The 574,570-nt window shown below is 34.5% G+C and overlaps 1 protein-coding gene and 1 long non-coding RNA gene across 4 annotated transcripts; one reads left to right on the forward strand and one right to left on the reverse strand.

Annotated features, from left to right (window-relative positions):
* The first annotated feature begins 11,753 nt into the window (after positions 1-11,753).
* On the forward strand, positions 11,754-439,127 carry Grm5 (glutamate metabotropic receptor 5). 3 transcript variants are annotated; one of them, XM_076843895.2, is made up of 9 exons: positions 11,754-12,414; positions 168,004-168,253; positions 321,119-321,354; positions 351,887-352,133; positions 358,516-358,684; positions 364,218-364,344; positions 390,904-391,843; positions 423,871-423,966; positions 438,221-439,127. In XM_076843895.2, exons 1-9 carry the CDS (start codon positions 11,754-11,756, stop codon positions 439,125-439,127), a joined length of 3,633 nt encoding a protein of 1,210 aa, XP_076700010.1. The 3 variants fall into 3 exon arrangements, with proteins under 3 accessions (XP_076700010.1, XP_076700012.1, XP_076700011.1); XM_076843897.2 differs by lacking the exon at positions 423,871-423,966 and having other exon boundaries at positions 438,221-438,416; positions 438,516-439,127; XM_076843896.2 differs by lacking the exon at positions 423,871-423,966.
* LOC143391252 (uncharacterized) lies at positions 415,729-438,865 on the reverse strand. Its single transcript, XR_013090276.1, has 4 exons — positions 438,780-438,865; positions 436,303-436,409; positions 424,814-424,903; positions 415,729-416,010 (listed from the first exon to the last, which is right to left on the reverse strand). It is a non-coding gene; the product is annotated as an uncharacterized LOC143391252 (long non-coding RNA).
* Positions 439,128-574,570: the final 135,443 nt, after the last annotated feature.

Raw genomic sequence — 574,570 nt, forward strand, 5'->3', positions numbered from 1 at the left:
TATAATTAAATGCAAATATAAATAAATATATTATGCATAATAAATCTGGATATTTATTATAAATTTTATACAGATAAGTAAATAGTTAGATATCATTTGTTTGGAACTTGAACTCATGCTGTTTTCATAATACCAGACAATTATAATCTGTGATATAGCTAAACATTACAAAATTCTTTCACTGTGGTTTTCAGTGAGGGTGGTATAAATGCAGGGGCAGACTGCAAACTTTCACACCAGAATGCCTGAATGTGAATCTCAACTTTGTGGCTATCTGTGTGACCTTGGCAAGGTGCTTTAGTGGCTATAACTCAGTTTCTTTATTTTTAAATGAGAAACAGATTATAATTATATTAGTACCATTGATGAATTAATTACACAAATTAAGTAAAGTGCCTGACCTGAAGTGGACAGCATATAAATACTGATTATGACTATTAAACCTATACAGTCCTATGGATACAATGTTTCCTGGGTAACTATATTACCAAATTTAATCCTCACAGCAACCCTAGGAATTGCATTTTGATTTCATTGTGTGAATTTCACAACAAAAAGTGAGGATAAGAGAGATGAAATAGCTTGTCCAATGTCCCACAGCTTGTAACATAACAGGGCAGTTATTTAAATCCAGGATCATCTGATTCCCAAACTCAAACTCGTAAGTGTAATATTGACCTGCAACTTGGACATGTATCTCATTTTTAAAAAAAATTCTATCAATTTCTAGTCAGCAGCACCTTCTTCTTCCATAAGGGGAATGTGTGAACATTTATTTTTCTCATAAATCTAAGGATATTTAAAAATAAGCATGCAGATATTTGGAGACAACCAAAAATCAAAATGGTATATAGCTGATCTCTTAGTATGTATTTTATGTATATGTGATTCAGTTGGTCTTGTAAGATATCAGAATTAAGAAGAATTCTCTGATAATTAATTGTCACAATAACTCTGATTTTAAACTTTTGAGCAAAAGTGTTCTGAGGAAAGAAAAGCTTATAATCCCAGTGGGTACTATAGTAATAATATTCATTTAAATTTATTTTGCAGGAATAATGAAAATATTTTAAAGATATAAATTTGCTTTAAAAATACTCCAATGTTGCCTTAAATGTACCATAATGTAGTAGAATTCCTTAAAGACACAGAAGTAAATAACATAATATTAATACTCATTTAAACCAAAAATGAAATTCAATAATAAACAAATGTGCAAATTAGTATATAAGGTTATTTTGTTATTATCTTGTGAAAAGTTAACAAAGCTTTGCATTTCATATTAAAAGCAGCCTTTAAAATTGGGAAGTACATAATAGGATACTCTCACCACACTCATTTATTTAACTTATGGATACTTAGAACTATGTTTATTTAATGGAAGGCAATATCATCCTGTACTGTTAGCTTAGTTTGTGTTTCTCAAACTGCAACTACAACAAGATAATATAGAAATAACAAAATAAAGAAGGCAAGCCTATTCCAACTTATCTTCTTTAGTATTATTTTGAAGATTCAGGTAAAATCTATATGGAACAAATGTATCCCAATGATTTTTTCTTTTTTCTTCTGTGTATTTATTTTTTATTTTTATTTGTTCTTTTTAGTTATACATAACATTAGAGTATATTTTGACACATTATACAAACAGAGTACATCTTATTCTAATTAGGATACAATTTGCTTTTAGTTGAACTCCTTGATGATTATGTGGACCTTTCTAGAATAATTTTCATGTGGAATCACTGACTTTCATCTGAGAGTGATTTTGAAACTGCACAGTATATTTGGAAATATCTCAGGGCATATTTTATATATTACAAATAAGAGGTGATGCTACTAGTCCATTGGTCCAGTAGACAGAGACCAGGGATGTGGCTAAACATCCTACAAGGGACAGAACAACAGCCCTTCACACACACACACACACACACACACACACACACACACACAAAAGCTATTTATCTAGTCCTAAATATCATTAGTGCTGTGGTTGAGAAACCTGGATTCAGTGATACCAGAAAATAGAGTTATCTGTATTAACTTGATTTGTTCGCATGGTTTGACTTTAATTGTTGGCATTACATAAAAATTTAATGGAAAGCAAAATCTCCAGAATATTGTGCAATCAATACATAAAGTTCAAATAACCAATCCATTTGGTCCTCTGGAAGGCATTATCTCTAACTGTGTAAAGTTTGGGCCTGAGAGTCAGAGACAGTTGGGGTAATATCCACATTCTTTCATTTACTGTAGGTGTGAGACTTTTGATAAGATTTTCACCTCTGAACCCTAATTTCTAGAGTTACTAATATAGGTAGAAATCATGGCTGCTTTACAAGGTTGCAAGGCTTATGTTAAATAGCACAAAGCCAGCACTTTATAAATATTAACTATAATAATTAAATAGATATCAGGTCATAGAAATGTAAAACCACCTGGCAATTGGTAATCTAATAGGAGCAATAATGTTTTGCAGTCTTTAGAGGTATGCCATAAATAATAAGAGCAGCTGAAACTGCAAAATGGATAGAACTCTAAAATCCCTGCTTGATAATTAAATTGAGACTAGTTAAAAATATTGGATGGTATTATTTTTATTGCTTTTCTACAGAAGGCTGTTTCGGGTCTTCATGGACTACTAAACCTCTTATTTAAATGATTTACGGTGATTTAGTGACCTTTATTCTACTGCTAGCACTTTTTAACTAATGCATAAAATTACAGATTTCATCTTTGTACAATACCATGTGATCTATTCTTTGTTTACAAGATCACAGATGTGTGCTTGACATAGTGATGACAATGAAGCTTTCCTTACACTATAAGGGCTGCAGTATCCTTGCATCTCAGAGTGCCTCTTATCGGTGGTATGCACTTGTTTTCTGAAAAATATATCATAGGCATCCAGGGCATGTGCAGTGTTGACACCTCTGATTGTTTGGGATGAGGCTATTCCTCAGGCAGAAGGAATCATGTTCCTGTTGATGTCCTGAGCTGTGTGATTTGCTTGTGTGAGGATTAAGTTATATAAGAGGCATCTGTGCTAGAAAGATGGCTAGTGTTTCAGAAGATTGTTGAAAATAAAAGCTATGATTCTGATACAATGTAGTTTGCACTGTAAGTAAAAGTCTACCCACCAATATCCCTTTTTCATATTCATTTAGGATATACTTTCATACGCATGGTTACCTGAGGAAAAATACTTTTATTTCATATTAAATACATGCCTATTTATTTCTCTGTTGAGATAGTTATTAATGATAATATACTATGGAACCATTTATAATATTGAATGAAGAATACTTGTGCTTCTAAAAATACTCCTTGAACTAACATACCCTAAAGTTGAATTTTCCATACAGATATTAATTCCAAGTGAATTAAAAGTCTCCATATTATTAGACTGTAAGTCCAATATAAAATTGAAGGCTTTCTTTGAGTAATTATATGAATTATTGCTTCCCATTATCTATAGCACAAACCTACATTTTTTTCTACCAACCTATCACCTTGCCAATAAGAGCTATAACCTAAAGAAACTACTTATTCTTTTTCAAACTTATTTTATTTCCTGATGTATAAAAAATTTCTCACAGTGTCTTTTTTTCCCAAAGGGGTTAGGGAGGGACTGAGAGTGAGATCAACAATGAAAAAAGGGTCTGTATCTGAACATTAAGTATTATTTTCATTTTCTTTTCTTTTCCCTGAGTCCTTTTAAAAGAATAAGTGAAGCTTGTGGTGAAAGGAGAAATGATAACACACATAAATTTGTATAGAAGCAAGGAAAAGCAAGTTCTCATGGAAAGAACATTTGGTAGTGCCTAGAAATGGTGGGGTTAAAGAGAAAGGTCTTTGAATGTTGTGGACACTATCTTTTAAAATCAAATGGACAAATTATACAATGGAAAAGCATTTGTACCCCCCCCCCAAATAAATGTGTGGTTATTTGGGCTATGAAAACACTTTCCAAAGTAAGTACAACATTGTTTATGATAGTAAGAAAATCTGCAAACAACCTTAATATCTAACAATAATGGTTATTTAAGTGCATTTTGGTACACTCATGTAATTGAATAGTATGCAACTTTAAAAAAGTAATGTGAACCTTGATTCTGCTTCTTACTTGTTTGAGAATCTTGGCTAAACTAATGTCTCTCTCTGAGCCTTAGACCCATCATCTGTAAAATGTGCATAAAATATTTACTATGTAGTTTTTATGAAAACTAGATAACATTTTGTGTGAAGCAAAGTGCCTATCACATGGCAATATCTCTCTCTGTGTATATATGTATGTATGTGTGTGTGTGTGTGTGTGTGTGTGTGTGTGTGTATAGATAGATAGATCAAACCTAGGACCTAGTATCTACTGGGGAAGTGCTCTATCACTGAGATACATACACTTCAGACCTATCTGTATAGTTTAATTATTGTTATCATTAACTCTATTGTCAAATGAACTTATAGGAAAGATCTTTATATTACATAGGGAATAATCAAAATTGATTGTTAGAGAACCTTTATATTAGTATTCCATTTAAATAAAAAATATATAAAATATTGTAAGCTGAGAATATTATATAAGACAGGATATCAAGTTGTACAACATGATTACAAATGGATTTTGAGAATTTTTTAGATTCTAATATCAGTTCTGCTACAAATAATTTAATCTCTATGGTCTCAATTGAATCAACTCCAGGGCCTTTATAGTTCAATGATGTTACTTTCCTAATATCTTAGAAAGCTGTGGGGAATATGCAGTTATTCTCTATGATTTTGTCAGTCCCTACTTCTCTTTTAGCGGTCTCCTGTCATCTGAACCCATTGGATAGAGGAAGTTACATTACATAAACTTTTCATCTTTCTAGGTAGGGAAGGGGTACTATACTGGAATCTCAGGCAGATAGTTCAAGAGAAAGCCAATTGGAGGTAATTAATTTACTATTTTGTACATTCAGCAAGATTTATTGAACATTTAATTTTGTGAGAGGATCATAGCAAGTGCTGCGTATGGCACACATTTAACATTTGACAGTCTTAAAATCAGTTGTAGGAGAAAATAAATGTATAAGTAACCATAATATTAACTTAGTAATAACTACTGTATGAAAGTATGGGTCAAGAATGCTGTATGAGCACAGAGAATGTAGCAAATTCTTCAAGGAAAGAAATCAGAGAAGATCTCAGAATAGAACTATTTTAAAATATTATCTCATTCAATTCTCATTAAAACTCTTTGAGGTTGTTATCAATCTTATTCCAATTACTAACGAAGTCATAAGGTTCAGAGATGTGGAATACCCAATGTCACAAAGCCAACCATGGCAGTGCCAGGATTCAAACTTCAAACTCAGATCAGCTAGACTCTAACCCTTCACTCTCAACAACTCTGACATTGATAAAAGGGCTTATCAAGGGTCAGGACAAGCAAGAACAAAGCCATTGGAATAATGCAGTATATACTTTGTATAGAAGACTAATTTAACTTCACTAGTAGACTCCTAAACAGGAGCAGATGGAGGGTAGGTAGTATCACCAGAAAGATTGGGGCAGACATTTGGAAGGCAGATCCTTAAGTCTCAAACTTAAAAAAAAAAATTAAAATTTGGAAAACACAGATTAAGTGAAAGGAAACAATAAAAATAAATTTTAGTATACAGACTTAAGTCTATGTATGCCAATATACTCATTCATGATATTTCTTGTGAACATTGAACTATTCTTCTTTTACTTCTGTTTAATATAATGAGAACAATTCTTCTTTTATTGCCCACTCCACTCATACACACTTCACAAGACAAAGTTTCTGTTTCAAAAGTTAATCAGTCTCCTTTGATAGTTTCTCCTTATCTCTGGCAATTTAGAAGTTGAAATTCTTTGGAATGCAGTCTATGAGACTAGTTTCTTTTCTCTTTTCACTTCCCAGGTGATTTCATCAACTTTTATAATTTAAAAAAATCTATCTATATACTTATGTCTCCTGCATTTTTCATCTCCAATTTCAACTTCTCCAGAATTTCACCACTTATTCCATATTTCTTCTTGAATTTCCACTCAGTATTTAAAGCTTAATTTATAAAAACTGAATGTCTTTGTCTCCATCCAAATCTTTTCCACAGTGCTGTTCACTTCAGAATGACACAATTCTTCATTTCCTGCCTCCATGGCTGAAAATGTTAGCATTTTTATTGACACTTTTCTTGCTCTCACATTACAAGTCAGATCTGACAGCAAACCTTTGTACTTTGCCTTCCAGATACAGTCAGAATCCTATTAGTGACCCCTTCACTTGTACCACCATCTCCCCAATCCAACCATTGTCATCTCTCTCACCTGACAATGTCATGGATTCCTAATTGCTCCCTCCATGTCTGCTTTTGTGTTCTTGTTCTTGTTAAAATGTTAGGCAGAGTGTAACACTCCTCTGTTGAAAACCCTTCACAAAAACCATTCTCATGCAATGTTAAATGCCAACGTCTTTTAAAGTCAAAGCAGTCTCAGCATCATCACTCTATGTCACAGACTGCACGACTGCCTCTCCCCACAATTACAGTCACTGCCAGCACACGAGCCTCTTTGCTGTTCTTTTAGCACACTAGGCATAAATCTTACAGACTTTGTCTTTGCTTTTACTATTACCTGGAACGTTCTTTCCTAGATATTTGCATGATTCACTTCTTTTTTCCCTTTAGGTCTTTATTCAAATGTTACTTTTTCAGTTTATAGTTTGGCCACACTATTTAAGGTTTTCTATATCTCTACCACTTTCTATCTTGTTTCACAGTCTAACTTTTCCCTCTCTCATGATTAATATTCTTTAGTATAGTTTATTTGCTTACTTTGTTATTCTCCAGTCACACCCCTTAGATTTTTGTGTACTCCTTGAGAGTATGAACTTACGTCTACTTTGTCCATAAGTGAATCCGAAGTCAAAAATAAAAAATAGTCACTCAGTAAGCATTTATTGAACAAATGAGTGATGTTGATAGATCTCATGTATCCTCTACTGGTCTATTTTAAATTTATCCTATATTAATTTTTAATACTTTGATAGCACACAGAATGATTTGCTAATAGCCTTATAATAATCTGAGTTGTAGCATATTTCTGTCATATTTTTATATTATAATTTATTCTAAAATATCCCTTTCTAGGTGTCTGGATTTCATAATGTGGTAGTGGATGAGAGGACAATATAAATAAGCTTTTTGTAAATACCTATGCAAATTTCTATCTTCTGTCTTCTTTTTTTGGCATACTCTTTACTCTCTAGATTCCAAGGCAACACCTGTAATTTCTATATGGAAGTTCAAATTGGTTGGCCCTGCTCTTCATTTTTATTTATATATTTATTTATTTTTGGTACTATAGATTGGGGATAGAACCCAGGGAAGCTTTACCACTGAGGTACAATCTTAGCTCTTTTTATTTTTTATTTTGAGAGAGAGCCTTACTAAGTTGCCCAGGGTTACCTTGAACTTGCGATTGTTCCACCTCAGCTTCCTGAGTCTCTGGGATTACAAGTGTGTCTCACAATGCTGGACTGATTTGCATTAGTTTTTGTTAATATCTGTATTATAGGAAGGGGTGGTGAGAAAACAAAAGATAGTGAAAATAGTATCTTTTGTTCAACAGGCGTAGACAATTCTAGCTTTATTTCTTGCTAAGTAATTGGCAAGTTTTTAACTTATTAAAACCTATTGCACCATTTACAAAATAGACATAATAAAATGATACCTACGTTTTGGGGGATATTTGACATCTGTATTACACAAATGGACAGAGGGACATAGCTGTTGTGTCCAGTTGTCCTGATGTACAGTGCATATAGAGTATATCTGGCAAGTAATCCAGATGCATTTCTTGTGCAATATAGAAGCCTCCCTGTGTGTCTATGAATGTGAAGTGCTTAGAACATTGTCTCCTGGTTTCCCAGCTATGATATGCTTTTTCACACCTTACTTTTTGGGTTGCCATTTTCCTGAGTTGGTTTTTCCAAAACTATCCCCCCACCCCCATCCTTTTTCTCCAAATGATTGTATGCATTCCTAAGATTTTACATATTGGTTGTCTTTGATTTACATCTCAAACCAAACACTCTCTTCTGAGTCTCCCCCTTAATAATATTTTCCTATTTGATTTCTGTACCTGTATAGCTCAAAATTATGGCAAGTTTAACATGTTAAAAAGAAACAGTTAATTTTCTTCTTTCTTACAAGTTCATATGCCACTCTATCACATCTCTTTTAATGGACTGAAATTCACTAGTTTCTTGGACTAGAAGCCTAGGAGTGACCCTAGTTCCTCTCTAAACCTTATTACCCATATCTAATTCATCAGCAAGTACAGTGAATTTTACTTGGAAAAATATATTTAACTCTGTCCAGTTTCCTCAGTTTGTACTGTCATCAATCATAGTCAATTCACTATCATTCCTTACTAGATTATTTTTTTTTAATTCTTTTTTTTTTAAAGAGAGAGTGAGAGATGGAGGGAGAGAGAGAGAGAGGGAGAGAATTTTTTAATATTTATTCTTTAGTTCTCGGCGGACACAACATCTTTGTTTGTATGTGGTGCTGAGGATCGAACCTGGGCCGCACGCATGCCAGGCGAGCGCGCTACGGCTTGAGCCACATCCCCAGCCCCTTACTAGATTATTATAAATGTCTCCTAATCAGATTTCTTCAATTCATTATCCAGAATAACAGAAAACCAGAATAACTCTAAAATTGAATTGTGTTTATCATTTGCTTACATATCTTCAATAGCTTTTTGTTGCAACTAACATTAAAATTCTTTATAAGAGCCTAAAAGATCCTATGCAGTCTAGTTCTTTCTTGTCTTTCTAACTTCATTTCATACCACAATTCCTCCAATTCTTTGTGTTTTAACTACATTTTTCATAGGGATAGCTCCTTTTTCTCATCAGTTTTCAGTTGAATTTATCCCTTGGAATACCTTCCTAAGGCCTATAATTACAGGGAGCATGCATAGCTTGTTCACTTTTGATATTCAATTCCCAGGAGGGATTCACGACATAAGCATGCCATGAATACTTGTTAAAAGAGTTAATAAATAAATGGCTGGAGCATGAAAGACAATGACTATCACTATCCAGGCAATGATCATTACTATCTATATCAGGTAGATCTTTGCTGAACGAGTTAAATAATTTAGCATATATAAGCAAGGCAGTCTTTCAGTGACTCTCTCTCTCTCTCTCTCTCTCTCTCTCTCTATATATATATATATATATACATATATATATATATTTATATATATATTTATTTATATAAATATAAATATAAAGACATACATGTATATACACACACACAAACATATAGTCACTGAAAGACATACATACACACACACACACACACACACACACATATAGTATACACATGTACACACATACAGTTTCTCAATGTGTAGGGTTTTCCTAAAACAACTGTACCTAATAAAATGCTTGGGATTCCTATTTCAGCTTCATAAATTTAATGGGTTGCTTCTGGTCCCATATCATTGTGATATTCTTGCATAAGAAGTGCGTGCTATTTTGTTATTTTGTCCACTAATTCTTAATATAATGAGAGACTGTGCTTTCATTCTCTTTATTTTATTTTTTTGCATTCAATATAGTTCACATGACCATAAGAATATTCAGATAACTTCCCAGTGAGAACATTAACATCATTCTTTGTTCCTTTTCCTCTTGTCTAAAATGCCAACTTTTATACCAAAAATTAATTTTTCTATATATTGCCAAGCACCTCATTATTCGGGAACATCTAGTTATTAATGAGATTTTTTTTATTTTAGTATTTGGCACTATACTCAGGGAGTGCTTCTCTGTTGCCATAGGATACAGTTGAAGGAAACAGTGAAAATGAGGGTAGGAGTAATTAGAAACATGATTCAAGTTACATTCATCTTGTGTCTGGCTGAAATTTCTTAGGATTTGATGAATTTTGAAACCATTAGTATTCTTGTAGAGGCATGAAGATTAAAAAAAAATTCCTGAAAAATCATTATTACCTGTTTTAAGAGATACTGTTTAGGGAGTTAGTCATTTTAAAACAACTTAAGATCCTTGACTAACATAGATGATAATATACCGAACTAAGTCTCTTACCCAAACCCTTTAACTAAATAAAATCATTAATCTGTCAGTTCTCTTTTACAAATTATGCTAGACTTTGCTGTAGGAAGCATGAGACAAAAATCTCCTTCCTCTCAAGAATTTAAACTGAAATAGATGGCTGTGTTCATAGATATACTGTCTCCCTTTGAAGGATAGTTACAAATGTGCACACTTCCAACCTTTTGAGCCTTAGCAATGTGGAAATTTTTTTCTGGATCAGAGCTGGAGGACTGATTACTGTGAATTTTTATTACAAGACTCTGTAATTACTTTGAAGATTCTCTAGAGGACCAGTTGGGTTGCCAGATAATTTTCTGTCCTTAACACCTAGCCACAGAATGCCCTTGGAAATTTAATAGCAAAAAGATCATGTTTTGAATATATATAGTCCTATTCAATTTACAAAGTATTTGCATAGTTGATATCTCATGTGAATCCCCATAAGGGCAGTCTAGCACATATTATCCCCATTTTTCAGATAAGGAAATTCTGGTACTGAGAAGTTGAACAATTTTCTTATAATTTTTAAATAGCAGAACTGGGATTTGAACCTATATATGCTTTTCTCCAAAAATTGGTGTTCATGCAACCTTTATTTGCTGCCTATTTGGAGGGCATTTTGATTTGTAATATACCAATCTTCTTTTTCTCCCCCACAGTTCATATAACTTGAATTATCTGCCTCTCCTTACTCATCTTTGTTATATCTTACATGTGAATTAGACAAATAGCTCATTTTTTCCTGGAAAGATCAGTCCATTATTTTCCATTGAATTTAGATAAGAAATAATCAGGTTTTTATTTTAATTGGTTTATTTCATTTATTTATCAATTTCCGTGGTTCTGGGAATGGAACTCAGGGCCTTCACATGGTAGGGAAGTGCTCTACCAGTGAGCTATATCCCCAGCTCTTTAAATATAACTTTTAATACTATAATTACAATAATATAGAATAATGAATTTATGCTCAGTGCTGAAATTTTTTAAAGAAATATGAAGCCTAATGAGCATTAAAATAAAAAAAAATTAACCATAATTCCATCATCCAGAGATCAACAATGTTTAATACTTTGGGATGCATTCTTCCTAGAATTTTCTGTTCAAAACAGTTTTTCTACTAGGATGCTCTCCCTTTCTCACCTCTGCATGAGAGTAAAGTTTTGCCTGCCACATGTCATATTTTTGTACAAGATGAACAAAGAAAAATTTTAATCTAAGCAAGGCAGAACCAAGAAGCTATGTCATCTATTTCATGAAATTGCAAAGGAAACAGACAAGTCAGAAATAGTTTGTAATTATTTTGTTGTTGTTATCCATATCACCAAATTCCCTCTCTCCACTAGCATCATTAGAACTTCCCAAAACTAGTTGTGCTTATGTTGTTAAAAACCCATGTTCTTTTCTTTCAGGTTTTGAAGACCATGATCACATGGATGCACCTAACTAAATGCTACCTGGGGACATGGTGGTTCTTTAGAGAACACATCTAAATTGCTAACTAATTCCTTGGTGTACCACTCAACATAGGACATCATTTGATTTTCACTATCAGAAATCTCCAAATTTTCTCCACCATGCTATCTTTATTAGCTTGAACTCCTTCCCTAAAATGGTCCTTCTGTTGATCCTGTCAGTCCTGCTTTTGAAAGAAGATGTCCGTGGGAGCGCACAGTCCAGTGAGAGGAGGGTGGTGGCTCACATGCCAGGTGACATCATTATTGGAGCTCTTTTTTCTGTCCACCACCAGCCTACTGTGGACAAAGTTCATGAGAGGAAGTGTGGGGCAGTCCGTGAGCAGTATGGCATCCAGAGAGTGGAGGCCATGCTACATACCTTGGAAAGAATCAATTCAGACCCCACACTCTTGCCCAACATCACTCTTGGCTGTGAAATAAGGGATTCCTGCTGGCATTCAGCTGTGGCCCTAGAGCAGAGCATTGAGTTTATAAGAGATTCCCTCATTTCTTCAGAAGAGGAGGAGGGCTTGGTACGCTGTGTGGATGGCTCTTCCTCTTCTTTCCGCTCCAAGAAGCCTATAGTAGGGGTCATTGGGCCTGGCTCTAGTTCTGTGGCCATTCAAGTCCAGAACTTGCTCCAGCTTTTCAACATACCTCAGATTGCTTACTCAGCAACAAGCATGGATCTGAGTGATAAGACTTTGTTCAAGTACTTCATGAGGGTTGTGCCTTCTGATGCCCAGCAGGCACGAGCCATGGTGGACATAGTGAAGAGATACAACTGGACATATGTGTCAGCGGTACACACAGAAGGTAAGTTCTTTTACATGCATGAAATATGTCTTCTGATGCATTCATCAACTTCCCTATTAAAATTTCAGGTTTTGGAAGGCTAACTATTCCTTATTATTTTGGACATTGTGAGTTGCTTCAATTATACTAGTATGATTCAAAGGGACTGAATGGAAGATATCTAGAGAAACATACATATTAGTTAATGTAATTAAGTAAATTACATGGTTATGTGGCCATAAATTATTTGAATTTGCATTATATCATTTCTACTTTTGCTATAAATAATATTTGCTATAAAATGTAAAAATATTTGATATTATTAGATGTTTTTAAGTTTTCTAGATTTTCATTGAACATCTCACATATTTAATATAAAGTTGCTCCAACTGCCAATTTTATCTCATATAGAGAGGTAGATATGAATCCATATAGGAATGAATGCAGCCAGTTCCAGTCCAAGCATATTATAGAAATTACCAACCAGTTTAGTCTTACATCTGTTTTTTTCAATAGAATTCATGGTCAAACTAAAATGAAGATAAGAATGAATTAACTTCATCCTTGTATAGAACATACTTGGAAAGTATGATTCTTAACAATTCAACACAAGTTTGCTTTGAAAATTATTACTTCTTTATATTGAAAGAAGTGTGAATTAGGAAAATATCTAATAATATTTAAAATATATTATTACATTATTAATGTATTATTACATTTATAATAACAAGTAGCTTGTTGTTGCTTATAGTAATTTAAAAATGCTTTGGAATACTATTAGTCCTTCAGTAAGGCTGTTTTGGATAGGTTTGCTTTAACTTATTGGGTTAAGTGACTGAAATGGTGAGATTCACTTGTTATTTCACACACTTTCCTGGACAAAAAGAGACAAATATTAAGCAATATAATATCTTGAAGAGTGTACAGCACATTTTTATAAATAGTTAAATGATTGTGAAGATTAGTTAAGATTTTAAAAATTCCTGTGATCACATATTATTGTGGCCCAAACAATCCCATCCTATAAAATTTGATGTTACATTATTGACAAATTAGTGAAATGACCTCAGTCAGTTTAACTTTAGAGGTTAGAGAAAATGATCAATCAGATATAGCAGATTTTCATTATCAAGTGGCATATTATCATGAATTAATTTAATTCATGATATACAACTGCATAAATATACAATGGAATTCTATACAGATTGAAACTTTACCTCTGGAAATTTTCATATAAATAGAGAATTAATTTGAGGTTGATATAGAGAGATTTTAAGCAATGAGTAAATATTTGGACTAGGACAATTTGGATTATTTCTCCTTTGCTGGGAAAATTTTCTCATTTTATTCTGATCATTTTACTTTAGAAAATCAAACCCAGACTGTAGGAAAGTACACTACCTCTTAGTCACTCCTTGGCCCCTCCTTTTTTTCCCTAATACTAAGATTTTTCTTATAAACTATTTTTTATTTGATTTTCACAACCATCTGGTGATATAGAAAGTCCAGAAATTTTATAACCATTTTATTTATTTTTATTGCTTTACTTAGTTATACATGACATTAGAATATATTTTAACATATTCATACAAGCATAGAGTATATTTTACAAATATAAACATTCTAGGAGTTTAAAAATTTATCCAATATATAACTAATAGTAATATTGGAGATAGGGACAGAGGTCATAGCTACAGACTTCTCAATCAGTGTACTATCATAATTTAATAGAATTCTATAGAGTCATACTCTAAGGATACATTTGTGTAACACAAATTTGTTAAACACAAATATATGCAAGTCATGCTGATAGTTTTGTGAAGGACAGCTCCATGTTTTATATATCACAGTCTCCAATGGGCTTGCAATCTGGCCAAGGGTATGAAACACGCATGAATACTTATATGAGCATAATTCAAGGTGACAATTGCAAATAAGTCTCTAAAGTAAATTGACAGGGAAAAATTACCTTCTGTTTGTGGTGATGGGGGTCATGGTTATCTTAGAGGAATTTGATAGTTAAATCTTAACTGGAAGAATACTGACAATTGTTGAAAATTAAGAAGGATTGCATTTCAGCCAAGGACATGAGGAAATATGAGAAGGTGAGAACTTCCTTCTAGCTTTAGAAGAGAAAGTTTGGTCACAATATGGGAGAAGCCAATCTGAGATTGTGCTCCAAGTGAGACTCAGAGCTCCCAGTGAAACTCAGAATCAGGGTCATTGACTTTTACTTATTTAAACTTGTATCTTGATCTTAATGTGCAACAATAGTAATTGAATTGTAATTGAATAGTAATAAATTATGATGCATTAACACATTATTATGTAGCAATTAAAATGAATGGGGAGCTCTATAGAAAATTAAATAATACTAGTGATTTCCAAGATTATTTTGTGAAAACAACTAGATGTGGTTCTGTGCATATGGTATTTCTACTTGCTTAAAAAAGTTTTTACACAAAGCATTCAATGGCATATTCATAGAATTACTCACAGAAATGAGCAAAACAACTATTTGTCTTTCTGAGAGGAAATATAAGTAGTTAGAGAATATGATAGAATGGGAGGTATTTACTTTTCATCTGTAACTTTTACATACATGTGTTCAAAGTTGTGTGTTACATGCATAATTTTTACCAACCATCTTTTGATGTGGTGTGTTTCTTGCATAAATTTCCTATTGCATTGCCAAAATTCAAGAAAATTTCTATTGTGACACCATACCAGCAGGATTCAGGAGAGAATAAAATTTAGAACTGAACATTCAAAAATAAGAAGAAACACTCTGGATTCTGGCTTTTTGTGATTATGTTAAGACATATTTGTTTTGTTTTGATTCTAAGCAAATGTGTGATAATGGAGTTATATGGTTTTAGGACTTGTAGTTTATCAATATGAATGGCATGGTAGAAATTTTCACAAGGCAAAATTCACCTCCAGGATCTGAAAAGTCCTTGAGTCAAATGAGATACAGCCCTGTTGGATTCTGTGGAAGCTCTCCAAGGATATGCCTGGTTTTCTGTTGCTTGGCCCTTCAAAAATCCTCCGTGTGATCTTACATAAACTGAAAATGCCAGTTCTTACTTTAGCTTCTCTCCCTGGCTTGCTTAGGTTAATTCTCCGTAGTCACAGAACAATCAGTCCTGTACCTTGTACTTTATTTTTATGTTCTTATAATTATGCTCTTTTGCTTTTCCTTTTTGAAAAGTATAAAAATTTCCAAACACTTTCACATGAGCCATCATGTTGTATGAAAAGATACGGTCCTATTTTCAAAAACATCTACCCCAAATTGCCCATTTATTTTGTACTTCAACCTGACAGTACTATGTCACTCAATCACGACAGCTACCACAGATATTTCTTCAAGAAAGTGTATGCTAGCCCAGAAATCCAGAGGAGAACACTGGAGACCTGAGTTTCAGCTTTAATATTAATCCACTAAACTTGGACTTCCGTGATTTATGAATTTTATAGTCTGAGGGAATGACTATTTATTGTGGCTTATTGTATGAAACAGAAATTATGCTTAGAACTTCCAGGCAAAGAGATTCATAGTACAAAACAAAACAAAGAAAACAGGGTTTTTCAGGGCAGAATAAACTAGCACTTTGACCCTGTAGACAAAGGGAAGATGTAGTGACTCAGGAGAAATATTTCACCTTTTTAAGGGACTCAGTCTAGTCAGCACCCTCTCTGCTCTAAGACAATTTAAAGGGACACTTCCCTCAGTACTTTTCCAAACCTAGACCCATATATCCATTATAGTACAGGATCAATAATGTTTGTCTGTTCAGGGTTGGGGCAGATCTACTTAATTGGTGGCTTCAGTTAACTGGTCCCTAAATCCACATTATTCGCTTTGTAATTGGACAGTTCTTTTCCACTTTTATGCACATTGGTCTGGTTACTCATTGCTTTAGTAAATATAATTTGGTTGAAGTGGGGACTTTCTGGCTAGTTGGTCTTGAAACTTGATCATCACCAGGTGAGGCAGGAGTATACCCAAGTTCTCCAGATGAGATTATTGTGAACCTGTTGACATTAACCACATGAGATCTCACAATAGATCAACACAATTACATTGCAGACCCACAGCCTATTGCAATCACATAAAAAACCCAGCTGAAACCATAAACATTTCCCAGTTGACTGCAGACCCATTTGTGAGCAATGATAAATGCTTTCAGGATGGAGGTCAAAAGAACCATACTCATCCCAGTGACTGTAGATTCCAGCTCCTCTCCACACAAGTGGGTACCATTGTTATGCCTAAACTTTTAAATCAAAACAAAATAAGTTTATTTAAATTAAATGTATTTAAATTAAATTTATCTAAATTAAAGAGAACAAATGTACAGGCAAGAAATGCTTCATTGTATAAATAATGCTTCAACCCCATATTCATGGGGATCAGTGCACATTTCTATACATGAACAAAGCATATACTGATCAAATACATGCATACATAGTCTTGTGATTGGATATTTAGTTGTTCCTTGAAACCTAAATATTATAATCACTTTTGTGTATTCTATTATTCTTTCTTTTTTTTTGTATTTCATTATTCTATTAGTCTGCTGGATCTATCTTAATTTCATTGAGAAAAGTAATTACTGGGCTAGGTTTACTATTCAAAACCAAACCTACATTACTTTCTGCATGATTCACAGGATTTTCACACTTTATAATTTTTGCTGACTTTAGTTAGAATTCTAGTGTATATTCCCCAGGGTCTACTGGAGTATCTGGCATATTATAGGTGCTCAAGATGGTTTGCTAAATGGATTAATTTCTATTACAATAATATATAACCCATTGTTTATGACTATATAGTATGTGGATAAATAGCAAGCACTTGTAATTTTTCACAGTTTTGATTTTTTTATGAAATGAGGTGCCAAAATGCCTCCCTTGATTAATTGTAAAATGCAGTTCACACTTCACTCCCTTTTTTGTTTTCACTGGTTCTTTAAATTCTTATTTTTGTCTAATGAAACAAGAATACCGCTATTTTTTTTTCCCTAGGGAAAAATGTGTCAATGATACTCTGGTGGAGGGAATATACTAGTAAGTTGTACTGGTAACATAACATCATGAAGAATATTGTCTTTAGGTCAACCTATAGATTGCAATATTCTACTTGTTTCTGATTATAATATGGTTTTCCATCAAGTATTTACTTATATATATGATCACAACCAAGCTTTGGCTGAAAGTGCTTTATAGTCCATATGCTAAAGTTCAATTTTTAAAATGTGTTTTTATTAGCACAAATTAATTGTGCATGTTAATGGGGGCTCAGGACATTACTTCTTTACATATGTAAAGCATATACTGATCAATTATAGATACATCCCATCACCCACATCACCCACATCACCCACACCCCATCACCCACACCTTCTTAATCTTTAATAATCACATTATACTTTTAGATTAATTTTTTATAAGTTTCTATGTATGAGAAAAACACATAATATTTGTCTTTATGTGTCTGGCTTGTTTTACCTTACATAATGACCTCTAGTTCCATTCATTTTGCTTCAAATGACAGGATTTCATTCTTCTTTATGACTGAATAATATTCCACCATCTCTATATACTGCCTTTTCTTCATCTATTCTTCTGTCCATTGCTAACAAGATTGATTCCATATCTTGGCTCTGGGAACATAAGCACAGTAAATATAGGCAGGCAGCTTTAAGTGGGGACACACTTTTCCCATCTCAACTTCTCTGCTAATTTTGACTCTATAAAGACCATAGTTATGTTTGGGAAGATAAAAAAAAAAAAAAAGTACATTGCAATAGAGTTTCATTTTGTTTCTCCAGGGGCTGAGAAGTTGAGATAAATTTTAAAATAATGATGGTAACAATTCACATATACAAGCTATGGTTTGTTTTGTAGAACGTTGACACTGGAAAGATGATAGGCAAGCATTTTTTCTACCTTCATTATTTTTCAGTTGAAAAATCAGAGAAAGAAAGGTCAGATAATGTGGCCTTTTTCTGTCACATAATTAGTTAAGAGTTTTGGAACTCAGGATCCCAATCTACACTTCACTTTGTTTCCATATCATGGTTAAATTGTTATTCAAATTTTCTCAGGGGAAAAAAAATCTTTGAATTTGTGACCATAACTAATAGTAGCCTGGCTTTCCTACTTTCAGGACTCATTTGAATTATATAATTTCTGACTTGGATTCTAACTCACATATGAGATGACATCCTTGCTTCCTCTTTCACAGGTACCATTTATGTCCATTCATTGTTGAAAATACTAGAAAATTTCCCCGAAATATATGAGGGCCCAGAGGACTAATTTAGAAAGAAGTTTGTTTTGGGAGGATGTCACTGCACTGTTCCTCCAAGAAACAGAAACAAATTTCTTGGATGATATGCAACCTTAGATATTTCTACAGTTTCAATTAATCAGATGCTTCTTTGAACAAAAAGACCACCTCTGAGTTTCCATGTCTGTCAGTTACTCTCTATGTACCCACTGTTGGATGTGAGCTGTACATATGTATGTTTTTCCTTGGTCTCCATTATTCCAAGATCTCATAGAGGTAATATTATTGTCTGAGCTTTAGGGTTTGTATATTCGGAAAGTTCAGTCATTTTGTTACTAAAGAGAAACCTTGTGACTCACTTAGTTATAGTAACCTTATTAACTTATCTTATTAACTTAAGGTTTATAATGTTCAAGTATGAGCCACAGAGGTTGATTCTGAATAAGGAAAGCTGGGGAAACATAGAGTATGATGTGAGGTATAATGTTCAAAAGTTCTTTTTGAAAGACAAAACACAGACAAAAATTATAGTACATATGATGTAAAATACACAAGGAAAGCACATAAGACAAAGCAAAGATAGGGATTCTCAAAAATATAGAGAGTTTATCTCGTGGAACATTTTCCTGTACCTTTATTCTTTTATTTCCTTCCCCCCTTCCTTCCTTCCTTCCTTCCTTCCTTCCTTCCTTCCTTCCTTCCTTCCTCCTTCCCTTCCTCCCTCCCTCCCTTTCTTCCTCCTTATTCTGTTTCTCTTTCTCTCTCTCTCTACTAGGGATTGAACCCAGGGGCGCTTAGCCACTGAGCTACATCCCCAGCCATTTTTATTTTTATTTTTATTTTATTTTGAGACAGGGTCTTGCTAAGTTGTTTGGGTCTCACTAAGTTGCTGAGGCTGAATTTGAACTTGCAGTTCACCTACCTCAGCCTCCTGAGCTGCTGGGATTATAGACTTACATCATCACACTCTCTCTGTCGTTCTTATTTACAATTTCTCATCTACTTTCATCAACAGAAAATTTAAAAAAAAATTAGGCTGTTTACATAAGTCTGGTCAATAATTATAATCTTTTTTACTATTCCATTGATTTGAGGGTAGATACATGAAACATGAAGAATATTACTAAAGCCTACATAATTAATACTTTGAAATGGAAAAAGATAAAATTATAAGGACTAGTTGTTCTAAAAGAAAGATAGCTGGGTGAGACTAGATATTTTTACTCTATGATTCTGAGAAAGTCACTTCAGCCCTATCCCACATTTGTCATATGAAGTGGGAGGTGGAAAGGCCATTCTCATGGGTCACTTCCAAGACTAACCTTCTGTGATTTGCTTTGCTCAAGTGTTTACAGACTACAAATGGGCTACATTAAATGCTGGGCATCACACTTAATATAAGTGAAACCAAGCATGACATATTCAAATGAGTGTGGCAGGAATGTTTATGAGACTTGAAACCAGGTATTCAGAGAACAAATTTAGCAGAGAGAAGACAGGACATGGTAGAGCCCTGATTTAAACTTTAAGTATTGGTATATTTAGGTCTTTGTAAAGTTCGGGTAGAGAGGACCTAAATTTATTCTCAATGGCCAGGAACTTTACAAAGATCTAGTTTATTGAAATACCACAGTAACAAATTTTAGTTCAGTGATTAGAACCATTAACAGGAACAGAGCCATTAACATTAACAGAACTATTCTTTGGAAGGAATTGTCTCTACATTTGGAAGGATGTAGTCAATCAATTGTCCATAACTCCGATGCAAAAGCCTAGAATGGGCAATCATTGGCAGGCTATGGAAAAATGAATTTAAACCTCAGTTGGAGAATGGGGTTGGATTATTTTTCCTTTCATATAGCCATCAATATCATTTGATATTCTATTGTTCTGTTAGCTAAAATGTGATTAAATATTAAATATTTTTCATAAATTTGTTAGTTCACTCTTTTATTCAATAATTTGCCTTAAAAAGTGGCCATTTTACAGATTAGAAAATAAATATGGAAAGAGAAAATGATTTTCCCATAATATTGCAGCTAGGTAGTGGCAGAGTAAGGATTCAGATGCTAGGTCCACCCTTTTAAAACAAATCTAAATCTTCTTACTTTGTATTGGAAAAGTTGTAGCTTTAAGGAAAAGTAAAGTGCACATCTCAAGATTTGTTTTCCTTTCTTAGGAAACAAGAGATACTATTTGTTTTCCCACAGATAAAATCTTTTAAGCATGTCACATATGTCTTTCTATCCAGCTTCCATGGCAGCACCTTTTCTTGTTCCCAGAGAATGAATTAATTACAGTAAAAAGAAATTAAGGAGGAGGCAATGTGGCAACCAGTTGACCTCACAGAAGAACTTTCTGAGAGTCCGATGATGAGTACAGACTGTTGCTGGTCTGTTCACATCTCCCCTACAGGCTCCACACTGTCCTTCAGATGGGAGTTATTAGAGGGAGCAATATGGTACACATTTTTCACGAGTAGGAGGACATATTGTTAAATGACGCAGCCTTATGTATGAAAAACTATTCTGTGGAATTCATTGGTGCGAGGAGTTATGAAATCTCATTTTGGCACATTCAGTTTAACTAAAATTGCTGAATGAAGAAGATTTTTTTTCTTTTCTCAACATCTTTTGAAGATGTGAATCTCAGGCCAAAAAAAAAAAAAAGAAAGGCAAAATAAAGTGAGATAAGAAGATGAGATAGCAATGTTAGAAGTAGGAGCAATTCCATCAAATGGGTAAACTGCAGTGGAGTCCTGACCTTAAATTCACAAAGCTTATTGCATAGCCGTCTCTGGAAACTGAGTACCTTACACTTTCAACTATTACTATAAACACAGAAAGGATTGAGTGCAGATCCTGATTAATCTTGCTAGTACAGAGACTTTGGTCAGGTCATTTAATTTAATTTTTTTTTTTTTTGCTATAAAATTGACATAATACCATCCCATACAATTGCTACGAAACTGAATATAAAGCACTTAACATCAAGCTTGGCACATAGCAGGTATTCAATAAAACCTTCTTAGGTTTGCTTGCCAAGAACTTGCCTTGCCTTCTATTGGCCATGGAGAAAAGTGCCCATAAATGATATTTCAATTTGGTTTTGCCTATATAAAATTGACTACCAGGTGAAGTAGAGAATTGGTAAGGAAAGAGATACTCTGTACTCTTCCAGTTGCAGATGTATTCTGAGAGCCATTTAAGGATAGCAAATTGACAAAGTCTGGAAAATCCCACAGCCATGCTGTTAGCATAGTTATTCTTGCTGTGTGTACATAGGGGATGTGGTATAGAACTAGAGGTGATTCAAGATAGAAAGTTAATTCTATATATTAAGTACTTCTGAAATATTTCTAATTTTCAACAAGCATTAACAACTTTGTAGTGGAAAAAAATAAGCTCAAGCAACAGAAATATAACTTCTTTATAAATTTCAAATTAGAAATGCTTATGGACATTTAGTAGTTTGTAACTAGAAGATTTGTTAACAGGAGATATGGTATAACACATAGAAGCATGCCACAGCCCTGAGTATAAAACTAAAATGAAATAATATGAATCTTAGGAAACAAAATAAATACATTATATTAAATAGCTACATTTGTGTAAATACCAGTTTGATGCTCTCTTGCAAATTGTTGTAGCTGCAATAATAATAACTATTTAAAAGTGTTTACTGTGTTCTCAGAAATTATAAAAGCTTTTTGTAATCTATGAAGAGATATCAAGATATAGATTTTGGAGCCCTTATTAATATAATATTAATGTCATTTTATAACCCAAATCATAGATACAGTGAAAAGTAGGTATTTCTTCATTCCTTTCCTCAAAGGCTCTAAAAGTATAACTATTTCTATTTTTGTCAATTTCCCCACAGACATTCTTCAGTCTTATTTGGTTATATATCCTTGTTTCATATATCTTTATTTTACAGTATTTGGGTTAGGATTTTAAGTTTTTCTTTCCCTACTAGGACTAGAAAAATATTTTTTTAAAGAAAACCATATTATATTGCAATATTATGAATTCTTGTCCTTTAGAGAAGGTAGAAAAACAAAAGTCAAGTGAGACATATTGAAGTGTAATGTAAGTTTAATTTCAATTTCTTGGAACTGGAAAAATCAAAACCAAAAATAAGCTGGTGATTAATATTTATATCAAAGTAATTTAAGAAAAGGCAAAGCCTATATCAAGACACTAGAAAAGTAGACACATTATTTAGCTATCTTATTTGTAATCAAATTTAATTGTTTCAATTCTAAAATTATTACATTCATCCCTGCCATGTAAGCATAATTGGTTCTAAGTTTTTTTCTCAGAGGAAATAAATGCTGAAAAATGCCAACTGAAAACATTAAGTTGTCTATAAATTAATTATACAACTTTGTATTTACAAATAATTGACAAAATCAGATCTTCTTATACCTAATGAAATTTTTTAAGAAGCGTTTGAGAATTTGATGGTACTTTCAATTTACCAAGTTTTTGAAGTTGTGGTAACAATTGAAAGATGTTGATTTTATCAAAATATAATTTTGATACAATGCAATGTATTTAATTGCAGATACATATAATATATGAAAACATATTAAATAGAGTTCAACATTCATGTAATACTAACACAAGTCTTTTGGTATGTTCAGTAATTTACAGGTACTTACTGGCTATGTACCATATGATTGAATCTGTGGTAGACATTATGACAAATGTGAGATGGAGTCATTGACTAGCACCTGACTTACCTCAGAGGTTCACCAAGCGAGGGTTTCATATTAATGCCAAATTCACCCTCATAGGAAGAACATAGGTACACATAAATGAAGACCAACAAAGGTACTGTGTAGCAAGGAATGACTATATTCAAGAACTAGATGCAAGAAAAGATATTATTGCTAAGTATAATTTGGAAAATTATGCGTTTTAAAGGTGTTTTTAAAAATTTATCAGAAAAGCATCTCTACTTATGGAACTTATATAAATAATACAAATGTAATATGTGACCTTGGAAATGAGATATAACACAATTAATAAGAATAAAATGGGATTGGCATCCCTAGTCAAAAATTAAGAATATCAATGTGTCATATTTCATTTGATGCAATGTCATTGCATACTGCTTAGTGATTTAATTCTGAGATTAAAGAAAACATATGGAACACCCTGCATTGCCTTGTCTTTCTCTTTTGTTTATGCCACTGAGCATCCCTGATCTAGTAGAAAGTTGAGATAAGAAGTTTGAGTTAGATGTCATTATGTGCATTCTTTTATAAAATCATTCATCCTCACCAACAAATATTTTTGAACAACCTTAAATAATAAACCATAGAATATATAATCACAACTAATTAAGATACTCTGGATTGTTTGACAGTATTCAGACAAATTATTTTTATGGAGTTTTAGAACTCTGACTATGTAAAGTTTTAGAACTCTGACTATGTAGAACTCTATCTATGTAAAGCTAAGAAAACCTGAATGCTTTTTATTCTATCTAACCATACTAAATTTTTCTTGGCACAAATTTAACATCCTTTGAGTGATATTATAATCACAAACACTTCCTGGTCTCTTGTCTCTATCTTGAAATCCTAATCTTCTCCCTCTTTTTTGTAGCTATAAATTCTAAATGTTTTCAGCTCCTTTATGTAATCCTAGAATTGATGGTTTTATTAAATTTGTTTTACTTATTTGAATCACACATTTTTTTTGAAGGAGAGTGCATTATTTTGTGATTTTTAGAGAATAGTAATTAGGGTATGTTTGACAGGTAGTTTCCTACAGAGTCTCAAAGATCATTCCTTGTCTGTTTTTTCGTCACTCTGTCTGTAGATGGAAAATTACTCTGTATGGTTAGAATACTTGAAAAGGCTATGCCATTAGTAGAAACAAGAATACCATATAGATAGAAAAAAGAAAAACATGTTTTAAAATTTTCATCTATGAAATAATAAAGTGGTCATGAATGGAGTTTTCTAGATTCACCATGATCCCTAATCAGAGACAACTGGAATAATTTTAATCATTCCAGAGAAAGAGCAGAAGAAATTCATGCTGAAGTGCTTGAACTTGAATATGGGAACTTCCTTTCTCAACTATTTATAAAATCAACGTATTTGGTTTTGAGGTCAATAATAAATGAATTCATCTTGAGTTTACTCTTGGGACTATATTTTATTTCCTACTTTGGGACGATCTTTACAAATACCCTCATTTGCAAGGTGACAGATGGCTATACCTACACTTTCTATACTAATTTTTATGATCATCTATTGAATAATCAGTTAATGCACTTTGTAAACCTAAAGCTGCCTGATATATTAATTGATTAAATATAAATGAATATTCACTATGTTCCAAGGTCTATATACTTTAAACTTTTATTTTGAAATACTTAGTACATTTCTGTGAAAATTAGTGGCTAATCAAAACGTCCACTAATGATGTCTCCTTCACATTAAAAATAATGAGATGTTGATTGGCAGTCATGGTTAGGGGAATGCCTTGAACTTTTTTTTCCACACTATATCCATGTTCTATCTGTAATTAGCAAATATTTAGAGTATCAGATCTAGAAGTGCCCTGAGAATTCTAATAGTTAGATCACTGAATAGTAATCAAGAAGAGCTGATACACAAAATTCAGATTGACCTGGGTTCAAATCCCACGTCCATCATTAAATTTGTTGTAGAGATGAGGCAAGTTCTTCAAGTCTCATTACTACATTTCAGAAAAGTCTTGATTAACAATATGTTTGGCTCATAGGGAAATTGTGATCATGAATTTAATATAAAATCTATCAGATAATATACATTCAAAAATGTTACTGCTATTATTTCTAAATATAAAAAGAAATTTTAGATATTATTTTATATTTAGAAAAAATAATTTTAAAAATCATTACTTAGTATTACCATTATTTATTGTCATTTAGATATGAGGTAACCTTCAAAAACTAATGTATAAGACAATTACAGAAAGTTTAGAGGTGAAATGATTGGATTATTAACGCCTTAACTCAATCAGTGCATCAATCTACTTGAATGGACTAACTAGATGGGAACTGTAGGTAGATAAGTAGGGTATTACTGGAGGAGGTGGGTCACTGGGGGCATGACTTGGAGGTTTATATTTTGTCCCTAGTGAGCACAACTCTCTTTGTTTCCTGACTGACATGTCTTATACTGCCTTCCTTTGCCTCATCCTCCACCATGATGTTCTGCCTTACCTCAAGCACAGAGCAGTGAAGTTGGCCATCTATGGACTGAGACCTCTGAAACTGTGAACTCCCAAATAAACTTCCTCCACTAAAATTGTTCCTGTCAGGTTTTCTAGGCAGAACAATGAAAAAGCTGACTAAAACTCTATTCCAACAGAAATAATACTTTCAATGTTTTTTTTGTCTTTCTTATGAACAATTTTATGAAGTACCTATAACACATATTTTTGGAATTCATCTTTGCTTGCATTTTTTCTTTTTACTCACCAAGTTTTTAAAAAAATATATTTTCTTATGTTATTCATATTCTTTGTGAACATAATTACCCATGACCTTATAATATCCTTTTTTTTTTCACATTAGTGAATATTGTTATAAGTAATGGGAGTGAATTGTTTTTATGGTAGGGGATTTAGAATTTCTTTGATGTCCTTTACAGCATTTGCCATACTTTGGAGTAGATAAGTGTCAAATAAATAGTTACTAAATTAAATTTATTTCAAGTTGAATTAAATTATGGCCATATGTCCTAATAAGAGCATAAAAATGCTGAATAATGTGGAAATGTTTTCTTTTCATACACAGAGGTCTGTCTTATTTTATAGCCTATACCATGCTGACTAATTCATGAGAGCATGATCTGCATGGCAACTCCAGACTTTACAATTTCTTCCTTGATGCACAAGTCTGAAATCTGAGGCTTTGTCATAAACTAATGTTATCTAATAAACCAAATTGGATGCCTTTATTTCTGTAGCCTGTTTATATCTATAGCATAGTTAGTAATTTCTCCCATGCTTCAAAATAGTCAAGTGAGCAATTGAGTATAGTGTTGAATGGTCAAGGATAACTAGGCCTGTCTAGTGAGTAAGCTGTCAGAATGACAGGGGCAGTGGCAGATGAGAAGTGGGAGTCAGCTTGGCCCTGCATCCACAGAAGATGAGAGGAAGCCCTATTCCTTCTGTCCTATGTACTCACTTGGTCATTCTTCACTTTAACACCTCTACCTTGTCATATGGCTTACTTGTAGCGTATGGTTTCAACAGTATGTAATATGCATTGAGAAAAATTACATGGTAATGAAATTAATTTTGGCTGTGGTTTCTTTTTTTATTAAATTTTCCTCAATACACAGAGAAAGTGTGATTAGTCTACTATATTTCTCTTCTTTCCAAAAGGAGCTAGGATGTGAGAAATAATAACAGATTACACTCACTGAATGAATATTACCTGTTAGTATTTTCATGCATGTGATATTATTTTCTCTTTGTATTGACTTGTAACATAGATACTGTCATTTTTATAAGAGTACGGGTAAATAGGAATTCTATATGGCCATAGTATATTTTCAACAAAATCTCATTAGAGATATTTCTGTCTCCAAAGATTCCATTGCACCATGTTATAGTCAATATTTCAAATTGGTAGTTTCACGTATGATTTTTTACCATTTTTCTAAATTCTTCAAAGCAATTTTTTTCTCTACTTATTTAGTATTTTTTAAGGGATATTTTTTTTTTTTTATCAAATGTTCAACATTGTGGGCTTCCCTTTGCAGCTGAGCAGTAAAGGCATCTAAAACAATATCATGGATACCTTTTCAAGATAGTATGATGCCTCTTTGGACTACTTCCAGGTCATTGTTTGGATCTGATTATTGCATGTCTTTCTCATAATTCTATTGGCTCTGCATTCCTTCTGTCTGTGTTAATCTGTCTCATAATTTCACTCTTTGAAGTGTTTGCATATGGCCTATTGTTTTCCTTTCCATTTTGTTTCATTGTCTAGCTTCACACATAAGTCCATCTTAAGTACTGAGCTCACAATTCATCCTCAGCCACCAGGGCAAACCCAGTCAAGCATTACCAGATAAACAGAAATGGTGATTAGGGACACAGGTAGAGGGTTTCTCTTCAGAGCAGCAAAATAATTTTCATAACATTTTTTCCCACATCCACATACCATCCTTGTGTCACAATATATGTGAAGGAAAATAAGGTCTCTGAAACTTTAATAAGACATTCTAGGTTCTATTTATATTTCTCTTAGTTTCAGTTTCTCTTGTCAACATCTTACAGAGTTTTGGTCAAAAAAAAAAAAAAAAAAAAAGACATCAGGAGAGAGATAGAAATTAACCTTTCCTGGTGGAAAACTTGCCTATTAGTGGTATAGATCTCTTTTGATTACTTGTCATTTTAGACATTCCTCTGTAGAATAGCTGATTTTGTTATTTTGTAAGTCTTCAATGAGGCAAGACTGAGCAAGGTGTAGAACATAATTTACAGACAAGATGTTAGGGCCCAATATTAGGTTATAAACCTTGCTCCATCCATTTAAAGCTTATTGTTCAAGGTTTTATTTGTTGTTTGCAGTTATACAATCAGTAATTGAAAATATGTCATTAAAATTGAACAAAGTTGAAAAGATGCTTTTTCAATATTGTTGGCCATAACATATTGAAACAGAATACAAGCATTTTCTGTTATTTTGATCTTGAGATCACTATAATAAAAGATGATGAGTCAATATCTTTGTTGATACTTTATGTTTTATTAGGCCTAAGTCAAATTAACAAAAATGAATTATATTATTTGAAACAATTAAATTACATGTTAATTAAATACTAAAATAGTCTGCATCTTTAATTGTTGTACTATCATACTGATTTATGATATGAAGATCCTGACAAAATAATCTGAAATTAAAGACAGGCTGCATATATCTTAATGTCACTAGGGCACAGTAGAGGGCCCATTCAGCATTCTTCTTCTTATTCTGGCATGAAGGGTCAAGTTGTCTGAGTCTTGTATAATTTTTAATGTTTAAAAAAATTAAGAAACACACCCTGAGGTGCAATAGCATCAAAGAATTGATGCTACATATGGCTGGAGAAGGAAAGCCCCTGATATATTTGGACCAGTTACAAATGAGTCCATGTTACCTTGAAACTAGGGAAATTCTTATGACTCTAGTGACTGCCCACTCCCAATTTAATAACATGCCATATTGCTTTAATGTTATCATAGTAGTATGAACCTGGGAAATAGGAGGGAGTGAGCAGAAGAATAGACAAGGCCATCTTGTGTAAAGTCAGAAGTCGAGAGAAGCAAAGAGAAAAGAAAGGATAACATTTCCTAAATTTGTATATGGACCATTCTCTATAATTTTTATTACCTGATTTTTTCTAATGTATAGTTTATATATACAGAAAACACACACACACACACACACACACACACACACACACACACCTTACATGTATTTTGTTCATGCCCTTAATAGAGCAAAGGGGTGCAGTGACAAAATAACTGTTCCCATGAAATGTTATACATCTTTGTTTGTGGAAGCTTCCTTGAGATTCAAGGAAGCAGAAAGATAGGATTAAGGAAGCAGTTACCCAATTTATTGCCAGTCCAGTGAACGGACAGCAGGAACCTTGGGCAAGGGCTGCCTTTAAAGAGGACTGTGCAGTTGGAATGACCTTCTTGTTAGTGACATTTTAATTTTCCCTCCTTTTCCCACATTTTGTTTCTGTTTACAAGGTTGAGGGAGGCAGAAGATTCAAGAAGAAATTTAGGGATGATTTTCTTTTTTACTAGGTTTCCCAAAAATGCCCTAAATCTCATTTATTTTAGTGCCTTTGCAGCATAGACATTTAAAACTGTTCTTCCCTCATAAGTTTTGAAATACAGAGTATCATAGTTTTCAATAAAATTTCATTTATTGTAGACTTGAGGTGGTACAGTGATAAAGATTTATTATAGACTATGAGTCTGTACTGTGATAACTATGACATGGAATCTAGATGATGAGCCGAGGTGATTCTAGCCAAACAGATTATATATCCCCTTTCCTGGAGACTATCACAAGGAATAGTAAAGGGAGTTGGCTTGGTAGGCAGAATATCCTGTATTTGAATAACCATTCTACCACTATCAGAAAGTACTTATCCTCACCAAGACTTAGTTTATTTTTCTGAGAAATGGAATTTCTTGTGATAGCATCAATACTAGAAAAATAAAATAATGATTGTGAGGTCCCTTAGAAGAGTGCTTGGCACATAGTAGGCTGTGCATAAATGTATGTTGGACATACTACTTTTTATTTGGTACTGGAGATCGAACCTAGGGGCACATACTCACTGAGCCATATCCTCAGCCCTTTTTGTATTTTATTAAGAGATAGAGTCTCACTTATGGCCTTGCTAAGTTGCTGAGACTGGCTTTGAACTCGCATTCTTTCTTTCTCAGCCTCCCAAATCATTAGGATTACTATTTTAACACAGAACCACATATAGCAACACTATTTTAGCACACAATAATATAAAACGAGTGAACTAACAGGGGAATGGATCAACAATCTTTCAAAAACTGGACAGGGTGGGGCCTGGAGCTGGATTGATGCACCTTGCAGCTCTCTGTCTAGACCATGCAAAGCAAATTATATTGAGGTCTTGATGGTGCCTGCCTAATAGTGTAACTGAGGATTATCCGTGGCCATGCTCTCTCTTGACTTTATTTTCCTAGCTGATGGTGTTATAGAGTTCGCTATCAACCTCCACCAATCTTTCATATAATTGTTTTCACTAAATTCTGAGATTCTATACTCTCTGTATAGACTTCCATTATTTTTCCACTTTCAAGAAATATGACTTAGCTAAAGATTTTTTCCTACCAATAAGCCTGTTCTGCAATTTCCATAGTAGTTAAAAAGGAAGAAATATATTATTAATGTTAGATCTTTGCTTAAAATGTCTTTTGGTACTATAAATACATGACTGGAAATCTAAGCACCTGGGTTTAAATTTCATATCTGCCACTTACCATATGGTATGATCTGGGACTTTCTATATTCTGCTATAAAATAGAGCCAGAAATGACAATCTCACATTTATGAATTAAATAAAGTCATGTATATTCACCCTTGAAAATTCAGATATTAATAATTTTTAATGCGATTTTCCCCCTCCTTTCCCTTTCATGAACAATGCATGGCTGCCATTATCCTTGACTCTGCCAGACTTTGCACTGATGAAATTGTAAGTCACATCCTAAGGTTGCTGCAGCTGTGGCCCATAAAACAGAGCTCTCTGTGTGGGGAAAGTTTTACTGAGGGTCCTCCATGGCCATGTCACTTCTTTTAAATAGTTCATCTCCTTTCATTAAATTCTATGAATGTTTATACAAAAGTCTTGATTCATTTCTCTTTTATAGCAGAAGAATTTTTTAGGGTCCATATTGGAAACAATTCTTTCTCTCGGAAGTTGGCAAGAATTTGAGATGAAAGAGAGTGATTTTTATGGAGGCATTTTGCTTTATACTAAATTTAAACAGTATGGAATGGTTAAAGAGAGTAAATATACAATGAAGAGACCTAATACACATATTCACCAAATGGTGAAGTTTACTATGAAAAGTGACAGGCAATTTTAATAGCATTACCCTTGTTATGATATGATGGGAATAGTAATTTTGTTTTGCTCTTCTTCCCCAAAATACATAGCCTAGCAAAATCATGAGAAAACCATCATGAAAATTCTAAGGAAGGGCATTCTATAGAATACTTCAGTAGATCTAAAAACTCAAGGTAATAAAAAACACAATAATAATCTTGAGAATCAGTCACAGCCTTGAAGAGCTTAAGGAAAACATGAAAATTAAATGTAATGTGGCATCTTGCTTGTGATATTAGAAAAGGGAAACTAGGTTAAAAAAAACTAGGTGAGAAAATTTGAATAAAGTAAGGGTTTTAGTTAATAATGTGTCAATATTAGTTCTTACTTGTGAAAAATGAGCCATACTGAAACAAGATGTTAACAATAAGAGAAATTAGAATTAGCTATGAGTTTGTGTAGGACTCTGTACAATCTTGACAGTAACTCAGTGAATCAAAAGCTATTCTAAAAGGAAAAGTTCATTTAAAAATAATTCTTACTTATCCTTCCAAATGCAGGCCAAACCTTTAGGAGGCCTAAGCATTTGTCTATTTCCATAACCTTATGTCTTTTTACCCTGCTCTACCTTCATAGTTTAAATTGGCCTCTCCCATCTTCTCCATATTATGTTGCATTACCAGTGTTTCACTGAACTAAGCACCTAAGGGCAAGAATTTGGTGTTTTAAAACCAGATTTCAGTGTCTCCCATGGCATAGAAGATATATGATAAATAGGTAAATTCTCAGTAAGTAGTAGAATAAGGACAAAATAGTTGCACAATTTTTTGTTGTTAATTTTTATTTGTTTTAATTAGTTATGCTCACCAAGTTCAATCTTTCACCTGCCTCTGTGTAGCCACACAGACAAGCTAAATTTGTAGCTTATCTTTCCACCAAAAATTTAAAATAATTTTATTATGTATTTTCCTCAGAAATTTCCTCTGCAGATGGATACTATCCATTTTGCTGTGTACAACTGAGCAGAAACAATATTTACTTTAGGAAGATATATTCAAGACAACTTTATACACCTCTTCTCTGGAAGTAGAACTTGGTATCATGTACCAACTCTCAGGAGCTAAAATGCTCTCCATTGTCTCAGCCTCCAAAAAGAATTATGCCTACTGCATCATACCCAGATGTGCAGAAGCAGCCACATGAGAATACCTTTGTGTTGCTCCTGCTCATTTGCCAAAAGGGAACCTGTTGATTTCTTTAAATTCTATTTTTACCTCTCTAGAAATGCAAATGACAACATTTCCTTGCTGTAGATAATTAAATGCTTATAGATAGTATGTAAAGTATTATAAATTGGCCAGCAAATGCCACCTCTTTAAAATATTGAAAATTTATTATTAACTTCTTTCTGTAAGACTATAATTAGAAGCTGTATAACTATTGAGAGGTCTTATACAAAGTAACATGAACTGGTTAATGATGTTTGGAACAAATTTTGTGAAATACTTTTCAGTGAAGAAAATTTTCTCCATGCATATAATATATAGCATTAATATATGTCGTAAATATATGCAATATAAAATATGCATCATGTATTATATATGTCAGATGCTATATATAAGTGCATACATAATTATATGTAGCATAATATGTAAATAATGATTTTGTAAAGATAGATTTAGATATATTGATATATAAATGCATTTTTTCTTTTTACCTTCATTACCAGGAAACTCAGGTCCAAAACAAAATTTAAACACAGTGTATTTTTCCCTTAGTTGATTGATATGTTTAAGGCATCATCTGCTAACTGGATTTTTTTTCAGTGCTGAGGATCCAACCCAGGGCCTTGCATACTACCAGGCAAATACTCTACCACTTGAGTATGCCCCCAAACCTCCAACTACATTTTGATTCTTTTCCTTCAGAAAACTTTTCCTCTCTGCAAACCACATTACATCACTTCTAGAAATAGGAGGACCTTTATTGCAAAGATATCATGCCTTCTATTTCAGGAAAGAAAATTAAAGTGATGAGGTTAAATAGCATGTCCCCTTGAATTACAATCTTGGCTAATAGTTCAGATCAAAGTGAGAATAGCCAGGTACTTCCTGAAACTCTTCCAAATATGTTTATGTGGTCAGTCTCAAAGTTTTAATGAGAGATCACATATCCTTTATGAATCAAATAACTTTATCCATTTGGGAAGGTTTTCTAATGAAAAGTTCAATATAAATCCTCCAAAGTACTTGAAATATTTCCTGGGAAATGTAAATTAGTACTATCTGGGCTTTTACACCCACACATAAAGTATCCGCTTATAGCTTCAATGGAAAAATAATGGACTGACATTTGCTGAAAGAAGAAAGAGGCCCTATGATATCCATATGAGGGCAGACTCATATCCAGAAATTATTCTGTTCTCCATGAATAACTACTTCAATTATCTGAGTAAATGTCTTTCAGAACACTGCTAACAGACACCCATTGCTTTCTTCTCAGTTGTGGACACTGAGTGGCAGGAAACAGCACAATAAAATAAACTGACAACCTATACCCTGGGAGCTGACACCAAAGTTATACAATGAGTTATCTCATAATGAAGAGATACAAAAAATAATGGGAGAGTTAGTTAAATAATTTTAAGTTTTGTGATCTGATATCACTGTGTGTTGTGTAAGTCAGAGTATAAGAAATTACATGATGTAATAATCTGAAGTGTGTTTTTGGAATATTAGAAATGTGTCTGCTTCATTGATAAAGGATTTGAGGTTTATCCAGGCTAAGTAACCAGTCCACGTTCAAATAAATACAAAGTCAACACAGAACTTTTCTCTTTCAATTAAACCTGTTACATTGTATTTCAAGTGTTTGATTATTATTATTTCACATCCTGTATTGATGTGAGCAGAAAGCTGCCTTTCTTATGATTCTATCTATACTTATGAAGGTCACTTGAGTACCTGCAGTGGGCACTCTGCTCAAAGAAGTCATCAGGGTCAGAGGTAGGAGTGCAAAAGCAAAGCAAAAGGAGAAAGCCGTCCTTTTTACAGGAAAAATGAGCTTAGACAACATCTCCTACACCAACTTTAGGTCAGCTTAGAAAAGTTCCCTTGTGTTTTTATGATGTACCAGCTCTGTTGACCAGTAACACAAATTTTGTTTTCTGTACCCTGTGCTATGATACTAATTGTTTTACTATATCTCCATGAACTTTGCAATTTTCTTTCCTTAAGCAGCCTAAACATTTTTTTTAAATTAAGTAATAGGAGTTACAACAATTGTGAACAGACAAGGGAAAATGCCTTGAGTATTGTGTGTTTGCTTATGTGTTTGTGTGAGCTTCTGTGTAATGCATGCCATAAACATGTATACAATATGCATGTGACAGCATGAGTTCAGGGATGTCATAGGTGGTGATACTATCAATATCTTTGGAAAACCTGATTTACTGAAGTTCTCCATAGTATCTTGTCTGAACTAGAGTAAAAACGCATAGCCTTACAGATTAATTTTGTCCATATGGTTCATATATAATGTGCTTTATGAGAACTGGGCGGTCACAGAAATAATTCTCACCTAAACTCTAATTACTAGGGATTCATAGATTAATCAATAAGCAAGGCACATACATAAATGATTTTAATGATCACTTGGAAGGATGAGTACTATCAAAATGTTAAAATTGCTAAAAAGTCACAGAGGAGGAGCATTGGATTTAGGATTAGGGTATAAAAAACATTTCTCATCAGAAATGACATTTCTCTGAGACCCTAATGGTGAAAAGGATGTTAATATATGCTAATAAGCAACTTTCTCAGTTTATAGCAATGATTGCAGTTACAACAAAAACCTTCTTACCTAAAAGTAGTTTGGCTCAAGTCTATTCTCATGGAGCAAAGATTTCAGAGTCATTCAGAATATAGAGCAAGGGGTTATGTGGGGTTCTGTGCATGGTTTTTTATTATTCATTCTCTTCTTCAGAAAGATTTTATCCCTATATGATGTCCATGACTTTCAATGCATAGATTCATAATTCAGTTTTTGTGTTGGTCATCTTTTTGTCATCATGACAAATACACCTGACAAAAACAACTTAGAGGAGGAAGAATTTATTTTGGGTTCATAGTTTCAGAGGTCTCAATCAGTGTTTGGCTGGTTCCATAACTTTGAAGTGTGTTTTTGGGCCTGAGAAGAGGCAGAACATCATGACAGAAGGTTATGGCAGAGGAAAGCTGTTCCACTCATGGCTGGGCTGCCAAATGGAGAGAGAGAGGGAAAGAGAGAGAGAAGGAGAAGGAGGCAGGCAGGGAGGGGGCACTCATGCAAGGAACCAGGGACAAAATACAATGCTCAAGGGCAAACCTCTACTTCCATATCCCACCTGCCCGACATTCACTGACATTGCTAATCCATCAAATGGGACAATCTACCAATGAGGTTACAACTCTCGTGATATAATCATTTCACCTCTAATCATTCCTGCATTGCCTAATATATGAGCTTTTCAGGGAACATTAAAGATCCAAATTATAACAGCTTTATTCAAGTGTCACGTGAAGAATCAAGCAGTATCCTCCCTCCCCTAGTGCTATTAAAAATAAAATGAAGTAAAAAAGGAGTGTTTATTTTTCTTCTAATGTTTCATAGAAGACAGGAGTGCTGTGGACAGTTGTTCTCTGTGGACCCAAGGTATGCATGTGAATACGAGTCTAAATATTTTCTCTTTACAACAGTTATTGACAAAAAAATAGTGTGTCTTCTAAACTTAAAACAACTTCCAATTTGTTACTTATCTTGTCATATTTATAAATCTCTTACAGGAAAACAAAAAGCCATCATGTCATCCTATAGCCTTATCTAAACTGAATGGAAAGGAAAAATAAGACTGTGTGTATTGACTTTGTCCAGAGGGACCTAGATTCAGTGAAATATGGAGAATGGATCATATTAAATTTGTAATGAAGCATCTAATGAATAATGAATGTTCTGCTGCTATCTTTGGATAATCATCTGCAAACATATGTTTTTTTTTCAGAACCTCATAGGATGTTTATTTTATGCAAAATAGAAATTGTCTGCCATCTGTAATGGGAAACAAGTTCTCCATGCTATTACTAATAATAGATAAAGCACTGAGTGATTTAATGAAATTATTCAAACAGTGCCAAATGATTTCTTAGTGCTTTTATTGGGCAAGACTTTTTTGCTCTTTGACCATCTGGGCTGACTGGAAGGCTGGAGATTTTTAAAATGTTAATTTTTGGTCAATATGCAACCTTCGAATTTTGTTAATTTGAGGTGAACTTTGAGTGTATGCAAATTACTTAACCTCCTTAAATACAAATTTCCTTACCTATAAAAACATCTGTGAAATAATATTGCTATATCTCAGGTATAATAGGAGTAAAAACATTCATAGTATAGCAATTTTATGAAGATTACATAAAATAATATATGCATTATGTATATGGCAGAGATGGATCATTATACTTTACCAAGTCTACCATACCCTGTTCCCTTTGAAAATATATTGCAAAGCTCAAATCATCAGTGTTGGGATGCTCATGCCTGAAAGGACCATTTTGTGCAAAACTCTGGTCTCCAGTCATCAGGTAGGAGTAATTCTTACATGGGAACGACCTGAAGCATTAGTCTTCTGCCAATTTCTCTGCAATACAGATACTTTCAGCTGGACAATACTGAGCTATAATGAAGACACCCTCTTTCTTATAAAATATTCTAGCAATATATACAACTGTTTTACTAAAAATCTTGATAAATAGATCCATTGGTTTTAAAATAATTTTCAATCACTCTACCCTCAGAAAAATCAACATTCAAATTTACATTGCACTATAACTATAAAATAAGAAAACTAACTATAAATTTCTGAATGTAAAGCTAATGAAAATTATAGGCATTGTGAAATGAGGAAAAGGGACTAAAACATTTGGAAAAATTAAGCAGATGCACTATGAACATTAATTACAGCTCACTGAGGTTTTGTTTACTGAGGTTAGCAGGTTCCAAGTCACTGAGTTTTCTTAGAAAATGGCCTCAGTTAGCCTTGTACCATAATTTATAGAGCAGCAAATACTCTTTCTCTGTACAAATTGAACTATGTAAAATTAATCACAACTTTTCTTATTAGTCTCTTAAGAAGCAAATAGGGCAGGAGAGGGGTGCTTGCAGTGTACAAGATGCCTAATTCCAATTTCCTCGTAGTGATGCACATCACTCTGTCAATTCCATCTTTCTTTTGCAAGCTCATACACCGTGGGTAACTCCTATAGCACCATGATATCAATGAAGGAGTGAAAGGGTGCAGTAGCAAGTAAGAAACCAGTGTTCAAGAAACCCTTCCTCACTGCCCAGATGTGCGGTCCCAATAGTCATGTTAGCGCTCTGCATTTCCATTTCTCATCTATGAAAACACTGTTTTATATCACGCTCTTTGTTTATTATTATTATTGACACAGGATTCATTATGTTTCCCAGGCTGACCTCAAACTCCAGATCTCACAGGTGTGTGCTGTCATGCCTGGCTCAAGTTCCTAAAATTCAAAAAACCAAAACCTTTGAGAATACCAGGATGCTATGAGTTTGATCATCAGAAATATGAAAACTTCTCAAGATAAATCTATGTAGCATTTCAATTATTCACCACCATTGTAAAGCCCTTACAACTGTGTGGATCTTAGCCGAGAAACCCTCACTTGTGATTTCTTTTGTCTGCCTTACCTCTATAATTCTTTAATCCTTGGGGCATTTAAATTAAAAAAAAAAAAAACTTAAACGTTTTGGGCTGGGGATGTGGCTCAAGTGGTAACGCGTTCGCCTGGCATGCATGGGGCGCTGGGTTCGATCCTCAGCACCACATAAAAAATATAATAAGGATGTTGTATCCACCAAAATCTGAAAAATAAATATTCAAAAAATTCTCTCTCTCTCTCTCTCTCTCTCTCTCTCTCTCTCTTGCCCCCCCCTCTCTCTCTCCCTCTCTCTCTCTTTAAAAAAACAAAAAAACTTAAGACTTTTGCCAGACATAGTGGTGCACACCTGTAATCCCAGCTTGAGAGAGTAATGCAGGAGGATCCCATGTTCAAAGCCAGCCTCAGCTATTTAACCAGACCCTAAGTAATTTAGTGAGACCCTGTCTCAAAATCAAAAATGAAAATGTTTGGGGATGTGACTCAGTGATGATAATAATAATAATAATAATAATAATAATAATAATAACAATAATAGATGCTGAGCCATAGAAATAATAATAATAATAATAATAATAATAATAATAATAATAATAAACCACTTAAGCTTTATGAGCTCTCAAGGAAAAATATATGTGAAGTGTTTCTGGGCCAGAATTCTGGACCATAGGTTATATCAATTTTGTACTTTCCATATATCTGTATTTATTGTGATATTTGGCCAAGTTATACAATCTTAACCAGGTAGTGTACTGAAAAAAACTTAAATTTTGGAATAAAATAGAAATTAGTTCAAATACTGGTTACTGCTTACTCTGTAATTCTCAGAGACAGTACTTGGTGAGCATACTGGCACTGTATGGAAACCTGTGTAATTGTTTGTGGAAACTTAAATTTTGGAATAAAATAGAAATTAGTTCAAATACTGGTTACTGCTTACTCTGTAATTCTCAGAGACAGTACTTGGTGAGCATACTGGCACTGTATGGAAACCTGTGTAATTGTTTGTGGTCCTAGACTTTAAAAAATTCACATTTAAAGCCTATTGTCTCATTATTTAACCTAAGTCCTTTCCAATTTAATGCTCCTCCCACAAATCTAAGAGGGTCCTCATGATGCTTACCCCTTAATCTGGTCTTCCTTCTCTTCCTTTGCATTGCTAACTCTGGTGTTCTCTCAACCCATTTCAAGGAGTAAGTTCCTCTCCAATCATCACTTTCCATTGTGAGTCAGGTTGTGGACTGTTATGCTGTTATGCTGCAGCTGAGTTAAAATGGGTTGTAATGCAAGTCAATACCATTTTGAGACATTTGAAAGTCCTAGGAACCCTTGCATTTATAGCTGCTGTTCTCAAAATAGCATTAATGTTAAAATATATTCATATTTCACATAAACTGTATTGCTAATAAAAATATGAAAATACTTTTACAGATTTGGTTTTAGGTTTTAAGAATTTGTTTTCCTCTTGCCTTAATATGTGTATATACATGTATGTGTATGAACACACACACACACACACACACACACACACACACACATATATATATATATATATATATATATATATATATTCATGGACACATGTATGCATATATGTGCATGAGAGTATTATAGATATATGTGGTTGTAGCAAATTACTTGAAGTATATTTTAATTTTCAGAAAGTTAGTAAATCAGAAATTAAAAAATTTTTTTTCAGTTTTTGATGGACCTTTATTTTATTCATTTAAAAAATTTTTTTTATTCATATATGACAGCAGATGCTTTACACTTCTTATTACATATATAGAGCACCATTTTTCATATCTCTGGTTGTATACATAGTATATTCACACTAATTTGTGTCTTCACACATGTACTTTGGATAGTAATGATCATCACATTCCACCATCATTAATTACCCCATGCCCCCTCCCTTCCCATCCAACCCCTCTGAGAATCAAATCCCATGCCTCACACATGTGAGGCAAGCACTCTACCACTGAGCCACAACCCCAGCCCCAAATCAAAAATTTTGATGCTGCAATTTTATTGCTTAGGGATAGCTGCTTTACATTTTAAACCCTTTTGCATTCTTTATAATTTTACATGTACTCCATTATAATACTTGCTGTGTGAAATATTTAGCCATGGCTTTAGTCCTAGTTTTGTCAACTATTAGTTAAATGATCTTGGGTTAATTCCTCTAATTCTCTGAGCTTTGGTTTTTCTCAATGGGCTGCTGTTTGTCAGTCAAGGAATCCTAGGTCAATTAGTGATTAAAATGAAACTGAATGTAATTATCTAATTCTCAACACTTCAATTTTTTCAAAATTAAAATTAGTTCATTAAACTTGAAAAGTCTGAGGAAGCCCAAAGAGGGAAGAAAGTATGAATAAAACCTCTATAATTACTTGAATTCCTGTTTAGCGACATTTCATTTGTGTTTTCTAACATGTCAACTTACCTTTGTGTTAACAAATTAAATCAATTTATGCACTTAAAATTAACTTATAAACCCTAGGGTTATCCTCTAAATCCTAGTTTTGTTTTCTGGGCAGGAGAGACAGGGAGGGAGAGAAGTATAATGGAATTAGACATCAGTGGTGTTTTGTGTAATGTTTAAAATAAAAGGAGTAAAGACAACTTAAGCTCTTCATTAATGGTGTGCCCAGAGGTATCCCTTATCAATTACTTTTAAAAAATTATGACAAATTTCCCTTAATTGAGAAATGAACTCTAAAGAAGTAGCAGAGGTAAATAAAATGCAGAAAGATTTTTTAAACTTATGTACATTTATCGTTCCATCTATATTCTAACCAGGCTTTTTCTTGGTTACTCTTACTATATACATTACAACTGGAAATCATAATTTGTATAATGTGAAGAGTTTTGTTTTGTTTTGTTTTGTATTTTGAGTTTGGACACAAAATAGCTAAAAAACAAAAGTCTTTGATTTAAACCAGGAAATGAAAGAGAATATTTTCTTCATAATCAGAAGATATGATGAAACCCTATAGTGTGTTAAACTGAAGAACATAAGTTCAAGATGGAAAGAGCAACAACTAATCTATTGTGTTAAGTTATAACTAAAAAGACTGACAGCTAGTGAGTTATCACTTATCATAGTTATCACTTACTCTAATCAGAGTTTGTAGTAAATGATTTATCAAAAACAATATTTTTTTTCAAACTTAATATCTACATAAACATAATCAAAAAGAATAACATTTTGCAAAGTAAAGGTACCATGTAGTGCTGGGTGACAGCACACACCTGTAATCCCAGCTATTTTGGAGGCTGAGACCAGAAGACCATGAATTCAAAGCCAGCCTAAGCAATGGCAAAACACTTAGCAACTCATTGAGACCCTGTCTCTAAATAAAATACAAAATAGGGCTGGGGATGTGGTTCAGTGGGTCAGTACCCCTGAGTTCAATCTACATTACCCCCACTCCAAATACCATGTAGTAAAACAAATTTTCAGAGAAATAATCTTTATCTATTTACATATAATGAAAAGAAATACAGATGCAGTTATTTATTTATGATAATGATCTGACCATAGAAAAATTTAAGTTTACTTATAACATTTACTTGATTATCCAACTAATCATGATTCTTATTTTGTTAGTAAAATTATTGGTTTATTTAGTAAATATCCTATATCCTTCAGTTTATCTATCAGCCTTGAATAAGGCTATTTTGCATAATAGTTTCTCAGTGAAGAAACTTGAGTTTGAAAAGATTACTTATTCTCTATTTAATAGCATTCCCTCTCCCACAACACCAGTTTTCCTTTTAATCAAGGCTGAACAAAAATATAAATCTAATTTCATTCCATATTTCTCTTCCTAAAACAAAGACAGGTACTATCTTTGTCCATTATGGTCTTATAGAAGTCTGGAGTTCTCTTTTCTAAGTATTTTCTGGGGATGTTTCTTTTTAGTTAAAGTAAAAAATGCTTTAAGATTGTGAGTGATGAAACAAAAAAAAAAAAAGGAATAAGAGCAGTTGCCATCTAAGAGCAGTTATTAATGACAAAGCAATGAATTAAGAAAGATTAGAGAATTAGAGAAATACAAGATCTTCTGAGTTCAGTACCTTTTTATGCTTCTCATATCAATTACATAAAAGCTTTCTAAAGTGTTCTTGCCTGCCTTTCCTTTGTAGTTACGAATTTGCATTTTGCAGCAGAAGTTTCTTAAACACTGATCTGATCATCATGTTCTTGCTCTTAAACCCTTCTAATTCTTCCTTCAATATGCCTGGACAAACCCCACATAACTTGACAAGATTTAAAAATCCTTCATTATACAGATGGTCCCTTTCTACAGCCCAAGCCCTCCCTTCTCATCTTGCATCTATGCTCTGTTGAGAAAAACTCTGAATAAGAAATAACAACAGAACAATAGCAATACATGACACTCCCACTGGTTGATTTTCACTGGATTTAGAGTTTTCATTTATTTATTTAAGCAGAAAATACTCTTCACACTTACTGTGCACTTATCACTAAACTTAGCAGAGAGATCCACTGACTTGCAAAGAATACTGGTGATATGGGTGAAGAAAAATCAGACATTTCTTAGCCTCCTGCAGAAATTGCAGTCTGGTTGGGTGCATGAAAATAATCACTTGAGCAATTGCAATATTTATTTCTATTACAGTCTGAAAAGCAGGAGTGGTAAAGAGTAGGATGGATTATAGGTACATGTGGACTGAAAGAACAACAGAGTTGCTGAAGCATAGCGCATAGGGAAGGCAACCATGAAAATGTCCTATAGGGGATGTGGCTCAAGCGGTAGCGCGCTCGTCTGGATATGTGCGGCCTGGGTTTGATCCTCATCACCGCATACAAAGAAAGATGTTGTGTCCGCTGATAACTAAAAAATAAATATTAAAATTCTCTCTCTCTTTCTCTTTCTCTCTCTTAAAAAAAAAAAAAAAAGAAAAAAGAAAATGTCCCTATAGTCAGAGGAATAGTCCCGCAAGACCTTCAGGCCATTATCGATAAATTGGCTTTAGGAAAAATGTGAAGGCACTGGGGATTTTAAGAGGAGATGTGACTTGATCTGTTGTGCTTTTTGAAAAAGTCTTTCTCCTATGTGGTGGAGAAAGGGTTAGAGGCAAAGTCCAAAGGGAATGTAGGAGGAGAGTTGGAGATGATGTTTAGAACCCAAGAGAGAAAGTGGGGGGTAAAATGCATTATATTTTAGGGGAAAAAATCTGTTCTTATTTAAGACACAACAATGAGATTGACCATATAGAAAAATATCTATTTATAAAGTTATAAATCTCAAAATATCTCAAATATTTATAAAGTTATATATCTCAAAAAAGTTATATATTTTAAATCTCAATGAGAGAGAAAGAGAGCTGGGAGAGAGAGAGGAGAGAGAGAGAGAGAGAGAGAGAGAGAGAGAGAGAGAGACTGACTCTTACTTAAGCCTCACAACAATACTGAGATTGATCATATAAAAACCTATTTGCAGATTAAAATTTAGAGGATTTATATAAATTTAATTAATTCCATGGGAAAAAAATGTGGCAAATTTAGGTGATAGACACTAGGTTCTTGAATTCTAAATTTCTTTCTACTATCCTTCTTTGATTCTACTTTGCTGTGATTCTTGCATTGTGGTAGCTTTGTACTTGCTGTTTTCTTGACTTGCAGTGACCTTCCATTGTATTGCATGACTTCCACTCAGAAGAAAGCTATGGTATATTCATTTATAAATTTTCATTTAGCAGCTATTAATTTGCCAAAACCTATGCTTCTTTCACTGTTTCTAATTATAATCTTCTAGTAACCTAAACTCCATAATTCCTTGCTCTCATGAAGACACTGCCTGCCATTTCTAAAACCAGTTGTGGTTAGTCCATTCAGTGTCTCATTGAACTAGGTTATTATTTCACACCAGCCCCTTTCTCCGCAATTCTCTGACTCTTAAGAATCATGACCTTGATTATTAAGTCTCTAAGAAAATGAGGAAAATTAGGAGAGATCTTAATTTTCTCATCCAGAGGTCTATCCAATTCCTTCCTACTTCTGCTTTTCCTTCCCTTCTGTTAATAATAGACAAACAGTGTGCAAGGTCCTAGGGATTATAGTGCTAGGGATATGTTCCTGGTCTTCATGCAGTATACCAGCTAATGGGGACTGTAGGTATTAAAGAGATCACTGTGCATGACTGGAGGTCAGAGAATTTGGACAGAGGGTCCACATCTGTCACTCATGAGCTATGTAGCTTTTAGGAATTGGTGAAAATAAACCTCTCAAGTCTTAAACATTGAGGTAGTAAGATACTACAGCAACATAAAAGGTTCAAAGGTAATAGAAGCTAGGGTACCTACTACACAAACCAAAAGGCTTTAAAGAGATAACAAATGTAATTATGCTTTGTAAACTATAAATCATTTAAAAATGGCAAGCAGTATTACTATGGCAGAATTGGGGCTACTTGGTCAGCTGCAGAGCTGGGCACTTCAATAATTTGGTGAAATTTGAGCATGAAGACTTTCACAAAGATTCTTAAGTGGATGCACCACTTCAGCTTGCACTCTATGACTGCCCTGACTAATACATTTGAATGACAAGTTGTTTAAATGTTCAAAGATAGTGCTTGAGCTCCTTCCCTTTGAAGTTGATTCTAGGCTTTATAATCTGCAAAGCACTATTAAAAACATTGTCATTAATCCTGTAACATCCTGTTCAAGTGATATTCTTAGACCCTTCTATGTCATCTATGCAGTCCTCCCTCTTTGCATCCCCATATTTTACAGTCATCTTAATGCATACCATATTTTATAAATTTATTACTCCTCCAATCCCCCTATTCTAAATGTCATTCCCTCATTAGACAGTTAGATCCATAGAATGATTGTTTTAAAGCCAATTAAAAGGACTATGTTACATTCTGTTTGATTTTACATCCCCGAGATGTGAAAGAAGGCTGACACTGTATGTAGCCCATAAGGTACTACAGTAGTGTCTACTTTAACACCTTAACTTTAACTGTCTACTTTAAACACCTTTCCCTAACACCAATTTAGATTATTTCTTCACAGTGAGACCTGTGAGAGCAAGGATTGTGTCAAGCATGTAGTTGCTTCCAGTGCTAGAATGATGCCAGTACGTGTAAATAATAGACAAGTATTTGTTAAAAGTGTGGTTCTGTGGTTTGGATTTGGTTCATTACCAAGGATTCATTACTTGGACCTCAATGTTATGACAATGAAAGTAGCTGGAACCTTTCAGAGATGGGGTCTAGTGTTAACTGGGTCATGGGTACTCAACCTTCAGAAGGGATTAATGCCCATCTCCTGTGACAGTAGGTATGGAATGAGGTCACTCCATGTGTTTGGCCTCTTCTGCATGAGTTTCTGTCCCCTTCTGCAGTTATCCTGCTGAGATATACCATTTACCAGGGCATGTTGCAAAATGAGGTTTATGCCAGATGTGGCCATTGGAGCTTGGACATTTCAACCTTCAAAATCATGAGCCAAAACAAGCCTCTTTTCCTTGTGAAGTACCCAGTCTCACATCTTTTGTTATAACAACATGAAGTGGACTAAGACACGTGGCAAAACAAGACAAACATAGTTCTCTCATTTATTTAACACATCTTTGTTTAACATTCTGTTCTTAGTCATGAGAAAAGTGCTGAGAATATAACCATGAACAAAAAGAGAACCAAAATCCTGACTTTAGGAGCTTATATTCTAGTAGTGAGGTGGACAATAAAAATAAGTGAATACTGACATATGCTATCATAGGAGGAATTAGATCAAATGTCAAATAAGTTTTTCAGGGCAAGTGTCACTGAAACGGGGGCTTCCAGGAATGATTCTAAGGAGGTGAAGAAATGATAAATGTGATGATCTGAGGGGAAAAACATGCTGAGTGATGGGAACAGTGTACAGCTCTTGGTATACAAGTCTTTGCAGAGTTGTGAACAAAAGAGTGAGCCTATCTGATTTATGCTAAAATGTGTAAACAAGTAACAATGTAAGACATTATATTGATTATAAAATGAGAAATGGATTATTTTATTCAATAGTTATTTTTATTGGATTTGTGCATCTTAGCAGTATGAGATGCAAGCAAAGAAAAGTTTGCCCTTGTTCCAGATAATATATTTTCCAGATGAGTAAAGGAGCCAATAAACTTGAATGGCATGTGGCTAAGGGGGTTGTCTACCAGGGTTCATTACAAAATGGGACTGCCTTTTTGTGGTAATCAGGGACAACAAATGTACTTATTAACACCAGCAGCTTCTCATTTTTGATGAGTTTTTTTTGTTTTTTTTTTTTTTTTTTTTTTTTTTTTTAGGAAGCAAGGTTTCCTAATCAGGATTTTTCTGTGTACTTTACCCAATGTTCTTGCATGACAAGATAAATGTACATCCGGTTTGCTAAATATATCTACTAGCCCTTTCTCTGATAAAAATCACTTACACATTTTAATAAAATCTTTCAGTTCCTCGTTATGACTTTATGTAATGAGTACTCTTTTGGGATTCTTAATTGTTCCCTGGCTTTGGAACCATACATTTCTCTCAACCTAGATACAGTTAGGAAAACAAGCCAAAAATAGTTAAATTTGAAATAGAAATGCATTTAAGCCAAGAGGTTTAGAAGACTATATGAGCTCTAAGCACTCAGTCTATGCCCACATGCCTTTTAAAATGTTATCACCATATTTCTAGAACTCTCTAGGGGATGAAAATAGCTTGAAGTTCCAAAAGAATATAGGTGCTTTAAAAAATATATAAGTAAAAATCACCCTGTATTGAGAGTATTAAGAACAAGTGGGATTTAGAATTTTTGTTTTAACAATGACAATCTGTCACAAGTATATGTGCTTTGATTTTATTGACTTTATTATGATTAATGTGATGTTAAGTTCTTTGGTTTATTTTTAATGAAGCAGGATGCTGCTTTTTTTAGTCAACTTTTTTTATCTGAGATGATTGTAGATTCACATACAGCTGTGAGAAATACATCGAGAGGCCTCAGATGCTCCTTTGCATTTTCCTGTTTCCTCTAACAGTGACCTTTTACAAACTGCAGTACAAATCAGAACAGTGACATTACCCTGTCAAGATGCAGAGAGTCCACCACAAGATTTCCTTGTGTTTGCTTTCTATAGCAGCTTCTACTTCCTTCCGCACTTCCACACCCCTGATCTGTTCTCCATTTCTGTAATTCTGACACATCAAGAATATTATATAAATGGAACCATGACGTTTTGGGACTGGCCTTTTCACTTAGCATGATTCTCTGGAGATTTATACAGGCTGCTGGCTGAATGCGTAACTTGTTCCTTTTTATAGATAGGCAGTATTCCTTGGCATGAATTCACCACCCATTACACTTTAGCTCTTCACCACTGAAGGACATCTGATCAGATTTGTGTCTGACCATGAGAAATAAAGCTGTTGTAAACATCAAGTGCAGGTTTTACTGTGAGGCTGCCTAAGTTTACTTTTTCTAGGATAAACAATAGGCCAATCAGTAGATTTGAGTACTAGTGAAAAAATGAGTTTGGTGTTTGTTTACTTGTCTTCCCAGGGAAATTTTCAAACTGTTCTCCTGAGTGACTGTGCCATTTTACACTCCCACCACTTGTGTATGATTATATAAATGTTTGGTGCTGTCTTAATATTTATTTTTCATTTTAGCCATCCAGTTAATTGTGTAGCAAAATCATGTTGTGGTTTAATTTGCTTTTCCGTGGTAGCTAATAATTTTGGAACTTTTTTCTACTTATCATTGGTATCTTCTCTTCTATGAAATATCTAACCAGGACATTGCCTATAATCTAATGGGAATGTTTTTTAAGTTTAGAGTTTGAAGAATTGTTATATATTCTAGTTAGTATTCTTTCACTGAATATATGGTGTGCAAATATTTTCTTCCAGTCTGTAACTCACTTTTTGTTTGTTATAATCCTCTTAACATGGCTTTGTGCAGAATATATTCTAATTTTGATGAAGCCCCATTTATTAATTTTTCCTTTTATGAATTTTGCTTTTAGTGTCAAGTTGAAAAAAACCTTTGCCTCATTCTAAAGCATGAAATCTTTCTCCTATTTTTTTCTAAGGATTTGTATAATTTCAGATTTTAGCTTTAGTTCATGATATATTTATATTATTTCCTCATGAGCCATGAGGTTTTATGTTTCCTCTTTTGTCCCCTCTTTGTCTTTGGGTAATGACTTATTCCAGCATCATTTTTTAAAAACCTGTGTCCTCAATGAATAGCTTTAGTATCTTCATCAAAAATAGGATGAACATATACATGTGGGTTTATTTCTGAGTTCTCTGTCCTGTGCCATTGATGTACATGTCCATTCCTCTGCCAGAATCCAACACTGTTTATTTCTGTACAATATAATAATATTGATACTAAACACTGACTTAATTCTTCCTTTTCAAAATCACATTAGATATTCTAGTTCCTTTATCTTTGTCATAAATTATAGAATAATATAGTCTATGTCTACAAAAAAGTCTGTTTTCGATTTATTCCTTTGATTTTTTGTGTGATTGTAAATAGTATAGAATTTTTATTTTGGTATTCATGTGCTCACTGCTAATGTGGAGAAATATAATTAATTTCCATATGTTTACATGGACTCTGCACTCCTGCTGAATGCATTTAGTTTTAGGAGTATTTTTGTAGACTCCTAGGGGTTTTCTTTTGAGACAATCATGCCATTTTCAAAAGGGACAGTTTTATTTCTTTGTCTCAATCTTTATATCATTCATTTACTTTTATTGCCTATTGCACTGGCTAGAACACCTAGTGCTTTGTTGGATAATAATGGGAGGATTGGATATCCTTGCCTTGCTCACAACCGTAGAGGCAAACAGTTGGTTCTTTTACTATGAAGTATAATATTAGCCATATTTTTGTGCATTTTTTAAAACAAGATGAGGAAGTTCCGCCTTCATATATTCCTGACAGCTGTTGTTTTTATTGTTGTTATTTTAATGAATAGATGTTGAATTTTGTCAAATAATATTTTTGCATTAATTAACATGATTCTGCAATAGGATATACGTAGATTGATTATCAAATTTTATCCCTTGAATTTAAACTGGTAGGCTCAGGAGTAGATGGGTTACTCTTTTCATATGTTTGCTGAATTCTACATACTAATATTAAAAGAAATTCATGGCCATATTCATTAGTATTAATCTGTAGTTTCTTTCTTTTATTTTTTTCTTTTTATACCAGTATTAGATTTATTGGTATCAGAAGTATATCATCCTGGAGATTTCTGTTGTTACATTTTGAGATTTAAATTACGAATTTAATGTCCCTAATCAAAACAAAACAAAACAAAACAAAATGGTATTTTCCTATTCCTTTTGGTGTAAGTCGTGATTGTGCTTCTCAAGGAATTGGTTCATTTCCTCTGTGTTGTTGATCATGTTTGTAGAGCTCTTCATAGTATTTTCATTTTATTCTTTTGAAGTTTGAACAGTCCACATTATATCCCAAATTTCATTCATGATATTTGTAATTTTTTGACATCTTTTTTTTTAGTCTTCTTAGAGGCTTGTAAATTTTATTGATTTTTTTTTAAAAACTAGATCCTTGTTGAACTGATTTCCTTCTCTATTTCCTACTTCATTTGTATGCATTATTATATTTAATATTCTCTTCCTTTTGCTCGTTTGCCATTTATTTGTTATTTCTTTTCTTCTTGAGATATGAGCTGAAATGATCTATTTGAGACTTCTCTATTTTTCTCATGTAATCTTATAGTGCTTTACACTTCTCAGAACTGTGTTAGCTGTGTTCCACAGATTTTGTGTTTTTTTTTTTTTTTTAACTCACTTTGATGATTTTTTTCCTTATATTTATCTAAATACTTCCTTTTAAAACTATGGATCATTCAGTAATGTGTTGGTTAGTTCCTGGAATTTTTTTTCTCTCTTTCTGTTGTGATCCTAGTTTGACTCTACTGTGGGTATGATTTCAGATCATCTCAGTTTTTTATGGTGTGTTCTGTGTTGGCATATGTTCCAAGGGCATTTGCAAAAGGAAAGTTAATTCTTCTATCATTAGTAGAGTGTTATATCAGTTAGGGACTATTGTTTGATGTTTCTTTGGAGTCATTGCAAATTCTTGATGTTTTTCTATTTGTTCTATTAGTTGTTGACAGGGATGTTGAAGGCTTCCATTAAAGTCTTGCCTTTGTAATTTTCTCTTTTCAGTTCTACCAGTTTTTGTTTCACATTATGGGACTTATTGTTTGTTGCGTACACATTTAGAATTGAATTACCCTTTTTATCATTATATAATGCTCTGATCTATTAGTAATAACTTTCTTTACTTTGAGGTCTACTTTACCTGATATTAATATGTTAAAGCTTTTGTATAATTTTACTTTTATTATTGTTTATATAAATCATTTTCCATCTTTGTACTTTGATATGTCTATACAATTATGCTTGTAATGAGTTTCCTTGTAAACATCAGAAACTTGATTCTTTCTTAAATTCAGTCTGTCAGTCTCTTAATTGGTGTGTTTAGATTATTCTGTGGGCTATTGATAAATTATGGTTAAATTTTCTTTTTTTTCCTGTTATTTTTCTGTTAATTTTGGTTTCTCTGCTTTCTCTTCCTGCCTTTCTTTCTGTTACTTAAACACTTTTTGGAATGCCATTTTTATTTATCTGTTACTGTTAATTGTTTTAAATATTTTTCTGACCACACAGATGCATGCTAATTAAATTGTATATATTAGTTATATACAGATTTTGGTATGTCAATAATTTAAATCAAATATAATGTTGAAAAAATAAAATGTTGATGTTGGAAAGAAGGAAAAACAGCAGTTAATGCTTTGTGTAATTTCCATACCTCTGTTTTCTTTTTTGAAAATTTGTTCTAATTAGTTATATATGACAGTAGAATGCATTTTGACACATTATACACAAATAGAGAATAGCTTCTCCTTCCTCTGGCTGAACATGGTGCATAGTCACACTGGTAGTGTACTTATACATGTACATAGAGTAATAATGCCTTCCTCATTCCACCATCCTTCGCACCCCCACAACCCCTTCCCACACTACCCTCTGCACAATCCAAAGTCCTTTTATTTTCCCCCACATCCACCACCATTATAGCATCTATGTATGAGAGAAAACGTTCAGCCTTTGATTTTTTGGGGTTTGGCCTATTATGCTTAGCATGATATTCAACAGCTCTGTTCATTTAGCTGCAAATGCCATAATTTCATTCTTCTTTCAGGCTGAGTAATATTACATTTTGTATATGTTACACATTTTCTTTATCCATTCATCTGTTGAAGGGCATCTAGTTTGGCCCCATAGTTTGTGCATTGTGAATTGAGCTGCTGTAAACATTGATATGACTGCGTCATTGTGGTATGCTGGTTTTAAATCTTTTGAGTATAAGCCAAGGAGTGGGATAACTGGGTCAAATGGTGGTTCTATTCCAAGTTTTCTGAGGAATCTCCATACTGCTTTTCATAGTGGTTTATCAATTTTCAGTCCTACCAGTAATGTATGAGTGTACCTTTTACCCCACATCCTTACCAACACTCATTGTTGCTTGTATTCTTGATAATAGTGATTCTGACAGGAGTGGGATGAAATCTTAGATTACTTTTGATTTGCATTTCTCTAATCGGTAGAGATGATGAACATTCTTTTTCATGTTTCTTGATAGATTATATTTCTTTTTCTGTGAAGTGTCTGTTCATTTCCTAGCCCATATATTGATTGGATTATTTGCTTTTTGTTGTTAAGTTTTTTGAGTTCTTTATATATTCTGGAGATTAGTTCTGAATCTGAAGTGTTTATGGTAAATATTTCTCCCATTCTGTAGGCTCTCTTTTCACCTTATTGCTTATTTCCTTTGCTGACAAGAAACATTTTAGTTTGAGTCCATCCCATTTATTGATTCTTGATTTTACTTCTTGCACTTTCGGAGTCTGGTTAAGGAAGTCAGTTCGTAAGCCAAGTTGGTGGAGATTTGATCCTACTTTTTCTTGTATTAGATGTAGGGTCTCTGTTCTAGTTCCTAAGTCTTTAATCCATTTTGAGTTGATTTTTTGTGCAGGTTGAGAGATAGGGGTTTAATTTCATTTTGCTACCTATGGATTTCCAGTTTTTCCATCACCATTTGTTGAATAGGCTATCTTTTCTCCAATGTATATTTTTGGTGCCTTTGTCTAGTATGAGATAATTGTATTCATGAGCGTTTGTCTCTGTGTCTTCTATTCTGTCCCATTGGTCTGCATGTCTATCTTGGTGTCAATACCATGCCGTTTTTGATATTATTACTCTGTAGCATAGTATGATGTATGGTATTGTGATGCCTCCTGCTTCACTCACTTGCTAAGAATTGCTTTGGCTAAGAAAATCATCGGAATTTTAATAAGAATTGCATTAAATCTGCCATACCTCTGTTTTGTCATGAGCCCGTGTAAGGATTTTTCTCAACTGATTTTGCTTTTTCTTACTGTATTAGTTCTAAAATTTTCATTTAGTTCTTCCTTATGTCTTCTATTTCTTTGGTAAAACTAATTTTTGTTTTAGTTAGACTTCTTTTTTTTTTCATTTGTTATGAGAAACTTCATGATCACAAAATATTAAAATACTTTTCTTAGTATTTATAAAGGTACACATTTTTTTTCCAATTTTAAGAAGGATGGGGTATCACCTTGTTACTATCAGGTGGAGCAAAAGCCCAGGTTCCTTACGGGTCTCCCTTGACAATCAGGGAGAACTTCTTCATTAAGGTTTATAAGTATAGGGGTCCAAAGTCCTGTAAGGTCTCTAGTGACACCACTGAAGGTGGGGAGAAGATGCTCTCTTTATTACCACCTTATGATGGGGAAGATTCTGTCTCTCCATTAGGCCTTCTCTGTTACCAGCTCAGGAACAGGAGAAGGTTGTCTCAGTGTTGACAAGTTAGGGAAGAAGTTCAGAGTTCCCACAAAATCTCCACTTTTTTTTCCAACAGTCTGACCTATCAAATTTTTAAAAGAAAACAATTCTCATCTTTTGCTTCTGGAAAGATGGAAGAGATGTAAACAGTAAATGTACTGAAGAGGGAGAAGGATCATCATCGCTGGAGTGGAGGGAGGGAAATGGGGTGGGGGAGTGCCAGAGTCTGAATTGGAGCAGGTTTTGTTCTATGAGCTTGCCTTCCAAGTACTGCCTGACAGTGATGAGGGGCGTGTGCCTTACCCCTTCCTTAGCCTACTCTATTACCACCTTGATAGGGATGTTGGGCATGTGTGGAAGACGAGGCTCTCCACGTGGCCTTTTCTAGCATAGATAGAGGACACAGAGTTTGCTTTAAAGTCTTTTCTACTGTAGAGGAATTATAATACGAAACTGTTATGTATTGCTAAACCTACTCCATTCCTGGTCATTTGGCTAGAAACCATATGCTTTTGTCAGGGTTGCTTTGTCTCTTGTCCATTGGCATTTCCAGGTTGTCAGTTTATTCAGATCCAACTCTGAGATATACTGAGGCTAAAAGAAAGCCCACAAATTTACCATTATGTTATCCCTTAGCAATCAATGTTCACAACAAATCTCCCCCCCTTTTTTTTTGCCTTAGAGGCTCTCTATACTTGATTTGTGTATAATGCCCAGGATTTTAGCTGTATCTACTGAGAGCAATAAGAAAAAAAAATATATTTCTTCCATCTTTTCAGAAGCAAAAGATGAAAATTGTTTTTTTTAAAGAATTTGATAGTTTGAACTGTTGGAAAAATTAAATCTCTCTAACCCTCAAACTATAGTCAGATGTAAAGTTGAGAATTTCATTTGAATGTAGTTATGATGAGAATTGATAGTTGTGTTCTCATAAATGGGGATCCAATATGATCTATATGAATTCACCATTTAGAAACTTTAAAAATTATGTAATAATCTGATATTCTTGGAAGTTTTCTTTTATGGGACTCTACAAAACATATTATCCTGTCATTTCCAAGACCTTTTCCTATTTTATTATGTTTAACCCAGTATCTAATAAAGTCTCTGATACACTATTTACTTTGAAATGGCTATTATATAATCAGAATTTCTATTTCTCTCATTAAATAATTCCAGTTTCTAGCTCCTTAAGTTAAGGTATCAGCTCTGGTCCAGCCTGTGTCTATATTTTTAAACATTTTCTTTCAGATATGGGCCCATTTGATGCCTCCTGTCTGCTCACCACTTATATTAACTTCTCTCTCATTCCTAGAATTTTTTCCATAAATCTTTACACATTTTACCATTACACCAAAATGGATAGATAGACAAATAATTTATTTAATAAAATCAGTATTTTTCATCTATTTCCAATTTGAATGTCAAAGATCTCACTCTTATCCCTGCCAGGAAATCTGAGTCATTAGTCGTACATAATGCTCTCTCCTTCATCTTTCAGAAATCCTTACTAAACTACGTTTCCCAACTTTCTCCTTCATGGTGCTTTGTGTCATCGTTCTTTTTCCTTACAATTCTACTCTGCTGATCAATGTAATCTGGCTCTCTATTCTTCTATTCCTAGAATACTCTAATTGCCTGACTGGTCTTTCTGTCCTCGCTTTCTACCTCCCAATCCACTCATAAAAACTACCACATGTATCTCGATGAGCATTCGTCTTATTTGATGTTCCTGATATGATCTCTTTAATGACTTATTATTACACCAAGATTAAGTCTAAAATGCTTTAACTTGGAATGATGGGGTCTTCTAATTTAATATGTGATTCCTTGCTCTTTTGTGAAACCTCTTAGATGAAGACACATTTGTACTTATAATAAAATTAGTACTAAGAGATGATTGTTTTGAGTCTTAAATCTAACTCTGCCATTTACTGTGAGACCTTAGATCAGTGACTTCATTTGGTCAAACTTGTTTTCATCTATCAAATTAAAGAAAATTGATAACTAGAAAATCTCTAAGTCTTGTTTTAGATCTAGCATCCTATAAGAATATTAGAATAATAAACATATCCTTCATTTATTGTATTTCTTTCCTTTAAAAAACCAAATTTTGTTGCCATTTTTGAATATTAAATTTGTTCTTCCTTCTATTAGTCCTTAAATAGACAAAATGAGGTGCATTATGGAATTGTGAAAACAATTTAGTGAATTGAAAATATCATGCTTAAAGAAATAAAAAGCAGAGAACAGAATAACATCTGTTTATGATATTTGGAATACATCACCATTAAAATTTGATAGGTAATTAATTCCAGCAATGCATAGTATAATAATATTAGAGTACATTAAATGTAGTAAGCATAAACTTGTTTCATGATATTTTTCCTGATTTACAAACATATACACACACTCACTCCTTCACATACATATGACATCAATGTTGTAAAATTTATTTCTTCTCATACATAAAATTTATTTCAATAAAGTTTGAAAGTTACTGTTTTACAGCATATACCACACCACCAACATATCCATGTGTGCAGTATTTAAGCAATAGCAACTCTGCTGGACAGTTCTCTAGATCACAGCAGTCCCCCTCTTTCCCATTTCCATTTGCTTCCAGCTTGATAGAATTTGCTACTTTAAACTGACTCCTGGTTTCAGACACCAGCTTTAATGTCTGCCTCTAAAAGTTTTTGGTTGATGCCTATGTATGGAGTTCTTTCTGGCTTCTAGCATCATTGCTTTCTTATACATCCTGTGCTCACTCTCTCAGTTTTTGACATTCCACATGTCTCATGTAGGTCCTGCCCTGGAATAGCTCCCATAGTGTCTCAGATACTCCCTAGATGTCTTCAATGGAAAAGGAAGAGCAGGTGAGGGGAGACAATGGGGAGGATTCGGATTTGAAATATAAGATAGAAGTTTTATTTTGTCTATTAATTTTTGTGTATAAGCACAAAAGGAAATGGAATTTACATCTGTTTATGATATTTGGAATGCATCACCATTAAAATTTGGTAGGTAATTAATTCCATCAATGCAGAGTGTAAAGATTATTTCAACTTTTTTTTTGAAGCTGCACAGTTTTATGCAGCACAAGTATACCACATATCACACCATTTATTCTCTCCAGAGCCACTCAGAAATTTTCTTTGGAAGTTTATCAACATTATACTTTTGGAAAGGAAGATCACATTTCTCATGGACTCCAGAAAAGAAGATATAGCTGTAATCAAATTTTGTGTATAGAAAATAGGTCATTTGATAGTAACATTTTCCCACAGGATTTTATGTGCAAGCTGAACTTTAAAGTTAATGGATTGACTGATAATTAAAACTTCCCTTAAAAAGTGAGGCTATAAGCTCTTACAAACATATATATTTGCTTTGACTAACATGTACATATCAGTGACAGATTGAGGTGAGAGGAGCACTAATATGCCTCTTCTTCCTTTCATGCCTAGAACACCAATTCATTATCATTCTCATTATTAATTTGTAGATATTTTTCATGTAGAATTTAAAGATTTTAAGCTTCCCTGGTAACCTTTCTATATTTGATACAACCTATATGAACTAATTTTCAATAATTTGTTAGAAATAAGAAATGATGATTTAGAAAATACCAAATGATGTGCACCATATGAATCTTATTTGCTCTCAATTTTTTCACCTAGCTAGTTCTAAAAAAATCACTAATTGTTTAAATTTCATCACTTTTCTGAGAATTTTTCTAAGCATCTTCATGCCCATAACCCCCACAGGTTAGGAGCCCCTCAGCTGGACAGCAAATATTTTATTCATTCTTAAAAATACAGTCCGGAAAATATAGCAATTGGGTAGAAAAGGATACAAGACTTGAATGTAAGTTCTGAAGCCATAAAACATCTATGAGAAAACATAGGAGGAAAACTGATCTATACTAGTTTTGGCAATGATTTTTTTTTTGATACAACACCAAAGACATAAGCAGCAAAAGCAAAAGTAAGAAGTGAGACTGTATCAAAACTAAAAGTTTCTGCACAGCAAAGGAAGCAGTCAATAAAATTAAAGTATAATCTGTGGATTGGGAGGAAAATATTTTAAAACCATTTGTCTGATAAGCAATTAATATCCAAATACATATTAGGAACTAAAATATGTATTTGTCTGATAAGCAATTAATATCCAAATACATATTAGGAACTAAAATATTCAATAGCAAACAAAAAACAAGAACAAGTAGCCCAATTAAAATGGACAAAGAAGTAGAACAGATATTGTTTCCAGAGACATGCAGATGGCTGATAGGTATGTGAATAGCTGTTCTAATCATTAGAGATGCACAAATCAAAACCATAATGAGACATCATCTCATGTCTGTTAAGAGTGTCTAATATTAAAAAGACCAGAGATTAGTGTTGGTGACGGTGTGGGGAAAGGGAACCCTGTACACTGTTGGTGAATTGCAGATTGATGCAGACATGTTTGAAAATGATATTAAGGTTCCTCAAGAAAGTAAAATTAGAATTACCTAATTACCCATCAATCCCACTTCTGGTTTGTATCCAGAGGAAATTAAATCAGATTCTTGAAAAGATATCTGCATTCCCATTTTCATTTCAGCATTGTTAAAAATAGTAAGAAAATGAAAACAGCTTACATGTCCATCAAAGAATGAGTATGTGAAGATATTTTGGTAGCCATATACTATGAAATATTATTGTTCGACAGAAAGGAAGGATATCTTCCCATTTACAACAACATGGATGAATTTGGAGAACATTATGCTAAAGGAAAAAAGCCAGTAAAAAGGAGACAAATGCTGAATGATTTAAATTTTATACAGAATCTGAAAAAAACAAAGTTATATAAGCAGAATGGAAAAATAGTTATCAGATATTGGAAGATGGGAAAAATGTGGAGATGTTGAGCAAGGGCTAAAAACCTTCAGAAATAAGATGAACAAGATTGGGAATCTAATGTATAATGTGATTTGTGATGTATGTATGTATATTAAGCAAGCTGTTGTGGAATTCATTACATAATGTATAGCAAATAGCCCTTGAATATATTCAATATTTTTTTCTTTCAAAAATATTTTTATTAGTGAATTATAGTAGTACGTAATAGTGAGGTAAATTTTGACATATTCATAAGTGCACATAACAGTTTGCTCTACTTCAGTCCCCAGTATGACCCTCTTCTTCCCTTTCTGACTTCCCCCTCATTCTGTTTCTCTATTTTATTTGTCTTTCTAATTATTTATTTATTTTTAATTGGTGCATTACAATTATATAAAAAAGCAGAATGCGTTATGATGTCTTCATACATTCATCTGGAATAATTTGGTCAACTCCACACCCCAGTTCTTCCCTTTTCTTTTCTCTCCTCCCTTACTCCTACTTCCTAGCCTCTAGTCTACTATGAATTTATTATAGAACAGCACTACTCTCAATACATGTTATAAGAATAATTATTCACATAATGATTCTATGTAGACGGGGAGAAAAGACAGCTTCCTCAACATAGCTTGCTTTTGTGCCTGAGAACCTGCATACAACCAGGCAGTTCTTTATTCTTTTCTCTAAGTCTATGAAGCTGTAATCTAAGCCTAGCTCTATAATCTGTTGTGAATTTGATCATTTTCCTTCTTTAATTATTTCTTCAGGTACTTAAAGATGAGTTGGCCCTTCATTTTTCTCTTCTTCAGGCTGAGTTTGTTGAACCTCTCATCCCAAATTCTCTTTTCAAGCTATTTATTTAATTATTTAAATTTTATTTTATTTTAATAGATAAAATTGTGTATATTTGTGCAGTGTGATGTTTTGAAATTTATATCCATTGTGGAGGAATAAATCCTACCTACTAATGTAGACACTGCTTCAATCATTATCATTTTGTTGGTGAGAACACAACATCCTCTCTGTCATAATTTTAAGAAGTAATAATTACCTATTGATTTTTAAAATTAAACTATTCATTTTGAATAAATGTAGATTTGCACACAGTTGAAGAAATAATACAAGATATAAAAAATCCTATGTCTTTCACCCAGTTTCCTCAAATGATAACATTTTGCAAAACTGTAGTACCAATATCAATGTCAGGATACTGATAGTGATACAGTCAAGACAAGTTTGTTCCTTCATCACCAGGAACCCTTGTATTTCCCTTTGATGTCTATATCCACTTCCTTCCTTCATTCTCTTTTGCGTCTCTTCTTCCATCAATATATGACCTTTGGAGACTGACTTTTTCACTAAGCATAATTCATTCTCTGGAGATATATATGTGTGTGTGTGTGTGTGTGTTTGTGTGTGTGTGTGTGTTTGTGTGTGTGTATGTGTGTGCATAAATTTTATATTTACATATACACATAAATTTTATATACATATATGCTTATATGTATATAAATATGTGTATAAATTATATATATAAGCTTTATAATATATATAAATTATATTTGCCCTTTTTCGTGCCTAGTAGTACTCTATGAGATGGGTGTATCACAATTTGTTTAAACATGCTCCAACTGCAAGACATGTGTTTCCAGTTATGATTAATAAATCTTCTACAAACATTTGGGTCAACATTTTTGTATAAATGTAAATATTCATTTTTTTGAAGAATGCCAATCAGTTTTTCAGGTACTTGTTGGCACTCATCCTTGGTTGTACAGTAAACACAAACAAGTGGTAGCTTCTTAAAAGTTACTTATACTATAACATCTGATATGCATATCAATTAAAATTTTGTATTATTTTTACATTGAAACTCATTGTCCAATTTTGTACTTTAAATGAATCTTTACCATTCAAGATTTTGTAACTTCATCCATTGGTCACTTGGAAATTATTAGTTCACTGAGCTATGAAGATCTTTCACATGTTGAACACATTTTATTATATACTTAAAACAACCCACATTTGTAAATGTCACCATGGGTCTCATGAAAACTGACTTTAAATATTGAGAAGTGCTAAGTTCATTGCAGTGAATAAATATTTTCCAAAATTCTTTTAGTTCATGAGCAGAAAATATGATCAATGTGTGTATTCCATAACTTTTCTTCCCTGTAATAAATATCTATGAAGAGAAAATATTCCTCTAGGTTTTGTTTTAGAGGTTTCTATCTATGATTGGCTTTCTACTTTGGGCCTTTTATACCCTTAGGCATTTGTCAAGGACAAGAATGACAAAGGATTTGGATTCAGTCTCTAGTTTCAGAATCTTTCCCTTAAGTGGATCATGAATCTTGGCTTCTCTGGAATGCCCTAAAATCTGACTACTTGATGCACTAATCTGGCCTTATCTCAATTTTTTTTAAGCACTTCTGCTCAAAAATACATTAAAGAGCTTGGAAATTATACACACACACACACACACACACACAAATACACATATGTATGCATTTACACGTATCCAGGGCACACACATATATATTTTATTTATTTACATTTATTTATTTATTTATTTACAATGAGGTCTGTCTATGTTATCCAATGGCTTGGAACTTCTGGACTCAACAGATCCTTCTGCTTCAGCCGATAGTAGCTGGGTCTACAGACATGCCATAGTATCAAGCTAACACTACATTATCTAGAAGAGTTTATTGTAAGTTTGAATAGATAAAATGAATGTGACTTATTCTGTTTTGCATATACATATAAAAAAATACCATAAGGGGGCTGGGGATGTGGCTCAAGTGGTAGCGCGCTCGCCTGGCATGTGTGCAGCCCGGTTCGATCCTCAGCACCACATACAAACAAATATGTTTTGTCCGCCGGGGGGGAAAAAAAAACACTAAACAATAAATATTAAAATTCTCTCTCTCTCTCTCTCTCTCTCTCTCTCTCTCTCTCTCTCTCTCTCTCTTTTTCTCTCTCTCTCTAAAAAAAATAAAATAAAATAAAAAAAACCCATAAGGCATTTACTTAAGTGTAACTGGAAAAATTCAAACTGTGGTGCTCTGATACTTAGCATTCTGTTAAAATTACAAGTTTTAAAGGTCAAGAAATTAACATTGTTTACAGTTCTTCTAAAATTCTTATTTCCATTCTACTGTCTTCAGTACACTTTATGCTAATGTGATTTGTATTATTTAAATTATGCTAATGTGATTTGTATTATTTAAATTATTACATGAAATTGAAACAAGAAATACAGACAAATTGTATATGTACATATGTCTATGTATTTTTTGTTGGTGTATTTCCCTGTAATGAAAGAAATTTCAGGGTTAAGTTATTGTCATAAAAATTTCAGTACTAAGTTGATCAAAACATCATAGATATATTGCAATTATAAAAGATAATTATTACACATAAAATAGCAATTGGTTAAAAATTATTTTCTATTAGATGAATGTCTTCTTTTATGAATTATTCATGAATTCATGCATAAATATCACTTCTGAGTAGAATTGAGACTTCTGTGAGCAGAAGATTTATATATTACTTTTTTCCTATTTTTCATTTTCATAAATGTCAGGTCCATGAAATACTGTTCACATAAATAAAGAGATGGCCTAGAAGAAATTCTATTGCAATAACACTAAATTGTTTGAACTCCTTCTGTATTATTTTTAAAAATTCACATGATGGGCATGAGAAATTAATTTTAATGATCATCTGATGCCTCCTCTTTATATTTTGGTAGTAGCAAAGAATTTTAATCAAAAATATTGATCACACAATGAAGCACTAAACCCAAGATTTCAAAGTGCATTGCTTTTTCAAGGTTTTAACACAGAGGGTCAATGCATCATTTTATATTTAGAATAGAAAAATCCAAGTTATTTTGCATTGGTGGAATGCAAAGTGGAAGAAGAAACCATTGTAGCTAATCAACATCAGGATGTAGTTCACTTCAAACTTAATTCGGCCTTCTGAATAATCAATTACTTCCCTAGGCAATCCACTTGCCTAATCTATTGAAACCTCAGTCAATATGGGATATAAGAATTTATCCTAATTCTCTAGATGGAGAAATTGAGGCTTACAAAAGAAAATTTTGTATTATAAATTGAGGGCAGAGCTTAAATTTGAACTCAGGGTCAATGACTCCTGGTTCTTAAACACATTTCACTTAAATGTGTTATCAATCTCTATTCTGCATTCAATTCTATGGTCTTAAAATAAGAACCAAGAATGTCTATAGTGGGGTAAGGGCTTGAGAAAGGATAGTTTTTCCTCAATACCATTTCAAAATGGTAAATGTTTAAATCATCCAGAACAAGTAGCTGTCTTTCTTTGACTCATAGTTTATATATAAATTATTTGAAATTTCATTCCAGTGTTATATTGATGAACAATAAGAATACATCTATTAACTAGAATTAGATTTCATTTGAGTTATGTGTTTAAAATTCTGCTTTAAGGCATACTGGTCCATTTATATTTCAGATGAAACAGTTGAAGTCTATGGTTTGAAGTCACATAGACTTTTGAGGTTGATGCCTTATTCAGTATATACAATACTGGGCAAGTTCATAATCTCTGTGAGCTTCAATTTCTTTAATTTCAAAACACTTCTAAAATAAGTTTCAAGCAATATTTAAACACAATTTCTTACTTAAAATATTAATAAAATACATGCAACAGAAAAAAATCTTCATGTATTGGTAAAGTCAAAGATCAGAAATCATTGATAAGTTGTGCTTATTAGAGTGAGAACTAGCTTTTTTCTATTTTTCATTTTCATAAATGTAAGGTCTATGAAATACTATCCACATAAATAAAGAGATGGGCTAGAAGAAATTATATTGCAATAACACTAAATTGTTTGAACTCCTTCTGGATTATTTTTAAAAATTCATATGATGGGCATGAGAAATTAATTTTAATGATCATTTTAATGCCTCCTCTTTATATTTTGGTAGTAGAGTGCTTTGCATATCTAGATAAAAATCTTAATGTTTGAGCACAGAATGTAGGTAAGGAATATTTCTTAACCATATATATAAATATATACACATACACAATATAAATATATATATTATATGTTTATAGAATTTAGGAATCTTTGCAGTTTAAAATACATTGTAAAGATAATGCCAATAAATTCTGTATATACCTCACTCAGTTTCTCCTAATGACATTATCTTAGATAATCAAAGCATATTTGTTAAAGCAAACAAAGATAATTGGTGCAATACTATTGCTCCACTTCTGTGTGTCATGTTATTTTTATAGTGGAAGAACCCCTAGAAATGGCAAAAACCCTTTTAATTTGTCAACATAACTCTTGGTGGAATATTTCTTAACTTGTTTTTCAGAAACAACAGGTAGCCAATGAATTTTAGTTTTTGAGGGGTTTTCTGCCCTATTCTGTGCTCAGAAAGAAAATACAGTAAGGATCTTCTTAAATGCTTAAAAAAGTTGTATGATATAATTTATTTTCATTTACTAATCAGAACATATTTATTTAAATTTGAGTCCTTATTTTTACAAATTTGAATTATGAGTGGTTATTTGAGATGTCATATTTGTCAGTAATTTTTAAAAATATTTTAGCCATTAAAAACTGAGTATTTTCCAAATTATGCACTGTAGATTTAGTCAATAGATGGAAGAACAGGTCCCTAGGATCCAAATAGCAGCCTACAAAGTCTTTCTCTCTACTTATTTCTCAAAGTTTATATCTCCAGAATATCCCAAATATCTTCATATTCAGAATTTAAAATTTCATAGTCCTTTATTAAGTAAAGTCAACATGGGATAGAATGCCTTTGTTGCCTATGCTTTTTGCCATGGTTAGATCAAAGTGACCTCCACAAGAAGACCTCAGGTATGAGAAAATCCTAGGACTCCATAGTAGAAACATCAGAACATTTAGGTCAGCTTCAAGCCTCCATGTTTCTACTCAGCTCTTCATCAACTTTATTCCAAGCTGAAGTGACTTTTCCCTTAAAAGGGAATTTAAAAGTGTAGAAGGAATACACAGAAGCATCAGATCAGAACACAGAACCAGAATATTAAACAGGCCAAAAAATTATTCTGCATGGAGCTGAAGGCCTTTCTGTAAATTGTAGAAAGGCCCTCAGCCAAACTAAATTTCATTAGACATTCAAAAAGATGAGCAGCAATAATCAGAAATCTCTACAAAAGAGTCTAGACCAAAACAGACATACCTTTCTACATAGGGCTAATAATTTTTTAAGGGAATGGTTTGAAAATTATGTCAGAATCAGAACATTTGTTGCTTATTATACATATTTATATTTAAGTTGTAGAAAAAAAATGTGTAGTTTCCTATTTCAGTAAATTATTGGTCCCAAGTTTCTCAAAAAAAAAAAATCATTTTGTTTACTTTCTGGAATCAAAAGTTAAGTAAATCCTGCAGATGCTGTGAAAGTGATAATGAGATGGTATCTAACCTCCCTGCCTTGGCCAAGCATGTGGCTTCAACAGGCTGCCTGTTCTTAGGGCAGGACTTCAGGGACCTAATTCTTTTTTCACCTGTCTGTCGCTCCTGCAACCATTGAAAATGATTCATTAGGTTTTCATTATGAAACTGCATTATTGAACCAGATGTTGAAGAATTATGGGACTTTGAAAAACAGAGTTTTATTAAAATGGAGGCTATTTTAGAGAATCTAGCACAAAAGTAAAGGACTTGTAGTGTTTATGTTTTCTCTCACACAGGAAAGAATTTAATCATAAAGGAATACAAATTGAAATTACAAATCCTGAACTGTTTCTCAGCTCTTGCAATGAAGAATGTGTGTTTTTGACAAATTACTTATCCTTTATGAACCTCAATTTTCTTATCAGTAAAATGGAGAAAATACATACCCATAGAGAAAAATTGAGGTATAATAATCCTAATATAGTAAATGGCATGTATGAGTTACTCAAAGCATTAGCTGCTGTTTTTCTTCTTTCCAACATCAACATTTTATTTTTTCAACATTATATTTGATTTAAATTATTGACATACCAAAATCTGTATATAACTAATATATATAATTTGATTAGCTTGGAGATAAGTGTATAACCATGAAACAATCAGAATAATCTATGCCATAAGCTTGTCCATCACCTCCAAAAGTTTACATCTTTCTTCCTTATTTATGATTATGATTATGATTATGTAGTAAGAGCAAAAGTCATAAGATCAGTCCTCTTATTAAATTATTAAAAATGCAATACAAATATTAATAGCTATAGGCACTGTATTAGACAACTGATCTCCAGGCCTTATTTATCTTGTATTTTAGAGCTTGCTAGTAATGAAGAAGAATGAATCACTATAAGTGGAAGAAAAATTGATTCAATACAAATGAAAATGTACAGAATTTTCTAACTGATGGCAAATAAATAGATGATATTGCTAAGGATTAATAAACACAAGTACTGAATGGTAGTGGGGTAAAAAATCCTGTACAAAATTTCTGAGTTTGGATGCCTTGGCAATGGAGGTATGTTGATGTACAGCAGACATTTAGTTCTTGCTACCTACCTTTACCGGGGCATTTTGAAGCCAAGTAGCACTCCTTCAATTGCCATGTGGAATTAAAGGAGTACCCTTCCTTCAATTGCCTTGGAATTTTGAGGAAATTCTGTGCATATTGACTCTGTCTTCTGGATCAGATTTTCCTCCATAGTTGCTCCTCCTTGAACACTGAAGACAATAAAGTGTGAAAGCCTGAATTAGAATCTTAACTATCCAACTGCAGGAAATGTGTGGTAACTGTGGTCGAGTCTCAACCTCAGACACATGACAGTACTTCAGATACACAAAACCTTCATCTGATGGAAGGAAAATGATGCCTTGAAAATTTAAAATTGTCCATTGTGAATGGAACTTGAATTTTATGTGACTTATGTTGAGTTTCTCAATTTCATTTAAAGAACTGTTCCTTCATTTAGACAAAGGGCCTTTTAAGTCTTTTCAAATGAATCTATTATTTGAAAAATTTACTGGAATCTAATCTTTCCTAGGCTAGAAATAGTATTGCATTCGTTCTATTAGCAAATTAGAATAAACTGAGAGTTTCTGCTTCAATATTGATTAGTTTACTAGAGATGAAATTATTCATTTGCTGGCTTTCCAAGCAGGGTTATTTAGGGAAAATATGCTAAGCCTGGAGGAAAAATCAGCATACCTAAGTATTTTTATTGTATTTATAGGAACCCTTTTGGGGTTCTCCAATAGCAATCTAAAAGAACTTCCATTTTTATCTTTGAAAAAATGTTTTATGTGTCGAATTTGCTGCTTAATTGCAACTTGGGCAATATAAAAACTTGCTCTGGATGTTCAATTCAGCAAACAATTATTGAGTGTTGCTTCTGTATACAAGAGAATGCTACTATTCATGAAGAATGCAGTGTTGAAAAATTCAGCATCATCAACTTTCTCACAAATTTATTGTGGGCAAAATTTACATAATGACAGCTATTATTGATTTGTTTTGTGCCAAACCCTGTTTCCAGCACTTGAATTTTTAAATCTATTTGTTACAACAGTCCAATTTATTAGATATTATTATCTATACTTATTAAATAAAGAAACAAAGGCTTTGGGAGATAAGATACAGGCTACCATCATCCCATTTAAGAAGAAAAATTGAGGTTGAAGAATTAAAGAGCAATAGTAGATTTACAAGGCTCCTAAGGCTGAACTACATTTCAACAAAAGTTTAGAGCTCATTATTCAAAAAGCATTTAAGAACTTTGGAAAGGAAAGATTAAGTCAAGCTCATATCCCTTTTTTAAGTAGGAAGGTTAGAAATGCAAAGTTCTGGAAGTCTGTGGGCATTGTAGTCCCGGATTTTGGCAAAGCATTTAATAAGATCTCACAATATTCTCACATCTAAGATGCCAAAACATGAAGTAGAAAACTTAGGTATATTCCAAATTTGTCTGCTGATGGTAAGAAATATGTAGAAGGTACAACATTTTATACATTATAAAGCTATATACAGATTATACTGTGGTTAGCACTTTGGATTCCATTCTCCGAATAAAAATTGCCTCTATTCCTTTGTAAACTGTTTTAGCACCTCCCTTAATGTGCAGTAGTAAAGCCTTTGTCCTAGATTTTACTAATAACCAATACATGTGAGATATTATTATGGATTAGCTAATCTAGGACTATTTGTAAATTGTTGTCTAGTGACTGTTCTCAGACAGGTTCTCCTGGACACTATACTAACTTGTCTACTGGCAGAGAAAGGATACCAGTCAAATACTTAAAGATTCACATTTTTGAGATTTTGCCAGTTCAAAATATTAGAAACCATAACAGTAGCAACAATGACAGGGCAATATATTAATTGTTGAGTCCCTTTTATGTATGAAATACTTCTCATGTGTTATCATAATTATCACAATAATCCAGAATATAAGAATTATTGTTTCCCCTTTAAATATTAAAATCTTTGGTCACAGAGAGGCCGGGAAACTGATTTTGATTCACATAGCAGTTTGTAGCAGTCTTGGTGATCAAAGACAGGTTTATCTCACAATAGAGCTTAAAATTATTTGTTACCTTGTGTTAAACATATGAGGATATTGATTTTTATATAGTAACAATAAATGTTATCTTAGGTTAGGATAAAATACACCATGCCTCAATATGAATAGCAAAATGTAGGTGTGGCTCTCTAAATCCCTCATTTAAAAAATTATAAAGACTTCCTGAATCAAGAAGATTTTGATATTTTTAAAATAACCAACTGTAGGTTCTAGGTGGATGGAAAAGAGTTGATCGATGGTGGTATTTATTTTTTTATTCTCGTTTACTCTAAGCAGCCTAACTCAGTAGATTTGTGTGGCATTATGAATTCATGGATTTTTACTTAAGAAAGACTCAAACAAACTAGAAAATGACTGCACTGTTTCAAAATTATGACACTTAAGGTGAAGTTGAAATAATTAGAGATATTGTGTTAAGTAAGAATTGAATAATGGGTGTCATGATAGTTTTTATGGAGCTGCCAGACAAAGTGATCTATAAACATAAGTAGGATGACCAGCTTCAGATTAGAGAAAAAATTGAGGGACTAGGACAAAATACCTTATTAGATGATGAACTTTTCATTACTGGAAACATTCAAGCAGACATCAGATGAATCTTTGACAAAAATAAAAGATAATACTAACCATTGGGAAATGTTTCCACATCTTGTTACTTTCCCATTTGTGAATTTATGTATATTTATGTACAAACATACGTGTGGTTGTGTATTTATTATTTACACACACACACACACATATATATAAATACACATGAACATACACATATAACAGAAATACTTACATATGATGAAGTTATTTTTCATCATTAAACCAGCTTAGGCTTCCAAGGGAAAGCAATTAATTATCAAAATGTAAATTCTGTATAGCAATATCTTCTATATCTTTAAAATGAAAAGTTATTCTCTTTGCATTCCTATTAAACCTCCTATTTCAAGATCTCAGCTGACAGAATAATAACCTAATATTTTACATATGAATTATTTAAAAAGGCAAAAGCATTTATAATTGGAACAAAACAGCTATTGTATACTATAGGCATACTGTAGGCAATAAATATGACTCTGCCTATTATAAAACAGAAATACTTTCAGAATTCTAGATTTTAAACAATTGTTTTAATATCCTTGGGTCCAAGAGCATTGACTTGTAATTGGTTCTTTGAGGCTATAGATTAGAGGAATCTGCAATCTGTCTTTGCTTTAAGTAATCATAGCCTTCACCTATTAGACTTTATTATGTTTATCCCATATTTCCTTTAATATTTATGAGAGTCCGCAGGGAAGAGGTCAGTGAGGAAAAAGAGTGACCTGACCGAGTCAGGATGGGCTTGTGTTAACTTTGCCCTTAGCAAATTTCCTTCCTTCCGGGTACTCTTTTCCAGCACACCACCCTTTGGGTCTTGAGTATGTTGTCTGATGTGACTGCTTGACAATACTTGAGAACTTTGCTGTATCTGTCTTCCTCAGATGCCCTCCTATCTTACCTCTACCTTGCACGTTCCCTCAGACATCTATAGCAAAAGCATTTTGCTGTCCGAAACACACCTCCTCTTTTGTGGTTTCTACCAAGTTGTAGGACTCTTCAGAGAAGCTGTGTGTGTGTGTATGAGTGTGTGCCAGCGCACGTGTGTGTGTGTATGTATGTCTATACATAATATTGTATATAATATTTTATATACAATCATACTTCAAAAATAGAATTGGAATGCAAGTTTGTTTTTTAAGTTCTGAATTTAATTTTATATGATGTATATGAAATATAATATATAATATATATTATAAGGATTTTGAAGAGCTGAGGATAATTAGATATAAAATAAGATGATTTGAGTTTATTTAACACAAAATATTTAAGCATAAGCTGAATGATAATTTGACAAGCAGAAGTAGTAAATGATCCAATCTAAACATTTCCTTTCAAGTTAAAAGCACAAAAATAGCATAATGTCTACAGATGAGCATGCCCATTCTTTCTTTTTTAGATAACTGTCCTTCTCCATGTCTGTTCTTGTGAGAAACCAAGTAGTCAGTTGTTGGTCAGGATGTGGTTCTTGAGTCAAAATTCTGGTAATGTGCAAATTTATCCTAGTAATGTGTTCATTGCCATTGATGTGTTACTTAATGTATCAGAGTATTGTTTAATTTTATTGGAAGTTTTGTATAATGAGTGGCTTTGATTTGATGATAGTTCTAGACAATAGTCTTACAATCTTATTTGGCTAATTCTGCAGGGATAAAACGTTAAAATACACCTTTAGAAGATTAACTAAGGCTCACAGAAAGATGTATTCCAAACATGTTACACTGTATGTTTTCCAATGTGCAAGATCCATTTCACTAGGAGCATGGGAGAGCTGTGCAGGACTTTGCAGTTCATCAAAGCCCAGTATTTGAATTTAGATTTATTAAACTCCCCCCAGAGAAGCTCAGTCATACTTCCAAAGTAGAAATGATTTGTTACTTAAAGTACTGAATTTAAGTCTGTACTCCTCTAGAATTAACTGACTACTTGTATTGCCTATTTCAAGAGGTCCTTTATTACATGTGAATGCCCATTTCTTAAATCTTGGAAGGATTTACACATCTATTGAAAAATGAATATGCTATTTGAAGCTGAGATTACTTTATTTTTTCTCAATGGTTATTTATTCATTTTGTTGTGTTATTTGATAAGTCAAATACTTATTATATGTTATGCTTAGGAACATTATTTCCAGATATTGAATCATCCAAGACATGGTTGATTTTTGAGGCAATTGATGTAAAGAGTGAAAAAACAAAAGCAGGAGAGGGAAAATCCTATAAATTGCTTCTTCAAGAAATAGTCTTATACAGAAAAATGTTACCGTTATTTTACTCTGATCATTCCATGAAAAGTTGGTTGCCAAAGAACTGTATTAGTTTTCTATTGTTGTATGACAAATTACCCCATGTTTCAACAACTTTAAATAACAAATATTTATTATATAACAGTTTCTATAATCCATGAGCAGCATAGTTGAGTGACATATACTTATTTATTAAATCATCACATGGAGATCTTCAGGAAGAAATATTTATTTAAACATCTCATATTACTTATTTCATATAGACTTTTATATATTTATTTTCAGTACTGGGGATTGAATTCTGGGACCCTGAGCTGCACTAATTTTACTTTTTGTTTTGAGACAGGGTCTCTCTAAGTTGCCTAGACTGGCATTGAACTTGTGATGCTCCAGCTATATTCTCCCTAGTAGCTGTAATTACAGATATATGTCACCATGCCAAGGTCATTTAGTCTTTATAGAATCCTATAACTCAAGTACAGTTGACATTTTATACATTATGAAGCTATATACAGATTGTACTGTGGTTAGCAGTTTGGGTTCCATTTAGTGATGAGGAATCTGAAGATAAATATATATATACACACACAGACACACACACATATTTGTATATATAATTATAAATTCCTATTATTTATGTTATAATTATATATTCCTATGTATAATCTACCCAAGTTGCATAGTTCATAATGGCAGAGTTATGATTCTAATTCTGATCTGATGGACTCCTAATAATGTACTCTAAACTACTTAACAATACAACCTGCAAGGCACAGCCCTTTGATGGGTACTCATCATTAATTATCTTATTTTTGAAACTGTTAGAAAGATACTTTCATATAAAATATAATGAACTTCCCTGGTTATGAGATAAAAGAACGAAAGAGAAGAGAAAAGTACTAAATTCATAAATTTGAAATTTAGAATTTCAGGGACATTAAAAAATGTGTTTTGGACTTCCTCTCAAAGCATTTCTGATGTACATGCTCAGTGTGTCTACCATCAGCTTGGGCATCTCTAGTAGTGAAGACACACTGTCTGGCAGGCAATCCATTTAGTTTTTGATTGGTCATCTCAATTTTGTTTTAATTACTCTCACAGTCATAATCTGACTCCTTCCAACTTGGTTTTAATTTTACACCAGTTTTAAAATAGTCATAATCTGTAATCAGTCAGCATCTGCACCCACTCAATGTATGTGTTTTAAGTTTTAATTACCCAGGAATGAATTTTATTTCCCTCTTCTTGAGGTTCAAATCAATAATCATTAACTGGAATCATTTCACTTAAAGCTTCATTAAATTTACCAAATTAGCTAATCAAATAGGTGGAACTAACATAACAAATAAGCAATTTCACAAACAGCTCTGTGCTAGCTGCAACCTGAATATTCATATAGAAGTGAAATTCCAGTTTTTCACAACTGTAGCTCTGCTCAAGTAAAAGCAGAGCATGTTACGTTTGTGACACTATTTCACTCTTAACCGTAACCAAGGTGGGAACACTGAAATGGTCCCATGTTACATACAGAAATGAAGACTAGGTGAGGCACCATTCACTCACAGATGTCAGGCTTCACATCCTAATTTTTCACCCAAGTAAGTTGGAATAAAAGTGAGATCAACAGTGTCATTTTATTAGACATGAAAACTGTGCCATATGTTAAGCACTACATTCTAGAAATGCTATGAATCACCTGGGATAATGATAAAAGGCAATTTCTGATTCCATAGATCTGGGTTGAGCCTAAGATTCCACATTTCCATCAGGCTCCCAGGTAATGCTAATGTTCTGGCCCAATGTTTTGCCAAAACCCAATGTTCTGCCAAACATTGTGGTACAATTCAGACCTTTCAACATAAAAAAGGTGGTCCTAGACTAGCAACACGAGCATGGTATGAGACATTATTATAAACTCAGGCTATGTGGCCTCAACTGAAACCCACTGAATGAGTACATCTGGGCCTGGGACCTGTAAATCTGTTTTGGAAAACCTCAAAGGTAATTAATATTTGCACTAGAGTTTGAGAAACCTTCACTGGATTTCATACTGAATTAATGTCAGAAGAAATGATGCCTCCTCACTCCCTGGAGCTGGCTCTCTCCTGAATATCACATTGTTTTCTCCCAGAGCTGAAATGTCCTGCCATTAGGGTTTGTGAACATCAACGATTTATCTGTAATTCTGTTTCTTCTCATTTTATGTGGTTGCTTTACAATATCTTAACTTCATAAGCTTCAATTGTATCTACATGCTGAAGAACACCCAATTTATATCTCCTATCCTATCTGCCTTTAGTTTAAAGCTGGCATATCTGATTTTCAGATATTTATATGCATAGGGACATCTGACAGGCCCATCAAATTCCTTATATCTAGAATGTTAGTCATTAATTTACCACAAACTTTTTTTTAAGTAGCTTTTACTATGTTTGATATTCCCATATATTGCTTTCTAAGGATAGAGTCTTCAAAATATTTGGTAAGTCCTTCTTATCAATCACTCCTTAAACATTTTTATTTAACAAATTTCAACTTTCCCATATTTTCTTTTCAGTATGTTTCTACTTTCTTATATCACTTCCTGAGAGAAGAGAAAATACAATGAAGTTGTGAGAGGATTTATGAACTTTAAAATAATTTATCAAGTGTGCATTTTAGAGACTGTAGTGAGCACTTTCACTATATTTTATAGACAGTCAAAGAGATGAGACATCAGAAGGATAGATAGGCAACTACATGAATGATATAACAGTTGGGCCAATTCAGGGGAGTTTTTCAATCTTTTTGTTCCATTTCTATGCCCACTCAAGAAGCCAGGAAAGTGAGTACTCACCTTTATAGATTTACTTACAGCTTAGTATAATTCTGGATATTGAGATATAAACAGCCATTTTAGAAGTCTACAAAGAAAATGTCTATTTTCTTGATAAAAAAGGAAAGTTATGGCATCTCCAGTGAAAATTATAGAACACTAAAGAAAGCAAAACTCTCAGTAGAGTTGAGGGAAGGAAACAGGTTAAGGAAGGAGGGGAGGGCAAGAAAAGTATTAGGGACTGAATTAGTGCAAATAATATTCTATGATTTTATAATTATGTCAAAATACATCTGATGTTATGCATAGCTATTTCTTTTGAACTAATATTAGTTTTTTTAACTAAAAATAATTTAAAAAGAGAAATTGAAGAAGATCTTAAAAGAGGGAAAGAACTTCTGTGGTGCTAGAGAGGCAGAAACAACATATGGACAAATTATCAAAAGTGATCTACAGATTCATTCCAAATCCCATCAAAATACCAATGACATTCTTCATGGAACTAGAAAAAAAACAGTGTTAAAATTAAATTAGAAGAATAAAAGGAGAATATTCAAAATAATACTATACAAGAAAAATGATGCTGGAGGCATTACAATACCTGATCTCAAATGATACTACAGAGCTATTTTCTGATAGGGATTAATTCAATGGCAACTGTGGGCTGGAGGAGGTGGATCATCAGAGGCATGTCTTTGGGGTTTATATTTTGTCCTTCCTGAGGGGAACTCTCTATGTTTCTACCTTCTGGAAATGTCCTAAGCAGCTTTTGTCTACTACACTCTTCTACCATGATGTTCTGCCTCACCTGGAGCCCCAAGAATTGGAGTTGGCCTTCCATAGGTTGAGACCTCTGAAGCCATGAGCCCCCAAATAAACTTGTCCTCCTCTAATTGTCCATGTCAGGTCTTTTGTTCACAGCTGCAAAAAAAGTTCACTGAAACAGGGCAGATTTACTCCAGCTTCTTTAAGCCATGGTGTCTGCTGTCCTTCTTTACCTTGTTTCTGTAGGGGTTCTGTGTTTGAGATTGGGGATCTCTGATAAACTTCATGATTGTGGCATGCTTGGTGGCTGGGGAGTTTCTGTGCAAAGGTACAGAATGCCTGGCTGCTGGGAAACTTCCACGTAAAAGACGTGGGAAGCCTGGCCACTGTAGCAATGTTCTTCAAGAGGGTTTCAACCTTGATCTTAGGCACATAACTCCTGGAAATAAAGGGACTTACTTTCTTGATAACTACAATGTTTCACCAAGCTCCAATGCTCCTGGATCTGCCCACTTAACAGTGACTTTAGACAATGGACTTTCTTAAGAGCTGCCCAAATCTTCTGACATTGCATATTGTAACTGTGAAATGTAACTGCAGAATAAGCAACCTTACTGATACTCCAAACAATAATGTAGTTATGGTACTAATGACCTGATGTAACCTGTTAATATAAATAAATGTGGCCACTTATAAAAGGAGCCACTTTCTTGGACAAGGAGCCTCTGCACCTTGTGTCTGTGTCTCCCTTTATTATTCCTTATGTATTTCCATGTTATTCCATATCTGACTCCACTTCCACATGTTTTTCCTTCTGTGTACCTCCAATCTCCCTTAACTCTTGTCGTGGCATTTTAGGACACACTTGGATAATCCAAGATTCTCTTCCAGTCTCAAGATCAACAGATTAAGCTGATCTTCAAGACTTATCTGCTGAGATTTATCTTCAAAACTTATGTGTCAGGCCCTGATTCCTTTGTAAGGCCATTCTGCCTAACCACATCTGCTAATTCTCCAATTTCTATTTCCTATGTACGTTTTCCCACATATGACCAATAAGTCTATCAAAATAGAAAGGGAGAAATAATCCAAATTATTTTACGGCCTAAGAGCTCATTCAGATTTTCATAGTTATCTTTATCCCTATGATACCCATTTTAGGTGTAGCAGCCAATCCAGCCTCATGTGTTTCATTCATTGTCACTTCTTTTAATATCTTTCAATCTGGAATACCTCCTTGGTATTTCCTGTCTTTAGTGGTTCTACTTCACATTACAGTTGCTTTTAGAATGACACCCCCCCCCCATTTAGTTTGTCTGATACTTGTTCTATAAAAACAATTAAACATTTTTAAATTTGCATATTTTTAGCAAGAATAGTGCAGAAATGATGCTGAGGTCTTTTCAGTGCATCTTCATATCACAAGTTGCACAGTGTTGGTTTCTCTCATGAATGATGATGCTAGCATTATATCATTTAGATTTTTTCACAGGAAAGTGAATTTATGATATGTGTTGTTTATTAAAAAACACTATGAATTTTTTTAAAATTTCAATTTGTTATATATGACAGCAGAATGCATTACAAATCATGTTACACATATAGAGCACAAATTTTCATATCTCTGGTTGTATACAAAGTAGAGTTACATCCTTCATGTCTTCATACATGTACTTAAGTTAATGATGACCATCGCATTCCACCATCTTTCCTAACCCCATTCCCCCTCCCTTCCCCTCCATCCCCTTTCCCCTTTGCCCTATCTAGATTCATTAAATTCTCCCATTCCCTCCCTCCCGCAGCATATTACAGATCAGCATCCTTAAATCAGAGAAATCATTCGACATTTGTTTTTTTGGGACTGGTTAATTTCAGTTATATTATACTCTCCAGCTCCATCCATTTACCTGCAAATGCCATGATTTTATTATCTTTTAATGCTGAATAATATTCTATTGTGTGTGTATGTGTGTGTGTGTGTGTGTGTGTGTGTGTGTGTGTGTAACTTTTTCTTTATCCTTTCATCTACTGAAGGGCATCTAGGTTGGTTCCACAGTTTAGCTATTGTAAATTGTGTTGCTATAAACATTGATGTGGCTGTGTCCCTGAAGTATACTGTTTTTAAGTTCTTTGTGTATAGACCTAGGAATGGGATAGTTGGGTCAAATGGTGGTTCCATTCTTAGTTTCCCAAGGATTCTCCATACTGCTTTTCATATTGGCTGCACCATTTTGCAGTCCTAACAGCAATGTGTGAGTGTACCTTATTCCCTACATCCTCACCAACACGTATTATTGTTTGTTATTTCTTAATAGCTGCCATTCTGACTAGAGTAGACAAAATCTTAGAGTAGTTTTGATTTTCATTTCTCTAATTGCTAGAGATGTTGAACATTTTTTCATGTACTTGTTGATTGATTGTATATCTTCTGAGAAGTGTCTGTTCAGTTCCTTGGCCCTTTATTGATTGGGTTATTTGTTTTTATAGTGTTAAGATTTTTGAGTTCTTTATATATTATATTATATATTATAGAGATTAGTGCCCTATCCAACTTGTGTGAATTTGTAAGAATTTGTTCCCAATTAGTAGACTCTCTATGCACCTCACTGATTGTTTCTTTTGCTAACAAGAAGCTTTTCAGTTTGAATCCATCCAATTTATTGATTCTTGATAGTAATTCTTGTGCTATAGGAGCCTATTAAGGAAGTTGGGGCCTAATCTGACATGATGGAGATTTGGGCCTACTTTTTCTTCTAATAGATACAGTGTCTCTGGAACACTGTGCATCTTATTGGAAATTTTCTTATTGATTTTTCACACGTCCATTGATGAGTTTTGTGTGAATCAATATCACAATGATGACTATCAAGTGGTCATCTTCTAATTCTCTCATTCATATTAAATTTGTTAGTCATCATGGAAACAATCTGTTTTTCCCAATTTATGTATGAGTCTTTATGTTTTTGTGTTAGCATGGTCTCATGAATTCTTTTTTTACTTAAAAAGTAATTCATCATTATTACTTATTTGAAATTCTGCCAGACTTGTTCAATGGGAGCTCCATTTCGACATGCCCTTTGAGTACTTTCAAAGCAGCAGAACATTCTTACCTAGGCTTCAAGTCAGCCATTTCTCTCCAGGAAGACCTAAATCCTTTGTATTTAAAAATAATAATTTGAACAATGTGTGTACCCTTCATGACTAGGGTGTTACTACCCTATCAAGAGACTTAGATAATAAATACTCCCTGTACTATGTATGTATATGAATTCACCTATGTATTCATACATCTTAATGATAACTAGTGCTATATCATAATGAACATTGTTCATACAGATGTTCACAATACTATTCAAGCACCATCTCTCCTTTCCATATTTATAAGCCACATTTTCAACAATGAAATCAGTGTCTTTCATTCTCCTTAGTGAAGTTTTACATTTGTTCAATTCTGCTTGTATATTATCAAAATCTTCACCATGACAGCAGAAAGCTGACTGTCTTCCCTACTGGGTGTACTTGCTGAAAGCTCACACAAAGGAAGGGAAAAAGATAGGAGAAGGAAGAAGGTGGAAGGAAGGTGAGAAGAAGGATGAAGAAGATAATGTCATTTAGAAAGGTCAGCCCCAGAATCTTATCCACCTGTACCAATACACTGGCTTATCGCTAGAACCCTATCTACCATTTCCACTGCCTTCATATTGTGTGTACAGTCTGAGAGCTGGGCATTCAAAAAGAAGAAGGGAAGGAGGAAGAAGGATGCACCAATAAGAAATAGAATTCCAGATATATAGCACTCATACCATTGTGCCTGCTCAAAATGGCACAAAGTTTCTGTGTGCTATCTACCCAACAGTCCAGAATAGATGGAAATTGAGACTTATTGTTTGCATAGGAAGAAGAGATAATAATTTCTATTGATCAACTAGTAGTGACATTAAGTTAAAATAATTAGACTAGCAGATTAGTCAAGGTTTGGGTCTTAATTTCCCAATTTTCTCATTAGCAAAAAGGGATCAAGTGATGGACTTTTAATCATTGGAATGCAAATAGAAGTGGTGTGTGACATTTCTGCAACAAGAATTTTTAAGATATGTTTCCTTCACCTCCCTTTTATTATGTTTATTTATTTTTCTAAAATGCCAATCAAAGAGGAAGCAGGAACACAGGAATAAAGAAATAGGACTCCTGAATTATAATATGTGAAGCAGAGCCATCTACTCTGGACTGTTGGACAGTGAGAAAGGATTATGTTTAAGTTACTTATTTGAAAGTGCACAGTGTTGGTTTCTCTCATGAATGATGATGCTAGCATTATATCATTTAATGCTACCTGTTAGATTTGACCCAGCTATCCCACTTATAGGTCTATACCCAAAGGAGTGTTAGTTATGCATTCTGCACCCATGGATTCAATCAATCACTGAAGCACAAATATTAGAAAAAACTGTGTATGTACTGAACATGTGCAGACATTATTTCTTGTCATTATTAACTAAAGAATACAGCATAAAGCAATTTACAAAGCATTTCATTGTATTAACTATGGTAAGTAACCTAGAGATGATTTAAAGTGTATGAGAAGATGCACATAGGTTATATGCAAATACTACACCATTTGTATAAGAAACATGAGCATCTGAGGATTTTAGTATCTGTAGGGGATTGGATCCAGTACATCACAGATAGGAGAAAACTACTTCCATGGTCTATTAGTTATAAGATCTAATTCAAGTTACTCAAACTAATATAGCTTTTATTTCTATTAATTAATTAATTAATTAATTTATTTATTGGTACTGGGAATTGAACTCACGGGCACTTGACCACTAAGCCACATCCCCAGCCCTATTTTGTATTCTATTTAGAGGTAGGGTCTCACTGACTTGCTTAGCACCTCACTTTTGATAAGGCTGGCTTTGAACTCAGGGTCCTCCTGCCTCAGCTTCCTGAGATGCTGGGATTATAGGCATGCACCACTGAACCCAGCTTAAACTAATACAACTTTTTAAACTAACATTTCCCTTACAATATTATACCTTTTAAATACAGTTATCAATAGTATAATATGTACCCTATGAATAGGGTAACCTAACCCATTTTGGGTGTAGAAGAAAATCAGAAGAGGCTTTCTAGAGCAGGCAATACCTTCTTGAGCCTTTAAGAATAAGTATTAAGTAGATAAAAAGGAATGAGTTTTTTTCTAATGGGAGATAAAAGAATTTGTAAAAATAAGAGGAATGAGACAGGATATTATGTTCATGAAATGGGTAGTAAAAAATCTCTCTCTTTATCTCTCTCTCTTTCAGTAATGGAATTAAATTTAGGGTCTTGTGCATGCTTAGAAGTATTCTCTTACTGAGCTACATCCCCAGTCTCTTTATTTTTTATTTCATTTTGATGTAGGTCTCACAATTTCCCAGGCTGATCTTGAACTTGTGACCTCCTGCCTTGTGACCCTTTCTGAGTAGCTAGGATTTTAGCAGTGAGCCCCCACACCCAATTTCAAATTTTTTATATGGTTGTCAATAAAAATGTAAAAAGACAGTAAATTGAAAGATGGGTGCAGGTATATCTCACATGCTGAATTTCCTTCTGCACATGGAATTAACTCAATAGTTGTGTAGAACTTTGCAAAATATATTCATACATTTCCTTTTTGACAACAGTTTATTTCTTCTCGATTTATTGTGGTCTCGTGTGTGAAAAAATAGATGTAATATGAATTATCTCACAAAATTAGTACTGCTATAAATATCTAACTTTAATGAAACAATTTCCATCATATCTTTGATAAATAAGAGTTACTAATTTTGGCTCATTTATTGTATTAGTACTCAGGAGTCTTATCTTAATGGGAGTTCTGGGAGAATGTTGATTGGTTTCAATAAAAAATTGCAGATATGAAAATATTCATTTGATGAGGAAATTAAAACTGGTTGTATTCCATAAAGAGTACTCAAACCTTAATTAAAGGTAATTGGAAAAGTTGGTCAGGCTTTATTGACTATGTAATACCAAGGCAGTTCATTTGATACCTAAAAGTACCTACAGAGGTTTTACTCTGGGCTATGAACATAGGTGTCTGCAAACATTGTTAGTATTTTGTATGCTCATTACATTATCTTCCTAGAAAGTAAAATGTATAATCAGTGGGAGAAAGATAATAAAAAAATTAAAAGCATAAAGACTTTCAATTGTCTCTAAAAATCCACAGTTGAGGGGGACAAGAGGCAAATGACTGAAATGCATTTTGGTCTGGATCTCCTTCTCACTCAACGTCCATCATTTTCTTTCTGTTGCCCTAGGTTAGGTCTCACTGCCTCTTGTCAATCCTAACCAGCTGTCTTATGTTCAAGTTTATCCTCTCCTTCCATCAATATGCTTTCCAGACCAGCTCAGGAGTTTTATTTTTAAAACATAATTTTATTATTAACACATCTAGAATACTGATGGCTACTCACAACCTAAAAAAAAAAAATAAACTCTTGACATGATATATAAACTCTTGATTATCTGCCTCCTGCCTATTTATTTTTCCTTATTCTTTATTTTTATATGGATAAATCAGTAGTTTTTAGAGTAGTCACCAAGTTTGTAATTATTATCATTATATAACTTTAGAACAGTTTTTCTCATCTCTAACAGAAACAAACTGTTAACTTATACTCACCCTACTAACTGTAAAATATGAATATACTTCTGCTTATAAAGATTTGTCTATTCTGGGTGGACCAACGGCTTTTGAATCCACAAGTAGGTATGTTGAAACCTGGGGAGGTACTTAGATAAGCAGAGTGGAGCCTTCATGTATTCAACTTATGCTGTCATAAGAAGAGGCCAGATACCAAGCTAGCTCTCTTTGGAAAGTATGACAAAATGATGGGAAATCTGCAAGGAAGAGGGCCCTCACAGGAACCCTACCCTGCTGCCATCCAGATCTTAGACTTCCAGAGTCCAGAACTGCATGTAATGAATGTCCATGGTTTATAAGCCACCCAGTTTATGGTACTATGTTACAGCAGCCTGGGCTAAGACAGCGTATAACTGTATACCTTAGTTTTTATCCAATGTGTAAATCTTTTAACTGATGTGTTTAGAACATTCTCATTGAATATTATTTTGTTATATTGGTATTAAAATCTACTAGGTATTTTGTATTTGTTCAGTATGTTTTTGTTTCACTTTTCTACTTCTTTGTTGTTGCTTTTTGGCTATACATGGGTTAACAGAGCTAACCCGATGTATACATTGGCTATTCATGGATTAAAGTAATTTTCATTCTTTTCCTTTCAGTACTTTAAAGATGTCACTCTATTTTCTTCTAGTTTGTATGATTTTTAAGGAGAAATCTTTTATAATTCCTATCCTACTGGACTTAATTTGACTTTATTCTTTTGTTACCTTCAAGAATTTTGTTTTCTTTTGTTCTCAGCTGTTGGAGCAAGCTGTCCTAGATATAGTGTTTTTATATTTATCCTGCTTGGTATTTCCAACTTTTTGGATTGTTATGGTTTGGATCTGGAATGTCTCCCCTAAAGGCCCATGTGTTGAAGTCTTGGTCCACAGTGCAGCAACATTCCGAGATATGGTCTTGGTAGGTGATTAGGTCATGAGGGCTCTGACCTCATCAATGAATTAATCTATTAATGTATTAATAATTTGATGGCCTTATTTGGAGGTAGTGGAAACTAACTGGACGAAGTTGGTCCTTGGAAACATGCTCTGGAAGGATATATCGTGTCTCTGATCCTTTCTTGTAGCTCTTGCTTCATGGCTTCCATGAGGTGAGCAGCTTTCCTCTGCCATGATCTTCTGCCCTGATGTTCTTCTTGACTCAGTTCCAGAGCAGTGAAGCTAGCTAATCATGAAACCTCTGAAATTCTCAGCTAATATTTTTCCTCTTTAAATTTTTTGTCTCAGATATTTTGTTCCAGAAAACAAAAGCTTACTAACACATAGATTGATAAATTGTTGTCTACTAATTTTGTAATTAAAATTATTATTTTGTAAAATAAAAGTATTGCTTTTCATTTCTCCCTACAAATGTCTGTTTTTTTCTAAGTGTTCAATCAGTTGGTCTTCCTGTGACCACAGTACTTGCAAGGACTGAAAAAAAATTGTGAACCTGATGTTAATTTGTCTTCTTTCTGTTGGACTGGGAACAGAGATTGCCCTACCTTCCCAAATTACTGAACAAAATAAAGAATTTGAAATAGATGTAAGCCTAGTAAAGTATAATCTTTAAAAAATACTCTACAATTCCTATCTATTCTACTGCCTTTCAAAGAAAGGGAAGATATTTTGAAGTCATTAGTTTAAATAGTTTGGGTGGAAAGGAAACACCTTGAATTGAATTTTGCTTCTGTGGTGGCTCCAGTGTCTGGCTAACAATTTCTGACAAAAAATGCTTGGACCATATTCTTCCCTCTGGCTGAAGTGATTGTCTAATATTATCTGAGGCATAAAATCAATTATCCTTTCTTATCCATTTGGTCCCAGTTACCAGATTCTCAGTTAACTGGGATCACAAACTACAGATAGAGAGTATATCACTTGTAGATCTGCAAAGACTTTAGTCTGCATAACCTGTTTAGATGTAGCCCAACATCATCCATCTGTTCTGGGCCTTTACTGAAAGAGGAATGAAGAACCCAATAAACATCACAATTCTGAATATTTCCAATGTTTTCCTTCTGATTAGAGACTCTCTTAAGTATGTGTTTGCTTTGAAAGGACTGAGGCAAGCTCAACCATATATTTGCCACAAAATATTGAGAGTTATTAGTTTTCAAAAAATGTGGCATCTGTATCTTCACAGCCTCCCACACTGTCTCAAAGGCAATGCTACATATTTTATTTCTGTTAGTGAAACATTCCAATTTATGGTACTAAAGTTTAAATTGTTTCGAATATAGGCTCACATACCATAAAACAAGCCATATTAATAAATTGGATGCAGCTGAAACAAAATATAAAGCTACAACCCAAGATTCAAGAGGTTCACCTGCATAAAGTTATCAGGGGTCCATGACCTTTTCATCGTAATCCTCTGTGATTCCAAGCAAGTTGCTTTTATCTGTATATTCCAAAAGGGTTCGATCACGTAATGGTATTCCAGCCAGGAGACTAAAGGAAAGTGAAAGTTATGAGGGTTCTCTTTAAAAACACAGTATAGGTATTGCATGCATCACTTCAGCTGAGATTCACTTACTGGGAATTGTATAAATAGCAATACTTCACTATATAAGTTTGTGAGGGAGGCTGGAAAAATATAAAATTAATTTTTGGTAACTAGCTATTAAACAACAATTTCATCACTATGAGAATGACATAATGAATATTGAGGAATGTCACCACTTGTAATCTGTATTCTCTTATTTAATGCATATTCACATCAGCTTTGCTATACCACTGAAATGACTGTACCCTTTGTTTTCCAACTTGTTAACTCATCCATTTTTGACCTTGTATTCATATATAAACCTTTTTGAGAAGTTCTTACAGAACCAGTTCCTCTCCCCATAACACAAAGCTATTTTCTCCTTTCCAACACATTAGTGTATTCTAAACTCTTTAAATCAGATGGTGAGATACTCTAGGGTAGAGAATATGTCTTCCTTTTTTTAATATTCCATGTGTTTAGCAAGAATCTGCTTTAACAAAGAACATAATAATGGTGTAGAATGAATGTATTCAAAATAGATTAGTGTTGAGAGAATGAATTCTTAGACATGTTCAGAATAATTGAGTTAAAACTTGAATAAATGAATGTCTAAATGAATAAATGGACATATTAGTAAGCTTCAATATATAAATGAGGAATGATGGTGTTTATAAATGAACATTTAAGGAATAAATGGACAGATTGGTAAGAGTGTTAATATGAGGATAGATGAAAAAATGTATATAAGAATTAGAGAATAATTGAATGTGTGAGTACATTATTGAATGAACTGGTTGTTTAGTATGTCTGTGAACAGTTAGCTGAAGAGTTGGATGGGTGAAGGGATGGAAGACAGAACAAATGAATGAAATAATGAAGAATCTACATATACATAAGTACATGAATAGATAACTGTAAGCATGAAGTGTGGGTGGATTGAGGGAAGATGCGTAAATAGACAAATCATTAAACTGGTGGTAAACAAATGCATGAATATATTGATCAGTGCACAGTGAATGGTTTTTATGTACATAAATACTTGAATTGACTTTTCTGTCATAATACATGGAATTGGGAGGTGAAAAAAAAAAAGGCTGGAGTTTTATCATACCTCTGCCAAAGCCTCTGGATTTCATGGGTTACTCAAACTCTCTGCATCTCAGGTTCCTCATTTCTAAATTCATATTATAATAAATAGCTTGTGTGTTTTCTTGGGGATAAAATAGACATTATATAAAGTGATTGGCACAAACATGTACTCCATAAACAGAAGTTGCTATTAGAATCATCATTACCCTCATCACATACTTAGCCAATCATTTCTTCCCACTCAGCATTTCACTGATCCCTGGATATACATGAAAATATATGTGCAATCTTGGCTCGGCCTTCTTGGATCCCCCAGTTAATCTGAGTAGACAGGACTTATGTATAAAAGGATTATCACCATTAAAATGAGGGGTATGCTCAGTGCCAGATGACAAATTTATGAAGAACTGTAAAAAGGGAAAGATCATGAATAGTCAAATAAGTCTTGGAATGTTGTGTTTGAGTTTGGGAAGCAAAAAGGAGGAGGATTAAATTAGCAGAAAGGAGGTGATAACATCTTGCCCACACTTCTCATTAAATTGCAAATTATCTGAAGGATCATAAAGGAAAAATGAATAAGTAGCAAGAGTTCTGTTTATCTGTGAGACAAATGAGATCTCAAAACACTTGAATGAATGGCCCAAGGACAAAGAGTGACTTTGACCCTGGCACAGTTGCAAATGCCAGCCTCAGTTCCTGGCTGCTCTATCTCTTTGGACTTGCCAGTACTTTTAAAACAAGCAAAAATAAAATGCTCTTGTATCTGAGCACAGCTTGGCTGAATTATTTTAATAAAAAATTAATCACTGGAACAACTGAGGTGCTTGTACATTGCACCCATTTATTTACCCACCTGTCTAGGTGCTAAGAACAATATACTAAAACAATGAGTTTATATATGCTACCTTGTTTCAATGTTTTGCTTTTATTCTTCCTGGTCCTAAATTAGTTTGGCTTGACTTGTATTGTTTATTTAGGCTAGTTTTGAAGAATCTCTTATGCAAAGTACAGAGATCCCATAGCAACTATAAATCAAAGCGCTAGAGATATAGTTTAGCATGTACTTTAGGCCTCAACATCTAATGCAATTAGTCTCAAATCCAAACTACCAGTATTAGCTATGTATTCTTTCTAGTGTATGTGCCTTTAGTGTTGGGGTTCTGTGGTGTCTGAGCCTGTTTCCTTATCAGTTTCATGGGGATGATATTATCTGTGGACTTAGTTACTCTGCTTTATCTCGAATATTTTTTCTAATAGACTCATAGTGGGCAACTTTACCTGATTCCACTTTTGGCTACTTTTTATACTTACTGAAATGTTTTATCCATTCAGTTTTTGATCCACATTATCATTTATGACAGGATAAATCAACCTAAACCTGTGTATCTTTCATATTTTCCCAAGTTTCCCCAAATTAGCTTCCTGGGTAATTTTGGAAGTCTCCCCAATTATCTTCCTGCTCCAACACTTGCCTTGCTACTCTTATTCTCAATACTATGTCCAGGGTGATCCTTTTGGATTGGAAATTAAATGTGTTTATGAAACATTAGCCACAAATCAACTTTAGTTAGCGGTAGATTTTCCTTCTTTAAAAATATTTGTCATTGTCTAAAGGAAATTTATAAACTCAGCCTTAACAACTCTGTAAAGGCTTTCTAAAATGTTTAGTGATATTCTTAACCTGCCTACTTCATAGGATTTTTGTGAGAGTTAGATAAGTCTATGGAAAGTACTTAGAATAGTGCCTGGCATGTGCTAATTTTAATGTGTTATTTATTGAACAATATCTCTTCTCTCAGTCATCTCCAAACTTATTCACACCAAATATAACTTGACCTACATAATCTTATTCCTTTACCCTCTCTGATTGCCTTCCTTCTAGTCTCTGCTTCACTCATGGTACGGTGAGCAACATTCCCTTTGCTCTTCCTTAAATACTCCAAACACAAGTTTGCCTCAGATCCTTTGCCAATGCAATTCCCTCTACCTAGAACACATTTCACCCCAAGAGTGTGCATGGGTTGCTGCTTCCCCAAACCCATATGGCTCTTCAGATGTCTCAGGTATGAAGCCTTTACTGAAAAATACATTTAAAATTTCAAATAGAGGTGAAAATGTTATATAAAACAAGAAAAAACTTTCCAAATTCTATCTGTATAAACATATTTCCTTTCAAGACAACTTTGTTTACTTTATGATTTATTCCATCTCATCTAATCTAAACACAGCAGACAGCAGTGTGATTAATAAGGAAACACTGACTTCTTATCACATTTCTGTTTTCTAGGCTAAGGAGTGTTTGTCACACAGAATCTTATGTCTCTGGATAAATCGATCAAGGTCAAGGCCTCTGCCTTCTCTGAAATTAGAAGGGGTCTATGTATGTGTGTGTCTGTGCACACATGTACTTACATGGTTTATAGTATTCTGACATATTTTCAAAATAACATATGTCAAATCTGTTTTAAAAAATCTATATTTGTTAGATGAGTAGTATGTGTTTATCAATTCATACCTCTGAAACTGTATTTACTTTTTATTTAATGTTAAATTTTTTAAATGCACATGAAAAATATAATTTATGAAAATACATATGTTTATAAAAAATCATGTATTTTTTTCATGTATATTGTATATGAGTGTGTGTGTGTTTTGTAATTGAAAATCTGAATATTCACGATTATTGGTAAAAATTTACATAATTTTTATACACATCTGTCTCTAAAAGATTCACTGGTATCTTCCTGGAAAAAATTACTATAATATTATAACACTGTTTTAAAATTGCTACAATCATCTTAAAATTTGCTTTTATGGGCTACTAAAATTTAAATTGTTGATAACTTCCATTAACTTTCCTGAAGAATAATAACCATGAACATGTAGTGAAAAGACTACTGGCAAACGGAAAACCTTTCACAGACTACATGAGCTCAATATTAAATTATATTTTATGTAATACTAAAATGTCATTTGCCTTTTCTCTCTTGAATGTATGGAAATGTTTTCCTCAGCCTTTCTGAAATGTGGAACCAGAACAGACTGAATGCAGAAGCAGAAATAAGAATCCAACTACTTTCAATTGTCAGACACATTACAAAAAAAAATTTAAATGTAAGAATTAGCCAAACTTCTCACTAAACTTTTTACAGAAATATACAATTTTAGACAAAAAAAATTGCTTTAACTTGTAACTGGTAACTTAAAATAATAAAATATTAAACATTTTCTGAATTTTAATTTTTTAAAATTTATTTATTTTTTATTAGTTACATGTAACAGTACAATGATCTTGACATTTCATACATTTGAATCATATAGTAAATATTAGTACATATTACTCATTTAAAAAGAACCTTTAGGATATTCAGTAATTTTTAAGAGCTCAAAGGTATTGGGAGAACAGCAAGTTTGAGAATCACACTGTACATAATAAGCTTTCTCTGAAAATACTTTCACTGCAAATACTGATATACTAAAATACCAGGACAAAGTCTATGTAATGAAGAATGTGTTCAATTATTTTGAAATGGGTAAATATTTAAGCCAAAACAGTCTTACAGTACTCTTTAACACTTCAAAACAATACTTTTCTAAGACAAAATTCATCAAATTGTTTTTAATGATTCTTCTAAAGTTCTTACAATAATTTTAAAAGCTAAAAAGTTCTCTCTCTCTCTCTCTCTCTCTCTCTCTGGACTCCCTTCTCTTCTGCGACTGACCTCTATGGTCCTGCTAATAAAATCTCAGAAAGAACACTGTCTCCTCAATGAGAACAAGCCCTCCTTAATTTATTGGATTCTGAGATATCATGTGAAGAAGATTCAGGGTGCTTTTTTTTTTTTTTTTTTTTTTTTTTTTTGGCAGCCAGATCACCCTCTGAAATTCAGTAATCTTAACAGCTAAACACATGCAGCAAAAATATTGCAGATGAATGCAGTTCAATCCAAATATGAACAAGCTTTCTGTCCTGGATCAGGAGCCCAAGTTTCTGTGCTAGGAAGAAGCTGAAAACAAAGGGAGAACGCTGAAAACCCTAAAATCAAGGAAATGGTCATTACATCTGAATGTTCCATTTCATATGGTTGGAAAAGATGAGACAATTGTAAGACCCTCCTGATTGGACTATTTATACACTATAATTGAAGATCACCCTCAGCACCTCCAGAGAACTTAAGTCTTATTCACCTTTCTCATACATAATGCTTCATTTTTCAAGCAAGTAGCAGAGATTTTATTTTGAAGAAGAGTAAGATTTAAAGCCATTCATGGTGCTTTATAGGATCCCCAAAACCTAGGTGGTCGTTCTTACACCATCTTACCACTGAAACATCTGTAGTACACTTCACATGAGACAATGGTACTGTGCTTCCACTGGTAATGGTTTCTTGGTTATTAAAATTGTCCTTTTCCTGCCCCCAATAGCCTTGGAAATGTGAGGATTGGATGAACTTTTTAGAATCATTATTTTCAACACATTTAATATGGACCCATTCGATAATAGGAGACATAATTACTCTGGAAAGAAAAAAAGAAGGAGAATCTTCATCAAGCCCTAAAGAAGTGATAAAATAGTCTCTGGAAAACAATCAAACAAACAAACAACAACAACAACAACAACAAATAAATAAATAAATAAATAAATAAAAAACCCCACAGTCATTCATTAAATTAGTTTTAAAAATACTAGAAATAATTTTAGTTAGTAATACATTACTGTATTAGAAAAAGTGATATAAATGTAATTTAAATTTTAAAAGTCATTATTGATTGCTTCAAATAGCGTATTAAAAGTTGGGTTTATGGGCTGAAGAGGTGTCTCACCAAAATAAAAATGGGGGTATATAGTGTTAATATCATAATACATGCCTCTAATACCATCTATTTGGGAGGATAAGGCATAATTATTAAAATTTTAAGGCCAGCTTGGGCAACTTACTAACATCTCATCTAAACATTAAATAAAAAAATTGCTAGGAATATAATTCAGTGAAATGGCAAACTTGATCTTAATCTCAATAATCACAGAAAAAGGTGTTATTTCTTCTCAAAAACTTACAAAAATGTTAAAAATTCATAAACTGGGAAACATTATGTTAAAAATTTTATTCATAAATTATACCATTGAAAGGTACAAAGAGAATTGACAGTGAGAGAACTAGACCTTATATATAACTAAGCACTTTGATTTAAAAAAGGAAGTGAATGACACAACAAGAGAAAAGCAGTTAGGGACTTGAATTATGACTTTATATAAAGATAAATGTTCAAAAATAAAAAAAAACAAATTGGTGAAGTAAAAAATAACATCAGATAAAAAAATTACATAGTGTTTATGAGGATATGAAATAAATCCTCACAAACTAAAGAAGGAGTTCTAAACAACAATTATTCATAATGCTCTTCAATAAGTAACATAATGAGCCATTATAGTATATAGTTTCATGATAGCATAAGGCTACTGCTATATTACTTCATACAGTTGAAATATGGGGGCTGGGATAAAAGAGGAGGTTTGTTCAAGAAGAAACAAATACTAAACTTTGAAAAAAAATGAATTTTAGAGCCCAGAAACATATTTGGTTTTATTATATTTTAGTTAACCAAACAATATATCACATAAATATTATATAAAAGTGATATCTTTGTAACGTTTTATATGTATAGAGGCTTTCAATAGAATTAGGTAGAACTTATTAAAAACTAGAAATTTTTAGAAACACATAAAATACTCAATTATAAATACCATGTGTGTAAATAAACCTCATCATTGCAAAGTCAACATTTTTTTTCTGCAATTTAAAGTATAATTTTTCCCATAAAACTTTTAGGACGATTTTGTTTTAATAAGAGACAAAACAATTTTTTTTACTAAAATTTATCTGGGAAGTAATGTATGAAAAATAATCCCAAACCTTTAATTTAGAAGAACCAATAAAGTAGTGATTGTTATGTGACACTAATGTATATTATAAGCTATATTACAATAATACAGACTACAGAATCACAACATGAACAAAATCTGATTCCACATTTATTTTCAATTTTGATATTGTTAAGAGCAACAGAAAGGTCTAACTAAATTCAACCATATAAAAATTAATGTTAGACATGAAGGATGAAACTGACCAATCTGAAGTTAGAATTTGGGACTGGAGGCACAGTTAAGTGATAAAGCATGTGTGCATAATGTTCAGTTCCAACCTTAGCAACACAAAAAAGGGCAGATGTTAAGGGAAAATGATGTTGAAAATAAGCAGAATATTAAAATTATGGATCCTCCTTCCATCTATATGTACACATAATAAAAAGCTACTCATGTTATGAGTATCTCTTTTAAAAGACATAAATGAGAAGAAAGACTAAGATATATTGAAAAATTTGGAAAATATCTACCTTCAATGAAGAGGAAAAGCTGGGTTACACTGGGCATTAGTTCTTTCTTGAGCAAAAGACCACATGTGGGACCAAGTCCTCAATGACCAGAATTACCTTCAGTAAAAAGAAATATGGGTCAAGTGATACACATGTATCTAAGGCAAAGAAAATGTGGAGATTTTCTAGGTATCATGAATGTATTTCCAACTATTACATGAGCTGAGGTCAATGCAGATAAATAGTCAAATATCAAATGTATAAGTTTATCTCAAGATATTTATCAGCATATTTTCTAAATTGCTGTTGCTGGCAGTATTGTATTGTGCATGTAATAGTGTAAAATATATAAATTGCCAGTAGCCTGAGTGAAATTTTAGCACTTCAAGAGCTCTGCCCCAACACTGTTAACCATAGTAATAACTCCACAACTACCAATTACTCCTAAATAAATTTGTTTGTGCACTGAGTGTCTAAAGTTTAACAAATTTTGTTGAAGTTACTATGTTCTGAAGTTCCAAGCTTTGGATGCACAGGTGACTGAGCATGTGCAAATCTCAATTGCAAACAAATAAATTTACATTGTTTTTTCCACTAAAAAAAAAGCTAAAAAAGTATTTTCAGTTGCAAATTCTAAATAATTTCAATAAGTTATTTGTGTTATAAAATGTAGATTTCCAAATTAAATGTAGTATTCCATATAAAGATTCCAATTCAGATGGTACGAAACAATTACAAAATTTAAGAATAAGAACATTATGTGCTATTTGTGCTTTTTATCTGTTTTGCACATTTTATTTTTGTAGGATGAATTTCAATACTATTTTTAAAGCATTTTTATCATTTGTTTGAAATTCTATAAAATTTTTAAAAGAAGACATTTTTTGGTACTCCAAACATTTAGTAATTTCATTACAAATTCTAAACTGACTTTGAACAAAACTCAAACAGAATTTTTAGAACTCATTTATAAAATTAATTTAATATCAAGCAAGCAAACATACATATGTAAAAGTAGTTTTTCAAAAGCTGAGATATTTCTAAATTATTGACGGCAAAGAGACAAGGACATATTGCCACAAGCTTAAGTTTTCCTTCTTTCTTTGAATTTAATACCACTTACATCATGAGTATTTTGAAATTCAATTGCTCTTTGAATATATTTGTACTTCTGATCACTGTAGCTTTTACTTGAATTGGTAGAGTATAACAGCTTTTTTGATGTTCTCATGAATTACATATATACCATAAGAAATTACAAGAATATTTCTGTATCAAAACTTCCTGTCATAGTAAAAACTTTGTTTTTCTATGGTACGAACTCCACCACAATTTAAGCTTTCAATAACCTCATAAAAACAATTTTACTTTCAGAGTTCATCTTTTTAACCAATTTATAAGCACATTTACAGAATTGTTACAGATTTCGCCTTCAGTATAATGAAAAGTTTTCAGTGGAAGTTTATTTTATTATGTTGTTAAAACAATAGGAAGCACTAAAGATTCTGCTATAAATAATATTATTACTTATTGATTGCAATTTAATCTATTTAAGCACTATCCATTTATTTTTTCTTCCTATAAAACAACTTGAAGTAAAAATGAACAAAAATTAACATAGAATTTAATTATTTAATCTAAATTAAGTCATGAACTTTCTGCATCTATGTGTGGTTTAAGTTTTTACCTCCAGGACAGTGTTAGGCTAATGACTAACTTGAAATAGGTATTAATTTCTTTTGCATATTTTGACATTACGTTTTTACATGGTCAATGATATGACTGTGATCTCCACATTAGAAGGTAAATGTAAAAGAAAATTGTTTAATTTTTATTATTCACCAATTTTATATATAAGTAGAGGGTTAGTATTTAACTTTTCATTAAACATGTACCTCCATTTTTTTTGTCATTACTGCCACAATCATCCAAATCAAGCTTTTTCTAATAAATCAAATTTGCTCAATTAACAAATTGGCTCTGAGTGATTAACAGAAAACTGGAGAGTATTATAGGATTAGTTCATGCTTTAAAAAGTATCTTCCCCCATGGGGACAAAAATAACTCTAACTTTTTGCTTTGAGTAATCTTAGTAAATATTTAACTCTTTTTAAATGTTAAACTCCTAGCCATCCAAAAACAGATCTTATTTTGTGTATTCAAACATAGTTTGAAAAAATTCTCATGGAGCAATAGATACAAAAACCTAATCAGGATAGCTTTCATCTTTTTGAATTAAATTATCTTCATTTTTCTAATATGATCTAGCTCATATTTGCCTATTAATAGTGGTGATGCAAGCATTTGAACGTAGATTTTTATTATAGCAAGTGGGTAAACATAGCTCATTTGAATCACATATTTTGTTCTTCTGTGACATTATGTTGGTGTTCTCTTCACCAAGATCAAACATTATATCATTTTATATCACGTGTTATATATTATATATATATATATATATATATATATATATATATATATATATATATATATAACTATATATATTATTTCTCAGTAATCTTTTCTCTTAATTTCTATAATTTATAACTAAATTCAAGGTATTGTCATCTATGGGTTAGAACTATTAAAGTAACTTCACAATATACCTTCTCACTTATTATTTCAGCTCTTTGATATGTATTTTGTAAACTGTAGACATACTGATCTTTGTAAAATGGGAATTCATCCACAGCCCTCATGTTCTGAATGTTCCTTTGATTCCTCTGCCATATTCCATGGCTGTTTCTCCATGTGTCTCCTCTAACTATAATGTGTTACATACAGATCACTTGAATATATTTTCTGAGATTGTTTCCTTCATCTCAAACACCTGTCTTTTTCTTAGTAATGCCACCTGAAAATTCCTATTCATCTTTCAAATCCCACTTTCAACTGTTTCCTTCTGAGAAGCTTTCTCCCACTGACTTTAATGAAATAAGGCCCTGTCCCTTCATATTTGCATATAATATTTGATACTCTGTAGTCATAGTACTTTCCACCCTGAATTGCAGTTATTATCAACAGTTAGAGAATATATGCTAAACTACAAAAATTGGTGCCAGCATTTTATATATTTTCATATATTACATTATTTGATTCTCTTAGTAAGGTATATACTTTTTAAATACATCCCCATCTTATAGATGAATAAATATGTTATAGATGAATAAATATGTTCAGGAAATGCTAAATTAATTAAGAAAAATCAAATAATTAGTTGATCAAGCTGGGAAAGAAATGAAAGTTTGTCACTCAAAGGTTCTCTTTCTAAATATCATGTAATTCTGTCTAGGGACAATGTGATATTTATATCAACCAGTGCAGTAACAGAGTGTCTAGATATAATGTGTGCTTAATAAAGACTTTTAAGTAAGGGAATAAATTTTTAAAAATTTTAACCATACTCAATATATGTTTGGAATAATAACTCTGGGTTACAAAATAATTCACTAATTAGAAGAGCTTTACTGTGATAAAAACCACCTATCACTAAAATTTTAATTTTATTCTGTTTTAATTGAGAAATTTTTTAAGGGAGTTGCATTTTAAACACTCATTTTTCAACTGCAAAGACTGTGAAGGTAAAGTGTTAGGTTATTATTTATGCTGACAGTTATCAAGCTGAGAACATCCTCTGCCAACCTCTCTCTAAGTTTTACACTGTCATATTCTTCTTTTCTGTAGTATCAGGAACCCTGGAATAGATGTTTGAGTTTCTGATTCTGTTATGTAAGACCAATGATCTAGAGTCACCAAGACAAAATTAATTAAAACACAAGTGATATTTCACAATGAGATTTTAAAAATGCTTTTCAATAAGCACGATATAAAAATCTACTTTTTAAGCATAAATTTAGGAGAGTTTTTTTTCCCCCACTTAGAAATTAGCCTTTATTACCTGTGCAGACAGGATTGGCCCCTTGAAGCATCAGTCCTTGGAGGAGGGTGTCTTGGGAGGCCCTGGTTCAAGGCTTCTATGTACCTGGGTGGGATGCTATAGGGTGCATCTTCACGTACAGACACTGTGGTTGGACTCTTCATGCTTCCAGGAGAAGAAGTGGATAAGCCTGGAGTCATCTTGGTCCCCAGAACTTCCCCACTCACCTGTACCTCCCTCTGCTCCCCTCCCTCTGCTCTACTGCTCTTTCTGTAATTTATTCATGTTTTTTTTAATTGGTGTCTTGTGGATAGACTTGATGTTGGAATTCACTGTGCTATATTCATGTATGTACTTACAGAGTTCAGTCAGACTCATTTCACTGTTTTTCTCTTTTCCCATTTCACCTTCCTCAATCCGTTAGTCTACTCTACTGAACTTTCTGCTATTTTGATGAAATTCCCTCTCTTTTTTTCCCCTTTCTGCCCCCATTATTTTATTCCCCTGCCCCCTTATTTTGGATTAGTTTTCACATATCAGAGGAAATATTCAATCTTTCACTTTTTTTCGGACAAGTGACCTTGTCCACCTGCTACTCAGGGCATAATATCCAGAATAAAAAAGAACTCAAAACAATACCAAAAAGCTATTATTTCAATTAATAAATGAGCAAAAGAACTAAACAGACACTTCTTTAAAGAGAAACACACAATCGACAAATATTGGAAAAGTGTTCAACATCTCTAGCAGTTAGGGAAATGTAAATCAAAACTACATTGAGATTTCCTCTCACTCCAGTCAGAATGGCAATTTTTAAGAATGTAAATAATTATAAGTATTGGTGAAGATGTGAAAAAAGGGTACACTCACACATTCTTGGTGGGACTGCAAATTGGTACAACCACTCTAAAAAGCAGTATGGAGATTCCTCAAAAAATTAGGAATGGGAGAGGCTCAAATGGTCCTCACCTCATGTTTTCTCATACTACTAACTAGTACCTCATGTTTTCAGGTAAATCAATATCAGAATTGCTAAGAAATACTGAAGATGAAGTGATGAATTTATATGAGAAAAAATTTATATGAGAAAGAGCAGGGTGGGAGGTATCTGATCTAGGTACTAAAAAATTTAAGATTTAGTAGGTGGACCGGTGTGAAGAACATTTTAAACTGGGATAACTCCACACACTATGACAAAAGGGCAAGAAAATTCAGGGTAAATTTGTAACATGGAGGGGAAATTGCCATGATTCAAGTGTAAGTGAAGTATGAAGGTATTTGATGAGAAAAAATTATATATTTAAGCAAATGAAGAAGTTAAAGGTAGAAAAAAATATGACAAAGTATTTTAACATATTGGGGAAATGAAAATTTTTTTGTTGATTTTTAAATTATACATATATTTTATCATGTATGCATATTTATCAAGAGGTAATACAAATGGCTTACAAATTTACTGATTTTCAAGATATTACAATAAAACATACATAATCAACATTAACCTTTATTATAGTTAAAGCTTAGGATTTAGCACCGAATTTTCAGTGTCATGCATTAGTAGTTATCAACATACAAATATAAAACATAAATTTCACTTTTCAAAATATTTTGCATAGCATATTAAAAAGGGTTTTCTCCATCCTTTTTGTTTTTGAAGAATGATAGTACTTTACACCTTTTGGTTGTGCAACCAGAAAGTGACTTACCTTATCTTAGCTTTTGTATATATCTCTATAAAAAACATACAAAGTTACTTCATTGTCGACATATTACAATTGTTGTTAATATACAATGAGATGAAAAGTGAAAGAGTTGGGGAAGCCATTAGTCACTGTAAATTGTCCACATAATTTCTTAGGAACTTAATAATTTGTATTTTTTTGAAAACAAATTAAAACGTCCCTTTTGCTAAATTTTGATCATACCACCGTTGCCAGTGCATCCTTCCTGCACTCACCCATCACCAGCATCTTATTCACCATACACCACCACTTTGACACTAGGCTTGGGGGTCTGAAGAGCCATTACAGCCAGCTGACTGAGTCTGTCCACAATTGACAGAACCAGGAATTACAGGACACAGCAAAGGGGACAGACCAGAGATGTGCTGGCCAGTGTAACAGTTATTACCCACATAAATAGCTAATATGAACTTAAAATTCAGTTTCTTAGATGTATTAACCACACATTTCAAATGCTCAATATTCACAGGTATCAGATAGCCTAGATTTGTATATCATTTCCTTCACTGTAGAAAGTTCTATTGAATAATATTGGACTGAAATGTTAGTAGAACTGATTCCATTAGTAAATTATTATTTAATTGTTCCTCAAAAACATTGTGATAAAATCAGTGATCCTCAATTTACCTATCTTAGGAAATATACAAGGAAATGTTAAGCAAAGAAGACACTTGTAACATTGCATTGAAGAATATTAAAATAACAAGAGTTGCTATATAATTTGGGGAAGCTAATGGAGTTGGAAGTGCACTAACTCCCTCATAGGTCTGCATTATCTCCATCTTAAATGGAATATATTTTTTTAATGTTAGTATGGAGGGGACCAACATGATCGACATTCTATTTTCTTAACTCTTCAATTGGGAAGAGACATTTTAGCTAAATTATGCATGTAAATGTAACACTGAATAAAAACACTGAGAACTGGCTAGAATATACCTAACTACATAACAAAAGGTGAAAGTCAGGCTGATAATCATTCTTTGAATAGTAACTTTGTCTACACCATTTATGATCCAAAAGACTGAAGTAACATAAAGCATAATGTATTCATACAGTGGTGGGTACAGAAGCCTTTACTATGTGATGTGGTCAGAGGACATGCACATTTAACTAAAAAGCTTCCCTTAAAATCTTGTAAGGCAGATGCTACACTACAAAGGTCATATGCAAATGATTGCTAAAATATCTTTAGCAGCATAAAACATTCAATTATATAATTTTCTGCCTAGCTGTGAATTCATACCTTTTCCTTCCTCATAAAATGCCATTTGAATTCTTATTCCATGAGCTATGTGATTCAGCAGCATAGATAGTGAGATCGAATTTCCAAACTCTGCAATTTTGGTGTCATAGAAGCTGAATAAATATGCTGACTGTTAAATATTTATTCAGGGGCCACACCCACATACACAGAGAGAGACACAAACAGATAAAGGAAGAGTAATGAGGGTATAGGCTCCTATGGTTTTATGGCTAATAAGAGGTCAGTATATGCATCTGTAAGAGGTCATATATTCAGGGTATCTTTAGCTAAACTCACCTTATACTTCTCTGGAGGTACTATCATAATGAAAAACGTATTATAAAGAAGGGCTTGCAACTTAAAGAGGTAAGTTAATTATTCCCAAATTTTCTGCTGCAAGCTTTTGATCTATTGGTAGAGACACCTGCACATGCACGCACACACACAAGTCTAGACACTAAACTCATGAGTCTTACAAACTGCATTGGGCTACAGTAAATTTTATTAATATTATCCAGGGATTTTATTTTCTAATCTCTACAGCAGGACAAATGAAGTTATTTTAAAATCTGATTTTTTTCTTCACTCTATGTTCATTTTGTCTGCTCCAAAAAGACAATTTAACATTACAGAAAGTTTGGGAAATATAGGGAAAAGTCATCTATAATTCACACACTCAAATATAGTCATTCTTATATTTTAGTTTTCTCTGTATTTATGTTAGAAGATATTTTCAGGTAAAATAGTTATGAGATAACAGATGGAAATAGATCTCTCTCTTTTTTTTCTCATGCAAGAAATGAAAATGATTTTCCAAGGCCGAAGATAAATTATTCTGAAATTTCTAAGAATATTTTTTAAAATATCAGAATAATTTATCTCCGGCCTTGGAAAAAGATCCCCTTTTTCTGTCCCCCTAGACATACAGATTGACAGGCAAGTAGAAGTTATGATAGCATCTGAACCCCTGTGACTTTCCACATTAGAATTGTTGGTGATGAAAGAGTTCTTTTCCCAATGGCTTCTTTCCTACTTATTATGAAATTTAGAGGAATTAGTTGATTGATAAGTTTATGAGAAAAGTTTTACTCCAGAATTTGGTTAAGAATTTTGTATTAGAACTTTAACATATCCACTAAGCCAGTGTCTATTGAATTTATACCATGTACCATCTGCAGTGTAATTCATTGGCAATAAATCAGTGAGTGTTGGAGAAGGCTTCTGCCCTTTGGTTACCTCCAGGATAGTTTCTGAGATATACAAATGAACAGGCAATTACAATCCAGTGCAACCAGTGCTGCTACAACGTCAGTAGGAGCATATAGAGCCATATGAGCATATTAAAAGAGTCTGAGAAGTAAAATAATAATAATAATAAAAATAAAAATAAATTATTTAGTGAAATAACCTAAAAGAAGAATAGGAATTTTTCTAGGAAGTAGGAGAGATTAATGTTCCAGGAACAAGGGATGGAGTATGAATTATTTACACACACACACACACACACACACACACACACACTTTTGTGTTTGATGAGGAGAGGAAGATTTTGCTGTGAACTAGCACTTTAACAGTTGGTAAGGGCATGACTACGAATTTCTCCACATGCAACCTATACTACCCTGTTAATGAGTTAACCAAAGGAAGTTGAGAAAGTGAAATGAGTTAGAAGGAGAGTAATTTGTAGAAATAGAATTGCATTTTAGAAAGGTCACTCTGTTTAAAGTATCACCTGAGTTTTTTTTCAACAGTGATAGAAATAGTTAATATAAGGAAGTAACAACTAAACGAACTTATTTTTGAACCCTAACTTGAGAAATGACATAATACATAATTTAACAATGTAAAAATGCATGCTGCTTATATGCATATACATTTACACATAGGTCTACAAGAATCAGTAATCAATATTATAATGGCCTTATTTATCAAGTATTTAATATGTACCAACAAACATAATAAAAATATCTTTAGTTTCACATCATCCCTGTGCTGTAGTTACTATTATTTATAATTTATAATGGATAAAAATTGAAATTGCTCATATATAATGTGAACAAGTTGCCAGGGATGCTGTGAAAGAAGACAGGATTCATTTTACCTAAAATCTATACAGCATGTATCATACTATGCACCACTCTATTTCAGTATTAACCCAAGAGAACTAAAATGAAACATTACTGATGTCTGAAAGGTTCAGAAAGCAAACACAACATGAGTCAGGTAAGAACAAGCCAAGTGACAGACAGCTACCTTCTAATCCATTCTCATATAGGAAGGTGTGGAATGCCCCAAGGTGGAAAGTTCTTTCCCCATAGTTTTTCAATAAAACATAGCAGAAGCTGAAACTCTTCTGGAAATGAAATGGATTCTGGAAATGGTACCCACTCTCTTTCTGGTTTGGATGCAGCTCAGTTTTCTCTACCAAGTGAAATAAAATAGACATAACTTTCTACTCATTGACTTAAAAAATAAAGTGAACACACACAAACCCTGCTATTTTGAGGAAAAGAAATTGTGAAGCAGAAATTCCTAGATTAATTTTTCTCTATTAACTAGATTATCTTCCAACTTTTAGTCCTGGATCTTTGCCAAAATTGATGGTATCAAAATTCCAGACATATCATTCATTTATACATTTCTGTGTTCTCTTACCAGTAGCATATCCTTTGATACTAACAGTAATCCTGTGAATTAGAATCACAATTGAAGTTGGTTCAGATTTAAGAGGTAAACATTCTGTTCAAAGATCACAGAAGAGCTAGTTTTGCTACAGAATAGCTGTTTAGTTAGATAATTTCATAGAAAATAATGGCAGAAGTAGGATTTTCTTGAAATATGAAGGACATAGCATTTTGGCTTGTCTAGGTGGAGTCCTTGATTGCTTTTCATAGGATTTTTCTTGTTTCTTAGTCTTCTTGTTTCTCTTTCCCACTCTAACAATGGAATGTTCATTGTCAAAAGATCAAATACTTACATTTATTTCAATAAAGGTTAACTTATTTTGTAGCACTGATTTTTTTTCTTACCATGAATGTATTTACTGCAAAAAATTAGAGGTTATTGATAAGGAAAGAGAGAGAGGGTTGTGGGGAGAAAGAGAAAGAAGGGCAGGGAGGGAGGGAGGGAGAGAGAGAGGGGAGGGAGGGAGGAAGGAAGGAAAGAAAAGGAAAAAATCCCAAACTTGCTCCAGAGCCCACCATTGGTATTCTGTCTCTCTCACTCTCTGACTTTTTTTCCATTTAATGTGCATGTATATATAATCACATATACACATACAAAGATGCACAAGCAAAGCTCACACAAATCTCTTAATGGGCATTTTTTATAATATTTTCAGTTACCTATTTGGTCAGTTGTCATTACAGCATAGATTCAACTGAGTTATTGTCATGTGCCAGGATTTAACTAAATGCAGATGTAGAATTGTAAATGAGAAAGTGTATAAGTCCCTTATGGAGTCTAATAGCTAACAGCCATATTAAATATTGATCATACTGAAACATACATTATTTTCAGCTTCTAAAATATTGGTTCTGATGATTTTTTACTTATTGTATGGTTTCTTATATTGGATTTTAATTTGAGAAATATTACCATGAATATGTTTGTAAATCATTTCCTTAAGATCTCTATTACAGTCTTAAAAATAATACATTTCAAAGTTTTTCTTAAGATTTTTTTAACTTTCTTTAAACTGAAAGTCTATGCCTTATTTTATATTTGATATCTTGTAACAACTCTTACTTCATAAATTGCCCATGTTGCAGTGCCTCTGACACAAGCACAAAGCTGCTTATTTATGTGAAGTATTTCATCAACTGAAACAATAATTTAGAGTTGTAAGTTCTATGCTAAAACTTCTTCACTCAACAAATTTTTATTTAGTGTACCCACTATATTTCAAAAACTGGAACACACACTGGGGATGTAATGGAAATCAGGTAGAACAAAGTGTCGCCTTCATAAGAGTTTATGGTAAAGGAAGAGACATCATAAACCAACAGTTACAATACAATGTGGTTAGTATATTGATGGAAGAAATTCAGAGATGTAGGAGGGAGAAGGAAGAAAAGCACAACATTAAAGATGAGAGAATTGGAAGAATGCCAGCTCCTGGTGGAAACAAAGTGAATTCCCTCTAGGAAACACTGAGACATAAATTAAGCTGTGATGCTTGAGCCACCATATTTTATTTTTATTGTTAAAAACCTTAATTTTAGTGATCAGAGAGTGCTTTGTGCTTCTAGAAGGGTGATTTCAGGGGACAGTGAGGAAATAAGGTATCTACAATAATCAGTCTTAATAGTAAAGAGGATGCAAAGACAGTTTAATTCTGGGCTTTATGTTAAGTTGGATACACAATAATGTCATTTCAATGAAATATTAGGAAGTGTTTTTTTTTAATTTCTCATCTGTTATCTAAATTGAAAGCAATCACTCTCCCTTTTTTTGCTCTCATATCAATTTTCCCACTTTTTATCTTTTTTGGTGCATTATTATTTTATTGGTGCTTCATTTTGACATATTCATACATGAATATAATTTGCTCTATGTCCACCCAAGTATTTCCCATTTTACTCCTCCCTCCCTCTAATCCTCATCCTCTTTTCTGTTGCTCTTTCTTCTATTAATTTATTGATTTATAATTGGTGCATTGTAGTTGCACATTGTAGTTGTAGTGAGTTTCATTGTGATATATTTGCACTTGCACATAGCATAGTTTGGTCAATTTTATTCTTCAGTTTCTCCCTTTTCCCATCTTTCCTCTTTGCTTCTCTAACCTCTCTCTTTACTATTTCCCTTCTATTTTTATGGAATACCTTTCCCCTCCTAATAATTCCTTATTTCTCTCTAACTTTTGCATATGAGAGAAAACACTGTATGTTTGATTTTCTAAGTCTGGATTATTTTACTTAGCATCTAAAGGGCCATATTACCAAAAGTGATCTACAGTTTCAATGCAATTCCCATTAAGATACCAATTACATTCTTCACACAACTAGTAAAAACAAAACAAATAACAGTTCTGTTATTCTTATGTATGAATAAAAGACTCAGAAGAACCAAAGCTGTTCTGAGCAAGAAGAGTGATATAGAGGAATCACAATTCCTAATCTCAAATTATACCACAGAGCTATAGTAACAAAAAAAATACCATGGTATTGGCATAAAAGCAGACATAGATAGAAGGAAGAGATAGAAGGAAGACACAGAGACAAACCCACATAGATACAGTCATCTGATCCTTGAAATGTGCCAAAAATACACATTGGAGAAAAGACAGCCTTTTTAACAAGTGGTGCTGGGAAAACTGAATATCCATATATAGAAGAAAGAAACTATATCCTTGTCTCTCTAATCTGCATGAAAATAAACTCAAACTTGGTAAAGTCCTAGGAATTACACCAGAAACACTAAAACTTCTAGAAGAAAATCTATGGTCAATACTGTAACATATTGGTGCAGATACTGATTTCTTTAATGAGATACCCAAAGCTCAAGAAGTGAAACCATGAATCAAATTGAATGACTTCAATTTTGAAAGCTTCTGCATAGCAAAGGAAATAAGAACATGAAGAAACAGCCTACAGAATGGGAGAAAATCTTTGCCAGCTATTCTTCCGATAGGACACAAAAAACTTAATACCAAAGAAGAAGAAGAAGGAGAAGGAGAAGGAGAAGAAGAATCCAATCAGTTAATGTGTAAAAGAATTAAACAAATATTTCTCAAAAGAGGAAATACAAATATTGAACACATATATGAAAATGTGTTTAAAATCTTTAGCAATCAGGGAAATGCAAATCAGAACTACATTGAAATTTTAGCTCACTCCAATTAGAATGGATATCATCAAGAATACAAAGAATAATAAATACTGGCAAGGATGTGGAGGGAAAAGTATACTCATACATTGTTATTGATTCTGAAAATTTTCATAACCATTTTGGAAAGCAGTATGGAGATTCCTGAAAGGAAATGAAACCACTGTTTGAAACCATTTTCTAACTACTCAGTATTTAACCAAAAGAAGTAAAATTAGCATACTCTTATCATATATGCATAACAGCTGTTATAATTTAGATATTATCTGTTCCCCAAAAGCTCCTGTATAAAGTAATGCAAGAAAGTTTAGAGGTGACATGATTGGCATTAGTTTTAGCCTAATGAGTGCATTAATCCTTGATAGGGATTAAATGAATGATAACTCTGGGCAGGTAAGTTGTGAATGGAGAAGGTGGTTACCTGAGGGTATGTCTTTGGGGTATATATTTGTCCTTAAAGAAAGGAGAATTTCTCTCTCTCTCTCTCTCTCTCTCTCTCTCTCTCTCTGTGTCTTTCTTTTCTCTCTCTCTCTTTCCCCTCTTCATCCTTCCCTCCCTCCTTCTCTCTCTGTATCATGGTGTCATAGTGCCATGTCATAGTGCCATGTCCCCAACTACTTTCCTCTGTGAAACACTTCCATCATGATCTTCTGCCTAATGTCAGGACCCAAGGAATGGAGTCAGCTGTCCATGGACTGAGCCTTCTGAAACCATGAATCCCCAAATAAGCGTTTCTTCCTTAAAATTATTCTTGTCAGATCTTTTGGTCACAACAGTGAAAAGTCTGACTAAAACACCAATGTTTGTTGCAGCACACTTTATAATAGCCAAGTTATGGAACTATAGCAAATCACTTTATTTATACTTAATTTTATTGCTAGTTTCTTGATACTGTTTTGCATAGGTTCATATTTCATTTCCTCTTTAATTTTGTGGTTTAAATGCTTTTCATTCTTTTTCTTTTGGGGATCAGATAATTTTCACATCATGGAAAAGTATGAAATTTCTTGATTTTGTGTTTTCTTTTGGGAATCATCCTATTACTAACAATGATAATATATATATATATATATATATATATATATATATATATATATATATATATATATATGTATGTATGTATTTTGAGAGGGCATAGTAGAAAATGAGTTGTTCCATATGTTCCAAACATTAGAGACTACTACACTCTAGGAACTTTCTGAGATTACCTAGAGTTGTATACTTTCATCCCCTTGGTTTATACTGAAGTTTACCAAGAAGAAAGGCTGTCCCAGGTGATTATTCTGAAGTCATAAAAGACAGAATTATTAAGATTTCATTTGTAAAATTTCATCTCTAGTTATTGGGAAGCTATGTAAACTGAAAGCAGTGTGCTAGCCTTAACTGAAGCACTGATACTGTAGCCACCTGTCCTTTGTGAACCACACTGGGAGTTTAATTAAAGAAGCCTGCACCTGGCTTTTTCAAACTGCTTTCAATACCAATTTCTGATTCATTAATTGGGGAATAAAATTCTTACTGCTTTTAATTACTAATATGGTCAGTCAGAATGTTTATACTAGTGCTTTTCAAAAAGTTATAAAAATATTGAAAGCAGCCATTTTCTTAATTATTTTAAGAAAAAGAACCTTATTAGAGGCAAATATATAAAACAGATGAAGTGGTACATCTCTGGTTGAGAGGAACTTATGTTATCCAAAGCAAAATGTTAATTAATGTAGGAGGTATGATAAAATTAGAAAATTATTATAAGTCATTTGAGCCTTCACAAGTGATATTAAAATGTAATAATCTTCTCTCATAATTCAAGTTTCTGTCTCTCATATGCTCATCCTATCAACTATATGCTCTATCTTGATTTCTATTTCTTCATCTAAATAATTCAATATGGCCAATCTATTTTAGAGGAGAGTACTGGCTATTAATCCCTAAGGTGCTTTTTACCACTGAGCTACATCCCTAACCAATTTTATTTTTTTTAATTTGAAAACAGGGTCTCACTAAGTTTCTTAGGACCCTGCTAAGTTGCTGAGGCTGAACTTGAACTTGCAATCCTCCTACCTCAGCTTCCTGGGTCCCTAGGATTATAGGAATGCACCACTGTACCCAGTGGCCAGTCCATTTTTAAAGAACTCTTTTGTGATAAAGTTGCTAGATTCCTCAATGAGTCTAACTGTGCAAAGTCTTTTACTGCAAGTAAACATTATCAGTCCAGTTAAACCACAATAAGTAATGAAGCAGTTTGATTAAAAAGGTTCCAAGTGATAATGTTTTATTGGCTGGATTCTCATCAAGATATGAAGCTACTTGTTCTCATTTTTCCCTGGGACCCTGTAGGAAGGCCAAACTGAATAACTAACGAAAGGGGGGTGGTGTAGATTGTGAAATGTCAAAAACACACTATTTTATCCCTAAAATAATGTATAGCATGAGGACAATACTAAGTGATATTGTATTACACACTGGAGATTACTGAGAGTAATTTTCAAGTACTTGATACAAAACAAAGGTAGTGAGATTATTATATGTTAATTTGCTTATATATATATGCATATATATATATACACACACACACACACATACATATATAGTTGCTTACATACTGAAAGTATATTCTATATTTCACTGCATGATCATTGTCACAATAGTAACATATATCTGTGAATGTTTCCTGCATTCTAATCTTGCACCATAGGCAGTTTAATAATAAATGATTTTTGAGCAATACTAGCACAAATATATAAATAGATAGATAGATAGATAGATAGATAGATAAAATGAAGGCCAGTCGACTTGAAGAATAGGAGCAATGGCAGGGAGGAGGAGAGTAAATGTGGAAGTACTGGGCATTGAAATGGAGCAAATTAAATTATTACATACATGTAGGAACATGTGAAAGTAAACCTCACTATTATGTCTGCATGTAATGTACTAACAATTTTTTTAGAAAAAGCTTCACATAATGTTCACATTTCATTTTGGGGAAAATTGCTTTGCATAAAATCTGTGATGATTATATGGTGAACTATTATATGTATACATATATATACACAAACACATACACACATAATATTATACTTTAGTATTTGTGATAAAAATTACAGGAATGATTAACTATTTTCTTCTCTTACTTTAGCCCAAACACATGCACACATTACACACATACTATCATGTTTCTCTTTTGCTTACAAAGCTTCTTTGATTCTCCAGCATCCAGAATCCTGTGTCATATAAGATCTTTTGTTATCTGGCCTCTCCTTATCTTTCCAGCTTCACATGCAGCCCCTTGATCCCATTATCCTTTGCTTCCATCAAAGTAAACTTCTCATTCATCCCCTTCACAAGATCTGCCTGTAGAGATGGAACAATCCCCTCCCAAATAAGCTCTTTTGTAAGTCTACAGAAATCAACTTGTTCTTCAAAATGCAACTCAAATGTATCCTGCTTTAAGCAACACAACTTTAGGATCATCTGTTCTCTGATGTATACAATTAAGTGCCAAGCAATTTACATTGATTATTCTTATTTATTATTTACAACTTCTTGAAGTAAGGTTTGTCATCTCGATTTTACATGAGAGAAAAAAAAACTTTAGGCTCTGAACAAGTGATGGTCTTTGTTCAGTTGGTTGAAGATGCAGTTAGAATATAAATCTACCTTTATTGATACTAAGGCACATGTATATTGGGCCTCTATTTTGCATCCCATCATTTACTAGGAAGAGAGAGAGAGAGAGAGAGAGAGAGAGAGAGAGAGAGAGAGAGAGAGAGACAGAGAGAGAGAGCTTCTTTGATTGCCCAGCATCCAGAATCCTGTGTCAAATAAGACACAGGATTTATTTCTCATGCTTTGTGAAATAAACCAGACTCATTCAATGGTTGAATCTTTTCTGTCATACACAAAAGCTAGAACAGAACAGAATAAGGTGAAAAGATCAGGGGATCCCATGAAAATAAAAGGGAGATCAGTGCAGTAGAGGAAGGGGATTGAGGAGAGATGGGAAAGAGCAGAAAATGTGCTATTTAGTTGACCGAATTACTCTACATACATATATGAATATATCACAATGAATTTCACTTTTATTTGGCTCTATAAAGCACCATTTCTTTTTTTAAAAGCAATAAATAAATAAAAGAAAGACCAGTAGAGAAAGGGGAACAGGGAGAAGGAGGGAAGAGAAAGGAAGAACTTGGTACCAAAATGGAGCAAATTGCATTCCATGTACATATGGTTAGGTCAAAATGAATCTCATTATTATGTATAACTATAATGCACTAGTAAAAACATTTTAAAATGAGAGATACAGGATGAAAATAGTCTTGAAAACTGTTTTTTTAGGTACTATAATAGCAAATGCATTATTACTAAAATCAGTTCCTGATTCTGTTTCTCCTCTATTAAGTTACTTTCAGAGGTGGACAAGATGGAGGAAGGAGAAAGCACTCCAGGGTACCAACAGTTTCCACTGGGATGTGTAGTGGTATATATCATGAACTATAGAAATCACAGGAGAAAGCAAATCTCCACAGCAGGAAAATCTACTTTGATTTTTAAAATATTATCAGTGAACAACTAAATTTTGCAATGGATATATACAGTTGAAGATTAGTCTTCTACAGTCAGAATAATGATTTCAAGTTACCAAAATAGTAGTATCTATGGGGTAGAAGAAATGGTAGAAATAGGTGAGATTATCTTACTTCTGGTAACTGAGCAGCTGATGTGTGCAGGAGAAACTCAGATCCATTTTATGACAATTTTTAGTTTTCTAGAGAAATGTAAAGAGCATATAACTTTTACAAATGGAAGTGAGGTTTGATTAAATGAGTGCTATAAATTTAAAAACTGCATAAACTTTGAAAGGTACTCTCTGGTACGTGAAAGGAGACAATATTGGTCTTAGAGTTCGGGAGTTCTTTACTAATAACACCTATGAGAAGCCCTATTTGAGTGTATCAGTTAATCTCTCTAAACCTTGGAGTAATAACACTTATTAATAAAAACAGCAATAATGTGTTCATATGGGGCCACTTGCCCTTGGCCTCCTAGGGTGTTATAAAGATTCATGAAATGGTAATGTACTAACAGAACCATTAGAGTTGCTTGCTTGATGGTTGTATTGCTCTAATTTTTTTTTTTATCTTGGGTCTCTATTTTATATCCTATAGTTTATTGCAATAGGGTGGGGCAGAGACAGAGAGGGAAATCTAGGTTAACAATGATGTTGGAATCTATTTGTTGAGGTACTATAATATCAAATGAAATATTATTAGAATCAATTAAGCTCAAAACGTCAAAGTAATTTCAAAGATCAGTAATGTCACATTATGTTACTGAATATTAGTACTGTCATTTCAAAGAGAAAGTGAGAAATCTAGGTCATCAGATCATCAAATAGAGGATCTTATATGTTGTGCTAAGCTTAAAAGGATAACACAAACCTTGAAAAGGTAGTTTAGTTGCAGACTTAGATTTAATTAAGAAAATATATTTCTGAGAGAGACTTTGAGGGGCACAAGACTAGCATCTGGCAATAGAAAAGAAAGCTGATCCTTATGATAATTCTCATTAAGAAAAAGGAAATAGATACTGAAAGCATTTGCCTAGGATTTATAAATGACAAGAGGTAGTTCAGCATTTCTTGCTTATTTGTTTTAATTTTTTAAATGTCATACTAAAAAGGGAGTTAAAGATTGATGTAGTGTATATTTATATATAACTCACCAAATGCATGATCTGCTAACATCTTACTAACTACTTCTTTTTTTGCCAAAACACTTGAAAGTAGACTGCTGCTATCATGACATTTCATCAATAAATACATTAATACACTTCTTTCAAGAAGGAATACCACCTCTAACATAGCTGCAGCACCTATGTTTACACTTAGGAAAGTAGACATTAATGCAAGATCATCATCAAGTGAACAGCTCACACTAATTCCCCCAAATCTCCAATTATCTAAGGACATTCGCTTCATGGCTTTGTTTTATTTGCTTAGTTTTTTGGGTTAGTGTGTTTTGTAATGAAGATCTAATTAAGATGCTTAAATTCATATTATTTTTCCTGAGTCTCTCTCATAATGCAAGTCTTCATTTCTTGCATTCATTGCTTTTCATTTTTCTTTTTTTTTAAAGAGAGAGAGAGAGAGAGAGAGAGAGAGAGAGAGACAGAGAGAGAGAGAGAGAGAGAGAGAGAGAGAGAGAGAGAATTTTATTATTTATTTATTTAGTTAGTTTTTGGCGGACACAACATCTTTGTTTGTATGTGGTGCTGAGGATCGAACCCAGGCCGAACACATGCCAGGTGAGCGCGCTACCGCATGAGCCACATCCCAGCCCCTCATTGCTTTTCTTAATGTTGGGTTACTTGGAAAGTCCACATAAGTTATCCTACCAAATATCTCATAGTCTGGAGAATACTGCCTCCTCTTGAGTTAATCAGTAATTGTGATTGGTTTAAGTAAGAGCATCCTGTGGGTGATGTATGTCTCTCATAGCCTGGAATCAGCGATCACATGATACATTATTATTTGGTTAACTTCATGTGCAAAAAGAAGAATGAGAAGTTACACTCCATTTATGTATAATGAGTCAAAATGCATTCTACTGTCAAAATGCATTCGACTAAGTAGAACAAATAAAAAAAGATCTTCAGATATCTCTATTATAGAAGGTGTTTTTATGCTTCATAAAGATGAAATTGATATTGTATTCCCAGCAAGATTTCAGCCAGCAGTTTAATGATCTTATCTAAATCAATTATTGCTGTAGTGGTTCTACATTTACAGTTGGCGTTTTGTGTTTTTTTTTGTTGTTGTTGTTTTTAATAAAGGAGCTTCTTTTCATCCTCCTGTTTCTTCTCCTTTCTCTTTCCCCACCTCCTGTTTTCCCATTTTTTGTACTCTTTTTCTCTCTCTCATTAGTATGTACACACATGTTCTTTCTCTTTTCTAACCTCAAGTGTGTTATATGTCATTATTTTCATTATTCTTTTCAGTGTTTGGGGTATTCCAACTTCAGAAGTGGGATGTCCTTTAAACTGATTCCTGTGTTCTTTTTTCATGTACCCATTGGACTTTGAACATTTCCACATTTTCTGGCATGACAAGGTGTTCCAGGCTCACTGTGTACTTTTTTCCCCCAGACTCAAATCAGCCATTTCTCCAAAACTTTGGTTTTTATTAGTAGCAAATATTATCTATAAACAACAGTCTAGGATCTAGAATTTTATTGTCTCATGTGTTGTTGCTTCTTGGCCTTTTAGGAGATGAACTTTGGAAAAAAATCCCCTGTGTATGCACCTGGGTAGATATGAGTGCAATTTAAGTAAATTCATAGTGATAACCTCATATAGAAATCCAATACCACTGCATTGTTTTCCATCTTCTTTCACTTGATATTTGTATTTCTCTCCTCCTATAGAAAGTGTGTATTGTTATTCTCCAAAATATTATGTTTACATATTTTCTCAATCCTACCATGCACCTGAAAAGTTTCAGAACAAAATACTCTCAGGATTGCACCAAGAAGACCATTTAAAATTCAACAAATGAAAGTTCAGGAACTTTTTGAGTTCTTTTTATTTCTATGCAGTATTTCCCATAGATTTATAATCAAAATACTGTATCTAGAAATTTATTGAATTAATTTTTTTCTGTGAATATTTTATCAATTTTACATAAAATTAGAATTTTTCTATTTTATTACTTTCAGAGATCTACTTTCTCATTTTTATTTATTTTATTGTTGAATAAGCAAGCCATTTCTATTGTTCAAAAGTAAAAACTATATATAATGATAACCTCAGAGAACTCTTTCTCCTATCCTTGTTCCTCTCAGAAAGTCTCCTTTCCTGCAAACAAATTAAGTTTAAAATTTCTTGATTGTCACTGCAAGCTGAAATGTTTTTAAAAATCCATCCAAAAAAACCCATGAATCTGGGATGAGATCACAGTATGTGGGGTGATTTCAGATCAGGAAAAAAATGGGCCACTTAAACAATGTTGGAAATTGAAGCTAGAGCACAAAAAGAAAATTGTGATTGGTTTATTTTGGAGAATTGGGAAGTGTCAACTAAGGTCTGGGCCACTAACTAATAGGAACTGCTCTGGTGTATCCAGATAGGCTTATTTAATTTTGCTTTAAGAAGCTTGAAGTTTAAAACTCATGCACTAAGGTTTGAGAGATCTTAAGCTTCATAAGATGACATTTGACCAAGTCAGCACCCATAATACATTCTCTATCCTGGTTCCTTTTATTACTGCTTTCTCTACTTCTCATGTTATTTAATCTGTCTTTCTCCTCTGGTCACCCCAACCTATGTGCCAGTGTCTGGACACACTCAGAACTTTTATACATTGTTTGACATGTCCCTTTGACTTGTTTTTCAACTGGGTTGCTATTACATTTAAATACAATTGTTTATTTAGATATCATCTTTCTTTTCCTTTAATATTTCTTAACATTTATTTACCCATGGTTTGCTAAACACCAGGTGTGCTCAGATTACTTAAATACACATGCAGACAACACATCAAATACTTATTGTAACCGAGTTTGTGTTTATTTGTCTATTTTAAACTGTGAACTACATGAGGGCAGGACCCCAAGGCTTAGCATACTACCTACTCCATGAAGTTTTAATAAATAACATTCAAGAATTAGCAAAAGAGAAATGATGATTTCTTCTTTTGTAATTTGCATTTGGAAATTTTTAAAAAAAACACTCATAGATTAAAACTTTAAAAATCCTTAGTTTCTGTTGTTCTTTTTATTATTTGACCTATTTTTCTCTAATGCTATCCTCGGGTGTCATGATAGAATAATATTGGTACATCTTGTGTGTTTGGGTTTCAAAAAAATACAATAAATATGTGCAACCTTGGCTATTTGATTACACATTAGTTTACATTGTATAAATATTATGCAATTATATTCCAAGTGAATACACCTGAATATATTCAAAATCTGGTGGGTAAAAATAAAGCAAAATTGAGTAAACAATTCATGTCTTCAACAGTGACATTTGGAACTGAAATTTGAATATATACTATGGTGATCTCAAGAGAGATTATTTCAGAAGTTCCAGAATAAAAAGGAATTCTTGAGTCATCCACAGATGAATTAGTCATAAACTAAAAATACAGAATATGCAAGGAAAAAGGAGGAAATTATTGCAAAAGATGAAAAATAGAGCAATTGTGAATTTTAAATATACTGCAATCAAGAACTCTTTAGGCAAATGTCAGTAGGGTAGCAAACACAGCACAAATTCACAGTTGTGGAGAGAGGAGTCTATGGACTACAATACATCCTGTACATGATATTAGAAATGATTTGTTTTCAAGAAGCAAACCTAATATAACTTAGGAAATTCAATATGAATTTAAACTATGCATTTTATGCCAACACAGAGATATAAAAACATAAATTTCCATGTTGATTAACAGAAGACATTTAGATGATTGACCTGCATTTATTGAACTCTATTATGGTGCAAGTAGGATGAGAAGGCAGTGAAAAATTACAGGATGTTCTGTACAGGAAAACTGGAGAATTATAAGTGTTGGTTGTGATTCTACCACTTATTGAATGTATAACTTCAAATTTCTTGACTTCTCTGAAGCATAGCTTCTAAAAAGAATAATTACCTTATAAGACTATTGTATGAATTATATTGGAAATTAAGTGAAACATATTAGTACAATGTTTGGCCCATAAATCCTGTCAAATAATTATCTTTTTCTTTCCTTTTTGTTAGGAACCATGTTTTTTTCCTAAGTATATTTTCTCAATAATAGGTATTCAATCCTTCAAATATAAAAATATTTTCTCATTTAAAATAACAAATGATAAACCACACAGAACCCAAAAACATATTGCATAATTTATTGATTTCCTAAAAGAGGTAAAATGCACAAAGGCTTACATCTTTTGATGCAGTGCGTCCTCACTATGAACATTTGTTCCCCAACTTTAATGAGATATAATTGAAAAATAAAAGTTATGCATATTTACATACAATGAGATGTTTTCATTCATGTATATCTTATGAAAATATATCAAGCTAATTAACATCCACTTCTTCACATACTCATTTTAGTGATGTGAATATTTATGATCTGCTTCTTCATATTTTTTACTATAGTCACCATCCTCATTATGACCATTTCATTTTAGTTTCAATGTTATTGAATCACTATAATTTTTGATCTTTTAATCCCAATTGTGTGATATACAGTTTAATTCAGTACATCACCATTTGCCCATGTATTCCCTGACTTTGCTCATAGACATCACTGTGTCATTCTGACCATCATCTCTTCTAACCTTTGCTTCTGTTCTACTGTAAACCAGGAAACCAGATGATTGGATTTGCCTTAAACTCTGACTATGAAACAAAAGGCCATATACTGCCTGTGATTGCCTTAAAAAAGATTGCAGTGTCCTAGGTCTTTGTGACTCAGGGTTCATTTGGAATTATTTTTTTTTTCCTTCTAGTTACGGAGGGTGTGTTTTATACAAATACCCAGGCATGTGAATTTGCTAGATAAGAAAGTATTATTGTAATTATTTTCATTTGATTCATTTCTTATACTACTACCTGCAAATGGAGATATACAGATTCTTACCAGAAAGAAAGAAGGCTATGTTGCTATTGTCTTGGAAATGAGAAAGCAGTCTTCAAAGTCATTATAAATAAAGGAGAGAATTTTAAGAACAGCAAAAGAAAATATTAGTTCTCCAATTGCTTTCATGTATTTTTTCCTACTCTGAGAATGTTTTTAGTATTGCCTCTAATTATTTATTAATTTAAGCATCATGAAAGCAAGCATGTTTTACACAAGAAATGATAACAATGTCCCCACATGTGAAGATTGAGGAAAATGGGTCCCTCTGTGCTCAAGTTAATCTCAAGACTCACCTTCTTTTTTAGAAATCCAAAATCTACATAACCCTTCTTTTCTTTTATCCATTGTTTGACATGTCCCTTTGACTTGTTTTTCAACTGGATTGCTACTACTTTTAAATATAATTGTTTATCAATCAATTGGAGGATTGTTTTTTTGTTTGTTTGTGTGTTTTTTGCCACTCTCACCAATGACATTTATTTAGTTTCCTCTATAATAAATTGCAGATTATAGCATAGTCAATATTAGAATTTATTTTCTTAGTAGTTGTTCAACTTCTAATCTCTCTATCCTCCACTTCTATACCTCAAAACCTAGAATAGCTAAAGTATCATTAGTACTCAAATATTTAATAATTAACAAGATGTACTCATCTCTCATTGTTCTGTTTCAATATTAACAGTCAATTGATTCAAATAAAACTAATTGAAGAACAAAGTGATTAGGTTCCTTTGGTCCCTATATATCTTGGTAATAGATTATGAATAAATAGGATAATGCTATTTTTATTAATAGTCAAAATGGTGGGTTAAAGTTACCATATTAAAAACATTAAAGGTGGGACCAGGTGCAGTGATGCAGGTCTCTAACTTCAGTGACTTGGGAAGCTAAAGCAAGAGGATTACAAGTCTGAGGCTAGCCTCAGCAATTTAACAAGACTCTGTCTCAAAATTAGAAGAAAAAGAAAGTAATAATAAAGAATTAGGGATGTAGCTCAGTAGTAAAGTGCTCCTGAATTTATCCCCCAGTACAAGGTGGTGGGGAGGAAAATTGGGGAGGGGGGATTTATTATATCTTTTGCATCCAAAGAAACTGAACATCAATATTTACATATTTTGTATAAAAGTTTTGTTCTTACCATATGTCTCATTTGCTTATATCAGGTTTCCTTAGTTACATGTTAAATGTCACTGTATTTCACATTGTTTCCCTGATGTTTTTTTCTTTATTTGACTTGATAGTATACAGAATAAAGCATGAGAGATGATAATGAAAAAGAGCCAAAAGACTCAGATGTATTGTAATGCAACTGCTGGCTTCCTAGACAAGCATCTGTTTCTTTCCACAGGTGTTTTCCTTGTTTTGACTTTTGCTTTAAAAAATGGTCTTCTAGCTAGTAATAATAGTGACTATACACTGACTTCTTGCTCATTCCAGTTAAGTATTTTTTTTAATTTAGGTAATTTGACCAAGTCATGAAGCTTGGAGTGACAGAGATGGGATTCTAACAGAGAAATTTATGACACTTTTGCACAACTGCCTTAGTCTTAATATTTGTCTCCATTAATAATAGCACTTTTAACTGCCTATTAATGAATAGAAAGAGGTCTATGGGATTTACTTTATTGAAGAATATCTAACAAAATACTAAATTAGTTACATTTTTTTCATCACTTAAATGTTGTCCAAAAAAGAAAGCTAGGATGTATTGGACTTGTATTTAGTTTCATTTTTTATTATCTCTATCCCAAGTACATACTATAGTTAATTAGTCAACTCTCTCTTTTTTGAAGTCTTGCAATGTATATTTTAAAGACTTCTTTAAAAGTAGATTAAAGAATCAACAGAAAATTATACAGGAAATAATTGAATAGTTTATATAGAGAGGTTACTCAGCTTGTAAAGTTTTTATTTCCTTATGTGTCTTTAACAAGAGTGTTTCCCATTCCATTAATCCAATGAAGGTGCAAGGCTGGGCCATGAGATTCATTGTGTGCCAGGATGCTCTTGCCTTCATACCCTGCACAATGGGAAAGCTTAACACTTACACCATGTTGCTTTAGGGCAAGAATCTCTCTTTATTCACTGATATTAACCAGAATGCCACCTTTGGAGCTAGTCAAGCATTATTGATAGTTCCTCTTCTATCTCTTTTAAAGAATGTAAGTAGCTCATCCTGTGTTTTTTTTTTTTTCATATTTGCAAAAATAGAGGCCATTGAAAGAATCGGATGCTGTTAATAATATATATATATATATATATATATATATAATGTTAATAATTATATTTAATAATGTATGTTTATTTCACATATATTGTTTTTTTCATCATCCATGACATCTTTTTTCTTTACTATTTATTTAATCCTTCTCATCTTGTTCATTTGCTTTGTTTTCTTTTATTTTCTTTCTTGGGTATCTTGACCCTGATAATTGACAGCAGCACAATCATTTTGAAGGAGAACATGTGATTACTGCAGAATACAAGAAAGTCAGAGTTTAAAAACCCAAGCTCTGTCATTTATGAGTTTGAGACTTTGGTAACAGTATCTAAACTTAATTTTAAAGTTTCAATTTTTGTTCTGCCATTTAGGGGTGTTAATAGTTTCTTGCAGATGTATACTGTTGATGTGAATATTACATAAAATTACTAATCACAACAATACCTAGCAGACTGATTAGCACATGAGAGGCTCAGTAGGTTAATTAACAGGTTTTAATTTGTTCCTTCCCTGTCCTTTACCAGACTTTTAAATCATAGAATTTGACAAACCATTCTGCCTATTGGTAACCTATCTCCTTTTTACATTTATTTCAAATCGACACATCACAATTGTTTACATTAATGGGGCATAATATATTATTTTGATACATGCATATGTTGCTTTATAAACATGTCAGGGCAATTAGCATACCCATCACCTCAAACATTTATTACTTTGTTGTAGTGAGAATATTCAAGATCCATGGGACACCAGTGGCACACAACTGTACTCCTAGTGGCTTGGGGGACTGAGTCAGGAGGATTGCAAGTTCAGCCACAGTAATTTAGCAAGGGACTTAGCAACTTGGTGAGATTCTATCTCAAATAAAAAATAAAAATGCCACAATGTGGCTCAGTGGTTGAGTACCCCTGGGTTCAATCTCCAATACAAAGAAAAAAAATATTCAAGAATTCAAGATTCTCTCTTCTAGGTATATTGAAATATAAAGTTCCTGATTGTTAAATATAGTAACCTAATAAAATATCAGAACTTATTCCTGCTATCTAATTGTAGCATTGAACTCATTAAACAACTTTCCCCCATCCCTCCTACAGTCCCTAATCTCTGGTAACTACTATTTAACTTTCTATTTCTATGAGAATAACTTCTCTAGACCTCAAATATGAGAAATATAAGATAGTACAATACTTGTCTTTCTGGGACTGACTTTGCTTCACTGCCCAGTTAATTCATGCTATCAGAAATACCAGGACTTCATCCTTTTATGGCTGAATAGTATTCCATTGTTTGTGGAGTATACCTTTTTTCTTTTAATCCACTCACATCTTTATAGATATTTAGGTTGATTGCATTTTTGTTGTTGTTGTTATTGTGAATAATGCTGTAATAAGCATGAGTATGCAGATGTGTTTGTTTTTTGGCATATTTATTTCATTTCCTTTGGATATACATTCAGTAGTGGAATTGCTAGATCATACCATTGTTCTTTTTCTGAAATTTTTAGGGCCCTCCATACTGTTTTCCACAAAGGCTGTACTAATTTGCATTTCCACCAACCCTTTGTAAGGACTCCCTTTTCTGCAAGTCCTTGCCAACACTTCAACACTTGTCTTTTGTCTTTTTGATAATAGGCATTCTTACAAGAGTAAGGTAATATTTCACTGTGGTTTTGATTTGAATTTCCCTGAGGATTAGTGATGTTAAGTTATTTTTTCCTATGTTGTCCATTTGTATTTCTTTTTATCTGAAATGTTTATTTAAATATTTTGTTCTTTTTAATTGGATTATCTATTTGGTTATTTTTTAATTGTTTAAGTTCCTTATATATTCTGAATATTTACTCCTTGCCAGATGTATAGTTTTAGAACATTTTATTCCATTCTGCAACTTTTCTCTTTACTTTGTTGATCATTTTATTTGCTGTGCAAAGATTTCTAGTTGAATATCATTCTATTTGCCTATTTTTGTTGTCTATATTTTTAGGGTCAAAAACAAAATAAAAATGTGTTACCCATTAAAGTGTCTTAAAGAATTTTGCCAAAGTTATCTTATACTCATTTCATAGTTTCAGGTCTTATATTTAATTATTTAATCTATTTTGAATTGATATTTTGTAACTGGTGAGAGATAAGGGGTCTAGCTTCATTCTGCCCCATACGGATCACCATTTTTCCAATGCTCTTTGTTGAGGAGACTCTCTTTTCCTGGTACGTATGTTCTTGGCACCTTTGTCAAAGGTCAGTTAACTATAAATGTGTAGATTTATTTCTGGATTCTCGATTCTGTTCCATTGATCTATGTATCTATTTTTTGCACCAAGACTATGCTGTTTTGGTACCTATAGCTTCAAAATATATTTCAAAATTAGGCTGTATGGTACCTCCCACTTCATTCTTTGTGGTCCACAGTGCTTTGGCTGTTTGGGAGGATTTGTGGTTCCATCCAATTTCTAGAATGCTTTTCTCTTTCTGTGAAGAATGCCATTGTTATTTTGGTAAAGATTATGCTGAATCTGTAGATTACTTTAGGTAGTTTGAGTATTTTAACAATATGAATTCTTCCCATGCATGAGATATTGTTGTCCAATTTTTTCAGTCTTAATTTTAACTGCCTATATGAAAATATTTACCTGGACTCTTACTGCAAACACATTTTATTATAATATTAAAATTAAATATTTGTACATTATGAATTAGACACCAATGGTTATATTTCCTATTCAATTATAAGACAAGAGACAAAGTAAGTTACAATGCAGTACCATTCAGATAAACTCATGTGATTGATGATGCTCTTTTAAACATTAAATCATGCTATGTGTCCTGCATCTAGCACTGCATCTGCTTTTGCATTCATTATGCTTCTGTTTCATTGTGCTATGTGATAACCTGAGTCCCCTTTCACTCATGTCTAGTTCATTTATTCAGATTATTTATTTTGGTGTCAAGTCTTCATAGAATTGAATCTTGTCATGGTATAAATGTATCATCAACATTAAATGTGCCACTGTTTTCCATGAACAATACGTGGCAAATAAAGTAGATGCAGCTTTGTACACTGAAATGTGAATCATATGTAGTTATTATATTATCATGCCAATGATAAGCTGATAAGCACTGTAAATGTTGTTGGGTTATCTTTGAAATTGATTGACGGTTGGACAAATTCCTAAAGTTTATTGTGAACTCTGTTGTCCAAGAATGGAGATTGCATTTTGAAAGTATTTCATATTCAAAGACTAAAACAAAGAATAAAGACTTTAGTGGTTATATTGATATTAGTGACTTATGAAAGTAGGCAAATTAGAAAGGCAGCAAACTACAGGGAAGTGCAATGAAGAATTTTTGTTGTTGTTTGCTCTTTTCCAGTTTAGTTTCTTAGTCATGTTAGGAATGCATGGCTATTATAGAATGTTAATATCTCTCTTAAAAAATCTATATATGTACATACATTTAACAAAATACAGATCTTACTATTCTGGCTCCATAACCCTTTCCTCTTTTACTTTTTATTAGGGTCACATTTTTATTTTAATGCATTTATCTCTGCTTCAATTTTACATCCCCTTTAATGCCTAGCATATATAATAGAAATTCCAGGCCATTTACTGAAGTAAGGAATGATTTGAATCTGAAGGATAATTTAAAAGAGGCTTTATTTTTATCTCCCTGGAGCACTTTAAACTATGTATAAGCAAATGAATAAATCAATATTTTCAAATGTGTGATTTCCAAGTTTTCATGATTTGTATCTAATAGATAAGTAGTGGATAGATTTAGAAAAAAATGAAAGTTGACTTAAACAATTGTATGGTGTTAGATTAATATAAGACTTGGAATAAATAGACCTTACAAGTGAGATTGAATGATAACATTACTGAAACTGTTTATTTCTTTTTTAAAGAAGGGAATTGTCCAAAGAGTAACATATTCCTGAATTTTGAGTTTAAAAAGAATGTATAAACAGTTGCACAGCTATTCGCTTAAAGTTTGCCTCAATACATGGATTAGAAGTTTAGTAATAGTGAGGAGAGTCACAGTTAGCACTGCAGAGATTTCACTGGTAGATCTTCATTTTATGTACTTCCGTTTATACATTCTTTGCTGTTCTTTATTTATTTATCATTGAGCCCTGTACTTAAGTGTTAGTCCAGGGAAATGACAACACCTTTCTTTTACTTTTACATCGGCAAATCAGATATGTGCTGAACAAAACATTTACCCAAAAATATTTGAATTGTAGAACTGAGGTATTTTCTGACAACTTTCCAGTTTTACAAGTTTATTAAAACTAAGAAAGTAACAAAGTTTAAATGTTAATTACTTATGAGTGACTTTTATGAATTAATCATTTGGAAGGATTGTCCTGAGATGATTTAAAGGAATCTCAGAAAGTATGCTTTTTCAAATGAAATTGATTTATGAAAAGGTCATACACATGATCTAGAGACATGTGGGTCAGGGCAAATACAAAAGTACTTACTAATTAAATGGTTACAGTTCAGGTGGTCTCTAATGAAGTCCTATCTGGCATTTTGGCAACTTTAGGTTTTAAAAACCTTTTATTCTAATAAAACAAGGCACTAAAACTAAAATGTAACACTTTTATTCAGAGTCTATGTCAATTTGAAGGAAGTCAAAATGATTTTAAAACATTGGTAATCTCATGAAATATCTATAGAGCTTATTGACAAAATAAATGATGATGTTTAAATTACTATAATGTCATAAATATGACAAATCTTGAGATAGTGTTACACATGTACAGCTATTTATCTATGATTATTTTATATATACAGATACAAAACTTGTTTATTCTTTATATTTATATACATTTTATTACTAACAGACAACAAAAATAACAATAGATAAGCTGAGTGAGCACTCAGTATATGCAAGAAATTATGATAAACATCACTTAAAATATATGATAAAGTTTCCATGAACTACCTATGTGTGCTACACATACTACATTGTAAGCCTTCATAGCTGCATAGTATGTTATCATGATTATGTTTAGCTGATATTTTATTGTTAGGCATATGTGTTATTACAAATATTTTATATTATACATTTAAACACAAGATGATTTTTAAATAGTCATTATTTCTGTTTTCCAAACAGAAACATAATTGCTGAATCAGAACATTTACATATTCCTTTGAAATATCACAATTTTGCTGTTGCATAACAAAGTACAAAAGACATGGAAGTTTTTGACAAGTCACTTGATGAGTTGTCACTCAATAATCTCATGCCAGTTTATGCATACATTAACATCTCATGAAACGTTTTTCCCTACATCCTTGCTGACACTTAGATTTTTCCAATCTTTGGTGAAACTGCTCAGCTTTGAAGGTGGGTTTATTTGTGGAGTCACATAATTACTATTTTTTTCTTTTAAGAGATGGGTTCAGATATAAGGACATATTACTGTATTAATGTCATGTGTTCTCATGGTGAATATAATATGTTGCTATCTGTAGACAGAAAATTTAAATAGTATCATTGCTTTAGTTCAAATGTGAAGCAATTAAAGTTTCTAAAATATTTTAGCTCATTTTCCACACATACAAAAATAGCAAATGACAGTATAAATAATATTAAAAGTCACTTTTTTTTTACCCAAGTGGGATTTCGGATCATTCACAATAAAAACATCAAGTTAATAGAGCCAGTTCAAGGGGATGCAGTAACAGCAAGTTTGTTCCATCTCACAATTCGCATGGCTGTGCTATGTTACTTCTTCAGCTTGGTTTTCAAGTCTGTTCTATGTTTCTTCTTTACCTGTTTGCATTCTGCTTATCATTAGCACTCAGATGAACTCTTAATGTCTGCTGTGGAGCCTATTCGATCTCCCAAATTAGGATTGACCTTTTTTCCTTTTGCTTTTTTAATATATCCTTTCTTTAATTTTGTTTTTGTTTTAATTTTGCATGGCTAATTTTCAAATAGATAGTTTCTCTCATTTTGATGTATATTTCTTGAGCTAGTATATATTTTATTCACCTTGGTGGTATAACCAGTACTCAATGCTCTTAAAGACTCCATTACTTGTTGAATGAATAAAATGAAGTGTTTTATTTTATGCTTATTTGTATGGTTTATAATATTCTAAAGTCTTTGAGGGATTCTTAAAATTAACACTGAATTCTTTTTAGGAGAATTTTTAAATTTTTAGTTAAATTTTATTTTTTCCTTTTAAAGTAGTTATGTATCTGTAGCATATAGGTGAACATTTTTTCCATCCTCTCATTAGAATATTATCCTCTATTTTAATATATATGGTCTAAATGTTCAGGTCTAGAGATTATAAAATCAGAAACCACAAGCACCACGTTTTTGTTGTTGTTGTTGTTGTTGTTGTTTTGAATGGGGGAGTGAACCCAGCGTTTCAACCACTAAGCCACATCCTCAGCGTTTTTAATTTTTTTATTTTGAGGCAGGGTGTCTCTAAGTCTAAGTTGCTTAAGGCCTCACTAAATTGCTGAGGCTGCCTTTGAATTTGTGATCCTCCTTCATCTGTCTCCTGAGCTGCTGAGACTGCAGGCATGTGCCAACATGCCCAGCCCCACTTCTTAAAAAGAAAAGCATACTGGCATTTTTCTTCATCTAGGAAAAAATTGGTTGTTATATCTACTTGCTTTTGTTTCTTCATCTTTAATAAGTTAGCATTATGAGATGAAGTCATACTTGAGGGCCACCTGGTGGAAATCCCTTTTATTTTTTCTTTGAATAATACATCACATTATTATTTAATCCATCATTTCTGTTTGCCTGAATTAACACAAGCTTTTTGTTTTTGGAATGTCTTATTTTCTTTGGGTTTGAGAGACATAGACACAAAGAAAGTTTAGAGAAATAAAAATGATAGTTTCTACTCCATATCTTGCAACTTTAATCAACTGGTATATTTTTTTATTTATTTCTCCGAAATAACAGTTTGGCCCAATAACCTTAGCTTAAGGAAAACAAGAAATAAAACAAGCTAGGATTCTCAGTGTATTTTACAATAACATAGTGGATTGGAAAAAAGCATGTGTCATGTATGTATACAGTGATTGATTCAGATGAACTAGTAAAATTTGCTCTTTTTATTAATTTTTAGGTGCTTCCTTTACCAAATTATTCGTTAATAATTAGAAGATATTTATAGAGCTTTACCAACAAATTATAAATGTATTTTTGATAAATATATTTGATAATATAAGTTGCAGCCTATTTTGAAAAACCTGTGAGGCCTCACTGAAAATAGATACTAACTACCATGTTACATAACACATGTGGATTATTAAAAAATCCTAACATTATGAGAAGAAACATTAATAAACTCAAATTTATTTTCAGACTCTATCATTTTTAAGTATGTCATTATTCTAAACAAAACTTATTATAATAAGTTAGAATAACCTCTATACATTTGTCTTGTTTTTGAATATATGTAGGACAATTTTAATCTAAAGAAATGCATTTTCTAATTTAACTTATTAAATTAAATATTTATATGCATTTAATTTATGTTTAATAATAGTTAACCATAAATGGAAAAAATTGTGCAATTACTTGTTTAATTGAAATCTTGCTTTACAAAGAATTTTTTTCATTATTGGCTTTATGAATATGACTAAATTAACTAGTTTAATAGTTTTGTTTTAAAGGGATAAGTGAGCACAAGAGCTTCCTTCAGTCTTAGTTGTGTACATAAATCCATTGAAGTAGAAACTGGCACTAAGCCAGAACCAAGTCCCATCAGAGGTGAGATGCATGATACCTGTCCACAATTATGTAGTTTATTAAGGTGCTTGTGAATACCTTACTGGAATTAAAATTCATAATTCCTGGTAATTATAGTAAGGAATTAAGTATTATGAATAAGTAAGTATTATAAACTATGGACCTATATGCTTTTCCCTACACCAAAATTTCTCATTATTTTTCATGTCTACTTTGAGAATCTGAGAGACTGTTAGTCCAGAAAGACATACTTATAACAGCTCCCAAAGTGCCATCTTTATGTCTATGATAAGAACCAAGTGCTCTGGGGAGGAAGGTAAATGGGCCTCCAGAATCTTGTTCTGAAATTTAGTGATTAAGGAAATCTTGTAGATCATATATTTAAAGTGTACTTTCCTCTCCATTTTATCAGGGAGCATTTGATTGACATAGTGTGCATTTATTAAAAGCTTCACTTGACCTATAAATAATATCTTTGAATGTTTTATTAAAATATAAATCTTTTCTTCAATGTGAATTAATTGAACACACATATACCAGGAGAAAACAGTGAAAATCCTTTCTGCCTGTGTGGGGTGCTTAACTTTGTGGTTTTAAATAGAAAGGCCAGCATTTAGCTGGAGAGAAGACAGAAGAGTTAATAATGTAACTCATAAATATTGAGAAGCATGTTCTTCCTCCAGAGAGAGTGCTACCAATTCCTGTGGCTTGTGGTTGCCAAGAGACAAAGTTTAGCCCATTTAAATTAAGTTCCATGGTTTGACAAGTGCCAAAGTTAAGATAAAATGCTACGTCTCTTGTAGTAGGAAAAAGTTCTATTTAAAATGTTTAGACCTTTTAAAATGTACTCTTATTTTTAAATAACCACAAATTTATGTACCTTTGAAATGAGGGATTTCTTCATTTTTTCTTTGGTTTTTCATTCACATTGCAAGTTCTAAATAATGATGCTTTCTCACAGACAGACAATCTGAGAGTGAGACTGAGGGTTTACTTCTAGAATATATTTTTTTCTGCCAAATATTCCAAAGCCTTTAATTTTCCTTTCAGGGCATTTGGCTATGTCCAAATAGCACTAGAAGAACTGAGAGAAGGCCAAGAGAAGGAGGGCACTTCCTGGACAACTCTACTGCCTTCCTTGTTTTGGGTACACCTTTAGTTATCGAGCAGTTCAGCTAAGTTTATCCAACCACTGTGGGATAAACAGGACTTTCTTTATTCAAGATGCCATGAGGATGAAAAATTAGTATTGCATGTTTAAAATTTTAGTCTTCAGTGAAAAAAGACTTAAAGGGAAAAGAAAGACTAGATGAAAAATTTTTAATGATTTGAATATGTAGATAATTGAAACATGAATATTTAACTATTCGTAAATATTAAATTATTGAAATATAATTGATAAATATTTTGCTAGATAAATATAATTGCTGGAAATAATTGCTAAGGGAGAGGCTAGATTCTTTGCTCACTGAAGAGTTACTTCCTGATTGGCCATCCTTTGTAAAGAGCTATCCTAACCGTGGGGTCAACTGTGAACAATAGAGCATGGAGCTGCCCTGAGTTTACATTATGGTGTTCCTTAGATTGAGGTTCTTTAGAGAGTGAGTTGCTCTGTGATATAGAAAATTATATGTGCACCGGGAACTTACTTGAGGATCAGATCAATGGTGACAAGAATGAAGTACAAGGTTGATTCAGTACAATGTGAAACATAAAAAAAACAGTTTTGTACAGATAAACGTGAAAAATTCTAGCTCCTACTAAACCAAAATTAGCTTGCTAAATGAACAGAAATCATTAAATGAACACAAAGGTATTATGTGCTAAGTGATAATGAAAGGGTTGAGAGGTCTAGTTTTATATTATTAACATCAGCAATAGATTTGAACTCAAGGCCTGGATATCAGTGACTAGCTTATTAAAGCAACAATAAACCTTATTTTATTCATGAAATGCCATCTTTTGACTTGTTTGTGGTAAACACGGTGAGTTTGTACTACTTTTCACAGTTCATTCCATGGAAGAGAGAGGATAATTGTGTTGAAATTTGACAGCAAAACAGCATCCAAGGAAACTACTCTGGATTTTGACATTAGAGGGATTTGTTTTTGAATACTTGCTCTGCTGACTAAGTTCCATGTGACCTAATCTGTAAGAGTAAGATGCAAAAACAATGCATATGTTAAGGATTCAGGAAAATTTAATGACAAAAAGATGCAGAAAGCACCTAACAGTGATGTTTATATTCACTGCTCAATCAGTGGCTGGTCATTTGCTTTTATAAGACCAGAGTTCATATTCATATTGTTTGTTGGTCTTATGCTTCTTCTCCAGATGTAGATTGGTCATAAGTGAGGTTTAGTGGGCAGAAAGATGGAAAGATACTGCATCTTAACACTCTTCAAATATTTTCTGGTTTTGGGATTAGTATTTAAACCCCTGTAATGCATTGCAATTAAGTCTGTTAGCTACTTGCCATGCTTTGAAATTTGGATCGGGAACACATGAGGGTGTATAAGGTTATGTTGCAGGGGTGTGATATGTCAAATCTACTGAGAGAAAAACAGTCTTGGTAGGTCAGAAATTATGTTGCTAATGGGGCTGAGAATAGTACAAAGTGAATGTGTAGGATGAGGTAGGACTTTACTGAAGTGAAAATGGTTTTAAGACAAAGAAAAAGAAAATGAAACAGTAAAAAGTACTTAGTGTTGCTGCTCGTTTCCTCAATTTTGAAATAATAATACCAGAGCTGCCTTGAAGTTGGAGGCACCAAACCACTGTGTGACACAGTGATCATTCGATAGATGGCAGCATTCTTATTATCACTATCCTTACTTAAAATATGGTACTGCTGAGTTAATTTTTTTCCTGTATATTCTCAGGCTATCTGATAAGTTATTTGCTTTTATATCTCTCAACAGCCTTTGTGGTTACGCACAATGACATAATTTTAACCACATGATACTTATAACTCTTCAGGATTTTTTCCCCCTGAGATAGTAACATCTGTAGGAATTTCAATGACCTCCAGAATGAAATTTTAATATAAATAAATGGCATAGCCATTATTTAGGTAATATCCCAAACCATCGCATTAATTCATTATGACCATGACCTTTCAGAATCTTTGGACTATTCTTCAGCAATTTCTGTCTTCTTTATTTCAGTAAACACTTCATAGACTTCAAAACAAAAATTACTATTTCACCTTTAATTTTATATAAAATTTTGATGATAAAATTATTGTATGTTAAGTGATATGGATTCTGCACAGTCTTCAAACCCATCATTTTTTCCTATCAATCTGAAGTTAGAAGATTTTGGTAGTAGTTCCTTGAAGACCCTCTAATGAATTCTGCTCATAACCTTGTATATGATCAGGTATTCTCTAAGAACTAGAAAATGGGTTGTCAAATACTTGTTCAAGATCCAGGACCAAGAGCCTCATACATAAATATTAAATGAGTGGAATTTTATATTAATTAATGCTTTATAAATTAGCAATATATCTCTGATTAGATAATGAAGAGAATCTAAGACTTTTGCAATAGCCTTGAAGTTAGCCAGGGATAGCTGCCACAGCTATAATAGGAAGAGCTACTCCCCATAAGTGAATAAAGAACTGCTCCTCTCCTCCTTGCTTTTCAATCAATTGCATTTCAGATCTCCAGTAGAGACTCTTTTCCATCTAAAATCACCGGTTTATGGATCAAATTCATATTGCAACTAAAAAGAATCATATCTTAAAATTCAAGAACAGGAGTTGGTTGCTTTTGTTTTGTGGACCCACAACCTTAAGTTATCTTAGAAACACTTCAAAGAATAGTCAATGTTTCCTTTCCTTACCATTTCCTCCTCCCTCTCCTCCTTCTAACCTTCCATTGGATTCCCCAGCACTAAACACAGTAAAAGCGTACTATTTTTATTCTACCAAGATGAAATGGAGGCATTCATGTGTAGTGCTCCAAATATTATCATTACTGGTCTATCTTTGGGAAAAAAATTAACATTCCTATTTTTCAGGAGTAGATAACAAAGCTATTATTAATCTTATTATGGAAACCTTAATTGTCTCACCCATACCTGAATACTGAAACCAATTAAATATGGTAGTCACTTTGTTATTTCATTCAGAACAATTTCATCTGAACAATTCAATAAAAACTTCTCATTTGACTTTTATTTTTAGTTTTATCATGGTCCCTTGGAATCTTATTATACTTTTCTTTATGTTTCAGGAAATAAAATATACTAATAACCATTTCCAAGAAAAATAAAAATGATTTTTCTTGACCCACAGGTGGATATTATTGACCTTTATTACTGTGTGATTATCAACTTCTTCTTGATAGTAAACTGGTAAAGTGTAGATGAGGTTGTCTGCAAATTTGGGGGTTAGTGTTGCAGGGAAATAGGGAAGTAGGATGAATGTGGGTGTACAGAACTAATCTAAGAACCTCACTTGCAAAACCTTTGTCCAAGCTGTCATATCATTTCTCCTGTATCATTCTAACTCTTCTTCTTGATTCTATCCATGGCTTCTGTCAGACTATTCTCAATACAAAAGCCAGAGTGATCCTTCTAAATTATGTCAGTCATGAGTCCCTTAGTTTTTTTATCTCTGACTCCTCACAAAATATAAATTCCAGTAGGATGGGTGGTGAAAGAACTAACAAGGATTGCCTTCTTAGTTCTTTCAGGTGATTTATATGATTGGCAACTACTGAATTCTCAGCTTTTTAAAGAATGCTTGATGTGTAGTGACTTTTATTTATATTCATTTGAATGAGTAGTATTATAAAAGGAAGTTGACCCAAAGATAGACATAGCAGTCTGTAGATGGTGTTTGCAAACATAGAAAGAGACAAATTGGTCACAGATTGAAGCAAATAAAGTCGACTTTAACCCTCCAGAGAAATTTCCAAAAATCATGAAAGAACTGATTCTACCAATAGACTTATGACATCTTCATGCTAAGTGGCTCCTCATTTAGAGTCAAAGCTGCATACATACAAAATTTATCCCACGTGGTTCAAATAAAGATATTTTAATGAAAGACTATAATATATATAATCTATATATTATACACACACATCTCTGTGTGTGTGTATATAATATATATATATATATATATATATATATATATATATATCCATTGAATAGTAAGCTGTGACTCATGCTCCACAATGTTTTACTATTCTTTGTTTTAATCATTTTGGAAACTGTAAACAGTTTGCTTTGAACTTTACCAATACGTTTTTTGTTTGTTTGTTTGTTTTTGCTTAAAATTAAGTTGTAATAAAATTAGTTCTTGTCTAGAATTTATGAGCAAATTCCCTGCTTCATTTACTTCTTTTTTTATTATTGGTTGTTCAAAACATTACAAAGCTCTTGACATATCATATTTCATATATTTGATTCAAGTGGGTTATGAACTCCCATTTTTACCCCATATACAGATTGCAGAATCACATCGGTTACACATCCACATTTTTACATGATGCCCTATTAGTAACTGTTGTATTCTGCTACCTTTCCTATCCTCTACTATCGCCCCTCCCCTCCCCTTCCATCTTCTCTCTCTACCCCATCTACTGTAATTCATTTCTCTCCCTTGTTTTTTTTTCCCTTTCCCCTCACATCCTCTTATATGTAATTTTGTATAACAATGAGGGTCTCCTTCTATTTCCATGCAATTTCCCTTCTCTCTCCCTTCCCCTTTCACCTCTCCTCCCTGTTTAATGTTAATCTTCTTCTCATGCTCTTCCTCCCTGCTCTGTTCTTAGTTGCTCTCCTTATATCAAAAAAGACATTTGGCATTTGTTTTTTAGGGATTGGCTAGCTTCACTTAGCATAATCTGCTCTAATGCCATCCATGATACAGTACGGATTTATTGTTGCTTATTACCATGCAAACTAATTGAATGCTGTCATTTTACTTGCTCTTGTCAAGAAAATAAGTGAAGTTCATACTGACATAACAATAATTTATTGTTACTGAATAGTTCATATTTGTATGTTCTAATATGGGAATTTTATTCTTCTCCCCAAACAGAATTGTTTACAGATTCTAAATGCATAGATAAAGTAAAAACACTGTGCTTGAAATAAGGTAGCAAATCCCAAGTCCCATTGACTTATTTATCCATTGTCTTCACTTATAACTTCTAAAATAACACAATATATAAACCAATAATCTAATAAACCCCTCAATTTACAAAAAATAAAACACCCTTGGGAGGTTTAGTGACATATTTAAACTCCAAACTTTTATTATAAATGGTCCAGAATAAAAACAGAAAGGACCCCAATGATATTAGGCTAAAGTCCTGGTAGTACAGGAATCAACTACCTGTACACATCGAGCTTCCTCTCGGTAAAACAGTTTCAAGTATTCCAATGGTGAGGGAAAGCTTTTCCATTGCCTTGTTTTAATTTCATCTGACATATTTTATTAATATTGTTCAGTAAAAAATTAACAGGAACACAAGGTAGATGAATAAATAGAAAAATACATAGATACAGACACACATATACCACAAAGTTATACTACAGAAGTAGTATAACTACAACTTTTTGTAGGAGACCATCTTGTAAAAAATGAAATCTGTTTTCTTATTACTCCCTAGAAGATTCAGCCAGTTATACCTGTGCCTGGAGTGGAGCTTTGCACACAGTAAGGACTAGTCTGTTTTTATAATCTTTATGATGAATTTTAAAACTTTTTTCATCTCTTTGGAACAGGGGAGTCACATTGAAAAATCAAGAAGTTACAGGGAATAAGGATGGATTCTTATTTTTTTTTTGTTTATTTATATTTATTTACTTTCTTTTTCATTTTTATTGGTTATTCAAAACATTACAAAGCTCATGACATATCATCTTTCATACATTTGATTCAAGTGAGTTATGAACTTCCATTTTTACCCCAAATACAAATTGCAAAATCACATCAGTTACACATTCACAATTTTTACATAATGCCATATTAGTGACTGTTGTATTCTGCTGCCTTTCCTATCCCCTACTATCCCCCTCCCCTCCCCTCCCATCTTCCCTCTCTACCTCATCTGTTGTTGTTCAGTTCTCTCCCTTGTTTCCCCCCCTTTCCCCCTCACAATCTCTTATATGTGATTTCGTATAATGTTGAGGGTTTCCTTCCATTTCCATGCAGTTTCCCTTCTCTCTCCCTTTCCCTCCCACCACTCATCTCAGTTTAATGTTAATCTTTTCCTCATGCTCTTCCTCCCTGCTCAGTTCTTAGTTGCTCTCCTTAAATCAAAGAAGACATTTGGCATTTGTTTTTTAAGGATTGGCTAGCTTCACTTGGCATAATCTGCTCTAATGCCATCCATTTCTCTGCAAATTCCATGATTTTGTCATTTTTTAGTGCTGCATAATACTCCATTGTGTATAAATGCCACTTTTTTTATCCATTCATCTATTGAAGGGCATCTAGGTTGGTTCCACAGTCTAGCTATTGTGAATTGTGCTGCTATGATCATTGATGTGGCAGTATCCTTATAGTACGCTCTTTAAAGGTCCTCAGGGAATAGCCCGAGGAGGGCGATAGCTGGGTCAAATGGTGGTTCCATCCCAGCTTTCCCAGGAATCTCCATACTGCTTTCCATATTGGCCGCACCAATTTGCAGTCCCACATCCTTTTTTCCCACATCCTCGCCAGCACTTATTGTTGTTTGACTTCATAATGGCTGCCAATCTTACTGGGGTGAGATGGTATCTTAGGGAGGTTTTGATTTGCATTTCTCTGACTGATAGAGATGGTGAGCATTTTTTCATGTACTTATTGATTGATTGTATGTCCTCCTCTGAGAAGTGTCTGTTCAGGTCCTTGGCCCATTTGTTGATTGGGTTATTTGTTAACTTATTGTTTAATTTTTTGAGTTCTTTGTATACTCTGGAAATTAGGGCTCTATCTGAAGTGTGAGGAGTAAAGATTTGTTCCCAGGATGTAGGCTCCCTATTTACTTTTCTTATTGTTTCTCTTGCTGAGAAAAAACTTTTTAGTTTAAGTAAGTCCCATTTGTTTATTCTTGTTATTAACTCTTGGGCTATGAGCTTCCTATTAAGGAATTTGGAGCCCGACCCCACAATATGTAGATCAGAGCCAACTTTTTCTTCTATCAGGTGCAGGGTCTCTGATTTGATATCAAGCTCCTTGATCCATTTTGAGTTAACTTTTGTGCATGGCGAGAGAAAGGGATTCAGTTTCATTTTGTTGCATATGGATTTCCAATTTTCCCAGCACCATTTGTTGAAGATGCTATCCTTCCTCCATTGCATGTTTTTAGCCCCTTTATCAAATATAAGAAAGTTGTAATTTTGTGGATTGGTTTCTGTGTCCTCTATTCTGTACCATTGATCCACCTGCCTGTTTTGGTACCAGTACCACGATGTTTTTGTTACTATTGCTTTATAGTACAGTTTGACCTCTGGTATTGCTATACCTCCAGATTCACACTTCCTGCTTAGAAGATAGGCAGAGCTAACATCATCAAAATGGTGATATTACCCAAAGTTCTCTACAGGTTTAATGCGATGCCAATCAAAATCCCAACGGCATTTCTTGTAGAAATAGATATAGCAATAATGAAATTCATATGGAAAAACAAAAGGATTCTTATTTTTAAAGCAAACTTTTCCCCCCCAGGAAAAATATTTTTTTGCCTGGGGGAAAAAAGTTATTTTATACACTCAAAAAGGAGAGTTAATCTTTAAAAATCAGGAGAAATATTTCCTTTTCTCTCCCTAATCTCTAACTATTGAAAAAGAATAAAGAGCAAGAATTCCAAAATATTTCTTAGATTTCAGGTTGCATGTGATCTTAGAACTTATTTGAAACCTAAAATAAAATATAATCTGCATTGTATTTATTTAAATTATTGAGTTCCTTTATAGGGTTCTCTATTGATGTGGATAGATATTTCAACTAGTTTTTCTTGCTTGAAATATGGTTTAAGTTTTGCTGATATTTTTCAGTGTGTTTGCTTATAATTGCCACTAATTTGAATGGGGCTATTTCTTTGTCTAGTCATTTGATAATTTTGGACATGTGTATTAAAAAAATATTTTTAGGCTTTTGTTCATTCACTCCTTCCTCCCAGTCTCAGCTCAAGGATAAGCCAATTGAAACCATACCCTCTGCTATAAAACAATGAAGAAATCTGGAGATAACCCAAAGAGTTAAAAGAGTTACCATACAAAGTTTCACTCCTGAGTATATAGTCAAATGCACTTAAAACAGTGACTCTTGTTTATTAATGTTCATAAAGATATTATTGTTTGGGGCTGGGGATGTGGCTCCAGCGGTAGCGCACTTTTCTGGCATGAGTGTGGCCCAGGTTTGATCCTCAGCACCACATACAAACAAAGATGTTGTGTCCACCGAAAACTAAAAAATAAATATTAAAATTTTCTCTCTCTCTCTCTCTCTCTCTCTCTCTCTCTCTCTCTCTCTCTCTCTCTCTTTCTCTCTCTCTCTTTAAAAAATTTTTAAAAAAGGTATTATTGGTGTAAATAGTGTAGCTGTCTACCAACAAATGAATGCACAAAAAGTAATATATTCATACAATGAAATACCATCTAGCAATAAGAAAGAATGAACTGATATTTGCTGCAATATGGATAAACCTTGAAAATATTGTGCTTAATGAAATAAACAAAAATGCAAGTATTATATGATTTATACAGTTATGTGATATTATATTATATGATTAAATAAAAGTATACAAGACAAAAAATACAAGTATATGATTTCAATTATATGAAAGACATAGAATAGGTTTATCAATAGAGAGAGAAAGCAGACATGACAGACTAGAAAATGGGGTATTTGGGTAGATGTTGTTTAACTGGTCAAGAGTTTCCTTTGGTGGTAAAGGATTTGGAAATAGTGGTGATGATTGCATGATATTGTGAATGCAATTAATATCACTGAATTTCACCCTGAAATGGTTGCAATTGCAAAATTTTATATATGTTTGTAATAATTTTTAAATAAATGAAGTATATCCACCAACTTTAGGGAGGAAATAAAGAAAAAACACCAGGAAAGACCTTGTTTGTGTGCAAAATGACTATGGGCTGCTCACTACCAAGCTTGGTCACTTCATATTAAATGAAAATGCATTTATGGTTACTGTGCTTGTCATCCATACTAAGCAAAGCATGAGGACTCTGTATACAGAAATTGATAACTAGGCACACCCCCTCCCCTCATGGAGCTTGTGTCAGTGAGGAACACTAGGAAGCAACAAGCCAGCCTACAAAAAGAGAAGAATTTAAGTTGTATCTGTGTAGAAACAAGAAAGAGCCATAAAATGTGTGTGTGTGTGTGTGTGTGTGTGTGTGTGTGTGTGTGGGTGTATACTGAAGAGGTTTCTCTTTACAAGAAAAAAAAAGCAGGTAATTCAAAATAAAGAACAAATAAAGTAGACACAAAGTCAGAAGAGATGGGATGGTAGGTCAATCTAGCTACTCAGCTACATGGTAGTGGAAAGCAATGGAGAAAGAACAGTATGAGCAGTTTTGGGGACACATTTCACTTTTTATACCTGTCACAGTGAGGGAGAAAGTGGAATAGCAGGAGCAAGATGCCAGTTTTGCTAATATATTAAGTGTAAGATGGATTTTAGATTGCTATTATACATTGTTTGGCTAGGGGAACCCAGAATTAATAGTACGCTGCCTTATAAATCATCTATTTACCATGAGGTTTCCAAGGCAATTATAAACTCAATGAATAAGACAAATGAGGAATCAAAGTGTCATTTTCATTTTAGTTGGTCTAGTACCTACAACTGCCAATGAAACATTTTGCAAAAGCTGGATTGGAGTGTATGCATTAGACTCAATATATCCAAGTAAGGTCTCTCTTCAAAGTCTAAATTTTACGACCAGCTGACTGCCAAGTTTGGAGTAATTAGAATTCCTGAAGAATAAAATATTAATGCAAGGCAACTAAGAAAGCAAAGTTGATGGGTTTTCTTTTAGCTTAGAGGTAATACAGAGTCACATGCATAAATGAATCTCACCCAAATGTAGCCTATGAAATCTAACCAAAAAGTTTAAAACCTACTCTGGTGGGATGTTAGGCTACATTGAGATATAAAAGCAATTTTGAGTGGCAAATAATGGAAAGCTAACAATGCATATCCACTAGAAGGAAAAAAAATGTGATCAAAGATTTGGGAACTGTATTTTAATATACTCAGAATATGAACTACCATGGTAAACCAGGGTTAATAGGATAAAAAGATGTGAATGGAATTTAAGGTCATGTTACTTTTGAAAAACAGAGGGAAAATTAGCCTTTTATTTTCATGCTTTGGGCTCTTGTTTTCAAGTTCACAGGAAGATAGTTACCTGATCTGGGCGTCAGAAGGTCCGTTCCAGGGGCTGTGTGTGAAAGATGTGCTGCAGAGGAAAGAAGAGCAAGGATGGCCGTAAGCATCCAGGACTGATGGATGACCAGACCCAGATGACAATTTTACTCTTATATCTAGAAAATAGTCTAAGAAGTTGCTTTCTCTTTCATAGTTTAAGGAGAGATGATGAATCATGACAATTATTTTTAACAACCCATTAAGCAATTATTGGCTTTTCAGGAGCAATGCTTCCCATTGTAGCTACCAGAGAGACAGCAGAGAGCAGCAGGTTTACTCTGAATAGCACTACAAGTCAGGCGGTGGTCACGATTTTTTTTTTTTTTTTTGCATGAGTAATTTGCCCAAAGCTGGAAAGCACGTTATTTCTATAAAAATGTTAAAACATGGAAAAATATCAATAAGATATACAGCCACATGGTTTACTGCATTTTAATAACCATAGTATATTAACACATATTCTTTCTACTTTGTGGGATTATTTTATAATCATTTTTACCAGTAGTGTTTTACTTTGTTTCTAGTCCTCTTGAATAATATTGCTTCTATTGATGGTAGAAAATGAATAGATGGCAACAATTACAGACAACAAAGAAAGAATTTGTTTTTCAAGGTACTATTTATAAATCTTACTGATTTTTCTCCAATGGGATTCTATAGCTGTGTGTATGTCCTTATACAATTTTATTAAAATCCTTAATAATTCTCAGTAATATTTCTCTTAAAATTAAAATACTGAGGGCACAGAGAAGTTAGGTGATCTTCCCAAGATTGCACAGTTAGTGACAGAGCTGGGATTTAGTTCATATATGCTTAATTTCAAAGCTCTAGATCTTCACAAGTTAATCGCATTTACCTTTTACCTTGTGTGTATTAAAACTCTATACAAATATGCAGTGAAATTATAATAATTTCAAATATCTAGATGAGAAATGCAGCTGAAATTTGTAACATTTTACATCATACTGATATTTAGTTATCTATCTTTCTATATCATTGATGGAGCACTAGAAGCCTCCTGTTATGATAAAACAACATTTTCTTCTATTTCCACCTTTCTCTTTCATTCTTAGTCTTTCATTCTCAGTCTTGCTCTCAAGTCTCTGGCTGCACATGGCACTATTAGCAGGGCTGGATAGAGTGGAATACAGAAGGCCAGAGGAAGGGGCTCCTGTGGTGCCCTGTGGGATGTAGGGAGAGCCTGACTGGTGTGGTCCCCAGGCTGTTAGGAAGTTTCCAGTATAAATCAGCAATGACAACTGCTAGCTAGCTAAAACTAGCAGACTGGCTCTATATGTCAGATGATGCTGTAGGCACATACATGTAACAACATATTTCTCATAATTACCTTCTTTTATTGATGAGGACAGGTGTCACATGGAAACCCAATAGCCTATCCCAAGTCTTACAGCCAAAAACAGAATAGCAGAAATTGAACTTTGGCATTTGCTTCCAAGTTAGTATTTTCTTAAAAAAATTGTTCTTTTTAGATACACATAAGTAGAATATATTTTGATAAAGATACATGTAGTATAATTTATTTTAATTAGGATTCCATTCTGTGATTGAACATGATGTGGAGTTACACTAGTTGTGTACCATACATGAACATAGGGAAGTGATGTCTGATTCATTCTACTGTCTTGCCTGTTCCCATCCTCCCTCCCTTCCCTTCATTCCCTTTATCTAATCCAAAGAACTTTTATTCTATCCTGCCCCATTATTGTGTGTCAGCATCCACATATCAGAGAGAATGTTTGACCTTTGGTTTTTTGGAATTGACTTATTTTACTTAGCATGATAGTCTCCGGTTCCATCCATTTACCTGCAAATTCCACATTTTTTATTTATGGCTGAGTAATATTCCATTGTGTTTATATGCCACATTTTCTTTATCTACTCATCTATTGAAGGAAATATAGGTTGGTTCCATAGTTTAGCTATTGGGAATTGAATTGCTATGGACATTGATGTGACTGCATCACTGTAGTATAATGATTTTAAGTCCTCTGGGTATATACCAGAGAGTGGGATAACTGGGTCAAATTGTGGTTCTTTTCCAATTTTTCTGAAGAATCTCCATACTGCTTTCCAGAGTGGTTGTACCAGTTTTCAGTCCCACCAGCAATGTATGAGTGTACCTTTTCCCCACATCCTCACCAGAATTTATTGTTACTTGTATTCTTGATAATTGCCCTTCTGACTGAAATGAGAAGGAATTTCAGTGTAGTTTTAAGTAGCATTTCTGTAACTGCTAGAGATGTTGAACTTTTTTCATATATTTTTTGACCATTTGTATTTCTCTTCAGTGAAGTGCATAATCAGTTCCTTTGCCTATTATTGAGTTATTTGTTTTTAATTTTTTTTTGGTGTTAAGTTTTTTGAGTTCTTTTTATATCCTAGAGATTAAAGCTCTATCTGAGGTACAGGTGGCAAAGATTTTCTCCTACTCTGTAGGCTCCCTCTCCACATTCTTGATTATTTCCTTTGCTGTGAAGAAGCTTTATAGTTTGGTATCATCCCTTTTATTGATTCTTAATCTTACTTCTTGCACTTTAAGAGTCTTTTTGAGGAAGTTGGTTCCTAAGCCAATATGATGGAGAGTAGGGCTTATGTTTTCTTCTATTAGGCACAGGGTCTCTCCAAGCCAGCATTTTTTACCCATTATCTAAATTGCTTCAAACTCTTAAGAGAAACTCTCTTCAGTTGCTAAAATACCTAGACAAAATACAAGTTGTTATGAGCAGCAATAAGTGTTCAAGAACTTCTTATTTTATTAATAATTGGAACTGATAATCCATGTCAGACTGATCAAATGCAGATTCTTTTCTACTTTCAAAGGTGATGTTATTTTTCATCTGTCTAAATATAATTTTGCTGCTATGTAGACAAGAAATAGAAATAAAAACAGATCAAAATAATGCAGAGCTTTTAATTTTTTTCTCTCAAGTGAAAAAGAATGACTTCTATAATCACACTTATATCCAAGTAAGTTCTCACATGAGATAATCTCTTGAGAATGACTCAGATTTATGTATAAATGTCCTCAAATTGGGATAGATAATAAGGTAATAATGTATGTCTTACCACCTAGAAAATCACTTAAAAATCATGCTTATTTTAACTGCCAAGTGTGAGTCTTACCTTAAAGTAGACCAGTGGTAAATGCTAGAAACTCTTCAATGACAAAGGCAAGAGTAACTGAAATTAATAAGCCAACAAACACAAATACCTTTATTTACTTATCAATACATACCAGTTAGTTTTATCTGCCTTCAGGAGATGCTATAAAATTTATTAATGCTTAAAAATCATGAGGACCAATATAATTCAACCATCTGCTTTGCATGTACTAAGTAGAATTAAAGGTGCTTCACATTTTTTAGTTCATTTGCAGTGTTCCTGACAATTTTCTTTTTTTCTATTGATTTTTTTTAAATGACATTGGAATGCATTACAATTCTTATTACACATATACAGCAAATTTTTTCATATCTTTGGTTGTATATAAAGTATGTTGACACCAATTCGTGTCTTCATATATGTACTTTGTATAATGATATCCATCACATTCCACCATCCTTACTAATCCCCTGTCTCTTCCCTTTCCCTCCCCTTCCTCTCCCCTTCCCTATCCAGAATTCATCTATTCCTCCCATGCTCCCCCTCCCTACCCCACTATAAGTCAGCCTCCTTATATAAGAGGAAACATTGGGCATTTCTTTTTTTGGGATTGGCTAACTTAGCATTATCTTCTCCAACACCATCCATTTACTTGCAATCTGTGAGGTGAACAGAGAGTCTATATCCTTGGGAGCAAATCTTTACCCCTCACACATCAGATAGAGCACTAATCTCTAGGGTGTATAAAGAACTCAAAAAGCTAGACACAAAAAAACAAATAACCCAATCAACAAATGGGCCAAGGACCTGAACAGACACTTCTCAGAAGATTATATACAATCAATCAACAAATATATGAAAAAATGTTCATCATCTCTAGCAATTAGAGAAATGCAAATCAAAACTACTCTTAAGACATCATCTCACTCCAGTCAGAATGGCAGCTATTATGAAGACAAAACAACAATAAGTGTTGGCGAGGAAGTGGGGGAAAAGGTACACTCATACACTGCTGGTGGGACTGGAAATTGGTGCAGCCAATATGGAAAGAAGTATGAAGAGTCCTCAGAAGACTGGGAATGGAACCACCATTAGACCCAGCTATGGCTCTCCTTGGTTTATACGCCAAAGACTTAAAAACAGCATACTACAGGAACACAGACTCAACAATGTTTATAGCAGCACAATTCACAATAGCTAAACTCTGGAGCCAAGCTAGATGCTCTTCAGTGGATGAATGGATAAAAAGAAATGTGGCATATATACACAATGGAATTTTACTCAGCAATAAAAGAGAATAAATTCCTGACTCTGTCTGTTCTTCTTATTTTCTTTTATTATTTGAATAAACTATTATAATTTGTGAATGTAGACAATATATATGGCTCTTTGATGAGGCCTCACCACCCTGCCAGGCTTGCCCTACTCCAGGGTTGCTACTGACTGGAGGCAGGAAATCCAATAATTTGCTCATTTCAGTCTCTGGAATTTAGTAAGTGATTTATAAATGCCTTTTAGAATGAGCTTTGGAAAGATACTGGAAGGAAACTCAAAGTAAGCAAGATATTACTAAACCTTTCAGGAGAACAGATATAACAGGAGATCCTCCCTCTAGAATAAATTAACCTTTTAGGTTTTGTGGGCATATCTCCTGCTCTGTGGCAGGTTCCTGCTTTCATGCCCACATAAATATTACCCCATTCTTTCCTACCTTCTAATCTTCCCCTTAGAGAGAGTCATTTGTCTGAAACAGTGACCTTTCCTTTTCCCCACAAAGTTTCTTAAAGATCAACAAATAAATTATAGAACACTAGTGGACTGTATCTTCTGATTGTATGCAGATGAATGGCACATTCATGCCTCAAAGAGAACTGATGATGGAGTAGTATAATCATAAACAAATTTTTTAAAAAAAAATTTTAAAATCTTACCTCCTAACATTTCCCTCACGTCTCTCACTTTTCACCATCCAGCCATTTGGCTTGCTTTTCTTTGATGCCTAAGTAACTCTAGCCTCAGGTCTTTTGCATTTACTTTTCCTCCAGATAGTGATGCATGCGGATGTGTTCCTTTCTCATTCAGGTACATGAATAAATCTAATCATAATCTGGAGTCTCTCTTTTATATAAAATGTCACTTTGCTTGTTGCTACCTATCCTCTTGCTCTGCTTTATTTTCCTATGTATCATAGTGTACTTGATAGTTCATATATTTGATGTCTGTATGTCTTTAATAGAATAAAAGCTTTATAGAAATTGGGGGGCAACTCAATGCATTCACTCCTGCATTCCAGAGTCTTAGATATATGCATAGCATCATGCAAACATCAATATTTTCTGAAGGAATAAAAATATACACTTACTCATTCTTAACTTAGTATTTGCAAACCTAATAATAACATTTGTTAAATGATTAGCTTGTGCTAGACATTGTACCAAGCACTCTACATAAACCATTTCTATTTAATTTTCACAAAACCCTTTGAGGTGAGTTGTCTATTGTCTTAACTTATACACATAAATTTGTAAGTCAGATAATTTTTAAAATTCTTCAACGGCCTCCTGGGAAAGTGGCTATAAATTTAACTCTAAATATTTGAACTATAGACCCCCCAAATCTTCCACACTAAACCATACCATCATTGCACTAAGTGTAGATTGACTGGTTTATAAAATCCATTCTCTAGCCTCATGCAGTTAACAACTTTTACATTAGAGAAGGAAAAAGTCAGCATGAAACACAATAGAGTCAATATGGGGGACAATTTGGGACTTTGTCAGAGGTTTACTTCAGTGACAAAGGAAAAGGAGAATTTAGCCAGAGAAAGAAACATGGGGTGGATACCACTCCCAGAAGTGGGAATTGCTTATAAAATTCCAGAGTTGTGGAAAACTATGGTTAACTTATGAAATTCCATTTGGTTATTTTCATAGGGGATGCGAAAAAAATTAAATCATTTGGCTTTTCTGCTCTATGTTAGAGATACATTCAGAAGAGGCACTTTAAAAAATGTTAAGTAATTAACAATAAACAACCCAGAAGAGATGAAAGAAATTATCAGAGGCTATGAGAAGATTTCTGTTGAGAGCAATCAAGCAAATGATCACTTTTCAAAGGCCAAAGATGGGCCTCCCTCCTAATTAGTATACTAGGGAATATTGCTGACAAGTTAATGTGAAGACTTGGTGGCAAGTTTTCCTAGCATTTCCAGAGCTCATTTACAAAGCTGCATATAAGTGAATGGACATAGCTTGAAACCCCAGTCTGTAGAGCTCTGCTGTGTTGTTTTCACAGCAATTAAGGGAAGATCCAAAGATATTTCTGAGATCAAGAACATTAATCCTGAGATCTATCTCAAGAGATGTCTAAAATGTCAGAGTCAGAAAGAACAGGGTGGGATTTCTTCCTCTGGCCCTTCCTAACTGAAGAATTTCAGATTTCTCAAATGTAAATAGATAAAGACAGATATTCACTCATAGGATTGTTGTGAGAGTTCATTATGTGTGTGAAAGATGTAACAACATTGAATTCACACAATGAACAGTAGCAATCATTCTGTCTTTATTATCCACGTCAACTAATTTATTTCACAAATAAAGGAAACAAGTCTTCCAGGAAAATGACTTGACTAACTCACAGTTGGAATTTATAAACTACCTGTTTTATAGGGCTATAACTCAGTGGTAGAGTGTTTGCAAAGTATGCACAAAGTTTTGGTTCCATCCCCCAGTACCATGATAAATAAACGAATATCCTGGTCCATCAGGCTACCATCAGGGCTTTCCCAACTTGTCACCATTGTGAAGAAATGCCTGTAAGTTCCATGAAAGTTCTCACATATCACCTAAAAGTTCTATCTGAGTTTAGCCCCTATTTACCATGTCCACAAAATCAAGGGCATACTTCATCTTCAATGAAGTATACAAATACTATTTCAGCTATGGGGACAGGTTGTTGTTGACTACATAGGGATGGCTCTAAAGTGGCAGAGCATATTTCCTAAAGTGGTTTTAACAGCACCATTTCCCAGGAAGCCATCCTTTATCAGAGTAGGATAAATGTCCACACATGTGCTGTTGGAAAGATGCTTATCTCCATCTTACTACTTGGATTTGTATACTGGAATTATATTTTTAGTGACCTTCTCCAGAATGTACAGTTTAAGGCTATACCCTATCCATCTTTGCATCTCTTGTTCATAACAGTTTCTAATATCCACAAGATGTGATCTAGAAAATTTTATATAATCTTTTATGTATTGTATTGCAATTATATTTCAGTAGCATCTGTATTACTAGAATGAATGAGCAGAATTAGGTATTCAAAATAGCAATTTTGGCCAATATTCTTTCACAATTTATAGGATTTATTATGTTAGATAAGCATTCACATATTCTTTAGGATTGTGCCTGAAAAAATAATCACTATACATATTTCTATCTATCTTTACAGTGTTGCTTTGTTAATTGTCACATTGAATTGAAAAAGCCAATTGTGTGCATACCTCCTCAACTTTATGTTTAGTGACTTCACATAGGTAGTTTGAAATTGGTCACACACATTGTCTGAAAATTTAATTTATATCATGGAAATCAATTAATGCTGCAAGTCAGAACGTTTTTTACCCCCCAGAAAGCAAGTCTTTGTATATCTACCAGCATACCACTATACCTAGGTCTTAGTACAATGGACTTTAATCTGTATATTTCTACATTCAAGATTTGATCAGTCTAAGACAGAAACTATGCCAGTTGCCATGACACTGTAATCCCAGCAACTCTGGAGACTAAGGCAGGAGGATCACAAATTTGGGGCCAGGCTCATAATCTTTTTTTTTATTTCATTATCTAGCTTTTATTATTTTATTCTTACTTAACAATCATAGATTATACACATTTTTTATTAAATTATTTATTTATACTAAATTGTTATATATGACAGCAGAATGCAATTCATTTCATTATACACACAGAGCACAATTTTTCAAGTCACTGGTTGTATACAAAGTATTTTCACACCATTCGTTTCTTCATACATGTATTTACAGTAATGATGTCTAAATCATTCCACCATTCATCCTAACCCTATGCACCCTTCCTTCCCCTTCTTCCCCTTTGTCCTATCTAAAGTTCCTCCATTCCTTCCATGCCCCCCCATTGCCATCATAAGTTAGCATCCTTATATCAAAGAAAACATTTGCCCTTTGGATTTGGAGAATTGGCTTACTTCACTTAGCATTATATTATCCAACTCCATCCATTTACCTGAAAATGTCATGATTTTATTCTTTTTTTTAATGCTGAGTAATATTCCAAAGTTGCCCTATCCATTCATCTACTGAAGGGCATCTGAGTTGGTTCCACAATTTAGCTATTGTTCATTGTGATGCTATAAGCATTGATGTGAACCTCATAATCTTAACAAGACCTCCCCCCAGTAACTTACAGAGACATTGTCTGAAAATTTAAAAAGTAAAAAAGTCTGGGGATGTATCTCAGTGGTAAAGAGTTCGAGGATTCAATACTCAGTACTGAAATAAATAAATAATGGTGCTATATCTTTTCTACTCTACTTCATTCTTTACAACATCTAGGTGCCCATAAATATTTACCAACTGTGTTACTTGCATATAGAATAGACCCATAAATAAACAAATGGAGAAATAGTGTCCATATCTAAAGCACTTTTCTTCTTAACATAAAGTTTCAAAAAATTGTTTTTATTAAATAGCATTTGAAGAAATCAGCTCTATCAGTGGATCTAAGTCAAAGTTCAGTAAACTTGTACAAACCACATTTTAAATTAGGAAAACATGAGATTGCTAAAAGTTTATATAAGTTTAATTAGCTGATCAAACCTTTGCTTTATTTATGCAGACAGTTATTAAGGCAGTTATTTAGGTTGTGCTAGAAAACATAAGGCTGAGATTGTTTTATCCACATAAAGAGGAAGGGGTCTTATTCTCCCTTAACTTCAGATTCATATTCAAAATTATAAAAGATTATTTCAGGTCATTTCAGCATTCTGAATAATTAGCTCAGGTTCCTAAATTGAGCATGGATTTCATACCACAGGTTATTATTGTAAAGTAATCTTTGGTTGTAAATCAGTTCACTTCCTCTGTAATCTATTGAGAGTTGATGTATTTAAGAATATGGGTATATTTTAAAATTTCATTAGAATATTCCTCTTCATTCTTTTCCTCATAAATAGTGAATGCACTCATTTTTTCTCCCAATGACAGTAAATGAGCAAGAAGAAATTTTTATTGCAAAATGTAAATCTGTTCTATATCTTTGCCATTTCTAGAAGAGTGAGATAAAATTTAACTGTGATTGATGGTTGTCTGAATTATATCCAGCATCCTTAATGATGAGACTTCTCTCATACCCCTCCCTGGAAAAATTTGGATGTCTGTGAAGAAGAAATAACTTGAGAGAGCAGTGAATTATTTGGACAGATTTTCAAAAAGGAATCTTTTGAGAGACTGTAGTAGATACCATTAAGATTTTGAAAAATCCAAGTTGGCCAAGTGGTTGAAAAAATTTAAAGATCACAAAAGTAACTAGGAAACTGTTAAGTAACAAGAATAAGAATAAACACAAACAAATAAGAAGTGTAAAACACACACACACACACACACACACACACACACACATATATATATATATATATATATATATATATATATATATATTCTGAATATTGTTTCAGATACTATCTAAACTCTCAACCACTAAGAGAAATTGATATTTGACAGGCATATTTTTTGGCAAAGGCTAGGCAATTTACATCTATCCATTCATTTGTCCACTTATCATTCCATTTAACCAATAAATCCATAATGAATAAACTAAGTTATATATTGGGCATCTAAAAATCACTGCAGCAGTTTCTGATCTCAAAATATTAGCAAGCCAGAGAGACAAATGGGTATATTGTTCAAATAGAATGTAATAAGTAGAATGAAAAATGATCATGATTTATGTGAACACAGAGATAAATATACTTCAAAAATATAAATGTGCAAGGAAAATCATATATATACTTTGAACACCTGTGGTATACCAGCTGCTATGATAATTGATTTTTTATAGTTTCTTTTAATCTCAATAACATTGCAGACAATATCATTTGCATTTTACAGTTGAGGAAACTGAAACTTAGGAAAAATAATTCAATCAGTGTTTGAGCTGAATTGTGTCCCCTGAAGCCTTCATTCCAAGTTCCTCTGAAAGTAATCTTATTTGGATATAAGATATTTACAGAAGCATTATGTTAAAAGTAGACTATTAGTTTGGTCCCTAATTCAATATGACAGATGCCCTTACAAAAGGGAGAAATTTGGATACAGATAGACAGCCACAGGACAAAAAAAGGAATTCTCAAAACATAAAAAAATTATAGAAATAAAATAATATTCTAAAGGTAGATTCTTTGCATGTCATAGGAATAACTGATTAAAGTCAAATAAAGAATTAGTATGGAAATTTTAAAATGTGGACATTTAAAAGTTTAAAGACCAAAATGAAACTAGAGAATTCTTAATAGTAACTCATGAATATGTTGGAGATATAGACGGTTCAGTACCAGACCACTGCAATTAAGTGAATATCACAAAAAGCAAAATTTTTGGTACACTTACTCTACACTCTAGCCTACTAAGTGTGTAATATCAATATTGTTATGGTTAGATGTGGTGTTCCCAAGAAGCTCACATGTGAAATAATGAAAGAAGATTTGGGGGAGAAACGATTGGGTTATATCCTTGACATAATCATCAAATTAAACCCTGATGGGATTAGCCGAATGGTAACTGGAGGCAGGTGGGGTATGGCTCCAGGAGAGGTTTTTGGGGGGTGGGAACATGAGATATATATTTTGTATGTGGAGTTTTTCTCTCTCTGCTTTCTGATCATCATATGAGCACTGTCCCTCTACCATAATGTCTTCTGCCATAATGTCCTGACTGACCTTGAGCTATGAGGAATGGAGCTCTGAGGAATCTCTGTCTGTGGATTGAGACCTCTGAAATAATGAGCCCCCAATAAACTTTTCCCCCTCTACAGTTGTTCTGGTCAGATCTTTTAGTCACAGCAGCAAAAAAAAAAAAAACTGACTAAAACAAGTATAATTAAAAAGCCATGCATATGGTTTAACTAGAAAATGCTTTGTCATTAAAAATGCTAATGACCATTTTAGCTTTCAGTGAATCATAATATTTTGCTGATGGAGGATCTTGCCTTGATGTTGATGTCTCCTAACTGATCAGGGTGATGATTGCTGAAGCTTAATATGGCTGTGGGAATTCAAAACAAAACAAAATAATAATAAAGTTTGCAACATAGATTGACTCTCCCTCTTACAAAAGATTTCTCTATAGGAATCAATGCTATTTTCCCACTGTAGAACTTCAAAATTAAAGAAAAGCTTCTCAAATGGTTGTTGCTTTATCAATTTTGTTTATGTAATATTAGAGGTTCACCAATATTGCCAGCATCTTCCCCTGGAGTAGATTTCATCTCAAGAAACCCCTTTCTTTACTCATCTGGAAGAAGCACTTTCTCATTCATCCATTAGCTTTATAATGAGATTTCAGCAGTTCCATCACATTTTCGGCTCCACTTCCAGTCCTCTTGCTATTGCCATATACATTTCCCACTGAAATCTTGAATCCCCCTCAAAATTGTCCATGAGGGCTGAACGCAGCTTCTTCCAAATCCTGTTAATGTTGATATTTTTACCTGTTCCTGTGAATCAAAATGATTTTAACAGCATTTAGGATGGTGAATCGTTTCCAGAAGTTTTCAGTTTACTTTGCCTAGATCTATCAGAGGAATGGAAGGCGTAATTTTAGAATGTTGTTTGATAAGATTTTAAGGTTGAAATTTCTTCTTGATCTGTGGGCAGTAGATTGGATGTTGCACTTGTATAAACACATTATTCTTGCTATATCTCCTGATCAGACCTCTTGAGGGATCAGGCACAATGTTAATAAGCAGGAATACTTTGAAAAGTAGTTGATTTTCTGAATAGGATATTGCAACAGTGAATTTAAATTAGTCAGTAAACCATGTGTTGAACAGAGGAATTGTCATCCAGGTTATGCTATTTCATTTATAAAGAACAGGAAGAGTCAATTTAGTATAATACTTAGGACTTTTGGAATGGTAAAGTGAGCATTGATATCAAAGTCACCAACTGCAGTAGTCCCTCACAAGAGACTAAGCCTATACTTTGAAGCTTGGAAGCCAGAAATTGACTTCTCTCTAGCTGTGGAAGTCCTAGATGTCCTATTTCTTCTTATAATATAAAGCCATTTCATCTACATTGAAAATCTATTGTTCAATGTAGCCACTTTTATAACTCATCTTAGTTAGATCTTCTGGATAACTACTGCAGCTTCCACATCAACACTTAATGCTTCACCTGCCCCTTTATCTAATGGAGATGGAGTCTTCCCTTAAATCTCTTGAACCAACCTCTGTCCGGTTCAACATTTTATTCAGCAGCTTCCTTGTCTCTTTTAGTCCTTTAGAATTAAAATACTAAAGTTTTGCTCTAGATTAGGTATTGGCTGAATGAAATGTTGTGGCTGGTTTGATCTTCTATCCACAACACTAACATTTTTTCTGCTTCAGCAATAAGATTGTTTTGCTTTCTAACCATTTATGTGTTCACTGGCGTAGCAATTTTAATACTTTAAAGGATTTTCCTTTGTATTGTATTGGTTAGCTCTGTAAGGACTAGCTTATAGCTTATCTCAGCTTTCAAAATACCTTCTTCACTAAATTGATCATGTCCAGTTTTTTTTATTTAAAATGAGAGACACACAACTTTTCCTTTCACTTGACTACTGAGAGGGCCACCACATAGTTGTTAATTAGCCTAATTTCAATATTACTGTTTCTCAAGCAATAGGGAAACCCAAGAAGAGGGAGAAAAACAGGATTGAACAGCTGGGTGGTGGAGCAATTAGAGCACAGACAACATTTAACAATTGAGTTTTCTGTGTTATATGGGCATGGTTCATAGTCCTGCAAATGATTATGAAAATAGCAAAGATCACTGATCAAAAGTCACTATAAACATAAAATAAATGAAAAAGTTTGAAACATTGTGAGAACCACCAAAATGTGGATATACAAAGTAAGCACATGCTATTGGAAAATGCTGCTCATAGACTTGCTCAATACAATATTGCCACAAACATTTAATTTGAAAAAAAAAAAACAGAGTATCTTAGTCTAAGTGCAGTGAAGTATGATAAAATGAAGTATGTGTGTAATAAACACAATGCCAAGTATTTCATCACAAATTCAATGGCAACTACATTTTTTAAATCCTTAGAAATCCACAATTCCTGGTATTTAAAAATATAATGAATAAACTACATTTTTATTTTACATGGATATTAGAAGTTAGATAAAAGACAGAGTTCACTCCATCAATTCTGATTTTTTAAATAGTTATGATGAATTTCTAAGAACTAGTCCAAATAGCTCTAAGCAAAGTTTTATGTTAATAATTTTTATGACATTTGATTCATTCCAGAGTAGGATAGGATTTGAATTTAAAATAAAAAAAATACTTTGTAGCTTTCACAGAACAGTATGTATTCTTATTTTTTTTTCTATTTCACAAATCCTGAAAGGTCTATTAGAAACTCTTATAAAGCTAAAATTTATTACAGCAAAGCAAGTTAAAAGTATTTACATGAGAATCGGAAAAAAATCCAAAAGAACAGGATCACACAGGCTTCCATCCTTTGATACTGAAGTCTCCCAGCAACAACTAAATTTTCGTGTCTGGAGAATTTCTGCTTTTCTAAGTGGGGGAGAATTCACTATGCTTGCTGGCTTACTATTCAATATAACCAAAATCAATTCACTTTGGGCTTTACACTTCCAGCTTTTTTGATAGATTGCTATGTATATGGAAAATGTTTATCTTCTCAAGTCTTCCAGGTAACTTGGTTCAGATATTACATCCTTTAAACAAACACATCTCTTGTTGATAACCATACTTGAAGAAACTAAGGTGATATATATAAATATATATATTTAGATTTGGAGTAGATTAGAAAAATGACATTTTTAGAAATGATATTGAACATCTTTTTGTGTCATGGTTTACCATTCTTATATCTGCTTTGGTAAAACATTGATTAAATTGTTTTGCCTATTTTTTTAAAGATCAAATTATTATTTTTCTTATTGCTGAATCTTGAGTGTAAAATCTATAATCCAGTTCAAGTCCTATGGCAAATGTAAAACTAAAAAATAACTTTTCTCTGATCTGCTACTTGCCTTCAAATTCTGAAAATATCTTTCACAAAACAAAAGTGTTAACTTTGATGAAGTCCTGTAAATTATTGTTGTTTTCATTTTATGAATCATGCCTTGATATGACATCAAATAATTATTTTTCTGCCAATGGTCACAAAGATGCCCTCATGTTTAATTTTTGTAAGATTTACAATTTTAGGTTTTATACTTACATCTATGACAATTCTTAATAACTGATGAGTTTCAGGTAGAGGCCCATTTGTTTGCCTATTGGATGCCCACTTGTTTCAGCAAAATTTGTTAAATTTCAATCATCTCTTATTTAAATTGCCATTGTACCTATGTAAAACATCAATTTACTATTTCTCTTTGTATCTACTTCTTGGCTAAATTTTCTCTTCTCTTGGCTTATGTGTCTGAGCTTTCACCAGTGCTCTTTTGATTAATGTGAACTTTAACAAACCTTGAAATCAAACCACGTGAGCTTTCCATAGTCTTATTCTTCCTCTTTTATTGTTTTGAGTATTGTGGTTCCTTTGCTTTTCCATATAAATTTTAGAATCAATTTGTCACTATCCCCAAAACTTTTCCTGGGATTTTGATGGAAATTGTGTAGAATCTAAAATTTGGGGAAAATTAAATCTTACCCATATTGAATTTTCTTATCTATGAATAGTATATAATCTATACATTCACTTAGATTTTACTGAATTATTCCAACCATGTTCTATAATTTTTAGTATGCAAACCCAGCATTATTTTGTTAGGTTATATTTTATACAATCATTTATTTGGTGTTATTATAAGTGCTACTGTTATTTAATCTTTGAAATCTATTTTTACAATTCTAATTCTTAAGTGTAAGATTGCTTTTGTATAATGATGCTGGTAGGGGGATCTCAGTAAACACACTTATTAATTCTATGACCTTTTTTGTAGATTCCTTGGGATATTTTACTTAATTAAGTTTCCTGTGGAAAGGGACCATATTATTTTAAATTTTCAATCAGGTTTTATCTTGCTTCTTTTTCCTATTGATTACACAGGCTAGAACTTTCCAATGTAATGTTGAATCAGAGTGGCAAGAGAGGACACAATTTTCTTTGTGCCTAACTTAGAAGGAATATACTATCTTTCACATGGTGCCTAGTGAATGTGTCCATTTCATCTGCTTTCAAGGGTGTGGTCATAATTATTTGCAATATTTCCTTAAATTGTTTTTGCATGGTGTATTAAGGTAGTATAGTGATGGTCCTCTTTCCCTTATGACATTGATAATACCTGCCTTTATATCTTAGTCAATCTGGCCAGTGGTCCAGCTTTTGATATAAATATTGTTCTTAATTGGTTTTCTGTTTTGCATTTTATCCTTTTCTGTTGTGTATATTATTTTCTCCCTTATTCTTGCTTTTGTGTTTCATTTTCTTTTTTCTTTCTAATTTTTTTAAGATTAAAGCTAAGGCTGTTTATTTAAGACCCCTCTTTTCAAATTTAAGCTTTCAACATTGTCAATTTATTTCCAAGCCCTGGCTAGTGCATACCATAATTTTATGTTTTCCATTTGATTTTCCTTTTATACAAATTATTTTCTAATTTCCACTAACAATCTCCATAGTTTACTTAGAAAAGTGTTTTTTAATATCCAAAGGTTTGGAGATTTTTCATATGTCTTTTGGTTAATGTATGGTTAAAATCATTTATTTCACAGAACATATTTTACATGATTTATATTCTTCCAAATATGCTAAAGTTTGTGTTATGTATTATCATCCATCATGTGAATGATTTAAGTGATTATGAAAAGCATGTGTATTCTGCTCTGGTTGAATGGCATGTTCTAAATTGTGAATGAGGTCAAATTGGTTGAAAATTTTTCTCAAGTACTGTATCCCCTGGGTGATTCCCTGTCTACTCATTCTATTGATGGGAGATGATTATTAAAAATCTCCTGTTATAATGGCAAATTTTTCTTTTCTTTCATGCAGTTCTATAAGCTTTCCCTTCGTGTTTTGAATCTGTCTTAGGGATAAACTCAGGTAGAATTGGTATTTTTAATGAATCCTCTTATGGTGAAGCCTGATAATTTTCTTTAATTGAAATATACATAATTTGATATTAGTGCAGTCACTATAACTTTATTTTGATTAGTATTTACATCTTTTCCCTCCTTTTACTTATGTTCTATTTATGTTATTTCATAGTGGGATCCTTATTGTAGAGATTTTTGTTGTTTTTTTCCAATGCAATCTTGAAATCCCTTGTCTTTTAAATGGTGTATTTGCCCATTTAATGTAAGCAATATGTAATTAATGAAATGATCATTTTACATATGTCATTATGTTATTGTCTTTCTCTTCATTCCCAGATGTTGTTGTTGTTATCATTATCCCTATGTTCCCCCTTTCTAGATGTTTTTCTGCATTATGATTTTTTAGAATTCAGTTTCAACATATGTGTTGAATTGTATTGTTACTTTATATTATTTTAGAAGTTAATCCTATGTAATATACCTGTATATCTTTTGTAGTGTATTTATAATAACAATACATCATTTTAAGTAAAATGTAGACCCTTATAGCCATATGTATTTCCTTACTCTCCTGCTTGCATCTTTCAGTTTTAATGCATACCAAATTTACTTATATTGAAAACTCCACCAGATAATAACATATATTTTACCTATCCATCTACATATCTGCCCACTTCACTGTTGGAGAGAGGAAAAAGACCAACTAATGTTACATTTAGTCAGATATTTAGCATTCTTCTTGCTCTTTATTCATTCCTGAAGTTCCAAATTTCCCTTACAAGATTTCCCATTAACCTGAGAATTTTCTTTAGCAATTCTTCTGGCCACAGGGCTATTTGCAATTAATTCTCCTAATTTTAATTTATCTGATGATACTTTTATTTCATTGTCATTATGAAATATGTATCTCCTGAAAACTTGAAATACTTGAAAGGTATTTCAAGTGAATGGAAGAAGACAGAATTGAAAGAGAATAAGGTCATTGTTTTGTGTGTGTTAATGGTGTCTAATCTATCTTGATTTGGAGTAAAATAATCGCATGCTATGACAGTACACTGGGCTGAAAACACAACTCCAAGGCAAGTTATAGGGTCAGGTTGAGTATGTGTTGAGTAATTGACCTAAAACTAATTATCTCAGGATCCTTTTCCCTCTGAGTCACCTGCCATTTATTTTCATAGTGATCATTTAGAAGGAAGAGAGATTTTTATTTACAGGGTTTTTTGAATCTTCATGGCCTTAAAATTCCTATGGATAGAATTTATGACTTTCATTTTTACATTCACTGAATTCTGAAGTAAATGTAGCAGTTCCTCCAATTATTAATACAATCAAAAAATCACAAATAATAACAGAAATTTTGACTTTTTCACAAAAAGAAATCAAAGATATTATCATATGATATTGTAACTACTACAGATATCTTGAAATATTTTTTATTACTATCAAACACATGAGCATTTAGTAAGCCTGTTACTATCTCTTCATATTTAGGGGTTTAATGAAGAATGCATACAGAAATATATCTAGAATTTGTTTTAAAATTATTTTGATTATTATATCTTAATATTTATATAAATAAAATATATAAGTATAATTATATATAAATATAGTTACATGTATTTGATTTCATACCTTTGAAATAAAATTATTCCAAAATTTTTAAGTTTTATCAAACTGGCAAATGAATCCATGACAAAAATGATTGAGAATTCCTATGAAATGTAAAGTGAATTCTTCCATTCTCCTTCCCTATTTTAACATTCTAAAGATTCTCTCTGTCCTCCATTAAGCCTTTACATATTAGAGTAAGAGATCATCTTTAATGGAAGTCTTTAGTATTAAATCTGTGTAATAGCATTCTTATAGTATCCATTTTATTTTCATTAATATTTATAATGTAATTAATATATGAAATTATTTTGACCTATTCTTAAAGATTCCTCATTTAAAATGTAAAAGTCTTAAAGGAGAAAAATTTCCACTTTGCCTCATATCATTATGCATTTATAATTAGAAGATTCACCAATAAAATATAAATTTTAAATCATCTATTATTTTCATTACTCCCCTCTATTTTAATTATTGGATTTACATCATCGCTTTCTGTTAGTGCATTGTTTCTGGTATCTTGAGACAATTTTCTTCTTTGGCTATTAATTTAATTTCTCATTACTTTTTACATATATGATAATATGATATCTTCCAGAATAAGTAGCTCTCATTAGTCTTACAAAGATTTCCAGGAATACCTTGACAATCCTAAATATCCTCTTTTTTTCTGCATTTCTCATTTTTCTTCTAAAAGAAATATAGATTTTCTTAGTAGAAAAGTAATAGTTGGATTTATAAGTTTCTGTGTGATATAATGAAATGAGTGCTTGAGAACTGACAACATTTCAGTTTCTTTTTCTAACTTTTATTGTTTTGATGACAATTAACAAGATACTAAAGTCTTCTGAACTTCATTTTCTTCATTTTTATGTAGTGTGTATTCTTCTATAACATGTTCCTTTATGGTTATTATCTTAAATACAACATAATTTAACAGTTAATTAAAATGCCATTGAAGTTATTTAATTCAAAATTAGAGCCATTAGTTTAGCATCCATAAGTTTGTTTTTAGTAAACAGCATTTTGTATATCTTTGGAGGGTGAAAATATCACATAGATAAAAGCTGCTCCAGTATGATAATACCTCTCTTACTAGTGTAGATTTGCTTGATTTGGATTGGAATTTACACTCACAAATACTCTTGACCTATTCTTCCCCTTACCTTGGTACTCTGCAGTCGGATCTAAGTGCCACTGCTCCATTGAGAAGACTCTGCTTCAAGTCATTTACCACCTTGGTCCTGAGCCATCTTTCTTTTCATTGAGGCATTTAATGCCAGACACACCCTTCAACCTGAATTTTTTTTCTTTTATAGATTCATGTCAAAGACCATTTGTGTGTCTCTAAAATCTAGTGATGATGCTCTCTCATTCAGTAGACATCACAGGCTCATAGATAACCACTTAAGCTTTGGTAATAGAACTGAGAAGGTGTTTAATTTCTGCTTCAGTTTTCTCATCTGGGAATTGGGAAAAATTGATAGCTACTTCACTAGCATTCATTGAGACTATGTGCATAAAAAATAACTAGTGTTTAATTTTTAATAATGTTAGATATTATCAATATATTTAATGGAAATATTATTCTACATTAATTATCATTTGTAATAAACCGTTATGCCCTTTAATCATTCATTTCTCTCTGAGAAAAACTCTGAAATAAGCTCTCTACTCTTCTTTTTCTCTAGTTTCAAGAATTTACTTCTTATCTCCATGTAACAACTATATCATTCCCTCTGGCCCAGACCTCTCATGAAAACTCCAATATTAGATTTACATTTGAATGGAAAACATCTTTATATGGATTCCTTTTGCTAAACCATGTGTCCACAGTGAAACACATCATCTTCCCTGCCAAACACCAGTTCCATTGCCCAACTATCCCATCTGTTAGTTGGTCTGTCAAACTGGAAACTATGGAATCATCCTTCCCTCTTTCTTTTGGTGTATTACCTAACCCCAGATAACATAGGATGATGAATGTTGGGTTTCCTTCTTAGAAACTCTTCTGTATTTCTACCATCTGTGTCCTATTTAAAGATCTTGGTTACTAGGGGTATAACTCAGTGATAAAGTGATTGTCCAACAACCCTAGCACTGCAAAAAGAAAGAAAGGGGAAAAAAAGTTCTTGTCATCTCACAAATTATTTTTCTCAGTAGCTTCTCACAGGATATCTCTCTCTCTCCATTCTTCCTTCCATTCATCCTTACAAATATCTGCCAGAAAGAGTTTCTTTTTGATTTTGTGTTTGTTTGTTTGCTTGCTTTTTGTAGCGCTAGGAGTCAAATCCAGGGCCTTGTGCATGCTAGCAAGTTCTCTACCACTAAGCTATATCCCCAGACCTAGAATGCTATGTTTCAAATTAAGTACTATTGGTACTCTGTAGTTTACTTGCTTGAGAAATAAAACGACTGTTTTTTTGTTTTGTTTTGCCTGCCTTATCACTAGCTTTTGCCTGTGTTTGAAAGCTCCCTACATTTTAGTGCTTTTCCCCACTGCTCACCACATGGTCCTATGATTTCAAAAACTAAAAGTAACCACAATTGTAGTTCATATTCATTTTCCCTTCCCTCCAGCTATGTAAAATTTCTGTACCAAAACTTACCTACTTAAGCATTTCTTCTTTTCTGTGTTTCGTGGCCTAACTTGTTCTAACTTCCTTTTGGAAATATTTCCTATCTTGGTTCATTCACAGAGTAACAGGACACCGTCATTGTAAATGATAGAAACCAAAATCAAAAACAAAGGGAAATTTCTTTACTCATATAATCATGAATGCTAGCATGCAGGGGGTACAGATAAAAATGCAGCCCTGTTCCAGCGTGACAGATCCAGTGCCTTCACCTCATACTTCTCCTTCTCAGGTGACACCATTTCTCTCTTCATTTCAGCACGAGTCTAAAACCACAGTGGATAGCCGTGCTTGGCTCACATTTTTACAGAGAATAAATAGAAATTCCAGAGAACAAAATCATTCTCTACATGTCTTTGAATTTGAAAACCCAAGCAAAAAACCTGACGAGCCGCTTAAGTAACATCTCTTCCTTTAAGGTCAACCACTGAGGCCAGGGAGTGAAGAACTCTAAGTATATAAATTTACACCTCACTAAGTATAAATTATTGTGCATTACACTTTTAAAATATTAACATTTTACAATTTGTTAAGTGTAGTCACAACAAATAAATAAAGAGGCAGAGATATGTATTGCCAGGGAACGGAGTTATACACAAACCCCACAGATGGATTTCTCAGAAACTAGATAGGTACTATGTTTGCATCAATAAGGATGAGTGAGTTCCTTGTTTTTTAACCTTTGGGTACTGATCTTATAGGTGCTCTACATCACCAGCCCTTTTTATTTATTTATTTTTATGGGATTCCTAAGTGTTTTTTATAATTAATTTTTTAAAATTTATGACAGTGGAATGCTTTACAATTCATATTACACATATAGAACACAATTTATTTATATCTCTGGTTGTATACAACTTATATTCACACAAATTTGTGTCTTGATAGATGTACTTTGGATAATGATGACCATCACATTTCACCATCATTTCTAACTCCATGCCCCCTCCCCTACCCTCCCACCCCTCTGCCCTATCTAGGGTTGGTCTATTCCTCCCATGCTCCCCCTCCCTACCCCACTATGAATCTTTTTCTTTTGAGATAACATATTGTTACATTTCTGAGGCCAGCCTCAAACTTGCAATCCTCCTATCCCCGGGCCTTAGCCCTCAGCACAGCTGAGATTATAGGTATGTGCCATCATGCCTAGAAAGAATGAGTTTTTATTAAACTTAAAGCATAATTATGGTCATTTCCTTTCTTCATAGCTGACCTACAATTCCATGAGCTCATGATCCAACATGGTCCCAAATCCATGGAATCTTCCTAAAGCTGATTCGCCCTTCTCAGTTCAAAGTTAAGAACAGATAGGACTGTTTAGAAATTTCTCACAAGTGCCCCCTGGAGGCTCGGTATCAAAGATATCTTGAGTTAAAGTGAGAAAGTAAACCACATTGGCAGCCTCTGTACGCTTCAGAGAATAACTTGCTATCCTGTGTATTAAGTAATCCCAAATGGTTTACTACATTCCAGCATCCCAAAGGTAATATTAACGAATTAGAGAGTGGAGAAACAGCATGCGTTAGTGCAACAGAGTGAAAAGCCAACATGTTGGTACTGTCCTGGGATTTTATCAGTAGCAAAACGAGGACAAGAGAATTGGACCATGAGTGATTTTATTAAAACACTGGGTGAATCCAATCAAGATTTAGCCATTAAGATCCCTGATGACAGAGGATATGCCTGTTCTAATTTGCTTTGTGTAGTGCCTACATGGGCAACAGGGGTAGGGATCATGTTTTTAATAAACACTGAAATTGTGTTACTGTGCAGCAGCTCAACTGGATACTCAGTTCACCACCTTATCTAATGAGCGGTGTTACTTTAAAATTCTGGGAAGAAGGCTGGCAGCAGTGGAATAAACATTTGCCAGGTATCTAACTGCAGATATGAATTGGAAGCCATAGGTGTTAGCTGGAGCCTTGATACATGCAACAGCATAAAGAAGGTTTCTATTAAGAGGAATGGGTCATAGATAGTCACAGTAAACATCAACATCTAAGAATTTTATAGAAAAGTAAACTTATGTGTGTAAGAACAGTAACCCTTGTTGAGCCCTTTTCCTAATGTGTCAGGCTCTATTCTAAGCATTTCCCATTCAAAATCAAATTGATCCTTATATTCAGCTTATCAACATTTGATAATTGGAGATGCAAGTATCAAATTCACTATATATATATATATCTCACAAATGCCAATGCCCTTTCCAAAAATTATCATCCTTCTAACTAAAAAATTCTGTTAGTTTCATATTGCCTAAGGATTTGAGAATCTTTTGTGACTGGAAGCTTTGGTCACCCACAGAGGATCGTAATTGTTGGGTTGAGCAGCCATAACAAAGAACCACAAACAGTTGACTTAAATGATAGAAATTTTTTCCTCACCTTTCTAGTACATGAAAGCCCAAGGTCAAGATATCAGTGGGGTTTGCTCCTCCTGAGGACCACTTTCCTTGGCTTGTAGATTGTTATCCACTCCCCTGTCTTTACGTTTTTGTATTTTTTAAAATCAATTTTGATGAATGTCTGTACATTGGTTGGGTTGTACTTAAAGGTACTGAATCTGGAATCCATGGAAACTACCCAAGATTAAGAAATGTGTGATCTGCGTCAGACTTTCTCCACCCACTCACTTCTTTTTCTCACATTAAGTGAGAATTTTAGTGGCATTTATGAGTATATGAAACTTGTAGTCAAGACACCAATGCTTATCATTGGGACTCCTTCCAGAGGAAAGCTAAAATCACAATTCTTTTGGCCCCAGGCCAGGGTCTATTTCCTTTGCTTTAGAACAGATTCTCCTGGGCAATTTTTTGTTAATTAAAAAAAAAAGATAAACACTGGAGTTATACATATCTCCAAATGCACAGGGTTTCCAGTGATTATCAGCAAACACTTTTAAATCCTTTAGATATTTATTTAGTGAGTTTTGTTCTCCCTTGACTTTATACATATGGAAAAAAATATATCACTTGATTGCTATTGTTGAGATCTTTATTCAAATTGGCATGAGCACATTACAAATAACATAAACTAAGCAGTTCTTGAAAAGGCTGAAATAGCTCAAAAGAACAAATAATGCTTGACATAAACTCTGGCAAATCCTGGTGGAGCAGATGAATAAACAATGAGTAGTGAGATAAATCACAAGGTAGTGCCCTTCCTTGGAGACTCTTTTTCATGTTACCATAGCCACATTATTAGATATCCTTCCAATAAAGTCTGTACTGAGTAGAATATCTGATTCCCTAAATACAAGATAAACTTAGCTTACGAATTATTCACTACGTTCAGAAGGTGTTGAGAAATGGAAACTAGAATTTGAAGCAAGAACATGTAGAAGAAATGAGAATAAATCAGGCTAAAATATTCCTTGTCAGTATTACAATATAATAAAAGGACCTAGGAGAAAAAATATAAGATCTCATTCTAAGAATTTTTAGAATACATATCATTTATATTTGAGAAGACAAATTCACAAAAAAATGCTAAGTGATTTCTCAAAGTCCATGTAAATAATAAGTCAAAAGGACTCATTTAAAGCACTGTCAACTCACTCTATCCAAGTGCTTGTGACTAAGTTTTGCTCTTCATCATAGCATATTTTATCTTAGCCTAGCTCAGTCCTTTTAATCACCATTAATCCTGAGTAGGTTCAATACCAGAACTGCTATATAGAGCTATCTATAGTAGATGCTTAATAGTAATTTGCTAATGAAAATTTGATGTTCATTTTCTAAAAATTAATTTACTCAAAATATGCTTAGGCTTTCTAGACTCTTGAGATAAACTAGTAATTAAGAGGTAACCTCTTTTATAATTAGCTCACAGTCTCTAAGGGAGTCAAATCAATAATTACAACATAACATGAAAATCCTAGAATATTAGAGTGGGGTGGGCATGATAAAATAGTAGAAGATACCTGTTTAAAAATGAAAAACTGTAGAATTATATCCCCTTCAGCTGAATCTTAAAGGATGCATAGGGATTCACTGAATAGAAGATTATCTTAGAATAAAGAGAACGTGCAAAATTTAGAGATGTACAAAAACATGGTGTATTTGTTGATCTGTGCACTATCTGGCAGGGCTGGAAGATGACTGTCATAAGGAAAAGGCAGCCATAAGACAGGAGGGAAAAGTTTAGGCACTGGAGCATAAGAAGCCCTACATTCTATAAACTCGTCAAGGAGTTTAGTTTTCACCCTGAGGGAACAGGATGTAAACCCCCACTTCGTATAAAATAGTACATTGGTAAAAATCTAATGCTAGTCCTATGTACAGTTCAAGAAAGTTAAAAACAAACAGGTGGGATTAATTTAAAGATTATATTTTCAACAGTATATCCAAAATTTTATCATTTAAACATGTAGTCCACATGAGAAAATATTAATGAAATACCTTGTATTTTTCTACTAAGAAAATGCTAAGTCTTTAAAATCAATTTTGTGTTTTACACTCACATAATAACTCAACTTAAAAACTAGCCAAATGACAGATACTTAGAGTCGCATGTAGCCAGAGGCTACCATGTGAGACAGGACAGATCAAAACTCTAGATGAGAAATACCAAGACCGTAATGCAAGAATATAGCATGGTTACTCATCTTAAATGAATCTCAGAATTTGATAGTAACAGGAGCATACACTCTGCACTTCATTTCAACTCTTTCTAGTCTTTTTGAATCCAAACTGAGCCCTTCCTCTCAGTATTGTGTCTTTTCAGAGGGAATCTGGCAAGCACAGGACCCAGACAGTGCAAATTTAAACTAGAGAACAGGGTGGCAGGCCAGGGAGTTGCTGTCAAAGAAGCTACTTCATTTCAGCAAAGGCTGTCAAGCATGAACAACTTTGGCTGCGCTGCAGAGGATTTTCTGCCTTCAGTGGTATGGGAGAATTCCTGCATTGTCATTAGATCCTGTTAGAATCAAGGATCAGAGGTGACTAGCGAGCTAAAACAGAAGCAAATGAATAACTTGCCAGCCCACTCGGCCCATTGACACACAGTTCCATATAGATGCTGTCCTTTCTCTGCAAATGGAATCACTGCTAATGAGATGGGCACTGCAGGCGTCAGCTGTGAAGCTGACAACTTAGGGAGAAAGCAGAAAGAAGTAGAATTCTTGAGAGTTAGAGTGGGAATCTGGGTCATAGCTTCTGTCTCAACTTTTATTTTCTTCTGGGAAGAATAGTCAGAGAAAGAAATGAGTCAAAGACTGCAATATTTTTATGAAAATGAGAAAGTTTTCTTTTTTAATTTTGCAAATCTCAATTTAAGCTATATTACCAAATAATAAAAAAAACTTAAAATCCTACAGAATTTTTTATATCAGAATCAATTTCTTTGCCTTTTCCCTGTTCTCCTCTGAGATTCCTCGTCCCCAGCAATGATGCTGTTATGAAAATAATACAAGATTGGTGGTATGTCTCTTTCCAAGAGCCCCTTCTTATTTTATAGGCCTTTATCTAAAGAAACACCATAATTAAGCATAACATATTTTAAAGAAAATCCTTGAGATTCAAACACCAATTCTCAGAAATGGAATGGGTTGGATCAGTTAGGCATAGGCCATATGTTTTTAACCTATCTAGAAGCCAGGAGGGGGAACAAAACTTGCTAATTAATGCATAGTTTGCTGAGATGTTTTCAATTCAATAGTATCTGAAATTAGTTTCAAAGGAAGCAGTGGTGGGTAGAAGAAGTGTCTTTGGATGAACCGCTGAGCTAAGCTGAGCAATCCTTTCCGTACTGACTTAAGAGTAGCAATACACTGTAGGAAGATAGCATGGGCTTTGAAATTTGATAAATAGTGTTTGAAATTCCATTCCTTCCATTGCCTCTCTGTAAATACTTTGGCAAATTCTTTCAGCATTCCCAACTTATTTACAAATGTGAGAAATAATAGTTACCTCAGATGTTTAGTTCATTTTAATAATACAATATATTTGAAGTGACTAGTGCAGTTCTTGGTATTTATCATTAACTTCTTACCAAATCATTTGGCAGGTACTAGATAAATATTGTTCATGATGCACATGATGATGAGGATGATGATGATGATGATGATGATGATGGTGATAAAATCCACAATCTCCATTGAGTTCTTACTCTGAACCATGCCATGTGATAAGCACTTAGTACCTAAGTTTCCCCTATCTAAAACGTGAACAAAAAATCCCTTTATTTTGATTTCCATATTCTGATCTATTAATTGTTTTTTTAAATACTTAGTTGTCAATGTGCCTTTATTTTATTTATTTTTTATCTGTTGCTGAGAATTGAACTCAATGCCTCACATGTGCTAAACAAGTGCTCTACTACTGAGCCACAACCCAAGCCCACCACCATACTTCTTACTATTCTTCAACCCCAAGTGTTTCAAAGCAGTCAAACAATTCATTGGTCTTTATTTTCTACTCTTATTCACACAAGCCAAAACCTATTATTCCTGTTTGTTTGTTTGTTTGTTTTCGGATACTGGGTGTTGAATCCAGGGATATGTTTCCCACTGAGTTGTACCCCTGTCCATTTTATTTTGACACAGGGTCTCTCATAATTGCTGAGGCCTCACTCAGTATGTTGCTGCCACTGGTCTCAAACTTGCAATTCTCCTGTCTCAGCCTCCTGTGTGACTGGAGTTACAGATATGTACTATTGTGCCCAGCACAGAGGACTAGACCATTCTGTGTGACTTCTAGAATGTTGCCAAACACTGCACATTTAGTATTCAACCTAGTTAGTAGAAAGGAGAAAATAAAATCATTATTGTCTCTTGGTTTCCATAAGAAAATGCATTTCCTTGGTTTCTGGTGTTCTATGTTGCCTTTGTGAATGTTTCCTTCTCAATTAATGTGTGAATATTTGAGTGTCTTAGTGTATAATTCAGAACTATCTTCCTCTCAAATCCTTTACTTTCATCTATTACTGTTGTTATCCGTATTCTGAGGATTCTCAAATAGAAATTTCTGTTCTCTGAGCCAGAATGTCCTGATTCATTTCCTACCTGACATCTCTACTTGTATATTTCACAGAAGCTTAAACAACATTTCCAAAACTTGGAATTGTTTCCAAATCTAATTCTTTTCTGATTTGTTTCTCTCAGTTCATTCAACCCAATTATATAAACTAGAGTTATTGGAGGGAATAGTAACACTTTTGATTCCTGGTCCTATAACCCATACCAAAATGTCATTCAAACTTATTATCCTGACGTGTTGCAGTTATAACTGTCAGGTATTCTTTCATTGACTGAGTGTCCTGTCCTCTGCCAATATGACTTTGTATGGTCAGTTTTTACCCTTGTTCTTCAAATCAAACTTCTTTTTCTAGACCCATACCTGGTATCCTTATACCCCATATCACTTAGCAAACTACTTGTCATATACTTTTATGACAAAATTAAATAGCCCTGGTTTGTATTTTCATAAATAATATTTTATATATATGTGGTTAAAAATCCATAGTTGTAGTTATACACATTTATAGCCTATACTATAGTTCTTCACAAATAACTGTTATACAAGCAATTATTTTTTTCTGCTGAGTTCATTATGGGAGTATTAATGAAATGTTGCTGACATAATGCATTCTTAAAGAGCTATCTAAAGTGAATTTGCTAAATGAGATCTTTCTAGTACCAATAATAATAGCTCCAATTAAAAAAAATCCTGGATGTGAGTCAATAATGCCCAGCTCCATGTGGAATACTGTATCATATGGGTCATGTTTTAGAGAAACTACAGCAGAGGGTTTGAACTAATTGAGCCATTGATGAAAACATGGAAATTTGCTAGAAAGGGTTTTCAAAGCCATAAAATTATTATAAGTCATGGAATCTTGATGACAATACATGATAGTTGATGCTAACTTTCAAAACAGTCTTTACAAAAAGTTTCCATTCATATCTTAGGATATGAATGGAAACCACCTAGGTCTTAGTTATTTGATCATATTTAAAAATATTCCTTGTGCCGTTTAACTTCCTTTTCTCCTTCCATTCAATATATAAACATTATTTTGTTGTGAGAATAGAAACATTTGCCTTGAAGAACTTGTATAATATGGGAAGATAAACATGATTGCAATATAGCCTTAAAAATGCTATACTCATTGCACATGTGGCCTTTATGGGTGAAAAGGTATATATTTTTTAAAATAAAGGAATATCATATTTATAAAAGACATCAATAAAATGAGAGGATGTTTCACTCTCAGGCATTCCTCACATTCCTTATTCCTGTCTATTTTAGTTACCCACTAGTTCAAGCCATAGCCCCCTCAATATGGTAGTTTGGGCTAATATTGCTTAATGAACATCCAACCCCTGTCAAAGGGCAGAATTTAGTGACTGATTGAAGCTGCTCATGTGTATTTTTTAGGGAAGGACATTATGTAGCAACTCCCATAAGAAAAAGCTTTGATTTTCTTCACTAACTGATGTCAGTAAGATGCAGCACGGCCATAGCAGCAACAAGGGATTACCATTAAATGCCTTCTAGAATGTATTTTTAAGTAATCACTTATATGGGAATTTTAATTTCACCTTTTTGGTGAATGATAACTTGGACCAACTAAGACTAAAAGTCCTAACTTGGAAGATGGAGCCCAATACTTTCTTTAAAGTGGCTATTTCCTATAATGAAGGATTTCTGAAAGAGTACTCCATATTCATTTAGTCTCTACTTGATGATCTTATTTGAACAAATATACATATCATTTCAAGATTTTTATTTGCTTTCTGAGGCGGATGTAGGAGTAAATGGAACAAAGAAAAAGTATCAGAGAAAGAAAACTTATTTGTATCTTTTATTATGATTCTAATTAGTCTAATTTTGAGTCTTGTGATAATTTTCCCCAATACATGAGCTGTTCTAAGCTGCTTTTATACAGCATGTTGTATAAATAAAAACAATGTTAAAACAAAGGTTTTTGGAGAGATGCTAAAGACTATGAATTTCTTGTTTACGAATATTTTGAAAAATTTTATTATTTTCATCATAATCACTATACCTCACTTCAAATTATTTATGTAATTGTCTCAGCATTGAATCAAAGCACTGAGTGGAAGGTAGTTGAAAAATGGAGATGGCTAAAAATAAATCAAAGAATAATAGATTAGTCAGATTAGTGTAAAACCAGTAATTTAGGCCCCTTGGCACGTTTCAGAAAGCACCCTTTAAACATTACTAATTGCAAAATAACTGGATTGCCCACCTGCCATCATCACAGAGACTTCTTGTTGCTTTCAATTCTGGAATAGGAAAAAAGTTGCAGCTGGTCCACCACTGAGTTTGGCTGGGACTCAAGCAGGCCTACTCTGCTTTGCCCTTTGCAATTTGTCCATGAAGACAGAAATATGCAAAAATCTACCCTCAGCCAGGCACCATGGCACATGCTTGTTATCCCAGCAGTTCCAGGAGAGGACCACGAATTCAAGGCAACAGCAAGGCACTAAGCAACTCAGTGAGACCCTCTCTCTAAATTAAATGCAAAATAGGTCTGGGGACATGGCCTAATGGCCCAGTTCCCCTGAGTTCAATCTCTGGTAAATGTTCCCCCCACACAAGCACAAAAAGAAAAACAACCATCTGTGTCTGAAGGTCACATTTGCAGCAAGGCACCTATGTCATGGTGGAGCACACACAGTTTCAGGAATCAGAAGATACATGTTCAAGGCAAAACTCAGACACCTATTTGCTACGATTGGATTTAATTCATCAGCTATGAGGAGAACATGATATTTACCTTTACACAGTTTTTGTAAGGAGCACTGAGCTAATATATATGAACTGAACTGACTTTTCCAAATCAAACTGTTATACCATGTAGTTATTTATAAATAAGTCATCTCTCTTCCAGGCATGGGAAACTTTGCAACTGAATGCCCAATGCCCATTGCTCCTTGTTCATTTGATGTCTACTTCTTCTGATGAAGTTCTGGTTCCTAGGTCTAGTTGATTTTTAGACCAGTTACCTATTTTTACATTCTACAGCTTGACTGACTTTTAATACGCTCCTGCATACTTCAAATCAAGCTCCCTTGCCCAACTAATCTTCAAAAATGCAGAAAATGAGCCTAATGTGATTTATAAAGCTTTAAAAATGCTCAAAATGTATCTAAATTTGAAAGCATCTTCATGTAGGAAAGAGAAAGCAGATACCATTTGAACTTTTGAGACTTCTGAGAACCTCAGAAGAGTGGAGGGAGCAGAACCTGCACTCTCGAAGCTCTCCGGGTGAAGTTCAGCCTTCATTTACGGCTCATGCATATAAAATACAGGGTCAATATAAACCTAACTGCCTTATCTGCTTTATCCATGGAAGGGGGGTTGAATTACTTACCTCAAAATATTATTTCAGGAGTCAAATGGGATCACATCTATAAAGAAAGATGTGCTTTCTGTAGAGTTGATTGTAAATATTAATTTCTGCTTTTCATATTTAAAAGAGAGCCATTATTCATTAACCCCTGGATTTTGGAAAGGACTTTGAATTTATTTACCATCAACTTAGTTATGGTTACATAGAATAAAACTTAAAATGTTTTTCATGAGCGTATACACTTATTTATGATAAAACTTAATTTAAATAAACAATCTGGGATTTTTAGTTAAGAGCAAACTATAAATTCTGATGGCTATTAACATAATTTAGTATATCTAATATTTTATACAATGTAATACTCTATAAAAATATTTGTATGACAACATCTATACAATATAAAGAATAAGTATTACATGTATATACTGTGTCTTTTAACACAAAATGTATGTTTCCATAACAGAATACCTGATGCTAGATAATGTATAAAGGAAAAAGGCTTATTTAGTTCATGATAATGGTCACTAGAAAGTCCATACATCATATTTCTGGGGTCCAGTTATAATACAACGTGGTGGGGAAACAAAAAGGAAATGTACTATAACAGGAAGAGCATGTATGTCAGCAAGGTAGCAAGAGACTGAGTAAGAGCCTTTCATAACAACCAGTGGGAAAAATCTACTCCTACCAGACATTACCTACTTCCAGAGACAGTATTAATGAACTCATGAGTGTAGACCTCCCCACCAACCTTATTACCAAGCCCCTCCTCTTAAAGGTTATACCACCTCCACATTGTCACTCTGGGACCAAACTTCTAACATATGAATCTTTGGGTTATAAAGCATATCCAAACAAAAGCAGTGGGATAAAATTATCATAAAGAGAAAAGCAATGAGAATTTCAATACAATGGAGACAAAAAATGTAGCGATAAACCATACATGATCTTGCAGTTGAATACAAGAATGCATCTATGGGAAATCAAATCAGTATATTGATGAGACATCTGCTCACCTATGTTGATCATACTACTACTCACAATAACTAAGAAATGGAAGGAACATAAGTGTCCTAAACTGATGAATGAATAAGGAAAATGCAGTATATAAAGATATATTGCATATATTCCATTATTTATAAATACAGAGAGATATAAAGATATAGATATAGATGTAGATATAGATATAGGTATAGATATATATCATGGATGAAATGTAGACTCTGTAATGTAATGTTTGGAAAAGACCAAACAATGCATGATAAATTACAATTAGGAGTAAAAAGTTCTTTTTTTACTGTTACACAGCAGAGTTACCAAGGAAAACAATAATGAACTGTACAGTTCAAAAGCTAGAAGATTTTTTTTTTAATTTTCCAAAATAAATTATAAAAATTTGAGGAGGTAGATATGTTTAACCTGATCTAAGCATTATACAATGTATAGATGTATCAAAGCATTACATATTACCCATGTTACCCATTAGTATACATAATATTGCTTTTATCCATTTGCTAAAATAAATTTAATTTAAAAATGGAAAAAAATTAATAATACTTGATAATTGTTTTTAAAATCAACTATTTTGAATCAAAAGGGAAGCTGAATTACTTGGACTTTTATAATGTTCTCTGTCTCAGTAAAAATACAAAAGATCAATGAATGTATTTGTAATGTAATTTGATTTTTAACTTGTCTAAGACAAATAAGTCAGTGAAAGAACAAAACCTCGAATTCAGATTCTCAAGTTCCGTGTCCAACACCATCAAGAGACCTGCACACTCTTAACTCTTTTGCATCCTAAGTGTATCCAATTAATGTGATTCTCTCATTTCACTTTCCTTTTGCTTATCCATGTTTTCACACAGGCAACTATGGTGAAAGTGGAATGGAGGCTTTCAAAGATATGTCAGCCAAGGAAGGGATTTGCATTGCCCACTCTTACAAAATCTACAGCAACGCAGGGGAGCAGAGCTTCGACAAGTTGCTGAAAAAGCTCAGAAGTCACTTGCCCAAGGCACGGGTGGTGGCCTGCTTCTGTGAGGGCATGACAGTGAGAGGTCTGCTGATGGCTATGAGACGCCTGGGTCTTGCAGGAGAATTTCTGCTTCTGGGCAGGTGAGTAACAATGAGAAAATCCACATACAGTTAATGCCATGGCTTTGGCAGCATTCAAAGGTATCTTTTGATGCATGAGGACAGATGCTTTAGAATTTTAAGCTGTTCAGTGGAAGTAGAGCTTAAATATCATAAGGTACCAGTACTGAAGAAAATCATGGAAAATAAATAGATAGGCCTTGTACAGATTTTTCTTCTTTTTTAAATATTTTTTATTATTTTTTTATTGGTTGTTCAAAACATTACAAAGCTCTTGACATATCATATTTCATACATTAGATTCAAGTGGGTTATGAACTCCCGAATGAACACAGAGAAATGAGTCCTTACCTCCTCAAAAATATAACTAAATGAGATGGATTCTTAAGTGCCTGGGTTAATATCTTGAGAAATAAACACATATCAAACTTGTTTCTGTTCCTTTTGAGGTTGATTGTGAGGACTATACAGGTTTAATATATAAAATAGAATAATAGGATTTGGGGTTAAAAATAAGGAATTACTTTAGAACTAATTTTTAAAACATTGGTAAATTAACTCAAAATTTCCATATTCCAATCATGTTTTTACCTTTTCAGATTGCCTTGTCTGCATTGTTACTAGGACAGTGTTCTAAAACATTAACTTTTACAAGGATTGATATTAATATCCAGAAAGTTTACTTGATTGGCACAGGTCAGACCCTTACCTGCTAATATTGCTGAATCAGTGTATTAATCAAGTTCTCCAGAGAAACAATCAAAAGTGAATGTATACACACTTTATAATATACGTATGAGGGTTTTTTTGTAAGGAATTAGGTCATGTGTTTAAGGAGGCTGTGAGTTCATAAAAACTGCAATTGGCAATCTAGAAATCTGGGAAAGCTGACATGTAGTTCAAGTCTGAGTACAGGTTGAGGACTCCAAGAGCTGGCAGTGTTAAATTCCAGTCTGAAAGTCACCAACCTCCAGACTCCAGAAGAACCAAAGTTTGACCCCAAATCCAAAGCCTTGGAAGGACCAATGTCCCAGCTGATGCAGTTACACGAAAACGTTTCCTCTTACCCAACCCCTTCCTTCTGTTGAGGTTTCCAGTTGCTCAGATGAAGCACATCCATATGAAAAAGTATACTCTCAATCTACTGATTCAAATGGTTTTATCCAAAACACTTTCACAAACACAGGGATGATAATATTTGGCCAAATATCTGAGCACCTGTGGCCCAATTGCTGCACAAAACTGTTACGATACTTAAGTGGAATCTAGTCTGAATATGTGAAGGAAACATTGACCCTGAGATGCAACATCACGGTTTGTCAACAATGTGTAAGTTTCTGCTATTCCACACTGTTTTAAGAGGTTACCACGTATCATATTTTGTATTCAAAAGCAGCCACTTTAATGAATAGCAAAAGCCTTAGAAACCACTGCCTTTCTTAATATTTCTGTCCACAGTAGAAACACATCTTATTTGGTGTTGACTTTTGATGTCTTGTTAAAGAGAACATTCTTTATTTTCCAAATGCTTAACTGACCTTCTGTGGTCAAACTCAGCTCCTGCTTGAGACATTTTCTGACAGTCATTTTTTGTAACTAATTCTTTTCTGTCTGATCTGATTGATTGAGGCTATTTTTGTATGAGGTCATACATCCTTCATAAAAATGGTATTAAGTGAGGTTTCTTTTTCATTGATGTTATACATTTTGTCTAAAATTTTCCCTAGCTGGCAGGTGAAGCACCAGTGAGTTTCATACACCCCAAGGATATACTCAGTGACAATATTCTCATTCCCAAATCCAGTGTTACCACTAGGGTTTAAACAACAGGATAGATACTGGCATTAAGTATTTTATGATAGCAAGTTAAGAATTCTGCAGCTCCTATCTACTGCTACTGTCAGTATTAAATGACAAGATTGGTAGTATTTACCAAAAATAATGTTCTTTACTATATTTTCAATTTTCCATTTGTGATTTTATTGCTGGCTATACCATACAATTAAAATTATATATTTAACATATTTTAAAATTTATTCTTAATATACTAATAATGGGAAATGTTCTCCAAATTATTTAATTCCTGCAATGATAAATATAAAAAATATAACTTTTAGTTATATTTTGCATTCCCTTCATTGATTGCTTATATCATAGTTTACATTTGCATGTGCACTAGTTCATGTCATTTTTGAATATTTTTGTTAGAAAAGTCTTCTTTACTCTGAATTTTAAAGATATGTCACTGCTATTTTCAACTCTTGGCTCATGTTCTTTTCTTTAAAAGTAGCATGTTTTACTCTTTCAGGTATCTGGAAACCAGAGTATGGTTCTAAGTTCCATTCAACTTCTTTCTCAAACATTCCAACTTACTACAACCATCTTAGAGAGATGGTATCATGGTTGTTAATGAAAATATTTTTCATAACCATTTATCAAATAGGACCACTTATCAAATGTTTTGTGCCAATTACTATGTTGAGAACTTTACATGCATCATCTCATTTAATCATTCATTTGAACAGTATTGAGTGTCTCCCATGTGTTACACTGCTTATGTAATCAATGAATGAAACAGACAATAATTATTACTTTTATGGAGCTTGCAGGTAGGAGGTAACAAATGCTATGAAAAAATACATCCAAGAAAAATCTGCATGATGTTTCATTTTATAGAAAAAGATTCTAAAGCTCAATAAATATTAAATAATAGTGCTATGGAACAGAAAAGCAAAATTTAATAGTTGTAAGAAAAAAGTTAGAACATCTACCCTCTTTCACTGTACAAATGAGAAGACTTAAACCCTCAAAATTTGGATGGCATACTTAGTCACATAATTTAAATTCCATGCCTCATAACCAAGTGATTTTCTTTTTTTTTTTTTTTGACATGTGAATTTTATTTTATTTTATTTGCCTTTATACATGCACTTTGTGGGGGTTTTTTGCATTACAATTCTTAATTCACATATATACCACAATTTTTGTATCTCCGTTTGTATATAAAGTATGCCCCTGTGATTTTGTTTACTACCGGTCTCCTGTAGAATAGAACATGTCAGGAGTTACAATTTGATAGCAAATTCCTGGTTCCATATTAGCCCCTGGGTCTTTGAAGTAGCAATCCTAGATAACTTTAATTTAAGTAAGTATTTTAATATCAAACTTCCCTTCAGAAAATTGTCATTTTACTCTGTAACTCCTCTTAGTTCTTTAAGATCATTTTGTTTACCTATATTCTCCCAGTATCTCTTGTCACCCCTTTTTTTCTCCCAACTCTTGTATGAATGGTTCTGATGAACCATTTGAATTCTGAATCAATGGTATAATAAAAAAGGCCACTTCAGACTTCTCTAGAAGTTTCCATATTCTATTGATGTAGTTTCTTGTAAATAACTCCAGCTGCGTTGGATCAGCCATGTTTAATAAGTCATTCAGCTAAAGTATTTGGCAAGACTAAGACAACTCTGCTGCTAAGACAACTTCATCCATCATCACATCCAGCCATCTGTGCTCCACATCAATAGAACATTAGAGTGATGTGGACCCGGCCACTGGGTCTTCCCATTTAAGGTCTGGGTATTCTGTCGTCTCATTACCAATAAAAATGCCTTATTCAGGTCCCTGAAATAGTTTTGTTAAACAATTTGGCCCTTAAAGCAGGATGAGATCAATAATCTGAAAGAATACACTGCCGTCATTCTAGACATGGGAAAATATCATGTGAGATACATTGTTTATAATTTATACTTGTTTCCAAGCATGAACTTGGAACTTATTAATTTAACCATTCAAAGGTAGGTTTGTTTGTCTATGGTTAACTACAATATAAGTCTGCATTAAGAGTCTCTGTCAATAAGATTATTACCAAGCCACAAAAGGAAATGTACTTAAATTTCAAAAGTTTTCTGGAATTTAGAATAAAACCTCAATATTTTTCAAAATAGGAAAAATTAAGAGTTTACACTAATAGATATTTTATCTATCGAGTTAGAAATAATTGTTATGTTAAAACTGTCATGGAAGTTATTATCCAGAAGTAGATATTATTATTTATCCTTGAACCACTATAATATCTATCTATTCTAAATTAAACCATTTGAAAACAAGTATAGTTGAAAACAAAATAGTCTGCTAGACTATTCAGTGTCATGAAAATGCAGGGTGGGAAAAATTATTTTCATTGAGTTTCAAGTGGGGTGATGGAGAAGGCGGTCAGGAGGGAGTGACAGAGACAGACAGTGTCTCATTTAATGCTTTAAAGTGTTGGACATGTCAAACTTAAATGCCCTATTTTATAAGGGAGAAAACAGAGATAAAAAGAGATTAAGTGAGTAAATAAGATTAATATTGCACTCACCCATTTAAAGAATCACCAAGAAGCTTTTTAGCTACATAAACATTTCAACACTATGATCAGCTCAGTTTCATTTTGTTTCACTTTTTGTGTTATTTCATGATCCTTTTAAATTAAAGATACTAGTAAAATGCTTTGATAATTTTGGATATGTTCATGATAATTTTATAATACAAAAAGCCAACTATATCCCAATTTGAGTAGATTTTGTTTATCTGCTCATCTACATTTATGGTAAGGAGAATGTATTAATCAAATAATGTTCAGTGTCTGAGTAGCCGATTACTTTTAGAAGCATCTGCCTCAGACCACGTGCAAAGCTCTCTAAACAATGAAGTTGAGTCCAGAGAATATGAGGAGTTTGTGTAAAAGAAGTTTAAAGAAGAGGGTGGGACACCATATTGGGCTTGTGGTATGTTGATATTTATTATTTTGTTAGCAAAGACTTTTTGTAGGAATGTGAATATGATAAATATAATTTTCCAAAACATAATGGTGGAACATAAAATATGAATTAGAAGAGGTAAGGTAAGAGGCAGGGGAACCAGTGTGCCAACATAACTGAAACTCCTGTAGACTAAGGATGGTGAAAAGGTGGAAATCTAAGACTTATTTTCTGTGTAGAAAATACATAGGAGCTGGCAATGTGTTAGATATTGTGAGAGAGTGTGTTAAATATGTCCAGAATGATGCCTATGGTTTTGTGTTGTGTAAAATGCAAATGATAAGTTATTTTATGGAGAAGAAGATCATTGAAAAAGAATCAAGTAAAAACTGGAGAGCAGAAAATGACTTGAGTTTTGGATAAGTTTTGCACTTGTGTCAGTGTCCCAAGTTGTGCTTTTCAAACAAAAATAATAATAATAATAATCAGGAAGTAACTATATATGAGTCTGGAGCTCAAAGAGAGAAGTAAGCAATGAATAGAACTGAGTAAAAGAACAGAGTATCATTTTTTATTAACTAAAGACATGGTTACATAAAATTAAAAGAAAGGAAGTTTAAGAACTTACTTTGGGGGTCCTTGGCATTTACAGATTGTGGAAAATAGATGAACTGTGAAAAGGAGTGAAAAGACAAATCCAGAGACATAGGAGGAGAACCAAGAGTGTTTTATCAACTGAGCCAATGGAAGAGAGAAAGCAGTGGTCAGCTGACTTTGGAAGATCAACAATAAATGATAGTGAGAGAGCCTATTAGATTTATTGAGGTAGAGAGAGTTGGTGATTTAGTAAGACATGACTGAATGCAGAAATAACAGATTAGGAATGAAATGGCTGAGAAGTAGGAAGTGAGAAAATGAACCCATGGCATATACATTAGTGTTTGGAGAAGTTTAACCAATAAGGAATGGAAAATTATGAACTATATCTTGAAGGAAAAATGCTGTCAAGATAAAAGTACTGTGGAGGGGGCAGTTAACCAGGGATTGACCCAGGGGTGCTTAACCACTAAGCCACATCCCCAACTCTTTTTTATATTTTATCGACAGTCTCACTGAATTACTTAGGGCCTCTACTTGCTGAGGTTCTCTTTGCACTTGCATTAGTCTCCCAAGCTTCTAGGATTATAAGCATGCACCACCATGCCCAACCAAGAGAAAAGTATTTTAATAGTATTTTATTTATTTCCAAATATGTAATTTATAATCATGAAAAATAATTTAAATGGTGAACCAAATTACTCACTGAATAGCCATTATATTTCTGTATCTTCATCAGCATAGCATATTATTAAATGATTTGATAATATTATAAGTAAAATATTAACATAATACTTTAACAGTTTTATAAATGAGTCACATTATAATCTTTTTCAAGTCAATAATTGATGCATATATATTTTTTCTAAAATCTATGCACTCATTACTCATATACTTAGTCCATTTTTTTCTGATTATTTTCCTGATTAATTTATTAAAAATCTCATTATAAATTAAAGAAATCCATTCATTGACATATCTTTAACATGTTCTTTCTCTTTTCATTTAATTTTGATCTTGCTTATGGTGATTTGAGGAATGCCCTACTCTACTTTTTAGATGTCTTTTTCAGTAACTCACTGGATTTGTACATTTGTATACTTCATTCACAGAAAGGGAGGTTTGTTTACTTAAGTGGTCATTGAATTTTGGGATGCAGGTAGGATAAAGGATTAAATTAATGAAAAGTGGCAGTCAATATTAGTGTTTGCAGGGGTTGACCCTGGGATGAGAAGTTATCATCAGAGATGAGAAAACAAGAAGACTAATGCTGCTAATAAATGCTTTTCTGTATTACATTTTAAATATCACTTCATGTGTTATAAACAATGAGGAGAGAAAGATTTGACTACACTACATTAAAAATATTCTCAAAATAAAATCAAATTTAACAACAGTGCACGTACTAACCCATTAAGTGCTAAACAAATTATCCACAATTAGGGGTTTAAACATTGATTAAACAAAAGTACAGGCTTCAAATTAAAAACCTAAAAAATAAAGAATGAGTCATGAAGATTTATGTATATTAACTAATTAGAAACCAATTATCTGATTTGTAACTAAATGGACTTCTTAATCCTGTCTCTAAATCCCAAGCCATGGGTGTGCAGGGCCAAAAGACTTGGAGTAGTTTCCTGGATTAGACAGATGGTTCACAGAAAAACAACAGAACTCTTAAGTAGAGGAAACAGATCATTCCTCTAAAAGAAGAGGCAAATCACACTTGCTTAACCTCTTCCCTAGTCTCACCATGTCAGCCAGTCTGTCTCCCGGTAAGAAAGAAAGAGGAGATAGAGAGAAGCTATGAGCTTTCATTCCATGTTTTTCCACTCCTGGAAATTGGAAACACCCCTATTGAAGTTTGAAGAGTAAGATATTTCTTTCATATCTCAAAGCAAAAATTAACTTGAATGTAGAGATGAAGAACTGAAACTCAGAGACATTACTTATTTCACCAAAGGCCACCAAGATCTCTAGTTGTGCAGCTGAATCTTAAATGACATTGTTTACCTTGGAAGATGCTATTACTCCAAAAAGAAAACAAACAAACAAACATAAATGTCCAAAAGGAGAATAAGAGAACAGATGTTTTGATGTTATCAAACCCAAGATTTCTATGTGTAAGATGTGAACAACCTACCATATTGTACTAACCTTTTGTACATAACACTGGTGCTTTTGATAAGGGACAGACAGACATGAGTGATGGGAACATCAGGTTAAGAAAATAATTCTATAAAATGGGCCCTAGATGCTGACCTCCACATGCTTTAACTATTAAAAAGTAATTTACTAGGCTGGGGATATAGCTCTGTTGGTAGAGTGCTTGCCTCACATGCACAAGGCCTTGGGTTCAATCCCCAGCACCACAAGGAAAAAAAAAAAAAAAAGCAATTTACTTGAAGTCCTGCCTGGTTAAAATCCATGGATATGTTACATTTGTCAGGAAACTACCTGTTATCTGCAGGCCCCTAAATGCTAACAAGAACACAAGTTTCCCTAAAAGAGTAGATTTCCATGACCCTTACAGAGAACAGATCCCAGAACTCCAGGAGATAAGAGTAATTTCCCCTAAGCAAATCTGTAGGAACAAGTTCTGTCTAGAACTGGTCAGTATGGGCCAAAGTAAACTAGAGTTGTCATGGCAGTATGGACTTCAAAGTCTGAGATCATCCTACTGTTGGTCAAAATTTAAGATATGAACATGGGCAAGACTCTTTGGAAATTTCCTTGGAACTCAAATAAAACTGGAGGACAGGAGAGCCATGTGTACCTCTCCTCTGTGAGGAGACCCAATCTCTCCCTTGAGAGTATTCTCTTTCGCTTTTTCCATCCCTTCTAATAAACTCATGCCTGTTATTCTGAGTGATGTGTCTGAAATCTTTCTGATTTGTTGGAAAAAAAATCTGGGATTAAAGGGGAGTCTTCATGCTGCCTCATTTTCCTGGAAGACCTCAGACCTGTATCACTTTGAAGACTTCTGCATCTCAAAAAGTTCTGGTAGCTTAGGGTAGATGACCTGTTTAAATAATTGGATGATAATAGTTATATGTAGAGTGTTTTTTATTTAGCAAACATTGTTCTGTGTGATTTTTCTTTATGTATTTACTGATTTTTTATAGCAATCATTTTTGGAAATTATTATTAACTTCATTTTCTGGCTGAGAAAACTGTGGCAACTAATGACAATCAAGAGACAACTAATGTGCTCAAGATCCCACAGACAGTAGGTGCCAGAGAGGATACTGGCTAGTAGCTTGTACTCTGAACCACTATGGTAAACCATCTGTGAATTATTGGCCATCCTTAAATTCAGAAATAAATTTGACTCTTACAGTATAAAATATTAAAATATTTTTTACTGTTGTTCAAGTAGATATTCTTTAACAAAGGGAAATTTAATAATTCAAGGTTATTCTGAAAAGAGAGTTTTTTTATTTTTTATTTTTAAATAAGTAATATGGAACAATCTAACTTTCTATAAACCAAAAATTTAGTGAGAATATATGAAATGTTCAAAAGATATTACTGTTTTTGCAGGAAATAATCACAATAAAATTTAGGTTTAATAAATTAAAAAGCTTGACGTTGAAAATACCCAGGGATAACCAAGGGTAAATACAGAATATTATTCTTTACTAAAGCAGGTCACAGCCAGCTCTTCCCTTGTTTTTCAGAGAACTGATAAGTTCTCTGGTGGCATTCATAGAAAATGTGATAAAGTTTTACTGGGCACAGTCACGCTCATTTACATAATGTCCTTGGCTGCTTTGGGGCTACAATGGCCATATTGAATATCTGTAACAGAGACCATATATCCTCCGAAGACTAAAATATTTAATCTGACTTTACTAAAAACTTTGCTTACTGTTGATCCAGATGTTTTTCATCTCTGAATATGGCTCTGCCTGCTTATACAGCTATGTTAAGGCTTATGATTTCAACATTTATGCAGAATTAGTGTTGGTTTGCACATCAACTCTAGTTTAATTCTTGAAGTTTAGGGGCTCCTGAGCATCACAGACTCAGTGAGAAGAGAGTTGGTTGGGAGTGAGGAGTACAGGTTTGAATGCTGAGTTTGTCAGTGCAGAAGAAATGAAGAACAAAGGAGGACTTTTTTTTTTTTTTTTTAATTCATCATCCTGGAACATAATGTTCAAAGCAATTGGAAGAGAAGATGCATTTTAAAATATCTTCTTATTCATCCCCAAGTGATTTAATTTTATGTAAAATAAAAGAATGTGCTAAGTATAATAAGGAATGTACTCTTTGGGTATATATATTAGTCTTTCTAATAAAGTTATTTTTATTCCTCTCATTTGTTAAAGTGGACTGATGACATGGATTAAAAATACTTCATTTTTTCTCTCCTCTATCCATCTCCCCTGTTTTCATGAGAGTTATTTTTTCTAAAACACATATTTAATTGTATTGTCCTTCTGAAAAATAATTTTAGCTGACTTTCTTCGCTGTTGTATTCAACTCCATAATTTGTCATTCAGTGTCCTTTAACATATGACTTGAATCTGCCAATAATTTCCTGTTAAACTTAGAGGTGAAATATTTAAAACACTTAACAACAAGTCCATGGATTCAATCTCATCTCATCCACTTTGACCAGCTGATTCTTCATTTGTCCCAAAACAAAGCCTTGCATAGGAAGACAGATATAATAGATTTGAAGAAAATTAAAATGTGAAAGTTCTAGAGACTTCTATGAAACATTAGAATAATGTAACATGAGTTATTTGAGACATAAATGAGGTTCAGACTATGAAAATGAAGACTGACTGGAGGAGTGCCAAGTGAGAAACCAGGAGTTGGCCAGGGAGGGAGGTCCGGTAAAACAGAGGACAATGCCACAATAGACATTGAATTTGAAGGTACATAGGAGTTTCTGTGTTTTTAATGGTCATATGTCCTCACTCTTTAAACAAACAAACAAAAAAACATTTGTTATTTCTACAAGTCTTTCATTCAGCCTGAGGAGAGATTGTTATTGTTTTTAAAATCCATTACAAATAGACTTTTACTCCCTACAATAGAATCTTAGCTCTAATGATACATACAAAAATTGAATGTATCTATATTTAACACAGTAGTCTTAAGAGATTGTGATAGCCTGACAACATCATTTTTACATTATTTACAGTTTCTATAGTAGGCTGAATGATGTAGCCAAATAACCAAAAGGTCAATGGTTAACACTCTTCTGGGAAAAAATTTACTTTTAAAACTATATAGAATCTTATTATTTCCAAGTAGACAAAGTTATTTTATTGTTGTGTTTTTAAAGTTTACTTTAGGATTTATTTCTGTGCATTCTGAATCAATGTCACAACTATAACGGTACCAGTACATTATATCTAGTTAGTGCTTTAAAGATTACAGAATGCTTTTATGGGCATTATGGCATTTAATCCTCCTTGTCCAGCAAATGCATGACAGTCCAGATGGCTGAAATGGACATTAGCCATCCAAATAGTTAGACTAGTGGCTACCAAATGCAGGTCTGTAGGCCCTTGGAAGGGTTAATGAAAGGAGTAAAAATAAATAAACAAGCCATAGAATTATTTGTATAAGTATTTATTTACAATACTTATGTGTCTATGTGTTTGTAGTAGTTGTTGATGGGTTTATTTAGATAAGGATTTTCTCATTTATTTATTCCTTTAACAAGTATCAATTTGGTTACTCTGTTGCAGGCACTTTACACTGAATACAATATGGTAAAAAACACTAATTTAGTAAGGTCTAAATAAAATAATAAATAGGTGGCAAATATTTAGTTCTAAAGCTTGATAAATAAATATAATGAAGAAGCTATTTTTTGAAGGTAAAATACTTTCTGATATTAAATGATAGCAATTTATGGTAACTTGCTTTGTTAAAAAAATAAAATAAAATGGGCAGAATAAGAAATTGAATCACCAGTGCTCTGTTGGCCTTAAAATTACTTTGTAACTGTAATATTTTTAGTGATCCACCATGCAAGCCTTCCCTTATTTGTATGTATACTTTTAAGGATGCTATTTCAAAGGGAGAAGTGATGAATTTGAAAAACAACTTAACACCCACAGTGAGACTCCTCTTTCTCCTCTACATGAAAGTAATATCATCTTCCTACAGAGCAAAGTAACTGTTCAACAGATACAATGTATTTTATTTGTAAATAAAAAATGTACAGTTTTGTTAAAATATTACATTAGTGCTTGAGCATGCAGTGTGTTATCAGGTGAAATGAAATAAGAATGACTGAAAATATCAAAGAAAATAGGGTTATTTGTACTACCATCCAAGTCATCTTATATTCTCTCAATATTCCTTCAGAAATATACAGTGGTAATCTTTCTTATGAGGAGAGCCAGTATTTGCCTAAATTTATCTTAATTCCAAAACCTGTAATCTTTTGAGACCAACTTGTCTCTCCTCTTTCGTATTTTGAGTGACTTACTCATACTTAAAGCACAAGGCAGCTTTTGTATGTGTCCAGTATTCATTGTAATTGTACCAACTTGTGATTCATATTGTCAATTTCATTTGCGAACATCATTAGAATATTATGAGAGAGACCCACAACTGTATTTTGAATGATATCCATTCCTTCATCTTGATAAATGTCATAGAAAATGTTGACTTGCTAATTTAAGGCAACATTCATTTCTCAATTAATATAATTAAGATGACAGAGTATAAACAGGGCAACAAGACTGCTTTTGGTCTTCCTGAATGAACTGTGCTAGTACAAATACAGTGCCTCTGCAGGAAAAAAATAGGAAGGTAACTGATAATATGGGTGAAAACAGCAAAAATTTTTCAGCCTTATTTGGGTGGTGTTTACCTTGTTATCAACTGGCAGACATGCAAGGAGGAACACACAGCAATAAATAAGAACAAATCTTAAGCAAAGGATTCAAGACTCATCTTACTTGATCTTTATCTTGTTAACTGAAACAACTCTGATGACCCTGAAGGTAAATTTAATAGCCAACAGGCAGGTAATAAAAATAAAAAGCAATGCTTTCTTCTGTCATTTATTTTTTTAAAAAATGTAGTTACACTCACGAGAAGGTATACAGCTAAACAAATGGTTCCTAAGCATCTACCCTGTACAGAACTTTGTAAATTACCAGACAATACAAAATAAGATGTATATGAAATGTATCTCATGCTTGCATAGAGGACTGTGATATTTTACTGGAAGTAAAACATAAGACAAACGAAAACCTGAGACTGATTGGAATAAAGGGTAATTATTGAGATAGTTAAAGTGGGATGACATAGTGAGATAAAATGAAAAGTAAAATTAGTCCTTTTTTTCTTCTAGAATGTAGCTTCTGATAAAGAAACAGGTTTAAATAACAGATAAAGACAAGTTTTAGGGTTATTTGTGGACCATATCTATCCATGATATTCTGTTAGCTATTAACATTAAACTTAGTAATTGGGTGTTACTAAGCTTAGTGTGGTTCTGAAATATTCTTAGTTTTGAACTCAAATACCTTAATTAACTACAAGAGGAGGGGAAAGAAGGGGACTGGGGGTTAGCAATCATGGTGGAATGTGATGGACATATCCAAGTACATGTATGAAGACATGAATTGGTGTGAACATACTTTATATACAAAGATATGAAAAACTGTGTTCTATATGTGTAATAACAATTGTAATTCATTCTGCTGTCATTTATTTAAAAAATAAAATCAATAAAAAATAAATTGATTATAAATTTTAAAAAATGTCAGTTGAGCATATACCTACAGACCCACCCAAACACACATAAGGATGCTAGTTAGCAATTTAGAGGTTTCAAATAAATCATAGTTCTTGTACATAGGTTGTTAGGAAAAGGGAACTCACATAGAGATCCAAAGGAACAGAAGGATCTTTATGTATAATTTATCTCTGTAGTTAGAGACATGTTACCCAAACTGCTAATATTTTCAGTCCTTCTCCTGCACCACAACAGAATTTTCTGTGGAACCCTTAAAAACCAATCAGAACAACAAGGGCAGATTGAACTGTGGCATTTAATTTCATTTTATCCTGAATATGCAAATTGAATAAAGGGATTTTTTCCCCTCTTAAATCACATGAAATGAAAAGTTTGAAGAGATGATACTAACATAAATTTTAAAATGCATAAGTGGTAAGTGATTTAGAAAGTAAACTGAATTTTCAACAAAAGCAACCCAATGTGCAATGCAGAACTCTCCAAGTTCGGAAATATGTGCTGACATTAACCTCTGCAAGCTGGAATGGATAGTAGGCTACAGCAAGCAAGAATAGTTAGAAATTAGTTTAAGCATTGAACACTCCCAGAATCACAATTATCTAGCTGAAGAGTTTATATTTGTTCACAGTACAGCAAAAAAAAAAAAAAAAAGAGAAAAGCTCTGTATTGAAGGTCCCAAAGCCAGTTGAGAGGTAGGTCATTATCCTAAAATGGGGAATTAAGCAAGGGTTTACACAACAAATGTGGGCAGTCACTGTCCTCTTCTACAGTAGGATTCTAGAATTCAGTCGAGTCATTTTCTTTACTTAGGAGATTGGAATTAACTTCTTCCCTGATACAGGAGACCAGCCCAACATCACTGATGGCTGAAGAAAATAGCCCAATCAGGATTTCCTGATGTGAATCACAGAAGACAGACCCCAGTCATGGGCAGAGTCTACACTCTTTGTTTAAGAACCAGCATTAAATATAAAGAGATCATTGTACATCACTATGCATCTGAGAAATCCACTAAGGGAAGACAGCTCAAAATCAACAAATCTAAAAGGTGTTTGGAGAGTACCAGCTAAATGAAAATCCAAAGAACTAGAAGTAATATTTTCAAATATATAACAGAAGATACTGTATCTTGAAGAGAGAGAAGCAAAAATGAAGATGATAAGGAAAAGTTTCAAAATACAACTTAGAAAATGAAACATTTTCTACAGATGTTTATATATGATGCAAAAAATTTAGTAAATATATAAGTGAATAACAAAAGGGCACAAGAATGATACATAGGAGAAAAAAATATAATAGCGGATTCAGGATGCCCAAACATTTGAATGAGAAACATTGTGAAAGAATACAGAAAATGAATGAAATAAATTTTTAAGCCATATTTTACAAAAACTTCCTAGATATGAAAAAATATGAATTTCAAAATTTCAAGACTGAAATGGCCCTCTGAATACCTGGATATGTCACAATACCACTATATTAGGATACATTTTTATCAAATTTCAGAAAACCAGGGAAATATATACCAAGTTTCCTGAGAGATGGAGAGAGAGAGATACAAGGAGAGAGAGAGAGAGAAAGAGAGTGACAGACACAGGAGGAAAGATAGAGACAGAATAGACAAAAATAGAAAACATCACTGAGGGAAAGAAATTAAAACTTAAAGGGGAATATACATCACATTCATGAATTGGAAGATTAAATGTTGTTAGGATGTCAATTTTATTCAGTCTTGACTGCTGCCACACTTTCTCACCATGGGCCACTTGAACTGAAATTTGTTTAACTTTTCTAAACATGCCAACCTTTTCTCTATCCCAGTGTTTGCACATCTTTCAGTCCAAATTCTCTTCTTACATTTCTTAGCTCAGCTAATTCCTACTTACCCATCATGTACTGGTATAGATGTTACTTCTCCAATGAAATCCTCCTTATTACCAAAATAACTTCACCTCTTTTACATTATCCTATATTTTAATCATTGCATTTATGAAGTTAGTAATTAAATATCAATTGGCATTTTTATCTATATTGTGTCCACCTTATTCACGAGATTCTAAGTTCAACTACATGTAGTACAGGGGTAAAGGCACAATAAATTAGCTATAAGGTTGTGAGTCCTCTTTCTTGAAATTATCTATTGATTCAATTCTCTTTCCAATGAACATGCATTCCCTGGGGACATAGATTCCATCTATTTTTTGACCATTGTATTCTCAGTGTTTGAAATTTAGTAGTTGCTCACCAAATATGTTAAATGAAATCACTTGATTTAATCCAAATAACAATCTGAAAGAGGGAGCATCATTTCTTACTTCAGAGGAGTGAAAACTTCCATTGAAATGATCTTTCCTAACAGTTATTGATAAGCAAGCTTCTCTGTAAAACATTGGATCCAAGTTGTTTCATAATAAAATTCAGGTAGCAAATCAGGGAATCTTTTATTCACTGACTCAGTCTTTACCAAATCTTTATTTGAGACCTATCCTTTGTATTTTGGAGAGGAGGGACAAACAAGTTCTGAGGGGAAAAGAGATAGGTTTTGTGGGGAAATGCTAAGATCACTACCTGCAGACCACACCTCTCTATCTATTGCTGTTCCAAGATCAAAACTGAACTCTGGTACTGCCCTAGAATTTTATCATCAGTTGTCTTGCTTAATCTAACTCCTTCTATCTTTTAAATACTCCCAAGAGTCCAAGTCTTCTCATGCCAAGCCTATTGTATTCCTTAAAAGTACCACAGTTCCTCTAATTCCACCTATTTGGGCAGCAGAGGCAATCAGACCTTGTTCACTCTTGCTTCCATGGTTATTGTAACTTCACTGTTGTCCAAAGCACATAACATAGTTCAAGGATCTTTTGTTGTTGTAATTCTCTGCGGCTTGAGAACAATCTGAAAACACAGTTGATAAGCTGAAGTCATTTCTTTCCAAGATGAACTTCATCCTGAAGGCAATGGGAGTTTTGAGAGACATCAAGCAGGAAAAATGCAAGAGCAAGGTTTGTGTCTGATGGTTTATTCCAAGAGTAGTTTGGAAGCAGATCTAAAGTAAAGCTAGAATAGATCTTGGGAAGGTCACCTGGAGTATCACTGTGATAATTCATGAAAATGCTGTTTAGAATTAAATAAAATAGTGTTGGAAAAGAAGCAGAGAAACAAACTAAGGATCTGGTTTATACATCGTTGCAGAGGTGGCAGTGAAAGCTCAGCTTCTTTTTGTCTTGGCTACTTGCTCAGGCAGGAAACATTTTATACCACTCTCTCCCCAAGCCATATTTTTCTTTTTCTTTTTGGTTCCTCAGGAAAACTTCTAAAGATGCAAAGAACTCAAGAGAAGTTATGAACCACTTTTAAATAAGAAACAGGAGGTCAGTGGATAGTTAAAAGAAGCCCAAATTCTATGCTTTCGCTTCTATTTGATGACTTGCTTTCAGAAACTTAGAGCACCTATTTACAGATGGATTCTAGAGACAGATGCTTAATTATCTCATTACTTCTGGCCACTTTAACACTGATGTAGTGACCTTTTGGAAGCTCAGCTGAAGTCATCGGATCATTACTTTTACTGACAAACTTCCTGACTTTTGTGCTGCATATTTGCAGGCAATACCCCATATGTGTGTATTTTCTCTCAAAATGAGATCTTACATGTCTGAATTAAAGATACCTTTTCCTTTCTTACAAATCTAAATATTCTAGGATTTAAAGAAAAAAGACAATAGGACCAATTTTGTGCCTTTTGGCTTCTTCATATTGCAGAAAAGTCATTTTCTTAGGGTTTACTGTATTTTCTAATAAGAGTAAATGCTTAGGAATACATGCCTCCAAAGAATATACCTGGAAAAGCTTCATTCTGTTCAGCAAGGAGAGTCAGATAGTGAGGGAACAGTATGTAGTGGGAATAGAATTTGTTAAGGGTCAAACATGCGCATGTTATTTCCTTTAACTTTCCTTAACAAATAGAAAGTTAAAGTTTATTTTCTACACTTTTATGAATGAATAAGCAATACTCAGAAGGCCAGGTTACTTGTCCAATATTGCAAGGTAAGAGCAAGTTTAAAAATGACAGTGTTTCAAACCCCCAAGTTTTTTTTTTTCCCTAATATTTCTATGCAAAGGAATCTATTGACCAGTGAATGCCTAATTTTCAAAGGGCAAGGTTATGGAGAGGCAAGGATAAAAATAATAGAAAAATAAGTTTCACTGGTTATATTATCTTATTTTTAAAATTTTGTTTGGGGGCTGCGGATGTGGCTCAAGAGATAAAGCGCTCACCTGGCATGTGCAGGGCACTGGGTTCCATCCTCAGCACCACATAAAAATAAAATAAAGATGTTGTGTCCACCAAAAACTGAAAAATAAATATTAAAAAATTCTCTCTCTCTCTCTCTCTCTCTTAAAAAAATTGGGGGTATTAGGAAGGAATTATGTCATTTACAAGAATCCAATGGATTCACTAAGAATGACTTACATAAAATAAACTTTTTTCTATTTTAATCAGAATGAATGACAAATCATAAAACTCCATTATCAAAATGAATTCCTTCATTCTTTTTTTAAAAAAATGACTATTGAGATACCAAATTTAGCAAAATTCTGGCAAAAAATCTCTGCAATTTTCTTTTAGGGTGACACAAAAATGTGAGTTTAGATGAATTGACAGCTTAATGTGAATTTAGATCAATTCTATACTTAAATAATGTGTAAACATGAATATAAATTTTAAAAGATGTTTTCAGAGACATATCTACAGCACAATATGGTGCATCTGTAAACTTATGTAGTCATTTGCAGTTGACAAAGTAGTTTGTCAAATTTTGATGCATTATCTGTGCTCCAGAGGAGAAAACTAGGGCTCATGTTGTTAAAGAGATTTATCCAAGGTCATGAGCTCAGAAATGGAGGCATCAAGCTACAAAACTTGTTATTTTGATTCTTAGATCTATGCTCTTTCCAGACTGTCTATCTGTCCTTGGAAACATTTATTCAGTGATTTGTAGGCAATCATGGAAGTGTTAATTTTCAAATTTGTCCTTCACACAGAGCCAGAAGTTTCACTCTGTGACTCATATAACAGAATAAAAATTTAAAAGAAAAAAAATTAATGACTCGACTAAAAAGTTAAGCATAAGTAGAAAGTTGCAATTTCATCGAGATAGATATAAATCACATGAATAGGCCTAATTAATAGATTCAATGACTTTGGACTTTCTTTCTAACTGTAAGAAGCTTTCAAGTTTACAAAATAATGCATGCCATTTTAAAATTTCCTTTGCCTTTGTGTAAACTTGAAATCTACATTTACCTTTGAAATTTTGTGCTGATTTTATTGAATCTATATATAAGAAACCTTGATTGAGAGACATGTAACATGATTATGAATCAGCTTTATTCTTCAAGTGAACTGATTTATTAGAACACTTTTGAGAGTAATCAGCTTGATGAAGAGTGACTTAGGTTTTGCTCTAATGAGCTAGCTGTGTTTTTAAGTGTGTTTCCCACGGGTCCTTGTAGTGGAAACTTACTTCCTAATGTGGCAGGGTTGGGAGGTAGAGGGACATAAAAGAAGTGGGGCCTAATTGGAGGTGGCCTAGGCATTGGGGTGCTGCTCTTAGAAGCAACTGAGGTACTTTTCATGGAACCCTGAGTCAGTTCTTGAGAATGGTAGTTTTTTATTAGCAGCCCCTTCTCTCTGGCTTCCTATCCGTCCCTGATGGTTGCTTGTTCTCACATGCACTCACTCCACTGTGATGCCAATCACAACAAGAGCTGCACCAGAACCAGGCTGAAGCTGACACCATGCCCTTGGAATCTCCAGATCTGTGAATGAACTAAATAAACCTCTTTCCTTTATTGTTATCCAGTCTCAAGTATTTCATCACAGAAACTGAAAATAGAATAATTCAGGTTTAAATAATGTCTACTATATACATACTGTATAGATATATTGTTCTATACCTGGCAGAACAATAATGCCAGTGTAATAGATGTTAAATAACAAGAGAAAAGTACATAAATATCAAGTAGCCCTACATTTATAAGTCTAGTCTTACCACCAGAAAGGGCATGCATTATTAACATTTGAAAGAAGCATGCATCATTCTATTTCTCCAAGCTGGCCCAATAACTCATTATTTACACTGAGCCAACAGATAGTATATCATTTATAAACTTTCTAAATATATGTCAGCTGTATACACATACCTAAGGCATTTGCAGAATGTTCAGAAGCTCATAACTTTTCTGTCCTAATCTTGATACAACCTATTGCTGAATAAGGCCAGTGATCATTTTTATAATGCAGGTAGGTTGCTTTGTTATCGGTTATGTTTTTATTTCAAAATTATCTTAGTATTCAAACTAGAAAGAAAGTGAGATTTTGGTCAGTTTAGGTAACTGAAATGCCAGCCAACAACTTTCTCAGTATCTTATACGTGTTCTGTGAGTTCTCACTAACTTGTGAATGACCATGACTATAGGAGTCAAACAAGCAGACTTATGAAATCAATATGGCTGGTTGGTAAAGGAGAGACTTCACAGTCCAACACAGCTGAGTTTGTTTCTTAGCACTTGGATTATGGGTTTGAGATCTCAGGAAAGTTACTTAACTTATTTGAACATCATTTTATTTGCACATAATAATAGTTATCAACTAATGTCTCATGGGAGGAATAGAGACAAAATATAAAGACTTAAATAGACATCACAAAGTAGGCACTCAATAACTTGATAAATATTTCAATATTATTGTCTCTCCCTCAGGAGCTTGCAATTTGTTTCCTAATACATTGTATCACAAAGTGATTTTTGTTGTTGTTGTTGGTGGTGGTGGTGGTGGTTGCTTGTTTGCTTGCTTGGTTGATTTGTGGATAATGAAAATACCTTTAATTAACTCATGTTATTTTTTAAAACATTAGTCAAAGAAATTAGAACTCAATGTAGAAATTGAAATTTGATAAAAGTTTAGTAGTTTTTTGAGTTGATATCACATGATGACAATAAACTAAAAATTCACTGTTCGGGGTTTGGAATTTTTTCAAATACACCTAAAAATTAGGCAGGTCACAAGTTAAGGTCACAAAGCAAAAAATTCTTGCAGAAAAAGTATGACAAAAGTAGGAAAAAAATTAAGTTTAGTAGTGTCTCTTATTCAATTTTAAGGGGAATTCTATTATTTTAGATTTTTAAATTCTTTTTAGTTATACATACATTAGGATTCATTTGTACATAATTATAAAAGTATGAAACATAATTTGTTCTAATTTAGTCTCCAGTACTTCCTATTTCCTTGCTTCTTCACTCCCCCTCTTTCCTTCCCTCTACTGATTTTTCTGTTATTTACTTATAGTTTGTTTTTTTTTTAATTAGTGCCTTGTGGATGTACATGATGGTGAGATTCTCTTTAGTATATTTACATATATACATAGGAAAATTAGGTCAGAGTCATTCTACTGTTATGTCCTTTTCTTGTCCCTCCTCCTTTCATATCAGTCCCCTTCCTCTACTCCACTAAACTTTCTTCTGTTTTGATGGAATCCCCCCACACTTTTCTTTTCCCCTTATTTTGTACTAACTTCCACATATCAAAGACAACTTTTGACATTTGACTCTCTGGGTCTGGCTTATTTCACTGAGCATGATAATCTCCAATTCTATCAGTTTACTGGAAAATACCATAGTTTCATTCTTTTTGATGACTGGATAGTAAGCCATGGTGAATGCATGCCACATTTTCTTTACCATTAATTTATGGAAGAGAACCTAGGTTGATTCCATAGCTTAGCTATTGTGAATTGTGCTGCTATAAATATTGATGTGGCTGTGTCATTGTAGTATACTGATTTTAGATCTTTTGGATATATACCAAGGAGTAGGATGGCTGAGTCATATAGTGGTTCCAATCCTAGATTTATGAGGAATCTCATAAAGCTATCCATAGTAGGTGCACTAATTTTCAGTCCCACCAGCAATGTGTGAGTGTACTTTTGCTCCCAAATCCTCATCAATACTTATTATTTATTTTCTTGATTATTGCCTTTCTGACTGGAGTGAGATGAAATTTCATCTAACTAATTGTTAGAGATGTTGAACTTTTTTTTTTCTTGTATTTGGTGGCTTTTGAAAGCAGCTTAGTTATTTTGCCTATCTATTACTATTAGTTGGGTTATTTCTTTTTGTTTGTTGGGTTTTTAATTTTTCTTTTTAGTTCTTCATATGTTCTGGATATTAATTCCTTGAAGAACAGGCAGCAAATATCTTCTTCACTCTGTAGGCTCTTCTTTCATGCTCTCGTTTCCTTTGCTGTTCAGAAGCCTTTTGATACTGCCCCACCCATTGATTTTTTTTCATTTTATTTCTGTGCTTCAGGAGACTTGTTAAGGAAGTAGATTCTGTGCTAAAATGTTGGAATGCTGAACCTATATTTTCTTCTAGCAGTTTCAGAGTTTGTGGTCTAATTCTTAGATCTTCAATCCACTTTGAGTTGACTTTTGTATAGGGTGAAAGATAGGGGTTATATTTTATTCTTCTACACATGGATATTCAGTTTTTGTAAGACTATTTGTTTAAAAGCTTATCTTTTCCTTCTATGTGTTTTTGGCACCTTTGTCTAGTAACAGATAACTGTATGTCGGTTTGTCTCTGTTTCTTCTATTCTATTCCACTGGTATTCAAGTCTGTTTTGGTGCCAATAATCCACTGTTTTTGTACAATTGCTCTCTAGTATAAATTGAGGTCCTGTATTGCATTGTCTCCAGAATCACTCTTCCTGGGTCAGACTGCTTTGGCTATTCTCAGTCTCTTATATTTCTGAATTTTATAACTGCTTTTCCTAGTTCTGTGAAGAATTTCATTGGTATTTTGATAAAGATTCTGTAGAATCTAAATAATGCTTTTGGTAGTATGAAAATTCTGATAATATTAATTCTGCCTAAGGGGCATTTTATATACTGTTCAAATGTGAATGACAAAAACAAACAAACATACCAAATTTATTTTTTTAAAAAAAGCATCCTATATATTCCTACTACAGACTTCTCACCCAGTTCAAAGACAATGGACCAATAATTGTGAGAGCCACAACTACAGAAATTTACAGCCAAAATTTGTCTTCTTAAAGGAGTGGTAATTTGGTTATTAATATAGTTAATAGCATTAGTTTTTTTGTATGTGTGTTTGTATATGTATATGTGAATACTTCCTGTTAATATTGTGTTGACAATTTTACTTAGATCTAGTTGAAATATAATTAACGGCACATAATTACATCTGCAAATGAATATTTCCTTCATTCTAAAATGCTTTTAATTTATGTTTGTTTTATTTATTTTTCTTGTCTTATTTTATTTTATTTTATTTCTACCACGTTGTTGAATTACTACGCTGAGAGTAAATATTGTTTTACTTTCTGATCCTGGAGGGCAAATGTTCTTTCTCTCACCACCAAGTGTATACTAGGTCTTTCTTACAGGTGCCCATTTTCAGGTTAGGATAACTTCTATTCCAAGCTTACTGAGAGTTTTAATGAGAAATGAATGCTGGATTTCATCAAATGCTTTTTTGTGTCTATTTAAATATTCATATTGTTTTTCTCTTCCTTTGTGGTAAAAAAGAGTAACAAGTTGATTGCTTTTTGTACGGAACTATTGAAATAAGGCAAACAATAGTTCATTAGTCCTTTATGTTTGTTCATTTGTCTGTTTGATAGAAAGGTACTTAATTAGAAATCCACTTTTAAAATACATATTATATTTGAGATATCCATTTCTTTCTGAATGAGTTGTGGAAACATTTCTATTTCATCCAAAATGTCAAAATTACAGGCATAAGATTGTTTACAGTTCTCCTCTATGATCCTTTTAATACTGTATAATTCATAGTACTGTCACTGATTTTATAACTCATACAGGTAATTTGCATCTTTTCTCTCTTTTTGATCAGCAGTCTGGATAGAGATCCGTTTCATTGGTCCTCTTAAATGACAGCTTTTGTTCATTGACTTTTTTGTTTTTTTATATTCTGTCTCTCATTGATTTTTTACTTAATCTGTATTTTCTTTTTCCTGTTTATTTTTAATTTCATTTGTTCTTCTATTTCTAATTTGTTCAGGTAAAACTAGGCCCTTTGATTTGTGACCTTTCTTATTTTCTAATACAGACATATAGTGCCCTAAAGTCCTCTCTAACTAGTGATCTATTGATATCTTATAGATTTTGATATGTTTTGTTTCCTCTTTATTTATTTCAAAATTATTTAAATTTTGCTTCTTAATTCTTCTTCAACATATGGGTTATGGGAGATTTGTTTTTCTGGTACTCATTTATAATTTAATTCTTTTGTAATAAAAAATACACCTGGCATGCACGGCTTAAATTATTTTAATTTAGTGAGATTTGTTTTATAGCCTGTAATATAATCCATCTTGGTAAATTATCTGTGTATTCTTTCCAATAATGTTTATGTCACCATCACTTGGTGGAATATCTATTAATTTCAATGAGTTCATATCCATTGACTTGGTTACTCATGTCTTCTACATCTTTATTACCTTTCAAATGATTTGTTTTATCTATTATTAAGAGAGGGGAATTGAAATTTTGACTATGATTTTTAATTTTTTTATATTTTTGCAGCTCTCTCTTTTGTTTCATGTATTTTGAAGCTATTAGTAGGTGTTTTTATGTTTACAACTTGATGAATTGACACTTTGACCTATAATAACATTTTTTTAAAAATCCTAGGTCTGTTTCAATTGATTATTTTTACTATGTGTTGTGTTTCTTTACTATTCTCCTTATCTGGTAACATCTGCATTAGAATCTAGATATTGTGGTTTGGGGGTTGCTGTGTATTTATATAAATACCCTCAGCTTTGTTCTGGAATGTCATTCAGTTATTTATATAAATATTTATATAAATACCCTCAGCTTTGTTCTGTAATATCATTCAGTTAGTTGGAAGCAACTTGTTCCTTAGTGATCTTACTTTAAAATTTGGTAGTGGGGCTGGGGATGTGGCTCAAGCGGTAGCGCTCACCTGGTATGCATGGGGTGCTAGGTTTGATCCTCAGCACCACATAAAAATAAAATAAAGATGTTGTGTCCACCGAAAAGTAAAAAAATAAATATTAAAAAATTCTCTCTCAAAAAAAAAAAAATTGGTAGTTAAGGATACAATTATGGTAGTAAAAATATTAATATTCTCTAATACGGAGGAACAGCCTTCTGAGTGTGGTATTCAGTGTCATTGAATATCTGTGAATAAGATTTTCCACTTTGTCTTATGGAAACAGGTACTGATCCAGGCTCTGTGCACTGGTTTCAACCCAATACTTTAAGAAATACATTCTACACCTCTAATAATTAACTCACATGCAAACACTGACCAATTCAATGCTAAATTCACAAGGGAGAGGCTGTTTATAGATCTCCCAGATCCTCTTCTCCAATTCTCTGTTTTTAAATAATAGTACTTTTGTATCCCCAGACTCCTTGTACAATGGCCTGAAGATTTATTAAAGGAAGTAAGCTGGGATATTATAGGGTTCATATTCCTCTTATCCCATTTCTCAGAGATCATGTTCCTTCATTGTTTAGTATGGGATTTCTTGAAAACTATTGCTTGATATATTTCATTGAGTTTTGTTTGTTTGTTTGTATGTAATGGGATGGTTTTTCAGATTTTTGTTAAAACATTTTGGTCTAAATCCAGAGTCCAATGAAACTAATTTCTGAATCATATAGCAGATGAAACTACTATAACATCCTAGAACCAACTGGAATTTAGAAAAAAAAAGTTATGATTTTCTTAATTTTTTGTATTAATAGCTAAATGAGAAAGTGAATGCTATTGTAGAAATTCACTATAAAATGTACAGGTGAGGAAAATTGAGGTAGAATAAGATTGCATATTTCTTTCCTAAAAAAAATATTAGCTACTGTATTCAACACTAAATAGCCCTGCCCACACCTAGAATTAAGTAACCTAGGTTTTACATGAGTCCTTATGGGTTGTATTGTAGAAGCATGTATGCACAAATCTGTACTCGTACATGGCTAAATTTTAAGGATACCATGGCTTAATTCAAAAGGTTTTTAGTCTATTTTACTTCATATGAACTAGTTGTGATACATAAGATATTCAAAAACAGATTCAGAAAAATAATACTGGAAAGTAATGAGGAAACCAAAAGACATTCTATCCATAAAAGTCTCAAAATATTGTTATTTCATTGGAATTTTTAATGAACCATTGAATATTGAAATGATAGGTTGAAATTGAGAAAGCTCTAAGTGGTACCTGACATCTACTATTTAAAACATCTTGGAAAGCCTGGTGAGAGAACTAAAAAATGTCCAGCTTGGGGTGCTGTCTTTGGCACTGTCCCATTAATCATTCATGCCTTTAGCAGACAGTTTCCCCTACCTGCAAGTTACAAAGATATAAACATGAATAAAATGTTAGCAACTTGTTAGGAGACTGAAAGATGACTTATAACAGATTTATTTGTGATGCAAATCTGATAAAAATCACCAATTACTTGGACAATAAATTCAGAGTACTGGAAGACACTAGTATACTAAAGCAATATATTAAAACAATAACAAAAACAACAACAAAAGAATATTAAAATGAGATAAAAACAAAGCTGTAGCCTGGAGTTAAAACAAAAGATCAAATATAAGCACATGGAATTATAGTGAGGCAAGGTAAAGCAGGAAGGTCAGGCTTTGCCAGCTTTAGGTAAGAATGGATAAAAATGAGTAGAAAAAGCACAGAGATTCACAAATCTCAAGTCACATTTTTGTTGTGATAAAACATGTAAAATATGAAAATATTAATGTTTTAATTTTTCAATTAAGTATTAATTATTCTATTCTAGTTCAAAAGGAGTATTCTGATTCTTGAAGCTCAATTTATTTTTAATGTATTAAAACCTAGGATTTTTGAAATAACATTGGAACTTTTTCTTTCATTACTCAAAGGTTTTCCCAGGTTTTTGCATTGCCTTACAAGGACTTTCAAAAGCAGAGACACAGTGTCAACCATATTTGTACCAAAAATAGGAGTTTTTTAATTGGACAGATCAAAAAACCTGTTTCATCTGGGTGCAGTGGTACACACCTACAAATTCCAGTGACTTAGGAGGCTGAGGCAGGAGAATCCCAAATTTGAGACCAGCCTGGACAATTTAGCAAGACCCTGTCTCAAAATAAATAATGAAAAGGGCTGGAGGTGCAGCCCAGTGGTAGAGTGTCCCTGGTTTCAATCCCCAGTATGAAAAGGAGAAGGAGAAAGTAGAAGAAGAGGAAGAGGAAGAAGGAGGAGGAAGAGGAGGAGGAAGAGGAGGAGGAGGAGGAGAAAAATAGGGGAAAAAACTGTTTGAAGACTATCTCTTTCATTTACTGGTCCACTATAAGTATGTAAGTGAACAATTTAACATTTCCAAGTCTCAGTTCCCTTGTGTGTGCACTGAATATATTAGAAAACATCCTCTTTTTAAAACTGAAATGCTGTATAATTCTAAGATTCATATTCACACCTAATTGAGCAGCACTCATGAACAGGTTTTGGTTGTTAATGTATCACATGTAATTATCTAAGTTTGTTGAGTCTCTACAGCACCTCATCACTGAAATGGCTTTGCCTGCTGAGTCAACTGCAAGACATACACACATACACACTGAGACAATCTCTATACTATATATATCATATACATATAATGAGACAATCTCTTTTGGATATTTATGGAATGACTGTTGAAATATAGTGTTTCTTTGGTAGGAAATGGTTAATAGTGTAAGTAGGCTATCATTACAATATTGCCCCCTTCAGACATATAAGACATGTAACTTTTGAAACAAGGGAAATTAACTTCTCCTTTCTCTTGTTACCACTTGAAGGCAGTAGCACAAACAGTATCAATAAAGTGGCCCCAAGTGTACTCATTTACTGTGTAGCTTATGTAACTGACCTAATTCTTTGCTCCACACTCTTAACAAAAGACTTTCTTCAGGGAAAGTGTCATGTCATTCCTGGTCATTATCCCTAATACATGCTAAATTTGTACAAATGGGATTTGGGTATTTTAGCACATTGTACCACAAAAGGGACAGGGATTGGGTCTGCTAGGATAGAGAAAGAAAGAAGAAGGAAGGAAACCACCATTTGTTGTGTGCCTGTGATATGCTTTAGATCTAAAAGCACATTTAATACAACCATTTTATATTATTATATTCCATCTCGTCAAACATATAGTTTGTCCTCTAGACAGGCAGTTCTCTAATTCTGCAAAATCATACTATGTTCACGAGTAAATGCAGAATAAGCCCATTTAATCTGGAAAAAAAAAATGCACTAGGGCTAGGATCAAACAGAACCATATTCCTATTCAATTCTGTGAGAGGTTTCTTGAAACTTTCTTCCCTCTGTGTCGAAAGTACCAAAAGTCAGAATATTTTTTAATGTATAGGACACTAGAAAATACTGTAGATTCCACCGAAGGTCTTTATATTATGCAGCATTCAAACTGAATTTATGATTTCATACTTAGTTTTCCCAAGTCCTTTTATTATGTATTAGATTTTTAAATTTTTTTAAAAATTTTATTCGTTCTTTCTAGTTAGACATGACAGTAAAATCTATTTTTGATATATTTATTTGAGTATGGAATAGATCTTATTCTAATTAGTATCCCAGTCTTGAGGATGTACATGATGTTGAGATTCACTGTGAGGTATATATATATATATATACACACACACACACACAGGAAAGTTATGTCAGGTTAATTTCACTGTCTTTCCTATTCCTGTCCCCTGCTCCCTTATTACATTATTATGCTACATCCCTTTTCTACAGTCTGCAACAAAATCTATTAAATGTATTAAGAATGTTTTCACAAAGGATCTTCTACTATTTGTGCTCAATTACACTAGTTGTTCCATGTTCTCCTGTAGGCCCACATATGCATAATTTAATTGATATCCTTCCAAATGATCTACCTCCAGTCTATAGTGAAGTCACAGCCTCTTGAGAATGAAAAAGACAACACAATTGTTGCTAGACCAATGGTTTTTCTAACCCAGGCACCCTAGAATATTAGAGCTGAGATCATTTTTGACCAAACCTTATCTATTCTTCATGATTTTTCCCACATTCAATGATTCTGATTGACATTGACTGTCTCTATATTGAAAATTATTTTTATACTTCATAATTAATTTAAGTGTGAGGATATAATTCAATAGTATAGCAATGACTGACAAAAGTATAAGTTCTCCATGAAAGTTGTTCCTCCTTGTTTTTTCTCTTTGAGCACTGGGAAAGATTTTTCTGACAAATGATGCCTTGTGCAGCATGCTTCCATGCTTATCTTATTCATGGGCATCTATCTTTATCTTAGCTGATTCTTTATATAATGTTCATGTAGATGTGGATATTGACACAGAATTGATATTTGGTAAACATCCATTCTTCTGTTTTTATTTTTACTAATTTTTCTAAAGAGAAATTAACCTTTTTCTGTATTTACTTATTTTCTAAAAAAATTATTGGTTCATAATAGCTATACATAACATTGGGATTTATTCTGACATAATTATAAATGCATCGAGTATAATTTGCCCCAATTGAGTTTCCAGTACTTACCCTTACACTCTCTTAATTCACAATAGTGAGACCACCTATGATTTAATCTTTATATTATCAAGTCTCACCTTTCAAGAGCCTGCCCAAGTTATTTTCATCAACGCTTTACTAAACTATCCTAGCCTAATAGTTATTGGCTTTCCTGGATCTCCATACAACTGCCACATGTAGTCTTCTTCAAGCCTGCTGATCTGGATTTCAGGTTTTTACCAACTATTTTCTCTACAATCTTTTTGATACTTGGGGTTTCCATCTCAAGATGGTCATCATAGCAGATGTTTAATGAAAGGATAAAAGTTCTATTGTTTCAATCAAAATACCAATAACATTCCTCATAGAAATAGAAAAGGCAGTCATGAAATTCATGTGTAAAAATAAGAGACCCAGAATAACTCAAGCAATCCTTAGCAAGAAGAGTGAAGCAGGTGGCATCACTGTACCAGAGCTTAAACTATACTACAGGGCAATAGTAACAAAAATTACATGGTATTGATACCAAAATACACTTGTAGACCAGTGGTTCAGAATAGAGAACACAGAGACAAATCCACATGAATACAGTTATCTCATATAATTGTATTTATAAAAAAGGTTCCAAAAACATCTATTGGAGAAAATATAGCCTCTTTAACAAATGGTGCTGTGGAAACTGGAATTCATCTGCAACAAAATTAAATTAAACTCTCATCTCTTACCATGCAGAAAATTCAACTCAAAGTGGATTAAAGACCTAGGAATCAAATCAGAGACCATGTGCCTAATAGAAGAAAAAGTAGGCCCAAATATATCATGACTTCCTTAATAAGACTCCTATAGCACAATAATTAAAATCAATAAATGAGATGGATTCAAATTAAAAAGGTTCTTCTCAGAAAAAAAAAATCAGTGAGATGAATAGAGAGCCTACATTTTGGGAGCAAATTTTCACCATTCACACATCAGATAGAGCACTAATCTTTAAGATATATAAGGAATGCAAAAATCTTAACACCCAAAAAAGCAAATAACCCAACCAATAAATGGGCAAGGAACTGAACAGACACTTCTCAGAAGATGAAATAGAATTAATCAACAAATATATGAAAAAAAATGTTGAACATCTCTAGCAATTAGAGAAATGCAAATCAAAACTACTCTAAGATTTCTTCTTACTCCATTCAGAATGGCAGCTATTCAGAATACAAACAACAATAAGTATTGGTGAGGATGCAGAAGAAAAGCATAATTACACATTGCTGGTGGGACTGAAAATTGGTGCAACCAATCTGGAAAGCAGTATGGAGATTCATTGGAGAACAGGGAATGGAACCACCATTTGACTCAGGTATCCCACTCCTCAGTTTATACTCAAAGGACTTAAGAACAGCATACTACAGGGACACAGCCACATTCAATGTTTGTAGCAGCATAATTCACAAAAGCTAAATTGTGGAACCAAACTAGATGCCCTTCAGTAGATGAATGGATATAGAAACTGTGGTATATATACACAATGTAATATTACTCAGCATTAAAAGATAATAAAATTATGACATTTGCAAGTAAATGGATGCATTTGGAAAATATAATGCTAAGTGAAGTAAGCCAATCCCCCAAAACCAAGTGACAAATGTTTCTTCTGATATGAAGATGCTGATACACAATGGGGATGAGGGGAGCATGGGAAAAATGGAGGAACTTTAGATAGGGCAAAGGGGAGGGAGGTGTAGGGAGGGATAGGGGTGTAGGAAAGATGGTGGCATTTCACCATGTACATAATGTAACCTATACATTATTACCCGAAGTACATGTATGAAGACATGAATGGTGCGACTCTACTTTGTGTACAACCAGAGACATGAAAAATTGTGCTCTAAATGTGTACTATGAATTGAAATGCATTCTGCTGTCATATATTACAAATTAGTATAGTTTTTTTTTTAGAAAAGTTCTCTTGTGCCATCTCTCCCAGTTTTAATCCTAAGTAATAAAGACCTATTTTGTTTTAATTTCTAGTAGAAAAAATTCTGAGTAAGGTGGTCAGATAAAATACAAGTCACTTAAGTTTGAATATATAATTATAATACATTTGTTCAATATAAGCTATTTCAAATATTACATGGAAAATATTTATACAAAGAAAAATATTATCTTTATAGGATCAGATTTAAAGTGTCATTATATATTAATTTATTAATCTTACATCCCAATCCCTGAGAAATATTTCTTTTTTTTTTTTTTTTTTTGATACCTGGTCTCACTCAGTCTTGATTAGTATCCCTGTATGTTTGCTTGTCTTACATGAGTGTAACACTGTATTGGTTGCAAAGCATATTTATTATCTTATTTCTTTCTCAAAATTTCCCAAATATATTGTTATTATCTTTACCAGTTATTGGCTTGTTTTGATTAACATCTCTGGGTTTCAGTTTTTAACATAATCACATTGTTTTTATTGAATGGCAAATATAATCCTTGTAGAGATTAAATAGGATGAACAATACAAAGCAAAATATACAGCAGATCACAAACAAAAGCAAATAGCTCAGTGAACTTATAAAACTGTGCTTCTCTGCCACCATCCTCAATGACATAGCAAAGATTATAGTGAATCAGCCAGGAATGGTTACAGTTAAATAACATTCTAGCTGAGTGTAGTGGTGCAGTATCCACTCTCCTGTAACCCCAGTAACATAGGAGGCTGAGGCAAGAGGACTGCAGTTCAGACAGCCTCAACAAATTAGCAAGGCCATAGACAATTTAGCAAGACCCTGTCTCAAAATAAAATCACAAAAATCCTGGGGATGTAGCTCAGTGGCTAAGTGCCCCTAGGCTCAATCACTGGTGCCAAAATAAAGCAAACAAATAAACAAAAAAACACCTTTTCTAATATTTCTTTAGAAAGGAAGGAAGTTTGACACGAAAGTTAAGAAAAGAGATTTGCTTGTCCTTCCTTTCCTTCACTTGGATATTCCATCTCCATGGTGACACTGTTTTCACTGATTTTAAGAAATAGATGATATGCCTTGTTGTTAACTTGAATCAATTGCTCTGTGTTTTTCTCAGTGACTTGGAATTTTAAAAAAAGAAAATGTTTTTTAAGTGTCTAGGGTTAAACTAATTAACAGTCTCCACACTAGAACAAACACACTATTCAAAGATGAAGGAAGTTGATTGTAAGACTATGTCTCTTTTCCTCCATGGATGTGCAAGAATGTTAATTAGTAAAACAAAGATGCCAATAAATGCCAGAGAACTGTCTTTCATAAATCCTTGTGAGATGTGAAAAATAAAAATATGTCCTGGGGAGCAAAATAAATTCATCTTCAGGAATCATATTTTAAGGTACAGAATTAGTATTCATGAACATGGAATGAGCAGAATTTGGAGATTTCTGCCAAAGCAGCAGGCCATCTAGGAAGACTGTGAGACTGAAAAAGAGCAGCTCTTAATGCCGCTCATTTAGTGCTGTTAGTGTGCTCTCTCTTGCAGTGACATTTTATATTCCAGTATACCAAGTTAATGCCTAGGAATATCAGAAGGTATCAGCGCTATGTTAAAATGCGTTTTTGAATAATTGACCTCCTCTTAATTATGACTGTGGAAACTTGTTCTTCACAAAAACTGTTTTTCATAAAACTGTGATTCTTAACTATAAATATCCATGCCATTCTCTGCTTTTATTTCTGCTTTAGAGGGGAGAAATTAAAAAATAATAATCTAAACCCAACACACAGTTTTAGTATTATTTCTATTTTTGTCTGCCAGCAGATTTTTTTCAGATATGAAATTTGCATGAAGAATACACCCTGCATATTGTGTCTAAAATTCTGTGACAGTGTTTAAGAAATATCAGATATTTTATATATCATTTAATGTTTGACACTTAGAAATTATAAAAACAAACTCATTTTAAAATTTATGTTCTAGTACAAAATTCACCGATATGATATTAGGTAGCAAGACTTCAACATACATGTTCATGAAATCCATACATACATTATGTAAAATATGGCTGTGCTATAAATTGCCAGTACATTGCATATGTGCCACCACATACACTAGGATTAAATAATAGATATTATACAGTATTATTTATATATCATATTAGAGACTAAGCAAATTTAGATATTTTAATAGAACATTTCAACAAAGCATACACTAAAAATTGTCCAACATGCCTATTTTGGGATAAAATTTGCATTTTATAAATGATAACACATTGAGAAACAAATGTTCTAAAGTGTTATAAAAATTCATGGCAAGTGAGAAATGGTTTGTTAATTGAATTGTAGGTACAACTCAATTTCTTCTTAGCACTGTGTGTTAAAAAAATGGTGTAAAAAGTTTTATTGGAAACTTGCATTGTCTGAATTTCTGATGCTTAAAAAATAAGTTTATATAAATAGAATCTTTGCTACTTATTTTGTGAAACTCTAAACACAATTTGCATATCAGCTCTCTGCTTTTGTGACAGAAGTACTTAAAAGTCTGATGGCAGATGATGATTTATAGTTGTACTTTACTAAAAATGATGACAGACCATCAATCACTCCTGACGCTAAGGGCCACCAATGAGTGGTTAGGAGTGATGGTATGTATAGTTGTAGATATGATCAATGGTAAATGCCACATTGACTATTAGCTGAGCAAGGAGTTGCTTCTCATAAACACAGAAGAGTAGTATCATAATTATTTTATTATATACTTAGTAGCTGTGAAATGCAGGTCCCTTCTTGTCATCCCACTACACTAGCCTATATTCAGATGTCTCTCATTTGAACAAACTCCACTGCTGGTTTCCCCTTTATTCATATTCAAAAATAGCATTCTCACTAAATATAGCATAAGCACTCAAAAATAAAATACAGTAACAATATTTTATTGAGTGAATATTATGAATTAGAAACAACGTTCAAGTGCTTTTCAAGGGATTGCTTTTGTTAATTGTAAAACAACTAGAAAAGCAGATTATGAACCAGGTGGTAAAGTGTTTAAGTAATGTGCATAGGTGATATAAATGGCACAATTGATATCTAAACTTAGATTTGTCTTATGTGAGAGTACTTTATCTTTCTGAGAATATTTATTTCCCCTGGTGAAAAATCCCACTGGTGCACAGGACAGATTTATCAGTTGCACATACTTGAAGATATCTATGATCTCCTGTATCCTACACACTTTTTCCAAATTTTGTCTCAACCAGGTGAAATATTTATGCACCTCATACATGTTTTCCTTATGCCATTGCCTTGCATATGTATCTTCTGTGTTGGAATAACATTTCAAATTCTCTGCATATTCAGGTATTATTATTTTTTAAAATCCAATTCAAAATGTACTATTACTATAACTCATTCTTTGCTCACGTTCTACAAATTTTTATAAGACTTTCTTTGTATCTGATTTATAGCATTTTATTGTAAGTATTCATTTATGTGGTTTAGAATTTATACTAGACTGAAAATTTCTTGAAGGCAGTTCCATTTCAGTTTCATCTCTACCTCTCCTAGTGCCTATTTTGAATGGGATTGCAGCCATAACCTGCCTGAGTAAATAAATACATAAATACATAAATAAATCCACAAATGCAACATCATTTGCTAAGCAGTATAATCATTTGACAACACATTTTTTTAGAAAGGCCAGAGTACAAATTCAACAATATGCTTAGTTTTAAGGGGATTGTAAAAAATTATTTTCAAAGGTTCCTGAAAAGAAACCAGTAGGTCAAAAATATGTTTACACTTTCATGTTTATGGCAGCTCTAATTCACAATATTTGAGATATGAAATCAATTAACCTGTCCATTGATGACTGATGAATGAATAAAGAAAATATATTATATAGAAAGAAAGAAAAATTATTCAGTCATTAAAAATACAACTCTATCTTTTTTTTGACAACTTGGGTGAACCTGGAGGACATTATATGAAGTGAAATAAACCAAGCACAGAAAGACAAGTACCACATATTTATAATGTTCATAGTTACATGTGGAAGCTAAAAGCATTTAATCTCTTTGAAGAAGTGGAATGATAGTTTCCAGAGCCTGTGAAGAGTATAGGAGTGACAGAGAGAGGGTACTTAAATGGCACAGGGGTGTAGTTGGGTAGAAGAAATAAAGTCTAAATTTCCATAGCCTAAGAGGATGGATAACTATAGTTGACAACAATTGTATATTTGAAAATAGCTAGTAGAGAGGATTTTGAATGTTCCAACTTGAAAGAAATAATAAATGTTTGAGGTGATGAATATGCCATTTACTCTGATCATTGCATATCACATACATGTACTGATCTATTGCAGTGTACCTCATAATTATATGTAATTATTAAGTACCAATTAGGATCTTTTTCAAAGTTAAATAATTAAAAATTAAAAAAATGCTTGAAGTTTTAAGACAAAATTTATACATTTTCCATTCATTCACTTGTTCAACTAATATTTTTTGAACACTATGTATGTGAGGGATGATGACTGGCATTACAGACACTGAGATGAAAAGTCCATGTCCTCACTATCAAGAGACTTATAGTCCAGAGAAACTTGTAACAACGATTCGTGCAACATATAAAGTCTAGAGGACACCCAGGAAAGGTGGAACCTTGGCTTTTCTGATCAAATCAGGGGAGACTTCACTAAAGAAGTGTGATTGGAATGAAGTCTTAAAGAAAGACAATGATTTCGTCTTTTCCTCCAATGCTCCCTCTCCCTATCCCACTATGAATCAGCCTCCTTATATCAAAGAAAACATTTGGCATTTGGTTTTGGGGGATTGGCTAACTTCACTTAGCATTAGATGAACTCTAGATAGGGCACAGAGGTGGGAGGGGAAGGGATGGGCATGGGGTAATTAATGATGGTTGAATGTGATGATCATTATTATCCAAAGTACATGTATGAAGACACAAATTGGTGTGAATATACTATGTATACAACCAGAGATATGAAAAACTGTGCTCTATATGTATAAAAAGAATTATAATGTATTCCACTGTTATACATAAATTAAAAAAAAGATAGACAATGATGCCAGGAACTGTGGTACATGTCTGTAATCCCAGTACCCAGCAGCCTGAGGGCAGAAGGATCACAAGTTTGAGATGAGCCTCAGCAACCTAGTGAGACCCTCAGCAACTTAGAGAAAACTTAACACAAAATAAAGAATAAACATGGCTAGGAATGTAGTTCAGTGGTAAAGGCCTTTGGGTTTAATCCTCAGCACCCTCTTCAACCATGGAGGGGGTGGGAGAGGGGAGAGAGAGAGAGAGAGAGAAAGAGAGAGAGAGAGAGAGAGAGAGAGAGAGAGAGAAAAGAAACGACAATTATTTTCTTGTCCTTTTAAAAGTTTAAGCAATGTCTAATAATTTGGATATTGAGTTAAAGAAATGAAGAATGAAGAGGTAATGGTACTAGCTGGGAATCCATAAATGCATTAGAACCATAACACATAAATCAACACAGGCATGAGAGGGAGGATAGGGAAAGCTTCATAGGACATGACGAAAGCATCCTAAGATATTGTATTTATGAGTAAATTGCAGGATGCAGGCATTGATGGAAATATAGGGCACCAGAGTTGCTGAGCTTGGCTATCTCCACAACTTGGTATAAACTGTATAAATTGAGCCCCATCTGAAGTGACCACAATCCCTGGGAGCTGGTTACAGTCCACAAAGGAGATCAGCTCTCTGGAATGGAAAGCAATTTTACCTATCACATCTGTAGGCAGAAATCAAAGGAGTTAGAGCTCAGTTTTAATAATTAACTTGATCATTAAACTTGATGATTAATGGCATAATTAAAATTAATGGTTAGGTTAATGTTGAAATACAAAATATCTTTCCTCTAGAACATTTAGGATACTAAAGAATGCAGTGTATCTGTTTAAATAGTTCTTGTTGAATAGATGATTGAGAATTCTGAAAGTTCTGAAACTTCAAATAATGAATAAACCATATTGATCACCTTAGAAATGTAGATGTTTATAGCCTTTTCTCCTCCCCCAGACCTACTACATCACATTTTCTGTGAATAAATTTTGGCTTGGGTATGTTTAGTGGAGTTCCACAGATGACTTTGATGTGCATTTCTGTTTAAGAACAATAGTTAAACTTCTTTCATTGCATTGCATAGATAAAAAAATTGAGATCCAGAGAGATTAAGTACCATGCTCAAGGCCCTATAGCTAGTAAATGACAGAGCTGGGATTTGAATGATCTTCCTTTTCATTGCTTCTGGTGATACTTGACAGCTGCCCCCAAGGGCCTGACCTCTGCAGAGCTGAGGCAGAGCAGCAAGTCAAAGTTAGTTGCAGAAGAGAAGCCCCAATTAGAAATGAAAATGACAGTATCAATGAAGGATGAAAATGAATACAAAGATTATTCCCAAAAGATTAAATAGTCTTCAACTAGGAAAAAGAAGAAAAATATATTTTTATGTTATTGATGGGATGGATTCTCTCAGGGACAAAAACATTATTGAGAACTTTATCTACTAATCAAAAGGAACAGAAAAAAGAAGATGAAAGATGAACCACAAATTTTACTCTACTGTATTTAGAATTTTTGAGAAGGGTATTTGACTAGAATAACAAAGATTCATAGATCATTAATACTTTATTTGTCTTGAAGTTTCTCACTTCTTCAGTAGAAAACTATGCAGATAGCTAACCTGCTAATTTTTCTAGAAACCAACACTGAGTTTATTGAGAATCAGTTTCTATAATTAATAATTTTATACAGAAATACTAGCATTCATGATGTAAAGCACATGGAAGGTGTGGGATACCAGCACTCATGAAGCAGAATCCTGGCTCTAGCTATTTAAGATTCATAAGATAGGACAATCTCCATTAGGTCTCCAAGTCATGCATTTACAGGGAAGAGTCAGGACAAAAGTCACTGGATTTATTCCAACTAAGTTTTCAGCATCAAACTTTTATTTATATTTCCTGATTTTTATGAGATAAGCTAGACCCTCAAGAACCTTAATATCTAAATAATATGCAGACAAAATATTATTTGGGATTCTATTTCTTTTTGTTTTAAAATAGTTTATTCAGACACAGGGCCTTGCTGAGTTGCTTAGGGCCTATGTTGCTAAGGGTGGCTATGAACTCTCATCTTTATGCCTCAGCCTCTCAAGCCGCTGGGGCTGGGGTTATAGGCATGTGTACTGTGCCCAGCTGGTTCTTTTTCTTTATATCTCTACTCTTAAATTTTGATCCATGAGTTTTTATTGCTGTCATTGCAAAAGTAAAAAGTGAGCATAAAATCAAGGAAACACAGAAAAAAAAAAAAAAAAAAAAAACAGAAGAAGAATCTGTCTCCCTGAAACCAGGAAGATCGGCCCTAAAGCATGCCTCCACATCTCCTTTCCCCACACTTGACCCTATGTGTACAAGAAACCAGGAAATGTTTAACCTCTGCTCACCATATTCATTTCTCTGGCTCATGGTGTGGTACCCTAAATAAGCTTTCCTCCTCATAGAACTCATAAAATTTGAGAATGTCGATACAGTAAATATTGTGACTACTATTTAATTCCACACTTAAGTGGAAGAATGTTTTCATTCAAAGAAACTGCATCTTCCATTCTTTTGCACTTACTATTTGTATATGAAAAATCTAATTCTCCTTCATATGGGTTTCTTGCCTATTTTCCCAACTTTACCACCTAATCTTCTTGTAATATTCATTTACTGCTTAAGAAAAGAACCAATGTAGATGCTATTCACAATGCCAGGACAGTGTGTGTGTGTGTGTGTGTGTGTGTGTGTGTGTGTGTGTGTGTGCGTTTTGCAGGTGGGAGGGAGATGCTAAGGATACTTTGAATTAGGCAGACAGGAGCGGGTATGGGGATAGTAGGATAGTAGAATGATTTCGAGCATTTTTACACTATGTGCCTATATGACTATAGGACTGGTTAGATTTTACATCATGTATAACCAGAAGAATAAGAAGTTATAGTCCATTTGTGTATGATGTATCAAACTGCAGTCTACTGTCATGTATAACTAATTAGAATTTTTTTTAAAAAAAGACAAAGAGCTTATAAGTTATTAGAAAAACTTAAAAAAAGAGAGCCAATGAAGCTTTAGAGATAAGCTTACAGAATTTTTAAGAAAATCAAGATTTTTTCCCCAAAATGTAGTTCTAATAGGACTTGGATGGATGATTATTTACAAATGGATTTATTTGTCTTAAAGAACTACATTGTCCTGTGCAGGTACAGCAGACTGTTGCCATTCTTGAATTTAACAGTTACATTATGTCATATGCAAAAGGGAACCCAGTAAGCAGCCTGCCCCATGTGGTAATTTACTGAATTATTGAGAACAAACAGGAATCTCACTTCAAGAGGTAAATAGGAACAAATCCTTTGGCCAATTACCTGATGACTTCATAGTAACATAGCTTTTTATTCCTCCACTTGTAATAGTTTGTACATTCTAGGAGAAGAATTTAGAATTTAAAGTCTTCAGAAGTCTATGGAATCTCCAAGTCTGTGGATGTATCATTCTTAAATGTCAAAAATCTACTGATATGCCCCTAAAATTTTATTCTCTCATTACTATATACCTATCAAGCCTCTGTTTCTCATCAGAACATACCTGAAGCACATGAAATATACCAGTAAAAATAGCTCTATGCACTTTCTTTTATTATAGTGGACATTCAATTTGAATGCTGTGGTCTGTTTTAATAGACTGTGATTAAAAGCCCTGCTTAGAGGTTCCTTTCTTCCATATAACAATTTTGCTAATAATTAAATTTTTTAACTTTCACACGTATCACACAGGATCCTCATGATCACAATGGGAGGTAGGCTAGCATGTATTCTTCTGATTTATGGGTAAGGAATCTGTTGCTCAGGGCATTTAGAGGTCCTTCCCTTGCAACTAAAAACCAATAGAGACATAGGAATGAATTCCAGCTCAATTGCCTGCCAGATCTGGCCCTTTTCACTGTACATGATGTCCTCAGTCTAGTTCATAAGGGTTGCCTTTGGTCACTATTTACAATAGAAAATAAATGCACTAGTTTATTCATTTTTTGAAATATTTGCTGAGTTTCTGATGTATCCTGGGTAATGCAATTGGCATTGGAGATTCAAAATAACCAAAATCTGATTCTTGTTCTTCAGGAACATATAATTTTCAATAGCAAATAAATAAGCAAAAATTTTGATATTGTTTTACAAGTAATATAACAGAGGTTTTATAAAGAGTGATGTAGAGCCACAAAAGCATTATATAACTCTTCCTGTGATGATCAGAAAAACATTTCATATGATATAATCTTCTTTTGTACAGAAAAATATATAGCCTACAAAAACAGTAGTGTTCTTTGATTAGGAATCCTAGCTGAGAACTGCACTAGGGTGGAAATCAGGAAACTTTCTTTTACATAACTAGTTTTCAGAGTGACCTCAGTAATTTGCTCCCCTGTGGACCATCGATTCCTTCATCTTTGAAGAAAAAGCATAACTCTAAATGATAGCTAAATTCCCTCCCAATTCTAAGGTTTTATTTGTTTACCTTTTGACTTTCTCACAGATGTGCATAAAATCCCTGTGGTGCTATTTCGGAAAATGCTTCTTAGATTTTCTTCAAGTTAGGAACTAATTTGTGATGTCAATTTTTCCCATCCCTACTAGGAAGTTGGTTCTAATTGCTATTGTCCATCAGCCTAGAGTCTGTTGTTTGCCAGCAAGACTAAGACCAAAGCCCAGATTCTTTCTTTCTTTCTTTCTTTTTAAAATTCTAATTGGTTATATATGGCAGCAGAATGAATTACAATTCATATGATACATGTAGAGCATAATTTTTCATTTCACTAGTTGTTTATAAAGTATATTCACTATTCGTGTCTTCATACATGTACTTACGGTAATAACATACATCTCATTCCACCATCATTTTTTATCCCCATGCTCCCTCCCATTCCCTCCCTCCTCTTTGCCCTATCTAGAGTTCATCTATTTATCCCATGTTCCCACCATTCCCATTATGAATCATCATCCTTACATCAGAGAAAACAAATCAGCATTTGTTGTTTTTTTTTGTGATTGGTTTCTTCACTTGGCATTATATTCTCCAACTCTATCCATTTACCTGCAAATCCCATGATTTTATTCTCTATTAATGCTGAATAATATTTCCATGTGTATATATACCACAATTTCTTTATCCATTCATCTACTGAAGAGCATCTAGGTTGGGTCCACAGTTTAGTTATTGTGAATTGTGCTGCTATAAACATTGATGTGGCTGTGTCCCTGTTGTATGCTGTTTTTAAGTCCTTTGGGTATAGACCAAGGAGTGGGATAGCTGGGTCAAATGGTGGTTCCATTCACAGTTTTCCAAGGAATCTCTTTACTGCTTTCCAGATTGGTTGCACCAATTTGCAGTCCTACCAGCAATTATAAGTGTACCTTTTACCCCACATCCTCACCAACACTTATTGTTGTTTGTGTTCTTAATAGCTGCCATTCTGACTAGAATAAGATGAAATCTTAGCGTAGTTTTGATTTGCATTTCTCTAATTGATAGAGATGTTCAACATTTTTTTTCATATATTTGTTGATTGATTGTATATCATCTTCTGAGAGATGTCTGTTCAGTTCCTTGGGCCATTTATTGACCGGGCTATTTGTTCTTTTGTTGTTTATCTTTTTGAGTTATCTCTCTTTCCCTCTCTCTTCTCTCTCTCTCTCTCTCTCTCTCTCTCTCTCTCTCTCTCTATATATATATATATATATATATATATATATATATATATATATCCTAGAGATTAGTGCTCTATCTGATGTGCAAGTGATAAAAATTTGCTCCCAAAATGTAGGAATGTAGGTTCTCTATTCACCTCACTGATTTTTTCATTTGCTGAGAAGAAGTTTGAATCCACCCCATTTATTAATATTAATTCTTGATTTTAATTCTTGTGTTATAGGAGCCTTATTAAGGAAGTTGCAAACCCACACTCATTCAATTGGGATTATTGATATGTGCTTTGCTGAGTTATACAGCATTTAGTTTGAGCTGCCATTCTTGTTTCTATAAGTCCTGGATAAGAAAATGGAGATATATCTCAGCCTTTATTATCTTAGAACTTCTGTTATTGTACATACACAATATTAACACAGCTAATATTGCTCTGCAAAAACCATACAGACACATACAAACCAGGATTGAATCATATCTGCTTTTCATTATAAGTGATGAGCTTGGAGTTTTAGGTTTATATTAGCTTTGCTGTATGCAATTGTACTTCCTTATGTTATTTATTTTCATATTATCTGTAACCTCATTACACTCAAAATAAAGCAGGATTAACATTATTATGCATATTCTTCAAAAATTTCTATACATATACAATTGTAGATCATAGTATTTCATATATATGTATGACTCTTGAAATACACATTAATATAGACTTTTATAAAAAACAAAATAACACTAGATCATATTTTATATCCCCTAACTTAATTATTATTAATATATTTCATATTAAATAGTTAGCTTTTAATATTTTATTGTGATTTTTTAATCTTCACATAAGTTATTTAGAAAATAAATACTAACAGTTCTGGTTGAATCTAATTTTTACTGTGTTGGGCAACAATGCAATAAAATTTTTATATGAAAAGATGTGAACACTTTCTTAATAACTTTAAAAAGCAATTTATAAAAGTAAACTTTGTCAGTGAAAGGTCATGCACTTTTCAGAACTCTTTAGGCATATTATCAATTTTCCTTCAAAAAAGAATGAGTCCTGTTTTTTATATCTTTCCAAATAAACAAGAGATTAATTTTAGGAAAATAGAAGCTTTGTTTAACATTGTACTTTCTTATTTAATGCACACGCAGAGCTATCAGTTCAGATGCCAATGTACGGATGACCTTTCTGAGTCTCCTCTGGCTTGTCATGAAAAATAGTTTCCCCCAGTGCACAATTTTTTATGCTTTCATAAGATAATTAAAAAACACAGAAGTATTCATGACTCTGACCAAAAGTCAATATTTTCGAACCCAAATTTCTCCCAAACATCTCTTTATATAAAACAGTTAAGACAATAATAATATTTTAAAAGATTTTAAAAGCAAAACCTGCTTCTTGAAATCTTCCATGTTTATTTTCTCTTTATTTTCCATGCCAATGTGGTTAAAAATGATAGGAAAGACCTAATATTTAGAGAATTAAAGTAACATTAAGCAGAGAATTATAAATTTAGTGATGTGAGGTTAAGATTTGTTCTCTTCCCTGACTGGAACACCACCACACAATAATTAAATTTCCATTTTAGAGCTTTCTTTAAAAAGAATTGCCTTATAAAATTTCCTTGGATTGTTGTAAGTTCCCACTCATTCATTCCACAAAGCAATTTTTGTATAATATACTGAATTTAGCGTTGAATTCATTGCTATGAGTACAATGCCTTGCACATAATAAATGTTCAATAAAAGTTATTAAATTGAGTGGATGAAAGATTAATAAAATAGAATATGAACCCTCAAGGAATTTTTCAGAAAAATGAAGAAGAAAGGAGAAAAAATTATAACATAATGCTGTCACATTCAATAATACGATTGACTAAGTTCACAGTAATATTATTATGTTGACTAAGTTCACAGTTATGTCATTATGTATCAAGAGCTATTTTTTCCAATTTGTATTCTTGGCTCTGCAATTAAATTAAAGGTGAGGTGAGTTGAGAGAGAGAGAGAGAGAGAGAGAGAGAAAGAGAGAGAGAGAGAGAGAGAAAGATCCTAAATGATTTTTTGTGGTAACAGCGATTCATGAAAGTGCTGTAAGTTCATATGCTGAATTATATTTTTAAAATCAAGATAGATATATAGATTTATAAAAACCTATCTCAATTGTAGGCTTTTATATTGTGACATGTAAGAAAATTCAATAAAAATCGAGTAATAGAATCTACTTTTAAAAACAAAAGATGGAGGCCATTATCTCACTGTGAAATTAGTATTGCTAGACTACCTCTACTATAGTTTCAACCACTCACAGAGTCTTTGTTATGGTCTCAAGCATACTTTGGAAAAATTTAACAAGATGCTTTAAGCTAATGTCATTTAAAATATGACTATTTTATTTGACATTTTCTCAGGATTTCTTTTTGACAAAAAACAAAACAAAACAAAACAAAACCCTGAATTTAAAGAGTTCATGTTCTCATATTGAACATCTAAAATTTGCAAGGATAATGTTCATGTCTGCATGATCCTTGAAAGTAATTGGACAACATTAGTTCAATAACAATCATCTCTTGGTTCCTATTGGATACCAAGAAAACTATCCAGGTCCTATCTCTTTCTCCCACTTTTGTCACCAGGAAAAGAAATACAGGCATCTATTTATTTTGCATTTTATGTGGGAAGCACAATGACTCTTTGGCCCTCACAGCAAGTAACTTGTGGCAAATGACAAACACATGAAAACCTTAACAATCTCAAGAACAGTTTGATCAAGTTCAAATTGATCAAGTTCAAATTGTTTTTATGTTTAGACTATGAATAAGGCAAAAATAATCCCATTGTGGAGTGATTGATCCCTCCTTTGTGATTTTTCATGCGTAGTAGATATCAGTGACGGAAATATCCTTGTACTTCAAAAACAATTCCATTCCTTAGTATTTGTTCATTACTTTTTCTATTATCATAAATTTCCACAGAAGTAGCATAATTGAAGCTAGACATGGTGTTGTGGTCCAATCCTCTGTCACATGTATAATGTAACTTACATTCACTAAGATAGTGAGTGTAATGTGTGTGTTTAATTGCTTCTTCAACAAAATATGGGGGGGGGGGGATGCTAGTTTTACAAAATCTGAATTAATTTGCTTAAAATATATTTATTAAGTTTCTTTTGTGCTAAGCTATTAGGACCCAGAAGTTGCTCTTAAAAGAGATTGTAATTTCCCTAAAATATACATTTATTGGTTATTTTAAATGGATTAAAAACAAATAACAAAAAAATAACAGAAATACAAATGCTGGAAACAATTCAAATGCTGACCTTACTTCACTTTCATTAGCAAACCACATGACTGATTCCTTGAACCACACTGTGTTCGTGGAACTTGTCTTCCCCACCAGTTATTTTTAATTATGCTCTAAATACAAGCAGTCCAGAAGATCACTAATAGTGTTTATGCTTGCAGTAATAGTACACTAGGCAATTTAATTATATCCTTGAGATGATTTTCTGGACCAATTAGTTGAACCCATTTTCTCTGAGTAATTCATTGTAGTCCGTTTCAAATTACTAATACATTTCATTAAATAAGTAACAATCCAGAAGATTAGCTAATTGTTTTTGTTTTCACCAAGAATGCTTCTGAAATGTCTCCCTAGGCTCTTCTATGCAGTAGGGACATGTGTAACTACTAAATTTTTTTGTTTCCTCGGGCTAATGGACCCACTATAGTAACCACATTTTCAAGAGAGAAAAATGATAAAGAACATAGCTAAATTCCAAGACCTGGTTCATCCATTTACTAGAGATATAACTGTAGATAACTTGCATAAACTCCTTAATATCCTTTCCTTTCTCATCTGTAAGGTGGAGGGAAATCAGAATATCTAATTAACAGAGTTGTTGTAAAAATATAATAATATCCAGATTGCACACCTGTCATGGAACCTTGCACAAACTCACTATTCAATACTGTGGTTGTTATTGTTTGGTTAACAATAATTAACTATTCTTAATTATTTCATAGTTGTCTTCAGTGAGAAGCATCCCTTTACTTGTCTTGTCTTTCCCTATATATTCTAACAGCCTGTCTGTTCTCATGGTCAACTTCCCTAGTCCCTGTGTGTTCCAGAGGTAGTCACACGCTGCTGTACTTGGCGAGCCACTGTTATGTAGTATGGAGGACACCAGGCTTTGATCCTGAAATTGGATCAGAATCTATAACCAGCTGTGTAACTTGGCTAGGTCACTTGCTTCTCTCTGGGACTCTACTTTTTCTCTTGTGAAATAATGGCCCTTTCTGTTTTAATATGTCATAGTCTCTCTTGTGAAATTTTAGAGATGGGGATCTTGATCCCTTTCAACACATTCCCATGCTTCTCTACTGGGGATCCTCTAAAGATCTGACAGAATGTTCCTCTTAAAATGTTCATTCAAAAGTCTGTTATCTGATCCCAACTCAATTTCAGGCTCACTACTCTTTTCCAAGTCTGTCAGGGAATTTTAAGCTATGGTAAATAATTTAACTTGATAAGAGAAAAATGTGCCCACAAAAAGTGTTTTTTTATATAGGAACATAAAATAACTTATGTTATTAGAAATGTTATCTTCATAGCAAAGAATTGCTTGAATGTGAGATAAGACTGGAGGCAGGTTGGCCATTCAAGAGGTTGTTACATTAACACAGGTGACAGATACTGGTGCCCTAAGGGAGCGTAGTCAAGAAGGAATTACATAAAAATGACTGTTTGCCAGTCATATTGTTTTCCAATCTGTCTCTGCTACCTTCAGTTTCTTCCTTCTTACCATACTTACTGAGTTTATCCTTACTCCAGTGTGAGCAAATTGTCACCCCTCCTTGCCCTAATTCTGAAAAATTAGAAAACAATGGCATAACAGAGATCCTAGCCCTTACTCAGAAACACAATATAACTTTGATTTCCATATTAGTAAAACTATGTCAAAATGAACCTTACAATCATGTATGAATAAATATACTAATAAAAATTGTTAAAAAAGAAAACGGAAGATTATGACACAAACGTTTGAAGCTGTTTTGCATGACTGATAACTTTATAATTTTTAAAGCTCTTCATTCCTTCTTCCTTCCTCCCTGCCTTTCTCTCTACCCTTTTTTTTCTTTATTTCTTTTTTTCTACTGAGGATTGAGCACAGGGGAAATTTAACGCTAAGGCATATCCTCAGTCCTTCAGTCCTGTTTTTACTTTTTATTTTGAGACAGGTTCTCACTAATTTGCTGAGGCTAGCCTGGAGCTTGTGGTTCTCTTGCCTCAGCTTTCAGAGTCACTGGGATTACAGACCTGCACCACTGCCCCTGCTACTTTTGACTATTTACAAATATATATACATATTTTTAAGTGTATGACAATAAAATGAATATGGTTGATTTCCAATAAGACCATTGGTTTTTTTAAAAGAAAGACAATTCCAGTGACAATTTTATAAGCAGAATTATGTCTTGTAATTTTCTTACCTGTTTGGGAAATACCACTATTGGTATGGGCATACAATATGTACTGAATCAGATTAAATATTGATGGAATTCTCTTCCTTAAATTCCCTTAAATTCCCTCCTTATATTGAGAGTAAATTGGAGTCGTATTTCTAGAAATTCTTCTCTATTGGCAATGTTACTTTCATTGGCTCAGTGCCAGAAATCATGGAAATCCTGCTGTATATGTTTGTTTTATGAACACAGTTCATTAAGGGCAACCTATAAAGAGTAGTTTCTTTGGCCACAACATTAGCATGTGTGTTTAGTACCTCTCCATTTGAAGATTTGGCATCATTTGTGCTAATTTGGAACCATAACTAGGCCAAATAAGAGTAACAAAATAAATACCTCAGGTTTCCCATGATTTAGTTTGCCCAGTTAAGATTCATACATGTAGATGTAACTACGAATGGAATATATTATTTCTAGAGCAAAAATACCTGAGAACTTGTCAGAATCCTTCTAAGGAAACAGTTATGTTGGTTTTGGTGAGGCTCAACCTTCTAAAGCCTCCACAAGAATATTTTTAAAATCCAATACACTGAAAATCTTATTCCTGCGGATCTTCACTTAGCCCAATGTATCAACCAACTTGCTTTTGTTTCTAACCAACTACTCTATAGAGATTAGTGCTCTATCTGATGTGTGAAGGGTAAAAATTTGCTCCCAGGATGTAGGCTCTCTGTTCACCTCACAGATTGTTTCTTTCTCTGAGAAGAAACTTTTTAGTTTGATCCCATCCCATTTATTGATTCTTGGTTTTAATTCTTGTGTTATTATTAAGTCTTATTAAGGAAGTTGGGGCCTAATCTCACATGATGAAGATTAGGGCTTACTTTTTCTTCATTAGATGCAGAGTCTCTGGTTTAATTCATAGGTACTTGATCCATTTTGAGTTAAGTTTTGTTAAACACTGAAAAAACAAATAACCCAATCAACAAATGGGACAAGGACCTGAACAGACACTTCTCAGAAGATGATATATGATCAATCAACAAATATATGAAAAACTGCTCATCATCTGTAACAATTAGAGAAATGCAAATCAAAACTACTCTAAGATATCATCTCACTCCAGTCAGAATGGCAGCTATTATGAGGACAAACAACAATAAGTGTTGGCAAAGATGTGGGGAAAAAGTTACACTCATACATTGCTGGTGGGACTGCAAACTGGTGCAGTCAATTTGGAAAGCAGTATGGAGATTCCTTGGAAATCTGGGAATGGAACCACCATTTGACCCACCTATTCCTCTCCTCAGACTATACTCAAAGGACTTAAAAACAGCATACTACAGGGACACAGCCACATCAATGTTTATAGCTGCACAATTCACAATAGCCAAACTATGGAGCCAACCTTCAATGGATGAATGGATAAAAAAAATATGGCATATATACACAATGGAATTTTACTCAGCATTAAAAAAGAATAAAATCATGGCATTTGCAGATAAATGGATGGCATTGAAGAAGATAATGCTAAGTGAGTTAGCCAATCCCTCAAAAAAAAAAAAAAAATGCCAATTGTTTTCTCTGATAGAAGGAGGTTGACTCATAGTAGGGTAGGGAGAGAGAACCTGGGAGGATTAGATGAATTCTAGATAGGGAAGAGGGGTGGGAGGGAAAAGGAGGGGGCAGGGGATTAGCAAGGATGGTGGAATGTGATGGACATCATTATACAAAGTACATGTATGGAGACTTGAATTGGGTGTCAACATACTTCATATACAAACAGAGATATGAAAAATTGTGGTATATATGTGTATTAATAATCATAGTGCAAAAAACAAAGCAGATGTATAAAGGCATAAATTGGTAAGAACATACTTTATATACAGAGATATGAAAAATTGTGCTCTATATGTGTAATAAGTATTGTAAAGCATTCCACTGCTGTTGTGTATTAAACAAATAAAATCAATAAGAGATTTTCAAAAATCACAAACAAACTAGAAACAAAGATACACTACTTTCCAGCTTTCTTAGGGGGCTAGGTCATACACTGATCAATACTACTATTTCCATTGTGTTCTTCTTTCAACTAAGCTATAAAAGGAGGCTACAAATAATTCAACAGGAAATAGTTGATATAAATATCCAGAGAAAGACAAATGAATTCACAGATCACAAGAAAAACACTGATTAAACAAAGGAATACAAACTTCTGGTAGAAGGCAAAGAGGAATTATCATAGGTTTCCTTTCAATTCTGATTATTCCACAAAATGGTAAGCTTCTAAAATATTAAAATTATTTAAATCTCCTTTATTCACTACTTCTTTACCCCATATACTTCAGTGTATAATGTAATGTTAGTTATTTATTATGTCTTAATATTTTATAATTCTCAGACATATACCAAAAACAAAAACAAAAAAAACACTGTATCTATCCAAGTCATCCATGGAATTTCTATTCATTGAGCCCTTGCTACATTATTAGTTCTCTAATGAAAGAAGCCTGGAGGCTCCTGATGATATCAGCTTTTGTTGAGGGCCCATACTTCACTTATAGAACTGAGAACAAAGAGTCAATAAGACAAAGTTATTCTCCTCAACTATTTTATTACAGTTCCCCAACTTTGTGCCTTAAACCCCAAATTCTTTTGGGTTTAATTTCTTCACCCACAGATTCAGATACTTATATGAGTTTTTAATAGGTACCTCAGGCTCATCCAGAATGAAGTGAGGTTATCTTAACATCTAAATGCCCTTCTGTCCTCCTGACCTGGTTTCAGTCTTGCAGAATGAAAGCCATTATAAGATCTTTCCCTAAAAACTCAACTCTCAAATCCACCTGATGATGAAATCCTGATGATGCTAGAGGATTACTTTCTTTTGCTTTTGTTTGTTCCTGTGCATTAACACAGCTGCTTCTTTTGGATACTTGTCAGCCCTTGCCATTATCATTGTTTCTTATGTTCCTTCTACATTCTCACCTCCACCCTTGCAATTCATTATCCACATTGCTGACAGATGGTCTTTTAAAAAAATATTTATATTAGTTGTTTATGGAACTTTATTTTATTTATTTATTTACATGTGGTGCTGAGAATTGAACCCAGTGCCTCACACATGCTAGGCAAGTGCTCTACCACTGAGCCACAATCCCAGCCCACAGATGTACTTATTCAATAAATATGAATAAATCCTATTTACTCAAATAATTCTGAGTTTGATAAGACAAATGTCCAGAAATATTGATAAATTCAGTGTGTTGTGGTATTTCATGTTTATAAGAAACATGAATTGTATATTTTAAGTCAATTAGTGGAAAAAATGGATATAGTACAAAATAGCCCAGACAATCTGGAAAAATACGTGGAAGATACCTGGCATGTAGTAAATGGTCAATAAATTTTTGTTGAAAATCAATTTTAAATTTAGTTACTGATTTGAATAGATTAAAGAAAGATTTATTCAATATGTGGCACTAGATAAATTTTAAAAGGATATGTAAAATTTCGGGGGAAATGCAATGAAAGGAAATACACTGTAGGTCAAGAGGATAGTATGTATAAGGACATGAAAGTACAAAAGAACTTTGTATATTTGAGAAGTAGCAAATACTTTGATTTTGCTGCAGCATAGAATTTACTATAGGAGTAAGGAGTGGAAGAGTCATAGGAACTGGTTAACTTTGTAGTTCAATAGCTATTCTGTACGATATGGACTGTCCCTGCTTTGTGATATGAAGAGTTAGAAATTTTCTCTTGCATTTTTCATATGTTATCACAACAGAGTGAGAAATTTTTTCTCATTTCAAACAATAAGATTCATAACAAGATTTTAGAAATGCTTACAATGTCCTTTGTGTCTTAAAAAGGAATTTAAATGAAAACATGATGAAATTTAACCAAAAAAGTTTTTAAATTTATGACTAGAAATTGAAACATTATGTACTGGCATGGATCTTAATTCATAGATAATCTTAACCTAAGTAATATATTTTTTCTCATATATATGTAAAAAAATATATATATATATATATATATATATATATATATATATATATATATATATATCTCACAGATCCAGACTACCAGTGGCACCTTTTAACTATATTTCACTCCATAAATATTTATATTTAAAAAAAATATATATATATATATAGAGAGAGAGAGAGAGACACATACACATATATAAACATATATATAGATATATAGATATATGCTTTTCTATGCTACTTAGATTGAACTTGGCCTCCCGACCTTGACAGTATTTCTCACTACCCACAATTTCCTTCTTATTAAGGGTACTATTCTTCTCCACTTCTAGGGTTTCCATTCATCTGTCACTCATAGAATAGATTGTTATAGTCTGAAGGAACTTTAACAGTTATTTTTTTCATGTTCCTTATTCTCCAGATTTTGGAACTAAAAACCAAGAAGGGAAGGTAGCTTTTCTAATTTCATATCTGGACCTTGTTGGGAATCTGACTTTCTTAATTCTTAGCCAAGTAAGCTTTAGTTGTGTTATTGATCCAAGTAAATCTTGACATTTCTTCCACATTCACTCACACTTCTTACCAGTTCAGTCCCTTAGAAGCCAGGAAGAAGATAGATGCCCACAAAAATAACGATCAGTTTTAGTAAAGAAAGCACCAAATCTCTTTCAAAATACCAATTGCAAAGGCTGTCATCCTTTCCTTAGGTTTTCTCACATTTTTTTTTTGTCAGAGAAAAGTTATATCTAGCTGCTTATATCTTTCACTTGATGTATTTTGCAATATAGCTTCCTCCATATAATTTTATATCTCCCTCTGCAGTTTCCCTAGCAACTGACCAAACAGTGTTTTCCATGTGCTTTGCCACATCCTTGTGCCCCTGGCTTATCCCCACTCCATTGTCATTCTCTCTCCATCCCTCTTGAGATCATCCATTCTAAAATGCATATTTCCTTATAAAAACAATGCTGCCATTATGTTTGATCTGCTTTGTTTCTTCCAAAAACATACTATCAGGTTTATTGTGTCATACAAAAAGGGTTATTTTACAAAGAAAAATAAATAAATAAATTTTAAAAGATATTCCAGAGCAAACCATTTACACATAATGCCCTATTTTGATCTAAGGAGTAATTTTTTTTCCCAACCCACAGACAGGGCTTAGCAGACCTAGATAGTACATTAGCAGTACACAAAAGAGCAGTCTTCTGTAGAAACTTTTAAAAAGCACCTACTTTGCCAACTATTGACATGGAGATGAGTAAAGTAAAATATCCTCCCTTGAAAAATTCATAGTGTGTTGGTGAACACAGGTTGGTGAGCGTTGGTGAGATCCAGCTGATATGGCCACATGCCTCTTGATTTCTTCACATGGAAATCACAGGCTTCTCAAACTTGAAATGTCTAGAGAGAACCTTTTCCCCTTAACCAAGTAATTTCCTTTCATCTCCTGCTTCAGTAAATGATTGCCAAAGTTGGCAAATGAAGAGTATTTATCACTTTCTTTTCTTCAACTTCCAGGTTCTGGAATAGATCTGCTTTTTGATCTATCCTAAAAGCAGATCTTAAATATATTCAGTTCCCTCCATGATTTTCTGTATTTTTTTTCTAGCCCAAGGTTCTGGATCACATCCAGACTACCAGTGGCACCTTTTAACTATATTCCACTCCATTCTGGCCACAGTCCCATTCTTTCACCACACAGGATCCAGAAGATACTTCAAAATCAATAAGAGATCATGCCATTTCCCTCACTGAAACCATTTGGGACTATCTGAAAACTCTTCAAAGACGACCAACTCCTAAATCCATATATTATATCCAGTTCTTTCCTGCCCTGGAAAGGCAGGAAAAGTGTAATACTTGAGTTACTCCCTGATTTGAGGACTAATAACCCTGCTCAACATCTTAACAAATTCGTGCTTCTTAGACATCATGTCTGTACTAAAATATATTCTATGAGAAATCTTTCCTGAGTGTCCTGATTTTAAAAGACATGCACACACACACACACACACACACACACACACACACACTCATACACACACACATACCCACTACCCCACACACAAACACACATGTGCATATACACACACCAATTTTTAAGTAAAGATCTCTGTTTCTTTGTGTTAGTTACAATCTGTAAATTTTTCCAATTTTAATTTACCCTATCAACATTTGTAGATTACTTCCTTTATGGAAAGTATTCTTCTTGGTCCATATAATACAACATTGTGCAAATAATCAAAAATCCCTCCTTTTATGGAGCTTATGTTCCAGCAGGGGAGGGAAGGAAACAATACACATAAAAAGAAAACTATGTGATGTAAGAAAAAGAAAGCTGGAAAGGGACTTTAGAAGATTGTAGGGGTGCTATTTTCAAAGAAGGTGGTCAGGAGCGACCTTAGAAGAAGGTCATATTTGAGAGAACTTAAGAAAAGGAGGGAGCAAAAAATGTTGGCATTAGTGGGAAGACCTTTGCAGGATGAAAGCATATCAAGAACAAAGACGAGTAGAATGTGGGGCTATATCCCTCAGGAGGGGCAAAGTCTAGTGTGGTTAACATACTGTAAGTGAGAAGGGGAATTGAAGGAGATGAAATCCAAAAGCCAAAGAGAGTGTGCTGAACAATGTAGAACTATAAGCACTCTGCTTTTAACTTTTACAAGATTGGAAGTCATTAGAGAATTTGTAGGTGTTAACTACTTATATCCAATCATGACAGTGTGATGCACTGAGTATTGTGTGTGCTCAAAGGTACCACCTTAAAGTCACTGTAGGTGGTATGGGGGTGGGGGGCAATGTTAGCAAAGACTTCTTTGAGAAATTGTGCCAGGAGGATTCTTGTTTTCTTATCAAAAGAACCTATCTATCTCTAGTGTCACTTCTGCCATGCTGCCACAGCATCTTATGCATACTCCCATTTCATTACGCTATATGTTTACCATCTGTTTCTTAGATCACAGCCTTCCTACTGCCAGGCACCATGTAATATTCATGAACCTGACAAAATGTATAAAAAGCATTTAATATCTATTGGATAAATGGGCATAAATGCAGACAACAGAAAATGTGTGATTCCTTGCTTGTGGTTCTCAACCAGCAGCTTCTTAAATTAAGTGATTATCTGAGCTAATGTCTTAACATATGATTGGAAGGCATGACATTATCTTTGGCACTAGAGCAAAGCATGAGAATGCTGCTAACACAAACATAATACCACCTTGTTTTCTTTCCCATAGTTTTTCTTCATCCTACCAAAACTAAATGGTTCCTGACCACTTTCATTGTTGTTAGCATGTCAAAAATGACAAAAGGTGGATATCGTTTTTTTCCTTATGAATTTCTTTAATTCATAAGAAATTAAATTTCATTTAATTAGAATTTGCAATAAAATTTTGAGATTTCACTCCATTCATCATAGCAACCTTTCCTAAAATCTTATTATTTTCAAATACCAAGAGTAATTGGGTGAAGCAACTGATAGTAAAAATGACTAATTGGGCTAAGCAACCTAATGCTTTGACTACATAATGCTATATATCTAAGAATAATATATCACTTGCCACAATGTTCTTAACAATACAGCTACACAAACATTTCTAGATGTGACTATTCATGACTTTTGCTTTATTATTTTACTTTAACTGAAGATGTTTAGGGTCACAAGGAACACAACAAAAAAACTCTTCATTCCATTCTTCTCAATTCATTTCTAAAAACTTAAGTGGATTTCCTTTTGCTCTTTTTACCTCCAAATCAAGTTTCAGTGTTAGCTAGCTTTCTTCCTTAGAATGCAGGAAAGCATTTAGAGAAGTAAGATCATGCTCTCTACATTTAGAAGTTGAGTGAAATAATTACCAAGATAGAAGGAATAAAATTCTGGTGAAGTATGTAATTTGTTCACAAACTGTTTATTTGAAGGTTGTTAATTATAAGGGAACTTAATTGCAATTTTAATGTTACTAAGTAACCAAATGTTTACCATGGAATCATTTCAGTTGAAATAGAAAGATAATCCTGTATACTCCACCTCCACTGACAATCCTCTGCAGAATACATTTGGAATCTTTTAAGAGCTCTGTTTAATTCTAGTAATCTAAATGTCCTGCTTTTTTAGTGTTAGTTTTAACTGTGTTCTCAACTGAATGTAGAATTTTATATTGCAAGATATTGAGAATGATTTAAAAATATTGCCTTAAATCAGGTCTTCTTCTCTGAATTATAGGTCATAGAGAGAACTGTACACACATTTCAAGATAAATTTGCCAGAAGAGATTATGTGATGGAGATAACAGTTAAATGTTGCTACATGTGACCAGAGATTAACATTCCCAAAGATGGACAGCCCTTTATCTGCTAATCGGTTTTATGCACTTGCCTTTTATTTTGGATAATTCTGTTTGGAGAAATGAAATTCTGCATTTATGGAATCATTTTTTAAAATGTTTTCATTTCCCAATGCTTCAGTTACTTCACTCATAAAATGTGTAACTTCTGCCCACAGCAGCAGTTTTTCTTCAACAGAATGGGAGGTGAGAGAACACAGTGCTCAAGTACACAGGCTGAGCAGTCTGACTATGTTCCAGCCAAACAAGTTTTAACAGCTCTGTGATACTGGGTTAGGTTATTCACTTAGTCTCTCTGAGCCTCATTTTCTTCCTCTATATTATTTGGCAGATAATGTATACCACACAGAACCATATCCATGATTAAATTATTTGTATTTAAAGTATTTAGTAAATCATGTGGCACCTAAAATATGTGGCTGATAACTTGGTAAGTCGTACAGGGAGCATGAAAGTAGAGAATATAAAAAGTGTACCTCCTACTGACAGTTCTGAACTGACAATTTTACACTAAAAAATTATGCATCCCACCTAATGGATCAGCATATGATTAGGTGACATCACATTATTTTTGACACCTGAGCAGAGCAAGAAGTTGCTGCTATACTAAGAAGAGATGTGCTTGTTTGCTTTCTGTAGTTGCTTTCCACTCTGCCTGATGCTACAAATTTATTAGAAGGAAGACTATGGAAGGTATATTATGTCCATGGTGATATACTGTTGAATTATAGCAATCAAATCTCAGGGAGAAAATAAGGACAAGGAGGATCTTGATTTGTACCATTATGAGAAGTTAGGAAGAAATTTGCATAATTGATTCCTGTAAGCTGCCATGAGGCTGTCACCAGCACTCCTCTGATAATGGGGAATTATTTTTTCTTCTGTGGCTAAAACTCACTGCTACCAGATTTATGGGATCAAAAGATGGAGTGTAAAAATAATCACTAGTATTTCCTATGTGCCTGAGTGTAAGTTGCTTTGCAAGGACTAATATATAACATCCTCTTAAGACTTTGAAAGGTGGATATTTTTATCTGTTTTAGTGATTTAAAGAAGAAAAAGAAGAACTAATGTCAGGATATATTATAAGGGGGAAGAATTAGAAGTACTTCTTAGATTCGGTCATATGCCATCTGCAGCCTCAATCACATAGATGTTCTAGCATACAAAATGCTAAAAGGGAAAGAGAGGAAAAGAGTAGAATTAGAAATCAGGCTTCTGGAATGTTATTGTCTACTGAACCTAACCACAAGACATACATGCTGCTCAAGCTATTGTCACTACCTCACTTTCTCCTTCCCTTTGCATTTATCCCAGTCTCTGCTCAAACTTAACTACCCATCAGAATTGCTTTTCCCCTAATGAAGTCGTGTTCTAGAATCTGCAAAATTTTAATTGTGAACTGTTATGTAAAAAATAAACAACTTCTAAGGTGACAAAATACCACTTCATGGCAGCACAATCATAATATACATGAACAATGATGTAAACAACAAAAATTTAATGCTGGATTGTTGACAGGATTCTAAAAACTCAAGGGTGACCCTAATGAACTAATCACTTGAACATAAATTCATTATGTTGTGTTTAATTTGCAGATGTCCATAAATTACTGAAAGAAAGGATATTACACCACTAAATCTAACATGATATCCACATCTCTTACTTATGTAAACATGTTTTCAATTCATTTTCAAAGTGTGAAAACAAACATAATATTTAAAAATAATTTGGATATCACCAGTTAGTGTTGTAATTTACAGCCCAGACTTTGGAGTCAGGCCAATTGTAGTTTCAGCCTTATCTTTGCCAGGCTAGTAAGTGATCCTGGGAAAATGATTTAATCTCCAAACCTCAGCTATCATCTGGCAAGTGGAAACAATAGTAATTTTTTAAGACTAATAAATATGTTAGAAGATAAAAACAAAAAAACTTTTATAGATGAAAAAGTTCTGTTTGTCATAGACAGTAAATAAACCAAAAAGGAATTCAGCCATTATTTCTATTGATATTTCCTCTGAATACTGCTGGAAACAGCTGGTCTCTACTGGACATAGGAATTGGCATTTTAATTATTTGACCATTATGCTAATGAAGATAATTTCTCCTCTATAACCTAAAGCAAAAACTGAAAGCTTTCCAATTTTCAAATCATGGAGTAAAAACACACCATTTACAATAGGGACAATCTTAAAGATTCACTGTATACATAAAGTTATATGGAAACATCTACCAAAAAAAAAAAAAAAAAAACATGTAAGTTGTAAAAGTAAGCCATCACTGTTATTATTGTTATTATTATTACTGCTACTACAGGAAGAATTTTCACTTTGGTAGTCAATCCATTATTAGACATTCAATTTAAAAAATTTAAACAGGACCCAGTAATACAGATTTCAAAAAGCAACTTTGACATGAAAGATCTGTAAAACAAAAATTAAATTAATAAACATTATAATTTTTTGTATCACAATGTTTTTCAATACATAAAAGCGAAATTTTATCAAAGAAGTCTAGTGTATGAGGAAGGTTTGAAAATCTTGTGCTTAAATACAATACCATGATAACATGATTCTCAGTTTCCTACTGTGCCACAGAGATATTAACAGCCTCAAATGTCCCTAATTCTTCTGCTCAGCATGGATTTTCAGATTTGTTGACTTGTCAATTTCAACAGATATCACTTAGCTAAGAAAGGATTAAATTCAGGATGCTAGTTTTCCTGTGATCTCAGAACACCATGCCTGAGGAGTTGGGTGGCCAGAACCTTAAAGGTTCTTCTCTTTGCTCCTGCTTAGCAGGAACCTACCAGCCCCTCTGAAAGTCCCAGAGCAACAAAACATGCTCTCTACTTTCCTGACAAATGAACCTGTTTGGAAGGAAGTAGGGAACTTGTGAGAGTCAAATACCACCATGATGGCTGAAATTACAGCCAGGAAATTCCAACTTGCTTGGAAATTCTAAACAAAGGACACAATGCCTTTCCTTCATTTAACTGTACATTTAGATATTATATAGGCTTATAAATCTGACAAGAGTAGTTTGGGTTTTGCGTATATCTATGAACATTATGCGAGGTGTGTATAATATATAATACATGTAATTTATATAATATAGATTCTTGCATGTGTCTTATGGAATTCATCTTTGTTTATAGAGTACTTTCAGTTCTGTGTTGCTGATGCTCAGAGCATATTCTGGTACTCTTTGCAGTTAGACACGACCTATGCTGATAATCAGAGACATGTATATTATAAATGTTGAACTTTCTGGTCCTTCCATACCCATGTGGCCTTTAAAATAAATCTCTGTGCAAAAGATGCATCAAAAGAAAATATATAACAGGAGCTTTTTTGTTTTTTTACTGTTCTAATTATTGTGTACCTACCCAGAATGCTATATATACAGCTATTCAGAAAGATTTGGACTAACCTGCAGTTATTTTCAATAAGTTGCAAGATTTCCTAGTTGAAGAAAAAATGTTTAATGACTACCAAAATGAAATGTGTGAGCACATCAAAGGAGGATGCAAATTTGTCTCACTCTTGAGAACTGCTCCCTTTGGCAATGGGAGTTTGTTTCAGAAAATTAGTATTTAACACTTTCTCTGTTTACAAAATATGAAGATATTTCTAAAATGCAAATTATTATTTGTCAGCATTCATCTGTATTATGTATATACCTCATACCTGAAATATATTAAAACAAATGTCATATATTCACATATATAACCTTCAAAATAATTACCTGAAATAAAACATATTACCTAAATTCATTCATATCATAATACTCAAAGAGATTCAGAGATATTATCATCTCTATATTTCAGATAAGAAAACGGATTCATTGAGAATTTAAGGTACTTTCCCAATACCATAAACTGTAAAGCGTATTGATCAACCTTATATAGAGAGGATAAAAAAAAAAAAGATTCTAAACCAACTATGCTCTACACCACTGGCAATTGGAGTTGAAAATTAACAAAGACTTGTTGCTTTTATTTGCATTTTGTAAATTTTCAATGGCCCATTGGAAATGCAAGAGGAAAACCTTGATTAGAAAAAGCAACACTGAGTAGTGGAAAACAGCCTAGCATATTTAAGAGCATCTCAGCAGGGAAAACGGGTATTAAGAAAACAATTAATTGTTGTCATTTTAAGTGCTACAGGAAAACAGGTGCCATAAGCAGTTACTGAAAGAAAACCTCCTCATCTGTAGAAGTCCCATAAGGGTTCTGGAGAAGCATAAATTCTGACTAAATTAGCAAGACCCTCAGCAACTTAGGGAGACCCTGTCTTAAAAGAAAAAAAATAAAAAGTACTGGGAATGGAGCCTGGGAATTAAACAACTCTGGTTCAATCCTCCCCACCACCCCCTCCCCCCCAAAAAAAAAATAAAAGAAAAACAGAATGAGACTTGGCTAAGAAAAAGGAATGCATTTCCAGGCACACAGCACAACACCACATTTCCAAGGAGATGAAAGAACACTAGTGACTGGAACATGGAGTGCAAAAGGGAAATGTAGCAGTGGTACAGGAAGAGTGGATGGTGTCCATGAAGAGGGCGGTTGCCATGAGAAAGAACAGGGGGAGGATGCCGAAGACACCATGGATTTGGAATTTATGCGCCTTAGCAACGATGTTGCTGTGCAAGTTAAAAAAAAACATTTGTTTGAAATAAATTATTTGTGGTATTTTCTTTTCAGTGACAAGGAACCCAAATAAGAAAAAAATTAACTGAAAAATAGAAGAAGATAAATTTCAAGGGAGAAGAATCTTTTCTAGAGCCCTATGAGTGGGTGGGTGTGAGGGTGGATGGGTGAAGATATTAATTTCTTTAATTCTGAAATTAGAAACATTTGATGTCATTTCCTCTTCCTGCTGAAAGAGCACAGAATAAAATCTTATTACTGAAATCTTTAGATAATTAAGGGTTTGTTAAATAGCAGGGAAACTGAACACTTATCCAGAGTAAAAATTATATTCTTTTGCATTAACCCCTGTTGCAGTGTTATCCTGTACTCAACAGAGCCTGGTGCCTTTCAGGCATCAGAGAACAAAATGTGATAGACACATGTTTTCTTTAGAGCAGGCACTACTATGGCCATGTTCCACCACATGAAGAATTGAAGGGATTTCAATGTGCAGCTAAACCCCAATAAATGTGAAAGGCTGAATAATCCTAGGATTATTAATAATAATAGGATTCCTATTTACAGCTTCAGCATCTTAGATAAACCATTCTTGATACTCTGGAAGTAATTGGGAATAGTGGATAGAGCACAGTCTTGTGAATCCATATCTATTACTTTCTGACTAGTCAGCTGACCTTAGCAAATTGCTGTTTCATTATAAGATTCTTCATCTATAAGAGTTCTGTGAGACTATTATACAAGTTATATACACAGTGAAATATTGGTATAGATAGAGTAAGTGCTAAATAAATGGTAGTTTATTTTCCTAAACCCAGAAGAGCAGCAGGCCAAGGCCTTGCTTCAGTAGAGGCAAATGAGAGTATTATCTAAAATATGTTTAAACCTTAGTGATACAAAAATAGAAATAATCCCTCTCTCCAGTTTGATAGAGAAATATTCTATTTTAAAAGTCAACTAAAAATGGGACCTTTTATTGTTTGGGGCCATAATTTGTTTCTTTATATAGAAAACAAATTGGACTAGACCAATATTATCTAATAGAAATGTAAGGTGAGAGAAAGATTGTGAACTACATGTATGAGTTTAAGTAAAACATTATAAAACTGAAAACCAACAGATGAAATATCCACTATTAATTTTTTCTAACAAATTTAAAATATTACCACTTCAATGTAAAACCAACAACCAAAAATTGAGCTATTTTGCTTTGTCTTTTTTGGTAGGTCTACAAAGTCAGGAGTATATTTTAAACTTACAACATGTTTTAATTCATACTATCCATGTGTCAAGTGACTTTTGGCTGCCATATTGGATGGCCTGGGACTGTATGATCCCTAAAAATTTTTCCATGTCTAACTTTCAATGTATTAACTGCATATTAAGCCATTAATTTTTTCTGGTTTTACTGAATGTCATTTTTCATCAGCAAATGGGTTTACCATGCATTGAGGGATGGATTTCTAATTTGAAACTGAATTAAAAAGTAGAAAAAGGCATTTAAATTGTTTGGCTACTGCTGAGTGACAATATGGTCATATCTGTTTGGAAATCCATTCTGAGGATAAGGGACAAATGTCCCTTTGTTATTCTTTCCAAAACTGAATACATTATCACATGATTACATTTAAATTAACATTCTAACAAATTCTACTAATATGTGTGCCATAAAAGATTCAAATCATTAGATATCCCTAATTATAACCCATATCAGTTTCTGTCAAGAATACATTCTTTGCCAAAAGCATATTACCATTACTCCTTTCATGTAATAAAATTTTGTTCAGCTTTCGTGACATATAGCATCAATCACAAAACAATAAGACAAACATATAATGCAGCCGATACAGTATCTGCTTCCCATAAAATTAAAACAAAAACTCTTTTCTTACATCAAATTAGAAGCAACATTTTCTCAATTTATTTTATATAAATAGACTTTAGTTTTTAGAATGGTTTTACATTTAGTGAACAATTGAGTTTATAAAACAGTTTCCATGTTATACATTTGCTCTGAACATATAGTTTATCATATTTTAACATCTTACATGAGTATAGCACGTTGGTTTAAAAATAATAAAACAATATTGTGTATAACTATTAAATACAATCCATAGTTTATTTAGATGTTCTCAGTTTTTACATAATGTTTCTTTTCTGTTTGGGGATACAATTCAGGATATCACATCACATATTTTATTTAGTGAAACTTTCTTGTAATTTTTTTCATTGTCCTGAAAGTTTTTGTAAATACAAGTCAGATAATTTATAGAATACTCCTCAAATGAGACTTTCCTGATATTTCTCTCATGAGTAAGTTGATGATACGGGTTTGGAGAGGTAGATAACAGAAGTAAAATGCCATTTGACTCACATCATATCAGGAATGTATACCTTAAAGATGATTTATAACTGGCAGTGTTGACCTTGATAACCTGGCTAAAACAGTATTTGCCAGTTTTCTTCACTGCAAAAGTATTCTCTTCTATGGAAGGGGAGGGGAGGGGGGATAGTAGAGGATAGGAAAGGTAGCAGAATACAACAATCACTAATAGGGCATTATGTAAAAATGTGGATGTGTAACCTATGTGATTCTGCAATCTGTATTTGGGGTAAAATTGGGAGTTCATAACCATCTTGAATCTAATGTATGAAATATGATATGTCAAGAGCTTTATAATGTTTTGAACAACCAATAAAAATAAATAAATAAATAAATAAATAAATAAATAAACAAACATATCATAGCAGCCCTGAAGAGGAAAAAATAAATAAATAAATAAATAAATAAAACAAATTCAGGCTTTTCAGAATCTGATGAAAATTTGTTTCCCTATTTCATAGAAAAATTTATATGAAAGACAAAAGTACATGCTGTCTTTCCAATTACTAATATCTATATTTTAAGTTTTTATATTATAAACATAAAACAAATAATAGAAGAAGCCATCATAAAATAAACAATGTAATGTGTACTTTTAAACAGTACTTCCGTGGACTTCTAAAAAGTTTTACACTTAACTTTATATTTTATCAAATTATCCATGTTGATATATTTTCTAACTAATAAAGAGAAACATATTATCATAGACCAAAAAAAAAAAAAAAGAAGAAGAAGTATTCTCTTCTCCCTTCTTCCATACTTTTGTCTTTGGAAGGAAGTCACTCTGCATAGCTCATACTTTAAAAGTGGAGAGTTTTGATTTTAGAGCAAAACAGCCACATAATTTATATGGAATTACTTGACATAATTGATTTTTCTATTCTCCTCAATTTATTAATTTATTCAATTATTTATTCATGTCAGAATGGAGCTATGGATATTTTTATTTTATACTGTGAATTATAATCCAAATACACTTCATTTTATTGCTTAGATTATTCATCTTTGTTTTTGGGGAGTTCTTTCAGTTGGTTTTTGTACTCTTTTGATATACCCTGTTCTTGTACTTTGTCGTTATTGTTTAGTGAGGTCTTCTTTAAATAACATCACTATAATGTGGTCGATGTTTATTTTGCATATTTCCTGCATCTAGAGTCAGCCATGTCTCCAAGCAGCTGTTTCCTTTGATTGGAGAAAGATAGTAGATATCAGGATCTTACGTGGCTGCTAGGTGTGTTCATTACTACTTGGAGATATATATATATATATATATATTTTTTTTTTCTTTTAGACACTTTTAACTGACAAGCTAACCCATTTATAGACAGATATCCATAAGTACCTCTATACATCACCATCTGTATCTGTATTTAGTTGAATGTGAGTTCTTACTAATGTCTCCTGCATTAATTCATTACCTTACAAGTCATTCTAGCCTCCTTTTGGCTGTTTTGTAAATTCCCACTCTTAAAGTAAGAAACCTGGTTCCTACCATCTCCTACTGATTTGCTTGGTGGTTTGATTAAGGAATATTTACATATTAGTATGAGCATTGTTAACCCATATCCCCATGGGCAAACACATTTTTGACTGGATCAGAATACTTATGTGCATTTTCTTTTGCCTAGTCTTACAGATCCTATTCATTTCCAGTTACTTGGGTCTGTACCTCCTTCAGTAACATCATTTCATATATTGGGAGAGAAGAGAAGCATAAAATTAAACAAATTTATTCTATTCCACTTCGACAGGTCCAAAGTACAAAATCAATGAGTTGGCTGGGCTCCTTCTGGGACCCTCAGGGTAAATTCTACTTCCATGTCTTTTTCAGCTAGGGGCTATCTTCCTTACTTATCCCATAGCTCATTCTTAGGTTATTCCAAATTCTTTCTTCTATTATTGTGTATCTTTCTCTCCATTTATCCATCTCTTTTTAACAACAACCAGTGTGATTAGAGTTGGGGTGTGGGTATTTTTTAAATTTATGAAAATGTCTTCCATGTTTTATTGTGGTAAATATACATAAAAAGAATTTTACCATCCAAACGATTTGTAAAAGTATATTTCACTGGCATTATTACCATAATCTTGTACAAACGTCACCACCATCCATCTCCATGTCTTATAAAATTAATCTATGGAGTCATTAAATGCTAATTTCTCATTTTATACTCTGCCTTGTTCCTGACTACCACCATTCTTCTCTGTCTCTAGAATTTTGACTACTCTGGATACTTCATATACTTGAAATCATAGTATTTTTTCTTTTCATGACTGACTTATTTCACTTACATAATCTACTTTGTACCATAAAAATGGATTGTTTTCCTGCTTAATACTAAATAATAATACTAAATAATATTCAAAATGTGAATATACCACATCTTGCTAATCTATTCACTCATTGATGGGTTTTGGGTTTCTTCTACCTTTTAGCTATTGTGGATAACAAATACTGTTATGTACATATTTGTACAAATATCTCTTTGAGGTCCTGCTTTCAATTCTTTGGGTATATACCTAGAAGTAGAATTGCTGCATCATGTGGGAATTATGTTGTGTTTTTTTAAATTTTTTTAGGAAGTTATATATGTTTTCCATAATAGCAATATCACTTTACAATCCCAATTTCTCTGCCTCCTCACCAACATGTGTTATTTTCTGGATTGTTTGTCTGTCTTTTTAGTAATAACTGTCCTACTGGGTATGAAGTGGTTCTTGTACATTTGATTTGGTTTTCACTAAAGATTAGTGGTATTAAATGTCTTCTTATGTCCATATTGGCCTTTGATATATCTTCTTCAGATAAATATATATTCAAATTGTGAGCCATTATTGATTCTAGTGGTTTTTAGTGTTGTTGAGGTCTCTATATATTCTGGATCTTGATCTCTTATCAGATGTATCATTATAAAATATATTCTACTATTCCATGTGCTGCATTTTAACCCTATAGTAGCATCTTTGATTTTAAAGAAAGTTTTATAAAGTCAAATTTGCACATTTTATTTTCTTTTGTTGACGAGACTTTGGTGTCATATTTAAGAAAACACTGCCAAATTCAATGTCATAAAGCTTTTGTCCTGTTTTCATCCAGGAAATTTGTAGTATGAACATGATATCTAGGGATTCAGTTCATTTTGAGTTAGTTTTGGTAAATGATATTAGGTAGGGATACAACTTTATTCTTCTGCATGTGGATATTCCATTTTGCCTACCGCATTTGTTGAAAAGACTTTTATTTTCCCCATTCAATTGTCTTGGCACCCTTGTCAAAAATCATTTAACTGTATTCAAAAGGGTTTATTTTGGGCTCTTTGTTCAATTTCATTTGCCTGTGTTTGCATATATGTGAGTACCACACTGTTTGGATTAATTTTAGCTTTGTAATAAGGTTTTATTTATTTATTTTAGTTTTGATGTACACAATACTTTTATTTTGTTTATTTTCTTTTTATATGGTGTTGAGGATCGAACCCAGTGCCTCACCCATGCTAGGTAAGCACTCTACCACTGAGCTATAAGTCTAGCCCTGTAATAAGTTTTTAAATCAGAAAATCTAAGCCCTCCCACTCTGTTCCTTTTATTCAGTGTGTTCTGGCTGTTGTAATACCATATGAATTTTGGGCTGTCAGCAAAAAGAGTCATTGTAATTTTGGTAGGGACTGCATAGTATTGACATCTCAAGTATATAACTCTTCCATTCCATGAGATGTGTATCCATTTATTTTGTATTATTTAATTTCTTTCAGTAATGTTGTTATGGTTTGGATCTTAGGTGTCCTACAAAAGCTCTTGCAAGAAGGTTTTGAGGAGAAATGATTGGGTTCTAGCCTTTACCTAATCAGTAAATTGATCCCTGATGGGATTAACTGACTGGTAACTAGAGGCATGTGGGGTGTAGCTGAAGGAAGTGGTTCATTGAGGGCATGAAATCTCTCTCTTTCTGCTTCTTGATCATCATTTGAGCTGCTTCCCTCTGCCACACTCTTCTGCTTTGATGTGCAGCCTCACCTGAAGCCCGAGGCATGGTGCTGGACTTCTATGGACAGAGACCTCTGAAACCTTGAGCCCTCAAATAAACTTCTCTATGATTGTGCTGGTCAGATTCTTTAGTCATAGCAGCGAAAAACTGACTAAAACAAATGTTTATAGTTTTTAGTCAATGAGTCTTCCATTTCCTTGGTTAAATTTAGGGCCACGTATTTTATATTTTTATGCTATTTTAAATGGAGTTGTTCTGCTATTTGCCTTTCAGGCTATTCAGTTTTTCATAGAAACATAAATGATTTCTGAGATGACCTTGTATTCTGTTGCTTTGCTGAATTTATTAGTTCTAACAGGATTTTTGTGGAATACTTAAGGGTTTCTATATATTAGATCATATGTTTGAGCAGAGATAATTTTACATCTTGTGTTCCAATTTGGATATCTTTCCTTTCTTTGTTTGACTAATTGCTCTGGCTAGCGCATCCAATACTGTGTTGAATAGAAGTGGTGAAAATGGGCATCCTTGCCTTGATCCTTGTTTTACAAGAAAGCCTTCATCCTCTCATCACTGAGTATGATGTTCACAGTGGATTTTTTAATATATGGCTTTTGTTGTGTTGAGGTAGTTTCCTTTTACTCCTCGTTTGTTGAGTGTTTTTATCGTGAACAGTTGGTGAGTTTTATAAAATACATTTTCTCTATCAGTTGAAATGATTATGTGTTTTTCTCCATTTACTCTCTTTTTTGTTTTGTTTTATAGCAAGGGGGATTGAACTCAGCTCATACCTGCTAGGCAAGCACTCTACCACTGAGCATAGCCCAGCCCTTTTGTTCTGCTAATGTCATACCTTACCTTGTTTGCTTTTCATACGCTGAAGCATCCTTTCATCCCAGAGATAAATCCCTCTTGGTCTTGGCATGAAATACTTTTAAGTGTTGTCAAATTTTGTTTGCTGCTATTTTATTGAAGACTTTTGCAGTTGTGTTCATGAAGATATTGGCATATGGCTTTATGTTCTTGTAGTGTCTTTATGTATATTGATCTTCAGAATAATGGAAATAGGAAGCATTCCTTCCTCTTTAATGTTTTGCTGTTGTTGTTGTTGTTGTTCAATTTTGAGAAAGGTTGGTGTCAGTTATTCTTTACATCTTTGGTATAATTTGCAAAAAAAAAAAAAAAAAAAAAAAAAAAAAAACTCTATCTAAGGCTTTTTTTTTTCATTTTTTCATTGAGAGAATTTTGATTAGAAACTCATTCAATCTCTTAACTATTCATCGACCTATCTAGGTTCTCTATTGCTTCATGACTTATTATTACTAGGAGGAATTTTGTTTCTAGGAATATTCCCCTTTTCATCCAGAATGTCTAACCAGTTGCATATGGTAATGTAAGGGTCCGGCAAAGCGTCAGAGAAAGAGACCACAAGAGACCAACTTCATGCAATAAGCAGGAGGGGAGTTTTATTGAACCAGCATGCTGGGGCTCCATGCCCACTCAAGAGAAGAGAGCAGCCCAGAGCCTAGAGCAGAGGTCAAGCAGAGCTTAAGTACACTTTTTGGAGAGGGCGGGGGGCTTTGCATACATCAGAACAAATTATCATGAGGCGCGGGAAAATTGAACAACAACTCTGAGACCTGATTAGTGCATTCATTGGCGGGAGCAGGCTGGGCAGGGGTGATTGGTCACTTCTAAGCGAGGTACACATTTAAACTGATTGATTTTGGGACCTGGATGCCTACGTGCCCAGCTACTCAGAGCCCTTAGCTATTAAACAACCAGGGAATCAATGGAAATATTTACTGGGCAGTTCCAGTATTGTCCTAACAGCTACAGAGATTACAGGTTCCGGGGGTAGCAGAGGAATTTTAACAATACCTAGTCTTTTACTTTTTAGCCCAGGCCTTGCAATTTAGGAACTTCACAATGCCTGGTCTTTTACACTTTAACTCAAGCTTTGCAGCTTAGAATCAGCTTAGAAATTTTACCTTTACAGTTATGCATATCACTTCCCTAAAATCATTATTTTCATAAAGTCATTGTATTTTATTTTATTTTTGATTTGAGTAATTGAGGGCTCCTCTCCTTGTCCCCTTAGTCTATTTATCTGAATATTTTTCAATTTCTTTTTGGTGTTTTCAAACAATCAACATTTGTTTTACTGATTTCCTTTATTGTTTTCCTGGTCTCTAATTAATTTATGTCTTCTTCAATCTTTATTATTTTCTTCTTCTTCTAGCTTTGGAATTAGTTTGTTCTTTTCCTATTACCATAAGTTGTAAAGTTAGTTTTTTGACTTGAAATTTTTCTTTTTTGTGAATGTGTTTATAGCTATAAATTTCCCCATTAGTACTACTTTCTAGTTTTGCTATATTATGTTTTCATTTTAATTTGAGTATTCTCTAATTTTCCTTGTGATTTCTTCTTTAATCTATTGGCTCAGAGTTTATACTATTTGTGAATTAGTTTATACTATTTGTAAATTTTCCATATTGAATTGTTATAGACCTCTACCTTTATCCTGTTGTGTTCAGAGAAAATCCTTTGTATTATATGTATCTTTTAAGTCATATTGAGGCTCCCAGCCTCCTGCCCAGGAGGATGAGGCAGGAGGATCACATGTTTGAGGCCCACCTAAACAACTTAGTGAGACCCTGTCTCAAAATTAAAACAACAACAACAACAATAACAACAACAAAAAAAAAACTGTTGGGGATGTGACTATATGATTAGGTGCCCCTAGGTTCAATCATCACTTGGACCAACATACACACACACACACACACACACACACACACACACACACATTTGAGAATTTATGCTATAATACATGCTCTATTCCTAGGAATTCTCATCTATTCTTGAGGAGAATGTGTACTCTGTATTGCTTGCTGGTGTTTTCTATGTCTGTCAGATCTGATTGGTTTACTGTCTTTTGTTTTCTTATTCATCTTCCTTAGTTCCCTCCATTACTGAGAGTGAAGTACTGAACTCTGTAACTATTAGGGTAAAATTTTTCTATTTCTCTCTTCAATTCTGCCAGTTCTTGCTTTATGTTTTGATGGTTTTTCCACTAGGTGTGTAGGTATTTGTAGCTGTCATATATTCTTGCTATATTAAACATTTTATTAATCTATAATGTCCCTTCACTTTTTATTATTAAATTGTTTATTTATTCTATTTTGTTATATATAATGGCAAAATGCAATCTACTTCATATTACACATATAGAGCACGATTTTTCATGTCACTGATTGTACACAAGTATTTTCACACCATTCGTGTCTTCATACATGTACTTAGGGTAATGATGTCTAACTCCTTTGCCTTTTTATTTAAAGTGATTTCTTTCTGAAATTACCATAGCCACTATGCGCTGCTTTGGTTACTATTCATGTGGGGTAAATTTTCACTTTGAATCTATTTCTACTTTGGGACCTTGAGTGAGTCTCTTGTAGATAATCAGTAGTGGGAACATGTGTTTCTTGCTACCCTTTGATTGTAGAGACTAATTCACTTATACTTTAAGTAATTACTATCAAGGAGGTACTTACTTTTTCATTTTGTTGTTTTTATATGCCTTATTGCTTTTTTGTCCCTCATTTCCTGAATTACTGTCTCTTTTTGCATTTAGTTGATTTCTTTTTGTAACAAAAATTTTAAATTATTTATTTTCTTTTACAGATCCTCTGTAACTATTTTATTTGTGATCACCATGGAGTTTATATTTAATATCCCAACATTATAATATTCTAATTTGACCCTATAACTTCTTAACTTCAATAACATACAAAATCTCTGCTCCATTATTAGCTCTATCCCCACACTTTTCAATTGTTAATATCACAAAATTACATTTTCATTAATTGTGTGTCCAAACATATAGACTATTAATTGTGTTTTAATCGGTTAGACCATATTATTAAATTATGTAGAACACAAAAAGTAAAATTACAAATTGTTGTTACAATAATAGTAGCTTTTATAGATTCCCATGTATTTACTTCTACTGAGATGTTTATTTCTTATGGCCTCAATTTACCATCTCATGTTCTATTTTTTAACCCTATAAGATTCATTTAAGCACTTTTTGTAGGGTACCTCCAATAGTAATAAATTCCTTCAGATTTTGTTTATCTGAGAATGCCTTGATTTCTCTTGTTTATTTGGGAATGTCTTAGTTTCTCCTTCACTTTTTTTAATCTCTCCCTCTAATTTTTTTAATTGGTTCTTTTCAGTTGATATATGATAGTAGAGCCCATTTTGACATAATTATAAAAGCATAGAGTTTATCTTGTGCTAAGTAAGTTCCCAGTACCTTTCCTTCCCTTCCTTTCCTTCTGCCCACTGGTCCTTTCCCTCTACTCTCCCAATCTTTCTACCATTTACCCATGATTATTTTATAATTGTTTCTTGTGGATGTAAACAATAGTGAGCTTCACTAGGCTATATTCATATGTCTACATAGAAATTTTATGTCAGATCCATTCCACTATTTTTCCTTATTCCATTCTTCGCCCCTTTCCTTCATCCCCCTTTGTTCACTACTCTTACATCTATTCTCCCCCAACACTTACTTTGGATTAGCTTCCTCATATCAGAGAAAACATTCAACTTTGACTTTTGGAGAGTGGCTAATTTTACTTAGCATGATAGTCTCCAGGTCCACTCATTTACAATCAAATGGCATAAAATCATTCTTATTTATGACTGAGTAATACTCCATTGTGCTCATATAACACATTAGCTTTATCCATTCATCTGATGAAGGGCAACTATTTTGTATCCACAGCTTTTGGTGAATGGTTTTGCTGGATATGGAATTTTTATTTCACTTTTTTCCCTTTCTTTCTTTTCTTTTCTTTTTTTTTTCTTTTAACACTTTGAATATATGTATCCATTGCTATCTGACCTCTAAAATTTGTGATGGAAAAAAATGCCCATATTCCCATTAAGCATCCTTGTATGTAAAGAGTGCATTTTTCTTTCTGCTTTCAAAATTCTTTCTCTGAAATGTTTTATTACATTGTATCTTTATCATGTACTACTGTCTCAATGAATTCCATAATAGTCTGGTAATGTTCTTGCCCCATTTACTGATAATTAAAATGAAGCTCAGTGAGGTTAAATAACTTGTCCAACTTTATGTAGCTAGAAAGTGAGGAAACTAAGTTTTTAATCTAGGCCATTGACCCTGTGATTCATCATGTACTAGAGCATTAGATTAAGAATTAGAGAATCCAGTAAAATACCATGAAATTAAACCAGTATATCCCTTTTTCTTGTAAGGAGGGCAATAAGAAGTTATCATATTTTCTACTTTGGGTAATTTTGTGACATATCTGTTTTAGAAATGTATTTAATGATGGGAGCAAACATTTTATCATCATGATTATTATGGAAACAGTCCTAGCTATTTACTAAGGATCATAATTGGTGAGCAGTATAAAACAGTGGTAGTGAAAAAGAAAGAAAAAACTTACCATATCATGTTATAGAAGTGATTATGGAAGTCCATACATATTTAACAGGGAGAACAAAAGAAAATGTGGAAAAAAAAAAACAAGGAAAGTGAAAGAGTAATGAGGATAATGTGTCTCCAAAGAGGAGATGCATGAGTTAAGATAGTATGTTGGGCCATGCTAAAGAGGTCAAGGAGGAGCAGAGGGAATCCAGGGAATGTCCATCCAAATGTTACTAGCACAAGCTGGATCCAAAGAGGACCATAATGATCAACATTCAAAGATCAATTACTATATGCAAGGGAATTAGCATGTAAGTATTGCTTACAGTTTTCACACAACTATTTGAACTATGTGGTCTTATGTTCTTTTCACACATGAGAAAACTGAGAAGCAGAGTGATTAAATAATGTGGACAATGTTACACAGACAATAATTGGTGCCTTTTGGGAATGCCTACTCCTTAAAAGCCTAAGGGATTACTCAGCTTAGACTGAAACTGACTAAATAAAAATTCTGAGGTAAGGAGTGGCTGCTGGGTTCCCCCTCCCCAGAGCTGAGCTCCTTACCAGATACTGCTATTAGGACGTGTTGAGTTAGTAGACTTGAAGGATATGAAGAAGTACCTTAATGAAGATCCAAACCTGGCACATAAAAGAACCATAGATGTGAGAAATACAAGGTTTGCAAAGAGAACAAAGTTGAAATGAACTTCAAACAATATGCTCTGGGAACTCAGGAGAGAATTAGGAAATATCAGAAAAGCTGATAGTAAGTAAAAGAAGGGATTTGGGGGCCCACAAAGCTAGTCTTAAAAATCTAGTTTTGCTATTCCTTGCTTATGTAAACTTGTAGAAGTTGCTTGGCCATTCTGTACTGTGTTAACTTTTTATTGGTAAGGTAGAACAATTACATTATCAGTATTAACAAAAATAAGTGATCTAGTATTAAGCTTATTAACAAAAATAAGTGATCTAGTATAAAGCTAGGCATATAGTCAATCTTTAATAGATGGTAGTCATCATTATTAATCAACATATTCTATTACACTTTTTTCCGAAGTAGATAGCAGATTCATATTCTAAAGTAACGAGGAGTGCCCTTACCTTTAAACTTAATGCTTGCCAAATATTTTCATTTTCTGAATGCTTCCCAAATATTTTTTTTATATTCTAGAAATTGTATCTAGCAGAATTGTTAGGAATTAATTCCTGAATCAAGGATAAAGTCTAAAAATAGGTACCCTGTCCCAGAGCAGTGTTGGTTTGCCAAATCAGCTAGCAATGGTTCCTTTCTAGAAAGGCAGCATGGTGACAAGCTATTCTTCTCAGTTTCCTCAAGCATGTCCTGAAACCAGGGACACCTGACTTTTAATATTCATATAAGAAATGAATGGGTAGGGTTTGTAAAAAATATAAAAATAGGTATTTTTTAACATAAGGGTTTAATAATCATTAGTTTATTTTCTTCTCTTCCATTCTCCATTCCTGGGATTCAGTTGCAAAAGCTTTAAAGTGAAGGAGATGGATTTTGTGATTTATAAAATCCTCACCAGCCTATAACTCAATTATTGCTCAATATCTACTTATAGCAAAGGTGACCTTGTCATAAATAATGGTTTGCTGAACAGAATGTCTGGCTATTAATGTCCCTTTCTCCATAATGCATTGTTGTTAAACGTCAGTGTCATTTTTTTCTCATCCTGAATTTTTTCCTCTGATTTTTTATTACTATAGTTCACTCAAAAATGTAAAATGCAAACCAAGTTACTCTCATTTGAGTTTCTACTGACATAAGGTACAAATTTCTTTAACTGTGATTCTAGATTTATAAATTCAGACATTAGAAAATAAGAGGTATGTTTTAATCTGTTTTTCAAAATGATGCTATAGATAAAAATCTTGTTATATTTCATATATTAATATTCATTTGACTAACATGAATGACTATCTTGTTCAACAACTTATAGTAGCATTTCAGTATTTTCTTAAAACAGCTTTGATTTGTGCTTTTGAAGTTTGACTCTACTTTGTCAAAATAGGCTTCATTACTATTGGCAAGTAACTACAATTCCTTCTAGCTTGTATAGTCAAAGCTATGTGTGTGATTAATCATCTAGAACTAATTAGAAGTATCTGCTGCTTCTGGGGCTACAATCTGCCATTTTTGGTTAGTGCTTAATTATGGTTAAGTGTTGTTAGGTTTCTGATATGATACAATGTGATTTTATTTGCTTCACTTCTTATTCTGACAGGCTGTTTAGTTCACTGATAATTTGTATCCTAGTAAAATGGCCCAAGGTCTGTCCTGAGGCTTTGTAGTCATATCCCTTTCACTGGAACTGAATCCTACAAGCGAACTCAGCCAGTGGGAGTCCAAAAAATAAAAGAGATGTGCCCTCTAAGTCAACACTGAGGGTGGTTTGGGAAAAGGCCCAGGCTCTGTCATGTACAATCATCCAGCATGGAAAGGCAAACTATTTGGTATGGGGAGGTAAAGTATAGATTCCAGATGTTTAGGAAGGAGGTGTGGGTAAAGTTCCAACACTTTCAGATTATCTCAATAATATGTGCTCATCATTCCCCTTTCCCAATCAGAATCTTGTACCATAAACTCAATTATAATGCCATTTCTGCACACTTCCAAAGAAAGAATAAGACACGTTTGGTGTGGGAGGGTCATATTTTGGATGACTTTCTCTACTTAAAATTATTTCTCCTTCTCCCTCTATCTTCTTTATAGAAAAAAATGACAGATAGGGAGTCTCAAAAAGAGGATATCAAACTTTTATTTCAAATTATGAGAAACCCCTTGAGTAACTGACAATTGTTCTCTCTTGAGGAGAGAACACTGGATTTGAAAACAGAAACCTGGATTCCTCATTTGTATATACTTCCTAGCTTAGTCTCCTCCAGCTATTAACTTAAATTCTCTAGCTTCTTTAGTTTCTTCTGGAAAATAAGAAATGAAGATTTTAATAATGTTGTTCCCGTTTGTCTCAGAAAATTATTGTAAGGCTCAAACACAATAATGGTTATGAAAGTGCTTTTTAAGTATTGTGCAAATACAAATAATGATTATTATACCTTTCTAGAATTAGACCTAATCAGAAATTGAATTCTACGAGTGCCTGGATCTTCCACAGTTCTGATCCCTATTATTAGGAGAAAGGTTACCCAACTGTCATTCAATGTCATGCTTTTACAGCTGCTTAAGAGTCTATAAATATATGTGGCACAGCCTGACCTTCCTGTGCTGCACAATAAATGAGCATGCTAATCAGAGATGGCAGTGGGTGTGGATTTGACAATGTTCTTTTACTGGAACAGTCATCTTGCTTGTCTCACCACTCTGTGTTGTTTTAAATGTGCTTTCATTTAGAAGAGGTATTTGTTCCTGTTGGCCCTTATCACATTCTCCCTGCCTCCATTATCCTCACAGCTGGATCATTTCCACCATAAAACCTTCTCTTAATCCTCCATACTCACCAGGACAGTCCACCACCACTGCAAATATGAGCTGCTGTATTTTTCTATGTGTAATTCTTATTAGAGAACTACTTCACTAGAACAGATATTGCTCAAGGCTCACAACATGCACTGATCATGGTCTGTCTCCTGCATATATGTTTGGCACCCTGAAGGTACTTTATAAGGAGCGAATGCCAGAAGTTATGGAGATATGAACAAAAGAGCCCCATCTGTAGGCTCGAGAATTTTCAGTTCTTGAACTGTTTCTTGGCAGAGCCTATAAGAATGTCAGAAGTCTTGGAACCACCAAAGAAAATTTAGTGGGAAGTCTAACCATGCTATGTCTAACCCTGGAAAGGAGATAACTAGGCTGCTACACTGGCCAGATGCTTTGAAGTTTGTATGGTTTTTAAGACACCATATTTCTCTCTTCCCTCCTATTTTGATCCAGTTGCAAATTTGAAATCTGCTTCAAGTTTCTGATCTATAGCTTGACTAATTATTTCTCTGGTACTCCAGGCCAGTCATGTCACCCAGGTCTCATTAACCATAATGATGTTGGTTCTTTTCATCATAAATATCACTTAATGACCTAGCACTAAATTCCTCTTAAGCAGTGGTTGCTGCAGCATTTCCAAACTCTTATTCTGCCATCTAGATTTGACTAACTAACTGCCATGGGGATAGTCATTCTCCTGTCTTGTACTCATGGCATATATTCCAGGTCAGCTACAACAATGAACATCAAGATGACACAGAAGAAAGATACTACCAATTGCTTTATTTTGGATATATTGAAACTATTCTCTCATAGATCTTCAGTAATTGTATCATCCCTGCCCCCATCCCTGGTAGGAGGGTAAAGAGAACTTTTCATGGAGAAAATTATCTACTTTGATTGCCCTCCTCCAATGTGCCAAGTCCTTTACTCTTGTAAGCAGATTTTGCTTAATTCCAGCTTCCTTTGTTATCTATTGGTCCCATGATGATGAGATCCAAGTGTTCCTTGGGTATTTATTAATCTTGGTTGTTGACATTTGAATAAGAAAAGAGAAAAACTACCCCTGATTCTCACAAGCCTTATTAAGTTAAAATGTATTATTTTGGTTAAAGCAGGACTCTGGAGTCAGATTGCTGGGGTTCTAAACCCGACTCTGTCACTAGAAAAGTAGACTAGGGCATTCAATGGAAATGTCAGCATTCTTGGTACTTTTAGTGAGAATTTTTGAAGTCTGAAAGTACCTTATGCCAAAGAGTAATAATTCTAGTTCTAAGAATACTATGGAAATCAAACATAGAGTTGATATTCCAAGAGCTTACTGTCTAGTGAAAGACATACAATGGCAAAGTAAAAAGAGCTAAGGGCTATGAAATATTTAGCTTTAATTCTATGTTGGAAATGGGAAAATCCTTTTGCATGAAAAAAATAAAATATACTCCATGAACAAGGTAGTGTTTTTCCTGCACCTTGAATGGTATCTGGAGTTGGAGCATGTAGAGTTAGGGGGAGAAGGGAAGTCTAGGTGTACAAAAGGTATTGCAAAAGATTCAAGAGCAGTAAATTTCAATTTAGAGATGCAGTCTGAGTATGGGGAATTTGTAGAAAGTTAGTTGGACATGTGTATTGAGACTTCATTAACCCTCTGTAGAGGGTTGTGAAAGCGGTGACAAAATGTCATGATTTCATCCAGTAATAAATAAGGAGCCATGAAAGCTTTTTGGACAAGATCATATCAAGGTTAGTAAATACAGAGTTGTCCAATGATGACTGTATAGAAATAGTAGAAAGTGAAAATCAAGGCACAAACCACAGACTACTCTGTTTTTTAAACATTCATCATTAAGAGAAGGAAATGTAGTCTGCAGGTCTGTGCATTGCTTTCTCAACTGTGAAGTAGTTGTTGATGTTTAAGTGAACTAAATGAGAATCGTGAACTCATAGATCTTCACAGTTGCAGAGGCAGATGGTGGAATTGAAAAATATCTTCTTAATACATTTGCTACCCAGATGTTCTGAACAATAGATTGGGTGGTTTTAAATAAAGGCTTATACATGGATGAATATTTTATTATAATACGAATTCAGATAATGTAGCAGGTCAAGTACAACTCAGGAACCTGAGGACATTTCACAGAAGTTCTAACCAGTGATTTCTCCATAACGTTTCTGATATATCTCTTTATTACCCAAATGTTGCAACACAATTCTTGGGTTACCAGCTTGACATTATAAATATTTTTGGCACTCTGTTCTGCCACGTTCTATGTTAAAAAAAGCCTTCATAATTATTTGAAGGTACAAATATCAATAAAATGATGACAATATAAAAATGAAGAAACACAAATTTAAATATCTCAGAAGCTCCCTATGCTTTCAAATATATTAGCAAGATTCAAAATGTGTTCCTTCAAAAATGCTCATTGAATAACTCAATTTAAAATTTATTTTCATTTGGTAAAATATCCCAACTTTCTTCATCCATGTTTACTCATTTTCATATGGATTCTTCAAAAGTATGATAATCATGAATTTTATTTCCCAATTTTTATTAATTTAACATATTTTGAGAGTTATATAATTTTCATATTTATTGTTTCCAAAAATGTGTCTATATGAAGTTTATATAAAAAATACAAAAATCAACTAGAGTTCCCAAGTTTTATATACTCTTTCTTTCAAAACATTTGTTGAGTGTCTCCTCCTCCCATGGACCAACTCACCACTGTGGTGTCTTGGATACTAAGGTGAATAGATCTTAGTTCTTACCCTCAAGTAGATTTCAGTTTAAAGGGAAAAATGGATAGGAGCTTCCATGTTTATGGTGGTGAGTTCCACAAGGAGAACATACTAGAGTAACACCTAATAATGATTATTTCTTATGAATTTACTTTTAATTGAAACCTAAAAACATAAAAAGTATACATAATAATGGGATACCCTGCAATTTCCAGTGTATGTACATTAGTTAAAGTTTAAACAATATTTTAAAAGTTACCTCCTTAAACATTTATTGTTGCTTTATAGTAAAAACTACCCAATTTTTTTTTTTTAGCTTTTTGAGATGCATGGTACAATGTCATTATTTATAATCATTCTACTCTGCCACAGCACAACAGAACCACTGTTCCTCTGTAACTGTAACATAGGACCCACTGATCAACTTTCCTCATCCCTCCCCACAATATCCTTTCCTGACCTCTAGTAACTACTATCTTATTTTCAACATTTTAGATTCCACATATGAGAAAGATCATGCAGTAATTGTCTTTATGGGCCTAGTTTATTTCATTTAATATAATGATCTCCTATTTTCATTCATGTAGCCACAATGACCAATTTTTATTCTTTTTATAGCTGAATAGTATTCCATTGCACACATATACCACGTTTTCGTTATTCACTAATCAGCTGATGAACACTTAGACTCTTTCCATTCATTGACTAATGTGAATAGTGCTAATGTGAACAGTGAACATAGGAGGCAGATATTTGCAGATTTCTCTTCAATTTACTGATTTCATTTCCTTTGGATATATAGCAAGATTGTTGGGTCATGTGCTAGATCTATCTTTAATTTTTTGAGGAATCTCCATACTGTTTTTCATAGTGACTGTATTAATTTTAATTCCAACCAACAGATATTAAGTAAGGGTCCCTTTTCCCCATGTCTTTACTGGTGCTTGTTATCTTCAGTTTTGTTGATAATAACCACTCTTACTGCAGTGAGGTGATATCTCATTTTTGTTTTGGTTTGAATTTCAAGATTGAACATTTTTTCATTTTTCATGTACCTGTTGGTCATTTGTATGTCTTCTTTTGAGAGATGTCTACTTAGATCTATTGTCCATTTTTAAAATTGGATTTTTTTTTTGCTATTCAGTTGTTGAAGCTCTTTATATATTCTGCATGTCAATCCTTTGTCAGCTGTATAATTTGCAAATATTTTCTCCCATTCTGTAGGTTTCCTCTTCACATTTTTAATTGTTTTCTTTGCTGTGCAGAAGCTTTTTAATTTGGTGCATCCCATTTATTAACTTTTGGCATTATTTCTTCAGCTTTAGAGGGTTTATTAAGAAAGTTGTTGCTTGTGCCTATGTGCTGGATTGTTGATCCCATGTTTTCTTCTAGGAGTTCTATAGTTTCTGGTCTAATCCCTAGGTCTTTGATCCATTTTGAATTGACTTTTGTTCAGGATGAGACAAAAGATTTGTTTTTTTTAACCTATGGATAACCAGTTTTCCCAGCTTAATTTATTTAAAAAGATTGTCTTTTCTCCAAAATGTATGTTTGGGGCATGTTTTTCAAGAATCAGATGATTGTAGGTGTGCACCTCTATGTCTTGTACTCTGTAAGATTCATCCTCAGTATTTATACTGAAGAATTAAAGTCATCATATCCATGTTTCTAGTGTATAATTCATAACAGCTAAATTATGGAACCAGCCTAGATGTCCATCAGTAGATGAATGAAGAAAATGTGCAGTTTTATTCAAACATAAAGAAAAATGGAATTGTCATTTTTAGGAAAACGGATGGAACTAGAGACCATATGTTTTTCTCAATGCAGAAGCTAGAGAAAAAGAAGGGAATGGATCTTTTTGTGGATGGATCTCATGAAATCAAAGGAAGATCAGTAGAGAAAAGGGACCATAGGGTGGGAAGAAGGATGGGAGGGGGGGAATTGCTAGAGAGTGGTATTGGCCAAATTCTATTGTTATATTACATATTGTGTGCATGGATGAACATGTAACAACAAATCTCATCAGTATATATGACTATATTGCACCAATAAAAAAATGTGGGAAAAGAAAAAAATGTGCATAAAGTACAAAAGTAAAAAAGGAATTTTATAGCACTGAAAATTGAGAATGAAAGCACCTATTGACAATGAGGCATGATAATAATTCTAGCTCTGTAAACTTTAAATATTATTTTAAGGCTGAAATCTGAGATAAAAGCATAAATTGAGACTGTTTTGATAAATTAACCAAAATATCTTAAGAAACAAAACACACACACACACACACACACACACACACACACACACACACATGGTGGAAAAGTCCACCTGTCAATTCAAAAGTAAAGTATGTTTCAAATTAAAACTCAGGATGTGTTGACTTCAGGAAACTTTGTTTTTAGTTCATTGTTTTACTGTGTACTTGATGTGGGAGGGTATTTTTCAGAGAATGTTAGTATTAGAAGAACCTATAGAAATTGTAGTGTATTGTCCTCTAAACTGATGCTAAAGAGGTGAACAAGTTTTTCTAAGGACACAACTAGGATTACCACAATTGATTGTCTAAGCCAGACAAATCTGAGAGTTCTCAGGAGTGTTGTCACTCTGAGAAAACAAGCATAAAGGGAATGAGCGTAAGAAAACTGGCCCATATGGTCACTCTAGACAAAATGATTCATAATTGTGTCTTTTGATTTTGGCTATCAAACAGTTTCACAAGTACAGCCTTCTGGCTTTGGAAAAGAACCTACGGCTAGAAATGCATGCCATGTATGGTCTTGTGGAGTACAGTGTCACCCCCACCTGATGACTTCTGAAGAGTCTGACCTTTCCACATTATGCCTTTCTAGATTGAAGAACATGAGGAAAAGGTGATTTTTTTTTCCAGCTAAGAAATATTGGAAAGACAGAACACACAAATGAGTGTCCATGCAAATGTGCAGCTGTAGTTCACTGTTCTCTGGGACACCAGAGTCTTCCCACATGCCCAGGATATTGGATAAGGATGCAGCAGACCCACTTTAGAATCTGTTTACTAGTGAGAGGAAAGGAGGAACGAATCTGCCCCCAGGTACTCCTGAGCTCAGGGCCTGGGGAAATAGGCTAACCCCTCCCTAGACACATTATTATTTTAGAATGCTGTGTGCATGGCAGGTTGGAAGAGACGATAGCAACAGGAACAAACTGAAAGTTTTGCCAGTGTGAAACTAAACAAAGTAATGGGCACAGAAAATGTGTATCCTGAGAACTTATTTTATTTCATTTTCTAGCAAAATGAATCCTGGGAAAGCTATATTTTTAGACAGTTTACTGACCACAGAGTGCTGGGAAAGCTGAGAGATTTCACTTTACTGTTAAAGTAACAGTTATCTTTGGGCAAATGAAGGAAAATCTCCTGAGACAATAGTGAGAATGTGGTGAACATCAACATTTTCAAAAACAAAGCTAGATTTAATGTATTTCTTAGGGTTATATAATAAGATGATTTCATTAAGAATGAATAACTTACAAAAGAAGAGTTAGAATTAGGTTTACAGTATTTTTAATGTACACATCAAATGTGGACTCTTATGATATCCATTTATGAATAGACTCTATCATGTCTTTAATGTATTGTTATCTATCAAATTGTTAATTAAGCAAATCGAGACTCTATCTGAGATGTCTCTCAACAGTCAACTAGACAACCACCTGATTCCAAACATCAATGATTCCATCTCTGGCTTTTATTTCCCATTTCTCATGATCATTCTCAGTTATAGATTCTTTTTCAAAAAGTTTAATTAAATATATATGACAGAAGAATGCATTTTGATTCATTGTACACAATTGCAGCACAACTTTTCATTTCTCTGTTGTACACGATGTAGCATCCTACCATATGTGCAGTCATACATGTATCTAGGGTAATGATGTCCAACTTATTCCACCATTTCTCCTTCCCCCATCTCCCTTCCTCTCCCAACCCTCCCCTTTGCCCAATCAAAGTTCCTCCATTTTTTTCAGTAATGAAGTCTTAATAAGTACATAATTACTCGTCTTTAATTAGCACTTACTATGCTAATTATGCTTGGTAGAAAAATAATACACATAATTTTTAAAGTAACTAGCATCTGGGACAAAATATATTTTTAAAAAATTCAAAATATCCTGCTTTATATAGGTATATATAAGTACAAGTATCTCTTTGAGACCCAGATTTCAATGTTTGGGGATATATACTCAAAAGTGGGGTTGCTGCAAATTATTATAAATCTATTTTTCTTCTTTTGAAGAACCTTCATACTGTTTCCTATACATATTTTAGCATTTTACTATACTATCAATAGCGTCCAAAAGTGCTGTAATTTCTCAATTTTTTTATCAATACTTATATGTCTTTTGTTTCTCTGATAGTAATCATCTTAATAGTTGTGAAGTATGTCTTGTAGTTTTGATTTGCATTTCTCTGAACTTATGATGTTGAGCATATTTTCATATTTTTATTAGCAATTTTGTGTACCTTCTCTGGCAAAAATATCTATTTGCCAATTTTTTTTACTCAGGCAATTTTATTTTTTGCTATTGGTTTGTAAAGTCCCTCTCTAAGTATAAAAATGGAGTAATTTAATAAATGTAAGTTAACCATAATACACAGATGGTTACTAAAATAAAAATAATAATCAGTAAATATTTAAAATTATCTGAATTCCCAGATATGCTCATGCTACATTTTGATAAATACTGTTTATGGTCTTAGAAATGCATAACAAGCAGGCAACAGGATACTGCTTTCAGAATGTGCAGGAATTTTTTAAGGTAAGGATGGATTGGTCAGAAGCCCTGTTTTTTTTTTTTTTTTTCTCCACTATTTCACTATTGCATTTTGTTCTGTGGAAACCGATTGCCTTTTCTAAAACGTATTAATTCTCTTGAGCCACCCCAGGATGAAAAAGTGATTGCAAGAACAAAGTTTTCTCAGGTTCTTGAGAAGGTTTCCTGCCATTATGTAACACAGACAAGCAGAGAATAGTCCTGGGAGTCAACTTCCAAATATCTTAACATGTAACCACAAACACTGCTATTTCTAGCATCTCATTTTTTACTTGTTAATATCCCTAAAACTATCATAGCATAAATGATAGCATGTAATTTCCCTAATTATAAAAACTCATGGTTGGAAACTTGCTGGGTTTTCAAGCCATGCTGTATCAAGACAACCCCTAACCTCTAAGATACTTAAATTGTGAAGAGATGTTTCAGAGTTAGAGAATCTGGGTCCCATCCTTCACAATGCATGGTCTAATAAAAGTATTTGCTTTCACTGTGCCTCATATTATAAATATATATGATGAGGGAAATTATTTATCATCTCAGAGTGTATATTATTTTCAGGTTTTGTAGAACATTTAAGATATTATCCTAGATGCTGGGGATACCGAGCTGAGTGTGGATCCTATGTAGTACTTACAAGCTAATGGAGAAGGCAGTATATAAATACTGACAAACTATATACTATAATACAAAGTATTACTCAATCCTACAGAAAGTCAAAATTTTTCAGCTTCTTTTAGTTTTTATAGGCTCTCTATGTAAGTGCACTTAGTATGATCAATAAAGTTTACTTTAATAAAAGCACTAAAGAAATCCAGGGGGAGGGACAGAAGATGCACTAAAGCAAACATAGCTTCAAAATGATGCTTTGGCAAGGATCTTACTTTAGTCATCTTCTGAAGCCACCCAGTCCTAGAAAATGATCGTTTGTCCATAAGGCATGGGGAAGAGTACATTCTATACACTTAGACACAGGGGGTAGGTCTAAGATAGGTGAGGCCATGAAGGAGACCTTGTGCTCTGAGCCAAAAAAGGTTTGCATGAGAAGGATTATTTTCTTACTTCACTATTTCACTCCCTTAACCAGAAATCCCTTCAGCTTCTTTCTCCATGTATTTTCTACAACCTAAATATTGTTCTCTTTAAGTGATAGTGTATGAATAGCAGTATACGGAACTTTAGTTGGTGTGAAGTTGAAACAAAACAACACTGACAAAATACCCAGAACCCTAGGTAGTATCAGTTTCCTCCACAGAGCCAATGTTGGAGATTGCACTTTGTATTTCAAATATCAGATTTCTTTTATTTTTGTATATTTTTCACATCTCTGAGTTATTCTATTCTCTGCTTTTCCTATTGTATATAGATCATTGCTTTCTGATGCGTCTATGGGATAGTCACTGGATTCGATTTTTTGAATGTAGAAATTAATGAAGCATTAGTTCTGCCTTCAGCAAGATTTCAAACAGAGGAGACACACATATCAACAATATGTTTTAATAGAGATTGGTAATTGTTATGATAGGAAGATTTGACAAGAGTACTCAATGAGCAAAGATTCAATGAGGAAATGGATGGATAATTATCATCTCAGTGATTGATAGAGAAACTAGAATGTGATCTAAAAGATCCTGGAAAAATCTTGATTTGGACTCATTTTTGCAAGACATCTCTAAAAATAAGAGCCTTAATTCTCTGATCTTGGGTCAGCTTAGACTGCAGCAAGACACAATGATTCTTTTTATAGTATAGAAGAAATAGATTCTGATATCTATTTAGAAAGTTAGAGAATTCATGTTTTTTATAAACTATTAAGGTATCTAATATGAACAAAAAAAGATGATTGGATTATTTTAGTGACCTACTCTTGAGCAAATCTGTCCCAGCTTAAATCTGTTTGCTATTGATCATCCAGTTAATTTTGGCAAACACAGGTCAGGTGACTCTTCTCAGGCATCATTAGTCACCAGGGACACCAAGGATATTGCAGCTAAAAAGACTAACAGTCCCATTAAGATTTTACTCTTAGTCTCAAGGGAGATAGATGTGCATGAATGGAAATATTCACTACTATTCAATAATAATTTTGATCTAATCTGGTAAACGACACTCAATTTCATTAATTAAATATTTCTTAAACATGTGCACCCTGGTGTAAGACTACACAGGGTGATGAGGAAGCTCAGAGATTCACTTGTCTTGGGCTGCAGTTTAGTGAGGTATTCCTGGAGGAGGTCACATGGAAGCTATATCAAGAAGATTCAGTGGTTGCTTATCAGGAAGTAAGAATGGATCTTCCCACCAATGGAAGAAGACTGAGCAATGCCACAAGGTGATAAAATAGCAAAGCCTCTGAAGAACAGTAGCAGCTCAATGTCTCTAGAATATAATGAATAAGAGAGAAGTGGTAGGTAACTAGAAAGGAGAAACAGGCAGAGTGAAATCATGAAGGGTTTTTTACTTATGGCTCTGTGTGCGTGATAAAGGACTTTATCAGCTTTGTTAGCCACTAAAAGAAACTGCAATTTTTCTGAATAATAGAAGTTTCTATTTTCAATAGTGCATTGATTTTCTTAATACATAGCAATTACTGTATACACTTGTAATACATACATATTTGGTATTATTAACTCACTTGCTAAATATTAATACACTGCCTCATTATTATGAGTTCTGAGAATAAAGCAGGATAAAATAGATGTAGCTTTACCTTCATAAAGCATGCTGTCTGGAGAAAAAGATGACTATCACATATAGTTATATTGGATAACTATGCAATAACAATCATGAAGGAAATTGAAGAATAAATATGAAATATTGGTAAGACAGTTAATTTTTAGGTTTCAGGTGAGAAGCATGTCAGGGCAGGCCTCCTGAAATCTTGAAAGCTCAAAAGAGGCTGGAAAATGAATATGATTTCAGCATAGGAGATAGGAGAGAAGACAATTTCTCCTGGAAGGAATGGTATGATTTTAGGCTCTCTGGCAGAGTAGGAGCTTGACATGCACATGGAAGTGGAAGGAATCCAATAGAAATGAGAACAACTGAGCAGGAAAGGAAATGGCCAGAGATAGATCTGAAGGGATAGGTAGTTAACAGCACATGCAAGATCTCATAGATTATATTAAGGTTTTCAATCATCTCATAAGAGTATTTAGGGTTGGTATTTCCATCTTTAAAAAGTTCATGCTGCCTGCTAAGAGAACAGTTTTAATAGGAGCTAGAAGAACAGGCACAAAGATAGGGTAAGATTTCCTGTTGCTAGCTAAAATGGGGGTCATGGGAGGAGCTACAGAGAGCATTCAGAGTGACTACAAAAGATTGTCTCTGCAGTTCAAAACTTCAAAGAGATGGGAAAGGGTTGATCTACTGAAAAAAACAAAAAGGTTGTTTGATGTTTAGTTGCTTGATTGTTCAATCTGTTTTATAACCCTTTTATCTTAATGTGTAACATTAAGTATTAATATTAACAACTATTTGATTGAAAAGACAAAAGAGAAAACAGCAAGGAACAATAGAAACTCTCATCCATTGATGGTGGAAATGAGAAATGGTAAAGCCACTTTGAAAGACAGTCTGCTGTACTTAACATAAGATCAAACATCTATACCTATGGGCTGATAACATAGGTCCACACAAAAACCTGTGCATGAATGCTTATGGCAACTTTATTCCTAAGTGCTAAAACCTGGATGTACCTGAGGTGTCTTTCTATGGGTAAATGGATAAACAAAGTGTTACCTTCATAAAACAGAATATTATTCAATATTTTTCAGTGATAGAGTAAAATGAGCTATGTAAAAACAAAATAAGGAGGAACTTTAAAAGTACATTGCTAAGAGAAAAAAACAATCTGAGAAAGCTCTATTACTGTGTAATTCTAACTATGTGACATTTTGAAAAAGGCAAAAGTATGAAAGTAGTAAAAATATTAGTGGTTCATTGTCAGGGATTTCAAAGAGGAGGGAGGGAAAATGACTAGGAAAAGCACAGGGGATATTTAGGGCAACATAACTATTCTCTATGATAATTTAACAGTGGCGGCATGTCATTATACATTTGTCAAAAGCCACAGTATATACAACACCAAGAATGAGCACTAACATAATATATGGGCATTAGTCAATGATATGTCAATATTGGTTCATCAGCTGTAATATTAATATGAGGAAAAACAAAGGGTGGAGGTTGGGTGGCATATGGTAACCATGTACTTTCCGACAAAGTTTTCTGTAAACTTATAAGAATTAAAGTCTAGGGCTAGGGTGGCTCAGTGGCAGAGCACTTGCCTAGTATGTGTGAGGCACTGGGTTCGATTCTGAGTACCATGTATCAATAAATAAAATAAAGGTCCATTGACAACTAAAAACATATTTAAAAAAAGAATTAAAATCTACTCATTTAATAAATAAATAAATCACAGCCTACCCAAGAATTGCTAGAAAACCCAAACTAACAGGCTAATTTGTTATTTGGGATATTTCTGGCTTTTTGCCCAGGGGTTTCCCTTGTCTTAGCACAGATAAATTTATTGTGCTAGTACCTCAGGGAAAAAAAAATGAAGAGATTTAGTAAGTAGAAGCATCTGCACTGAGAATTCTGCATACTGCAAAATACAAAAGCTACCATGAAGTAATTCCTTTCACCTCTGACTTTCCCCTGTGCTCAACACTTAGAAATGTGTCCAAAATACGGTCACAGCAAGGGCTCTGGAGCTACATGGAGCAGTGTCAAAAAAAAAAAAAAAAAAAGTGCAGCAGATTCCCCAAGAAGTCACAAATGCTTGGAAGCAGATGGCACATCAGGTCATCAAGGCATCTGTACAGTGATACCAGCTCAAATTTTCAAAATAACTGAAGAGCTGTTTATCAGAATTAATTCTGTAATCCCATACTTCCTCCCCACAAGGAAAGACTAAAACCAGAGAAAGGTAGAAATGTGATACCCAATATGGTTGGAGGCTAAATGTGCAGGTGTTAATTGTTCGTGATTCTCTGCCAGGTAATGAAATCTTGACTAAATGTGGACCAAGAGAATAGTCAGTCATTAGATGTTTCCTTCTCACTGCTTTGCTAATTAATTTAGAAATGTGAATTGACCAAAGATCCACTTATGGGCCATGTGTTCAGTGGGTGATAATTAGATATCACTAGTCATTCAGTCATACCTTACATACTCAGTCTATTCTTCTGGGAAGAAATTCAGAAATAATGACGTGTATCTTCATAAAAGTGAACAGTCTTTCAAATTTGTGTCCAGTATTATTGAGGACAAAGGCTGTCTTTTCCTTTGTTAACTTCTTTTCTTGGTATAATAGGACATTCTCATCTGTATTCACCATGGAAGTATAGAAACTGCACTATGGAAGAGAGTTCATGGATAGCTTGTAGGAAATAAGTGAAAACAATTTTGTCAGTGACTATGTGGAGAGTAACTTTGGTGGCACAAGATCAAGTTGTGAGGTGGTTTTTCTTGTTAGGAATAATTGCTAATATTTAAATTAACAGTATGTGAATGCATAATTAATAAGACCATGCTTATGATAAAAAAAATCATAAACAAATTTAAAATTTTTTGTTGTTTCTAAACATGTACTAAGTATGTTTGTCCACATTAGGCCTTATTTTTAACAATTCCTACTTTTATATTCTTCAGTTAATACAATCTTGAAAACAATGCCTTTTTATGTTTAGGTTCCCAACCAGATGCTATATCTTCCATGGACTTTTCTCAAAATTCTGTATTCACACCAAAAACAATACTGAGTTCGTAGAAAGAAAGTAGCTTTTCTTTCCATGATGAAAATATTCAGTTATTACTGTCACTAAATGTGTTTAGGCATGGTGCTAAATGTTTATATTATGCTCTCATATTCTCTCATTTAATATCCCCCCAAATCCCATATTAACATTCTATTGTACCAAAATTTATAGCTTAGGACAATAAGTTTCAGAAAGCTCAATAATATTTAACAGTCACACCAATGGGAAGGTGGCAGAACCAGACTTTGAACCCATATATCAAATTTTTACATTCTAATTATCCTAGAGTAAACATTGTATTGTTGTTTTTACCACTCAGAAAAATTGATCTGAGGTTTTCTCAACACTGGTGAACATTTTTTGCATTCCATAGGGACTGGCTCTGAGTCAAGCAGAATAATTTTACATGATTCACACACAAACACATCTGGTAATAATGGTCCTATAGAATTTGTATACAAGAGTCCACAGAAATGGGTTTTTGACATTCCTACAACTATTTTTATAGGAATTAATCAGAGAGGTGTTCTGCAACATTATTTTTTTTGATTTTACAAAATGTATGTATTGGCTTCATTTTGAGTAAGTTGGATATGTTTCTTTATTATGAAGAGGAAAAAAAAGGTCTTTTATAGGAAACAGTCTTGTCCATTTCACTAAATATAGAGAGAGTCTAATCAAACGATAGATTATGATACTTACTTTAAAATTACTAAAAGAAAAGGAGGAAATTGTATGTTCTGAAACAATTTTTTGTTATCACAAAATTAATGTTTTGCTTTTATTTTTTCCTCAAGTTATCAGTGATTTTCTTCAGTTGATTCTCCTTCAGTCTGTCCACGTGGATCACAGGGAAGAGGCCTGGTGATCTAAAAGGAATTTATTCAGATTGCATTTGGTCCAAAAGAGTATTTGGTTTTCCTTTACAAAATACTTTCATAATTAAATTATTTGACTATAATTTGTAGAGAAGTTTATGGCTCTATTCATCTAGCTAAGTTTGAGAGAGGCGGGATACTAAAAAGATTTTTAAGGTAAATGACAGACTTGCAGACAAATGCTTCTTCAGTTTAGCATGAAACAGAGGTGACAGTGACCTTTATGGATTATTTAAATTTAATGAAAGCATACTCACCCTCACCTTCACTTAATTTTCTAGGAGGGAAAAGTATCTTTACTCAGAAATAAATGTAAAAGACTTCAAAATGGAAGCAGAGTATACTAAACTCACAGGATGTAGAAGTAAGCTAAGAGTTTATAGCAATAAATACCTGTTTCAAAATAGAAGAATGTTGCAAGTGAATAACTCAACATTACAGCCGAAGGAAATAGATGTAAGCAGGAATAAATAAATCATAAAGTTGAAAATAAATGAGATGCTAGAAAAACAATACAAAAGACAAAATTAAATATGTTTATGGAAATATAAATAAAATCCTCAAATTTTAGATGGACCTACCAAGACAAAAAAATAAAAAGAGAAAAAACTCGGTTTAAAATGTTTTCATCATAAAACAGGTTCAATATAGGTGTGTTGATTAGTTTGATTTAATCATACTACATTATCATAAAAATAACTTCACTTTGTATCCCATAAATATATACAACTATTATTTGTATGGTAAACAGATTTCTACTCAAAGTTCTTCTCTGAGTATTGCCTTGAGTTCAGTGATACCCACTTATCAAAAAGATATTCAGTTACAGAATAGATGATATATGCTAGAGCCACTGAACTGAATTTTCCTTTTTTATATATTACTACATTTTGTACATCACATTCCCCTATTCAAAAAATGTCAATTGGATATCTCTTATATGTCAAGGCGTGCAAGAGGCTTGGGGAGATAGCAGGGGGAAAAAACTTTCAATCTTTATAAAGATCTTACTATAGTGAGGGGAGACAAGTAATAAAAAAATGTGTAAAACATGTACTGTGATAGATGATGATTATAAATACTAATGATAAAGATGTAACAAGGAAGAGGAATAGTGATGGACAAATGGAGCAATTTTAGAGAGGTTGGTCAAGCATGCTTTGCTGAGATACAGACATTGGAATAGCGATCAGAAGCAGATGGAGCATTTCCACAAATGTCACCTCATTGAAATATTTTACCATTCTGTGACTTATTTGAGAAAAAAGTCAACATTCATGTTTTATTTTTATCCAATATGGACTATGGGCCATGCCATTGGTATACAAAGACAAATTAGAACTTGTGTTCTTGCTTACATCACAGTAAGGGAAACATTCATAAATAAACAATCTCAATGCAATGAATTTAACTATAAATGGGAACTAGCAAGATAGAAAAATGAATTGAACATAGGAGGAATAAAGGATGTCTTTGGAAAAGAATGTGATATTTGAGCAGAGATTTAAAAGATAATAATAGCTAATAATGATAGCTAACCTTTTCCTTTCTCTCAGAGAAAAATTTAATAAAACATGTCTTCTACTTTTTCTATTCAAATTACATAAGTGGTATATGAATGCATTTTCACTGTTAAACTGTCAAAGAGAAAGTAAATGTGAAAGTTCTGCACTAACCTTCATTTCTACCAGCTCTAAAGCCTAAATATAACCATGTTGCCATGTTGAAAATGGAAAGTGATGTAGGTTAAAAAATTACCATTCATTTACTCCACAAATATGAATTTTGATTTATGGTGTAATCATTGTATCAGGTAAACTGAATACCAGAACTATGGTAATAAGAACCTTGACGTCAAAAATCTTACAATCCAGTGATTTCAGGCAAATGGAGCCAGATGTATAGCTATTGACTCCTGAAAGAATTCAGCACCTTCAAGTGGTTTGGTAAAACCAATCAGTTGAATACATCTTGCAGAGTTTGAAGAATTAAGCCTGAAAAGAGTAGAGAGGAATTAGATTAACTAGAATACTTGTATGTTAACTGAAGCATTTGTATCTTTTTAACATTTTCTTTTTTTTGAAATTTTTTTTAAGAGAGAGAGAGAGAGAGAGAGAGAGAGAGAGAGAGAGAATTTTTTAATATTTATTTTTTAGTTTTCGGCGGACACAACATCTTTGTTTTGGTATGTGGTGGTGAGGATCTAACCCGGGCCGCACGCAGTCAGGAGAGCGCGCTACGGCTTGAGCCACATCCCCAGCCCTCTTTTTTACATTTTCTATGAAAAGTGCCTAGAAATTATCAGCAAAAGAATATTATTGCAGTCTAAGTAAAAACTTCTTCAGTTTTGCTGTATTTCCTTATAATCATTCTAATGCATTAATAGAGTCTATTTTAATTAATAGCATGTAATTATCATAACTATAAATGATTATTACAGAAAATATAGAAAACAGAAAAACTTTAGAAAGAACACAAGAATGCACATGTAACTTAACCACTCAAAGAAAAACATTAACATTTGCTGTATTTCCCTCAAGCATTTTCTTATACATTTCCTTTATATATGTTGTGGAGACTTATTATTAGACCATGGAATCTTTCCCATGCCTTTAAATATTCTACAAAAGATAACTTAATTACTAGATAATATTATGAGGAGACAAAAAAATTTATTTACTTGGAGCTAGTTTAGTGCTGTGTTTTAAAAGATGGACTGAAGATTCAAATAGAATTAGTTTCTAATCCTTCCACTGAACATATGAGCTGGATGTCTTAAGGAGAAAATCTCTTTGGAGCTCAGTTCCTTCATCAGTAAATTGAAGATGAAAAAGGGATCTAACTTATTGTTTTTGTGAAGACAGAGGGGAATGCATAATACCTGGACACATTAAACATTCAATAAATATTAGTCATTAGAAATAAATTAGTCTACTATTACAGTTAATAACATTAAAAATGAAATTATTATGTAATAAAATATTACCAATTGTTTTCCTAACTTTTCAGGGTTTATAAAATAATCCTAACACAGAGTAAGAGGTGGCTTTTATCACTATATAACCCTCAAAGCCACTATATTAATTCTCTAATGAAGAGGATAAAGCCCTTTATAGGAAGGTTGATTCATAGAAAGCTATTTTATAGTATAAAATATATACTGGTTATATATTTTATAAAAAGTATACTGAGTACCTTCCCTCTAAAGAAAGGAAACTTTAGAGCATTCTGTAGCTTTACTCATAAGTTACAGACATACAGGTTGACTTACTATTTTTATAAATAAGAAAGACATTGGAGGGGCTGGAGATGTGGCTCAAGCGGTAGTGCACTCACCTGGCATGCGTGCGGCCCGGGTTCGATCCTCAGCACCACATACAAAGATGTTGTGTCCGCCGATAACTAAAAAAATAAATAAATAAAATAAAAATAAAAAATAAAAAAAAGAAAGACATTGGAAATAAAAGCAACTAGGCTACCTTATTTTTTGTAATCTAAGCCAATCCAAGTTAGCCAAACTGGGATCCCAAAGCAAAGTAAAGCAAACCAAACCAAAACAATGGGCTATGTGGACCTTAATCAAATGATGAATGTATGGCCACTAAAGCAGAGGCAGAATAAGAACCAGTAGGGCAATTTTTCTAAGAGTGGCAGTTAAGAATCTAGTAAATAGGTTTCAACTCAGCTTGGAGATTGTACCATGACTTCCATGTAATAATACTGAGTCTCATTTCCTCCACCTGAAAAATGTGGCTAATGTCACCTAGCTTAGTGAATAAATCTGAATATTAAGTTTAACAGGCAAACCTCTTGGTACAGTATAGGTACTCGAGAAATACTAGCCCTCTTCTGAATTTCTTTATTATATTTGTACTTTAATGTAGCTGGTCAGAACTCTAAATATAGTTAACAGTCAACAAAATTTATTCACTCATTGCACAGGATGTCAAGGGAAAGCAGCTTCATTTGTCTTATTGAAAAATCCTCCTTTGGAGAGTCCTCATTGATATCAAGTCCATCGCTTTTAGTGACACTAGTGAAATGTGGTGCTTTCCATTCTTAGTCTTCAGTGTAATCACCCACCAACAACCACCATACCAATAATAATTATGTTTTAAGCAAATGCTCAGAATTCATTATGTGCAAGACACTGATCAATGCCCATGTTTAAACTTTTGTAACCCACTCTTATATGCTCTTCAGCAGTTCTCCAGGAATATTCTTGCTATTTGCTGTCAACCAACATAGGAAATCCATATATGGCCTAAGCCTCTCTGGATTTGGGCTGGTTTTAGCCTAGGCTGCCCATGGCCTTCTAGACCAAATTCTTCTCTCTACCACTGCCACCCTTATTGCCTTAGTGTTCTCTCTCAAAGTTGTGTTCTTCTGGCAGAAGCCTACATTTTTTTTTTTCTTACTGTATTTGTGAAAACGTTTTAGAATGATATAACATCATCCAATTCAAAAGCTGGAAAGAATTCTAACATGCATCCAAGTCCGTGTTCCCTGACTATGGCTATGCATCAGAATGATCTGGGCTCTTGATAAAAATGGATATTCTCGGAATGATCCCTAGATAGCTTCATTCTGCATTTTTAGCAAATATCATAGGTTATTCTTATATACAACCAGGTTTAGAAATCACTGATTTGATTCTTCTTACTGCCTAAAATAAAACTGTGAGCTAATTCAGGCAGGAATAGTTCTTTGCTCCATTATATCCCTAGTCTCTAATACTGCATACAAACACCAGAAAAACAGACTTGACACACAGTAAATTCCTGTTGGAATGAAAATGAAATCATAGTACATTCTCAGCGTCACTTAGTTGTGTTTTTGTGTGTGTTACCTATTCTTGTTCCCAAAAAGGACCCAAGGCAGCATAAAAAGATACATATAAAATCTCTCCCCATGCCACTGATCAGGAAAGAATTTGATTGTGGAATAATCCAATAGGGATTAACAACTATTTCTGCTTCCTAGATAAATTTTAATTCTAAATCAGAAATATCTGCCTTACTGGGAGTTGTATAGCTTTTGTTTTTTTCTCATAAAAATTGCCATCGTAGGGAGGTATTTGATGTACTTTAAAAATCATATGTTTTCCAGTCAGATAAACCTAAACCTGCATTCAAATCAAAGTTCTGTCACTTCTAATATTCTTCATGCCCAGTTAACAGTATTGCTGCAGTCCCTGAAAAATACACCTAGATGTTCTTTACTGCTGTTATACCTACTAAAGATTTAATCCAATTAATTTGAATTTTACAAACACTTCTTGAGCATTTAATATGTGGTGCAAAACAGACAAGAACAACTCCCCTCATTGATACTTTCATTCTGATTCATAATTATGCCTATTTTACAGGATGGTTATGAAGGTAAAAGGAATGTACCTAAAAGTCTTGAATAGTTGAAGCATTAATTAAATATTAGTGTCCTCCTCAAACTTTGATTCTCTTCAAGAATTATACATATCCCAAAAATCTTTGGTTTGGCAAGTCTGCTTCTTCCAGAGGCAGCTGCTAATGTTGAAACCAACAAAAGCTCCCTCTCCCCACCCCAAGGTGTCTAGAGAAGTTATCTGTAGCTAATCTTAATCAATGAGGCAAGGTGTTCCCTATGGTCCCTTCCAGAATTTTCAAATCTTGGACTCAAAATCTTCTTCTCTTGGTGTGACAATGCAGCCTAGAGAATTCTGAGCAATAGGGAGTCAGGGCTTTCCCTGGCTCTGCCACAGGATCAAACCAGGGAGTGGTTAAACTTATGAGGTTTTATCATCCCCAGGGGTACTACTGTAGGGGCCATTATTTATTAGGAAGCTCAACAAAGGTAACTAAAGTCTGGAATGTGTGAGCATAAGGCTGTGTTTCTGAAGTGTGTGTGCATGCATGTGTTCTTGCATATACACATGGACACACATCTATGCCTGTGTGTGTGTGTGGAAATTACATTGATGCATTTCTTGAGAAAGATGCAAGAATTTCACCTACATAAAGGGACACATTACTTTGTTATTTATACCAGAAAACTAAATTTTAATTTTTTAAAGCACACTGCTAATGATTGAGAATCGAGCTTTAGTTTTGCTATTTTTTTAATTGGTAGAGGATTTTTATATATTTTTTCCATTTTGTTAGGCTGCTTATTTATATAAATAATTTATCTGTAAGAATTAAGAAAGAAACATTTTCTTTTAATTACTGTGGTTATCATCATCCTTATTTTATTTCTGGTATGATTTATCTGTCTTACCTCCTAAATGAGAAAATGTTTTCCTGTATTTGTACATTGTTAGATTACATAGTTTCATACATAATTTAACCAAATTGCTCGATGTATTATTATTCTGTTAGTATGAAGTTCTATTTTAACATCAGTAAATACTTCAGAACTGGCTTCTTTTCTCAGGCTCACATGGTGGAGTTATTGTTTATATCACAAAAACTATAGAATCTCTATGCTCATGTACTGTAAATAGTGAAGTGATCTGCTTATAAATAAACTTAACAAATACACTATGGAGATTTAAAAGACAATACCACCTCCAAAAAGAAAAAGAATTCTTTCAATGATCTTTTTTTTTTTTTTTTAAGTTTATAAGTCTGAAGAAAAATAAAGCAGAGACTAAGGTCCAAAATAATCCCTTGACCTGAATTTAAGCCCCTCCTTTTCTTTTCATGCAAAAAAAAAATGGAATTTAGTTTCATTTGGAGTTTTCACCTTGCCTGTTTCTGAGCAAGAGCAAGCAATCTTCATTGTTACAGTAGCTCTGGATGCAGCTGTACTATAGATAAATTTAATGTGCACAACAGGAAATACAAGTCCAGACTCATTTTGATGAGCATGAAGCTCCATTTCAGAAGTTTATTTAAGGGATTTATGAATTGACTAGATGTGCTTCCAAGCAGCAGAAACAGATTTATTACCATCTATGCAATGATCATACTGCCACCATATCCCAAAGAAGGGAGCACAGTGATTTATAAAACTGCCTAGATAATTAATGCTCTATAGTCAGACCCTGTGAACTATATGTCCTAGATTTCCGTCAGTATTTCCCAGAATGTCCCCATCACAATAATTCCTGCCCCCCCCATTTTTACCCTGAATGAACTGTTGTTGCCATATTTTGTAGGTGACCTGCTTGCTGGTAAACACCTCTTCCATGTATTTCTAATGTTGGGATGGCTTTCCTGCACTTTGAGATACCTTTATGCTCCTCCACTCTTTTAATAGGTCTTTAAAACCCAGCTCGTTGCCTGCATTCATTAGAAAGACTTCTATAGCCTCCTGTCACCCACCATGGGTTGGTTCTTTACTTCTAAGTTTCTCCAAAATTTCTATCCTGTGCCACTCCATCACTAGTTAACTAAAACTGCAAAACTCTTGAGTGTGTATCAAATTATGAATCATGATTGAAAGACATGAAAACTAAAATCCATGCTTTTGCACAAAGTATCTACCTATTTGAAATCTTAAAAAAATCTTTGATAAGTTAATTATAGCCCATAAGATTCATAAATTCTAAACTTTCACAGAGTGTCAATCTTGTTCCTGTATTGTCTTTGAAAAACATTGTGCTTTCAACAGAATGGGGGGGAAAGTACTATTTTTTAAGCTTCATGGAGAAATGTCAAAAATGTTTGGGATTTCTAGAGATAACTGGAAATTACTGGGGTTTTTATTTTTTATTTTTTTTGATACCAGGGATTGAACCCACAAGTTCTTTAATACTGAACCACATCTCCAAACCTTTTTTTGTATTTTATTTTGAGACAGGGTCTTTGAGCCTTGCTAAGTTGTGGAGGTTGACTTTGAATTTGTGATCCTTCTGCCTCAGCCTCTGTAGCTGCTGAGATTACAGGCATGTGCCACTGCACCTCGCTGTTGTGTTTGTTTCTTTGTTTTTTTTTTTTTTTTTTTACCTATAGCATCGAGGCCCTAAAATGAACGTAACTCTTCTAAAATGTCCCTTCACTAGAGAATGCCTATACCAAACTAACCATGCCTGCAGGGACCAATAGAAACATTCAAATTTTCCACTGGAGGAAAATATTATGGTTCTTCTTCCCATAGCTTGTCTGTAACATATCCATGTGTAACATTCTAGTCTTTGCGTATATAGCAAAATGGGCTTATAGTTCAAAAAGGTAAAAAAAAAAAAAAAAAAAAAAAAAAGATAATTAGAATTCCTTGAATAACATACTGTCTCTTTGTCCTGTGTAGCATGTGTCACAGTGTGATCTGTATCAGTGTATGTCTTTCCCAATCATAATAAAAATATCCATCATTAATTGAACATTTATTATGTGATAGACATAGTGCTAAAAGCTTTATAATTATCAACCTGTTTCATCTTCATACTAACTTTAGATGACAGATATAACTATTATCTCTATTGTATACAGGACAGAAAAGGAGGGTTGGAGAGAAGTGATTCAATTATTTTCCCAAAGTTATTATTCAGTTGCTGTTCAGCACTGTAATAACCCATGAACTTCTTGGGGAAAGAGGGCATTTTTACAAATAATTATTTAGAGACCCCTTGTATAGGATAGCACTTTTCACTTAATACTTAACAAATGTTTGCTATTTTGACTAAATTTTCAAAAAAGTAAATAAGAAGTATGATATTACACTACATCTTATGAAATCCAATTGAAAGCTGTAAATGTTCCCAACTTTTGCTAAAATCTGCTAAGATCTTCCCACATCTAGAAGGCAATGGAAGGAAGATATTCTTCTTTTTATACTTCGGCCATATATTCCTTTTAAAAGAAGGAGGGACATCAAATTCCCTGTCCCTGAGATGCCCCTTTAATTTCCCAAGATTCTAGTCAAGTTAGGGGGATTATGAAAGCTAACCCAGTCTGGAACTTCTGGATGAGTATTGTCAGAAGGAGCTCTGACTCCTTCACATGTCCACTGGGAACTATATAATTAGAGGTACCTGTAAGAAGTGTTCTCTCCTTCACCTACACCAAAGGCAGATGTTCCTAGGAATGCTGGTCATACAGAGAAGCAAAGGAAACAAATAAGGTCAATGCTTATGTAGCTTAAGCTATGAAACTTTCCCCTGTAGGAACAAGCTACGGAGTGTTACCTTCCAACCAGCCTCCACTAGACTCTCCCAGTTAGTAAGTCAGTAAGTTTAAATAAACACTGTGTCTCATACACTGCCCAAAGGTGTTTTCTTTGGTCTCCTGTAAATGTACCCCACTGCCCTAGAACAGTAAGGTTATGGATAGGACACAAACCTTAAACAAATTAAATACAACAGTTACTAATAGGGCATTATGTAAAAATGTGGATGTGTAACCGATGTGATTCTACAATCTGTATTTGGGGTAAAAATGGGAGTTCATAATCCACTTGAATCTAAATATGTAATATGAGATGTCAAGAGCTTTGTAATATTTTGAACAACCAATAAAAAAAAAAACCTCAATAAATACCAAATGTGCCAAAGAGGAAAAGCAATGTATGAATGTCTGAGATATGTAAAGAGACGAGGAAAGTTTTGGAATTTACGTTAGTCTTTATATGGGTCAGGAAATTTGCCCAGATAAAATTTTATCTGATTCTTTTTAATTAATTTACTATTTATTTATGGTACTGGGGATTGAACCTGAACCTAGGGTTTAACACTGAGCTACGTCTCCAGCATGCCCCCTTTTTAAAAATTTTGAGATCAGCTCTTGCTTAGTTGTTTAGGGACTCACTAAATTACTGAGGCTGAACTTCAAGCTGTAACCATCCTGCCTCAGCCTCCTTTGTCACTGAGATCGAATTCTTGCATGAATTTTAATGGCATTAAAGATGGTGGCAAAAGAATTATTATTCTTATTTCACAACTAACAAAAGTGCCTTGTTCAACTGTCAATGATATGTCCAAGGTCTTCTGACTCCTGGTTTAGTTTTCTTTATGGATTTATTGCCATCAAACTATCAACTTTATTCATTCTAAGATTACTCTAACTTGAAGTTGGCTGAGTTTATCGCTGTTGTCATTTAAGATTCCTACTTACTTTTATGCAAGTTACCACTGTAAGAGTACAATTCTGGTTATAAACTTACAGCCTCAATTTGCCCAGAGAAGCCCTAAGCTGTCCTCAGACTTTGAATGCAAGATAAAAGACATAAAACTCCAAAAGGACCATTAACAGCATATATTGAATAATATCATCATTCCTCTACCAAACAATAACAAAACACTAGACTTTAGAAAATATGGGTTGTAATGAGTTCCTACAAGTCATATAGCATCTTTGCTTCCAATAGGTACATGGGATTAGGTGGGAGGGAATGTTAGAAATGGTGACTCAAACATTCAAACCAATGTGGTGAACCTCAGAGCAGTCATAGAGTATGTCATCTATTTATGATTTATTCTTGAATTTCAGTATCTTGTTGAAGTCAATATCTTGTTATTTATAGAATTATGTGTACAGAACCAGAGAGAAGGATTTGAGGCTTGCAAGGGATGTCTCTCTTCTATAGTAATTACATCTATACCTTCTGTCACTATGCTTTATATACTCATTCATCAAAAATCCGTTGAGCAACAATTTGTGTCATGATATATTCTTGAGATGTGTAACAAATACAACATAATCCTTGCCTTGAAGGAATTCCCAATCTCAGAGGGCAGTCAGAGGAAGTGTACATTGTCATTATTAAAGTTGCTGAGCACAGTGGAATTTCTCCCCCACTCAGTTCCAACAAAAATTTCTCAACTTCAACTCCTTACACTTTGAAATGTCAATAATAAGAATAGGAGAGTAAGCATTTGCTTTGTGCCTACTATTTGACAGACAAGATTCAATGTGCTTTCAGCATATTACTATATGTAATGCTATCAATAGTCCTAACCAAAAGTTATATAATTTTTCCCATTTTGTAGCTAAGGAAATTGAGAGATGAAATAATTTTCTCATGGTCGTTTTGCTAACAAGTGGCAGGACCAGCTGAACCCAAGCAATCAGAACTCCAAGTCTGTGAACTGGAGTAGTGCATATCAGCATGAGAACTATTGGTGCTGGAAAGCAAAGGGTCCCAATGGTCAGAAATTTCTTTGGCATTAGAGTAAAAGGGTCCTTCCTTTACAGAGAAAGCTCCTTGCATTTGCCACTCCAGGTCCATTCCACCCTCCACTCTGCCTTGACTGGTGCCCTGGAAAAAGACACACAGAGAATCTTGCATCAAATAGATATATTGCCAATGCTGTCAAGCAGATTCAGCCAGAGGGAAGCATCAGCAAGAGGCTGAAAGGATGAAGGAGAAGGAGGTCAGACTACTTGTTCCTTTGGTGGGCTTTCTTCCTGCGGGATATTGTGGCCCACCTTCCTTTCCTAAGGTCTTTTGTTTCATTTCGTCTTCGTCAATCTTCTCTGTCTCTGGATCTCTATAAGGTCACTGCTCCCTCTCCTTGTTCCTCTGTTGTAGGGTTTGTAACCAGATCCCAATATTACTGGAATTTGAATAGTGTACAGTTCCTGCATCTTTATAAGTAGTCCCTTTATTCCTCTTCTTCAGATTTTCCTAATTATTCTAATGTAAGTGTCCCCTCTGTTCCTTCCAGAGACTCAGACAATATACTAGGCTTATAAGGTACTGCACAATAAGCATTTCTGATTCCAACTGAGCCTCAATAGTCTAATTCTCCTATTTTATTTCCAGTGTTCCTACCACATGACCCTTTTCAAATCCGCAAAAATATCTGTTCAATCTACCTGGAATATCTCCACCTCACCTCAACACACACACACACACACACACACACACACACACACAGAGCAAATCTATCTGCCATTTTAATGGGTTTCAGTGATATTTTTTTGAAATAATTAATGGAAATAGAGCCAGATATTGACTGATTCTTTCACTTTTTCCTCATATATTTTGGTTTCTTTAGAGTCATATTTTATATATCCAATTATAATGACACAATATATATCCTCAAAATTCAAAATTTTTTTCTGGGGTTTGGGGTGAAACTGAGTTCTCAGGAACTTAATTGGCTTGTCTAAAATGCCACGAGTAATATGTGATGGAAACATGAGTTAATCCTAGGGCCCCTAGAATTCATGCCCTGCTATTTCTGCTTGTCCAGCAAGCCAGCCCCTAGCAACATGGTCACCAGTTCCACATGCCACTCAACAATGGCCACCTGTCAGGTCCTAAACATGCAAAGAGCTTGATAAAACTTTCTTAGGGATATTCTATGAATTACTTTTATCTAGACCTTTTTCTTTTCTATTTTGATGCCAATATGTTGCTCCCACCCACCATTTTTATGAAACCAAAGCAACACTTTCCATGGTGAACGGAATTGCAGCTTTGCAAATGCCTGATTTTTGAACAGATGAAGGAACAATGCCTGCCTTTGGGGAATCTTATTTGAAACCTCTTAGATTGCAAAGTGGCACAATATGGAGAAACATTCGCTAAGGTAATTCGGCTCCTGGGGAAGTTTAGTTTGAAACAATTGGAATCATGAATGCAAATACCTAGCATTTTCCTTTGGTTTGTGAAGGAGAAAGAACCAAAGGGGCCTTTAACAGAAAACTGGAAGAGGCATCTTGGTAGGCAGCAGAGCTGTAACTTGCTTTCTTTCCAACTTCGCCTGCCAACTCCAGCGGCACAGTTGTTTTCTTTTGAGAACAGATTCTGCTTGTTCAGTGCATGTTTGTGAAGATAAAGATTTTCAGACACTCAGATACAATGGGGCATTCACACATTCAAAACCCAGTTAAATTTGCCCCCAGGGCACATGGGGAAGATGCCAGGAACACAAACGCCCGGAAATGGAAATGGTAATGGCAATACAGATTGCGTTGACTTAGGGGGAGTTTAGGCAAACAGCCCAGTCACCCAGGGCCATGGACTCATGCTCAGAGCTTGCTGAAGTTCTCTCCTCTCCAGAGCATTGGTTTGGCTACGTCACTACAGACAGGTGGGTTTGGGCTCTGTTTCCAAGGAATTCCTTTCTCATTCTGCTCTTTACTGTCATTACCAGTGGTTTCTTCCATGGCAGTGATCCAGTGAATCTACCAACATTGCATATTCAGGGTTGCCGGATCCCTGCTTGAAGGATTTCCTACTGTTCTTCAAAGTCCAACTATATAACATGCTCTACATAACCAGACTCCTAACTAAACTTTCAGTCTCCTGGTCCTTCCCCACTTTATTTTATCCTCAATCTGCTGCTGCACAGAAGGATTAATGAGCCCCAAACATGTCACTTGTATGACTAGGTCTTTGTACAGGACACTTGCTTCCTTGTCACTTTACTCCTGCCTTGGCCCACTTGCTGGCCCCTCCAAGTCACTGAGCATCTTTTCCTTTGAGAAACTCTTTAAGGCCTTCTCTCTCCTGTCCTCTTCAAAGCATTTATACTTCTTTCCAAAAGAGAACTCACTATTTTTGTAAAGTATAAGATGACATCAAACATAAAAATTATTTTACAGAAATGTGAAAATTTTAAAAATTGTGCATGCTAGAAGTGATAAAATATGGTATCAAGGCTTTGTTTACTTGCCTGTCTTGTTTGACCTTATGTTGAGAAATATTCTATATTTCCCTCTGAAGCTCAACTCTCACCATGTGTCTATTTCATATTAGAATCTTAGCAACTTTTTTTTTCTGGATCATTTTTTTATTGGTTGTTCAAAACATTACAAAGCTCTTGACATATCATATTTCATACATTAGATTCAACTGGCTTATGAACTCTCATTTTTACCCCAAATACAGATCGCAGAATCACATCGGTTACACATCCACATTTTTACATAATGCCCTATTAGTAACTGTTGCAACTTTTATTCCAATAAGAAAAACAGATTTGATGGGTGGCAAGCGAGTCTCTTGAGAGACTCCAAGTACGATTTACAATAAAGCTAGGAAAGCCAATCATTATCACTTCTAAAGTTTGGGAGTTGAACATAGATAAATTTCCCATAAAATTTTTAAAAACCTTTAGAAAAAGTAAATTATTCTCTAAACCTGAACATTTTCAATGTGGGATGCTATGCTTTATCATACGTTGTCTAATGTGATCATCACTGAATCCCTGGTGTAGTGGTGGAGTAAGGACAAACTTCATGTTAAGTGGCAGAGTCAGGATTCAAACCCAGTATTCATCTTAAAGACTAGTCTTTATATTTCATTGCCTCTTCCCTCTTCCTTCCAATGTTTCTCCCAAAATGAGATGTCTAAAAGAGATTGGTAGAAATCAAAAGCACTAAATACTATTGAATCTCAGACCCACAAAGTTTTCACTTTCTTGTAGAGTTTTTAGATTAAATTGAGGAGACACTCTCCCTCTGGTGCTAATGTGTATTTACTTAAGCCTACTAAGCTGCTTTTGCACCAGTGGGAAGGTGAGCCTGGGGCTCCACATGTTGGCAGGCAAGACTATCCACTTAGTCTAAAAATAAACATATCACAAGGAGAGTTATTAAACTATCTTCTATTAATGGTAAGCTAAAAGGCGGTTTTGCTTTTACATTTAAAATAATGGCATAGAATTTTCTTTCTAATTGAAATATTTGAGTTTTAAAACATAGACTAAATAGGAAGAAAACTTTGAGATAAATCTTAGTGTATGTGATTCTCAAATAAGGCAAAAGCCTGAAGGTCATGAAACAAGTCTAAAATTTGGAAAATCATGAATGATTTACTGTGATGGCAAAAGAGTGATTGTGTTTGGAGGCTACTTCCTCTAATAGTAATCTACCACTCCTTGATGCTCTCTGGCCTATCTTATCAGCTCAATAAAAGAGAGTTGATTTTAATAATACATTAGGAGGCTGCTTAAAGACACAAAGAAGGTTCAAATCCCACACTGCCAAATATTCTTCCTCTCCAAAAAAAATCACATAGAACGTTCACACAAAGATGAAAATAGCATTTTGTAATAGTTCAGTGACTTCCCATATCATCATTGGTATATGACAGAAGCTCAAGATTTAAAACGGTCTTCTTCCTCAGCTTTAATAAAAACCTCAGAATGGTCATCCTTGCTGTAGGCTCCATAATATAGAAACTTAAAGAAACGAGTAACACACTTGTTATATACAAAGACTAAGCATGCGGTCAGTTGTCACACCTGGGAGAAGCAGACTAGCACTGGGTGAGGAGACCCTCTTTTGCTCTTCACATGATGGAGAAGGAAAGAATACCTCTGCATTCAAAGTGAAACAGTCCATTATTTAACTAGCAGGTACTCCTATAGACCCCAACAAATCCCAGGCACAGATCTAATTATTGTTAAATATTAACTTAGTCTACACAATAATTTTATGAGGTAGGTATTTAAGTCTTTATAGATTAGGAAACTAAAGCATAGTTAAAAAACTTTCCCAAGATCATATAACTAATGGGAGGAAACCCCAATCATACAAGCACCAGAGACCACACTCCTACTCACTAAACCAGGATGAATCCGACCATGAATTGGTATTGCCTTGGAAGAACTCAGGAAGGAGATGTGCATAGAGATGCAGAATCATTCCTTGGACCACACCTGGCAAGAATAAGAGAAAGAGAAGGCTCTATCTCAATGATCCATGAGCACTGCAGTCTGTATCATATGCAAATTAGCAATAGAACTTAAAATATGATCTCAAACTTTGTGAGCCTCGTGTTCTAAGCAGGAGACATTTAAACACAATACCTAACTCTACATTAAAATGGTGATTTATAGTTATTAACTAAATGCCATCTCCTTTAATGAGATGCCAATTCTACACACAACTAGCAATTCTTGAACTAAGCTACAGGAAATGGTATAGATATTATGGAATTGTAAGTGGTCATCTCTTGGAGAATTTGTACAATTTGACTTACAAAATAAAGTAATTTACATAAAGGCAGACCAGTATTTATTCTGAGAGAACTTGGTTATTGTGACTTGTGGAAAATCACCTGAGGAAGCATTTTTTTTAAAGATAATCATGCATCTAGATTTATACCTATTATATCATTGTAATATTTGGAAGCATCCCATTTTACTCACAGAAAGTTTCTGAGTGATAAATTACATGGCAACCCTAATAAAAGAGCATTCCATGGCAAGGACTTGGCTCTGAATTTTCACAGAGCACAGTCATAAAGATGAAAGACACATTCCCTGCCTCAAGGATTTTACAGATTGGATCCCACTTCATTTTGAAGGAGCAATATAAAAAGAAAATGACAATATGATGCATTAAATGCCTGAATAGAAATGTTAAAACATAGAGCCTGCCTAGTGGCCAAGAAGCCCTAAATCTAGCATGAGGAAGGGCAAGGGCTTAGGACTTCATACAGAGGCAGCATTTCTGAATCTTAAGACTCCAGATGTTTCTCAAGCCTTTGAAGATCGGGTAGAAAATGAACACTCAAAACACAAGGACAACATTTGAGGTAGGTAGAATATAATGGCCAAGAAGCACAGGTTTCAATCAATAAATAGGCAAAGGAACTGAACAGGTACTTCACAGAGGAAATATGATTGGTCATTTTGAACCACAAAAAAAAAAAAAATGTGTATCAAGGACCTAGGCATTAGACTAAGGGCCCCTATACCTGCTAGAAGAAAATGTAGGCCCAACTTTCCGTCATGTTGGCTTAGGAACCAAATTCCTCAACAAGACTCCTAAAGCATAAGAAATAAAATCAAGAATCAATAAATAGGATGACATCAAACTAAAAAACTTTTTCACAGACAAGGAAACAATCAAGAATATGAAGAGAGAGCCTACAAAACGAGAGAAAATCTTTGCCACCTGCACCTCATATAAAGCATTAATCTCCAGGATGTACAAAGAACTAAAAAAAAAAAATTGACACCAAAATAAAAAAATAACCCTATCAATAAATGGACAAAAGTACTGAACAGGCACTTTAAAGAAGGAAAAAAAATTTTGAATGGCCAAAAAAATATATAAAAATATGTTCAACATTTCTAGCAATTAGAGAAATACAAATTAAAACTATACTAAGATTCCATCTTACTCTAGTTATAATGGCAATTATCAAGAATACAACTAACAGTAAATGTTGGAGAGGATGTAAGGAAAAAGTTCACTCATACATTGCTGGTGGGATTGCAAATTGATGCAACCACTCCTCAGAAAACTTGGAATGGAACCACTATTTGATTAACTTATCCCATCCCTTAGCATGTACCCAAAGGACTTAAAATCAGCACACTATATTGATGTAGCTATCCCAATGTTTATAGAGGCTCAATTCACAATAGATAACCTAGGAAACCAACCTAGGTGCCCATCAGCAGATGAATGGATAAAGAAAATGTGGTACATGTACACAATAGAATATCACTCAGCCATAAGGAAGAATAAAATTATGGCATTTGGCAGTAAATGGATAGAACTGGAGACTATCATGCTAAGTTAAATAAGCCAATTCCCAAAAACCAAAGGCCAGATATTCTCTCTGATATGCGGACACTAACATACAATAAGAAGGGTTAGGGGAAAGGATGAAGAGAAGTTTATTGGATTAGACAAAGGAGAATGAAGGGAAGGGAGGGAGGATGAGAATAGGAAAGACAATAGAATGAATTAGACATAACTTGTCTATGTTCATGTAAGAATACATAACTCTATATCATGTACAACCAAAAGAATGGGATCCTAATTAAAATAAGTGGCCTCCAGCCACCCAAACTGTAGAAATACGTGTTGGTTGCTTAATCTTCCCATGCTATATTTGTAATAGCAGACTAAACATACTGACATGTATATTTCAGATGTTTAAATAGTTGATAAGGTGATATATGTAAAGTTCTTAGAACCTTAGTCAGCACACAATCTGTGCTCATAAATGTTAGATGTTGTATTCTTGTGTTGTAATTATTGTATTATTCTTTTTATAATTTAACCCACCCCACTTTTCACTGCTGAGAGCAAAGAAGTAGGATATAAGAAACCACAGAATTATAAGAAGCTAGAAAAGGTAGATTTGACTTTACTTGTTCTTTGCCCAACCATTTATTTTTAACTAAAATTCCTAACTGGGATTGATTTGACATGGCCTAGAGTCAGTCCCACTATGATCACAGATTGAGGATTAGGCAGTTGCAGATTATAGGAGGCATCCTATTTCATCTCTTCAGAGTCCAGTTTTATCTCAAAGTGACAAGTTTCTTGAAAAAATATTGAAGTTCTTAGGATTTAGTGTATAATAAAATAAATAGAGATCATTGTTACTGAAAGAAGTATTTTTTTTCTCTTAACATTTGCCTTGGATATTTCAATTATTCCATAAGGGATTATAACACAGGTCAGGACCCCAATCTTTTTCCTGCTTACAGACATACACTACTAATTTGGAGTTTACATAAAGCAAGATTTTAGAATGAAATTTCCATTTTGGAATGGCCATTTTGAGAAAAGAGAGAATATTTGGTAACTATATAAGAGGATACACTCCTATTTAAAACATCCTTAGATATCAATGGGTGCTTGAACAACATAAATTAATTTTCCCTCAATTCTGAAGGCTGGAAATATAAGTTTAAGGCTGGTTTCCTCTGAGGCCTCTATCCTTGTCTTACAGATGGTTACCTTGTTGCTGACTGTTTATATGCATGTACTTCTGCGTGAAGCTGCTTGTCTATCTTCTTCTTGTAAGGACCCTAGTTACAGTGGCTTAGGGTGCAAACCCAAATAGCCTACTTTTGACTCAATCACCTCTTTTAAAGACCTCATCTCCAAATATGATTACATTCTGTGATACAGTGTGTTAGGACTTCAACAAATAAATGTGGAGGGACACCATTCAGCCTATAATACTTTATCAATAAGTCTTAATACAATAAATTATATGATTATAACCCTATGAAATGATAACATCTTTGTTCATTACTCTCAATTACCATCAAGTCCATATTACCTCCCCATAAAGTCAAGTAAACGTCAAACATTTAAGAGGAGCTGACCAGGAATGGTAGTACAAACCTGTAACCTCAGCTATTCAGGAGATTGAGACAGGAGGATCACAAATTTTAGGTCATTCTAGGCAACTTAATAAGACCTTATTTCAAAATAAAACAACAGAAAAAAGACTTGGAATATAGCTCAATGGTAGGGCACTTGCCTATCATGCATGAAACCCTGGGTTTAATCCCCAATACCACCAAAAAGAGAGGAAAAAAAGGGGGAGGTGAATTTTCTTTTGAGATCATAACACACATGTCATAGGCTGGGTTTCCAAGAAATAGACACTGAGTGTGTGAAATTTCCATACAGGAACTTTAGTTTAGAGTATGATTGATAATAATGTCTGTGAAGGATGAGCAATTAGGATCAGATAGAATGAGAAGCTGAACTATCAGGCATTTGCAGCAAAGATTTCTCACTGATTCTTTAGGGGTTTTGAGCTATATAGCCTTTCAGAGCCATCCCTATTTGAGGCAAGTTGCTTACCCCCTGTGTCCCTCTGCCATAGAAGATTGTTCCTATGGATGGAGAGGAGAAGAGCTTAGACAAGGTAAATTCCTTGCATTGGCCACAGTCTCTGCTTACATCTAGTTCCTTCAAATAATGAGTGTACTCTACTAGAAATAGGTGCCTGAAGATTCTGATTGATCTGTTTTTCAGGAAAAACAAAGATGAAATGTGGAACAAATGATAGGTTCCGTCTTTGAAGTTATCTTGAGTCCTTACTAATATTACTGTCACCCTCCCATACATTCTGGGGCTCCCTCACCCATAGGGGGCACTTTCATTGATGGGTTGCCTACTGATTGTGATCCAGAATTGCAAACATGAAGGATCTGAGCGCCTGTCACCATGTCCTTCTTAGGTCATGGCTACTACATGTGTCTGTTTTTCATTAAGATATGTTAAGTAAGGCAGTACCAAAAAAAATTCCTTAGTGATTCACTGAAGTATATATTGGCAACCCAACTTATCCCTCTACCAGAATGGTCCTATCATCCTTCCTTGCTGACTTCTTCACTCAAGAAGCTTAAAATGACTGTGTAGCAACTGAAGCTAGCAATTTATTGGGACATTCAATGTGTCTCCTGCTGGAAGCATTCCCCTTGGGAACCAATCCTAAACAGCCATGAAACTGAGATTTGTGGGGATGGGAAACACAAGTACCCCAAGAAGGACATGAAGTGATGATCAGTGGGACCACATATTTTTATTGCCTATCCTTGGACCAATGTATTCTACCCAGTAAGGACATATTACCATTTCATTGATTAAAGCCATCTCTATAGTGCTTAGACAGTGTACTCCATACTTGCAGGCCATTGTACCCAAATCAATATTTTCAGTTATCCCTTTAAGAGACTTTTCCATTGCTATATATATCTCACAGCTTCTGAGAAGTGCAACATGTGATAGGATCAGTGAGTCCTGAGTACGTGTAACCACTACTACACCTCCTTAGCTGTTCAGTGGGTCTCCTGGACTACAGCAACATTATTCCAGATGTCATGTTGCTGGATAACTATGAGCAGCCATGGTGATGCTGGCTAAAGTACTGCAGCCAGGAATAGTAAATGCATACATGGAGTATGTGTTGATTTCAGTCAAAATTAAAATTTTCTTCTTGCAAAGTAGAAGTAGTAAAAATCAGAAAACATTACACCAAATGCTTAGTCTCCTTGAGTGATAGTGCCATATGGGGGACTAAGCCATGGTCTCTGCTATTTCTAGTTGAATCTTTGACAGTGAAAGAAGCCAAATGAAACCTAGATAATGAGATCTCAGGCTCTTAGATCTATGCATATCCAATAGCTATTCTGTTCTTGAGTCTATCATGCTAGCAATGGAGTGACTGAAAACAGAGAATGGTTTAATCAGATCAGATGTTCCCTATGTTGTGCATGCTCTCTGATGGACTTTTACACTCAATAGAAAAACCTTCATATTTTTGCCACTCCTGTAGGTCAGACACATGGCTTTCCCCAAAACTTTCTTGGTGCTCATGATTTCCTTAGTTTCATTTTTCTTTCTTTGCAGACCCCTCCCTGATAAATCAGAAAAGCCATTCCTCATTGCTCAATAATTTATATAGATTCTACTATATATCCTATTTTTTGAGTGTGTACCCATACACTGAACTGGCTGATAAATTAATTGCATGTAATTTCTTTTCTCCTTTGTTACTGGGTCATAAGAGATTCCTCATGCACCATACATATTAGCTCTATAAATATTACTAACTTAACAGTGATATCAGATCTGGGCTATCCGCTCATGCAATATAGTAAAAGCACTCACTTGCCTTGGGAAGAGACTGCCCCTATGAATGAGGAGCCTGTAAACTGAGGCAGCTTCCTGGCTTTTGGATGAGGGAGATTCCTGGAGAGGGATTATTATTAGTGATCAACAGTCAAAACTCCTGGCAACTGAGAGAATGAATGCCTTGGTCCTGAAGAGTCCTCTTTAATGTACCTCTCAGCTTCCACCGCATCTATTAAATGAATATAGGAAAAAAAGAAGGCCTAAAGAGTGGAGAAAGTTTGGTAATTTTTAACCCTGCTTGGACTCTGATTCCATGAGCATTTTATTTATACACAGGAAAAAGAATGCTGCATTGAAAAGTCTGGCTCGCAGCCTCCATCTCTGTCTACATGTCTAAGTCTCTCTCACAGTTGACATGATGAATGTAAATATAGAATGTGTCCAACTGCACAAACTGTCATCCCAAAATATTTGGATGTCATAAGCAAGAATGACCAATAGGCAATAATTTATTCAATTCTTTCATTTTCAGAATGATAGGAATAGCCTATCTATTTGTAATTGCTAAGCCTACATTTTCTGCACCTATAAATTTGAAGTAACAATTATTCCTACTCACAGGTTAAAACCACATGTAAAACCCAAGATGATACAGATAGGTAGGAGGTGGGTAGAAAGGGCATTGGATCCTGGGGCAGATGGCTATAAGTTCTTCACTTTGATCAGCTCACCATATGTCCATAATTTCAACTTCTACAAACCTTATAATTCAGTAAATATTTATCCATGCCCACTCTGTAGCAAGCACAATCTCGAGCCCTCTAAATTCAATAGTTAAGAGAATTTATTTTCATAGAGCCTGTAGTCTAATTGAGAGATTCACATCCATCAAATAATCATGAAGTAAATAAAAACAAAATTGTAACAAATGCTCTTAAATGGGGATGTGGAGGAAATGTATATGTTCTAGGAATGTATATTACAGTGAAGAAAACCTAATCATGGAGGAAATGGAAGATTTTTCTAATATAAAAAGGAGTATACAAGCCAGAGGGAATAACACATGCTGATTTCCTTAGGGAGAGAAGTATAATACACACAAAGGGTTAAAATAACATTATTCTTGCTGGAGTGGAGAGAGCCAATAGGGGCATGGGACAGAGATATGCAAGGACAAGACTATGCAGGGTCATATTTAGGATGGGAAATGCTTTTTTTTGGAGGGGGGGGTTATAATCAGATTTGCATTTTTAAAAGCTTCCTTACTGTCCTCTGCAGAAGGGCTTGGTAGGGAATAAGACTGTATGACACATGGAGTCACAAGTTTGTTGCAGTTGTCTTGATGAAAGATGATGATACCATGCATTAGACTAGGCTCACAGAGCTGGAGGAAAGTGGATGGATTTGAACAGTGTTTAGTCAAAGAAACGACAGCACGTGATGTTGGATTACATATGAAAGAGAAGATGTTCAGGGTGACTTTGTAAGTTTTTGGTCAGCACAATCAAATAGAACTAGTGCCAAAACATATATACATAAACAGTACCAGGCAAAATGTTATTAAATATTTATTTTATTATTTTAGAGCTTACATCAGAGATATGATCCTTCGTTTTTGTGAATCCTTTAAGAAACTGGTAAAACTTATAAAATTTCTATCCTGACCAAAGTACTTTCTCACTCAAAATTTTGCATGCTATTTTATGGTCCAACTTCATCCAAGTAAATTTTACATAATACAGCATTTATGAAATCCCTGATTCTGAGGCTAAGAAAATGTGTGTTCTCTAATGTATTCTCTGTTGTGTCACTTGCATCTGCACTACACAACACTGGAAAATAGGGAAGAAGATAACTGTAGAAGCTGCTACAGTTATTCATGTATTGTATGTTACTGCTAGGTAGCAAATGAGTATTAGGTGGGCAAAGTACCATTCCCTCACAGGGAATCACAAGATGCAATGTTCCTCTGGGACAAGCACATCAATCCTTAATGACAGAACCCAACACAAGGGTGTCTGTGGCAATACTGTCAGGAAAAAGTGGCTTTCCCTCAGAGCAAAACTGCCTTCTGCCAGCTGCTCTTCACACTTATGGCTTCATGTGGCCTTAGGGGGAAATAAAATATTTCCTTCCTCAGGGAAACAGTCATTTGGATGCAGCTGCATTTGAAAGAGAATTGCTGACTTAGGATCTGATTCTACAATGAACATTTTATAAAAATATTATATATAGCAATTATATATACTACACACTATATATACATGAGACATAAATTATATGCCAAATCAGCTCCTGTGAGAATCCAGATATAATGAAAAGAGATATGTGCTTAAATGGCAGCTGACCAGCTTAGGAGGAAAAAAAAATGTTTTAAAAGAAAAACACATACAAGGAGATACAATGTCACCTTCTCCAAGGATTCATTTTATATTACACAATCATCTGATACAAAATTTAACTGCAGTCATTTTAGGAGTTTAGTGACAAGTTTGGTTAATTTTAAAGATTTCTTCAATTTCTCTTTTCAAAAGTAACAATAACTCCAAACACATGCTGAGTGCTCACTGCACACCAAATACTGCAGTTGACGCATATTGTCTGCTTTAATCTTTATAATCCTTCTAAGAGATAAAGGCCATTATAAACACACTTTCTTAAAAAAATAAACTGACATTCACAAAAGGTCTATGCTTTTCCCAGCAGGCCTTCATTATCAAACATCAAATGGCACAATCAAATCCAATTGCCCTATACTGAATGACTACAGAAATATGGTGGACTTAACTATATATGACATGTACAGTACACAAGCCCCAAAACACATGAATTTTATTTCACAATGGTGATACATTAGAAAAATAGACCATTTAATAAAACTCATAATTTCACAATCACTTTAGGAAGGAGGCTGTCTGATTATATGGCATAACCCCTTGTCCACTCACTCTGGAAATAGACATCATGGTATCTGTTTTATTCAGTTCTGTGAGATGGGTATTATTATACCCAGCTTGCAGATAAGTGAACAAAGGGTCAGACAATTCAGGTGACTTGCTCAGATCAAGAGTTAGTAAACTTATGTCTATTAGACTCCAAAGAGAATGTTCTTCATGATGACATTCCACTGCTAAGAGTTTGCTTGCACAGTTCGTATTCAGCTCTTCTCCTGCCTGAGATGTCTTTCCCTCTCTGTCACCACTTGGATGCTCTCCTATGGTGGGGTGTGTTTTACTTCACTCTTATTGCTTTCTTCCTCAGAATGATGTCAATGAATGTAGCTTTGGGCTTTTCTCTGAGGAGACACAGTGACTTCTCTACCTGGTGGGTCTTTTAGAGGACTATCTAAAAGGACTATCTTCTTGGTAAAATGATCCTTCTTTTAGAGCATGAGTTGGTCTAGGTTCCTGAGTCTCACCTGGACAGCCTGTTCACATGGCGAGGGGTGTCTTTGAGTATACCTCAGTGAGAAAGCCTGCCTCACTCCAAGGATCATTTTCAGATATTCAGACTACTAGCCTACTGTTATCAGTATTTACAGTGATATTTGGGCCCTCTGCCTTTACTTTTTATTTTTAACCATTTTAGAATCAAACAGGGGTGAAAGATGCCAGTTCAGAGCCCACTCAAACCCTCAAATTCTACTTCCACTGATAAATTTTTCAAAACCCCAAGTCAGAAATCACTTTTCTTTTGCCTACCTCCTCAATATTTTTATTTCCATGCCAGTCTTTATAACAAGTTTATTTGTAATAGTAGAAAATCCTACTATAACCTATGTGGCACTGCAGAAGCTCAGAACTATTTCTCACCTATTTATCAGAATACTTCCCATTGAATCTAACATGTGTAATCTAAACATTTTCCCTCAATTCTGTAGTTGGTTGAAAGCTGTGAGAGGTACAAACTCCATTCTCTTTTCTCTGCAGCAGAACTCTCAGTGCAGGGATTAAGGCCCAGTGGAGAAGCTACAATGTTGCTGCCTTCTAACTGACAGAAAGCCAGTTAACTGGTCCATTAGGAGAATCCCCCATTAGTTTCTCCTCTCATTTACTTTGATTATTCACCCTGAGCTAGACCCCATGATGGAGACATCATGCAGGGTTGCCCTGGAGTGAGAGAAGAAATTTCAAATTACAAATGTGGTAAAACTCCCTGTTTGAAGCTGGAGCATCTTTGGAAGAACTGAGAATTTGCTGCCAATAGTTTATTTTAGGCAAGAGGGAAAATTTTTTAAATTTGAAATGGAGTATTGTTCCATGTCTTACAGATTTATTCCAAACTAATACGAATATGACAGTGTTTTTGAAGCAATGAATTTAACACCTAGCATGTTAAGAGCTTGCACTTATTACTGAAGCACTAAGTAAGCTTTAGAGATGAAAAACTAAATGACTCATTATAGGTGACAGAAAAAATCCTTGACAGGGCTTTTTGATGTCTTAAGGGCCTGTGTGAAGGTCGGGTGCTGTTCATTAAGAATTTTTCTTTATTTGAAGCTTATTCTACAGCTAATAATAATCCAGATTATTCATGTACTCACTCATTGATCCCTTCATGCCTCCATGCCTTCACATATCAAAATGCTCACATGGAGCACTTAAAGTCAGGCAAAACTCTACAGAAGCTGCCAGAGACCTAGATCAACAAATTATTCCTGCCCTTAAGGAGCTCATAGGGAATGGCAGATCAGAAAACAAATTATTTGAGTACCCTGTGATAAAAGCTCTGAGGTCAGAATGAGTGATTCTAACCACCTTGAAATAGGGTATTTCCTAAAGGAGATCAGGAGTGAGCTAAACATTGAGACTTCAGCATAAGTTCTCCAGGGGCAAAAGAACATGATATAGAGCTTTCAGTATTTCCAGAGCAGAGTATTTCTCTGAAGAGAGTTATAGCAGACAAGTAGAACTGAGTAAGAGCTGAGGCCAGGTTGTGAAGATCCCCATATTCCATGAAATAGGTAAGTTGGTATTTATCCTGCCTCTCATAAGTAAATATCTCAAGAAGAAGGATGGAGTCATAAAGTTTATATTATAGTTTCATTCTGGGAGTAATGAATTGATGGCAATCTGCTGTAGCATACCTGGTCTAATAAGGGTCAATGGAAAAGAAGAGATTTCTGGGATAGGCATTGATGATAGAATCACTGGATATGGTCATAATGAAATGTCTTTGTGGTGGAGTGTGTATAAGATCATAGGGAAAAGAATATATAAGACAAATAAGGAAACTTGGAGTATTTGCTAAATTTCCAGTATAAACACCTAGATGGATGATAATATCTATTACTGTATTGGAAAATGCAAGATGATTTAGTAAATATGGATAAATTAATGACAGAGTCAGAGGTTAAGATTAAAGTGTCTATGGAATATCCAAATTGGAGTGGGGGTAAGTGGACACTGTGGAAAGCAAATAAGGAACATGGTCAAGACATATATGGCACTCATCAATGTGGAAATATTGATTCAAGCTATGAAAACTTTTATATATGCAACTATTTGAAATTGGTCTAGCAGAAAGATAATTCTATTAGTTCTTTGTTTTCTTCTTCTAATAAGGTCATTTCAGATTTTCTTCCTTCATGGCTGAGCAAAGTATTTTTTGAAAAAACAAGATTTATAATACATCTACACATTACTTTCAAGAATATGGGAAAATGACATGAATAAGTACAATAATTAAAACATATTAGAAAGTAATCTGTTTTACAGTAATAGAGAAAAATTAAACCAGGGTTATAGTGGGAAGTGCATTTGACACAGGGCTCTATTTTTCTTTATTAGAAACACACTGTCCACTGCTTCACTCTTTTGAGGTGCTCCCACTTCCTCCCTTCAGCCTGCTTCCCCCTACACTGAAGGACTGCACAGCAGTTTTTACCCTCTCTTCAATGTGACTGGCAAGTTATCAAAAGAGGCACCAAAAAGGAGAATCATTCTTTGTGCTCTGTGACCTTCACATATCAAGGAAACTATCTGCAGGCCGGCTTTAAATTGATTATCTTCCAAACTCTACTTGTTTAGATTCTGTCTATAAAGCTAACCCAAACCACAGCAGAGAGATTAATGGAGACCTGAGATCAAAACAAAATTTGGATTCATTGATAGTAAAATTTTGCTTTCAAGGTTCAGTTCAGATTGTACACCTGACCTGGAAATCATCTATTATCCCCTTACCTCCAACTCTAGACTGATATAGAGCAGCACTTCACCAGAGAACATTAGAACAACACTAACCTGTCTCTGACTAGAGTGATAGCCCCTTGAGGACAGGTACATGTCATTCACTTAAATTGCCTCAGTACCCAGTATAGCATCATTTAAGTCACTCAGCACTTAGTTGGCATCAAATTGAAAACAGGTACTCTCAAAAGTTTTCTGAATTCAATTATTTTTCTATCAAAAGCCATGGCAATTTTTATGAATTCAGAACTATTCCTTTTAAACGTATAGCAATTTATTCAAAAAATTAATCTTTTTAAAATATAAAGCATCATTATAAAATGTCACTGGAGAGTTGCACATATCCTATTTTTATGAATGAATCTATTGCATTATATCACTGTCTCTGTTCAAGATTTATATTATGTCTTCCCCTAATGATGAAGTTTTTCTTCTAAAAAACAGATTGAGTTCTGTTCAAAAATAAAATATGGACAGTTAAGTTAGAATCAAAGATTCTGAGATATAGATCTAAAATTCAGGGTCAAGAAAGCTTCTCATATTGTAAAACTATTTCCATCATATAAATGGGTTGATTTAATAATAAACACAGCATAAAATTATGATAATAATTAAGACACCAAATATACATATATTTGTGCTCTATATGCTCAGTTGCATTCTATACATACAAATATATATTTCCACCAATAAATTGACTCAGAGATAAGAATCATCTCTGTTACTAGACTTTTGTGCAGATTTTTATCACCATCTCTCTAGCTGTGTTAGACATTTGTTTTTGTGTTATTTATCCAGTTGGATAATGAGCTCCTGAAGGACAGTTTATTTTGATTCCCCAGTACATAAGATGATATCTGGAATAAAAAAGAAACTTTTAAAGTGTATCCTTATTAAAGAGCAAAACAAAACAAAACAAGAAATGTGTTTCTTAAAAATGAGCAAATACCTGCCTGGCTTAGTCTTAGATGTGTCTGTTGGTTATTTGTATCTTTGTGCTCCAGTCAAGCGTCTGTCTTAGTGCTAAGATAAGTGCACAGGAAGTAAGCCAGGGAAGGATATAAATCTGTCAGACACTGGGATGCTTAGGCAGGACCTCAAAGCTGGGCGGGCAGAAGAAAAACAAAGCTGGAGACCAGAAGGTGATTGGCTAAACCTGAACTTAGATGAAAGTGAAAACAGTGGTGCCCAAAGGACCAAGTTCAGCACCAGGAGAGGACAGTGAGTGAAGATAAGAAATTAACAAGCATATCTGCAGTGCACAAGTTCCTTACAATGTAGCCTTAATGAAACATGCTTTCTTTAGTCTCTAAACTGTTCCTCCACATGCATGCATCAACTCAGTTCACTGATGTTTTTTTATTAAATTATTTATTATAATGTGTTATATATGACAGCAGAATGCAATTCATTTCACATTACACATATAAAGCATGATTTCTCAAGTCTCTGGTTGTACACAAAGTATTTTTGCACCATTGGTGTCTGCTCTCATGTACTTAGGGTAATGATGTCTATCTCATTCCACTGTCTTTCCTACCCCATGCTCCCTCTCTTTCCCTCCCTCCCCTTTGTCCTATCTAAAGTTCCTCCATTTCTCCCATGCTCCACCCTGCACCCCCCATTAAGTTCTCTGGCCATTTGGTAGAGCTCATGCATCCCAGTAACTCAGAGAAATCTTGAATTCCTCAAAACCAGGTTGGGTCCCTTTCTGGTAAAAATAGATATTGTTCTTTGTGCTGCCATGCCCCCCCACATAATGTATGGAGTCACCCTATCCAGGGATCTGTTTTATTAACTTGTTTGAAACTAACATTTATTCCTCACATCCAAGAAGCTAACACAGTATCTAACACAGGCTAGAACTTGAAAAAATATATATATTTGTTTAATGAAAAAAGAGGAAAGTTTTCATTTTACATATGAGAGAACTATTGGGATGCTGAGTGGTCTTTTCCTTGTCACAGTCCTTTGGAGTATTTATTTATTCAAAGAATATTCTTCAAGTGCCTCTGAAGTGTCAGGCTCTGTGCGAGGTGCTCTGCATGAGTTTTTTCTTTTCTTTCTAGTGACCATGTCATTCAGTGATTTTTTGTTTGTTTGTTTTTTGATGAGTGATTTTTACACTTTAACATTAATTTTCATAGTAACTGCACATAGTGCTTTGGTTAACATTTTATAGATAATGAACTATCTCAGGAATTAGCTAACTGTAGAAGCACTAGTCTTCAAATGAAGTGAAGAGCAGGGATCAAACCCAGATCTGTCTGATTCAAAAACAATTATTTCTCTACTGTGTAGAAATATTATTTTCTACTGTGTAGGAATATTTAGCTTAAATTAATACAGTTTTCTCACTTGGTTAATAAATGAAATACAAAAGCTTGTGTTTCTCTTTGTTGCCTTTTATAATATTGAATGAAATATATGAACAACTTTGCTTACTTTGGAACTGATCAATATGACTGAAAAGTTTTCTAGCTGAATTTCTCTATGTGCTTTAATAATTATTTTTTATTGGGCTATATTTAATTATAAAATTGAATAGATTTTGAGTGTTTCACTGAAATCTGTAGAATATTTTCTGAGGTTTTGTCTGGGCCTCCTAGAATATGAGAATCAGAAAATAAGTCATTCATTTCCATTTGCTACACAGTTGTACTTATTAATATATACCAATATTGAGGGAAAAATAATTTAAAACAAAATAAAATTAAAAGAGTTGACATAAAAACTGGGTATTAACATATAACAGTATTTAGAACTTTCAGGACATTTATTTACATATGCAAGAATCTAATTATAAAAGTTTAATTATATAGGTCTATAATCATACTTGCCACATTACTCTTGTCTGTTCATACAAGATTTTTCCAACTCATCATGCTATTAGATCTCCTAATGTGAATGAGAGCGAGAGAGTGGGTCTGTGTGTATGTGTGTGTGTAAAAGTCTATTAGTGTGTACATGTAAATAGAAGTAATGAAAGGAAGGAAATATTAAGAATTAAATCAAAGCTAAAATGAAATATTTAGAATTTCCAAAAAAGCAGTGTTAGAGTAAAAGATTATATTTTTGGCAAAATTTTGAATTTCACTCTCAGTACTATCATTATTTTAAAACTTGGACAAATTTTTAAACAATCTTGACCCTTATTATTCACATACAGTAATACTAATAGTTAACTAGCAGAACTCTGATGAGGTAATAAAATAATGTTGGTCAAGGAGCTTTTGTGAATTTAAAGCTCCATGTAGATGTTGGTATGTATGTATGTTAAATACAAAACTACTATTTTTCCAAATGAAACTATATAGAAATACATTTAGATGCATAACGTGCATAACTCATTTTCTACAATTAAATGTAGACAGGTAAAGAACACATATTGGAAATCTTGATGTTAAAGATATACCAAAGCCTTATTTATGTATTTGTTTGTTTGTTTGCTTGGTGGTGCTGAGTTTGAACCCAGGCCCTGGAGCATGGTAGGAAATCTCTGCCACTGGACTACATCCCAGTCCCAGAACCTAACATAGATCGGGGATTGGGAGTGTGGAATAGGAAGACCTCAGTAAGAAACTGTTCCTCAAAATAAATAAACTAGGCCAGATTAAATGCTGGCGGTGTGGCACAAGCTCACAAAAGAAACAGCATTTCTAGTCAGCTTAATAGAAAGCATAGAAACTCTTAGGACTCTTGTGTGAATGTCTAGTAGAGAAAATAAAGCTTAATGCAAAATTGTAAGAGAAGACAAAATCTAACCAGTATTGTGAGAGTGCCATGGGACAATTTGAGGGGAATTTAGAGAAAGATCTCTTCCAGCCAAACAGGCAGGAAGGGATAAATGGAAATACTTGGTGAGAGGGGAGGAGGAAAAGAAAGGGTGTAGGAAAGAGGAGGGAGGCTTTGTGTGAAGCTTTGTACTCCTATGCTCTTTGCTTTGTATCTGTATTTGAATCTGAAGCTCATCTCTATTGATGTTGATTCTCAAATATATTCTGAACTTCAGACCTCTCCTAGAGATTCAGACTTATCTATTCAGTACCTCTTTATGATCTCAAATTGGAGGTCTAATAAGTATTTGAATTTAACATATTGTTTTACATAAATTAATCTGTACCTTCAAACCTTGTTTTACAATTAGGTACCCCCACCCCAGTTATGTTCCTACCACTCATTATTCAAGGCAAAAACTCTGGGTTCACCATATATTCATCTCTATTTATAACTCCTCACATCCAACCAATAACAAATTATATTGTGTTTACCTTCAACATATATCTCCAGTGCAACTAATTAGTTTCACCACCATTTGCCTCTCAATCCCAAGCATCATTATTTCTCACATGGATTATTATATTAGGTTCCCAATTGATCCTTTAATTTCACTATTGCTCCTATATAGTACATTTTCCATAGTAGCTGGAATAACCTTTAATATAAATCAGTTGTATAACTCACCTAAAATATTGGAATGGTTTCCTCTCACATTTTGAATAAAATGGCTTATACATCAAATATGATCTGGCTCCTTTCCACCTCTTCAAAATCATTTCTTATCACTCTCTATTTAGTTCATTAAATTTCAGCCCCATTGTTTATTTTTCCATTTTATATAACGTCAAAGGTTACTTCTTTATTAGAGCCCTTGCATTTGCTGTTTCCTCTGCCTAAAATAGTCTTCTTTAAGACCTCTGTATTACTGCTTCTTTCTCGTTTTTCAGGTGTCAATTCAAATGCCACCAACTCCGAAAGTTTTTTGCTTAACACTGCAGCTACAGTGCCACAAGTCCCTTCATCAGCATCATCTAATCCCTTAAAATTTTCTGTCTTATTCCAATATATTACTATCTACATTTCTCATGTCCATGTGTACATGTGTATTTGTTTTTTCTACCAACCCCTTGAATAAAGCCCCATAAGAATCAACACCCATTTTATCTACTTTAACCACTGTACCACCAATATATGGACAAGGATTTGGTGCTTTATAGTGGTTATTAAGTAAAGTTTTAGCTGCTGCATGATTTTGCCCTATATAATCCATTTTCATTTCTCCAAAGTAGAGGTCTAATCTAACATAGTGGTATCCTATGTTATTCAACTAGAGTTATTTTTTTACTACTAATTATAAATTAACTTATAGAATAAATTATTTTCCAAATTAAACTTTTTAAGATAGTTTGAGTATTAGTGAATTTGAGGACAATACCGACAGACTCATCTGATAAATCTGAGCACAGTTTATTACATAATACCCAGGAAATCATTAACACACTTTAGCCTAGTGAAAGAAAAGTAAGTAAATAAATAAATAAAGGTGCAAAAGTACTAGAAATTGGCTGCATGCATAGTTTACATGATGTGCCATCAAGCACTGCTTTCCCTAGTGACAGCATAGTGGGAATGACTTCTTGGTGGGGGAATAGAGTACAAGCCAATAATCAGGAAACATCCGGGATTCATAAAGATCCATACCTCACTGGGGCATTGGCAATACCCTTAATGAACCACAGTTGCGAAATTAATGCAGTGCCTTGTGGGGACAATGATCCCCTGAGACCCGCCTGTGGTGGCATTATAACTATGACTCATTGTCAGCAATTGTTAGAAGGAAAAGTGCCTTGAAAATAGAATAGAATCTTTATTAATAACACAAGGCTGATATGTGCTGGGAAGGAAGTATATTGTTTTTCTTTATGAGTTAGGAAATTAACCATTTAAGGTAGTAATGAAATTGACATCATTGAAAACATTCAATATCAAATGGTTGCCTAAAGTGTCAGTAGATTAAAAAGCTATTCAGTTTAACACCAGTGAACTCTAAAGCAGCTATCATGAGACAGACATTATGGAAAACACAAAGAATAAAAGAATATTAAAGGAAGAGCGTGAGTGAGAAAGGAAGAAGAAGCCAAGGAAGGAAGGCAAATCCACAATTCTTTAGTTCATGTTTCATTTATTGAGTAGCTAATATTCTAGTAATGACCACCATAAATCTAAGTAGTTAGACAGCTCATTGTCCTGTGTATTGCTAACACACATGCTTATATTCATCAATATACCCAATTATAGACAATTTCACTTTTTAAAATTTGAAGCATAGGTTTAGTATTTCATTTAAATCAGTGTCCAAGGATAGATTGTTGTCACTGAATTTTAATGTTATAAGAAAGCTGCATGATACAGCTTGATACCTCTAGCTGTACCTCTTACTTCAGCAGTTTCCTACTAGCCCCATACACACGTATAAACATACGGGGAAGTAAGTTTTCTATGCCCTGACTCTCAGATTAATGAAGTCAGTTTACTGGGTTGAAATCAAGGAGCAAATCAAATAGTTATCATAGATATTTTAAGTTGTAAATAACAATTCTTGGCAATTTTGCTGATCTATGTGAACACTACATTTTTCATAGGTAAATATGTAATATAGAGTTGGTGGTTGTAAATAATATTATTCAGTGGTTGAGTGCCCCTGAGTTCAAACACCCCCCCGCAAAAAAAAACCATGAAAAAAAAAAAAGAGAGAGAGAGAGGAAGGAATGAAGGAGGAAAACTCAAATATAAGCAAGGCTTTTGAGAGCAATTCCACTCAAGTGAACCAAAAAAGGACAATCTATGGTCTAAGATAATAAATAACATTGACCCTACAAATAGGATCAGTCATGGGAATATTTTATAAAGCCACAGGCTAACTGGGCAAAGTGATGCATGCCTACCATCCCCATGAAATGGGAGGCTGAAGTAGGAGGATCAAAAGTTTGAGGCCAGCCTCAGCAAGGTAACAAAACCCTAAGCAAATTAGTGAGAACTTGTCTCAAAATAAAATTAATTAATTAATTAATTAAAAGTCTAGGGATGTTGCTTGGTTATAAAGTGACACTGGGGTAAATCCTCAGCATCAAACATAAATAAAATAAATAAATAAATACAAACCAGGGTGTTGAATAGCTCTTGTAATTTTCTCTCTTCTATACACGTATGTGTGTATGTATATAAATATATATGTACATATATGTGGAATATGTATATAAGAAGTAATGACTTCAAAAATCCCCTAAGAGTCAAATGGGAAATTTATATATTTTTATCATGCAGTACCCCAGATATCCCATATCATCATTTCTCTGTTGTAATCTTCTTTTATGGAGTTCTCTCTCAGTGCTTTTCCAATCATCAGGAAGACCCTCAAAGGAAAAGGGTAAAGGTGACGTGAAAGATGAGATATGAACATGATGAAAGATCAAGATGTGATCCTTAGGTCTGATGTTGGTAGTTAGCACTGAAGTTTCTATTCACAGAAAACCAGAAACCAGCACAGTGTCAGGAAAAGAGTACTACACTAGGTTCAGTGTAAGAAAATTAGCGAGTTAACAAAGTTGTACCAACACTCACGTTGGTACAACAGATGAGAAAAATGAAGAGTGAGGAAGCTATCAAAAACATATATTGTAGGGAGTGAGTCTCACATTCTCTATCTCCTAAGTGAAACAGTCCCTTAATATTAATTCACTTTATTCTGAATTTAGTGAGTACAAGTTAAGTGTGGTTAAATAAGTTCCATCATCAGAGATAAACACATGCTGTTCAACTTATACACCCTCCAGTTTCCAAACTAACTTCATCTAGCATCCTCTCAACTTCTAAATTAAAGTGGCTAATGAAATTGTTGAGCCCCATGATATTGTGATATATAAATACAACTCTGTGGCTGACTTCCCAACAATTTAAGGCAATAAAGTCTGGATGGATGAATACACACACACAAAACTAGTCTGTTTTTTTTTTTTTTTGGTATTTGTGATAAAATGCCTAAGTTATCATACTCAGATTTGTTCTACAATGCAAGACCTTTGTAATTCCAAACTAATATATTTATAATCTCTACTTGAATATTAGTACATCACCTTACCTAAAATAGAACTCAAAAACTTTTCTCCCAAACTGGTTATTCTCTGTGTATCTTCCCCAATGACTTTTTCTTTAGATCACAGGTCTGAAAATCCCATAGTACCCTTCCTCAGCATTTCTCAAATTTCTCCATTCTAAAAATCTGTTCCTGTCATTGGGTATTTAAGTCTTCAATGACTTTCATTGTTCTCAGGACAAAACTAAATTTTTTTAAAGTGGCCTGTGAAGTTCAGGATCTGAACTTTGGCTTGGGGGACTATTCTCCCTGTCCTGTTTGAACTTATTATCTTAGGAGCTTCAAGTAGGACATTTCTTCCTGGAACAATGATTTTCCTGCTTAATTTTTACTAACATACATCTTTACCTGATCAATTAGCACTCATCTTTAGAGCTCAGATTAAAAGTTCACTTTTTCATGGAATTCTTCCTTGCCCTAAACTAATTATATTAACTTCTTATAGTTCATCATTGTTATAATTATTCTCCTTGTTATAATCAATTTGTAATTAAGAATTATTATACAATCTTGACATTAATATTTTTCTTAAGTTTTATATCATTAAATATGCATATTTTTTGGTCTTTTTGATGTTTTGTCCCTAAGTTTAATATTTGGCTGTAAGAAAGTACTGGGTACATGTCTGTTCAATAAATGAATGAATAAATAAGTGAGAAATTTATAGGGGAAAATGAACGGGCCAATTATTGAACTATGCTGAAAAACTGAAAATGCATAATGATGGTCAGTGAACTAAAGAAGCAACCATTTGGATGGTGTGGTTCAGAAAAGGAATAAGTAAAAAAGCTCAAGATTGGCTAGACCAATGGAGATTCACCATGTTTGTAAGCTTAGAGTCACAATATGTTGTATATTATAATGTTTAGCTTGTAAAGAACAACACATGGGGTAATTAATGACGGTTGAATGTGAGGATCATTATTATCCAAAGTACATGTATGAAGACACAAATTGGTGTGAATATACTTGGTATACAACCAGAGATATGAAAAAAATGTGCTCTATATATGTAATAAGAATTGTAATGCATTCCACTGTTATATATAAATTTTAAAAATAATAAAATAAAAAATAACAACAAATTTATTATCAATACTCTCAATTCCAGCATTTTGAAATGTATAGAGAACAATTAGTGGTAATTGGTTACAGGGAAATAGTAACAACATTTCATGTACTACAATATTATACAACTTTAAGCCAAAATCTTGCCAATTTCTAGTGTTTAATAAAACGTCTCCTTTTTTTACAATTTTATCTCACTTTAGTTAGAACAGTAATTATCAAAAATAAAAACAATAATAAATGCTGGTGAGGATATGGGGGGAGAGTCCATTTATATGTTGTTGCTGTGGGACTGCACTTTTGACAGAAGCATGGAGTTTCTTCAAAAGCCTAGGAATGGACTCAGCTATAATATTCCTTGGTATTTATCCAAAAGAAGTAAAATCAGCATACTAAAGTGACACATGCATAGCAATGTTTATAGAAGCATAATTCACACTAGTCAAGTTATGGAACTGGCATAGTTGTCCATCAACAGAAGAATAAAGAAAGAAAATGTGGTATATACACAAAGGAGTTTTACTCAGTCATAAAGAACAATGAAATTATGCTACTTGCCAGTAAAAGGATGGAATTGGAAACCATCAAGTTGAGTGAAAACACCCAGACTCAGAAAGTCAGAAGTCAAATATTTCTCTTATATGTGAAACCTAGAGAGAAATAATGAATTAAAAGTGGAGGAAGGATCTCATGAAAATAGAAGGAGGAACAGAGAAGTTGAGTTAAGGAAGGGAAACAAGGAGGAAGGAGGAGAGATGTGAAAGGGTTGAAACAGCAGAATGAAATTAACCGAACTATGCTATGTGCGTGTAAAAGTTTATCATAATGAATTCTACTTGTATGTAGAACTATAATGCTCTAAGTTAAAGAAAATCACTAAAAAAGATTGTCTCAATTTTGTATTTTAGAGTAAAGCATAGGCCTAAAATTTCATATATCTAAATAATGCTTTGTAGACTCAATTAATACTGTGCTTTAGAGAATTTTACAGCTTGTTCAGTGCTCTGGAAAGGTTGAGAGTGGGGCGCCAGTCAATCCTGGTTATAAAATCAATCAATTGGGGAAATAAAAACTGAATTAGATTGACTGAATTTTATGGGAGGGCTATAATAAAAACCAAGACATTAAATTAATTGTTGTGCAATGCTGGTAACTTCTTCAAGGATTAAATACTTTGATTTTCCTAATGATCCTTATTGCTGAGTTCTTTGTTATATTAACCTCAGGGATTTCATCCAAGAGTTTATGAAACCAGAGCTACGGTAGCCAGCATCTAGTGTTTCTAACTCTCCAAATATTGTGTTTGATTTTCTTCCATGTGAGACTGACCCAACCCTCAATTATGGCGATCTATTTTTCTTTATTTCCACACTCAGTACCTCCATCCCTGTTTAACCTTTTATGTGGCAATATCGGACTCCTAATTCTTCCTTTTTGTTGATAGAATAAACATCTGTAAAATGCTTGTTATGTCAAGACCTTTAACTGGTTCTATATGGTATAAATGTAGGAGAAAGAATCCTAGCATTCAAGTCTGGATGACTTGATAAAAGCCCAGATAAGGCAACTGACTGAGGTTTGGGAAAGAAGATGCATTTGATTTTAAGTATTGAGTTTCAGATGAGTGCAGGACACCCAGATAGAACTTTCAGGCAAAAAGTTGCAATTGTGTGACAGAATCCTTGGAGAGATTGGATCTTCCTGGAGGCAATGGTTAAGATAATTTTTTTTCCAGTACTAGGAATTAAATCCAGGGCCTTGGGCATGGTAGGCAAGTGCTCCAACATTGAGCTACATTTCTGTTACTTTCTAATTTTTTTTTTAAATTTTGAGGCAAGGTATCTATAAGTCTTACAGGCTCAAATTTCTGATCCTCCTGTTTCAGCTTTCAGAGCAGCTGGGGTTATAGGTGTGCATCACTATGTCAGCAAGACAGAATTCTTACTGCCACTAACATATGCCATGAAAATCAACATTCTTGGGCCTGATGGTCATTTTATATGAAAAATGTCATTTTTATGAGTCTATAAAATCCATATAGAGACACAAAAACTCAGAATAAGTTTTTCTTTTAAGTTTGTTCAAGCTATCTTTATTCCCATAAAATCCTTGATGCTGAAATTTTCTTCACTGTGCATTATAATCCTTGGTATTTGCTTCTGTACAGCTTTAGGTTATTCTAAATTCTCTTGTACCCAAAATTTGCCAATACAAATTACTTTAATCTTCTTGAAAATAGAAAATATTGTTTCCTACCTTAAATTCCCCACAAGCATATTTTAGCACATCCTCCAAATATGCTTATCTACTTAAATTGCCAGCATCTCTCTTTTCGTCCTCATGACAGTTCTCTTTCTTAACAGTTATGATAATCCTCCAATTCGTGCAATAATAAGTAATATCTGTTTTATTGGCAAATGGTGTTGATACCATGGTATGAAACCAGCTTCATGGAAAAGAGAAATATATACACAATTGAAATGAAATTTGGTGAATGCCAAGGTGGAATAAAATGCGTGGTATTTAAGGTGTCAAAATGCATATCTCTTTCAATCTGGGAGGATCACCAAAAACAGAAGAGAAGACATCTGAAATAAGTTCAGAAGAATTGGTAGATGAGAATAAAATGAAGAGAAGAAGGGTGTGACTAAGCAAGCAAGAAACATTGATTAATAAAGTCACCATTGGGGTGGTCACTGAAGAAGGAATGGTTTCCCAAGATGGAAGGTTAATGGAATTACTTGTTGGAAAAGAGTGACACTGCCCTAGCTCCACAATCCTGGCTTGAACAAGGGCAGGAATAACAATAGCATGCATCTAGAGATGTGTAGCACACAGGGTAATAGTTTCTGTTGAGGAATTGTAAAGTACTCTTCTTTTGGTGATGTCCCTATGTCAGGCTTTTAAGTAGATGTTGAATATTCTGATCTAGAGCTCTAGAAGAATGACAAGGCTGAGAGGAGTTTTTATCTAAGAATCTCTTAGAGAAAGAGGGCAATCAAAGTTATAGGATAAAGTCCAAATGAGATGCTGTTTAAAAGTGCAGGAAAATATATCAAACTCAGGTCTCACATCCACAGCCCATGTGGAGGAAGAAAGTTTCACTGCTGGAGAAGAGTAGGCAGGGTTGTGAAAGAAGTCCCAGGAAGATTATAATACCGCTACTGTTCAACGTCTCTTCAGGTTTATGTTATAACTAACACTGTTTGCTTAGAAGCCATCACAGGAGAGTTTTCAGTGTTCAAACATCTAACATTCCACAGAAGTCAATGATGTCAACACTTTTCCCACAGCCAAATATAACTGAGTGTTTCCCCACTTTATCCTGGGATTTCTTCAATCCAGCACATTAATAAGATGTGCTGATTCTTCCCTCATATTTCTTTGAACACTCTTCGTGCTCCTATCCAGGTTTCCATCTTTTAGTCTCACATCTGCTGGTTCCAAATACAGTTCCATAACCTGAAGCAAATAAGTATCTGATAATTATGCTCTATTATTTTCCCCAAAGAATGTGGCATCCTGTGGTTTGAAATTCCTGGTTAATACTGAGCCATTCATTAGCCACTACCCTTGTTCTCTATTCTCCTGTCAAAGTCAGGTTTGTGTTTTCTGCTAAGTATAAAATACATTTCCCTAATCCTTATTTTACCTTTCTGCCACTGAAACATGGCTTTTGCTCCAACTGGATATTTAGACATGAAGAGCCAGTAATTTAAACCAGTTAGGAAATGACAAAAGGGATTTTTTCCAAACAAAATAAAAAACTATAATAAAATGAATTTGATAAAATGCAGAACAAATGAGTCTACTTCTTAGAAATAAATTATTCTTAATTCACCAGGCTCCTTCTCTGAGCTAACTTCAATAATTAGAAATGGATTCATATCAGAATGGCTAAAATCCTCAATTCACCGTGTTCTTTGGCTTTATTTTTTGGTTTCTCTGCATTGAATTGTGACTTAAATCCTGTGTTCCCCATTGCTGATGATTTAACAACTGTAGCTCTCCAGAGTGCCTTCATTCTTATGAATAAATGAGTTCTGCTCATCCCTTTCATTGTGCTAAGTGAAATAAGACAAACACTGGAAAGCCAAATACTGGATGATTTTACTATAGGTGGAATCTAAATACTTCAAATTCATAGATTCACAGAGTAGAATGATGAGTGCCTGGGAAGTGGGGAGACGTTGGTCAAAGGGTATGAAACTTGAACTTATAATGTGAACAAATTCAGTGGCTCTATCATAGTGGTGATAACTGTGTGAAATAATTTGATGGTGGCAACCACTACAAATAAAGTATATCAAAACAACCCATTGTGTATCGTGCACATATACAGTCTTTGCCAATTAAATATTATAAATAAAATTAAATTTTAAATAAAATTAAATATTTTAAAATAAAATTTCTAAATTTTATTTAGAAATTTTTTATGGGGTGCTCTTGAAACATAATACAAATAACTGTTTCAAGAGCACCCCATAAAAAAACAAAAAGTCCAAAATATCCCACAAAGAAAACTAGCTTAGATGAAGTGAGGCTTACACAGAAAATAGCAGATTCTTGTTCATGTGTAATCTGTGCATATCCATGACTGTGTGTAAAACCCTAACTGCTCAGGAGGATAAAATAATCAGTACTTTCCTCATTAGTGGAAACAGCCAGAGAATTAAGTACCCAGTTGGATAAGAACATTCTGTTTATCAGATGAACATCAAATTATTGAGTTAAAAAAAAATCCCACAAATTACAATAACAAAGAGAGCAACCTCCTTGTTGTTAAAATGTTGCAAAATTTTTGCATTGTAATTTAACGTGATATGGGGCCTTGAAACAATTTGTTAAAGTGAAATACAATTGAAAAGAACAGTATTGTATGATAAGTAAGAAAACTAAATGTCCAATCTCTGTCAGCACATGTCTAGTGCCACATACTCGGTTCTTCTATCACGTAGAGATCTGGAAACTACTATCCCACTCCCTGCATAAGCACTCTTCACTTTCTCTTAGTTTTATTGTCCTTTCGGGTACCCTGACCTGCTCTGATGGAGTGGCCTTGTTTTAAGACATGACCATTCTTCTCCCCCAATATCTCAGCTCCTCCCATGCCAGCCTGGCTTTCATAACCATGCTATGCCATAGTTGATTATCCTAACTTCTTTTTCAGCTAAACCCTGGAATCTTTTGCAAGCCTGTTAATTTCTGCATTTAGCAAAATATACTCTATAATCCACTTTCTGCAGCCCTATTCCTAAACTATTGAGAATTACTGGAAAATAACCTATATTCAATTCTATCATAAGCCTCATCATCTCCATCCTTTCTTTCCTCTTAAATCTTAACCCCACTGAAATCTAACCACTTTACCCAAATCAGGTTGCCAGATCCAGCAACAGTTTTAAGTCCTCTGTTCTCTGTAGTATCTGACACTATTGGCTCTATTTTTCCTAATGCAGCTTCTTACCTTTCTTTTTTTTAAATTTATCTTTTCCTTTAGATATGTATAACAGCAGAATCCATTTTTATATAATTAAAAATACAAGCATGAAATATATCTTATTCAAGTTAGGACCCCATTCTTGTGGAGGAACATGATGGAAAGATTCACTGTGATGTTTTCATATATATACATAGGAAAATTATATCAGATTACCTTTATCTCCATTCTCCATTGTCTAAACTACTGAACATCTGTCCCTTTCTCTTATTGTGGGCTAGCTTCCACATATCAGAGAAAATATTCAACATTTGTATTAATATCCCATCCCTCCATTACGACTCCCATTATTTACCTCTTTTCTCTGCATTTTTCCTATCAAACTCCTAACCAAATAATTTATCTTCCACATATTCCTTAACTATCAGTGTTATCTGACTTCCTACCTGTTTTATTGCTTTTAATAGTCAGAATACTTTCACTGTGTTATTGCACTCCAAGAATTCTACCAAATAATGATCTATTGATAACATCTAAATTAAATATCACAGACCAAACTCCTCCAAGTTTCCGATTACATGCATAGCTGCATTCTTGACACATTGACTTGAATGTCTCCTGAGGCTTTCAGAGTTGACATATTTACAACTAAATTTTCCCAACAAATATATATTCTCTTTAGTAAATGGTACTGATCACTCAAATCAGAAAAGTTGGAGTTCTATGTGCTCATTCTTCTTCCTTACTATCCATAAAATATTAATCACAAAATTATGTCTCTTTGACCTCATAACTAAAGTGCTACTTACTTTGATCCCTCACTTCACATACTACAATTGCTTTCCTGTTCAAGTTCCATCATTCTTCACCTGACTTCTTGATGTAACCTAATAAATATCTGAAGAAGGAAGTGCTTTAAATCCACTTGTAGAAAAGATTATCTATTAAAAATCTAAATTGAACTGTATAAGATTCATGTTTTAAGTTACCATGAAAACTAAACTGCTGGAGTTTTTCTCCTGTATAAATCATGTGAATTCTCACCTGTGGGCCCTTATCTGTGGTATTTGCAGTGATTCAAATGTCATCCCCTCTCTTTAGCATGACAGATTCTGCCAAAACTTCAATAGGCACAATACAGTCACTTCTCTCAATGTTTTGTATCTACTTTACTGTTTCTCATGCAAGTACATATTTGTTAGCTAATTTATTCTAATAAAGCCATGTGCATTTTACTTTTTAGCAACTCTCAGTTTTTCAGGTTATGGACAATTTCTTCTTTTTAAAACATTAGTTCGTGTATTACACAAATATATACGTTCATGTATTATACAAATACAACCTGTATTTTATATATTTTATTTTAATATGCATTTTGCCTAAAAACAACAACAACCAAAAAAAGCTTTGCCTGAAGCTTCGGCTTCTATTGCATTTAAGTAAGCGTTTTTGTGCTACATGCCTAGGAGAGGTTTTTCTTTTTTTTTTTTTTTTCCCAACTTATTTGCTTTCTTAGACTGTTTTCCAATTATCAGCTCTTTCGTCACTTCATATTTAAGACCAGAGGTCAATCTATTAAAAATACATTTTCCTCAGATACAGATCCACTTTTTTTATGTCTCATCATGGACAAAATTTCCAGTGGGCTTTTCTTGGGTAAGGGTGAGTGAGACATGGAAGATATTTATAAACAAATTCTGAAGTATACATAAAAATGAAAAAGGCCAAGAATAGCCAAGATCATTATCTTGATAAAGAATAATAAAACTGGAGCCAAGCGCAGTGATGCATGCCTATAATCCCGGTGACTTGGTGACTTGAAAGGCTGAAGCAAAAGTATGCAAATTCAAGGCCAGCCTTGGCAAATTTTGAGGCCCTAAGCTATGTAGCTAGACCCTGTATCAAAATAAAGATAAATAAATAAAATGGCTGGGGATGTGTGTCAGTGATTAGACACCACTGGGTTCAAACCATGGTATAAAAATAAATATGTAAAAATATTTTTTAAAGAAACTAAATTGGAGAAGTGCACTATTAGATATTAAAATTTATCATAGTTATAGTTATATATAATTTGTAGAGATATATAAATCAATCAATGAAAAAAATCCCACATGTACAGAAAATCTTAGTTCCTGACAACTGACAAATTCAACACTGCAAAGAAGTAGGGAAAAATATTCATTTAAAAGAATGATTCTGGGTAAATTGCATATAATATGGGGGGAGTCTTAATAATTAAGCCACACCATTGATGAAAATCAATTCCCAATAGGTTATAAATCTAATTATGAATGATAACACAACAAAGCTTCTAGATGATAACAGAAGGATATATTGATATAGTTACCATCTTAGGATAAGACACTTTTCAAATAGGGCACAGATCTTTCAAGTCAATTTCATAATGTATCTTGTAATAAAATTAGTAATTGTTTACCTAGATAACAGATACAAAGATGACAATCTGAAAAGGACTGATATTCAAAATATATAAAGAACTTCTATATATTATTGTAAAAATAGAAAATCTCAGTTTGTGAGATGAGTGTTAAGAAACTTGAACACCACTCATTTCACAAAATAAGATTTTAAATGATCAATAAATGTCTAAAACTGCCTAATAAATAGGGTAATACAAATAAAATTCACTATGAATATTACTACACACCAATCAGAATGGCTAAGATTAAAAAAAAAAGATTGACATAGTTCAAGATAAAATGTGGAGCAACTACAATCCTCAGTCATTAATGGCGGAAGCATAGGTTGCTAAAGCTACTTTGAAAAACTATTTGGCAGTGCCTACTCTAACTGAATAAAAGCATATGCTCTCACCCAGCAATTCTACCTGCAGTAATGTCTCTAATAAAAATGCTATGTAATTCACAACAAAGTCACACAGAGAATGTTCACAATTGGTGCCACTAGTGCATTAGCTCCATATTATAAATAACTAAAATGCTGATGACCATTAGAAAATAAATTGTCATTTATTCACATCCTACAATACTAGGCAGTAATTAAAATGAACACATTACTGCCACATGAAGCAAAATAAATGTTATAAATATGATACTGTGAAATATATACTGAATAAGCAAGGCATGGTAGTGTAAGCCTATAATTCTAGCAATTTTGGAGGCTGAGGAAGGAGGATTACAAGTTCAGTGTCAACCATGACTTAGGGAAACCCTCAGTAACTTAGCAAGATCTTGTCTCAAAATAAAAATAAAAAGACTAGGGATGTAGCTTAGTGGTAAAATGTCCCAGTATTCAAACCCTAGGAATGCAAATAAAAGAAAGATACATAGAATAAAGAACAAAGATAATTATATTATCCCAATTATGTGAAAAATTTTAAATAGACAAAATTAACCTATAATATTAGAAGTTAAGATAGGGGTTCATTTTGAGGAATGTGTATGATCTTTACTTTGAAGACCCTGGCACATATAAAGGAAGTGCTGTCAGTGAAGTTGCTAAGGACATTTTTTTATCAGAATGTTGTTGAATTTGTCACATTTTCTTTAGTTTTTTGATTCTCCATCATTTTAAATGTGGTACCAAAACTAGCTGATTTTAGAATATTTAGTCAACTGTATGTGTGTATATCATCTTTTTCTCTCCATTCACCGATGGGCACTTAGGTTGTTTCTAAATCTCAGCTCTTGTGAATACTGCTACAGTGAATGTGGAAATGCATTCATCTTGATTTTAGTTATCAAGAACCTGGTTCTATTTACTTTGGATAAACATCCAAAAATTGGATTGCCAGATCATGTGGTGATTACATTTTAATCTTTTGGAGAAACTATATATTGTTTCCTATGATGGTTGTACCATATTGACATGTGGATGAAACTTAAGTACATTATGGTAAGTGAAGTAAGCCAATCCTAGAAGGAGAAAGGCTACATAGTTGGACTTACATGAGGTATGCAAAGAAGTCAAACTCACAGAGGCAAAAATAAAATGGTAGTAGTGTCTGTAGAGAACTGAAGGAAGTAGGAAGCTGCTATTCAATGGGTATAAAGTTTCAGTTATCCAAAAATAATGAATTCTAAGAATGCTGTATAGCATTGTGTGTATAGTCAACATAATTTTACTAAACACTGAAATATTTTGTTAGAAAGGTAGGCTCTCATGTTTTCTGTTTTCACCACAGTAATAATGATAACTAACTTTACATTCATGGGGTAAACTCAAATTGGTTATGATATATTCATATTTTTATATATTGCTGTATATGGTTTACTTACATTTTATTTAGACTCTTACATTGATATTTGTGAGATATGTGTGCTGTATTTTATCTTTTTTTTCATAAAATCTTTTTCATATTTTAGTATCACAGTTTTTCTGAATCAGGAAGTAAACATTTTGCTTTGCTCTGAAAAACTTGCAAAGTACTGATATTGTTTCACTTCTGAAGGTAGGGAATGATTTGTCAGTAAAGTTGGTGAACTAAGGGTATATTTTATATTTGTGTTTGTGACTGTGTGTATATGTGTGCATGTCTGGGGAAGTTTTAAATACTGAGGATTAAACCCAAGGATGTTCAAGCACTGCGCCACATCGCTAGCCCTATGTATTTATTTTAAATTTTGAGACAGGTCTTGCGCTAAGATGCTAAGGCTAGCTTTGAATCTGCAATCTTCCTGCCTCGGTTTTCTGAATCACTGGGATTACAGATGTGTACCACCACACCCAGCATTTTTCTTGATTTCTGTGGCCAAGTGTTTATCAGTTTTATTAGTCTTTTCAAAAAGCTACTTTGACTTAAATTTTTCTACTGTATAGATTTTTCATTAATTCTCTGCATATCTTTATTCTTTTGAAATTTTTTCTTCTGGTTTTTGCTATGTTTTCTAGCTTCCTATAATTTCCTTTCATTTTGAACAATTTACTGCAATATCCCTGGATATAAATTAATAATTTTATTTGAATTCAACACTTATTTACCTATGGCTTACTGTTTTTGACTGGTTTTGGAATATTCTCTGCCATTATTTTCTGTTTCTTCCCCACTCTTTTGTTTTTGCCTTGGGAAATCAAGTATATACAATAAACATTTTCAGAATATTTTTCATAGGTTTTATCTCTTTGTGTCTTCAAAATTATATTTTTCCTTGTTTTATTATGGTTAGTTTCTACTATTCTATGTTCAATTTTTCTAATCTTAAATTTGGTTTCCTTTATATTGCTAAAATAAACTAACATTTCCTAAGTTTTTTATTTTGATACTAAAATCTTTAATTTTCTTTATTTCTCCTTTCTTTTTCATAAATTACTGCTGCCACCTAAATTCTGACTCATCTTCTAATCTTGAACATATTAATCATAGCTATTTTTAAATTCTCTTTCTAATAATTCTAATGTTTGTGATGAGATTAATTTCATTGCCTTATTTCCTTGTTTTTTAATCATTTAGTTCTTTTTTTATACTTCTCCATTTGCTATTGTTGAATAATGGACAATGAATATGAAAAATTTTAGTGTAATCTGAGGCTAGATGTGAAGGTGTATTCCTCCAGAGAAAATATGCTGTGGCTTTAAGGCAGTTAAATGAGAGGAGGGCATTTTATTGAATTTCTTTCTTACTAATAGATAATTCTTTGAGATATAAACTTAGTAAAGACTCTTTAGACCTGAAATATGAGTCAAATGGACTTAATTAACATCTACAGAATATTTCATCCAACAGCAGCCAAATTCACTTTTTTCTTAGCTACTCAGAAAACCGTCTCCAAACTGTACCGTATTTTAGGCCACAAAGCAATTCTTAACCAACCAAAAAATTGATAGAATTTTTTTTACACTTTCTCTAATCATAATGGAATGCAATTAGAAATCAACACAAAAAAACACATAAATTCGTGAAAATGGAACACTACAATTTTTTAAATATTTTTTTTAGTTGTAGTTTGACACAATATCTTTATTTTATTTATTTACTTTAATGTGGTGCTGAGGATGGAACCCAGCCCCTCCCATGTGCTAGGTGAGCTCTCTACCACTGAGTCACAACCCCAACCCCAACAAAACACTTTTGAATGATGAGTGGGTGAAAGAAAAATATCAGGGATTTTTTTTTTTTTAATTCTTAGAATCAAACAAGAACAGTGATGCAATATACTAGAACCTACATGACAGCTCTAAGGCAGTTCTAAAAGGAACATCTATAATTTAGCATTTACATGAGAAAATCAGAAAGGTCTGAAATAAACATCCCAATAATGCACCTGAAGGATCTTTGAAGAAAAGAACGAAATGATTCCAAAACCAGTAGAAGTAAGGACATAATTAATATCAGAATTAAAATTAATGAAATGTGGAATAGAAATATAGTAAAGATCAATAAAATGAGGAATTGTTTCTTTGAAAAGATAAACAAGATTGATAACCTTTAGCCAAACTAACCAAAAGAGAGAAGACCCAACTGAACAAAATTAGAAATGAAATAGGATATATCACCATTGGCATTTCTGAAATCTATAGGATCATTAGTGAATATTTTGAAAATTTATACTCCAATAAATTAGAAAACCTAGAAGAAATGGATGCAATTCTGGACACATATGACGTGCCAAAAGTGAATCAAGAGGACATAGAAAACCTAAACAGACCAATAGCAAGTAATGAGATAGAAAGAGTAATAAAAAGTCTTCCAACTAAGAAATGCCTAGAATCAGATAGATTCGCAACTGAAATTCTAACAGACTTTTAAAGAAGAACTAATGACAATACTCTTCAAATTATTCCATGAAACAGAAGTGGATGAAATGCTTCCAAATTCATTCTGTGAAACCAGTATCATGGTCCTTCCAAAACCAGATAAGGACGCATTAAGGAAAGAAAATTATAGATGAACTTAGATAAACTTAGATGCAAAATCTTCAATGAACTTAGATGCAAAAATTTTTAATAAAATATTAGCAAAAATTTTCAAGAAATATTAAGTAGATTGTACATCATAACCAAGATGGTTTTATTCCAGGATTGTAAGGATGATTCAAACATATGTAAATCAATAAATATAATTCATCACATAAATAAAATTAAGAATAAAAATCACAGAATCATCTCAATATGTGCAGAGGAAACCTTCAACAAAATTCAGCACCCATTCATGATTAAAAACTGAAGAAATGAGAAATAGAAGGAATTTACCTCAACATCATAAAAGGCATATAAAACAAAACTCAAAGTCACCATCATAGTAAGTGGGGAAAAACTGAAAGCATCTTATTTAAAATCCAGAACAAGACAAGGATGTCCACTTTTGCCACTCTACTTCAATATAATACTAGAAATTCCAGCCAGTGCAAGACAAGGAAATACAAGGAATAAAAATAGGAAAGAAAAAAGTCAAAATATTAGTGTTTATGGATGATATGATCCTATACTTAGAAAATTTAAAAAAAAAGAGTTCTAGATCTAATAAATTCAGCAAACTAGCAGGTTACAAAATGATTATATGAAAATCAATAGCTTTCCTTTACATCATAATAAATGTGCCTAGAAAGAAATTAGGACAATGATTCCATTCGCTATGGCCTTAAAAAAGAAAACTTAGGAATAAATCTAACCAAAGAGGGGTGTGATAGTTAATTTGAATTGTCAACTTAATTAGATTAACAGGCTTCTGGGTGTGTCCATGAGGATGTGTCTAGGAATAATTGGCTTGTGGGATAGAGAACTGAAGTGGAGACCCTCCTGAAGTGGGAGCAGCACCATCCAATAGGATGGTGGGTTGGATGGAATAAAAGTTGTAAGGAACAAAGCAGCAGCAGCAGCAGATTCTTCTTGAGGCTATCAGACTCTTGCTTCTTCACTTTCCAAAGGGGACTCTGCCAGTGATTCTTCAGGGAGCTTCCAGAAGCTTTCAGTCTCAGATTAGGGTAGCACCTTTGATCCTTCTTATTCTGAGGCTTCAGCCTCTTGAACTGCCTGCTACTGGTTCTTCCAGCTCTTTAGCCTGCAGAGAGCCATGGTGGACTCTCTAACTTCTGGTTGAGTAAGCCAACCTAATAAATACCTTTTTTATAAGCATACTTCCTATTGATTTTGTTCTTCTAGAGAACCCTGACTAATACAAGGGGAAAGTCCTCTACAATGAAAACTATATAACAATGAACAAAGAAATTTAATAAGATACAAAAAGGTGGAAAGATCTTCCATGTTAATTGTTTATTTGGCAGAATTAATGTTGTCAAAATGGCCATATTACCAAAAGTGTTATACAGATCGAATGAAATCCTCATCAAAATATCAATGAGACTCTTCATTTTGAGAACTACACAAATTGTCCTGAAATTCATTTTGAAGAATAAAATACCCATAATAGCTAAAGCTATTCTAAGCCAAAAAAGCAAAATTAGAATCACAATACCTGACTTCAAATCATGCTGCAGATCATAGTACCAAGAACTTCATGGGAGCTGGGGTTGTAGCTCAGTGGTAGAGTGCTTGCCTAGCATATGTGAGGCACTGAGTTTGATTCTTAACACCACATATAAATAAATAAAATAAAGGTCCATTGACAAATAAAAACAAAACAAAACTGCATAAACTGCATGGTACTGGAATAAAAACAGACACATAGACAATGGTACAGAAAGAAGACACAGAGACAAACCCACACATCTACAGTCATCTGATCCTAACAAAGGTGCCAAAAACATACAGTGGAGAAAAGATAGAATTTTTTAAAAATGGCGCTGGGTAAACTGGTTATGCATACATAGAAAAATAAAGCAAAACCCTTATCTCACCCTGTTTAAAAATCCACTCAAAAAGGAATCGAAGTCCTAGGAATTAGATCGGAAATTATGTAACTCCTAGAAAACAATGTAGGGTCAACACTCTAGCGTATAGGCATAGGACCCCTAAAGCTCAAGAAATAATGCAAAGATTTAATAAATGGAATGACATTAAATTTAAAAGATTCTGCTCAAAAAAAGAAAACTGTTAAGAATGTGAATAGAGATCTTACAGAATGGAAAAAAAAATTTGCTATCCATTCTTTTGACAAGGATTAATATAGGAAATAAATAAAAAACAATAAAAGCTTAACACCAAAAAATAAAATAACCCAATTAATAAAAGGGAAAATGAACTAAACAGACATTTCTCAAAAAAGTAAAAAATAAATAAATAAATATAGCCAAAAAAGCATATGAAAAAAGTTAGACATCTTTAGCAATTAGGGAAATGCAAATCAATACTACACTTAGATTTCATTTACAGTTAGAAAGGCAGCCATCAAGGACACAATAACAATGCAATAATACGATAATAAATGCTGGAGAGGATGTGAAGAAAAAGTAACATTTTACACTGTAGGTGGGAACTTAAATTAGCTCAGCCACTGTGGAAATCAGAATGGAGTTTCCTCAAGACAAGGCATGGAACCACCATGTTATCCAGCTGTTATCACTCCTTGGTACTTATCCTCAAGAATTGAAGTCAGCATGATAGACTAATATATGCATACCCATGTTCATAGCAACAAAATTTACAAAAGCCAAACTATGGAACCAGCCTAGGTGTCCATCAGTGGATAAATGGATAAAGAAAATGTGAGAGATAAATATACATATATAGTGGAGTTTTATTCCGTCATAAAGATGAATGAAATTCCATCATTTGCAGGAAAAATGGTTGAACTTGAGAGTGCTATGTTCAGCAAAATAAGCCAAACTCAGAAAGTTAAGGGTCATATATTTTCTTTCATTTGTAGAAGCTAGAGTAGAAAAAGAAAAAGGTGGAGATGAGGATGGATCTTGTGAAAATGGAGCCAGGTGAGGTGGTGCACACCCGTAATGCCAGGGCCTTGGGAGGCTGAGGCAGGAGGATCAGAAGTTCAAAGCCAGCCTCAACAAAAGTGAGATGCTAAGCAACTCAGTGAAACCCTGTCTCTAAATAAAACACAAAATATGGTTGGGGATGTGGCTCAGTAGTTGAGTGCCCCTGAGTTCAATCCCTGATACCTCTCCTACCCACCCCACAAAGGGACATGGAAGAGAAGGAACAAAATGGAAGGGACATCAGTAGAGTGGAGAAAAGAGATGAGGAGAGGGAGAAGATGAGGAAAAGGGGAAATGCTAAGGGATGATATTGGCCAAATTATAGTTACATTATGTACATGTAGGAATATGTAACAGTGAAGCTCACCATTATGTATAATTATAATGCATCAATAAAACAAACTTTAAAAAAGAAAACCAAAAGTGTTCACAGGCATTGTTTTTTCCTTGGAGAAATTCAGTTCTTTTTCCTTAATTCAGTATGACAACCTAACACTCCGTTCGTCTTTTCAGCCTCTTAGTCACTGTTTAATGCTCATTTTCTGAACTCTACAACTATGACCTAAAAATTAGCAAATAGTTCAAGAAGTAAAATAGCCTCAAACGTCTGCTTCAAATATATGTGCTTGTCTTACTTTCCAGGTATTTGCTGATCATATTTTGGATATAATGTTAGCCTGGAACATAAAGTAACAACAACTATTGAAACTCACTTAGTGCTTTTGTCCCCCACATCTTAGTTTCTCTTTAACGAATTCAATGTCAATGAATTATCACATACCCCAAAGGAACATTTGTACCCAGTACATTTTCTTTCTCTCTCTCTGATCTTTGTCCTTATAGTTCTGGCTAAATTGATACTTTCTGAAATTTTAAATAAATTTTTAAAAAACTTAGCCTTTCTAATTGTCTTTTGAGGAAGATTTATCAAATTTATCATGGCTCTAAATGAAAGTAGTTGTTCAGTTTCTAAAATGTGACTTAACATTTTCATTCTGCTTGGATTAATTATTGGGCATATGACATCTAAATTTTTCATACTATTAGATAAGTACTTTGTCTGCCTTTTTGTATAATGGCTATTTCTGAAACTTTGTCTCAAACTCAGTACAGGTTTTGATTATTTGTTACTCTTCTACAGATGTGTTTGTTTGTAAAACATATCAAATAGATGTGAGACATTAACAATAGACTTGGTTTCAGTAGGTGTCACGGTTATACTTTATCAAGAAAGAAATATATTGCCTACCAGTGAAATTTAAATTGAAAAAAAAAAGTCCATTCTGTGTTTATGAACAGAATTCAAAGTGTCTTGAGCATCATCTAATTGCTCTTTTCCTTCTGATTAGAGAGATTCTAAATAACTATGCCAGTGTATTCTAATGGTATACAGCTGGCTCACTGTGAGAATATGCAATAGTTTAAGATAATTATGTCTCAGAAAAGGAAAAAAAAAACATTTTGAAAGTGTGTGTATGTGTGTGTTGATAGAAATTAACTCTTCTCTCTACAGTTTCATGCATTTATTTTGCACACAAATTGGATCAAGTATCACATTTAAGAAGTTTTACTCTTTCAGTTTTAGTTTCTATATTTAAGTGACTGATCATATATAACCTTATGCAATTTACTACTTTTTCAGCTGCAGTTTCCTCCTCACAAGAAATTTGAAAATATAAAAATAACTACTTCACAGAGTCAGGCTTGTACAACTGATATGAAACCTGGCAGTATGGATGGATGGATGGATGGATAGATAGATAGATAGATAGATAGATAGATAGATAGATAGATAACAGAGAACAAACACATGGATGCTGTTATCTTTCTAGTAAGTTTTCATTTGCCTGACTAATGCGGAAGAGTTGGTAGAGAATGATAATTTACTTCTCTGTATTCCATATATATATAGCACTCTGTAGAAAACGGGGGTAGGCACACTGTAACTCATTAGAGTTTATTAGATGAAAGAATGATACTAAATTCTGCAGAAATATGTAAAAAAAGTATCATGAAAATATATTAGGTCTGAAATTATGAAATGAGAGATAAGGGAAGAAAATAAATTGGAGGTTGGATATTCTATTCATCAATATACTTAGCAAGTCCACCTTATTGTTTAGAATTTAATAGGCATTTGATAAACAATTATTGATTAATTGCATGAATGTTGTGTTTCATAGCATTAAATATACCAGATCATTCTCTGAGAGTCTGCTTGGCCTTCACAGAAGAAGAAAAAACAAAGAGAAAAATATATTTGTTGAAATGTTAGTATTGTCCTAGCACAGACATGTTAACAGATAAATCCAAGCATTAATTCAATGATGAGAGTTTACCAGTTTATCTGAAGAAGTTAGTCGATTTGGTGGGAAAAAATGTAGACTGAAAATAAGAAGGTTATCCTAAAAAAGGAAAATTGATAGGAAAACAGAAATGGTTATATAAAGCTGCAGATACAATTACTTACTCAAAGTGTTTCCTCTATTTCACTGAATCATTCTGCTTACTAAATTGTTGCACATTTTATACAATACCCTCAATTTTTGCACTTCTCCAAATGGCTATAATATGACAAAAGAAACAGATTGTGAAATACACAAAGTAATCAATCTATTTACAAAGATATTTCTCATCTTCTCTATAAAGAATGTGCATAGTGAGGAATCACCCTTGGAAGGATGAAATGTTAAATCAGAGGAGAATGCCTGGTGCCCTAGAGCCAAAATCAAGGCAGGATGCATGCTCTAGAGATTTTAATTGTTTTGATTTACTGTATTAATACTTCCAATATTAATGGTATCAGTCTTCCAACAGAGGAAGTATAGAAAAGAGGGAGGCAGTGAAGAATAAATTTCTATTATTGTGTAAAAAATTACCATAAACTTAGAAGCATAAATAAATATGCATTTATTACCTGAAAATTGCTGGAGGGATTATGGAAAATTAGTTTCTCTGCTCAGGACCAAACAGGCTCAGGTAATGGTCCTGAGCAAGGCTTTGTGGAAGAATCTACCTCCAAGTACATTCAAGATTTTTTTACTGAATTCAGTTTTTTTTGAATGTAGGCCTGAGTCCTCATTTCCTTTCTGGTTGTTCCTAGGGATCATTCTCAGTTCCTACAGGCCACTGCATTCCTTTCCATGTGGCTCCCTCTGTCTTCAAAGGCAACCACAGAGATGTTCTCTACCTCTCTAAGGTCAAATCCCTTTTGTGTTTGAAACTCTTTGGATAAGAAGAGCTGTCTCCTTTTCAGGATTCGCCTGATTAGATCAGTCACCTAAAATAATTTTCTTATTTTAGATTGATTTATTTAGGACCTTAAGTACATCTTGAAAATCCCTTCTAAGCAGTGCCTTTCTAGTTTAGTGTTTGAATAACCAGAAGAGGTATGTATGAACCAATGATTAGGAGTCCTGGGAGCTGTTCTAGAACTCAGCATGCATGCTATCAGCCCTGCATTCTGCTTTTTGTTCTCCAATATGTGCTCTCAAATACGTTCATTAAGAAACGCCTCTTTGTACTGTCGCCAAGTAGTGTGTCATTACGTGTGTCATTACGTATGTATGGAAAGAGCTAGAGCTTTGTAGAATTTGGAGTACACTAATTAATACCTAACAGCCTAATTTCTTCAGCTGTAAAAATTAAGGTTACTAAGAATTACCTACAAATCCTACAGAGCAATAGGCAGTCACACAATGGAAAGCACCTTATGTTAGACATATAGCAAATTTCATGTCCCTGACTTTCCTCCCTTCTGTTGAATGTTCTGATACAGTTCATCCAATCCACCTCCACTCATCCTTTATAAATCTTGGAAAATGGGAAGAACAGATTTACAAACGTCACAGATTGTCTTTCCGTCCATAACCACACCTTTTTTCTCAGCAAGTATACATTGTGCTTCATTTATAATTAAGTAATTCATTAATGTTTAGTATATATTCATAAGAAATTTTATTTGAAGTCTCAATATCCTTTCCTGCTTTTCACTATTATTTAGAGACTCTGAAATGTCCCACTCCCCCAGGGTGAAGACAGGATTATATGAAAGTAGCCAAAAAGCCAGTAAACTCCCACTATTAGAATTTTTAAAATCCCAGAATATCTTTTAAAATGCTATTGGTAAGAGATTTGGCAGGCTGATGATTACATGTGGGTAGAACAACAGTTTCCATAATAATTATGTGGGTTGTGAACAGATTTTGGAAAAAATGCTGGATTGAGGCCTAATGAATATACTCATTAACCTTAATAGCATCAGGTAGATAATGGAGAGGACCATTTTGGAGGAGGAATTCACTCAGCTTTCAGTTATTTTATAAGGCATGTTGAAGCCGTGTTGTTTTCTTAATGAAAAATGACTGGATGTTGTATCTGAGAAGAATTCTGTATAATTTGAATTTCACCATTTAAATTCTAATTTTCTAATATCATTTCTTGAATGCTTAGTATGTGTCAACCATTGTAATAAACATTAGAATACAAACATTTCCAGAGCACAAAATGTATAGTCAACTTTAGGGACAGAAATAAATGTAGCTAAATTTAATGCCATGACGATTTCAAAACTAAAAACTTCACCATGTGACTCCTAGGAGAGCAGAAATCTTGTCTTTCTTGTTTACCACTGTATTTGCACATTTGGAATATTAGTTACAAAACACTTGTTCAGTAAATAAATGAATGGCATGGTACTTTAGAAGCAAAGAGGAGGAAACCAATAAGCCCACAGGAGCTCTGGAAAGATTTTGCTAAGTTGCATTTAAGTTAAACCTATCTAGTTGATGGATGACTAGATTGATCAACTTGGGGAACATGAGGAGTTGAAGAGATGGCATTCTATGCAGGGGGAATGCGTGAAAGTGTAACATAGTTGAGAAACAAGAAACAGTGTGCTGTGTCTCCAATAGACAGCATGTGTGGTTAGTCTTAGAAGTTTCTGTATCTTGGCAATAGGCAGAACTAAAGCTTTTGGTAAGCAAGAATAACTGCATATGCCAGCACTTCTCCATTGCCACCTACCAAACTCACATCTCCAAGACCCAGTTTTAACAACTGTAACTTCTAGAAATAGTCTTTTAGATATATACATTTTTTAGTCTGGCATTGTACCTTTTAGAAAGACTCTCATTTATGTTATTTGCCCATGACAGATAGCAGATGCCTCTTCAAGAATTCTATTGAGTTATAGTAAATAATCATGCTATCATTTGAGAGTTCAACAACTGAACATTTTAAAATTATTGTATGTGATTAGCCTTCCAGGTAAATAAATGAAGAGATTGTAAATGTAAGAAGTAGGAGTTTGGAAACATCCCGAATATTAATTGAAGTGATTGTGAAATAGTCTTAGGAAATCAGGACAGGAATGTGATTTTTCAGTTAATGATAATCCAGTGACCGGAAATCCAGTGAGCTATGCTGATTCTGAAAAGATTGACTGAAAGATACAGTGGAAGCATACCCAGTATGAAGGATGAATGAGAATTACTCAGGGGGATAGAAGTTGGCAATGCTTGTTTAGGCAGGTCATGCCTAACAGACTGTTGACCCCTTGAGGGTGTAGACTCACCCCACCACTTTCTTGTACAGAAGAAGCATCCAAAATCCTTACCAAATTAATGTACTAGAGTGAATACAACATTGACACTGTCACTAAAGAATGATCCAACACATTTTTCAATAGTACATGTATTTTTGCATAACAATCACTCAAAACAATTATTGATTTTATAAATTAGAAAGGAAGTAAAATTATATATTCTGCAGTTATAGATTTATGCTTTTATAAAAGAGATACATTTTAAGATTATTTAGCTTCTCCAGTCAGCATTAGATAATTGTTAATTTTGTTTTTTTCATAATTTTCATAAGTATTATTTTTGCTTATTTTTGTTAGCATGTATATATCAGGGGCATCTCTACATCTAGCAAAATTTTAAAAAATGAATTCATGTCATTGGTGGTAAATACTGTGGTGATTATTTTACAACTATTGGCTTGTTTTATATATCATTTGTCAAGAGCCATCCATGGGCTGTGTGTGGACTATACTGGCATCACAGCCTAATGAATAAGAGAATCTGATTTGTGGGAACTTCCAGTGGATATATCCTCTGGCTGACTGCCCAGACACATTGTGAGTCCTATTAAGCTCTGCCTGGTCCCACACAACACCAGAGATGGGGTGATCTATTGTAGCCACACAGCCTCTCAGAGATGGGTGTGACCTGCCAAGATGCAAATTAACCTGCTGACTGCAAGATACCATGAAGCAAAACTCCACCCCTGAAACCTATCCCTGCCCTTGATGTTAAATAAACCATGGGAGCGATTTTCTAATTGTCTAGCTCCAGATCCTGTGTGGACTGCACCTATCAGAGGCCCCATCCTTTAAAATTAATTCTAACTTTGTCTTTTGTTCTTCTGTTATTTCTGAGTTTAAATTCTTATGAGGCGTATCCTTCTTAGAAGGCAAGAGTTCCCTGGTAAGGTGCTGGCCAACCTATGATAATCATTGATTTAATACAATATATGATAAAATAACTATAAAGTTAAAATATTCATTTTATAAGGAAATAATGAAATACCAAATTTTTATGTTTCTCTATTTAGCATTATCCCTCACTATGTATTTAAGCTCCAACAATTATTATACTTCTACAAAAACATATACATAATAGAAAAGAATAGATTGATAAGATATTGGACCACAAATAAGAAAATTGTTAGCATTTCTTTTTAACATTTAAACCAATTGTATATATAGACAATGCATAAAAATCAAAGTAAAATAAATATTACACAGCATATGAAGAAAAATATGACAATCAGGGACCCCAATTCATATACTTAGTTATTCCTTTTTCATAACAAACCTGTTCTCTTCTTATATTTTCCAAACAAGGGTATGGAAGTACAATATTGTTATTCTTTTTCTGCAAACCGCAAAAATTCTTTACCCTATATTTTTTACACGTATACTAGGGATTCTAAATCGGGTTTCCTTGCAAATACAATTCATTGCTCTTTATTACTATTGCTCTTTAATTCAACTCTGTTTTCTTGGCCATTGCAACACATTTTCTAACTTGATCCTCTAACATTCAAATCCAACTGCTCTGAACTGTCACCCACACTGCTTTCAGAATTCATCCAGTTCTCAGCATCTCTTCATATCATTTCCCCCTTAAAAGCCACCACTAGCTCCCCAGTACTTTCACAAAAGCATTAGGGTTTGCCAAAAAATGAATAAAATAAATAAAAAATAAAAGAAGAAGAAGAATTTACAATTGTCCTCTCAGCTCACTTTTCATTAACTCACTACCTTGTGCATCCTACATAGCTTGTTATGGTTTGGATGTAAGGTGTCACCCCCAAAAGCAGAAATGTTCAGACTTCTAAGCAGAATCTTTAAGAACCATCATATGGTTCCCTTACACTATTTTTCCCTTCAACAAAATAGAGCAGAGTCACAGCCCACTCACAGTGAATGTAAAGACTGAGGAACAAACAAGCCTTTGTTCTATGCCATTGAGATATTGGAACTATCATTGCAAACAAATAATTTAGTCTAAGACATGATATGCAATAAATATTGAAGTAAAGAAGAAAGGTTATTAAGATATAGAAATAAGTTTTTAGGTGGAGACAATTTTGTTTTAATCGTAACCTATTGAAAAGGAAAAAAAAATACACTTTCATGAGTTACTAATTTTGAGAAATAATGGGAAATTGAGTTGGAAGGGGAAATGTAAATTGTAGAAAGGAGTATATATTTTTGATAATGTAATTCTAGGAAGAAAATGAAGGTAAATCTTTGCTATATGAGCATGTCTTTAAAGACATCTTCAGGGAAGATTTAAAGGGCTCTACGTTTCTGCTGGGAGTGGTTTTGAGAACAGGTTAAGAGGTATGGAGATTCTTCCTTGACTTGAGCCAAGTTCTAAGTTAAGAACACTTATCCTATTTCAAATGTCCATATTACTCTGTTTGTGCAGCCAAATAAAAACTACAAGACTGACTAAGACAACATCCTGATTAAAACTATGTATACAGTCAATGATCCATTCACTCCATGATTGTACAAACATGGAATAAACATTAAATTAGTGAAGACTGTCAGTTGCTCCTAAAGGAAATACACACTTAGGTTCTGTGAGTCTCTAGTCACAATATTTTCACATGCTAGTGATATGCAACTTTATTTTATGTGTTCCTTTTTGAAACTATTCTCACTTACTTAATAGTATTAATTCATTAACATTGAACTTGAAGCAAACACTGTTTTATCCATTCTTTATGAATAGTTTTATATTCAGCTTTCTTGTGCTTACACTGAACAACATAGCCTCACTAAGGCTGGGTGCCATGTGAGGCAGCAAAATCACCAGCACAAAACACAAAACTATGAAAGACCTGGCACCAAATAGAATGTGAAAAGCACACATTTTTATTGTATGAGAACTGATGTAAAGGCCTAGGGACATCCTTTTCAACCTCATTTGGGAATATGCATGCTGGCTTTTTGTTTCTGCATGCATACCTGTGAACAACTGCAAAAATACCACCAATATTGATTTGGTTGTTGCAAATAAATTTTTGGAAGTAAGTGAATTTTCAAATACATTTTTTTTTGCTGTTCTGGGAATTGAAACCAGGGCCTTGTCTGGGCTAGGCAAGTGCTCTAGAACTGAGCTATAACTCCAGCTCTAAATTTGCAAATATAGAATTTATGAATTACTGAAAATACTGTATATAAAAAAAATTAGAAAGGAAGGAATGAAATAGATGATGAGGAGATAGGTAGCATGTCCACTAGTGAGACGAAAGAGAAATTAGATGAATGGATGGATCGCAGATAGGTAAAAAAGTAAAGCTAAATCAATGCTTTACATAGAGTTGTTTTTCAATAAGTGTTAGTTCTTTCCCTTTTCCCCTTGCTTTGGGGAAACACATGCCACCCAAAGCATTAAATTGATGCCAACATTTTGAAGGACTACTCTGTCGAAGTAATAGAAAGCCTTAGGTGGTAGAAAGGTATGTTCAGGATTTCTTAGCATTTCATTTTATTTTGGGATTTATTACATCTTAAATCTCAAAAGCACTTGTTAAGAAAAATGTTAACATTTTATAATCTAAAGCATCCTGTAACTTCACATCATCAAATGTCTTTTCTTGTGACTTACCCAGCACATATTCTCATTCAGTTTGAATAGAATGACCCTGTTTTGCACACAGGTGTTGGGATTTTCTTTTTCTGCACTATCCTCTTTATGATTTTTATTTTGCTCTTGATTAGAAATATCTGGAACAAAAATCATTTTAAACTAAACAACTGAACCTTTAAGGCTAATAGTAAAGGATCATTTTTTTTTTTTTTTACAAGCTTAAACTTAGAGATTTCTATCTGAAAAAAACAAAGGAAAGAACATGATGAGAGATAAGTAAATTAACACTCTTTGGTCCTTTATGAAAACATTGCCTGCAAGTAACTTTTTCAAGACAAGCTTTTTTACAATTCCCATTAAATTCAATGAATGAATTGTGAAGGGTAAATTGGACCCATTATAATCTTACATTTCTTATGTAATATTCATAATCATAGTATTACATAAGAGTGAGCTAATGTTAACAAAAGGAACAATTTAAATTGCCACTTCCTTGGAGAATGGGGCTCTGCTTGACAAACAGAGCTTCCTGTCCCACTTGCAGCACGCCCATGCAGCTCCTGGAGTGGCAATGAGACCCACACTCCCATATCAGTGATATAATAAACCCTCCACAACACAGAGAGAAAGTGAGGCAAACAAGCCCACTTCATTTCAACTTGTCAGCTTTAAATAAAATCTTCTGGAGCTGAAAATGAGAAACTTGAGGAAAGACAATGTGTGAAGTAACCAAATTCAACACTGAGACAAAACATATTGCATTACACTTTTTTTTTTTCCCCTAATCTGCCACAAAAGTTTTTCAGATTTTATCATAGATAACTTTTAATGAGATATCTTCTTGTCAAGGAGACTTAGAGAAAGAAATGGTTCCTTTTGTTTATTTATTTATTTTCTCTTCTTCTACTTATTGATGCTATAGGAAATACCTCAAGTCATTGCAAATTCCCATAACACCTATGTGACTTCTGGAGCAACTCTTAATTATTAATTTTTAAATCAGACTTGGTATAATAGATCATAATGAAAAAAAAGTGCATTCTTTTTGTGTTATTTTATTTATTAACTTGCATATCTACATATTGGTTTTCTGTGCCACTTATTGGATCATGTTCTTTGTCTCAAAGAAAAAAAAAAATCTAAGAACAAAAATGCATTCAAAAGAAAATGGGATCACAGAGGTAAACAGTACTTGATAATAGAAGTCCCTTCCCTTATCATCCCCCACTGCCCACTGCCTTCTTCCTGGAGTACAGGTTCAAACACCTCCTGCTTTCCATTCCCGGGGCTCTTCTCTCTTCTTCCTCTCAACTTCCTCTGTATCTCTTCCCTTACATTTTTTTTGTTGCTTTTTTAAATTGTCAGATTTTCCTTTTCCTTTTTATTTTCTTAAAGAGCAGTTAGAATCTCTTCAAGAGAAAGGCAGAAGCACCATGTCCCAGCAAACATGCAGCCCTAGCTGTGTGTGTTCCAATGAGAGAGAGGGGGGAGGAGTCAAAGGTGCCTTCTCCCTGGGCCCCCTGGGAGTATCCAAGTTTGATTTAAACATTTTTTCTTGTGTTTTGTTTCCAGTGTTGTGTCCCATGTATTTCCCAAATAAGTTTAGAATACTCTTTTGTTATTGTTATACTGTCTTACAGCTTTATAACATGGACTCTCTGACTCCAACCTCTTTTATTTTAAAATTCCTAGGTTACTAATTTGAGTGATTAGTATATATAATGATAGTAGGTTGAGGAATGTGATCCCTGTCCTGAATGGCCCATTGTTAAGAAGTTCTTTCAATCACTTTAAAATATGATTTTAAATACGTATTTAAAATATAATTGAAAAGTTCTATGGGATAGCAAAGAGTATATGGGTGATGGACTACCAAGATTTAAGTTTGAGACTGAAATAATAGAATGAGTATAATTAGAAAGTTTTTTATTCTCTATAATTCACTTGTATAATGTTAACAAAAATTAATATCATGTTATAGGGTGGTTAAAATAATGATAGGCATGTACTGGAAATATTTTTATTCTTATGATCATTTTAATGTTTATCATAAAGTAAAAGAAATGAGTATATTGAAAGTTAACTTGACATATCCAGTATCAATAAATGGTAAACTGACACTGTGGTGCACACCTATAATCCCAGTGACTCAGAAGGCTGAGGCAGGAGGATTACAAGTTCATGGCCTGCCTCAGCAGCTTAGTGAAAGCCTGATTCAAAATAAAAAAATAAGGAGGGCTGAGGATATAGCTCAAAAGAGGAGTGCCCATCCCCCAGGTTCAATTCTCAGTATCACTGAGAAAGAGGAAAAAAAAGTGTGAATGGTTCTGTTCTATTATGCAATGTAAATGCATATATTGAATTTTACAAGAAGTAAAATTCTGCCGAAAGTATTAGGTAATTTTTTGCAACTCAAGATAATAGAGGTTAGCATTCTGAAACCTAAAGTTTTCTTGGTGTTACTGCATTTTTTCATTTTAACAAGCTGTTATCTTAACAATCACCTAGGTATAATGCATGACCATACTGTGGCCTGATGTACCCATTTCATGACTGACATAGTAAACCAAAAAATAAAAAAAACAAAAGGAATCATTTACTCAGAAGATTTCTGCTTTTTTTTTTTTTTTGTCTGTGTGTGTGTGTGTGTGTGTGTGTGTTCCCACAGTGATGGCTGGGCTGATAGGTATGATGTGACAGATGGATATCAGCGAGAAGCTGTTGGTGGAATCACAATCAAGCTCCAATCTCCTGATGTCAAGTGGTTTGATGATTACTATCTGAAGCTCCGGCCAGAAACAAACCTCCGAAACCCTTGGTTTCAAGAATTTTGGCAGCATCGTTTTCAGTGCCGACTGGAAGGATTTGCACAGGAGAACAGCAAATACAACAAGACTTGCAATAGTAAGCAGATTTATTGTATCATTTAAAGTGGACAAGGCTAAGACTCCAATCTAAGTGAACTATGTCATGAGGATAGTGGCTGTAATTTGTTAGCAAGGAGGACTCTCAAATAGAGTAGGTATTACCACTTAATGGTGATAAACAGGTTTTATTCTCGCTAAGAAAAACATATCTCAGCAAGTGTTTACTCTATTGAGATTTAAAATGATTAAATTATTTATATTTATATTTATATCATTCAAATAATTGGACATGTTTTTGTGAGACACAGTACTAAAAGATCATATGGGCTTTAGAATGCAGCTATTCTTGACACCCTTGAAGGCAAGGACTACATTCTGCTCATTTCTATTATACTGAGCAGATGGAGGACCATTTTTATTATCTCAGTACAGTAGAAGCACATATTAAGGGTTTTATATAGATCTGAAGAGTTAATGAGTGAATATTGACAACACATCCAATTCCTACTTCCATTAATGAAACATAAAATAATCACTGAGATTTTACTACGTACAATTATGTTGTTTCAATAAACACTCTTAAGATATTCAAACATTTGGTAAATGCGAATAGAGATCCACAATATGTCAAATATTGCCTTAATAGGGGTACTATGATAGGAGAAATTAGTTTCTTCCTTCAAAGGTTTAGTGTCTAGAAAGGGAGATATGTGCCCCCTCCCCCCCCAAAAAAAATTGCTGTTCTGTGTTGCAAGTATTGCAATGAGGGATAAACAAAGTATTTGGTTAGGATCATTTGTTGCACATCCTAAGTCTTGGCTCTAATCACCAGGTAGAGCCAATATTGACATATACGGCAATTTCTTAAAAGGTTAAGGCTTGTTAAAATTGATAAGAGATTTGTTGAGACTGATTTATCCCATACTGTGTAATAAGAACCCCCATGTATTTTCCAAGGTCTGAAATATTCTAGTTGTTAGAATAATTGCTTGCACCCATGTTGATGGAACCCTAGAACAATTTGATGTAGAGGGTTTGTAATCCTATTTCTAGTACCAGTTACATTCATGGAGAGTTTATTGATATTGGCATCAAAATAAGGAAAATCAGGAACTCTTAAAGCATTCTCTCTCTAAGCTCATGTCTGTTCTATGCATTGGTATCAGTTCATTTTTTTATGAAATGATGGAGATTGTAAGTGGTGATTTGTGATTGTTTCTAAATGCCATTATTTGGTAAAAGAACTTGGCAAAACTGTGTCAGTTCCTGCTTAGGTAGTATGGAGAGGAGGAATGTTGGAAAGGGGGATGTTAGAAGATTTAGTTTCTTCCTTCAAAGGTTTAGTGTCTAGAAAGGGAGATATGTGCCTCCTCCCCCCAAGAATTTTGCCGTACTGGTCAGTGAAATCCAGAAACCACAGAAGTATGGTATGAGTATGTCTGCCTTTCTTCTACTTGATTTCCTGCTAACTCCTTTCCAAATTTTCAAATACTTATTTGTTTCCTTTTTATTTTTTTAATTTTCCTTTTAAAATGTGTGAGAATAAATAGCATTCTCACTTAAGTTTCACAATTTCAATTTTGTAGCTAATTTTGTAGTTGTCACATTTCTATCCAATTTTGGAAGAACACACTTATTTCCTCTTTTGAAATTTGGGGAGCATATACTTCTCTCATGTTCCTACTCTATGTTTCTGCACAGATTACTGTACATAGCTATTCTGGAGACATTATCAATAATAAGCAATAGCTCTGTTCTCATCTCCTGTTCTTCAGTACTCAGGAGTTGATGACAACTCCCCACCAGTGTGTTTAAGGGAATTGTTTAGTTGGTATGTACCTTCTTAATGTTCTTTTCAGATTCCTTTTTGTCTGAAATGCCACCTCTTACAAATAGTTACTTTTTTCTCTCTTCCTTTTTTGGAGGCCATATTTAGATATATTCTTGAAAGAAGTTTGGTAAAATCTTCCCTTTGGCACTGAGCCTTTGGGCACAGTGAGATGTGATCTTACTGCTCAGAATCTGCTCCTCACTGTCCTAATGAAAGGTACTCTCCTAGGCCCCCATTGGATTTTTTAAATTTTTTTATTCTTTTTTTTTTTTTTTTTTGAAATGCTGAGTTTCAAACCCAGGGCCTTGTGCATACAAGGCAAGCACTCTACCAACTGAGCTATATCCCCAGCCCCACCATTGGAATCTTAATTGACAACCAATGTTTGGTGCATAAACTTGGACATTCAATAAGTAATACCTCTGTTTTTCTTCTCATCCTGGGAAGATTATTGTCTTCATTTTAATGATCAAAAGTAAACATGATTTAGGGAGACAAAAGTACTTCCTCAAAGTCATATGTCCATTAAGTGCTGGAACTTAGAGTTAAACTCAGATTTGTCTAGAGTTTAACTAGTGAAATTTACTATAGAAACAGAATAGAATAGATTAAAAATCATAATCATCAAATTTGCATTAAGCCATGCCTGTAATCCCAGCAGTCTGAAGGCTCAGGCAGGAGGATCCAGAGTTCAAAGCCATTCTTAGCAAAAGCAAGGCACTAAGCAACTCAGTGAGACCCTGTATCTAAATAAAATACAGAATAGGGCTGGGATGTGGCTTAGTGGCTAAGTGCCCCTGAGCTCATTCCTGGTTTCCCCTCTGCCCATTGCATTATATGATAATCATTATGTATCAAACAAATACAAGGAAAATAATTCTTGAACCAGAAGCAGTGGCACATACCTGTAGTTCCTGCTGCTAGGAGGCTAAGCAGTAGGATTACTTGATCCAAATATAGGTTCAACCTGGGCAACACAGTGAAAACTCGCCTCAAAATATATATTTTTAAATGATTTATGTATAGCTATAGAAGGTAATTATACAAAGCCAAACATTCATTATCGCCTAGTTTTGACCCTAGTTCCTTATCTACTCAAATGTCATTTTGGCATCTCATCTTTATCACCTAAGGGAATTTAAGTTGTTCTATCCTCCTGTTGAACCTGATTTTATTTCTTGAATTTGAGACATTCTCTGAGTGTGTGGTTCTATCATTCTGGGGCATTTGGCAGTTCTATGATGTATTATACTATTAAGCATTCCATACGCTTATTGAAAAATAGGCCTTTTCTTTTGTAAAGTATTCTTTCAAAAATGATTTTGAGTTTATTTATCTTTTTAATATTTCTTTTAAAAATCCCTCATATACTATGGATCTGAGTCCTTTGTCAGATAAATGTGCTGTTGAATTGTTTAATCAGAGGCTTATTTTTTTAATCTTCTATTTCTCTCATTAATCATTTGTTTTCTATTTGGCCAATTCATTTTTTAAAAATATTTTTTGGTTGTACATGAATACAATATCTGTATTTTATTTATTTATTTTTATGTGGTGCTGAGGATTGAACCCAGTGCTTCACACATGTGAGGCAAGCACTCTACCACTGAGCTACAGCCCCAGCCCGGCCAATTCACTTTTTAATTCTTAATCTCCTATTCTTTCCTGCCTTCTTTTATATCAATCAATAATTTTAATTATTCTATTATTTACTTCTCTTAAGACATTTGTTTCATTTGTTAGAATAAGTCCTTTAGAGTTTTTAGATAGAAGTTACCAAATGACTCCTTAATTTAATATACACTATTTTAAAGTTGGTTCTTATTTCCATTTAAAAATCTTGTAAATTTTTAACTCTACACCCAGCACTTTGTTTTGTTATTAACACACATTTTACTTTTATATAAATATATACTCTAGGGCTTCAATATGATGGTTTCCGTAAACAGTATTGACCAACTTGATGGTTTTAGTAAGTTTTATTTAAATTGCACCATTATGGAAGATTTAAATTATAAAGTAAATTAATGATGACAGTAAATTTAACATATCAATAATATAATTTCTCTTCTCTTATTGTGTATTTAACCCTAGTAGCAAAGTTTAGAGAATTAAATCAAGACTGTTTTCTAATAAGCATATCCCATTTCAGCTGGTTCAAGGACCATTACCTTTATATTCATTCTCTGTCACCTGCTGACATTCATTTGCCATCTCCTATCTATGATTTCTCCCCATTGCCTCCAATAGTTTCCAGAAGTGTCACTTATGACATTAACACACAGATATTTTCACCTAGATGTCCTAAGGGCTGCTCAAACTTATATATCTAAAATTAACCTCATTATAACTTCCATATTAACCACTCCAAACTTTCAGTTTCTCCTTTTTGTTTTCACAGCTGAAGTCAATGACATACTCATCCCCCTCCCTGTCTCCCAAGACATATGAGTGAGTAATACTCACCTACTCTACCCTTGGAGCTGAGTGGTGACCTAATAATGTGAATCCCACCATGGCCTAAATATCCATCATTGTATGACTGTGTTAATTTTTTCATTCTCCCTCACTTCAAGTATTAGAATCTCCCTACATAACCATATCCATACCAGCTTATTTTTTCTGTGCTAATGCTGAAAATTAGTCCCAAGGATGTTCATGGAAGGAAAAAATATCTCATCTTGACCCTCCCATTCTATAAGTTCTTGGTTATCTGATGTCTACAAAAATATCCCAGAACTCTTTTGCTCTAGTCAAAACATTTCCAAATAGTTAATTATGTTTTTCAGGTCTCTGAGACTTGAACCCAGTACCTCATACATGTTAGACAAGCGATCTACTGCTGAGCCATAAACCCAGCCTTCAAGTCTCATCTTGTATTCCCTAAATCCATGGAGCCTGTGCTCCAGCCACTTCACAGATTGTGACCTCCCATGTAAAGTGGCATGCCTATTTAAGTGCCTGTGCTTTTTCATGTTACTGAGTTTTACTTCAGGAAAAACCCACCTCAGGATATTTTCATTCCAGAGAGCTTATGTTCTCATGTTTTTTTTTTAATTTTAATTTTTTTTTAGTCATACATGACAGCAGAATGTATTTTGACATACATACATGGAATGTAGATATCTTTCCTGTTGTCACTGAAACTCTACTTCCTTCATGTTACTCTTCCTTTATTCTTTGTCTTCTTTTTATTATATACCAATCCAGAAATTGAACACAGATTTGCCCTCCTTTTTGTAATGCTTAATGTAATTACTGATACAAGTATTTATAGGTGTTCCAAACTATTCTCAATAAAACAAGCATGAAATAATAGAAAAACAAAATAGTACTTTAACCAGGAGAACTTTTATGGGGATTTTATAATATTATGTTTTTTTGATCCAGTGGTGGTTTGAGAAAAAAAAAATCACCTACAGGTCTGATTTTTTAACTTCTCTATGTTGACATTTTACTTTAGTAAGAACTTACCAAAATAACCATGTCCTTTGTGTCCTTTGGCCATGATATGCAAAAACAGTCTCTCCTGCTCTAACATTTCTCTATAGTACTCTGCCCCACATACTCCCACTCACAGCTTCTTGACACCGTGTTGTTTTTATTTCTCCCCCTTTTCTTCTTTTTAACATTTACTTCTTCTCTTCTCAGAATTTCGTGCACCTACTAAAATAAATAACTCTTCATTTCATTTGCAGAGCTTTTTAACTATTTTGTTTTCTCTATTCTTAAGACAGAGCATTCGTCCTTTGAACCTAAAGCTGCTAATATAGTTACTTTGCTGCACACAAAGTAATTTATTCTTTTTTTTTTTCGAGAGAGAATGAATCTTTTTTGTAGATGGACACAACACAATGTCTTTATTTTTTTAAAAGAGAGAGAGAGAGAATTTTTTAATATTTATTTTTTAGTTTTCAGTGGACACAACATCTTTATTTTATTTTTATGTGGTGCTGAGGATCGAACCCGGGTCCCGCCCATGCTAGGTGAGCGCTCTACCACTGAGCCAAAAAAAAAAAAAAAAAAAAAAAAAACAATGACCCTGTCCCTTCAGAATCTGAAACAGCCAGAGTTAATACAAATTTTTCCCACAGTATGGCAACAACATAGAAATAGGACTTTTCATATCATTACACCAATATAAAAACATTTTATAGTTCTCTTTCTTCATTAAATTATATATTTTGTCATAAGAAGACCAGCCCTACTTATCTCTGTTTTCCAATTTTCTACTATAATGCTTTCAATCTATAGAATCTGAAGTAAACATTTGATAAATGTTATTAGATAAATATACCTTTATTTCTCAGATCCAGGTGATATTACAATTGTTAGAGAACTGAGGACAGTTCCCAATCTGAGGGCTGTAGTGACCCACTGGGTCACTGTTGATTTCCAGCCTGGGTCTACAATCCTTATGCAATTATTGGTTGACTGAACTATGCTTTGTATATTCTGGTGAATATGCATAAGCTGTGTGGTGTGTGGTCAATGTGAAGTTCTAATGTGAAGAACTGGAATCACAATAGTTTAATGTTGTTATGTGTTTTCTAAGTCAAAAGCCCTAAAAGTACAAATAGTAATTGTGCGCGGCATATGAAGACTTCTTGACATTTAAATAATTTCCTGTATTCCAAAAATTGAATCTGCTAGCTTGGAAGTGTTTCCCTTTCTGTTATAGTAAGTTTCCATCTAGAGTTGTTCACATTTTCTCTGGTGAACATGTCTCAGTAGGATTTGAGCTGGGTTAGTTAGAGGATATTCTGCGATTTGTCCATCAGAAATTTATGTTCTGTCACCATTTTTTGCCCTTTAAAATGTGCATTAGGTGCTTAGCCATTGTTCAGAAAATATGAGCAGCTCTCAAACTGAAAAATGTAAGTGGAAAAATCAAAAACAAATCACTGAAATAAAATATTGGCTTAGGTGAGAGTTGCTGGGATACAGGAATGGTATTGTAAGGACCAAATTAAAAAAGTCAAATGCCACAGATAATCCCAGGTGAGAGCTTCCTCATCCTTGCATTACATAAACATTTCCAAGATTGCATATAGAAAGAATATTAATCAGTATGAAAAGGGTTCTATAGTTAAATTTGTTCGGGATTATTCCTTAACCATGTTTTAGAAACTTGATGTAGTTCATCGTGTTGGAAAATAACAAATTCCACTGTGAAGAAATATAAATAACTTTCTTTAAGCCGGCATCACCTTTTTCTGTTTTACCCTGAATTCATCTTCTTATACAATATTGATTAGAGCCATAATGTAGGAAAGTCTGTGCTAGAACACCACCAGTAACACATATTGAAGAAGAAATCTGATCACATTGTCTTAGTGCATGTGGTAAAGTCTCTGGAGCAAAAGTCTACATCAATGAAAAGATTAAGATAAGCAGAATTCTATGTGATAGCATTAGGTTACTTATATCTTGATACTTCTCACTGCCAGAAAAAAAAATATGATTCTCCATCTTGGAATCTGTTTTAAGAAAATGGAATATAGAGACAGATCAATGCCCTAGATAAAAAGTTCAAAAAAAAAAATCAGATGCATTTCTCATTTGAATTCCAGAGTCTAAGAAAAGGAGGAGATTATCCATCCATCCTAGAGGTTGATACATGGAATTTTCTATGGTGACTATCCATCATCAAAAATTCTCAAAGAAATCCCAGAAGAAAGGCACTAGTTTAGAATTAGTGTTTTCCCCCAAATACCTAAGGACTGGAAGTTAAACCTAAGATGTATTAAATATATTTAAAGTCAACTAAAGAGATAGCTGCGAAGCTGGTTGAACCCATTGCCTGAGGAAAGTAGGCACATTGTTAAAAGGATTGGACTTAGATCCAGGAAACTTACAAAAAATAAAAATAAAAAAAACTGTAATCGTTTAGAGGCCTTTCTACATTTTCTTTTCTACATGTTTAAGACAAGAATGATTATTGGAAATAACACCTAACTCACCAGAACTGTAGTGAAGCTTAAATACAAGGATAAATGGGAAAATGTTTGCTTCAAATAAAGTAATAAAAGCTAGATTTACTTTCTTGCTTGAAATAATTACAACAACAAAACCAGTCAAGATATACAGAAAAATAGTTCTTGAGGCACTGGACATTAAGCAATGAAAGATAGTTATTTTCAAGAGATAGAAATAAATGAGGGAAGCTTGCTGAGTGGAGGAAATGGAAAGGAGTTCAGAAAAAGCAGGGAAGCCAGAGTTTACACAGCACAGGAACAAAGGAAGAACTCAGAACTCCTCTTAAGAGAAAAAAACTCCTTTCTCTAGGGAGAGAACCCTGGAAACATGAAGTGAATATTGATTACACATGCAAGCGAGGATGACATTTGAGAGTAAGGGAATAAATCACCCCAAAGAAGTAGAGAAAACAGGGTTCATAGGACTCGTGCAAGACAGGGGAGTATCTATCCACAGAAGTCAAACTGAAAAAAAAAAAAAAAAAACCCTACAGCTAAAGGTCCTAAAGCAGTACTGTGGAAAAGTTTTATAGGAAAATATTTTCAAACCAATAACTACGGATTCCTCCTTAAGAAATTTGGGAAAAGAGAGCAAAGTAAATGTAAAGTAAGTTGAAGATCAAAGTGAAACTCATTGTAATTGAAAACAGATGTATAGTAGAAAAAATAAATAAAACTAAAGCCTGTTTCCTTTAAGGAATCATTAAAATTAAAATACAAATTGATAATGAAAAAGAAGAGAAAAATAAGGATTATCAATATGAAGAATGAGAGAAGCAAAATCACTACAGACTCTATGGATATTAAAAAAATTAAAAGAATGTTATGAGTATAAATTTAGTTACAGGGGCTGGGGATGTGGCTCAAGCAGTAGTGCACTTGCCTGGCATGCGCGGGGCATGGGTTCGAACCTCAGAACCACATAAAAATAAAATAAAGATGTTGTGTCCACTGAAAACTAAAAAATAAATATTAAAAAATTCTCTCTCTCTCTCTCTTAAAAAAAATTTAATTACAAATAAATTAGCCAACTTAGCTAAAATAGAAAAATGTCCTGAATCTATAGATAGATAGATAGTCCTGATCTATAGATAGATCTCTCTATATACATATATGTTTGCATATATATGTTTATTTTGCTTTCCATTTTTGTTCTTTGTTGTTGGGGGTTTTGGTTTTTGATTTGTTTGTTTGTTTATCTTTCCAGTGCTGTGTATCAAATCCATTGCCTTGTACATGGTAGGCAATATAAAAATTTTAAATGATAAAATCTAATCATTTACTGTGATAAAATTTACAGTAAATTTGGAGAAGGCAGAAACTTTTTCAACATATTAAACATCTTTTTCCCTATGATCAGGCAATAAAGCTGTTTCTCACCACTGAAGATTCCAGATTCTTAATTTAAAAGGATGAAGTAGAACCATCTTTACTAATAGATAGCATGATTACTGAGCTAGAAAATTCAATGGAACCTCAAAAAAATTTTCTAGTGTGTTCAGCACATTTACAAAAATCATTTGTATTTCTATATAATAGACATATAGAAGAAATTAGTACCATTCACTGGTACTCATATGCAGAAGAGTGAAATTGGACTCATCTTAACATTACATATGAGAAACAACTCAAAATAAGTCAAAAGACCTTCATGAAAGACCTAAAAACACAAAAATATCAGAAAAGAATATAAAGAAAAAGTTTCTGGACATTGTTCTAGGCAATGATTTTTTTATATGACACCAAAAGCACAGGCTATCAAGCAAAAACAAATGGAATTACATCACTAAAAGTTTCTGCACAGCAAATAATTAGTAGAATAAAAAGGCAATACATAGAATGGAAGAAGATATTTGCAACCATATATTTATATTTGGACATAGAGTCAATTTCTAAAATATATAAGATTCTTGAACATAGGAAAATAAGTAAATAACCTGATTGAAAATTATCTAAAGACCTGAATAGATGTTTCTCAATAGAAGAAGAGAAGGTGTCCAATGGGTATACAAAATACCACTCATTACCACTAATCATCAAGAAAATGTAAATCAAAAACAAAATGTCACCTCATACCTGTTAGAATGGTACTATGAAAAAGACAAAAGGTGATTATTGGCAAGGATGCACAGAAAATGGAACTCTGTATATTATTGGAGGAAATGTAAATTAGTATAAGTATTACATAAAATAGTTATGGACATTTCTTTAAAAATTAAAAATAGAACTATTTTATGATACAGTAAATCTACTTCTGGGTATATATGTGAAGAAAATGAAATCAGTATCTGAATGATATCTGCATCCCAATGGTCATTTGCTTATTTCATACTAGCCAAGATATGGAAACAAATTAAGTGTCTGGTGAACAGATAAATGGAAAAAGACAACATGATACATGTGTATCATACATATGGATATATGAATATATGCATAAAGCATTATTATCATTTAAATCTGACTTGTGCCTTAAAAACTACTTTGTTCAGAAAATTAAAGATTTAAGTTAAGTGGAGAGATAAACTGTATATATAATTAGGAATCTTGAGATAGCAATTTGGCCAGAATTGATCTTACCATATGTGAACTAGTAATGTAAATACGGTGGTCTCATTTTTTTAATAGAATTAACAAGATGATTAAAAATTTGTCTGGAAATGCAAAGGAGCTAGAAAACTCAAAACTACTTTGAGCCTGGCATGGTGGCTCACTCCTGTAATCCCAACAGTTTGAGAGGCTGAGACAGGAGGATGATGAGTTCAAAACCAGCCTCAGCAAAAGCGAGGTGCTAAGCAACTCAGTGAGACCCTGTATCTAAATAAAATACAAAATAGGGCTGGGGATATGGCTCAGTGGTTGAGTGCCCCTGAGTTCAATCCACAGTACAAAAAAAAAAAAAAAAAAAAAAAAAAACTTTGAAAAAAAACAATAAAGTTAAAGGATTAAAATTACCCAATGTCAAGATTCAGTTTAAGGTGCAGAAATCAAAACAATATAATATCAACATAAAGATAAACAGATCAATAGACCAGAGTAGTTAGCTCTGAAACAAACCAACATTTGCTTGAAATGCTGTATTTGATAAAAAAAAAAAAAAAAAAGGCACAAGTGATTCAATGGAGAAACAAGAGTTTTTTTAACAAATGGTACACAGGAAGATTTCTATATTCATAAGAACCTACTCTCTAAAAAATCTCAATCTATACCATACAGCACACATAAAAATTAACTTGAAATCAATTTTAGCTCTAAATGTAAACTTTAGCTCTATAAAACATCTATAAGCCTGTATGAAAAATATTTTGGGATCTTATGTTAGGAAAGATTTCTTAGATGTGATACCAAAACACAATCAACAGAAAATAAAAGGCTTAGGACTTAATCAAAATTAAAAAAAAAAAAAACATGCTGCTGTTTTATTCAACTTTTTTATTGATGTGACCAAAAAGCCTGACTAGAACAATTAGAGGAGGAAAGTTTATTTGGGTCTCGTGGTTTCAGAGGTCTCAGTCCATAAGTGGCTGGCTCCTTTCCTCAGGGCTCAAGATGAGGCAGAATCTCATAGGGGAAGTTCGTCTTGCATTGTCTCACACATGAGCTTTTGGGGGATACCTCATACCTAAGCCATAACAAAGGACTCCACAAAGAGAATAAAAATAAAACACACACACTGGGAGACCTGTTTTTAGAACATATATTTTTTAATATAGTTTAAAGAAATGAACATGATATTTAAAGAGTCATTTTATCAATGAAGATTCAAGGATGGAAGACATGAGAAGTCGTCAACATCATTATTCATAACAGAAATGAAGATTTGTGTGACTGTAAGATGCCACCATACACTTATTAGATGACTAAATTATAAAGCCCAGCCATAGCAAGTGTTGGCTAGAATGTGAAAGAACAAGTATTCTCATACACTGCTGCTGGAAATGTGAAATAATCCAACCATTTGGGAAGGCAGTTTAGTTGTTTCTTAAAAAAATTAAACATATTCCTACCCTGTGGTACATCCGTTGCACTGCTAAGTATTGGGTCAAGAATGGTCATAGTGATGTCACTCAAAATAGCCTGAAATTAAAAACAACCTAAATATCCATCAACTGGGGAAAGAGCATGCAGACTATGAAAGGTTATTGAAGAAGAAGGATTGACAAATTAATATACCTAACAACATGGCAAAAGTCAAAATAATTATGCAATGTCAAGTAATCAAGGAAAGTTATTTGATTTCTATGAAACTTTAGAAAATGTAAAATAATCTATGGTGACAGAAGTCAGATCAGTAGTTTCCCAGGAATGGGAACAGGGGAGTAAAGGATCCAATGTGTAGCAGGAAACATGTAGAGGTAAAGAATGTGTTATTTTGATTGCTATTGTTATTTTGATTGTTGTGATTATTCCATAGGAACATACATATTTAAAATCAACTTGTGCAGTTTATTATATGTCAGTTATTCTTTTTACTTTAAAAAAGCTGTATATATATATATATATATATATATATATATATATATATATATATATATATATTATATATATTCTTCCTTAAACATAAAAAGCTATATATATAATATAGGTATATACTTCTTCCTGAAACATTTCTGAACAGCTTTTTCAAAGTAAAAAGAACATATATAAATATATATATTCATATATATTTAAATTAAAATTATATATAATACATACATATAATATACATACACACACAATGACCCTAAAATATAAGTATTGCCCCAATTGTATAAACAAAAAAGATAAGACTAAATAACTAGGCCAAGGCTGCAAAAGGGTGAGTGGTGGGGAGATACACACACACACACACACACACACACACACAATATGCTCTTACACACACATATGTGATATGTACACATATTTAGACATACATAATATATATATACATACACATACACTTACATACATACACAAACATCTAAAACAATCCTCTAATTGCAGACTTTTTCTTATGCTTCAAAGAACTCATACACATAACCAAATCCCTGATCTCTTATATCTCTTGTGTTTTAACCAAATAGAAATATATTTTATGGAAGGATTTTTCCCTCATGCTTTAATTTAATCCCTGTGCTCATCCTTTTGAGCTGTCCCAGGCAGCCTCCTCTGCTGGTCTCTCATATGGATTAGCTAAGCTCCACCATGTAGTGAGCAGCAGGAAGAGCTTTACTGTGACAGCCTGTGTTAAATTCAGCCCCACCACTCACCTCTCTGCAGCCTTGCCTAGTTACTTAGTCTTGTCTTCTTCATTTATACAATTGGGGCAATACTTACATCATGAGGATAAAGTAGCATGATATATGTAAAACTCTTATCAAAGGATATCTAGGAATATTATATTAAAACTTCACACTTACAAAGTTACCACAAGAAATTGTGCTCTAGAAGATATTTGTATTTACATTATCATGAAAAAGAAAAGCAAAAGACATTGATAGATATGTTTACCCATAATTTGAACATTATGCAATAGACATATGCATTATTCAATGGATACAAAACAATATGATATCTCATAAATATGTATAATTCATAAATATGATTTATATATTCATTATGCTAAATAAATAGAAAAAAATGCAAATGTGATATTAGTATTTCCCAATAATCACCAGGCTAGAAATGATTGTTAAATAACATTGATTAGAATATGACAGTAAAAAAACTCAAAAAAAAGTTTTCCTGTGCCCTCTGCTTTAGTCTTCATATTAGTGTTTTGGTACAATATACCTGTTTCATAACAGGTGCCATTCCCCAAGCCAATATAGAGAGCTACTTTTAATTTCAATTTCTGGCTGGTACCAGATGCTATATATGAGTTTACCCACATTTCCATGGCAACACTGTGGGATGGTTGTTGCCACAGCCCTCATGGTTGGCCTAGTGTTTTGACATTTCCATAATTACCAGTGTCACAACCTTTAAAAAATGGTAGAGAAATAACATCCAGGCCAGATGGCTACTAAATAAAGATGCTGTTGCCCCCCACAGCTGTGATGTGGCACTGAAGTAACAAGACAGGCTTCTACCAAAGATAGGGTCACTGAGAAAATATTGTGAAGGAACTTGATTATTAAAAGATTATTTGTAATAATAAATTGTTACTAATCCATTGCAATATTGGTTCAATGCAGAGGTGGGATACAGGGCAAATTATGATCTGATACCTGACTTCAGGGTTCTACATTCTGCAGAAGAGCAAAATATATGCTATTAAAGCTGAAATTAAAAAAATTTATCCCTTCAGCAAACATGAATTGACTATCTAATATCTAATGCTTACTGCTATTTTTTTCAAGATGCTGGAGCTATAGCAATAAACAAAATAAACCTTTGCAGAGCATACATTATTGTTAGGAGGAGATGGGTCAAAACAAAATAAAAATAAAAAATGTATATATTAGATAATCATAATTACTATGAGAAAAATAAAGAAGGCTGCACTTCATGTCTTCAGGTTTGTTACTTTCCAGTACCTTTCCTCCTTATTTTATTCAGTCCCATCCATTCAGGTCTATGAACATGCCAGACAGGTTTCAAGCTCCATCAGAGGTTGGGTGGCTTTCAACTTAAAAGGCCATTGTTACTGAACATGGACAAATAGAAGACCTATTCATAATGGACTCTTCAATTTCAACTCTACTTTTCTATTCACTCAAGCTATGTTCTTTTCTTAGCCTCTCCTTCCCATTTTCCCACATCACATCCACACCCTGTCTTACAATTGTCCTTGGATACTCTGACATGCACTAATTTTTCTTGTTCATAGACTTCTGTGACTCTCACTCCTAGATTAGGTTGATAAACAGATGAAATAGTTGAGTTTGAGAATGAATAGCAGTATGAAGTTGGTGGGTGTCATTAATCAGCAACCTGCTATGGAATACTACTAAAGAAGTTCTGATCATCATTGGGAGAAATCTCATAGCAATTTTGCCACTACCAATAGCTCCAGTTCAAATGCCTTTTCAGAGTTATTCCTTCCAGAAGAATAGCCCTCAGATCCAAATTTCTTTAAATGCTTGAGTTTGCTGTGGCCAAGATATGTTATATGCTCAGCAAATTCACACACTTTTCCTGAGCATGGGAAACCATCATTTGCAAACTACCTTACAGTATCGGACTAATACTGGCCAGCAGAACATGAGGTGAAATACCATGTGCCACAAATAGGCCTGCTGTGTAACAATCATAGAAGATTCTAGGCTCATTCTCCTTCCTACATCCATGCAACCAGAAACAAGTATTCAGGGATGGAAAAGTAATGTGATAGAAAGAGCTGGGTTCCCTGAATCACTTAGAAGACTCAGGAGAGCTTCACCATCTACCTCAGACTTTATGTGAGTAAGAAATTAACCTCTATTATGTTAAACTATTGGATTTGAGGGTTGTCATAGCAGCTACTGTTAATTATCCTGATTTGCAATATCTTCCTACTGTTCCTGCTGGACAGCAATTCTCAGACTTTTGTGGTGATGTGTAAATGGCAGTCTACACCAAAGTGACTGCAAGAATTGCAGGATCTATCTGTTACCATGGTGATTCCCACTGACCCTCTTCTATTTCTTTCGGAATGTATCTAGGATATTTGAGCTGTTTCTTTCAAAACATTTTACTGATTTAGCTTGAGGATTCATGATTATCAGAGAAGATACTAAATAAATAGTATGTGATATTGTTTCAAAAAGTGATGTATTGATACAAACTTAGGAAATTTATTAAATTTCTATTATATCTTTATCAAATTATCACCCTTTAAAACATCATTAAGCAAAATTTTGAGCTGTGTTTGAGGAACATAAAACAAGATGCAAAGATTACTTAGTAGTTAATCTTTGCCTTCAGGTATTTTATCATTTATCCTAGAACATCTTTTAATACAAGGTTATACCTGATAAGCAGAAGGAGATTGAAATGTGACCTAGAGGCTCTAAGCATTAGAGAAGATAGAAAATTCTGTTGATGGGGAGATCAGGACTTAAAGATTTAGTTAGCATTTAAGCTGAGTGCTTATTTTGGTTGGACAGTTAGAGGAAGAGCTGGTTGCAAAGTATTCTAAGCTTAAAAGACTAGGCACACTGAAGAATGACACTGAGAAAACACAAGGTCTGGTCAGATGATGGGGGTAAATAAGCCCAACCAGTGTAAAAGTGTACATGTAATAACAGAAATGACTGGGAATAAAGGTAGAGAAAGGCTTTTTAAAGATTATCATATTAGACTGTGATTTGGTAAATTTTCTTCTGTAAAGCAAGTAATTGTTGAATATTTTTGAGAAAGAAAATGATATAATGAAAAAACACATTTTAAGAATTTCACTTGACAATATTACAGTTTATTGTGTGAGAAATTAGCACTGGATAGGAGAAAGAAATAACCTTATGGTGTGTAAGCTTCTAGGAGTTTGAGAGTGTCACTGAAGCTTCTGTTGTACGATTGAAGAGTAGTGTAAAGTTAGAGATCCTCTGCAGAGTTGAAGGAAAGGGAGAAGGAAAGAGTAACTTCAATGTTTCTTCTTCAGGTGATTGAAAAAAAAATATGTAAATAGATAAAGACTGAAAGTAAAGAAATGAGCTAATTAGGATAATTATTCATAGAGAAGATAAATTCTACTTAATAGAATAGACAATTAGGAAAAGTGTGACAGGCATCTTGTGACATGCAATGGTGAGGTAGAGTCCCTGGTGCAAAATTACTCCCAGGAAGTAGACTAGAAGCCTGGGTGGAAGCATGAAGAGCTCAAAGCTAGAAGTTAATGAAAACTGTCCCTACTGTGCATCTTTTGGAAAGTCCATGAGACCTAAAAAAAAGTTTCTCAAAGAAATATAAGGTAAACTCATATTAATTAATGTGACCAATGTAATTAAACTGATTCATGAGTGGTGGGTTTGTAGAAATGAAAAGTTAAGATACATTGAAGGCCACATAATGAAGGGTTTTGGATAGGCTTTGGCATTTGACAGGCTAGATTTATTTCCTAGCTGTGCAACTTAATAGCTCTGTGACAAGGGACAAATTGCTTAAACTCTCTTTCTTCTTCATTCAACAGTAAATTCAGGATTATATGAAATATATGCCTGATAAAGATCTTATGAGATCATGGAATAATATTTTTGAAGCCCTTAACATTGCCTCAGTCAGCTCAAGCTGCAAAGTACCATAAACTATGGAGCTTAAACAACAGAAATTTATTACAATTCTCAAGTTCTGGAGGCTGGAAGTTCAAGATCACTGTACCAGCTTGATTAATTTCTGGCAAGGGCTCTTTTCCATTTCCTGGTTTGTAGAATACAGAAACAGGTGTCTCTTCGTATATGAGTGTTAATCCTGTCCTGAGGGCCTGCCCTCATAATCTTATTCAAACCTAACCATCTTCTGAAAGCCTCATCTCCAAATCCGATCAAATTGGGGTTGGGACTTCACTATATGAATTTGCAGGGGGAACACAATTCAGTTCATACCACATAGTTTCTAACATTTAGTAAAATTCAATAAATCATGTCATTGTTAGAAATATTTGTTAACATAATATTTTCTCTACCAATTTTACTGAGCTTCCATAACTTCAGAATAAAAAATGTAATTCTAAAAAATAATTTGATTAAAAATTACATTTTATGAAGAAATGAAACTTACACCCAAATCTCTATTAGTCATGGTAGAAAGAGATACAATATTTTGGGGGGTGAGTAGACTATTTCCAAACTCTTAATCACCACAAAGTCTTCAGGTTAGAATGTCTTGCAAATACTACTTTAATCGGCATATGTTGCATCTGAGAAATATCAGCAAAATATAAAAACAACATTCAAGATTGTCACGTAATCTAGAAAAACTTATCTATGCTGAGTAGCCTGTGACATAGTAAAAGCTTTGTTTCACAGCATTGCTTCTTGTAATTTTCTTTCTCTTTAATCTTGGGAAAATCAGTGAGTATCTCTACATCTAGTTCAACCTATAAAAACTGCTTTCGGGACACAGAATTGTTAGAAGTATCAGCCAAGAAATTGAAAAGGAGCAGCTACTTAACACAGCTCTGTTTCTGTGACCTGTCTTGGTTCTCTAACTGCTCCCTGTTGCCTGTGAGTTCCACCTGGCACTTCTGTATTTTGCCTAGACTGTGCACTGAAGTAGTAATTACAGCTTTCTTTGTTCTGAGTTAAAAATTATCTCTTCTTTTCTGGAATTTTTTTTTCTTTGCTCATTTGATGTTTTTAATAATGCCAACTCAACATTCCCTCCAGATTTTAGCACCGCAGGAGTTAAGAGCATAGCCAGTTTATGCCCACAATTCTATAGTTTAATGTTAGCACATTGCTAGTGCTTAGTAATTTTAAACATTAATATCAAACTGTGGCCCCCAGAGACAGGTATACACCTCATAACTCATTTTCTAAGGAAAAAGATAATAATGGGGCTAGTTTCCAGGATAATGACTGTGTCGCTTTGGATAGAATACAGAGTCACTGTGGATTAAAGCATCAGGGACACAGGTACAGCCTTTTCTTTTTTCCCTCTTGCATTCTTCCTATAAAAGTAAGCTAAAGTGGGGCACATTCTCATCTGAGAGCAGGTCTGACCATTTCATTCCCTTTTATTTAAGTGAATTCAGAATAATAAACCAAATGGCCTGCATATTAAAAAGCCTGGCTCTCTGGATGGAAACCTTTAATCTGTCCCTGGTAGAGATGCTAAGTCTTACTGATATAGGAATGAATCTAGGTTGGGGAAATCAGTCCCTTTGATTGAATTTAAGTTTGCCTTATGCCAAAATCATTGGAATGATTTGAATAAGTTTGATAAGTTTAACAAGACTGTGACTTATTGGTGAACCTCATGCAGAGGAGTGGCTCCAGATTTCTAGGATTCTATATTCTTAGATCCTCTAGCAATAATACCACTTGCTTATCACAAAACCTCACTTCTGTCTCTAAAGGGAAATGGAAAAGGGGGACATTTTAAAATCCTAGGAAACTAGCAATTATTAGACATCATGTGGAAAGAAAACAAAACTGGTAATTTAATTAATGATTTCAGGTGCATGCAGCAAGTTTTCTGCAGTAAGGGCTCCCTTGATGCCTAAAATTTTCACTGTCTTATTGTGGTTACCCTGTTGCCATTCTTCCTTCCGCCTGTGTTTCTCAGTCCCCTTGAAGGAGGTATAGAAGCAGACCTGGACTAGGGCTTCCTTTTTTGCTCCCAGCAATATTTAATTAAGTTCATTCAGCAGACAAGAGAGAAAAGGATATTCATCTGGAGGTTCTTTCTCTCAACTGAATTACCAAATTCAAATAGTCACAGGTAATTGGAGAGCGTTTTCCCGCGTGAAATCAGCCTGCAAGATACAAGGTACCAGCTATCCCAGCTGAGGGAATGCAACAGTACTGAATTAAATTTGACAACTTTATTTTTCATATGGTTTGGCAAAGGAAATCTTTTGGTCCATGGCTCTACTTTAATATAAAATTAATTAATTTGCCTCTGTTGGACTACAGCCATGTATACAAACCTGCAGAACACTAAATAGAGCCAAACACTATTAAAAAAATTAATAGTTGAGTTGGAACTTAGATAATTAGTAAATAGTTATTCAGCTGATAACGTTGCTGACAGTTTGACTATTGTCATGGATTTCAGTTGCAATTACTGGAAACCAAATTCATCTTGATTTCATTAAATAAACTAAATAAATATAAATAAATATTACTATTTGGAAGAATGTCAAGACTTCCCAGTATACACTGGTAGCTAAAGAACCATGTTTTGGAACCTGGACCAGCTCCCCAGGCTTCCAGGAAACAGGAAACTCGGCTGTTAGCAATCTGCAAGCATATAACTGCATTTTGGACCCAATCTCAAATTTCATCGCAAATAAATACTGGACATTCTTTTGCTTTACTCCACTTTCTCTGGATTACTGGAAAGTAGCTTCCAATTTACTGAGCCTGGGTTACATTTCCATTGTTTGACAGTAAGGAAAAATGGAGAACACAGGAGAATAAGTTACTTCAACTTCTCTAATCATAGAATTATACAGCCTTCCATAATCTAGGTAAAATGAAGAGTTCATCAAAATTCAAGTGGGAATTTGCATTCTGTGCACCCAGGTTACAGAAATTACTTAAGCTTAATTTAACACTTTGCTACAATATAAGTAAGTGGTCTCATTACCATCATCATCATAATAAACTCTTAATAAGCAATTACTTGCTTGCTAGGCTGTTTACTTTCCCTTAACCTATCATATTTTATGCTCTATAAGTCTTTTTTATTAAAAATAGAAGAAATAATGCTTAGAGAGTGTAAATGACTTGCTCAAGATTACAAAGCTAGTATGTTTGCAAAGCAATCTCGAACCTTAGGCTATCTGATTCTAGATAATCTAAACCTTGTGCATATACATGGATTGATCTCTTTGCCACTCTTAGATACTTTTATTGATTTTAGAATATACTACCTGGTTAACATATTCTTACTGAAAACTACTGTGCAGAACTGCTTTGGTATATAGTTGATATTCAATAAATACTTAAAGAACTAGTAAATGAATATATACCACATTTTTATTTTAAAGACAAGTTGTCAAGAGGCAGGTGTCCTCCCCTCTGTCTAAGCCATGTGCTGAGCTCTGGCTTACAATGAAATCAGTGTATTCAGAGTGATAAAGTGGATATTAGATTTAAATGACAGCTTATTTTTGTTTCTTGTTCTCAAACATGATAATATTTTATAATTTTGGATAAGATTATTTATAGGTGAATAAATAATCATTTATTTTCTTTGACTCCACAAATTTCCACTCTGATTTTTTTTAAAACTGGAATAATCCTAGAAACTAATCTGGGAAGAGAAGTATTTCAGACACAGGGTAGAAACATGTGGAGAGTGGCCAGAGTTAATATACCTAACAGCTGGATCCTACCTTGACCTCCCACAATAACCTGAAGGCTAAAATGCAGTAATTCTTTTCCAAAGACAATAATGGCTCAATTCTGAATTGCTTCATCATAGATCGATATTGGGCTAGAATGAACTAGCTCAGTTCTTTGGAGAACTGTTGGACTCTATCTTCTATCTTTGGAGAACTAGTAGACTCTTTACTACCTTTATGCCATTGAATATCTCATTGTAGCAATCTATAGATTACAAATCAATATTAGTCTATTATAAAATGGTTCATGCTTCCTCTTGCTTTTTAATTCACTTGCTCTCTCTACATCCTGAAATATTATTGTGGTTGTTATTTTACAAACTAAGGCTGAAACAAATGCATTGCCTTGCCAACCAAGAATATACAACTGGCAAATAAAGAGTTATAATTTGAATCCAAGCCTCTAAAATCATGTCTTTATTATGTTGTGCTGTCGGCTATAAATGCAAAACATTAGGTTGAGAAAATGCCTGCCACTGAACCCAATTTGGAGCTTTGCAGAACTAAAAATCATTTTCTCACTGACTAACCTCAAGGAGATTTAGTTTTCTGGTTTACATGTTACTGGATCTTGACTTCAACACACATTAATAAATGCCAACGCATTGAAAAGGGTGCAGTGTTAGGTACACTAATGACATAAATGTTGGACTGGAGTGGAGCTGGGGCCAAGCCTAGGAGTTAATGTGTCAGAGCACAGTTTCTTAGATTATATACCTCCATGATTTTCTGTGTTGGCAATGCTTTAAAATTGGGTGTTTTCAATCTGTTTGTCCTTTGAAAAGTTGCTCTACATATATGAACCTCAGCTTTCTTATATTAAAAAAAATTAGGCTAGTGATAGCATCTGCCTATAGGGATTTTCTATAGTTAACTCTTAAAAACAATGCTTTCTCAATAAATATTACCCATTACCATTAGTCAAAATATTTTACACGTAATCTCTCATTTGTTCCTGAATGCTCCTCTCAAAAGTTAGTCTGAATGATTATTCCCATTTTCAGGTGGAGGAAAATGACATTTATAAGAGTGACCTGGTTATGTTTATATGAATTAGAAGATGTGCTAGTATGCTTCAGAAAGTTTAATCTGTGGAGTTAGATTAAACTAGGTTTGAAATTCTACTTTAGTAACTTTCTAACATTGAATATCACATTCTAACTAAAATTTCCTCAGCTAAACCTGGACATAAAATAATTGGAAGTTTGTGAGGAATAAATAGGTAATGAATGTAAAGCACCTAGTATTTTGCATCTCTGGGGTATGTTCTTCTCCCATTTCTTCCTGTAATGATTGCCTTTGAAATATTTCAGAATAAAATGGCTTATAGAAAATGATCATAGTCATGGCTGAAAGTAACACTGTACTGATTTGAAAGTAATATATATATAATAGAGAATTTAGTGTTCTTGATACAGTATCACACTCAGTAAGTACTTTTTGATGGAAATGATCTAATGTCTCTCTTCTTCCATGAATCTACTTTATACGCTAACCAAATCCCTTGTAACAGAGAAGATGATCTTTCATGTGTACAATTTGTGGACTCTGCATTTTGTGGTTAAAGTCTTTGCAGTAGGTTCACATATGGCAATGTAATTCATTTTTGCAATTTTCTACCTCATTGCCATTATACTGCTTATTATAAAAGATGGAGTTCTCATTTAGCATGCTTGTTATTTTTAATTAGAAGTAAAAATCTTAATGGAACATAATTATTTTTCATCCCTTATTGTAAGAAATCTAAAGTTCAAAATATTTCATGAATTGACAAGTACAGTAATTCTCAAACTTTCAAAAGCCAGGAGTTTGAATATCTCAGATTAATCTAGCAATCTTGCATGTAAATTGTGCTAAATGTATAATAACAATAGCAAGCTTTCAGTTATTTATTACCTATTTCAAGTATATAACTTCTGTATTTATTATCTCCAATTCTCACAACTTTACAAAAAGTATTACTTTTCTTGTTTTCAAAATGCGGTAGTGTTGAAAAAAAATATTCAATTCTACCTGGAAAACAAAGTATCACAGTAAAGTGACCATTGAACTATATTTTATTTTAAAGTATGATAAGAAGATAATCACATAGAGATGAGAAAGTCATTTATTTGGAAAACAGCACAAAATACAGTTAAAATAAAACTTTTGGGAAAGAATGGTTGTGGTGACATGAATGGAGACGGTCAAGTGGGAAGGTCTGGTCTAGGAGTTGGGTCTTGGGATAGTAAAAACATTGTAAGGCCATGATTTTTGCTATACGTTCTTTCAATTAATATCATAACCACTAGCTTTCACATCCCTGTGGATTTTTTCCTTCATTTACACACCTTATGGAAGTTCCTCAAAATATTGTAACGTGACTGGGCACAATGGTATACACCTATAATCCCAGTGGCTAGAGATGTTGAGGCAGGAGAATCACAAGTTCAAAGCCAGTCTCTGCAATTTAGCAAGGCCTTAAGCAACTTAGCAAGACCCTGTCTCTAAATAAAATATAAAAAGGGCTGAGGATGTGGCTTAGTAGTTGAGTGCTCCTGGGTTTAATCCCCAGTACCCCCTCCAAAAAAAAAAAAAAAATACTGTAATGTGAATGAAAGAAATATGCTATCTGAAATAACATATCCACCAGAAAACTGCCCTTTTCTTGGTGCTCACCATTTAAATTTAAAATTTGGTGTTCTGTATATAGAAACATAATATTCCCTGGAGAGTTTTTGAAGTTCCCTGAGGGAAACTTTTCTTTCTGCAGTTGCTGTGTTCATTTGCATTTCAGTATGAGCATTTAGAGGTCAACTGCCTGCACTTCAGGCACAGTTATAAATTAAAGACACTGAGGACATTAGAAACTGGTGTCTCTACAGACACTTGGGTACAGCTCTAATTCCCAGTGTTTCCAAGCCACCTGACACTTCAGTGTTAGACAAGGGGACAAAAGACCTACAAGATGTCAGCAGTTACCCCAGCCTTTTCATAGATGATTCTTTACATCACTAACCTCTGTCCAAGCCCTGTATCACAAAACCAATCTTTTATTTCATTAATCTGAATCTATTCTCCTAAGGCACTACCTATATTTTTTTATAAGATTCATTCCTCTGTCTGTCCCATTTTATGGTATGTTCTAGCCAAAGGATCCCTGATATACAATAGATAATGTTGAGCACTGTTCTAGGTGCTGGAAACAAAATGATAAACAAGATCAATGTGTACCCTATCCACAGAAACTGATTGTCTATTCTAAACTAATCTCTGGACACCATTATATATGTAGAGGCTTTTAAAAAAAAAGTATTTAGTAAATATTAAATGAAGGAATGGATTATCCAATCTGAGTCACAGTATTATGAAATATGGAGGATATCAGGTGAGCATGATGGCTTTAGCCTATATGAAGTTCGTACTCTGTAGGGTGTGCAGTCAGGCATGCAGATAATTTTAGTGTGTGGCAGAAAGTATTGCTTGACATAATAGAGGTATAAGCACATTTCTGTGGAGCACATAATGGCAAAAGATTAATTCTGGTTTGAGGGGATGTTCTGCCCTTTTGTCACAGCAGGAAACAAATTATTGTGTCATCTACTGTGTGCAACTGGAATCCATTTGCCATATGCATAAAGAATGAGTGGATTCATAAAATAAATGAGGGTAGGGAGAATTTGTTTCACTGAAGTTTTTATTGAAATATTACAGTTCATTATTGAACAGCATCTTCCAGATTTATAATCACTTTCTTAGAAAATGCTGGAATCTCTTCCCCTTTATCTTCCTTCATTTATTAATGTTTTTTCCTTACTAATGGGTCCACAGGATGTACTGAAGACAACCTGAAAATGTTTTAGTGCCTAAAACAAGGGCTAAAACAAAGAATTAACTTGGTTCTTTTTTTTTTTTTCCTTAAATAATCTGTTGCCTATCTCATTCCACAATAATGAGTTAATTTGATGAAAACAGTTTTAAATCATGATTAATTTCCCTTTCATAATGAAAATAGCACTACATAAGGAGTTAGGAGACGGTCTAGGCAGCTGCCGCTAGATAAAGGTATGATTTTAGATAAGTTCTTTGTCCCTCTTGGCCTTATTTTCCTCATTTGTAAAATTGCTTTATTGGACCAAACTAGGTCACAATTTCAGATGAGTGCAGTGGTCAGAGAGGTGATATAAAAGAGAAGAAAGTCAGTATTTGCCATGTGAGACTGTGGTGCCAGTGTTGTTACATCTTCTGATTTTTCAAGAATCTACAAAGCTGGTTATATGAAATTTCAATAAAATAGCATTTAAGCAAAAATAATAATAATAATATCCAAGGACCGAGTTCAGCCTAAGGGCTTTCTTTTTTCAGCCTTTACACTAAATACCTTCTAAAATCCTTTGTATCACAGACATTCTTTGACTCTGATTTGCTAACAGCATTATTTCCCTTTGTTTAACATCTACTAAGCTTCAAAGTTTTAGTTCCCCGGATGAATCAAAGAACATGTTTTGCAGGCTACAAAATTAAATTGTAATCACAGATTGGAGGGTTTCAGTTTCTGTTAATCCTTTTGGAGGTTTCTGATTTGATTAAACAATACTAAAATCAGGCCTGAATATTAAATGCTGTAAATCAAGTATCCCAATTTGAACAAAAGGAAAAAAAAAAAAAAAGAAGGAAGAGCAGCTTCATTGCTTTCCTCTCTGCTCTGCAAACTGCTTTAAACAGGTGAAACAGCTGGCAAATTTGGGTTGGCACAGAATGTCATGGTTAGGTTGGGTCTGGTCCATGAAGACTTCAAAAAATCATCTTTGAGCAAAGTTAATGTTCCTGAAGGAAACATTCATTCTTAGAAGCATGAAGTAGTTAACATCTGATCTTTCCTATAGCTTAGTAGATTAGAAGCCTAAATAAAATGAATCATCTTATGATACACATTCAGGCCTTTAAAATTTACCTGACAAGATAAAGTTCCTTGGACCCTAATGAGCTACTATCACTAAACCTTAAACTTACATGCTGAGTTGATTTTGTATTGAGGACGGAGATTCGATCTTGCTTCGGCTTATACCACCAGCATCCAGCAGAGTCTGACATACAGTAGGGACTCAATAAATGTCTTTTAATCAATAACTTAATCTTTGAATGAGTCACTGAATAAATTAACCAATGAGCCAATTTTTCTCTCTGAGGCCAAAGCAACAAGAACAAAGGAAACGAATATAACTCTCTGAGTTTTATTTAGGCAGTAAACAAATAGTGTTTCAGCCAAACTAGAGCAGGGAATTTAGAAATGTAAACAGAATATCAGCAAAAGTTGGTTGGCATCTAACATTATTCCCACCTGATCGTGCACACTCCTCTTACTCTCAATATCATCTCTCGGTTCTGGAAATTTAAAATACAATGTTATATTATTTTTCATGCTGTTTCAATCTTATGGAGAATATTGAGTTTTGAAAAGAAAAATTCAAGCAAACAACTTGGTTAACTTCTATTTGTAAGTTTGTATCTGCCTTCTTTGGGCTACTGTTCCATTCTCAGTTCAGTTTCCAAAGCTTTTCAGTGCTGTCTGGGTTTGTCACACAGTGCCTCATCAAGTGGCTAGTCTTGGACTTATGCAGCATTCTGTCACATAGTTCAGTTCTCAGAATTTGGTATGCTAAGGTCAAATCCATGTCTGTACAACTCAGAAGTATCCCAGTAGTCTATTCAATGATATAGGATCTCTCCACTGTCCATTATCTTCTTGACCTTTCCAGCTTCTAGCCTCTTTGACCCATTTCCTGATCCTTTGGCTAGTACTTTAGTTTTTACCTCTTCCTCATTCTTTCTGTTCCTGCTACTAAATTACCATGGGACACAAATAAGATGAATCTAAAGAAGGGGAAATGTAGCAAAGGATTTCCTCACATACTTGGGGCATGGTTCCTTTGGTAAAAAAGAAGGGGTCCCACCCTTAGGGTTATAAGTACCTTCCTAGGACTATGGGCTCCACCATTACTACCTGCCACCATCTCCTTAGCAAGGACACCTAGGGGGTAAAATAGAAAAAAAAACCCCACAGAAATACAAATTCTTTCATTCCTTCCAAACTGTAGGTACCCCCTTTCTGCTTCTTAGTCTAGAAATAGAGGACTTGTCTTATAGTTCTTTCTGATTGCACCTGGTGTACAAGATCCATGTCTTAAGCTGCTTTTAACTTCACATTTAAATATATTAGAGGAAAAACTAAGAAATTCATGCCTACTTCACTGACATTTTGAGTTTTGTCAATCTATTTCTTTCCATATATATATATTTTAGCTCATCTAATTCTAATCATTCTGCCCAGAGTGTTTAGTTGTGTTCAGTGTAAGAAACAATAGAGTGTGCTTACTTCATTTTGATGGGACCAGAATTTTCACCTTGTATTTTTTTTTTCAAATAATTAGTTTTTATTGCTCTTTCCATGTATTTTTATTAGATGGTGAAAATCCATGAGACAGCTAAAAGGATCTGCCTGACAGATCCTATTGCAAATTGGTATTGATATTTAGTTTTGTTTAAACAAGTACTATTCTACAAAGAAATGATTTCTCTGTTTAACTGATTTCACAATCTGAGGTCCAGACCTGGTATTTGGTGACACTCTTGGAGGCTGTCTCTCACCCATATGGCCTTATTCATGTACACAGCATATTTTAGTAATGTCAGTCATGTGTCATATGCTGTGCTAAGTACAAGGACTACATCTGTGACTACCTCAGATAGTTCATAGTGTACTGAAAGCCAGTGAAAGATTACCACCAGAGCAATGAAGAGGAGAGAGCAGGACCTTAAACCTTAAATCCAGGCTAAAGGCAAACCTGAACACAGGCAATTTCTTTTTTTTTTCTTTTTCTATTAAAATATATTTTAATAGCTGGTGTTAACAATTTGTATAACAAAGGCCAAACTATATTAATAACATTGTACCATTCTGTAAGCCCCTTCATTTGAAAACCATTGTTTCCTTCACAACTGTTATAGTCTCAAAGTTAGTAGAATTGCACAAATTAATCCACCATAATGCTACATATTTAGAAGCAATCAAGAGTCACCCCACACAATGATTAAATGTGCATTTATATCACAGACCCACAGTTCCACACATACCATGCCCATTACATACTTGGTGCTGTTTCCAAAATGGTTAGCAATTCATTGTATGGACACTCAGGAATGGGCCTGGGGTGCAGTTTTTTTCTTTTCCCATTAAAGTAAATCATTCTTAACAGCAACTGGATTACAGTGAAGTATATAATATGCAAGCAGGATACCACATGTCAATCACAAAAGAGCCTATGAAATTCCCATGAATATACTGAAGTAATATGGACAACCAGGGAGAATATGTGCCAATATGGTTGTTCATCATCATGATGAAAAACAGCTCTCATACTGTAAGAAAAAAAGCAGGGACTTAATTTTGGAGTGAGAAGGGTTTTGAAAAATTTTTGAGTGCAAGTGAACTTACATGAATTGAAAATTTAAGTAGAAAATCTGAGGGAATGTGTGTTTTAGGTATTGAGAGTGTAATGCATAGAAACCCAGATGTAGAAGAGCATGTGTGCATACTACCATTGTGAAATGACATCTTCAGGCTTGTATAAATATTTATCAATGAAAATAATAATGTCTTGATGGAATAATAAAGTTAGGATATTGAATATCCCTCTTAAGAATGTTTACCCTTAGTGAGAAATACTGAGTAGCTAAAGGCAGGTCAAAGAGAACATTTTTATTTTATAACATTTTCATGTTTGACCTTGATATTGAATCTAGAAATATTAATACACAAGTACATATATAATTAGGAAGTTCTAAAACGCAAATAAAGGTTTTAGGAATGGATGGGTCTGGAAGAAAAGAAATGGATACAGGGAATAGTGTGCAAAATTAGTTGAGATATAGAATGAATCCAACTTTTTTTTAATCAAATGTTAAGCTTGATGTGCCTTAGGGACTGTCTGGGAGTTCGGTTGGATTTAGATTTAAAAGAAGCTGTTGGGTATCCTAGTAAGAGGCATGCACTATAGAGCTAAACTGTATTATTCTAAATCCTGCTTCTTCTCAGAATAACCATGTGGCATTGGGTTAGTTCACCATTCTATGCCAGTTCTCTCATAAAAATACTACATATTCCATTGGGTTGTTATAAGAATTGAGTGAATGTCTGTATAGCACTAAAAACAATCCCTATAGGCAATCCTCACTTACCTGCATTGAAAACATGGAAAGAGTATAGAATTAGAAGATGACAAAATGTAAAACTATACAGAATGATAAAACTTTAAGGCATGATAAGAATTCAACAGAAGTCTAATATCAGAGATAGATCCAATCAATCAATCAATCATGTTTGTTCTATTTTCCAATGTTTCTTAAATGTGAGCACCCCCAACTTCTCTATTGCTGTCACCATGTAAAACAAAACAAAAACCCACCAGTATCTGTTGCATGGGTCTATAACACTGGCCAAACAAATTATCTCCCTTCTTTACAACCTAAACAGCACCTCAGATTCCCCATCCCCACCAATCTGTTTCTCACTTCTCATTTAATGGCACTTTAATCCATCATTGCTCAAACTAAAAACCTGGACTCATCCTTTGATTCTTCTGTTTCCCTAATAGACCATATCCAATCCATTAGCACATCTTGTTGTTTCCTTTTTCAAAATAGACTCAGAATCCTATCCTGGACTAAACCACCATCATCTCTCAGCATTCTACCACAGTATCCCAAATGTTTTCCCCTCCTCTTTTACCAATTTCTTTCCATTTTCCATACAGCAAAATAATTTTTAATGAAACTTGGAAAACATTCCAAAGACCTACACTCCACTGGTCCTGTTTCTCTCTCTTACCTCTCATTTTAGTTCTCTTCTCCTTATTCACTATGCATTAGTCTTTCAAATAAAGATAGTAGAGGATATAAAAGATAGCAGAATACAACAGCAACTAGTATGGCAATATGTAAAAACGTGGATGTGTAACCAATGTGATTCTGCAATCTGTATACAGGGTAAAAATGGGAGTTCATAACCCACTTGAATCAAATGTATGAAATATGTTATGTCAAGAGCTTTGTAATATTTTGAACAACCAATAAAAAAAGAAATAAAACAAATCATTAGAAAGGGCTGTTATTGGACAGGTTTCTTTAGTGTAGAATCCATGTCTAATTCATCATTTTTATTTTTCCCCTAGGTCACCAATCACATGCTTTATATATACTCTGATTTTACACTTATTGAATTGATTAGTGACTTAATGGATTTTAATTGCTATGTTTTATAATTTTAAAATAGGCTCATTTATGGAGAGAATATGCTTTGAGACTGGAGGTGGTAGGTGATAAATCATCAACTAGGTAAGTTGAGGCCAGATGGTAGAGGATCTTATTTTCTCAGTTAAGAAGACTAAATAGTTTGGAGGCTAGAGATTTGTTGTGGATTTCTAAACTAAGAGGTACATTATCACAGCTGACACAAGGGAAATTAATCTGTCCTTAAGATAAATTTTGTATACAGTAATGCAATGCTATCCTTCCCCTATCCTCAGAGTTCAGTTACTGGAGGAAGTGAATCTTTCTGTTGTTGGGAGCTGAGATCTGTCTTCAAGGTTTTGGAACAAAAGCCCAAATAGAGAAGACAAAGTTTGGGACAGTATGTTGGCTCTGTTTCTAGCATTGCCTCCAGTTCAAATTCTGACAAGTTGCTCCAGGGCATTCCAATTATTTGGGATCCGTACATTCACGAATGATAGAATTAAATTCCAAAATTAATGCTTGATTTGTTTCTCAACAGGTTCTCTGACCCTGAGAACACATCATGTTCAAGATTCCAAAATGGGATTTGTGATCAATGCCATCTATTCCATGGCCTATGGACTACACAACATGCAGATGTCCCTCTGCCCAGGCTACGCAGGACTCTGTGATGCAATGAAGCCAATTGATGGGCGAAAACTTTTGGACTCTCTGATGAAAACCAATTTTACTGGGGTTTCTGGAGATATGATCCTATTTGATGAAAATGGAGACTCTCCAGGAAGGTATTGTTAGATTTCTCCTCTAAACAACAGAGCCTAAACAAGAGCCAATTGTAGATGTTGAGATGCTTGTCTCCCTCCCTTGTGGCTATTTAGGCTGCCTGGCCATGTTTGTCAAGCCCCAGTATCCCAAAGTGAGCAAAACAGAGACGAAACTTTATACCCTGTGGCCAAAGAAAAAAATTGATGCCGATGTCCACAATATGCTTTTGAAATCATCACATTTCAGAGACCTAAAGTTAGAGCAGGAGCCTCACTTTATCATAAGTAACCAAAGCCATCTCAATGGTTTCTCAGTGCATGTTATGCCATGTTATTCCCTATACTCTGTTATCCTCTTGGGTCATGGAACTATTCTGAAATAGGAATGATTCAATTTCTGGCAATCCAGAAATAGGGTTGAGGTACTTTATGCCATTTTCTGTATCTACAGTGATTTATAAGTCATATTTTACTTTGTTATTCTCCAGTTGGAGCACTTTCTCTCTGAGGATTGAATTGCCATTTTCTCTGATATTTCACCTTTATTATTTCTAGGGAAGTGCCTGAGAAATATGAAACTTACTTATAATTATAGGTCAACAATCACTAGGTATCCAAAATTTACCAGAATTCACATGTATTTTATACCCCAATTCTTAACTTTACACAGTATGTTTTTAATCCAGGAGGGATTTAATCCATGAGGGATGGTGTCATTGAAATTATATTCTGAGTTGTAATAGCCTATGCTTTGCATCAGAACAATCAGGACCCTTTGGTCTCCTATTGAAAAATTCCAAATGCTCTTCCAATAGCACCTTGTGCTTAGCAGCTGTTCCTGAAGAAGTGTCAGTGCACTCTATTTGCAGTTGACCCTGCCAAGAGAAGATCTCATGAGATCCTCCACAGCTCACACCCCATGTGCCCATACTTTCTGCCAACAATCTTGGTTTAGCACATTTCCATATTGTAAGGTAAGCTGGAGATTGTCCTGGATATAGCTGTTGCCATCTCACATGCTGAACTGCTAAGTGACAGTGCCAGGTCACATAGCCAGACTAAAAAACATAGTTTCTCTGTTCCAGAAGTTTGAAGATTATTGCTCCAAGACTGTTTGCTAAGATAAACCAACTTTACACAATACTGTTTTCTACATTTTTCTCTGTTTGCTATATCCACTGGACCAAAAGTTAATTCACATGTGTTATAATATCTTTTAGGACAGGCTGACCCATTAGCTCACCTTTAGGTTCTCTGATATCTATGCATGGATTTATTGTTCCTTTGTGCATCTCTGGATTAGTGACATTAGCTTAGGACCTGCTAACAGACTAATGAATATAGCTATCTCAGTTCAAGAGTTTTGACATCATGTCCCCAAAACAGTTTCACAAATGAGACATTGAGGAAATGTTTCAGATGGTTCAGCTCTGTTCCAGCGGGAAACTTTAATAGATTAGGCAGAACATTACTTTCTCACTCATACTCCACATACACTATAATAGGGTACTTTTAGGACACTGGTTCTTAACCTTTTTTGGAATATTAATCCTTTCAGGACTCTGGTAAAATTCTAGATGTTCTTTCAGGAACAATAAACATAACATTTTGCAAACAATATCTGGAAGTGCATGCTGGTTTGAGTCTATCCATTCACTACTAAGTTTGAATATTACAAGCTGAGCATGGTGCTGCACACATGTTATCCCAGTGGCTCTGGAGGCTAAGGCAGGATAATCCTGAATTCAAAGCCAGCCTAAGCAATTCAGTGAGACCCTATGTCTAAATAAAAATAGGGCTGGGGATGTGGCTCAGTGGTCAAGTGCCCCTGAGTTCAATCCCTGGTGCCCCCCCCCAAATTTTGATATTACATTAATGCATTAATAAATTATCAGAGTTGGCCTCTGAGGGCATGGACCAGATCAAAGAAAGGTTTGTTTGCAACCTTTTGTTTTTCCAACTAATTTACTTATATTTTTAAAGAAAATTACAACTGTTCACAACCAGACTTCACAACAGTGAGAATCTGTTTCAAAAGAAAATTATAGCTAATATTTATTGTATGCTATTATCCAAACACCAAGCTAAGTGCTCTACTTTTTAATCACATGAGGTAAGTAATATTATTATTCTTTTTTTTTTTCAGCTGAAAAAACTGAGGCCTACAAAGGTTAAAGTACTCATCCAAAGACAGTCTCTTAAGTGATAAGAGTTGATTGTAACTCTGTCTTTTAGACTCTAGCTGCTTGTCTTATAATCAAACACAATCAAATTATAAAAATATTTTTAGAAACTTATTTGCAGAAAGTGCATTGTTATTTTTGTGTAGTAAAAGTAACTGTTGGGTTGGATCAAAGAGATTCTCAACTGGACAAAGAACTAGAGGAGCAAGGCGTGATGAGGGATTCTCCTAAAATGCCAGATGTATAAGAGGAAGATCCTGAACAAAGGGAGCCAGGAGAGATAGAAACTGGTTCTTTTACATGCATTTGCAGATTTTTCTCAAGCATATTTGGATCATTGTTTTTAAACCTCACCTCTGAGTAGGGTACTATCACCCCATAATTTTGTAATTAAAACCATGGTGCCATGTGTGTTACAGAACTTTTGAATTTAAAAATGTTTACACAGTAATATAATGCCCCCAACATGCTGTGGAACAGCACTCCTTAATCAATAAATGGATATTTCTGACATAATACATGAATATTCATACTAGGTATTATATAGAGACTATAAATAGCCTCAGGTTCAGGTCAGGTTTTTTCACTGGTAACTGCAGATAGATTCATGTTTTGCTGCCAGTGGAGTTGTGAAAAAACATACAGTTTTCAGAGCTCTAAGTGTTTCATAATTACAGATGTGAAATATGGACCTATGGTATTTACCACCAGTGATGTAGATCATATGTCAGCAAACTAGGGTCTGCAAGCCAAATTGAGTTTGCTGTAAAGAAGGATTTTTAGAGCACAGTGACAGTCATTTAGTTAGGCACTGTGGCTGCTTTTGCACTATAATAGCAGAGCTGAGTAGTTAGAGACCATCTACAAGTCAAAAATACTTATTATCTGTGCTTTAACAGTGGAAGTTTTCTAAGCCCTAGTTTAGAGACTCCTTCAGGACCTAAATTTTAAGTGGTCTAGCTGCTGCCCGGGACTGACCTTAATTAGGCAGAAGGAACATGGAGAGAAAATGTCAAACTCAATACAACTGCCCATTTAAAGCAAAAATTAAGATACTATATTGTAGAGTGGATAAGTGTATAGTTGTAAAATATTTGAAAAGAATGGTATAAGGGAAAGGGAAATGAAATTATACAAGGAAATATTCTTACATTTTACATTAGGTAACTTGACATTAAGTAGACTAAGAATTCATATTTGTAATCCCTTAAGCAACCTCTAAAATTTTCATACCAGAAGAAAGGAAGACCAGTAAAGGGATTAAGGAAAAAAGATTAACTTGAAAATATGCAGAAAAAGAGGAATGGAAGGGCAAAAACCAATAGGACACGTGGAAATTTGAAGCTTGAATAGTAGAAATTTCAGATTCTGACCCTGAATGCACATGGATTCTTTTTTTTTTTTTTTTTAGATTTTTTTTTTTTTTTAGTTCTAGATGGACACAATACCTTTATTTCATTTATTTTTTAATGGGGTGCTGAGGGTTGAACCCAGTTAGATGAGTGTCAGATGAGTGTTCTACCACTGAGCCACGACCCCAGCTCACACATGGATTCTGAATACACTGCTGTGCTCCTAAAAGGACCATAGAGAAACAGATGATCTGTGTCAATGTCCTACTTTTCCTGGAGAGAAATCTGAGTCTCAGAGAAAGAAAGAGATGCATCCAAGTTTGCACAGCCAACTAACTAGTAACAGTGGAAGGATAATATGCAGCTCTCAGTTACAATTATCAAATGAGAATTTACCTTAGTCTTTTTGAGCATTTTTTATTTGTTCTTTTTTGAATCACTCATTCTTTTCACTTTTGATGGATAATAAATTTTGTATCCTTTCTCTGAAAATTAAAAAATAAAAATATCTCATATCAACTCAAAAAAAGGAGAGAATCTTTGTTAGGAGAAGTATCCTTATGAAGTTCTTTTTCAGTGTACTGCTACTGAAGGTTTTTAAAGGAATGGGATATATTCACAGCTTTAGTTATTATTAATAATATCTTTCTCTCTGTCTGGTAGGTAAGAAACAATTACCAGGAAAAAAAAAAGATTAATTCTGAAAGGAAGATTTATTGTCTCCAGTATGGTTATACAAGTGTGATAGGTTAAGCAAAATAATGATTTAACTTTTCTTTAAATAATTTTCCTATCAAATATGACATTTTTTATTCTATAGGGTTTCCTAATTATTTTTTAAAAAATGAATCCATTTACTTTTTAAAATTTCTCATACATACAAGTAGGAGCCATGGGTGTAAAGTTAAAACCTTATAATGTAAAGTGGTTACATGTTTACATTATTTAAACAACAGAAAATTGATCTCTTAGCTATAGCAATAGATTGGGAGTAATCTAATGGAGAAAAAATGAAGAGCTGACTTAAAGTACTAAGGTTTAGTTTAGGTCCTGGCTCTGACACTTGCTCTGCAAGTTGGTCTGTCAGACTGACCTTAGGTGGCTTCAGTTCTATTAGCTGTGAAATAAACATCTTGGTCAGACTTTGTCAGACTTAAGAATCAGTAGAAATGGGGTTGACGTCTTGTTTTTGAGTGAGTAAAGATACCCTCATATCTTCTAAAATCAGCAGCAAAAGAAGCCTCCTGACATTGACATTTATTTCTTTCTCCCAGACTACAATGTTCAAAGGTTATTTGCTCACAGAAATTCACCTTTTAAGACTTAGCAGCCTGTGTATTTGAAGGAGCCCATGACATAACACATGAGGTCGTTTTACTTTAGTGCTTTGTATTCTAAAATCTTGATTTGTGGAATGCTCTGTGGCCATAGGATAACTGTGACAGTGTGGAAAGGAAAGTGAGCTATGAATTTTTATTTAGAAGTGGAATTTAGGTAGTTATCCCAACTTGTTACCTACTTCAAATAAAACACTAAGGATAATCCTGAAGCTACTTAACAACCAACAAAATATAAGAATGGATTGTTATTCTGAAAAAAAAAAAAACCTACTACAGTAAAAAAATTGTGATTGACAATAAAAACAGCATGGCATCATCATCTTACAAAGGAGATTCAAGGACTGAGGTTAGTTCTGTTCTTTTTATTTCTGTGCAGAATGTTGGTGCAACTATGGTATATGGTCACTGGAACCCAAAAGCTAGAATGTGTTCTATCCATATCCATTTCCAGATTGCTGAACATACTGAAGAAGCTTTTTATGAGTTAGAAGCCTACCTGCCTGTACAGTGTGTGTAGTGTTAAAAAGCATGTGAAGGGCCCTAGGGTTGTAGCTTGGTGGTACAGTGGTTACCTGACACTGGGTTCAATCCTCAGCACCACATAAAAATAAACAAATAAAATACAGATATCATGCCCATCTTCAACTTAAAAAAAAAATCTTAAAAACAACAACAAAAAACGCATGTAAAGACATTGTGAACCTGTAGGTTCTACATTCCTGTAGGAACCAATGCAGTGGTTTTGTTGCTAATCTGATGTCCTCAGATGAGAAAATTATTTCAAAAGTGTTTCTCTGGAAATGTTCTCACATATAAGAAAAGTCTTTTAAATAAGCATGTTGGTTTGCCCTATTTACTTGTTTATCCCTTACTCAAAATAAGAGTAACAACAAATAAAGCCTGAAAACTCACCAAGTACTCCTCTCTTCCAGTATTTTTACATTGCATAAGATTCTTTAGTAACTATGTTCAGGTTTTTATTTAAAAAAAAAATCTGGAAATTGCCTTTATACAATGAACTTAATAGTTGACAAAGGGTAAAATAATAAAGGCAAAATCAGGCCTTATCCAAGTTACTCCCACATACCCTAACACTGAAAACAAGATCAAAGATTTACCAAATTCTCATGGGGCTAGTAAAGGAAAATTTGATCATACTTGAATGGAGACAAAACTCTTTTTTTTTTTTTTCAGAAGCCCAACAGTAGTCCTTGCTTAAATTTCTTGAAGTTATTTAAAAACTACTCCATCCTTTTGAGGTTAAGTCAGTTTCTCACATGGGATTATTTTCTATTCCAGGTATAGATTTTAATGTAAATAAATAAATACATGAATAATTAAAAGAGAACAATGATCTCTGAAGAGAAAATGAAATGGCAGATAGGTTTTGGTTATCTAAGGATTCTGTCTTGTGAAATTCCAGCACTACTTACCCGACAGGAGTTATATTTAAGGGAATGAAGTCATTTTCCTTTTTATAGAGGATTATTTATATTTGTAGCTGAATAGTTATTTTCTTATTTCTCAGGTATGAAATAATGAATTTCAAGGAAATGGGAAAAGATTACTTTGATTATATCAATGTTGGAAGTTGGGACAATGGAGAACTAAAAATGGATGACGATGAAGTATGGACCAAGAAAAATAACATCATCAGATCTGTGTGCAGTGAGCCATGTGAGAAAGGCCAGATAAAGGTAAAGTGGAGGACACACTTCATTCATTTTTGTTTTAAATTCAACAATGTTGGCTACCATTGGCTATTTTTCTAAATTGAGATTTTCTTTCATTTTTATATTGTAAGCTTTTAGCATTAGAAACTGTGAGGTTTTTTTTTTTCTTCTTTACTCTTATTAATTCCTTATGTCTAATGCAACCAATAGTCTTAGTAGTTGGTCTGAGAGGATAAAACTAATTGAGGCATTATGTTCTACCCCACACTTTCTGCTTATCCAAGACTTTAAAGACTGATTCCTGTAAGTGAATGACTTAGAATTGGAAAACATGCTAATTCTCATTAATTTAACAAGTATTTATCAAATGCCTCTTAATGTAATAGTAGTAGTCAATATCCGTGGGGGAAAATGAGTGAGACATCCTTTATTGTTGGATTTCATATGGATGAGAAAACTATATAGATCATGAGAGAGCAGTATCATGAAAATGTGATGACTTCCTCAAGAAAGAAAAAATAGACTATGTAAGTTCTTGGTGGGGAGGGTGAAAGAGAACTTTTTTCTGAATAAAATGTAAAACATTGGACCGTAAAAATGAGTGTGACTCAAGGGAGAGATCATTAGTGTAGAGGGAACAGTCATTGGAAAGATGCAGAAGTGATCAAGGGGATACAGAGTTTCTCAATAGCAGTGAATAATCTAGATTATGTAAATGGTTGCTCTAAATGGTTATTATAAAAGAAAAAGTTATGATAGGTTGTGTCCAGATTTGTGGAAAGTTTTCAATGTTATACTAAATAAATTGAAGCTACTTCTTATTAAACAGGAGTCAAAGAAAAACTTTGAGGTGTTGGCATAAATTGAGCTATCATAGGTGAAGATTGATGAGCAGACTTATGAATCATGAAAAAAGATGGAAGAAATAAGTAAATGGATGCTGTGATCATGGTGACGAGGGCTTGAATTAGGGAAGAAACAGTGAGAATGAAAAAGTGGACAGGGTGTACATTGGGAGAAACCTTACAAAGAGACTCAATCAATTCTGATTACTGATTAGATACAAGGTTGGAGAAAAAAAAAGGAGTACAAGACAATCAACTGTAATTACAAGTTTTAGTAACTAAAAAAGTGCCATTGTCAGGAATAACAAATGAGAATGCTTTTAGAGAAAAGGTGTTGAGTTTTGGGGGAGTTTGTTGGTTTAGAGATAGCCACCCTGTGATGATTGGTCCAGAACAGTGAGAAATAAGACTAATGATTCAGATTTAGACATTAATTAAATGGAGTTCAAGTTGAAGTTGTTAAGTAGATAAAATTGCTCAATCTAGAAGTTTCTATAAAAAATAATACAGATCTAGAAGAGTCTTGAAGAATGTCTTCTTTTGAAGTTTAAAGGAAGAAGAAGAAATAGAGGCTGAGTAAGTTCAGATTCAGAGAGCTCCATCAGAATTTGCTGTTAGATAAGACAGTTTTCAGTGGAAGATGAGCCAAGGAAGAAGAGGAGCGAGGTCAAGACCTGAGAATTGGAGATCAGCCTTTCATCTGGTTCCTCTGGAGATAGAAGTCTTCCAGATGGAGCAACAACATATAATGGTAACTGAGCATCCAAAATTATATGGTGAAAAATAGGTAGCAGTTTGGTAATTTCAGGGTACAGGAAAGGTGCTTTTACACTGGTGTGTCCTAGCTGATAGGAAATAAAAAGCCAATGAAGAAGAATATGGAAATATAATTAAAAAGCAGAAATAAGTTAGTTATTGTTGTGTTTTGGTTAAATATGAGTTGTTCCCCCAAACGCTCATGTGTAAGACAATGCAAGAATGTTCCAAGGTGAAATGATTACATTATGAGAGTTGAAACTTAATCGGTGGATTAATCTACTGATATGGTAACTATGGACAGGTAGGGTATAGCTGGAAGAAGTAGATCACTGGAAACCTACCTTTGGGATTTATATTTTGACTCTGGTGAGTGGTGCTCCCTCTTTCTCTCTCTGTTTCCTGATTGCCATGGTCAGAGGTGGAGACTATCATGCTAAGTGAAATAAGCCATTCCTAAAAAACCCAAAGGCCTATTCTCTTTGATATGCAGATGCTAACTCACTATGGGGGCAAGGAGTTGGGAGGTTGGGAAGAACAGTTGTACTTTGGATTAGACAAAGGAGAATGAAGGGAAGGGAGGGAAAATGGGAAGAGGAAAGATAGTAGAATGAATCAGACATTCCTTTCCTATGTGTATATATGATTACACGACCAGTATAATTCTACATCATACTCAACCACAAGAATGAGATGTTACATACCATATAAGTATAATATGTCAAAATGCATTCTAGTGTCATATATAACTAATAAGAACAAATGAAAAATTAAAAATATAAGATAAAACTTAGAAAGTATTGGGGAAGTGGCTCAGTGGTAAAGAACCTCTTGGTTCAATTCTTAGTAGCAATTTTTTTAAAAAATGAAATATTTTGCTATTGGATTTATAATTAAAAGTTCCTCAAAAGGTGGTTCTGAAGATTTGAAAAGCCTAAGACTTGAAGGAAGAAAGACAAAGTCAAAGAAAATAGAAAACAAATTTCTTAATAGTGTCTAAATGACACACTGGCTTACAAAACATATAAAAATTTTTGGATATCTTATTATGTTACATAGGAAGAATTGTGAACCAAAGCCTAGAGGCTAAATCTGATCTGCTGCCTGCCTTTGCATATGAACTTTTATAAAACTACAGCCAAGCTGTGTTCCTGTGTTCCTTCTTTCCTTCCACCATTTTTCCCTACCCGCCCCAGCCCCTTTCTTCCTTTTGATCCTTTTCAAAAAACATTTACTAAATGTTTATATACAGTGATAAAAAATTTCTGAACTTTGGCCCATCTTACAACTAAGCTCTTCATGTGAAATCCAGTATAGACCCAACCAAGATATCAATTGTTCATGCTCTCCACTACTTCCTGAAAAACATTTATACAATGTAAATAACCATAGAGAATGTTGATTTTTTGACTCTTTGCAGCAGTACATTTTGAGCCTGTAACTTCAAAATGCTGAATGTCTTTGTTGAGAGACTTCTTCACATTTTTTTCTACCCTATTGTACTGGTAATAATCTATACAATGGGAACTGCAAGGTGGCTTAGTTGTAATCACTTACTTAGTATGTGCAAGGTCCCAGGTTCAATCCCTAGCACTGCAAAAAAGAACTTTACACATTGGGAGAATTTGATTCCCTATTATCATATTTTTAATGCTGATTATCTTCTAACAAAGTTTTAAAAGATAATTTTTTCTCTGACTTTCTATTCATATCTCATTTTCATTCCATTAAATATACAGTTGACAATATCCTTTTAATATAGTTTAAAGTTATTACTGAGCAAATTTATTAATAGTAGCACCTCATGGGGTTGTTCAGAGATTTGTAACTTAGTTTCCATGAAAGTGTTTAGTCTAGAAAAAAATTTGAATGAGTTACAAACTGTCATAAATAAAGCGCCACTACTTTCAGTGCTGGGAAAGAGAATTTTCACTATGTCTTTTATTCAAACCAAATGTAAAACAGAACCAAAAAAAAATGGTTTTCAATGATCAGAAGACATACTCAGTTGCCATGATTGATTCGAAGACATTGCAATATTGGGATTATTCTAGGAAAGGTACATAAACTTATTTTGGCAAGATACTGAAATTTACAACCAAAAAATAAATAAATAAATAAATAAACCATAGGAATTCAATGTGTTTCTTGGGTGGAAAAAGCAGCTTTTATTCACCAATCCTTACTAAGTTCTATAAAGAGAATCTTTCATAATTTTAAATGCACCTATCTATATTATATAATCTACTAATTTTCCAATAGTAGTTTTACCAAGTGTAGTGAAATTACTTTATAAATAACATTCTTCCTTCTTCTTTACCAAGTATAGTTGAAATTTCTTTATAAATAACATTTTCCTTCCTTTATATGAGTGTTTGTATGCTTATTGTTAGTGAAGAATAAGTAATATTTTAGGGAGTTCTACACATTTTTGTGGTGTTTTAGTTAACCCTCAGGAATTTCTACAGAGTAAGAATTGTTATAATCAATGCATAGGCTCTGTTTGAGGCATCTTGGCATTAGCTGGAGGAATAATGAAAGCATATAACTGCTCAGCGACACTAAGCAAGACTAGAACCTGGACCTCTTGATTCCAGAACCAATCCTCTTTCTCTTAAATTTTTCATAATTTTATGAAGATTTCTTCTAATAAGTCCCAATATTTGTAAGTATGAGTCTTCATGTCTAACATATGTTATTTGATATCTCATTCACCCTAACATAAGATGTAAGCTGACTATACTTCAGTATTCTCCTCTAAAAATGAATAAAATAAAACCAGCTACCTCATTCCAATCTGTTCTAGTGTTTTAATGGTATCAGAGTACGTGGCATGCACTAAATAGTCTGTAATTAGTCAATATTATGGTAAAGAGTTTTGTGGCTGGATTAATTAGCAATTTTGCCTTATCTGGATGATTTTAGGGAAACGATGCTTCAGGATCATTTTTCATCATTCCCTACTCACAATGTATTGCTGCAGTATCAAGAATCAGCACCAGGGACAATGCAAAATGTAAAATAGAAGTGCCACTTAACAATTATATTTGGCTATAGATGTTTTAAATAGTATTATCAAAGCTCATTAATAAAGTTACATCTAAGACCATGAATATAAAGCAAAATCAAAAGTGTTTCCATTATTTATAAGAATGTTAAATGAATTCTGCCTCTATTCCACAGAAGGTATTCATGCATGTGATGGCAGGAAAAAATAAAAGACACATCCATTTCTAAAGAATAACGTCTGGGACTCTTTCAACTGTTAAATTATTTCAATTATTTTATATTACCTTAAAAATCAAATAGATTAAGCAGCATATAATAATCTAAATGACCTTTTTTTACAACCATCCTGACAAAAGTAAATTTATTAAAGAGGAAAGAGTGGGCTGAAATTTAAATCAGATTTTTAGTAGAAAAAGACCAAGAGATCACATCCAGAAATCCTTTGTCTTCTGTCTCTGTTTCTGTCAAATATAATTTACTAATTATCAATATAGATATATTTTTAGTATTATGAGACATGCAATGTTTTTTTTCTCAAAATTACTCAGCTATTGGAGGAAAGCCAAGATAAATTTAGAGAGCAAAAGGTCTTAATTTATAGGAAAAGAGAAATATTCAGTTGTTTACATGTTTCTGTGTGTTTACATGAGCACAAACACAGGAATTTAGTTAAATAGAAGTATCCAAAGATAATTATCCAAAGACTTACATATTATTTAATTCTCAACTCCGTTAACAACCAACTTGGGATGTTAGACTCATTGTTCAAACTCGTCTTTAATTTATTTAATTATAAAATGAGAATATTGATTCTCATTCAAATTGATGATGTTTGAAAGAATGTATGTGAAGACCCTTTTTGCTTTGAAAAGCAATACATTTGAAGAAATGATTGTTGGATTTTTATCTATACAAAATATTAACCAAAATTTAAATATTTTCCTCAGGTGATTCGGAAGGGAGAAGTCAGCTGTTGTTGGACCTGCACGCCTTGTAAGGAGAATGAGTACGTCTTTGATGAGTACACCTGCAAAGCATGCCAGCTGGGTTCCTGGCCCACTGATGACCTGACAGGTACATGTATCACAGTCTCATCCCCTTCCTCTAAAATCAACTGAAAACAGGCAAACACAGTAGAAAAGGATCACATCTTCAAGTATTTCTCATGTTAGGTGGTCTTATTTATGGGACAAATAATTCCCTAAAGAACACAAGCCTTCCCAAAGGCTGAGCTAATCATGACAATCTATAGATATTGGGGAGGATCCATCTGTAGCTCTCTCCTCATCCCAAATTAGATCAAAATTCTTAGATTGTCAACCCATCCTCAAGACGTTCCTAGAGATTCATAAGCAGGGATTCAGTTAAGTATGTCATTTAAGTAGCACAGGGGAACGTATTATCTAAGAAAAGACTGAAATATATTACAACATATTCAAGAGCAAATAGTAGAGTCAAATTGTGTAGGAATTTGACAAAAATTATTTGCTACTCTTTTTTATTTTTAGTTGTAAATAGCCATGATACCTTTATTTTATGTATTTATTTTTATGTGGTACTGAGGATCAAACCCAGTGCCTCACACATGCTAGGCAAGCTCTCTACCACTGAGCTACAACCCTAGCTCCTAAAATTATTTGCTGTTCTTAATGCTTTTCCTTAATTGAAACCAGGAGCCTCTTACTAATAAGAGCTTTTAAATTAATGTTGTCTCAGGTCAAAACTTTTCAATGCTTGTTTATTTTTTGCTTTTTTGTTCTGAATTGGCTTTTATGTTTTTAGTCCAAAGAATGATTGTCTGTATCCTTGTTTTTTCATTCTATATTTCAAAGCCACTTCAAGTTTTCACAATACCAAAGCTGATGTGTCTCCTCCCAATCTTGCTTCCAACTTTTCATCAATATACTCATAGTGTCCTTTTTGCCTACTAATGAAATAAAGATATAGAAATTAAAATACTGTCCTTACCTTTCACAGTTTTAATGTGGAATGGTAAAAAGTAAAATTTATCACAATATAATGAGGGCATAGACTTCTGTACAGGAGAGAATGAGAAGGGCACCCATGGGGTACAAAGGAGCACTCTAGGCAGAAGGCTCACCATATGATATGTCAGGCCATCTAGTGGCCAGCTTTACCTTCGGTATTGAGATGGATTTTAATGCTGGAAGATCATAAGGTCATCAGTGTTAGACTCCATCCCTCACAGGATGAGTAATTACTCATGCTAGTTTTATTAGCTTACTTCAAAATCCTGGGTATACAAATCCTGTTATCCTGGACCTTTTGAAACTTGCTTACATTACAGTTTTTTAGCAATTGGTATTCATACTGAATACTTTTTTTATGTTTTCATTAGTACATTATCATTACACAAAATAGTAGGGTTCATTTAGGTAAAATCACATCTGCATGGAACCTAATTTGCTCCCCTTCAGCCCCTAGTACTTATTCTTTTCCTTCCTCCTTCCCACTAAAATTTGCTTTAAGAAAACATCCAAGTACTTTGTGATAACACTTGAGTCCTATTTTTGCTGACAGGCAAGTTTTCTGATGTTCTTATTCATCTTGGTATACCCAGAGCTTGAATCAATGTTGAATTTAAAACCTTTAGGAAATTTTATGAAACAGATTAACTACTGGGTATGTGTGTATGCATGCATGAACATTTACATGTATACATATATGTACACAAAATTTAAATGCTGGGGAAAAAAGGTATTATGATTGGTTTTCTTGAAAGTAAAACAAGTAACAATATTGTGACACTTCCTTTACATTGATTGTATATTTTTTCTAATTTCAACCTGAATTATTGCTAAATTTTAAAACTTTTTTGCATGCTCAACTATCTTTCATAGGGAAGAAACTTGTGGGAAAATACAGTTGTCCCTTGGAGTCTGTGGGGATTGATTTCAGGACCTCCCACATATACAAAAGTCTCCTGATGCTCAAGTCCAATACATAAAATGGTGTACTATTTGCACATAATATAGGCATATCATCTTTATACTTAAAGTCATTTCTAGGTAATTTGTAAGACAAAAAATGTAAAAGGCTATGTAAATAGCTGTTAAAAGGAATTTTTAGGAAATAATGACAAGTAAAAAAAGTCTGTACTTGTTTAGTACACATGCAGGTTTTTTTTCAAATACCTTGATTGACATGCATTTGGTTGAGTCCATAAATATACTACCCATAAGTAAAGCATCAGACTATATATAGATGTATATTTATGTCCTATATGAGACTGTGCTGCTGAAAATGAAATTGAGCATAGCCTGTTATTTTATTAATTTAACAGGTATGTGTCTTATTATTACTATTTTCATTACAGTAATGAGTAATGGAGAAATTGAATTGAAAACCATTAATGGTTCCTACATCTCTCCGTCCCCAAGTAGTGTCCTTATGTATCTTAGCATGTTGGGGAAAACAGGCACACATGTGCACACACTGACAAATTGTGTTAAGAAGTATGAAGTAAAAGGACAGGAATTAAAAATGAAAATATTAGAGAATACATTGTGGTCAGAAAAGGTTTCTCTGGAGAAGTGAAAATTAGCTGATACCAATATGATAATAGAAATAACTAACATGTGATGGGGAGAAGGGCATTTTGTACCAAGAAAATAGCACACATACGGATCTGTATATGGAAAAGCAGTTTGGAGAATGGTATCAGAAGAGATAAAGAAGAATAACAGAGGCAAAATCTTGTACAGCCTAAGAACATGGTCAGGATTTACATGTTTTAACTGTAATGAAAACCCATTATAAGGTCTCAGTGGATTCAAAAACATTACTACTCAAGGTATACTTTTAAAAATGGCATTCTGATTGCTATGAAGGAGAAAAAATTGGGTACAGATGGAAGGCAGGAGTGGGTAGACAAATTGGATGGTTGTCACTACTGAGGTCTCAGTCTCCTGAACACAAGAGTGCTTCAGAAGTATATGAGACATATACTTTGGTATAGAATTGATAAGTCATTTAAAAGGATGTCAAGCTTAATGTCTTAAAGATTGGAAAAAATAGATACATCCTTTCATAAAAACCAAGAGTTTAAATTTTTATCAGATCAGTTTGAGATGCTTTTGAGATTATTAAATGGGAATTAATTCATTTAATAAATTCAGTCATTAGTTTGTGCCAAAAAATATAATAGGTTCTAGAATTACATATATATGCTCTAAGTTTTTTTAAAAACTCAGAGTCTAGTGGGAGAAAAGCATGTAAACATATAACAGCACAGTGAAGTTAGCATTAGAGGTGAGCAAGAAATGGGTATTGAGGACAGGCATTGTGAACTTTGCAGAATTTGGGAAGCTTTAATCTTAAGGCATAAGTGGAAGCTCACTTTAACAAAGTGACCATGAATATATGACAAAGCAGCTCTTTCAGAATTATTAACACCATAATCTAAAGATCAAGGAAGGGCTGGGGTTTTTTTCTTTCTTTTTTTCCTCAGTATAATATGTGTGCACAGTTTATTTGTTGTCTCTTATCTAAGAGACTTTCTGTAAAGATTATTCTTCCCACTGTTCATTCTATTTTATCCCCCTTTCTAATCATCTTTCCAGAGTAACAAGTATTCTTTTGGTTAATGTTCTTTTATTAGTGCGTTATAGTTATACATAATAGTGGGTCTCATTTTGATACAATCATACATGCCTGGGAATGTAGTTTGCTCCATTTAAGTCCCCGCTGCTTCCTCTTTCCCTCCCTTTCTCTCTCCCCCTCTTCACCTTCCTCTACTCTAATGGTCTTCCTTCCATTTATTTGTTATTTTATCTGGTGCATTATAGATACACATAAAGGTGGCATTCACTGTGGTATAGTCATAGAAGTACATAGACAAATTTGATCAATTCACTCTGCAGTTTCTCCCTTTTCTAATCCCTCTTTCTTTCCCCCCTCAATTTCCTTCCTCTGCTCCACTGATCTCTCTTCTATTTTCATCCCTTTTTTTTACATTTTTTTAAATCTAGTTTTTGAATATGAGAGAAAACATTTGACCGTGGATTTTCTGAGGCTGGCTCATTTCACTTAGCATGACATTTTCCAGTTCCGTCCATTTACCAGCAAATGTCATAACTTCATTCTTCTCTATGACTGAGCAATACCCCATTATGTTTATATACTACATTTTCTTTATCCATTTATCTGTTGATTAAAGTTGGTTCCATAACTTGGCTATTATGAATTGCACTCCTATTGATCTTTCCTGTGCCTATATCACCATATTATTCTAATTTTAGGTCTTTTGGATAAACACCAAGGAATGCAATAGCCAGGTCATATGGTGGTCCTATTCCTAGTGTTTAGAAGAATCTCCATTCAGCTTTTCAAAGTGGTTGCACTAATTATCAGTTTCACCAAAAATCTATGAGTATTCATTTTTTCCACATCCTCACCTGCATGTATTATTATTTGTATTCTGGATGATTATCCTTCTAACTGGAGTGAGATGAAATCCCAATGTCATTTTGATTTGCATTTCTCTAATTGTTAAGAATGATGAATATTTTTCACATATTTATTGGTCATTTGTATTTATTCTTTTGAGAAATATCTGTTTAATCTTTTTGCTTATTTGTTGACTGAGTTGAGGTTTTTGATATTATTTTGAATTCATTATGTATTCTGTATATTAATCCTCTGTTAGAAGAATAACTGGCAAAGATTTTTTCCCATTCTGTAAGCTTTCTCTTCATGCTTTTTTTTTCCTTTGCTGTGCAGAAGCCTTTAAATTTGATCCTGTCCTACTTTATTTCATTAGTTCTTTGTGTTTTTTTTTTCTTCTGCACAGTCTCTCCATCTATTCTGATAGTTTTAACTCTTCCCTACATGACTCCCATATTGATTCTTGTTTTTATTTCTTGAGCTTTAGGAAACTTATTTAAGAAGTGGTATCGATACCTGCACCAATATGTTGGAGTGTTGAGACTATGCTTTCTTGTGGCAGTTGCAAAGTTTTGGTCTAATTCCTAGGATTTGATCCACTTTGAGTTGACTCTGGTACAGACTTTTGAACAGAGATTCCTCACATTGAGTCCATCAAAGCAATTGGTAAATAATATTGGGGACTGGCAAATAATATTGGGGACTCCTGCATTGCCAGACCTTATAGTAACTTAAGTTTACCACAAACTTGAAAAAAGTCATTATTTTACAAATATTTCTGCTCAGTTTAATAACTTTGATGCTGCATGCTTTCTGTCTCTGCCAGCCATATCACAAAACAACTTTCTCTGACCTATCTAAACACTATTTCTGTTTTTTTTTTCCTGGGATTTATTGTTTTTCATTCCACTTCATCTGTATCATTCAAATTTGATGTATTGCTGGCTCCATCATTAGTTCATTGTGTTTTTCTCTTCTGCACAGTCTCTCCAAGTGAATTTATCTATTCTGATAGTTTTAAATCTTCCCTACATGACTTCCAACAGTCCAGCTTAGCCTGCATTTTTATCCTGAGTTTCAAGCACACAAATCTTACTACTTGCTGAATGTGTCCATTTGTTTAGTCCACAGATATTTTAGTCCAAGATGTCTATACTTCATCATTTCACCATGATACACTTGCTTTTCCCATTATGTCTCCTATTTTAGTCAATGACACCATCATTACCTTAGTTGTTCCAACCAAGAAGAAATGGGTTATCTCAGACTCTTCTCTCCTTTTGGCCACCCATATCCAAGCCTGATTATCAGGCCTGATTATCTGAATTGCTAAATATTCTTAACTTCCTCTCTTCTCCATTTGTACAACTTTTCACATTTGATAATTGCAAATTGCTCGTTTCCTTTTTTGCATATTTTATGATTCATGCTTCAAAGTCTACTTTTTATCTTGCTTCCAGAGAATACATTCAAAATCTAGTTCTCTTCCTTCCATTTAATTGCTCCTGTAGAGGGAAATAAATATCTTTTTTTTTTTTCCTACCTAAGATCTATGGTTGAGGCCACTTTAACAAAAGAAAACCATGCAATTTTTTAAGATAAATTTTACATGATGTGGTATGTTTTATAAAGAAATAAAGACCCTAAAAGTAGGGTAAACATCTATATTTTATATGCTAGGTTTAATGGAGAAGTGAATCATCAGATAGAAGTATGATTACATCTTTTAAGAAAAGCATGGGACCTAATTATTATAAACTAGAGGAAACTTGGCAAATCCTGTTCGTGAAGATCACTCTCAGTGATCCTGTTTCTAGAGATAAAGATCTTCCTTTCCTCTGGGTATGAAAAAATTTTCTGAAAAATGAGCGTTTAATGACATGCTTTTGGGGAAAAGCCATAAAGAAGCTGAGGGTGAGCTTTCTGCTTCTGCTAATATTTACATGCTAAAGTGACATATTTTCAGATAGTGTATCCTGAATCCATCACTCAACACTTAACAATGGTTTTATATCTCTGAGGATATACTCCAGGTTTTCAATGTGGCACACAAAACTTCCTCTCTCCTCCACACTTCTATAGTCATTCTAGGTTCAGTAGTCATAGCTTTTTACCTCTCATTTTATTCTAGTGTCAAACACTGCTTGCAATCCTCATCTACACACCATGTTCTTTTATTCCTCCATGTCTGGACATTTATTGTCTGCCTGCCCAGAATGTGTTTACCCCTCTTTCTAATTGAAGTAACTCCCCCTCTACCTTCCCTACTCTGCATGGGTGTCACCTTCTCCACAAAAACCTCCTTAACATTTTCCACCTGCTCAGTTTTTTCTGTATTTATAAGGAAATGTTGCTTCCCTCTTTGCACCATTGGTTTTCAAACTAGATTTTGATTACCTATATACCTATCCACGTCTCTTACTGAATTGATGTTTTCTTAAGGACACAACTGTCTTCTTTGCATATTTGTAATCCCAATACTTCATACAATGCCCAACATAAAATAGTCACTCAGCAAATATAAGTCAACCTGCAGTAAAATGGCATGGAGAGTGGTAGATGAAAAGCAAAATAAATTTTAGGGCCAGCCTAAGAAGTCAGCCTTTAACTAAGGAGTTTGCATTCTATCCTCTAGATACAGTGGGACCAATGGAGATTTTTTCCTAAAAAATGAAATAATTGGACTTTAGATACCTGCACAGACGTATATGTGTGTCTGTCTGTGTGTGTGTGCATACGCGCGCACACACACACATTTTACAGGATTGATAAATGCCAAACCTAGAAAGTTCTCCACATGTTCAATCTTTTGTTGGAATCTACAGGACTTTTCTAAAGAGCCTATAGCTATTTGCAGGCCTAGATCACTGACTGATTCAAAGTAACAGCTCACTTGGAACTTCTCCCTGGAAGATCATTCTGACCATTTCAGCTATGCCAAAGTCTGTCACAGAGGCTTGGGGTTAGCTTTAGGGAACATTATTAGCCTTTATTCTTCCCACTTGGCTTCAGTTGCCCCACTTCAGTCTATAACATGACAGCTCAGGTCAACTTTGGGTAAATGCTGTCATCATGACAAGAAGAACTAAAACTTATATGGTTCCTATATGCCAGACACTGTTTGAAATGTCATTTCATTTAATCCAGATCTAACCCTGTACAATCATTAACATTTTAGCCTGTGGCCAGCACAAGCTTCATAGGTGAAGGTTGCACTACTTGAGAAATCCAAAGGGAGTTTAAATTAAAGAGATAGACTCTAATTACCTTCAAACCACCTCCAGGATGACTTCTCGTACCCCCAGCCTCAAGCTACATATTAATGAGGTTTACTGAAGAGACTAGTGAGAAAGAGAGAACACACAAGGGAGTGGACTTTTATTGCGGAACAAAAAATTCTGGAGAAACTCCCACCCAATGAAGATTAAGGGAGGCTGTGTCCAAAGGTCAGGTGAGACAATTGGGTCTTCAGGGGTTGTGGTCAGTCACGTCTCCACACGAACAAGCCCTTGGACCTGAGAAGGGTAGAGAAAACTCTGAACACAAAAATGTGTCTAAGCACCTCTCGCCCAACCGTGGAGGTGACTCAAAATCACGTGCAAGGATGGCCTCCCACAAACATGACTAAGAGATATGAGTTTACCCAGAGTTAAACAATTGTTCAGAATAACTAGAAATTTCAATCAACCAATACTAATATTTATGTATATATTTACCCTTACATTTGGGAGTGTGTGCATTTATTTTACATAGATAAAAAAATGAAATGAAAGTTATTTAATATTAAGAAAAGATTTTTATGAGTGGTAGGAGTATGGATTACTTTTTGTACCCATAAATGCATTTGTATGTGTCTATGAACAAATGTATATATTATTGGATTATATTATGAAAATATATTTTTGTCATAAATCTAGGCATATTCTCAGTAGCAATCATAAATTGTCAGGAACCAGTATCTAGGAATTAAAATGAGTGAGAAAGAGAGTCAGGTATGAAAACTAGGAAGACAAGAAAGAAATAAGATTAAAAGTGAAAGTTGAGAGCAGACCATAGACAATGTTGCCAATTCAACTTCCTTTCTTTGAGAACAGTAAACAATCTAACAGACATTTATTGTCATCAAGTACCTATGATAACAGTGATAACAGGACCTCTTCCCTGAAAGAGAGAAGCTTACTAAATATTACAAATAGTAATAAGACATTGAGTATTAAAAACAAAGACCGGAGAGAGGCAGGAGTCTTTATCTGTAGCCTCTAAAGTAAAAGACATATTAATAAGAAAAATATATGCATTTGTTTACTATAAGGTAGTTAATTTGATAAAATGGAAAATTGCCTCTTTAACTGGGGAGTGATACTGGCCAAAGATTATTGTTGTATTGTGTGCATGTATAAATATGTAACAACAAATCCCATCATTATTGTGGAAAGGAAAACAAATAAATAAATAAAATTGCCTTTTCAATGACTTGTATACATAGAAGAATTCAAGTGAACATAGTAGCTGGCCAACTACATTGAAAGTGTTTCAGACACAGAATCCATAACTGAGGAGATACAGAGTGTAAGGGAAAAATGAAACAGGAAATCTAGACAAAGACCAACCATAGGAAGACTTTGTAAGCCACTATAAATACTTTAAGGTTTACCCAAAGGGAAATTTTTTTTATTAGTTGTTCAAAACATTACAAGTTCTTGACATTAAAAGCCAAGAATTTATTCACTTAGCCACCTGGCCATTCATTCAATAAACACATAACTAGTGTCTTTTCTGCTTCAGGTATATGGAAGAAAAAAATCTCTTCTCCTTCTACCCACCCTGGGTTCATTGGTTGAAGCCTCTCTAGTAAAAGACATATTAATAAGAAAAACATATGCATTTGTTTACTATAAGGTTCTTGTTTGTTGTTGGGGTCTTGTTTGCTTGTTTTTTAATTAATTTTTTACTTATGTATGACAGCAGAATGCATTACAATTCTTATTGCATATACAGAGCACAATGCTTCATATCTCTGGTTATATACAAAGTATATTCACACCAATTTGTGTCTTCATACATGTACTGTGGATAATAATGATCACATTCCACCATCATTTCTAACCCCATGCCCCACTCCCTTCCCGTCCAACCCCTGTGCCCTATCTAGAGTTCGTCTATTCCTCCCATGCTCCCTCTTCTTATCCCACTATGAATCAGCCTCCTTATATCAAAGAAAACATTTGGCATTTGGTTATTTGGGATTGGCTAACTTCACTTAGCATTATCTTCTCTAATTCCATCCATTTACCTGCAAATGCTGAGTAATATTTCTTTATATTTATATGCCACATTTTTCTTTATCCATTCATCTATTGAAGGGCATGTAGGCTGGTTTCACAGTTTAGCTATTGTGAATTGTGCTGCTATAAACATTGATGGGGCTGTGTCCTTGTAGTATGCTGTTTTTAAGTCCTTTGGGTATAGACTGAGGAGAGGGATAGCTGGGTCAAATGGTGGTTCCATTCCCAGTTTTCCAAGCAATCTCCATACTGCTTTCCATATTGGCTGCACCAATTCACAGTCCCAGCAGCAATGTATGAGTGTACCTTTTTCCCAACATCTTTTTTAAAAATATTTTTATTTATTTATTTCTATGTGATGCTGAGGATTGAATCCAGTGCCTCACATATATGAGGCAGGTACTGTACCACTGAGCTATAGCCCCAGCCCTTTCCCAACATCTTTGTCAACACTTATTGGTGTTTGTATTTATAATAGCTGCCATTCTGACTAGAGTGAGTTTTGATTTGCATTTCTCTAATTGCTAGAGATGATGACCATTTTTTCACATATTTGTTGATTGATTGTATATCCTCTTCTGAGAAGTGTCTTTTCAAGTCCTTGGCCCATTTATTGATTGGGTTATTTGGTTTTTTTGGTGCTTAGCTTTTTGATTTCTTTGTATACCCTAGAGATTAGTGCTCTATCTGATGTGTGAGGGGTAAAGATTTGCTCCCAAGATCTGTGAAGTGCTTATTTGTTTTTGAGGGAGAGCTTTCTATGTTGCCGAGGCTGTTCTCAAATACCTGAGCTCAAGTGATCCTCCTGCCTCAGTATCCTGAGTAAGCTAGGACTACATATATGCCTCACTGCACTCAGCTAATATAAGTGTCATGGTAACATGAGAATTCTCATAAGAAAGTGAGGACTTGACAAAGCAGTTAAACCTGGGTGTTTGTATGCAAGTCTGGATGGAAAATTAAGAGCTGTAGAGAACTATGATAGGAAAATCATACAGGTGAAGTGGGAAAAATTACCAAGGTCTGTTCATTTAGTTTCCTACCTGGGTCGCTTTATCTTTGGTGATAAGGATGATGATATAAGATGCTACCTTCCTCAAGTACAGGGAGGGTACCTCTCACCTGATGGTCTTATGACCTTCTCAGGGGAGAAGGGTGAGTTAAGGTTAGGAAGTACTTGCTATACTAACTTCCATCTAAATTCCATCATTCCGTTAAAATATTCAGAATGCCAATATGCCATGTTTGGGGATAGCATATAATGAACCCTATCACAGGCAATATTCTAAGTGCTGAAAATATTTCTATGAACAAAATAGATAAAATTTTCTTCCCCTGTGATGTTTACATTCTAGCAGAGAAAATAGTTTTCAACATGGCAATTATCTCGGGGCATATCCAAAAAGTGAATGAGAAAAGAAAAGCAATTCTGGTGGCCAACTTTATAAATATTATTTACATGATCATGTTGCAGACAGTGAATATTGTTTTAAATCATGAAATAGAAGGATTCTGGTTTCAGAAGAGACATCATTTGCAAAGAGGGAGAGGAAGCAGTCAGATGGAAATAACAGAAGGGGTTACAGTTATATCAGTAATGTGTATTTGTGTCTCTGTGTGTTACTTGAAACAAATATGACAATGCTAACATTTGTTAAATCTGGATTTTTAAAAATTTGTACTATATTTCTTGAATATTTAAAATGTTTATGATTTAAATATTTCATACTATTAGAACTACTTAAGTGTTACTGAAAGATACAACTTAAAAGTAAAAGACAAAATTGGAGATTGCAAAAGGAGAGTAAGAGAAAAACACAGTAAAGAAATTCAGCAAAAATCAATGTGAATCTAATGGTAGTTTGGACAAGGATAATGTAGTGGGAATAAAAAGCAATGAAGAAATTGATTAGAAATTAAAATCGGTATTACTAGGTAATTGATTCTCTGAGAAGAAGTTAACTACAGTATGGTCTGGTTTGAGAGAGGAAGGAAAAAAGTGGCCAAAGGCAGCAATTTGGGCAAGGCACTCAGAATTCTCTAAAAGCCTCAGCCAGGCTACATTTCACTGCACACCATTCCCTGCCATGTATCTGCAAAAACCGTCCTAGAATAAAATCTTTAATTTGTTTTCTGTCAAAGAATTTCAGAATGGGAATGTAAGTAGCAACAGCTCAGAGATCTTTAGCTCCCTCATCCAAAACCACAGAAGCACTTCCAGGTGGGTTTGCCAGCCTCCGGCAACCTTCCAATAAACCCAAATCCAAGGATAAAAACAACGTGGCTTTCCAGAAATAACTCCGTGGGAAGCTTTATGATGGGAAGTTAGAATGATTTCCTGCTTTTTTACTCATAAGGAAATATATCTTATTTATTAAGTGCAAAGCTGTGAAATGGAAGGAAGGCAGTACATATTGCATTTTAATGCCAATTGGGACATTCTCTAGGAAGCTCTTTTGGTTCCCTGAGTTACCTAATTGCTTTGGAGGTTGAAACCTTTGTATCTTCACTTAAGGGGGCAGGGGAAATGAACACAGTCAAACACAAAGGAGTGGATGGGAAAGTTAGGGAATAGAGGAAGAGCTCCAAGAGGATGGAAGCATTGACAGACCTTACAACCCCAGCTTTCAAGCTCCATTCTTACAAATATCAATTTCATTTATGTTTCTTAGCTTGTCCTACTTCTGCATAACTTTTTCTGTTTGCCTTTTAATAAGTCAGCACATTAAACAAAAACATGGGGAGAATTCTTTTCATTACCAATAATTGTAACTATTTTAAGCATTGTCCTTTTGAATTCCGTGAGGCAGATGTTATTATTTTACAATGAAATTAACTCAGTCAGACTCTGTAAATTGCTCAAGATCACAAAACTAATGGAAAATCAAGCCTGTGGGTTTATGCTATACCACGTCCTTTCTCCACAATCACATTTTAGAGTCTTGTATTTTCAGGAAATTATAGAATGAAAAATTTCAGCTTCAAACTTGTCAAATATTAATTATCTCAAACTTTTCTGATATTTTTCATTCTAAATATGTTGAAAATATTCTGGCTATTGGATTATGACAGTTGAACTTAGACAGGAAATGGAGGAATCCTTGCCATTTATTATATATTGTGTATTTCTGATTCTTTGGGGGCTATTTGTTAAAATTTTAGATGAGAAATATGTTTATTTATTTATTTTTTAAAATATTTATTTTTTAGTTGTAGGTAGACACAATATCTTTATTTTATTTTCATGTGGTGCTGAGGATCGAACCCAGTGCCTCACGCATGCTAGGAGAGCATTCTACCTCTGAGTCAGGACCCCATTCTGAAATATGTTTATTTTTATTGCTAAAATTATAATAGTTTATGTTGAAATAAAAAAAATGAAACAGGTTTTCAGAACAGTGCTATCTAGCTTCTTGGCTTCTAGAGTAGGCAATAATCTGAATGGGACATATGCTGTACAGATGGTTATCCTATCATTCATTCATCCATTCAACCAGCAAAAGATTACGTGATCAAGTTTCAAGTGTTTTCAACAGAATGCTAAGGTCTATTAATACAGATTGAAATGGAAAGTGCTTGACCTTCTATTTATATGGAATCACATGTCCATAGTGGAAGAAGTTTGATTTATGTAATTGCATTTAGAGTAGAGATGTGAAACATACAATAATGGAACCATTACCAGATGCAATGGTGGTACAAAAGATAGAATAATTCATTTGTAAATACTTAGTGAGTTCCAACTAGATGATAAACTAGCATTTGTTACTGGGTATGCAGTAATTCCTACTCTTGAGTATCCCAGAGCCTAGCCAGAGATGAATGCAACTTCTGTATGTTAAGTATGTCTGGGATTAAGTAGGAACAAGTTAATGTTTGTCTAATGAAAACATAAAAGAGAGAGGAAAAGTAAAGAAAGGAATGAGGGGAAAAATAAAATGCTACTATGAGAGGAAGCATTGATTAATACAAGAACTTTGATGAGAGGAAATTAATGAGATCTTGAAAATTTAGAGGTAACTTCCAGGCAGAAAGGAAATCACTGCATGTGAGAATGAAAAGTTAAGTACATCATAGAGAAATTTTCAGACAGAAAGAACTAAAAAGAATGATACATGTCTTATATAAGAAATGTTATGCATCTGAAAAATAGTTTTTCCAACATAGCAAATCTCTTCAGGAGCAAATACATCACTATTTCTCGTTTACCTTTTCCATCGAAGCCTGTATTATGGGAGTCAGCCTTTTCTAAACAGCAAACACCATAATGGTGATCAGCTGTGAAAGAAAGTGACTGCTTTATTTAACAACAGGATTTCTTTTCCCTAACCACCTTCTAGATTTCTCCTTTTAAGTTTGCTGCACACTCATTGATACAATACAAATGTAGTACCAAAAAATATAGCTGAGGATTTAAAGATGTGTCTGCAACAACTTATTTTTATTATCTCCCGATAGCATGGGGTTTAAATCAAAAGGCTTTAGAGTCAGGCATAGTCATGTTCAAACCTGTGTTCCACCAATGACTCATTGCATGACATCAAGCAAATAAATTTCCTTCTCTGAGCTTCAGCTTTCTTTCCATAAAATGGAAATAATTGTCACTACTAGTTCTTAGGATTGTTGAGGACTTTAAACAGCATACAAACAGTTTAGAACCCATTAAATGTTCAAATATCTTAACTTTTATCACCTTTGTTACTAAAGTTTTAATAGCTAAATGAATAGAGGCAAATGGACTGATTTAGAAATGGAAAAAAACAAGAAAAATTGGGAAAAGTTTCAACATGACTCTGTTAATTATTTTTTACATTTAAAAGAAAAGTATTTTAAGTCAAAGACTATCCAGTCAAATGGATGGCACAGTAGGCAATGGTTTTGTATTTGTTAAACTAAGCTTACTCTCATAGACATCTATTCTAACTTCACTCAGGCTATCTTCTTAAGGTTTATAATTCAAAGTGAATAAATTATTCCAGTTTAATGGTGACCCCAAGTCTGGTAAGATAGCCTTGAACCATGAAAATACTAAAAAGTGTCTGCCATATTTTTTAAAATTTATCACTGTCCCTTATTAAAAGATTTATAGCTTCATTGATGACTTCATTACAGACTGTTGATATTTTCCTCACTGGCAAGACAAAAAAAAAAAATATATATATATATATATATATATATATATATATATATATATATATATATATATACACATACATATATACATACATACATACACATATATATATATATGCATGCATACATACTTACATATTTTAACCTTACCAAAGTGGATCTAGTCCCCTCAATATTTTTCCATTTATATACAACTTTAAGTTTCAAGTCAAACTAAGAACACAGTTTCAGGGTCTCCAGATCTCAGTCTTGATCTGCTTTTCTTTTTACAACAGTGACTGGTGATCACACCAAGGCTTTTGTTATTAAACATCATCTATACACTGAATATTTCTGAATTTAACGTTTTAGCCCAGACCTCTATTCTAATCTAAAGACGTGAATATTCAACTCCCTACTTGACATAGTTATTTGATCAATAGGTATCTCATATTGTATATTACAAAGCTCAAAGTCCAGGTCTTTGCCTTCCTTGAATCCCCAGGCTGCTCCATCCTCAGTTTTCTATATTTCACTTGATATTAAGTCTATTCTTTCAGTAGCTTAGGACAGTAACTTTGGAATTACCTTTAGACTTTTCTCATACCTTTTATGGGTCAGGAAATCCCAATGGCTCCTTCTCAACTTCCATAGTTCTACCACTTCCCACTACCTCCATTATAGGTCCCAGTATATGGACTAGCAATTATCATTAATCATGTTTACTGATGCAATAATTTCTGGGCTAGTCTCCCTTATTGGGCCCTTGACCCTATTTACAGCCTCTTTCCAATATTCAAGCACAGACATGCAATGTAAGAATTTTCCAATTGGAAAGACTGACAAAAATTAATTAATACACAATCTATATAAAATATTAAATACACAAACTATCAAACTATATAAAATATTAAAAGAAAGCACATGAAACAGAGAAGAAAAGGTAGAACTGGGTGAGAAAGGGATAATTTTCAGTATTTAGTTGGTTGTATTTAGTTGGTAGCTATCTCATTCAAAAATCAAACTCCTTACAAAATCTACTTCTGTATGACCTAGCCCTTTGTTACATATCTTCCTGTTTATGCTTCACCTCATCTGGTCCCCCATCCAAACACATAGGTCCTTTTGTTCCTCCATTACAACATCTGAAGTTTCTTTACTTTTTAAGTTTGGTGAATGAAAAATTCCCAAGCAAAGGAAACAGCTGGGGAAATGATCCACATATGTTTAATATCCTTTCTCCCAAGTCCTTGCTCAAATGTCTACCAAAAGCAACCAACTAAATACTGAAAATTATCCCCTTCTTACCCAGTTCTACCTTTTCTTCTCTGTTTCATATGCTTCAATATTTTATATAGTTTGTGTATTTAATATTTTATATAGTTAATGTATTAATTTATTTTTGTCAGTCTTCCCAGTTGGAAAATAAACTAAAAGACAGGGAAATTTTTTATGTATTTTTTGTTAACTTGGATTATTAAGCTCCTAGACTACAGTAGACCCTGAATTTGTGCAATGGAAGCCAAGACACAAATCCCCATATATTAAGTACCCATCACCCATCTTAATAGGAACTTTGTATTCTGCCTGCTAATCCACTTGATATCTCAAAAAGGTTAGAATCACGATCCTTATTTTACAGGAAACAGATTAAAAACAGAAAATAGCTATGCTTGTGATAACACAGTAATCAGAAATCAGGGCTGAAGCCCTGTCCTGTCTTCATATAAAATCTGTCCTTTTTCCTGTGACTATCTACATTCTTTGTTAAAGGATCTCTAAAATGTACTGAAAAAATTTTATTCATTGATTCTGCTCAAATAATGAGCTTGAAGAAGATGTTTTGATTAGTACTGATATAAGTAATGATTTTTTAAAAAAATAATATGTCATGGGTCATATATTGATCAATTGTAAAAGCCTTTTATCTTTTCCAATTTATAAATTCTTATCAACATATAAATGTGCTTTCCTATCAGATATATAAATTGTGTGGTGTATTTATAGATGTAAACACCACTTACTCCAGGACAAAAAAAAAAAAAGTGCTGAAAACCCATCTCAATGGAAACTCTCAAAACAAGTCCTAAAAGAAAACACAAACCAGTTTTTATCCTGCCAGAAACCATGCAATGAAAAATGTGCACTGTGCTCTTCCTCACAGTGATAAGTTTGTGGTCTGGCCAAAACAATGTAAGCATGGTCAAAACCACACTGACATGCCCAGACTACAGAAAAGTATGTGGTTTCATTGATTTCAGTTTTTGATAGATATAGCTTACCCAAAGTAAATGATCACATTTCCCCCCAAGAACATAAAACATTTTAATGTAGTGTTTACCACTATATTATCTAACCTACTTGGAAAATGATTTGTTAAGCATTGGTATATTACATGAGCAATATGAAAAAGATAAATGTCTACTGTCCTGACACCTTTAAATACTGCATTAGGCGAGTGAAAAATTCATAGAGCATTGCGCTCTGCCTTATACTTACAGACAATTTCTGACAATATTATACCATTTACTCAGGGCTGTTTATCTATGAAGAGGCTAGAAAGATAAAACAGTCTGGTTATTCCCCTGAAGAACATTGGAAACAATCTATTAAAACGCACAGGCAATTTAGCAGATGTTGAGTCACTTCTGTTTTATGTATATGCTTCTATTTTTCTCCTTTTCCTTACTTCATAATTATTATGCCACTTTTCAAGTCACAGACTTTCTTATATGGTCCTTGAACTAATCTTTAACAGGCAGGCAAGCAGGTATTTTCATCTTTCCTCCTGAAGTTTTTACTGATTTCCCATCTGAACTCTCAGCAGTAATTCCCTGGGACTTTCTAATTTTCTTATGACACTATATTGCTATATTCCAGAGTTATCCCTTTGCATATTTTACCTGTATTTGGGTTGTTTCCTTTACATTCTTCTCTTTTCCTTGTCTTTATTTCTTCTTCTATGATTCCTTTCAAATAGTTTTTAATTCCAACCCTACCTCTATACTTCCTTAACCAAAAAGAAATGAAATAGCAGTCCTTACCTCATCAGAATGTTGAGGCATTAAAGAAGGTTTTAAGCATAAAGTGCTTGGCACAGTGCCCGAGGTGTAGTCAAGACCCTGAGTGTTGGGACAGTACTCTATTTTAAAGGAACAGAGACTGCCTTTCTGTCACCATGGTGCTGACCCAGCACCATAAATACAATAAGATGCTGAACAACCTATACGCAACTAAGAATTGAGCAGTGTGTTCTAGTTGTGCTATGTGACTAATTTTCAATCTTTTTAATGGGTAGGTTAATGAATTAATCTTTCTTCTTATGTACCTTTCTTCTACGTGTAGGTTTTGTTCTCTTATTTTCTCTCTAGAATAGAAATAAGCATTTTAAATTCATCAAATATATACCAGTAGCTAAGTTGGGAAAATATTTATAATATTGTGTCACTTAAATTTTAGAATCTTACAGGCTTGGGGAAAGAAACAGAAAGTAAAATTTATATCAGAATATGAATACAGTTTTGCAAAAAGCCATAGGAAAGGTAATATAAGCCCAAGCCTTACAACCATCCTGGCCTATCTCAAAAAAGAAGAAAATCAAGGATTTGTGGAAATACAGAACGGTTTAGAAAGAGGTTGCAAAAACTGAGTCATAAAATCAGAAACCCTTTGAATATCTGAATGAAAAACCAGGAGTAAAAATGCTTTTCTGTATATAACTTATTTGAAAAAAATAAGCAAACAAGCAACAATAACAAAGAATCCAGCAAACTAGGCAAATAGAATGTAATAGTAAACAATTAATATAGTTATTATTAAATATGTGAAACTCCACTGAGAGTGTATTGGTTTTAAAGTGATAACTTCAATGTTTGATTTTACTAAAATACAGAAGTTAGTTTGAAGCATTTTACAGCTGCAGTCCCAAGCAATTTCTTTATTGACCTTTTTCCAGTCATTGGTATTTAATTTCTTATCTGTGAATTCTTCTACAAGGATTTCTTAAAATTAGAACTGTTATTATAGGTAAGGGAATTCTGTATTATCTCTATGTTATGGAAACATTGAGACACACATCAATAGAATAAAAGGCTCATATCCCCAGGAAGTGTGCATTTGCAAGCTGAAAAGGAAGTGTATGTCTTCTTATTTCCCACTTGTCCTCTTCATTAACGTAATCATCCATTCATGCAACCTACTTAACTGCTGACTGTGTGCCAGGCACTGTTCCTGGCACTAGAAATACAGCAATAAACAAAGAAACAGTTTCCTGCTCTCAGATTACTCAGTCTACCACATGAAACAGACAAGCAAACATAGACACAAGCCAGAGAGCCCTTTGACTAAATGGGAGGAACCTGTCATTCAGACTCAGGGAATTGGAATAATCATCCTCAAAGAGGATCTACAAAATGGAAGAATAATGAGAAGTTAGCTAGTGATGAGAGATAGAGGGACAGTAGACAAGAGGCAAGCATTTCAGTCAGCACATTTTATTATTGAAATCCATATGCTGTGTTTTTCCACTCTTATTCATCTGCAGTATGACCAGAAGTCATATTTTTCAAAGCTGTTCCTACAAATGTGCATCTGTGATAATCCTTCCCTTCAGCACTCTGTGGTACTATTAAATCATTCTTTATGTCTTAATTATGAAATAAATCTTGGCATACAATTTCAGATCCTCCAGTAAAATATAACCAAAAAAGAAGAACAAAAATAAAAAAACTAAATAAAAATGTAGTTCTGAATTTCCAGCTCTTTGAGGGATTTTATTAAGGGAATCTAAAACAAAAGTATGTAATAAACCATGAAGGGTATATAATAGACTGGGTCCAATGATGACTGGAGGGTTATGAGTCCACTCCAGCAAAATGGGGATTGTCCACAATCAATTCTTGTTCCCTTGTGCTGTGCTGCTCTGTGCCTATTGGAAACACAGAAAATGTTCTATGCTAGATAACTTTAGGGACATAAGAGCAGTAACACCAATATATGTCTTTGGCCAGAGACTTCCAGGACACATAGACTAGACTGAGAAGCTTGCTGCAAAGCTGAAAACAATAGAATTTCTTAGAAGAAAGCCTGGATTTATGTCAGAATAACAACTATAGAATGCATTTCCCATCATTAGCCATGCCCATGGTAGACATGACTAATCGATCGGGATTCTATTTCCTACTAAGTAGCCTGAGAACCCCTTTCAGAGGACCAGTTGATGATAATTCCTCCATGGTGTAGCAAAAAAGCATAAATAAGTAAATAAATAACCTTGAGGTTTCAATCTTAGTCCCAGCAAGTAAATACATCTTATCAAAGCTCATATTGTTCCTCTCTGCTAAATAAAGATAATTGCACTTATTTATTTATTATGAAGAAGACATAAAGTTTCTGGTGCATCACCTGGCATGTAGGAGGCACTCAGGAAATGTTAGTTTTTTCCTTTTGTTCACACTAACATTAATGGTACAAAAGCAGTTTCCAAATAAGTTACTGATGAATCTTGTCTAACATTTTGGAAAGAGGCTAAATTTTAATTTCATGGTGTGATCATGGCATGTTTTATTTCAAGCTAAGGTAATAGTAAAAATCACTTAACTCTAGAATGTTCTTTCTCTGCAGAGGACTTAGGGACTTTGTTGTTGTAAAAAGTAAAACACAAACTGGGCATGATGGTGCATGGCTGTAATCCCAAGGGCTCAGGAGGCTGAGGCAGGAAGATTGTAAATTCAAAGCCAACCTCAACAATGTAGTGAGACCCTGTCTAAAAATGAAAATAAAAACAGCTGGGGATGGGGAGGCTCAGGGAGGAGGATCCCAAGTTCAAAGCCATCCTCAGCAAAATTGAGGCACTAAGCAACTCAGTGAGACCCTGTCTCTAAGTAAAATACAAAATAGGGCTGGGGATGTGGCTCAGTGGCAAGTGTCCCTGAGTTCAATCCCTGGGTTTAACCCCCAATACGAAAAAAAAAAAAAAAAAAAAAAAAAAAAACCAAGAATGTTGAAATTAACAGCTTCCTTGGTAGAAATTAATCCGAATTTTATAATTAAATAGCACTTGCTAAAAGGTGATTTCTCTTTATTGTCTCTTTCCTCACAGAAGAAATGAATTACCCATATAGAATGAATTACTCAAAATGAGATTAATCAATCATGAAGCATCTATTAAATGATTACTCAGTATTAGGAATCTTTAATGTTAAACATGTCACAACTCTACATAGAAGTAAACCTTTGAGCTGCTTGCCTAGTTTTGCCCTTTCTGGGTAACAGAATCTTGACTCTGAAATTCAAATACAGTGTGCTGAGTTTGTAATTCTGTCTGTAGCAATACATAATAGTTTATAACTTGAGGCTTCTTAAAACAAGCAAAAAAAAATTGTTGCAAATGACTTGAATTTGTTCACCAGAATGAGAATTATATACTTGATTAAATAGGAAATATATTAATTTGTGAATTGCTGTACCAATCATATAAGTGATTCTCATTACTGAGGAACCACAGAGAAAAACTGTGGCTAAGTAAGGAATACAGACCTTAGCAGTGTAACCAAGCAGACCTCCCTACACATACACAAAATAGATTATAGTGAGTGCTGCAGTGAAGAATAAAGCCCACAAATATCCATCTATCTATCTATCTATCTATCTATATCTATCTATCATCTCTCACATACACACATGCCACTTCCAATACCTCTCAACTGTGGAAATGATGAAAAATTATAGCTGAAGCTCAATAAATAGAAAATATAAAAAGATTGGGGATGTGTTCAATTCAGAAAGAATTAAGTCTGCACACTCCTGAAATCCAAGCACAATATCCTAGAGATCCAGATCCAGAGAGGTAAAGAAAGGAGCAAAGACAGACAAATGGTTACTGGTAGAGCAGTCTGAAAGCAAGCATGCTGTTTTTAAGTCACCAGTCCTGTGCTTTGGGCAGTTCCACTGCTCATGTATCAGGGGTAGTCTCCATAGTCCCTTATCAGTTATACCCCTGAAATGGTCTGATCAGCATCTGAGAACACATACAACTTATTCTCAGAGATTCTCAGCAGCAACTTCCTTTACCCCAAAATACATAGATGTTACAGAGTTTGTAAAGGAGTTCCTGCTCAGCCTGACTTGTAGAATGTCAGGCATCTGTCCTTCATTCCCTCTGCCTGAACAGACACTTAGAACAGGATTTGAAAATTCAGCATCTCAGAACTATTGACTAGAGGAATATTCATTGTGTAGGACTAATATCAAAACACTAAGCATGAGAACCAGCTGTAAGTGAGCAGTCACATTGTTTTCAGGGATTCAGAAAATCAGTGAGTTGTCTATTCTGTTATTAGAGGTATGGTGAATAGATCGATGGAATCATGTGATGAATATGGACAGTAGTTTTGGCAGCCCACGTTCCCCCAAATATAAAACAAGCATTTATATTTGCAATGTATGTCACTCACTTCACACTATGAAATGATGGATAATTCTAAAGAACCATAAAATTATGAATCAAGCATGAAAGGGAGAGAAAGTGAGATATGAACATCTACTTAAATGAATGCTATCAGAATGCAGGATATGGCTTTCTAGTCTGTGGTTCAAATACATTTCTAGAAAAGAATGTTAATGTATATCTTCTGATGATCACAAAATATTTGTTAGATGAAACTTCATTACCGTGTTCAAGATTATTTAGCATAAACTACAATAACATATGCTATATTAATTAAATACATAAGAAAACTATAAAATGTATACAATTAAGATTCCTAGCTTCTAAATATACTTCTAGAAATTTACAATTATACCAAGAATAAAGCAAGGGATAAAAAAAAACTATTAATGAAAAATGTCCAGTAATTAGAAGAAAATAAAGAAGAAACTGAAAAAGAATAACTAGGTATTCAGATGTTTGTTGACCAGTGCTATAGAAAGTGGGATAATAAATGGCATTTAAATTTGTATCATAATAAATCAGCATTATCTCAAGATTCTGAGCTTTGGTACAACATGTTCCAACTTAAGAAAAACACTACTCCTCATTCAAAACAAATAGATGTCAGAGTTGAGAGGAAAACATAATGATATACGCCTTGGGAAGATATTGGTAAAGCTAACAATTGATGCTACATACATGATATTTGGGTGAGGATAAAGAAAAGAAAAACTGAAACTTCATTGTTAAAGTTAACCTATTAAACTATCTGTTTTTGTTTGTTTTCTATACTAAGGATTAAACATGGATACTTAACCACTGAGTCACATCCCCAACTTATTTATTTATTTATGGTTTTGAGACAGGGTCTTGCTTGTTAACTTGCTCAGGGTCTCACTAAATTGCAGAGTTTGGCTTTGAACTTGTGATCTTCCTGCCTCGACCTTCTGAGCCTCTGGAATTATAGGCATGTGCCACCATGCCTGGCCATGTCTTCTATTTCTATGTTTAAACAGATGGTTCCTAAAGCTATAACTTCTATCCTAATGTCTCACTTAAGCCTCTGTTTCCATTTGCTCACTTGGTCATAGACACTTCAGACATAACAAATCCAAACTGGAGCAATTTTCTTTCTGTGGTCCTCATCTTAATTAATAACATTACCATCAACTCAGTTTGAAGCCACTCTCCTTGAATCTCCTGTGTACTTTATAATTTCTTTCAATCCTGCTTCTGAAATTTCTTTACAGTTAATTTCCCCAGTACAGTGACTAAGTTTCCATCTTAATCATCTTTGACTGCCTTGTTGTGATAGCTTTCAGACTAGGCTTTCTTCAGTCTCTTGCTGCCACTGTGGCCTCCTGCTTTTCCATCACTGCTGTTAGTCTTAACTCATGAAAAGCCTTAAGTGAGGCCAGGTTTACCACCTCTCAAAGGTAGCCCATAAGACATTCACATACTGAATGAGGTCAATTTAATAATCTCTAAGATTGAGTTGCCAATCAAGGACTCAGGACTACCTCTACAGACACTGAGGTTGCTTATTCAAAAGACAATTCCTTTGCCCCACCACAAAATACTGACTCAGAATCTCCTGAGTTTAGACCCCAGAATTTTATTTTTGTGATCTCCTGCAAGTATGTGATACATATCTATTTTTTGGAAACTCTAAGATATCATTCAATTATAAGATTCAGTGATTATAGCATTCTAGTAAGAGTCTAATTTGCTATTCACAGGGAATAATTATAAAAAGTATTTTGTGCATTAGCAGTTTAGCTTTGTGAAAACCAAACATAAATCTTTCTCAGTGTTTTGCATTAAATGAAAAAAAATAATTTGAGTGAATAAATTCTGGTAAACTTGTGAAAATAATAGCATCACATTAGAGGCATGTCTCATGCATATTTTTCCCAACACATACATCTAATGAGCTTTCTTTAGTTTCACACATAATGTTAATTGGTTGCACGTGAAGAGTTCAAGAATATATCTGACATAAAAATATCCTGTGCAAAACATTTAGAAATTAAGATGCTAATTGTATTTAGATGTAAGCAATTAAAATTTAGCAGAACAAAGGGGTAAAAGTAAAGTCCTTAAAGTAAATATTGATGTTTTTTAGTAGATTATTTTAGCTAATGAAAGTATTCCTGCCTCACACCACTTCTACCCACAATGTTTCCTATATCAGTAAATTCTTGTGGATATTAGTAGTTTCTGACTTACCAGTGGAAACAAGTCTCTACATAATTAACTGTAGTAGATAATAAATTTGATTGTCAAATAATGCTATAAATAATCTTTTGTACAAGAATAAAGAATGATTAATTTTTCTCTTTATAAAGTATTTTCTATAAGGAACAAATTTTTAAATATAAACCTAAGCTCTATAGCCTACTAAGGCATCAGAGACTGTATTTTAGCATATAAGCATCACATATGGACATGGATATCTTAAAATATAGATACTGATATATTCATTAGCAGTAACATATGCATTTATTTATAATTAATGATGTTATACTTAATAATTATCTTGTGTTTTGTCTGGGATATCCTCAAAATTTTAAAAGCTAAGAGAACTTTGTTTCAATACTAAATGCACACTTAATTAGAATAAGAATACATTTTTCTATAGGACCAATTTTTCAAAATGTGTTGAGGAGCTCAAGCTAACTCACAACTCTTACTGAATCCTTAATGAATTTAACCATAATACTTAACTGTAATACTAATGCTATTATCTGGACCATGAGATCTTGAGGTAGGAGACCAAAGGGATAGAAATAATAGGAAGAAGGAAAAAAAAAAACATTTCCTTTATTTCCTTTCAGCAACAGAGCTGCCCACGGGCATATTTTGGAAGAATCACATTCTTCTTGATCATCAGTAGGTGGTGTTGTCTTCCCTAATTCCCAGTTACCATTGATATTCAAAGACATGGCAACACCCCAATCAGGGGAAATGGCAAGGTGATAGGAAAATCCTACTTTATATCAATTAATATTTTTTGTTTGGCTGCATATATATCACAAAATAAGTGAAGTAGCTTTAGGCAAAGGAAATATGCACATACATAATCCAGAGCTAATAACCGGTTTCATGGTTATCAGGAATCTACACCCCCCCCCCGAGTTTCTCTTTCAAACCCAGAAAATATTTTTTATCCTTAACATTACTTCAAAGAGTAAGGTAATTGCTGGAGGTCCAGACATAGCCTTTATGTTCTAGGAAGCAGATGAAAGAAACAAGAAAATTTGAAGTGTGTCCTCTCCAAGATGAATCATTTTCCTTTAAGGAATCCTCTCTTTACAACTTATTTGCTAAAACCTATACATCTGCCACATTTGACAGCAGGAAAACATTGTATTTGAGTTGCATCTTTTATCATCCAAAATAAAATTGTATATCTGTTGCTGTGGGAAAAGGGAAAAATGGATCCTTACAGTCAATTAGTAATCTCTGCCATATTCCCTCAATGTTCATGGTCCTGGTTTCTTGCCTCCTTTTCTACTCAATGAAGCTATTATCTCAATTCAATTTAAAACAAAAAATAAACTTTGTATTATGGTAATAATTGTCCTAGAGCAATGGTTCTCAACTGACATAAAAATAGGGTTAGTGATGCACACTAACAGCACTTGGAGTGTATTTCAAAAATTACAATGCCCAGGCAATTCCCAATCCAATTAAGTCAGAAACTTCAGCAATGAAACAGACCTCAGTATTTTTTTTTAAATCTCTAGGTGATTCCTGAATGCATCCAGGTTTGAGAACCATTGTCCTAAAGAAATTTAAAAAGATGACAGATAATCCAAATGATGCCATATTCTATCATATTTTTCTTCTACATAATGAAGTAATATAAAAAACTGCATGCCTTAAGTACACAAAAAGGTTTGTGAGTGGAGACAATTCTCATGGTTGTGAGTTGTTTACCTTTCTGTTCTGGAGTTAAGAGTCAATTGTCAGTCTCTAAACCGATAAATTAATGTCATTCTGTATCAATGCAACCCTCCAGTCATATAATTCTCAGTAAGGATGCTGCAAGTGAGAAAAAAAGAGGTCAAAATATTCATTTGTTCATTCAAAAAATAGTATTCAGGTACCTACTCTGTGCTGGACACTGCGAAAAGGGTCTCAAATATTTTTATGAGGGCAAAGAATATGTTTATCATTATTTTGTTTCACAACCTAGAACAGTTCTTAACACCCAGTATGTAGTCAATAATAGAAAGATTTTCTGATTGAATTTTTAAATGAATTAAGAAACAGTGAAGTTAGAAAGGTAGATGAGAGATACACTGAAATATTCATTAGCAGCTGCTTTTATCTTAAGGATTTGCAAACCAAGTAATGTTCTCTCCCTTTTTTCAACATGTGTCTGTGTCTCTGCAGGTTGTGATTTGATCCCAGTACAGTATCTTCGCTGGGGTGACCCTGAGCCCATTGCAGCTGTGGTGTTTGCCTGCCTTGGCCTGCTGGCCACCCTGTTTGTTACTGTAGTCTTCATCATTTATCGTGATACTCCAGTAGTCAAGTCCTCCAGCAGGGAACTCTGCTACATTATTCTTGCTGGTATCTGCCTGGGCTATTTATGTACCTTCTGCCTCATTGCGAAGCCCAAACAGATTTATTGCTATCTTCAGAGAATTGGCATCGGTCTGTCTCCAGCCATGAGCTACTCAGCCCTAGTAACCAAGACCAACCGCATCGCGAGGATCCTGGCTGGCAGCAAGAAGAAGATCTGTACCAAAAAGCCCAGATTCATGAGTGCCTGTGCCCAGCTGGTGATTGCTTTCATTCTCATATGTATCCAGTTGGGCATTATTGTGGCCCTTTTTATAATGGAGCCTCCGGATATAATGCATGACTATCCAAGCATTCGAGAAGTCTATCTGATCTGTAACACCACCAACCTGGGAGTTGTCACTCCTCTTGGATACAATGGATTGTTGATTCTGAGCTGTACCTTCTATGCGTTCAAGACCAGGAATGTTCCGGCTAACTTCAACGAGGCCAAGTATATCGCCTTCACAATGTACACCACCTGCATTATATGGCTGGCCTTTGTGCCAATCTACTTTGGCAGCAACTACAAAATCATCACCATGTGTTTCTCAGTTAGCCTCAGTGCCACAGTGGCCCTAGGCTGCATGTTTGTGCCGAAGGTGTATATCATTCTGGCCAAACCGGAGAGAAACGTGCGCAGCGCCTTCACCACGTCTACCGTGGTGCGCATGCACGTAGGGGATGGCAAGTCGTCCTCTGCAGCCAGCAGATCCAGCAGCCTAGTCAACCTGTGGAAGAGGAGGGGCTCCTCTGGGGAAACCCTAAGGTAAAATGTGTGGGGGCACAGTGGGATGCGCTGCTACACCGGAAGCAGCGGCATTTGCCATCTTAATATGGAGAGACCCGAGTGAATGAAGCAATGGGGGGAAGAGTGCCTTAGGGCTTGGGACCTATTCATTGAATGGTTTTTGTGAGGTTAATAAAATGCAAGTCCACTTATTTGGTCCAAAGATAAAACATATGGAAGTTGAGATTGCAGATAAAGCAAAAAGGTATAGACAAAGCAGAGTGAGTTCAGGGAAAGTGGAGTAAAATCACTGGGCCAAGACAAAGATCTCCAGGTCCTGAGAACACAAAGATATATTAAGAACTAAATTTTAGCTCACAAGACTAGAGAAGATTATTGTGAATAAATATTATCCTAAGAACAAAGTGCCAAGAGTCTTATGCATCTGACAGCACTTGAATGTGCCTGAACCTTTACTGAGAGGAGCTCTCAACTGCTCATCCCATAAAGACTTGAAGATGTAATTGCATTTTAGTTTTTAATAGGTAAGTTGCACTCTTTGAAAAATGTCTGAATAGCTGAAAATAGCAAAAACAAACAAATACCTTTGCATATAACTCTTTTAACTCATCAATTTCCCAATTCTCTTTTACCTGTTGTCCCATCACAATCTAAGTTCACTATCATGAACAGCAACTACTAGGTGATTTCTGTCTGAAAGCAATCTAGATGCGATAGCCAATAAACAATTTCCACGCTGTTAGGGTCTTGCTTATGTTATAACTGACCCAACACGTTAAATGACATTGAGATCATATTATCAGTGGCTTGAGAAAAAATTTCAAGGTATTAAAAAGGCTACATAGATTGTTGACAAGGAACTTCTTATTCCACAGATCCATAGATTGGGAATAAAGATTTCCTCTCTTTAAGAATCTCCACATCAAAAAAGCTAGTCAGGGCATCAGTCCCAAAAAATCTACTAGATTTAACAGTATTTCTAAAAGCTGGATAAATATAATGGAAGATAAATATCTTTTGAATGGAAGATAGATCTCTAAACAATATTGCTTGAACTAGTCTCCTATACCATCATTTATCCTGCATGAAAATCCTACTTTTCAGTTGCCCTACTTTTTCAAAGCATGAATTATGTGATGGTAAAGATACTGCCTCCATCAAGGTTTGGAAACGATTCACAGGATACTTGAAGAAGTTTATCCATGAGGCCCAATTATTTGTATTATAAACTTTTACCCATACCTCATTCAATTCCTTCCTTTTTCTGCTTCTCATCTCTTTCCTTGCACATTGTGCAAGATATCCATCAAATCATAAATTGTATCTTTCCCTTCTTCAATAAATCCCAGCAATGCTGTGGTTTGTACACAGAAGATCTTCCATATACCTAACCTTTCAGCACATTTTCTATCCATCTTCCTGACTCCTCTATGAAACATTCTTTTCCTAAACTTCTGCAGGATCAGCTTTTCATCTTTGGCCAAGAAAATTTTTCACAAACTTTTATTTTATCACCCTTTATTCAAACAAAATCTTCCAGGGAAGTCTAGGAGATAGCGAAAACAGACAATTTGGCATAGGGAGGAATTGTGAGTCTCTTTTTCAGCACTGCCAAGAACTCATCAGGGAAGACTCTTTAGAGAGATAGCTTGAAGTAATGGCAAAGAACACTGGTTGTGTAACATGTTGTCCTTAGTTTGAACACTGGCACTGGCATTTCCTCTCTCTGCACCTTAATTTTTTCATCTGATAAATCGGGATCACTGACTTCAGAGGACTATGATAATGAAGGAGATAATGTCTGTAAAGGTTTGACAGCTAATTGATACGTTACTCAAGGTAGCAGAATGCTGTGCTAGACAGCACTGGACTTGTATCCTGGCAACATCAACTACCATCAGTGTAATCTTAGGCAACTTCACATAACCTCTCTCTGTCTCAATCCCCACCTCTGTTAATTGAGGATCATGAAATACATACTTTGTAGAGTGTTTGTGAGGACTAAAACTAATACATGTAATATCTGCCACATAGTAATTCTTAAGTATGTTATTTTAACTTGACAGTTGACAGTTGTCAGCATTCCTTCATACTTGAAAGTCACGGTGTCAGAAATGTAAGCAAGATGATATTAATAATGAAAAGACCTTCATAAAGGCAATACATATCTGTAGAGGCTTTGCCTATTCGTCTGAATTTCTCAGGGCATCTCCATCTTTGCAAGGTCTAGTCCTTACCAAAATGCCTAGCACACTCGTGTTTCAGCTTAAGCAGTGGTTAGCTCCTTGGAAGTGGGATCTTGTCCACAGTATTCATCACTGTCTCCTTAATGCCTACCAATACCTAGAAGGGTGCATCATACATAGAAGATACTCAATAATGATTCATTGGTATGTTTGATGAATGAATGAATTTCAGAAAGTGGTTATATAGCAGGTATTTTTGGTTTTGCTTGTCTCTAAGTGTGCATACTACTCCTCAGTGATTCTATTAACTGTTATTAGATTACGTCTGCACTGTACTGTATTGCAATATCCCTCATGCATTTGTAGTCATCAGTCTCTGCTCAAGAATTGGGTCACTGATTATGTTAGATATCATGTTCCCCTAGTAACACTTGATCAATATTTTCAACTATTTTGTTTCTATGTTGGTAAACAAAAACACAAACAAAAACAACAGATTTTACTGATAGTGCTAATAGAAACAAAATTTTTGAGGATTTTATGACAATGTTTTAACTTGCCCTGTAGTTCCTGATGATCAGATATCATAATCAGTACATTTGAGTATTAAAAATCTCAAAAAGGGCAAGGAGGGACTTTTGATAGTTTATGGGTTTTCTTTTTTATGATCTTGAATAAACCTCAGCCCATCTACATGATTATAACAAAGAGACATTACAATCTAATTATGCAGAGATTTTTTGGCCATTAATTAAGATATGTAGGCTGGAACCTGCTGTTGATATGGAGAAGAGATAGGGCAGAGAAAGAGATCATCCTCTTGCATCACATACATTCCTGTTGCTCTTTTAAGCTGCAGTCCACAGAGAGAGATGAAACTAAACATCCTTTCCTCCATGGTTTCCATCAGCCCCTAATCTAAATATTTCTTCTCTATGACACAAAATCAATATGTTCAAAGTGCTAATCTAGCATTTATCACATTGTAGGATATCACTAGTTATGCTAGAATTTTACCTCCCCTTCAAATTTGCAATTGCATGTATGTCTGTGTGTATCACATTATCTGTCGCATTGGAACTTAAATAATGGGGAATAAATTAGTGTGAGTGTTAGTAATAACTGCACATCATTCCTGTTTTGAGGATTAAAAGAGGTAGTATGCACTAAGTGCTTAGTAGCAGCACATAAAAATTATTTAATATATTATAGCTAAACCTTTAAAATCAGATTTAACTGTGAGGAAGAGAAAACTTTTTTTAAGAGGCTGTTGAATCTATTTTAAGAAAACCTATTTTAGGATATGATTTGTTTGAGTTTCATATTCTTTATGGTACAAGAAGCATGGAGGCCCAGCATGTGATGTTGGCTTAGAGATGCCAGTGCCAGCACCTCTGCCATTCTCTTGGCTGATAGCTGCAATATAGCTGTCATGGCTATGAAATGCATCCTTTTTATTAAGAGAATGAATGTCTTTTCAAGTCTTATAAGAATTTCCCTTCCATCTCATTGTTTGAGAGTGTCTTAAAGAGCTGCAATAGGACCACAGGAAAGTGTGCACTTAGCCTTGTCAGACTCTTCAATGGAAACTGCATGGGAAAAAGGATGACAGTACTCACTGGAAAAGCCAATGAATTGTGTCTGCCACGGAAACTGGTAGTACCTACTAGTAATAGTGGCCATAGTAATAAAAGTCAGGAATAGAGGAAAGAAAAAGAAGTAAAGAAGCAACACAAAGGGGATTAAGAAAAAGTAAAAATTAGAATAGTCCCCCAAAGTAGTTTATTATCCACTGACCATATTCTGCCACCTTGAAAAATATTTATTAGTCTAACATTTATAATTATCACAAACTATTGCAAGAGGAAGCATCATCCTTCTCATTTTTCAGATGAGAAATTTGAGGCCCAGCATAGATCGACCGGCCTGTCATCTCATAATTGGTAGGTGATGGAGCAGTTTTTAATTCAAGTCTTAGCATATGGTCACTAAAGTCGAACATTTACCACAATATATTCTTTAGAAAATGTCTCACAAATTACTCCATGAAACAGAATATTTTGTGAAATCATCTGGATAAAAAACACAATTCTCTTATTAGATAGAAAGACTGAAGAGTCTTACAGTTCAGAAACCACTAATTTATTAACAATTTCCAATCATTTTCTACACTTATTGTACATAGGGCCATGTTTTTCATAATGTTATTATGAAGAATTGATGCTCCTAGGGGCTCTGTTTGAAAAACATCATCACACCTAAGAAGATGACATGTTTATGGTACCTTGAAGAGTAGTTCATATTTACTGAGTCAGTAGCTGGAGGAACCAACATCTACCTCTGGTCTTGGGGACAGAATCACTTTGAGATCTCTGAGAGCCTAAGGAAATAACAGAGCTAATTCTAACAGAGCTAGCAGTTTTTGTGAGGTTAAATGGGCTCACCCTAGAGCACAGAGAAAAGTGCCCAGAGTCAGTCATTCGGTTCACTGAAATAGCAAAGAGAGATTTTTATTTAAATAGGAATGAGTCACTATAGAGTTTTTTATACAGAAGCATGCTATTTATGCCATCAATGTATAGAGGTCCCTGTGATTAACATTCTGGTTCTAGTCACTAATTTCCAGCATGACATGGAGCAGCATCAAATCATTGTCAAGCAGATAATGTCAGGCTTCTGTTTAAGGCATTCACTTCAGCGGCAAATTGACAAATGAACACAAACCCTTTTCTGACCTAAACAAAGCATTTAATCTGATGAGTCCAAAGTTCTGGCTGTACATGATGCAGAATTTCCAGCAACATGGGGCTGGAGCTTTAAAATATAGTGGGCCTTTTATGACTAAATTAATTACAGAGGCCTAAAGCTCTAAATCACAAATTTTCTCAAAAGGTGAAACCCTCTCTTGGGATTCTAGTCAGGTGTAAGAATCATTAGTGTTGTTGCCTCCACTTTAACTTAATTTTAGAAACTATCATTTGCCACTTTTGTTTTAATTAAGTAATTAACTTTGCTTTAATTAACATTGTCATGAGGGCTCACTTAGGCTGTCTGTTAAAGCAACTGCTAGCCTTTCCATATTCAGTAACCAAATTACAATATGCCTGGAAAATTGAGTCTCTTGTGTGAATTTCAGTATACCTCAACCATTATCAGAGCTTTAATGATTTCAATCACTTAGATTTCATTAAAAGGTTATTAGTCTTCATGAAGTGATATTTGTGCTGTTTCTTTCTCCAGAATCCTTGGCCTCTTCCTTTTGTTTTTCTAGATCCTATTTATCTTCCAAAGCCAAGAGTCCTCAATGAAACCCAATCAGATTAATTAATCTTGCAGTGTTTACCTCATCCAGCCTCTAAGAGCATTTATTGTGTACAGTATACATTCGGCACACATTCCTTGTATCTTCTTTATATATTATTTATTCATAGAAATTTGCTGAGGGATGAGCATTTCTGGGCACTCTTCTAGGCCTTAGAGATATAGGTATTGTTTCAAAAATTTTCCATATATATATATATATATATATATATATATATATATATGTTATATATATAAAATATTTTTACAACTGTCTAATGCTGTTGTAAATGTGTTTATGTATCCCTTATTTGCCTAGCACAAGTGCTCAATGATAGCACACATAGTAGGATATATGGCTTTCAAATCTATTGAGCCACAGCTCACAAGATTCACACAACCATCACAATGAAGAATAACTTTGTTGATTTGATTGGCCATATTTTATCTTAAAATACTTTGTTATAAAAATATAAGATACTTTTTGCCTAAATCCAGACTTTTAAATCAAGCTTCCATTGAGTGCCTGCTCTATGTCAATCACTTTTCCCATCCTGGGGACAAAGATAAATGAACAACAGATTTTGAGGCACTTTCAGCCTCTCAAAGAAAACTGAATTGGAAACAGGCAAGTTAAATAAAGTGATACTGTGCTATGACAGGAGTCTATGGGGGAATAGAGGGACCCAAATGTAGAAGTAGTAAATTCTGTCAGGAATTAAAAATAAGCTATAAAAGATTCAGTTCAAACAAGAAAAACTATCTAAACATTTGATTCCCTATTTAGAAGCCTTCAGCCTCTCCACTGAATAGGATAGAGCAAAGCCTAACTCTACTCCCTCTTAAGAAACACCCTTGTGATCTGATTTCCACCAACCAGCCTTGCTTCTGGCCACTTCCTGCATGACTTTCCATTGACTCCCGCCCTCAGTTTTGTTTTCAGGCCTTGTGTTAGCTTTTCATCACTGGCACAAATACCTGAGGAAAACAGCTTAGAGAAAGACTTATTTTGGCTCATGGTTTCATAGGTCTCAGTCCATGATTGGCTTTCTCTGAGTCTAAGGCAGAACATCATGGCAGAAGATTATGGCACAAAAAATCTGCTCAGCTCATGGTAGACGTGAAGCAAAGAGAGAGGAAGAGGAAGGGGCCAGGGACAAGACATTCCCCAACACGTGCTCTCAAGGATCCAGTCCTTCAACAAGGCCCTACCTCCCACAGTCTCCACCTCCTCTCTGTAATCCATTCAGCCATGAATGGATTAATTCACTGATAATCCGCCTCATGATACAATCATTGCCCAGTAGCCAAACTTCTGGACGTTGTTGCCTAGGGGACCAAAACATGAACCTCTGGGGATGTTTCAGATATAAATTATATGGCCTCTAACAAGAAAAACACATTGACATGAAATGCGCTCTTCCCTTCCTTATTCCAACTCAAACTTGATCAGCTCATCCTCATCTTAAATAACACTTCTGCTGAAAAGCCTGTCCTGACCTCTGTGACTGCTTTAGGTTCCCCATCTTACGACTGACATGAAACAGGTGCTTCTTGTTATAGAGTATGCTTTACCCAATGTTATAAGACTCCTGGACATATGCTCATATGCATACACACACACATGCAAATACTCACACTCTATCATGAACTCACTAAGAACGAAGAGCATGTCTTACTCATTTTCTGTGTCATTGGCCATGCAGCACATAGTCAATACTCAGTGATGTTTGTTAAGTGGATGGATGGATGATAGATGGATGGATGAATAATGATGTCTGAGCTGCATTGATTTTTGCCAGTGAAAAAGGCTGAAGATAGGAAATAATATTTGGTGAGTACTTGCCATGAGGCAGGTAGTGCTCTAAAAGTATTGAAACTTGTTCCCAAACAACCTATAGAGAATGCATTATGAGTCTTTCTATTTTAAAGTTGAGGAAACTGACATGAACAGAGCTAATTTATTTGCCCGGTGCATTCAGAGAATAAATAGATGAGGCAGAATTAGAATAAGAGAAGGCTGACTTCCAAGCCCATGAAGTGACCCTTAAATTGTTTCCCATTTCATCCCTTAATATTTGGTAGCTGGACTCAGGAAAACCGGGACTGAATGAGTGAAAATTGTAACACTTCCTCAAGGAGTATGCTGGAAAACTACTCCCTGGATCTTTATTTGTTTGTCCTTTTCTGACTCAGTCATACCTTCAACTAAACCTGATTTGATTTGTGTTGGTGTCTTCCATAAAGTATATAAAAGCCTCTAAGACAAAATCTGAAAATGTAAAGCTACTGGCATCTAGAAATTTAATGGTGACTTTGAAATACCTATACAACTTTTGTTTACAAGAATAAAATCTCATGTGTATTTACTATTTATTCACATGAATTATAAGAATTTATACTGCTTTTTTTGTATAATTCTTTTTGAAGGGTGGAATGTTTAATCTCAATTGAAATCTCATAAAATAGGCCAGGTTTAGTTTACAGGTTGGTTTAGTTCACTTTAACTCAATTTGTGCTTTCAGGGCAATAATTATGTCCTGGGTACATTGCTGAGTTCTGGGAGTATAAAGATAAGTAAGATAAAAGTCTTGCCCTTTGAAGAAGCTCACAGAATAGTGGAGAGACCAATCTCATACACATTATATTGTAGTGTATAAGTGATGAGGGAGATAGAGGCACAGGGAAGTGAAAAGTCACTGAGGAGAGAACTGAGTCCAATTCCAAAGTTCCTGGAAGGATGTCACCTGAGTTGGATCTTAAAGAATGATTAAATGATTCAAGTGAAAACGATGGAATGGATGGACTCACTAGGGAACAGCATGAACACCAGCCCAGCAAATGGAACATGATGATGCATGTAAGGCATTAAAAGCATATAAAATATATGCCAGCAGGTAACAGGAGAAGAGGCTGCCTGAAAGGAGCGAAGGAGGAGCATCTACTGTGTCCCGGGGCTGGGGGTGTGGCTCAGGGGGCTGGGGGTGTGGCTCAAGCGGTAGCGCCGCTCGCCTGGCATGTGTGCGGCCCAGTTAGATCCTCAGCACCACATACAGACAAAGATGTTGTGTCTGCCAAATACTAAAATACTGTGTCCCTAATTGCTTTAGCCTCAGGAGCCAGCTAGCTACATTCCAACCTTCCTTATTTCCTCTTGATAGCCTCTTTCATTTAGCACTCACCCACTTTAGAAATCCAGATCCCTCATACTCACAACCACTTTTCCAATACCAGCTGATACCTTCCTACTTCGTTCCCAATGAAAACATATGTGTCCTCCCCTGTTTTATCATCATGATTGTCAATGGTTTGCATCATCCTATATGCAGTAAACATTTATTAGTCAACTATTTTAGGAAAAGCTCTATGCTAAGTATTGGATCACATTGGCTCTTCATATAATGTTATTTTAAAATTTATTCTTAATCCATACATACAATTTGTATAATATTTGACAATAGAAAGTACTGTCCTCTGTATACAAATAAGAAAAAATAATAACAGGCACATTAGAGACAAAGCAGCTTTAGCTGGTGAACTGATAAATGATGTAACCAAAATTTTGGATTCAAACCCAGGTCTTCAAGGCTCTTTGCCATTCAGATATTGCCTCTCTGATGGACCCATTTTCTCAACTATATACCCCATTTTGCTGCTGCTGTTGTTAAATAAGGTCATCAAAAATGTATTTCTGCCATTTTTTGATACTGATATTAATCCCAGAGAAAGGGTCCTACAGGTGACCTGTTTGGGTATCTATACCAAACATTTTTCTTATTTGGTAAACAAGATGCAGCTTTGGCAAGATGGCATCATGAAAGTAGTGTGGTACAGGGAATTCAGCCTTGCTTAAGAGACACGTATTCCATTCTTGGCTCTGCCACTTATAAGCCAGACCCCAGACAAATCACTTGAACTCTCTGAGCCTCTAAACGGGGATAATAATATTCATCTCATGGGGTCTCTGGGAGCATGATACAGAGTATATGTCACAGTCCAGATCTAGGAGATGTCCATTTCCTTTCTCCTAATCATAGGGTCATCTCAGTTCAATTCCACCAACTACACAACTCTGATGACATAATGGAAGAATAGGTTCCATGACTTCATTCTTCAAGAAAGTTACTGAAACAGAAATATTTGACTTTGTAAATCTGCTAGAATTACTAGTGAATCATTGCTATATCCTACAGGGACATGACCCTCAAATTTTTCATTATATTCTTAGGTGGTAGGTTTTTATAAAGTTCTGTGTAAGTGCTTTTTTTTTTTTTCTCCCAGTAATGCTTTCCTCAGAGTTTAAAAGTGGTTTGGGGGATTTTGCTGTTTTTTTTTTTTTATTATTCCTATTGTGGTTTTGTCCATGGATTGATATTTTTTTATTTAAAAAAAAAAAACATAATTTTTAACTTGGTCCAGAACATGTGGCTTCATCTTAATTATGCAGAAATTAAATGCTGAAGCACTGTGGTAAATTTTATGCATTACATAATATGCAATTGACTTTGGTGAGGCAAGTTTGTGCATTTATTGTTCACTTAGTTTTTAAAAAAAAAAACTGAATAAAATATTCACAACACCTCTCATGTGCACAAACTTGCTTCTTGGTCTTGCTTTCTGATATCATGACAGCATACTCCAGATAGTTAAAGCTACCAGAGAGCATGGCTCCCCCTCTGCTGAGTTAAAATGGCGTAGCCAAAAATTCAAACAAATAAGGCATCTTCCCTATTTATTTATGTGATATTTTTAGTTTGAGAAAAAAAAGTAACCATGACTTGGTGAACAAGTCAATCAGTGAACAAACCTCAATCAGTCACTGACCTTGCTCTTCCAAAACAAACCAAAACTTAAAAGCAATGTGTGGTGAATAATTATAACAAAGCACCCAGTGAAAAAAATAATTACAGCCGGCATTTGTTAAGAGAGTCCAAATCATGGATGGAACATTACTCCATGTGTTTGGCATATCATTATTTTTATGGACTCAAGCTCTTCAAACCACAGTTTCTAGTTCAATGTGTCTAGGGTGGGACCAGAAAGTTTACATCTTTAACAAACTCCCAAGTAATACCGATGTTGCTGGTATAGGAATCACACAATAGATTTCCTTTGAAAACCATGGTCTCATATATACTAAACTCACAACAACCACATGAATCAGCTATTATTTGTACATCTGTTTTAAAAGTGAGAAAGTCAAAGCTAAGATGGTTAAGTGATCTGTCCAAGATTACATTACTGGTAAGGGGCACAAATAAGATTCAAACCCAAGATTGTCCGAATCTAACTGCCATATTCTTTCTATAATAGCAGGACTGATAAGCTTTTAAGAGAATATATCAAGTGGGTAATTGTTCCCTCATTCTTGTTTGCTTGATATTATGCTTTTTGCTTTGCAAACTCATTAAACTCAATAACATTGCTATCAGAAGAGGCTTTTTGCTGGTTGAGTTATTAAGTATACTTTCCACTCAATTCACCAAGTAAATTCTACAGCAGTCTCAAAGATGTCTCTAAAACATTCATCCAATTTCTCCCCTTCTGTTGGAGTGGAATACCTTCTTGCCCTCATGTCCAATCCAGAAGATAAGCTGTCATCCCTGTACAAACAGGTACCAAATAAATAGGTGCAAATAAATAGCTGTATCAGTGCCAGATGCAAAAATATGCTTAACTAACATGGAATGTGAAAAGGCTTTGGATATAATTTGGTTAGACTCTCAGCATGTGGTCATCATATAATATTGTCATAAGAATAAAGCCTAATCAAGGCAACAAATAAACCTTACTAAATCTTAGCGTGTAGAAAAAGGGAGGTAATAGAATAGTATCCATGTGGGTGTTCATTCTCTTTAGTAGCTAGAATAATAGCACCCAAACCTGTTCATGTTCTGTCTCTGGAACCTGTAAATATGTTACCTTCTGTGGCAAAAGGAATTTTGCAGATATAATTATGAAGGCTCTTGAGATGGAAAGATGATCATGGATTGTCCAGTAGGCCTAGTGCAACAGCAAAAGCCCTTATAGGGAGGAGTCAGGGGTATTAGAGTCAGAGATTTCAAAATATTCCTTGCCTGGCTTTGAAAATGAAGGAAGAGTCTAGAAGTCAAGGAATGTAGGCAGCCTCTAGAAGCTGGAAAACACAAGGAAATGAATTGTCCTTGGAGTTTCCAGGAGAAACACAGCCCTGCTGTCTTTATGACTGTAGCTCATGAAAGCCACTTCACATTCCTGAGATAATATTTTATGTCTCTAAGTTTGTGGTCACTTGTTACAATAAACAACTGTTATATGTCTATAAAACCTGGATCCCACATGAATGATCCTATCTATAAAACTCACTAAAAACAGATTACTGGATCAGGTAAAGGGATAGAATATTTTGTCTTCCACACCCCAAACTCCTGAGTGTGTATCACAAAGGTCACTGTCTTCATGCCACAGCTTCAACACAATTACTCTATCAGAGGCCACTGAGGGAAAGAACATTCTCCTAACTGATCTCTGAGTTGGCTCTGAGTAGGTGCTTTGTAAATTGCTGTTGTAGTAAATCAGGAGGTTCAAAGGAGACCAAGCTCTCCTGAATACTTCTCCCTCATGCTCCTCAAGGGGAAACAAATCTGCATTGTAGTAAACTATCCATATTAACTCTCCCTATGCTATGTCCTGTCCTCTTCACTTTGACACCAAGGTCTTGGGCAGAAGCTGAAAAGAGCAGGGTCACAGTTGACACATTGGTGAGAATCAGACAGGTATGCTCTGATCCTGGCAAAAGCATTATGACATTACACAAAAATGCATAAAAATGAGAGAAATTTGAATTCAGAGTGAACTGTGGACAAGTCTCTTAGGAACCACCAGCCATTGGGTATAGCCTGTTGCTGAGAATGGACTAGGGCAAAAGCCAGTTTTTGTCCTTCATGCACAGAGCTAGTCATACCTTCCAGGACAGCAAAATGAGAACCAAATGCTTTATCCCAAATGGACTAGTAAGCACTTTCCCCTTTGGTTGATTAACTAATGAAAATACAAGAAAATACATGATTTCAACATTCAGTAACAACAGAATTCTAACTTTAGGACTTGTTTTAATCTAAAAGATGTTTGAAATTGTCTGATGGTACTTGCAAAAAAACTGAGCAAATTGACTTCAGGAAAGAATTTACAGGCCCATTAGCAGAATGCTAATGTGCTGAACTGGAGCTAAGCAGATGCAGCCTTCTGATGTCTTGCCTTTCTTTTTCACCTTCAAACTCCAAATCCCTGCATCAAAGCACATGTTATCTAATTTCCCCTTGGACATTTCCAGAGCCTTTCATTTAATTGTATTCACTGTGCAGACACTGCTTTGTGACTGCATCTCCAGGGAGAATAGTGCCAGACAGACGGCGAGCTCTGGGCTGAAAGGAGCAGACAGCCTTTAAACTCCAGGGCATTTCTGACCATCCTTAGCGGTGCTAGTGAAGAGCCAGACCTTATGTGTCAAATGTTTACAGACTTTCTCCTACTGTCCTTGTTTCCTTCCCCCAACCACCCTCACCTCAGCCCCTAGCAGTCAGCAGACCAGGTCCCTTTCCTGTCCACTAGGTGGCAGACAGGTTATCTGGGCAGATCCAGTGGGAAAGAACATCTGGGCTTGTGTAGCAGTGGTGGAGGGCTGCCCCTGGAAGCTTGTACTGAGAGCTTCAAATGGGGACCCAGAGACACACCTTTGCAGGAGCATTGCTAATAGTAGATGTGTGTATTCCAAGTTGTACCAGCTGAAGACGGTTCCTAACACAAACTTCCCAATTTTATCAGTTGGCTTTCCTCATCATCACGGATACCACATTTCCATACCTGTAAAAATGATGTGGCATATTGCAGTTGGAAAAAAATCAATATCATCTTCTAGAATGTTGATATCAGATTCTAAAAACATATATGTTCATTTCACACACCATAAAGGAATCTTGCCTAAGTATTCTCCTACCTTTCAGTTTTGAAACCAGAAATGCCTCTCACTTCCAGTGCTGCTTCTTCAAACTCACTACTACTACTAAGATCTTCTATTAAATTGTCACTGCACTATGTGCCTATGTATACCATCTGCTTAATTTAATTCAGATCTTACAACAACTTTGCAAGGAAGGTGTGTTATGCCCCTTGTCGTGATGAGTACACCACAGGTGAAAGAGATGAAGAACTGAGGTGTTGAAAGGGCTAAACCAGGATTTGAACTCAGCTGATGAGGTTAAGATATTTAGCTCTAGAATTCATGGTTCTTTCTGAAGTTTGGCCTTCAAAAGGAAAAGCTCCTGTCACATGTTTTGTCACTCCATTTCTGGAGGGGAAAAAACATGGTAAAAGAGCAGTTAACTTTTTGCAATCCATGAATTTTAATGAGTTAGTGTACAACTCTTCATACCTAAGATATTGATGCACCAGAAGATGTTGGGGGTCTGCTAATGGGAATTAAGGGAGAAAGGAGACTGGTAATGGAGTTAAGCAGTTCCTGATTTTAAAATAAGACTCCTAGGCACACCAGCCAAAGTTTAACTAGGTAGAACCTGTAGGAGGAGAGGTGGAGGGCAGCAGGACGTAGAACAGGGACAGAGAGGAGGAGGATGTTGACTCTGAAAGCTAGCTTTTACTGAACATTTGTGATGTGTCCAGTAATATTGTCAATGTTTAGAATCTGATACTTTTGAATTATTAAAACAACTCCAGGAGGTAGATAACATAAGTATGGCCATTTTATAAATAAGGAAATTGAAAGATAGTGAGGTTAAGCAAATTGCCCAGATACATACAGGTAAAAAGCATTATATCCCAAGTAAGTAGTTTGGCTCTAGAATTCATGACTTCAACTACCCTAACATTAACATTAAATAAACACTAACATTGTATTTAAGAGGGTAGTAAATCCTTCATAGGAATCAATGAGAGGTGAGAATTGTTACAGTTTGAGAAACTGTCATTGCTGTAATTTGATTTTGGCCAGGCATCTTTCTGTTAACTCCTTGTAAAAGTAAACGATCGCTCACTGACCGGTTTTCTTCTGCTAGCCCTTTTCCTTACCACGTTCTCTTTCCAGGTTAACTTAAAGCCTGTCTAGAGAACTCTTTGGCATTATGATTCAGCTAAGTCCCACAAGAATAGGCTTGGTCATGAAAACAAGTATATACATGAAGAATATTTTAATTTCTTGCTGAAATGTGTGAGTAATGCAGGCAGCACTGATTCTAACAAAATTGGTAGAATGGGACACATATCCTAAGAACAGACACAAATTGTGTATATGGTTTCATTGTAATCACTCATGACATATTTTCATTTCCTTTTGACAAATAAACACTATTTCTACATTGTTCTCTTTAAAAAGGTGTGTGATACTAAAAGGTATATTTTTATAAGTGATCAGGTACAGTTCAAGTCAACAGATATTTCTTATACACCTATTTCATGCAAATATTTAAGTCCATTGTCAGAACCAACTGTATTTGATAATAAGATATTTTGTGTATATAAGACAGGTCATCAAAAGAAAATACTATTTTGACCTGGAAATTAAATTACTTCATTGTCACTTCTCCACACCTTATCATTGAAGTTTCTTCTTATATGTTCTCTTTGGGGGGAAAAAGTTGCAATTATTTTACTTTTCCTGACCTCTCACACCTTAGCAGTCATTTCCTGAACATGTTTTATATTATCTTTTGCATTCTCACCAATAGCACTAGGTGTTAGGTCCTCATTGCCTAATCTATGAATTATTGACATGATGTCCCAAATATTATGCCACCCTGTCTTCACAGCTGCCAGAGTGATCTTCCTAAAAGTACAAATTACTCAATCTACAAATTGATTTCAGTGTGTATAGACTCCTTTGTAAAATCTAAAATTTCTTCCCAAGGCTCAAAACTTTGATGATCTGGTTCCTTGATGATTTGACCTGAAAAACCTTGGATAGAGCTGCTAACTTGCCTCACCAAACCCATAATGTCCCACCAGTCTTCCTCTAATAGCCTGCAAACACATACAGTTCTACAGAGCCAAGCTGCAACAGTCTCCCCTGTGTACCATGCCTCAGCCATTTCATTAGTTGGTAGGCCTAAGTACACAGTGTGCTTCCAGCCTATGTAAATAGTGTACTTCCTGCCTCTTCTAATGCCTGTATTTATTTATTTATTTTACCTAGAAAACACCTTATAACCTTCTATTTCCTAACCCAAATATAACAACTCTTTTATAAACTATATTTATTGGACTTTCTGAATTTCCTAGAACTCATCAGGTTGTATATATTGTGTTTCCTTTTTTTTTTTTTATGATGGCCAAGCATAGTGTTCAATACCTGTCATACCAGTTACCTAGGTGGCTAAGCAGAAGAATCAGTTGAGTTAAAGAGTTTGAGAACAGCCTGGACAATATAGTGGGATCCCCATCTCAGAGAAAAAAAAAATGATATAATACTGTACATAATTATTGGTACAGTAGGACAAATTAATATATGTATACAATGTGTCATGGTAAAATTGGGATAATTAATATTGGTTTGTGTTTTTCTGCATTTTTTAGCACAGAGCATGGGGTTGTGTTCTTTGTCTCACGTATGTAAAGAATGAAATTCACAGACACAAGGGTGAGAGCAACGTAAAAGGATTTATTAGAATAATAGAGTTCTCAAAAGGAAGTGGGGGTCCCAAAAGAGGGATGGATACTGGAAAGTGACTGTTGTCTAGGAGTTTATATAGATTTGCAGGGTTAAAGAAGCTAGCTCCTGACTCAATTCTGGGTAAGGTACTCATGTCTACAGTTCGTAACATGCTTTTTGGTACAATCAGGTTACTTTGGCCCCCTTTTTAGAGGAGAGTCTGGGTACCAGACAGTAGATATCTCAACTATCTGTTTTTTTTTGCTTACACAGGAGTCAGCCTAACCTTGTTGTGGCCTGGTTTGTGTCTGTAATTTCTTAGCCTTGCAAACCAGAACTGTCCTCAAAGGAGCCCAAGTTGTAAGCTTCTTGTAAGCATTGCCTTCTATCTCCTAGCAACTAATTCCTAGCATTGTCTTCTATCTCACTAGCAACTAACACAGTGTCTTTTTTTTTAGAAAACTCTCTAAGAAATTTGTATTCAGTGAACAACAAAAATTTACTTTTCTAGGCTCTCTAGAGAAGGCTTAACACCTCATGACGAATCTGTACTCAATAGTTCATTTTTCAACGGGATAAGTCAACTGTTCCAGTCTCCCATACCACTGCCTGGTGATATACCAGGGTTGTGGGTGGGTTACAATGCTATGGATGATATATTTAAGATATTTTACTTTGGAGAAAGAAATGCTTTCAAATGATTAATTAAATGGTTTGGCTCTGCAATAATTGAAATATCTTTGTGGAGCTATAAAAGACTATGTCTGGATGATTATGATGAATTGCATATAAAACGCTCCCTCTGTATAATGAATTGGTATTCTGGAATGCTGTGATTACAATGAATTTTAATTTGTATGGGATACTAGTGGTCACATTTGTTACTACTTGAATCTGATTAAAATATTTTTGATTAACTGATAAAAATTAGGTAGTGAGGTAAACCAGCAAGTGTTTGAAATACCATCTTGCCGCTCCCAGCACCATCTTAAGAAATATTTCCTTTCTTTGAATTAGCCCTGCTTGGAAGTGGTCTAGCTGCAACATATCTGGGGCATGTAAGTCAGATCTCTTTCAGAACATAAAATTTCATATCAGAGAAAAGTATGCCTGAGGCATAATTCTGTGAGTTAATGAATCTTCCCTCAAGCTCCATTCCTTAGGTATAGAAAATGGAAGAAATAAACAAGGAAAATAAGGCTATCATTTTCTCTAGCTGTTGGACTAAAATAAGCTCTCTACTGTTACTTATAGCTGCAAAAACTGAAACTGAGAGAGAAGGAACATGTGTTCTAAGATTGTACTTGGATTGTAATTAAGCCAGTTTGAGCTTATGACTGGCAGCCGACTCCTGTGCTCTTCCCACTGCACCTCCTTGTATCCACCATTACTCCTTAACTGAATGTATGTTCCTGTTGATCTCAGAAGAGGGAATCGGGTATAGAGTTCAACTCTCAGTGATATATTAAGGAAACTCGCAGAGTACCTAGCATGGAAAAGAAGGCTAAGTCAAAGTATTTAAGCTGAGCACATAAGCATTTCAGTAAGAGGTAACAGGGGTTACCAAAATAGAATTTGAAGCCCTGTGAGGCTGCCCCCTGTCTCCTAACTGTAGGTATTACCTGCACTCAATCCATGGTCCTTGACTACTTTTTACTTCACTTCCTTTTGCAACACACAACCATCATTACATTCTCAGTTCTCATGTATTGTCCTCCTGGAGCTCTGAAAATGACAACCGGGCAGTTGTGTTTTCATACCTGTGATCAATACCCCAACCTCAATTCACCCCAAACTCATTGTTATGGTTTGGATATGAGGTGTTTCCCAAAAGCTCATGTGTAGGAATATTCAGACAAGAAATGATTTGATTGTGAGAACTATAACCTAATCAGTGAATTAATCCACCTGATGGATTTACAATTTTAATGGATTAATGGGTGGTGATTGTAAGCAGGTAGGGCATAGCTGGAGGAAGTAAGTCACTAGGGGTTTGCCTTTGGGGATTATATTATCCCTTGCTTTTGGCACTGAAGCTCTCTCTATTCCCCAGCTGCTTGAGCAGAGAAGCTTCCCTCTGCCATGTTCTTGTGCCATGATTTTCTGCTTCACCTCAAGCATAGAACAATGGAGTCAGCTCACCATGGACTGAACCTCTAAAACTGAAACTTTTCCTCCTCTAAATTGTTCTTGTTGGGTGTATTGGTCACAGTGATGCAAAGTTGACTAACATTCTCTTTTATTTTCTTTTTTATTGGCCCTAAATCTGCATTTATTTTCCTTGATTAGTAATCAGGCCCCTTCCAAAGACAACAAAACATATGCAATAGGCATGATTTCATTGCTTTATTTCACAACTACAGTATAACATCCTCTTCTATATCAGTAAATTCTTCTTCAATGATTTCTTCTTTCCATGTTTTTGTTAAATGTATCAAACTCTCCTACTTCCCACTTTCAAAAAGTAGCCATGCTTATTTTTCCTTGTCTTCAAATTAACTAATATTTAATCATGTATCAAATGTTATGGTGGGGCTGGGACTTTGGCTCAGTGGTAGCACACTTGCCTGGCATGTGTGAGGCACTGGGTTTGATTCTCAGCACCACATTTAAATAAATAAAATTAAAAAGCCAAAATAAAAAGATGCTACACAACTGGAGTTGTGGCTCAGTGGTAGAGCATTTGCCTAGAATGTATGAGTCCCTGGGTTTGATCCTCAGTACCACATATAAATAAATAAATAAATAGATCCATTGACAACTAAAAACATTTTTTTTTAAAAAACAAAGGTGCTATAGCAGGTTATTTTTAAATGGTTTGCTTTTCATGTTCATTTTTATTCCCACAGCTGCTGTACAAATTAGAATAGCTTATCTCTACATGTCTGAACTAACCTAAGAGTGAAAAATCCAACACATCTGACCAACTCCAAACTCTCCAGTGTCTCTTCTCTTCTGCTAAAAATACATGTCTGGCAACTCAAGGGTCTTTATGGGATCACCTTTCTTACCTTTTCAGCTTTATCTCATGTTTCTTTTAAGCCTAAATTTTCTTCAAAAATCCAGGCTGCTGCACACATGGACCTAAATCAGTGCTTGCACATTGCTGTTTCTACAGAGTATTAATTGTACATGAAACTCATTCTCATTCATCTTACCCATTCCAGCTTATGCCATTTATAATGTTATCCGTCACCACTCACTAGGTAGTCCACAGAAATGCTAAACATATTAAAGATGATCATTCACTTAGATGGCTATTACTATTAATACACATACACACACACACACACACATTCATCTTATTGAAGATAAAGAAAATGTCTTAGAAACAGATCATAGGAGAATTCTAAAGAATTTGCACTATATTTTAACATCTTGTTTTAGTCAACTGTCCCATTGCTTTGGCCAAAATACCCAACAACAACTTAGAGAAGAAAAAGTTTATTGGGCTCACAGTTTCAAAGGTCTCAGTCCATAGATGGTTGGCTCTCTTGCTCTGGGCCCAAGGTCAGGGAGCACATCTTGGGGGAAGGGCCCTGTACTCAAATCATGATGAAGTCAGGAAGTAGCAGGAGTGAGAAGGGGTCACAGGGAAGATGCATGCTTCCTGGGAAAGCTCTTAGTTATCTACCTCTTCCAGCTATGCCTCACCTGCCTGCAATTACCACCAGTCAGTCCCTTCAAAGTAGGATGAACTTACTAGTTTCAGCTCTCATAATCTAATCATCTGAAAGGTGAATACAGGAGCTTCAGGGGGACTCTTCATCCAAACCATAACACTGATTTTATTCACAAGTACACTGGCAATTATTCCTGATAATGTGCTATTTACCAGGAAATGTTTTAAGTTTTAAAAATAAAGTGGTGAACAAAACAAAATCTCAACCCTCACAGAACTTCAACAGTAGAGACAATGACAATAAACTATAAACAGATGCATAATGTTAATTGCTGTAAAGAAAAATGAAGCAAGATGAGATACTAGAGTGAGGTGAATTGGGAGTGATTTCATATATTTTTAGAAATGGTATCCTGAAGTAGAGGGAGCTAGCAGTGGTGTGGGGGTGGTGGGGGTAGTGCTGGGACTTAATTGGAGCAGGTTGTATTCCATGCGTTTGTGATAATGTCAGGGTGTAACCTTGTGTTGTATATAACTAAAAAGGGTAAATTTTAAAAAGAAATGGTATCCCAAGCAGCCTCTCTGAATACATTGAAGACAGAGAAGAGTGAAATAAGAACACAGAGATCTGGGTGGTAGAGGGAGAGTATTGCAGGCAGAGAGAAGAGCAAAGGAAAAGACCTTAAGGCAGGAACCAAACTGGCATTTTAGAGGGTGAGCAGAAAAGTCCTTGTGGTTGGAGTATCGCTAGAAAAGGAAATGATGGAAGGAGGAAAATGTAGAGTGGTCTTTGAGGATCAGACTAGGTGAGGTGCAAATTTTGTTTTGTTCTGAATGTGACAGGAAATGTCAGAATGTTTGAGAAGAGAAATTGCATGATAAGACTAGTATGTGAAAGAGAGCCTTCTAGTTTCTATAGATAGAATAGAAGGCAGAACAAGGAGAAGAGAAGTGAGAAAATCATCTAAGAGGCTGATCACTTCAACTAGAAATTACAATGATGAGTCTTAATGATTGATTTGATGTTATGTATAAAGGAAATTTAAAAATTAAAGATGATTGATAGGTTTTTTTTTCTATTTAATAGTATTTGAACCAGTGCAATTCAGTCTTGGGGAGGAGATATTTTAAGGGGATAATCAATAATTAAATTTGAATATATATGTCCAAGAATTAAGTTTGAAATAATATGTCCTATGAGCTTGGAGAAGTCCTGACTGAAGTCTAAAATGAAAAGGGTAGAATTAGGGGAGCATCTGTATTTGAAGATGATATTTTTCAATGAGAAAAAAATTGAGATGAGGTGGTAAGAATAAAAGAGAACAGGTTTGAAGAAAGATGTATTTGGCTTGGTAATTGTTAAATTTCAGACTTCTGAGAGTCATCTAAGTGGACAAATCCAAGAAGCTGCTAGGAAACCTGTGAAAAAATTAGAGTTTGGGATTTGAAGCACAATTTAGGAGAATCGAGGAAAGAGCCCAGAGACGAGGTAAATAAAATCTGAGAGCTGGACAAAGAATTTTTAGGTTAGTATCACCTGAATCACCTGAGACCCAGATGATCAATGGTACCATGAAAGGAAAAGAAGAATACTTCAAAAATGAAGGAGTGGCCAACAGTTACAGAGATGCCAAGGATAATGGTTAAGAGTCAACATCAGGCATGCAACCAATTTTTTTTTCTGGGAATTAATGAAAAGTGCTCACAGGTTCCATCTCTTTTCTTTTGGGGGACTACCAGGGATTGAACTCAGGGGCAGTTGACCACTGAGCCACATCCCCAGCCCTATTTTGTATTTTATTTAGAGATAGGGTCTCACTGAGTTGCTTAGTGCTTCACCATTGCTGAGGCTGGCTTTGAACTTGAAGTCCTCCTACCTCAGCCTCCTCAGCTACAGATATTACAGGTATATGCACTGTGCTTGGCAGGGCTCCATCTCTTTGAAGAAGTTCTTTGTCTCCCTGGACCAAGCAAGGATGGAAATCAGCATTCGTTGGTCATTTATAGCACTCTCATTGATGGATTCCATTGCATAAACTTTGTTATCATAGTCAAGATACCAGGATGCAGGTGGGGAACTCATAGCCAGGGACACTGTTGGTACCAAGAGAACTGAAACCCCATGCAAGCCTCCAACAAGCCTTTATTTGTGATGGGCAGTTCTTGGCACCCCACTTACTTGCTTATGCTTGGTTTGTGTTACTGAACTGAATAGGCTCTACAGCCACAGGTTTCTAAACTGGGGCATGTAGGAATAGGTTAAAGATTCCTAGCATTTGGCTGCACTGCTGGGGAGTGACACTGCTACCAGGACTGTGCTGACAAGTGCAGGTCCCCTGGGTCCTGAGATGTATATGATACAAGGCCCCCTAGAGGGCAGCAGAGACTCACAGGAGGGGGAGAAATGCCAGAGCAGGGGCTCCTGAGGAGCTTGACAAAAGGAAACACAAGGGGGCAATGCACACATTCATGGAGAATGAAACAGAAGTTAAACATAGTGAATTAAAGGTAGCCAACAAGATAAGGAGTAGAAAGGCCTAAGTTGTGCACCAGGCATCAAAACCACATGGGCTGGAAAAGAGAATAGTTGGCCAGATGTCAAAGAAAGCAGGATTCCCTTCTCAGTGATGGTTATTACCCCAGCAATAATGAACAGGTAGCATCTGTTGAGGACTATTATTTCCCACATTGTCTATCATGGCTAGATGACATTTTAAGAAAGGAATATATAAAAATGAATAAAATACTGTCCTTCCCACACATAACTCCTCTCCTCATAGTAGAGATATAAACAAATGTCAATTAAGAGTTATAAGTGTTTAAGTCTATGGAGGGGACACTAGAGGTACACACAAAAAAAGAAGCAATTATACGGAAATCAGCATTCATTGGTCAGTTACAGCACTCTCATTGTTGAGAAGGGATAACAAAAGCCACCAAGAAAGAAACCCAGATGATATGGATCCTGATTGTGGTGTTTCCTCTTTCCCCCTGTTTTCTATAGTTCTTGCCTGAAATACCATCTTTTTTTTTCCTTCTGATTAATTAATTCTTTCACTGATAATGTTCACACCCTCTCTTTTTTTTCTGGTACCTGGGTTTGAACTCAGTGGATACTTGACTACTGAACCATATTCCCAGCCCTTTCTTCTTATATTTTTATCCAGAGACAGGATCTTGCTGAATTGCTTAGGGCCTCACTAAGTTGCTGAGGCTGGCTTTGAACTGGCAATCCTTCTGCCTCAGCCTTCTGAGACACTGGTATTACAGGCATGCACAACCACACTGGGCAAGAACGTATTTTTAACAAAATCCAGTTGCTGTTTTGTGCACTAGGATATCTAGAGGTCTCTGACTTCAGGAAGCTATAATCCTGTATTTTATTTGTGATGAACATAACATTGATGAACAAGGCATTGAGTTTACTCTAGTATTTTCCTCCATCTCCTCTTTCTACGCCTGCCTTCTTTCTTTCTTTGTAAATTTTTATAATTATACATACATATCAATTTTACAAATTAATGGATTTCACTGTGGCATTTCCATACATGTATATATCTAGTTTTGATCATGTCCATCCTCCCTTCTCCTATACACTCCTGTTTTCTCATCATCTCCTAACCCTTTTTTGTTAGTTTTAGAGCATTATAATTATACATAGTAGTCGAGTTCATCCCCCCAAATCATATGTACATGGAATTCAATTTCACTGTATTATTCTTCCTTTTCTCTCTCCTTCTCCCTTCTCCTATTCTCCTTCCTTTATTCTACTGATCTTCCTTTTACCCATCTGTCTGTTTATTTTTGTTTGTTTCTTTCTACTTATGCTTAAAGGTGCAATTCCCTGTGGTATATCTATATGTGCACATAGTGTGATTTTTCAAAATTAATTCCTCATTTCTTCCCATTTTCTGTCTCTCCTCTCTTGCTATCCTTCTTCTACTCTAATAATCTTGCTTACATCTTCTTTTGTTGTTTCAAGGGTTAAATTTTATAGAAAACAATTTATACCAAATTTGTGTGACACAAGGCAAATTTCCAAATCATATTATACAATAATTCTATTTTTTACAAATAGATATCCAAATAAAGTATTTGATAAAATTGCAAGTGGTTTTATTTTTGTTTGTTTTATATTCTAAAACGTATGCCTTTATGATATCTGATCCTCCCACCATTTTTTTTTGGTTTTGCTTAAGTTTCCACATATGAAAGAAAACACTCCACCTTTGATTGCCTGTTTCTGGCTTATTTCATGTCGCTTGATGTTCTTTATTTCCATCCATTTACCAGCAACTGTCATTCTTCTTTATGGCTAATTAAAACTCCAGTATATGCACGTAGGCTGATTTCCCATACTTTGGGTATTGTCAGGAGTAACCCTGCCTTCTTTCTAGGCATGAAGGAGAAAGCTAAGACTTTTACTTCTCTTAGGCCCCTAGAAAGAAAGATAACAGAAAAACAACACATTATTTTTTCAGTTAACTGTTCATACCACTTATGCATTTAGCATATAATAATTGTGCATGGCATATTCTTAGACCAGGGTAAGTTCTAGTTCCACCATGACCTTTTCCATTTTAGTCCTAGTCTGATCTTTTCTTTCTAGCTACATGTAAGTGTTGTTACCTTCACAGTGGATTGATTCAGTGCTGTGTAACTGACTGTGGTGGTCATGCTTGCCATCCTAATTAGATTCTAAACTCCTTGTATTGTGAGGTTGTGAAGAATATTCTCTATGCCAGGTGTCTAGAAGGAGCACAATATGTATCTAAGTATATTCCTTATCGTCATAAGCACTTCATTTTGAATTCCCACACCAATACACGTCAACTATGTCAATCATAGTTCTCCTTTAAATAAGGTCATAAAAATAATCTCAGGGTTCCAAGGATAGTTGATACAATATATGGGAAGCTCCAAGTTCAGTACCTATCACGTATGCTTTCTCTTCTTCCTTCTCTTCTTTATTCATTGCCTTCTACTTGATTTATTGGATTTTATTTTATTTATTTTTCAGTACTGGAAATTGAACCCAGGGCCTGGAGCATGCTGAGCAAGTTACTTAACCACTGAGCTAAATTCCCAACTTCCATTTGATTTGTTTAATTGAGATTTATTTTCCTAATAGTCATCCATTTGGTAATTTTGGTTATTTTCTTTAATCTAGTATTTTAGAATACAAACCTTAATTATACTTCAACAATTCAAATATGTGGTCTATCTTTGCTGCATTTAACCATCTGACTTTGAGCAAGCTAACTAACCAATCTTTGCCTCAGTTTCTTTATCTGAAGCATTAGGATGATAATAGCAACTGTATCACAATATACTTGTGAGATTACATGTTAAAATCTATATAAAACACCAACTGTATGAGATAAGTGCTATTGTTTCCATTGTCCAACTGGATTTTAGGAAAGTTTTATTAATTGCTCAAAATCATGCAACTAATAAGTGGCATTGCTGGGAATCAAATCCATATTAATTAACTCCAAAGTCAGAACATTTTTTCCATGATATATTATTGCCTAACTTGAGTGAATTAAAATCCACTCAATTTAGAAAATTTGGAGTTATTATATATGTATCTATATGTGTGCATTTGTGTATAATTATATGGAGATACAAGTGTTGTTGGTTTTTTTTTTTGTGTGTGTGTGTGTGTGGATGAGAGTGATACAGAGAGAACCCTCCATATTTATAGGTACTGCATCTATAACCAACTATAGTTTGAAAATATTTGAATGAAAACTATCTATTACAAATATATATGGACGTCTTTTTCTTATAATCATTCAATAAACAATATAGCATAACAATTACACAGAATTTAAATTTTATCAGGTATTATAAGTCATCTACAGATTTGAAGTATATGGAAGAATATACATAGTTTATTTGCAAATACTACACCCTTTTATATGAGCGACTTAAGCACCTTATGATTCTGTTTTCTACAAGGGATCTTGGAAACATTCTCTTGCAGATACCAAGGTATGACCACATACATATATTGGCCTCTCACACTCATCCATGATGAACTCCTGTAGATCACATTTAAAATTCTAGTTCAGTGCATGGCACATAAGTACTTAAGAAACACTATTAGATGTTGCTTTAGGAATCTCTCATTTTGAACTTAAAATCATCTCACTTCCATTTACTGTGATGAATGTTTCATTTATTGTGACAGATGTTTGCTTAGAAGTAACAAAATTAGTAAATCCATCTGTTGTAACTATGTGTGATGATAGCATAAAATATTATCCTAAAGCCAGGAAAAATTTAATCCCCTTTATTATAATGGTACTCTTGAAACAATGAGTTCAAGAATATAATGAAGTGGTAAGGAGTCTCTCATCATAGAGTTGTGATTTTAGCCCCCTCCTTGTAGTCCAGTGAAGTAGAGATGAGTCTTTTGGATCCAGTGGAAGCACACAGCCTGGTGGGCCAGGACTTGCCAGATGGCCTCTCTCTGACAGACATTGTTCCCAGGCTTGGCCACCTTACCACTAAGCATGCCTCCTCTCCTTTGCTCTTCACTCCTCACACATGTTGATGGCACACTCAAACTTCCTCCCCCTACCCCTCCCTCACCTTGTTTTTGTCAAAATCCAGTGATTTTAAAATCTGAGAAAATGAGAACTAACCTTCTTTGCAAAATTTTTAAACACATTTTATTTGTTTGTAAGCAGTCAGAGACACAGGAAATTTTAAAAAAAGGAAGAAAAGTGGCCTTGTGTTTTGCATTAGGACAGGAAGTTGAAGGTAAGGGGGAAGGAGGATGTCAAACAGAAGAACCTTGATGAGATAGGAACCAGACAGTGAACTTCTGTGCACCAACGGAGGGACCAGATTAGATGGAGTTAGATTTGGGTAAGTAGTAGGACTGGCCTGTGATCAATCTTGTTTTTACCACGTTCTCAGGTGCAGCAATGCAAAACACATCTGTAGAATTGCTGCTATTTACCAGGCCCATCTCTCCCTCCACCATACCCTTGCCAGGCTCTAGTAGTCACTTTTCTACTCTTAATTTGTATAAGATGAACTTAAAGCCTACAAATAAGAGAATGGGAACATATAGTACCTGTCTTTCTATACATAGCTTATGTCACAACATAATGTCCTCAAGGCTCATCCATGTTGTATCAAACAATAGGATTTTATTCTGTGTGTGTGTGTGTGTGTGTGTGTGTGTGTGTGTGAGAGAGAGAGAGAGAGAGAGAGAGAGAGAGAGAGAGACTTTAGATTGAACCTCAAGCCCTGTGCACGCTAGGTAAGTGCTCCACTATAGATCTGTATCCCCAACCTTTCTACTATTTCATTTTGTAACAGACCTTGCTAAATTTCCCTGCTGGCCTTGAATTTGTAATCCTCTTGCCTCAGTCTCCCAAGTGCCTAGGATTGCAGTCTTGTGCCACCATGCCCAGAAATTACATTCTTTTTTATGGCTGAATAATAATCTATTGTATATCAGCCTGTATGACCTAACATTCATATGATTTGGTGAACTTTATTTAAGAAAGAAAATGATCTCAAAATATAAACACAAAAATAGAAATGGGATCTTGCAAGGGTCTGTTGTGAAAGGTTATGGTAATCCACCAGCTTCAGTGAAAAAATCTGCTTCCTTTGAGGAATTCTGAAGTTTGAGCTCCATCTGTCCCCAGATTAAGAAAATCAAGTTGCTAGTGCAAATTGTAACCAAGGTTAGTACCCAGGAGGAATCAGGTTTCCTCTCTAAAAGGGCAGAAAAGGCTTGGGAAAGAGCAGAGGCAGGGGATGAAGCCTTGGAGATTGTGGTAAAAATCAAAAAGAATGAAAGGTTTGAAAAAATAGCACAGTTGCCATTTAAAGACAGAACCAAGCCCAACAAATAGCAATGCTACTGTATCTGGCATTTTAGTGAGATGTAATACACATCATCATTAAGCAAACTGGTGACCTTGGGCAAGTTATTTAATTTTCCTGTGCTCTATTTCTTCTTGGTGTATAAAATAGGGATGATAACAGTATCTAGTTAATCAGACTATGGCAATGATTAAATGAGGAAATTCACTTAAATGGTGTCTGATATATTCCCAGGGTTCAGGAAATAACAACTCTTTCTGTTATTATTATGCAGTTTCTTCTGTCTGCAAAGACGTTACAGTTGTTCAGGTACAAAAAATGTAAGGAGAAATCTCTGTTGGAAAACAACTCGTTTATCTTAGAATAAATGATTTGCCTGAAAATTCTTCATTTCTGAAATAAGTCCTAAGATGCCAGCAACTTTTAGTTAATGCTTTCTCAAATGATTCTTGAGGCCAGTACTATTCTCCTATGGAGACCTTCCCTCTAGTTGACCTTTAGTTCCTCCCTGAAAATCTTTTCCTTTAAGAATGTTGTGTAAGCTTGTAAAGCACCTTAGGACTGCTTTCAAAATCTGTATCTTCCTGGGTTTCTATTGATTGTGAAACAAGTAGAAATGTTGAGGGAAAGTACACAGCAAAAAGGCAATGACTTAAGATGATTCATCTCTGAAAACAACTCTCCTCATAAGCGGGATTAAGATTCATCCTTTGGGAATTCTCTGGAAGCTAAATGAAAGGCTTTATTCAATACAAAATTTAACACATTTCATTATATTCTACACTCTAATTTATTAAACTATTCTCCAGTGATTTGTTTGTTCTTGTTTTGCTTCTGACATTTTCTATAAAACTGAAGGGAAAATCTTTGTGCAAAAACCTTCGAGCTTCTGTTGAATTATTTTCTTAGAATGAATTCCTATGAATAGAATTACTGGGTCAATATAGCTGATTCTTTACATTTTAATTGCTTATTTGCATTGCTTCCCCACCTGTCAATTTCTGCCTTCCTTTTGTTTTTATAGAGCACAGCTTAATATGTTTCTTGGCAGCTTCTCAAATAGTTTCAAACTTATGTTCACTTCTGACATTGTTTTATGGGACTATTAATCATGCTCAATTTTGTTTTTAATCTGAAACCTTTAAATGAATCAATGTGGCATTTCAAGTCTGGGCAAAGGATGTGTTTCAGTATGTGTATGGATGCTACAAGATCTGTTGGCATATTTAGTAAACCATTACAATGTATTTACTTATGAATAGAAGTTTGAGTAATGGGACTGAAGTAGGGTATTACTTGGCAATATCACATTATAATAGTGAAGTTTTAAAATTTGGTTTTATTCTTTCTTTGTAAACTGAAGATCCATAATGACTTTTCTTCTGCCTTCATCTGGAGTGTTTTGATCAGTTTTACTAGAGGGTTGACTTGGGCTGTCTTTCAGCTCTTTTGGTGACACATCCCAGCTCTTGAAGTCTACTGCCTGTCCATCATCTGATTCACACCACATCTCATGCATCACACTGGTGGTGAGCTCATCTCAGCAAGATCCCTTTCCCAGCCCTCTGCTTGCTGGTGTATTCCTGTCTAGGTAAATTCCAGGCAGTGGAATGGCATTCTGTTTGCATGTTAGCAGGGAGCCTGGAGAGTGATTTATTCTATTTGGCCATTATGTAGTCAAATTTGACCTTTTAAAAAATAAGTTTACATTGTGCTCAAAACCTAGCTCCACTAAGTACACACTATTACCTTCATATATGACCTTTTTGGTCTCTCCAATATAATATCAGACTATTTAAATAAAGAGGGTTTTTTTAAGCATAAAATGAGGGGCAGGGAGTAAGATATTAATAAAGAGCACGGGATTTGTAAATAAAACAGCTGATTTCAAGTTCCACTTCTGTGACTTACTACCTATGGGGCTTTGACCAGCACAGAAAACTTTTTGAGTCATGGGTGCCTTATTTAAAAATGGGGATAACAATTACCCTGTGAGTTTCTTGAAGAAATTTTATAGGCCATAAATTCTAAGTCTTAAATTATGTTTAGCATAGCAGTTCTACATATCTGAAATAAACTCAACTGGAAAGAATTATAAATCTTCAGTGAAGACTATTGAAACATTACTAGTTACTTTGAGCAACACATTATTGGTGAATGGGATAATGAATAAGTGAAAGAAGGACAACATTGTCTATTTTAGCATGTAGTAAACATAATAAAGCTGTAATTACAGTTACAGGTAGTTAAGAAGGGTCACCTCCAAAAGCAAAGATGAACTTCCCAAACTGTATTAATGCCATTTTTACTCCATGCTAAATACAAAAACTACCTGAAAACTACAAAAATTCTAAGGCATCTCTTGCACTATTGGAATGAATTTTATTGTTGTTTCTTTTGGTTTTGTTTTGTGCATTTGTGTGTGTAAAAGCTCTTACCAAAAGAGGTTTGTTTTATTTTTAAAACAGTGTTTAGAGGGACATGCAAAAGAGGGTTGGGGATAAAAGCTTATAAACATGAAAAATATAGCTATTTTAAGTCAGTTTTATGAAGGATTTAAATGATGAATTGGCAATCAGTCTAACAGAAGACCTTTAAAATATGTCAAGGATCCTTTTGTAAGCAACTGAATAATCATCAATAATTTATTATTCTATTAATACTATTTTAATTTAAGGTGCACAGCAGTATTTTGGTTATGCAATTCAGTTCACAAACAAGCACAAAATATTTTGCATTGACCTGTGGAGTGTCATTCAATGATGGATACTTCAGAAGGATTCTCTTCTGAGGAATTTTTCTTTGGTAAAATAAAGACTTCTCAGTCTGGCTTTGTCTGATGCTTTAGCTTCTTTAACAAAGACTTAAATGTTCTTTTCCTCTCTTCTTTATGACCTATATCTAAAGTCACTTGGGCACATGCCTTTTTTTTCTGCTTTCTCCCAATATTCTATGAACTCTACAAGGAAGGACCTGCAGATTATGTATCTCTATAGCTGAAGTACAAAGTCCACTGCCTAGAATTTATTAGATGCTCAACTAATGTCCACTGTACAAGCTAACCCATTATGTTCATTGGCCCTAATGTAATGAACCATCTTTATTTAAATGGGATAATGAATAAGTGAAAGAAGGACAACACTGTCTATTTTAGCAAGTAGTTTAACATTTTAGGATTCATAATTATCTTGATTTTATCATATTTTGTTTTGTATAACTTTTGAGACAGCAGGAAGAGAAACTAAAAAGAATGTGAATGTATTGGTGTTAGCAAGTCTTATGACAGTAGCTCATTTTATCATTGCCTGTCAAATACTAAGAACATGGAAGAAGTAGAATCATATCAGGGTCCAGTTTTATAAGAGAAAACATCAGGTCTTAGGTCCCTGCAAACTCTACAAGCAATTTTGTAACTTTGGTGAAGTCAGTTAAGTAAGTTCCTCATTTGGAAAACGGAAATAGCAAGGCTTCTTAACCTACTCCACAGATTAAACATGAAAAGTAAAGAGTATTTCTGCAAAAGCATTTTGTCTCAAAAACTCATGAAAGTATAAGGATTCATCTTGAGGCACCTTGTAGCAGATATATGTTGAGAATCTCATTACTAATTTACATGAAATACCTAATATGCTCCAGGAGAGGTGAAGTGTCAATTCTGAGCCATATTCCAATTTTGAGCCATATTCCAAGACATACTCAATTCAACACTGACTCTCAAACTTCAGTTTAATGATTATGGGAGACTCTCTTACAAAAGGAACATAGATTCTTTCTTTTGGTTTGCCAGTGTCTAATAAATATTCAGATATAGTATCACTCTGTGAAGGTGTGCTAGTGACAAGATTTAATTAAAAAAAACATGACAATAGAATCAGCACATTATAATGGCTAAAGTGTGGGTTCTAAACTTTTACTCTCTTTTTTCAAAACCCACCCCAACTATTTAACTGTCTTGATCAGATTACTTAATTTTTATAATTTTAGGTTTCTTTATTAGTAACATGGAAATTAAAATAACAGAGACTCTGCCATAGAGCTATTCATCAGATTAAATTTAAGTAAAGTTCTAGTACAGTGGCTGATACATGTATGCAATAAATAAATTCTGATTTATTGATTGGTACTCATCTTTTTTCAGATGCTAGGAACTGCATTCCTTTCACCATTGACTATTAGATGTGATAAATTCACTGATTAATATGCAATGCTAAAGGGTGGATTACATAGGGTTTAACCAAGAAGTAACAAAATCATCTCCAATGTTTTCCATCTTCCTTTCATAGTAATGTAATAAGGATTGCAGTTCAGCCATTGCACTGAGAAGCAGGATTCCCTGTTTTGGCATGGGGTGCCCCTCTTTGTGGTCATGGCTCTTCCTCAGCCTCGTGGTTAAGCACACAATCACGTCTTTCTGTTTGCTCCTGTCCTTGTTCATGCTCACCAGGTACAAAGACAGGAGACTGGCCCAGCACAAGTCGGAAATAGAGTGTTTCACCCCCAAAGGGAGTATGGGGAATGGTGGGAGAGCAACAATGAGCAGGTAAGCAAAATTGTGAGTGGCCTGAGGTGGTGTGAAATAAATGTATGCAAGCTAGAGGAACAAGTGGCTCCCTGGAACATCCCATAACGTGTGTCCAAACTGGGCAGCCATTGGGTTTCTGTGTTGTTTGATTGGCAAAACCCAGGCCATCCTAATGTAAAGGAATGGGAGCCTCTTGTCCCAGGTGCTGCTGTTTCTCAGGGTTGTGCGCTTTGCATGTCTGAAGCCTTAGCTAACAGTCAGTTTTCTCTTGGGTTTTAACTTATTGATCAAATGGTTCTGGAGTTTGCAAAGTGGAAGAAATTGGAGGAAATTTACATTCCAGGACTATAAAGAAAACTTAAGAAAACAAATGCAAAAGTTTAGAACTGGTTTTGAGGGAAGGACTGCAATTAAAGGACCATGCCAGCCCCTGATCCTAAACAAGCCTGGAAATTAATCTATGTTAAATATAACAACATCTCAGAGCCAGGGGCAAATACCATGCCAAACCAGTGGACTGTAGGGGCAAGAGAGTTTTCTTGAAATGAAATCAGGAAAGCTAATCCTCCTCTAACTACTATAGCTTTGCTGCTCCTTGACTTCCTTGTGTTGGTGGTAAACACTCCCTGTCGCTGCGCTGTGCATGTTCCTTCATACCGGGCATTTCCAACTGTGTTGTACCCAGTGAACTGGGGTATTTGGAACTGTAAGCATCAACTGAGCTGTGTTGCATGAAGTGAACGTGCTTTTTTTTGCATGGGACTGGGTTTCAAGGAAAGGGCTCTGAAGACAAAGGCCATCAAGGTTGTCATTAAACAAACAGTTCCAGAATGCGAAAAGAGACTTAAATTGAGAAGTCACTCACCAGAAATCAAGCCTCCACTTCTAATTTGTTGTGGTATTTCCCAATGCAGCTTTGGTACAGAGGTATGGAGGGAAAATGTTGCAAATCAACCTGGATTAGAGAAAAGAGGAAGGCCAGGAGAGAGTGGGTACATGTGCTGTTTGCATGTGCTGAGAGCATCAAACGCATAACAAGAAAATATTTGAATCCTGTTCAAATTTTACCCCCAAACATGTGTTTGCTTCCTCAGTGGTGGGCTCCTTCCTTTTTTCAAAATAATGACTCACTTTTTCCAAGAAACTCTGCATTACACAGCTGCTGTGGAACTATTCACAAGACAGTCTTGTGAAAATGGTTCTCAGAGCAGTGCAAAGTACATAACTTGAATGATCATTCATCACAGCCCTGGCTAAGTTTAGCCAACTTTGTTCATGGCTTCCAGAGACAAAGCACTGAGAGAGTGTGTACCCTTGCAAGCACATATGTGTGCACATTGGTATACTATTGGCCTTCTGCAACAGTCCCTTTATACAGCTGTCTTAGGATGTTAAAATATCTGGAAGATGGGCCTCAATGGAAAAGTTTGTGGGACTAACTGAGCAAGGACTCCTGTTAATTTAAGTATGACAAAGTGACAGAAAAATCAGGCAAACAGCATTGATGTAAGGTGGAAAAGTGAAAGAGATTGCATCAAGTGAGAGCTCCAGGGCTCTGTGCAGAGTAACTTCTGATTTGAAGATCAAAACTAGAGTTTCTGAACCTAGCACACCTGGCTGCCAATCAAACATACTAGGAAAAAATCATGAGTGATATAATCCAGGCATCTGTCCTCAACAAGTTTCCTAGATCATTTCAATTTAGTCAGAGCAACAAACTGATATTTCAAAATAATCCATTTATCTGGGAAACAACATGGGCTGTTTGTGGCAAGCATTAGGTCTTGATTATACCATGCAATGGATATGCAATGCAATGTTCTTAGGAGTGTTTAGTTAATGCTTAGAATGCTCACATCTGAACTTCCAGAGATTGGATTTGCTCAAGGTTGTCTTAACTGAGAATGGGGGTAGGGGTACAGAGAGAGTGGTATACAAAGTGAAAGGAACCCCAGATCAAACAGACCAAGCTTCTTTGACTCAGGTTCAGATCTACAAAGGTAGCCAATTCAATATATCTACTCCAGAAATGGTCCAATTTCTTCTCTAATAGCAAGACATCATTTAACTTTTGTTTCCTCCCATTTTGAGGATATAGTCAAGGTAAAGGCAAGACTTATTACATTGATATATCCTGGTAGGAAAGAAGGGAATGGTGTGTGCTATAATAAAAAACATTTTGTTGAAGTAATGACTTCAGTCCCACGAATAAGCAAAGCTAATTGGGAACAAATGATCCTTTCTTTCTAATTTCTCATGTCCTTAGCAATCAATAAAACCACATACACATACCACACACACACACACACACACACACACACAGAGAGAGAGAGAGAGAGAGAGAGAGAGAGAGAGAGAGAGAAATGAAGAGAAGTCCTTCAGTACTCTAAATCAACTTTCCCCTTAAAGAAGAGAGAAGGCCTGGAGACATACAAACAGACCAAAATTCATAAGGCCTTTGCATTTTTATTTTTTCTAGCTTCATATTTATTCATATAATACACATGCATTTGTTCACATATATACACACAATGACATTTAAACAAAAGAAATAAGTTTAAATTAAAGATTAAAAGAATATATGTCAAGGAGACAACTTTTATGAAAAAAAGTGTATTACAGAGTTGCAGAAGTTAATCCTAATTTACTTACTCTGGAATTGAAGAGATGGATCAAGATAACTGTATGCATATGAGATGTTTATAGATACTTTTAGTATTATGTGACAATTCTTTCTTTCTTATACGTTCCCACACCTTTGCTAATTACCTTTCCTAACACCCAGTTCCAGGGAGGGACAAAGTGAACCTCAAGTAATCACAGAACACCTGGAGTGTTGCTCTGTATCTCATGGGCCTTAAGTTTACTATGATGAAACTGTGGAACAAACAGGACTCTGTGAATTCAGGTGTGGTGTAACTGTCCCAGAGTCACATTGGCTAGTACTAGTAAAACCCTCCTAGAAGTCTTATACTGTATCTTATCTCTGTCCGGTTTCATAATTATGAAGTATTTTGTATTTCTGTCTCATACTGTATAGTTGCCTGTATCTTCTCACTAACCTTGAGCTTTTTTAGGCAAAAAAAAAAATTTAATCTTGTTCACTTATGTTTTCTAAATTCAAAACTGCTCTGGGTCTATTCTTTCAGTCAATCAACCAGTCAATAAAAGAACAAGAACCTTTCTGTAGGTAGGCAGCAATGTTTTAAGGACCATGGTATATTCAGAGAAGGACACGATAATCTCCATCCTAAAGGTACTTACTTTCTTAATAAAGAAAAAAAAAAGTCTAATAGTGACTGTAGGAGAAATGGTTACATTAAGATGTTCAATCTGTGATCTGGATAATATAGGCTAGATTTGGAGAGGAGAGAAAAGGAGAAGTAACATAACACACAGTTACAAGATCACATTTCAAGAATTCCAAGAAGAAAATTTCACAAACTATTCTAAGGAACACTAGACCAGGTGCAGGGTGGGTGGGAAGCAGGGAAGCCAGTAGGGATGACAGTGGCAGAGCCCACACCACATGCTATCTGCCCTTAAGAGACTCTCAGTGAATGCTTACATAATAAGTCTTGAGAAATTAATTTTATTTTGTTTAACCTAATTGATCCTGTAGCCATTTATTCAAGTCATCTGTTGTCACTCTTTTTTATATATATCTTATAATAAATCCTTGAAATCTTAAAGCAATTTCCCAAAGAAATCTTTCACAAGATGGCAAAATCTCAGTCTAGCTGAAGTTTGGTGATTGCAATAGAAATCATTGACTTTACCAAGTGTCACAAACATAAACCAAGTCCCTAATTCCCTTTGTTTATTTTCTAAAAGAATCACTAATTACTGAGAGTATATTGCATTCATGTGTTATTAAATTTGGCAAATATCTCTTCAGCCTATGAAAAGCACATGACCCTCTGTCTCAATCTCTGATCAAGCATCTTCTTGCCTAACACTCTTTAAATTAAGAAACAGAAGAGCTGGTCAAAACCTTCTTGAGGCTGCTTCCCTCCACTGTCAAATATGTATTTGGCAAATATTTCACACACACAAACACATGTGCATACACACACACAGTTTTTGTAAATAACTCAGTAATATATATATAGTATATATATATACTATATATATATATGACTATTTGTATATTTGTATTTGCTTTATTTGAAACAACAGATTTATATCTTATGATTTCCTGTTTTAAAAAAGAGCAAATATACTTTATTTGACACAATAGATTATAGCTTCTGATTTCCTGTGAAGAGAAAGAAGAAAATCAAAATAATTTCTGATATAACAAGTGCCAAGCCAAAAAGGGAGCAGCCTGCCAAACAATCAGCAAGTTCAAAATTTGTCTGCATTAAGAGAAGAATGTGTGAATTTTGAAGGATGCTTTCTACTTTTAGTCTCACCTCAAGATATAGATAATATCTTGCAGTTGGGTCCACTTATTCTCATTGTTGTATTCATATTAGGTGGGTAATCTAAAATATAGGCAAAAGTTATTGAACAAAACGGAGTGCTCTAAAAATTTAAATTGATCGTTTCATCTAATTCCATGTGTCATGAGTCATTTTGAACTGATTCAACTCAAGTTTATTTATTTTTAAAACATTTATTCATCACTTATGCCTAAGTCAGCGTGTCTCATACTGGAAATTCAAGGAGAGATGAAATAGGCTTTCTATACCTAACCTTTTTTTTACTGTTGTACTTCATATTCCTTGGATTCATTTTGGAACACTGCTCTGTCATTTATTTTGACTTGGGTAACTTGGTTTAGTCCCATAACCTAAGTTTTCACATCTATAATGCAGGTTAGTTTTATAGGGCTGTGGCTTCCATGATACTGAGGTAGTAATGAACCCCGCCAACCTCTGATTCTTGCTATCACACTGGAAAGATTTCATACATGTTGTTCAGAATAACAGGCATGAGTTGATTAGAAGGGATAGGAAAGGGAGAAAGAGGACACGCTCAAGGAAGAGAGTAGGTTTTCTTAGAGAAGAGAGGAATAGTGTGGCTCTCCAGCCATCCAGTTTCTTTGAGAGTCCCTGGGAAGTTTCCTGAGTTGCCCAGGTCCATCTCTTGACTTTTGACCAACAACAGGATAACATCAGACTTTCAAATCCCCACTGCCATCACAACTCTAGATCACTTTGACTCATGCTAACTGGTTCTAATTTGTACCTGTTCTTAGGGATTTTGTAGTTAGGGGCAATTATCCTTATTTCCCTGAGTTCTGAGATCTCTTATCTGTGTCACAAAAGTCCCCCTCCACACACACTTCAAGGTAACTTTTGTTCTTATCAGCATTTCAGATCTTCAGTTCTCCTACAGATAAAAGGTTGTTTGCAGAGCAATGTAACATATCCTGGGGACTTAAGCCAGGCAGTGCTGCAGGAAAATTACTTTTTAAAAGTGAAAACGCGAGGGTAAGCACAGTGGGCCTTTGCTGTAGAATTATTCCCTTAACTTCATGTTCCCACCATTCACATTTGTCTATGACCTATCAGTTAATGCCTGTCTATACCTAACATTCAAGATGGTAGAATTAACTTCATTCACTGAAACTCCCTGCCCAACTGCTCTGCACCTGGCCCCACACTGAGTACAGAAGATACTCAAAGCTGCCATCTTTAGGGTGCTCCAGATATGGTGCAGAGCTGATTTTTAAATACATAATTCAATTTGAAAAGTGCCATATCAGAAAGCTGTTGTGAATGTCAAATATGATAATATAGGTGAAAACACCTTATGAGCAACAAAGTTTTATTCAAATGGGAGCTATTATTCTTTTGGGACCCTTCTTTGCCACCAATTCATTTCCATCTTTTATGCAAGGTTTAAATGGAGCTGAATTCCTCCACATAGTTTTCCTGGCTGCACAGGCCCACAGATATAAAACATCTGTATCTTGTTCTCTCTCACTAAATTGTAATCTGAGACTTTAAAAGATGGCTGGAAAATGATCATTTCTGTTTTGGGAAAAACACAAATAAACTAAAACTCCTTCTAGTCTTAATTGGAACACTTATACTAAAGACTAGAACTTAAAATTTAGGATAAGGGGTAGCTTAGTTTTAAGCTTTGAGTTCAGATAACTGAATTATGAATTAAAGGAAAGAGCTTAATTTAGGAAAGAAAATGCTGTAATGACTCAACAAAAGCCCAAGCTTAACCCCTGCTCCTGTGTCACATTCTTCTTTGTTAAAATGAGTTCTCTTTATGAGCACTCTTGGAGGAGGTAGCCCAGTACTCGTGCCATTAGGCACTTTAATAACCCACCCAGGATGGACATGTAACATTTCCAAAAGGCTATTAAACCAAAAATGAGTTACCACAGGGGTGAGTGATCCTCCTTGCACAATCATTTTATTGGGGATTAAAGGTCTGGTAAGAAATATTTTCTGGGGCAATTTTAAAAGTGTGCAGCCACTGCTACTAAGAGAAAGATAAAAATCCATCTCACAGGGCTGAGGGAAGGGCTTAATGGGATTTGGCATACAGAATTAATGACTTTGTCATATTTTCAATGCATAATAAATTAAATGAATTTTGTTATTCTGTATTATTTTAACATCCCCAGTATATAGACCTCATTAAGCCCCACTTTATTTGGAAATCTTTCCTTGAAACTTCTTTCCCCAGTGGCAAGTTTCTCTGGATTCCTCTAATATCAACAATAAAAACCCACTGGTCAAAAACAAATGTCTTTTTTTTCATAGTAGTTTTCCTGTTGGTTCATTCTTTCCATCCTCATTTTTGGCACACTCATTAGCATCTTAACATTGTATCCCTATATTATCAGAACAACCTCTTTAATCTTCCCTAGATTGCACTATTTTGCCTAAGACAATTTTCCCTATTCCTCAATCTCCAAAGAACTAATTAACATAAAAATATATATATAAATTTGGTCTTAACATTTTCCTGAAGGAGGATCAGGACTAGAGTTAGATGGGAAATATCATCCATGGATGAAGCTGGTTGAACGTTTACAAAGATGATGGCATTGTGCCTGCATCCTAATTGTCTGCTGAGCTAATGATCAAAAATGTAAACATTAAGTAACAGAATTTCAATGGCTGAGGAATAACAAAAAGAAGATATGGTTATTTCTTCATTTATTTATCAAGAATGTAGGTTTTATTCATATCTAATAATCAGCCTACTTTTGTGGTCTAATATATTCAACCATGTATGCATTCCAGACACTGAGGAGAAACACAGGGTTATTATTAAGGGATTATTCAAATAGAGAAAGAGAGAAGGGGGAAGTAGATCTTTATAGATTGGGGGTAGAGTAATAGCAAGAATTTTTATAGAAGACAATATAGTCTAACCTGTACCTTCCAATACTTAAGCATCTACTATATCCCCATAGTCAAACTGGGCCCATGGTTATCTTCTTGAACCTAGTGGATTTTCTCTCTTGAATATTCCTTGTGGATTTTTGTCACTGTCACTGCTATCCTTCATGGAGGGCAATGTCTATCACTCTCTTTGTACACCAACATCATCTATCAATTATTCAAAGCCTGGATGCATGCTGTCCCCTGTTGGAAGGTACCTTTCTCTGACCACTCCTGCTAGAAATGGTTTTCCCCTCTTATGAAATTTTGACTCCCTCCTGATCTGTCCCCTGTTAGAGCCCAATGAACTGATTCCTTGTTTGCATGCTTCACTGCCATCCTTCAGTTTCCCTGTTTTTAGCATTCTTCCACCTGTCCATCTGCTTCCTCCTTTCAATGTCATAAGGAAAGGAGAAACAACCTCTCCATCAAAATACTGTAAACACCCAATAATGTGTCTTCTCTCTTTAACTCCATCTTACCCTCCTTGAGAGCTGTCTCATACATCAGTAATTTTCATTCACAGTATTAAAAAGCATTGATGAATAAAAATCGTTTGCAAAGTTATCACATATTATTTATTGTTAACATTAGTTTAAATGACAAAAATTTCAAAATAGTACAGATATAAAGTTATCCAAAAAACATATTATTGGAATTCTAAAATAAGTCAGAGACAAAATGAGAGAATTAGAACCATCCATGGGAAAAGTGTTTTTTATTGCATTACAGCATAAAAGAGAAAAAAAGGCTGAGAACTGTCAAATAATATTAATTTACATGGTTGTAGGCTTCAAGTGCCTCCATCATTGAGACATCCAATCATTATCTCTGACAAACACTGTTACCTAATGAACTTGTGCTATTTGATTTAATGGCCACAAAAAGATGTAGAGTGCTTTCTTAAGCATATGAGTAAGCATATGATTAAGAAGTCCAGAAACATCGGGCAAGAGAGACTATAAATAAAATGACTGGCTTACCTAGTTTAAACACATATCATCTCCAGTTATCATCTGAGGTTTTTCTTCTGTGGATTAAGGAGGTCTAACTTCAAAAAGAAAGTATAGACAGTGTAAATTGTAATTATAAATCAGGAGATGGCATTAGTCTCACTTTGCCATTTGTTAATTCTGTAACTGTTTCGGGCAAATCGCCCAATCTCACTGAGCTTTGGTTTTCTCATCCTTGAAAAGGTTGATAAAGATGTTGTACCTACCTATCTTTTACAATCAGAGCATTCCCAAACATACTTTATAAAGCACTGTGTAAACACAAGGTGAATTGCTTGGATTCTTCTATCTGTATTAGGTAATTAGTCCTTGGTTTCATTTCCTTTCACCTAAGTGTTTTTCTCTATGCAAACATTTCTAATGCATACATCGCCATGGCCATTTAACTTGTTTCTGTCAACAGATAGCTCTTTATATAGTGTAACTGAGGAAATTTATATAGATAATTCTGCTACTTTCTTACATGTTATAGTGTGTTCCTCAGTGTAATTTTCAAAATCAAGATGTCAGGTTTTATTTTATTTATTTTAATGTGGTGCTGAAGTTCAAACCCATTGCCTCACACATGCTAGGCAAGCGCTCTACCATTGAGCCACACAACCCCAGCCCCTAGATGTCAGGTTTGGGGCAAAGGTTAGAAAAAATTTGTTCACCTACTTTAAAATATCTGAAAATAAATGCTATCAAATTTTTTAGTGTTCTTTAAAAATTGTATCACCATACTTTGTAATTCAAGGCAAATTATAAAGTAAAATATATGGATACAAAACTCTAAGAAAACTAAGCAAAAAAATGGAATCACCACTGAAAAATTTCAGTTTATAATATTCTTAAATTATGAAGTTCTTTCATTCACTTAATATTTTCTGATGTCATTCTGCAGGCAGCAGTTGCTATGTTCTAACAACATTTCAAGTTTTTTATTTTTCAAATATTTTAATCTTAGAAAGCTCATAATCATACATCTCCCTCCTGGCTACCCTTCAAATCAAAATACCCAAACAAGAGAGGCTCAGTAATGAAGACCATTTTTAATAAAAAATACTTGTTAACTTTTGGAGGGCATGTTTGATTACTCAGAGTTTTCTGATGCCCTGCAACTATTTAAGTTATGAAGAACTTCATAACTTAGACCATGCAACAAAAAATAAAAGTGTTGTTTAGCTTTATCTTTTTATAAAATTCAGTAACATAGAAGAATTTTAATTGCTTATATACTGTTCATACAACCCTAAACATGTTCTGAGGAATAAACACTACACAGTTTATTCAATAATCATTTGAATTAAAAAATTATAAATTCCACAAAGTTTTTTGATGGTCAACTTCTCTCTCTATTGATGTTTGCCTCTAATGATGTCATGTTGTGGCAAAATGCTCTAATTTCTTCATATTTGGGCGATACATAGAGAAACCATTAAGCTGACATTTAGAGCCTGCTGGAAATTAATAAATTCTTTAAGTGCCTATACTGAAGGAAAGAAAAAGTGGAAACTTCTCAAGGTAGAAGTTGTCATTTTTGCAGAACTGAAATGTAAACAAAACAAAACAAAAAAACCAACCAAGAAAACAAAAAAGTTGATAAACTCTCAACATTATTGATACGCTGCTTATTTTTTATTCAAAAGTAAGGAGCAAATTATCACAAAAGAGAAGACATCATATTGCACAGTATTATTATGTCTGAGAAAGAGTTAATGGTACCTGGAAAATAGTGGAAGTATTTTGGGGTTTCTTCCTATATGTAGCAAACCATTTTGTCTTGTCCCTCTCTCTTCACTCCTCTTTCCTCCACTGATTTTCTAACAACCAATATATGCAGTGGAGAAAGGTAAAATCTATGGAGAGGTAAAGAAAAGTTTCCTTTCTTTTGTTTTCCTCAAGCCACTGGAATAAACATTTAATCCTGCTGCTGAAAAAAAAAATCCTCAGCCTAAATAATAAACTCAATATCTCATCTCCACTGAGTGGGAGATTTCACAATAATGAATAATTTCTTGAGCTTGCAGAACTGCTATACTTTATTGAGAACCCTCTTATGTATGTATCTATTAGATCCTCCAAAAAATCATGTGAGTTGGGCAATGGATATTCATTTCTTCCATTTTTAGCCATAAGGAATCTCAAAAGTGCTAAATGATTTGCCCAGCATTAATCAGGGTCAGCTCTTAGACCCACCATTTAGGTTCTATTTCCCTTCTACTATCCATATTGCTTCATTAAGCTTCATCACTGAGAAATTTCACTCGAGTGCGCGCGTGCACACACACACACACATACACACACACACACTCACATACACACACACACACATAGTGATGAATGAAAAAAGTATTCATGATTTTCCTTGTAGATATCAAGACCATATTTAATTGATGAAATATCTTTTATCTAGATACACTGAGTACTACTGATTTAAAGGAAGGGATATACAAAGTAAATAAATCCATAAGACAAAATTAATATTAAATCATCTTTGAAACTTCATTTCTAACAGAAAAAATATGAAATTTTAAAAATGAAATGCATTTATCCATTCAATTATTGGCCCCAATATAGTTTTGAGTGTGAGCAGTGTTCTAGGCAACAGACACATTGGGTTTTATGGATATAACAAACCTGTGCCTTTGTGATGCCCATCTGGCATATGCGACACACATATGACCCAGAGTTATCAAATGCCTAAATGGCTACAGAAATGGAAGTCAGCCTAATCAGGGTCTCAGTTAAGGAGAGCTTTCTTCAAGAAAATTAAAGTGAAATGTGAAAGTAAATAAATATACTGTGTCTAAGCAAAAAAAGAAAGTAGAAGAGAGAAGGGAGCACAATGAAAAAGCATTTTAAGAAGAGAATAACATGGAATTTAGTGGGAACAGATGGGACCAATCAAAAACACAGCTGAGGGTAAGAAAAAGAGGATAAAAGACCAGGGATTCAAATATTTGTTAAAACTGGTTAAGTAAGGAGAAACAACTGGAAAAATTTTATAGCTTTACCATGTATTTTATTTTTCCCTTAATTATTTCTCTTTTACTGGGGCTCAAAAGGGCATTGGTTATATTGCTTTTATTTACTGACATGTTGTATTCACTTTGAACACAAAAACTGAACATTCTTAGACACATTCTCCTTACTATATACCTGAGTTGTTTCACTGAATCCTCAAAATAACTTTTGCCAATTGAATCATTGTCTGCTTCTTGCTGGAGCTTAGAGATTATTCTTCCTCAAGCATCCAGGATGGCAGATCCAGAATTAGAATCCAGTATCTATTGTCCATTACACTTTCCACATGGTCCTGTTAGCTGAAAAATCCTATTCATCTATAAAAGTCTTAGTAAGATTTTGTTGTCATTGAATAAGATAAGAACTGACTTCATAAAACCTACATTTCACTAATAAAGATCTAACTAACATCATGAGTAGGTTTTTCTTTTTCTTATAAATTCTTGTTTGCTTTGGGGAAAAAAAATCTGTAATGTTCTACAGAATGAAATGAAGTGCTCTGATTTGGACTCCATTTCTCTGATGTCTTCTATGTCTATTCAGATGCTCTTGTGCTCTTTCTCCCTCAAGGCCATGGGCACTGTGTGCAAAGGCACAACCAGAAAATTAGATGTAACTATTTTGTTCAAAACTTGTTAGTTAGGATGGTTCTCTTTTCACATATTCACCAAAAAGTTTTTTCGGTATGCTGTCATAGTTTGAGGCATGACTATGTGTGAGTCCAAAGACTGTCACTGTTACCATCCAAAGTTATGTTCCATCATAGTAATCTAAAAGCATTCAAGAGAGAATGAAAGAGAAAGACTTTTAAAAGTAAATGTTACAAAACTGCTGGGCTGAAAGCAAAAGCATCTCTAGGGTAAAGCTTGCTTGAATAAATCCAGTTATGCTTCTGGTTTCTAGCCTATGCTTTGTATTAAAAGAGGCCTCAGTGACCTGAAAGACTAATTGCTCTTCCTAAAATGGCTGTTTCTTACCTGCAGGTAGCAGAGAAAGGGAGTAGTTGGCAACCATCCTCTCAATCAAATCCCATGAATAATCTGGCCCATTTCTTCTGTGCCATGATGCAGAAGTTAGTGGTCACCTGGGAAAAAGAAAAGTAATGCACTGAAAACTTAAAAGGTAGCAGGTCAGGTTAATACAAAATGGAAAAAACAAATCCTGAGACAGTGTTAGAAAGAAAAGTCAAGCATTTGGCAGTACCCTTTCGGCTACTATAGCTGCATAGCAACCGCCAAACCTGGAAATGATTTCATTCATCCTTTCCAGAAAAGTGGGTGGGGGTGGTGAGAAACATCTTACATTCCAGAATTCTGAAGGACATTCGGTTGTAATATATAGAGCAGATTAAATGAAATGAGATTTCACAGGAAGTAGTAGAAAAAGGAATACCACAAAGTAAAAAGGGACAGATGAAGAAGCAAGCAGTATAGGAAAGTCAAGAAGAATGTTGTTAAAAGGGCTATAGAGACAGTGGTCTGTTTCCAAAGGAGCAAGTGTATCAGGCAGAGTGGATCTGGCAGGTGCAATCAGGCAATCTTAAAGCAAGTGGGCTCCAAACAGGGTTTAGACTCCTGCTTAGCAATGGAGAGATGAGAGCCCAGAACAAAGGATAGCTTTCTGTCAGAGTTCCTCAGTGAAACACCAGCATCAGTCACCCTGGGGAAGGGGGCACAGAAGAGAGTTCTGATAAAAAGCATAGATGCTTAAAACCCAATTCAGACAATTGGGGGGGGGTATGACTAATCTGGCAATTTTGACAAACACCCTAGGTGAGTCTTATGTATAATTAATACAACAAAACTACATTTTTCACCATTCTTCTCAAACTGCCCCAGGCTATCTCTTGGTCACAACTCCTAAAATATAGATGTCTGCATTAAAGGTAACAGATCCCCTAGTCACAGAAATCTTGCATGTAATTCATGACATGGATTCACATCAAGCTTTTTCCATGTGATGTCCCTGCAGGTCAGGGACATGACATTCCTGATGAAGAACAGTTTTTGAGGTCATTGTGTCAGGTTGGGGTGGTAAGGGTGCAGACTTTGAGAATAGGAACCAACTGCACCTTCATCAGAGTAACTTTCAGAGCCAAGGTTGGAGAACAAAAAGGACTATTTGGGAAAGAATGGAGGGAGAAAGGCCTTGTCAGATGACACTCATCAAGGTCAAAACTGAAGATCTCTACCATAGGTGCCATAGCAATGCATTTCACTCTTACATGTGGAATTCAAGTTTTAAGCTTAAAAAGAATGTGAGAATTTATGTGAAGTAGAGAATTTCTAATTAATTATTTTCCAGCAAATAAGCCAACCTAAATAAAACCAAGTTCAAAATCTGAAGCTCAGATAGAAATACCTAGTTATAAATATAAAACTGCGTTATAAAATTTGAATTTGAACCATACTACTTCCTGGTAAACCCTGATTCTCTCACTCCTCTTCTCCCCTCTTGAGACTATGAGTTTAGATTGTAGTTATAATGTTCCCTCCATCTAAGCCTAGGAAAACCTTACCCTGTACCATGCACTCCTGCACACAACTACAATACTACAAACCCTGGTTTCTGGATTTGCAGCATAAACAACTGTTGTACTCAAGGGTGGGCAGAGAATCCTGAAAAATGCTCCTGTAGCTTTCTATCCCATCTGACACATGTTCATGGTAGTGATACAGCTAAAGGCCAGATAAAATAAAGCAACCTTTAACCCAGAAGAAAATCAAGGAAACTTCCAAAGGCCTCTTTCCATGGTGTCTTTTTGTTGTGTCATTTCTTGAAAGAATATGAAAAGCCCTTCCTTCTCAGTCCCCACAATCACCCACCATTGGGGAAGCCACCTGGAAGACCCCTTCAGACCTCGCTGAGTCATCTCTCTTCTCTTTCTCTCCACAGCTCTAATGGAAAATCTGTCACGTGGGCCCAGAACGAGAAGAGTAGGGGACAGCACCTATGGCAGCGGCTGTCGGTCCACATCAACAAGAAAGAAAACCCCAACCAAACGGCCGTCATCAAGCCCTTCCCCAAGAGCACGGAGAGCCGCGGGCTGGGCACCGGCGCGGGCAGTGCGGGCCCAGGGGCGTCTGGGGGCGTGGGTGGCGCGAGCTGTGCTAGCGCTAGCCCTGCAGGGGCTGAGCCCCCAGACGCGGGTGCCAAGGCGCTGTACGACGTGGCGGAGACGGAGGAGCAGTTCCCTGCGCCGGCGCGGCCACGCTCGCCGTCGCCCATCAGCACGCTGAGCCACCGCGCGGGCTCGGCCAGCCGCACGGAAGACGACGTGCCCTCGCTGCACTCGGAGCCCGCAGCGCGCAGCAGCTCCTCGCAGGGCTCGCTCATGGAGCAGATCAGCAGCGTGGTGACTCGCTTCACCGCCAATATCAGTGAGCTCAATTCCATGATGCTGTCCACCGCTGCTCCTGGCCCCGGAGTGGGCGCTCCTCTCTGCTCGTCCTACCTGATCCCCAAAGAGATCCAACTGCCCACGACCATGACCACGTTCGCCGAAATCCAGCCTCTGCCAGCTATAGAGGTCACTGGTGGCGCACAGCCCGCAGCCGGAGCCTCACCGGCAGGGGGCGCTACTCCGGAGACCCCGGCGGCAGGTCCCGAGGCGGCGGCCGGCAAGCCAGACCTGGAGGAGCTGGTGGCTCTCACCCCGCCGTCCCCTTTCAGAGACTCAGTGGACTCGGGGAGTACGACCCCCAACTCGCCAGTGTCTGAATCGGCCCTCTGTATACCATCGTCTCCCAAATATGACACTCTTATCATAAGAGATTACACTCAGAGTTCCTCGTCGTTGTGAACGTCATTGGAAACCATGCTGGGATCCGCATGCAGAGCAGAGATCTCCGTGTTCACACGGAGGGACGCAGTGACACGCGTTCTGATCCGGTTAGGACCTGAGGTAGAAGATGCCAATTTCAGCCTTGATGGAAACACGAGATTATAGTGCTATTTCACAACAACCGACGAAGACACCAACTACAAATTTTTTGGCAGATTTTCTTCTAGTGGCCTTAGAAAACATGGGCTTTTAAGAAACATTGCTTATATTTTTGAGGGCTGACAAGGAGTCTGTTAAAACAGTTACATACCAAGTGCTTTGCTCTAGGGAAAGCAGAGAGAGTGAAAAAGCATAATGGAAGGTGAAAGAGTAGTTAATAAGCAACTGTAAAAAGTTTTATTTGTTTACTTTAATTCTTTTCCCAGAAGAGTCTTTGATTCACCAAACATGAATGTACATTTTCTAACAAACTCTTACATCTGGGACCAAAACGTCAACCTTTCTGGTTACTTTTTTATTTATTTATTTTTTTCCTTCCTTTAAAGACCTTGGAAAGCAGTACCTTGGGCCCAGTACTTAGAGGAGGGAGTTGTTGTGAGTATGTCCCATGCATAACACACAACTGGATAGTGAGTACTGCGCTAATGCACCTAGAGCTTCTACCTGAGACTTTCCTCTCCAATTTGGTTGTGAAATACTCTTCCAAAAGCCTGCATCTGGAATTCCACTTAGTTATTTCAGATTCACCTCCATTAACCAAGAAAAACCAGTGGAAGATTTCTTGACTATTTCACCATGTTGCCAATCAATACTGGAGTAGCAAAAAAATAATAATAATATTTTCTGGAATACCATTTTGTAATTCCCTCATTGGGGTGCATTGTGTAGCTGGAATTTCTCTTTATAATAATAATAATTCTTGAGCTCCAGCCTGGCGATCTGTTTCATGATACACAGCCACTCCTTATGAATGCTGTTCCGTTAGTGTTGCCAGCTAAAATATTAAAATATGCATTTGGGCTTCTTCATTTCTTTCTTTTGAGAACCTGATGCACAAGAGCTCCTCTGTTCTTTTTGAGTCCCACCACTGGAAGAGTGGTCCGTAGACCTAACGAAGACGTTGTCACTATTGGAGGGACTATTGTTGAAAAAATTAATACAATATTAATACACTGAAAATTTTAAACTGTGTCAAGTAGGCTTAGCAAAGATTTTGCTATGCCAATGAGCAGTGATTTTTATCTTTTCCTGGCTGCTTACACAGGGCAGCTATGAACTATGACAAATGTAGATTTTTCAAAGCAATACAGAATACTGAAACAGAGGAACCTTAATGAATATTAACAAGTCTTTCTTAGCCATTCCAAAAAAAAAGAAAAAAAGGCAAAGCAACTATTAATATTTTCATTTCAAAAATAAGTATTAATATGATTTTGTGCACTTCATACTGTCACTTTTTAAATACTGCAGAAAAGAGATTTAGAGTTATAATAAAAATATGTGCTTTGATAGGATCATATAAGGTAGAAATCATAGCTTAAGACCTGAATTCACTGTCATCTCTTTATTCATCCCATTGCAGCTATCCTCAGGTACCACATGTTTTTGATTTCTAAATAAAGATAGTAATAAAAGGAGGAGGTGTCCTATAAATTTAAAGTTCAGTTGACCCAGCCTTATACTAAAGATAGCCTTATGAAAAAGATTTGCTGTGAGGCAGAAGTCTATTTTTGGCAGAGAGAAAAATAAATAGAATTTTTCCTTTTAGCTAAATATCCTTATTTTAAATCTCTCATCTACTTAAAAAATTGAGAAATTGAAGACTATTCATCAGCATAACTTACCATCTCCTCTTTAAAAAGTTACAATGAATATACTGCTTGTGGATTTTCCTTTTCTGATATGTTCTTACTTGAAATTTGAAGTCAGTTCTCCCAATATAAAACATTTAAAGCTAATGTTAATTTTCTAAAATATTCTTAACAGTAATCAAACCTCCTATGCCAGATTTGAAAATAACATCATCAGAGCACCCTGATCCCAAATATGAGTGAGACTCTTGAAACAGAAATGAAATCCTGTTTCATTCATGAAGCTAATTTTCCTAATTTCATTGAAAGAAAATGTCTGCCTCCACCTGAAAAACGAATGTAAATATTTGGAAATATTAACACTCCTGGATCCCCATCAGAAAGGTGACACTCATCTGGGGATTACTGTCTTGATTTCCTAGGTGTATTTCTAAATATGCTCTATTCTCTTAGCTTTACAATTTGTGTCATTAAATCCTTACATTGATTTCTATTTTATTCTCAAGTACAATAAATTTCACTCTACTGACCAAAAAAAAAAAAAAAAAAAAAATTTAAAAACTTTCTCCATGACTAAATTCTTTGTTTTTATTTGTCAGTAACATTTCCTTAAAAAGTACATCACCTTGAGAAACTTCATTAGAAATTAAAATTAATGCAAATAAATTTTCACCTGATCATTTCACATGTCATTATCAACTATAATAATAAAAAAATAGAGAACAAGATGTATTTTTCTCTATATTTCTATGACCTTTGACACATCATTAAATACATTGTATATTGGACATAAAATTATTAGTGATACATTCTTGAGATGTTTTATTTTGGAATGATGCTAATTGTCTCTTTGCCAATTCTAATACCAGGTTCCAAGTAATAACTCTACAATACAAAGAGAACTGACATGTACTCCAGGGCTAGATACGGGGTACCTATTTTTATTTCCTTGGAAATTATCTGTTACTGGTGCCCAATGATAATTCAGTAGGGATCTGTATGTCTAAAAGGAAAGGGAAAGTACAGGAAAATACTAAGGATCAGCAAAGTGACACTACAGAAGAGTCTGGTCCTGGAAAGAAAAAGAGAAGACCTGGGTTGATCAAGTTGTACTGATTAAGCAATCCCCTCGTCTTCTGTGGGAGAAGAGTGGGGGCAGCCTGAGAAGACCATATCTGGATTGGGGGAAAAAGTTATTTTTAGGCTAGGAGTGGAAAACAGAAAGGGAGTATGGAAAGGAAAATCATCAGAAATTTGAAGCATGAGAAAAAAGCAAATCCCCAAATGTGCTAATCCTTGAAAGTAATAGTCTTTTCCAAACTATTGATATTACCAGCAAGTGATCAGGAAGACTAGGAGTTATTTCTGACTGTAACTGAATTGTATAATGGATTTTTTGCAGTTCTGTGACTTCCAAACCAGGAATTAAACAATTTTTTTTAATAAAAAAAAAAAAGAAGAAGAAAAAAGAAAAAAAGAAAAAAAAAAAAAACTTTTCCTATACTAGTCTCCCAGCAAAATGTACATGTTTTGGAGACTTCAAAGGTATTATATGAGTTCACATTTAGCAACAGCTTATTAATAACCCTCAAGCTGTCAGAATCTCTATAGTTACCATTTACAATTTTATACTGTGAAAAAATATACAGATCAGTGAATGTGTAAAGATAAATTAGAATTTGCTTTGAAAAAGTTTGAGGCGTGGAAGATTCTCTATTGTCTATTGAAAAATGAGGCATGTATAAAATAGTTGGTTGAATTTCACTGATCTTCCCAATGTGAACAAATATACTATGTATATTGTGTGTATTTCTAGAATTCAATGGCAGCTGCTGGTGGTGTTGTAATTAGAAATCTATATAGAATATAGATGTTTTAGAGAGATGGTGCCAATCCTAAAAGATTTGTGTGGGCTACAAGTGCTTGTACCTACTTTTTCTGCACTTACAACTGATTTGGTTTTAAAATTGTGTGCGCGTATCTGTTTTTTCTGTTGTTGCAGCTTATACTATTAAAATGATAGAGAATGTTAAATTATTTTGATGTGAATTGCAAATGATTTTTTTCATAAAGTTTAACATTTTTATCAGCAGTTTTGCTTTGTACTTGTATAAATGTGTTTTATTTTAGCATTTTAAAATACACTTGCCTGTTTCTCAGTTGTCTAAATCATGTTATAGTTGGTGTTTGTGAAGTCAGTTATGTTTTGAAAAATATTAAAAAAGAAACTATGGTATGACTTAAGATTATTCCCCTCAAATGCTTAGAATATTAACCTAATAGTGTTTTCTAAGATGAAAAGAGCACACTATTAATTTAAAATTTTGATTGATATACACATTTTGAATTACAGGGTTTATGAAGTAAGCAGTGGACAACATATTAAAATTAAAATACAAATCAACCAGATATGCTGTCCCCAAAGACATCTACAAACACCTTTTAAGATGTGAATTTAAAAATACATTTTTTTAAAGAAATGTGGGGCAAATAATTTTTTTGTCTAGATATACAAGTTATAGAAATAGTTCCATAATTTTCCAAGTGGATAGAGGTAACATCACAAGGATAAAATAGATTATTGTGTGTATGTCTATGTGTCTATGTATATTATAAACAATCATATATATATATATATATATATATATATATATACACATATATATATATACACACATATAATATGTATATATATACACACACACACATATATGAAAAGAGAGATTTTAATTTTGGGTTCATCTACGTATGTGCTTGTGTGTAAATGTGTGTTTGTGTGTATGTGCATATCTATATAATTTACCTAGAAAAAATTGTTGTTAAATTACTTAGTACTTTGATTCTAACATAAATTTACATATCTGAACACAAATCAGAAGACCTAAATGCAGAATATAGAGTTGATAATTTATGTATAAAAAGAAAGACAATATGGTTTTTAAAATAAATCATCTCTATGCTTCCAAACATTGTATTATTTATACTCACACATGATGTATACACACATATATACATATATTATTGAACAAATTATTTCAATCTTTAAAAACAAAACCATTTTCTCTGCTTCTTGACACTCTGCCCTTCAGAGTAATCTATTCTGAGATAATTTCAATGGGCAGATGTTCATATAATTGAGCTAAAGGAGAGAGATCTATAAAAAACCATATAGAAAATTTTCTTCTAAATATCAACAGTCTTGTAAGAATAGAAACATGAAAGGTCATTCAAATCCAGCTGAACCAATAAAAATAACATTAAATTAAAAGCAAGGATCTAATACCATCTAACCTCAGGTAAATTACCTTGATATCTCCACAGCTCAATTCCTCTTTCTTTAAATGCAGAGGTGAGAAAAAAAAACCTCTGGTCTCTTTCATTTCCAACATTCCTGATACATTATAAGTGTTTAATACAAAGAAGGCATCATTAATGGCACTATAGCATGTACTATATACAGTTGATATTCCTCAGGTACATAAAATATATCATGTTCAATAATACTTGTAGAGATAGAACAAAGTTTGTCCAAACCTATTTCAAGAGGAAAGCTATTGAGATTTGAACTCATATGCAACCTTGGATGTGTCTATTTAGGACATCTTAGTAAATTGATATTGAATACCACTGAAAGAATATTTTTCTTATGTTAAAATCTCTGCAGAATGCTGTGGCCAGTGTTTTAATTATGCTGCCCATGGATGAAAAATACTAGAAAATGAACAGTTCTCATTAACTTTTTATGGTAGCTAACTGGGTAGTTAAGTGGGAATATAGAAAGAATTATATTTATGAACCTATATTTTGTTTATCACAAGATCCTTTGAAATTCAGGACCAATTAATACATTTTACACTGGTTATTATTTTTTAGTTGTTAATATATTGAATAAACTCTACAAAGAAAATGTTTAAACTTAGCTTCAAAAGCCATTCTTAGTATTCTAGTCCAAAAGTATCACAGGAAAACTTAACTTTCACAAGAATATTTTAAAATAGCTTTTATTTCAGGGCAAGGGCATTTATTTTTGCCAGGACAGATGTCTTTTTCAGTTATATATATCCTATAGACAGGCTAGTTATGTGATATACATTTCAAACACACTTAGCTTATTTATAAGTATCTTACTCACTCACTTTAAAAAATAAACTTTACATACTATCATATTCCAATAATTGAATAAGTATTACAAATTAAATGAATCACATATCCATGAAAATTTAAATAACATATTAAATTTTCTTTTCTGATCTGTTAAACAGCAATTGACAATGCAGAAAAAAAAATATTATTTATTATTGGTACTGGGTGTTGAACAAAGGGCCACTTTCCACCTGAGATACATCCCCAGTTCTTTTTATTTATTTATTTATTTTATTTTGAGACAGGATATCACTAAATTGACTAGGCTGGCCTTGACCTTGTGATCCTGCTGCCTCAGTTTCCACAGTCACTGGAATTATAGACATGTGCCATCACAACTAGCAAAAGTTGTAGGGTTTTAAAAATTTGAAAAGCATAATAATTTCAAATAAATTACTTTCTTCCCCTTAGAACTTATTTCTTCAATATTTCAATATGCTAATATTTTCTTCCTTGCTCTTTTTTTTCCCTTAAAGCTGCATCTTCTGAGGAATTTCATGGAACACATTTTGGAAATGCTATCATATAAAATTTATAATGTGTAGACATTTTTATTCAGACTTCAAAATATATTGTCATTTCCATGAGGTTCTCATAAGACTTTTCAAGCAGAAAATGTGGATTCAAACAGGTTAGCATCATCTTCTGGAGATGCTTTACTGAACTATGGGAAATCTTATTCATTTTTATTATTCATTTTCCTCTCATTTTATGATTTCTCAGACTTGTACTATTACTTTTTTTATTTTCTTGGTTCAAGCTTAGAGTTTTCTTTTACTTTTTATTTTATGTAATCATTTTTTATTAGAAGTATTAAATGGTTCCCTTAACTGTCATAGTCTCAGAGGAAGGAACATATGAGAGACAGCATAAGTAGATGTTGACTAGCAAGGGAGTATCTTCCAAGGGCAGCAGCAGGCTATTAGAACAGAAACGAATTATGGTAACTGTTTTCAGATTTTTACTAATGTCCTTAGATGAGCAAAATTACATACACACATGGATAGCATATTCCATATCAATGCATTTCTATTCCTGCGTATTCGAGATGGATTTCAGCCCTGCCATTTACTTGCATACATGTTGTGGCACTTAGTCACATACTTAATCTCTCTGAAGAGCTTAAATCACATAACTAGCTCAGGTGCCTTTACCCTGGTCTCCAATGAGACATAAAAAAATCTAAATGTATACAGAGAGAAAAAGTTTTTACTCTGGGAAGACAACTACTCACTTGAATAAAACAGGAAAAAATCAACAACAGCATTATGGGAATATACTGACTAGTTCTATCTAGGCAAAATCAAAGAAGAGAGTGGGAATACTTCGTTGTGTGGAAATTAAAGAGCACCCAATTGAATTCGTAAGAAATATGAGGGGGCTGAGATAAAACCCTATTCCTCATTGACAAAGCAGGGATCAGGAGTCCAAGAAAAATGTGACTGATGATAACAAGACCAACAAAAAGGAAGCACAAAAGAAAGAGTGATGAATTGCCTCATCAAGTGATGCTATTCACTACACCAGCATGACTGTCAACCCAGGCCTGATCATGCAAAGCCCCAGGGGAAGGGCAAATGATAAATATACAAATGCAAGTACAGGAAAGTGAACATCTGGCAAGAAATCATTAAAAATGAAACTCAAAAAGAGATAGCTTAAAGTGATAAAATGCTTAGAAGTTAAAACAGCAATAAACTGATATGTGCTTCAATATTTATAAAAAAATATGGCTTCAAAGTTTAATTAAACAAAAACAGAATTAAAAAGTCTACAATTATAATCTTTAATATATTTTACTAACACAAAGAGCAAGAAGCCAAAAAAATAAAATGAAATAAAATTTACAAAAATCAAGTAACATAAGTGGCAAGAAGAGTCAAGCAAATCTACTTAGAGTTAACACAAAACAAATATTCTTTTCATCAACCTTTTTAACATTTGTAAATATACAACATAAATCAGGACACAGAGAGAATGTTAACAAATTGCATAAAGCAAAAAATCATACAGTCTACATTCATTAACAAAAATATATGAAATCTTAAAAGAAAAAAAAAACATCCAAACGAAATATATTCACTTGGGATTTATCTTCTAAGATAGCTTCTGTAACTAGAAGAAAATCTTAACTAAGTCACAAACTACTAAAAAATGAATGTTATAGTGAACTATGTGTATTAAAATTTGTAGAAGAGCCAATGAGTACTCAAAAAAGTTTTATCCGAAATGTTTTAATTTATTAAAAATAAAATTAAACATTCAATTGAAGATGTTGAAAAATAATCCACAAAAACCATACAATTAATGTTGATTAACTCAAAATCAATTTAGAAAAACAAAAATGTAATAAAAAATTAAGGGCCAAAAAAGTAAAAAAAAAAAAAAAAAATTAGTAATTATTCAATGATTAAAAAAATTCACTGGAGGCTTTTCATTTGAGGAGAACAATATATAGACAAACATCCATCAAATCTAATCAAGGAAAAGGGAATAAACAGCAATTAGTAATGAGAAAGGAGGTATACAGATAAAGCTATATAAAACTACAAGATAAATTTTACATCAATAAATTTGAAAATACAAATAAACTGAAAATTATTCTGGGAAAATATACATTAACTAAATGAAATAAAATAAAAATAGAAAACTTGGACTTTGATGGTAAAATGTCATAAAGGGCACTTAAAATTATCTTATTTTAAAAAGCATAATCCAAAATATTTTAATGATAAATTTTACCATGAGAAATAAATATGGAAAAACATGGAAATATTGATAGCATTTTCCTGACATGGTAATTTTGGTAGAGAAATCAAACAAGGATGGAAATGAAAGAAAATCATAGGCTAACATTAAAAACAAAGATTTTTTTTTAATAATTCCCAATAAAGTACTTAAATATTGAATTGTGAAACTCAATAAACTAATAATACTTCATGAACAAGTATTATTACAATAGGATGATTATGAGTACTCAATATTAGAAAATCGATTGGTAGAGTTGACACCATTAGTGTATTAAGGAGAAAAATGTTATCTGTGAAAGAATAGGATAAGAGCACACTTAAAAATAATTAACACCAATTCCTAATTAACATAAAACAAATCATCAGCTAAAAATAAAAGGGAAGTGTCTTCAGATAGAAAAAGCTATTGGTAATCTATAGCAAATATGATACGAATAACAAACTATTAGAAGAATTCCCATTGAGTCCGCAGTGCAGGAAGTATGCATTATGTGCACAATTTCTGAAGCAATAATGAAATTTTTGCCCTATGTGGGGCATTTCTGAGAGGTAAATAAAAAGTGTTAGTGCTACTACATCAATGGCTTTACTTGGGACACTGTTCACACCTAAACTGTTCTGAGCAAACTCCAGCATGAGCCCACTTCATCATCCTGCTACCACATGTGATATTTGACTTCATAGATAAAACTCTCACGTCAAGGAAAATAAAGCAGATAAAATGTTTAAAAAGACAAATCCACCTAAAGATTCAGCTACCTGTAAAATCTAGGGCAATCTAGAAATAAAATTTTAAATTCAAAGATATGAAAAAAACAAAGAAAGGAAATCACTAGTTGTGAAACACATGACTCTGGGCAAGTAATTTCTTGTCAGTGCTAGGATTTTAAGACCTGCTGAACCAGTAGGGACAGTTAAAGACATAAACGCAATAATTTTTAAATTATGAAGCAAACTATCGCCTTGATAAAAATCTTAGCACAGGGAAAAAGTGTTGGTGAGGACAACATTTTAGAATGTGTCCCAAAGTGATTTCTGAAAAACAAAATGTTAAGGGATTATTAGGAGCTGACTAGCTAGATCACATGAGGGGAACACAGGAACAGCACAGTCATGGGCACATGAAAGTATATGGAGTGCTCAGAAAAGTACCATGAGTTTATTGTTATCAGTTTTGCTACCTACAGCACAGTGATGTACAGCAGACCTCTAGAACTTGTTCATCTGGAAAACTGAAACTGGATACCCACTGAATAGCAGTTCCTCATTTCCCCCTAGCTTTTGTCTTAAAAACTATCATTCCACTCTGCTTTTACAAGTTTGACCATTTTAGATACTTCATGTAAGTACAATCATTGCAGCATTTGTCCTCCTGTGACTAGTTTATTTCACTTAGCATGATACCCTCAAGCTTCATCCATACTGTCACATATGACACATTTCCTTCTTTTTAGTTGTCTTATCCAATTATAATAATAAATCAATAATAACAATATTCTATTATATGTACATACTCCTTTTTTTACGTATTCGTCCATCAATGGACATTTAGGTTGCTTCCTTATCTTAACTAGTATGGGAATAATTAAAAGAAAAAAATATCTTTTTTGTTAAATGCATGCTTCCCAAGACCCTTCGAGAAAATATGAAATAAGCAGTACAATGGCATGAAAATGGTGGGTTCATAATATTTCATTCAGTCTGCTAAATACTATTAGGCATTGGATTGCTTTGTTTCTTTCTTTTCCTTTTCCCTTCCTTCCTTCCATCTGTCCATTCTTTCTTTCTTTTCTCCTTTCTTTTGGTGCTGGGAATTAAACCCTTGAACCTAGGGGTGTTCAATCACTGAGCAACATTTGAGATGGGGTCTTTCTAAGTTCACCTGGCTGGCCTCAATCCTGTGGTCCTCCTACTTTAGCCTCCCAAGTCATATGCACCACTGCTCCCAGCATTGAATTGTTTTAGACTAACTTTCAAGGTATTAGCATAAACATGTTTTACTGAGCTATTTTGCCACCATGACCAAAAGGCTTGACAAGAACAATTAGAGGAGGAAGTTTGTTTGCCTTTCAGTTTCAGAGGATAGCAGAACATCATGACAAAACGGCATTGGTGGAAGAAAGCAGCTCAGGACAAGGCAACAAGGAAATAGAGAGAGTTCTGCTCACCAGGACCCAATATCAACCCCAAGCGAGAACACCAGTGACCCACCTCCTCCAGCTACTAGTTATTACCTGCCTCTAGTTATCACCCAGTTAATCCATACCAGTGCATTAATCCACTGATTAGGTTACAACTCACTATCTGATCATTTCATCCATGAACATTCTTGCATTGTCTCACACATGAGCCTATGAGGGGACACCTCATATCTAAAATAACAACATCTTGCTTAATTTGGAAATAAATTATGAATACTATAAAATAAAATAATCAATTTGATTTTTGCATTTCAGATATACTCCCTAATATCAGATCATGGAAGCAGGCGGTTCTTGCATACTATGTAGTATCATTTCAATTACACTTAAATTACACTCAGTATCTAAATATGAAATAGTCTCAAGTATGATTTTATTTGTCATTTGAACTCAGTTTTCTTTCAAATATAATTAGAGTAAATTTTATAAAGCTTTTTGGTAAATAGAAAAGAATTGTAATTTGCCTTTATATATAATTCATTCAAATCATAAAAACTTAATGAATATCTGCTATTTTCCAGGCCTGTTTTCTAGGACCTGTTGTCCAGCAATAAGCAAAAGAAATAAAAATTATTATCCTCAAGGACCTTATTTTTTATTATGTGTATAAATACATAATAAATACAGTGTGTTGTTGGAAAATTCGAGAAACAGAAATTGAAAAGCAAAGCATAGTATATATCAGAAAATACATGCTATCAAAAAGTTATCAGTAAAGGAGATATAAACTCAGAAAAGGGGAGTAATTTTAGATAGGCTCATCAGGAAATATTTTTACATTTAGATGACATGAAGCAATAACTTGAGGGAGGTACAAAAGCAAGTCATGAAAATATCTGGGGAAAGGAAATTCCAGTTACAGAGAAGCATGACATCCTGTGTTTAAAAAGGAGGAGAAAGAGAAGGAGAAGGAAGATATTTCAAATAGAGGAAACAGGAAGAGTAAAGATCCTGAGGAAGGAGTGAGTCTAGAAATGTCAGGAATAACAAGAAATCTCATGGGACTAAAGAGACTGAATCTAGGGTAAAGTGCCAGGGCTGATATCAGAGAGAAAGCCCAGAGTCAACTCATGGAGAGCCCTGTGAGCTATTATAAGGAAGATGCCTTTTACTCTGAGGGTTTTGAGCAGAAGCATACATTATCTGATTTATTTTGAGACAATTAGTCTAAAAGCCCTAAAATTGTTCGGAAGCAAAATTAAAAGCAGGAAGGCTGGCGCTTGCATTGGAGATCATGAGAAGCAGTCATTTTATACACGAGTGTGTGTGTGTGTGTGTGTGTGTGTGTGTAATAAAGTTATCATGATTTGTTAATGGGTTGGATGTGAGTGTTAAAGAAAGGAGAGCTGAGAATGATTCCAGGGGTATTGGCCTGGACGGAGTTGCCCTTAACTGAATTGTGAAAGACTGCAGTTGGATCAGATCTTACAGGAATCAGGACATGTTAGATTCAAGATTTCTATTAGGGTGGATATCATATTAGGATAGGATATAACTATAAAACATGTTGATTATGAAAAATAATGTAAGAGAATATCTTATTGTACATGTATAATTATTACATAGTATATATCAATCAAAGATAATTTTTGCCAGGAACAGTGGTACATGCCTATAATTCCAGTGGCTCAGGAGGCAGAGGCAGGAGGATCAAAAGTTCAAAGCCAGTCTCAGCAAAACCAAGGCACTAAGCAACTCAGTGAATCCCTATCTCTAAATAAAATATAAAATTGGTCTGGGGATGTGGCTCAGTGATCAAATGCCCCTGAGTTCAATCCCCAATACCCCATCAATCAATCAATCAATCAATTTATTTTAACTCAAAATTACTTCTTAACCAATACCTCTTAAAATTATAATTTGTTCAAACCTAAGGGATTATTGTGAGATTATATAATATGAAAGGGGTTCACTAATCAAAGATTGAAAAATACTTCTCTGCATTATTCTCATAGTTACTTTTAGCTTAATATCGCTAAACTTTATGATAAGGGTACACCTAAGCAAATGTTTTACAAGTGAAAGGGATGTTTGTGTGGTAAATGAGATAAACCTGAGTAATAAGTCTCTCAGTTCTGGCTGAAGAAAGTGACATGTACCTGTATAGTCCCAACTACTCAGAAGGCTGGGAGTTCAGGTTCATCCTAGGCAACAAACATATTGAGACTCCATCTCAAAAACCAAACAAAAAACTACAAAACAAACAAACAAACAAAAACCTTAGTCCTTACTCTGGCTCAAAGGCAAAGTCTCTACCCAATTTCACTAATACTCTTGCTGCAAGATACCCTCTGGCACTAGAAGGTCAACATTGCTAGTAAGCAAGAAATTCGTTGGTATAACAACACTCCGGACTTTTCTGCCTCAGAAGCAATACAGCTAGTTGGCAGAAGACCTGATATTCAAAACTCTCCATCAGTCATTTCAACATATCTTATCTCATGCTGCTTGACAAGATGCTTCCTTTTGGTTCATTCCACACTTCAATTTCATGCCTCATTCCATGCCTAGACAAAAGAGAACACTTGGAAGAGAATGCAAGCATGAGTTCTGGTGTTGACTAGGCATCCAGTAGGACAAAGTGGTAGTATTTCATCCAACAGAAAATAGAGCATCTTTCCCTGAGATAAGCCATCACCTGAAGAATAGGGGGCTACTGGAACACCTAAGAGTTACCCAAACTGGTAGTGGGATTGTCAGGGAAATATTCCTAGAGAAGGTAATACTGGAGATTAGGAATTGAAGGAGCACTATTCATAAGACATTACTGGTAGAGGAAGTAGCATGTATAAAAGTAAAAGTGTGAAGTTCCGTCATCAAGGGGTTTGGTAGAACTGAAGTGTAGGATTCTTACATGAGGAAGTGTCAGGAAAATGGCTAAGAAGTAAAAAAGAGGGGAGAAAAGGCTTCTATGCTATGCTAAGATGTTTAGAAAAGGAGTCAGTGAGGAGTTATATAGAATAGATTGGCATGACCAGATATTTGTTCCAAAATATGTGATAGAAGTGAAAACAGTAGAAAAGGGGAGGAGATATCAGGCCAGGACAAATGGTAATCCACTTGAGAAATAATGAGAGTGAGAGCTGTGAAGATGGTGAAGAAATAGTGAACTGAGGAAGCCTGTCCAGGGCTTGGCAATATAGTGTCTACATATGTGTTAGTTTCATTCTTAGCACACATTCTCTCTCTCTCTCTCTCTCTCTCTCTCTCTCTCTCTCTCTCTCTTTCTCTCTAAAGATGAAATTTCAGAGAGTCTTGTTGATCAGTCCAGTGCCACAGTTAGTTCATGAACATGTCAGGACCAAGAAAAGGAAGAGTTGAGCATCTGCTATGTGCTTACAATTGGACATAGAAAACAAATAAGGCCAGCTTTTTGCTCTAGCATGCTGCTTCTCTCTTGTTTGAATCCTTTGCTTGCTCGATATATAATTGCTTTAGTTTCCAATGGCAGAGAAAACCACAGATACATTCAGATCTAATTTATTCTTTTGCTATAGCCTCTGCTCACCATGTGGACAGGTGGTTTAAAAATCATAAATAGATGAAATTCTGGAGAGGTAGAACAGAGCAACTGCTCTGGTCAAAGTCAGGATGATATCAACATCCAAATGGTTTAGAAGATTAGATCAGAAATGGTTTTCTCTCTCTCCATCCCAACTCTTTCCTGGACAGAGTAATTCAAAATGGTCCCAAATGACTTCTCGCTTAAAAAAAAAAAAGAATATCATATGCTACTTATGCAAAAGCCAACTTGGAAATGCTTTCAGCAAAGGAGTGAGACATGGTATATATCACCATGTCTCCCAGAATTCTTCAGAAATGAGTCTGACAAACTTCTGGCTCAGAAGCCTTGTCCCAGGGAATGCAGCCACTGCTAACATCATCCATATGTGTGGACAATATGCTAAACATCCATCCTGTTAAAGGATTGGCAAGGCTGCATGGTATAGTGTCTAGAGGAAAACAGATTCAAGATTATAACCATCTTGTCCTACCTGGGGCTATATTGATAAATTTATTTTAACTCAATCTTACCATTACATTATTCTGCTTCTCAGAAAGGACATATAAAACATCTAAAGAAACACACACCTATCTGAACCAGACAAACAAAACAGTATATATTCTCCTTATCATGTTTCTAACTTTGAGATAGCAATGGTAGCTGGCCAGAAAATGCACAGTGAGAGAGAAGAGGAAAAGAAGGAGACTTAGGAAGCTTTTAGCTAACTTGTTATTATTTCAATTAGAACAAGGGTTCATGAATGTTAGCCAAAATTATTGACAAATGAATGAAATAGAAGGTTTGCGTGAGTTTTCCAAAGGATGACTTCTTAACATGTCCCCATTTCTAACAGTCTGAGAATGCTCATAAGTTAGAAATTCTCCTTTGCAGGATTATTGATGGCTGAAGCAAGATGATGTTTATGATCCATGCCTTGTGCAAGTTCATTATTATTGTTAATTTTAACAATAATAAGTTCCATTCTAAATTATATTTGCATGAGCTGTTTGACATGAATATGATTAGGGCAGTTAAGATGTTGGAAAAACTAGGGATAACAAGAAAATATCTCAACATTGTAAAAGCTATCTATGCTAAGTCCTGCACCAACATCATTCTAAATGGAGAAAAATTGAAAGCATTCCCTCTAAAAACTGGAACAATACAGGGATGGCCCCTTACACCCTTTCTATTTAACATACTTCTTGAAACTCTAGCCAGAGCAATTAGACAAGCAAAATAAATTAAAGGGTTAAGCATAGGAAAAGAAAAACTCAAATTAGCTCTATTTGCTGATGGTATGATTCTATACATAGAAGATCAAAAAAATTTCACCAGAAAACTTATAGAACTAATCAATGAATTTAGCAAAGTAGCAGGATATAAAATCAACACCCATAAATCAAATGCATTTCTGTATATCAGTGATAAATTCTCTAAAAGAGAAAAGAGGAAAATGACCCCACTTATAGTAGCCTCGAAAAATAATAGTAAAATACTTAATGAAAGAGGTGAAAGACCTTTACAATGAAAAATACAGAACACTAAAGAAAGAAATTAAAGAAGACCTTAGATGATGGAAAGATCTCCCTTGTTCTTGGACAGGCAGAATTAATATTGTTAAAATGACAATTCTACCAAAAGCACTATATAGATTTAATGCAATTCCAATCAAAATCCCAATGACATTCCTCATAGAAATAGAAAAAACAGTCATGAAATTCATCTGAGAATGCTTCAGACCAAACTACCATGACCTCGTTCAAGATGCTTTGTCTCCTCCATGGATTTTAGCAATACCTATTTAAAAGGACTCTTTGCTTCTAACTTTAGTTATGCTCACCCTGACCAAGTGTATTTTCAACACAATTTCCAGAATGATTCCTTTGAAATATGAATCAAATCATGCTCCTCTTTGCTCAAAAGCATCGAGGATTCTAGGGACAATAAATGCCAAAATTCTTACCATTTCTTTCAAGATCTTTTTATTTATTTAAGGCTATCTTGCTAATGAATGAGAACATAAATTTCAACACAACTCCTAGTCTCTGAAGATGACCTAAGAAACAATGAAACCATTCACCCCCACCTTTGTTCTTCCCCAGGTTGTGGACCAATCCCAACCAGCTCTCCATTTTCTTCTTTATGGAATGTGGCTTTGGACCATGTTCTCAAAGCTTTAGCAAACAACCTTCCAACATATGCAGCATTGACATCCAGGTGGAATTTTCCAAAACAGGAATTTCATAGTAAAGTCAAGGGAGAGTCAGACTTCACCTCTGGTCTAAGACTGAAAAAGACCATTTTACTATCTTAGGTCTGTGCCACTGTACCTGGTGCTCCTTTTGCCAGGATTGCCATTTATTTTTTGTCACTTCTCAGCATCCCATATACTATTTAAAGGTAAAGTTAGATGCCTCCAGTTTCCTGAATCCTTAACTAATGTTCATCCAATCAACAGGGGTTGTTTCTTTTTCTTTTTTTTTTTCTTTTTCTTATTAGAAATTTCTTACTAGTTATCTTCTTATCCTTATCTTTTCCTTTTTCTTACCTAAACTCCTTGGCTGTGTCTGTTTAGTATTCATATATTATCACTTTCTTAAGACACAATAACAGTTGCTCAATATAACATTGTCTCCCAGCAAGTAAAAAGTAGGTGCTTCAGAATTTTAGGGAATAAAGGGAAAAGGAAGAAAGCAGCATTCCATGCATGGTAAAATATCTTTTCAAAGAGATCTGGTCTCTCCCCCTTCCTGCTTCTCACTTCAATATGCTGACAGCATCAGGATCATAGACTAAACCAGAGGTAGATGGGCAATAACTACAGAAGAATCATCTGGGGGAAGCTTTAAATACATGAATTCTTAAGTTTTGTCTCTGGAAAACTCTAGAAATTTATGGATACATTTTGGCAGATTTTTCTAGATTCCTGTACATCAGGATCTCTCTCTTTTACCCTTAGAAAGAGAGCTCCAAGTGATTAAAAGTTCTTGATGCATAAAATATACACAAAATAAGTAGAGTCTTAGCTGCTGTCTTAAACTCTAGGTTGATTTGAAGGATGAAAGTCACTTGCTAAGTATGTGGGAAAGGAATAACTTAGATTCTATACTCATCAAAGTACTTGGACTTAAAATGTAGCATCAAGTGATCAGCAAATTTTGTAATAACTAGCTTACAGGTTAATTTTTATTGATTTCAAGAGAAGATTGGAGTTCAAATAATAAAGGGAAAAAAAAATGAAAGGAGATGTAAAAAGTCTTATCCCAGCATAGCACAAGATAGAAAGTGATCTTTGTAGAGAATGCAGTTTTCCAATTTACATAATTTTCATCATGCTTTCTTCTTTGTTCTGCCATTATATTCACTAATAACTCTTGAAATTTGATTTAAGATTAAGTTACTCTCAGGGAATGAATATGTGGACTAAATATTATGGTGTTCTCTCCTTTAAAAATCGTATTTCACAATATAAATAATACATTGACAGTTTCGTAACTATACATTAGTCTCTGTGTGCTTGGTTTGTGTGTGTGTGTGTGTGTGTGTGTGTGTGTGTGTGTGAGTTGGTTCTACCATTATATCAGTAAAACCAGGTTTCTGAACCTGTGAGCCTCCAGATCTTGCATGGTTTTCCCCAGCTTAAAAAAATCATACATTAGTATAAGATCTGGTAAGCACTCCATGACCTTTTACTTATTAACCTATTAATGAAAAAATAAATAAAATAAGTGAGGTCTGGAGATCTTGATTCTTGACTCTGACTGACTTGCAAGTTAATATTGATCAATAGTAGGTAGAGGGCTAGTGTTATGGCTCAGTAGTAAAGCGCTCTCCTTGAATGTGTGAGGCACTGGGTTCGATTCTCAGCATCTCATATAAATAAATAAAATAAAGGTCCATCAGATCCAACATGGCAGCAGGTGCTGAGAGATCAATTCTCTGACCTCTTCAGCTGCGCGGGCAAAGGGAGTCTTAAACCAACTGAATGCTGTTTGCCCAGGATCACTAGGCAATGCTGGGCTGACGTGGACCTGGGGCGAGCAATTTGCGCCCCTCAGAACCCAAACCGAGCCCAGAGCGGGTGAATTCAGGCTCCCTTATGCAGTTTCAGGCTGACCAACTGCGTCTCGCAGCCAAACCACCATGACTCAGCGTTACAAACGCTCTCGCTGAATAGAGAAAAAACTCTTCTGTTCCTCCGTGAACCTTTTGAGGTAATACCAACTGAGCCTTCATAGGCAGCGGGCACAGGATTGAGACGGGCCTGGGAGAGCCCTTCCGGACCTACCCTTTGCATATGACACCCAGCAAAGGGAACGAACAGCTGTCCTTCACACAGGACATCACCAAGGCAGAGAACTGACGTCACCAGATTTCGGCGGAGGGGATAGCTACATTGAAACGGGTGTCTACAGGTGTGTGACCCCCCGGGCCCTTCCTCTCCACACAGCGGGGAAACCTCAAGGGCCCCCTCCCCAGCTCTCCCGTGAGCTCCGATAGTCAGACCGAGGAAGTCAGGAGTGACGCAGGACCCCTGGCTTCCACTCCCAACATCACTGACAACCAAGGTCTCTTGTGCCAGCTCCCGGGGGCATGGCTACCAGAGGGCAGGCAGAATACGCAAACGGTTCCCAGCCCCACGCTCCACAACCTCAGGGTCTGGGGGAATGGCAAACAGGGAGAGTGTGCCCAATTGTTCAAAAAAATAGGGCTCCAGGGAGCAGCAGACCTGGTGTGTAGCCAGTATTGTGGTGAGTGTCACTGGTGAGCGGGGCCTGGCTCGAGGAAAAGTGGCAAGTGACTGGATGCCAGAAAAGGCCCTAGGCACTCAGGATTAGAGAACCGCCCAGTGGGGGAGGAGGAGCCGCCTCACAGTGATTGGTTCCTGCATATTCAGAGGAGAAGCTTGACCCAGTGGGCAAAGCTCCACCTACTGGAAGAGAAGTTAATCGAATTCAAAGACTGCATTTTTTAATTTTTTTTTAAATTTTATTATTATTATTATTTAATTTTTTTGTCTTTTCAATTTCCTTATTCCCCTTTTCTTGAATTCTACCTGCTTACTCTCACTCTCTTTAGCGACTTCTTCCTTCCCCTTCTAATACCTTTCCTCCCAAGCATCAGAACGCTGTTTATGTGTAATTTACTAAATGTATATAGGTAAATGTTCTGAGGCGTTATATAGTGCTACCAATTCCCTAGATACCCCCAACACTCCAGACCATTCTCCTGTTAATATCCCTCGTCAGTAGAACAATCTTCCAAGGTTGCCAAGATATAACAACCTCTATACCATCACATCACTCGACCTAAACATAAGTCCCAAGACCAAACCGCAGATCACTATATGCCATCAGAATCCATACACAGTTTAGGAAATGAATGAATATGCTTTATTGCAACAAAATTCATCATCTCTAGTCATAGTCTCCCATCACAAAAGAGAGACTTTGGAGATACACAAAACCAAAATAAATTTATAGGAGTAAACAGTAATTCAGCAGTCAATCAGAACCAGAAGTAACATGAGCAGCATGAAAAAGCAAGGAAGAAAAGGAGTACAAACAATGCAGGACAGCCTAAATCTACAAGAGAACCCAGAGGCATCAGAAAAATGGTCAAATAAAGAACTCAAGGAATACCTTATACAGATGGAATGGAATCTTAAAGAGGACATGAGACAGCAAATTCAAACAATGAAAGAACACATTGAAAATGAATTACATAAACAGATAAAAGAAGCAAATAAGCAACATTACCAGGAGATAGAGATTATAAAAAAAATCAAACAATAATCCTAGAAATTAAGGAAACTATAAACCAAATTAAAAACTCAAACGAGAGTATCACTAACAGAGTGGAGCAAGTAGAAGTCAGAACATCAGAAAATGATGACAAAATATATCATCTTGAAAAGAGTCTAGCCAACTCAGAAAGGCTGATAAGAAATCACTAGAAATCATCCAAGAGATATGGGATAACATTAAAAAAAAAAACTTAAGAATCATGGGGATAGAAGAGGAAGGTATAGAGGTCCAAACCAAGGGAATGAGCAATCTATTGAATGAAATAATTTTAGAAAACTTTCCAGATATAAAAAAGGAAACGGATGTACAAATTTTAGATGAATACAGGACACTGAGCATACAAAATCACAGTAGACCAACGCCAAGACACATTGTTATGAAGATATCCAATATACAGAACAAAGAGAAAATATTAAAAGCTACAAGAGAAAGGAGGATATTACATTCAGGGGTAAACCAATAAGGTTAATGGCTGATTTTTCATCACAGATGCTGAAAGCAAGAAGATCCTGGAACAACGTATTTCAAACACTGAAAGACAATGAAAGACAATGGATGCCAACCAAGAATTTTGTATCCAGCAAAATTAAGCTTCAGGTACGACAACTAAATAAAAATCTTTCATGATAAACAAAAGTTAAAAGAATTCACAGCCAGAAAACCAGCATTGCAAAGCATCTTGAGCAAAACACTACAGGAGGAAGAAATGGAAAACAATAACCAAAACCAACAGTGGGAAGTACCTCAGTAAAGCGAGAGTTGGGGGAGGAAAGCTAATCACGGAGAAACAAACCAAATAAAAAAAAAAAAGATAAATAATCAAACATGACTGGAAGTACAAACCATATATCAATAGTAACCCTAAACATTAATGGCTTAAACTCACCAATAAAGCGACATAGGCTGGTAACCTGGATTAAAAAAACAAATCCAATAATATGCTGCCTTCAGGAGACACATCTGATTGGAAAAGACATACACAGGCTGAAAGTGAAAGGTTTGGAAAAATCACACCATGCACACGGTCCTCGGAAGCAAGCAGGGGTGGCCATTTCATATCAAATAAAATCGACTTCAAGACTAAGTTAATCAAAAGGGATAAGGAGGGACATTATCTACTGTTAAATGGAAGCATTCACCAACAAGACATAACAATTATCAATATTTATGCACCAAATAATGGTGCTGCAACATTCATAAAACAAACTCTCCTCAAGTTCAAGAATCAAATTGACCACAACACAATAATTATGGGTGACTTCAACACAACTCTCTCACCCTTGGACAGATCCTCCAAACAAAAGTTGAATACAGAAACTATAGAACTCAATATCACAATTAATAACCTAGACTTAACTGACGTATATAGAATATATCAACCATCATCAAGTGGATATACTTTTTTCTCAGCAGCACATGGATCTTTCTCAAAAATAGACCATATATTATGCCATAGGGCAACCCTCAGTAAATATAAAGGGGTGGAGATAATACCATGCATTCTATCTGATCATAATGGAATGAAACTGGAAATCAATGATAAAAGAAGGAAGGAAAAATCCTACATCACTTGGAAAATGAACAATATATTACTGAATGATCAATGGGTTACAGAAGACATAAAGGAGGAAATCAAAAAATTCTTAGAGATAAATGAAAATACAGACACAACATACCGGAATCTATGGGACACAATGAAAGCAGTTTTAAGAGGGAAATTCATTACCTGGAGTTCGTTCCTCAAAAAAACAAAAAAACCAACAAATAAATGAGCTCACACTTCATCTCAAAACCCTAGAAAAGGAAGAGCAAAACAACAGCAAATGTAGCAGAAGGCAAGAAATAATTAAAATCAGAGCGGAAATCAATGAAATTGAAACAAAAGAAACTATTGAAAAAATTGACAAAATTAAAATGCTATGCTAAGCCTCAGGCTAGCATCATTCTGAATGGAGAAAAACTGAAGGCTTTCCCTCTAAAATCTGGAACAAGACAGGGATGCCCTCTCTCACCACTTCTGTTCAACATAGTTCTCGAATCACTGGCCAGAGCAATTAGACAGACGAAAGAAATTAAAGGCATAAAAATAGGAAAAGAAGAACTCAAATTATCACTATTTGCAGATGACATGATTCTATACCTAGCAGACCCAAAAGGGTCTACAAAGAAACTATTAGAGCTAATAAATGAATTCAGCAAAGTGGCAGGATATAAAATCAACACGCATAAATCAAAGGCATTCCTGTATATCAGCGACAAATCTTCTGAAATGGAAATGAGGACAACCACCCCATTCACAATATCCTCAAAAAAAAATAAAATACTTGGGAATCAACCTAACAAAAGAGGTGAAAGATTTATACAATGAAAACTACAGAACCCTAAAGAGAGAAATAGAAGAAGATCTTAGAAGATGGAAAAATATACCTTGTTCATGGATAGGCAGAACTAACATCATCAAAATGACGATATTACCAAAAGTTCTCTATAGGTTTAATGCAATGCCAATCAAAATCCCAAAGGCATTTCTTGTAGAAATAGATAAAGCAAAATCATGAAATTCATCTGGAAAAATAAAAGACCCAGAATAGCAAAAGCAATTCTAAGCAGGAAGAGTGAAACAGGTGGTATAGCGATACCAGACATCAAACTATACTACAGAGCAATAGTAACAAAAACAGCATGGTACTGGTACCAAAACAGGCAGGTGGACCAATGGTACAGAACAGAGGACACATAGACCAATCCACAAAATTACAACTATCTTATATTTGACAAAGGTGCTAAAAGCATGCAATGGAGAAAAGATAGCATCTTCAACAAATGGTGCTGGGAAAACTGGAAATCCATATGCAACAAAATGAATCTGAATCCCTTTCTCTCGCTATGCACAAAAGTTAACTCAAAATGGATCAAGGAGCTTGATATCAAAACAGAGACTCTGTGTCTGATAGAAGAAAAAGTTGGCTCCAATCTACATATTGTGGGGTCGGGCTCCAAATTCCTCAATAGGACACCCATAGCACAAGAGTTAATAACTAGAATCAACAAATGGGACTTACTCAAACTAAAAAGTTTTTTCTCAGCAAGACAAACAATAAGAGAGGTAAATAGGGAGACTACATCCTGGGAACAAATTTTTACTCCTCACACATCAGATAGAGCCCTAATATCCAGAGTATACAAAGAACTCAAAAAATTAAACAATAAGAAAACAAACAACCCATTCAACAAATGGGCCAAGGAACTGAACAGACACTTCTCAGAGGAGGACATACAATCAATCAACAAGTACATGAAAAAATGCTCACCATCTCTAGCAGTCAGAGAAATGCAAATCAAAACCACCCTAAGATACCATCTCACTCCAGTAAGACTGGCAGACATTTTGAAGTGAAACAACAAGTGCTGGCGAGGATGTGGGGAAAAGGGTACACTTGTACATTGCTGGTGGGACTGCAAATTGGTGCGGCCAATTTGGAAAGCAGTATAGAGATTCCTGGGAAATCTGGGAATGGAACCACCATTTGACCCAGCTATTCCCCTTCTCGGACTATTCCCCAAAGACCTTAAAAGAGTGTATTATAGGGATACAGCTACATTGATGTTCATAGCAGCACAATTCACAATAGCTAGACAGTGGAACCAACCTAGATGCCCTTCAATAGATGAATGGATAAAAACAATGTGGCATTTATACACAATGGAGTATTAATCAGCACTAAAAAATGACAAAATCATGGCATTTGCAGGGAAATGGATGGCATTAGAGCAGATTATGCTAAATAAAGCTAGCCAATCCCTAAAAAACAAATGTCAAATGTCTTCTTTGATATAAGGAGAGCAACTAAGAAAAGAGCACGGAGGAAGAGCATGAGAAGAGGATCACCATTAAACAGGGAAGAGAGCAGGCAGGGAAAGGGAGAAAAAAGGGAAATTGCATGGAAATGGAAGGAGACCCTCATTGTTATACAAAATTACATATAAGAGGAAGTGAGGGGAAACGGGAAAAAACAATAGAGAGAAATGAATTACAGTAGATGGGGTAGAGAGAGAAGATGGAAAGGGAGGGGAGGAGAGGGGGGATAGTAGAGGATAGGAAAGGCAGCAGAACACAACAGACACTAGTATGGCAGTATGTAAAAACGTGGATGTGTAACCGATGTGATTCTGCAATCTGTATTCCGGGTAAAAATGGGAGTTCATAATCTACTTGAATCAAATGTATGAAATATGATATGTCAAGAGCTTTGTAATGTTTTGAACAACTAATAATAAAAAATAAAGGTCCATCAACAACTAAAAAAAAATACACACATACACACACACACACACATATGTTTTATTCTTATGTCCCAGGCATTGTACCTTGACACCATACGTACATAATCCTGTTTAATTATCCCACCAAAACTACAAAAGAGAAGTAATGTTTGTGTCATGATTTGCATCTGTAATGTCCCCCAAAGGTTCATATATTGAAGCTTTTGTCCCAGTGCCAGCAATGTTCTGAGAAATGATTGAATCATGAGGGCATCAAAGACATTAGTGGCTTAATCCTCAGATGAATTCATAATCTGAATAGATTATTGGAATGTGGTAGAAAGTGCAGGAGATGGAATCTACTGAAGGAGTAGGTGCTTGTGTGTATGCTCTTGGGAAGTATATATTCCCTCTGGCCCCTTCCTCCTGCCCTATTTCCTGGCTGCAATGAGATACACAACCTTCCTCTGCCATGCTGTTCCAACATATTCTGGAGCCACTGAGCATGGACTGAAACCACGAGACAAAATAAACCTTTTCTCCCTTGCATTGATTTTTAAAGTTTTTTTTTTTTTTTTAATCACAGAGGCAACAAGTTGGCAAATACATTGAGGCAGATATTTCTAGATTTCAGTACATTAGGAACTCTCTCCTTCACACTTAGAAAGAGAACTCCAATTTGATTAGAAGTTTTTGATTCATAGAATGTACACAAAATAACTGTAGCCCTTTGCTGCTTGTTGTCTTAAGCTCTAGGGTGATTTTTAAGGATGATATTTCCTTGCTAAATATGTGAAATAGAAATAACCTATATTTTTTATTCATCAAAAATACAAACAATAATAAATACTAGAAAGGATGTGGAGAAAAAGAAACACTTTTACACTGTTGGTGGGATTGTAAATTGGTATACCCATTATGGAAATCATTGAAGAAAATTTTCAAAAGAATAGGAGTGGCTCTTGTGAATTTGTGCTGTTATAAACATGGTATTAATATATCTCTATAGTATGATGACTTTAATTCTTTAGGATAAATTCCAAGGAGTGGTATAGCTGGCCATATGATGGTTCTGTGCTTAGTCTTTTAAAGAACAAGCAGTCTAGGTATCCATCAATGGATGAATGGGTAAAGAAAATGTGGTGTATATACACAATGGAGTTTTATTCAGTCATGAAGAAAAATGAAATCATGACATTTGCAGGGAAATGGTTGGAACTAGAGACCATATGGTAAACACAATAAATCAAGCTCAGAAGGTCCAGGGTTGTATGTTTCTCTCATGAGGAAGCTAGAGAAGAAAAAGGAAAAGAAAGTTGGGGGCACATTTTGTGAAGATCAATGGGATATCAGTAGAGGAAAGGGACTAAGGGATGAGAGGTGAGGAAAGAGGGGTTAAGTGCTTGGGACTGATATTAGCAAATTATATTGTGTACATGTGTGAATATGTAACAACAAATTCCAATCACTATGTACAACTGTAATGCACCAGTTTAAAAATGTGGAAAAAAGGAAAACCTGGGAATGGAACCATCCTACCATCCTAGTATACTACTCCACAATATTTATCCTAAAGGATTCAAGTCATTCTATAGTGATATATGCACATCCATGTTTATAGCAGCATGATTCACAATAGTCAAACTATAGAAACAATCGAGGTGTCCATCAATGGATGAATGGATAAACAAAATGTAACATATACATACACTCAATGGAGTTTTATTGAGCCACAAAGAAAAATCAAATGACATCATTTGTAAGGAAAAGATAGAACTTGAGAATATTATTGTTTTAGTCAGCTCATTTGCTTCTGTGACAAAAAGATCTGACAGGAACAATCATACATGAAGAAAATTTTATTTGGGTCTCAGTCCATTGACAGCTGGCTCCATTCCTTGAGGCTCAAGGTAAGGCAGGACCTCATGGCAGAATAGTGTGGCAGAGGCAAGCAGGAAACAGAGAGAAAGATATTCATTTGCTAATATACAAATATATGCCCCAAAGCCACACCCCAATGCCTCACCTCCTCCAAGGACACTCCACTTGCCTCTAGTTACCATTCAGTTAATTCCATCGGGGATTAATTCACTGACTGGGTTAAGGCTCTCAAAACCCAATAATTTTCCCTCTGATAGCTCTTGCATTGTTTCACAGGTGAGTTTTGGGGGGACACCTCACATCCAAACCATAACATTTAAGTTAAACGAAATAGGTCCAACTCAGAAAATTAAGGGTTATATATTTTCACTCATGTGGAAGCTAGAGAGGAATAAGAAAAAGGTGGGGCTTGGAATGGATCTCATGAATATTGAAGGGATATCAATAGAGGCAAGAAAGGACCAGGGGGAGGGAGGAAGTGAGGGAAAGGGGAAATACTGGAGAATGATATTAACCAAATTATACGGTTATATTGTATGCATGTATGAATATGTAACACTGAATCCCGCCGTTATGCATAATTATAATGCACTAATAAAATAAATATGGAGAAAATGGAAATAACCTAGATTCTTGGTAATATTAGAAGCCACTATACCTTCCCTGACTTTATGGTCTCTGCAATTTTTTTTACATGAAAAAGAAATAAACCACTGTTATTTGGAGCTTTCTTTATATGATGACAGACAATCCAAACTGCCATAGAACTGGATTCTCATTTTAGATTGAAGAAAAAAAAAAGTAGAGGGACTACGTAACTATTTGAGATCACACAGACAGTAAATATTGAGTAGAAATATTTGTCTTGGTAATATGATTCCAAGGACAGTTCTTTAAACTATCATGTTTTATGTCCTTCAAAAAAGATACTTTGCTTTCATGTTTGATGCAGAAGAGGCAAGATTATACCTGCTGGTGTGCTTTTTATGTGTCAGGTATTGTGCTTGGTATTCTTGCCTGTATTGTCTTCTTAATACTTTAAGCTCAAGTTTCCTTGCATTTAAAAATTAAGTGCTATTGATAAATCATTCTTTTAAAATCATCTTCAAACACAAAACAACTAACCAAAAATATTCCTTTAATCTTACAGGGAATATGTGTCAATCTGTAATTAAGGTTGACTAAGGTCTTTTCTCCAAGATAAGCCAGCTTCAGCAGAGGAAATGATCTCTTCATCTTTTATCAAAACAATCTCCACATCTTGTACAACCACAAGAATAGGATCTTAGCTAGAGTAAGTTATACTCCATGTACATATAATATGTCAAAATATACTCTACTATTATGTATATCTAAAAAGAACAAGTTAAAAAAAGAACAAACTCCATAGATTCAAGCAAATGAAAACCAAATTTGATCTTGTCTTCTGCTTTCCATTCAGTTATTCACACACCTTGGAAGTAGTATTAAAACCTTAAGACCTATTAGAAGCAGGACAAAAGAAAATAAGTAACTATTTCTCCTGCCAGAGGAGAGAAATGAGAAAAGAAGGAGGATCCATTTTCCAAATCAGCAACTTCATTTGGCATGCATGAATAAAGAAGAAACCTCTGTTCATGCACATACACACACACACACACACACACACACACACACACACAGAGCAAATAAAAACTGAAGTTAAAGAATTATGAAACACAGTGTTGCACTCTTTGAATACAATTAAAGTGTTGGGTATTAATAAATGAAAACCAGAAAAATATGAAACACTTTTGGGATTATTGCATTGTTTAATGTCAGGATAAAAGCAATGTTCTAAACAGAAGCAAATAATAGATAACAGAAGAAGAAAAAGAATAGATTTGACTATAAAAATTAGAAGAAATATGAGTGATATATAGGAAAAAGCTCAACTTCATGATAAATAAATGAACTACATATTATAAGAATAATCATTTCCAAGAAATTAACAAATATGTTTAACTGAAAACTCAATCATCAAAAGATGATTAAACAGATAGCTTCAAACACTGATGATTGGGAGAGAAATATATACAGGTTCTCTAGAAAGAATTTTGGCAGTGACTATTTACCTAAGAATTCACACCAAAATTTATATATAAAAATTTGATAGTATTATTACTTATGAAGTATAATCTTTCATTTTCTTGGAATAAAAGCTACTCTTAAATTATAAGGATTAACTTCCATTGAAAATATTCATTTAACAAACTACCTGGCATGCTTTATAAACATCCAGAAACTATTCAGTACTATTAGAATTATCAGAATAAAAATAAATTTACTCAAGGAGACTACATACAAATATTTAAAATGTTTTTAGAATGTGAAGGTTCTCATCTAATGGCTATGATAAGTATTTCATTAATTCATTCATTCACTCACTAATTCAGTAAATCATTTTTGATTGTCTACTAGGTGTGAGGGACTGTGTTAGGCAATAAAGATGTAGAAAACAAATGCAATTGTCACCTTCTTATGCCATTTGATCTATTGATAAAGATAAAAACTCAATTAAACAATTAAATAGGAAAATTGCAACTGTACAGATGTAGAGATGTATGCCTTATTTAAGGTTAGATGGCCATCATAGTATATAAGATAGAGGAGAGACAATGGAAAACTTTAATTGTGAGCAAAGTAGAAACTTCATACTTAGAAATTAGATGGTCTTGATTTTAATTATTCCAGGGTAAATATGAAGGCCTCTGATACTTAGCTAATGAATGAACCATACTTTGCTGTTCTTTCTCCAAAACTTTGAAAATTTGTGAAAAATCTCTGAACTCATCCTTTATGAATCACAGGGGTTTATACTATGATAAGTATTTCCCCTAAGACTGATATATCTGGAAATGAGGGCATTAAGGACCTACTACCTTTAATTGCCATAAAATCAGGAATTGATTTATTTATAGCTGTTTTGTCTGTACCTAGTACCTGCCACATAGTGGATTCCTTATATCTACTTCTGTATTGATTGAACTGCTAAGATGATTAGTTTAGATGAGCTAAAGAAGGCTACATATTTCTCATCTTCCTTTTGTGTGTGTGTGTGTGTGTGTGTGTGTGTGTGTGTGTATGTGTGCACGTGCACATATGCTGGGGATTGAACCCAGAGCCTTGTACATGCTAGGTAGGTACCACTGAGTTAGACCCTTAGAAAAATAAACTTGATACTGAGAAAATTGATGAGATAATATGAAACATGGCACTGATTATATAACAAAATAGAAAAGTTCCTGTATGTGAACATTCAGAAATACATAAGGAATAAATAGAATCTTCATTCACAAAAAAAGCTTGCTTCCTATACTTCATTTTTTAAAAACAGAAAGATAGTGATTATTAAAGTGTATGCAATTTATTTTTCCAATAGTCAAACCATCAAGTATATATTTGAGTGCCAGTGCAGAATACTATAGATACTGGAATGCTTAATCTGATTTTACAAGATATGTGCCTTGTCCTTGGAATATTTAAACAGTGATGTGGATACTTATACAAAACAAAATTGACAAAACTACATATGAGGGGAAAGGAAGTGACAGAAACAGTTTAATATTATTTAACCATTGAGTTCCAATGACCGCTGCATGATCTACCTGTGTCCCATTTAAGGACTTGATCATAATCCCAATCTTAGAGATGTGATTCCTTGGTCTATGTTCTTTACTCAAGAAAACATATAACTGGAGTAGCATATACTGATTTTCCTGGAACACTCTAAGTCATGCCTGTTGCTCTAGCATAATTTTGACATTTTATTTTTATTATACATATTTCAGATATATAACATATTGTTTTGATATATTTATACATAGAAGAATTATTACTATAGTCAATCAAAGTAACAGAGTCACCATGTTTCATAGTTACCTTTGAAACTATGTGTGTGTGGAAAAAGCATCTAAACTCTACTCTCAAAATCCTTATTTAAAATATTAACTATATTCTTCGTGAATTACACCTTTAGACTTATGCAACCGATGTAGCTTCAAATTTTTACCCTCCAACCATCTTCTTCCTATTTCCTCTCCCTCTGGCACTGGTAACCAACAGTCTATTCTATTTCTATTTATTTGACTTATTTATAGATTTGGCATATAAGCGTGACCATATGATACTTTTCTTTCAGTGTATACTAACTTTATCGTGCATGATGTCCTCTAGTTTTATCTATATTGTTTGAGTGGCAGTATTTCCTTTTAAAACTGACTTGTGTTTGTGTGTATGTGTGTGTGTGCATGTGTGTCACAATTTCTTTATGCATTTGTCTGTCAATAACCTTTGGGTTATTTCTGTATCTTGGGTAATAAACAGCATATTTTTCATAGCATTCACTTTTACTCTTAAAAATATCCAAGTTTGGCTAGCCCATTATGAGACCTCCCTACATATGCCTAAATATTAAATACCAGAAGACAATAAAAGTAAAAATAAATAAATAAATAAATAATAATGATATTTGGAGCATTTTTGCCAGGCATAGACTTTGGAGCAAGACAAACGTATACTGCAACCCCTCCTCTTCCACCCACTAGTAGTACCATGAGTTAGAAAGCTACTTAAATAAGTTATTTGACTTCCTGAAGACTCATCTTCCTCGGCTACAGAATGGAGATGGTGCTGGTGCCTTCCGTACAGGGCTGTTGTGATGCGTGTGGTAATACAGGGAAATGCTGGCATGGCACAAAATCAGGACATACATGAAATGGTTTCTCCTCAAGGCACACACAAGACCAGTTTCCTGACTGTCTGTTCCTCATAAATAATGGAGACCCACACCCTAGGAGTGGACATGGATAATAGTTCACACCGACACACTTAAAGGCCTTGTGGGAAAACATTTTCACCTCAGATCACCATATTGTTCAACTTGTATTGATTGTGAATTTTTTCCCAAAGAACTAGCCAATGAGTTGAAAATGACACATAAATAAATCCTACTCCTTTTAATCAGTACAAAGTAGCTAAAATTTTACCTGTTCATAACTTTCTTTTGTGATTATTTTAGGATTAAAAAAAAATTAAATTCCCTGAGTTGTAACCTTCTAAAAACATGTCACTTCATATTACCTGAGTCATGAACTCTATCTTTTACTCAAAGTCTTCAAAATTTTCTTTTTACCTGTCACTGAGCACACAAAGCCTTAAAAATAAGAGGAATGTGCCAGGAACACCTTTGTGCCTTCCTCAATTAACTGAGACATTCTGCAAGGCTTCTTGCAAGTCCTTGATTCAGACTTGTGAAATGAGTAGAATTGTAGTAGGCAGGAATACAAGAGGGAATACAGTTCAAGATATAGAAGGACTAGGTAGATTGAAAAAATGTAAATAATCAGTTCAGTGGAGGTAGAGTACAAAGGATATCAGGTTCAAATTTGGAAATGAGAACTGAGTCCTATTTAGGTGCTATATCATGAGGACTTTCAAACCTGGATTAACAAGATTGAACATTTTTAACTAAGTGAGGATTGTGGGAAACAGGAAAGCATATATCCTACCTAAAATGGACATAGACAGATAGAGCCGATCAACTCCATTCTGCAATGTGGTTCTGAGCCTAGAATCATTTACTCTTGGGCCAGTATAAAGGACAGACATGTTGGCCACCCAGTGGGCCATATGTGATGAAATGTGGATTCAAAGAGCGTAGCATGGGCAGGAGGATCCCAATGCTAGATTTGGGTAATTAAAGAAGCCTAATAACAATGATTTTTTAAAACTGGATTGAAAAATAATAACACCCTACCATTTGATATACACCTCAATGGGGGGATTTATTATAAACAGAGTAACAGCTAATAGTTACTGAGCACTTGCAGTGTCAGGCACTGTTCTAACAGCATTACAACCATTATCTCATTTGCCATTTCGTAATATGTCTAATAATATTTTCAGATAAATAATTTGACACCAGAATGTTTAACACTCTCATGGGTCACATAGCTAGTAAGAGGTAAAAGTTAAGATTTTAATCAAAATAGCCCAGTCCAGAGTGGTCATAATCACTAGTCATTATTGCCTCACCATGGTTAAGATTTATGTCACAGAAAGCAGCATAGCCAGCCCTTATAAAAAATAAAAATAAATTAGGAAAACCATTGAAAAATAAAGCAGGATATGGTTTTCATCTTTGAGCTCTGCCTCATTAACCATCTGGTGGACTACTGTGATTCCAGGAGAACACAGCCTCTCAGTTCCTGAGCCTGCATGGTTGAGCCCAAATGGGCCTATCACATGTCCTCTCTCTCAGTTTTATTCTTATTTACAATCATACTCTCCTTCCAATGCCAAATTTCTAGCAAAAAAAAAAAAAAAAAAATTCTGACTGAATTATGATTACATGCCCACTCAGTCCAGTCACTGGGGCCAGCTGATGGCTGGCTCACAGAGACCCCAGCAACATCTAGCTGATTGGCTCCTCTGCGGTGATGCTCATTGGGCTGTTTCCCTGCCCTTTCAGGTCACGGAGCTGCTCATTGGGGGACTTTTTTGGCTCCGCCCATGCGACCCAGCCAATCAGCCTCAAGAGCAGGAGGACTGGGGAAGGTGGAGAGGCTGGTGGTTGAGGGAGTGACTTGTGGGAAGCCGGTGGTGGCAGATGGGCTCTGAGGGTTTTTTCCTGAGGAGCTGTTTTTTTTGGCGTGTGTGATTCTAAAAATAAAGTTAGTTTCTTTTGACAAGTGGCTCCTGAATTGTGCTCAGCCAGACTGCGGCAGTGGGCCAAGAGGTTCACTACCACAGCTGCTTATGGGACCCTTTCTGATATAAGAGGAAGTTATTCCTTGTCAATCACTGTAATTGCATAGACAATCCCATTTTTTTATTATTATTATTTTTTTTTTTTCTCTTTTTTTTTAATTTTTTTATTGTTTATTCAAAACATTACAAAGATTTCAGAATCACATCGGTTACACATCCACACATCTTTGGACTTAAAAGTTGAGAGGTCCAAATTTATGTTTGTATTACACAACTACATTAACAAGTCATTTGTTCACTGTGGGTCTTATTCTCTTCAAAAATAAAATATCCACAATTATCTTTACCAACCTTACTTCACAAAGTGGTTGCAAGGGACAATGGAATTACAACTTCCACACAGATCAGATTAATAAAGTGTTTATCATGTATCAGCTCTATTTTAAGTTCTTTGTAAATTATTGTCTTGTTATTGACATTCATTGTCTCATTGACCACATAATATAAGTTCTAATTCATTCTCATTTCACAAGTGGAGAAACTGAGAAACAGGGAAGACAATAAAAGTTGCCCAAGCTCACATGGCTGTAAGCAACAGGCCATGAAACACAACTCTCAAGTCCATCATTTTAACCACTCCAAACAGATGTGAAAACTTTTAGTAATCTACAAAGCACAATCAAATATGAAGAGGTTGATATTACTGTTAACCACTGCATTTAACACAAGGAATTGGATGGTGAAATCCAAAGAAAATGACTCAATATTTGGATCTTTGTATATGCCAGATTTTAAGACTCTATTTAAGTAGTTTTAAGAAAGAAGGTATTCAATTCTGGCTTTAAGTTTATCCCAGGGGAGTCTTTTGGTAAACATTTGCTTTGGCTTTTGTGAGAAATGTGTTGATCTCTCTGTCAAAACTAGTACTCTTGGAGGGTTCATTTACTTGTTTGACTCACAAAATTTGTGTAATTTACTGATGTTTCAGGACCTCTTTTACTCACTTCTGGTTCCAGAGTAAGGTCCTACAGGGGGAGGAAAAAAAAGTGTGAGAAAAGCTGATGAGCATAGCTGGGTCAAGAAACAATGAGCCAAAAGACTCAGACTCCGGGAGGGGAGAAAAATTTTGGTCACTTCTCAAAAAAGCAAGTTCTCCAGGAACAGACTTTAATAAATCTTTATTTTCAGGAATGCTTCCAAATTACCTCAGAGAAAATGAAGAAATGTATTGTTAGAATAAGTGGGATCTCAAAGAATGCAGGATAGGATGTGTCTTGTAGCAGGGCATCCCTAGAGCTGAGGCTAGTGATCTTAGAAAAGGACAGGATCTTTGCTAGGAGGCCCCCACTCTTAATGTGATTCAGGAATGGTATATACCGACAACTCCCCTCCATTTCTGCTTCCAATTAATTCAGTTTATCAATGTATGTGAACCAAATTTAACTTGCAGCTTATCTTTTTGCACGAATTTGAATGGCCAAAATTTGATTTAGCTGTTTACACTGATATAAAAAGTTCATTCTCAAGGAGAGATTCAGCATCCACAGTGTTTACTCAGCCAAAACCATGGGCAAAAATTAACTTTATGAGAAGACAGTGTGGCTTATGTAGACACACAGACTATCCTATGCCAGTCATTATCCCTGACCAATTGACGATTTATGAAAGGGTTGCAAAACATCCTAAGGCAGGCCGTTTTTCTTCATAAGACTTGAGCTTGCCTTTGAAATATAAGACTATTCAAACAAATATTAAGAACTAAAATTCAGTGCCTACCTACACATTTTGTGGTAATAGCGGTAACAGTGCTATAAAGACTCAGAGAAAAATAAAAATAAATGACAAGTAGTTAGAGAAGACTTCCAGGGGAATTTGGGCTAGCTTTGGGCCTAGAAGGATTTCTGGGTCTGAGTAAGATAAGTACATGTCAAAAGGGTAGAAAGTGAAGGTTTCCTTTATTCATAGATTCATTGATGCACTGAGCAGTAAATGAATCTCTTTTATGTGGCAGATCCTGTGGTTGGATGTGCTCCATAAGTTCTTGATGAATGATGGATGAAGTATGTGCATAAATAGAAAGAATTTGATAGAGAACAGTGGAAGATAGAAAACTGAGATGGGGTCATTTTATGGAGGGATTTGAAAGCCAGGTTATGGGCTTTCAGGAAATAGATAACTATTACAGACACTTAAATTAAGAAATGTTATGATAAAATTGCCATTTAAGGAAGATAACTGGAGATGAGATGTACAACTTGGAAACAGAGAAACTAGTCAGAAGAATATGGTCACCCACTAGGCATAAGTTATTGAGGACCTGATTCAAGAGCAACAGACTGACGTGAATGATCATCTTAGTCTGTTTTGACTGCTATAACAAAATACTTTAGATTGTGTAGTTTATAAGTAACAGAAATCTATTTCTTACAAATTTAAGAGGCTAGGAAATTCAAGAGCAAGCCACCAGTAGATTCAGTTTCTGATGAGGGCTTGCTTTCTGCTTAACAGCAATTTCTTATGGTATTCTTACATGGTGGAAGTGGCAAACAAGCTTTCTTGTACCTAATTCAGGGCACTAATCTCTTCCATGAGGGCTCCACCTCATGACCTAATCAGTCCTCCACTCCTTGCCTCCTTAACATCATTGCATTAGGAATCAGGTTTCAAAATATTAATTTTGAGAGGACACATTCAGAACACATTGCAATAATGTTGTGAAGGTGGATGAATTGGTGATGCTTCTGATCTTCATATCATGGCGAGGTGATAAACAGATGAGAGACTGGGACACAAAATGTGATATGACAGCAAGCAGTATACACTTAAAAATCTGATGGCAACTCTTGATAATATGGTCAGGGTACTTTTTTCTTGTCCTTTTAAGATTTTTTTCCTGACTGACTCATTTATGGCACCTTATTTTGAGAGGCAGCAGAGAATTGGTCTAATAGCAGGCTTCCTCATATCTTTAGTGGGTAACAGGTCTGTAGTTGGAAGTTATTGTCAAAAGAGGATGCTTATTTTGAAATCGAAAAGCATTACTGTGTGGCATGTAACATTGGCAGCTTTCCCTGGAGTATGTGATTCTCTTATTGGCACTTTGCTCTCCTGACGGGGACTCCTTTCAACACAGGCTGCCTCACTGAGCTAATGACCCTGGCTGAGCAGGTGAGAGGAATGGGGAATAATAACCAGTTACCTACCTTGAATGCCAGCCTCATTTCCCTCCACCCCCAGGGAAATAACTGTTTGTTTCTTCATTCACTGAAGGGTAAAGTGTGCTCTGATAATAGAACATCAGAGCCTATATTCAAATTATAGCAGATTATACTTAAATTTTTTTTACGTAAATACTACATTTCTTTTTCAAGCAATGTTCTGCTTCTTTGTTGGTCAGAATAGAAAACTGCAATACCCTGTTTCAAAACTTCTTTTCCAACAGAAAAAGATGAGTGTATTCACAGAGAACCTGACTCAAAAAAAAAAAAAGGAAGATAAAGAAGAAAACAAAACAATCAAACAACAACAACAACAAAACATTGCCCCAAAGCAATGTATGAGGAAAATAAGAAACTTACCATAAGGACACTCTCAGGTTTTTTGATTTTGTTTAGTTTTGCCTTTTGAATAGAATAATTTTAATTTAAGAAGAACTGGGAAACCATGACATCAGAGATGCAGTTGTTACACAATAAATCTGGCTGAAAGATGGAAAATTTATTCATGTTGATGTCAGGTTTCTGGATAATTCCTCTCAAGTTAAAGTAACTTGGGAAATGATTACATTTTTAATTTTACATCAAATACTCGCTGAGATTTATCTCATTGTTGGAGAGAGACAAGAGCCTCCATGATGTTATTTTCTTTTTTAGGAGTTGAATAATCATAATCTATCCTTAGTGCCCCCCATTGATTGCACCTTGCCTGCCACTTGACCAAGCCTAAAGCACAAAACTCAAGATTTGACATTTGAGACATTCTACAACCTAACCAACCTAAGTCTTAACTCTGACGGTCCTCTTCACATGGACTGTGTCTCACCACTTCCTGACACTTCAGTATGTTCTTGCTGCTGTGAAACTCTTTGCTTCCTGATGTTAAATATTTACATTCAATCATTAATTCAAAGAGTAGAGATGAGGTGATGGGAAGAATATGCATGTACAACCTCCAAGGACTATACTACGCTTTTGGTAAAATGACCCCATTTAATCTTCCCAGTATCACAACACTGATATGACTATACCTGCTTGAGAAAAGAGGTGAAGGAGGCTCATGAGTTAAAGAAATTTTTTCTCACATCAAAGCTAAGATTCAATGCAAGTTTATCCAAAGCTTGAACTCATTCTCTGTTATGCTGCTTATTTGGCTTTAATCAGCCTGTATGTGCAATCAGTAGAAGCAGCTCTCTGGAGGTTGCTGATTGCACTCTCACTTTCCTCTGCACCACTATCCCTCCTCCTGCACCAACTCTGTGATCACAGAGACTCCCTAGGAAGATCCTTGCTCCTTGTGTCCCACAAGTGTATTTCAGAGCCCTTTCTTTCTTACCAGTATCCCCAGGCACCCAAATTAGGATGCCCTTACTACTTCCTGGTTTTGTGCTGTTTCAGAGGCCAAACCAAGAAAGGCACAAAAGCTAACATCAGTCAAGTGGAGGAAAGAGAATGGGGAAGGAGAGGGAAGGGAGATGTACTTGGAAATGAATTAGAATAAATTATATTCCATACTTTTATAACTATGTCAAAATGAATCCTGTTGTTATATGTAACCAAGAAGAACCACTAAAGAAGAAATCAAATGCAAAAATAAGCTAATTGCCAATTAGTATTAGCTTTGTGAAGTGTCAAGCATATGAGTTTCTAGAAATTTTTTATTAAGTATAATTAACACAGAAAAGAGTGCATACATGTAGGGAGAAGATTGGGACAACCAGCACCCCAGAAGAGTAAATCTTCCTTTCAGTCTCTGCCTCCCCCAGAACTAAGCCACTTCCTACTTGTAACATCCTAGATTGGTAGTGCATCTTTCTGTCACTCAATATTCTGTTTGGAAAACCTATCCATATTGTTGGATCACTTGTAGATCAGTCTTCTTGCTGTCTAGTTTTGCATTCTCTTGATTTGCTTAGTTTTCAACTCTCAGAAATTATGAAAATGCTTCACTTCTAAAGTTAGAAAACTCCCACACAAGCAATGTCTTTAGAGAGAAGAAGCCTAAACATTCAGAACTGATTAGTGTTTCTGGACCATTTTATCCAATAGTTTTCACTTTTTCATCTAATCCTTGGCAGTTGTGTGACCACAGGCAAGTCAACTGACCATATCCATAAAATGGAGATGATACCTATTCCAGAGAGAAGACACCCATATTACATGACATGGCATTTGTAGAAAATCCCCAGCAGCATTCTTGACATAGAGTAGGGACTTGAGTTTATTTATATTCTAAATATGAGTAGGTAGTTGGGCCTGTTTAGCTAACCTCAAGCAAGACTGGTAACGGTCACTGTAAACTGTCATTCAAAAGCACGGAGGCAGCATGGGTGTGTAATACAGAGAACGTGTTTTCACTTCTGAACACCTGGATTTTAATTCTAACCTTCTCTCGTCCTACTTAGTAAAATTTGAAGCTTGACATTTTGAACCTTATTGTTCTCATTTGTTAAATAAGGTATACATTACCTCATAGAATTCTTGTGATAACTTGGTATATTCAAGCAGTACTTTGTAAAATAAAACCATGATTTTCACAGAGAAAGAGCACTGTGGCATCACTTAGGAGAAAAAGGTGGAGGGGTTTAAATGAGATCTTTTATAGCTTCACATTGTAAAGAACTTGCAATATGCCAGTCACTGCTCAGCATTGTGCAAATACATCCGTTGACTTCATAATTCCTCACAAGGACCAGGTTTTAGAATTGAGGAAATTGAAGGGCACATGAGGAAACAGAGGGTCAAGGAAGTTTCACATACTATGTAAAGTTGCTTGGCAATAAGAGGACTAAGGCACAAGCCCAGGTCTGTCTGGCTCCAGGCCCATGCTCTTGGCACCACACAGCAGTGTCTTAGCAATGTGAAATAGCAGATGCTTCCCAAATTAAAACTGCATGAAGTTGTGATAAGCAGATTGGCATGGATTGTGAAGTGGGTGGGACAGATGCTGAAACTAGGCAGAAGTATGTGTATAGTCTAAGGGGAACCAGGACAAACAATCAAAGAATGTGCCTATGGAAAAAAAAATCTGTTGCTCTCAAAATGTTGAAGCATGTAGTTTAAATAGAATCCTCACTTCCCTATAGTGAGGAGCAGTCAGAGATTTAGTGAAATATACATGGTAAGGCAATCAGGAATGCTGTTAAAAGTTGCAGCATTCCATACAAATACCACACATGTGCCCTTTTATTGATCTTCTTTGAAGATTTCCATGGATATTTTTTTCCAATTTTTCTATTACCAAATTTAGTGGCTGCTTAACATTTCACTGTGTGAATGGATGAACTTTTAATAGAACTGATTAAATATACTGGAATAAGAGTCAGTAATTCCTGTCAAGTTATAATAAGTTCCTTTCATAAGTTCTTCAGGTCCTTGCCTGTCAAATAAAGTGTTTGATGTTCCTAACACTAACATTCCATATTTCTCCACATCTCCCTTGAACTGTTCTTCCACCTTTTTGTGTCCTGTTTTCCCTCAAATTCTAGAATGATTTATGTACTATAAAAGAAGTTCCATGAAAGGAAAGAAAGGTCAAGGGGAGACACAGCAATTACTTGATTCAGAAATCAAGAAAAGTTTTCTTATGACAGAGGGCTTTAAAAGATGAACTTAACTTCAAAGAACTGCTAAGTCTTAACATCTGGCATGACATGGAAAATTGCATGAATTTTCGGCACAGGAAACAGCACAGATATGGGCACTGAGGCAAGACAAAGCACCTAATCAGGTGAGACTAATATAAAGGCTATTTGAGAAAAAAAAAGTGACAATAGGAGATTGGGATCTTGTCATGAAGGAAATATATAAACTCAGAGAATTTTTGATGGTAGGAAGGAAAGCTAGAAAACTCTGATATGCCATGGCTACAGATGGTGAAAGATTTTGAGGGCTTTAGTGTCAGGAGAATAAAATAATAAGAGCAAAAGAGCTCCTCTTGCCCACATATCCCCTTCACTCATCTTGAGTGGTTCAGAAGAGAATTACTAGATGCATGAAGACCATTTGGGAAATTCCTAGACTGGAAAGCTGTGGGTAGCACTGGGATGAGTGGAGGAACAGAACAGTGCAGTCACAAAGACCCTCAAGACCAGACCACCTAGATGTGAACCCTTCTCCAGGCTTCAATAGCCAGTTAGATGATTAAATTTGTGAATGTTTATGTAGAGTGAACACTGAACATGCTTCATAAAAGTATTCAAATGATGTGATGAATGCAAGAAACATTTCAGAGGTAGTCAATGGGACACTTAAAGGAAAAAGATTGAATAATATAAAGAAAGTAAAAATTACTCTAATTTTTTCCTCTTATATTATTAAAGAAAAATACCAAAAGGTAGCTGGGGAACAAGAGATAGGCAAGATTTCATGAGAACACCATGGATAATGTCAGAGTCAAGCTAGGTGGATTTTGAGATATAGAAAGGAAATTCATGAAAAATATACATCTGGAGATTTTAAGCAGGACACAGAATGCTGGAGCCCAAGTGGAGCTATAAATATTGGAATTATGAGCTTCATATATCATTAGGAGTGATTTTTGGCTGGGGATGGGATAGGATGAAAATTCTATGCTTCCTAAATGTGTAGTGCATGCATGCATCCAACAAATATGTATTAGAAGTCTCTGAAAAATGCATGGCATGAATATTATTTTTAACATTGTTTCTTGATAACAACTTTGATATTTGACACACAATTGAAAATAGTCTTGTTATTACCTCCAAGAAAACATTAATGATACTGTGTTTCTGACACTCAACCAGCCTGTAGTGTAATTTCCAAATGATGATTTTCCAACTGGGCTGAATAAAACAATGACAAATGCTTTACTTAATGAGCCTCAAAGCAATTAAGACAGAAACACATCAGAGAATTCTATTGCATTTAATCATGAGAGAAATGATAAACAAAATTATACTCTGATGATTAAGTGAACTTGATAAATCAATTACAATTTAACTTCCAGAACATATTTTGAAAGCTACAAAACTCTGATATGCCATGGCTACAGACTAGTTCTTAAGTTCTGACAGAATGAGAGAGAAGTAAGGGTAAAAAGTAAAAAGGATTTAGAAAAACCGGGCATTTGTTTGTGCTCACCAACTAATTTTATTACTTTGACCAAATCATTATGCTTCCCTGAAGCTCAATTTCCTCATTTGTGAAATTTAAAATAATTTTTGTGACACCACAATGATTAAATAAGTGAGATGCTATAGGTAAAAATTATTTTATATTTTGCAGATTAGTTTTGCTTCCACATGCAGGGAGCAAGGGAAGTTGGTCATTGGTATCTATGACAAAGAGAATTGAATTAAGAAATCTCATCACAATCCTCTGGAGTTTTAACTTATCATGTGTCAAAGTCTGGAGCTCAGTCTTGCAGGCTCAGCACAGAGAGGAGAATTTCATTCATTTCCCAGTAGCATATATGCACACACAACACACTCACATTCCCCAGGAAAAAAAAAATTCAATATTTTCATTTATAACAAGATAAAATGTTCAGAGAAAAACTGAAAACTTAAAATACAAATCCCATTAGGTTCTCTCCAGAACTTTCATGAGAAGACAAATAGGAAGAAAATTTTTTTTCATATGGAATTAGAAACAAGAGGAAATACATGGAATCAGAAGTGTGAATGGAAAATACTATTGCAGACATCTCACAGGAGAGAAGGTCTTGTCTTAGGATCAGTTCCCTTTAATAGTATTCAGATGGTCATGGCCTAAAACTCACACCAGCATTTCTCTTTTTATAGCTTTAGTGATCAAACATTCTAAAGGACCACTCTTTCATGTGTATATTAGGCAGGGTTCTTCAGAGAAACAGCTTAGTTGGGTTATGAAAAAGAGAGATGGTAGGGAGAGGATGAGGAATTGATTTACATGATTATGGGGGTTCAGAAATTCCCAAATATGCTATCTGCAAGCTGGAGGACCAGGAAGGCTGGATATGTAGTTTTGGTACACATTTGAAGACCTGGGAACCAGGGAAGATGAGGGTCATAAAGTCCTAGTCCAATTCCGGAGACTGGAGAAAAAGGAACTCTGAATTCCCAGAGCAGGAGAAGAAAGATATTTGTGGGAGGCAGCCCTGCCCATGAGCTAAGTAAGCAACCCCTCTCAGGCTTGAGTAAAGGGGGTGTCAGTCTGGCATCCCACACCACGTGCTGTTCGAAGCAAGTGGCCTTCACCTTCGCTTGGCAAAGACCTTTGCTTCAGCAATCCCCCTTTGAAACCTTATCCCCTGCTTTATTTGATGTAGAATAGTTGATAGAGAATCCTTTGTTGACTTTTCTCTATAAATAAGGCGATTCCAGGTGCACTCACTCTCTTGCCTTCCAGCGTGGAAGAGGACCCTTGAGGTCTCAGAACAGTCCCACCCTCCATTTGAAAATTGCTTCTGTGTCTTGTGCTTTTTCCCTGTTTTCTTAGCTTAATGCTACTGTCAGCCTTTTTGAACCCAGTTCATCTCGTCAACGTAGGTCACTGGTGACAGATATTTCATCTTAAGCAGAGAGAAAATTCACCCTCACTCCACATTTCAACTCTCAAAGGATTAGATGATGGCCACCCTACAAGGTGAGGGCAATGTTTACTCTATGACTTGACTCATATGCTAATTTCTTCCAGAAACACACTCACAGACACACCAAGAAATAATGTTCTATCAGTATTTGGTAATGTTTTACCTTAAGTCAGTCAAGTTGGCACATAAAATTGAGCATCATAATATTTGCTATTAAATTAGCTATTTCTTTTATATATTTTTGAGAGAGAGAGAGAGAGAGAGAGAGAGAGAGAGAGAGAGAGGTTTTTTGTTTGTTTGTTTGTTTGTTTGTTTTTTTGTAGATGGACACAACACAGTGCCTTTATTTTTTTAAATGGTGTTGAGAATGGAACCTGGTTCCTGCCCATGCTAGGCAAGAGCTCTACTACTGAGCCACAATCCCAGCCCCAAAATTAGCTATTTTTTTATATTTTAAAGACTTTTTTTTTTTTTTGTCAAAGTATTGAACATCGCTGACTGTGACTAAGCACTCAGCACTCAGTGATGTGTAAGGGTGTAAAGTTGGTCTCCCACAGTTTGTCTTCATAATAGTTGCCACTCTGACTGGAGCTAAATGATATCTTAGAGTAGTTTTTTATTTGAATTTCTCTAATTTCCTGTAATTTCTGCTACTCTGGAGGCTGAGGCAGGAGGATGGCAAGTTTGAAACCAGCCTCAGAAACTTAGACCCTGACTCAAAAAATGAAAAAGGGTTGGGGTAGAACACCCAGTACTGCAAAAGAAAAAAAAGGAATTGTACATCATATCATTGTATATGTTTGATTCAACTTCATGAGGAGATACACCCACTTATAAGTTTTATTCATTCTTAATTTTTGTCACTTTGCTCTTCCACTGTTTTACTTAAAGTTTATATATTTTATTGGCCTGTTCAGGTGACAATTTTAATTTTCCTAACATTTATTTTCAATTAATATTAATTTCAAATTTATTGATTCTACTATGCTGCTTAAATTTTGAAAAAAAATAATTACCTTATGTTCTAAGTTGATGTTGTAAATATTGTTTCATTATCTAAGCTTTATATTCTTTAATATTGAATATATTTAAAATATATACTTTCTACTGCTGATTGTGCTAGCTGCTTTCCATGAATTGGGTTTCAAGTATTTGTGTTTTGCCTTTTATAGGAACAAGGTAATATTGGGTTTTATTAGGGATACCTAATGAATACTTATTAATTCCAAATACTTATATCTTGTTATGATTTGTTTCTAATATGTTCCATTTTTATTTGAGAATCATCTTAAAGTCTTTACTTTTGAAAAGAATTATATGTGTTTTATAGCCAAATATGTAATAATTTATGTAAGTTAAATAAATATATGTACATACATATGTATATATGTACACACATGTATATATATATATATATACATATATGTGTATTAGAGAGATGAAGTAAAGCATTTATTATGCACCACTGACATAGTACTATAAATATTACAATGAAGTAGCAAACAAATGAAAGTCCTGAAAAACAATAATCATAAATGAGTATATCATGTTGTAAAATAATAAGATATGTGAGATTAAAATATTTAATAACAAGTACACACAGAAAATCTAAGTCTAAAAATGTATAAATGTATTCTCTAAATGAAATACTAAATTATATAAATTGTAGCACTAATTGAGATCATTCTTATAATTTCAAAATAATTTGTTCATTAGAAATTGGTGGTGGTGTCTTTTGATGGGTTCAGATGATTATATTTAGCCAGGCCACCTTTTGATAGGTTTTGACAAAGTACCACTGTTGGAAACCATCTAATAGGCAGGAAGTCGCTGTTTTGGGAACTCCCAGGTGGAACCTGGTGGTTCAAGAATGCCTGACTTAGCAATTAGAGAAATGCAAATAAAAACTACTCTAAGATATCATCTCACTCCAGTCAGAATGGCAACTATTATGAAGACAGAGACCAACCTTACATGTGAGTGAGTCATACTCCCCGGCTGAGTGCTGAGGCACTCAGTCACAGAAATATGGCAGAGCTTTCCCCACCCTTCTTGGATTCGAGGGTCCATGTCTCGTGCATGGTGTATGGGCGTGTCTTGCTACAGCCCCATGGGTGAAACTATGCTCACCTGTTCCTTTGTAATATAACCTCTTGCCCTGTTTAGTATAGAATCTTCCATGGAAGTGCCTTGTGTGTGTCCCCTTCTCTTACTGTGCCTTTGGGTGTGGCCTACCCAGATGTCAGTCAACCTGCTGACAGTGGACATCATGAAGATAGACTCTGCCCCCTGAAACCTGACCCCTTGCCTCATTTGAATAGCTTCTCAATAAAAGGGGTCAGTGTGTGCTCTCACTCTCCCTCTTCCTGTGGACCCTTAAGGTCAGAGGAGCCGTCACAGCGACCCTGAAGATAAAGGTATTTGTGTCTCTTGTGTGTTGTGGAGTGACCCCTGAACCTTTTAGTCGCAAGGACAGAAACCCAGCAATGAAGAACAATAAGTGTTGGCGAGGATGTGGGGGAAAAGGTATACTCACTCATACATTACTGGTGGGACTGCAAATTGGTGCAGCCAATATCCAAAGCCATATGGAGACTCCTTGGAAATCTGGGAATGGAACCACCATTTAACCCAGCTGTCCCTCTACTCAGACTATACTCAAAGGATTTAAAAACAGCATACTACAGGGACACAGCCACATCAATGTTTATAGCAGCACAATTCACAATAGTTAAACTGTGGAGCCAAGCTAGATGCCCTTCAGTGGATGAATGGGTAAAAAAAAAAAAATGTCGCAAATATACACAATGGAATTTTACTCAGCAATAAAAGAGAATAAAATTATGGCATTTGCAGGTAAATGGATGTCGTTGGAGAAGATAATGCTAAGTGAAGTCAACCAATCCCAAAAAAACAAATGCTGAATGTTTTCTCTGATATAAAGAGACTGACTCATAGTGGAGTAGGGAGAGGCAGCATGGGAGGAATAGATGAATTCTAGATAGGGAAGAGGGCTGGGAGGGAAATGGAGGGGGCAGGGGATTAGCAAGGATGGTGGAATGTAATAGACATCATTATCCAAAGTATATGTATGAAGGTACGAATTGGGTGTCAAAATACTTTATATACAAACAGAGAGATGGAAAGTTGTGGCATATATGTGTAATAAGAATTATAATGCATTCTGCTGTCATTTATTTATTTTAAATCAATTAAAAAAAAAAAAAAAAAAAGAATGCCTGACTCAAGCTGGCACCCAGGGTTAGCTCACAGCTGAAGTTCAAACACAGCCCCAGAAATGGGAGTAACCCACAAAGAGCCAATCAACCAATCAGCCTGTTTACTGCAGGACCCCTGCCACACAGAGAAACAAGACTCCTCCCATTGAAATCTAATCCCTGCCTTTGATGTACTCCCCTTAAATAAAGAATTGGGGCCTTTTTCAGTTGTTCAGTTTCAGTTCCTATCAGGACTAGAAAACCCATCAGATGCTCTGCTTTTTAAATATAACATTTGTCTTTGTCTTATTTCTTACTGATTATTTCAGACTTTTTATTTTCCCAGGCCACTCACACCTACTGACTAAGAACCTGCTCTGTCTCCAGTTGCTGGTCACCAGGTCACAGACCACATTAACAGTCTTCAGTCTTTTTTTTTTTTTTTTTTCTATACCATCTTTTTTTAAAACAATTTTTATTTTTTTTTCACAAATGGAGCACAACTTTTCATTTATTTGGTTGTGCATGATGTTACATGCACAACCAGAGAAATGATGTTACAGTAAAATAAATTTATACATTTTTAGACTTAGAGTTACACCATTTGTGCATTCATACCCATACTTGGGGTAATAATGTTCATATCATTCTACCAACTCCCTCCCCACACTCTCCCTCTCCCCTCCCATCTCCTCCATCCCCTTTATTCAATCCAAAGTTCCTCCTTTCTTCCGTTGCCCCCTGCCAACTGTGGATCAGCATTCACTTATCAGAGAAAATATTTGGTCTTTGGTTTGGGGGCATTCTCTTCCTTTGCTTAGCATGATATTCTCTAATTCTGTTCATTTACCTATTAATCCCAAAATTTTACTCTTCTTTACTACCATATTCATTACTGATTTTTTTTCTTGTGAAGGGAAAGAAAATACTGGAATCTCATAAAATATCACTTAAAAATGCAAATTTATTTAAAATTTTATTTTTCAAAATTTTTAAAATGTTAATTTCATAACTTTGATCAAAATGAATATCCAAGGCCTGATAAAATTTCCAAACTACTTCTGCAGCTGGAGCACAAGAAGCTGCCAACTTGGCTTATATGTATATTCTTCCACATTTCACTTTCTAGATCCTCAGACATATTATTTAATTTTCTTTGATATTTACATGTTGACTAGAAGCATATGAGAAAAGCATATGAGAAATTGTTTACTAATTATTGCATCACTCAGAAAAGCTTTTATTTGAAGACAATGCCAAGGAAATTTCCAAAATTTTGGCTGGAACTTCAGTCTTTCTTGATTATTGTACTGTACCATCTGTACAAAAATTTGATAGTTTTCAAATTTCTTGATAATCTTTTTCCTCAGTCATAAATAATAAAACTATGTTACTTTGATAATGTTTCTACTAGTTCATAGGATCAGCATCAAATATAAAAATCAATTCAAAGTCATGATTCTTTAAAACATTTTAAGTGATTCCTAAAATGAGTGAAATAATTGAACAGTTGAACTACTACTGATGATAACCGAATTTTTTAAAATATTCTTGGTTCTCACTTGGGCAGCACATAAACTAAAATTGGAACAATACAGAGAAGATTTGCATGGCCAAAAAAAATTCTTGAAGTAAAACACACATTCAAAAAAATGCACAAATTATGTTTATAGTTCTATAAATTTTCACAACAGAATGACTGTTAGTGACATTATTTGGGAGCCTTCCCTGATTTTCTAATAAGAAATAGAAACTCTACATCAATGTCTCCCAGCAGTTCTTCATCTTTCTTTACTACAGTCGTATCACCATCTACTGTCTATCTTATTAGGTTTTCAAAAATCAACTTTACCTCTTCAATACTGAAATGGCCACATTGTTTTGTTGCCATTGTTGGTGGTGGTTTTATAAATGCCATTTTTTTTCATATGACCTGATGACTAACGTAACTGTGGTAAGCAGAAAGATCAACTAACACGCCAAATTATGATGTATAATTTTATAGGCTCATGCTTGTTATCTCAGGAGGCCTCAGAAGCCCCTACAGCATTAGATCCCCCACACACAAGACATTCAGAGCACCCTCTTACAACTAGCCTGAATTACGGTTAGCTGTGAAACTAATCAGAAGATTGTTGAATCTGAAGATTTTATTTTGAGTACCAGTTCATCATTACCCTCTAATTATATTGTGACTAACATCTTGGAGTTTATATGAATCTTTTGAATCTATAGGAGAACAAAATAACATTAATAATAAACCATAGTCTGGAAATTTTTCTGATGCTATTCAAAGGTCTGAAAAACTTGATATGTCTTTTGATGATGTGGAAAAGTCAGAGGAAAAGAAAATTCATAATTTCAACCAAAAATATGAGCAAGTGTCTTATTATTACTACTAACCTAAAGGTTTGATGGAACTAACACTTGAAAATTTTATTCATGCAATAATTCACATATTTCTATCAGAAGGGGAGTTATGTTCTGCTTAAAGTTCATGGTTCAAATATGAACAAATGCAGTTGTCAATGAGGAAACTTTTTAAAACATCATTAATTGATTTTACATAACAAAGCAATTAAAAAATGAAAGCTTGAGAAATAAAGCATCCATAAAATAACAAAATACATGTATCTATCGGAAAAGCATATGTAGTCTATTTTTTTCATTCATAATGCATTAAAATAAAAAAGAAAACTGCATAAGACATAAATTAGAGTTTAATAAACAAATGTAATATAAGAATTGTATAACTACAACCCAGATCAAGAAGTATGCAATTATCTTTACTTCAGAGTGAGATCATATTAATTTTCTGATCATGTTCATTTTCCTTAGCGCTGGACTAGAATTTTGTCTTTTTTGGAAAACTCTAGGTGGTATTCTATTTGTTTTTACCTGACCCAATTATTATTTTTGCATAGCAAATCACACTAAACTTAGTGATGTAGAATAATAGCCACTTTATTATGCTTGTGGATTCTGTAGATCAGTAATCTAAAAAGGGCAAAGCAAGGACAGGTTGACCTTGACCCTGATTTATGATATGTGGGTGATACAAGTAGAGATACTGAAACTATGGAGGCAACTTGAAAGTTGGAATCTTAAACCATCTGAAGACTCAGTCACATTTCTGACATTTGCACTTGTAATCTACTAAACCACTGGCCCTGTTTTCAGAGTACTTCCAAGTGTTCTCTTCATTTAGTCAGTGAAGCCCTAAAGGAATTAACAATGTGTGAATTAGAATTACTGTGAAGTAGTAACCATTGTATTCCTCTTGTTTTCCCCTTTTTTAAAAAAGAGAATGTCTATTACAATTATCCGGTACCTGTTCTTCCACAGGATGTTGGGTGCAAGGGCAACTGGCATGTCTTTTTATATCACTGGTTTTCAAATCAAAAGCAAAAGCACTCAAGGAACTGTAACTGAGGCATCACACCTCAGGAGACTTAGACACATCTGGACCTAATTAAGATGGTAAAATCCCAGGTTGTTTTCAGTGATTCTTATGATTCTCTTCATTTAGTCAACTACTTATTCTTCTCCCAAACCTGGTTGCTGAGTTCCAAAAGTGAATGCAGCAAGAGAAGGAGGTAGGATATGTATTGTCTTTTATATCTTTGCTTTAATAACATCACTCCCATCACCATCACACACCCATCCAGAATCAAGAGGCAACACCTCTCAATGGAGTATCAGCATCACAGCATTAGAACAGAATGTATGATTTAATGCAGCTGTCATTTGAAAATAAAACATGCCAACCCATGCTCCCTCTAGCCATAGCAATTCATATCTCTCACATAAGAATGTTCATATCATCTCTCCTCAAAACCCTCGGGTCTCATCCTACCACTGCATTAGCTTAAAGCCTGGGATTTTACCATCTTAATTAGGTCCAGATGTGTCTAAGGCTCCTGAGGTATGATACCTCAGTTACAGTTCCTTGAGTGCTCTTGCTTTTGATTTGAAAACCAGTGATATAAAAAGACATGCCAGTTGCCCTTGTACCCAACATCCTGTGGAAGAACAGGCATGGGATAATTGTTATAGACATTCCCATTTAAAAAGGAGAAAACAAGAGGAATACAATGGTTACTACTCCACAGTAATCCTAATTCACACATTGTTAATTCATTTACGGCTTCAATAATACTACTTCAAGATGTGTTCAGTGATTCTTAATTCTGCCTCTAAGTCCTCCTCCTTTTCCATAATATATAGCCTATGTTTTAACTGAAAAAGCTCCCTAGTCTACCGCACATTGGCTGGAATTTGAAATTCCAAAAGCCTTTTTTCACTTTGTACTCTTTCCTTTTCTGTCTAAAATGACTTATCTTGCTGGATGCCATGGAGCATGCCTGTAATCCCAACAGCTGGGGAGGTTTAGGCGGGTGAATTTCAAGTTCAAACTAGCCTGAGCAATTTAGCAAGGTCCTAAGCGACTCAGTGAGATCTTGTCTCTAAATAAAATATTAAAAAGGGCTGGGGACATGGCTCAGTGCATAAATGCCTCCAGGTTCAGTCCCCTGTACCAAAAAAAAAAAAAAAAAAAAAAAAGAAAAGAAAAAAAAAAGACTTATCTTAAAAAGAAATTAATCTTGTGGGTTTTGTGTGGATTAATTTATAAGTCACATTATTAGACAAAAGCAGTACCTCAAAAATCTCTTTGAGATAAGAGGTTTTCTACCTTAGTACCTCAGGAAATTTCTGTGGGAAGATGCCATTAAGATTCTTAGAAATGGCTGACTGCATCCTAATGACTTGGAATGCTGAGACAAGAGGATGAAAAGTTGAAGACAGGCCTCAGTAACTTAGAGACACCTTGTCTCATAATTAAAAATATTATAAAAAATAAAAGGGGGCTGAGGATGTGTCTCAGGGGTTAAGCACCCCTGTATTAAATCCCCAGTTCCAAAAAAAGAAAAAAAAATTTTTTTTGGAAATCTTGCTGTGAAAGTTCTTCCTTCAGAGTTCCTTTTATCTTTCTGGAAATTTCTATATGACATCACTTTGTGTATTTTGGAGATTTTAACAAAGGATCTCATAGTCCTACCCTAATTTTGAACTATGATTGGAATTCATGTCTCAAATTCAGAAATGTTTGACATCTGTAGAAGATGGGAATGAGGTTTGGGGAGGGTTTTAATTATTTGCAGTACTGGGATTGAACCCAGAGGTGCTCTACTCCAGACCATTTTATTTTTTATTTTGAGTCAGTGTGTCCCTAAATTACTGTGGCTGGCCTTGAACTTATAATCTGCCTGTATTAGCTTCCTGAGTATCTAGAATTGCAGGTGTTTGCCAGTGTGCCTGGCAAGATAGAGTTTTATTTTTCAACCTATACAGTCCTAGCTCCTTAAGATCTAACATTTTATTTCTTTAGCTCGTCTCTCTTCTCTCACATTTAACACGGCTGTGAGAGAAAGCCAGATGTTATTTTCAAGAGTCTTCCTAGAAATCTCCTATTTTAGCTATTATAAAGTTTGTTAGGTATGGATCTTATTTTCTACATTGCCACAGGTGTCAGTGTTGCTAACTTTCCGGTACTAATAATAAGGATTCCCCCATTCTCCTAGCTGCCAATCAAATATTACTTTACTTCATGCTTACAATGATGCTTCCTCAAAACTATTGTCTTCACTAACACTATTTTTGAGGTCCTTTTGGCTTTTACCCACCATTATCTCCCCAAATCAATAACAATTCTAGTTTTTATTGTGTTGCACCCAACTTCTGGTGTCCAAATTTCTTCCAGTTATTCTTTTACTACATAAAAAATGAACCCAAACTCAGTAAAACACAACCATTTCATTAAACTCATGGATTATGTAGGTTCAGGATTCAGAAAAGGCACCAATAGGATAGGCTGTTTCTACTCTTTGATGCCTGAGGCCTCAAATAATAAGATTAGGGATGACAAGCTTGGAAACTATGTATTCACTCATGCACTTGTCTAGCACTTGTGCTGGCAAGTAGCTAGAACCTCAAAACTGTGAATGAATTGACCCCTGGGTATTGACAATTCATGTTTTTTGTTTTCCTATTTGGTGACTGAATTCCAAGAGTTGAAGACCCTAAAGAATAAGGATGAAGCTGTACCAAGATTTAGAGGTCAAATAGCACCATACAGTTGTCACAAGTTCAGCCAGTTTCAGGAAACATCATGTTATAGAAAGAGCATAAATGATGGGAAGTATTTTTCTGAGTAGCTTTAAAAATATAATTATGAATGATAATAAGATAATGATAATATTTTCAAATTAAAGTTATCATAATTCCAAGAGTTAAATTTGTTAGAAATCCCCAGAAAGAGGTGTCACACATAAATTATAAAAATTTGAGAAGAGCTTACTAGAAATTGTGTACAAATATTTGATGAGAGTATAGGAAAAATATGAAGAATAGGGCATGACTTTCTTACCATTCTTAACTTTGAAAGAGCACACCTGGTTTTGTATCATATGATATGTATTATTTTTTGCCTTGCTCCTTTATTCAATAGAATATTTGTGAGATTCATCTGTGTTGCATGTAGCTCAAGTTCATTTATATTCAATATTGAATAGAATTTTTATGAATACATTATAATTCATTTATCCATTTCCCTGTTGATAGACAATTGGTCTACGTTTGGCCATGGTATGCATATGTGCATAGATTTTCCAAGACATATACCAGGAGTAGAATGATTGAACCACTGATGTCTTTAGTTTTACTGAATGATGGAAAGACATTTTCCAGCATAACTGAATCAAATTTACAGTCCCACCAAATAAAATAATAGTATATTTTGCTTGATTCACAACACTGATAACAGTATTGTTTGTCTTTTCTGTTTTTGCTTACCACTCTGATAAAGTGATTTGGTTTAATTTTTTTCCTCGTAACTAATGAGATTGTATATTTTTAAATATGCATTGGCCATTCGAACTTTCTGTTTATACAGTTCAATCTTCTGTTTAATATTTATTTTTCCATCTTACTCTTGTTACTTTGTCAGATGTCATTATGTATTCTGTGTACAAGCCCTCTTCTAGTTTTATGTGTTGCAAATATATTTTATGTCTTTTTGATTGCCTTAAGATATTAGTCTTTAACTTTATGGTTAATTTTGTTCTTCTTTTATTTATCCTAATTGGTGATACATGACAGTAGAATACATTTTGACACATCATATGTAAATGGAGTATAACTTCTCATTCTTCTGGTTGTACATGATGTAGAGTTACAGAGGTTGTGTAATCAAACATGCACATAGAGTAATAATGTCCAATTCATTCTATTATACTTCCTACCCTTTTAGCCCCTCCCCTCCCTTTCCCCTCTAATCCAAAGTACCTCTATTCTCCCTGCCCCTTATTATGAATTAGCATCTGCATATCAGAGATAACATTCAGATTTTGGTTCTTTGGGATTGGCTTATTTTGCTTAGCATGATATTCTCCAGCTCCATTCATTTACTGGCAAATGCCATAATTTCATTCTTATTTAAGGCTGAATAATATTTCATTGTGTATATATACCATATTTTCCTTATTCATTCATCTGTTGAAGGGTACCTAGGTTGGTTCCATAGTTTAGCTATTGTGAATTGAGCTGCTATAAACATTGATGTGGTTGCATCACTGTAGTATACTGATTTTAAGTCCTTTGGGTATAAACCAAGGAGTGGGATAACTGGGTCAAATGGTGGTTCTATTCCAAGTTTTCTGAGGAATCTTCATACTGATTTTCATAATGGTTGTACCAATTTGCATTCCCACCAGCAACATATGAGTGTACCTTTTTCCCCACATCTTCCCCAACATTTATTATTGCTTGTATTCCTGATAATTGCCACTCTAACTGGAGTGAGATGGAATCTCAGTATAGATTTGATTTGCATTTCTCTAATTGCTAGTGATGTTGAACATTTTTTCATGCATTGGTTGATAGATGAAATTTTGTTCTTCTTTACCTAAGAAAACTGTTTAAAATTTTTGGTAATACTGAACTATTATTAGTTCATAATGACATTTTCTCTTGTGATCTTCTAAAACCAGAATAGTCTCCTCTTTTATATTTAAGTCTGCAAACTATCTGAAGTTAAGGCATTTGTTTCAGAGGTGCTGAGTCTTCAATTTTATCTATGTATGAAAGTTAAATTGTCCCAAAAGTATTTGCAGAAAAAACATGTCTTTTCTCTACTGCTCCATATTTTAATGAGATCCAGCTCATGTCTGCTATAATAACTGATATGCATGCTAATTGTTTCTTTTGATGTGAGGAAACTTCTTAGCTTGATGTAATTTCATTTGTCTAGTTTTTATTTTTGCTGCTTGAGTTTTGGGGGTTGTATCTAAAACAATATTAACATCCCAGGCTTTTCCCCTGTGTATTCTTCTAGTGACGTCACAGTTGTGTCTTACATTTATTTCTTTAATCCATCTTGAGGTGATTTTTGTGCATGGTACAAGACTCTTGTGCCATTCTTTTGCTTGTGGATAATCAGTTTTCCCATCACTATTTAATGAGCCATCCTTATTGTGCATTTTTGGCGCCTTTGTCAAAAATAAATTGGCCATAAATTTGTGAGATTATTCCTAGGACTTCTATCCTCCACAATGAGTTGACAAGTTTTTTTTAATGCCAGTACCATGCTACCATGCTGTTTTGATTACAATCATATATATATATATATATATATATATATATATATATATATATAATTTTTTTTAATCAGAGAGTGTGATGCCTGCCTCCAGTTATGTTCTTTTCACCCAAGATTGTTTTGGCTATTTGTGGTCTTTTGTGGTTCCATATGAATTTAAGACTTGTGTTTTTTTTTCTAACTCCGTGAAAAATAACATTGGAATTTTAATAGTGATTGCATTAAATTTTTAGGGTGTTAAATCTGGGTGGCATGAAATGTCCATATTTATACTAACAGTCTATTCAAAGCAGTCCAGGCTTTTCATATCATTCCCCTCAAAATTATTTCATTTCCTGCCTACCAACCAATTCCAAAACCACTTTCACATTTGAAGTATTTACATAGTAACATTGCTTCCGGGTACCAGAGTCTGTATTCTGCTGAAACAAAATTATAAACTTAGTGACAATACAAACTTATTACCTTACCGTCCCAAATTTCAGAAATCTGAAATGGCTTTCATTGCTAGAATCACAATGTCAGCAAGTCCTTCGGGAAACTTTAGGAAAGAGTATTTTATTATGTTCTGCATCATCTACAGGCCACCTGCTTCCTTGGCTTGTGACCCTTCCTCAGTCTTCAAAACCAAGTGGGATAGTATCTTCAAATTTCTCTCTAGTCCTGAACTTCCTGCCTCTCTCTTATAAGGATCTGTATGATTACATCAAGCCTATGTACTCTCAGGTATTCTGTTCCAGCAACAGAAAGTGGACTATAGAGTAGGGAAATAGTGAGGTGACCACTGTACTTGAGAAAAACACTCTGGTACCTATGTTTACACCTCACTCTCATGAAAAAACATTATGGCTAAGCAAAAAATGAACACCAACTGAACCAGCACAACAGATACAGATACAAGACTGAAGGGAAGTAGTTCAAGGCATACATAATAGGGCTGGGGCTGTAGCTCAGTGATAGAGCACTTGCCTAGCATGTGTGAGGCACTGGTTCGATCCTTAGCACCACATAAAAATAAATCAATTAGTTAAATAAAGTTATTGTGTTCATCTACAAGTAAAAATATATTTTATAAAAAGACATATATAACAAAATTGTATAATTTATTAGAGGCAATAAATCAGTAAACACGTGTCTACCAATCATTTGAATGATTATGCTCATATCTAAGACAAAAATATGATTACAAGGACAATTGATTACATTATTAGAATACAACGTAAGCATCTGGTAATGTTTTGAGTAAAGACAGTTGATTAGATTGCAAGAAAATGTCATGGTTGATTAATAAGAAATGATAGAAGTTTTTCATTACTAAAACATCTCAAGGGAGTTTCAAAGATTCTGTAGTTTAGATTGCTTTTTTTGAGGCAATATAAAGCAAGAGTAGAAAGAAGGGTTTGATGAAGATCCTGAGAATGAAATGGAGGTAACAGAAGAGATTAAATGAGAGGAAACTCAGTTATGTAGTACCTACTCTTTGCTTGGCACTGAATTATGCAAAAAAAAAAAAAAAATATATATATATATATATATACACACACACATAAAGTCTCAATAATAGTTTTTCAACTTTTATTGAGCCTGGTGTTAGTCTTCAACAAAAATATTGTGTATGCATTTATTATTCAATCTTCATATATACCTGTTATGGTTTGTATTCACTGTTAAAATTGCCATATTGAACAGGAAGTAATTAAAGCTTTGAAAGCTGACATCTTACTCAAATCACACAGTAGAAAATGAAAACTGGAAATTCAGACCTCTCAGATTCTAACAAAGATTCTCTTATGGAAATAAAGGCAAGTTTCATCTCTCATTACCAATAAGGTGTTAATTTCTTGTAAACAGTAGGCCAATTAGCAGCTATGGCGTAATATACAAAAAGCACATTGAAAAGATACAGAGTTGCATTCCCAAACAGCCACTTGCCCACTGTGTGACACTTAGCTACCCTTTACTCTCATTGTCCTATTTTTCCTCATCTGAAATTATGTTCATATTTTCCATTCAGTGGCCCATGAAGAAGGCAAATTGCTCTTGCATTTGTGATTATTTCTTGTACCATTTACCTCTGTAGGACTCTGGCATTCCAACTGCTCTTCCTTCTGTCCCACATTCCATATCCTCCATGATAGATAGTAACCACCAAGGCCAAAGTATGATTTGGTTTGCAAAATAATCAGCCTGTAGGATCTGAAGCAACTTCTAGATCATAAAGTCCATTAATATGCTGCAGCTGACAGTGTACATTACTTTTTGCCCAAACTGTAAGTGTATTCAGCTATGAAAGAGAAATTCTATTTTCTAAGACATTTTGAAGGTACATTTTATTTTGTACGAAGGAGAAATTTCACTAAAAAAAAAAAAAAAAAAAGACAGAATTTTCTCTTTGTGGGTGAGATTAAAGAAATGCTAAAATGCATGAAGGACAATGTAAAGTAGATCATTCCAGAACTTTGGGACTGCTTCATACTCTGCAATTAGTTAAAGAGACTAGAAAAAAATAAAAACACAGGAAAGCTTCCTGGAATGAACCCAAAGTAATTCAACATTCAAAAAACTCTTTCTTCCTGAATCCCCCCAAAATGAATTTTTTATCTTACTTAAAAATTTAATTTAATTTAACAACAGCAGGTGGAGACATGAAAGTAGCAGGTGGAGTTTTAAAGGTAAACACTAAGGCACAGAAAGCTTTTCTGTGGGAGAATCACACTCTGTGACAAGCTTTGCAAAGCAATATCTTTCTTCAGTTGAAGTGTATGACAGAGTTTGTGGCTGTTAAAACGACTGAAGTTCCCCATAATTGGGAAATTGCCTCTCACACAGTCCATCAGACACTCACTTGGCTGTACTTAATGGAAGATGCTGATGGAAAGCCACAGAGGTGTCACTGGGGTGACATTCCATTTAAAGTCACTCCCAAGCAGGCATTGTGAGCTTTCCAAGGGGAGGCATAACCATCAGGCTGGAAGCAGGCAGAATCAGAGTGCAGAACCTAACAACACAGCAGAGAGTTGTACAACCTCGTGACTCAGGGATGGGCCTCAGTGGGTAAGTAGTGTCCTCGATGCTTACAGATGGAGTTTGTGTATCTTTCCCAATACCTCTCTAAGCCCTGCCTACTCCCTAGAGAAAGAGTGCACAATGTGGGAACAAGTTCACTTCTATTTGATTGAGAATTTATGCAAGTGAAAATAAGGAGTACAGAGAAGATTGAAAGTGCTTGTGTAATGACATGAAAATTGGACCAAAAGTCAAACAATTCTATGGGTGGCCTCTTAAAATTCTTCTCTCTCATTTATCGTCAATTAGGGATTGACTTAGATGATTCAAAATCAACTCTTAAAGTTTATTCATATTAATTAATAATGCTTGCTATTTAAGTTGGAAAGACTAAGAAAAATCACAGTAGATATATAGAAGTTAGCAGGTTATTTTAAGAAATTTTAAAAAGAAACTAGCCTAAATTGATTATGGTAGCTCTATTGATAATAGCATGGCACTCTATCTCCTGACCAACTTGAATCCACTTTCCTATTTCAGCCCATCATTATTTGTTGTCTTAATCATTACAAAATTTCCTTGTGGATTCCCCTGGCTCTATTCTTGTCATCTTTCAATTCCTTATACACCTCAACATAGAGATATTTTCCAAAATATAAGTGTATACATCTATCACTCCCCTGCTTACAAATCATATGTTGTTTCTTGTTGGCTTAAAAGCAAAATCCAGACTCCTTAGCAGTTGCACAATGCTTTTTGTGATAGAGCTTCAATAGAGTGCCCCTGACAGTGGCAGCACTGAGGAAAAAGAACCCTAGGAAAGGCAGCTATGTGTCTCTGAAGCACTCTCAGGAAGTTCTTAGGTCAGAGAACCCAAGTCATGTTTAGGAAGAAGAGAGAATGGCTCTCAGAAATCCATTTGATGAGTTGTAGACAAAAGTATGAGGTCCAGGAACAAGTTAGGAAAGTCTGAAGCAGAACAAGTGAAACGGAACAAAGAGTGGACAGTGGGGTACTGCAGGCAGAAGGCACAGGTGCAGTGCTTCATAAGCAGGCTGCCCCCGTGTCAGATATGGGGCAGGAGTGATGAGGCAAAGGACCCAGGAGGATCCAGTACTGCACCCTTTCCCAGCCTCACCTACTCCTGACAGTCCTTATCTGCAAGGTCCTCCACCACACTGACCTATGCTGTGGTCTCTGACAGATACTCTATGCTCCTCCCCAAAACTTTGCCCCTCTTTTCCAACTCTGGAATAGACTCCTTCCTTCCTTCCTTCATTCCTTCCTTCCTTCCTTCCCTCCCTTCCTCCTTCCTTCCTTCCTTCCTTCCTTCCTTCCACCTAAAAACTCTTGCTCAATGTTCAAGACTTGGCATAGGTTTCTATAATTGAATGGACTCTTCCACAGGCCCAGAAACAGTTTACTTCTCTATGTCTCCTTAGGACCTTGGACGTACTGCATATGCATACTGAATATTGCATAGCATTATTAGTTGTTGATGTGGCTGTCTTTACACCAGAACATGAGTTTCTAGAGGGGAGAGATGTGCCTTATTCCATAGGAGAGAGACTGATAGAGAGAAAGGACAAAACTCGGTGATTTCCTTTCTCTTAAATTGAACTCAAAGAACTAAAATAGAGCTCTTTATTAAATAGTAGTATTTTTCAAACTACAAGTGACCTTAGGGAAAGTTTCTTTTGATTTAAATAGCCATACCAAAAATGTTCTTTTTATCTGCCCACAAGAAGAAATGGATGAGGAAGCTACAAAACAGAAGATAAAAACAATAGGGATGTAGCATACATGGTAACTTGATTCTGGCACCAAATATTAAAAAAAAAAAAATGTCTTGTGGCTGTCTCCCAGAGTAAGATGACTGAACCTGCCTGGTCTGTGTCCCTATGAATTTCCTATCTGGGGAGGGTGTGGTGGTGCAAACACACAGTAGGGAGAGCTGGAATTGGATTGGGTACTGTCTGCATCACAAAAATACTTTCCTTTGGATAAGAGGCTATATATCTAGAAAGCCTGATTGCTGGATTTGTGGCAAGACAGAAGAAAAGATAAAGACGTCAAAAATCTTAAAGTTGATAGATGTTTCATTGTTCCACTATCTTTCTGGATAAGGAGTACAGTTTACTGTGAAGAAAGATTCAATTTAAGTAAATTCAATTCTGCAACTATTTGTTAGGTTCCTACTAGTGTAAAAGTTGGAATTGTAAAAGGGGGTGGAAACATATTTGAGTGAATGGGACACAATATAACAGAATAGTAATATACTTTAGTGTTGGAGCCAGATAGATCTGGGTTTATAACCTGAATATTCCATTTGTCTATGTAACTTATTTTTTTAGTTATTATAAAAATTCAAAGACTAAGCTGTATATTGGTTAGGATGTTTCACCTCAAAGTAATGGAATACCATGAAAACTGGTTTTACCATATGGTATCAGAATGCTTCACATAACAGAGAAATCACAAGAAAATATCATACTAGAATTACTGCTATGATCCTGTGATGCCACAAAGGACTATAGCTTCATTGTGTCCCCAATGAAGAAGGTATATCAAAATTCTATACCCTGTAACTAAGAAGGCAATGATACATGGCAATAGGATCTTAACAGAGGTAATTAACTTGGAGTGAAGTAATTATTGTGGGACCCAGTGCAATATAACTGGTGTCTTTACAAAAAAAAAAAAAAAGAAAGAAAGAAGAAAAGAAAAATTTTAAATCTTTGTTTTTCAAGCCACATAAATGGTGGCACTTCTTACTGCAGCCCACAACTAGGAAACAAGTACACACTGTCTCTGCTCTTCCATCTCCAGCTGTCATCCTTAGGCCAATCTCTTCACATGATCACAAGATGACTCCTACTGCTCTAGACACTATATCCTGCCACAGCCAAAGAGAGAAGAAGGCAACTTCTTCTGGTGAAGAAAAATATTTTTTTTTTACCAGAAGAAAAAATATATATATATTTTCTTTCACAGTAAGAAATCTTAGCTTTAGGTCCCAATAAACTTATCTTCAGATCTCTTTGGTTAAGAATAGATCATGTGCCTGGGTTCCAGCTACAGGAAGACTGGCAATTCAGAGACCAGTATGTTAAACCTTTACCATCGAAGGCAGGCACTACCTTCAAAGGAAAAGGTAGAGGAATATAGCTGTTAGATAGACAGGCAATGCCAACATGAATGCATTAGATGAGGGATGACAGCTCAAAGTTTCAATTTTATTCCCTTTTTGTATTTTATGTGGACTCTAAGTAGAATGAAATTTTATATTATAATAACAGCCAACTGATGTGTATTTGGCCTCATACTATATGACAGGCACTGGAAAAGCATTCGTATGTATTTTCTAATTTTATTTTAATAAGCACCCTATACATTAATGTGAATGTCAATATTTACCAGATGAGAAACGTGAGACACAGAGCCTAAGAAAATTTCCTAACATCACACAACTAGTGAATGGTGGAACCAAGAATTGATCTTGAGTAGTCTAATTGGAAAGATCCATAGACATCAGTCCTAATGTAAGAAATAGAAAACATGATGCTTAATAACAAGTTTTCTCCATGGAAGCATTATGTCAAATTTGAAATTTTTATGAAACAAACAAATGGCCTAGGAAATTTATACAATTACCTTTAGCACAAAGTCCTGTGACTGTACCTCCTATACATAAAAAGCCCATATTCTTCAGAAGAAGCCATTTCTGGCCTAAATAAAGCAAGAATATTTAGAAAGTAAATGTAAACTCTTTTCTAATCTGAGAAAGAGTCTAAGATAGAGGCTCACTCATTTTAGAGTAAGTGAATCTATGATTTGAATCTCAGATCAGTCACATAGAACATACATAAGCTATGGCAGTTATTTATTTCTCAAAATGTCATTTTCCTCATCTGTAAAACAGGCAAATGAATAATTTTAAATAGATATTGTAATAAATTATATTATTCATTATGCCACAATGAATAATTACATGGTTGATTAAGGATAAAATGAGAAAATATATATAGACACATAGAAGCCCATATATTTCGAAGTAGCCATGCAATAATTATAAGCTTTTATAATTATTTCACATGGAATTTACTGTCTTAGGTCTCATTCTTGGGCACTGTCATTGAGATTAGCATAATTCTAAGAATATTTTTAAAGGTATCTATATTGGCTAATTTATTTGAGCATCATGAATCATGTTCATATGCAAACTGTAAAAAATTCCAAAAATGGAATTTGCTTATCCACTGGAATAGTCCCAAGGAAATGTCATCTTTGCTAAGTGACCATATTTTCAAAGAAACAAAAGTTATTGCTTTTTAAGATCAGCAATGCTAATTAACATTGTCATGTAGCAATAGCCTGTAAAGAGTAATGAAAAGTAATTGATTAATCTTCTACTTAGCAACATAGGAACATTGGGCAAGTATTAAATAATACTGATGTTCCTGTTAGAAGTCCATTATGGATTTGGTTATTTGGTTATTATTTGCAGTGCGTTTTAAAAGTATCGTTCTTTTTTATTTCAAATTTTTCCTTTTTTTCTCTCTCTTTTTTTTTTTTTTTTTAGTTGTTAGTGGACCTTTATTTGATTTATTTGTATATGGTGTTGAGAATCGAACCCAGGGCCTCATACGTGCTAGGCAAGTTCTCTGCCACTAAGCCACAACCCCAGCCCCTCAAATTTATGGTTTCCAAATCCTTTTAGTATTTAGCTCTATAAAATATTATGATTAGATCTGTCATGATGATGTGCCCACTTGAGGGATTGGTAGTACCTAATTCAGAATATTTTTTAGAAAGAGTACCTATATTTGCATGTACAAGGGGCTTAAAACACTACCTAACATATAGTAAGCATTCCATAACAATTAGTTAGCATCATTGTTATTATTGACTTTTGCTATCATTGTTAGTATACTCTTGAGACATGAAATTAATTTATGATATAACATTTTACAAAGACAAGAATTAAGAAGCACAGACTTTTTAGAGAGGTCTATGTGACTTCCTTCACGGGAGATGGTTAAAAATTATAACTTTTAGATTCAGTCACTTTAGAGCTGTCTTGATTGTTAGATTGACTACATTTACTAATTGTTCTGTTTTCTTATCCATTATTGTTGGTGGTCTCTTCCTAGTCTTAATTTATAAATTAAATTTCATTATTAGCATGTATGGGTAGGAAAAAAATAAGATAAAAGTAGGATTTGGTACTATTTGTTGTTTCAGACCACCACTGGGTATTCTTAGAACATATCGCCGAAGGTAAAAGACTATCGCAATAATAATAATAATAATAACAACAACAACTGATCAATTCAGCAAGCTTTCTTGTACAACACTTCTGATTTTTATAATTATGTCCTTTGTTTTTGTTGTTGTTGTTCTTGTTGTTGTTGAAGCTACTTGCAATTACACAATGTGAATGTGAACTTCTTTTTTTTTTTTTTTTTTTGAGAGCTTTGCAATCTTTCTAGTAGACTTCCCTTCCAGATGTTTCATGATGCTGTGTCATGACTATTTTCTCTCTAAAGTTCCTGAAATCTGCTTCCTAAAGCAAACTTCAGACTATGCTTGGTCTTTCCTTCCCTAACAAATGTGGAAACATTCTGTGTTTAGGCCCCAAATATCAGTTCCCCTGGACAATTTCTTCTTCTCAGGAATAAAAGTCAAACCACAGGCAGGAATTTATTAGATACTCTTCTTTCAGCTGAAGGAGTATTTCTGAAGATGTTATAGAGTTGGCTTTGTGCCCTCTCTTGGTGGAGTCATACCATTTATTTCTGTCATTGTTAATTTCTGGTGTCATGTACATTCATTGTGTTGTCACCTGTTTCTTTACCTTCATGTAAAGGATTCTAAAATATAATTTGCAGATTTCCACTGTATATACTCTCTTGACATACAATAGAACTCTTGTTCCAAACATGTCTTCTTTCTGAATGTAGTTCACCCTTAAATCACCATTTTTCAATCATGCATTTCAACCTAGAAAGTCTTAGTGAAACTTATAAGATTGGTATAAGTATTTGATGTTATTTTAATTTCACATGGTAACCTATAGGTATGTATGCATTCTCCTCCTCTATTATTATTTCATTTTTAAGAATTACAAATACTTGGTATGTTTTCCTCTTTTATCTTACAACATTTAAATAGTTTCTCTCACCTCCTTAGTTCAATGCCATTTAATTGACACATTAATTATCTCATAGTCCATAAATTTTCTCAAAGTTCACAGTACATAAGGAGCCATCTATAAAATAAATTAGAGATAAGATGCAAATGCAGTTACTTCCAACTCCCTTTTTCCCATTTGGTCAGTAAGTTAGTGGCAGATCCCAATAGTTGGTATTTTGGGCAATAATTCTGATGCAGAGAACCTTTGAAAAGTACTCTCCCAAACAAGCAAATGTTCTGTCTTTAGTGAGACAGGTCACATCATCCAAGATACATCATTTCCATTTCTTGGACCATTGTCCAGAAATCTAAATGATTGCCAATACCATCTGGGCAGCCAAATGTTCAACTCTGAGACCATTTTTCTCATCTAAAGTCTTGTGGATTTGTAGAAATACTGAAAACACCACCTGGGATCTGTAAGTCCCTTTATTTTCTTTAATTCCCTACCCGAAGCTTCAGAAGGGATTCTATTTTCAAAAGTAATTAATGCTGATATGTCACTCAGAGTGAGAAGTGGTTAGCTGTCTTCCTAAAGCTTCTCTTAAGATATATACTTTGGAAAATCAGGACATCTCCTGAATGATAGGGATAGTTATACTAATCTGCAACTAAATGAATTAGTATAAAGTTAACAACTACCATGACAACTCTTCCCTGAATCCTAGAATCAATAGCAAGATTTCTTTTAACAGAAAGTACTTGAAAATCATCCTTAACTGAATTATTTCCTGTTCTACAAGGTCTCAAGTCTCCACTTAAATGATTCTAAACCCAGGTGAAATTTTGATCCAAGAGGACATTAACAAGTACCTAAGTAGACAGTGGGTAGCTATCAGAATGTAGTGGGTAGAGGTCAAGGATTTCGATAAACATCTCACAATGCACATTCCATCTCCCTCATCAAAAAACTATAATTGTAAACAGTACCAAGACTGAGAAACTTTGCTCTATATAAAACTAGTCTCATATCTGTCGTGAATACACAATAGCTACCATCTGCTCTCTAACTATTTTCGCTGTTTATTAAATAACATCACTCTGAATTAGTCTCATAACTTTAAAGCTTCATTCTCATGACTCACCTTTTGGCTTCCTTATATAACCTTCTCTTCTGCACATTCCTCCCCGCCCCCTTGTTTTCTCTATTAGAAGCATTACGATAAATACCTGTGTTTTTGTATGTCCACCAATTCTTCCTTTGGGGAACTGCATCTCACCTGATCCACGCAACTCTTATGATCCTGCCAATCATGAGCCTCCTGCAATTCTGAACACATGGTAATCATGGAGTCCAATGCTAGGCTAATCTGTCTTTTTCTACTGGGAATGACACACTTGAGTGAAGACACACCAGAATGCCAGCTGGTTGTATCTGCCTCATTCAGTGGTGGTACGCCAAAGGGAAGGGTTACACTTTTCTGCTGCCAGCTGTGCTGATTCCTCCGTTTGTCAAATACTTAGAATCATTCCACTAAACACCTCTTCCTTATGGAAAATCATTAGAGATGGATACTACTGCAAATAGAACCATAGCATTAACTTTTCTTTTCCACTGATCTGCTGATACAGAGAAGAAATAGTCCACCGGCTGCTTTAATCTCTTCCTTCTGGGGGCGGAGGGGTGGTGGGGAAGACAGCTTGACAGTTCACAATTAGCTGGGCCTTACTTCTGGTGAGCATCCCCTCAAGCTCTGAAGCCTTTGCTTTAGCACTCAATACACAGATTTGCAGCAGTGCTCCTTGAAAGATGGCCTGCCTGCCAGCAGCATAAGCAAATGCCTATGGCTTAATAGAAATGCAAATGACAGGACCAACAAGACAGCTGTGGATTTGAAATTTTTATCATGCACAAAAATCACCTGGAAATCTTGTCCAAATGAAGGTTCTGGGTTACATCCCAGAGATTCAGTCCTTGAATGGGACACAAGGATTTGCTGTTCTATATAGTTCCAAGGTGATGCCACTGTTGCTGCTGTTCTGGCCACATTTAGAGCTGCACAGTCACAATGTGCTGATTTTTCTGCCTTTTAACCTTTATTTGCCACAAAGCTCAGCTTCTTTAGTTGTAAATTAAGAAACCTACCTCAAACTGGCTTGAATAACATGAAATTCATTTCCCCATATGAATAGTTGCTTAGAGATTTAAGGAGTTCAGCTCTTCAATTGTAGCTCAATTATGTTGCCAAACATCTGGTTCTTTCCCAGTAAATTACTTTTTTTTTTTTTTTTGTAGTATTGGGGAATCAAACCAAGGTCCTCACAATGCTAGGCATGCACTTTATCACTGAGCTATATCCCTAACCCTAAATGATCTCTTTTGTGTTACTGAAAACTATGATGCCATCAAATTTGGTGTGGATATATTTACTAACTGATCCCTATTTCTCAAATTTATCTTTAACCATATCCTAAAACATTTTAGCACATTTTAGAACCTCAATAAATAATAAAAGTTAATCTCTTCCCTCCTTTCTTAAAGATGTCTGTCTCTACCTGGGGGGGAAAAAGAGTGTTTTTCTTCCTACACATTCCTTCTCTATATTAGAACTACCAAATGCCAGGAACTTTTATTTAATTGGTACAGAATGGAGAATGAAACAAACATAGTCCATGCTTTAGAAAAGCTATAAATCCTACTCATATGAATTTCTAACAAGCATTCCTAAATTCTTTCCTCTACTCTCATGCCCTAAACCAACTTAGGAAAGCTTGTTACTCCTGTCCTTCCTGTAACATACCATAGCACACTGTGTATATGTAATACATAGAAAAATGTGAGTAAGTTTAAACTAGTTTTAATCAAATTGAAATATATCACTGGTAGAACATTCCAATGTAGATAGAACTTGGATTGGAATCCATTTAAGAGATCTTATTAGGATACTCTCATTTTGGAATGTGGTACACACAAAGTAATAAAGATGTAGAAATCATAAAATCCCATACAAGAAGTTGCATTATATTTTATTAAATTCAAATCTTAAAATATCTGATGGTGTCTTGAGAAATCAATAACATTATATTCTTTTTAATAATATTTTTTCTGCCTTGGGATAGTTAACTATATTAACTGTTATTTGTTTAGATAAGGAAATAAATAAATAAAGCCACAAGGGCTCAAATTGGAAATATCTTCAATTTAATAAATCTTCTGAAAAGTACATAGTTGATTTATAACTCCATTTGAGCTATTTGCTTTACTGATGGTCTTTTCTCCCTCAATCCAGAACGGTAAAACACTGTCAAAGAAAACAAATGACTCAGACTCCATTTGTTCTGTCAGTGTATAGTTTATCTGGAGTCTTACATGTTCTTCCCTTGTATGTATCTAGCAATATCCTCTCAAGGGCAGAAAAGAGGTGAGCACACACTGCTGAGAAAATTGAGAATAAACCAGGAAAGATTTTGCTATTGTTGGTTTTGTTTGTTTTTTGTTTTGTTTGCTTGTTTGTTATTTTGGGTTTTTTGCTTTCCTTCTGCAGTGCTAGGAATCAAACCCAAGGCCTCAACACATTCTCAGCAAGTGCTCTACCTCTGAGCTACCTCCTCCACCCAAAAGCTTTGAAGGAAGGACAAGAAAGGAAAGGCCTTCCTTTGCCCAACTTCACCCTGTCTTTAGGTTTACTCTTTCATCCTTTTCTTCTCTCAACTCTTTAACTCAGCATCAGCATTGCCAAGATCACTTTGCATGTTTGAATTTTAATCGATAGCTATAAGTAATAATGATGGTGATTATGATCTAGTGACTTTGTCAAAGGCAAGTGCTAAGGATGGATAGAAATGAAGAATTAGAAATGAGCCTGGTCTTCTCTATTGTTTGGGTCCTTTGCAGCTGTCTTGGGGACAAACTCTATACAAAGATAATAGTGAGTCTCCAGTGTGGGTATCCTACACAGGAGAGGATCAATATTGTGTGGAAGTAAAAGTTTTTACAATTTTTGACACCTCTCTTATTAAAATGATGCAAAATAACATGTAAAATTGTATAAAATGTTTAGAAAATGATGTGAATAATGGAAATATATTATAAGTGTAAAAGTGCTGGCAGATCCCACAAACATCACAGCATCCAGGAACGTAATCATAACAATCAATCTCACTTGCCTCTGTGGTGCTTTCTTTTTCCGTTTATACTTCCACTTCCTGGTACCATGGAGCACTTTTGTATAGAAAAATAATTCTGAAACTTTAAGTTCACATTATGATACCTCAGTGAATTATTACAGTAGATAGGCATAGAACTAAAAATCATTGCTGCCCTTAATTATAACCAAGCTATTCACAGAAGGGACTGCATACTACAGTCTCACAAAACCCAAACAAGCCTGGCAAGGTGAAATATACCTGTAATCCCCGCAGCTCAGAGGGCTGAGACAGGAGGATTGCGAGTTCAAAGGCAGCCTCAGCAAAAGCAAGGTGCTAAGCAACTCAGGGAGACCCTGCCTCTAAATAAAATACAAAATAGGGCTGGGGATGTGTCTCAGTGGTTGAGTACTCCAAAAAACAAACAAACAAAATGTATTATTATTTCAGTTTCTCCTTGGCCCTTCCTTAAAGTTACCCAGGCTACTCCAATGCCACCTCGCAGGCAATGAAATGTGGCAAGGGCAGTTGGAGTGGGAAGACCCAACCAACTCATCAGATGGGGTTGAAATGTATTGCAACGGGACATTTTACAAAGGCATATGAACAAACTGATGGTGATTTTGGAAGAAGAGCTGGAAGGAGCCCATGCAAGTGAGAAGCCCTGAGGCTTCAGATTAGTTAGCTTCACAATAAATCTATTCCTTGTGTTGTGTACTTAGTGAGGAACTTCACTACTAAAATTCATTGAATCTTTTGAAAAACTTTAGTAGGCAAATTGGTGGAATTTATGAGGCATGTTGTTATGGTTTAGATTTGGTGTTCTCCAAAAGCTCATGTGTGAAAGGATGCAAGAAGTTTTGGAGGAGAAATGATTGGGCTTGCTGGCCTTAACCTAATTGGTGAATTAATTCCTGATGGGATTAACTGAGTGGTAACTGGAAGCAGGTGGGGTGGGGCTGGAGGAAGTGGTTCATTGGGGGCGTGGCCATGGGATATATATTGCATATCTGGCAAGAGCAGCCTTGCCCTTGCCCTGCCCCCACCCTGGCCCTTGCCTCTCACGGAGGTGTGAGCTGCTTCCCTCCACCACTCTCTCCCTCTCTCCCACTTTGATGTTGAGCCTCACCTCCAGCCCTGAGGAAAGGAGCCAGCCTTTCACAGCCTAATCCCTGAAACCATGAGCTCTCAAATAAATTCTTCCTCCTGTATGATTGTGCTGGTCAGGTCCTTTAGTCACAGCAGTGAAAAAGCTAGCAAAAACACATTTTTAAGGTGGAAGGGAGACTATTTATTTATGTATTTTCATGTTGGATTTGTGATCTATGTAAATATATTGCCAATCCAAAATATAAGTTATTTTAAAATAGTTAATCAAAAGAAAGCTGTGAGACGTGGTTCCTACTCTATTTGATAAACTTCAAATTATTCTGTGGTGAAAGAAGAAAAAAAACAAATGAGAGGTTCAAGAACACCCAGAAGACTAACTGAGGTCTTTTGGAAAACATCTGAGCATCTCAACTCAGACTTAGCTATGGGCCAAAGAGAAGAAGGAGGAGGCCGAACAGGACATAAGTGTAGGCAGAAAGAACCATTATGGTCAGAAGTTCAGTGCATCCACAAAAGCCCATTTATAAACTCTTGAGCAGAATGAGGGCAAAGGCTTCAGCCAAATTATCTCTTGTGCTGAGTAGGACTCCAGTTACTGGAAGGCTGTGAAAATCCCAGTGAGTGGGCTGAACCAAGGCAACCAGAGTGGAAAGCACTCTTACATGAACCCAGTTCACACCTTGCTGGCCACACAGTCCATGTGGCTGACCATGTAGCAGATTTGCATCCTGTAGGAGGGAGTCTTGGGCTATAGATGTGTCCCAGCCTTCCTCTTTCAGCTCTTAATGAGCCACTGATCTACCCAATCTGTGAACACAATAATAGGCTTGACATTTTAAGCCACAGCATTTGGTACTTTGTTACACAGAATAGTAACAAGAACACTATTCTCCATGTATTTAATTCTGAAGTGAGATACTGTGCCCTTGAGCACATATTATTTTTAAGCCCATTGGAACTCTTTCATTCAAATGTGTGGAGGAATTCCTTCCTTGTATTAAGACATGTAGATGAGTGGATGGAGAGCCAGCTGCTGCTCTGACTTCTGAGAGGCAGAGCATGCTTCAGTCCCCTGCACAACTGTATGCCAGCCAGGACAAGCATCAAGCCTCTCCAGCGTGGCTTGGATCTCTTATCCATAGCCTATGTGTCTGCTGCTCCTTTTTCTAGAATTGCTTTCTCCTACATCTCATTCTTTCAATTACTTCCTCCTTTCTACCACTACCATCTCCTTTGTCAAACTTACTCAGCACCACTTCCTCCAGCATATCTTCTCCACTAGCTCCATACAGGGTGCTGATTGCACTGCCCACTGCTTTCTTCTTTGTAGGCAACTCTCACAATGCAGGATGGCTGACTGTTACATAGCTCTTTCACAAGATTATACAATCCCTGAGGTGTAGATAAATTCTTGTTCATCACTGCAGCCCCCAAAGCTCAAATAACATGTATTTAGAATTTGGCAAATCCTGTGTGCTCAACATTTACTGACTAAAAGGATGAATACTCTAATGTGTCTTTCAACTATTAGGGGGATCTAGTTAAGTGACTCCTTACTACACACTTCAGTGTACCTGTTATGAATTGAATATATATGTTCCCCCCAAAATACACACACACAGAAATATTTACTCTCAATGTGATGATATTAGGAGATGTGGCCTGATAATTAGATGGTGAAGGTGGAGCCTTTATGATGGGGTTAGTGCCCTTACAAAAGAGATCTCAAGAGTATTTGCTCCAGTTCCCTCTTGCTCCTTCTCTCTCTCTCTCTCTCTCTCTCTCTCTCTCTCTCTCTCTTTGTACCCTGGAAAGATACAGTAAGAAGTCCACAGTTGACTGCCCAAAAGAATGCCCTTCCCAGAATCCAACCATGCTGTAACTCTGATCTTGGACTTCCAGAACTGTGACAAATTTCCATGGTTTAGACCATCTAGTTTATGGATTCTTGTTATAGCAGCCTAAGCTCACCTAAGATCATGTATATTGCCCAAATGGTGCTGGACCTTTACTCTATTCTCAGCAAAAAGAGGAACCATTCTATGGTTGATACCCAGCCTTGGGCCAATGAATGCCAATAAATAATTTTCATAGTGACTTGGCTCCTTTATTCTGTGTACTACTATGATGAACCAATATAAAGTGATAAAACAATTTAGTTGGGTGTAATATAATCTTAGAAATTTCTACATCATCTCTTTAATGCAGTTTTTAGGTTAATGCTGGGGCAGTGAAGGCCATGTCCTGGCCCTATCTTCATCAGGAGGACTTTCAGGTAGCCATGGTGGAGGGGAAGGTCTGCTCCTGAATAAGGCTAGGTGAGGTTGCTCAGCAGCATAGGAAGATAAAATCCATAGTCAAATCACCAGGGACCAACTTTAGCTCTACAATGTAATTTATATGAGCAACAAGGAGTCACACTCATTGATTATTATGGTATGATTGTTTGCATCCCCTCAAAATTTATATATTGAAACTTAACCTCTGAGTGTCAATGTAAGGAAATGAAGGACTTCATGAATAGGTCATGAGGATAGAGTGACTTCACAAAGATACCCAAGTGAGTTCTTGCCTCTTCTCCTCTTCCACAGCTGGAAGGCATCATCTATGAGCCAGGAAACTGGCCTTACCAGATACTGGGCCAACGAGCACCTTAAACATGGACTTCCTGGCCTCTAGAACTGTGAGAATAACTTCTTATTGTATATATGCTACTCAGTTTATGGAAGTTTGCTAGGGCAGTCCAAGTGAACTACAACTTTGATGAATGAGAAAAACAGTAATGACCACATCATACAAAATTCTTGACAGTTAAGAGCTAATGAGTGAGTAAGTAGAACCCTCTACAACTGCTAATTAATTTTGGTAAAAATATCAATCAAAGATCAAGAATACAACTATACCCATACAGCAAATATGTGGCTTTACCCTTTACCAGTGGCTTCAGCAATTACCCAATCATCTCTGCATCTTGTTCCTCATTAACAAAATGGTGATGAAAGCAGTATCTCCCAATATATGTTAATACACAAAAAGTGCTTAAACTAGAACCTGAGATACACTAAATTCTCATATGGAATAAGAAAACACTGCTCTATATTCTTAAATGCCCTTTGGAAGTTTAGAAGAGGAAGAACTATTTATAAGAATTAGTTAGGGCTTCATGATAAAGGATACATGTAGTCTGTGATTTAAAAGACAGTAGCAGGGTATGGGGGCACACACCTGTAATCCCAGTGGTTCAGGAGACTTGAGACAAGAGGATTGCAAATTTGAAGCCAGCCTCAGAAACTTAGGCAATTTAGGGAAAGCCTGTCTCAAAATAAATTTTAAAAGGGCGGGGATGTGTCTCAGTGGTTAAGCAGCTCTGGGTTCAATCCCTTTCCAAAAAGTTGAATACATACATAAAACATAGTAGCATTGAAACACAGATGAGAAGAAAAATCTAAGAATTTTTTTTCCTTAACTGTAAAGAGGTACATTGCCAGTCTAACACTATGGAATGTGATAGGTAAGAGGCAATTGAAAAGGAGGGCAGGGGGAGGTAATCAAAGACTTCCTATCAGTCTAGAATTTCACTGGTCCCACGAGGCTATATAAAAACTGAACCCTTTGTTCAAGGGAAATTTCAAGGAGAATCAAAATTCAATTTTAAAATTGTTCATTGAATGATCTGCTCTGCTTTAACAACTGGGAAGATGATAACTACCTTTCCCAAGTCAGGGTCACACATGTGTGTACACACATACACACACCCACATACAGTTCTAGTTGGTAATTAGTGCAGAAATCCTACCTTATCTCTTTCTTACTCCCCCACATCCTTTTCCCAGGAAAATTTCAGTCACTCCCAGGAAAAAGAACTAGCTGATACAGGTATAAAACAAATTCTCAACAAAACAAAACAAGAAAATATTTGTTTTGTTGTTATCCCCTTATTCAATTTCATTGTTGGCAACTCTGTTTTTTAAAAATATAATCTCTTAAAGGTAGAGGATAAAAAAGATGGAAATAAACAGAAAGGAGCAGGGGAAAGAAAGCAAAAAAAGAAAGTCCCTTGTGGTGTCTTAGAGTGTTTACCACATGGAAAGAGCTGACCTCTGAAGAGCAGAGATAACTGGTTACTCTGAGTCTCACTAAACGGTAGTGGGAAGGGATCAACACAGTGAACTCCAGTCAGACTGACTGCCAAGAGGAAGCTGTGGGCGGCAGAACTCTTCTCACCCTGGTTCTTCAAATCTTCAGTTTCCTGGAGGTCATATGATCAGTTATTTTCTAGTATACACTCTGAATATTTTGAAGCTGAGTACAGCAATCTAACCCCACTGCCCAGCCCCTCCTCATATTTACGATGTTTGGGGGGTTTTTGCAAAAAAAAAAAAAAAAAAAAGGAATTTCCCCTTGAGTAAGAACACACAAAGATACCACCCTCCCAAATGCCAAATATATTTTAGTGAACAATTAGTATGGGGAATAGCCATCTCTCTGAAACTCAGAACAGGCTTTACTGAAAAGTAGTACATTCTTATGATTTTAGCCTCTAGTCATCTATACTAGTGCAGTTTCAACCCTCTGTAATCTCAATTTTGTAGGTTCCTCTTATTTTATGAAGAACCTTCAAATAGACTCAGTCTCCTTAGCACATGGAATCTAAATGTGAAAATAGTCTTCAGGATTATCTAAGTTGTCTAACCCTTCCAGATCCCATCAGAGACTTGATATCCTCAAGCAGCAGAGTTCAGAAGGTTCTTCAAAGAAATGATGCTGTGACTCTCTCTGAGCATAAACCCAGGAGGTGAATGTCACAGGTGCTACAAACCTCCAAAGCCAGACTATCTGCCCTCTACTGCGAAGCCTTATTTTCCCCAAACTGGTTCTTCTCTTCTCTCCCTTTCTCCTGATATGAGAATTGCTCTTGTACCCCATCTCCTTCAGTTGTCTATCAAGACCTGTGAGGAAGAAGGCTGAGGAAACTCATCTAAGACATGACTTAGACTTGAATCTCTATATGCACTCTCTATGTAAGGTAAGGACTTGCTTCTGTTTTAGAAAAATTTAGACACATTTATTATTATTTATTTATTTGATCAGGAAGAGAAGTTTAAGAGGAAGACTCAAAATCATACCATGAAAGCATTTTCTCATTTGGCCTAACCTAAAGCATATCTTGAAAGAGGTAAAACAGGCCAAGAGAGTGTGAGAATTTCTTTCTCCCTAGGCCTCACACCCCTCCTTAGCAAGCATAGCCAAGCAGCCAAGTTGTTTCCAAATGCCAGAAAACTTGCCTTGACGTCATGTTCTCCTGACACTCTCATGCTTTGCTCTCTCTGTTAATTCCTGACTCTCTTCATGCCAGTTGGAAATCCAGCTGCTACAAAAGCTGAGAATTGCTCAGAAAGAACTTTGTCTCTCCTTTCCCAAATCACGGCTCTGCACAGCCTGCTTGTGACCATCTGCATGACTCCATGTTTACTGGTCTCTTTTTATCTGCCCTCAGGGACTGCTAGGTCTTTTGTGGAATCTTTCTCAGACTCATTTCTCTTTTTCATCTCTCCACAGCCTGGTTCAGAGCCAGAGAACAGTAATTTCCAACCTCAAAAATACCTCCTCTGAGCTTGCAGAAGTTAGTCCTCAGCCAAGTTATAAAATCTTCAAGGTCGTTGGATCTTGCCTTTTCCATCCACTTCGAGACTCTTCTTCCAGCTGGAAAATCATGCAGGTACATTAATATAGGCACGTTAATGTTTACTCTTTTATGAGCTTTGATTACCAACTTAGCAAGATAGTCTAATATAGACAGAACAGAAATAAATTCGAAATATTTTTTAATTACCTCTAAAATCTTTTTGCCATATTCCTTGATATAGTGTCCTGCTTCAGGCCTTTATCATTACTTTATCTGGACCCTGGCTTCCTGAGCTGTCACCACACTTCCTGTCTGCTCTTTTGCATATTTAACACTGCCACCGCTGTAACTTATCAAAAACACAAGTCTAACTGTAAGTGAATCCTCTGCTGAAATTCCTTAGTTCCTGAAGCATAAAATCTAAGATCCATAGTATCACTTGAAGTTCCCTTGATTCTCATCTCCTGATCTACCCTAAGTCACACTTCAGGTGGCAGGACCTACGCACATAATATTATTTTGAGTGACACATAATAAGTGTACATATTTATGGGGTACAATGTAATATTCTGATGCATGTGTGCAATGTATAAAGATCAAATCAATGTAATTAGCATATCCATCATTTTAAACATTTGTCATCCCTATATTGATTGATTACTCCATCCTGAACCTCAACTCTGTCTGGGTCCTTCTCCTAAAATGGCATTCCCTAAATTCTTCCCTTGAAAATTTCTATTTATTCCTCAGGACTAAGCATAGATATTTCACTCAGGCATCATTTAATTCAGAAATGTTTTTTTACATATCCATAACATCCTGTGTATAACTCCTTCATAGCACTTGTTACTTCACATATTTATTTAAATGTGTTGGGTTTTTTCCTTACAAAGTATATTTATGGTAGAAAAACATAAAAATATGAAAAAAAATCTAGAGAAATCTACTAATATTTTGAGGTTTGAAAAACATAAAAATATGAAAAAAAAATTATCTAGAGAAATATAATAATATTTTAAGGTTGTTTTCTAAGTTTTAATTCTATGCACCTATTCATTCTTTTTCATCTTTTGCTACTTTTAACATACCACCTCAATATAAACACAAACACATGCATACCAACTATAATATATGTTGTAACTACTTTTTTTACTGTGAATATTGCTATATATCTTCACTGTTCAGAGAGTAAGCTCCTCTAGAGATGAGAGAGAGAGAGAGAGAGAGAGAGAGAATGAATCTGAGTGAATAGTAGACAATAGGCTGTGAATAATTATTTTTTAAACTAATTTATTAAGGGAAATTAAGGAAGAGAAATAAAGAATATAAAATGTGTTGGGGTACATGACAAACAAGAATATAAAGGAAAGGTAGTACATGAATAGTGCATTATTTTTTAAAGTTTTTAGATACTGTATATTTGAATATCACAAGAGCCTTCTAAGGTAGCTATTGCAGTTATTTACAAATTGGGAAAGTGAATGTCAGAAAGGTGTAATGGTTTGGCCCTTTAATGTCCCCATAAAGCTCATGTGTTAAAAGTATGGTCTCAAACTCAGGAAGGTTCAGAGGTGGTTTTTAGGCAATGATTAAACCATGAGGTTTCTAACCTCATCAGTATATTAATCCACTGATGGATGAATAGTTTGAATGTACTACTGAGTGGTAACAGAAGCAGGCAGAGCATGACTGGAGCATGATTCTCTACTGCCATGAGCTGATAGCTTTCCTTCATTACCTCATGCCCTTCCACCATGATGTTCTCCCTCACCTCAGGTCCAAAGCAATGCAGTTGCTCAACCATGGACTGATTCTTTTCAGCCACAATAAATCTTTCTTCTTCTAAGTTGTTCTCACCAGGTGTTTTGGCCATTGCAATGAAAAGCTAACACAAAAGTTAAGTGCTTTGCTCAAGGTTTTACACTCTATATGTGGCAGAACTATAATGGAACCATAACTATATGAATCCATGAATTATGGATTTTTTTTTAAATATTTTTTTTATTAGTTGTTCAAAACATTACAAAGCTCATGACATATCATCTTCCATACATTTGATTCAAATGGGTTATCAGCTCCCATTTTTACCCCAAATACAAGTTGCAGAATCACATCGGTTACACATCCACATTTTTACATAATACCATATTAATGACTGTTGTATTCTGCTACCTTTCCTATCCCCTACTATCCCCCATCCCCTTCCCTCTCCTCTTCCCTCTCTACCCCATCTGCTGTGGTTTAATTCTCTCCCTTTTTTTTCCCTTTCCCCTCACAAACTCTTATATGTAGTTTTATGTAACAATGAGGGTCTCCTTCCATTTCCATACAGTTTCCCTTCTCTATCCCTCTCTCCCACCCCACTCGTCTCTGTTAAATGTTAATCTTTTCCTCATGCTCTTCTTCCCTGTTCTGATCTTGGTTGCTCTCTTTATATCAAAGGAGACATTTGGCATTTGTTTTTTAAGGATTGGCTAGCTTCACTTAGCATTATCTGCTCTAATGCCATCCATTTCCCTGCAAAATCCATGATTTTGTCATTTTTTAGTGCTGTGTAATACTCCATTGTGTATAGATGCCACAGTTTTTTAATCCATTCATCTATTGAAGGGCATCTAGGTTGATTCCAAAGTCTAGCTATTGTGAATTGTGCTGCTATGATCATTGAATGAATTATGGATTTTTATACTCCACATGGCTTCTGGAAAAGAAAAAGCAGCAATGAAATCCCTGCTGAAGTTCAGGAGCCCTGGGGGGAGAAGTGTCCATACTTCCTGGCATGGTGCCTGGCACAGAGTTGGTACTAAATAAGTAATTGTTGAACTGAACTGAGGGGAAGTAGTAAGAAAGAATCAATAAGTAGGCAATAGTTAGTGTCCAGTATTAGGGACCTCAATCCACTTTTCTCCATCTTCTCCATACTTGTCTGAATCCCTGAAAATGTTTTCTAAGTGATTTACCTTCTTCTAGTCTGTGCCCATTGTCACCCATTCTCCATAAATGCAAACTGATGATATCAAATAACTTCTTTGTTCCCTTTTCTCTTGGAAAAATTTTGAAATATTCTGGCTTAAATGCCTCTTCACGATGTGACACACTTCTTCTCCATCTTGATTCTCATTTCTTTTCCTCCTGTAAATGCCACTTTGCATATTTCACATCTCTAGATCCTTGAAAGTGCTAGAATATTCTTCCCCCTGCTCTTCCTGGATACCTATTATTTTTATTCTTTTACTAATTGTATCAGTTTTCTATTGTTATCTAACAAATTACCACCAATGTAGCAGCTTTAAACATCATAGATTTGTTACCTCACTGTTCTGTAAGTTAGAAGTCTGGCACACGGTAGCTGGAATGTCTTTTTGTGGTCCCTTTAGGCTAAATCAATGTACTAACTGCTATGCTCATCTGGGCATATGGTTCTCTTCTAGACTCACTGATTTTTGGCAGAATTCAGTTCCTTTTGGTCATGGGATCGTGTTGTGGTCCCTGTTTCCTTTTTTTTATATGATTCCCTTTATCTTCAAGCCAACAATGACTCAGTGAATCTTTGTGTTCTGAATCTGGTTTCTGCTTCTGTCTTCCTCTCCTTCAAAAACTCATGCATAGCTTTCGTTCCACCTGGATAAACCACAATATTCTCTATTTTAAGATTATCTACTTTGTAAACAGTTATATCTACAAGTTTCTTTGTCACGTAATATAACGTTATCATTATCACCAGAAGGTAAAGGTCACAGAAGCCAAAATTCTGCCTACCCTGATGATCACTTCAAATTTGGCTTACATGTTTCTCTTATAATCCACAAGTTCACTAATATCTCTGCCTTCATTTCTAGACCACATGCTTCATGAAGGCATGGCTCCCTCTGGTTCACAAGTACTGATGTGATGGAGCCAGCTTGTACCTGCTAACGAATACATATTATTAATTTCCAGGAATTCTGCAATCTGGTTGTTAAACATAGTTATGCTAAAATTTAAAACTTATTAATTGTATTTTCAATGGGTAATAAATACTCTGATCTTATTACTTCCTTTTTGGTACTTCTGTTTACTAACATCTATTCTATTAAAGCTATTTTCCTTGATTATATCTTTGTGGTAGAAATACTTTTAATTGATACACTACCACCCATGCCATCTCAATTCCCTGTTTGGTGCTGTTATATTACACAGATAACTTGTAATCAACAATATGGGATGTCTTTATACTATAAAAAATCAGCAAATACTAGTTACTGACTTAAATTATTGTTTAGTTGATTATCTAAACTAACCATAGTGAAAATGGTAATGATACAGATTAGACTTAAAGTTTCCCATACATGGCCATAAAACAAAAACTTGAAGAAATGTTATTCTTCCTGTATGTAAAATCCATTATTCAGGAAAGAAGCAGCTCCTATTATTGAAAAGTTAATAAAGTTACAATTTAATATCTCATTTTAATTTTATATTATTCATTGATTTAAATCATTTATACAACAACCATGTGTGAATTGTTATCATTCATTAGTTACAACTATGACTTGGCTAAAGATGGAAGAATTTAGCAAAAACAACATCAAAGACAAAAGAGAATCCATGGGAAAAATTATATTGAATTTACAATAGATAATATTTTTTATTTTTTATTTATATATGACAGCAGAATGCATTACAATTCTTATTACACATATAGAGTACAATTTTTCATATCTCTGGTTGTATACAAAGTATACTCACACCAATTCATGTCTTCGTACATATACTCTGGATAATAATGTCCATCATATTCCATCATCATTTCTAACCCCATGACCCCTCTCTACCACTCCAACTCCTCAGCCATATCTAGAGTTCGTCTATTCCTCCCATGCTCCCACTATGAATTAGCCTCTTATATCAGAGAAAACATTCAGCATTTGGATTTTTGGGATTGGCTAACTTCACTTAGAATTATTTTCTCTAACTCCATCCATTTACCTGCAAATGCCATGATTTTATTCTCTTTGATTGCTGATTAATATTCCATTGTGTATATATGCCACATTTTTTTCCATTCGCCTATTGAAGGGCATCTAGGTTGGTTCCACAGTTTAGCTATTGTGAATTGTAAATAAATTTTTACTAAATATTTTTCACATCAATAATTTCTTTCATAAAATATACATATGCACTTATATTCATATACACATATGTTTTAATATCAGTCATTAAACATTTACCAGTCCATCACTGAATATATTGAAAATACTTCTGGAGCATATTGTAATACCTAACACATAGCAGGTGCTCAGTAAATGTTTAACGAATGAATAGGTAAAAGACATGGTCTACATGATGGGCCAGAGAACACAAATTGAACAGAAGAGAAGCAATGATTTAGGGGATTTGAGAAGATTCAAGGGCCTAGAGTCAGCTGAGAATTTTTATAAGATTCAGTAGAAGTGAGGGAGTGGAGGAAAAATCAGGGAGCTTTAATGAGAAAGACTGTCTTAGGAGTTAGAGATAATTAGGCACAATGTGCAAATCTCTGCACTATTCATTCACTTTAATATTTTATAACTCCACAACCCTCATTTATCCTCATTTTAAAGGTAAGAAAACTAGGTCAGGGAGGTTAATGAACTTTTCCAGAATCAATCAGTTAGCAGAAGTGAGAGGCCTGTGTGTTCTGAATCCAAAGCCTGAACTCAATGACTACACCATAATCAAAGTGAGAAAAAGGCTATGAGTAGTCATCACATCAGGTCTTCCTACTCGTGTGTGCAGAGAACCAGAAGAGGCCACATCTGAAAATTATCGGCCAGGGAGCTCTCACTTAACTCATCCAGGAAAAGATACTTAAGGGAAGGTGCCCTCACAGATCAAGAGCACCTGAAGCCAGTGTACATTCCTAAAACACACCTCCTCCCCAATCCCCAGCAGCCAGTATGAAAACTAATTCCCTGTTTGATTTGGTTTGTTTTGTTAGGCTTTGCCCATGCACTGCACCCCAGTGACCCAGCTTGATACTTTCTAGAGTGGGGACCCCTATCAATCAAACCCCTGTCCTTTCATTTGTAATCCTGTGGCAGTCATTCCAGCCCCAAGACCATTAAATAGAATATTGACTCTCAGCCTGCACCCCAGATCTACACTTCAAAATGTCTGCTTCTTTTCTTCTAAGATACCCTGAAATTTCCTATGCACCTTAAAGTTTGAAAATCACTGGCTTAAGGAGCAGATACACCAGCAGATGACTATACTAAAGATAGTCCTAACAGCTAGAGAAGTTAAGAAATATTGCTGAGGGTATTAGAGGATTGAAGTAGTCCAAGGTAAAGTGAGGTCAATTCTCCTAGCTTGTAGTGTGTGAAGATTGCCTGAAAAACCTTATAAAATATCATAACATTGTAATTTTTTAAAAATCCAATATATAACCAAGGCTGAGAAGTTATCAGGAGTGTCACTCTAGTTATGTCACTCTTCTTAGATGTGCACAGTAGCTTCAGTGATCAAAACAATGAAGCAAATGAATGTGGATCTGATCTTGTTTCAGAGACTCCAGGCATCTTCCACCTAGGGGTCTGATCACTCCTCCCCCCACCCCCCATGATATTTTTCAGGCCATGCTCTTTACGCACACAGCCGTGACTTCTCAGGACAAACAACAAGCTCTCTAGCTTTTAGGACTGCATATGTCACATGCCCTTCACCTAACACGTCCTCCTTCCTCCTTACCACCAAGCCACATCCTTTCCTTCCTCCAGCCCACATTTATTTCTAGCTTTCAAAATGATTTTTAATGTAAGCCTTGTTTTCTGTTCATATGACATTACATTGCTCACCAGGATCAAATTATACCAAAGATCCTTGGAAACAAATTGTTCAAAATAAACAGAAGGGAGGGTACACAGTTCTGCTTGTTCAAGTCAAATACTCTCTTTAAAAAAAAAAAAGCAACCGAAGCTAGCCTTTATCTGAATTCTCTGCTGTGCAGTAATGATCCCAGGCCCACAAAAGAGTGCCAGGTTCTCTCCCACAGGAACTGCTTTTTCTCCAGTAATGGATTGCATTCTCTTTGACTGCTGAGCTACAATAGTGGACTCCTGCTGGCCAGCTTTCAAAACAGGTCTCCGAAGAAGATCAGAACAGGGCAAATTGATGCTTCTAGTTTTCCCTCAATAATCCCTCCCCGGGGTCCAGGTTTATACACAGGCTCCTGTCACCAACCTTGCTTGATTTCTTTACAGGGACCCCTTGTCTCCATTTGGGTGCTATGGTGGTTGTATGGGAAGAACAATAGAGGAATTATGTGTGTCACCCTCACCTGATCCACAGACTGATGAGATCTTCTGGTTTAGTGACTTCCTCTTTACTCTCACCAGCTGCTAAGCATGTTGCCAGTAACTCTGATTGGGGATGTAATTGGCTTTTTGGATCTTGCTCTATTCTTAACAATATTCAAACTTGTAATTAGGTGGTGGGGTATGCAGGCTGCAAAATAGTTCTGCTGAGTATAATGGGAAATGTCTCCAGGATATTCTTTGATTGTAAGAATTCATTAATGAATACAAACCAATTTTACTTATTTTCTCTTTTGTTTCTCAAAGAAAGGCAATTGGGGGGAAAAGAGGGAGAGGGGGTGATCATGGTGGATTACAGAGATTCTAAATGAAAATGATGGAGAGGAAATTTGTCTAAAATAAGCAAAGAAAAATAGTCTCTAAGAGAGAAGGCAAGGAACTGCAGCTGTGACTCAGTGGTAGAACACTTGCCTGGCATGTGTGAGGCACTCAATTCTCAGCACCACATAAATATATAAATAAAGGTATTGCGGCCATCTACAACTAAATATATATAAAGAGAAGGCAAGCGAATTTTCTTTAAAGTTTGATTTGGACCCTCACTTGTACTGTTAAAATTTCCAGTATTTAGGTTATACATTCTAGGAACATAGATACTCATTCTCATTTATTTATGCATGAATGCTCTTAATCACTAATTAATTCATGTATTCAATAAACTGATGTCTGAAAAAAAGGAAAACAGGTTTGGGCAACACAAATAAATAAGACATGTTCCCTCACCTCAAGTGGCTCAGAATCTAAAGAAGCAGAAAGGTGTATATCTAAACACATACATTCTCTAAAATTGTTTCTTTAGATGCTAAAATGGAAATATCTAGAAAATACAACAGGAACCAAGCACACATTAAGAGCAATCTATAGCGATGGCAGTAGCTGGGTAGGAAATTTTTCTTTAAGCAAAGGAAGAAAGAAAAGGAGGACATTCTGGTGATGAGGAGGGCTTCAGGACCACCTTTGCATAATCAAAACTGAGATGTTCAGACTTTATTTCTAGTTCTCTTTTATATGAAGCCAATATGTCAGTTAGGGGGTGACAGTTTATCTTAGGCTAATACTACTCAAAACCCCCATCCTGTAGTCTTTCTTCTCCTTGGTGGACCTGGCCTTCAGGGTGGCTCCTAGGAACTCTGAATTCTTTGCACTCGATGTACAGTAACTCAGTGTTCCCCTGCCACAATTCTTAAATTCAGTTCTAGCACATTTTTTGCTTATTCATGATCCCCCAGTGTATGAGTAACCCTGGAATGGTGCTTTTGTTCTCAGAAGAAATTATCCCTCTAATACAATCTGCTTTTCTTAGAAAGTAGTTATGGTTTTATATAGCTATCTCCTCCTACATTACACCCAGCACTCTTCAGATTTGGGGATGGCATCACTATTCATTAAACCCCACTTATTTTTCTTCCTGCTCTTGTTCTGGTTTTCATCAACGCTTGTTGGCAACCAACCCAGTTCCATTACTATACAGCCATGCCTCAAGCTGAACTCCAAACATTGCTTAGTTGGATCATGATTTTGTTAAATTTGGGTATCTTAAGCTTCTAAAAATTCAAACATCCAGAAACATGTATTTTTCACCAATATATTAACAGTGTGCCAATATATTAAAAGTTAAATTGTTGAAAAATAAATGTTTCCCATAATGTGTGTTCAGCTCCCATTGTATTTTTCCAGAGATTTCTGTTTTAGCATCTGGGTTCCTTTATTTATTTCATAAACATCAATCACAGACCATACATGAATGAATCTTCCTTCTGCTCTGAAAGAGTTCATAGTGTAACCAAATATAAATTCCAAAATGCTTCAAGAAAAGGCAGCATTTTTGGAAATGTTGAGTATTGTCCCAAAGGAATGACTTTAATGAGACAATCTTCTTTTGGAGCCTATTTCCCAGTCCATTAGTTAGAACATTATTCCCATGCTTTGCAGTTGTGCCTCATACTAAATGCTCCATCTCCTAGATAGAATACAATGGCAATAATACAGGAAAATCCTGTGAAATGAGGAAAAAAGAAAACAACAGTTGTAGAATTGTCAGGTATGACTCTTCCCTCCCTCGCTGTGACTGAGAAATTCCTCCTCCATGCTTCCACAGAGCCTAGAGTATTGTATGTGTTACATTATATTACAATGGTGCAATTACTTATCTGTTTCTTCTCCTAGATGTTAGTCCCTGGAAGGTAGGTTATAATTTATTCAAATTCATTGGCTAGTATAGGGCCTGAAACTGTCAGGGTACTATATGAGCCTTATTGAAAGAAAAAGACAGGAAATTTAAGGGAAAAAAAGAGAGAGAAAAAAAATATTATGATTATCATTAGTGTAAGTGAGTTGCTTTGATTTGGTATCTGGGAGAATATCCCTTCAGAAGTCTGTTCAGTCTTAAACAGAGTTTGCAGAAGGCGCAGCACAAGGAATTCAGCCATCATTTCCACCCAGGTGAATATAGTGTAAGCCTCTAAAATGAGGCTGCTGGGTTGGCCTTAATGCAATCTGATTAGAGATTTTATAAGAAGAAGAAGAAAATTGGAAAAAGAGAGAGCAGCGGTACATGCACACAGAAGAAAGACACATGAGGACACAATGAGAAGGTAGCATGTGCATGCTAGGGCAAAGGCCTCAAAAGATGCCAGGCTTTTGACATCTTGATCTTGGAATTCTGGTCTCTTGAACCATGAGAAAACAAATTCCTATTGCTTAATCCACGAAGTCTGTGGTATTTGGTCATAGAAGGCCTAACAAACTAACACATTTGGAGATACTGCTGATCTCAAAAAAAAAAAGGCACTGAGACTAATCCTGTCTCTTTTAAGGCAAATATTAACTTTTAAATTTTTAATTAAAAATGAATGGAGTGAGCTATAAAGGACAAAGATCTAAAACAACGTATAGGTTAAAATTAAAAAGAAATCTTCTTGTGCGCTCCTGGTTAAATCTGTCTTTGGAGGATTTAAGTTTTCTCATTTCTGAAATAAGATTTGAAAGGATGATTTATTTTATCCCTCAAACTTTAGGGGCTTGTAATTAGCTGTGAAGTGTGTTACCAGAAATGCTGCTGCAGATGATGATGGAAGGTGGAGAGATTCTTACCAAGATTTCATCAGCCATGTACAAAGTATCAGAAAATCTTACAGTCAGCAGAATGCATGTGTTTGCATTGACTTGAAGATGTGATTAGAAATGAGCATTTTCAGTTTGAAGTGATAAAGACTTTGAATCTGTAATGCACTTGTATTCAATTACAATAAGCTAGATTGTGCTACCTTAAAACAACATCCAAATTTCAACATCCAAAACACACGTGCTTTATTCTTTCTCTCATTGTGTATGTCAGGTCAGCAGAGTTTATTCTATTTGCTCAGGGACCCAGCCTGATGGGGGTTTGGTCTTCAATAATTACTTTGGCAGGGAATAAGATGACTCTTAAAATTCCTATTCAGGAGGCAAGATAGCATAGTTCAGGAAGGAGCCACTTCCCTAGGGTAATAACTGCTTCATAACAAAGTGAGTGGAGTGTCTGAAGAAAACCATTACAAATCGTTATTTGTCATTGGTTCAGAGAAGCCGAGAGACTCTGGGGTAGTGGACAGAGAATATGAGGAAATACACCAGCACCTGGCAACAGCAGTGGTGCTGTGTCACCACAAAGGGAGAGGCAAGACAAAGGGAAGATCAAACAGCAGACAAATTCCACAAACACTTGTGAAAAGGCAGTCTGTACCTAGTTGATACAAAGACTGCACAGCAAGCAGAGGCTTAAAATGAGCTCCATGTTTCTCAACTTTTAAGTGAAGAACAGAGGTGAAGCTCTAGCTTAAGGAGTTAATGCCAAATCTTGCTCCTACAGGGGGAACCCAAGAGTCCTTAGCAAATCCTTCCACTCTTATCTCAGCCAGTGCTTGCTGCATGCCCTAAACTATTATAGAGAATAGTGGATCCAGGCAGACTCAAGACAGAGGTAGCGAGAAGAATGCAATCTGTTCTTCCTTCAATCCCTGTGAATGAAAGACCATCAGGAAAGAATTGGAGGAAATTGATCAAGAAGGTGTGATTACATTTAGGGATAAATATCTGGAAATCCATAGTTGGTGGTGAAAACCACCAAATACCATCCATCCAGAGAGATCTGTTAGCTTTACCCTACATGTAGAACTCTGGTGAGATGCTAGAAACCCAGAAGCCCAACCAAGATTGACATCTATCAGCCCTAGTAGTACATGGATTTAATTGCTCTGGAGTAGATACTCCAAAAGAAAGGGCTAAAATTCCATGTAAACTTGGCCCCAGCATCTGGGAATTCCCACATAGATCTCTGCCACTTCCAACCAGGAAAAGCAGCAATCTATGATGTCTGGACAAAATCCCAGAAGGTACTGTAGTGGCACTCCCTCCTCCACAAAAAAATCTTTACTAAGCTTCTCCAGAAATCTTCACCATAATTGATTTTAGGATTATCAGTAAAAAAAGTCTCCACAAAACAGTTCAATGTAGGGAAACTTCCTATTTTCCTTTTGCTCTATTACTTGGCCACTGGCCCGGAAGAAATCAGCACTCCAGATGCTGGATGCCCCTTTACTTGTTTTTTACAAACATTTATCCAGTAAAGTAGTTTGTAGAACTGTGTTTGCAAATGCAAAATGTGATAATAAAAAGATAAATTCTTTAACAAGGCCTCTGACCTTGAGCTGGAAGTTCACAGAGATGTCTACATTTCTAAGATAAGTTACCAATTGGGCTCCATGGTAACAGCTGGCAGGGGGAAGAAAGAAAGGGGAGAGGAAGCTCTCCCCTTCTCAGGTGTTGTCCTTGAAGGGTTAACTTGTCCAGAACAGAGAAAGAAAAAGCTGCTTTTATGTGAACTTCTGCAGACTGTGAACTTCTGAGCCCCTCCCCTTACACACTGGGTATAAAGTTCTGAAACTATCTGAACTTAGGGTTCAGGGGATTAATTGATTACAGCAAAAGCTGTGCCCTCTAAACCTGGCTGCAGCCAAATAAAACTGTTTCCTGCTATCTTAGGTGCCTTGCCTTGTCTGTCCCCTACAATAGTATTTGCCTGCCATACTATCTCCCCTGCACTGGTAAGCAGAGAAGCTGGAGAACTATTTTAGCCATCTACACTTCCAATCCACTCCAGCAGGCAGAGTGGGAAAAAAATCACAAAAGGAACTTGGTTTAATATCACCCACCCTTGACTCTAAGAGGCACATAGTCCAAGAAGTAAGGGACAGAAGGACAGTCTGGAATAGGATGTAAAAATTCAACTTCAGCTACCTAGTGGGAAAATTTAGCATTTTTTATTAAGAATTTTTTCCTTTTTTATTATTAATATATTTTAATTGTTGTTCTGGATATATTTGCTGAGTGGTTCATGTATATACATATACACATATGTTTCTGAGTTTCCCATCTTATCATCTCTTTTGATTAACCTTTTATTATCTTATTCTGTTTTTCTGAGAGGTAGTATTTTTGTTTGTTTTTGTTTATTTGTTCTTTGCTTTTATTGTTTTTATACCAAGGGTGTTGGTGGTGTTCTTCTCCACTTGTGTGCTTCTTTTATTGCTCTCTTCACCTCTCTCTCTCTTCTATTTCTTCACTTCCTTCATGCACAGCCTTGCTTCCATCTTCTGTTCTCCAACTTTTTGACTATCCCAACCATCCTTTAGCCTTCATACCCCAACTTCTCTACTCTTAATGAACAATATATTTAGCGTCTATTTAATGCATGTAGTTTATCCCTTTGGGGAATGGAATAAGGTGGTTCAGATGAAGCCAAACTATCACAGCAACTACCCAAGAGTGAATCAAAACAGCAATTCAGCACCAAGAAGTTGAATCTACACAGCTGAGAAGAATGAAGAACTCTTTGATTTGAAACAGGCAGTCTGAGCTCTGTGATTAGGAACCTGGCTGACACTGGGGGGTGGGACACTGAGACCAATTAAATTCAGACCAAATCTTGTGAGCCTGAGTCATCTCTTCCATGCCTAGAAAGGGCTGAAGGATAGGCTGGCACTTTCACTCTCCTCTCCCCATCAGATGATCTGAGACATTGGAAAGAGAGGGAAGTATCCGAACTGCCCAGCCGAGAAGGGAATGAAACTCTGCAGTGAAACTTTGTACAAAGACTCACCTACCAAGTTTGACCACTTTGGGTCAGAACTGAGAGTGAACAAACTGTACAATAACTGAAACGCCCAAAAGAAAATACTCTATTTCAAAAACATGAACAAGAAAATCAATCAACTGAATTCCAAAAATGGAAAAAAGTTAAGTCTCAACTCCACAGCCAAGAAAGCACGGTGAGAAAAACTCATGTATACCTTAAAAGCAATTTCCACTTTCTTCATTTGCTAACTTCTCAACCAATTCAAGAAAGTCACTCCAGGGCTGGGTTGTGGCTCAGAGGAAGAGTACTCGCCTACCAGGAGTGAGGCATTGGGTTCAATCCTCAACACCACATAAAAATAAAATATTGTGTCCACCTATAACTAAAAAAATAAATTTAAAAAAAGGAAAGGAAAGTAAGTCACTCCAATTTAGCACTTAGATTTGTGGACTGTTGGAAAACATTGTTAGTGGGTTTTTAAAAAAAAAAAAAAAGATTTATTAGGTAAGACATTGTTCTGAAGTGGTTGTAATAACTGGAGATTTGCACATCCTTTCAAAGTGCTATTAGATATTGGCCATCATAGTAAGTTCAGACTGAGTGAAAATATTGACACTGAGACATTTGCCCAACATAGGGCACTAAAGAGTCCTTTAGATAAAATTAAAAGAGATAATTATCCCAGAAGAAATGTAGAAATATTAATAACATGAAAAATCAAGGGAAAAAAACACTCCAAATAATTTACACCTGACCTATGAACACCATACTGGAAGAAATGCCAGAAAAAAAAATTTGGAAAGTTGATAATTGAAAAGGTCAAATGAACTAAAAGAAGATCTAATGAACAAACTAAGAGAAAATATATAAAAAGTGAAAGAACATTTCAATAAAAAGATATATATTCTGAAAATAAACAAACAGAAATGTAGGAAATAAAAATTCAGTTGAAATCACCATCAATAAATTATATTACATGGAAGACAACTTCTCAGGCCTCGGAGACAAAGTATATAGTCTTGAAAATAAAGTAAGCAATAAAGAAAAGATGTCAGGAGACCATGACGAGAGTATTCAAGAAATCTGGAATAACATCAAGAGGCCATATCTAAAAATGATTGGAATAGACAAAGGCACCAAAATACAATTTAAAGAAATGCACAACCATTTTAATGAAATAATATCAGAAGGTGTCTAAACCTTAAGAATGAAATAAAAATCCAAATACAATTGACATTTAAAACTCCAAGTAGACAACATCAAAAAATATCCTCTCAGATTGGGTGTGATGGTGTGCCCTGTTATTTAATAGGCTAAAGCAGGTGAATCCTAAGTTTTATGCCTGCCTGGGTAACTTTGTGAGAACCCATTTTAAAATAAAAAGTAAAAAGGGCTGGTGTGTAACTCAATGGTAGAGTATGACTGGGTTCAATCCCCAGTACCCCCCCCAAAAAAAATAAAATACTTTCTAAGACACATTATGAGCAAAATGCCTAATATACAGAACAATGATAGAATTCTAAAAGCCATGGAAGAAAAATGACAGGTCACTCTTAGAGGTAAGCCAATTAGAATTTCTGCTAATTTCTTAGCCTGGCTCCTAAAAGCCAGGAAGGAATAATATATACTAAGGCTTGAAAGATAATGGGTGCCAACCGAGATTGCTATATCCAACAAAACTATCCTTCAGATTTATTCAATAAAAAATGTTCACAATAAGCAGAAACTAAAAGAATTTGTAATCATGGAGCCAGCACTATAAAACATACTCAAATGAAATATTTTACACAGATGAAGTGAAAAACAAATAACAGAGCTAGCATGTCAATGAATATCACTAGAGGAATAGTCAATGAAAACTAACAAGTAGACCAATGGTACAGAATAGAAAACACAGAGACAAACCCACACAAATACAGTTATCTCATACTGGACAAAGGCACCAAAAATTTTCATTGAGGAAAGGTATCTTAGTCAATAAATGATTCTATGAAAATTAGAAATCCACATGTAACAAAAATGAAATTAAACCCCTATCTCTGACCCTGCAAAAAATTCTACTCAAAGTGGATCAAAGACTTAGGCACTATAATAGAGACTCTACACCTAATAGAAGAAAAAGTAGGCCAACCTTCACCATGTTGGCCTAGGATCTTACTGCCTTAACAAGACTCATAAAGCACAAGAAGTAAAATAAAGAATCAATAAATGGATGGATTCGAACTAAAACTTCTCCTCAGCAAAGGAAACAATCAATAATGTGAAGAGAGAGCCTATAGAATGGGAGAACATTTTTACCACATGCACCTCAAATAGAGCACTAATCTCCAAGATATATAAAGAACTCAAAAAACTTTACACCAAGCCTAATATGGTGGTGCACACCTGTAATCCCAGTGGCTTGGGAGATGGAGGCAGAAGGATCCCAAGTTCAAAGCCAGCCTCAGCCACTTAGCAAGGCCCTAAGTAACTCAGACCCTGACTATAAATAAAATACAAAAAAGGGCAAAACCTTAACACACACACACAAAAACAAACAACTCAATAAATAAATGGTCTAAGGAACTGAATAGACACTTCACTGAAGAGAAAATATAATCAATCAACAAATATATGAAAAAATGTTCAACATCTCTAGCAATTAGAGAAATGCAAATCAAAACTACATTGAGATTTCATCTCACTCTAGTCAGAATGGCAATTATCAAGAATACAGGCAACAATGAAGGTTGGCGAGGATATGGGGGAAAAGGTACATTTACACACTGCTAGTAGGACTGAAAATTGGTACAGTAATTATGGAAAGCAGTATGGAGATTCCTTAGAAAACTTGGAATGAAACTTCATTGACTCAGCTATCCCACTCCTCTCTTTATACCCACAAACTTAAAATCAGCATACTACGGTGACACAGCCCCATCAATGTTTATAGCAGCTCAACTCACAATAACTAAACTATGGAATTAACCTAGAGGTCTTTCAACAGATGAATAGACAAAGAAAATGTGATATATTTACACAATGGAATATTACTCAACCTTAAAGAAGAATGAAATTATAGCATTTGCTGGTAAATGGTGGAGCTGGAGAATATCATGGTAAGTTATATAATCCAATCCCAAAAAACCAAAGGCTGAGTGTTTTCCCTGATAAGTGGATGATAATTCACAATAAGCGAGGTGGGGGTTGGCTAGAGAATAGAGTTACTTTGGATTAGGTAGAGGGGAGTAAAGGGAGAGGAGAGGTATGGGGGTAGTATAGAATGAATCTGACATTATTACCCTACGTACATATATGGCTATATGACTGGTGTGATTCTACATCATGTACAACCAGAAGAATGAGAAATTATACTCCATATATGTATAATATGTCAAAATGCATTCTACTGTTACATATAACTATTAGAACAACAACAACAAAAAGCCAATGTTCTAATTCAGTAGAGTCAACCCTTCTGGATGCCCATAGAAACAATATGTGTCTTAAAATCTGAATTCAAAAAGACATTCAATTATGCAGCATAAATTATATTAGTTCTAGAAATAGCTAGGCAAGCTATCCTCAGAATTGTTTACTAGAGGCATTGCTATGAATATCTACTGAATGCAGTCCCTTGCCTGACATTTTCCAGGCAGTATCATGTTTGGGCTTCTTCTCAACCTTGAGCTGGGATGTGCAGTAATTCTGAGCTGTTCCTCTAGGCTTTCGGGGCCAAGACTGATGGACATTTGACATGAAACCATTCTCTTTCTACTAGGAAATTTGACTTTGATCAATTGACATTTATGGCTGAGATCTACACTATACTGTCAACCTTCCAAAAAATTGGAAAAGTATTCACATGGAAAGACTAAAACGTATGAGATCATCTGGGCCTTTTGAATCATTGAAGCATACCCACAAATTATGAACTTCTACAGACCTCTGAATTTCCAGTTTCCATACTTCCAAAGAATGACTATTCTTTTAGTAAGAATTTGATAAGAAAGGGAAACAATAAATCTCAACCAGAGAAGGGCCTAGAAATATATTTAGGAGATATTTGAAAATACTACTTGATTATACACACACACACACACACACACACACACACACTTTGAAATTCTAAATTTTTACCATCTGTTTTGTAAAAAGATCAAATGAATTTGTTGACTAATTATCCTAGCAAAGGAAAGAGCATTTCTCTCTTCTGTTCATTGGCCAATACTCCCCTGCAATAAGTGTTTATTGGTTCCATTTTATAGATGAAGACACTGAGGCTCAAAACAGTCCAATCATCAGCTCAAAATCCAAAACTGATCTTTTCTACTCCTTCTCACTTTCTGCAGCCTCATCTCCCTTTTTGTTTCTTTCTATGTACTTCAGTCACCTTTCTTTTTCTCCTTGCTGCTAGAGTTTCAAAATCCAGAGTCAGGGAACCCCCCACCCCCACCCTGCCCCCGCCCGCCCCATGAGCTGCATTCTCAAGAAACCCTGACACATTTCCCTCCAGGCTTTCCCAGGCTCTTCATTTGCTTACTAAGGGATTCAGGCAGAATTTTTCTTGGTCATTTCTGCATCAGGACTTACACTTTAAAACAAAGCTTGAGATATGATTGATTTCGGTGACAATAAAGAGTCCTTCAGGGCAGGAGTGAGGCATTTCAGCAAGAAAAGAGCATCAGCCAGCGAAGACTCAGACCATCACAGTTATCAGCCTTCCTCGAGGGGTGCTCCTGTTCTGCTTCTTTCCATTCAGGCACCAGCAGTCGGCTGTTGGAAGGCAGACATCCTGGAGATGGACTCATGAATCAGGAAATTCAAACCACAGAAATGTTTTTAAAAATAAAGGGTATTAGGAGGATGACTTCTGACCTTTAATCCAACTAATGTTTTAAAAGGAGAGAAAATCCAAGAGTTCCTGTTCTTACAGACTCAGATATGAGTCACTTTCTTTTTTCTTTCATTCATTCATCTAAATTAAAACTCCCAGAGATGTTTCCAGACCACTGAACTCTTTCTCCACAGCTTGCTGAGTTTCCATCCTATATAGAATATGATCTCCTTCAGTAGGTGTCCAGTAACATTTGAACACAAGATTAGCCTAAGGATAATTAGAACTGCTTAGAGACAAATATTTTAAAGACATGGTCTGCCAAGGAAATACATGTCTACCAGAATCTGCTCTATAATTCAGTTTTTAAAATGCAGGAAAACAAATAGAGAAACTACTTCCCAGAAGGTTCAAATCCTTTCCCATGGCTATTTGGCACACCAGCAAGAACTAGAGTTGAATTTCCTTGTTGGTACTTGCCCTGTCTCCTTTTCTCCTTCACTGTTGCAATTTGCTTACATAAGCCTCATCACCCTCTTAAGCAAGCATAGTGGGAATTTCCTTCAAACATATTTGTAGAGCAGATCTTACTTTGGTCATTGAATTGGAAGCAGCTCTAAATTGTGTAATGAATAAAAAACGTTTTTGCCCCTTTCATGACCATTCCCATTCTGACCCACTATTTTAATGTTTAACCATGAGACTGTATTTAGAATATTCAATTTTTCTGAGAGTCCATAGGTAGCCCTCTGTGTCTGTGGTTTCCAAATGCATAGATACTGTATTCATGAATTCTCCCAAACAGAAGTCAAAAATATTTTTAAAAAAATATAGTGTCTATACAGAACATGTAGAGATTATCTCTTCTTATCATTCCCTAAAAAATACAGTATAGCATCTATTTATACACTATTTACATTGTATCAGATATTATAACTAATCTAGAGGTAATTAAAGTATATGAGAATGGGCATAGGTTTTATGCAAATACAATTTGATTTTACATAAGGAAATTGAGCATCCACACATATTGGTAGCTATAAAGGCCCTGGAGTCAATCCCCTGTAGAAACAGAGGGCCAGTGGTACACATAAGGGGCTAAATCTGAGAGAGGAGATTAACAAATAGATAAAGACTGGAAATGGAAAAGAAGAGAAAATGTAACTCTTTCGGTGGTTCTTCAGTAAGTGTCTTAGCTCTGAGCACTGCAAGTTTTCCTATAGCTCAAAACATTTCTGTAGAATTTATCATTGTAATAGTAACAAGGATATAAAGCTACAAAAAAAAAAAAGAAAAAAGAAAAGAAAAGAAAAACACCCAGTCCGCAACCTTGTGTTTTTCATGGTCTGGTGGAAGAGAGAAGTAAAATAATTTACATCTCTCCTGGTGACTCCAGGAGGTCTTAGAAAAAAGCATGAGGTGGCCTGGTGCTTCCCTTGTGCTGGCAATATTGTGCTTCTTAATGCAGGTATGATCAGCTTGAACATGTATATGCACCTCTCTTTATGAATTTCTAGATGTAGTTTGTACCCCATACATATTTTTATATTCTCCATTGACTATTTTAATAAAAAACATGCTTGAATATATCTTGGATTAATTGCACAGATTTGGTTTTAAGCCTCCAGTATTGTTTGCAAAAGTTATCCAAGTGATACTTGCTATTGGATCATCTTAAATACAAGGGGGATAAAAACAAGTGAACAGCAACTGAAACAAACAAACAAACAAAAGTTTCCTTAATCAACTGCTATTGTGTAACAGGCCCTGGAACAGCATTGATTACATTTATAGTAAAGAAGAAAGTTTCTTGGTCCCCACAGCTCTGAAACAGGGACTTGGGAATGCTTCTGTTGTACTTTCAGGCACAAGATTCAAGGTGAGTGAGAGGGAGCTGGTGAAGTAAGAAAGAAGAATTTGTACATATTTAAATAAATATTGAACTTTCTGGCTAATCACTAACCCACACTTCTTGCTCTGGAATTGTTTTCACATTCTTCACACATGTATTCACACCTGGAAGGCTCCAGAGGGTGGACAAGTTTCCCAATAAGTTCAAGGTTCTTGTATTTCCCTTTGCATTTCAAAATTTCAGGTCAGCAGCAAGCTCTATGAGGAATCACTGGGCAACCTCATGGATCTCTAAGCAGCTGTTGTGTAGTCAAGAAAATCTATTGGCCAGGCTAGGCAGTGACCATATCAATAAAACTAAGCATCAAAACTACCTTCTATTATAGAAAGTGTGGAAAGGTGGAGAATCCCCCATTAACCATTTAAGTTAAAATTCAGAACTACAATCCCCAGAGAACAAAGGAGTAAATAGAAGAGTTATAACCAGTTTTTTACTCTTTCTTTTTGGTGCTAGAGATCCAGCCTCTAGCATCGTTATAACATCATTATTCCTCTCCACTGCAGTCTGTATCCATCCCCCTCACTCCTCCAGCCATCTCCTCTGCTGTGTTGTCATGTTGCTGTTTAGAATGCTGTGGCCACCCAGACTAAGCAGTTGTAATGGCAGTGACTCCACCTACTCATCTTATATACTCAAGTGCCAGTCGTTCAATAGTATGGGCTAAATAATGAAGAAAATATAAAAATCAAATTATACTGGACTAAATATATGACCTAAACCATATGAATTAATTTGATCTACGGGAAAATTAGAGCATTCCATAGCGTGTTGAAATTAGAAAGGATTTTGTATACTTTTAAGTGCAGCCCCCTCATTTAACAAGACTATGCAGATACCCAGAAAAGTCACAGACAGCCAAGTGAACACTAAGTCTAGGCCTCCCTCCAGGAAACTTTCACCACCCCATGAATAGTCTTTTCTGATTAACTTCCCATTCTCAGCACTTGAAGCTACAAGTATTGCCTCAACCAGTCATCCAAAATATTCTCATGGCTTTATTTCCAAATTTTTTCCAGTTACATAATTTAATATTTTTTTCTATCTCGTGAATCAGACTATTCTCATGAATATTCAACTGTAATGACCTTTTCTCAACCTTACAACTATTTCTTTTTTTGTTTTAAATTGTTTCTAGGTTCCCTAAATTCTTACCATCCTTTTCATGTTTAAGAAAGGGTTTGTGGGGATAAGAGGGGTTACTGTGCATGTAAAAGAGGGGTTAGAAACTCTGTCCCTAAATGTGATGAATTAAGGCATAAAAAGGAAGAATTAACCCAGACTCGTGAGGAAATTAACCAGAGCTTAGAATACTCTAAATCAGACAAAACACACTTGAGAAATTCAAAGAAGAGTTTTCAAAAGAAAATTTTGACAAAGGAATAAAAATAAATGGATAAATCTTATCTGAATATCATTCCCCAAAGTAAGCAATGTAAAAGTTAAATAAAGTCTACAGTTGATAAGCCCATTCATTCATTTATTCAGTTTACACCTAGAAAATGTTTATTTTGCCAAACTTCACACCAGATAACTGAGTTATAGTGGGGAAAAAAAAAAAAAACCTTCTTCAGGATGTTCATGTTATAAGAACAAAGTATTAAAGAACATTTCTCCAATTTTTTGATATAGAACAGGGTCAAGGTTTAGGGTTAAAGGTATAGCTCAGAGGTAGAGCACTTGCCTAGCATGCATGAGGCCCTGGGTTCAATATCCAACACTGCAAAAATTATAAAAGGAAGAGAACTATAGATTTATTTCATATTTGTCATAAGGGCGCTAACTTCAAAGAAAGCTAGTTCAAACCCTGTTTCTGATAACAGAAGAAGCAAAAAGTGAAATAACTATAAAATGTATAATGTTTGTTGCATTGCCAAGAAGACCCATGATCAGCGTCCATTAGGGGAAAACTTGTACAATTTTCTGTTGTTCACTACAGCCTACATGAAATGTTCTCTTAACATACAATTCTCTTCACTCTGACTTTCACAAACAGGTATTCTTATCACTACCCCACTAGTTGTAAAAGTTCTCTCTGGCCAGAGAGTCCTGAGTTCAAAAGTTGCCCCACCATGTAGACAGCTTTGAAATATTTTAAAAAGTTATTAAAACTTTTTGAACATCAGGGGTCAGGGTTGTGGCTCAGTGGTAGAGCCCTTGCCTAGCATGCATGAGGCACTGGGTTCAGTCCTTGAAACCACATAAAAATAAACAAATTAAATTAAAAAAAAAAAAAGAAAAGAAAACTTTCTAAAGATTAGCTTTCTCATCTCTATGTTGGAAATAATTCACACCTAATGGAATTATTAAGGAAATTACAAAAGGTAATTTATATAGCATATTACTGTCACAAAGTAAACATCCAACAACTTGTAATTACTTTGACCATATCATCATTGTCATCATCACAACATCATCATTTTTTTCCCAGCCACTGTGCATATACTCTGTCCATTGCATGGGATAATAATCAAATTATGTTTGAGCCTTAGCTCCAACACTTAGCAGCTATGAAATCAGGGAAGATTATTTAATTCTCGGTCTATAAAATCATATTAAAGGAAGAACTGCATCTCAATGTTGTAGTGACAACTAATATAAATAACATTAATAAAGTCCTCACTGCCACATGGTAGAGGTCCTCACTCCTTAAGTGACATTAAGACATTCCCTTTGCATAGTAGAATCGCTGGTATTTTGGCCATCGGAGAAGCATTCCTTCATTATAAATGAACAAATTGGCATAAAATCCACCAGTTTGTAGATGTTGTTAGTGCGAGGTAACTCACACTAGGGTCTGCTCATCGTAGAGAAGATCAGAATCTCTTATCATGATTTCTCTATTTAAAAATCTCTGCCCCTTTTCTTTTTTAAACTGAGTAAAACTCTCTTAGAAATGAAAATCAGAGTGTTTGCCTCTGGTGACAGAACTCCATGTTTTATGCCTGAGATGGGAGAAATGACAGTGGTTAGAAAGTTCCAGTGGATAGAGTTCAGTGGGGAGTCCCACTAGGGGTCCAGTTGTTTGCTAAGATAAGCATGAGTTGTTTCTCATCCTCTGCCAGATGTGGTTCAATGTCTGTCCTAGGATGACCCTGCCTGAACTACCTGCTATTCTCTAATAATTTTGTAATTCCTCATCTCGGTGCCTTTGTGATATCAGATGCCTCTGCTAGAAGTTCTTTTATATAATCTTCCCCTTGGTTTCATCTATAGCTACACGTATTTTAAAACTCAGTTCAAGTTCCTCTTCTTTGGAAAGTATACTCTTGCACCATCAACTCTTCCTCTGAGCTTCTGGGTCTCTGCCTTGACTTTCACTATGAATATTCCAGGAAATACATTTATTCTATATCTAAGTATTAATTTTGAATGTAGGCCCTTTGTTTTATTTCCCTATTTAAAGTTTTGTTTATTCTTCAAGCTACAGCTCATTTAAATGATAAAGCTCAGCCCAACTGATAGTATCCAAAAAGCTTTTCTATACTAAACAAATATCTAGGGTTAGTAATTTATAATTCCAGATCTTCCATTTACTAATTTCTATCTTGGATTGATCATTCATGAACTTTGAGAATCTTTTTTTTTTAAAAAATTCACCTATAAAATGGATATAATACTTGTTTTATAGAAAAATTTTAAATGTTCAACATAACATATAAAAAACAAAGTTTTAGTTTATAATAAACACTCAAGAATCTAATGAAGCCAGGCATGGTGGCACACGCCAGTAATTCCAGCAGTTTGCGAGGCTAAGACAGGAGTATCATGAGTTCAAAGCCAGCCTCAGCAACTTATTAAGGATCTAGAAAACTCAGAGAGACCATGGCTCAAAATAAAATAAATAAATAAGGACTGGAGAAGGATGTTGCTCAGTCGTTAAGCATCCCTGGGTTTAATCCCTAGCACCAAAACAAAAACAAACAAGGAAAAAAAAAAAACAGAATCTAATGATTATTTCTGTTCTTCTCAGAAGTTTTTTGGCATTTTCATTTCTTCAGTCCTTTCCCGCATTATTGCATTTTGCCTGGTATGATTGATATGTGTGTTTGATCTCTCCCTGTCATTGTATTTGGGATTTTGAGTAAATGTTCTGTCTTAACTGTGTCTGTCTCTCTCTGTGTCTGTGCACTAATGGAATTCATTCACAGCAGAGACCCAGTAACAACTATGTGCTGAGGTTCTCATCAAGAAACTGGGCGACAGAAAGAATTAAGATAATGTAGGAAGTACAAGAAGCACAAACCCACAAGATGTCTTAACTGTGTCTGTCTCTCTCTGTGTCTGTGCACTAATGGAATTCATTCACAGCAGAGACCCAGTAACAACTATGTGCTGAGGTTCTCATCAAGAAACTGGGCGACAGAAAGAATTAAGATAATGTAGGAAGTACAAGAAGCACAAACCCACAATATGAATATATAATCAAGTGCAAAATATATCTTAGCAAACATTAAGGTAATACATAAACTGTATTAATTAAAGTGATAAGAATTATTTTTAAAAATATAATAAAATTGGAGTTAAAATTTTGCACGTTCTGTAATTACCATTAAGAGTTCATTTCATAACATCTTTTTCCAATGATTTCCTTCTCTAAGAAGTGAGGCAGAATTATTTGCTGTCAAGGGAAATTAAGCTCATTGGTCATTTTCTACTAAGAAAATACTTGATAGAGCCAAACACAATTCTGTAACTATTTCTATTAAATATTGCAGGAAAGTTCCATGGATATTTTGAGTAAGCAAATCTAGAGGTGTCAGCATCCATACATACTAGAAAGAAACGGGGTCTACATCAAGTAGTCCTCAAATTATAAAAAAATGGGAAAAAAAGAAGCTCTCTTAACACATTTTGTGTATTTCAGATACACAGATTTTTCTCCATTTCATAGGCAACTGAAAAAATAAATAGAGCAGATCCTTTCACTGTATGTAATGGTCATCTTTGTGTTAGTATTTATATCTGGCTTCTAAATTTCCTTTTTAGAAAAAATTTTTTGTAGCTTACAAGTTGTTGACCTCTCTGTGTTTCTAAGAAACTAAATGATACCAAGTAGTTACTATGTAGAATTAAGAAATGAGGCTAAAATAAAGAATAAAGACAACCAAATATATTTCATGTTCTCATTCTGTTTTGAAGCCTTGAAGCCAAAAGTGAGCTTAAAAAAAAAAAAAAAAAAGGAGTCCATGTTATGACCCTAGTCTAAAATACTTCTATATTTGCCCTTTTACTCCATAAAGCATTAAACTAACATGGAATCTAGGTTACTTCTAATTACATAAAGATTGGGAAACACAAAAGATCCTTTTTCAGATTAATAGCCATCCCACCTACTCTAGGGATTGCTATAAAACAAGATGTAAGCGTATCCAAAAATGCTTATTTCTTAAATTGAGTTAAAAGAGATTCTGACAATCGGCCATTTACATGCACAGCAAAGTGTGTCTGCAGACTGCTCTGTCTTTTACATGTATGAACTGTCATTTCTTCAATCAGAAAAATGACATTAAATATGTACTATATGCAAGGCACAGCACTAGTTCCTAACTGATTACACGTCAATAGGTACCTGCTTTGAATGCCATTGCTTGCCCACCCCATCCCCACCCCTACACAGGGCACACATGTCCATAAAACAAATTTCTGAAATCAATTCTCTTAAAAAAAGGTTTGGCCAGCTAAATCTACTTATCATTTTTTATTGATAATATCCCAAACCATACAGCTTTGTGCTACATGTTCTTTCAGTACACACTCACTGTTACCTATCTCCCCATCCAGGTCTTCATCTATCCATAATAAAATATTTTAAAGTGCATAGTGAGTACTTACTGTATGCTCAGCCCTTCCCTAGGAGATACAAAGCGGTATGTTTCCTGATCCCACAGAACTTGCAGTTTAGCAGAGGACACAGATACAAACCAACTAGTTACCTAAAAATCTCGTGTGTAATTACATAGAAAAATATGAGCTATTATTGAAAGTAACCCTAAGCTATAGGAAAGAATACAATAAAGTTCAATTTCATTTAGAAGTTTGGAAAGGAGCTCTTTAAGAAAATGACATTTAGGAGTCTTGCTAAGAATGATTAGGGGTTAGTGAAATGAGAAGTTTGGGAAGAGAAGACAGGAAGAGGCTCCAAGTTGAGTCAAAATGAATAAAGTTGAATTGGGTCTGAGCATTGGAGGAAATGAGGGAGTGCTAGTGAGGGAAAGGTCAAAGGAAGCAGGAGCCAGATGGGGTGTAACAAAAAACTCCTTTAGTAGCTCTAGACTATTTGGAGAGATTGAAACACCCTTTAGTAATTTTAGACACACTGTCTGTGGTGCCCTCCAACTCCTATGTGAATACCTTCTTACTCCATTCAGGTTTCAGTTCCCTGCACTGCCTTGCCCCTATCATGTGCATGCCCTCTTCATCCAGGTCCCCCTCCTGTACCCCAAGCTGGACCACTTACTGGGCTCTGATACCATCATGGTAATACTTCCCATAAGGTACTCTTCATCTTGGGCTGACTCTTTCTCTGCCACTAGGCCTCCCTATCAGAGGCCTATCAGAGGCCCCACATAATGTTGTTTCACTGAATTTTTCAGAAAGGAAAAGGAAAAAAATGTAAATGAAGATGAGAGAAAGTTGGGAGGAGAAGAATACAAATAATAGAGAAGAGATGAGGAAAACACATATTTGGAAAATAAATAAAGGCATAAACTTGAAGAGTACCTAGTCTAGTAGTCTCTAAATCTGGCTGGATTTTGGAGTCACCTAGTGGAGCTTCAAAAACTAAGAACTACAAATGCCTTGGCGGAGTGGCACATTCTGGTATGTGTTCAATCTACCCCATGCAGTCACCTATAGTTGCCTCAAATTTCAAAGGATTGTGTGTGTGTGTGTGTGTGTGTGTGTGTGTGTGTGTGTTTAGATGGGAATAAAGCAGCAGAGAGTATCCCTGAGGAAATTTTCTCTACTTCCACTTAAACCAGGATAAAATCAAGCTGCAAATATATTTTCTGCATTTGGCTTTCATGCAGTATCTCACTAAAACGTTTTTAGTGTTTTAAAGTGTGTTAAAGCATTGTACTACACTATTTTGCTACCCTTAATCACACATAGAAGATAAACTCAAGAGTCTTGCTGCATCTGGTCTTCACTATAATCAATAAAAATCTGAAAATTCTCAAGCAATCTTTTTTAAAACACAAGCATTCTTTCATGCAACAGAAATTACTTCAACTGGCCAATCTCATTTAATATTATACTGTGATAGTAGGAGCAAATGTGACTCCATTTTGTTTTATGACTTCATCCTGTAAAACAACCATGCCAAGTAGAAGAGTCATGACTGGGGCAAGATGTTCTTTTCCTTTTGCTATAGAAACCTTTAAGAACACAAAACTACCTAATGGGGTATTGTTTCTGTAACTAGCGTAACGGGGCTCTGTTTCTGTAACTGGGGTCACTGGGCCAACTGTGATTGATTAGGCTTCCCTCTGCTTGACTGCACTGTCCCGCTTCTATAACCTGGTTTGCTTGCATTGGCTAGACCCCGGAACATCTCTTTTGTGGTTTTCAGGCTTATAAGGAGTGCCCTTGCAATTGTTCGGGGCTGATCAGGGGAATAGCTTTATGTTCTGGTCAGCCACCACCAGTGTGCTTCAATAAAGGCTTGATTCATTTATACATGAGTGGTCTGGAAGTCAGTTTATGAAACCCTGGGACGAAGCTTTAACTATAACAGTACCTAATTTTATATATATATATATATATATATATATATATATAATTTTATAAATATACAATTTTATCCATAGTGATAACTTCTGTTCTTTCATAGAAATGAGTGTTTCAAAAAGATTGTTTAGGCTTCCTGAAACAAAAACCTAATAATTCTGGAATCCTGTTTGTTAAAAAAAAAAAAAAAAAAAAGAAGAAGAAGAAGAAGAAGAAGAAGATTTGCTAACCAGAATATGAAAAATATTGTACCTGTAGCTATTCTTTTATCACTAGCAGACTTAGTAGATATATGTACAATCTTTTATATATTATGTTTACATATAGGTTTTCACATCACAAAGCAGTCACTTGTTAAATATTTAGAGAACTTCAATGTGTTCATTATCATGCAAAATTATTAAGAAATGATCCAGTCTCTAAGGAAGACGTTCATATTCTATCTGGAAATACGCACACACACTAAGCAAAAGCAATGGACTGACATCAGCACAGCTATCATAATAAAGTGAAGATTCTATGTTTTATAAAAGGCTTCACGTGACAGGTGAGATTTGAACTGCAAAGTTTACTCCCACTCACTGTTTCCAAGGTAACTTTGCATGTGCTCTAAAAGAACTTCCACATATGGAATTGAATGTGAAGCCCATTGGTTGAACCAATTCAAGATTGGCTAGCAAATGCTAGGCCTCCTCTAGGAGGAGTGGTCAGGTTATGAACCTCCTCATCAAGCTTCTTCCACACCTCATTTAATGATCACTAATAATTTTGTTCTTGTTTTTGCATTTTTTTATGTCTACTTGTTGTAAATATTTGGGAAGCGGACTGGTATGGGGAAAGGTGGAAAAGATTTTACAGCCCAGATTTTTGAACTGAATTCATCACTTGTCAGTCAGTGACCTTGGGCAATTCATGCAAATATGTATAGTTGTTTCTTTTGTTAAATTAAATATATCTTACCAGCTACTTATGTCTTAGAACTAAGCAATATAAGATGTTTGTTATATTTTGTATGTTTCATAGACATTGAAAACTTTTTGATGATAAAATGTATACTTTCATCATTTTCCAATAATGAGTTATTTATCCAAAATGATAAAAAGCTAGACCTAAGTAATAATGTCATGATATACTATGTATTTCTTGGCAAACAGTAAGTGGTCAACCTATGTAAATATAATTTAGAAAGGTAACACAAATCTGCAAGTCTTCTTATATGGGTATGAGAGCCCTAATCAATATAAAGTTGCCATTCAATGAATTTGAGAGAATGTAATTCATTTCAAGCTACAGGAAATTAGAGAAAGCTTCATAAATAAATAGCATTTATTTGGTAGATAACATTTCAATAAAGGTACAGTATAAAAGAAAAAAGGAGACAGAGAGACACATTTCTGGGTATTGGCAAATTCTTATGGCATCGTGGTTGATAAATACATAGATATTAACATGTGAGCTGAAAACATGACACTTAATGTCAGGTCAAGTATTACACAGGATATAGCTTGGTAGGATATTTGAATAGCTGAGTGATAGGTCTGCATGTGAAATTTAGAATTAAAATTATTTTGTCAACAGTTGTAAGATGATTTGAAAACAGCAGAAAAAGAACAGTTTGGTGAAAATTTGTCAAATAAAAACTAGATACTAAAATCTACTTTTTAAATAATTATAATTCATTCAATAAACTTACTTATCAACAGACATATATCAACAGAAATAAAACAATAGACATAAATTAACTCTATCAATTTGTTTTTATATCATAGCTAATTTATGGGTATTATGTTTAAAATAAAAATTACTGCCTATATCTTATTTTCTAAATATCATTCCCCATAGAATCAAATAAGATTTCATTGGAGATATGATTGATTGGGGGGTAAAAGCAAGGAAACCACTAGATGAACCTAGAACATCTTTTAATGATATTATGTAGGAATGTGTGTGGCTGCATGCCTGTAATCCCAAAAGCTAGGGAGGATGAGGCAGGAGGATTGTGTGTTCAAAGCCAGCCTCAGCAAAAGCAAAGTCCTAAACAACTCAGTGAGACCCTGTCTCTAAATAAAATACAAAATTGAGCTGGGGATGTGACTCAGTGGTTGAGTGCCCCTGAGTTTAATCCCTGGTACCAAAAAAAAAAAAAAGAAAAGAAAAGAAAGAAAGTAAAGGTGTGTCAAGACACATTAGCTGGCTTTAAGTCTTTCCCTTGGCCAAACTAAAAACTTATAACATCAAAATAATAAGAGTGCAACTCTTAAGTAAAAAATTGATAACTCTATACTGATATAAATATAAATATTTAAATTAAGGAAAATTGAGAGTTCTTCCTTATAGTAGAAAGTCACCAAATGAATGTGTAACAATGATCAAAATAGCAAATCACAAATTGTGAGCCATCCTAATAATAACTGGTTTAGGCAAAATGTGTCAATAGATGCTAAAACTAATAGGTAAACATTTGAGGAAAAGAAGGCTTTTTCCATAGACACAAAGCATTACCCCACAGCAACTTATTACACACAAGGGAGTAAAGTGTAATTTTCTATACATACTTGTAGCAAACACCAAAGACTGAAAGTTAACATTAAATAGCAATGAAATAAGTAAGCATCATTGCCAAACTGATATGCAGAGACAAGGAAAACAATTACATGACTGACTCTTCAAAAAAATCCCAAGTCAGCCGATTAAGATAGAGAAAGCAGAAAAATAAAATAGTTCCTACTCTAGAAATGAGATAAAAGAAGAATTATCTAAAAATCAAAGTTTTTTTGTTGTTTGTTTGTTTGTTTGTTTGAGGCCAACAGAGATTTGCAGTCACAAAGCAATCAGGAGAACTGAATTCTGACTAGTGACAAGCTCCTCTGATGAGACATTGGACACATAAAATATGTTACACCTTTGTTACACACAGCAAGGTAAGATGATCATCATAAAGGCAGGTAGAAAAAGAATACAACTGATAATTCAATAATTCTCAAAGATTGGATGTAAACTAGCTTGACAGTTTATTCTTGGGAGTTCCAGACTCAAGAAAACTCTACTCTTTCTCACTGATTTTTTTCTACATGAATGTACCAGGTATTCATTAGAAAGATTGGTAACAGGGCAGGATATCTACAAGAGCCCCATTAGTGAAACAGATAAACAAGCCCCACCTAGGTGGAACATTTGGACAAGCCCAGAGGCACAAGATAAGTACAAGTGATTACTGGCTTCAACTTGAGAAGAGAAAGGACTGTTGAAGCCCCTGTGCACAGTATTTACCTAAGGTTGAGATGCAGCAGGAGAACCAAGAAAACTGCTCCTACCACAAGCCTCATATTCAGTAACAATCTATCACTAAGGGAGGGAGAGGCGATAGCACAGAGAAACTATCTATGTGACCCAAAAGAACACGCTTTCAGAAAGTAAAGGGTAGAACAGGAACACTAAGAGAAAGCCTCTAGTGCTGGAAGCCATGTATTAGTACAATGCAGTGGTGGTCTACTATGAGAGGACTTTGAAATCTATGGTGCACTGAAGGTACTTCTAGTAACCAAAAAGCCCAGACCAGTTTAGTTTCTTTTCCGTTTTATAATTTCTTGAGATGTAAATTTATTTTTTAAATATTTTTTTTAGTTGTAGATGGACACAATACCTTTATTTTATTTATTTATGTGGTGCTGAGGATTGAAACCTGTGCCTCGTGCATGCAAGGCAAGCACTACACCACTGAGCTACAACACCAGCCCATAAAATTAATTTTTTATATAAAATATTTATTCTTTTTTAAAGTGTTCATTGCTGTAAATGTCCCTCTTAAAAAAAAAAATAAAAACTACCAATAATGCAACCTATAGTCTTGATATGTTGTATTTTCATTTTCAATTGTCTGAACATATTTTTCTCTTTTTAAAAAATATTTATTTTTTAGTTGTAGTTGGACACAATACCTTTATTTTATTTTATGTATTGCTCAGGACCAAACCCAGGGCCTCAAACGAGCTAGGCGAGTGCTCTACCGCTGAGCCACAACCCAGCCCTGAACCTATTTTCTATTTCCTGTGTTACTTCTTTTTTTTTTTGAACTAATGGTTGTCAACCACTGTTGTTAGTCAGCTTTTGGTGTCTGTGACCCAAATACCTGACACTAACAACTTGGAAAAGGAAAGGTTTATTTTGACTCATGATTTCAGAGGTTTCAGGCCATGGTTGGCTTTGAGGAGGCAGAGCATCACAGTGGAAGGGTGTGGCCGAGGGAAACTGCCCTTGGTATGACAGAAAACCCAGCGGGGGAAGGAGTCAGGGACAAGACAAACTCTTCCAAGCCTCACAGCATATGATCTACTTCCTCTAATTAGGCCCCACCTCCCAGTGATATATTCAGGTCATTAATCCATCAAATGAATTAATCCAGTGGTGAGGTTAGAGTCCTCAAGATCCAACCATTTCCTAAAATCTTCACCTTTGTATATCACTGCATTGGAGAAGGAGCCTCTAAGTGCATGTGCTTTCAGAGGATATTCCAGATTCAAACCACAATAGACTATGTTGTTTCATTTTCATATACTTGTGAATTTTCCAGATTTCTTTTCGTTATTTATTTTTTCCCTTTTTTCTTCTTCTTCTTCTTATTTTTTTATTTGTTCTAATTAGTTATACATGACAGAAGAATGAATTGTGATACATTGTACGCAATGGAGCACAACTTCTCATTCTTCTGATTTTACACCATGCAGAGTAACAGGGATTGTGCAATCATACATGTACATAGGTTAATAATGTCACTCTCATTCCACCATCCTTCCTACCCCTCCACCCCTTCTCTCCCTTCACTTCCCTCTGCCTAATCTAAAGTAACCCTATTCTTCCCTAGTTCCTACCCCTTATTGTGAATTAGTATCTACTTACAAGAGAGAACATTTGGCCTTTGGTTTTGGGGGATTGGCTTATTTTGCTTAGCATGATGTTCTCCAGCTCCTTTTATTTACCTGCAAAAGCCCTAATTTTATTCTTCTTTAAGGCTGAATGATATTCCATTGTTTATATATACCATATTTCTTTTATTCATTCATCTGTTGAGAGGCACCTAGGTTGGTTTCATGACTTTTTTAGCTATTGAGAGTTGAGCTGCTATAAACATTGATGTGACTGCATCACTGTAATATGCTGATTCTAACTTAGTCCTTTGGGTATAAAGGGAGGAGTGGAATGACTGTGTAAAATGGCATTTTTTATAATATTTTCCATTGGGATTTTAAAATTTTTTTGATGTAATTTACATCTCCTTAATTTTTTGAGAATTGTTTTGTGACCTACCCTGAATTATTTTATGCTGTTTTATTTTTGTGTTTCTTTGGACCAAACTGTGTCCCTTCAAAATTCTTATGTTGAAGCCTTAAACTCCCATATGATGGTACATAGTGATGAAATCCTTGGGAGGTAACTAAGATTAGATTAAGTTTTCAGGGTGAGGCCTTGATGATAAGATTAATGAGCATATAGGAAAAGAAAGAAAGAAAATCTCTCCCTCTCTTTTTCTCTTCTTTCTCTTGTTCTATTATTCTTCTCTTTCTCTCTCTCTTTGTATTTCTTTCCCACTCTTACTCCTGCACACAAAGATGTTGCATGAACTGACAGCTAAATGGCAGTTGCCTACAAGCTAAGAGAAGTGGCCACAGAATGAAATCTACTCTGCCTGTACCTTCATCTTGAACTTTCTGGAATGTCAGAAATGAAATTCTTTTGTTTAAATCATCCAATCAATGATATTTTAATATGAAAGACTAATTTAACAGAAATTTCCTTAAATGTTTAAAATTTGACCATAGAGGAAATCTATCTATATTGTATAAGACTGAATATAGATGTATTTAAAAATCTTCTTTTATGTTATTTGGAAAAAACTACAGAGAAAAATGTTAAGGAAGAGATGCTAATAAATATGAAATGAACATTATTCATATAGTTTCAAAATTTTTAAAAATTTTAAATGCATAAGGAAGCTATTTAATATAAATATAAATCATTGGACTTTACATTTGAGGATCCATATATAAAAGTGACTGTGAGGATTACTTGTATAATGTTGCTCTTACTGTCTTGTGTGGCAGTACACAGAGATAAAGTCCACCACTAGAATTTTATTTTGCTGCTGATGATTTGGAAGTTTAGGGTCTCATATTCTTATTTATGTTCACTATAGTATTTAGGAGAGCATTCTGCATATTTTTAAAAGATCATTAATATTGTTTGTTCAATTTAATGTTATCTTTTTTTGATTATACATTGCTGTCTTTGTTCAGCCCTTTTTAAAAGACAGAACTCTATTTTACCTGGAGAATAACACTATAAGAGCCATGGAACAATAAAATTAACACAAACTTAAAATCGGACACCTTGATTATATTCCATTGTAGAAATTATGAGCAAGCTATCTCACTCCTTTGGAGCTCTGCTTCATCCTCAGGAAACAACAGGGTTTGCAAGGTTGTGGTCCTATGTTCCAGTGCATTCATTCTTTAAAATTACATTTTTGAGCTTATGTTTTGTTAACAGATACTGAACTAGGAACTAACAAAGAATTTGGTTTCATGAAAGGAAAAAATACCTCTATTTAGAATTTTAAAAATTATTTCACATTTGCATCATAAGAAACTTCATCACCCTTTAATGTAGTGTATATTGACATAAATTGTGATGGTGTATGAAAACTGTGGGGCAGAGAGTAGAAAGCTGAAAATCACATTTTCCAGATTCGATTGAAGCTAGTCTTCTGGATATGTTTATGTTTCACCAACCAGAAGCACAAGCATGAATCTTGCATTTAAATTGGATTAAGTGGGGGAGAAAGGCCAGGTGTGAGGCATCTGTTTTGCTGCTGTGGATCACAGCAGAGCAAAGAGATTATGGAAATGGCTGGAGCAATGTCTTCTAATGCAGGAGGGCTGCTTGACCCTGGAAGCAGCCATATACCCTTACAGACACATCTCTATGGAGTGGCTTTGGGAGAGTCATTGTAGGGAATTATGACTAAAAATCTGTTATTTAATTTCTTCTCCAAATTCTCTCAGTCATTTAACATACATTTTGTAAATTTCTTTCTGCTGGAGTTAGATTCAGTACACTGCAGAGACTAATAGAATCAATCAACTAAAGAAGAAACATATCTAAAATAGGTGTAAAGCAATTTTAGTCTAAATTTCCCTTATAGACCTGAAAATATTAGTGATCTGAGAGATGTTCAGACAGGTACAAAAGGACAAGGGATTTCTTTTCAGTAGGACACTTCGAAAATTTCAAATGGTTAATTTGTGTTGTAAATCACACTATGCGTCATTTCTCTAGTGCATTTAACTAGGAAATTAACCGTTCATTTCAGGGGAAGCCAATTATAAGCTGGAGAAACACAGACTAAGTTTGTAAAATATTGATCTAAATAAAATTCCCAGCAATCTGAGCCAATGGTCTTTGCATTTGTTCTAAGCAATCTATTTAGCTTTTAGTTTCCTTGCATCTTGCTGTCATGCTCTAGTAGGTAGTTTTTTTGGAATAGGGATATTAAGATCAAAACAGTAACAAATGTGTACATTCCTGTTTCATAAGTTGGTGACATATAATTTATTTGCAAAAACTAATTCCTTTTCAGTTTGGCTACAGTAATGAAAAATCAGATATTAAGTCAGATCCAGTTTATTTTATGAGTCAAAAAAATCTGAGTAAAAGCAGTGAGAAGATAGATTCTGTCGTTATTTCTCAGTTTTTGTGTAGATTTAAGTGTTCCACAGGAATAAGACTTTTAGAAGAGTCAAAAGGAACTCCAAATGCACTGAGATGAGACAGTATTTGAATACTATGAAATTCTAGGCACTGGAATCAGTCGAGCTGTATAAAATTAATGACATAGTAGTGCAATGTGTGAAGCACTATAATTTTCTAGAGTAAAAGAAGAGATTAATTCAACCTGGAGTGGTATGAAAAGGCATTGAAGAGATATGGTATTTAAGAAGGCTTATTAAAGATAGCCTTCTAGAAGGCTTATTAGAGCTAGCATTAGCGAAGGTAGAGTGGAATTTAAATAAGATGATTGAGGGTGGGTCAGTGTGATTATGAACCTAGATATAATTTCTACAGTTCTAATGAATTCCAAAAAGCATAATCAAGGCTCGCTATTTGGCTAAATGTCATAATGTGAATTAAATATACTTAGAAAAAAGAGATCATATCAGGGTATCCTTATTATGATTAATTATAATAAAGAAATATAGATAATACCTTCCAAATAAAAAAAAGTATATAAACTTTTAAAAGAATCTTTGGATACAATCTCACTCAAATTTCTCTATCAATCTAAACCAACAGGTTAGTTCATTTTATGAACATTGTTTAATGAAAGTTGTTGATATTTTATCCATATTTTCTTCACTACCCTTAGTTTCTTCCCTACCAATGCCACCACCTCTCCAGCTATTATGAGTCTTCTGTCTGCCACCCACATTCTCCCTTCTCTAAAACATTTCAATGTCCAATTCAATTACTTGTCCAGAAGCCTGGCTAATCTCACTGTTCCTCCTCACTCTCTGGACCATAGCCAATGAATGACTGATGCAGGAATACAAAAGTTCAGCCCTCTTTCTCCAAGAGGGATTCAACTTTAGGATACATGTATTTTCCCCAGAGGTCCCATGGAATTAGATTAAAGCTAATCTCTGTGGAAACAATATTTTTGTTGACTTTTTGCCTCTGCCCATCTTACTTCTCTTCTTACAGGAGAAAAAGCTTCAGAAGAATACAGAGAATATTTAGAATAACTAGGGCTGTAGTAGTGAAGAATAGAATGCTAATTTAGGTGGTCAGCGAAGTCCCTCTTAGAAGGGAATGCTTGGATTCAGATATGAATAAAAAGGAAGCAAGCAGAAAAATGAAGACAGAAGGCTGGGGAAAATTGTATTGTGTTTAAGAAGGGGGTTCTAGTGGTATTGGAGTATGGCGAGCAAGGAGAAAAGAGAAAAGTTATGATTAGAGAGGAGATGTTAGAAAAGTTAGTCAACTTTTCATCAATATTACCAAAATACCTGAGAAAAACAACTTAAGGAAAGAAAGAGTGATTTTGGCTCATTGTTTCAGTCAATTATCACCTGATTTCATTGTTTCTAGGCCTGTGGTAGGGCACAAGATTATGATGGAGAGATAAACATATCACACAGCTGGTCACCTCATGGCAGGGCTGGGGACAAGATATACCTTTTCAGGGTACATCCCCCAAAGACCTACATTTTCCATGTAGGCCTCACCCCTTCAGTTTCCACCACCTCCCAATAATGTCATCTGATTATGAATCCACGGGTGGATTAAATCACTTAGGCAGTTAGAGCCCTTGTGATCCAACCACCTTCCCAGAGGCTCCGTCTCTGAATACTGCAGCGTTGGGAATCAAGTCTTCAACACGTGAACTTTTAGGGGACATTTCAGATCCAAGCCATAGCAAGAGCTCCATCACATAGAGCCTTGTAGGACTTAGTAGAAAGTGGGGATTTAATTTGAAGAAAATGGGAAGTCATTCAATAGTTTTAGACAAAAAAATGATGTACTCTGATTTATATATTTTCTTATAAAAACAATTTGCATTCTCTGTGAGGATGAAGTATAGAAAAGCAAGAGTTGAAGCAGGAAGACAAATTAAGATGCTAATATAAGAGTGGAGATAACTTGGAAACACAAAATCTTGCTACAAAATGATGAATTTGCTGTATGCTAGAGAGACAAATGATGTGATGTGCTGTTTCCTTGGGTGTGGGGTGTGAGCACAATGGAACAATCTAGAACAACTCTTAAATTTTTAGGAGTGAGCAACCAAGCAGGTAACTTTTACTGATATAAAGAAAACTGACAGAAATAAACTGGCTGAAGATGGATGGGAATCAATAAGTCTTCTTTGGGGGGCTGGGATTGTAGCTCAGTGGTAGAGCACTTGCCTAGCATGTGTGAGGCACTGGGTTTGACTCTCAGTACTGCATATAAAAGAAATAAAAATAAACATCCATCAACCACTAAAATATATATATATATATATATATATATATATATATATATATATATATATTTAAAAAATAGGTCTTCTTTGGAAATGTCTACTGGTCATCAAAGTGATAATGTCATGAATTTAGTTATGTAAGCACATTTGGAGTTCACAAGAGGTATCCAGGACCCAGATAGAAATTTGGGAATCATCAGCCTGCAATTAGTCCTCAACACTCTTGCACTGGATGATCCAATCTATGGAGAAAATGTAGACAGAGGACAGGGGGAAGCCTGAGACTCTACCCTAGAGCACAATTAGAAGTTGAGCAGGAGAATTGAAGTCAGAAAAGTAGAATGAGCCCTTAGTGAGGCAGAAAAATAGGTATGTGGTGTCAAAAATCAGAGCCATGAAATGTTTCAAGAAAGGACAATGGTTCCTGGTCAGGAATTCACAAGAGGCTAAGTCAAAGATGAAAAGACAACCACCATAATGGCTGTCTTGACTAGAATGAGTTAAGAGTAATAGTGGTAGTATGTTACTGAGGAAGTAAAGGTTATGGTAAAGGGTCGTGGAGTACAAACAGATTTATCTGATTTACTTTTTGTGGTGTTGTGGTGTTGAGGTGTAACTACTAGAGTGTTTAGAAGGTAAAGAGAATAGTTGAATAAAGAATAAAATGTTTAATGAGGAAGAGAGAAATGCATCAAGACTAGAAGATTTGTGAAGTTGAGAATGAATGGGCTCAAGAGCTCAAGAGGAATAAGTAGGCCCTTGATGGGAGCAGCATCTCTTCTTCCATAACCAGATCATAATGATAAGAATAAATCCCAATTTCTAATAAGTATAATTATCATTGATTTTTATGTTGACTTTACAATATTTCCATATTTATATTTCAGTTTGAATATCTCCTAATAAGCTTTCTTCCAGTTTAGTCTTTCTTCCCATCAGTGTCTAATCCACTTATAAATTTTCAATATTCTTCACCTGCAACATCATATTTATCTTTTTATTTCTAGTATTACCATCAAATGGTAATATAATTTATCATTTATATCCCTATGATAAAATTCTTTCTCCATCCATGCACACTGTTCTCATTTTTCATTAGTTCTTTTGATATATTAGTTATTTTCTTGCTCCTCCCTCATAGTTATAACTATCTTGAGTTATCTCCAAGCCTGGTTCACATGCCTTTTTAATCTCTTGACAGCAGAGTCATTCCTTCTTGGTTTTGTGAATGTGGATCATAAATTTTTAATTGGGTATTGGTCATTGTGTATAGAAACATAGAAACGGAGATGTCTGTTCATTTCCAAACATGGAAACAAAGTACCTGTCCTTCTGAATGGAATTAATCTAGTTGTTAGGCAGGGTTTGGTAATATTTGCCATGATTATCTGAACTACACACATACCTCTGATTCTTCCAATGGTGGGATATGTCACTGTGTGTTGAGAATGGTTCCCCGGATGCCTAGAGGTTTTTCTCAGTGTTCCTGTTTCATCCCCCTCTCAGTCACTCCTGGTACATCTGTACCACATACCAATGCATTAGTCTAAGGATTAAATGAAAATACAGAATGTAAAACAACAACAACAACAAAAAAAAAACCCCAGTATTGTGTCTTAGACAGTAACTCCCTTAACCCTTAGTTCCCTTTTCCTTTCCCCTGCAAGGAAAGTATGTCTGCTTCTGGCCACACTATGAGAAGAGATGCACAAAGTGCCATCCTAATAGAAAGGAATTAGTTCTTTGCAACTGCTTATTTGCAGGAAAATAAGCTTGAGGTGCTATAAAATATATGACCTCCTCTGTCTTCTTGAAAACAAATGATAGCAATCACATTTTAATGTTGATTTCCTTCAGTCTTCTCAAAACACTTCACTCACATTAGCAGATGTAGCTAATACATGAATCTTGATAATTTTTTCCCCATGAGCATACTCTAATTGGCTCTGACTCTGGACTCTGTTCTTTGCCATGTAGCAAAATAAAGAGTGCTCATTTCTCCTTCAATCATCTACTCTTAAGAAACAGATGACATTCATGTCTCTTTAGGATTCTTCTTGTCTTGTAAAACATCTGCAGATCTTTCAACTAGTCTTCCTATTCTATAAGGTTTATTAATTTTGAATTATTCACTGTTGTGTCAGGCTCTAAGAAAGCATTGGAGATAGAATAGCAAGTATTACTAAAGTCTCTGCTCTGGAGGAGTGTGAAGACTGCAGAGAAGACAGGCAAATAAAGTTTTCTCAGGGTGCTATGAATTTCAGACCTTTCTTCCAGTTTCTAACTCTAGACAAATACTAGTAAAATATGTGCAAGCCTCAGATTTCAGTCACATTTGACAATGTGCATAAAATTCTTGGAAAATAAGAACAGAACAGCATTACAGTGAAATTATATCTCTCTTATCTGACTAAAATTACTCCTATTTTGGGTTCAGGAAAAAGCTGCATACTCTGAAAAACAAATGTGTTTAATCCTATAGAGAAAGGAAGATAATTTGGAGAAAGAACTGGTTTGTTCAGGATCAGATTAGATGAAAATTCAAATCATTTGTTGCAAAATGAACCCAAGGCTAACACATTTCCTGTTCTCAAGACCAAGTGAGGTAACTGTATAGCCGAAATTATGGTTTTTTTATTTATTTTCTTTGGGGGTGGGGGTGGGGGTTGTTTGTTGGTTTTAGTCACTCCTATAAGTCAGCTGAGTGAATTCCCAAGGAATTGGTATTGATCAGTTGAGTTCCTTAACCAGTGGTTGTCAATGTAATTTGAAAATGTCTAATGGAATTTGTTCATTCATCTTTGCTCCATCTATACCTTTTCATTCTCGAATTGTTGACTTCACTCTACTTGAAGAGAAATAAATTGCCTTTGGCATATAATTTCCTATCATGGGATAGAGGGCAGGAAGAATCTCTTGCCCACTTTAAGCATTCTACATCCTTCAGGCACAAACATATGACTGCTAATGCACTATCTACAAATGATTTTTCTTTTTTGCACTTTTATGACCAAAGGTCCACATTTATAAAATAGCCGGCCAAGGTTAGAAATTTGTCCTGTGACCACATATCAGTATTTATGTCTATGTACAGTGAAGAAACTTCCAGACCTTAGAAACACATATATCCTTATTTGCCAAGATCAATATTTACCAGCCTACAGTCCAGGATGACATAGTTATCTCAACTTCTCAGCCTGGCAATCAGGAGAGATGTGAGTCTTTCAAGTTGTCCTAAAAAATAAAGTTTCATTTCAGAGGGAAGTGAAATAATCATAGAACCATTTCTTTCAGTCTTTCTTTACAAGCAAATTAGGGGAAAGAGGTGGGTTCTATAACCTAAAGAAAAACATACCTCCCTTGTTCTCAGAGCCAAAGGAGATTATCATTAATCATCAGAGTAATGTTAACCAGCCACTGTTGAGACACATGAAAAATGCAAGTCCAGTTCCTGACTAAAGAAATTCGACTGAATAGTATGCTGTTACACACTGTGGTCTTTTGATACTCTATTCTACTATATCCTCAATGTCACACATAACTCATTAAAAGTCACTTTATTCAATGAAAGCATATGATATATATATATATATATATATATATATATATATATATATATATATATATATATACACCTCATACACAGCATTATATTAGACTTATTTTGTGGAGGAAGATGAGATAAATCAAATATAAATTGCATCCATGAAGGGTGACACATATATAGAGAGATGACACATATTGGAGCAGAGAAATCACTAATTCACTTGAGTAGATTGAGAGAATCTGGAGATTTGAATTGGTTCATCAAGAATGGGTAGGACTAAATAGAAAGAGATGGGATATACTATTCAGAGAGAAGAGTTATGTGTAAGGATATGGTCCATGTGCTGAAGCAGACATAGTTGCCAGGAAATATTGAAAGACAGGTTTGGAAAGGAAGATTGAATCTAGGAATAGTGAGAAAGTCATGGAATTAAGTACACATGGGAACAGGAGTCATGTTCATTATTGAACAACTTGGCTCAATAAAACATGCTGGCTTCCTCCTCAACCAGGGTCTACTTTTCTGGGATTATTTTCCTTTTTCTGAACTTATCTGCTATCTTCACATCCTTCCACCCTGCTCTCTATTGCTGCATGTGTTTTACTATCTAATTCTTATCTATGCTTTAGATATCAGCCTAAATATCACTTCCTTAAAAAAGTATCCTTTACCATATCTGATCAAGTTATATTCCTTTTTATTATAATCATCCATAATAACCTGTGGTTTTCCTACCTAGCAAAAATAAAATTTAAATTATGTAAATTCTTTGTTGAATGATTATGTTCTCTGCTATATGTGAAACTTCATGGGGTAGTAATCATTTTCATCTTATATGCTTCTATAACTCCAGTACCTAGTAAATTTTCTTATTCAAAATGAGTATACAATAAGTCTTTCTGGAACAAATAAAATAAATAAATAAATACTTAAAGGTGAATCACAATCTGATTACCTAAAAGCAGGGAAAATAAGAATTTTCAGAATTCCCAAAAGCATCAATATGACAGCATTGTTTTTAGCCAGTGTCTTGCTGATAGATAACTCTTTAAAGTATGTCCTATACAGAAGTCACAAATTCATGCAAAATCAACAAAATATTAGTATATAATATGCATTTGAAGAAGACATTAAGGATTTAAATAACAAAATAATAACCACACACCAAGTTGGTCCTTGTGTCAGTTTATACATACATTACCTCATACAGGGAGGAATAAGTCATGATATCAGCCCTGGAACTCATCACTGAGAGAAAAATGGTAATGAGTGATGCAAATAATTAACTCTAATTTAATGTTTAAACATTATCTTTAATTTAGGATAGAAGTAATTATAGAGAGTTTTAGAAAACAGAGGGCATGGGAGAAATTAACTCTGCCTGGGGGCGTCAAAGAAGAATTCAAAGAGGTGACATGAGGCTAAGGCTGTGAGTTCAGCAGGTAGGTGGTGGTGGGGGATAATTGAGGGTTTTGGGTTTTATTGAGAAGACTATGTAAAAGGCATGAAAGTTTGAGAGCACTTGGCATATTTCAGGAAAGGATGAGTTCAAGAGGAAAGGAAATCGGGAAGTTGTGTAAGTTAAAGTTGGAATAAGGAATTACATTGGGACTGTATTGTGATGGTCTTGACATTTAATATCAAGAAAATTGGATATGACAATTGTCTGTAAACAGTGTGAATACTCCTAAAGCTTTATTTTTATAAGTGAATGAGTGAAATAAAATTCATATTTTAGAACTATAAAACCGTGATAAGCAAAAGCTTGGAAAAGGAGATTTCAATCAGCAAAAGGTTGTGGCCTAGTTAGCCACTCCGCTGGGCTTAGTGCAAATGAGCACCAATGACTGTGGCATTGAAAGATGGCTGAGTCCATACTGACCATTCATCTGCATTTCTGCACAAATACTGCAATTACCCTTGACAACACTACCTACAAAAACCAAGAGTAAATATATGATAATGCAGCCTCTCCCCTTTTCTTAGTCAGCATTTATCACTGTAGTCAGTATACCAATACTCACAATTCTTTATAAATTTATTTTTATGTATATCTTCCCTAAAAACTAAAATGTTAAAAGGTAGAAAACAAATTTTGCATAATTGAATCGTAGCAAAATTTCAGGGAATATATATAATAAAATAATACTTTTGTCTCATATAGATTTTGAATTTAAAAATTCATGTAGAATATTCAAGTAGCACAATAGTATGCAAGCCCACCCTACAACAAGCACATGTGGCACTTCATTTTATATATTATCATATATTTATCCATAGACAAAGATCTACCAATATACACCCCCCTTTTGAGAAATGGATTTGCTTGTATACATTTTGCTATATAATCATATTTTTTTGTTGTTGTTGTTGTTTGTTTGTTTTGTTTTTTAGTACTTGGGATTAAACCCAGAGGCACTTAACCACTAAGCCATACCACCAGCCCTTTTTACCTTTTATTGTGAAATTGGGTCTCACTAAGTTGCTTAGGGCCTCACTAAGTTGCTGAGGCTGGCTTTGACCTTGTGATCCTGCTTTCTCAGCCTCCTGAGTCACTGTGATCATAGGCATTTGTCACAATGCCTGGCTATAATTATATTTTTACTAATATAATAATATAATAATAAAAGCGTTTCAAGTTGATCCATTATTTGAAGAGCCAACATATACTTTTAAAATAGTCAAATAGAATTGCATAGCATTATGAGCATATAACAATTTGTCTTTTTTATTAAGAGATATTTAAGATTTTTTTTTTTATATTGTAGCATCTTTTTTTTTTTTTTTTAAGAGAGAGAGTGAGAGACAGAGAGAGAAGGAGTGAGAGAGAATTTTTTTCTTTAATATTTATTTTTTAGTTTTTGGTGGGCACAACATCTTTGTTTGTATATGGTGCTGAGGATCGAACCCGGGCCGCACACATGCCAGGCGAGCATGCTACCACTTGAGCCACATCCCCAGGCCCCGATATTTAAGATTTTTGTGGTTTCTAACTATTGACTCTTACAAATTATGCAGAATAAATGTTAATTGATTTTTTGCACACTTTTAATTTTAATAGTATTACAGATTACCAATATTAGTACTGTTAAGGGAAAATATATGTGCTTTTTATATTCTAATTTTTCTCAAACTATTTTCCAAAAAGGACATATGAATTTATGGTACCACAAAGGCGTTTATGAACTTCCTGTATTTTCAAGGGTGTGCCAACATAAGAACCACTACTGATGTGTAGCTACTTAAATGCAAATTAAAAAGAATTTAAAAATCAATTCTCAGACTGGCGATATTTTAACTGACTGGTAGTTACCTGTAGTGAGTGGCTAGCACAGTGGACACTATAGATACCACTGGTTTCCATCACAACAGAATAGTGCTATGTCAGAGCACACTTCAAATTATGGCCTGTACTGTATATTATGGGTCTTTAGTATTTTTGGAAACAATAAACTTATCAAGGTCTCACTTTAGCAAGGTTTTATTTTTTATGTTTTGATGTTTTTTATTCAAACCGTAAGCATTTTTAAAAGTGTTAATTTTTATTTCTTCTTGTGTTAAGTGACAGTTCATTTTTTTCTCCATTTTCTATAGGATTTTTTTGAATTTTATTATAAATATGTAAGACAAATATTAATTGACTGAAACAATACAGCTATGATATAGCAGAGCAAAATATATTTAAATAATATTATGGCAACATTATTGGACCAATAAAAAGGATTTCAATTAATAGTAAACAAAATAAGTAATTCCCTTCAAAGAAATGCTTCATAATACTTTATAAATTATGTGTCTCATTATCAAAATAGTTTTCCAGGTATCCGAAATTGTCAACATTTGATTAATAAACTTGTCATTATGGATCGAAAATAATGAGGCTACTTTTCATGATAAAGAATTAAGTACAACATGTTCCTTTAAACAGTTTTTTTTTTTTTTAAGAGAGAGAGAGAGAATTTTAATATTTATTTTTTAGTTTTTCAGCAGACACAACATCTTTATTTGTATGTGGTGCTGAGGATCGAACCCGGGCCGCACGCATGCCAGGCGAGCACGCTGCCGATTGAGCCACATCCCCAGCCCCAACATGTTCATTTAAAATAAGCCACACATGATGCCCAGTTTTCTTTAGGGAAGCTTTATTGAATTGAAAGACTACATAAATCCTCAAATGTTGAATAAGCACTTTACAATAAAGATGAGATTGTAAAACCCTGCCCCTCCAATTATAAGTAAACATGTACCTCTCTCTGCTCTAGATAGAAAAGTGTAAAAGAATTCAAAATGTAGTTAAGATTTTTTTTAATGGTTTTAGTTTCACGATTATAATTTAGTGCTGAGAATATACTAACAGCTGGCCAGAAGACAAACAATAACAATTTCAACATGTCTAAAGCACTTCATAGTTTCAAAAGAATTTTCACATAAAACACTCTTAGAGCAAAAATAGACCAAAGACAATTAAAAATTGGGAGCAACAACAACAACCAAAAAACCCCAAACTAGTCCAGGTTAAAGGTTTAGATTGCAGCTTTTCGTGGAGTCTGATTTTAGTCAATGTGCTCTGAAAGAGAAGCTTGTTTGGATCACTTCTGGGGGTGCTCAACAGAGTCCTTGTCACCCAGGATGTCAAGGGGAAGCATAGTAACTGATATGGTCTGATAGCTATAAGACAGAGAATGGGACCATACCCCAGGGAAATCAGGGGGTGAAGAAATAAATCAACGGTTGAGAGTGAAATCCAAATTTGAGTATGGACAATCAGACTAACATAGAAGTTATAAAATTTTTAGACTTTCAATGATGACAAGTAAAATGATGATGATGGTGGTGGTGGTGATGGCAATTATAGTGTTGGTGGCAGCAATGTATGCTAGGTAGCCACACATAATTATCACAAAAAATTTAAAAGATCTGATAGCTTTGTCACTTCATAAAACTGACATAGGGAAATGTAGTAAATTTCCAAAATCTAGTCATAAGTAGGCCAATAAATCTAATTTGACTCTTCAAACTTGGCATTCTATGCCCCCTGCCACTCCTCTCCTATATCTGGGGAAGAGAAATACTCCAAAGAGCTATATCTTTTTTTTATATTTTTTTATTGGTTATTCAAAACATTACAAAGCTCATGACATCTCATCTTTCATACATTTGATTCAAGTGGGTTATGAACTCCCATTTTTACCCCAAATACAAATTGAAGAATCACATCGGTTACACATCCACATTTTTACATAATGCCATATTAGTGACAGTTGTATTCTGCTACCTTTCCTATCCCCTACTATCCCCCCTCCCCTCCCCTCTCATCTTCCCTGTCTACCCCATCTACTGTTGTTCAATTCTCTCCCTTGTTTCCCCCCCCTTTCCCCTTACAACCTCTTATATGTAATTTTGTGTAACAATGAGGGTCTCCTTCCATTTCCATACAATTTCCCTTCTCTTTCCCTTTCCCTCCCACCACTCGTCTCTCTTTAATGTTAATCTTTTCCTCATGCTCTTCCTCCCTGCTCTGTTCTTAGTTGCTCACCTTATATCAAAGAAGACATTTGCCATTTGTTTTTTAAGGATTGGCTAGCTTCACTTAGCATAATCTGCTCTAATGCCATCCATTTCCCTGCAAATTCCATGATTTTGTCATTTTTTAGTGCTGCGTAATACTCCATGGTGTATAAATGCCACATTTTTTTTTTTATCCATTCATCTTTTGAAGGGCATCTAGGTTGGTTCCACAGTGTAGCTATATCTTTAAGCACAACTGACATGGTTGAAAAGAATCAGTTAATAAACGAATGTGTGCAGGTCTAACTCCACAGTTCCAGACTTTGTGGGGAAATGGTTTTGAACTCTTTTTAGTGAACTGGGTTTGTTTAAGAAATAAAAAGTTTTGATTTAGGAGTGATCATATCTGTACATGTTTTGGTTTGGAACTGGAATATCCACTAAAGAATTATGTGTTGAGAGAGTGATCCCTAATGGAAAAGGGTTCAGAGGTGGGGCTTTGGGGAGTGATTGGATCATGGGGGCCCTGACCTCATCAGGGAACTAATCCATTCATTGCTGAGTGGACTGCTAGGAGGTGTTGAAAAGGGTCATGGTAGAGGAAGAAGGTCACTGGAGCTTGCCCTTGGACATTAGATCTTGTCCCCAGCCCCCCCCCATCCTTCTTTGTCTCCTTTTCTACACACACCCCCAATTCATTCCCTTCCTGCCTCCCTCTCTTTCTCTTCCCTGCCCTTCCACCTTAATGCTCTGCCTCAACTCAAGCCCAAAGCAATGGAGTTGCTAACCATGGACTGAAATCTCCAAAACAGTGAGCCAAAATAAACTGTTCCTCATTTAAGTGATGTTAGGGATTGTGGTCATCACAATGAAAGGCTCAACACTCCACACAGTGTGAAAGGCAAGTTTATCCCTCTCCTTAAAACTTACCTCTTGAACTTTTCTCCGCTCTCACCAAATATTTTTGCAGTTCCTGGTTTTGTAGTCTTTTTATCCCTGTGGTTTCAACCAGAATGGTTGGTACATATGAAGGAGGAGAAATAGCATGATTTTATCGAAACGGGACTAAGGAACTCCAGTGTTTTGGTGACAAGAAAGACTTCCCACAGAGGGTCCCTCTGAACTTGGAGTGGGAGCTGGAATCTGCCGGGCAGCGAGATGGCGTCATTGAAATCAAGCACTGGGGATGTCGTCTTTCATTGTTGGAGTGGGTAGTCAACTGAAGAAGGGTTCTGTGCATTGATTGCCAGGAGTTGGTAGTGTGTAACTGATAAAGAATCTTCTCCTTTATAAGGAGTTTGACAATCAATTGGCAGTCGAGCAAAAAGCACTCTCATTCCTCCCACAGCCTGTCCATTGTATAATATGTATCCAACAGGTGACAGGATAATGTAACTATTTTTTTTAGAGATTTATAGAAACTGAACACCCCCACATGGCTTTTATATACATCATCCAGCCCTCTCACTGTAGGAAAAAGGCCACCTGCCTGGGGATACATATCACTCACCTTTATAGGCCACCTTAGATCAGCTTCCAAGAAAAAATGGCTTTGGAAACAGAATTTTTCCTTCCTTCTCACTAAAGCAACATTTTAAATAAAGTCACCTTCCTTGCCTCAACACCTTGTCTCTCAATTTGACTGATTGTGTGGAACAGTCGGACCTTATTTCTGGTAACATTACCACTTCACATTGTTTGACACCCTCAATAAGAGTCTATTAATTCAGTCTGATGTGAACTTAATATTGCATTTTCTTTGAATTTCTTCTGATGTAAATTTGAGATAAGGTTTTGCCATGTGACTGGAGTTTTTGGATGATTAAATGTGACGGCTATGTAATTTTTAATCAAGTTCCTGAATCAAAAGTGGCAATAATAAAGGGAGACTTTTTTTGAAGTGATGAGTCATACCCACTGTACAAAAATCTCTCTGAATTCCCTTTTCTCCAGGGTAAAATAAGGATACTAATTTTGTAGTGTTATTGCAAGAATCAAAATAAATGTAAATGCTTCACCCAGAGGAGGTACACAAGAAATGGAAGGTATTAAAGTAGCTATTTCCAACTAGGATCTGCCTGAGGGTCCCTGGGAAACAGTCATTGCATGTCAACCAGAGTTTCCTTTTAAGCATCCTCAAAAATTTATATATAGATACTAACAACTCAAAGAATCATAGATTCTTCTGAGAAAGGGTTTATATATCACATTTACCCAGCTATAGGTTAATAGTTATGTATTAGGGGCTTTTCTTTGATGGCATATTCAATACAATTAATATTAAATTTAGTTGATAAAAATATGTTAAGCAAAAGAATAATGGGCATTAATTCTTTGAAACCATGATGAGAAAAGATGTATGCAATAAAGTCTGTAAGCTCTGTAAGAACAGGGACATGAGTGTCTGAGTGAGAATAAGAAATTGCTTGCTTGTGTGTCATAGTGTACTTGTCCAGAGAAGTACATGGCATAGATAAAGCAGTCAAGTACTGGCTGCAGTGGGGGAAAAAGGACATAGAAAAATAAAAGCAATTGTCTTAAATAAAGTTTTTTCTTAAAACTTTAATTTTTCTTAAAGTTTTTCTTTCCTGAGTTTAAAATATGGAAAAAAAAATGATACCAATCAAAGGTGTCTAGAATATTAGCAATAGTTCTCCTTTGGAATATTGAAATACACATACTGCAGCTTCCCCCTCCTTACTCCCATCTCAAAGCAAGGAACATTAACGGTTTTCTGCTATGTGAGATGACTTCTTTTTATTTACACACATATATACATATTCTCTTACAGAGTCACTTTTTTGATATCATGCCTTTTGACTATCTTCGGTCTGCACTTAAAACTCAATCATTTTTTATTTTTTTGATAACTCCATAAATATTCCATTGCCTTGATTTACCTTAATTATCTCAACCACATTCATATTATTCACCATCTCTTATTGTGAGCAATGCTATAATAAACCTTTTATCCATGGCACTGCGGAGTCAAAGCAGTGCATGAACTTCAAATCATGATCGATATTGCCAGATTGCTCTTCAAAAACGTTATTTCCATTGTTATACCCATTAATAATGCTTCGAAATGCTTAATTCCCCACATCTTCACCCAAATTGAATATGAAAAATACATTATATTTCATCAGTCTTAGAGTTTAACTTGACATATATTATACAAATACGTATATTTTGAATTATTGGTCAGAATTACAATATTTTTAATTCACTTAAATTGCCAATTCATATCCAGAATATTTTCCCTATTGGGTTTTCTTTCCAATATTAGTGAAGAATATGTATTGGTTCAAAAGGAAATTTGAAATGCAATGCTAGAGAGTCTTGTTAAATTTAATTCTTTTCCCTGGGAGAAATGAATCATTTATAGCTGGCCAGCAAGAAAGCCCTGAAGAGAGCAGAAAGGGTGAGAATGCAAGCTTGACAATTGTAGCTAGAGCTAACCTTGCCCTTACTCCTTCCCCCAAAGAAGGAAAACCCTCCATTCATGAAAACAGGCATGTCAAGTCAAAACAGAGGTAAAGATTAGAAAGAGCTTTCAATTTTCCACTTGGGAAGAAAGCTTCTAGGGAAGCCTCAGATAACTTAAAGAAAAATCAGTTCATCCATTCAATAGGTAATTGCTAATGGACGGGAATACAGCAGAAACAAACTGATGTGATCACTGCTACCTAATGATGCCCGGAAAAGCAATTCTCCTCTCACTTTCTTCAGTGGAGTTTGAGGGATAAGAGCAGGTGGATAAATGGGGGCAAAGGTGGACAGAGATGTGTACACAGGCTGATTTGGGGAAGCTTGTGGGAATGGGTAAGAACATATGACTCAGGGATGGTGAACATGTGTTTGGGTTATTAATTAGCAAAAAAATGCAAAAATATTTACTGTTTCACTGGGATGATTTTTTTATTACAAATTATTTACCAGGGTTAACAACTGAAAACACTTCATCCATGGTTTTTCTCTGATTAAGTTTTCTTTGGTGTCCTTACTCCATCAGAGAGATGCTGACATATGCATTCAATGAGTAGATGCTTCTGAACGCAATATTAATCTATGTAGCTATGTTTACTTATTAGAAAACCAGTAAATGCTTTGTGCTTTCCATGTTTGGAAAAAAAGGTTTATTTCTGTCTATCCCTAAAGATGCAAAATATTTTTTAAATGTCTTATAGATGCCCATCTAAAATAAATTTCTAAATTTAAAACTGTAATTTCAAGATATCAAAACTAAAATTATAAACATTGTCTATTTTTTCATTTTTAGAGACAAGAAAACTTGACTCAAAAATTCAAAAATACTTTCCCACATAAGGACATTTTGTTCCTTTCTTTTAAACCCTTCGTTAGTACAAAAAAGAGAGAGAGAGAAAAGAAAAGAAAGAAAGAGAGAAAGAAAAAGAAAAAAGAAGAAGAAGAGCAAGGAAGAAAAACAAATTGAAAATAACTCCTGGATTTGGTGGCATCTATATTCTGACAGGGCATGTGAGCATTTGATCAGCCAGCACTGGGAAACCATTTTCTCTTTCAACAGGGCCACCCCAGTCCGTTTTCTACTCCCCCTTGAAGCATTGCTATACCTTCCACCTTCCTGAGCCACTCAGCAACTTTCACTTACCACAGCACTCCCCTGTGAGTTATGGGATCCATTTTGGTAGGAGTTGGTCTTATTTCAAAACAAAGGATGTTAAAAATGACTCTATTCACCAAAAAGTGAGAGGCTTTTGTCTTGTAGTTTTGTGAGCACTGCCAGGTTATAACTTAACTTCTTCACTTGAAGCTTTCCCTAAACTAAGAGATATTTGTTTAATATAAATGCTTCCTGAGCTGTTAAATTTTCACAAGAAAAAAATCTGCAGAGGAGAAATACAGTCTCAGGATAATGTTAGATTTGGGGGGACTTGGAAGGTAAGAACTCTTCCTCTTGAGGTTCTTCTTCTTTTTTTTTTTTTTTTTTTTTGTTTTTCAATAAAAAATTTGAAAAATTTGGGTGCATAAGGCATGTGACATATTAAAAGAGGATGGAAGCTGGACATCTAATCTGAGATTTTTATGAGGATTGTATTTTTATAATGTGCTGCAGTACATCCAAAATAGTAAGTGCTTGATAAACTTTTTATTTTTGTCCTAATATTCAAATATCCAAATATCAGATGACTAGAATTTTGGTTATCCAAAGAAATTATGATTCCTAAGTGCAAAAAGTAGCTTCTCAAAGATGGTAGGTCATCGATCTTCTCACCTTTTCTAATATGAAATAACATCTTAAGTGATTTTTAAAAATTGTTTTACTGACAACTTCCACTTTGCACTTATCTTAGTAGCACTACATTTAGAGTTAATTGCTAAAAAACATATATTTTAACTAAAAAGTTTGACAAATTTTCTTATATCAGTGTGCATTTCATTAATCACAATGTGATCTTGTCAGCCTATTAACAAAATAATTAAGAGAGAGATTCTTCAAAGAATACTGTTATTTTGAAATAGCAGAACACTGAATGAGAATATGTATTACCGAAGTAAAACATGGTCATATTCAAAGTTTTATTTTGTCTAAGGTGCTGATGGTCTTTGTATAAGGCTGTCATTTTGGTAGAGTGTTTTGTGATACTTACTATCAGGGGATCTTACTTAAAAATCCTTTCCTTCATTACTTCCCAGCTTTATTTATTTTAGTTTTTGGATAGAACTGATGTAAGTGACTTCATTTTGATTCCAACAACTGTCACAGTTCTTTCACAATATTTACATATGAATATATACATATAAAAATTCATGTATGTAAATATGAGACACATTACCTAATTGCATGTGTGTTGGAAATTTTTGCTCCTTCTACTGCATAAAACAACTTCATACATTCCGTATTTGGAAACTGGATATACAGAGTTGCTTTCTCTTTTTTGCCTGTTACTCTTCTCAAAAGAACTGAGTTTCTTGAAGGTAGGGAGGGCAGATTCTTAGAAAAAATATGAAGAAGGTCAAGGTGGTTTATGTCACTACCTTTCCCCTTCTCTCCTTTCTCAGTTGAAAGACATGCCTCATACTTGGGGCCCCAGGCTGCAGCTGCTGTGATGTTCTCTGTTCTGTCCCTTTTGGCATCACTAAGGGGTTATGGGAGGAAAATAATCTCAGCCAATTTTGAAGTCAGAAGTGATTTTTTAACTGTTTTTTGTTTTGTTTTGTTTTGTTTTGTGGAGAGAACATAATGTGGGCATATTTTGTCATAGTTTTCAGAAGTGTTCACGTTTTTTAAATTATTTGTTCTTTTTAGCTATGCATGACAGTAGAACTGTTTGAATTTTAACCACGGCCAACTCAATTAATAAACATTTATGTATATTCAAGCCTGTATAGAACTAGTTATAGTACCTCCTTACCTAGAAATAGGCTCAGAGAGACAAATAAATGACTTAAATAAACCATGCAATCAATAAGGGGGTAAAAGCAGGTATGTTGTAAAGTAATCATATAGGAGAAGAAATAACTAAGCATTTTTAGAATAATAAATAGGCTTTCAGATGTAGTGATAAATTAGTAGGAATGTTGTTACAATAAATCTCCTCCTCCTCCTCCTCCTCTTCTACTTTTCTTTTTTCATCACATTGAAACATTTGGGAAACAAAAGAGAAGTGTTTATGCCTTTTTGCCAAATTGTTCCCCTGGCATAAGGAATTTTACCTCAGACTCTCTCTTTCTCTCTCACTCTTTCATTATTTTTCTCTTTTTCTCTAATGAAACCTGTGACCATCAAAACCATTGAAGCTGTAACCTCACCTCCTCAGATTAAAATATTTTCTTACCTTTAAAAAGAATTATTGGTTCCCTCCACTTTCCTCATAGCATTTATCTTATCATTCTGTGTATTAAAGTCAGTACCACTCAGTTTTAAAGTAATAAACTTTACATTGCTATGATAGATCTTACAGTTACAAGTGCTTTCATCTATTTCATATATATATTTGGAAACTCTGGATTTACAGTTCTTCCTTGCTTTCTCATTTCATATATATATATATATATATATATATATATATATACACACACACACACATTTATATATATGTGTATATATATAAATTATTTATATATATATGAAAGCACTTTGTAACTATGTATACATATATGTATACATTATATATAAGTACTATGTGTTTTTTCATTATATACATATACCTTTTTTCATTATTATACACACTCATATGATTTATCATATATTTAGTAAGCATCTGCTGAAATTAGGTCTTCCACAATATAATTCTAAAATCATATTCTTTATATAAATCTTACAACTGAGAACATTACAATGGGTCTGAATGAAGAAAATCATTAGATATGTATTTTTTAAACTCTCAGATTTCCTTGCCTGCTCTTATGTTTAAACCTCTAGTAATCTTTATTTACCATGTCTTATTAACATTGTTCTTCAAAACCACAATTCTATTTTACTCCAGAAATATTCTGTGGAATTAACATGGGCATACAAACTATTTGTGTTTCATTTTAAAATACATTTATAAAGGTCTTTCTGCTCATAGCAAACTGGATCGTTTGACTTGATACATCTGTCTATATACTATTAATATTATAACTGGACAAGTTCCTTCAAATAAAATAATTTGTAAGGTTTTATTCACTCAGTCGTGGTATTTCTTTCTTCCTTCTTTTTCATCCTAGAATAATTAAATCATAAAAAGTAGATTAGAGTTGAGACAGTATGTGTCTTGAGGTAGCATTTAATAGAAACTGGGGCTTAGAGAAGTTGTTACATCTAATTAGTGGCAGAAACTTCCCAAGACTGGCTAAAATTTATGGGTTGTTGGCAGGTGGAAACTGAATCACTGTGTAACCAACTTTCCATTTTTACAGAATTATGGATGTTATGTACGTGTTGTAGTCATCCTTGCTAAAGCAACATTAAAATTATTAGCAGTAAAACAATTAAAAAGTAATTTAAAAGTTTAAAAAAATAGGACTTTGGGTAGATAATTCTCCATAGCATTTCTACAGATCATGTTCCCATAGCAAAGAGCCCCTTGCAAGCTAGAAATAGAGGCCCCAGAGTCAAAGGACAGATTTGTTTACTGAGCAGGATAATACAGATGAGACGTTTCCTTTGCTTTCCTGGAGACATTAAAGGTAATAAGGATAATGTGCTTTTCCAGAGGGAAGGTGGACAGGTTTGTGCGACCTCCATATAAAATCAGTTCCCATCTGACAGTTCTTCTGGTATGTTAGTTTTCTGTTACTGTGACAAATACCTGAGACAATCAACTTAAGCAGAGAAAAGTTTCATTTGGGCTCATGGTTTTAGAGGTTTCAGTCTGACCAATTGACCCGGATGCTTTGGGCCTGTGGTAAGGCAGTGTTTCATGGTAGGAGAGCATGGTGAAGCAAAGCTGCTCACCTCAGGACTGTAAAATAAAAAAGAGAAAGAGGAAGGGGCTGGGATCCTATAATCCCCTTTGAGCACACACCCCCCAATAACCAGAAGACCTTCCACTAGGCCCCACCTTTTAAAGCTTCCACCACCTTCCAGCATACTACACTGGGGTCCAAGCCTCTGACACACAGGCTTTGGGATTCCAGATCCATACTGGAGCAATGAGCTGTAGCCAGGATACACAGTGAGATCACTACTTACCTAAACCTACTGCTTCATTGTCTGCTTCCTTCTTTTCCTATGAAATAAATCATGCTATAGTATAAAGATTTTCTTATATTATTATGAATTCTACATACTGACTTTTATTAACTATTTATATTCCTCATTTGCATATACCATATATTCCCACTAATTCCTATATATTAGAAATTTGATTTTTCTGTTACAACTATACATTAGTAAATATCATTTTCTCCATTTTTTTTCTGTATTTCATTTAATTCACAATAAGATAGATAAATAGAAGTAAAAGGACAGAAAATTTTTTTGAAATTTTTATTGCAGCTTGATCTTTTCAACTGGTTAAACAAATAAAATATTTTAAATGTCCCCTTATCAGTACTTGGGGAAGTGATCTAATTCTGGAAAAGGAATGAACTTTCTCAGCTTGGAGAAAATGATAGTTTTGACCTTTACACTTGACACCTTAGGCCAGCTGCTAGTTGGTTTTTCTCTCTTCCCGCCAAGAATCTATAGTTTCTCTGGCTTAGAAGTCACCTTGTTCGACTTTGTTTTCCCTCCTGGTAATAACCTATAAAGAGAAGGGAAGTAAACTTAAACTGCAAAGCTGTGGAAATAAAATGCTGACATGTAGTTTAGCCTTCCTATTACCCAATACGTGTTTAAAACTTGGCTTAAGTAGGCCAAATATTCATTACATAGACCAGGGTCAACTTCCACAACTTCCAAACTAACTCATATTGGTTTGTTAGCTAAGAATCCTCAATATTACTGGGGCTCACTACTTGGTCCCTTATGCCAGATGAATATCTTGAAGTGAACAGTTTGCAGTAACTAATATAAAATGAATCATCTATTCATGCTAACACTTGTCCAGTGAAAATTTCCTTCAGATAAACCTGATTTTTAAAGCTGATGAGTAAGTACAGGTAGTACTTAATCAACACTTAATAAATGTTTATTTAGCATCTACCATGTGATAGGGATACAGTGGTATACTAAATAGGCAAGGCTCAAGCAGCTTGGAGCAGATTCATAATACACAAGAAAATTTAATAATTAGAGGCAATATGTGTGGAGATAAACAGGGTGATATAAGTGAGTAGCTGCAGAAGGCCACTTTAGATAGCAAGTCTAGGGGAAGATTTTCTGATATTTCTTACTCATCAGTGAAAATATCAGTCAATGACAAAGAGCAGCCGTTGAAAAACTGGGCACATTATTTTAGGTAGAAAAAGTAGCAAAGTGCAAAGGAAATGAAGAGAGAAGGAATCCGGAGGTTTTGAGGCACTGGAGAAAAATAATAGTTTTAGAAACAGTCAGCAATGAGAGGAACAATAGAATAAGTAGAGCCTCCTAGGATTTCATTCAAACATGATAAAAAACGTAGCTCAGTGAGACATTTTTTTTTTTTTAAAGAGAGAGAGAGAGGGAAAATTTTAATATTTATTTTTTAGTTTTCAACGGACACAACATCTTTGTATGTGGTGCTGAGGATGGAACCTGAGCCGCATACATGCCAGGGGAGGCTCTACCGGGAGCCACATCCCCAGCCCAAGACATTTTAAGCAAGGAAGTGACTTTATAGGATTTACATTTAAATTAAAAAATCACAGTGGTAAGAGTAGACTCAGTAGGACTCCTAGGCTAATCAGATAAGGCAAGAGGTCAGGAGGGGCAAGAGACTGAAAAGTCAAGGATGATACTTAGGTTCCTGGCCTGTGCGTTAAATTATACAAAAAGCTGAAAAAATTAGAAGGTCATTGCTGTAGGTACTGACAGCAAGAAATGGTGTCTTAAACGGAGTGTATTTGGTGCAACAGAACAGGTACACACATTAAGTTTGTCAGTTTGCTCTTAAGAGTTGCTCTTTCTCTATAACATATGGGCAAATCCTAGTCTATCAGTAAAAAAATAAAAATAATAAATAAATAAAAATCTTCCTAAATTTTTTATTTCAAAAACCTGGCTTACTTAACAGAAGTGAAAAGTGAAGTGAAACTAGGATCAAATAGGTAGAAACATACTCAAATCATTCACAGTTGCTTCCACTTGTATTGTCTCTACACTTCACTTGTAGAAATCACTGTTTCTCCAGTTTTTATTTGACTGAAACAATAATTAAATGAAACTTCATTTTCTTAATTCCATTCTAACAATGTCACTTAAAAAATGAAATTTTCTGTTGGTTATCAGACTTAGACTCACCAGAAGTGCACCCACAGAAAAGTCACTTAACTTTTCTGATGCCCAATTTTTCTTATCTGTAAAAATGGGAATGATAGTAGCTGGAAGATTGCTCTTAGAACGATGTGACTGTACTGTGCACAAAACAACAAGCTACTCAAATAGAAATAACAATTACTATTTTTCTAGCTTTGTAAGCTTGTTTCATCAAATTGAAGGACATTCTCCTATTTCTTATATATAAACTGAATAAATTTCCCCACATGGGATATAGAAAAATGATACCAGTGACCTGTAAATAAAGAATGTATTTTCCATGGTTTCTCCATTCTTGGAATTCTGGTCATTCAAGCATACTCTCCTCATCCCTGTTTGCCTTATGACCAAGCACATACATTTTTGAGAAAATCTCAAAATGTCAGTGAGAGAATCCCTGGGTAGAAAATTATTATAGCAAGGAGGTACAATGCATTATCTACATGTTTGTGATAATACTGGTGAAAACAAAACTAAAATGCTGCCAGTTGTATAAAAGTATAGTGCCTACATTAGGTATGGTACATAATATTTGGTAGTGATAAATGACCATGTTACTGGTTTATGTATTTACTACATTTTGATTTTTATCATTATTTATTGTACATCCCTTCTATTTATTAAAAGAAATCTACTCTAAAGTAGTATGCCATGTTAATGTGAGCAGCAGCCTCAAAGTATGCTACTTTCATTTTATGATTATTATTAAATGAATAAATCAATACTTAATTGTTTTTACATTTCATTTCTAATAAAGTAGATATCACCAGACATAATCTATATAAACAAAAATTCTTGGGAGTCCTCATAACCTTCTAAGAATGCTAACTGGTCCTGAGACCAAGTTTGAGAAACGTTGGTACAGTTCAACTAGCCAACTTGGGCAGCATTGCCAAGCAACCCTGTGATTTCCTCCACCACAACCGTCAACTAAATTTTCATGCATAGAAACTTCCTTATTCATTCTTTCTACCATTCTTCCTATTTATCTTTCTTCTTTTCTTGCATTAATTTTATTGAGGAAATGAATGAGTAAATATTATTGGCCCAACTCTTGTGATAAATTTCGATGTATAAAAATATCACAGTCCTACCATCAAGGAGCATGAAGCCCAGTGGAAAAGTCCATCACATAATTATAATGAATTGTGAACACAGGAACATGAGGTCACAGCAGAGGGAATTTTGATATCTGCCTAGAAGACAAAGACAGAAACATTGCCAAGATAGTACAGTATGTGGGATATCACAATACCTGAAGAAATGTCCAGCCTCCTTTGTCATACTTGTGGATCAACCCTTAACATTAGGCAGGAATCTCTCTCTACCACACTGTTGCTCCCATAGGCCTCTACTGCCTCCACTTCTCTTCAAAATGGCCCTGTTGCGAGAGTGTCATTTCCTGACAGCATGACTTCAAGATCCATCTTAGCTTTCTAGATCAGGCCAATTAATAAGTACAGCTCCTTCATGAACAATCTTTATAACAGTGTTTCCTGTAGGGCTGTCTGAGAATGTATCAGAGCTGTATTTCTGAGTTTCTTTCTAAGTTTCTTTTCTTTCTTCTTCACAGGTGTCAGACCTACACATCCTCTGAGGCTTCCTCTTTTTATTCTTCTTTTTCCCTCCTCACTTTTGCTTTCATAGTCATTAGACCCTAATAAATTCTTTGAGACCCAATTTTTTTTTAGGGATAAAATAGAAATTATGTAACACCTTCGTTATAGAATTGTGTGATAATTAAATGGGATAGTGTATATTATCTTGACAACGTGAAATGCTAGATAAATAAAATTGATTATTATTTTTCTTTCTTTATTTATTTTTGGTACTGGGGATTGAACTCAGGGGCACTTGACCACTGAACCACACCTCCAGCACTATTTTGCATTTTATTTAGAGACAAGGTTTCACTGAGTTGCTTAGTGCCTTGCTTTTTGCTAAGCCTGGCTTTGAACTCGCAATCCTCTCTCAGCTTCCCAAGCTGCTAAAATTGATTATTATTACTACCAATGCCAGAAATGTACATGATATAAAATCTCATTGCACAATATTAATATCTCAAGTTTTTCATCTAAGTTCTTTATATATATACACACACACACACACACACACACACACACATACGTATATGTGTGTGTATATATAAACACACACATATATATAGGTACCAAGGATTGAACTCAGGGGCACTTAACCACTGAGCTACATCCCCAGCCCTTTTTTATATTTTATTTTACCACAGGGTCTCACTGAGTTGCTTAGGGCCTCCCTAAGTTGCTGAGGCTGGCTTTGAACTCCTGATAGCGATCCTCCTGCCTCAACCTCCCAAGCCTCTGGGATTACAGGCATGTGCCACCATGCCCAACTTTTTTTTTTTTTTTTATATTTTGACATGCATTCCAATAGGTAGTTTTCATATCTATTCATGAGGCAAAAAACATGGAAATCATGATGCTCTTAGCCAAATACCATTAAGTACTGATCAACTTGTAACCATTATATTATTAATTCAGAAAATATTTGAGCACTCCTTGTGTTCTAGGAAATATTTAGGGTACTAGGATTACAAAAAACCAATATTTGGAATCTACTGGTTTAACTAATAAGGAAAATTCCTCTAATAGAAATACTTACAATGATCTATATTACTCATATAGAGAAATCTATATTAACTCATTTAGTCTTTTTAAAACCAGATAAAGTAGTCATAAGAGATATAATTATGTACACTTAATAGACAAAAAACCAAGGCACTAAAAGAAGAAAAACAACTTAGGTCAAGATTAAGCAGCTGTTGAGTGTCAGATTTCAAGTGTGAGTCCCAATTATTCCTAAACCAGTAATTCTCAAACTTTAGTCTGTATCCTCTGGAAGTG

The sequence above is a fragment of the Callospermophilus lateralis genome, chromosome 2, assembly GCF_048772815.1.
Source record: "Callospermophilus lateralis isolate mCalLat2 chromosome 2, mCalLat2.hap1, whole genome shotgun sequence".
NCBI classification, from domain to species: domain Eukaryota; kingdom Metazoa; phylum Chordata; class Mammalia; order Rodentia; family Sciuridae; genus Callospermophilus; species Callospermophilus lateralis.

Bases quoted from the DNA above. Each gene is read 5' to 3' on its own strand.
- Grm5 (XM_076843895.2), top strand. From the start codon at position 11,754: ATGGTCCTTCTGTTGATCCTGTCAGTCCTGCTTTTGAAAGAAGATGTC. The intron at 168,254-321,118 runs GTGAGTAACAAT...GTGTTCCCACAG, and splicing joins GAATTTCTGCTTCTGGGCAG to TGATGGCTGGGCTGATAGGT. The intron at 423,967-438,220 runs GTAAGCAAAATT...TTCTCTCCACAG, and splicing joins GGGAGAGCAACAATGAGCAG to CTCTAATGGAAAATCTGTCA.